Source organism: Pholcus phalangioides, unplaced genomic scaffold, assembly GCF_987345545.1.
Source record: "Pholcus phalangioides strain wild (caught in Gottingen) unplaced genomic scaffold, Ppha-v1.0 ptg000022l_1, whole genome shotgun sequence".
Lineage (NCBI taxonomy): Eukaryota > Metazoa > Arthropoda > Arachnida > Araneae > Pholcidae > Pholcus > Pholcus phalangioides.
The window spans coordinates 5491279-6067994 of NW_028301615.1; the positions used below are offsets into that span (position 1 = coordinate 5491279).

The 576716-nt window shown below is 37.0% G+C and overlaps 5 protein-coding genes across 7 annotated transcripts; 3 read left to right on the forward strand and 2 right to left on the reverse strand.

Moving 5' to 3' along the window:
- Positions 1-4763: 4763 nt before the first annotated feature.
- On the reverse strand, positions 4764-85951 carry Sec61beta (Sec61 translocon subunit beta). Of its 2 annotated transcripts, none has more exons than XM_089249216.1 (4): positions 85731-85951; positions 52617-52711; positions 32668-32769; positions 4764-5078 (listed from the first exon to the last, which is right to left on the reverse strand). In XM_089249216.1, exons 1-4 carry the CDS (start codon positions 85731-85733, stop codon positions 4988-4990), a joined length of 291 nt encoding a protein of 96 aa, XP_089105342.1. In that variant the 5' UTR covers positions 85734-85951; the 3' UTR covers positions 4764-4987. The 2 variants fall into 2 exon arrangements, with proteins under 2 accessions (XP_089105342.1, XP_089105343.1); XM_089249217.1 differs by lacking the exon at positions 4764-5078 and adding an exon at positions 18758-18956 and having other exon boundaries at positions 85731-85889.
- A 35677-nt stretch (positions 85952-121628) lies between these two features.
- Positions 121629-401719, forward strand: Spt-I (serine palmitoyltransferase subunit I). 2 transcript variants are annotated; one of them, XM_089249944.1, is made up of 14 exons: positions 121629-121818; positions 129793-129897; positions 130009-130103; positions 135868-135961; positions 182429-182501; positions 208881-209013; positions 237145-237274; positions 264116-264205; positions 290603-290710; positions 309247-309342; positions 363290-363386; positions 398543-398597; positions 398688-398805; positions 401518-401719. In XM_089249944.1, exons 1-14 carry the CDS (start codon positions 121771-121773, stop codon positions 401680-401682), a joined length of 1407 nt encoding a protein of 468 aa, XP_089106070.1. In that variant the 5' UTR covers positions 121629-121770; the 3' UTR covers positions 401683-401719. The 2 variants fall into 2 exon arrangements, with proteins under 2 accessions (XP_089106070.1, XP_089106071.1); XM_089249945.1 differs by lacking the exon at positions 290603-290710 and having other exon boundaries at positions 121655-121818.
- LOC149069400 (uncharacterized) lies at positions 187194-192634 on the reverse strand. The gene is made up of 3 exons (XM_089250013.1): positions 192431-192634; positions 188082-190464; positions 187194-187253 (listed from the first exon to the last, which is right to left on the reverse strand). The coding sequence occupies exons 1-3, from the start codon at positions 192526-192528 to the stop codon at positions 187194-187196; spliced, it is 2541 nt and encodes an 846-aa protein (XP_089106139.1). The 5' UTR covers positions 192529-192634.
- A 40682-nt stretch (positions 401720-442401) lies between the features above and the next one.
- Positions 442402-442977, forward strand: LOC149069401 (uncharacterized). The gene has a single exon (XM_089250031.1). It carries the CDS (start codon positions 442402-442404, stop codon positions 442975-442977), a length of 576 nt encoding a protein of 191 aa, XP_089106157.1.
- An 11359-nt stretch (positions 442978-454336) lies between these two features.
- Positions 454337-573322, forward strand: Non3 (Ribosome production factor 2-like protein Non3). Its single transcript, XM_089250162.1, has 9 exons — positions 454337-454629; positions 473209-473341; positions 476694-476731; positions 495090-495129; positions 505713-505871; positions 522337-522436; positions 541137-541239; positions 565851-565989; positions 573057-573322. Exons 1-9 carry the CDS (start codon positions 454607-454609, stop codon positions 573261-573263), a joined length of 942 nt encoding a protein of 313 aa, XP_089106288.1. The 5' UTR covers positions 454337-454606; the 3' UTR covers positions 573264-573322.
- Positions 573323-576716: the final 3394 nt, after the last annotated feature.

Below are 576716 nucleotides of genomic sequence, written 5' to 3' on the forward strand. Positions count from 1 at the left end.
ACAAATAGAGATATGAATTATTAGTACAGTAGACTCTCGCTAATCTGGCACATATCACACCAGGGTGTACTGGGTTAACGAAATCGCCGAATTACTGCCGATTGATTGAAAAAAGTCCATTTAAATAACAAACTTCTGCTCATAAACATGTGCGCACTATGTTTTCCTCTTCTATGCTCGGAGAAAACCGGCCTAAAAACACCGGATTACTGGAGGGACTATTGAAAGTCTGACTCTATACGTAGTAGGATGGGAAACTTTATTTGAAGACAAAAATGGGTATCAGACGCAAAATATTTTCATAAATCGGGTATACAAAGCTGGAAATTTGTAATTTTTTAAATTTTATCGTCTCGTTTGAAAATTATAAGTGATAAATGAGGAAGTTAAAGGTATTATTTGTAAATACAGACATGTCCAGGGGCGTCGGAAGTGTTTCGAACCTGTGGATGCCCGTCTTGAGATTCATGCAGGAAATTTCGATTTTCGAATCAATTCTGTGGGTGCTCGGACCCTTTCTACAAACTTCCGTGGGTGCTCGAGCACCCACAGCACCCCCGGCTCCGACGCCACTGGACATGTCATAAATGGGTGTTTTATTGTGTGTAGTACTTATTTTCATTTTAAGAAATGATACAAGTTTGGTGTGCTATAAAATTGTTCACAGAAAGAAAAATTAACTGTCTAGAACGTGAGTAACTGAAAGAAGACTGCTTAATGTTCTCTACACCAATCGCCAAGTCCTCGAAGCGTATACGTGAACACGAAAAGTTGCTGGAGTGAGTGTAGCTCGGCTTTGGATGGTTGAGTTTCCAGCAGCGGTTCCGAACCTTTTCACTGCATACGCCAAGCAGATCATGAGTAAATACTAAACAAGGTATTGAGCGAAACAAGAGGGACCACCTTAGGGACCCCATGGATGGAAACAAAGTCCCTTTGGTCGGGTCCAGTGCCGAGTGGGGAGTACTGAGCTGATATGAATTAGTACGAGACAAGCAGAGCCAGTTGAGGGCCCCACATGGATCTGCCGGCAAATAGATAGAATTCTCTATCGAACGAGACAGACCACAGAGGGCTCACCTGGAATCACTGATGTAAACAAAGCTCATTTGGCCGATCCCATCACCGGCATTCAAAATCTGAACAGGGAAAACATCTACCCTGTGCTGTACTGAAACCGAAACTGCCTTATCACGGTTCCTACATATGAGAGGACAAAAGCTGCGCCGCATAGGTTCAGCTTTTTATCTGAAGCCATGAAGTCATTTAAAGTTTGAGCGGTCACAAGAATTTTTCGCAAGCTCAGTGCGACTCGTTACGGGTAAGGGTGCTGTCGGTGTGCGCGTAATAGCCTACCTATTTATTTGATAACTACTTTGTTGTTGTGCGTAAAGTTCATGCTCCCAAGGGTGGAGCTGACAGGGCCGGGGACGATTCTCATCATTTTTTTTGTTTTTTTAAGCTATAAATTAACTATAAAAGGGCCCGTGAAAAGTCTGGTCTGGGGGCCCACTAGAGGCTTTAGCCTAGGGGCCCGCTCTAGGATGTGGAGGCCATGGTCAGGACTTTAGATAATTTTTTTTTCCTTCAAATGTTCAAGGATCGTCTCTCTTAAACGAGGTTTCTTGTATCCGAGTTAGCTTAGAATTCATTTCCTCTGGTTGACCGAGATCCTTATTTTATTCATATTAATTTGCCTAATTGTTATCATAACGTCACAAAGAGAAACGTTTAATACTTTCACAGTGATCAAAAAAATTAAATTTAAACGGAAAGTATCTCTCTACTTTGACTTGAAAAGCTGGAAAAAAGCATTTATCGAATACATTCGGATGAATTTTTATTTGTGCGCATTGTTTTGTCCGGTTAACTGTGAGCCTTAATTTTTATCAAGCGAAGGAGGAAGAAATAGTATTCTAGGAACATTTTAAAATACCAATTCTTCATACGCTTTTGATATTCTGCTCTCTTTTCATCTGCAAAGTTTTTATTTATTTGTACAATTGCTCATGATACTGTTAATAAAACATTTTTAGCTGGTAATGTGCATCAGAATTCCTTACAATGTTTATAAATACAACACACATTATTCAGTCTGCACCTCAAACTTTTTCTTCGTACGGTATTTTTTGCGAGGGTAGCCGGCACAAACATTCAAATTTATTATCAAAAACAGCTTATTCATTTATTGTAACACCAGTTGCTGCAAGCAAGTTTTTAAATAAGTATGCTGCATATTGAAAAAAATTTAATTTTTATAAATATAAATTTTAATTTAGATTTAATTTTTAACTGCCTTCAATTTTTAATTTCAATTAAAATGTAATCGTAATTATATTTAATGTTCAATTAATTTTTTAAATGAAAATTAATTGAAAGTTTTAAATAATTTTAATTCTTAATTTTTTATTAGTTTTTTTATTTTAAGTACGTGTGGCACCTGCGGACACTAGGTTGGGTCTCACCGATCGACATCTTCATTGTAAAAAATCGCCCCCCCCAACACATCACCCTGGATCCGCTTCTCCCAGCTTTGAATGTGCCAACGAGCTATAACGGTCATATGGTGAATCTTTTCCAATTTTTTTTTGTTTTTTCGGATAGCTCAAAACTGTCTTGCCTTTTCTCGAAACGTTCACACGAGTGTTGTACTTTTTCTGCCCTACATCTTTTGAAGAACGTTTCGGGAGTTTCTAATACCTCGTTGTTGCAAAATAAATCTAACATTCCAGGATTTCATATACTACATCAGTTGGAACTGTTGTCACTAGATACTTACTTATATACTTATAGATCATTTTCAACAATAACATCTTCATCCGTGATGTTCCCATTTTCATTAGCAAATAACTGGCATATATCTGCGAGTTATAAATATCCTATATACTATGTAGTTATACATATATATTTATATGTATATATTTTATAAATTTTCAAAATATCCTGCAGCTTCTTTTAATGAGATATATCTTTTGGGCATGGTTACATACAGCTGAGCATAACAAGACTATCTACGATTGCCGATCTCGGTTTGATTAGTCTGCGGTTCACAAAAACATTTATTTTTAAGAATGCAAGAATAAAAAGTACTCGCCCAATATAAATATGAACAATTCACCCCAGAAAGCACATTCCTCTGTGCCATATTACCCAGAATTCACCCCTATACAAATGTCGAATGATAACACCCTGGGGCTCCAACGGGAAAATCGAAGCAGCACACTGCATATTAGATATCTCTAGAATCCCGCTCTCTTGAAAGGCCAATGTTCTATAAATGGAACATGCATATTTGAACGTCCATAGCTTGTTCACGTATAACAGTAGAAACAAAATAATTGATTTAGTTCAATATATCAAGTGGTAGAAACGTACAAAATAATTTTCAATTTACTTCAAAATTTGAATTTTGGCAAATTTTAATCAAAATGGGGAAAAATGCCCAAAGGATGTCGAATTTCAAAATTCTGTCAAAAAAATGTTTATATCAACCTGAAGTTTCAAAATTTATTTCAAAAAATACTTTGAACTCTTCTCTATACCATAAACAACCGGAAATGTTTGAAAATCGTTTTCATTTGATATTTTTGTAAATAAAAACTATGTTACATTTATGGAACATTGGCCTTTAAACAGTTAATGCTGAATTAAATTTTAGAGATTAAGTGAAAAAAAAATAGGCGATATGAAAATATGTATTCTTAATGATTAAAAAGATTTGCTTTAATAAGCAGTCAGTTGATTTTAATAAAAAAAATTGATTTTTTTAAAATAATCTGCTGGAAACATTTCTTCTAAGCAAGCAATTCGTATGGGCAATACATTCAAACTTTGTTAACACAGAACTGAATAAATTATTTCTTTGATGTACCACTTCTCTCTTTCGGCTATACTTTTTGGATCAATACGGTTGGAGAGTTTGCAAAGATATCTTCATGTGTGATGATACTTGACCATAAGCAACACCACACTAGAAATGTCTGATACTAATATTAATATAGTATTGCTATAAGTCACTGGATATCACGAACAAGACAACCGCAGACGTGCCAACTTTTGGAATCCAGAAATACAGAGATTCTCCAGAGGGTGGTAAATCCCCCCCCCCCGACACTCAAACTCAATCGAGAAAAAAAATTCACTAAAATTTTTTTTTAAAATCAATTAAGAAAAAGTTCCATCCCCCCCCCCCCCCAAGCAGAATATAATCCCATGTCAGTCTTTCTATGCAGAATAGAGAAATCACATCCACACTGTTCACAAAACATGCTTCCTTTCGTGAATGCTATCCGTAATTGATAATCTTGGGTACATAAACTCTTAAAAGCTTTATATAGCTTAAAGTTTTATATTTTCTTTCCGAAACGACACATTTAATCGGAGGAAACAATTTAAAAACTTCAAAATACAAAGCTGCAGACAAAACGTGTTTACCACACGGCTGTTAATGGAATACAATAACGATTATACAGGAATTTCGGCAATCAAGGTCATGCCCCTGATAAATGATTGCCAATAAACGCTACGCGAACAAAGTCACCTCTTTTTTTAGTTGCCTAAATGCGGTCACAAAGACTTTTTTTACGGCTGCTCTATGGAAATGATCACGGGTGTTTTCCCTAATGACGGCGGCAGTCATTGACGTCACGACAACGTAAAAGCTCGCGTAGTCTAATTTTCTCTTAAAATCCGAAGAGTTGGCAGGTCTACAACAGCCTTTGATAACGGATTTCAAAAATTTGATATGCACTAACGAAAATGAATTCAATTAGAAAAACCTATTTCTTTATTGCAAAATAAAGAAAAAATATATAACTTTAAACAAAAGGCCCATGATACTGCAGAAAAAATCTGTAAATATAAATTTGAGTCAAAAATAATAAAAAAAAAAAAAATGTAAGGAAAGATAAACAAATTCAAGATTTTTTTTTTATGGTCCCCAGATGAAAATGAGGGGGAAAGACATTCAATTTCTTCACACAATATATTATTGTGACCTTGTATATTTTCCCCATATATGTAGCATAAACACAGAAGCGATGAAAAGAAGGCTCATCACCAATACAGGCACTGGACCCCTAAGAAGAGTGAAAAAAACACATTAGTTCATATTTGAATTTTTCGAGAATTTTTTATCTTAGATTTCAAATGATAAATATGGTCAAACCAGGGTTGGGTTTTTGACTTCAAAAACCAAACCTAAATGAATGCTTTTGAATAACGTTTTGAACACAATAGGTATATAACATGATACAAAACTTGCTTTTCTGCATATTACGATGTTTTATTTTTAAACAATTCAACTGGGGCTCCTTTTGCACTTTCCAGGGACTCTGAGCCACTCGAGGCAAACAAAAAAAACCAATAAAATTTGAAAAAAATGATTTTAAATATTTAAAATAGTAAAAATAAATCAGTAACTTTGATGAATAATTAAAAAATAGGCCTACGGGGCTCCTCCAGTCAAAAAAGGTCGAGAACCACTGGTGTAGAACATATAATTTTATGATTTATTTTATTTTATCTAAATTTTTTTTTCTTTCAAGCCGAGCACAACTCAGGCCTATCGCCATGGGCAATTTATCTAAGCTACTGATAACCTGTGTTCAATTTGGTAAGCAAAATAGAGCTGTTTATTCAAAATATGTGTGATAAAGGACATCAGTGTTAGGTTTTTGGCCTCAAACTATCTCTGTATTAAAAGTTTAAACTTATTGCGAAATACTTTTTTAACCAGATAGATAAGTTAAATAACAAAACGCTTACTTTTAAGTAGATTAAAGTGCTTTATGTTTTGAATTATAATTACTGAGTATCAGGGTTTAAGCTAGTGTCACATTTTTTGCAAAATGCGAACAAAAATCTTAGAATGTGAAAGACGTAGTAGCCACTTTTGCAAAAAAGCATACAGGAGGTACGAAACAAGTAGACATCCAACCATCAATCATTAGCATTGCAGCATTTTGCTAAGGCTTTCCTCCTCATTTTCACTAAAGGAATTTATCTAGCTTAAACCCTGCCGAGTATAGAATATCTATTTAAATATAAATTTTGTGATCTGCCCCAAATTTTATTTCAAATAAAAATTCTGGCGTGCGCACGCACGCACACACACACGTCTGTTAATACAGATATTAAACTCATTTATTCTCACCTAAAAATAGCTTAGGTTGGTTGTTTAAAATTCAGAGTTTTAAAGAGTATTTTCAATCAAAGCAGAGCAGACAGGACTTTATACCTAAAGCATTCTTTTGCACATTCATATATAGCTTCAATTGGAAAACCAACCATTGCATTATATAAATGCTAATAAATATACCATATCATAGACAAACGTGGTTATTCTTGTACTAAGAATAAGCTACAGGAGTTTCTCAAGCATAATATACAATCAAAACATTGACAAACTAAAAGGACATTTCAGCCCTACAACTTAGTATTTTGATTACTAGATATATATTCTAATGTTATGCACAATAACGGCATTGTTTTAAACAAGGTTTAAGCTACGGTCACATTTTTTGCAAAATGCGAAAGAAAATCGTAGAATGAGAAAGAAGTAGTAGCCACTTTCACAAAAATTCATACAGGAGGTACGAAACAAGTAGACATCCAACCATCAATCATTACATTAGCATTGTAGTATTTTGCTAAAGCTTTTCCTCTCATTTTCACTTTTTTGCGAAAGGAATTTTTTATCCAGCTTAAACCCTGGTTTAACCGTTTAAAGGCCGAACTATGAACAAAGTCACTTTTTGTTTTGAAATTTGTAATGTGGGATCTTTTTGCATGAATATACATAGATCAACTTTGAAATTTGAAGAAAATTTTTTTTTTTATTTGTTTTTCACGATGTTCTATAAATGGAACATAGGCACTTGGGGAGAGGTGAAAGGGGAAAGTGGTATCGCCTATATTCTCATGATTATTTATTTCTGGAGTACAGTTATCATACAAATTTTTTTATTTTCTACTATAAATTCAAATTCGTAACACATACTGGCTTTTGTAACATAAAAATGTGAGTGCAGAAAATTCAAATTTTTTTCTAATGTCAGTGATGAAAGAAAGAAAACATATTTGATAGACCCATTTGTCATATTGGTAGCATTTGTACACATTTTTGGCAAACCGCATACCGTCTTCGCATCACAGACACAATATAATGGCCATCAAATGACCCGACATTTTTTTTCACTTGACAACATGGACCTGGATAAATAATTAACCCCTCCTTCGTTCGTACAATGTTCATTATCATTTCTCTTCGGAATTTCAATGCGAAACACGATCCCCTTCTCGCAACTCTGAATGAACTATCCAATGTGCTATAATGGTCATATGGCAAATCTTTTCCAATCGAATCCAGAGCCGAGATTTCGATCAGATTCTAAAAAGAACTTTTTTTTTATCCCATGCAATAATTTTTTTCAGATTGCTCAAAACTGTTTTGCCTTTTCTTGAAACTTGAGTGTTACACTTATGTTTTGGTCCTTTTTTTCTGCCCTACATCTTTTGAATAACACGTTTTAGGAGTTTTCTAACACCCCATCCTCGTTGTTGAAAAATTACCTATCATTTCACATACATCAGTTGCAACTGTTGATGCTAGATCATTTTCAACAATATCATCTTCATTCATGATGTTCATTTTCATTAGCACGTAATTGGCATATATCTACATCCTCTAATTTGGAATCTGAAAGAGTTTCTAAATATCCTACAGCTTCTTCTAATGAGAGATTTCTTTTTGATATGGTTACACTCAGCTGAACACAACAAGGCTATCTAGGATTGTTGAAATTTTTGGTTTGATTAATCTGCAGTTTGCAAAAACATACATTTCTAAGAATGCTAGAATAAAAAAAGTACTCATCCCAATATAAACAATCTACCCCAGAGAGCACATTCCTCTGCGTCATATTACCCAGAATTAGCCCCTATAACCATGTCAAATGATGACAACACCCTGAGGTTCGAACGGGAAAATTGAAGCAGCGCATTATACATTTGATATCCCTAGAATCCCGCTCTCTTGAAAGGCCAATGATCCATAAATGGAACACGAATTTTTGAATGCGCGTAGCTCTTTAACATTTAACAGTACAAAGAAACTAATTGATTTACTTTGATTGATATATTAAGTGGTAGAAACACACAAAATAATTTTCAATTTACTTCAAAATTGAAATTTTGGCAAATTTTAATCGAAATAGGGAAAAAAATGCCCAGAAAATGTCAAATTTCAAAATACTGTCAAAAATGTTTATATCAACCTAAAGTTTCTGAATTTATTTCAAAAAATACTTTGAACTCTCCTCGATATACGATAAAAAATCGGAAATGTTTGAATCAATTTTTATTGGACATTTTTGTAAATAAAAACTATGTTCCATTTATGGAACATTGGCCTTTAAATGGTTAAGTATCAGTGATTACCTAGGTAATTTTTTTTAATAACTAAAATTAGCTTTAGTGTAAGAGTTTTCTAAACACTGATCTGTCATAAAAAGAGCACAGCAGATGTTTATACATATATAGAAGCAGTTGGAAGGTCAAGAATCATCTTGAATTGAGAATAATATCAAATAGTTCCATAGTTTTTCCTTCAGCTTTTATGCTATGCTTTATTCAAATTGTATATTTTACCAGAAAAAAAAATTATATATATATTGTCCAAAATAATTCTGTAGAGAGTTGAAAAATATTTTACAATCATATCAAGTATGTATTCTTTGTATAACATATCCACTTAGAACATTACAAGCAATTAACATGCATATTTCCAATGGGAATTTTAAAAATGGAAAATCAATATTTGAGGTTTTTGACGTGAGTTTGAACCATAGTTTCCCAGCCTTTTTTGTCTCATCGCTCTCTTCTTCACAAATTTTTTTCTCCCATCGCCCCCCAATGCAATCTAACCCATAGGATCCTATGCTAAACCCGTAGCCTCTACCACCCCCTTTGAACATTTCCTCGCCCTCCCCAGGGGGCATTAACGCCCACGTTGGGAATCACTGGTTTAAACTATCAAAAACTGCCAACTCTGGGTCAAACCATGGCTCAACAATTTGGAGAGAGAGAGAGATGAATTCAAAAGTTAATTCAAGGAAAGCATAAAATTGGAGGCCAAGCTGATCTGTTGTACACATGTATGTGAGAAGTCAATAAAATTTAATATGATTTTAAGCTTAAGAATTTACCTTATTTATTGGGATACGAGTTGCATGGGTATATTTGAACATAGTTTGGGAAATTTATGAGAAGAGTAACCGATTTCATAATAGTAAGTGGTACAAATACATCAATTCCCCTAAACCTGACACGCACAGTAAATCAAACTATTTTACAAGATCCATAAAACAGGAAATATCACAACTTCTTTATTCACTTACACTAAAACATAACATTACTGGGCAGTGTCACAACAGGTCACCAACGGTTAGTATTATGTCTATTAGATGATATACGTGATTAATCCTTTTAGTGGTTTTTCAACATTTCCCTTATCTGTCTTATAGCTGCCATAGAATAAACCTGCCAAATCATTAAACCTTCTAGAAATTGCCACCTGTTTCCAAAAAGAGTATTTTTCCCCTGATCTCGTGTAGTAGCATAGGATCATGTTTAAAGTTCCTGCTGAAAGTTTTTTATACACCAAGGGTATAATGTTACATTAAGGTATAGGGAACATGTTTAAGGTATATGGGGAAAAATAATTGGTGTAAATTTTTAGTTTCACCATGACCCAAGGTAAAATTTTTACTGTTTAAGATGTTTATTGTTGTTGTGGCAAATAAATAGAACATTACAAATATTTTGTACAAAACATTTTCCACACTAGTGATCAGAAATTTACACAAATTTAATCTACATTTATTGTATATAATGTAGCATGGTGAAAAATTTATATTTCGTTTCAGTTAGTGATCATGGTCTAAAGAATCACCATCAGATACATCTACAGTACGTATTTATGTATTTTTCTTCATCCTCTTTACATTTCTATACATGAGTTGTAAGTCAGTAATAACTGGAAGAAAACAGTTTTCTTTTTTCCACAACCATACAATTCTGGTGGAGGCAGAGCTAGCATCAATTCGATATCATTGGCCCAAACTAAAGCTTGATTATGAGCTCTAAGTGTGTGCTGTTTAAGAGCAGCTTGAATTGGAAGTAGACTTTCTGATTCAGCTTGCAGTCTTGTAAATATATGTCAACAAAGATTTTTAACGTTATTTGTTTAGGTGATTTGTGTAACTAGCACAGAAATTCTTCTAGAGCTCTGAAATGTGTGTCCAATAAATGTTTTCACTTTTCTAGTGCCACAAATGCTTTAATGTAATTACCACAAATTACACATGGTTCAACCTTTAGGTAAGGTTGATAGCTTTTCCATTAAACTTGCCTGCTAAGTCACAGATAGTGAAACTGAAAACCAGGAAGTGCACCAACCAATTCTGCTCCAAGACGATCATATATTGGCTTGAGAGCAACAATTTGTTTTATAGTTCCAATCCCAGTTATTACATGAGATTTCGTTCCCACAAAAGTGGATAGTCTTAATGCTATTATGTGTGCGTAAAGACAACATATACACCATATATCCCAATGGCATCAATGTGTGAGATTAGATTAAACTGTTGTTTCCAAATATATATATATATACACACACACACACACACACACACAAATCATCTTTTCTACTCCTTTATAATAATTTAGTACTTCCATTCAGAGGTCTTGCATTAGGCTCACTTTTGTTTTAGTGTTAAAAAGAAAATCAGAGAGTTCTGTTCGAATTAGTGTTGAATCTGTGCAAATGAATGCCGTTATCTGTTCTCTTTCCTCAGTGTTGATTGCAAGTAACCGTTTCCAATTAGATATCCATTGTGTAATGATCAAAAACTACATGAACGGCATCATACTTTTCAGCTACACTTAAAATTTAGCAAGTATTTTTGTGCAAGATCTTTACATGTCTGATCGTTGCCACTTATTTGCTGAACCAAAATCATGGCATCTATAAAATTATAGCTTTTCAGTATTATGATCATGCAACTACAATTTGTTTGTCGTATATCAGTAATTAATGGCTGATACTTGAATTCTCATTTTTGCCACTACCTGCATATGTACAGGCAGAGGCCACAACTTTAGCCTTTGATCCAGGGCAGATCAACAATGTTCAAAGAAATAAATGCATAGTGAGAGGAAGTTTTCTTCATTCTTCTTACCTATCTGTATTCTGCTTGGCTGATGTTGAACTTTCATTAAATACTTTAAGATCAAAATTTTTCTACTTGCTATGGACACATCAAAATTCTAAAGCATAAATGGCATGTTAGCAGTTTGTTTTATGGTTGCATGAATACATCAAACAGTGAAGGGTTGCCACTACTACTTCACCAAACACCAACTCTGGCCATATCGCTATATTGCAATTTACTGCCATTAGTGAGATGGGCTGGAAGCAAAGGCACTGTCTATCGGTGATCACCTCGAGTTCATTAGGGAAAATATCTTATCGATATCCTCCCTTGGGTTCGAACTCGGGACCCTGACAACAACCTTCACGATGGTAGATGAGCATCTTGCCACTCAGGCACGAAGGGTTACCACTGACACAATGGTAACAAATTTTTAAGATGAATTTTACCATAATTCATTTCCACAGATATTAAATTAAATTTTAAATATAGACTAGCAACAGTTAAATAAGTGTTCTTATCTTTCTAAAATCCTGTCACTTGTTGGACTAGCCAGGTGTTGGGCTGATGAAAGAGTTAGCTGCACATACCCCGGGGGTCATGAATTGTAACAAATGAAAAAGAAGTAGGAGAGCTTCTCAATTAATCCCACTGTCTATCCATACTTAGATAAGACAACCATAATCTTTTTTTACGGGCAGTGGATTACGTTGTTTTTGGTGATATATGGTTTTATATTGTGTTACTGACTTTTGGTTATATTTGACATCCGTATTCTTTCTGGGCATAATTCTTTCAACCACCTTGTTGGGCAAATTTGCCTATTGTGGTATTTGTACAGTATTGGATGAGCATGTACTTCTGAGTAACCTTAAAGCAAATTCCAGATTTTTGCTCCGAGTTAAAACTTAGTAATTCTTTATCTGCATTACAATTGCCTTTTGGATTATTTTGTTCTGATATTTATGAACATTCCAATTGTGAAAATTGATTTTTGGCTAAAAGCAATGGCTTCTCTAAAACTTTTTGCACTGTGTTTCATATTCTTTAGGACAATTTGACCAACTTACCAAACAATTAAAATTCTCAATTTGCTCAATTCCACGACTCATTACACTGATCTTTTTGCTGATTGCAAGGTTTATTCAACAATATGTCCAGACATTAAGAAGCGATGCAAATTTCTATCAAATAAACAGCCATAAGCAGGAGTGCAAGCGCCTCTCATCCATTTTGGAGCAGCGAAATTCATTTTTGAAACAGAAATTTTGAAAATGGAATAGAACTAAAAACTATATCTGCAATATAAGATGTAATTTTTCTGTGAAATGCCAAAAGTTTTGCCAAAAATGGTTGGAACAAATAATTCTAAATAAATTTCCTTCACACATCAAAGTCCATTTAAATTTTTCCTGAAGTATTTTATCTGTCACTACTAAAACGTGCATTACTGAAATGACGAAAAAAAATTATTAGACTTTTCAAATTAAGCGCCATGAATGCTGAAAATCTAGGCTGCAAGAATTTCTGCTGCTTGAACATCAAAATCTTATTCATCCTGATATAGCAAAAAAATGTGTGCAGAATATAATAATGATTTCCATGAAAAAAAGTTAGCTTCTCATAGAATTTAAAGAAATGATTAAATTTAAAAGCAAAATGCAAAAAAGAGAAAAATATAAATACCTTATTTTCTTAAACAATTTCCAAACATAATAGCATGTTAATAGATTAAAAATGTTTTTTTTCCCTGTTGTTTTCTTTCAATATTGTTACAATACAATGTCTCAATACAATTTCTTACAATATTGTACAATACCTGTTACAATATTTTCTATATGAATCACGAGTCGCTTTCAGAAGTTCAGCATCTTAACCAGTCGACTGTCCAATTAATTTCTCCAAGCGTTACCCGCAGTGCCCACTTTTATTTGAAGATACACATGCTTTTTCCCTTTTTTCTTGGAAGTTTGAAATATTAAAATATTTTTATAGCATGTTTTTTACAGCTCGAATGTGTCGAGACGTAATATGACACCTCAAAAGTGTGTGTGTGTGTGTGTGGGGGGGGGGGGGGTCATAGTGTCCTGTGACTAAAAGAAATGCTGTTGATGGATTTATGTGGAACCATAGTAGTTGAACCTTTGCTAAAAGATATATGAATAATAAAACAGATGCATCTACGCAAGGGAATCGGAAATCAAAAAAAAAAAGCGATAGGGATGCAGCTTTGGAAAACATGACAAAGATAATAGTAATAATAATTTCAGACCTTGAAATATAATTGTTCAACTCCATCTAGTGATGAGGTAATAAAGTAGAAGGATGGCTGTACAGATGGCAGCACATGTATGCCAAATTATTTTCTCATATCTATGTGAAAAAGACCGAAAAGTCAACGTGTCTGCAAATGCCGTCGTAGGCACCAACATTACGTATAGCAGCGATGCCAAATGCCATCGTACCCACTTGACTGGTTAATGAAATTTTTTTTTTTGAATTTTTCATGCCCTTGAACATAAGAGATTTTGTGTCTTATTCCATTAAAGTATTGGGTGGACAGATTTTTCACTCTTCTAACAGACTTTTGTTAACAGTGAACTCTTTCACTGTCTAAGTTACTATGTGCTAAAAATAAAAAAGCCTTCACCAAAACTGGAAAGATTTTGAATTTTGGGCTGCTGCTTTCAAAGTTACAAAGTTTGAATGTCTGCCAAATATCAAACTACCTATTCTCTGAACTGATTTCACTTGTAACTCTTTGCATTACAGTGCAACCCATTCATCACACATAATTGATAGTTCTGTTGGTGATGCAATGTTAAACAACATCCCAGCAATACGTGAGGGAGTAATGTACCATCCCAGCAATGCACGAGAGGGAGCACAAAAAACAAGAGAAGGTGTGAACATTTCATTCTCTCTAACATGTTTTGAAAAAATATGACATTTATATATAATAGGTATCTCACAGAAGCTATGTAAAATGAGCATACTCCTAGTACAAACTTCTTCCTTTGACTATTGTTAAAACATGCCCCTCCCTCCCCCACCAACGCAGGGACGGACCATGCAGCCATATTGGGCGCCACTCTAGGAGGGGTGCCAAATGGAGTTGAAAGGGTGAAAAAAGCTTTGTCGATCAAAAACAAACGTGGTCAGTAGCGCCAAAAATAGGTTATGCATGGGTAGAGATTTTTTTCCTCGAGCTGGCTCTGTTCGCCAAATCCGGAACTTCGCGATGTGAAATTGTCACAATCGGCAACCGCAGACGATAACCACACGACCGCATAGTAGCTAGATGACAAAACTACGGATATTTTAGCTGGAATTTTTACAGATCCCGTTTTATCCCAACGGTCTTCAAAAAATTTCGTTAAACAAGTTAACCAATCCCCCTTTTCAATTCTTCGCAAAGGCGCGTGTGCATCTTGTGAAAAATAAAGTGAATTTACGCCGTAGATATGCTGTCTTTGAACGCAGGTTGGTAGCCGCAGAATTTACGTTTATTTTCAGTATATAACCCAACCCGCCGGAGAAAAAATCGGAACCGCTCTCTGAAATCGGAAAATTCGGTATATTCATTCAGGGGACTTTGCCCCCGGGTTATACCAATAACAGTACAGGATTTTGCACTTCAAAGTAGGAGAACTACTTTCCAAGGTCACGAGATAACGCGATTGTGGTAGATAGTGGAAAGTGAAAAAAAATTGAAGTTCCCCCCCCCCCATCTTTTTTACTTGTCTCGGAATGAATGCGTCCTGTGAACAAAATTTTCACAAGCTTCTTTTTCCTAAATTCCGGGTATTTGACGCACTACAGTGCATTAGCGGTACCTCCGCAAACAACGAACAAGAATTGGCGCAAATGCGCAGGGATTCCGCACCATGTAGCCAGAGAACCGTTTTGGTGCAGCTCTTGCACCCCTGCATAATAAAAGGTAAAAAAATTTAATTTTTCTGTGTTCATCCTTTGTTAAAAGTACTTCAGAATAATGCTCACATGGAGCATGTGCAAGGATAAGTGATCCATTCTTGGTCTAATTCTAAAGAGACAGAAAAGAAACTGCTGTTCTTGAGAATTTTTTTTGCCGTTATAATAAAAACTTGATTTGTAACTTGATGGAAACAAATCTCTTTTGTATCTTCAACATAAGCAACAGACAATCACTTGTATAGCAAGGATTCTCATAATGGACTTTATAAATGTATATAGGTCTCCAAAAGTTCTAGAAATGAGTATACGCAAAAATATAAAATACAGGATGTCATTGATTTATTTACAGAACAAAAATGTACAATAATCCAAGCAGCAATTCAGATACAGCAATATGATACACTAATATAAAGAAAGCTTGCCTGAAGTTTGCTTCTTTCTCCCACACTTTGTTTGGTAAGCGCCCCTTATATTCAGAGAAACATCTCGAACCATGCAGAATCCTGTTTCTCTTCAGCAACCTTCAGCTCATAAGCAACCTTCCTCATGTTATCAAATTTGCCAAGTTTGTCGTCAACTTGGCACAATTTATAGGAAAATATGTATTTTGGCCCTAATTATCAGTCTCAGGTTATACAAACACAATTTACAGAAATTTCTATAAGCATATTAAACTTGGCATGCATATCAACATTTTAGTGAAAATTGAGAAAAAAAAATTAAGTGCGTTAAATTTAATGAGTCCGACATCTAATATCAATTATTGCTACAGTTTTTGTCACTATTATAAAATTAAAGGTCAACTGTAAACCAACTTCTAATCTCTGAACATTTTGCAAGAGAACATGATGTCGCATTCACCACTCAGCACGCTGAAATGCGGATCAGTTTAAATGTGTTTCAGTTTCAACATGGAAATCTGTATACTCGAAACAGTACCAAGTGAAACTTGGTTCAGTTGTCGAGTATTTCATATTAGCTTGGCGGGAGTAGACGATGCTGATAGGATGAAAGATGAATATGGTTTTTGTCTTCTAATAAAATAGAAAACTCGACTGCAGGATTCTTTTTTATGTTTCAGCAATTTTAGTTTTCTAGAAGTAAATTAATAATATATAGTTCCCTTTACCCCCTTTTTTTAAATGGAAATTCCACTTCTCTCTCATTCAGGTTCCTTTTTCTCCCACCCTGATATATTGATAATGATGGCTTTTCATTTGGCTACACAATTGCTAATTCAGATTAGATTGCAATAATTTATACTGCACGTGTTGTATTTTCCTGCATTTAATCCACAAATGTGAATTTCACTAGTTTGAAAAAAAAAAATGTATCCACATATACAAATTTCTTTAATCATAAATGAAATCAAAGAAAAAAAAAAGGTCATTTGTCATGTTTTCGTAAAAAAAATTTCAAATTTTCTTCCATTTATACACTATCTACCAATAAGTATTTGGACACCTATGCAAATGACGATATCTGCGGTCCTGAGATACGTCACATCCTCCGCCGGTATATATCGTGTAGGAAACAACATCGGCATTAGTCGCATGCAAGATGCCGCGCAGTTCGGAGCTCTCTGATTTCGAGAAAGGTATAATTATTGGGTATCACAAAAATGACCGATTCTTAAGGGACATATCTAGCTAGTTGAAGTACCCAAAATCGACAGTGGCCTATGTGATTAAGACGTGGAAGGTGAGCTGTGATTGTCAGAATTTGCCCCGAGTCGGCAGACCAACGAAACTGGGAGATAGAGACCGACGGGTGCTGTCCAGAGAAATTCGGAAGAACCGCACCCAACCGATAGCCCTCATCCGGGAGTATTGTTTCAATGAATACCATCCGTAAGGAAGCACATCTGATTGGTTTTCATGGTCGTGCTGCTGCCCATAAGCCTTTGATCACAAAGTCCAACCGCATTGCTCGGCTAATGTGGTGCAAAGCACATCGAAATTGGACCGCAGATCAGTGGAAACGGGTTCTTTGGAGCGACGAATCAAGGTTCACCCTCTACCGTTCGGATGGCAGGGTCTGGGTCTGGCGTCTGCCAGGAGAACGTCTCCTGCCAGAATGCATTGTGCCAACAGTCAAGTTTGGCCCAGGTGAAATTATGGTCTGGGGGTGTTTCTCCTGGTATGGACTGGGACCCTTGGTCCCTATTCATGGTAAGCTCAACGCCGATGCCTACTGCACTATTTTGGATGACAATGTGCTTCCTACGTTGTGGCAGTTTTACGGGTTGGACCCCTGTTACTTCCAGGACGACAATGCCAGCTGTCATACTGCGAGGTTAACCAAGGCTTGGTATGGTGCCAATGGGGTTCATCGAATGGACTGGCCTGCCCAGAGCCCAGACCTGAACCCTATCGAGAACCTCTGAGAAGAGTTGGATCGCCGAATTAAGGGGTGCCCTACCCATCCAAAATCGGTGAAGGAACTGACATGTCTTCTCCAAGCCGAGTGGATATACCACTAGCTGTCACACAAGGACGGACTTACGGAAAGTATGCCCCGGAGGGTTCATGCTGTAATTGCCTCTCGTGGAGGCTCTACCAACTATTGATTTTGAATAAAGTTAGTTTTTCTTTTCTATCACAGGTGTCCAAATACTTATTGATAGATAGTGTATATACGAAATTTATATTTTCAAAACTATTTATCAATAAAAATTGTTATTTGAATATTTCCCAAATTTATCTGAATTTTTTTTTCTAATTATGATTGTTTTGTACCTGAAATCACAATATTGTAAATATTAATAAGGTAAAAACAATATAATTAAAAGTTATATTAAAGTAATTACTAAACATTGATAGTTATATTTGCTATTAGTATCCAATTAAGTTAATATCTGAGACACTTACTTTTTGTTTACAACTGATCTTTTGTGTTGAAACGAATTTGCATGCAACACACAAACACAGTAAACATTACATCATTTAAGATACTATTGTTCTTATGCAATCCTACACACAAGATGCTCCCCCCCCCCCATATGTGTAAAATACTACACCCAAAGGTTTTCTTTTTGAGTACAAAAACTTATCAAGAAAAGTATGAAAGTACAAAAACTGTTTCATTATATGTGCGCTAGTTTTTTTTTGAAAAAACTTACATGAGAAGTTAAATTCAGTTGAAAAAAGTTAAAATTACAAGCACATTGAAGCAGTGAGAGAAATTTAAAAAAAAAATTGTAAACAGTTTCAAATCTATAACAGTCAGCATTAGTATATGGAAAAAAATTAATTTTGGATTATGCATAACTTTTGGCTGTATTGCATTTGAATCATTTCCATGGATTTCTCATAGGGATACTAATAGCCTTTAATTAACTAATAAAAAAACTGACACATATTGATATAGATTCAACGACATCATTATTCATCAACAAATTCATTCCGCTATCTTGTTTCTACTAGCAGGCTTAATAATTGAATTTGAAATAGTTTTTTAAAATATGTTCACATGATAATCAAAATAATAGAGAATTTTTTGCTTTCGAAATTTACACTGTAATTTGAATATAAGCAATAACCACGACACAAACTTAAAATTCAAAATAAAAAGGCCAAAATTTTCCTCTTAAGAAATAACGACAAATCAATTATAAAAATTAATTTATTCATATTTACATGTATTTCAGATTGTGTTATACATACCATTAATTTTTTTAGCAAACACAGTGAATAAATATTTAGATGTTCTTTCATGATCGAGTCAGCTCATTTCTATCTTCAATGGCCACATTCCATTATGGACATCTGCTTTCGCCCTTCTTTTGCTTCCAAATATTTATTTCATCTGAAAAATTAAACATGAGGGAAAATATTTTTTTTCTAAAAGAATTAATCAAATTTCACTCATAAGAGTTATGCAGATTCCACTTTGCTTGAATTCACAACATGAATAAAGCACATGTAATCAGCAATACATGGTATGAGTTAAGTAATGATATTTATTACTCAAATATAGTTGATTCCCCTTGTAATGAACTCTAGGGATTGAAGAGATCACTTCATTATAAAAGAATTTCCAAGTTTACGCATTTCAACATTCGTTAAAAAAAATTTCATTGCAGTGGAATTTTATACTAAAGAAAAAAAAACTTATTTATGCTCTAGATCAGTGGTTCTCAACCTTTTTTTGTCCATGGCCCCCTTTCACCCATTTCTCATTCCTGTGGGCCCCCTTGCGAACATGAATAATTTTCTACTTCCCCTTCCTTCTCCTCTCCCCCCCATTAGAAGATAGTTATTCAAAAATTGTCTGAATTGTCTGAAGTATAAACATGTTTGAATTGAATTTAATTAATTTTTAATTTATGAAAATAATGAAAAGGCAAAACAAACATAATAGAATACAGTAAAAATAGAATAAATCCCTTGGGGTCACAAAGGGTCTGTATCATCGTAATGTTACTTTTTGTGAAGTTTATTGTTTTGTGTTTTTCTCAGTTTGATTTGTATGTTTTATGTGTTGTGTCACACAGTCCAATTAAAAAAAAAAATTTAATCAATGTAAACTCTGCGCTTGAAGACGGCACAATGTCATCAAGTTACTGTACTGGACGAAATTTGTATTATTTCCCAATTAGTTTTTTTGTATGTAAATGGTTATGGTTTCATTGAAAAATGTCAGTTGTAGCTTCCAAAATACGCATTCCTATAATGACAAAAATCGCAAAAAGTGGTAGCAAGCAGTTTTATTAATTTTATTCTTTTCATGCGAATAAAAGTAGTGATGAGGGAGTAGCCACACAAATGAATCACAATTGAAAAGTTCAACCTTTCACATCGTTTTCAACAATAATACATGTATCAAGGATATATAGGTTCATGTTGTAGCCCTACTATGAATTTAAAAAAATGAACTAAAATACGTGTGAAATTTTGTGAAATATTTGTTTGAACCATTCATTCCAGAGAAATCATGTAAGCAGTGACAAAACTGTTCGTGTGAACATAATAATGGTTCATTAACAGGATTTCAAGCCCATCAGAAAATATAAATAATCAGATTTTCAAATAAGAAAATTATCAGTTTGTTGACTTCAATTTCGATACGGTGAAAATCTGATATTTCGTTGGATGTGTGTGACAAGCTACCTTCAAGTAGCTTTTTGGTTCATAATATGGCAGCTCTCTCGCAGGCGGATGAAGCAACGTGCGAGCTGGCTTAAACACAGGGCAATATTTCACATAACAGTCCGTATTATATTTAATATACAGGGCGCATAGGTAACGGGGCATATGACATTTTACTGGCGAACCATTGGTCCTAGAAGTATACTTCCAGTTGGAAAAAGTACCCAAATAATGTTTAGTATTCAGATATTTGATTCATGTTGCCAGGGGTTACATAGTTATTGAAATAAAAATGTTAACTCTTTATGCGGACACCCTGTGCCCCAAAACCCAATGTGAAAGTTGTTTCCCGGTCTCCAACAAAAAAATTCAACATTTGTAACTGCAATATTCTCTGGGATATTCGAAGAAAGGTGGAAAAAAAAAACCAGCATTAAATACGGGGAAATCATTTTATCCGTTGCTGTTTTTCCCCAAATTTCCTCAATTTTTCGAATTCGCATATCTCGGTGAATATTGCACTTAGAAACGTGAAACTAATTTAGTTGGCATCGGGAGAGACAGAGCAACAACATTTTAATTGGGTTCTTTGGCACACGGGGACGGTATAAAAAGTTTTTTTTACTTTATAACTATACAGCCCCTTACAACATGAATGACATATCTAAGTTAGACACGTGATTTGGATACTTTTTCTAGTTGGGTATGTCTCTAAGACTAACGGCCCCACCAGTAAAGTGCGGCCCTGTTACTCATGAGCCTGCATATACACGTAAAAAAATAGTTTGGGGCGAAATAAAGTCGACTCTCGTTTTAACGAATACTGTTATAACGGGAAAAATATCATTTTAACGAAAACTTTTCTAATCCCCGGGTAAGTTTACATAGGAACGATATAAAAATCTGGAATTCCTTTGCAACGAAATTTCGTTATTACGAACTGATTTCTCCGGTATCTTGGAGTTCATTATAATGGGGTTTGACTGTATTCCCCCCCCCCAAAAAAAACTGACATTTTTACACTAAAGTAATTGAACTTCGGCAATTTGATCTGAAAACAGTCCTTTTTATAATGATTATGTCCTTTTTACTTTTATAAATTTAGGAAGGAAACAAAAGGAAGCAAAGGTGGAGAGAAAAAAAGAAAAATGACCAAGAGGGGCTCGGTTGTGCGTAAATGCCTCAAAATTCCACTTGTGCGCAAGGGGATTCGCGCCTCACTCTCAGTTTTATGACAAAATTTGACATTTATGAGACGTTTGACTACGGTCATGATTAATCTCTATATATAGCTTTCAATATTAAAATATTTCATTTATACGAAGAACAATTTCAATTATTTGACATTTTCATTCGAACTCCAAATCTTTGGCATTTAGACATCATTTCCAACTATCAAATCCGAGCAGTTTTTGCAGATTGTGAAAACGTGTTGCTGAATTGGTTTTTCATGCATATTATCAACACTAAAAACCATAAATTTTAGGTTGACATCTACAAAGAGACGCATTGAGCGGGTTATGGACATTTCAAAGGGAAGACTTAAGTGAGAATTTATTGCACTTTTTTCTGAAATCAGCAGATGCAGTGAGTCTCTAATAAACAGATTTAAATTGCTCTAAATGTAGTGATACACCTTTTTAGAATTTTTTTTCTATTGTCCACAACATTGTCCTTGCAGGATAGGAAAATTGCATTGAAATTATTTGGGATGTTGCAGGCCAGTAGTAGGCGCCTATCGACATTTCGTACTGATGAATGTCTGATCAACTTGTAAAAATTGAGATTATATATATTATATCTCAACAAGGCTATATGACCACAGTGTCAAGGGACGCTGTTTAGAGCGCACGGACGCTAGTTCATCTTCGGATGGAATCAAGAACTTTCGGAAGATTATGATGTAGATTTTACAGTTGATTTTTTTTCCTCCGTATATTATGATCCGTCCATTGATGAACATTGATTATGTGTGAATTTATATGTGCAATCTATATGTAATATTTTTATTTATTATCCTGAAGATATCTAATAAATTTCCAGACATACCCATCCTCCGGGAACGCTTCTATATCTCAATGAGATGGGAAACGGGGTGTGTTTGGTCTTCAAAGGTCAAAGGCCAGTAGTAGGCCAGCAGCAGGCTTAAGTAGTAGGTCAGTTAATTAATAGGAAGCATTGCAGTATCGATTTAAAAAATTTAAAGGTGTAGTGTCAATCTTAGAGGAAGTCTCAATACATTATCTTCTTGGATTGCATATAGACACCAAAAAGCAAACCAAATGACGTTAAGACCGTCTTAAATATGTTTAAAATTACGTTTTTCCTGTTAAATTGAAAGGAATGGCATATGAACACTTGCGATTGAAACAACAGTAATTTTATGCAATTGCAGTTTCTTGAGTTATACAGCAATGTAGTTTTAAAAAATTAAATTTCGCCGGTATTTTCCTCATGTATGATTTGGTCTCTTAGAGTTCGTTATAACTGAATTTGACTTTATTTGTTTTCAGCAGAGGCAACGAATTGGCATCCCCTCAAAATTCATAAAAAAATACCCCAGAGCAATCATTCTTTATAAATATATTCCCATTAGACCACTGTTGAAGATAGCTTTGTGCTAAACTAAATGGCTATCCGTCTGTAATTGCATGAAAACGATGGGTTTTTTATAAGCTTTCATTTTTCACTCATCGACTTCTTGGATTGCATTTACTACCAGCACTCGAAAGAATGTCAATAAATGGTCAACAAATCTTTGTCTGCTTTCTTTATGGCAGCCCTCTTTGAATGAAGAGTCTTCGAACACACAATTTTCTGTCTTTACAGTTACTCCATTTTGCTTAAACCTCTTCTATAGTTTGTGTCAGGGCCTACTGTCACCCCCAAGTCGTAAAACCACCGAGATTACATGAACTTATTTTATTTTCTTCCTCATGTTAATGTTACTTGAATAGGGGAAAATTTGCGAAAGATATGTTATATATATGCTATTCTATGCATTTTGTTTGCAATTAAATTTTTTTAGTCAGAGTGACTAAAAAAGTTTAATTTCATAAAATTCTTCATGGCCCCCGTATCAGTAGCCGTGGCTCCCCTTTTGCGAGATTTTCATCCGTGGCCCCCCTGGAATAGCCTGGGGCCATATGGCCCCCGGTTGAGAACCACTGCTCTAGATCAATGGTTCTCAACCTTTTTTAGCTTATGGCCCACTTTGAACCACATTTTCTTCTCGTGGCCCCCCTCGTCTTACTTAGGGCCCCCCCCCCCCATGAAGGAACGAAACACTTTATACTTACTGAATTTAGTTTAGTCCAAACTAAATCTATAATGAACAAAAATTTTATAGATAAGATCAATTTAAGTGAGGGGAAGGAGAGATTGCCACCTTTCTTAAGGGACAAATTATATGGGAATAATAGGTATGTGCAAAATGCTGGACGATCCAACGAACCTACACTATAAATCACCTCTACCGACACATCAGTATGGGTCTGCACCTTACCGTAGGCTGAAGTTCAGTGAACTTCCTTCTTTTTAGGGTTACATGCATGGCTGTCTCACTATAATGATTCCCCGGACAAAATTATATTCTGGGGCACCCCTTTACGTAATCGAAACAGCTTACATATTTACACTAAAAAATTATTGTACCATATGTGACTATGAAGGGCCTCCACATGAGCATCCCAAGCCATGCCCACATAGGTTTAGATGGCTCCTGCTTCATGGACAGCTTTGCTGGATTCTGAAAGTTTAGTCACACTTCCCCCCCCCCCAACATATTTCACTTGAAAATTTGCATATAATTTATAATTGTGTTATAATTTCTTCATATCTCTCTGCGGGCCCCTTTCATCACTTGTCATGACTCCAACTTTCATCTGATTTTCACTCGTGGCCATCTTAGAATATCCCAGGACCGCAAGGGGGCCCCAGGTTGAGAAACACTGCTCTAGATCATAGTTTCCCCACCTTTTTTGTCCCATTGCCTCCTTCAGAAATTTTTTTCTCCCAAAGCAATCTAACCCACAGAATCCTATGCTATACGTGAAGCTTTTACTGCTCCCCTGGAACATTCCATCGCCCCCGTTGGGAATCACTGCTCTAGGTAATAAAAGGAGTGAAGTTAAATTTCAAAAATAACTCAAAGCAATTAGACATTAAATTATTTTTTTGGACGAGTTCTACCTACTTGATATATTTGAGTGCAAATAAACCATAATTTCTTTCCCCCATACATGTTGTGGAAGCGCAGGAAACAACAAATTTCTCTTAAGTATACACATGCGAATGCTTGAAGAATTTCTAAAAGCCCATGCAAATTAGTCTTTTCTTATATGAGTGGTTTACTACTTTATCGCATACCAATTCTGGTCATATATCGTCACACAGCAATTTCCAACAAGTGGAGTTGGGTGGGAAATGAAGGCGGCATCTACCTGTGGTCGCCCTCAGGCTCGGTAGGTAAAGTACTTGTTTCTGACGTCCTATGTCCGGATTCGAACCAGTGGACCTTGACTTGACAGCAACCTTCATAGTGGAAAACAAGCATCTAACAACTGCGCCACTTGGGCGCAATATATGAGTGGGCTGGTAATTGGCACATTTCGAAAATGAATGTCCTGAAACCATGTACGTTTATGGAAAACGTCCTGCAAAGATAGCTACATCCACATCTTGAAAATTTAAGTATTTTTTTTCTATGGGATCCTATAACTGTTATTTGAATTCGAAATTGGTCCAATTTTACAAAAACACTGAAAGAGTAGATAAAAATGGGCCATATTTGTGGGCCTTAATTTTTTCTTCACCGAAAAAAACACACAGCCTCCATTTCCGAAACATTTATTACGCGCACAAAACATACAAGACGATCACATACAGATATAACAAAAAACGCTGCCTTTCCTGCCGACTTCTCCTGGCAAACTCACTGTTGCCAAAACTAATCTTAACAATACTACTTATTCACTTGCATGTTGCAGTGCCATCTACCTAGCTTTTTTTGATCAATTAAGAAAAAGTTCCATTCCTCTCTCTCCCAAGGCAGGTTCTGCATTGGAACCAAGGTCATGCCCCCGATAAATGCTACGTAAACAAAGTCACGTCTTTGCAAGTTGTTTAAATGCGGTCACCAAGACGTTTTTTATGGCTGCTCGATGGAAATGATCACGGCTCCCCTCCCTAACGACGGCAGCAGTCATTGACGTCACGACAACGTGAAAGCTTGCATAAAACCTAATTTTCTGCCAAAATCCGGAGAAATTTCAACAAATTTGGAGAGCAGGAAGAAGGATGAAAAGTCCGGAGAGTTGGTAGGTCTGGTAATTCCATAAATTTTTGAATTAGTGTTTTGTGTGCACAAAAGGTAGTCATGCACTGAAATCTTGATAAAACAACACTCTGCAGACCAAGAAAAATAATATTGTAGAGCAGGCTCCTTAAAAACCATATGCTCCCTAAAGCACCCAGAGTGCTCAATGCACATGTCCGATTTCGTGCTCGCAAACACTTGATCTATGTCCCAAGTAAACACCTTGCACAAATGGCATTGAGGGATTGAACTTATCTTGATTCCATGCATTTGTATGTCAAACTCACCATAAGGATGCTCTTCTTTTGATGATGGGTACAGGCAGTGCTCGTGACTAAAAAAAAAGATTGTTGTATTGAGAGGTAGAAGTTAAAAATTAGACTATAGACATTTCCAAACAAGACTTGGAAGAGTGTTGTTGCAGAGGGATTCATCGTTGTAGTGATGTTTCACTGTAGTTATTAAATTATCCATGTAATTTCTTTCTAGCTAGATAGGACAAGGAATCATGAGGAATAATTCGAATTTTTGGAAAAATCAGTCTGTAGAAATTACATAATAACAAATGGGATCAATAAATTGTCATTGATTCAGATATGTAAAAGTGAAAAAATAATAGATTTTATAAATAAAAAATAAAATGTTTGTTTTTATATCGAGAATTTATCATATTCAAAGGTGATTATGTATAATCCCAAGGTCTTATTGGTAAATATGGTAATCTGTAAATTATTAATCACTTGAATAACTGAACATAACTATTGTCCAGAATGCTGATTCCGAATGATAAGTGGTTTTGTTTACACTTGTTGATACAAGTGAAGAAAGCCAACATTACAGATAATGTTGTTTTCAACGTTTTTTTCTTCTCTTCACACTTATTTTTATTGCAAAATATACGTAGTGCAAGTTTGTACTGGTAAAATTAATTAACTGATTTAATGAAGAGAAGAAAAGTTAAATTTTTCTATATTTATCAGAGTTTCCAACTTTATTTGAGAATTATGCATAATCACTGGTAAAAGTGATAAATGAAGCGAAATTTAATCAAAATTTCTTTATCAATACGGCTGATGATTATGCAAATGGAAATTCCAACAGAAAACGTGAAAAGCGGCTTATAGGGTGAAATTAAAATTTGAAAATTTATTTCCTAGCAATTTATTATTTTTATCGGCGCCCCAATGCCTTCTGTCGCGAGAAATGGAAATTCCTGACAGAAAGTATGATGTGCGGCTTTTACGGCAAAATTAAATTTTTCAATTAGACCATGTCAGGATTTTGAATTGTCGAGATTTCTACTTGTCAGGATCTTGACCTGTGGAAATTTCGAACCTGTCTGAATTATGAACAGAACCGAAATAAGTCAAGGTGAACCAGATAGTTTAACTGCGTTGCCACCCCTTTTTTAAAGGGATTTGTTTACATTTTACTTACCAATGTAATCGTTTTTGACAAATAAAACACTTTCATTTCTAGTTCTTTGCTCAACATTGTTTACACATAAAAATACAGAAGACAACTGAATGCTGTTGGGTAGCATCAGAATCACAAAACATAGAATAGACCTATTTATCCAACTGCTTTGTAATGCAAATTGTTGTTTCACCTATACACAAAATGTGGACTATAATTTTTAATGATGAATGTGTGTGTGTTACTGTCAAGACCATGAAGTAGTAAATACAAAATTATTTTTTCCATCCAGACTGAAGTTTTTATCACTATTTTACTTGTTGAACTAAGCAAACAAACTAAACAAAAGAGAAATTAATAAGCCAAATGGTCCACCTACACCCCCAAATAATCTTAAAAACGATACAATTTCTGCTTTGACAGGATCATTAATTGCAATCTACATTTGCAGACGTGCCAACTTTTGGAATCCGGAGATTCTCACAAAGGGGGGTAACCCCTACCGGCACTTAGACTCGATTGAAAAAAAAAATTCATAAAAAGTCTTTCAAAACATTTTTTTAACCAATTAAGAAAAAGTACCATTCCTCACTTCCCCCAAGGCAGGTTCTGCATTGTCCCCCCCCCCCCAGCAGAATATAATTCCATATCAGTCTTTCCATGCAGAATAGAGAAATCAAAATCTATATACTGTTCATAAAGCATAAGTTTCCTTTCGTGGATGCTATCAGTGATTGATAATCCTGGGGTATAATGAAACTCTTCAAAGCTTTATATTTAGCTTTACATAGCTTAAAGTTTTATGTTTTCTTTTTGAAGACATATTTAATCAGAGGAAATAATTAAAAAAATTGCAAGATACAAAGGCCCCTGACGAAAAAACTTGTGTTTACCACATCGCTATTAATGGAATACAATAACAATTATACAGGAATTTCGGCAACCAAGGTCATGCCTCTGATAAATGATTGCCAATAAACGCTACGTAAACAAAGTCACGTCTTTGCCAGTTGCTTAAATGCGGTCACCAAGACTTTTTTACGGCCGCTCGATGAAAATGACCACGGCTGTCCTCTATGGGTGTTTCCCCTAACAATGACGTGGGAGCTCGCATAAAATCTAATTTTCTGTCAAAATCCGGAGAGCGGGAGGAAGGATGAAAAATCCAGAGTTTCTCCCTCCTAAATCCGGAGAGTTGGCAGGTCTGCATTTGTAATGTTTGGCAATATATCGATGATTCCCTGCTCAATTAAAATGAATTATACTAATTTTATTGATAGGATTTGGTAGGAAATGTAGGACAAAAACTAGAAAGAACAAAACCAAGAAAGTAGGACAAAAGTAGGATAATTTACCAAAAAGTATGAAAAGTAGGATGAGAGGGAACCTTGAGACAACTTTTGTCCTGTGCACTGCGTAGAGATGTAAAATTTGAGAATAATCTTTAGAATATTCTCTGGAAGGACTTATAAATAACTTTAGAATATTCTTATTCTTGAGTACAATATTCTCCTGTTATTTATAATAGAGAAATATATATCATATCCTTGAAAATATTCTCTGGAAGGAGTACTTTTACAAATTACTGGGGAATATATTCTTATAGAAAATTCTCAAGTTATTAATAATAGCCCCCCCCCCCCCAGAGAATATTCTCAAATATTCTCCTTGATGAGAATATTCTTCAATAATTTATAATAATGTAGTCCTTCCAGCGATTATTCTCAAGAATTTTTGTAATAACATGCATTATAATAATCTCTATAAAAAACTTAAGAATTATTCTTATTATTTTACGATAAGAATATTCCCTGGTAAAATTTATAATAGCAGTCCTTTGAAAGAGTATTCTTGTCTCCAAAAAAATCTCTTCCCGTGAAGAAGACAGTGAATATTGAAGTTTGTAGCCCACAATATTAAAGTTTAAAAGCAAGAAAAGAAAACCAACATGGGGCTGATTTGCATAACTTACAAAGAAATGCGAGTGATACAGAATTTAAGTGTATGTACATTGAAGAAAACAACAGTTCTTTATCTTCTTAGAACGAAGGTGATTGTATAACATAGCTGCCAACTTTTGAAAATGAAAATTCGAGAGATTTTCGCGCAATCCTGTATTCTATGTTTAAACCACTCCCTAATAAATACAATAGGGATTTTTCCAAATAAAATAGGGATTTTCCAAACATAAAAGTTAAAGCCTAGGGAATAAAATCCCTACTCAAAAACTGAAGTCAAATTAAAATAGGGATTTTACACACATGGAAGTTAAACCCTTGGGAATAAAATTCCTACGTGAAAAACAAGTGAAACTGGAGGCCAAAACTTCAATGATGTAAAAACAAATGTGTTCAATCAGAAACGCTGTGAACAAACATTCTGCATGAATGACCCCAAAATCATCGGAAGATGAAGGAAAAAAGCGTCAATTTTTGAAGAACACTGACTATTTGTGACACTTGCTTGATGGTTTTTTTTTTTCATTTCACGAGTGATGATGGCAGTCTTTCCATGACTGATGTTTATGTCCGTAACACAACTTGTATAATGAAGAAAAGTCGGCCCTCTTCTGGAACATTTGATGAAAGGAAATTCATTGGAATAAGTATCTTTAAAATTGATTAAATATGTTTTTGCTTATCAGTATTCATGTTTTGTTATATCGCACGTACGTAACTTCAAGAGAGAAATTTTGACCATATGCTATCACTATGCACTATAATCTTCAATTATTATCCAGGACTATTGGCTTCTAAGCTATTTCCCTGCACGATAAGACAAACAACTTTCTTGTTACCATCAGGGGGTTTGTAAAACTTCCTTAAAAAGAGAATTTCCCCATTTACGACGTGTGACGTCATTTCAAAAGGGAAAAAAAAAGAGGCTTCATGCCCCACAAGAAATTCCTTATAGATTTTTTTCATAAGCAGGGATTTTTGTAATGAAGTAGGGAATTTTCAGGGACAATTAGGTATTTTTTGTGATTTTCGTAAAAATTCGGGAGATTTAAGAAATTCTCGGGAGGTCGAGTAATGAAGCTAAAATTCGGGAAACTTGACAGCTATGGTATAAGAATAGCTTCCTTTATCACAATCAACCTTGACCTTTAACTTTGCTTTAAACTTATTTTTGAAAATTTATTTAATTTTAAATAATTTAAGATTTTAATCTAAAGGTTTCTAAAATCTTCATAACCAAACTTTTAAAACCTCTCATCATGACCAAGAGAATATTCTTGAACTAAAAGTTGTTACTAGGGGACGATTATACCAAAAATTGTTTTGTTGTAAATGTTTCAGGCAATGAAAACTGATTTATATTTCGTAATATAAACAAAATTAGTAAAAAAAATTAAATTATTCAAAAGAAAAATGAATATTCTCGATTATTCTATAATTTTTACATCCAGGAGAATATTCTCCGAATAGTCTTATTCTCTCCGGAGAATATTCTCACCTCACATCTCTAAGTTAGAGATGCAAGGATGCAGCCAAGAACGGAGACGCAGCCTCTGTTAAGGCTGCATGTCTGCAGCGCTGTGGAGTAGCAGCCGTAACAAAGATTTTTCAAAGAGGTTCTTTGTTAAACTGCTTTGGAGAGCTGTGTGAAAAAGTTTGACAACCACTTGTTTTTTTTTTCTGAAGGCCCCTTTCACACGCAACGATTTTGGTCGTTTGAGAGAAAAGTGCCAGCAGCCATTTTGTTGTGGGAGGGGATCAGTCAAGTGAAGAAACAATAGAGTCCTTTCCAGGGTTTAAGCTGGATAAAAAATTCCTTTCGCAAAAAAGCGAAAATGAGGGGAAAAGCTTTAGCAAAATGCTACAATGCTAAGGGGCCATTCAAGTATTACGTCAGCAAGATTTTTAGCCATTTTTGACCCCTCCACCCCTTGTCAGCAAAATTTCGTCAGCAGCTTAGAATATTCCATACCTTCAAAAAGGGTGGTTGATAATGGCAGCAACCTTCAAGCCCCTCCCCCATTGTCATCAAAAGTCAGCAAATCCGAACCCCCCCCCCCCCCCACCGATGCTGACGTTATACTTGAATGACCCCTAATGTAATGATTGATGGTTGGATGTCTACTCGTTGTGCACCTCATGCACGCATTTTTGCGAAAGTGGCTACTACTTTTTTTGCATTCTGCGATTTTCTTTTGCATTTTGCAAAAAATGCGACCGTAGCTTAAACCCTGGTCCTTTCACAAAGCACGAGGGAAGACTTATTGTCATCCCAACGACTGACAATGGACGAAGTCATGTCGTCGCCATCTTGATGGTCGGGTACATGACCCAGTATATGCATTCACACGCACGACTTGTTACAGTCTATCATCCATAGTACTCTATTTTTTTTAGATAAAATTGCAGGTGAAAAGATGAATGAACATATCAATATGGAATTCATTATTTCTCTGTCAGTAGTTAGACCAGTGGTATGGGAAATGCCACAAGAAGGCATGGAAAGAGGTTTGTGCGAACTGAAAGAGGATTTTAATACCATAGGACAGAAGTCTTCAATGCATGGCCCTCCGAACATGTTCTGATTATCATTTACATGTTAAATTCTCAGTGTTGATGGGCTTCTTTGCTTTTTCTACTAGTAGACAATGAAAGTAAATGAACCTTTGAATGGAACATGTTTTTATAAATGAATTATTTGATTCACAGAGATACCTCCTTCTCGTACCCAGAATGTGGTCTGCAGCTCTGTATCAAGGAAGAGATATAAGCAGGTGATGAAAGACCTGGGACATGCCAGAAAAATTCATAGAAATACCAGTGAATTATGGGAGAGGGGCATACGTTTTTTCAAGATAATTTTTTTTCGAAAAGGGACCCACTTTCACTCAAAAGGGCCAAATTTTTTGAAGACACAGGTAAATTGGAATACAGCAGCATCTGTACCCCCCCTCCATATTTTAACCTTTAGGTCAGTCCCACAACTAGGCTGGGGCAACTGGAGCACTACCCAAGGGACTGAGCCACATGAATGAGACCCCACAAAAATGTAAACTTTATTTTGCATAATAAGTGGGGGGAACGGTCCCAAGAGGGTATACCATGGCCCTGTTTTAGGTACCTCATTAACATGAACTTATATCATTAACATCAATAAACAAGTATATTACACATACAATTCTATCATTATTTAATAGTAATGAACATTTTTTAGCTGATAAAGGTCAAATTCGAAGGAAATCGTAAAAAAATCATCACTCACCTTCTTTTGCAACTTGTTGATGGCTTCAAATGGCAGTTGATGACTTTTCATTAATCCAAGATAAATGTTTATCCCATAATTAATGCCTGAACGCGGTCATTTATCGCAATATAATTGATAAAATATTCTTTCATGTGGACTCGTCTCGAAAACAATCCAGCAGGATGGCCATTACTACATCAATGTTGATGTTTGTAGCGCGAGATAATAGCCTAATGTTCACTGCGTATGTGATAAAACTCTATTCCCTTGTGGTTCATGGAAATCGGAGGTTGAATTTCAATCTCAAGAAACTGGTCCCTGGATCGTGCTTCAGGTGCGGTGAAACACGATTTGGTATCTGGATCAAATTATGAAATGTGACAATGACTACAGCTGTTAACTAATTTTATATAAAAGCTTGGGGGGAGGGGGGGGGGGGAAGATTTTGTTGACACTTTGGCACTTTATAAGATAATCAAAACTTTGAAATTACACTTTTATTCCTGGGGAATCATCTGTGTAAAATCTCCACATTCCTCCACTACTAGCACCTGTTGCTCTTGCTCTGCTGCTCCCACTAGCACCTCCAGTTTTCCTGTAAAAAAATAAGAAATTCAATACCTCAATAAGAAATTCAATTTGAAGTAAAGATAATAAGTATAAATATAAAATCAATTTTCTGTGTCTCTATGTTCTCTATACCTGTGTTTCTCAACCACCGGGCCGCAATCAATCGTATCGGGCCGTGAGAATATATTCATTACCCTTTCATTTTTCAAAGCATTTCCATGAATAACTAATTGGTATATTTCACTCTATTATGGTACATATTATTTTAATTTTGCAGTCTAAAAATCATACAAGGGGAAAGATAAAAACCCTCCTCTAGAGTTGCAGAACAAAGGCTTCCAGCCGCAATTATAGGATCCCTCTTCCCCTTATCGCACTGAAAATCCTTCGTTTTGTTGCTAGACCCAAAGAAAGGGAAACATGTCACTGGTCCTCTCTCCCCTCGAAACTAGTATTTTTTTTCTTTTCGTATTTTTGAGTATCTGTCTTCACAAGACCCAAACAATACAGCAGGGGTTGGGAGCGTTTTTCCATATTCTCTGTGCTTTTCTCTCAAAATATACTGCTGCTTCGGGGCTCTCTGTTGACAACCAGATGACCCTGTTGTTTGCGCGTTCACGGTTTGCCATTATCGGCACCACAGAAAATGTTCTGAAGGCAATAATGTAATCCACTCGGTATCCCACGTTCCTTGGAGACATCTGTGCCACTCGCCATTGACCAAGCCACATAACTTCAAAAAGGAATAATTGTGAGTGATTAGGAATTTCCGGGCAATAATATAAAAAACCACCTTAGACCATTGGACCCGTTATTTATGGCCAGTGGTAAAAACCTCTAGCATCTAGCAGTCATTGTAATGATTTAGTATGTGTTCTCAGAAACGAACGAAGTATTTTACATATGCGTGGCAAATGTCAGCGACTAATCAGTGAAACACCTGCTGCACACAGAAAATAGTATATTTTGAATTGGTCATCAAGGTGCACATAACTACTGGTGATAACTCAAATACTGTTTTCTTTCAAAAACGCAGTGAATTATGTTGCAAGGGTTTTTGTTTTGATTTCTTTTCCAGTGTGGATAGGTTCACAAATCTAAATTTTTCTTAAAAAATAGAGAAAAGTTTTAGAGTAGAAAAATCGTGATCAAAGTTTTGTAATTTATCAAGTTACGCAATTTAACATAAGCATCTATCGTGAATATACCAAAAAGAGTGTCTCGCACAAAACTGAACAATTTTCTGCTCTTCAGTGGACTTTTTTTTATGGTGAGTATATATACATTTTTATTTTATATCATTACCTTCTTTATAGCTGAGATTAAATACAAAGTTCGATCGTAAAATATACTTTACACTAATTAAGTTATTAAAATAGTGCTAATAAATAAGTGCTGCGTCAATGTCAGCACAAAAAATTCCATTGCCACACTATGAATGAAAACTTCATATTTTTACACACTATGCGAAATTATTCTATAAAATTGAATATTAAGATTTTTTTAGATTGATTTATGTATGACCAATTGAATCTTTTAATGAGGTAGAGGCACCGAAATGAAGAAAACATTGAGGGGGGGGGGGCTGAAAGTTGCCATTTGTCCCGTATATACGGTTTCAAGCCCTTATGCAGGAGAGGGGGGTGGATCGTTGCATTGTATATAGATTATTGGTGGCTCAGCCAAGTCGTAAAATATATTGGGGGGCTCAAACAGCCTCAGTACCCAGGGCCTAAACAATGAGGATATTAACTGCAGTTGCTGATAAAACGTTTCGTTTATGTTTGTCTGCACGTTATTAATACTTTACCGAAAAAAAAAAGTTGCATCACCCCATAAGATAATAATGGATTCAATTCATTAAACGTGTTTTAATTAATTAATCAACTGATTAAAAGGGTTTAAATTAATTAATCAACTAATTAAAATGGTTTAAATTTATTATTCAATTAAAGAGGGGTTTAATTAACTGATTAAATGAGTTTTTAATTAATTAAATAATTAGCTCCCAATCAAAAGGTAATTGATTGTTTATTAATTATTAACTTATGAAAGAGTAAGCTATTCCAGACCGGGCTGTAGACTCATAGAAATTTGATTCACCGGGCCGCGGTTCCCAAAAGGTTGAGAACCACTGCTCTATACAAATCTACAATTTTAGACGATCATAGACAAATTTAACAAATACACCAATCAGAACCACACTCGAATGAAAGGCTACTTTGAACATTTATCTGAGAAGCCAAGCTGGATCCTGACAAGAGAAGTGTTCAGTTGACAATCAAAAAACTATGAGATGTTTTCTCCACTTCATCAGCTGATGTTGGCCAAGCCAGCTTGACACAACATCACATTGCCACTGGGGGCATTCCCCAATTAAATAACATCCTAGAAGACTTCAAATTTCAAATTTATTGCTCTGGTCTTAAAGCCAATTGCACAGGTGACAACAACATGAAAGGTACAATTAACAATAATACTATTAAATATAAAGTGAAAATACACTTGAAGGCCCGGGCGACGAACGGTAAGACCATTATAAGCATGCTATACAACAAAATGTACACGTCTATTCGCAATACTACATAGAATAAGCAAACCACTGAATTCTACAGGTGCTCAACACTGTACAAAAGTAAATATAATAATAGACCCTTATAAAAAGCTACAATGCAAATGAGTTCCGAAACATTGAGATGTTGGAAAGAAACCAGAATATTTTGTATACAAGTCTATCGGCATTTTTTATAAAGTATGTGAAGGATTGGTTTATTGTAGAAGCTCCCAAGTATTTTATTCTGTAATAACTATAAACCTTGCATCTCAGAATCACATGCTGCCAAGTTTCTGATACCCTTTCATTACAGAAAGAGCAGGTATCTTCCTGATTTATCACCAATACTCTACCATTCACGAAGATCAAGTCTACTAAGAATCCAAGTTGTGCGAAAACCCGTTTCTCACGAATTTCCCAGTTTACATTGAGATACTTTTCTTGACCGAAGTTTGTTTTTAAAAATTTGTATTGGGGAAAATACGACGAGTTTTGAATACGTGGCATGTCATTTCATATACTTTGATCTCTGTGATTGAATGATAAGGGGAAGTATGGATGATGCTCGGGTCCCTCACTTGCCTTAGAAAACAAAAACCGCCTTCGTTTAAAATTTGCCATACGAAGCCCAGCCAGTTCGAAGGAAAGGAGGTGGTTGAGTTTTCTGCATTTTCAATCAAATGGAGATAACATTGTTTAGGATATCTATGGTCTGGCATTTTCAATAATCGGATCCAAAGGCCCCAAATCATTTTTTTCAGGTCCACTGCAACCGGGAATTGTCCAAATTCTGCTCTTATCATATGGCCTGGGATTTTTTGCGGCAAAACAAAAATCTTCCTGACAAATTTGTACAAAATAGTCTCCAGGTCAGTTAGGTACATGGGGGACCAAACTGCGGCACCATACATATAGCAGAGGTTAATACCAGACTAGAATAAAGACTAGAAGCAGCTGAGATGGAACATTGTTTAGACTTCGATAGAATTGACCAAACAGAAGCCGAAGTCGATTTGGCTTTTGCAATCGATCTTAGTTTTGTCAAATGAAAATTTCCAGATGAAGAGAAAGGTATTTCTAGGTACACGTATGACAGGGTTACTTCTAGTAGTCTGCCTCCAAGAAACCATCTCTCATTGCTTCTAATTTTACCACCTCTCCTACATATCACTTTTGTTTTATCCACATTTACATTGAGGCCATAATATCTACAGAAGTTTTCCAGAATATTTATTTTTTTTCTGTAATCCTATTTGGCTAGCCCTCATTATTACCGTATCATCCGTGTATAATAAACAGTGTGTTGCTGAGTGGTTATTAATAGATTGGGGCTGTTTCTGAGGCATTCAGTCTGTCCACTAATTCAATAAGATACATTGAAATAAAAAGTGGGGATAAAATTTAACCCTGGAGAGTCCCTCGCCTTATCTGCACTGCCTCCGAGAGGCCCTCATTGGTTTTCACTCTCAGAGAGGCTCCTGCATACATTTCTCTGATCAAAGCAATAAATCGTGGGCTCAGGCCAACTCGCTCTAGTGTGAGACATAACATTTGGTAAGACACTGAATCATATGAAGACTTCCATTTGCTAAGCAAGAGGCAGGTAAACTGATAGAGGAAATACAAGTCAACATTATCGAGCCGGTAACGAGTCTATGGGCATTGCCTATCATGCTGGCGAAAAAGGATGGTTCCACCCTATTCCGTGTCAACTACAGAAAATTGAACGACGTCACTAAGAGAGAGAACGAGCGAGAAAGATAGTTATCCGCTGCCAAGAATCAACGATACTCTTCACACACTTTCCGGACTAGAGATGTAAAATTCTTGAGAATAATCTTTCGAAGAATATTCTTCAGTTACCGAAATCTTTCCAGAGAGTATTATCAAGAATATATGTAATAGCATGTATTATAATAAATAATCTTGATAAATAACTTGAGAATAATTGTTATTTTTGATAAGAATATTCTCTAGTAGTAGTCCTAATAGTAGTCCTTTGAGAGAATATTCTCAAGAATATTCTTCAAGATATATACTCTTGAATATAATATTCTTTTACATAATATTCTTCAATATTCTCAAGAATATTCTCTGCCCCCGTCTCTCTTCCCATCAAGAAGATGGGCATTTGAAGTTTGTAGACCACAACATTAAAGTTTGAAAGCAAGAGATTAAAACCAACAGGGCTGAATCTCACAACTTTTAAAGAAATGTGAGTGATACAGAATTTAAGTATATGTGCATTGAAGAAAACAACAGTTCTGTATCTTCTTAGAATGAAGGTGATTATATAAGAATAGCTTCCTTTATCAATCAACTTTGATCATTTCTTTTGTGAACTTATTTCTGAAAATTTATCTAATTTTAAATAACTTTTTAAGGTTTTAATCTAAAGGTTTCTAAAATCTTTATAACCAAACTTTTAAAACACCTCATCATGACCTGAGAATATTCTCAAACTAAAAGTTGTCATTGGGGGTGATTACACCAAAAATTGTTTTGTTGTAAATGTTTCAGGCAATGAAAACTGATTTATATTTCACAATATAAACAAAATTGGTAAAAAAAATTTAAATTATTTAAAAGAAAAATGAATATTCTCGATTATTCTCCAATTTTTACATCCAGGAGACTGGATAATATTCTCACCTCACATCTCTATTCCGGACATCAGTGGTTTTCTACCCTGGACCTGAAGAATAGACATTGGCAAGTGGAAATACACCTGGACGATCAAGAAAAGACAGCCTTAACCACCAGACAAGGACTGTAGCAGTTCAAAGTCATGCCATTTGGCTTGTGCAACACTCCAGCTACCTTTGAACGGCTAATGGAGACCATTTTACATAGACTATCTTACAAATCATGTCTTGTGTACTTGGAGGACATAATAGTTGGAAGAACGTTCTCAGAACATCTAGAGAATTTGAACAAAGTCCTTCAGAAGCTCAGAGATGCCAATTTGAAATTGAGCTCCACAAACTGCTCAGACACGAAGTCACCTACTTAAGGCACATTACCTCCAAAGAGAGAATGAGGACTGATCCTGAGAAGACCAAAGCAATGGAAGACTGGAAATGACCTGAGAACGTGCGTTAGTTTTAGAGATTTCCGGGATTTTGCCCATATTACCGGAAATTTGTTCAAGGCTTTTCCAAGATAGCGAGACCCCTCCACCGATCCACTGAAGCCCAACAAAAATTTTCATCACTAAAACAAGTCCTAACATCAGCTCCAATATAGGTGTTTCCACGAGCAGAGAAGGAATTCATCCTCAACACGGATGCAAGTAACAACGGGATCGGAGCTGTTCTATCATAAGAAGTGGACGGCAAAGAAAATGTCATTGCCTATTTCAGAAAAAGCTTGTCCAAGCCCGAGAGAAACTATTGCGTCACTAGGAAAGAGATACTCACAATCGTCAAAGCAGTAGAACATTTCCATCACCGCCTCTATGGTCGGAAATTACTCCTTCGCAGGACCAAGCTTCATTGAGCTGGCTGCTAAACTTCAAGAATCCCGAGGGTCAAGTGGCTCAATGGCTGCAGGAGTACAACAGAGATCCAGCATAGTAAGGGAGCATCGCATGGAAATGCAGACGTTCTATCGAGAAGACCGTGTTCACAAAACTGTTGATACTGCATCAAGGCTGAAGAAAAGTATGGACTAGTGACCCATACAGTAAAACAGATAACATCACAAGTCTCTAGTGACGATCCTTGCAGTGATAAGAACACCTAGAAAGCCCAACTACAAGATCCTGACATACGCCCAAATAAACCAACGTGGCAAGATGTCCCCTCTAGCACTCTGACGCCCAAAACATACTGGGCGCTATAGGACTCCTTGGAAATAAGAAATGGCATGCTGTCCTGCAAATGGGAGTCGGAGAACAGAAAGACGTTCAGTTGGCAATTCATCCTACCCAGAGGCAGTGTGAAAGAGGTCTTGAAGGAGTTGCACAGGAGCCTGAACGGTGAACATTTCGGCATAAGTAAAACTCTCCAGGAGGTCCGTGAATAATTATACTTAGACAAGTTCAGGACCAATGCAGAAAAATGGTGTAAGAAATGCATAGCTGCCAACTTTTAAAAATTAAAATTAGGGAGATTTTTGCGCGGACCCGTATATTTTACACTCATGTCCATAAATTGAGGATAATGCCAGCTCCGGCAAATAAAGGTTCAGAAACTAAACAAACGTTACTTATTCATAAAGCCCATTTATTAAAAAAAGGATAAAGAACAAAAACGATGGTGTATGTATGATACCATTCATAGAAACTACGATTTTTGCTCCCTGGAGCAATTGTAAAAAATATCTCCTTTACAAAAACCAAAAACTTACTATTACATGGTTGTTGGTATGATGGTTAATACATTGTATGTCTCCCATGCAATGAAATACAGTCCATACAACGCCTAGGCATGCTGAGAATCAAATTATCGATCTGATCTTGGGGAAGATCACTCCACTCAGCAAGCAATGCTCTCAGAAGTTCCGGTACACATGTAGGAGGTGGTTGACGGGCTGCAACTCGTCTGCCAAGCATGTCCCACACATGCTCTATCAGATTCGAATCAGGTGAGAATGCTGGCCATTCCATACGGGCAGGGTTGTTTTGTTTAAACCACGTTGGTTTAAACCTTGGTTTTAACCAACTGTTTTTTTTAAAATAACCACTTTGGTTTTTCTCAAAAAATCTGATAAAAGTTGCCTAAATATCATTTTTTTCCCTTGAAAAATATCATATTTGTTCATTATTAGCCAAAATGTTTCATTTTTACCACATTTTATATCCTTGGGGTACATTCTGATGGTATATCTTTAAATGGCATAAGATTTTATAAGTGGTTTTTTTCAAAAAGTGGCCAGAATATATATATATATATTTCATATGAAGTATCTTAGTCATTTAAAGTTATATATAAAAGCCAAAATTTCTCATTCTTACATTTTCTAACCTTTGGCTACATTCTGATGCTCTCTCTATCTTAAGCAAATTCATCTAAATGTAGTGGTGTATTTTATCTCACAGGGTTTCTTTTTCCCTTCACAAAGAAGCAGCTACAGAAGTGACACCATCATGCTAGGGGCAGGTGGTCCAATAATCCAATAAAGACACCTGCTGTCCTTAAAGGACAAAGACCAGTGTACTAGTAGTTACATTACCTCACATACATTTTCATTTTCTTTCCCATAAGAAGTACCACCTCTCCTACTGTATATCTCCCAGTCTTAATATTCAATAGTTGTTTTTTTTATACTTTAAAAAGACACACTGTTAAGCCCAGTTAATCAAGGTTCTACTGTATAGTAGTAACAGATTTATGAAAAATAATCAGCTATATACAGGGTGATTATAATTTAAGTTTTGATTCCAAAACTATACAATAAGTACTGATCGGAATGACTTGAAAATTTGCATGGATAGTCCTGAAGCAATGGATGTTTCTTTCGCAAAAGAAAAAAGTGCAAAATGTGCAAGTAGACGATGCTGTACTTGGCCAGCAGTATAATTTATTTTTCGCAACCACGTTATTTCGGCACTTCCACAGCATCAGTGTGTGGATAGAACTTCTATCAAGATGCACATTGCAATACCAGCAAAGCAGCTGCTGAAGACCCATTTTGACAGGATGCACCTTAACCCTTGCAACTTCTGGCTGTGGGGGTACCTCAAAATGTTATAAACAGTGTTCAGATTGCAAACTTTGGTGAATTGCAATCTCCAGCACATTCCCTATATGTTAGAAGTTCCTCATTCCTCAGCAATATGAACGGGGGAAAGGAGGGCACATTTGGTTTAATAAAGCTGAATTACAAGCACATCCACATTATGACCATGGCATACTCCGATTCTGTTGTTGAACAACAATTTTTGTGCTTTCAACCTCATAGCCAGAACACGCGGTGGACAACATATTTAACATTTTTTGAGTAAGTTGTAGTTATTTGTTCAATTACTTCATTTTTTTTTGTGATGTTTCCATGAATTATGGAGTCGTGCAATGCTATAATTAAGTTATAATTTTGCCATGACTGGCTATTGTTTCCATTCTGCGAGCAAATTTCCCACATGTTGGATGATGTCATTAATTTTACATTTTTAAGTATTTTTTCCCCTTTATCAAATAAAATTGAATTTTTCCAGGAATATTCATGACAATTTTCAAGTCATTCTGACAATCGCTCTTTTTTTTGGTGTTTTGAAATCAGAACCTTAGTTATAATCACCATGTATATCGTAAATCATTGCTAATTAATCTGCATTATTTATGCTAAATGCATTATATTAACCTAATTTTTATTACTTTTTGCAAAATAGCTTCGTAATTAAGTATACTGAAAGTAACTGGAGAAAAACCTTTATATATTATATGGTTAATAATAACATTAAAAGAATTTTCAAACACACAGTAATCCATTGAGTTAAGCAAAAAATAATTAAATGGCAAAAGTTGGTTTTTGTTAAAATGTAATAAATATTTATTGATTAATTAGCATGGGAATAGTGTTAATTACATTAATAAACATTTTATTTTTGTTAATTATTAGAAGTTTGAATGATTTTTAGAAATTTCATTGTTTTTAATGTTAATACTATTCGTTAATACTATTTAAAACAAAAAAAACCGGTTTAAACCAAAAAAACCCAGTTTTTTGGTTTAAAAAAAAAAAATGTTTTTTTACCAACCCTGCATACGGGTTATATCCTCAGATTCAAGGCATTCGTTTACTATGTTTGCTCGGTGAGGACGGGCGTTGTCATCCATAAACACAAATTCTGTGCCCATGGCACCCCTAAACAAACGTACATGTTGTTCAAGAATGATGTCCCGATAAATTTGGGCTTTCATGGTTCCGGTTTGAACATGCAGATCTGTTCTGAAACCCAGTATAATTCCACCCCAAACGAGCAATGCTGCACCACCGTAACAGTGTCGTTCAATGATATTGTCTTGGTGGTAACGGGTACCTGGTGTTCTCCATATGAAAGTCTGACGTGAATCAGACTGCAAGCTAAACCTGGACTCGTCGGAAAACATCACACAAGCCCACTGTGACGATGTCCACATTGCATGTTCTCTACTCCAGGCTAATCGCTGCCGACAGTGAGTTGCCGTGGGCGGAACACATCTGACAGGCCTGCGAGCATATAGACCAATATCTCCCAAACGTCTGTACATGGTTTGCCTTGAAACTGTGGTACCCATGGCTGCAGATAGCTGACGAGACAGGTCGGATGCTGTGCTCCATCTGCTTCTTTTGGCCGTTACTGCCAAATACCGGTCTTCATTCGGCGGTGTAACTCTGGGGCGACCTGTACTGTAACGTCTACTGACATTTCCGTTATCTTGGAATCGTTGCCAAAGTCTAGAGATGACACTTTGGACAATTCCAAGTTCCTCGGATACTTCCATCCGAGTACGGCCACATTCCAGGCGGCCGATAATTCTACCACGTAAAAAATCATCCACATGCGTCCTCTGTGTCATAACTATTCGCTTATGGCACTGAGCGCCTTACAGAACTCTTGCGAACAATTTTACTTCTTTGCCACCATTCCTTATATACCCCCTCTTATACTCTCGTCATTGTGACATACTATCGGCATCATCTGGTGGCTTCCTGAAATTTGCATATCAGTCTTGCAGATGTGTGTGATGATTCTACCCCCACCCCTTGTCATCAAAAGTCAGCAAATATAAAACCCCCTCCCCCCATCGATGCTGACGTAATACTTGAATGGCCCTAACTAGATATTTTGTCACCTGGGGCAAGCCGGCATTTTGTGTGTGATGTGTGAGATAATTTTTACTTTAGATTTCGATTTCCGTGTGATTCTGAATTATCCTTAATTTATGGACATGAGTGTATACTAAAACCACTCCCTAATAAATACAAAAGGGATTTTCCCAAATAAAATAGGGATTTCCCACACAAAAAGTTGAAATGTAGGGAAGAAAATCCCTACTCAAAAATTAAAGTCAAATAAAATAGAGATTTTACACACATGGAAGTTAAACCCTAGGGAATAAAATCCCTACGCCCTTTGAAGAACACGTGACTTTTTGTGACACTTGCTTGAGGTTTTTGATTTCACATGGGGGACCATCCGATGTTTATGTCCTTAACACAATTTGTACAAAAAGGGAAAGTCTGCCCCTTTCAGGAACGTTTGATGAAAGGAAATTTATCAGGAAATAAGTATCTTTAAGATTGATTAAATTAGAGATGTAAAATTCTCTAGAGAAATCTTTCAGGGAATATTCTTGAGAATATTCATGGAGAATATTCAGAGAATATTGAGTCCTTCAGAGAATATTCTCTGGTAAGACCACTATTATAAATAACTTGAGAATATTCTTATAAGTTCTTGATGAGAATATTCTCCTGTTATTTATAATATAGTTACATATGAATATTCTGAGAATATTCTCTGGAAGGACTACTTTCATAAATTACTGGGGAATATTCTTATAGAAAATAAGAATTATTCTGAAGTTATTAATAATAGTCCTTGATGAGAACATTCTTCAGTTACTGAAATCTTTCCATAGAGAAAGATATATATCAAGAATATATGTAATAACATGCATTATGATAAATAACTTGATAATAATTATTATTTTTGATAAAAATATTCTCTAGTAATTTATAATAGTAGTCCTTTCAGAGAATATTCTCTGTCCCTGTCTCTCTTCCCGTCAAGAAGATGGGTATATTGAAGTTTGTAGACCACAACATTAAAGTTTGAAAGCACGAAAATTAAACCAACCGGGCTGAATTGCACAAATTTTAAAGAAATGTGAGTGATACAGAATTTAAGTGCACACTCAAACCTGTTTTTGTGCAGTCTTTTTTTGTGCGATTTTTTTGTGTGTGCGATTTTATTTGTGCGGTATATGAAAATTTCAATCAAATTAGAACATAATTGACAAAGTTATCAATAAAAAAAATTAGTAGGTTTGATCGGCCATTTAGTTTTTTCAATTTTTTGTATTTCATCACATTACATAAGTATTGCGTCAGCCAATTACATTACATATGTACTGAAGTATATAATTCAAAGTGCTTTTATATTCCTGGACTATTCAGATAAGATTCATTTCAAAGCGTAAATTGAAGGTAAATTTATCATTTTTTCTATTTAGATATAAATTTTTAGGATTTTTATTTTATTTTTCGACATAATCCCTGAAAATGAATAAGGGCAAAAACAAATCGAAGAGAAAGGTAATTTCCTTAGAAACTAAGACTACGATTTTAAAACAAATAGCAGAAGGTGAAGGATCCGCAGCTCTTGGTAAAGAATTTGGATTAGGTGAATCCACTATAAGAGGCATACAAAAACGTGCAGGTGAAATAAATAAATCTAGTAATTGTGCCACAAATGAAGAGCTAAACGAGCATCATATTCAAAAAAAAATTTTAATAGAGAAAACGGAAAAAGCGCTCATATTGTGGATTCAAGAATTAACTCAAAAAACGAATCCCCATTGATGGAGAATTAATTAAACAGAAAGCTATACGGTTTTATAATCAGTTGAAGGATTTAGAGTGCAATAACCTTGACAAATTTCGAAGAAGTTTTCGATATTGGACTGCATAAATCACGCTGCTACAGCAATTACTGAAATAAAACAACACACATTAAATGCATGCTGGAAAGCAGCCTGGCCAGAATGTGTCATTAATAGAAGTGCAACCGAAAACACATCAATGTTAACAACAGAAATCGTTACGCTAGCACATGGCATCGGCGGAGGTGGTTTTAATACTTTCAGTGAAAATGATCTTGTCGAAATGATTCAGGATGAAACCGTAAGGGATGATGACATTATAAATTACGTAACATGTTACTGATGGGCAAGAAGAACCCGATTATATGACAGCAGATAAAATCTATGCAGGACTCCAACTTTGCAGTAAATTAGGTCATTTTTTTGCAATCGATGCCAATTCTGAAAGAACTTCAAAATTCTAAAAAGAGCTTCAATCTTGTATATCTATCTGGCTACCAAGACATATACAAGCGTCTAGTGAAACAACAGTCATCCCAAAAAAATGATCATGGACTACATGGTAACTGAAAAAAAGTCAACTCTAAAAAAGTGCATATCTTCAAGTGCTTCAAGTGACGAAAGTGATTTTTAACCAGTTTACCACAAGAAAATTCTCGTATTGCATAGGCGGAGATAGACTCGGTAGTCGGGGGGGGGGGGGGCAAGGTCATTATTGCTGGGGGTGGCATGATGATGTCAATTCCTACATAACATATAAACTGCATAAGTATGCAAAGTATGCAAATAAAGAGATATGGAACCAATCAGAGTATGGCGCTGCGGTCGGCAACGCCTATATAACACAACAAGTGTCTGGCATAGTTGTTAGATCGGTTACTGCTGCTACAATGGCAGGTTATCGAGATTTAAGTGAGTTTGAACGTGGTGTTATAGTCTGCGCACGAGAGATGGGACATAGCATCTCCGAGGTGAGATGAAATTTGGATTTTCACGTACGATCATTTCACGAGTGTACTGCGAATATCGGGAATCCGGTAAAAAATTAAATCTACGACATTGCTGCGGTCGGAATAAAATCATGCAAGAACGGGACCAACGACGACTGACGAGAATCATTAAACGTGACAGACATGCAACCCTTCTGCAAATTGCTGCAGATTTCAATGCTGGGCCATCAACAAGTGTCAGCGTGCGAACCATTCAACAAAACATCATCGATATGGGCTTTCGGAGCCGAAGGCCCACTCGTGTACCCTTGATGACTGCACGACACAAAGCTTTACGCCTCGCCTGGGCCCGACAACACCGACATTGGACTGTTGAGGACTGGAAACACGTTGCCTGGTCTGACGAGTCTCGGTTCCAATTGCTTTGAGCTGATGGACGTGTACGTGTATGGAGACAACCTCATGAATCCATGGACCCTACATGTCAACAGGGGACTGTTCAAGCTGGTGGAGGCTCTGTGATGGTATGGGGCGTGTGCAGTTGGCGTGATATGGGACCCCTGATAAGTCTAGATACGACTCTGACAGGTGACAGGTACGTAAGCATCCTGTCTGACAGGGTTGTTTGGTTTAAACCTTGGTTTTAACCAACTGGTTTTTTTCAAAAAATCAGATAAAAGTGGCCTAAATATCATTTTTTTTTTCCCTGAAAAATATCATATTTGTTCATTATTAGCCAAAATGTTTCATTTTTACCTCATTTTATATCCTTGGGGTACATTCTGATGGTATATCTTTAAATGACATAAGATTTTATAAGTGGTTTTTTCAAAAAGTCTCATAAAAGTGGCCAGAATGTATATATATTTTTCATATGAATTATCTTAGTCATTTAAAGTTATATATAAAAGCCAAAACTTCTCATTCTTACAACATTTTCTAACCTTTGGCTACATTCTGATGCTCTAACTTCATGAATAGCAAATTCATGAATAAGGATTGCATCACACATCTAAATGTAGTGGTGTATTACATATCTCACAGGGTTTCTTTTTCCCTTCACAAAGAAGCAGCTACAGTAGTGACACCATCATGCTAGGGGCAGGTGGTCCTATAATCCAATAAAGACACCAGCTGTCCTTAAAGGACAAAGACTAGTGTACTAGTAGTTACATTACCTCACATACATTTTCATTTTTTTTCCCATAAGAAGTAGCATGTCTCCTACTGTATATCTCCCAGTCTTAATATTCAATAGTAGGTTTTTTTTTATACTTTCACACCGTTAAGCCCAGTTAATCAGGGTTCTACTGAATAAAAATAACAGATTTATGAAAAATAATCAGCTATATACAGGGAGATTATAATTTTGATTCTCCAAAACTATACAATAAGTACTGATCGGAATGACTTAAAAATTTGCATGGATACTCCTGAAGCAATGGAAGTTTCTTTCGCAAAAGAAAAAAGTGCAAAATGTGCAAGTAGATGATGCTGTACTTGGCCAGCAGTATAATCTATTTTGTGCAACCACATCATTTTGGCACTTCCACAGCATCAGTGTGTGGATAGAACTTCTATCAAGATGCACATTGCAATACCAGCAAAGCAGCTGTTGAAGACCCATTTTACAGGATGCACCTTAACCCTTGCAACTTCTGGCTGTGGGTGTAATAAACAGTGGTCAGATTGCAAACTTTGAATTGCAATCTCCAGCACATTCCCTATATGTTAGAAGTTCCTCAGGAATATTAGAGGGGGAGGGGCATTTGGTTTAATGAAGCTGAATTGCAAGCACATCCACATTTTGACCATGGCATACTCCGATTCTGTTGTTGAACAACAATTTTTGTGCTTTCAACCTCAGGTTGGACAACATATTTAACATTTCTTAAGTAAGTTGTAGTTTGTTCAATTACTTCGTTTTTTGTGATGCTTCCATGAATTATGAAATCATGCAATGCTATAATTAAGGTATCATTTTGCCATGACTGGCTATCGTTTCCATTCTGCGAGCAAATTTCCCACATGTTGGATGATGTCATTAATTTTACATTTTTAAGTATTTTTTTCCCCCTTATCAAATAAAATTGAATTTTTACAGGAATATTCATGTCAATTTTCAAGTCATTCTGACAATCGTTCTTTTTTTACAGTGTTTTGAAATCAGAACCTTAGTTATAATCACCCTGTATATCGTAAATCATTGCTAATTAATCTGCATTATTTATGCTTTATTAAATACATTATATTCACCTAATTTTTATTACTTTTTGCAAAATAGCTTCCTAATTAAGTATACTGAAAGTAACTGGAGAAAAACCTTTATATATTATATGATTAATAATAACATTAAAAGAATTTTCAAACACAGTAATCCATTGAGTTGAGCAAAAAATAATTAAATTGCAAAAGTTGGTTTTTGTTAAAACGTAAGAAATATTTATTGATTAATTATTAGTATGGGAATAGTGTTAATTACATTAATAACCATTTCATTTTAGTTAATTATTAGAAGTTTGAATGATTTTTCAGAAATTTCATTGTTTTTAATGTTAATACTATTTAAAACAAAAAAACGGTTTAAACCAAAAAAACCCGGTTTTTTGGTTTTTTTTCAAAAAAACAGTTTTTTTTACCAACCCTGCTGTCTGATCACCTGCACCCATTCATGTCCATTGTGCATTCCGCCGGACTTGGACAATTTCAGCAGGACAATGCGACACCCCACACATCCAGAATTGCTACAAAGTGGCTCCGGGAACACTCTTCTGACTTTAGACACTTCCAATGGCCACCTAAATCCCCAGACATGAATGTTATTGAACATATCTGGGATGCCTTGCAACGTGCTGTTCAGAAGAGATAGATCTCCACCCCCTCTTACTCCTACAGATTTATGGACAGACCTGCAGGATTCATGGTGTCAATTACCTCCAGCACTACTTCACACATTAGCCGAGTCCATGCTACGGCGTGTTGCGGGCTCGTGGGGGCCCTACACGATATAAGGCAGGTGTACCAGTTTTTTTTGGCTTTTCAGTGTACATTAGATCTGCCCATTCCCTTTTGACGTGGGGGGGGGGGGCCCGTATCTCCGCCCATGGTGCATTGTCGGACTATGAAGGATAATGGTTATACATTTTGAAAAGTTTTGTATGTGTAAAATAAGTACATATGTAAATAAAACATTTAAATATGTTCGCATGTGTATTTTCTAAATTAGATTCCAAAAGGTTTGGTGAGATTCCAAGTAGCTGCCAAGCCTTGTGTCTTGATTTTGTTTAAAAAAGCAATTTCTAGTTATTTCGTAAGGTTTTGAGTAATTTTCTTTGTGAGACTTTTTTTATGCGGTCCCTATCCACCGCATAAAAAAAAAATACTTTTTAAATGTGTTGCGAAAAATATTTTTTATAGCTACTTGTGAAGTTTTGTACGATATTTTTATGCTGTCCTTATCCACCGCACAAAAACAGGTTTGAGTGTATGTGCATTGAAGAAAACAACAGTTCTGTATCTTCTTAGAATGAAGGTGATTATATAAGAATAACTTCCTTTATCAATCAACTTTGATAATTTCTTTTGTTATGAACTAATTTCTGAAAATTTATCTAATTTTAAAATAATTTTTTAAGGTTTTAATCCAAAGGTTTCTAAAATCTTTATAACCAAACTTTTTAAAAACCCTCTCATCATGACCTGTCTCAAACTAAAAGTTGTCATTGGGGTGATTATACCAAAAATTTCTGTGTTGTTAATGTTTCAGGAAATAAACTGATTTATATTTCATAACATACACAAAATTAGTAAAAAAAATTTAAATTATTTAAAATAAAAATGAATATTCTCGATTATTCTCAAATTTTTACATCCACGAGAATATTCTCACCTCACATCTCTAATTATTTGGAAATATATCTATGATTCCCTCAATAAAAATCAATTACAAGAAATTTTGTTGATAGGATTTTTGAAAAAAAAGTAGGACATTTTTAAAATGGGGTGTGTCTACCACATACCAAAAGCAAAATTTAGTGACTTTTTGGTGACTGTTTCTCGTTTGACAATGAACCATGATGGATGTTTTTTTCACATAAGTTGGTTCCCAAAGTGCAAGTTGCGACCCCCTAGACAAGTTTGTGATACTAAAATTGGGGAGGTGGTCTTATGAAATGGGGGGGGGGGACGAGGAAGTGAATTTATATTATAGAAACATAAGCAATCAATTATCTTTTGCAACTTTTCATGGGGCATGATGGTGTCAATACATATATACACAATGTATTTTGATCTACCATACAAATCTTTGATGCAAGGGGGGGGGGGCTGCTACCCCCTTCATGTTCCCATGTATCCACCCACATAGTAAGCACTGTCTTACAATACAAACATAAATCAAATTTCTCTATCAGTCTTACTACTGAGAAAATTTTCAATTTTTTCATTTTTGCAAAACCACTGTGATTTTGTGTCCACAATGGTTTATTCAAATGAAACCTAGTAAAGCCAATTACAACTGAGAATTAGAACAGTGCTCAGTGGTGTTGAAACTATGGGTGCTGTGGGTGCTCGAGCACTCGTGGTAATAGGTGACATAGGTCTCAGTATCCCAGAATTTATACAGAAATTGAAATTTCTTACATATAAAGCTAGAAGCGAGTGAGCACTCACTGATTCGAAACACCTCCAATGCCTCTGCCAGTCCTTTTAAACTGAACATTTTTGTATATATATTAGGCACCTCAGCTGTTAGATGGTCATTCATACACAGCACATGTGAATCAATAAAATTTAATGCTTTCGAACAGTTTTAAAATCTTTTTCAGATCTGCATCCATTTTTCAGGGCTCCCACTCAAAAAATTATAAAAAGTAGGAAAAAGCAGGACTAAAAAGTAGGATGAGTGAGGGTATCCCCCTTAGACAATATAGGCTAATCGTAGCAAATTTTCCATAGCACTATTAGGTACCCTGTAAGACTGACTCAAGCCAAAGCAAAATGACAATTTGGTTACAAAAAGAATTTTTAGCCAAAACAGTGCACTAGCAACCACAGATAATTCTTTTCTGTTCAATATAAATTAAATTTTTTTTGTTTCGAGCCTTCTACAGTCCAATATGTCAACTCTCTTCGGCACACAGCAAATTATGAAGCAGGGCTTACACTCAAAAAATGAATAAAAGTAGGAAAATGCAGGACTAAAAAGTAAGACGGGGGAGGGTAACCCCCTTAGACAACATAATCATAGCATAATGGGGGAAAAAAATCCCTAAACAAATTTTTTTTTTAATTTTGAACTAATTTTTTTTTCAATAGCACTATTTCAGTATCCTATAAGATTGACTCAAGTCAAAGCAAAAGGATAAATGACTTGGTTACAAAACCAATTTTTGGCCAAAACAGTGTACTAGCAACCACAGATAATTCTTTGCTGTCTCTCCTCATATATATTACATTCTTTTTTTGGAGTCTTCCAAAGTGCAGAGTCTGTCAACTCCTTTGACAATGCACAGCAAATTTTGAAGACGTACGTTTTTTAAGAATGATGCTCTTTCGAGACCACTTTCAAAAGCGCAGTGCAAAATGTGTAAATTACAAGATCCGATATAAATAAGGCAAGGTGAATCAGATAGTTTTACTGCGTTCTCCATCCTTTTTTAAAGGGATTGGTTCACATTTTACTATTCAATGCCAGTGTAATCATTTTTGAAAAATGAAGCACTTTTATTTCTAGCTCTTTGCTGAGTATTATTTATGCCTCTGCATGCCTTAAAAATCCAGAAGACAATGGAATGCTATTGGGTAGCATCAGAATCACAAACCTAGAATAAGCCTGTGTATCCAACTGCTTTGTACTGCAAACTGTTGTTTTACCTATGCACAAAATGTGCGTCAATGTCTTTCTTTTTTTTTGTTTACCCTTCCCAATCTAGAAAAAAAGAAAGAGAAAAGAAACGAAGAATAAAAAAATACTGAATGCCCCAGAAAAATAGTGAGATTCAGAAAAAAAACATAAACGTAAAAAGTCTGACCTTCGCCCAAATTTTATGACTTTTCAGTGATGGTAGACACCATGTTTTACTAAAAAGTAAAACAAGTGAGAGCTCTGAATATTCAATCATAGTATAATTCATAATTCAAAAACAGACATCAGCCTATAAACAGCATTACACAGAAACAAGCTTTAAGTTAGGTTCACAACACAAGAGGTTCTACAGAAGAATATGGACAAGGTACATGTGTTTAGTAGTAGTCCTTGAAATGCTAGTTACTACCCAAAGCTAATTTTTTTAGCTATTTCAATCATAATTGGTTATTTTTTAAAGATTTGTAAGTTGTTTTATAAGAATCAACAGTTACATTTTCTAATATTTAGGATATCTATTCTCCATGTTTTTTTACCCAATAAGGTCACAATGAAAAATGAAAGAATGAAGAAACCGCACATTTTCCTTCCTCACTTGGCAACTAAAAGAATAGCTAGTTATTAAGTGTCAATAGAAATATAAATACAATAAATTATGATCAGATTTTGATGCAACTTCATTGCCTCATTATTTCAACAATATATCAGTGGAAGAATTTGTATTGCTTTACTTCATTAGTCTTGAAACGAATTACTGACGTAAGTTTGAGTGTGACTTCACTTAATCGGAACTCAGACAAAAAAAAAAATCAACAAATTCTTTTCTCAATTTGTCTGTTCAGCAATTTTGAAATCAAGATCTTTTTACATGCTGAAAAATTTATTAAATATATCATTATTCTTGTACTTTCCCTACCAAAAGTTATATAATAATTAACACACAAAAATAGATAATTAAGAAAGACTTTGTACCTCTGCTTCACACCAGCACTGCCACCAGCTCTAGGAGCCATTGATTTCGGAGATCTGCTTCCAGCTCCTACACTGGTAGAACTTGCAGGGGCAGGCTAGTAGAATGAAGACAATTTCATTAGTCGACAGGAAAAAGTGAAAAAATACATAATGACTGAAATCAGTCATTTTCTTTATTCAACTCTTGCACACACACAAAAGTATATAAAGAATATCACACACACATTCAGGCATAAAGAATGTCATTCAGGCTGAAAGAATATCATTCATATATACCATTATATGTGTGAAGTTATACAAAATATTTTGAAGCGACAGGTAGAAATGCTACAGGGGTTAATTTTTGTCATGGTTTAAGGTTATGACCATAACATAGTGCACATGATAGCACAGTGTCATTGATATAAATTTGTTTCTTTTTATTATTACAGTTGAATCCTGTTTTAATGAACTCCAAAAGACCGGAGAAATCACTTTGTTCTATCGAAATTTCATTAAAAAGGAATTCCAGGTTTGAATTCATTCCTGTGTAAACTTATCTGGGGGGAGTAGAAAAGCAGGGTATGAAAAAGTCATGATTATTTAAAAAAAATTTTTAAAAATCAATTTTTTTAAATTAACTGAACTGACTGGTTAATTAAAACAAATCTTGTTAATGATTAAGAATGCATATTTTCATATGACCTGTTTATTTCTCCTAATTGCTCAAATTTAATTGAGCATTAATGAATAAACAACAAACTATAAGCAAAAAATATGAACACCACAGATTTGTGTTTATCTAACATGAAAGATCATTGAGCCCAAATTAACTTTATAGATTGAAACTTTCAGAAAAAAATGCTTTTATTAATGAGCACCCCCCCCCCAAATTAAAGTGAATGAATGGTGGCAACTCAGTATCACACATCTGGTACAGACATCTCAATTCACTTGATGTACAACCAAGGGCCATTCAGCATCAATTGAATAAAATAAATTCTATTGTCTAAAGACTGTTTGTTGCACAATTCGAACAAACACAAAATTTTAATACAAAAAGTAAAGTCAAAAGCCCAATGATATGTTGGTACAGTCGGATCCCATTTTAACGAATACCGTTACAGCAAAAATCTCGTTCTAACGAATACTTTTCTAATCATTCAGATAATTTTACATAGGAACAATGCAAAAACCTGGAATTCCTTCATAACGAAATTTTGTTATAACGAAGTGATTTCTCCGGTCTCTTGGAGCTCGTTACTCATTGGATTGTACAACATCTATTACTTGAATGAGCAATTACAGCAAGGAATTATACAAAAAATTAATCCTCTGTGGACACGGTTGGCAAAAAACCCAACCCACTGGGCTTTTTCGGGATTTTCATGGTTTTTGATATTGGAGCATAAGGAAAGAAAGTTATATATGCTGTAAATGAATATAATAGACTGGGTAATTTATGACAATTATTATGTATATTAATAATAATTAGCACAGAACATTAAATCAATATTGATAAAAATTTTAGCTGGTTTCACGTGTGCTTAAAGTGCAACCAGAGTTCAAACACCTCTAGTGGAGAAACACTGTTCCTAAATGATAAAAAGTATAGTTTATTAAAACTGTGATTAAAAAAACAAAAACCCTAACAAATTATTTGTAAGAAACTAAATTCTGAAACAGATCAATTCGACTGGACTGAATGCTATGCTTGATACACCATTTCTTTCTGCTGCTTAGCTAGACAAGTTATGTGTATAAACTGTCCAAATTCTAAAATTTTACTTTGAGAGAAGTGTAAATTTTGTAATAAAATTTAGTCAGCGATGCCAAGTGCTGAACGTTCTGGAAGAAAACAGTCCATTCAATGGACTACGGTGAATGAAACTGATAACAAATGGCAAGTGACTAATGCAAGTTTTGCAATACCATAGTTAGTGGAAAGAATCCATGCGCATGTGAATAAATGCAAGAAATCGGAAGTTCATACCTTGTTTACGTGTTCATCAAACACTGATGATAATGAACTGTAGGTGTCGCTGTGTGAATGTTTTATGTTACGTTTTATGTTGTAACGTCATCGCATCTTGTGTTATGTCGATGTGACGTCACCGCTAGTGTTGTATAAAATACGGTTGACGACTCACTCTTCATCTCTTTTTCAGTATTTAACTTTTGGCGTTATGTATCCCCGTTATCCGTTTTAAGTTATATAAGTTTTTAACATGTTAACAAATTCTGAAGTTATGTTTTTAATAAATTAATTATTTGATTATCAAGATCTTGAGTAGTGACAATTCATGGAGTCAGATGAGTAAATTAAATAATTGTTATCACCATGCGGTTCTAAATAAGTTTCTTGAGACCACATTCATGGTGGTACAGAACCTTCATGCATTGAAGAGACACCTACTGCATTGAAAAGAAAGCAACCTCTTGAAGATGTTTCTACATGTGGAAGTTCAAATATTATTGTGGATGCTGGCACATCAAAACCCAAAAAGGACAATTTATTTTTAAAATAAGTGACGGCCAGAGATTAGTTCTTGATCGAAAAGTATCCAATTTTTTTTATGCCTATAATATACTTTTAACATAACCAATAGTGAAGCATTTAGAGAAATGATTAATGCTTTGCATCCGGGTTATATCCCTCCTAATAGGAAGAAATTAGCTGGATCATTATTAGATGAGGCAGATAAAACAGTTGATATGCTAATGGCAGAGAAATTGAAAAATTCCTCAACTATCACTCTTGCTGTGATCTATTTCGTTAATATAGATGGCAGCATCTAATAGACCTTATTTTGTGCTTTGTTTATAATGCTTAAGTGATTCAAGATTGCTGTCTATTCTGTGTCTCTAGCTGAGACCCAATCATGTAGCCAATGTATTAACATCATGCTCCTTCCTTTATAATGTGTGTATGTGTATTAAATGTAATAATTGTTCCTGGAGTGTATGAAACTGGCAAGAACTATGGGATGTTTACTAAACTGATGCCTGATAAAAGCTGGTTTATTTCGACATTGCTTTTCCTTATCACACTCCAGTTTCTTGGCACTGGTATCTATTTATATTAATGTTTATAAAATTCTAACATGGCAACAATTGGGTCAATGCCTGAATTCCATCCTCAAATTCAGGGTCCTGGGATTTATATATACAACAGCTGACTTTCTTCTTGGAGGAAAATGTGATAAAATGCTTTCTGAAAAGAAAAGGGCTGTTCTTTTGGCTGTGTGCAGAATAAAAACCACTAGGGATTTTGCAATCCCTTTTGTTGCCTCAGCAGATTTCTGATGGAGTTTTGATAATATACTCAAACTACTGAAGAATCATTTCTGCCCAAAACCCACCGAAATAAATTTCACAGGGTTTTGGACTCTCAATTTGTGCTCAATTTTAGAGACTCAATTTGTGCTTTGCTTAAAGCTGGTGTTGGTTGTGTTACATGATGGAAAATAAAAAAAAATCTGTATCTCTCATCTTCCTGTATATACAAAAATTTAACATTTTACATCAATTCTGCATTGATTTCGATCTTCAATTAAACTTGGAAAAAACTAGAATTATGGTCTGCAGAAGAGGTGGACGCCTGAAAAAATGTGAACATTGGCATTTTGCTGATAGAGAAATTTCAACAGTGTCACAGTACACTTATTTAGGCCTACCCTTCCAATATACAGGCATTTTTATTCCGCAAAGCTCCACTTTGTTGCAAAAGCAACATCCGCCAGTAAAGCTGTATGGCCAATCTGACTAGCTGTCAAACTTCCTCTTTGAAAGCAGCTATAACACTATTTCAATCATTAAGTTCAACAGCATTGTTGAAGCGCTGAAATTTGGGCTGTGAAATTTTGGCCACAGTGACATTGACACTTTTAGTTCTTTTGTCCGTAGATTCTTCACTCTCTCAAAACTGATACAACCTTACATGATTCACACTGAACTAGGTCAATCGAGCCTGAGCATCATTATTAAAAGCGTATTTTAAATTTTTGGCTTCCCATTTTGAAAATGAATGAGAAGAGACTCCCAAAGATAAGTTTTCTCAGCCTTTGCGAGAGGGCCAAGCACAACTCATATTCTAAGTATAATTGGGTTTGCTCTCTCTGGGATATCCTTAATAATGCTGGTTTCCCCTTCCTCAAACTTGAAACTAACTATCTAATTGACAAATCCTACCTACCATTTGTAATATTAAATCTGAAGGATCAAGATGCTCAACATGTTTTATCTCAAATCACTAATTCCGTTCATTTCCCTCTCTATAAAAATCTAAAAACAAATATAGCTTTGGAGGAATATTTAAATTTTAACCTTGATCTATGCATAAAAAAGTTCTTATTCAGTTGAGATTCCAGAGCGATGTGCTATTTTTGGAGGGAGTGAGGCACCATATTTCACCCGAGCAAACTTGCATACATTGCACTTCTGGAGAGTATAAATCCTGGAGACACATTATAACCTGTGATAAATATAGCCTACTGCAATGCGAAGTACTACTATTCTCAACCTTGAAAATATTTTGCTTTTCAACGACTACACTACGTGCTTTAATATATACAAATTTATTATATCTGCAATGAAATTAAGAACTTTGTGAATAACACCTAACTGTAATAGATTTCTCATATGTTTTGTTTATATTTTCATCTCCATGTCATGTTTAAACTATTTTTTTTAGTTCTTTTGCCTCTTTTTTCCCCTTAGTTATTTTTTTGTTTCATATATAATTTTGTGTTATGTAATATCCTTTTTTTGCCACCAATTGCTAAAGGCCAACAGCCAAAACAATAAACTTGATTGATTGTATATATAAAAAAAGTACATTCCACATTTTTTAAATGAAAAATTCAAAATTGAATTTTCAGAATAAAATTGATCTCAAATTATATCCAATGACTTTGAGATTTCATAAATATTTTTCACTTTCATTTTGTAATATTTCATTTTTTGGGTTTTATGACTGTAAATCATGGATTTTGTCCACTCTGTTACGAAAACAACGTTGTGCACTTTAAAAAAATATTTCTGCTGGTGTTATCGCTTAAAATAATGAAATCAGCTTATATCTTACACATATATACGTAGGATTTTTAGTTATAGTTCTTTGTTATCGGTAGATGGCACTGCGGCACACAGGGGAATAATCAGTATTGTAAAGATTAGTTTTGGCAACAGTGAGTTTGCCAGGAGAAGTCAGCGTGAAATGCCGCGTTTTTGTTATGTCTGTGTATGATCGTCCAGTATGGTTTGTGCGCGTGATAAATGTTTCAAAAATGGAGGTGTGTGTTTTTCTCTGTGAAGAGCCCACATATATATGCTAAAAAAATGTTAAAATTTTTTTACTTTTTTTTTCTGTCATTTTCATGGTTTTTCATGATTTCTTTGAATCAGCATATGGAAAAAGTCAATTTTTTGAAATATATTTAGCTACTTCAAAATCAAAACTTTTTTTTTAAACAGTCAATGGGTAGGTAATTTATAATTTAACATCTTAGTTTGAAGTGTTCCATTTTTCTGCCTGTGAACTGCTTCCCGTAACAGCGTGGATACCAATGTAACAGAGTGGACAGAAATGTTTAATTAAGAGAAAGATATCTCAAATATTCAAATAGGACATGCAAATACACTTTTATTTTCCCAAAAAATATACATAAAATATGATAGGTGATCCAGAAACTCTTCTTGACCTCTGAAAAACGTCCAACCCCATCCCTTGTAGTTTGAATTTTGGTCTGGTATAATTATTAAAATCTGGGTCAAAGTGGACACTGGACTTGCTCAGCTGTATATTATATCAGGATGATTTTTTTCTTTCACTTCAGAATTTTTTATTGAAACTGAATAGTAATTTCATGGGTTGGTTTAAATTTCACGTTTATGCCTCTCACATTAGTGATCCAGAGTGGGCTTGGGGAAGGGGGGAATAGAGCCTGGAAACAAAAATGGTGAAAAAGCAGTATAAGCACCCTTCTTGGCGCCAATAATGCCAAGAAGTGCTGAGTCTACTGTAACCCTGCGAAGGAGAAAAGGAAATAAGTTTTTTTCATCGCTAACCTGGATTTTTCTTTCCCATCTTCCTTTCCCTACCGCACAGCAATAAGCCACGTTGAAAATCGAAATAATCCTTAGGGCACATACCCATGAAATAATCTAAAATGCACGTTATAAATTCAAATAATCCACACAGAATTGAATGAACGGTAAACTCATACTACCAAATTAAAAAAAAATTACGAAAATATGAAATGAAAATCACCAGAAAAATAAATTCCACAGGGTTTCAAGTTAGGCACTATTTACACAGAGGGGATGTGGACGCGGATCTGGAAGAAGTTTTAACAATTGGTATACAATACAGAGCCTTTCAGACGAGGTGCAAATTCGCCCGCAACTTCGAAGTGTTCATGCAGGTCCGGAAGTCGTCCGCATGTGTTAAAACCTAAGTGCAGGCTTCACATCTGCACATACGAGTATTGTACATTAGGTTATTCGGAGCTATTCACACAACGCGGATGTGTGTTTCGAATTTGTCCACATCTTCGGCTGCTTTTCAAAGATGATTTTGCATGGAATTTTTTAAATTATTTGCCATAAATACCTTTAAAACACCATATGAAGGTCCCTGTTCTTCAATAGGATGTACCCACATACATCTATCCCTCCATTTCCTTCTGCGATGGAGATATAGCAACTTCAACTGCCTTTTGTCCATACTTTACAATTTTATACAATAAAACCTGTCAACAACGGCCACTGACGAGACCAAAATTATAAGCCATTCTGTAATTCATTATGAATATAATTGACTACATAGTTTAATAACTTTTAAATTTAATTAAAAATTCTAATTTTTCTTTTAAATTTTTGAAATTATTTAAAAAATATAAATATTTAAAAATTAAAAATATATATATTTAAAATAATTTAAATCTTTTAATTTTTTTAAACAAAAAAAATATGTTTATTAAATGTTATTCACGTACAGCGTTCACTCAGGGCCGGATTAAAATATTTAATGCCCTAAGCACTTGAATAGTTTTGGTGCCCCTCCCCAATACCTACAAGTATAATTTACTCAATATTGAGTCTATAAACTAAAAAAAGTGAAATTTTATACTGAGAAATTGAATTTTCTGGATGTTAATGTCGAAACTGATATTTGGAAAGAAAATGATTTGCCTCCTCCGGGAATCGAACCCTTGCATACCAGGCCTGACATTAACATCCAGAAAGTTCAATTTCTCAGTATATTTCAGGCCGAAAAAATACCATCTCTTCATAAAATTTTATATTTCAGAAGTGACTAATCTAAGGATGGGATTTCACTCTAAAAGGTTTATGAAAGTCATTTCATAAAACTTGCATTTGTTCGAATGCAACCGATCAGCTTATTGGTTGCATTTGTAAAAGAATTATAAAATTTTTAGTGTAATCCGGGTTTAAAACAGAATTGTGATATGAATATTTCTAAGCACAGGCATTTTGAAAGTCTCTACCCCTCCCCCACTTTTTCTACTTGCAAATTCTTTGATATCTCCTGAATTTTTTTTTTTTTTTTTTTTTGGAACATCGAATGTTTTGAATGATTTTGGATTTGATTTTTCGAACATTGGATGTTTTTGGAATTTTTCTTCCATATTTTTCGGAAAAGACAGATTTTTTTTTTCAAAATCTTTTGAAAATATTTGAAGACATTTTCTCCCATCGACTATTTGTGAGGATCGAACTGAAGGCATCTTTATACCCATATTCTATGGGGCTCTAAATTAAACTACCAAAGAATGGCTCTAGGCTGTACATGGGCACTGAATCAGGGGTGAAGGAAAATAATTACAAAAAAATTGTGAAAAAAATAGTTTTTATGCACAAATTTCAAACTCCATCCACTATTCATCCCATCCCTAGCCTTGAGATGAAAATCACAGATCATGAATAATCACAGTGTAGCATTTGAATTAACTAGAGCTTTTTTTTCTGTTTCATTTTCTCCATTTGTTGCCAGTCCGGCAGGAATTTTCATTACCAAAATTTCACATTACCTTGATGGTTTTTTAAAGAATACTTTCTTCTCAGGCTTTACCTGCCACTTTATTATTTTTTTGTCGGACTGGACCCTTGTATTAACTAAAAGCGAGTCCTGGCTTTTATTTGGGGTGGGGGTGAGAAGGAATCGTGTTTTGGCCCCAGGGGAGCCACGGATGAAAATCTTGCAAAAGGGTAGCCACGGCTACTGATACGGGGGCCATGAAGAAATTTGTGGAATTAAATGTTTTTAGTCGCTCTGAATAAAAAAATTTAATTTCAAACAAATGAATAGAATATCTTTTTCACAATTTTTCCTTATTCAAGTAACATTAACATGAGGAAGGAAATTAAAAAAGTGGTTATGTAATCTCTGTGGTTTTACGACTTGGAGGTGACAGTAGGCCCTGACACAAACTATAGAAGAGGTTTAAGCAAAATGGAGTAACTGTAAAGACAGAAAAGAGAAAGAGACCAAATAATATATGAGGAAAAATAACCGCGAAATTTAATTTTTTAAAACTACATTGCTGTCATAATATATTGGGACAGAGGCGTCTTAAGCGAGGGTGTAAGGGGCAGCAGCATAGACTTTACTTAAGACCCCAAAATTTAACAGGAAAAATTCAGATGACATCACGCTTTTGAGTCATACTATACCTCGACAACGGAAACGTTGAGAAAATAGACAAGGTCTCTGACCGTAATACCAGAAACAAGAATGTAAGATATCTGGGCGGCTCGAGACAAAATCTGTACTCGTGGGGGGACTTATTTTTTGCGCCTCCTACCTATTGCTCCCTCCATAGCTCCTACCTCCTCCGTCAGGGCCCCTAAGATGGAATCTTTTGCGGGGGCCCATGCCAGATTTTAAATGGGGCCCCTTCTACAGTTAATTTATAGAGTGAAAAAGAAAAGTTATAAGGATTTAGTCCCGGGCCTCAAGCTGGAGCCCTGTCAGCCCTACCCTTGGAAGGTAATGCCCCTCCCTCACAATTTATCCGAACAATTCCTAACAAAAAATTTTTTTCGGCCTTTCATTTCAGAATTTGCGCCCCTCCAGAGCCGAGTTTGGTTTCTTTCGCCCAATGAAATTTTTTTTACTCATTCACCCGGGATTTAGTATCCTCTTGAGCGGTACCCCATGCGTCCGCAATGGGTCGCATGGCCAAGCGCCGCTCCTGTAATCTATTACAAGGGGCATGTGTGCATTTTCTTTCCCTCACCCATGGCTCCCACAAGAGTCCGGGCCAATTCTATAATTTTTTAGCTTCTCCGGGCTATAAATTAACTATAGAAGAGGTGTGAGAAATCTGACTGGGAGGGGCCTGCAAAAGATCCCAACCTAGGGGCCCATACCCTCACTCAGAATTTGTTCCACAATAGTCAAATGAAGGCAAAGGAAAAATTTGGTTTTCACTTGTCTGGCCCCTGGAATACCACAGAAACAACTTTGAAAAATTTTTCTTAATAAAAATTACCCCATTAGATATCATTTTTACAGGATAAGTGATGGCTCACAAAAATAAGTGCTCTTTCAAGGATTAAGTTATCTGGTATTATTAAGAATGATAAAATAATTCTAGAAAAAAAAGAAATTCTACTTCAAAAGCGGGACGTATGGTCACGCACATTTTGCACGGTAAACAATGATGTGCGGCTTTCTTCTGAAAAAAAAAAATCAGGTTTATCTCCACACACAGGTGCCCTTCATCAAAACCCTATCAGCCTCCTGGCAGAGTCGGCATTAAGGGTAGCACATGAGGCTTTGCACCCGGGCGGCAGATAAGCTTGAGCCACCCCTGTATTGGGACTTCAACACATCTTCAAGGTTTTTTTAATCGATACTGTAATGCTCTTTCAATAATTTTGAAATTATCTTTTTCAGTTCCTTTAACTGCCCTACTACTTAAGCCTGCTGCTGGCCTACTACTGGCCTGCAACATCCCAAATAATCTCAATGCAATGCAATTTTCCTATCCTGCAAGAAAAATGTTGTGGACATTAGAAAAAAAATTGTAAAAGGGTGTATGGCAACACTACATTTAAATCCGTTTATTACAGACTCACTGCATCTGCTGATTTCTAAGAAAAGTGCAATAAATTATCACGTAAGTCTTCACTTTGAAGTTCAAGTCGAAATGAAAATGTCAAATAATTGAAATTGTGCTTCGTATAAATGAAATATTTTAATATTGAAAGCTATATATTGTTATGTATCTGGCAACACCAGAAAATACAGTATTATGTTTTACGAAGGTGGCAACACTTGAAGGGAATGACAACATGGCGGGAACGAGATGTAAATATTGTTCCGTAATAAATTAGTTAAGAATTATCGTTCATCTCATGATTCACTACCAAAACGGCTCATAAAGTACAATAAAGTTGGCGACGAGTGAAAAAAAAAAAAGAATCGGAAATGGCAGACATCGACGATCTAGTAACCGTTTTAAGTAATTTCGTCTCGAAACTAAACGAAACTCATCCAGCATCTTCAACCAGCGTCAATGTGAAAACGCTTCTCCAGTCACAATCGATCTCGTTTGAATGCTACGACGAAGCTAACGAAAGTTTCGGTGAATATGTACAAAGACTCGAAAACTACTTCCAGCTCAAAGGACTCACGGATTCAACAGCCGACGTCGCCTAAGCCAAGAAAATGGTGCTAATCAACTGTCTCGGATCCAAGTACTATCACCTGCTTTCCAGTCTAACTTCACCGGATCTCCCTTCATCGAAGACGTACGACGACCTGCTGAAAATCTTGAAAGATCATCTCTGCAAAAGGGTAAACATCCTGACGGAACAACACAAGTTTCTTTGCCGCACACAACACCCAGGTGAGCCGATTTCGAATTATATCGCTACATTAAAAGAACTTTCGAAAACCGCCGAATTCAAATCTAGTTGTGAAAATGCTGAATGCTCAAAATCTGTCATCAACCTCATGCTACGTGCTCAATTTATACGAGGATTACAGGATGCCGAAATCCGCGAAAGAATTCTACAACAAGCTGAACTGACATTCGACGAAACACTCGAAGTCGCATTAGCGATTGAAGCTTCGAAAATCGAAAATAAAGAACTCTACAAGAGTAATTACGGTTCCAGCGTGAATAAAATTGCGCAATGTAATAACAGCGGGAGTTCGCGACGGAAATCGACTCCGCATCGACGCGACAGATCGGCAAGTCGGAAGCGAAACCTCAATTTGAGAGACATCGGGTTAGAAAACGTGTGTCTCCATTGCGGAAAAAACAACCACCAGACTCAAAACTGTCGAGTGAAACACAAGCTCTCATGCCAGATTTGCTTCAAAAAAGGTCATATCAGTAGAGTATGTATTACAGAGCTTCTGAAACGGAAAAATAAAAGCGGATCTGAAGGAAATACTGTTCAATATGTCGAAAATCCAGATCACTTTCAAGTGAGCCAAATTGTTGATATATGCACTAACACTGCTGAAAAAGACGATAGAATATTTGCAGTCATTCAATTAAATGGGAAAAATTGTCGTTTCGAATGTGACTCTGGTAGTCGTGTGAGCATCATGAACATAAGTGACTACAGGCGCTTAAACCTAAATCTTCCGATCCTGAAAACAAATATATTTTTCCGAAGTTATACAGGTGAAATTTTCAAACCTATCGGATACGTCAAAGTGACTGTATGCTACAATGCTAAATCCAGTGAAGAAGAATTATACCTTGTCAATTTGAAGAGAGAACCTATCCTTGGTCGAAATTGGATGCGTAAATTGGATATCAACATAAATGACATTCATGATTCCTCAAGTGTCAAGCATATACCTGCGTGTGCCGTAAAAAGATCTGTTCCTAGTATTGTCAATGAATACTCTGATGCTTTTGAACAAACAGTGGGCAAGATTCCTGATTATACATGCTCCCTGAAATTGCGGAAAGATGCCAAACCAGTGTTTGTTAAACCTCGTCCAGTACCATATGCTTTGCGTGAAAAAGTTGAAAAAGAACTGGATAACTTGTGTGATCAAGGGATCATAGAAAAAGTGGATCATTCAGAATGGGGAACCCCACTTGTCATCGTGCCAAAATCTGATGGTTCTGTAAGACTTTGTGCTGATTACAAGGTGACTGTAAACAATCAACTTCATGATGCCAGACACCCAATACCCAAGATTGAAGATATATTCAACAAGCTACGAGGTGGATCATATTTCTGCACCTTGGACATCCATAAAGCATATTTGCATTTAGCAGTCGATGAAGACAGTGCAAAAGTTCAAACGATCTCTACACATCGAGGTACCTATTTGGCAAAAAGATTGTTTTTTGGTATTAAAACTGCACCGAACGAATTTCATTCTTTCATGGATCAGTTTGTTCAAGATTTAGATGGAGTAACTGCATATTTTGATGATTTAATTATACGAGGCAAAACTTATGAGGAATGCACAACACACTTGCTGAATGTTCTAAATAAATTACGAAAATATCATTTGCATGTAAATATCAACAAATATAAATTTTTTGAAAAAAGTGTAGAATACCTTGGACATGTTATAACTTCCAAAGGACTGAACAAATCTCCAGCTAAGATTCAAGCTATTCAAGAAGCACCCAGACCAAAAAATGTTGACGAATTGAGACAATTTTTGGGCTTAGTTATGTATTACTCGAAATTCATCAAGAGTGCATCAAGGTTACTTCACCCACTAAATAATCTTCTCAAGAAAAGTATTCCGTTCAACTGGACAGCTGATTGTGAAGCAGCATGGATAAAAATCAAGTCTGAAATTGCTAGTGACCAAGTCCTCATACCATTTACTCCAGAACTTCCAGTGACTTTGGCTACTGATGCTACTCCACATGGTCTATCCGGAATATTATAGCATATTATGCCTGATGGAAGTGAACGTCCTATTGCATTTGCTTCAAGATCACTAACAGCTGCTGAGAAAAATTACAGCCAGCTCGATCGAGAAGCTACAGCTGTATATTGGGCATGCAGAAAGTTCTATGATTACATCTTTGGTCGAAAATTCACATTGGTAGTGGACAATAAACCAATGATGACTCTCTTGCATCCAGAGAAAAAACTTCCAGCATTGTCAGCTACAAGAATGTTGCAGTATGCACATTTCCTTTCCAACTTCGACTATGACATCAAACATCGAAAATCATCCGAACATGCAAATGTAGACTATTTGTCGAGAAGTCCCTTACCACTGACAGATGTAGAAGTCAATACTGTTGATGATGAGTATATCCTGCAAGCATCAGTGATTAGACACATATCCACAGACACAATTACTTCTGAAGAAATCTGAAAAGAAACAGAATTGGATGATGATCTTCGTGAACTAAAGAAAAATGTGATGGAAGGAACTTTATATGACCCAGAAATAACATTACAAGAAGGAATTCTACTTCGTGGACAGCGTGTAATAATACCTAAGACACTTCAACCAACCATCCTTCAAGAACTACACTCAACTCATTGTGGAATAGTGAAGATGAAAGCACTTGCTCGAAATTACTGCTATTGGAAGAATATTGACTCTGACATAGAAAGTCTAGTGAAAAGTTGCAAGAACTGTTGTGACGTCAAGAAAAACCCCCAGAAAGCTCCAGTGCACAATTGGGAAAGTCCAACAAGAAATTGGCAACGTGTTCACATGGACTATGCGGGACCCTTCATGGGACATTTTTTCTTACTTGTCATCGATGCAAAGTCTAAATGGCCAGAAATCTACTACATGAAGAAAGCTCCAGATTCTGCTATTACAATTCATTTCCTGCGAGAAATATTCAGTCGACATGGACTGCCAGAAATTCTCGTTAGTGATAATGCTTCAATTTTCAAATCACAAGAATTCATGGACTTCTGCAAACGAAATGGTATTCGACAACGAATGATAGCTCCTGGTCATCCCTCAACAAATGGACAAGCAGAACGTTATTGCCAAACCCTGAAGACAAAACTGAAATGCATGGAATTCGAACGAGGAACACTTCACGAAAAATTATGTAAACTATTGTTTCGGTACAGAGCTACACCTCTTTCATGTGGAAAGACACCAGCAGAATTATTGTTGGGAGAGAATCTCAGAACAAAGCTAGATCTCCTCAAACCTACAACTCCTGAGTCATACAAGAACAATGCAACACAGCCAGTCTTTGACAAATTTTTCAAGGAAGGAGATAGAGTACAGTCAAGAAATTACACTCATTCAAGCCTATGGAAGTATGGAACTGTTGTTCAACGATTGGGTCATGTTCATTACCTAGTTGAACTAGATGATGGATACATTATCAAGAGACATTTTGAACAGCTTCGACGGTGTGAAGTCAATCGACCGTCTTCTCCAACTCCTATTCGACTATCAGTTCCTATGAGACACTTCCCTCAAAAGAAATCTGTCACTTTTAGTGATCATGTAAGTCAACGAGAAATTCCTGCAGTTTGCCAACACAAGACTTCATCTATGGTAGATGCTTCTACTGAAACAGAGCAAACTTCAAATGCAACTCCTCGATCAACAAGAACTATTTTTCCTCCAGCTCAGACTACTCAACTGAGACGCTCAACTCGTTCCAGAAAACCAGTTCAAAGATTGAACTTGTGACTGTTCAAGTGTTGATTCTTGTGTATAACTTTTGATTCTATCATTAATCATCTCTTAATTTAGTGTGGGAGAATTGTTATGTATCTGGCAACACCAGAAAATACAGTATTATGTTTTACGAAGGTGGCAACACTTGAAGGGAATGACAACATGGCGGGAACAAGATGTAAATATTGTTCCGTAATAAATTAGTTAAGAATTATCGTTCATCTCATGATTCACTACCGAAACGGCTCATAAAGTACAATAAATATATATAGAGATTAATCGTGACCGTAGTCAAACGTCTCATAAATGTGAAATTTTGTCATAAAACTGAGAGTGATGCACGAATCCCCTTGCTCACAAGTGGAATTTCAAGGCATTTACTCACAACCGAGCCCCTTTTGGCCATTTTCCTTTTTTTTCTCCCCACCCTTTCTTCCTTTCGTTTCCTTCCTAAATTTATAAAAGTAAAAAAGACAATCATTATTAAAAAAAAAGGACTTTTCAGATCGAATTGCTGAAGTTCAATTACTTTACTGCAAAAATTTCAGATTTTTTTGGGGGAAATACAGTCAAACCACACTAGACCGGAACTCCAAGAGACCAGAAAAATCACTTCGTGATAACGAAATTTCGTTACAAAGGAATTTTTATATTGTTCCTATATAAACTTATCCGGAGGATTAGAAAAGTTTTCGTTAAAGTGATATTTTTATGGTATTCGTTAAAATGAGAGTTGACTGTATTTCGTCTCAAACTATTTTTGTACATGTATATGGAGGCTGAATGGGTAACAGGTCGTATGTCACTTTACTGGTGAGCCGTTAGTCTTAGAGACATACCCAACTAGAAAAAGTATCCAAATCACGTGTCCAACTCATATGTCATTCATGTTGTAAGGGGTTGTATAGTTATAAAATTAAAAAAAAACCTTTTTATACCGTCCCCGTGTGCCAAAGAACAAAATTAAGTTGTTGCTCTGTCTTTCCCAATGACAACTAAAATAATTTCTTGTTTCTAAGTCTATTCACCGAGATATGCGAACGCGAAAAATTGAGGAAATTTGGGAAAAAACAGCATTAAATGCGGATAAAATGGTTTCCCCGCATTTAATCCTGGTTTTTTTTCCCAACTTTATTCGAATATCTCAGTGAAAATTTGAACTTAGTTGAATGAAAAAGTTGAATTTTTTTTGTTGGAGACGGGGGGTATCAACTTATATCGTTGATACATGTATTATTGTTGAAAACGATGTGGAAGGTTGAGCTTTTCAATTGTGATTCATTTGTGTGGCTACTCCCTCATTACTACTTTTATCCGCATGAAGAGAATAAAATTAATAAAACTGCTTTCTACCACTTTTTGAGATTTTTATCATTATAAGAATGCGTATTTTGGAAGATACAACTGACATTTCTCAATGAAATCAATCATTTATGCAAAAAAACTTACTTGGAAATACAAATTTCATTCATCACATTAGGATGGGTCACCTTTCTATGTAATTTTTTTTTTTTAATTTCTATCCGGCACAGCACGAAAAGGGTGCCAAATGGTGTCTTTAGCTCACATACAAATTTTTTTAAGAATGGATTATCATCTTTTGCCTCCAGATTGACTTTCAAGAATACATATTTTGATTTGTTACAGTAAGGTTTTAAAAAAAAATTTGAATGTGTGTCTATAAAACAAATGCAAATCGCATGAGTAACATTTATTTATTACAAGAAAAAGTTTACAAAAGTGGCATTTATATTATTACCATCATATTTCAAATAGCACAAAAATCCTTCTTACTATTGAATTCCGGCACAGCATTTTGAGACTTACTAACCGAAACGGCGACCAAGTCCATATTCCGAAGAATTTCTAACCAATAGGTCACCACTGGGGTAAAACAGTACAACAGTGGATGAGATATATTCTACTTCTGCCAGTCAATGAGATCGATGTAAGATATATCAAATTTTACAATAGAAAGGTGAAACAGTCGGAGTCTTGTTTTCTGAATGTGGTGGGCTGCTAGTTCACGGATGTGCGATTCAGAGTCGGTCAGCATTGCGATCAATGAATTTTCAGGGTGTGCGAAGTATTTCCTTGAGAATTATAGGATATATTTTGCCTTTCAGGTGCTGTGTTTATCTTTACAGGAAGGGAGAGTTTTCATAGCAAAACTAAGTTGAAGCATAAAACTTGACGACGTACGTTGCTAAAATTATTAAATTTTCAGAAGGAAATTCCATTGAAATGTTACAAACGTAGAATTCTATTAGCACGAGTTAGCCATTGGGCACGAGACATTTTGCCTGGCGATTTGTTGATCATTTTTGTCTCATCATGGTCATTTTTCTGCACATGAGGGCTAACTAGACTGGGACATACAATTTATTGCCGATTCCAAATGACAGGCTTGTTGTTTTATACTCATCAAGAGGTTAGTACCCTAACCCCTTGATGGAGGACTCCCGGCAGTAGCAATCTTTTTCTGCAGTCATGTCACCATTTTTGGTGTACCCTGTATCAGTAAAGTGTTCTGACAAGGACGAACCAGGTATCAAACTCGCGACACCTCTAAACATTCTTTGGTTTTTTAGATGAGTATCTTATCAACCTGGGCTACTGCGCCCCTTGGTAATTTGTTTGCTGAATCCTTAAGCCTTTTGAAACTGCTGAGACTATTCTGTACAAATATGTTTGGTCTATACTAATACCATGAATAGAAAACTTGGGTAACTCTGCTGAAAGAACTTGAAACGAAACACCAGGTTTTTTTTCACATATTTCTATATCTTTACAGATTCTAGCTGAAAAGGTTTTGGGTCCAAATGTACTGCTGTCAATATGTAGAAACAAGTGTCGGAAAGATAATTCGTTCATATGCAGTATAAAGATAATCCACCGCAACACAGCTTATCTAACCCTTTTTTCAAGCAGACGTATGACACCTCCATATTTACCAACGTTCACATTAGTTCCACGTCACACCCAACTGCCACTAAAGACTCCATAGAAAGAAGACAACTACAAGAAATCGAAGATTGCTTGTTCTATGCATTCAGATGTGCCAGAAGCTGGTTGCTTCGACGATGCTCCCATTATCAATGGAATATGCTCTTCAAGAATGCTATGTCTATACATTTTTTCATCATTTTCTGATACAATTAAAGTTTTATCCTTTTATCCGTCCGTCGAAGTATAAAGCGGTTATTTGTAGGACTTTGGTCACTTGTTGGTCCATTAGGAAGCTTTTCTCTCCAACAGGTATTTTTTTTGTATTTGGGACAAATGCTCGCTTCGATGTTCTTACACTTGTAGGATGAAATAAATATCAAACAATAATTTACGGTGAAACTCTAATTGATTCTTCGGTATTTTAGGGTGTGATTTTAAACATTTCTGTATTTCATACATGATACGGCTTTCACTCGCTTATGTTGGACAGAATGAATGGAAGCACTTGACCATATTTCCTCAATTTTTGCCCCAACAATGTCCTCTAGTTCTTTATACACGGGCTCTTTATTAGTTTCATTATCCTGTTTTATCTTATGAAGTTCTATGAGTGGAACGTCATAACATCTTGGTAGGTTGGAAATACATTGCATTTAACGTCACTTGAATCACGAAATAACAGCCATTTGAACGGGTACGATCCGTGATGAAAATTACACAAATGAGCGCAACACAACCTCGCCGTATTTCAGCCGGAGTTATACTGGCAAACATGGGCGTCCCATGTGCACGCGTAGGGTCTTTCTTGACTCTCCCCCACTCTACCCACCCATCCATCCCTCACAACTATATCGTGATGAATTGTCTATGTTTGTAGGAAGTAATGCAATTGGTTGAAACCATAACTGAAACCTACCTTGAAAAAAAAATATCAAAAAATATCGAAAAAAGAAAAAAAAAAAAATTGATATCAATCCAGAGGCAGTTACACTAATCAGAATGTAAAAAAAATCACAAGTGTTATTTTGAGACCTTTTTATCGCTGTGCCCCTTAAAAAATGTGAATTTTATTTTTTTGGACCACCCTACTGTACATGCTGTCGTAGACATATAATAATAGCAGAGGCTGATATAGCTGGATAAAATTCTCCACTATGCCAGATGAAATACTAGAGGCAAAGGAATTTTATGGCCAAGAAAATATCGCTTTTCAACAGCTATTTGTGATATGTGCCCATGTAGGGACACTGAAACTGAAAATCCGACGATGAGTACATAAACCGTAAAGGGAAACTAACTCTAAATATACCAGCAATTTGTGATAGCAGAGAAATTTTCATGAATGTTGATGTTAATTGACCTGAATCTGTTCACAACTCTTGAATCTGGAGAAATTCTGAGGTCAGAAATGCCATGCATAAAACACAGTCCGGCCTCATGGCTGATGATGATTATGGACTAGAACCTTGCCTGATGACTCCGTTTCTCAAATGCAACCGAGAGTGCAGAAAAGAAATTCAATGCCCTTCTATAAGAAATAATGAAATAAGAAATATAGTTACCATAGAAAGGTGTTTCGGACAGCTGAAGTGGAATTTCCTATCCTGTAATATGTTTGTCGTGTAAAACTGGAAAATATCTTAAAAATTGTGATTGCATGTGTTGTTCTGCACAATATAGCCAAATCTTTGGGAGACTGACTTTGAACCATACATAGCTGCCAACTTTTAAAAATGAAAATTAAAGAGATTTTCACGCGGACCTGTATTTTATGCTAAAATCACTCCCTAATAAATACAAAAGGTATTTTTCCAAATAAAATAAGGATTTTCCACACGTAAAAGTCAAAGCATAGGGACTAAAACCCTTACTCAAAAATTGAAGTCAAATAAAATAGGGATTTTACACACTAAGAAGTTAAACCCTTGGGAATAAAATCCCTATGCAAAAAGCAAGTGAAATTGGAGGTCAAAACTTTAAAATGTGATATAAAAAAAATATTGTGTTCAATCAGAAACGATGTGAACATTCTGTGGGAATGACCTCAAAATCATTGGAAAATGAAGGGAAAAAAGAACGTCCATTTTTGAAGAATACTGACTTTATGACACTTGCTTGATGTTTTTTTTTCATTTCACATGAGTGATGTCAGTCTTTCCACCATGACCAATGTTTATGTCCATAACACAACTTGTATAAAAAGGGAAATTCTGCCCTTTTCAGGAACGTTTGATGAAAGGAAATTCATCTGGGAATAAGTATCTTTCAAAAAATAGATTAAATATATTTTTTTGCATATTAGTATTCATGTTTTGTTATCGCACGTACATAACTTCAACAAAAGAGGAAGTTTTGACCACATGTGCCTCACTATAATCTTTAATTATCTAGGACAATTGGCTGCTAAGCCATTTCCCTGCATAATAAGACAAACAACTTTTCTTGTTACCATCAGAGGGTTTGTAAAACTTCCTTAAAAAAAGAATTTCATCATTTACGACATGTGACGTCATTTCGAAAGGGGAAAAAACAGAGGCAAAAGACTATGTCCCACATAAAATTCCTTAGGGATTGTTTTCAGAAGTGGGGATTTTTTAAATGAAATAGGGAATGTTTAGGGAAAATTAGGGATTTTTGATTTTCGTAAAAATTTGGGAGATTTAAGAGCTTTTCGGGAGGTCGAGGGATGAAGCTAAAACTCGGGAGATTCCCAGAAAATTCAGCAGACTGGCAGCTATGAACATATGAAGCGGCCCCTCAAGAAAATTAAGGTATCGGAGGTGTGGATTATGATGGGAATAGAAATTGCTTTCAGCGTCAAGGAAAAGTGAAGAGAAAAAAAATTAAGATAATACACAATTATCCTAAATAAAAAAAAATGTTTCAACTCAAATTCATAAAAAATTTGTGAGCTTGCAATCACTTTGAGATTCAGATTAAAGAGCCCCTTGCAGAGAAGGGAGTTAAGAACAAAACAGCTGATTTCCAGAGGACGCGATTGGCTCCTGTTGACCTTTTACTAATAGATGAAGATTTACTTGCAAGTAAAAAGTAATCATTATTAATACAGATTGCAGGATTTGCTTTTAATATATTTCCTTTCACTTCAATGCTCATGCTTCTACTTTGACTCTATTGCTCGCGAGAGAGCATTTCCTTCTTTTCATTAATTCAGCCTATTACCCGTTTTTTCATTTCATTATGTGTTGATTTTTCTTTGGCAAAAAAAAAAAAAGTGTCCAGAACCACGACTTTGTTTCACTATGAGACTTTTCATCATGCTTTTGGACATTTTTCTTGCCAAAGAAAAGAATCACTAAGACATCACCATATGTGTTTCTATATTTTTACTAATAAACACCAACACTTAAAAAGGGAACCTGGAACTTCACCTAAAATTGTAAGAATCCCTTTAAAAAAACTTACCACGGCTGAGAAAGCACCAAGTCAAACAACAACTAAATAGCGCCTAAAAAATTTTTTCTTCGTATAGTTATTAAATTACAGGCTGAGAGCAGCACAAAATGTTTGGAATTTACGAACAGCATCAGTATAATCTATAGATTCCCTTGGCAATTTTTTTTCTGATGGCACGGCGATCACCAAGCACGACATAATAGCAATGTGTGTGGGTCGTAGTAAATCTCTCATTCTTTCTATGCAGATCGCACTAGTTCCGCTGGGTTTTCAAATGGGTTCCTGATTTCTCTTTTAAAATTGAAAACAGCCGTTGATATTTGTTGTTCTTTTTCCAGTTCAAATAACCTTGGATTCTTCTTCTCCTGTGGTTAGGTCAGGTTGTATCGTTACAGTATATTTTATAATTATTTTGCATTTCATTACTGCTTTTTTTGTCTGTAGCATCAGTAGATGGTCTTGGTTACTTTTCACCAGGCCATCAGATGTGTTTAGCACCAACAAAAGTTGCTAAAAACCTCTGGATTATACTAAAGCTGCTCCGTGATTTGTTCAGCCATGATTTGTCCTCTATACTACCTTGGATAAAACAGAGCAAGGTTAACTTTGAGATTCTGTTCAGCTGGGCTCTTTGCTACTAACCTTACCCTCAAGGCTCTCCAATTAACTAAATAAAACTCAGTCAAGGTGCCTTCAATTGTAGTTTGAAATTACAAGTAAAATTGTATGAAAGTATGTATAGGGTAATTCTACAGTGGCTGATGTTACATTTTGAACTTTTTAGAAGTTGATAATTGCAATAATGCAAAAATAAATTTCTTGATTTATTTGAAATTTATGATACAATATCTTCAAGGTTAAAAAATATTAGGAACATAAAATTTAAAAGATCAGGAAAAAAGATTACTTTAAGCCCATTCAAAATAGTGTGGCTGACGTTACGCAAAAAAAGACAAGTCAAAATACCTTCAAAACATTTAGACATTCTCCTTCACGTGTATTTAAATATTACATTTTTAATTTTTTTTAGTATGTAATAGATTTCAAATAAAAGGCGCACAATCAATAAATCACGAACAATAGTGAAATTATTTAATTAAAAAATAAATAAATGGTGTGACTGATGTTACATATGAAAAATGTTTTTTGTATGCAAAACTTAAGTATCTAAAAGTCCTTCAAAATACACTTTTAACATATTAATAAAATCTAAAAAAAAATCTTGAAATTTAAAATGTCCTCGGGCATTTACAACTTCTGGTGGGTTTAATTTTTTTTATCAATCACTCTTGAGGATAGAAAACTTCATCCACATGCTGAGGACATTTTCAGTGTATTCCCAGCTCATATCATTGCATTCACTAAATATTCATTATTTTCAATCGATTTTCCCCGGGAAATGTTCATTATCATATTCAACTTCATACCTATCTCCAATAGATGCTATGGGACTGACTATACTGCAACTTTGATTGGCTATTTGGGAAAGTTCTGTGAATCTGTTTCTAATACTTTTACCATTCACCACTTCAAGAAAATGATAACTTTCCAGTCCTTCAATGCAATCTGTATTTTCAAAAATTTCCTTAAGCTTTAGTTCTTCCATCCTCTTTTAAATTTTTTAGGGTCATTTCAAAGACATTAACATTTAATGTTGAAATAGCAGCTTTCACAAAATCTCCTGCACATTTGAACATTCCAGAATGATACAATGCGGCTGTGAACAGACTTGAGATTGTACTCAGTGTGCACTCTGAATTTCATCTTGTGAAGCACATTTGTAATTTTCAGCTAAGTCAACTTGAAGTAAAGGCCTGTTTACACGAGGCAAGTGCTTTAGTTAGTAACTTAATTTTTAGTTGCCAAGTACGATACAATGTATACAGACGATAAGGGCTGTTTACACGGCTGTAATTGGCAAGTGCGCAAGTGATTTTATTGGTAAGTGAGATAAGAACGGTTCTATTTTTTCCAGTTAAGTAGACCTATGAGCATGCGCCAGTGGGCGTGACCTGCCGCTCTGGAAGGGGTCTTTTTGCTCTCTCACGGAGGGGTTTATTTTGATCTCAAGCGTAAACCTGTTCATACTCCGTCGTCTCCTGAAGTTTCGCTATAATTCCGCCGAAATATTGGATGGTGAGGTGGCCAGAGGATACAATCTTCAAGTTTATTGAAAAATATATTCGCCATGAATGTTTGTTGAACTATAGAAATGGAAATTACCTTAACAAACAAGCTAAAAATTATTCGATGTTGGAAAAAGCTATGGAATATTCTGTCGACGTGATGTCAGGAGTTAAAAAAAATTGAAGATGCAAAAATATATATCAGGTGGGGAGGATTTATATATTAAAAACTGGAGGGGGGTTTCGAATATTTCTCTCGTCCAGAATGAATTTGCTGCCATCTGTTGTAAAAATACATGATCAAATATTTAACATAAAGATATCTCTATAGATTAAATAAAAATAATAATGATTTCGAAAATTTGGAAATAATTTTTGTTTAATGAATTTTGATTATTTAATTTTTAACCCTTAGAATTTCCTACGAATACCAAGAATCTTCTCCCGTATTTTTGGCTTACATTATTCATAATTTATCTCCTCTTTAACATCGATTAAAATATCATATAATCGGTATTTACAACTTAAAGGAGAAATAGAGAAATCTTATATTTCTTCTCGATGACTTTCTGTCAATTTTATAATAGTGTTGTGTGTTCTTTTTTCCCCTGTGGCGTCATCTCTCGCCCCCTTGCGTGGGTGGCAGAGGCAAAAAAAGGGGACAAGCGAACTGTTTCCCTTGCGTGACCTACTTCTTAATCAGTGTGTTGCTCTCGCGCAAGTGATATAGTTTCTCCTTTTTATTATGTGGAATTCATATTGTTTACCTATGTAAATAGTTTTTTAAAATTAAATGAACTTGAATATTATCAACCGTTTCTTCAATTGGAGTCAGAATATACATCGTCCTCAATGTGTACCACATAACTATACCCCCCTTGAGTAAGTGAAAGTGAATAAATTTATATTCTTCTTTAAAATAATATCATATAATGTGGCTCTGATCACAGTATTCTCAAGTTCTACCTGCTCATCTTCATCCATCGTTACGAAAGCTATGAGCTTTAAAAAAAAGCACCTCTCTGAATGCCACAGGGTTGGTAAAAAAACCGGTTTTTTTGAAAAAAACAAAAAACCGGGTTTTTTTTGGTTTAAACCAGGTTTTTTTGTTTTAAACAGTATTAACATTAAAAACAATGAAATTTCTGAAAAATCATTCAAACTTCTAATAATTAACTGAAATAAAATGGTTATTAATGTAATTAACACTATTCCCATACTAATTAATCAAAAAATATTTCTTACATTTTAACAAAAACCAACTTTTGCAATTTAATTATTTTTTGCTTAACTCAATGGATTACTGTGTGTTTGAAAATTCTTTTAATATTATTAATCATATAATATATAAAGGTTTTTCTCCAGTTACTTTCAGTATACTTAATTAGGAAGCTATTTTGCAAAAAGTAATAAAAATTAGGTGAATATAATGTCTTTAATGAAGCATAAATAATTCAGATTAATTAGCAATGATTTACAATATACAAGGTGATTATAACTAAGGTTCTGATTTCAAAACACTGTAAAAAAAGAATGATTGTCAGGATGACTTGAAAATTGACATGAATATTCCTGAAAAAATTCAACTTTATTTGATAAAGGGGAAAAAATACTTAAAAATGTAAAATTAATGACATCATCCAACATGTGGGAAATTTGCACGCAGAATGGAAACAATAGCCAGTCATGGCAGAATGATAGCTTAATTATAGCATTTCACGATTTCATAATTCACGGAAACATCACAAAAAACGAAGTAATTGAACAAATAACTACAACTTACTAAAGTAATGTTAAATATGTTGTCCACCACGTGTTCTGGCTATGAGGTTGAAAGCACAAAAATTCTTGTTCAACAGCAGAATCGGAGTATGCCATGGTCATAATGTGGATGTGCTTGCAATTCAGCTTTATTAAACCAAACGCATCCCCGAATCGGAGTATGCCATGGTCATAATGTGGATGTGCTTGCAATTCAGCTTTATTAAACCAAACGTGTCCCCCCCCCCCCCACCGTTAATATTCCTGAGGAACTTATAACATATAGGGAATGTACTGGACCCCAAACCAGAATATGCCGAAATGTGCGACGTATGTCGCAGAACAACCAGTGCTGTTGCAGAACAATCTGGAAGAATTTTAAGAAAAGTGTAGAAAAGTGCTATTATGTATATGTGAATTTTTACCGCAGAACATTTTCAGTCAGCTGAGGGCTCGTTGCAGAACATCGCAAAACATTCTGCTTTGGGGGTGCTGGAGATAGCAATTCACCAAAGTTTGCAATCTGACCACTGTTCATAACATTTTGAGGTGCCCCCACAGCCAGAAGTTGCAAGGGTTAAGGTGCATCCTGTCAAAATGGGTCTTCAGCAGCTGCTTTGCTGGTATTGCAATGTGCATCTTGATAGAAGTTCTATCCACACACTGATGCTGTGGAAGTGCCGAAATGATATGGTTGCACAAAATAGATCATACTGCTGGCCAAGTACAGCATCATCTACTTGCACATTTTGCACGTTTTTCTTTTGCGAAAGAAACGTCCATTGCTTCAGGAGTATCCATGCAAATTTTCAAGTCATTCCGATCAGTACTTATTGTATAGTTTTGGAATCAAAACTTAAATTATAATCACCCTGTATATAGCTGATTATTTTTCATAAATATGTTACTACTATACAGTAGAACCTTGATTAACTGGGCTTAATAGTGTGTGTGTGTGTGTGTGTGAAAGTATAAAAAAAAACAACTATTGAATATTAAGACTGGGAGATATACAGTAGGAGATGTGCTACTTCTTATGGGAATGAAAATGTATGTGAAGTAATGTAACAACTAGTACACTAGTCTTTGTCCTTTAAGGACAGCTGATGTCTTTATTGGATTATAGGACCACCTGCCCCTAGCATGATGGTGTCACTACTGTAGCTGCTTCTTTGTGAAGAGAAAAAGAAACCCTGTGAGATAAAATACACCACTACATTTAGATTTGTGATGCACTCCTTATTCATGAATTTGCTTAAGATAGAGCATCAGAATGTAGCCAAAGGTTAAAAAATGTTGTAAGAATGAGAAATTTTGGCTTTTATATATAACTTTAAATGACTAAGATACTTCATATGAAAAATCTATATATATTCTGGCCACTTTTATGAGACTTTTTGAAAAAAACCACTTATAAAATCTTATGTCATTTAAAGATATACCATCAGAATGTACCCCAAGGATGTAAAATGTGGTAAAAATGAAACATTTTGGCTAATAATGAACCAAAATGTATTTTTCAAGGAAAAAAATGATATTTAGGCAACTTTTATTTGATTTTTTAAAAAAATTTTTACTTATTTTTTACTTCTGGCTGTGGGGACACCTGAAAATGTTATGAACAGTGGTCAGATTGCAAACTTTGGTGAATTGCAATCACCAGCACCCCCAAAGCAGAATGTTTTGTGATGTTCTGCAACGAGCCCTCAGCTGACTGAAAATGTTCTGCGGTAAAAATTCACATATACATAATAGCGCTTTTCTACACTTTTCTTAAAATTCTTCCAGTTTTTTTAAAAAAACACTTGGTTTAAACCAACGTGGTTTAAACCAAACAACCCTGGAATGCCAGATAAAGAATTACTATTATTCTCCCGTGCGTTGCGTCTGTCTCTCTCCATGGATTTGAGTAGACTGAAGCGCGCATGCGCTAACTGCGCTCACCTCCGTAAAAATTATCCAATGAGCATCTACTTACCACTTATTGTGTGGACACTTTCAAGAAGAATCGGTAAGTTAGAATTAAGTTACCAACTAAAGCACTTGCCTCATGTAAACGGGCCTTTATACTGTATTTTGGAAAGGGGAGACACTTATTACTAGACAATGTTGCCTATAAATTTTTGGTTGGTCTTTTTTAAAACAATGTCCAAGAAATTTTGGGATGAGTGCCGCTGTGGTGGTCGAGTGGTTATAGTGACGGACTCGCGATGCGAGGATCCGGGTTCGAACCCCACAGTGGTGGTCGGCTGAAGTTGGTTTTCTGTGGTTCCCAACTTCAAGGCGCAAATGCGAGCCGATCTCCCCGTTAAAAAGTCTCGCCCCAGAGAGCAACAGTCCTACAACGATAAATCATTCAATCATAACACTTCACTCATAGTTAGAAAAACTTGTGGCAGATGGCAGCACTACACATAACAAGCATTACAGAGAAACAACAAAAACTTCACGTCAGGTTTCACTACACGTACACGCACATTCCCGCATGTACCGATTCGTTGGGGGGGTTCCGGGGGGGGGGGGGGGGTGCGGGCGGGGTGCATGAGCGGTGTAATAGTAGTACGTAGGGCCTCCAAAAAAAAAAAAATGGCTCGGGGATCCATGATGTTCTTAAGTCAGCCACCTCGTTGGGCAATTTGCCTGTTGTGGCGTTGTATTTGTATGTTTGTATGTATGAAGTTTATGAATGTACTGTATTAAATCACTCGAAGCCCCATCCTCTAGTCTTACTTAGACGGTCACTTTGACCGTTCTTCTATACATGCCAGGTAATTTCCGTTGAATCAAAAGTTTTCATGCGATCTTAAACTAACTCCATGAATAACTTGCCATCTTTGCAATTTGCACATTCATTTAGCCAACAATCTGCTGATTTTTTTTTCTTTGCACAGAATAAAGTAGAAATCAGTTATTACTCAGGAACCTGTGGAAGATATCTATGTAAATAGATTACAGCAGCAATGTAAATATTACAGCAGCAATGAAATTTTCATGATATTTACATAAACAAACATTGTGTGGAAGCTTGTAACTAAGCAATACATGCTTTGGGCGTAAAACAGCAAATTTACTTTTTCCAATCTTTAAGTGTGGATATTCTTTTTTAAATATAACAAATGCTTTTTTTTATAAAAAACTGCCGATAACTAATCTATATCTTCCTTTTCATTCCATTACCTTCATGAACAGTTACTATGTCTTTACAACCTGGAGCCTGTCTGCTTATTTCATCTTGTTCATAAAACTATTTGACCATTTCTCTTGCTTCTGAAGTTAGTGAAATTAGTTGATTACGAATTGCAGAGGTATCAACTGTAGTTTCTAATCCTGTTTCTGTCTGGAACAATCGTCTCATTCCTGCTTTCTTTCCCTTAGGACAGGATGATAAAAATCGTTTAGCGCGAGGTGTGGCCTTTCCCAACGCACTGGAGTTGATTTAGGGTAAATTAAGGTTTACAGATTTATCTGATTTTTGTTTTAATGCTCTGCATTTTGCCACTCTTTTTTTAATGTTTTATTTTTGCTTGTACTGATTTTGGTAATTTTGATAAATTTTCATTCTTTTTCTTAGGACTTTCAGCTGCTTCTTTGTTTTTTCTTTATATTCTTCATACTTTCCTTCCTCCTTTAATTTCTCTCTCTTTTTTTCTGTCTTCCTGCTGAAGGCATAGCGACTTTAATATTCTTCCTTAAATAAAACCTTGAAAAAAATAAAGTGTGACTGATGTTATGCATTTCAAATGAAATTTGGGTAAATGGTAATGTATATTTTCAAAAAATTAGACAGTAATATTAAAACTATTCACATAAATAAGGAGAATATGACTTGTCAACTTTTTTTGCTGCTTTGTTAAGAAATGTAAAATTTTTGAGAATAATCTTTCGGAGACTTATCTGGTAGGACTACCATTATAAATAACTTCAGAATATTCTTATAAGTTCTTATTGTTGTTAATTGTTTTGTTGTAAATGTTTCAGGCAATGAAAACTGATTTATATTTCACAATAGAAACAAAATTAGTAAAAAAATTAAATTATTTACAAGAAAATGAATATCCTAAATTATTCTCCAATTTTTACATCCAGGAGAATATTCTTGTTCCCCAAGAATATTCTCCACACACATCTCTAGCTCTGTTTAAGAATAGAAACAATTGGAATATTTTGTGACTGATGTTACACAACAGTGAAGCCTAGTTTAAAGCTCTTGATTTTCAAAACTTTTTATTGGAAAGGTTTGTTTGGTTTGATATAGTTATATATCAAATTTATTAACAAAAACTAATAACAATTACATACCTGATTTGCTTCTTTTAAAAAAAGTGGTAACAATGTGAGCTTTCAAAAAATGCTTCAATCACTAATAGGGAATGATGCTGAAAGTGTTGTCAAAAACAGAAACAAAACTTTTACGAAAAACATTTTAATTGATTAACTTTGAAAGTAAGTTTCACCCTTCCTAGAAATATAAAAATATTGAAATAAAGAAGGCATTTTTTTTCACACATGATATCCAGTTTCACACACACATGGAATTACCCTACAAAAGTTTTATCATAAATTAGAGATGACACAAAAAGTTTAAAATGATCAATGAGCAAAAGTAGTTATTTCAATGAGCAAAAGTAGTTATTTCAATGAGCAAAAGTAGTTATTTCAATGTCAAAATTTAACACAGAAAAAACAATTCATAGAGTAACCATATTATTCATGCATAGTATTACTAATTTGTTTAGAAAGAAAAAAAATCCAGTTCACAGGCTATAAAGTTAGACATGTATTTTTCTTGGACTTACCCCCTATATTTTGATATTTAAGGCGCTACCGCATCAAATACCAGGAATTTTGGAAAAGGACCCATGAAATTTTCATTCCAATAGAAGGCAATAAAATTAAAAGAACCTAGATATAAGCTCGTAAATTAATCGTTTTTTCAATTAACCTTTGGATTGAACATGCTTTTAGAAATGAATTAAAGTAAAACCTTGTTAAGTCATCACCCCAATAAGCCGTCACTCCGCTCAAGTTGTCGTTTTTCTATAGGCCCTTCCAGCTTTCATAGACAACGTTATTAAACCCTTGTTTACTCGTTGATAATTTCGGTTAACTCGTCACTATGGAAAAGTTTCAGAGAGAGAGGAACAGATTATTTTTATGGCTTCCTTTTAAAAAAAAGAGCTTGTCAACAGCATTGCCATATGCTTAAGAGTCACCATAAAAGCCTATGTACCAAAACGGAACAGTTTAAGTAACGAAAGTTACGTTGGGAAGTTCATTCGCACATCAAGGTTTTTGAAACGTAAGGGACTGTTCAAGTTAGACCTCATTTCTACATGGGCCCTCACTAATTTAAAGCTTCAAATTTGGAACAGATGCAGTATGGTCCGCCACGACTTTGCTGACTTTTTCCTCCCGATAAGTCGCCAGGACAGTCATAATTCTTCTCTGGGTTGCCTTATTTTTTAACATTTTTCCGGTTTTGTTGGGTGATACGAGATGGTGTTGGCTTTGCCAAACAGGATTTTTATTTTGTTCACAGCGTTTTTTCAAAAATTCAAACCAGCCGTTGTTCTATTTCCAGCGCGTCTCTCTTTCTTTGATTATTATTCCTCCCTGCTGTAGCTCTCGTCATTTGGATTATCTACTGCTCAGGTTGTATCATACTGTTTTATTATTTCGTTGTATTTATTAGTTATTCATCCATTGCCATACCTTCTGTTTTATCGGTTTATTATTTAAAATGAACCTACAGAATTTTTCATGCCCGGATCCGTTATTAAAAAAAGGGTCCGGGTTTTAGTTTTAATACATAGAATATTTATTCACAAGATATACAGAAGACTGGATGTTGTGAAGATATTTATTATTTGAGATGTTAATTTTTTTTTTTTCCTTCCTTAAAAAATTAACATCTCAAATAATAAATATCTTCACAACATCCAGTCTTCTGTATATCTTGTATTAACAAGTGGAGAGCGACATTCATGTCATAGGGTCAAGTGGGGGTAAAGTGGTCAGGTGGGGTAAAATGGTCATACTGAACATAAAATGGCATAACTTAAGAATTTCAATTGATACTACTACCAAATTTGTTTTAACTTTCACTTGCTAGTAGCAAAGTTTTTCACCTAAAATATAATGCCAAGCAACATTTTAGTGGAAATGAACATTTTTTTTGTTGTTGAAGCTCTGGTTCCATTTTTTGAGTGCCTGAATAACTTCTCTCTACCATTTTAGTTGCTAAAACTTTTTATAGATTGGCTGTACAGGGCACTCCAGAAGTATCTCAAGAACACTATTCCATGCACTGGTAAGTTGTAATCATTATATTTTATATTTTATAGCAATTTAAACAATGTGGGGTAAAGTGGTCATAGCATTAGGCTTAACTAACACTTAGTTGCTAGGAGCTATTTTGCCTAACATATAATTGAACTTTAAGAATTTTTTTACTTAATTTACTTTTTCCTTAATGTAGTTCAATTTTTTTTCTTTTCTAGAGCAAACATGTACTTGGAAAGTAGGTGTTTGAACCTATATGTGAAAAGAATATACAACAGTACTCTGACATTCTTCCATTAGTATTATTAGCTGTTGGAAAGAGCATTAGAGTATCATGTGAGCTGCAAGAACATGAGTTAAAGATTCCATATGACTTAAGGGAGATGGATCATTAACAAGTCAAGACAAAAGGATTCTAGAAGAAAATCACGGTTACCATGCAAAGGAGACCAGTATTGAAGGCTTGAAATCTCTTGCTCAATGTGAACAAACCCCCCCCCCCCTTTTGTAGATGAACTTTCACAATTCACAACCAAAGGAAGTAAAGATACAGAATCAACTTCATGAATGGCTGACTTGAACTTAGAAAGTGTCAAAATTAGCTAATATCAGTGTTGTGTCTGATGAGAGACTTGAAAAAAGCCATATACTGACTACCTTGCCCTCGTTAATCTCAGCTGTAAACGAAAGACTAATACAGAATTCAAGGGCAAAATGAAAACATGTTCAGGATAGGATAGGAGAAACCTTAATTAAGGAAATAGTTGAACTTTAACTGCCACAAAATAAATATGCGAAAATTACATTTAACTCCCATAGCCAAAGACAAATTTTCTTGAAGATCTGAGGCAAATCTATAGGCCTATGAATATTTATTTATTCAACATGCCCGGATCCATTTATTAAAAAAAGGGGTCTGGGTTTTAGTTTTAATACATAGAATATTTATGCCCGGAATTTCTTATGCCCCGATCTTTTTATTATTAAAAAAATTGGCCAGGTGTAATTTTTTTTAACTGATATTTTTTTTATATTTTTATGCTTGGTGGTTTCTATTATGTTTTGCAGGCTGATGTTTTTTTTTTCAGCGTCCATAGTGTCTGACGGCCTTAGCGACTCTTCGTCTGCCATCAGACGTGTGGCACCACAAAATCGCCAAGTGGCGGACCATATGACAGCTGTTCCTCAAATTTAAACAAAGTATCTTTGTTTAAAAATAGACATTCTTTCTCCAAAGTTGAGGTCTTCTAATGTTTATTTTTCTGCAAAGGTCCCCCCTCCCCAGAAAAAATGAATCCTGTGTTCGAGATTACCTTGTATTTGTATCATGAACTACTGATGAAGAATTAAAACACTAAAATTAAATTTCATGTACCTATTTGTAAAATTAATATGCAATAATTCTGTTGCGAAAAGCTAATTATCCTAACAGTTGCTCTGATAAGTCCAAATTAAAAATTACTAATATAAATCGAAGTATATTTTACCATAAGAGCTCAAAAAAAGTAAAATTTCTATTATATTTTTCTTTTGCAATCTTTAAATTTTATTAATATTGCAAATTTGGTTCATATTTTAATAAATGGTATTTTAAATTTATATGATTTTCTCAATACTGCACATTGCAACTAATGACACTTCGCTCTAGTCGTCATAGGTTTTCGATAACAGGAGGTGACGACTTATCGAGGTTTTACTGTATTTAATTCACAGGAATACCAGTGAATTATGGGGAGAAGGACCCATACTTTGATTTTTTTTTTTTCGAGCGAGACCCACTTTCACTAGAAAAGAACCCAGATTTCGCCAATAACCACGGTCCCGGGACCCAGGTAAATCAGAGTGCAGTGGCATTTCTGAGGACTACTATGACCAATACTCATTTTCTGCAATGCTTATTCTCGAAACACATACAAGCCCACAAAAAAACCTCTCAAATTTTAAAAAAATCCAATGCATTTTTACCATTTTCAATTCCGGGTTTTCAAAGTCTGGAAAGCTACTAGGCAATTTTCTTTGGTGGTTGAGATGTTGGCAAATCCACGTTTACAGTAGAGATGTGAGATCCGCTCATGAACCGTCTCGAAGAGCGGCTCTTTTCATAGAGTGAGTGATCCACGGTTCTTGAAAAAACCAGACCAGAATTGAATTTAGAGCCGATTCCCATCCGTTTTGGGGACGACTGTCGGCATACGAACTGACCAAGAAGGTCTATGAAGAGGGAGAAGGAAAAGAGTTAGAAGAAAAAGTGAAAAGATATAGTATTATGAGTCAGACTATACGAAATTAAGTCATGAAAAAATGCCACCACAACCATATTCATATTCATCAGCAGGCCACATTTTTACATCAACTGTCAATCCAAAAGTTCAGAGTGGAAAAGAGGACAGATAAAAAACACTGCATGGGTATCGCAGCGCAAAAACCTCATTCAATTTTAAGAATCAATATAACGTATAAACGTTTGGTATAACAGTATACAAGAGAATGAAATATGACACTTTACACAGTTCTGCTCAGTAAGTGCTCATCAAAAATAAGGAAAAACATGAATATGTACAATAAGACAATTGCAGGAATTTACCTTCAAAAGACAAGAATTTTAAAATATTACACAGATATTTCAGGAGTATGTACTACAGACGATTCCAATCCAGATGTAAAATTTGTTGTGGTCTTCTATATTTTCCCAACAAATGAGCATCATAATCCACAACGTCTCTCAAATGCTGATGCTCCGACTCTCTCATCCTATCATATTGTTCTCCATTTATTTTCTTTATGTAGTCAAAAATGTGAGGAATTTTTAAGTCATTCCTGATGTTGATACCTCTAATGTACCATGGTGCTCTGGTGTATCTCCTGAGGAATTTGTTCTGCACCGTCTGTAAATTTTTTATGTTCATTTTACATGCATGTGACCATGCAGGTGAAGCATAAAGCATTGTAGGTCTGATAATAGTTTTAAAAAGAATTATTTTATTTTTCAGTGTAAGTTTTGCCTGTGGGAATGTAATTTTATTTAGCATCCGGGATGCTAAATAAAATAGAGTATCAGGGATGCTGCATCCCTGATACTCTATTTGTTTTATTTTTAACATATTCTATGTGAGGTGTGAAGGAAAGATTTTTATTTAGTAGGCCACATTACACTATATAAAAGATTAATATGAAATTGTTTTTGCAAAAGTTTTCGTCCATTTGTCAGTCTTCGTTAGTCTTGTGCTGTTGCTGGTAGTAGTTATGGATGAAGAAATTTTTTTACCATTTGCTATAGGAAATTTATCATTTGCAACCTCTGTAATGGCTTCGGTTTTAAAAAACATGAAACTTATGTGGATGTGGACGATTGTATTGGATGGAGTAATTTGCGGAAGAAGCTAATTATTTTGATGCATTACATCTTTAGCTAGGAACGCAACTTAATGAATAATGAATATGTCAGTTTATGAAGAAGTTGAGGAATACAACGCTCAGAGTAAAAGTTTAGCGACTAAATTGCCCGTGTTTCATCATATTAATATTACGTCTTATATGTAACGGTAAAATCCCAAAGACTGGTTTTACCAAAGCTAGTTGGTGCAAGTCCAAAAAACGCTTGTAAACGTTTTCATTTCGGATTTTTACCAAGTCAAAGTCCATTTTAAATGAATCAGTTAATCATCACGAACTTATTAGTTCCTAATGCTGATTATAGTTTATGAATAATAAATTAATAATTATAAACAAATACTGAATTAACAAACGAAATAACCACCATGATGAGTTTTGGACGCTATTCAAGTAATTGATGCTCGTAATTAATTTACTCCTACTAGTTAAAGCCCGTTTTAATTAATTTAACATTAACTCAATCGTTCCCCAACCATCTTGATTAATTAATAATTGTTTAATAATTATAATTACTAGTGTGAATGACACTTATTGATGAATTAACAGTAATAAGTATTTAAGTAAAACTTATTTCGTCATGAGATGGCGCGAGGAGGTGCCGAGCATGGGCGGAGATACGGGGGGGGGCATGGGGGGCATTGCCCTTCAGCATCAAAGATGAAGTCGACAAATCTAATCCATATATGTATAGATGAATTGACACATCATCATCATCGTGCCCCCCAGACTTCCAAGTCTATGTCCGCCTATGATGCCGAGTGCGCTTTGCCCACTGATCCGCCTCTCCACGCATTGAGCGCATGATGACCCCGCACCCCTCTGGAAATGTCTTGACCCTAACTAATGACCTTGAATACAAGTGAACCTAAACCTGGATGAAATGAGTAATTTTGTGGGAAGCGAAATAATCTAGTTGATCTATAGCAAAAGAAATGAAATTTCAAATTTATGGATTCATTATTTTTTATTTCGTGAAGGGTTCGTTTTTCGGATACGGAATTTTGTGAAGGGTCCGGAAAGCGGACCCAAATTTTGGATGAACAGACCCCTAGTAAGCGTAAATTTTTGTGCGCCACATTCGGCTCGGAGCCCTGGGACAGTACCCCGATTGCCTCAGCCTAGTTATAGGTTCTTGCGGGGTTTTTTTTTCAACAACAAATATGATAGAAAATCAAGTTTTTTTTTTAAATCCAAGAAATACACACGGAAAAGAATATTTTTTTCTCCCCAGAGAAGGGAGTGGCAAGTAAGAGGAGAAGGTAACGTAGCAACAGGGCCGCAAATAGGGGGGGGGCAGGCGGGTCTGGTGCCCCGGGTGCTGAACCAGAAGGGGGTGCCGAATTCACCCTTTAATTGCTTCTACATTACAAGGGGCGCCGAAATGCCGACTTGCCCCGGGTGACAAAATATCTAGTTGCGGCCCTGCATAGAAATAACAGGTTTTTGAAGAGTTAATACGTCACAGTGCAGGATAGGAAGTGCATCAGCATAACTCTTTTATCAAACATTGATGAGGAGACAATATTTGATAAAAGATTTCCCACCTGATATTGGTTTACTGTCAACTGTCTCAGATGATAATGTATGTCTATATGAACCAACTATATGATAAAATGTATCATCTATATGAACCAACTATATGATAAAATGTATCATCTATATGAACCAACAAATCCAGTGATGTGTCAGTCGAGCCCGGATATAGCGAAGTGGCACGTGAAAAAAATTCGACAGATCCTATATTCGTGAAAACCGATACAACGTAAATATTCGAGTTTAATGAAGAAAACGGACTCCTCAACCTATTCGCGATGATGGAAGAGGTGGTCCTCGAACAGACTTAAATTAAAATTATTTACGTATGTATCACAAACATTAAAGATGTTAACGTAGCTTTTGAATAAAATATTAATACCCGTGTACTGCAAGTCAGTTGTTCTCAAAGTGTGAGTCGCAGCTTCTATGGGTGAGTCACCAGCCTTTATCAGAGCCAAGCTATCTATATTGATGTGTAACTGTTCAGTGATTTGAAGTAGTACTTCAAGTATTAAGGGAGCCGTGGGTAAACCGTTGACTGAGACAAGGGAGCCGTGGGTAAACCGTTGACTGAGACAAGGGAGCCATGGAATCATGGCTGTAAGGGGTCCATTGAATTGTTATCAATATTTCAATGGTTCTAACGTTTACAAAGACTGTCTTTCAAACCGAGTGAAACTCCGGTCTATCGTCATGGGCAAGTTACTACCGAATGAGTTGTGCCAGAAATGTGGGGGTGTATCTAACAGTCTGAGTGCCTATCTAGTGTTGTCTGATTTTCCAGTGCTGCCATCGATATTTTAAATTGTGAGTGAAGCGTAATGATCGAATATTTGTACTGTTGTAGGATTGTTGCTCTCAGTGGCGCGACTTTTTAACGTGAGATCGACAAGCCTTCAGGGCTCAAAGTTGAAAATCAACCAACGCTGTGGCGCATTGGCTTACGAAGAGTGAGGAACTCTGACACAAATCTGTAGTTACGTCGATCCTTCTTTGAGTGGTTATAGGGGAATGAACAGAATCAGAGCGTTATCTAAAGCTAGAGATCGCCATCTAGCTATCGCGTTGACAAAACACACCCGAAGTCGATTCTCGCAATAGTACGGTAGTGCTTCAGAGAGATATTCGGGCTTTTTTCTTGAAATACAACTTTCGATTTTATGGAACTTAGTCCATTGAAAAAAAAAATCGATCCTCCAGTGTGGCTCCCCAAACAAAAACTTGGAAACAACCCCGCCCCCTACAATTTGCGGACTCGTAGATTGTCACTCACGATATGTAACCTTCATTGACCCATCCAACCCTAATCTTGCTATAACCCATGTCTGTAAAACTTAAGAGCATCATAAGGCCCCGGGCATGGCCCTCACATCCTGAAGCAGGGCCCCTAGGCTGGGATCTTTCACGGGCCCCTTTATGATGAATTTATAGTTGAAAAAACAAAGTACCAGAAGTTTAGGGCCTAATTTACATAAATACTTTACTTTCGGAAATAATATACCATTTCATATATACTGTGGTGAGATTCGATTTGTATTTTATCTCACAGATGGCGGCACTTGTAAAGCCGACGCTATTGGATTGTCACGCGGGAGAAGCGATCAAACCATCAAGAGCTTAACATGTCGCTCCGTAGATTTTTTATTTCGTCTTATGTTTCGTGTTGTAAATAAATAATTATTTTAAGAAATTAATCAATTATCCTGAATCCATCATTTTATCCAAATCACGCAACCTCATAACCCAAAGTATGGTGACCGCGGACTTCAAACAAGTTACAGTTTCTTCACTGCAGCACGAGGCAATCTACTGGCGTTTCCCGTGAGTGAACTTTCGCTTTCCGAAACTTGACATCACTTTTCCTGGATTTTCAGCATGGAAGTAAGTGCCGTTCAGGTACCACTTTTTAACCACCATGATCCAGCGCTGTGGTTTATCATGTGTGAAAGCACTTTCGCTCTCGCTGTTCCGAAACCGATAACCGAATCTGTCACAAAGTACAACTATGTTGTCGCGAATCTGCCTCCGGAAAGTGCGGCTCTTGTCAGAGACATTCTCGTTAATCCGCCGGCCACGGATCCGTATGAAAGGCTGAAATCGGAACTGATTAAACGGTCGAGCGAGTCGTCGTCCACTCAACTTCGAAAGCTCTTAACATGCGGGTCATTGGGAGATCGGAAACCATCCGACATTCTCCGCGAATTGCGACGACGAGCGGAATCGCATTCTGTCTCCGACGAATTGCTGATGGAACTTTTTCTCCAACACCTACCGGCATCAACTCAGTCCATTCTCGCTGCTGTCACTCCACTCGTTCTCGAGAAAGCTGCTCAACTCGCCGACAAAATTCATGAAGTGAACCCTCAGCATGTTGACGCAGTTGAGAAACCGCAACAGCCGGATTCCGTCGCGCAACTTCGGGACGAAGTGGCTCAGTTACGCCGCGAGTTGAAAAACGTCCTGCGTTCGCGTAGCAACTCTCGCCAACGTACCTCACGTGCGCGCAGTCCGCATCCACGATCGGAAAACTGCTGGTATCACAACAAATTCGGCAACAACGCCAAAAAGTGCGAGTCGCCGTGCAAGTTTCAAAAAAACGGGGCGGGCGAGGAGTAATCGCGACATGCTCCTTGCCACAGGCATCTCGTCGCCTTTTTGCCATGGACAGAAATTCCAAAATTCGATTCCTGATTGACACTGGATCCGATGTTTCCATCCTTCCAGCATCACCATCACAACGACGCCGTGACGCCACTATGAAGCTCTCTGCTGCTAATGCTTCATCCATTAGTGTTTATGGTCAAAAGAGGGTGACATTAGATTTCAATCTCCGTCGTAATTTCACTTGGACTTTCCTACTGGCTAATGTTTCTACACCCATCATTGGGGCAGACTTTCTGTTCAACTTTGATCTTGTTCCGGATCTCCGACGACGATGTTTGCTGGATAGGACAACAAAACTCAATACTGACTGTGATCTTCACATTGCAGAAGTTCACTCAATCAAACTCATCGAAGGTGACACCATCTACCACAGCCTTCTCAGCAAGTTTCCCGGCATCATCAAACCACCACAACCAGGACAACCTGTGAAACACTCTGTCGTGCATCATATTGAGACTGTTGGTCCACCTGTGCATGCCAAACCAAGACGTCTAGCTCCTGATCGATTGAAAATCGTGAAGCAAGAATTTCAGCAGATGCTTGACCTCGGCCATTTACGACCATCTAACAGCTGCTATGCATCACCTCTGCACTTGGTCCCGAAAAAGGACAGTGATGAATGGCGTCCAGTTGGTGATTACCGAGCTTTAAATGCACAGACTGTGAAAGACCGGTACAGTGTTCCAAATGTTCTGGACTTTACATCTGAATTGCATGGTAGTAAAATCTTTTCCCATATAGATCTCATTAGGGCCTATCATCAGATTCCTATACTTCCTGAAGATGTCCATAAAAGTGCTATTATCACACCATTTGGGTTGTTCGAGAGCACTCGAATGCAATTTGGCCTTTGCAACGCTGCAGCCACATTCCAAAGGTTTATTGACGAGGTCACTCGTGGACTTCCATTTGTATATGCCTTTGTTGATGACATACTGGTAGCCTCGAAATCACCAGAAGAGCACATCGAACATCTAAGGTTGTTATTCGAACGTCTGCAAATATATGGCCTCAGCATCAAGCCCTCTAAATGTGTATTTGGTGTTTCATCAATTGAATTTTTGGGTTACCAAGTTTCTGGATCTGGCATCGAGCCTTTAACAGATCGTGTTGATTGCATCCTGAACTTTCCTAAGCCAAACACCATCACTCAATTACGACGTTTTCTTGGTCTCTTCAACTTTTATCGTCGTTTTGTGCCCAGAGCTGCACACATCTTAACACCTCTACACAAGTTTTTGGAGGGAATAAAAAACAAAAAGAAATCCAAAAGAGCTACTCAAACCAAGCCAGCTGATATCCTTCAGTGGACTGATCCAGCCGAGCAAGCATTCATTGATGCGAAGCAAGCTTTAGCGGGTGCAACATTACTTCACCATCCAATTCCTGGTGCCAAGCTAAGTCTATGGGTTGACGCCAGTGATTTAGCAGTCGGTGGTTCGCTAATGCAATCAAATGGAAAAGGATGGGAACCCATTGCATTCCTGTCCATGAAACTGACAAAGAGTCAACAGAAGTTCTCCACTTACGACCGAGAACTGTTAGCAATGTACACTGCTGTCAAAAGATTCCGGCACATGCTAGACGGCCGTGAGTTCATAATTTTCACAGATCAGAAACCTCTTGTCTTCGCCTTCAAGCAAAATCCTGATAAATGCAGCCCACGTCAATGGCGACACCTTGACTTCATCTCGCAATTCAGCACTGATGTTCGTCATACTAAAGGTGCAGATAATGTGGTAGCTGACGCTCTTTCAAGAATAGAAATCAACTCGATTTCCAAATCACCATTCCTGGATTTTGACCTTTTTGCAACTGCTCAACGAGAGGATCCAGAATTAAAACAGTTACAGCAAGACAACTCTAGTTCACTGACTTTCAAGTCAATGCCAAGTCCATTTACCGCAACAGAACTCGTGTGTGATGTGTCTACAGGCTCACCAAGACCATTTGTTCCAGCGAGCTTCCGCAAGACTATTTTTCATCATTTCCACAATCTTGCTCATGCAGGTGTAACATCATCTACTCAGCTAATATCTGCAAGATACGTTTGGCCTAACATGAGAAGGAACATCAAAGATTGGGTAAAGTGTTGCAATGAGTGCCAACGCTCAAAGGTTCATAAACATACCAAAACACCTTTAGGCACCTTTGCAACACCCGATGCAAGATTTTCTCATATTCATATCGATCTGGTTGGACCTCTGCCTCCTTCAGAAGGAAAGACATACTGCTTAACAGTAATTGATCGCTACACCAGATGGCCGGAAGTCATACCTGTAGCAGACATCACAGCAGACACAGTTTGTCGTGCCTTGTTCGATGGTTGGATTTGCCGTTATGGGTGTCCATCAACCATAACAACCGATCAAGGACGGCAGTTCGAATCATCGCTCTTCAGAGAACTGATCAACCTGCTTGGCACTAGCAGGATTCGTACCACTGCTTACCATCCACAGGCCAATGGCATGGTCGAACGGTTCCACCGTGTCTTAAAAAGCTCATTGAAGGCACATGAGAATCCAAAGTGGACCGTCACATTGCCAGCCATCTTACTTGGTCTCAGGGCAGCCGTCAAGCCGGATATCAAAGCCTCTAGTGCAGAGTTAGTTTTTGGTACATCTTTGAGATTACCTGCAGATCTCTGCACGGATACACCCGGTCAGCTCTCATCAACATACACATACGTACAACAGCTCAGAGAACGTATGAATAGCATCAAACCATGCAAAACATCACCTCATGGTCAATCCAAAATTTATGTGCATCCTCAACTGCAAACTTGCTCACATGTGTTTCTTCGAATTGACAAGATCACACCACCTTTGACACAACCATATACTGGACCCCATGAAGTGATTTCTCGTAATGAAAAAAATATCACTTTAAATGTAAATGGGAGAAAGACCTGTGTTTCACTTGACAGAGTGAAACCCGCATTTATCTTTAACGATGTCTGTGTGGAACTTGACAAAAACAAGCTCGAAGAAAAGAAAAATGACACTGTGCCAGTACAACCATATGTCACTAGGTCTGGCAGAAAAGTCAAATTCAGCCCTAGGCTGATAACCGAAATTAATTTTGTTTCGAATTGTGCATCATAATATTTTTTTGCTTCATATAATTCTACATTTCATTGATTTTTTTTTGCATCTTGTATTTCATGCATCTCATTTATATTATGCATCCGATATATATTTTGTACAGCTTATTGAATTTTCTGCATTTAATTGTACATTTTGCATCATATTTTTTTTTTTTAAGTGTATACTTATTGCACATGATTTCCTGCATCATTGTATTATGTCTTGCACATCTATTATTCTGCATCTTATGATTAATTTTTTGTATCACATTTTCATTTTGTATCTCATTTATCGTTCTCTCACCATGTTCTTTCACTGGGGGGAAACTCATGTGGTGAGATTCGATTTGTATTTTATCTCACAGATGGCGGCACTTGTAAAGCCGACGCTATTGGATTGTCACGCGGGAGAAGCGATCAAACCATCAAGAGCTTAACATGTCGCTCCGTAGATTTTTTATTTCGTCTTATGTTTCGTGTTGTAAATAAATAATTATTTTAAGAAATTAATCAATTATCCTGAATCCATCATTTTATCCAAATCACGCAACCTCATAACCCAAAATACCAACCAAATACCATAACCCAATTTCATATTTTCGTACCCCCTCTATTTCTCAAACAATCATCACTCGAACTCCTTACCCCCCCCCCCCCCACCTTGTCATTAAAGTCAGCAAACGTGAACCCCCCCCCCCCCCACCACCACCGCGAGTGGTGACGTATTACTTGAAAATATGAGACCCCTTGTATCCCATATATATAAATATGACCATTCGTTATAACGATATATTCAACATTATTTTAGTATTGCATTGCAGGTTCACTAGGACGGAATTGAATTCGTTATAACCGATAAGCATCCAACTGTTTGTTTCTGTTTTTGTAGGCTGATGTTCACGTATACGGCATTAAGATATTTGTAGCTCCCACTGACTACCTTACAACTCATTTTCTAATTTCTTTATGAAATCATAAAGTATAGCCTATACGTAGGCTGACCATATTTCCTCGAGAGAAATACGGGACATTGAGATTATAAATACGGGGCATCGCCAATTATCGCCAAAAATGACGCCAAAACAGAGCAAAGTTGCCAAATATTGTTAAAATTACGGTAAAATCACAATGGCGGGAATTGAAACGTTACTGCAAATTGCAGTAGATTAAAATGAATTTCACGAAAAAAACGTTCACCAAGACAAATGTGGGAGATAAATATTATTTATAGTTGTAATTATCATAATATAGTTTATTAGTAGAAAAATAATTTCAATCTTTGACTTCAATAAAGAATAAAAATTCAAGTAAGCGTCGTGTAAAATACGGGAAAAACCGGGACACTTTTGCGAAAAAGTCGGGACGACCAAAAATACAGAAAATACCAGGACTGCCCCTGGAAATACGGGACGTATGTTCACCCTACCTATACGTAAACTTCAGCAATTGAAACTGCAGTATAGAAAGCATCAGCATTAATCTTTTTTCAAATATAGGTAAGAGGAGGCTAACTTTGATAAAATAAAACTTGATAAAGATCGACTTTTATCGAAGTTGCCCATTACACTATGAAATTTTTTGTCAGACGTATTTTATAAATGATCTTTGACAAAGAACTTTCATAGTGTAATACCGGCCTAAGACACGCATTGCGAAGGTTGTGGATTCGAATCCCACTAACTCGACTGAGGCTTTTTTGTTTTTCTCATTACTATCTTCGTTTTTTTGATGTATGATTAAATGTGATTCATTCATATCACCAGTATCCAATCAAAATAAGCATGCTTTTATAAATAAATGTTCTATTTATATTATGTCTGACATGATAGAATCAAAACAGGATGAATCTTGTTTTTTTTAAATCATATTAAGTTATTGTCAATAGTACACAGCCCAAGAAATTTTAAGGATCAAACCCCTGTTAAAGCAGAAAAAATACAAATAGAAAAAACATAAAACTTCATTGTTTCAATATTTAAATTGCAAAGGTGATTAATAAACTAAAAAAGTAAGGGTTTTAACGCAGATTTCGCATGAATAGCGAGTATGAAATGACTTATAAAATTTATTTTTTTTTGTTTCATAGATTTTTTTTTAATTATAAAAAAATCCACGTTTATAATTTTTTTGAAGGAAAACTCATTTGTTCTTGATGTATTATATCCTCGTAACAGAAATTTTATGTCAAGTTTACGTAACAGAATGCACTTCTTTCAAATGTTCTCTGTAATCACAAAATGTTCTAAACTTTGCAGAACAGTTCTCTTCAAAGCAAGAAATGGAACCTTCACATAAAATTTTGTGGACATTTCTCACGTGTTTCCTTAATAAGGGGTGGGGGGGGGGATTTACTTTTGAAATCCTTTTTTACAGACGCCACAAATTTCTCTCGCCAACATGACATTCAAGTCCTTTATATATTCTAGAAACCTTGATACAAGTCGCCAAGCAGGACAAGCCACCGCTAAGCGAGGAAGGGAGGGGAATCTCCCTTTTTGGTGACGTCAAAATGATGCTTTTTGATTGGTTGCTGGTTTTGGGTCTACCGCAGGCTACCAAAGCCGCTTGTACTCTTAATGCAGCTTTGCAGGCTACAGACGCCAGGTCAGACGCACGTTCCGAACAGACGACCATTTGAAAAGCTGAGGAGCAGTCTCACTATTTGGAGCTCTTCGACGACGTCAGTATCATAACGTTCTATCGAGGATCTGCGGAGAAGCCACGAATCCCCAGCGTTTGTCATCCCGGGTGAGTCAATTGGGATTATGCGCTATTTTTCATAATGGTCAGATTTTGTCCGGCAATCCGTCCCGTTGATGGCGGCAATATAGATGATAAGTTTTGTTATATTAGAGATAATTTTGCTCGGTTGTTTAATGAAAATCTAGAGGAATTGATTAGTATTATAGAACCCTGGTTGGGATTTTTTCATGATGCTCAACTTAATCTATATCCAATTGAGGATGCTGATTGTGAAACAGCCGAGAAGTTTGATAACATCCTGTCTCTGTTCTTTGATCACCTAAACAGTGACGAAAGTTTTCAGCAGGACCCCTCTGCGGCTCTAGTGACAGGCCTATGCGAGTTCTTTGAATTTATTGCCCTCAAACCATGTTGTCATATTCTTGCTCTTGAATTTCGCAAGAGACCCAAAATAGACAAGTCCCCAGAAAGCATTGCTCAAAAATTGGATACCTCTCGTAAGAGGAAAAGGCTGCATGTAATCAGCCCTTCCCCAGAAAAGAAGACTTTAGCTTTTGCTATAGATTCTGACGATACGCAAGATTCCATTATATGCTACGAAGGAGATATTCCTGCTAGCCCTAATTCTAGCGTGGGGACCGCTAATATGGGTGGTGAAAAAGGTTCGCAGGAGGATAATCACATAATATTGCAGGAGGATAACCCTCCCATAATTCCTAGAGTGGGTACTTCTCCAATTATCCCGTCCCCTGGACGAAATACCCTGATGTCTAGTGAGGTGCTGATATCTGAAATTAACAATCCCAGGAGACTTGGTGAAGAGATCAATGAAGAGGCACCAACTCCTCCCATAATCCCCAGAGGCATAAGTAGTGTTGATCAATCACAGCGAAGGAGTTGCTCCCAGACTCTCCCGGAAGAGAATGTAAACATAAACAGTGTAGACATGCCCTCAGAGGTACTTGACACAGATGATAATGATGGTTTCACCCAAGTTAGTTATAAGAAGAGAAAAAGCAATATCCCACCAATAGTTCTTTCTGAAGGGGGCCCCAAATGGTTAAAAAATTATGCGGAGATTAGGAGAATGTGTGATTTCCCGCCGGAGTCGAAGTCAACTCCGACAACGGTGTCCATCAAAGTATTCTGTGAAAATGACTATAGGAAAGTTACTAGATACTGTAATGAGAAAAATTTCAAATTTCATACTTTCCAAATGGAAAGTGAGAGAAACCTCAAATAGTGATTAGAGGACTCCCTGTGAATGTGCCCCCTGATGATATAGCGGAGGATATCATGTCACAAGGGCATGAGGTTATTAAAGTAGCAAAAATGAAAAACTACAGGACGGGTTATGACTACCCACTATACCTTGTTGAATTCTCAATCAAGGATAAAGAGATATTTAATATTACAGAGATTGCTGGGATACCTGTACAAATTGAAAGGTATAAAGGAAACAGGAATACCCTGCAATGTAGAAATTGTCTTATTCTGGGGCACACATCGGTGTCTTGCAAAGAAAGATCACGTTGCGCCTTTTGTGCGCAACTGCATAGTGGGCGGGACTGCCCCAATAAAGGCAACATCAATTTAAAGAAGTGTTTCTTGTGCAATGGTAAGCATTGTTCTACTTATGGGGGATGCCCTGTGAAACTGCAAAGACAGCAGCAGGGATCAGGTAGGCTAGTTATTCCCTCCCTCCCAGCAATTATTAGAGATGACCCACTTATAAATCGGAGTAATAAAACCCGCTCGTTTGCCGAAGTGATCAGGGGAACGCCCATTGGGGACTGCGTACAAGCAGAAGAAGAAGAGGGAAAAGCTCCCATGGAGATATCATCACACGTTCCACTTGTAAGACGAAATTCGTTTACGCCTCTCACTGAGAAACCCAATTCCCTGGCTTTCACTAAAATTTCCCACTACTATAACAAAAAGGGGGCACACCCTCTCTACAAGGGCTTCTCCTTGAAGCAACATGATTATGCCATTGAACTTGAGAAGGCGTTGGATAGAAAGATGGCTAGCGACGTGCAAGAAATTGTGTCAGAAATGGTCAAGGAGGTAGTGGAGAGACCCGCTGTAGTGGTAAACACATTGGATCTAAACAAACAAGACACGCCCACTTCATCAGAAAGGGGAGAGGAGAAACCTATCAATTCTATGGAATTCTCTCCCTCAGAGACTAATGTTAATTATGAAATTAAATCTATTATGTTATCCATGCAGAAAATAACAAATTGTTGTAAACCGCCCAAAGAGGTCGAAAGGACTCTCTCTGAAATCCTTCGTAGTCTCACTGAAGTTCTTAACTTTCTATCAAAAGGCACCAAAAATTAGTACAACAACCACAACGCCTACCTGTGGCCCTCCGAGGCCACTTTTTTCGATTTCACCACGATTAATATTCACCACGATTTTCTCGTGGAATGCCACGAGTCTCAAGCCCAGCATTAAAGAATTAACAGAGGCACTCGTAGAATATAACGTGGATGTTTTTCTCTGTCAGGAGACATATCTCATACCAAGTGTCACTGTTAAAATTCCTAGATACCAGTGCGTCAGACGCGATCGACTTCATAATAGGGGGGGGGGGAGGAGTCGCTGCTTACATTCGTAACAACATTCCCTATGATGTACTTGAATTACCGAACTCTAATACTACTGAGGCGGTGGGCGTAACTATTTGTGTTAACAACACCAACATTAATATTGTTTCCCTGTATAAACCCCCCAACAATAACCTGGACTATAACTTGCTTACACATTTGTTTAACAAAGACACCCCCACTATTATTGCAGGAGACTGGAATCTACATCATACGGCCTGGAACTGTGACTACGACCAAAGGACAGGCACTAAACTATTTCATTATTGTCAAAACAATGTTATTGATATTATTGCGACCAAGGACCCCACACACTTCCCATCATGCTCTCTGCAACGTGCTTCGGTCATTGATTTTGCGCTAGCGAAGAACATTGAATCGGCAATATCGATCACATCCCCAGAGCTTGTTGATTCAAATCACAATCCGATTGTACTGCAACTTGATTTTCTAATCTCAAGGAAGATTCCCTACATACTTAAGACTGACTGAGAAAAATTCACTAATGAACTTCTGGATGTCCCAGTAATTAGTCTTCAAAATCCCACGGAGCAAGCAATAGATGACAGTATTGCTTCCCTTACTGACAAGATTAATGGCGCCATCTGTCGTTGTACTATCAAAGTAAAAACTAGTGAGCATCAGTTTGGGCTCTCAAGGGAGCTATTGAACAAAATCAGGGCTAAGAACAAAGTTCGGAAGAGGTGGCAAAGGTTTACAATCAGAAGTGACAAATTGCTTCTCAATAGCATGGAGAGGGAAATTAGGACTGAAATCAGAGCATACACACATGAGAGATTTAACTTTTTTATGCAGGAAGTCAACATTGCTGACGGCTCTCTCTGGAGGGCCCTTAAGATTTGCAAGCCGAAAGCCACAATTATTAGCAGAATTCACGGGCAAAGGGGTGGCGTTGTTTTTAACCCCCCTGATATTGCGGAAGCATTTGCTGACACATTTGAAGAGCAATTTGCGCCGAATAACTTGCAACCCTCAACGACGAGGGAACAGATACAAGAATGTATCAGAGAATACACTGAGTCACACCCACCCCCGGTTTTGGAATCGGCAGAAGCACCGCCTACTAACATGGAGGAAGTCAGTGAGCTTATTAGAAAGCTCAAGAATAGAAAGGCTCCAGGGCGTGATAAGATCTCAAACCTTGCCCTTAAGGCCCTGCCCTCGAACATCAAGAGGTCTCTGGTCAATCTTTTTAACAACATGTTGCAGATCAATCATTTTCCTGAGATTTGGAAGATGGCCGTTATTAACCGACTGACGGTTTGAGGGTGTTGAGAAAATCTACTTGAAAAAGGTTCAGGTAATTGTCACAAAACCTCTTCGAAAAAAATCCAACAATTTTTCCTTCCCCCCGTACAAACAGCGGGATATCGGATTTAGTGTTGTGTGGTTTAAAATATTTGTTCCGCCCACTGTTGAATGCTTCTTTGTAGGAGAGGAAAAGAAAAGGTGTGTTCTCTCGTAAAAGGATTCAAACTAAGTACAATACTTGGCTTTTTGTGGGCTCGTCTTTTTTCCCATTCCTCTGCGAACGTATTTTTTACTTTTCAAGTAAAGATCTTGGCAAAATGGAAGTGATTACACGAGCGCTGATTTGAACAACTACCAAATTATTTTACTCAAAAATTTCAACAAACTTACCGTATTCCCACGCATTGGCCGGCATACCGTAAAACACGAGGGGCTCCAGCTTTTTGTATGTTGTGGTCTTGGCCAGTTTTGGCATGCCAGAAAAAGTGAGGTTATAATAGGATCACAGCATGCATTCAGCTGAATCAGTGGATTTTCCGAATAAAGTTGATATATATATGTGTATATTTTTCTAAATCACACTTCCTCATTTTCAAAAAAATAAGTTTTCTTTAAATATTAATTTGTCTCGTTCTTCCTCAGGAATAAATTGAATCTATGCATTATCTTGTGTTCATAAAACTTTGAAAAGAAAGTATTTTATTTACATAGTTCCTGAATTTTATAACTCTATGCCATTTGATATGAATTCAACTGTCAGCCTTCATTCACACACAGGGCCGCAACTAAGGGGAGCAAACGGGTCTCGTACCCCGGGCGCTGAACCCGAGGGGGTGCAAATTTCATTCTGAAACCTCTCCTTTACCATTACAAGGGGGCGTAAAGATGCTTGCCCCGGGTGACCAAGCATCTAGTTGCGGCCCTGTTCATACGCATGTATAGAAGACTAATCAAATTTTACCTTCTTTCAATTACAGTACCGACATTGAACAATATTTCTGATTCTCTCTGAAATGTTTCATTTCCTTCTTCCTCCCATTCAGTTATTCATTCTAATATTAAATATTCAACTGTTTCTTTTCACTAACATCCAGTAAGAGCCATCATGGTTGGCTCCGTGGATATGTATAATCTATTTTCCTGATAAGAAATTAATAAAAAATAAAGATATTCAAGAATTTTCCAGAATCCGTGAATCGAATTTATCGGCATTCCGGAAAATATGGATATTTTCAGCATGCTGGTCTGCCTCACTGTTTCCCGGCATGCCAGCTAATGTGGGGGAATACGGTAATTATTTTACTAAGAAATTAGTTTCTCTCACTAATTGAATTCAATTGCTGTGGCCCGTTTTACATCCAGGAGCTGAACTGTTTTTGATCGTTAAATTTCTTCCTAAAAACATTATTGTGCAAATAAATGTTATGTTAGGTTGTTTGGCCTCAAGACCTGTAAGACCTTTCTATTATGTGGGCAATGGTGCTATTGGAAGAGCCGTAGCCAGAAATTTCTTGTGGGTTGGGGGAAGGGAACTGACAGTGCAGTACTTAGACAAGATTCCACAATATATAAGTAAAATTCTGGCATTTAGGGGGATGACTGGCAGTGGGGGTGGAGCCAGAGGGTGCAGTGAGTGCTCGAGTACCTACAGTATTTTGTACCACTGATCTGAGCACCCCCAAAATTCATTTTGCATCCACGGTTTCGTAACTCTTCCGACGTATCTAATGGCTGGGCCACCAGATCACTATCTTAGATGGAAAAAAAAGAAGTCAGTCAACCATTTTGATGTTTCGTTTGTACACTGAGCACACATTTTATAAGAAGTGCGATAAATGACCAAAAGGTACAATAAAAAAATATTATATTTTATTTTTAAATTTAAATGTACTTTTTTTTTCGTTCAATGTTGAGGCATTGTGCTTGATGAACACGTACAAACTTATTCATGTCCTGTCACATAAGTGTGAGGAATTGATAGATGAGCTGCACATTTTTTTTTTGTACGGAATGCTTAATCATAAGCCGTGGCTCAGCTTTTACAGCACAATACTTTTTTACTGGATTTTCACCCGTGGCCACTTAGTATATTCTAGAGCTACTGCATCGTCGCGTGGTCATCATTCTGGGATCTCATCATGAACATCCAAGTTTGTACCTCACTGGCGGCAGAGTGGTGGTCTACCGAAGCTCGTTTTCTGTGGTTTTTCCACTTAATGAACGGTTACAGCAGCGGTTCTCATCCTTTTTGGGCGGAGCCCTTTTCAGTATATAAATTCTATGGCGGAGCCCTGTTTCACTCGAGGAGCACTTTTTGCATATAATTTTTATGGTAGAACCTTGTAGGCCTCTTATTTTTTATTTATCTATCAAAGTTACTGATTTGTTTTATTTTCCTCGAGTCACCGCGGTGCCCCTGGGAAGTGTACACGGAGCCCCAAAGGCTCCGCGGAGCACCGGTTGAGAATCGCTGGGTTACAGGTTTATCCTGCTTGAAAGTTCGAATTTACTCATGACCGGTCAACAATGTGTGTGATAACATGCTTATATTTATTTCCACTTCCAACTGTTTTTTTAAAAAATTCTTACTATAACCGATAAAATTAAAAAAAAAACGAGTGCCACACAAGTGCCCTTGCCTTATTTATTTTTTAGAGCATTGCTCAGCGAAGCGATGAACAATGATATAAAAATGTATATATTTGTATAAGTACTGGTGCTAACTGAAAATGATCAACTAAGCAATGAAATGTTGCAGAGATTGAATGCGTGGATTTAGGTATTGCAAATGAGCCGCATTCTTGATTTCACTGAACATTAGCATGGCATAGTTTGCGCAAAGCTAATAGAATTTCATACATGTTATGTTCGCCTTACCACAAATGTGATGCGTATACGTTCCCATATGCTTTCTCTGTGTACGTTCGCCCAACTCTGGTTCACAAGTATGGGCTGATCCAGGCATAGTCTGGGTATAGTATTAGCAGGAGTATAATGTCTTCATGGGGCCTACATGATAAAATTCTGGCATACAATAATTTTCGAAAGTATGTAAATATGTAAGCTGTTACTTCCATCGAAATACTGAACCCCCCCCCCCCTTCCCGAATATCACTTTGCACGCGGGAGGGGGGTCACAGTGTTTCGCAGTCAATGAGTTTTAATACAATGTGATATATATTTTTTTTTCATGCCAAAATAAAAGTGAATGCCAGTACATATCCAACAATCAAGCGATAAGAATTTATATAATAAGATAAAGACGTGTCTTTTAGGTGGGGCATTTCTTGCTGAAGAGCAGCCTTCTTTATACTTTCTAAAAATTCCTCTTCGTTTACAAAAGGATTAAGGCTTCTTTGAACTGACTATTCAAGAGCTCCCTGTCAAACGTCTGTATCTGCTAAGTTAATTGAAAACTGTCCCCTCCCGCCGAAGAGGCAGAAGCCATTTTATCGTTTTCAACGCCCAGCGCCGTTGCGAGTACAATGGTCATTTTGTGGAGAAAGGAGAGGGGTGTATGCTAAGCCAGCTTAGTGATTCTTTATGGGGGGAAAGCAAGGCAGTATATTTACGGCCAGGACCATTTGGAAGTCAAAATGTTCACACGTAAAAATACGGCCTGGACCGTTTGGAAGGCATCAACTTCACACGTACATATACGTGCAGGACCGTCAGTCGGTTAAGGCTATCCACAAACCGGGCACTGATCCGCTCTTCCCGCAAAATTATCGCCCCATCAGTTTATTGTCTAATGTAGGGAAATTGTTTGAAAGGATTTACATCAAGAGGTTTAATAATTTCTGTAGTAACAATGCAATAATTCGACCGGAACAACATGGATTCAGGGGGGCGCACTCGTGTGTCACGCAGCTTCTTAGAACCACTGAGTTTATAATGGATGCTGTGAATCACAAAGAGTATGTGTGCTCTTTGGCTCTGGACTTTGCAAAGGCGTTTGACAGAACAAACAATGACACGCTTATCTATAAACTGATAAGGATGAATTTTCCTGAACTGAACTGAATAAAAACTGGATTTGGTGGTTCCTAAGAATTCTTAACTGCCACCTTAGAAAGTGCCATGAAACGGCTGTGAAGGAGAGATTTGTTGTGTTTAGAGAGTGTGTGTAAATTGTGTGTGTAGAAGAAGAAAGGATAGAGGGGAAAATTTTAAAGTCAAAATCGGGAAAAAATTTGTCCAATAGCAAGAGAGTTTTCCAATGTCACAATAAAACCTTCTTCGCACGAAGCACACCACAGTCCATACGGAGACAAGTTCCTCTTTAGCAACAAGCAAGTTCTTATACAATCTCTTTATGACAAGCCAAAGTCCATTTACAGATCACCACCTACAGCAGATCAAATTTCTTGTGGAACTATATGGGATAAAAAATTTATCTTCCGATATTAAACAAGATAACAAAAAACCCATTTTTTCTAAGATAGTAGGTAAGAAAAACCACTCATCTCTTAGAGCGCAAAAAGACCTTTATACTTCAATAATTAAGAGTCATTTATGTATCAATAAGAATTCAGGAATAAACCTGAAAAACAAGCACTATGACCATTATCATCATGGCATAATTAAATATTTACAGGGGTATTATTAACAAGAAGGTCCTATTTAATATTTCAATAATTTTATAACAATAATACTCACTAAATTAGCAAAAAAATATATAAATGCTCAAGCCATACCATTTACAATCCAGTATTTACATGGGATTTTCCTCAAAATATTTACAAGAGATCTATCCCGATCCAGTATTTACAAGGGATTAAAATCTCAACATCACTATATACATGGAATTATCCCAAAACCAGTATTTACACGGGATATAAACCCAAAATCCACTATTTACAAGGGGTCTTTATCCCAAAAAACAATCCAATTATGTGACCGAAGTCAACAATTTTTCAATAATATATCTTTCATTTTAACTTTTTTCAATTTAGTATAAGACAACACTCTTCCAACTATATCAGTTGCAAATAGCACCTTAGAATTTATAACACACTTCTGCCCAATCCAAAAAATCCAAAATTTACTCAAAGCAATTTTACCAACTGACCAAAATAAAGTCCCAAATAAACCCAGCATATGATTTATAGTAAGGTGAGAAAATTTTTTACTAGCGTATAACAGCACACACATTTCAGTAATGATACTCACAAAAATTCTAGCTTCCATAATATCAGAAAAATAATTTACTATATTAGAAAAGTCACTAGTTTCCAAATCATCCCAATTACTCACAATAGTGCCCACAAAGTAGACCGGAGGGATACTATATGCCTTACCAATACCTATTCCAGAGTCAGCCTCACCCTGAGTAAAGTATGTGCAGGAGCAACAAGAAAATAGCTCAACCATATATATCATCTTTTGCAAGATTAACTCAAGAAGTTTTTCAGAACCAATTGCTAAGTATTTCACATGAATCTCCAAGAGTTCATTTAAGCATCTGGCTACTTTACAATTTTCCACTAAGTTCAGGGGATTTTTAGGGGCTTCGAGCCAGATTTTTCCAAGAAAATCCAAAATTCTGGAAAAAACACCTTGTTTTGTCCAAGAGTACTTTTGAGCCAAAGGAACACATAATGCTAACTCATAAAGGTCCCTATCAAATACATGATTCCTGAAGGGGCAACTAAAAGCCATGATAATAATAATCACAGTACTTACCCAAAACAAGCCAGGAACCACCAAGAAAGAACCTATACACTATACGACGACCGCTAGAAAATTCAGTAGAACACTATACGGCGACCGAAAGATGTTCGTAGTACTGCAGTTCTTTATACGACGAAAACGCAAGAAGCTACGCAATTTACAACCTATTTGAACACGACCGTTACACATCCAGAAGATTGTAGCATATCTCGTAGACATACGGCCACAATAACATAACAGGAACTTAGAGAAGCAGTTACGATATCAAAAACTAATTAATTATGCTAATCACTTAATTAATTACGCAAAAACAGATCTTTTGACGAACGTAGTGACAACGCATACAAAAAGCGCCGAAGCCCATGTTGTTTACTTTATATGAAACTACCTGAGTGGGAGGCAGTTCCAAGTACGAATAGGGGACGCACACTCGACCATTAGACCAATCAGGGCTTCCGTCCCCCAAGGAAGTGTCCTAGGCCCTCAACTGTTTTCACTATATGTGAATGATTTTCCTGGTCCTCAAAGAGGTTTGCTAAGCCAATATGCTGATGATGTTTTAATCAGTACGAACTGCAGAGATGCACGGAAAGCATTTGATAACTTACAAGAAACTGTGGACGAAATGGACGATTACTGCAGAGACTCGGATATAGCGTTGAATCACTCGAAATGTAGCTTTATCTGGTTTCATAAAAGACACAATTCCCCTATGGGTCCTAATTACCATATAGAGCTAGGAAATGTCCCACTTGCTCCGAAGCGACTGGGAAAAATTCACTAATGAACTTTTGGCTGTTCCAGGTAATTAGTCTTCAAAATCCCACGGAGCAAGCAATAGATGACAGTGTTGCTTCCCTTACTGACGAGATTAATGGCGCCATCTGTCGTTGTACTATCAAAGTTAAAACTAGTGAGCATCAGTTTGGGCTCTCAAGGGAGCTATTGAACAAAATCAGGGCAAAGAACAAAGTTCGGAAGAGGTGGCAAAGGTTTAGAATCAGAAGTGACAAATTGCTTCTCAATAGCATGGAGAGGGAAATTAGGGCTGAGATCAGAGCATACACTCATGAGAGATTTAACTTTTTTATGCAGGAAGTCAACATTGCTGACGGCTCTCTCTGGAGGGCCCTTAAGATTTGCAAGCCGAAAGCCACAATTATTAGCAGAATTCACGGGCAAAGGGGTGGCGTTGTTTTTAACCCCCATGATATTTCGGAAGCTTTTGCTGACACATTTGAAGAGCAATTTGCGCCGAATAACTTGCAACCCTCAACGACGAGGGAACAGATACAAGAATGTATCAGAGAATACACTGAGTCACACACACCCCCGGTTTTGGAATCGGCAGAAGTACCGCTTACTAACATGGAGGAAGTCAATGAGCTTATCAGAAAGCTCAAGAATAGAAAGGCTCCAGGGCGTGATAAGATCTCGAACCTTGCCCTTAAGGCCTTGCCCACGAACATCATAAGGTCTCTGGTCAATCTTTTTAACAACATGTTGCAGATTAATCATTTTCCTGAGATTTGGAAGATGGCCGTTATTAAGGCTATTCACAAACCGGGCACTGATCCGCTCTTCCCACAAAATTATCGCCCCATCAGTTTATTGTCTAATGTAGGGAAATTGTTTGAAAGAATTTACATCAAGAGGTTTAATAATTTCTGTAGTAACAATGCAATAATTCGACCGGAACAACATGGATTCAGGGGGGCGCACTCGTGTGTCACACAACTCCTTAGAACCACTGAGTTTATAATGGATGCTGTGAATCACAAAGAGTATGTGTGTTCTTTGGCTCTGGACTTTGCAAAGGCTTTTGACAGAACAAACCATGATACGCTTATCTATAAACTGATAAGGATGAATTTTCCTACGAAGTTTGTTTACTTTATACGAAACTACTTGAGTGGGAGGCAGTTCCAAGTACGAATAGGGGACGCACACTCGACCATTAGACCAGTCAGGGCTTCCGTCCCCCAAGGAAGTGTCCTAGGCCCTCAACTGTTTTCACTATATGTGAATGATTTTCCTGGTCCTCAAAGAGGTTTGCTAAGCCAATATGCTGATGATGTTTTAATCAGTACGAACTGCAGAGATGCACGGAAAGCATTTGATAACTTACAAGAAACTGTGGACGAAATGGACGATTACTGCAGAGACTCGGATATAGCGTTGAATCACTCGAAATGTAGCTTTATCTGGTTTCATAAAAGACACAATCCTCCTATGGGCCCTAATTACCATATAGAGCTAGGAAATGTCACACTTGCCCCGAAGCCACATATCAAATATCTAGGAGTGGTAATGGACAGAAAAATTAACTTCAAAGCTCACACTGAGCAAGTGAGAATGAAAGCTACAAAGAACCTAGGGATGCTAAACAAAATATTTTTCCCAAAGAGTGGTCTTTCTCTTAGAAATAAGCTACATCTATATAGAACAGTTATTCGTCCTATTATTTCTTATGCGTCGCCTGTATGGGCTTTTGCTACAAAGAAAAATATTCAGACACTTCAGATTTTTGAAAATAAAAATTTCAGAAAATTTACGGGTGCCAGTTGGTACATGAGGAACATAGACATACGGAGAGACATTCATATGGATTCATTTTTTGAGTATATAAAGAGACTTGCGGAGACCCAGTATGAAACTCTGAGAAACTCAGAGAATGCTCAGCTTGCTGAGCTGGTTGACTATGATCCAGCGCTAATTTTCAGGTATGGAAGGCAGCAGAATCTTCTATATAGAACTTGGCAAGTGTAAATTTGTATATAGGAAATTTGTAAATACACTGTAGATATTTTTTCTCCTTAATTTTTCATTAATTGTATTTTACCTAATTGTATTTTATAAATTTGAAACATGTGTATAAGCCTTGTAGAGGATTTGCTCCCCCATATCAGAAATAGTCACTTTAAATGTTGATAATAGATGGCGCCCTAACATTCATGGACATTGATACTTGTGAGAAGGCAAAACAGCTAAAATTAGAGTTCACCTCCATGATGTCACTTCAAATCGGCATGGTCGATTTTATTATTATTATTTATTGTTATCTTATCTTTAATCTATTTTTAACGGCCCTCAAAAGAAGTCTTGAGGTTTTTTCATGCTCAAAAAGATCGAGTATTGTTTTTCCTCGAAATAACATCTAAGCTTCAGAAGGAACTAACCGGAACTGACCATTGTCATAGCGTATTAATCTCATGACTTACTCTTTCTTGTTTTCAGAAGGCGGCGGCGTTTTGCCTGCGAAAATTGTGTTGTTATGAGCTTTGAATCCCGATTTTGTCCAACTTTTACACAACAAAACACACATTATACACCTCATGCACGTACACGATACATGATAGGTCACTTCCATAGTGACCCCCTAATAAGACCGGTAGAACGGCCATAGAATTTGTGCTGCGGAACCGGCAAAATAGGCTTTATTCAGCTCAGCTCAGCAGGCCCTCTCTGCTGATCCGGTGCGGCCGACGATGACGTACGGTGGCGAAAAAAATTAAGAATGCGTGCAACGCCGCGTGTGAAGTGAAATTCTCGCGTGGTGATTACAAAATCATATTTTCGGACGTCAATGATCGCGACAAAATTATCGCCAATCCTCAGGCAGTCTGCACAAGACGCGGACATTTTCAGCGTAATCATACGCGGACTCGATTCAGCAATACCTGCTGAAGATATATTTCAGGAACTTACTGACGAGGGCTATAATCCGATCAGAGTGACCCCGAAGACGGCGGATTCAGTCCAAAGTTCTCCCGCTATGGAAAGTCGACCTGCCCAGCAGCGACAAATCCAAAGAAATATTTGGACTCAAGTATCTACTCTTAGTTGCTATAACGGTCGAGAAGCACCGACGTAACCCGAACCGCAAGTCCCTAACCATTTGCTTCCGCTGCTTAAACTGGGGTCATTGCGGCGGCACGTGTGAACTCCCCCAAAGTTGTATGTTCTGTCCCGGATTCCATGACCGCAAGCAGTGCCCCAAAAAGCGAGGGATAGACCCCCCAGTGTGCTGTAATTGTGGCGAGAGGCACCTCCCAAGCGTGCAAAGTTTTCAAAAGCTGAAGGGTAACAGAAGCAGAGACCATACATCCCGCAATATTTAGAAGATCAGGGAAAAATTTCAAGAATCCCAAGTACATCCCAAAAAACGTCTGGGAAACTTTCCTGGACTATAAGAACCAAAATTCCCAAAAAAAAGCTGACCAAGGCAATTCGAACGGCCACGCAGAAATCGGTGATGCCATGCCAACTATATCTACGGACTTGGTGGGGAAATCCAATGGAGCTAAAAAACGTCCCAGTCTACGGACTTTAGCCAACAAACCGAGATGGAAGCCAACTCGAGACCCCAAGGCGAGAAGAAGAAGACTCCGCTCCGACCCAGTACCGAAGGCACTAGGCATGAATGCTCCCCGGGACCATCCGGAAGAGGTGACGGCATCGCAAGTGCCACCCACGTCGAACGTGAGGAAGCTGACAAAATTCGCGAGCCCGACTCCCCGGCCTCTGATTACACGTCTTCGGACTCTGAATCTTCAGCCAGCCTCAATTCGGCGCGTGACTTGTTCGAATTTGCCAAGGCATGTATGCAAGACATTGTCCAGCAAAGCTCGAAGAAAGACAAACGAGCAACTCTACAAAAATTTCTAAAAGAGGCTGGACACATTCTCGGAAATTAACCGACGAGAACGAAGGAGCCGAGAGCAGCTCCCTTAACTAGCAACATTAGCGTTGCAAAATCTATCTTTTCCTTCGTTTCCCTTACCCTCCTTTCTCAAAAATATTTTCAAAAAAATCCCATAAAAATCAAAAAACTGTGATTTCTGATAGCAATATCGGAAATAACTTAAAAAAATTCTTGCAAAAATATATTCTTCATCTATCCGCTACGACCCTTTGTAAAAAGACTAACTCTATTCTCTTTTTCTACCAGACCAGCATCAAATTATTTCCCCCATACCCAGCGCAAAAAGGCTGATAGTGGGACTAAAAACGGGCCCAAGACGAGCCTATGAAGAAGGGAAAAATATGGAAGTCAGTAAATGTGTGCATGTAAGTGGGAAGGAAAGAAAGGAAAAATTTTGACCAGACCAGCAATCACACTGCTTGAGATGTGACGTCATGGCAAAGTTAACCTCATTGGTCCAAAACTGCTTACTGATTCCCCATTGGCTGAGGCAAGATTTCGCTTGAGGACATAATTCAAGCTGGATTTTTCTCGTTCAGGGTGGAAAATAGGGGAAAAACACCAGCCCTTGCGGGCTGTAACGCAAAAACCCCTTTACTTGACTTGATTTTTTAGTCTTTTTCGATGACAGGAACCGATCTTTTGACCATGGCGGCCGTTCTTTTTACGCTTATTTGTAGACGTCGAATAACATCCGCTAAGCCTAAGTCACCGTTGCTTGCGATGAATTTCATGATCAGCGGCTCGCTTTCCACTGCAAACGCATCAATTGGGTCGGCATTGCTGTCAACGCTTGTCTCTGGTGAATAGTCCGGAGATGCGAATTCTTGTGGGCAGTTACGCTCCGTCCTAATCATGTTTCCCACATGAGATGGGGATTGTGGTGGTTTGTCCATGATACACACCTTACGCCTGGTAGACAGTTCTTTCGCAGATTCCATCTTTTTTGCATTCTTGAAATCTTTGCTGTAAGGTGAATAGCGGCATTTCCTGTAACTTGCCGTGTGAAACAGCTTGCAGTTGACGCACTGAGGTCTGTCCACCCCTCTAACGTTTGGACATAGGCGGGACGGGTGAGGGAGTATGCACCTGACGCATCTCTCCTCTTCCCTGCATCCATAGCTATGATGGCCCCAACGCTGACAGTGGTAACAGATGATGTTTTTCTGTGCGCCTAATTTCATGAATTTATCAACCTTTACCTTTAGGTGATCGATCGATTTAAGGTCTAGGATCTTTGGACTCCGGCACTTGATGGAGGGCCACCTTCCATATGGGCAGTTTTCTTCCATCTCGGAGTCTTCTTAGTTGCTGTACCTTGATAACCTGAAAATTCAAATCCTGTAAAGACAACAAAACATCATCATTTGAAGAGTCTATTTCTAGACCCTTGACGACATAGGAGTCCGGTTTGTCACACTCAAGGAGATAAGTATGAAATTCGATGTTATTCGTCTCGCAATACTTGGTGATGAGACGATGATCGTTTGCGCTCGCTGGATTTACTGTCACTCTGTTATTGACAGTCTTTGCCTGAAAACCAGTAGGGCAGATCATGTCCAAGTCCTTGGATATTTTTCTCCAGTTCCCCATACTAGAGATATGGACTGGAGGAATTTTTCTAAGTTGACCTCTATCGACGATGATGGGAGGTATTTCATTTGCAGAGATTTCCTCACGCTCTTCCTCAGCCTGATTTGAAGTTGCCGAAGGCATCTCCAAGGGCTTGGGTGGGATGGTGAGATCTCCTTCACTGACTTCAATATTCCCCGGCGGGGAGAAAGGAACTGGAGAGAACATGAGTTTCTGTGGCGAATTTGTGGGTTGAACCGTCTTCTTCGGATGTTTCTTCCTCAAGATGTTGCACGTCGATGACAGGCTGATGGTCGACAGGATTTGGAAGCTCTCAAAAACCTGATCTGAAAGCTTTTTCCTCGCCTCTGAAGACTTCATCTTCCTCATGCGCTCAACAACCTCAAAGGACCGTCTGAAGAGTTGATCATCCCTGCAGATCCGTCTAGTTTGCGGGAAGTCCATGATGAAAGTAGCGTCGGCCGACAACTTGCTGGCAAGACGCGTCACTTGAGCCAATATTTCGGCTTTTTCATCACCAGCTTCCTTAGAATCAGAATCTTGATCAGAGTAAATCTCGTATCTCCGAGATAGTACAAGCCAGTCTCTCTGATGGCTCGGAATTAGCGAAGTATGCAGATAACAACATTTCAAAATGTTGCCCGCCATATTTCACATCAAAATATTTCAGGAGGTTACCTTCCTATCTTCTTTTTCTTCACCTTCTAATTAATATTTATAATAAATTGTATTTTTGTGTATTTTTCTTCCCTTTCAGCCAATCCCTGACAAGCTACTCATCCGACCAATGAGGATGAGGCACGGCGTAACTAAGATGGCGTCGCAGAAGCAGTTCACTTTTCCTGCCGAAAATATTAATAAGTAATATGACTAACAAGTTCAGAAGGATTTTTCCTGGTTAATTAATCCAAATTAATTAACGTAGACAAGCTCCCGAATTCTGACCTACCACACACACTTCACAAATCACATACAATTGCAACCTTGCCTTTCTCTTCGCAATGGCCCCCCGCGGGCCGGTTTAGAGGGCAGCAAATACTCGCAAACGAGTAGGTACTGCCAGAAATTGGGAAACATGCTTCATGTTCCCTATTTATTTCCGTATTTCCGATGCTTGTAGTTTCTTGTATGCGATGGAAATGTAAGAACCGCGGTTCAAGATTAAGCGTGCCCACTTAATGTTAAATTTTGATGCAAAGTTGGCCACCTGGCGGAAAGCGTACGAAACTGGGGAGAGGCTTGACCTATTTTGATTGACAGTTCACCACCCTTTCCTCCTCGCTTTCTCCACCCCTCCCTTTTCCCCACCAGTTTGATATTGTGTATTATTTAACACTCAACATGTTCGAAGAGAAATTACATTATTACTTGTTTTCCGGATGAAGAAATAATTTATTTGTAATCCACCCCAGATGGCTCTTTAAATGTTAATCTCTGAAGATGTTTGAAGAATGATTAGAAGAAAAACAATCTCACAACATGTAGATTATTATTATACAGGAAGAATTATCTGGGAGGAAATGTGTAAAATTTTAAAAGAATATTTGAGGTGTGCAGTAAATTAAAATTGATGGTTGCGAGATTTACTAAATTATTTCGTACCCCAGAAATATATCTACATAATACTGATGGAAAAAATTTAGAAACTAATCTCTAGAAACTCTATCCCTACTGGATCCGGCCCGTCATGCAGACTACCAGATCCGGCTGAGCCGGCCGAGGTAGGGGGGATAGGCATTTCACACTCTTTTATTCCGTGGGCGGGACACAGTGACGGATTGTTGACGGCTGCTGCGCGGGGTTCTTGTCGGAGAAAGAGGATTATTTTACAACTACAGTTACTTATGAAAGAATGACTGTTGACGATGACAATACCTCAGGTGAACTTTGAGAAAGACGTGTGGTTACTATTTTTTGAAATTTCGCCAACATTCTAATTTTCATTAAAAGTTTATTTCGTTTTGTTTGAAACTAGTAAAAGATCTGTTATCTAGCTATAGGTTTTAATCGAAGAATTTCTTTCGTGGTACAATAGAAAAAGAACATTAATTATAATACACCAGAAAATCTTAATTTTTTTGGAATTAAAACATTACAAAAATTTTATTTTCGGACATTTTATCATGAAACACTCAATGAATGTCTAAATTCAGATGTACTGTATATCGGACCCATTAGATTTTGAAGGAATCAATGTTGAAACAGACAACTCACTGTGGTTATTGCTAATTAACTTACGTACAATTTCAAATGATTTCTAGAACTAGAATTACCGAAGTTCGATCTTTTCATATTTTTTCTAGCTGTTTGTGTTTTTCTAGCAAAACATGCGCACACCGAGAAAATAAGAAGTTTCCGTCGAAAAAGTAATTAAAAATATCGGTAAAACTGAAAGAAATTTTAATTTTTGTGGATTTAGTTCGAATTCTATATTCCACACCCAACTGCAGTGGTTCATAAACTTTTGTCACTCGTGGCCATGGCCCCCCTCATCCTGGAGCAGGATAGCTAGGAACTCTTGCAGGCCCGCAGCACAGACGGGCTTTCTTATGGTGAATTTATGCGTGAAAAAAAAAATTAAGAATCACCCCAGACGCCAGGGCTCGTGCCCTGTAAGCTCTACCCTTGTGGGAGTCAAAGCCTCCTAGATACTAGGTACTTCTAGGAGGCTTTGGTCACGCTCGTGCCTCCCTTGCCCTGTTCATAGTTGATCTGTGTCTCTCAAAATAGTTTAGTATAGATTTGTACATCCATAAAAGAACCACTTCAAAGCATAAATAGGCACACACATACACATCAGTATTTCCAGCTCGTCGTGACGCCCCCCACAAAAGGCACAAAAGGTTGGCAACACCCCTAGGAGCAACAACGCACACTTTGAGAAACACTGTCCTGGCGGCTTAAAATAATTGATAAGAAAACTAGAATAGCTTTTGATAAACACCACTCCTTGTCTCCAACATTTTCAGCCTCTGATCCACTTGACAAAGAGGTTGAGATGTTTGAAGAATTCACTATCACAAAGTGGACGATAGATGTATGAGAAGATAAGTAAGAGCTTTTATACAGGCGAGTTCCAAGAAAAATTGGCCTGGTCTATACTATCTCAATACATACATGCTTATAACAATAGCAGAAATTGGGTTGTGGCTCTCACATAGGTTTGTTGTGCTGTTTGTTATCCTGTTGCTTTTTCGCGTGTTTGGACATCTCTTTTCATTTTGAGCTCTCATTCTGTTTGTATCAAAACAAGAAAGGCTGGATTAAGGAAAATATTCGCCCCTGGGCAGGACTCTGTAAAAGAAAGACTTCTTGGAAATAGAAGGACTTATGGTGAAAAGATTCGGCTTCAACGTGATTTGAATGATTTCCTACTGCGATTAGATGTTGGGAGGTCCTTACTTATCTGAAAAAAGGGCATTTAAAATTCTTTTCAAAAAAAGATTATTTTTTTTATCGATTAAAAGATTGGGGATGGAAACCCACGGCTCTGTGGGTACGTACACGTGGCTCTTTACTAATACTAAGAAAAGAATAATACAGTGTAGTTTACTTGCAAAAAAAAGAAAAAAAAACTTTTTGTTCGTGAATAAGTTTTGAGTTCATTGTGAAGGATAGAGGTTTGGGGCTCCTCACACTGAAAAATTAGCCGACCCCAAGTGGCGTGTAATTTAAAGATATTTATAAGTACTTTGTTGGGAAATGCAATGGCGTTGAATTAGAGAAAATCTCCCTTTATTCTCAGGTATTTCCCAGGGCACCTTTTTTTTACCACCAATGCGTCTGGTATTGAGTTCCATTGTGCGATAAATAAGGATAAAATATTTGTGGGATGTTTTTTATAGTCTAAACTCTGTCTTCTACTAACAGACATGCCACTAGTTATCTGCAATCTTCTTGAATAGATAATGTCCACACAATTCTGTAATGTGATTAGTTTAGGGATTATTTTGAAGCTTTACATTCCTCTGGTTTTCGTCATCTTCTCTTGATACATATTCTGTTTAAAACAGGAGTAGGTCGTAGAATATTTTGTCACTCAGATTCGTAAAATTTTATCGATTAATAAGTTTAATCCGATTTTTGCTGCCACAAAATGCCGTTGGTGAGGACATTTGGCGAAGTTGGTAATGGCAAATAGCATAAGTAGCCAAAACTTTGCATCACAGGAAGTTTACTGTGTGAAGACAGACGAATCTTCTTTCCATACCCGGTCGCTTTGTTTGGTCAGAGAAGAGGGCGTTGAAATACTTTGCTTTCTACCAGTTATCCGGTCATTGTCGAGAAAGGTTCTACAATGTGCAGTAGAAGAATAGGAGAAATAAATACGGGGGGTAAGAAATTTGTCTCGAAGAAGCTCTCCGAAATCATAGGGTCCATAGATTTTCACCCCTCTGGTAGGTAAAGAGTTAAGGTATAATTACTCCTTACAATTTCAACTGGATGCCTACTAAATAGTAAAATTGATAAAATAAAAATTTTAAAAAGAAAAACCAAGTTGTGAAATAAAAAAAATTCATTTATTTCATCAGCTAGAAACTTATGTATAACAAAAATGAGTTACAAATGTGACTTCTAATATAAAACAACCACAAGTAACATGCCAATGACAACACTTGTGCTTCAAACTGATAAAAATCTCTCAATGACATAAATAAATAGTTCTAAACTGGAGGTATAATAAATTATTTTTGGAGTGCAAAATGAAATAAAAAAACAAACAAAAGTTGACTGATTACTCAGGAAAATCAAAATGAGAAAAATTGAATTTTTTCATTCTCAAAAAATTATGAATCATACTGTCAATTAGACATCTCATATTTTAGCTGTTACTTGCAAAAATGTTGAATGTGAAATTCATGTTGCAAACATTGCTTTTATGGTTGGTTTCACGTTTCGATGCAGGAAAAAATGTCATTAATACCCAAAATATTAAATGGTTTGTTTACATGCACATCAAATGTCCAAAACTTGAAAGTGCCAAACAAACAGTTTCAACGGTTTGCTGTTGCGTCTCAAATTAATAAAATGAAAAATTTATGTAAAATAAACCAGTAATTAAAAGAAAAAAAGCATAACATACATCTTACCATACATTCTCTTACAGGGAAAAAAAATTTACGGAATGTTGTCACTGTCAGCACTTATTGTGGGCCAAGTATGGTTTTAATGGCACTTCCTCACACACACAAAAACCAGGGCAAACAATCGTTCTTGCTTGCCTTTCCCGGGAAATATAATTTCAATGCAGGGTACACATACATATGTCCTGCTTGACGTTGCAATGATGCTTGGGAATTTGGAATAGCGTTATGAACCAAACGATCTTCCTGGCTGATGTTTATAAAACACCATTCCTGGAAATAGTGGTTTCAAACATTGGCAATCATAGTCAACTTTGCCGCAAGAACCCCAACTAATACTGGATTTTTAGACACATCTTCCCGTGCTTGACGTCTGGAAAAAAAATGAAAGAAAATATTAAATGCAAGGGAAAATGTTACTTATTTAAATTGATAACAAAATTACGAGAAACAATATGTGCAACAATGAATGTTTTTTGCTATACATAAAGCTGGGCACGACAAATCCATGAAAAATTGAGGTGGCGGGAAAACTTTTAGGGGCCAAACATTTTTTGAGAAAAACAGGTTCAAAAATATTCCTTTCAACTTTTCCAGGACATAGCAAATGCCAAAATGAACTTGATTCTGCAGCCAAATATTATTATTATTCATTATTTAAAAGAATATTCTCAATTATTCTTTGAATTCACATTCATGAGAATATTCTACCCTCACGACTCTTTGCATAGTACCCACAAAGGGTGGGGTTGACAGAGCTCCAGCCCTGGGCCCCCAGGAGTGGACAATTCTTTTTTTTTTTCAGGCTATAAATAAACTACAAAAGGGACCATGAAAACCCTCTGCTAGGGGTTGTGGGGAGTAGCATGCAATAATTTCTGTCATAGGCAGTGAACAATTTCGGATAATTGACGCTCTTTTGAAATGAACTGCGAGGTGTAAGCACGATCGAACTTCGGGAGAGGGGGGGGCGCACAAGGAAAATCTTCCAGCGAGAAATTTTAAGTTAATAAATCATCACACATTCATTTTGAATTTACAAAAATTCAGTTAGCCTACAATGTGATTTACATAATTTTTGATTTCTTTGCACTATATGTAATCTTTGACGTATCAATAAATTTTGGTTTTACCGGAGATGCCCTGTTTCCCCCCCCCCCCTCTGGGGAGGGGGGCGAAGTGCTTACGTTGCTTCTTGCGACAGAGCCTGGGTGTCTCGCGGTTTCTCCAGCCTACAATGTGAAATATTTTTCGATATTGTAATTTTTTTTACAATAACATTAGCTGAACTATAAAATACATATTTTACTAACCTGCTGCCATTTTTCGAAAATCTACATAGATGAGTTTCTTCCGACTTGGAATTTCTCTCGCCATCCTAGGAAGCCGCAATAATTCAACATTTACTATCATGATGAAATAGAGAAGAATGAAGTCGAAGGAAATGGTGTAGAGACACAAAAACAAATTAATTTAACCCAGATAATTTAACCTTTTGATAAATTAATTAAGAATTATTGATTAAGAATACCGATTTTAAAATGAAATGAGACGGGAAAAAAGAGCTACGTGACTGGGGATAGCCATGGAGGAAAGAATAACAGGAGGTGACATCAGGAACGAAAATTGAAGCCGTTGTGGCAACCCTATGGGCTGACGAGTAAGCCCAAACAAACCGCTCTTTTCCCTATACTTAACATGTGTTTTGCCGGATCGAATTCTTTTAAAATATTAATAACTAAATAAATTTAAGCACCATGGCCATTTAATGCGTCTTCAGGTAATCTACATGATCTAATAAAGGGGGGAAATAAAATCTTATCCTTATATAAGGGGTTTTTATATTTTTAATTTATTTTTGAAAGGGGAAGATCATTTTTCACTCTCAACTCGTCATAAGTTTTTAGTTCAGTGCCTTCAATTCATTTTAAAAATTTGATGCATCACATTAATGTCTATGGGAATATGATTAATTAAAATAATATGAAGCTGCAATAAAATGCAATTTCATAATTTTTTTCTTTTAACTGTTTATTTTGCCTTTTTGTTTCGTTCATCATTATCATAGATCCGGGACATTTCGAAAGTGTTTGAGGCCCGTGGGCGCTCGTCTTAAGCTTTACATGAGAAATTTTTATTTCTGAATCAATCCTGAGGTGCTCGAGCACCTTCTGACAGGACCGTAGCTAGGATTTTTGGCACCCGGGGCAAACAGCATTTTGCCGCCCCCGTGCCTCAAACATGGGCGGAGATCCGGGGGGGGGGCAAAGGTGGGGTCGACTGATCTAATGTATATATGAGCTGACATCATCATCATCGCGCCCCTCCCCAACAATAATGACCTTGCCCCCCCCCCCAGACTTCCAAGTCAATCGCCGCACTGGAAGTGCTCGAGCGTCGTCCGCCAATGTGTATTTATGGTTTTGCTGCCTGTAGGCTGTACAAATTTCGCCACCCTTCTTCCGTTCCACTCTCATATTCTTGAATACGTATTACTGGAAATATATGCCGCCCATCCGAACTTTCCGCTATGTAGATGTATTGAGAAAAAAATATTAAAAAATAAAAAACTTTTTTTTTACGAGCCGCGATAAGTCATCTCTGGCCTATAGTATTTATAAAAATAATCTGGGCTGTTTTTTTTCCTCTTCATTTTGTACCAATTATTTTGCTTTTAAAGTGGTACGTGTACGAAAATTTGACAAAAAAGTTTCGAATTGAAAAGTTCTAAATTGAAATCTAAAATTGTGTCTGTGTTCGTCGAGTTTTTGCCTGGAATAGAGAAATATTTCTACAATATTTTAATATAAACAGCTGAAAAGCGTTATATATGCTAATGTTTTGCATATATAATATGCTTTTCGCAAAAAAAGGCAGATTTTTTTTCAAACACCGCTTGTTCAAGTGTCTTTAAACATTGTATTTCTCTCAGCACTGAGGTATTACATGTTTTGGCATAATATTTTTAAAATTAAAATGCCAAGAAGAAATTTTGTGGCACAAGATATGGGTAAATTTTGGTTATTTTTGCAAAAGGTTCCATGTTGTAGAAGTTGATATTCGAAAACAAATAACAACTAAAATTGTAAAAGCTCTCGTTCAATTGTATAAATATATCCAAAGAATTTGAGAAAAAAAAATCGAGTTCCTAAAGTGAATAGTAAATATTTAAATGATTTTTAAAAACGGGGATGTTTCTCATAGGAAAGCATGGGAAGCCACGGTTTGTTTGGGCTTACTTGGTCCCTTTTTAATAGAGCGATCACTGGCTTCATCTGGCAACCCAGATTCCCCATGGTTGCGCTGGTGGCGTCACCTCCTGTTATTCTTTCCTCCATGGGGGAGAGCAATAAAAAAAAAATGGCGGCTGCCCCGCTGAAAAATTTGTTTACAACTGTAGTTCGTACGCTTACCGCTTCGATTTGTGGCGCGCAAGTTTGCATCAGGCCTCTCCATTGAAGTGACAACGCTTATCTTTAATACAGCTTTGCGCGGCCCACTCACTCTTTGAAAAGAGCCGCTCTTCAAGACGAGTCATGAGCGGATCGCCCATATCTAAAGAATACAGATCTCACGTGGTTTTCAGTTCACAATATTGCACAGGTGCGTTAAGAGCGGCTTTAACTTTCAAGCGGTTTAGCTATACTGCGGAGGGCAAGTATCGGATCCATCGATCGATCAAAAAATGGAAGCAAGTCGGGAATTTTATGACCTGTGTAGAGCTGTGCTGCAGGTGAAATATATTTTTTGTTCCCTCTAATCCGTTTGCTTGCCATTGCCGTAGCTGAATGAGAAATAGGACAAGAGGGAGTGTCACTCCATACAACTGCAGCCCCTTCTGAGGCGCTGTACTGAGAAGTTTTCGGGAAAACTTTCAAGCTATTGTGAAGTCATAATGTGCATTTTGTAGAGAATTTCATTTCGAATAAGCAGAACCAAATCATATTTTTGTTATTGGTTTGTTTGAGAGGAAAAGGAATTACATATGTATAAAATAACGATGGGATGAATATTCGGCTGAATATTTGTGTAAGAAAACCTATGGGGAATCGCGTTTCGGCTAACAAACGCGATTCTGGAACAAATCACCTACCTTAGTAGACATATTACTGTAATATTGAAACACAATATATTGTCGATACTGACAATCAATCATTAAATTTGATTATCAGCCCCAAAGCAGAATGCCAAAATCTGTGGCGGGATGTCACAGAACAATTAGCACTACTGCAAAACAGTATTGAAGTATTTTAAGAAAAAGTGCAAGAAAACACTATTATGGGGATTTTTACCGCAGAACATTTCCAGTCAGCCAAGGGTTCGTTTCAGAATAATGCAAAACATTCTGCTATTGGGATTGTCAGTATCGTGTCAATAATTTTTCAGTTGCTAAGTTTTTTAATATTTATTTTAATAAATTTCATAATTTAAATTCAATATCAATCATTTAAAATTCAATATCAATCATTTAAAATTCAATATCAATCATTTAAAATTCAATATCAATCATTTAAAATTCAATATCAATCATTTAAAATTCAATATCAATCATTTAAAATTCAATATCAATCATTTAAAATTCAATAATTTTCAAATAAAAATGACAATTTTACTTACAATTATGATGAATTTTAAGAAAATTGATATTTGGCCATAACATTAGCTGAATATGTGGCTATTTGCTCAAATCGCCATTCCCTTTGTCGCTATTATAAAAGATTACTTTCTGTCAAAATATGCAGTAATTTTTGACTCTCCCTCCCATTTTTTTGCCATTACATGATGTCATTCACTTTTTTTAAGTAGCCAAATTAATCCGCTAAATGCTCAATTCTGTTGTTAAATGTTGAATTCTGCAGCTGAAAGCTAAATTCTATCCCCAAATGCTGAATTCTATTGCTAAATGATAAATTTTATTGCTAACCACGTAATTCTATTTTGCTTAAATACTTAATTTAACTTTATTCTATCCCTAAATGCTGAATTATGTCTCTAAATGTGGAATTCTATTGTTAAATGCTTAATTTTATTACTAAACTCTATTGTTAAGTGCTTAATTTTATTGCTACATGCTAAATTTTATTTCTAAATGCTAAGTTTTACTACTTATTTCTTTTTCTAAATGTTAAATTCTATCTGTAAATGCTGAAGTGATGCTATTGATTGATTTGTATCGATTCCATTTAATTAATAAATTTTATTGCTAAATGCTTAATTTTATTGTTACATTCTAAATTTTATTTCTAAACCCTAAGTTTTACTACTTAATTCTTTTTCTAAATGTTAAATTCTATCTGTAAATGCTGAAGTGATGCTATTGATTGATTTGTATCGATTCCATTTAATTAATAAATTTTATTGCTAAATGCTTAATTTTATTGTTACATTCTAAATTTTATTTCTAAACCCTAAGTTTTACTACTTAATTCGATTGTTAAATTTTATTTCCAAATTCTATTACTAAATGCTAAATTTTATTGCCAAATTCTATTGCTAAGTGCTTAATTTTATTTCTAAATGGTAAGTTTTACTGCTAAATTCTATCTGTAAATACTGAATTCTATTGCTAAATGCTAAATTTTATTTAATTAAATTCTATTGCTACCCCAGTAGCACATCGATATAGAACGACGTAGAGATTTCAATACCGTTCGACGTCATTTACCAATGTTGTTCTACGTAAAAAATGGCATATCTTTGTCTGTATAGTTCAATGTAGCGAATCTGACATTGAACTATATCTGACCCGACACCGTTCGACATAAAAAGGGCATATATTTATCAAAGCAGTTTGACGTAACGAAATCCGACGTCGAACTATATCTGACCCGACACCGAAATTCACTGGATGATTCTTAGCAGAACGAATTCAGTTTTATAGAATGAAAATAAGACAAAATGTAGTAAAAAAATTACAAACTATGTGTGTGCATATATAAGAATATACTCAGATCTTGGTTTAAATCTTGATCTCGTGTAGAGCTCAAGTCTTCACGCTCCCCCCCTCCCCCTAAATGACGGGCCTGGGTCTCCATGTTGACTCTGCTGTGTGTGAGCAAACAATGAGTTCCTAAGCCTACAAGTGAAATTCCTAAGGATGGAAGCTGGCAAAATTCAAGTCAAGCCATTGAGTGGCAAAGGTGACTGGGCACTATGGAAATATAGGATAAAATTTGCGTTAAGTTTCTATGGTGAGGCCTTAGATATAGTGAATGGGAAAATGCAACTGCCAGAGAAGCCATTGGATGGATCATCAGAAACTATTGTAAGTCAATACAAGATTAACTTGAAGGAGTATAATAAAGCAAATAACTGTGCTATGTTGGTTCTAACTAATTCAATGACAGAGGACACATTACGGAAAGTAATGAGCTAGGGATGTATGACTAGAGTTACACAAGCTATTTGAAGTCGCATCTGAAAATCAGCTGTACAACATTTGTTTAGAGTTCTTCCAGTTTAAGTGGTCATCAACTGAGGATATGGCAGCAAACTTATCCAAATTGAAGAATCTGTGGAATGAGCTTAACAAAGATTTAGAAAGTAAACAAGAAACCAAACTTCCACATATGCTGCTGATATGCAAGATACTCTATACTCTTCCTCAAAGCTATCGTGCCTTCAAATCAAGTTAGTTGCTACTAAGTGAAGAAAAAAAAAAACTGTTGAAGATTTAATGACACAGCTATGTTCTCATGAGCGGGAATTAAGGACAGACATCAATGAAAGTGAATCAGGTCACGAAGCACTAGTTGCAAGTTTCAAACAGAATACCCAGATCATCAGAAAAGAGAAGAAAGCACATCTTCAAGTAAGAAATATAGTACTGTCATCTGAAAGGACATTGGGTCAAGAACTGCTGTAAATGGATTGATGATGGTAAACCACCGAAACCCAGTTCAAGTCATTCCACAAGTATCAGAGTAAGGGTGGTGGTACTACTGTTGCTGTCAGTACGACTCTCTTTGCTGTAGATGAAGATGTTTTTGCTGCAGAAGTGAATTGTGATGATTGGTATATAGAAAATGGTGCATCTAAAAATGTTACCAAGAGTAGTAATTTCTTTGTATACTTTGAAAATTTGAATATCTGCATGGTATAACTGTGGCAAATGGAAAAGTACTACCTGCCGTAGGGAAAGGTACAATAAAAATAATGGCCATAGTAAATGGTAAAAAACAATTTAAAAATTTACAAGATGTCTGGTACGTTCCTGATATTAGCAAGAATCTGTTTTCAGTATTAGCAACACAAGACAGATACCAGAACAGTGTATTTGAATCAACATCTAGAAAATGTTATCTGAAAATTAATGGTGAAGCAGTCCTTAGTGGATCAGGAGATATCAGTGGTGGTTTTTTTCAGAGCTGAAATTTAAGTGTTGCTACCAGAAACCCCAGTTAAAGTAAATATGGCAAGCAAGTATGATTCTGTTCTTCAGCTTTACCATGAAAGATGAGGACATAAAGATAAACAGCATGTGAAGTCATTAATAGAAAAAGAACTCAATATCAAGGTCAACATTGATAAACACAGTTTTGTGAAGCCTGTATCTATGGCAAGGCTCATCGTTTGAAGTTCGGCACTAGAGAGAAAGCCACAAAACCAGGAGAACTTTACAGATATATGTGGACCATTTGATGTATCGTGTAGAAAGTATCAATACTTTGCTGTTTTCAAGGACCAGTATACCAAGTTCTGCTATGTTTCCTTCTTAAAGCATAAATCAGAGGCTGCAAGTGCATTAGAAGACTTTTTAGCTCATGTTAAAAACTTGGGGCATAAAGTTGAACAAATATTAAATGACAATGGTGGAGAGTTCGACAACCAAGTAGTCCAAAGAATTCTCAAGAAGAATGGAATTATTCACAGATTGACTGCACCGTATACTCCTGAACAAAGTGGAAGTTGCGAACGAGAGAACAGAACTCTTGTTGAGATGGCAAGAACTCTCAAGTACTCCAACAAAGCTTCCCGGCTTTCCTATGGGCCGAGTTAATCAATAATTCATCTTATGTTTTGAACAGGACTAGAAAATCTTCAGTTCACAATGTAAGTCCGTTTGAGCTATGGGTGAAAAAATAGCCTCGAATAAGGCATATGCGCATCATTGGGTCAGTCTGTTATGCTCATATCCCAACTCAAAGAAGAAAGAAGATGGATAAGAAAGCAACAAAGGGTTATCTTATCGGATATGATGCAGATGAGAGAGAAAAGTATCGTATCTATATCAAAGAAAGACAGTAATTTGCTGTCATGATGTGGTATTTCAAGAGAAGCCCTTACAGATTGAAAATACAGTGACATTTCCAATTGAAAGAAATGATCAAAATGAAGAACTTTCAAATGAGGGAAAGTATACCCATGATGAAGAATCAGAAAAGATAGCTGTAGCTTAGATGAAAATGAAAAGACTGAAACAAACTAGAAAGCTCAGGAACAGAAATGAGTTGGAAAAGCCTGAAACGTTTGAAGACTACATTATGTTAGCAGATGTCTTCATGGCTGATGCAAATGAACCAGAAACTTATCAAGATGCAGTCAATTGTAAAGACAGTACATTTTGGAAGAAAGCCATGGACTCTGAAATGAATTCCTTAAGAGAAAATTGTACATGGATTCTACAGCCATTACCTAAAGGATCGAAAGCTATATCTTGTAAGTGGGTGTATCGTATCAAGAAGAATCCAGATGGTAGTATTGACAAGTATAAAGCAAGACTTTGATTATAAGGATTCAGTCAACGTCATGGTATTTATTACAATCAAACCTTCAGTCCAGTTACCAAGTTAGGAACAATACGCTCGATAATCAGTATTACAGCAAGTGAGAAATTTCATTTGATTCAATTTGATGTGTCTACAGCATTTTTATATGGTCATCTAGAAGAAACCATCTATATGCAACAACCTGAAGGTTATAATGATGGGACAAATAATGTGTGTAGACTCAAGCGCAGTCTTTATGGTCTTAAGCAAGCTCCTTGCTGCTGGAACAAGTGTTTTGGAGATTTTTTGTTGAAACTAGGATTCAAAGCAAGTGAAGCTGATCCTTGTTTGTACATCAGAGATCATAACAGAAAATTACTTGTAGCTTTATATGTTGATGATGGCCTAGTCGCAGCAACTGATCATCAAGAAGCTGAAGATTTCATTAAACAGTTGAAAATGAAATTTAAAGTTGCCAGTAAACCAGCAACATACTTCTTAGGATTGGAAATTGAAAAGTTTACCAATGGAAACATCAAAATTAGCCAACAAGCATATGCAAAGAAAGTGTTGAAGAAATTTGGTATGGAAAATTGTAGACCAGAGTTCATACACCTATTTTGAAAGTGCCGTCAGAGAAAAATGGTCTTGAATCAGAAGCAGATGAATAATTTCCTTACAGAGAAGTAGTCAGAGCTATCATGTATGTTATGGTAGGCACCAGACCTGACCTAGCATACAGTCCCCAAAGCAGAATGTTTATCACTATTCTGCGACGAACCCTCAGCTGACTGGAAATGTTCTGCTTTAAAAATCCATATACATGTAATAGTGTTTTTTTGCACACTTAAAATTCTCCCAAATTGTTCTTCAGTAGTACTAATTGTTCTGCGATGTACGTCACAGATTTTGGCACATTCTGCTTTAGGGCATACAGTGTAGGAGTTTTATCACGCAAGCTATAGAATGCTTCAAAAAAAGATTTGGTGAAAGCCAAATGTGTTCTCAGATAAATTGCTAGTTCCACAAGTAAAGGCATTATCTACAGATATAACTGCAACCCCAGAGTGTTATAGTGATACAGACTTTTGAGGATGTGAAAAGACTGGTCGCTCAACTACAGGAATTGTGATCTTGTATGCTGGTGGAGCTATCTCATGGCTCAGTCAACGACAATCTATGGTAGCAACATCGACCACTGAAGCAGAAATTGTTGCAGCAAATGAATGCTGTAAAGAAGCAATGTGATTGCAAAGGATGTACAAAGCAGTTGTACAACTTAAAGAAGTTCCAGTGATCCAAATTGATAATAGCGCAGCAAGTGAGTAAAAAGGTGTATAATCGGGCCTGTAAATAGGCTGGTTCATCGAGACAAATGGGGCCTCATGAAAAATATGTATACTAATTTCGCAACCCTTTAACGGGGGCGTTAAGAAGGCACGCTATGACATTGCCCATGATCATTTAGTTTATAGACTAATAAATATTTTTTCACCATCATCAAGTAGGCATATCCCCCCACCCACCACATCCTGAAGCTGGGTCTCTCAGCCGAAATTTTTGGGCAGCTGAAACTGGGTAGCAGAGGTACCAACATGAAATGAAAAAAACATTGAGGGAGGGGACTGAAAATCCCTCTTCATCCCGTACACAGGAGGAATGTGTGGTATTGTGTATATTCGTGAATAATATGGGTTGGGGGGCTCAGCATAAAATTTATAGGGAGAGCTCAACATGGCTCACCGCAAGGGTGGGGCTGACAGAGCCTGGGGCAAATACCATTTTTTGATTTTTCCATGCTATGAATTCACTATACAAGTGCCCGAGAAGATGTTAGTCTAAGGGCGCTATGCCAGGATGTGGGCCATAAGAGCTCAAATAGCCCCATGTTCCGGCACGTATGGCTCAAGTGCCGCGACAACCCTTATTTACCTTTTTTATGACACTGTAAATTCACTACAGAGGGGGGGGGGCCCATTTTAACCTGACTTAAGGGCCTGTCAAAGATCACAGCCCAGCAGGTGGGAACGGAATTATGAATTTAAATAATAAAAACTATGGTAAAAAAAAACTATATTGACAATATCTTGCAAAATTTAACCTCTAGTTCAATAGTAATAGTAAAATAATGCTTACCTTTTCTCTAAACGCTGTTTTCGGCGTGAACTGTTTCGTTAATAAACAATAAAATCGCCGGCGTTTGCAGCTTGTAACTAACGCTGTGCCCTTTCATAATGGCTGTCCTCTTTGTTGACGCTCACTGACAGGGAAGACAGGAGGGAGGGAAAACGCGTAGTGTCTTATACTGTTCTTGGTCGTTGTCCATTGTTATAAATGGCAAGTACGATATTATGATAGGCAAAAAATTTGGATTATTTCAAAAGAAACTAATTATTGTATAAGATATTGTCCTTCGAAACGAAATGCTGTTAAAATGAGAGTAAAATTATTTTTCAGAAAAAATGAAGATATTTTGGCATTTACTGAGTGAATAAATTTTTAACTATACCATTCGGTATCGGACACATAGAAATTTCCGACACTCGGTATTCATTCGCCGTCGATCCGACACCCTGACAAAACCGTTGTGCTACTGGGGTAAGTGCTTAAGTTTTTGTTAAATTCTGTTACTACATTCTAAATTCTATTTCGAAACGCCAAGTTTTACTACTTAATTCTATTTCTAAATGGTAAGTTTTACTGCTTAATTCTCTTTCTAAATGCTAAATTCTATCTGTAAATACTGAATTCTATTGCTAAATTTTATTAAATTCTATAAATTTCTCTCATTCCCCAAAAGCTTCAACATAAAGGAAGAAAATTTTGAGTTATAAGGGAAAGTTTTAATATAGAAAAGTTCTTGGACTGAGTGAGAACTTCGAATAACAGATATTCGAGTTTTCAGAGTTCAACTTATAGCGAATCGACTGTATATGTACTTCCATGGATTTTATTCCAGAAATTGTGATACTATTCTTTCTTTCTTTCAATGCTTTTAGGCACCCACCTACCATTTAGGTTTCGAAGCATTTCTTCTTTTGGTGGTCTTCTGGTTTCTCTTCCATAAAAGTTACAAGCTAAAACGCACAGAACTTACAGAAGAGGTAACAAAACATGGGCATCTTTCTTGAATTCGAACATACTGTTCATTTATCTTCAGTTTTCTGGTGTATGTGTTATATGTAATGTATAAGTTATTATGATATTCAAATTAGGAGAAAGAGCTTCTAATAACCGAGTGGATGCCAGAATCATTAGTTTCAGAAGTAATCGATAAGCACTACTCATTGCAACCTAGAACAGTCACTGGGTATGTACATTTCACTGATCCATTTGATAATTTACAAATGTTTGATAAAGTCTTGGCATTTTGCCCTTTTTTCCAATGCTACAGTTTCTAACAAAGGTTGGATTAACCTTTGAGGTGTCCGACTACGTTTAAAATGTCATTAATGATTAAAAAAAAAAATTGCAAATTTTTTTTGATTGAGTCTGTGTGGTGCCGGGGGGTGGCAGACCTAGATTGGCAAAATCTAGGTCTTCTTTTGAGTGAAAGTGGGTTCCCATCGAAAAAAAATAAAATTGGTCTTCCCCTCTCCCATCATTTACAGGCACCCCTGTGAATCAAACAAATAACTGATTTCTAAAAATAAGTTCAATCCAAAGATTTAGGGGAAAGTGCCCGAAATCTGTCCCTCCCCCCTCTAATTTGCATCTAATTCATCAGTTTAGTCAGGAACAGTCACAATTTTTGCTGTAGCTGAATTCCTAAATTTGTCCCCTCAGTATCAGACTCTTTTTTTTTCTTTTTCTTTTTTTCTGACTACTTAGATTCATTTTGATTGATATATGATCACTTGTCAACATTTTTAAACTGTGATTAATACTTCTATGTCTTATTCATGAAGAAAAGCTAATTATATAAATGTAATAAAGAAAGAAATATAAGCAATATAAATATAACTATTATATATACATGCAGCATATATTAACTAATTATTATATGTAATATAACTAATAAATATGAGCAACTAAAATGAATGTGTACATAACTGGAGTGGGGGGGGGGAAGGAATTAGAGGATACCTTTGATAATTACAACAAATTTTGGATTTTAAATTTTTTTGGTTAGGAAAAATTTATTCCGTACAATCACACTTGCAGCACGTGTGGAGTTGAGTTTACTTGAATCAGTTTTCAAATTTTATTTTTAAATCTAAATAAATTTTTAGAATTAACAATTTTGCTTGGGGGAGGGGCGGTATTTGGGCACTTTCCCTCACTAACAGAAAAAGTAATTTAGTAGTATAACTAGGTTTAGTTTTTTTTTTTTACATTCATTGCTAAGTATTCTATTGGTACAGAAAAGAGCTATAAAGAAACCCATCGACACTGAGGAATGTGTAACATATTTATAACAAATATAAGTTGAGCATATTATATATGGTATTTACTAATAAACTAGTCTATAATTTCTCTGATTTTTTCATTTCAGAAAACCTCAGCTTCAATAATAAATTTAAAGCAAGTGATTCTGATGATCATCTGATTCATATGAATCCTTTTTGAGCAATTCCCAGTTCCCAGCTGGAATGATTTCCCCCCCCCCCCATGATCCACAAATGTGGTCTACCACCATTTAACTTCCACATATTTCACACCTGAATATGGGAGCTATGTTAGATTTGTATTGGCCCTGCAATTCCTAAAAAATAATATTCTTCTGCTCACTTTCATCTCGGATTTTGCCACCCTCCAGATTGGACAAACGTTGCCCCCTTTTTTCAATAAAATTTTTTTTTTTCGCTCTTTCATCTTTGATTTGGCGCCCCTCCTGAAGCGGCACCCGTGTGAATCACGTATTCCAAGAGCCGCTTCTGTGTCGTGGCAACAGAATTTTTTTTTCAAAGAGATAGTCAACTGGAAGGTGGAAAACTTCAGAAAATCATATTTAGTCTGCGCATTAGCGGCCTAGCGGGTCCGATACCCAGATTTTCGTGACGTGAAACTCACGACTGCATAGCTGCTTGATGACTGAATGTTTATGATAGAGAGATATAGATGGCTTTTTTTCTCAGCCAGAGATATCAAGTAAACAGTTATTTTCCGGATATTATGCTGAGGTGAGCTCGGAAAGAAAAGTCATCACGTCTCCGCCGGGACGTGATGACTTTTCTTTCCGAGCTCACCTCAGCATAATATCCGGAAAATAACTGTTTCCTTGTTTATGATAGAGTTTTTAGATTTTGTTTTTTTTTCTCCAACGATCTCGGAAAATTGTATTACGATTCGCACGGGCGATTCTTTAAAAAAAATCACATTTGCAATCTCGTGAAAATGCAGCGAATTTACGGGATAAATACTCTGTCTCTGGCGTGGGTGGGTAGCCGTGAACGTACCGTAATTTCCGATATATAACCCGCAGGAGGAAAACTCTCAGAAATTGTAAATTCTGTATAATAGCCGCTCTTATATATATTCGGGGACGCAACTTGATATTTCATCAGCTTCATTCGTTTTTAAGGTCACGACCATCGAGCTTATATTACTGGAGGGAGAGCATCTAGCCGCCGTGACGGCTTAGACATCAAATGCAAGGAAACCATGTGACTCGGTGAAAACAAAGTTCGTTTGCTAGTAGAAATTAGCAAACTTTCTTTCATTAATTCTGGAATTTCCCTTCATTAATTCTGGAATTTCCCTTCATTAATTCTGGAATTTCCCTTCATTAATTCTGAAATTTTCCTCCATTAATTCTGGAACAATTGCTTTCATCAATTCTAGATTTCTTTCATTGATTCTGAAATTATTTCTTTTATTAATGCTGGAGTTATTTCTTTCATCAATTTTGGAATTATTTCTTTCAACAATTTTGGAATTATCTCTTTCATCAATTTTGGAATTCTCTTTCATCAATTTTGGAATTCTCTTTCATTAATTCTGGAATTATCTTTAATTACTCATGAAAAAGGAATGCCACGTGTGATTCATGAAAGGAACAAATCTAAATTACACAGAAATGAATCTTTTTTTTTTTCTTTTTTATGGGAGAGGGCCTACACATAATTAATTTCAACACAGCCTAAACTATATGGGGATTGATGCTGTTGGATAATATAAGACAATAGAGACATTAATTCTCATTTTTGTACTTAAGATATAAATAAAAAGCTGAAATTAATGTTATTGCATGGATATCTACCTCAAAAGCACATTATTTTATATTTAATTTTCTGGGCTTCGTATTTCTAATCGAACTCAATATTTCGAAAATCAAAAATTCAGTTCAATTTTCAAAATTATTGATGTGGCGGAAAACCCCATTAAATTTCCGCATTTCTGTGCAAAAATCGGCAATTTCAACATTGATCTCTATGGGGGATTGTGTTTGTTTTCACCGAGTCACGTGATCTTCTGACGGAGATGTTGGCGACACTGTTCTCCGCATTGCCAAGGCGGAGACCGCTGATGTCATATTCCTTTCAGTAATATAAGCTCGATGGGATTTGTTTTCTTAAAACTCGGAATGTACGTGTCCCCACAGGAAGTGGGAACAAAATTTTTATGCATCCTTTCCCGAAATTCCGGGTATTTGACGCGCAATAGTGCATCGCCGGCATCTCTACTGAGAGGGAAGGATTATCATCGAGTAAAGGATTCAAACAATAGGTTGACTCTTGGGGGTGCACTCAACTAGAAGCGCTTCTAGATGAGGTTGATCGTTCCTGTCAACCCCCACCCTCCTCTGGAATCATACCGAAAGTAGCTGACATTGATCGGGATTGGTCAACAAAAATTTTACTTCAGAATTTTTGTACATGCGTCAAATGGTCCATTGGGCAATCAAGAGGCAGAATGGACACTCACGATTTGGCGAACTCAATCGTTTATTTATTCCCGAAATGAAATATTTTGTCGCCATTTAGCGCAATGGCTTTTCGGCAACATGAACTTTGGAGAGAACCTTCCAGAGGGTTACGTCCCTCCAGACAGTAGCGCCAGAAACCTGCTACTAGGAAATAGAAACTTGTGGAATATTATTTTTCTTGAAGTTTCGACCAGAGCTATAAATAGTGAGGCCATGGTCCCCACGCCAGGATTTTTCACAGGCCCCCTCAACCCCTGAAAAATTTTACACCCCCCAAGCTGAGATTATGGTTTAATTTTTGCAGAAAAAAAACAATCTCTTTCAGGAAGGGAAAAAAATCCTGAGTGAGAATGCCCTCCCCCCGATGAGAAAATCCTACGTACGCAACAGAGTTTGTATATATACAGTAAAATCTCTCTGCAACGACACTCGATGATAAATGCCTCTACAATGATATTTTTAAAATCTTGTTTGGAATTGCCTAGTGCAGCGGTTCCCAACCGAAAATCTTTTTATTTGTCACCCATTGAATGGGTCGTACGACTGTTAGACTTATTTGAAGCAATTAATCATTATTTCGTTGAAAAAAGAATTCAATGGTCCAAAATGCATTGGACTCACAACAGATGGAGAAAAATTCACAGAAGGTTGCTACTCAGGCCGTCGTGCGCGCGTGGCAGAAGTTGCTCCCAAAATGAAATGAATCACTGCTATATTCGCAGACAGATCCCTGCATCGAAACTGTTGCCTCCAAATTTGCGAAACATTCTTGATGAAGTGGTCAATTTTGTCAAGGTGAATCCTTCCAACTAAAAATTGCTATGGATTCACTATTCTGCAATATTGTTGGAAATAATGTAATTTTATATAAAAAAAATATTTAGAAAAATTTACTTAACTACAGAAAAATAGATGTTTTCCATTCGGAGTAATTTCAATATTTATAGAACAATCCTTCAAACAATTTGAGCTAGGTACAGTGATCTCTGACTTACACGATTTTAAAAGGATTTTCTGTACTCCCGGTCAAAGATATGCTATTCCATTATACGCTTCTCTCACTTATGCATCTTTTTTTCTTGTTCCCTTTCGCAGATGTTTAAGTGAGAGATCACTGCGCATTTTATGTTTCAAAATTTAAAAAAAAAAAGATTTAGTTTCGAAACCAAGATTTGCCATTACAAAAAGGTTTCATGTCCTGAACTTATGGTGACCCACTAGTTAATGTATGAATTCAAATGAATGAAAAATAAAGACCTAATTCAAGTTATTTATTCATTCTATATTCTTACTGTCCGTCAAATTAATGGAAATTTTTTTAACATTTCAAAATGTCTGGACTTGTCAATGCTAAAATAAGGGAAGAGATTCACTAGAAATCTCGTCAATACCGCAAAAAGGGTTAAATACACTGTGTGCTGGTATGCAAGAGGGCCTTGGTTCGAGTCCCGGTGGAGACAAGATGACTTTTCTTTTTGAGTTCACCTCAGCATAATATCCAAAAAATATGTTTTCTTGATATCTTGGGCTGAGAAAACCTTTCTACCGTCCCACCTGAGGAGTATTTTCAACAGGAATTTTTATATTGAGAAGGAATATTTGAGGTTGTTGACATGACAGCTTAAACCATGGTTTAAATCTTTGTTAGCCAAAAATTCATAAAAAGCCAAGGTGTTCTAGTATATATTGTCACCTCAATACTACAACTTGATAAGTTGAAATTTTTTTTTCAGGTAAGTATAAAAAAAATTAAATGTCTTAGCATGCACTTCAATATGCTACAACTACGAAATCTGTAATACAAGTCTAAGCAAACTTGATTGTTTTTATGTAATATAATGTTGAATATATACTTCATTCAGTGTTTTTCTCAAAACATCTAAAATTGAGATATCTAGTTGCAGTATTGGTACAACGATATGCTTATAGATAGTTTTACTGAGATAAGTAAATTTGTTCATATCAACAAATCAGTTTTCAGAAATCTTCACCAATATGAATTGAAAACTAAATTACTTAGAAACCTGCAAAAAACAGAACATTGAGGGGACTAAAATTATTTTGTATTTTAGATAACTTTGTTTTTGAAGGTGCGCATTGAGCACTATTCATTGTTGGGACTATCTTTTGATTCTGTTCAAGATAGGTTTCAGTCTCAGTGTGTCCATCTTAAACGGGTTTAACTGTATTTTTATTTATGATTTAGTAAAGCAGGGAGAGTTATCATAGTTGATGGAATATCCTGTCTCAATGCTGTAACACACAATTATCTAGGCCTCGGAGACCATCCAGAATTAGAGGTAAGCTACTAGAGTTCCATTTAAAATAAGTTGAACCCCTATAACTTGAATTTTTTTCTATCTTGAAGTCATTTCAATTTCCTATGTGATATATTTTCTATCAATTGAAGTTCTATTACTCTAGCTTTTGGTGACTCATAGTAATATCAATTGCTGGCATCGCTTTGATCTATCCACGTTTGAATGTTCGTTGGCAGATTTTTTTGCCTCCTGAAGCAGGATTAAGATTAAAAAAAGTAGTAAAAACATTAAGATTGAGGATGAAAAGATTTAATTCAAAACTTGACTGAAGTAAAGCTACTTTTTATATTTTTACAAGAATTTTGTTGCTCAAGGCCCAGATTGTTGCAACCCCCAACTTTATGAATCAATGGCGAGTCAAGTAATAGCTTGTATCCGGATGCTGCTGAGCAGTTGTGTGGGTATTGTAATAGCTTTTCATCACACAAGCCTGGCTATGATCCCCTTGCAGACTGCACAGTATTAATTGCTTACAGGTTTTCTTGGAAGTGCAAGGTTTCCCCTATCGGGAAGAAGTATGATGGGATAAGAAAGCGTGGGTGGCAGTGTGCCGTCTTAACTCACGGGCCCACCTGAGCATGGCCCAGGGCCTCAAGAGAAGAGGGGCCTCACAAAAATAAGATCTGGTTGAAATTTTCTAGAATGTACCTGGTAGGGCCTCAGAAAAACCACTTGGCCTGGGGGCCCATGATGCTCTTAAGACGGCCCTGATGGGGGGGGGGGGGAGAAAGGATCTTCACAGAAAAGAGGAAAGAAGCCCGGTGTTTTCTTGTTTTTAAAGAGTGGCTCCTGTGAACTCAGGAGTCAACTTGAAAGGCTCGCTGTAAGTAAGGAGGATATGTTAATATTTTAATGTTTATTGTTGAAAGTTAATTAAATCAATCTTCAAAAATGAACATAGTGATGTCAGCAGAACTATACTGGATGCAAGGAAATTGAACTATTTTGTGTGAAAGTGATTTCTGGAATAAATGAAGCAATTGACAACAGAGAAGGATCAGGATCATTTGGCATAGCTGATCACCAGTCGTCTTAGAACAGTTATGCGAAAACTCTGCCATCAGCAGAAATTGATGAACATCAGGACTTTTGCCTATACTGAGGAGGTGAGTGATCACATTTTTTTGTTGGTTAGGCAAAACCAAACAATTTTCACACTGATTTCATTGTATTCAGTACTGATTTAAAAAAGAAAAGTGTTACAAATGATGTCTTTGCCAAGAAATGGAAGAAGGACCTGCTGATTTTAGCAGATGAGTTATGGGTGAAAGTCCCCAAAGACAGAAGGGTTGTAAATTTGAAAGAACTAATCATGAAAAGTCCTTATTATGAACCAAAATTTGTAAAAGAATTACTAAATAGTGTCATTAGTGAAAGAACAGAGCAAGAAGCTATAAACCATGAATTATAGGTAGAAATCGTAAGACAATGAAAGATGTGAAACACACAGCAATAATGATTTCATCTGGTATTTGAATTTAATGAAAGGTGTAATGCTGGAGGCGACGGCAAGATAGTGAATTCACATTTTTTCTTTCATCAAGCATAAACTATGTTCAAGTTGTATGAAGTCCCAGAGAAATATCATGGGAAAATTATTCTTTATTCTTTGAAGGAGAAGTACAGATGCATAAAACTGGCAGGACCAGTTAGATTATTATGACATGCTTGAAGAGATGATTTTGAAGAAAAATTTCAAATCACTCATGAATTGAACATGAAAAGAATCTAGATAAGATGAAAAAAAAAAGCAGGATATATATAAACATGTAGTCAATATGCTGTCAGGGTGGAAACAGCTGCTATAGATTAACACCTCAAGTCAAGGGAAGTTAGCATGCTTAAGGATTTGAAACAGTTAGGCTTTCTTTCATTTTGTCAATGCTTTCTGTAAACCATCAGAACTCGTATACTGTTGAACTGGTTAGATGCAGTGAAACTTCCAAGAGAAGTAGATAATTACATCAGTGCGATGAATTGGCAAGGGATTTTGTGATACCACTGCTAAACACTGATTTTGTTCTCAAAGATGTTTCAGTTATTTAAAAATGATTTTGGGGTGCTGATTTCGAATTGCATTGGTTTTTCAGACTGGTTCTGAAAAACCAATAAAACCCTCTCATGAAGAATTGTTTTGAGATAAAACAAGAATTGTTTTTGAGATAAAGTGAAAATTAAACTTCAATAGTGATACCAAGAGCAACGTACAAATCACATTGAACCTGTGTATTATAAATAAATACAGAAAATCATTGGCTAAGATATTTCAATGATTTTTACCTTTTGAAGGGCGGTAGGAACCCCTTTATCCTACCTTTTTCAAAAATTCATAACTCCACAAAAAATAGGAATTTTTTGCTGCAAATCGAATTAAAATGTAGTTTATACTTCCAAAAGTTATCAGAAGATGGCTCAAGTTGTCCACACTTTTTTTTTTCATATCACTAATGGTAGTTTTTTTCGTCAAATATTTTTGCTGACACAAAAAAAAAAGTGATTGCTGATTTTTACCAAATTTTGCATCACCAACTGGGTGAAATGATACAAATTCAATGTATAGTATTATGAATTTTGTCTTGCAAGTAATTTTTGAATCCACAAGGTTTTTTTCAGAACTTATTTGCTGAAGAAAAAGGGTGGGATACATGTAGTCCCACCGCGCGTCTGCAACATCCCCCTTACAGAGGGCAGCACCAATTTCCTGACCCTTGGAAAATCTCTTTGGAATGCGTGTTTTGTAACATGATACTGTTGCGTCTGGCATTTTTTTTTCATTTGTGTCTTCTTCAGTACAGAGAATGGTCCCTCTATAAAAGTAGAAGAAAATTAAAAATTCCTTGAAAAGGACTAACAGCTGCTAAAGCTCTTGCTTTGATTGAAGAAATACCATCGGATCCAGAATCCTCAATTGAACTTGATGATGAAGTGCAAGAACGGGAAGAATTTCTCGAATCGGGGATGAAGAATTGACTATCGTAGAAGAATCTATTGTTGATGAAACATAGACTCCAGGACCATCAACAATAGATATAATAACTTAGAGTGAAACCACATGACAACACTGTTCCAATTCGGAGAAAGGACTGGGCCAAGTGATGAGATTTTGGACCTGGAAGAACAATTTCCTATTGCAATTTTTTTGTTTGTTTTCATCAGCCCTGATTGAACATATCGTTTTTCAAACAAATCTTTATGCAGCACAGGAAGGAAAGAGGTTTGATTCAATTTCTAAAAAAGCGTTTCTATGCTTTTTAGCCATAAATTTAGCTATGGGCATAAAAAAATTCCTTCTCTACAGAGACGGTCAACAAATCCAATTCTGGCCGATAGTTTCATAAGCAAACTAATGCCAGTGAGAAGATTCACCTGGATGTTGGCCCACCTGGTTCAGTTAAAGAAAGGTGACTGCAACTTTGACAAACTATAAAGTGCGACCCTTATTGAATAATTTGTCAGAGAGATTGCTATAGAATATTTTCACATAATTTTTTTTCAATTTTGCACTTAACTCTTGTCATTATTTGAGACTTTGTCTTCCATCAATATTTAAAATACAATTTAGAAGTATTTCTCCATAATATGACATCCTTTAACTATTCTAATCTTTTCCTGGCTAATAAAATGAAATAAGCACTATTGTAAATGTGCCTTAGTAATGCTTTCCCGGCCAAGCATTTTCAACCGCGCTGATAAGCGCTAAGTGCGCGGTGGGACAAACGGTATCCCACCTCATATATAAATAAAAATGTGAATTTTTTTTTTCAATTTTTTGAAAAACGTAATATGCACACCCATATGCATCAGTACATCAAGTTATTTTTTTATATTTTTCATATTTTGATGTCGCTCCCTTCAAAGGGTTAAGGTGATGACTCTGAATTTGGCATCATTGATTTTGCCAAATTGTTTATGGGCATTGTACAGTTGGATCCTGTTATAACGAATACCGTTATAGCGAAAATCTCGATGTAACGAAATCTTTTCCAATTTTTCAAATCAATTTACATAGTAACAATGTATTGCGTAATTCCGGTATAATCTTTACCTAAAATAAGTGTCCGAAAAACAACCGAGTCAATCTCCATCTACTCTTTCAACGTTTTTGAAAAAATCGGACGAAGTTGAAATTGTAAATTCAAACAGTAGTTGTAGGATGTCCTAGGATCCAGGGAGATCTTACAAAAAGAACAAAAAAATCTTACTTTCGAATTTACAAGATGTGGATGCAGCTGTCTTTACCTGGTTTCAGGACATTTTTTCTGGAAAATGAGCCAGATACCAGTCCACTCATAGGAGAAAAGGTTTTGGAATTTGCACGTGCACACATTTGGATGCGAAAACTTTCAAGCAAGTGTTGGCTGGCTGAATCGTTTCAAAGAACGAACACGCGCGGTATGGTGTGGTAGCAAAACAGATTTGCGGGAAAGCAAATTCAGTTGATATGAAAAATGTGAATGAATAGAAAGCTGGTGAAATAGCAAAAGGAATAATTAAAAAATAGGCCTACAGGGCTCCACCATAGAAATTATGTACCAGAAAGAGCTCTGCGAGTCAAAAAAAAAAAAGGTTCAGAACTGCTACACTAGAGAATGCTTTGCTACTTACAGCATCTGAAGCCTTAGCTAGTTTGGAACTCTAAAACAATATTTATCAGATCAAGAGAACCTTCCAGACCATTTGTTTGAGCCTGCACGTATTTTAGAGCAGCGGTTCTCAACCAGTGCTCCACAGAGCCCTTTGGGCACCTTGTGCACTGTCCAGGGGCTCCGCGGCTGCTCAGGGAGAATAAAATAAAAAAAAACAATAAAATTTAAAAAAATAATTATAAATATTTTTAAATAGTAAAAATAAATCAGTAACTTTGATTAATAATTAAAAAATGTGCCTACGGGACTCCGCCATAGATCTTTTTTCTTAAAGGGGCTTTGTGAGTCAAAAAAGGTTGAGAACCACTGCTTTAGAGGAATTTATTGTTTCCTTGGCTTCCATAACACTTGTGCAAAATAATAATAATAATAATAATTCAGGGTTCGCACATCCTTACAAACTCCTTAAAAACTCCTTACTTTTCATTTCCCTCTGGAAGGGCCCTTATAACTCCTTACTTTTTGCAGCTACGCCTGAAAAAGTCTTTTTTTTTTTTCTCTGAAGGGATGATCTTTTTTAGAATAGGCGTTCCCCACGGTGATGAATAGCATTGCCTAAAAAAATAAGAGGAAGCTTCCCCCCAATATAAAGAGGAAGAAAAGATTTTTTAAAAAAAACGCGCTCTTCCTCTGTAATAGGAAATGTGAAAGCAGGGGATGGGATTGGAACATCCAATGGTTGTGCATACCTGCCAACCGTTACGATTTTGTCGTATTTAGTAAATTAATACGATTATACGCTTTTGCTTCTAAAAATGCGATTTTTTACCGAATCGCTAGTTTTGACGTGTTTTCCTGCCTATGTCACAAACTGATCAGCGTTGGAAATCGATGGTCCGTAGAACGACATCACTCCGCTGAACCAGTAGCCGAAAATTCCCCCATGCCCAGTGGTGAGAACGTTTTTACTTATGTGGCGAAACGATGTCTCGAACCTCCTATATTACGCAGTATACTGAGTGCAGACCTCGCAGCTTTCCTATTTATCCTACTATTTTCCTACTTTCGCCGCAATCGTCTTCTTTTTTACCACAATTCTCTCCTACTGTTCCTATTTTATCCCTCCTTCCTATTTGCTTACAGCCAATATCTCACTACGAAAATTCCGAGAAACCGCAAAATGTCACTGCTTTCCGCAGTTTTTTTGACGTGTTTTATTCACATTACAACTCGCTACTGAAAAAGAAAGGAAAAAAAATTTCGAGTAAGGGACGACGACAAGCGTATCTTTTCGCCACCGCGCCTTAAAATGCTAAAAACTGAAGTCCAGTGGGGAAAGCGAATCTGTTTCGCAGATTGGTTGCCGTAAATAAAAAGGCAAAAAAAAAAAAGAAGAGGTACAGGCTCTATCCACACACAAGATTCCATGAGAGAGAATGGGTTTATCTCTCCTGGGATCTCGTAACGAGCGTTCATCCCTGAAGCCAGGTTTTCCTAGGAGTAGGCTTTTTGCGCCGCGTGAACCTAACTGGATCATTTCGTGTCGGCAGAAATGAGTTACATAATGGCGTTACGCATTTGCGTTTTCCAAGCGTGGCGCATCGTCTCAGGATGGCTATATAGTATATGACCCTGGCGTCATCTACTCTATCGGCTGCATGCTCCGGTTTAAAGGGAAGAGACACAACACGAAAATGAAGGGAAGGTCGCTGAAACTCGCGGCACACGACGCTTAACTCACTAGAAGCAGTCTGCCAATCACGCCCGATGTAAAGCGCTGTCGTGAGCCGTATTGCGCTCTATAGGAAAACAGTCGTACTGCTTTTCATATTGATGAATAGACGGCGTGTAGCGCTGGGTGATTCACGTTGCGCGTGGCATAGAAAACCTGCTAGTAAAACCCGGCTTTTAAAAGTGACAGCCCGAGCCACGTCAGGTTTTACAGGAGGGGAGGGGGGAGGACGAGCCTATCAGCCGCTATAGCTGAACCCACTTTTTTTAACCTTAACCTTCTGAAAATAACTTCCGGGTATCTTTATGTTAGGGGTCATTCAAGTATTACGTCAGCATGGATGGGGGATTTTCGATTTGCTGACTTGATGACGTGGAGGGGGGGGGGTTGGATGATTCTTACTTCATCAACCACCCTTTATAAAAAATATGAAATATTCTTAATGGCGCTTTACTCGGTGCGCGAAAAACGAGTAAAACTTTTCACTAGTTTGTGGGCACCTGAACTAACATTCTCCCTATTGAGTCCCCTACAGAGCCACTCTAGTGATCTTCAAATACTTAGCGGATCCAAATGCTCTGGAGCTGTGCCGCGCGTCATATAAGTGATCCGTGATTATGCCGCAGATCATTGCATTTTTAATTGGGTTGCTGTATTTTTGAAATATGACATCCATATTTTTATGGGCATCTTTTTCTTAGCCACCTCGTTGGACATTTTGCCTGTTGTGGCGTTGTATTTGTATCTCTCTCTGGCAGAAGTGGCCACAGCTCAAGCAAGATAAAAACAAAATTTATTGCAAACTCAATACATCACTTCCGATTTCTTTAAATCATTTTAATACTATATACTACCGCAACTCTCTCTCTTCTTTCTTACTACACTTCTCAATACCTAATCTTGATCATCATGCTCTGTTACTGTTCAAATTTGTGTTCTCTTGTCGCTTCTTACTCGTGCGTACAGTCACGGCATCTCTTTCTTTTCAGCTGAAATTGCTACCCATCATACCCTTTATTCTGAAAGTTGAAGTCTTGGAAACATTGAAAAAGAAATTAAATGAAAATCAATTCACATGTGGGCTTCTTTTGTTTTTCTGTGGGCTTCTTTTATTGTCTAGTGGTGTAATTTTTTTTTCGGAGAGGGCGTGGCCCCATGACACCTTAAAAACTCCTTACTTTTCATTTTGAAAATTTTATATGAGCCCTGAAGAGTTGCTGCAAATATAAATAATTTTGTAAGAAAAATCCTTGTTGGCTGTGGTTTTTATTTTGAATAATTGGAGGGGGAATGAATATCACTTTTAGAATTTTTATAATTTATGTGATGCTATTATGAGTTATATTTTTGACTAACACTTGAAGATTTTAGAACACTTTGGTGATGACAGAAAGCATGTACGTGGATTGATTATTTTATGAATTCTTATGATGTCGGGTAACAAATCAAAACTTGTAATTTTTGAACCACTTCTACATCTATATTTTTGAGAAGAGGGAAAGTTTGTTTGCAAATTCAAAATAAATTTGCATATGTGCCCCGCCCCTTTTTTTTGCTGTAAAACTTGTAAGTTATGAAGTTTGCCATGACTCCTTAAAAACTGCTTGAAACTCCTTAAAAAGTCCTTAAAACCTCCTTACTTTTCATTTTGAAAATTTTGTATGAACCCTGTAATTACGGATTATTTGCCTCTAAAATGCTAATCAAGTAAAACTTATGCAAAAAACTCCAATGCTAAATTGATTTGAGTTGCTTTGTGTTATTTTTAAAATTCAACTTCATTCTATTTTTTTATTATCTAGAACGTAAATAACTATTTTTTCCCCTTAGAATCAAATTCTGCTGCGATTGTTTTGTTTTTTTGCGCATGTTAAAAATTGGAAATTCCTTTATAACAAAATTTCGTTATAGTGATTTCTTCGGTCTCTTGGAGTTCATTATAACGGGATTCGACTGTATCATGTGTATATATTGGTTATAATTTTTTTGATTGTGTTTTTAATTGGGTTGCTGTATTTTTGAAATATAACATCCATATTTGTTATGGGCATCAGCCACCTCGGTGAGCATTTTGCCTGCTGTGTCATTGTATTTGTATCTGTATTTGTATAATTGACTCTAGTCTTTTAGATAATGCATACTCTCAACAATGTGATTTATATGCTGCTTAGGTATTACTATTGAAATTTAATTTTCACTTTATCTCAAATGAGCCAATCCGACGAAACCTATGCTAGATTCAGAATCAGCGGACCCAATATACCCTATAACCATTAAAATTTCCTTAACGCCCTTCAAATTGCCGTATCTTTTTTTAATGAAGTAGGCTGGCTTTCGATTTTCAGCAGGTGCAAACTAAAGGGTACAGGGAAAAGTTTTCCATTTAAAAATCACGGGTGCAAGAGCTGCGCCAATTGCGCCAAAACGGTTCTCTTGCTACATGGTGCGCCAAGGCGCCGAATCCCTGAGCATTTGCGCCAATTCTTATTTGTGGTCCGCGGAGGTACCACTAATGCACGTAGTGCGTTAAATACCCGGAATTTAGGGAAAAAAGCATGAAAATTTTGTTCACGGGACGCGTTCTTACCTACACAAGGAAAATATATGGAAGGGGAAACTTCAGTTTTTTTCACTTCCCACCATCTACCACAATCACGTCATCTCGTGACCTTGGAAAGTAGTTGTACTACTTTGAAGTATTCCAATAACTGTCCTGTACCGTTATTGGTATAACCCGCGGGCTATCAAAGTCCCTGAATGAATATGCCGAATTTTCCTATTTCTGAGAGCGTATTTTCTCCTGCAGGTTATATACTGAAAATAACGGTAATTTCTCCGCTACCAACCTGCATTCAACGACAGCTTACCTACGGCTTAAATTCGCTTTATTTCTTGCAAGATTGTACACGCGCCTTTGCGAAGAATCGAAAATGGGGGGATTGGTTTACTCATTTAAATTACTGAACTTTTTCGGAGATCGTTGGGAAAAAACACCAGCTAAAATATCCGTAGTTTTGTCATCTAGCCACTATGCAGTCATGTGGTTATCGTCTGCGGTTGCCGATCGTGACGATTTCACATTGCGAAAATTCAGATTTGGCGAACAGGGCTCGCTCAAGGAAAAAAATCTCTACCTATGCAGAAACTATTTTTGGTGCTACTGACCACGTTTTTTTTGGTCGACAAAGCTTTTTTCACCCTTTCAACTTCATTTGGTATCCCTCCTAAAGCGGCGCCCAATATGGCCGCACGGTTCGCCCCTGCGTTGGTGAGGGAGGGGCATGCTCTTAACAATAGTCAAAGGAAGGAGTTTGTACTAGGAGTATGCTCATTTTATGTATACATAACTTCTGTGAGATACCAATTATATATAAATGTCCTGCCTTTCCAAAACATGTTGGAGAGAATGAAATGTGTGCACCCTCTTGTTAAGACCACCAAGCTGCGCTATGCGCCAAACCCCTCCCACTGCGTAGGAGTAGAGGAGAGTTGCTGCCTTAGCACGAGAGAAGGAACATTATGTTTAAGCAGCATGAGAATAAAGTTGTTTAAGTTTTCAAAGCCTTATTCAGATACAGTCCATTTGCTGGAGCAGAGTAAAAACATTTTGGTCAACATCTTCGCTGGAGAAATTAAAATTAAGATGGACCAGACAACACTCAACAATGACAGACTCATGTGCTGCATTTTCCTCCTCTGTTGGCAATTGCTTACATTCGAGCAAGAAAAGGAGATGCTTTCTGTTGTCAACAGCAATAGTTTGCATTCAGAGGCCAGCTGGTGGGATGTTTCCGATATGGGCTTTACTTGACGCTGGCTTTCAAGTCAGTTTTGTCAGCAATGAGGTGGCAGACTCTTTATGACTTCTGAGAGACACTGTAAACGTTCCTATTGCAGGACTGAATGACTCTATTCTGAAGATAAAGGAAAAAAGTAACAGCACTAATCGCTAACCGTGAAGGGGACTATAGTAAAAAACTGGATCTTTTAGTTATTCCAAAGAAAACAGATTTAACGCCGTCAAAGCGTTTGGATTTGACCTGCATTGAACTTCCTAGAAACTTGAGTTTCGTGGATCCCAACTTCAATATTCCGCAAAAAATAGACACATTGCTGGATGCAGAAATATTTTACGAGTTATTGGAGAACAACAAAATAAAATTGAAGAATGAGCCTATCATACTTCAAGCATCTGTGTTTGGTTGGATAGTAACAGGGACATTCCAGAATGTGGTAACCTATAACAATCTCTATTGCCATTTAACGAGTTATCGAGATGAGGTTGAAAAGGGTTTGGCTAAGTTCTGGGAACTGGAGTCAATCAGGATAATGGAGGATCCTAAATTCAAGGAAACAGACAAGGATAAACAGTTGTTTGACAAAAGTCTGTTTCAAAGACGGATGCTATGAAGTTAGCCTACCATGGAAGAGAGATTGGATAGAGCTAAATGATAACTTTAGTGTCGCAGAGAAGCGATTACAGAGCCTTCTCAAGAGAATGCAGTACCTTCTCAAGAGAATGCATCCGACTTTGTTTGCTCAGTGTTGTGAAGTACTAGACAATTATTTGGATCAAGGGATTATAGAGAAAGTACCGGACGCAGAGAACACTGATGGTAAACCAGTATACTACTTGCCACATCAAGCAGTATTTCGATCAGAAAGCGTCACGACAAAAATGAGAATTGTATTCGATGCAAGCTCTCACAAACCAGGTGAACTGTCCTTAAATGACTGCCTTTGGACAGAGGTCAACTTAAACCCAAACATTTTTCATTTGTTGACGTACTTTTGTCTCAACAAAATTGTGTTTCTTGCAGATGTCGAGAAAGCATTTCTACAGATTTCTCTTGCAGAAAAAGAAAGAGATGCAGTGAGGTTTCTATTCACCAATGCAAGGTGCATCAGCGATCATGCCAACGTGCAAGAGTTTCGATTCAAAAGAGTATTATTTGGCGCCAATGCCAGCCCATTCTTACTTGCTGCTACCATCAAAACACACACAGAAAAACAACGCAACAACTATCCAGCTGCAACTGAAGTGCTCGACACCTGTGTTTATGTTGATGATCTAGTGGCTGGAGAAGATTGCGTGGCAGAAGCATTGCGAGTCTCTCGTAAAACCAGAGAGATCACGAGAGGTGCCAACACGAATCTTTGTAAATGGATATCTAACGATCCTAGGCTGATTTGTCTATGGAAGAAAGTGGGATTTGACGTCTTTCCTCAGCATACGGATGGCATCAACATGCACAAAGTTTTGGAAATGTCATGAGATGCTTCTCATGATTATCTAGCCATGGATATCATGGACCTTGTGGAATTCCTGAAACAAAACAAAAATACGAAATGCTTCTTATTGCAAACAGCAGGTAGAAGCTTTGACCCCATTGGACTTCTTAGCCCCTACACGATTAGGCTGAAGTGTCTATTCCAAGAACTGTGGCTTCAAAAATTGCTATGGGACGATGAGCTTCCAGGAGATGTTAAGGAGAAATGGATTCAATGGTGTTCGGAACTTCCCAGCTTCTCCGAACTACAAGTGCTGAGGGTCATTCTCGATCTTTCTGAAGATGACTCGAATGAAATAGAGATTCATCGTTTTTCAGATGCCAGTCAAAGAGCCTATGGAGCAGCAGCGTACCTCAGAGTCCGGTTCAGGGACCATATTTCCGTGAATCTGATTGCTTCCAAAAGCAGAGTTGCACCACTGAAGAACCTTTCTCTACCCAGGTTGGAGTTACTCCGAGCACTGCTCACTGCAAGATTGACCTGCGAGATTGAAAAAGTCGTGAGAAGGAAAAGACCATGTAAGACCTACTTCTATTCCGATTCACAGATCGTATTGCTGTGGATAAAGGGTTCCGTAAAAAGATGGAAACCATTCGTCGCAAACCGTGTGAATGAAATCTAAACTTTGACAGAAAAAGGCTGTTGGTTCTGCTGCCCTGGGAAGGACAACCCAGCCGATTTGGTTACCAGAGGCATCAGTGCTGACACTCTTTTGCACAATGACAGATTGTGGGCCATCCGAGATTCTTGATGGGAGAAGAGTTTGCTTATGAGGACTCGCCACCTGTGGTTACCGAATTGTTTGAAAGTGAGTATACTCCAAAGAACTCAAAAAAAGATTCAAACAGTAATTTTGAGGACACTAACTTGTCTTTGACTCTAACTACCAAGAGTTCTCTCATTGAATATATCTTAAAAATTAACAGTAGCTACTTCACAATATTATGTATATTGAGTTTTGTATTAAGATTTGCCTATAATTTGAGATCTTGTGAAAAACGAGCAGGTAACTTAATGAGACAGGAAATAGAATATTCTGAAAATCGCCTGATAAAAACTATTCAAGGGTGCGAATTTCAGGAAGAAATTTAAAGGCTTAAGAGGGGCGAGGCTCTAAAGGGTAACTACAGGTTAGATTCCTTGAACTGTTTCTTGGATGGTGATGGTATTTTGAGAGTTGGTGGAAGATTTCAGAATTCCGATCTAAATACCAACAGTAAATTTCCCATATTACTGCCATCTAACCATCCTCTCACCATGATCATATTGAGATACTACCATTAAAAGTATTTGCATGGTGCACAGTCGTTATTATATCATGCGAGACAAAACTTTGGTGAAGGCTTTTTATTTTTAGCACATGGTAATGCAGACAGTGAAAGAGTTCAGTGTTAACAAAAGTCTGTTTGAACAGTGAAAAATCTGTCCATCCAATGCTTCAAAAGAATAAGACACAAAAAATCTTATGTTCAAGGGCATGAAAAATTCGAAAAAAATTGTCATTAAGATACTGAACTTCTGAAAGCGACTCATTCTTTGTATAGAAGATATTATAACAGGCTTCAGGCTCAGAAAACAGCAGAATTTTTTTTTTTTTTAACTTATTAACATGCTATTATGTTGAGAAATTGTTAAAATAAATAAGGTATTTATATTTTTCTCGTTTTTTGCATTTCGCTTTTAAATTTAATCATTTCTTTAAATTCTGTGAGAAGCTAACTTTTTTTTCACGGAAACCCTTATTATATTCTGCACACACTTTTTTTTGCTATATCAGGATTTCGGTGTTCAAGCAACAGAAATTCTTGTTGCCTAGGTTTTCAGTATGCATGGTGCTTAATTTGAAAAGAGCCTAATAATTTTTATTCGTCATTTCAGTAATTCATGTTTTTGTAGTGACAGATAAGATACTTCAGGAAAAATTTAAATGAACTTTAATTTTGTGAAAAAAATGTATTTAGAATTATTTGTTTCAACCATTTTTGGCAAAACTTTTGGCATTTCACAGAAAAATTACTCCTTATATTGCAGATACAGTTAATTTTTAGTTCTGCTCCATTTTCAAAATTTCTGCTCCAAAAATGAAAGTTTCTGCTCCAAAATGGATGAGGGGCGCTTGTACCCCTGAACTTTACCCTGAAACTTTACAAATTATCTGGGCTTGTTAATGCCCGGAATAGAGGCTTTTATCAAGGCAAAATATCTTGTCATTGCCGCTTGAAGGGTTAAGAACATTATTATTACCTGCATTCGGGGAGTTCATTTTGACAAAGTTGATTTGGCTATTCCTATAGCAGGCAAAACAAGTGTAGTCCACTACAGAACTGTCTTGTGTGCTATTACACTCCATATAAGTGAAGAAGCTTATTGTATCCACAAATTATCAGCTTACTTTAAGGGGAAGTAGAGGCGTTAAGGTTTGAAGCCGTCAATGAGAAAGACATAGTAAACAAAAAGGTGGCCCAGCAGGGGGAGAGAAATGAACTCCATGGGGGAAAGAAACAAAGAGTGTAATACTCTTACCATTACTCCACAAGAAGAATTTCGAAGGACTCCAAACATTAGCGGCTCACTGGTTATAGAATGAGAACTAATACCGGAAGCAACGATGTAAGCTATCGTGGCGGCTCGAGACAAAATCTGTAACTGTGCGGGACTTATTATGTGTCCCTCCTGCCTATTCCCAGTAGTGCCAAATCTGCTACAATTGTTACAAACTGCTACAATTTCCAAAGTCTGCTACATTCTGTTACAATTTTCCCCTCATTTGCTACATTCTGCTACAAACAGGCTGAAGTTGGCTTCATAGTATGGTGACATAATGGTCGGCTGAAGTTGGTTTTCTGTGGTTCCCAACTTCAAGGCGCAAATGCGAGCCGAACTCCCCGTTAAAAAGTCTCGTCACAGAGAGCAACAGTCCTACAACGATAAATCATTCAATCATAACACTTCACTGATAGTTAGAAAAACTGGTGGCAGATGGCAGCACTACACATAAGCATTACAGAGAAACAAAAACTTCACGTCAGGTTTCACTACACATACACACACATTCCCGCATGTACCGATTCGTTGGGGGTTCCGGGGGGGGGGGTGTGGGCGGGGTGCATGTGTGGTTTAGCAGTAGTAGGTAGGGCCTCCAAAAAATGGATCAGGGATCCATGATGTTCTTAAGTCAGTCACCTCGTTGGTCAATTTGCCTGTTGTGGCGTTGTATTTGTATAATTTGTTTGTGTAAAAATGCAGAAATTCTCCAATTCTGCACCATCTTGCACCACAAAAAAAAAATTCCCTTAGGAAACATTGAAGTTGCGTCACAATAGAAGCATACTTTTTGATGACGCCATTTGTCCTCACAATTTTATTTCTTGGTACCGTAAATGGAATTAGCTTGAGGTCCCCTTTCCCAGGATTTGGCACCTAAGCTTCCGACAACGTATAAAATAGGGGGTCAAAACTAAGCGAATTACTGCTCAATCCACAGAACAACAAAAACCCTTCAATCGCTGTTTCCAGCTATTTTTTCAAAAAAAAAAAGTTGACTGACTCCTTTATTTATTTTCACAAAAAATTCAATTCGAGTACATCTGTTTTCATTCCCTATTTTTAAGTAATTTGTGATTTCTCCATGTATTTTATTTTCCTGCATTTTTAACAGATTTTCAGTCTCTTGTTTTACTTTTAAGTTTTCTATTATTCATTTTCTATTTTTCTATTATTTCTCTTGATATGTCATTTCTTTTACACTATTCACCAGCATGTCTGGTGTTCAATGAGAAATGGTTTCCAGCTGTGCAACCATCCAGAATGGCTTTTTGGCCTGTTGTGGTGTTGTATTTGTATTAATTAAAATTACTTTGTCTAGACCAGTAAAACCAACGGGACAAAAAAGGTTGGGAAACTATGGTCTAGACCAGTGGTTTTCAACCGGGGGCCACGGATGAAAATCTTGCAAAAGAGGAGCCACGGCTACTGATACAAGGGCCACGAAGAAATTTGTGACATTAAATTTTTTTAGTCAGAGTGACTAAAAAAATTTTATTTCAAACAAAATACATAAAATATCTTTTTCATAATTTTTCCCCATTCAAGTAATATTAACACGAGGAAGAAGGAAATAAAGAAAAGTGGTTCATGTAATCCCGGTGGTTTTACGACTTGGGGGTGATAGTAGGCCCTGACACAAACTAATAGAAGAGGTTTAAGCAAAATGGAATAACTGTAAAGACAGAAAATTGTGTGTTCGAAGACTTTTCATTCAAAGAAGGCTGCCATAAAGAAAACAAAGATTTTTTGACCATTCATTGACATTCTTTTGAGAGTGCTGGTAGTAAATGTAATCCAAGAAGTAGATACGTGAAAAATGAAAGCTTGTAAAAAACCCATATTTTCATGCAATTACAGACGGATAGTCATCTAGTTTAGTACAAACCTATCTTCAGCCAGCACTGAGTGGTCTGATGGGGAATATATTTATAAACATCAAATAGGGAATGATTGATCTGGGATATTTTTTTATGAATTTTGAAAGGAGGTGCCAATCCATTGCCTCTGCTGAAAAGAAATAGTCAAATTCAGTTATAACGAACTCCACGAGATCAAATCATACATGGGGAAAAATACCCGCGTAATTTAAAATTTTTTAAAACTACATTGCTGTGATAATGTATTGGGACAGGGGTGGCTTAAGCGAGGTTGCAAGGGGTGCGGTGCACCCGGGCGGCAGCATAGACAACAAAATTTAACGCAGTAAAAATTCACGACATCACACTTTTGAGTCCTACTATACCTCGACAACGGAGACGTTGAGAAAATAGACAAGACCTCTGATCGTAACATCAGAAACAAGAATGGAAGCTATCTGGGCAGCTTGAGACAAAATCTGTACCCGTGTGGGACTTATTTTTTGCCCCCCCTGTACCTATTGTTCCCTCCATAGCCCCTACCTCCTGCATCATGGAATCTTTCGTAGGGCCCATGCCCGATTTTCCACGGGGCCCTTCTACAGTTAATTTATAGAGTGAAAAAAGAAAAGTAATAAGGATTTAGTCCCGGAGCTGGAGCCCTGTCAGCCCTACCCTAAGAAGGTCATGCCCCTCCCTCACAATTTATCGAAACAATTCCTAACAAAACATTTTTTCGGCCCTTCATTTCCGATTTTGCGCTCCTCCAGAGCCGACAATTTGCTTTTTTTTTGGCAAATTGAATTTTTTTTTACCCATTCACCCCAGATTTAGCGAGGGGTGCCGCGTGTAGTCGCAATGGATCGCATGGCCAAGCGCCACCCCTGTACTGTATTACAAGGGCCATTTTGGTTCCCTCACCCATGGCCCCCACAAGAGCCCGGGATAATTCTCATAATTTTTGGCTTTTTCAGGCTATAAATTAACTATAGAAAAGGCAGTGAGAAATCTGACTGGGAGGGGGCCTGCGAAAGATCCCAGCCTAGGGACCCGTACCCTCACTCAGAATTTGATCCACAATAGTCAAATGAAGGCAAAGGAAAATTTAGGTTTTTCACTTGTCCGACCCCTGGAATACCAGAAACACCTTTGAAAAAATTTTTCTTAATAATAATTTCCCCGTTAGATATCATCTTCACAGGATAAGTGATGATGGCTCACAAAAATAAGTGCTCTTTCAAGGATTAAGTTATCTGGCATTTATTAAGAATGGTAAAATAATTCTAGAACAAAAATTTTCTACTTCAAAAGCCGGACGTATGGTCACGTACATTTTGCACAGTAAACAATTATGTGCGGCTTTCTTCTGAAAAAAAGTCAGGTTTATCTCCAGGTGCCTTTCATTGAATCCCTATCAGCCTCCTGGCAGGGTTGCCAGTAGGGGTGGCACATGAGGCTTCGCACCCGGGCGGTAAGCTCGAGCCGCCCCTGTACTAGGACTTCCTCCAAGATTGACACCACATCTTTAAAGTTTTTTTAATCGATACCGTAATGCTTCCTTTTAACTGCCCTACTACTGGCCTGCAGCATCCTAAATAATTTCAATGCAATTTTCCTATCGTGCAAGAACAATGTTTTGGACATTAGAAAGAAAATTCTAAAAAGGCGCATGACTACATGTAAAACAATTTAAATCAGTGTATTAGAGATTAGAGATATTAGAGTTTATCAGCAGATACAGATTCACTGTATCTGCTGATTTCTAAAAAAAGTGCAATAAATTCTCACGTAAGTCTTCACTTTGAAATGTCCATAACCCGCTCAATGCGTCTCTTTGTATCTGTCAATCTAAAATTTATGGTTTTTAGTGTTGATAATACGCATGCAAAACCAATTCAGCGACGCGTTTTCACAATCTGCAAAAACTGCTTGGATTTGATAGTTAGAAATGTCAAAATGCCGAAGATTTGGAGTTCAAATCAAAATGAAAATGTCAAATATTTGAAATTGTGCTTCGTATAAATGAAATATTTTAATATTGTAAGAGCTATATATATAGAGATTAATCTCGTGCCCGTAATCATACGTCTCATAAATATGAAATTTTGTCATAAAACTGAGAGTGAGGCACGAATCCCCTTGCGCACAAGTGGAATTTCGAGGCATTTATGCACAACCCAGCCCGTCTTGGCCATTTTTCTTTTTCTTCCTTTTGTTTCCTTCCTAAATTTATAAAAGTAAAAAGGACATAATCATTATAAAAAGGACTGTTTTCAGATCAAATTGCCAAAGTTCAGTTACTTTACTGCAAAGATTTTTACTGTCAGATTTTTTTGGGGGGAAATACAGTCAAACCCAAAGCATATTAAAGACCATTTATTAATACGCTTTGGTCAAACCCATTAGACCGGAACTCCAAGAGACCAGAGAAATCACTTCGTACTAACGAAATTTCGTTACAAAGGAATTCCAGATTTTTATATTGTTCCTATGTAAACCTATGCGAGGGATTAGAAAAGTTTTCGTTAAAACAATATTTTTCCTGTTGTAATGGTATTTGTTACAATGAGAGTAGACTGTATTTCGTCTCAAGCTATTTTTTTACGTGTATTTGGAGGCTGCATGGGTAACAGGGAGTATGGCACTTTACTGGTGAGCCATTAATCTTAGAGACATACCCAACTAGAAAAAGTATCCAAATCACGTGTCCAACTCATATGTCAGTCATGTTGTAAGGGGTTGTATAGTTATAAAATTAAAAAAAAAACTTTTTATACCGTCCCCGTGTGCCAAAGAACAAAATTAAGTTGTTGCTCTGTCTTTCCCGATGCCAACTAAAATTATTTCACGTTTCTAAGTGCAATATTCACCGAGATATGCGAATTTAAAAACTGAGAGAAATTTGGGAAAAAAACAGCATTCAATGCAGGTAAAATGAATTCCCCTCATTTAATGCTGTTTTTTTCCAACTTTCTTGGAATATCTCAGTGAAAATTTGAACTTAGACACGTTGAATTTTTTTGTCGGACACCAGGAAACAACTTTCCAATTGGGTTTTGGGGCACAGGGTGTCCGCATAAAACGTTAACATTTTTATTTAAATGACTCTGTAACCCCTGGCAACATGAATCAAATATCTGAGTGCACATTATTCGGGTACTTTTTCCAACTGAAAGTATGCCTCTAGGACCAATGGTTCGCCAGTAAAATGACATATGCCCCATTACCTATGCGCCCTGTATATGAAATATAGTACGGACGGTTATGTGAAATATTGTGTTGTGTTTAAGCCAACACGCACGTTGTTTCGTTCGCCTGCGAGAGAGAGGTCACATTATGAACCAAAAAGCCACTTGAAGGTAGCTTGTCATCCAATGAAATATCAGATTTTCACTGTATCGAAATTGAAGTCAATTGAAAATCTGATTATTTATATTTTCCAATGGGCTTGAAATCCTGATAATGAATCATTATTATGTTCACACGAACAGTTTTGTCACTTAGTATATGATTTCTCTGGAATGAATGGTTCAAACAATTATTTAAAAAAATTTTCACACGCATTTGTTTTTTTTTTAAATTCATAGTAGGGCTACAACATGAACCTATATCCTTGTATTATTGTTGAAAACGATGTGGAAGGTTGAACTTTTCAATTGTGATTCATTTGTGTGGCTACTCCCTCATTACTACATTTATCCGCATGAAGAGAATAAAATTAACAAAACTGCTTGCTACCACTTTTTGAGATTTTTATCATTATATGAATGCGTATTTTGGAAGCTACAACTGACATTTCTCAATGAAACCATAATCTTTTACACAAAAAAAAAAACCTAATTTGGAAATAATAAAAATTTCATCCAGTACAGTAACTTGATGACATTGTGCCGTCTTCAAGCGCAGAGTTTACATTGATTAAAAATATCTTTTTTTAATTGGACTGACACAACACATAAAACATGCAAATCAAACTGAGAAAAACACAAAACAATAAACTTCACAAAAAAGTAACATTACGATGATACAGACACCCCATTGTGACACCCATTTGTGACCCCAAGGGATTTTTTCTATTTTTACTGTATTCTATTATGTTTATTTTGCTTTTTCGTTATTTTCATAAATTAAAAATTAATCAAATTAAATTCAAAAATATTTATACATCAATTTTTGAATAGCTATCTTCTAATGGGAAAACGGGGGGAGGGGGAGAAAGGAAGGGGGAGTAGAAAATTATTCATGTTCGCAAGGGGGCCACAGGAATGAGAAATGGTTGAAAGGGGGCCATGGACAAAAAAAGGTTGAGAACCACTGGTCTAGACCAGAGGTTGGCAAACCACGGCTTGCAAGCCACATGCGGCTCTTTGGCCCCTTGAATGTGGCTCTTCCACAAAATACCACGTGCGGGAGCTCAAAAATTCCAGATTTTTGCAAAATCATGTTTAGAAATGCATTTTGGCCATTTTGTTCTCCCTCCCTCCCCTCCCATCTTTTTCACGTTTTTTTGCAGAAAAGCAGAGTTGAACCCTGACGCTAATGTTACTTCCACGACAAATCAAAACTGGATAGTTTGGGAAATAGTTGTTGAAAATGAGGCTTTTTTACTACTGTACTCGGGGTAGATAGATTCAAAATACGAGTCTCCTCTCAGAACATGAAGGGGGGGGGGGCATGCAATGTTTTTCATACTAAGGAACGTCAACCTCTACCCTGCCAGATCGTAGAAGTCGACGCTCCTGGGCCATCACCTCTCATGACGATTCTCCTGTGGCCACCTCTTTCCATCCAACATCGGTCAACACTGCTAGGAGCCATCCATCAAGGGCCACACCTCTGAAGATGACGTTCCTGGGCCACCACCTCTCAGGACGACTCTCCCGTGGCCACCTCTCTCCATCTGCATCCAACATTGGTCATCGCTGCTGATGCAATCCACCAGGGGCGACCATTCGAAGGCGATGCTCCTGGAGCCTCTGCCCCACAAGACAGCCCTTGGGCTCAGGGCCGGTCTTAGACCTACTGGCGCCCGGTGCAAAAACAGTAGTCAGCCCCCCCCCCCAGAGGCGCGAATCCAGGGTGATGTGTCAGAGCAGGCAATTTTTGCTAGTCATTACTGTCCCATATTTTACGGGACAGATTCATTCTACCATATTATCAGACTCTAGGTGTGATGATCGCCCCCCCCCCCCAACAGCTCTTGGTTGAATATTAAGGGACAAAGAATTCGGAAAAGCTTCTTCTAGAATGAGATTAATGCTATTTAACTAGTAAACAAGCATAAAACCCCAACTTGTTTGATTTAATTATGAGATTTAAAAACATTAAAAAAGCAAAACGCCACACATTTATGCAATATACTCATCACGAAGGAAATCTATCTTCATACTTATTTTAATTGAATTTTATGGTAAAATTCATGTAGCGCACGCATCACGTATGGGCGAAGCTGATAATAAAAAAAAAATTTTTAAAGTGGTTAAATTAAAGTGATATTTTCATGATTTCTTTCATATTTATCACTCATGAACTGCATTTGAAATTATCCCTTTCAGACTAAGGAACAGAAGGGGCAGGCAAACACCAGCTAAAGCACTGAGTCCTGCAACTTTGGCAGGCCCGTAACTATTCTGAGGCAACTTGGGCGGTGCCCCGAGCCGAATAGGGGGGGGGGGCACTTGTAAATCCTCCTTTTTTCTGAGCATAACTATTTCAAGGAGACTCCAAGAAAAGACTGCTCCCGAGAAAGCAGGCTACGGCCCTGGAGAAGGGGCAGAGCTGTCTCAAGAGCATCATGGGCCCCCGGGCAAAGTGGTTTTTCTGAGGCCCTACCTAGTAAATTCTAGGAAATTTTAACTAGATCTCATTTTTGTGAGGCCCCTCTACTCTTGAGGCTTCCAGGCCGTGCCCGGGTGGGCTCATGCGTCAAGACGGCACTGGGAAGGGGTTGTTTTTTCTCTCTGTATATATATTTTTTTTAACCTCAGTTAGTTCGGCTTTAATTTCAACGATAACGCACAATTCTTGAAATTTGGGCTGAACATCCCTGAGGTTAAAAAAATATCTCAAGCGAAAAGAAGCAACCACACATTTGTGCATACGGGTGCTATAAAAGGATTATGCATAATCGGCGGTAAAAGGGATAAATGTTGCGAAATTTATCGAACTTACCAAGACGATTGGTGATAATGCATTACCGATATGCTTCACAGATTCAACGCATTTACCCTAACTTACATTTAATTCTATATTTCATCAGCTTCAAAAAAACTCATTTCAAGTGTTTCAAACTCATTTCATTGATACATATCCGAAATTTCTCTTATTCGAAATGGATTTGCCGCTTCCCCTCTCTTTGTTTTGGATATAGAAGTCCCAATTAACCTACCCTATTCTGCTGTTTATATTCCGTGGGATAAGGCCCTGCAACTTAGGCGGGATCGTAACTATTCTGAGGCAACTAGGGCGGTGCCCTGAGCTGAATGGGGGGAGGGGGCGCTTGTAACTCCTCTTTTTTCTGAGCATAACCATTTTAAGGAGATTCTAAGAAAAGACTGCCCCGAAAAAGCATGCTACGGCCCTGGGGAAGGGGCAGGGCCGTCTTAAGAGCATCATGGGCATCCAGGGAGGGGTGGGAACTCTGCTCCAAAATTAACATTTTGCGCCATCCTGCGCCAATAGTGTATTTTCGTATTTTTCTGCGCCAAATAACGAATTTTGTTTCAGTATGCCCTCAATTTCGGAAAGGACTCCAAAAAACTTTTGTTCCTGCTTGCCGCGAAACGATTCTTTCTAAGAGCGTGATTTATTCCATTGCATGCCTTATTTAAATTATCGGCCTTTCCATCGCGAAACCCCGATAATATCCGTGATCGTGCAGCTGAAGATGGTTTGCAATGGCTTTTCAGCAAATTTCCTTTATTTGAGATTTTTAAACAGTTACAAAACATTTAGGGGCTAAGCAAGCTTGTGAGCCCACAAAACAATATCTGATACATATCTGTCGGCATAAATAATAACGAGAGAGAAAAAGAAAGAAAAAAAAAACATATATATATACAGGGCTCGGCACGGGTCACTTTTTTCCCTAAAAGTCACTTTTTTAGAAGCTGGTCACTTTTATTACCTATTTTCGGGCCCAGGTCACTTTTTCCACTTTTTTTAGCAAGAAAACCTGTCTCGCGCTCTTTTCCGCTGTCAGTGTTTTTCTTTTCTTCAAGGAGGAACTTTACCGGTTCAAGGTCGCTAATTTTCTCCCTCCCTTCATTGAACTACGATCGTACAAGGAACCCCTATATATATATATGAAGGCGTCTTTATCTTCCCGGGAGCATACCGTGTGACGTCAGCATAACTTGATTTCAAGGCGCTTGGAAAGAAAGCTCCTTATACTTGTAGTTAAAGAGTCGTCATTTTATGGAAAAGCCGGTCGGAAAAAAATAGCGTAAAAGGCTTATTTACAACAAAGAATTTTTTCCCCTCCTCTACTACCATTCTTTCTTATTTCCCCACTCATTCTTTCATTTTCATCTTATTTTAAAATTGATCCTTTATTTTATTTGTTTTAAAAAAAAGTTTTAGTCCTAAGGGCAGAATTCCTTTCTTGGAGCATCGAGCAAGTTACATTTGTCGTTTGTTCTATCGTTACTTTTATTAATTTTTTTTAATATTTGAAATGACGATTTAAAGGCTCATTTACATTGAGCGAGTTTATAAAGAGAGCCCGTGCAGAAACTAACTTACGCGCAGCGGGAGAATACCAAAGCGCGCCTATTAAAGATGCGTACTATTAATACGTATTAAGCGTATTATTAGTACGCTTTGGAGAATTGAATTTCACTTGTAGCTGGCCAACGTTAAAGAAGCTCGCAAGTATTTTGAATTTACTTACAATAAAAAAAAAATCATCCGACTGAAAAACGCGATCTATCTAGAAATAAAATTCGTACTATTTTTCTAACTGGATTTAAATCTCAGCAAGAAACTGTAGCCCCAGATATGATCGAAAGGAGAAGTATTTATGAAAAGATCACAGAATCCTGCAATTCAACGTTTATGGAAGGATGACGTCACTCTCCGCTACCATACGAAGGTTTTTAACAACTGGCTGTTGCGAAGATATATTTTGGAAAGAGAAAATTCAACTGCCCCTGCTGGGAATCGAACCCACTTCCTTTCACTTTCCGGTCGAATTTTCTCTTTCCAAAATATATCTTCGCAACAGCCAGTTGTTAAAAACCTTCGTGTGGTAGCGGAAAGTGACGTCATCCTTCCATAAGTCGCCATCTGGTGGCAGCGTCAGCAGTTGTGAGCTTGGCCTGAGTCTGGTCTGGCCGTCCATGTACGGTCCTTTTCAGTGTACACGAGCTCCAAGGAAAGATTGAGAGATTCGTTGCCTCTGTAGTCTAGTGGGTTCGATTCCCCGCAGGGGCAGTTGAATTTTCTCTTTCCAAAATATATCTTCGCAACAGCCAGTTGTTAAAACCTTCGGATTCAACGTTTAGTTTAACCAAATAAGATGAAAATTGGTCATCAGGCTGATGAAAACTCAGTTAATGTGCATGCGAGCCGTACATAGAGGTGGATTTAACGGTGGGCACAGCGACCGCGCCTTTGGCCCCTACTTTATACTTTTTTCCTAATTTAAGGGGCGTAATATTAATTTTTTTTTATGCCCGGGGCCGTCAACAACTGACCTTTATCCGCCTCTGGTCGTAACTTAATTTAGAGCATCTTCACGATGCTGATTGTTGACTTAATATCGACATATTGCGCTCCATTCTCGGTGTTGTGTAAAAAAAGCCTTTTTAGACCTCGGAAGTTATTACAACGTTTTTGTCTCGAGTCGCTGTTATGACCGCAATAGGAGAGGGCGGGGTCTGGTTCCACGGGTGTTGAACGAGGAAGGGTGCCGAGTTTACTCTTTTTCCGTTAAAAAAATGGATACCGGCCCCGGGCGATAGTAAATTTTCGTTCGTACTTGCGGTGCGGGTTGCTACATACCGTGATCAAATCCAAAACACGGGGGGGGGGGGGGGCAATGCCTCGAATGGAATTTTTGATGGAATGGTATATTTAAGAAAAGGAAATAAATTCCTTTGCAAAATTATCGAATTTCACAGTCAAGGGGCAGTAAAATTACGTTTCCCCTCCAGAAAAAATATCGTATTACGGCCATGGTAAATCGGGTGCCCCGGGTGGGGGTGAATTCACTGTTTTTGTTCGTTGAAAATTACGGGAGGAGTCAGAGCTAACGTGGCGACTTTTTTTCGCATTAAAATAGGTAGCCCTGACAGCGGCATCCATAAACTGTATCAACCGCATTTATAAACCCCGTATGTCGTTGATTCGAATTTTGTGTTCATTTTATCCTAATTTTCCGTATTTCCCGATATATTTCTATCGATTTTCGCATATTTGGTTGATTCATGTTATAAATTATATATTTTTTTGTAATTTTATGTGGCCTTTGTCAGCCATCTTGAATTGACCGCCGCAAAACGGCGATTGGTTGGCGCGGAAAAAAGTCGCCACGTTGGTGCTTACAAGGTTCATGGGAAATTTACCGGGGAAGACCGCGGAGTCTTTTTCTGTTAAAAATTACGGGGGGGGGGGCAAAATTATATTGTTTCTGGGTAAAGTAGTAAATGTTTTTTTTTTGCTAGGGGTGTATGTTGTGTGTAAAAAAAAAGAAAAATATGTATTTACAAATTTTTCTCTCAAAAACCAATTTCAAAACTGATTTATTTTCTCCCTCGCCCAAGGGAGGGTATTATTTTGGAGCCCCCTCCGCCTGTAAAAGAGTAGACCCACCCACCCTTCCCAGTCCAGCCATAGGTGCAGATAGACTTGAAGGTCTTAGAGGTGCGGCAGATGACAATTGATATACATCATGTATACATCAGTAGGCTCTGCCATTGACGTTGGGGGGGGGGAGGATGGATTGCCCTCCCTCAACGTATAAGGGGCCGTTCAAGTATTACGTAAGCAAATTTTTAGCCATTTTTGACCCCCCCCCCCCCCACTTGGCAGCAAAATTTCTTCATCAGCTCTGCCCCTCTGAATCCTAACTCATATTTTCATAAAGGGTGGTTGATGACGTAAGCATTATCGAAACCAACCCCCCCCCCCCATCGATGATGAGGTAATACTTGAACGGCCCCTAACAATTAAAATAATTTAGTTAATTTAATAATTTAAATAATTTATTTAATTCAGTAGTTTAAGTAATATTTTAATTTAATAATTTAAAATATTGTTTAAAATGTAATTTTAGTTTTTTTTTAAATCAATCATTATAGTAAATTTCTTAAAATTTGTTGGAAGATATTATACAAACCTAATTATGTAAATCAATTTGTACTAGTTAAAAAAAGTACATTTTGTATACTGTCATTCATAGCATAACATGAATGAAAAATCCACTAGAATGTAGATGGGACAAATTCTCTCATCAAATTTTGTGTTATTTCATTTTTTTTTCCTTCTTTGAATGTGAAAATGTTTTCTCGTTTTGAAGTTTTTCCGGCTTAAATTGATTTTAAGATGGGTTGTGGATAGCAATATGGGGGCCATTCAAGTATTACATAAGCAAATTTTTAGCCATTTTTGACCCCCCCCCCTCCCGTCAGCAAAACGCTGACCCCTCTCCCCCCCCCTGTCAGCAAAATTTCGTCATCAGCTCTGCCCCCCCCTGAATCCTAACTCATATTTTCATAAAGGGTGGTTGATGACGTAAGCGTTATTCAACCTCCCCCCTTGTCATCAAAAGTCAGCAAATCGGAAACCCCCTCCCCCCCATCTATGATGACGTAATACTTTAACGGCCCCTATGGGGAGGGGAAAGGCATTGCTACTGTTACTTAGAAAGGATGTAATGTTACTCTCTCACACATAGTTGTTGATAAATTTGATAAGTTATTCAAAACTTTTCTGGTTAGCAGAATGCATTCGAGTTTGATTTATTTCACACTATTATGTAAAAAAAGCAATTTCGATGAGCTCCATTGAAATACAAAGTTTAGTGAAAACTAAATTCAATTTCAATTCATTCAATTTGGTAATAATCAAAATTCATTGTCCATTTGGTCTCTTTCTAAAATTATTTTGGTCACTATTGGGTCACTTTTTAAACATTTTGGTCACTATTTGCTCACTTTTTTAAACAATTTGGTCACTATTTTCACTATTTTTGAGGCCATGATCCGTGCTGACCCCTGTATATATATATAACACCAAGAAATAAGTGGCAACAGGAATGGAATTGATAAGCAAAAAAATTTGGCATTTAGCAGCGTATGCAAGATAAAAAAAGGTTACATTACAATATCAAACAGATAATTTAAATCTTCTTGAGTTAACAACCAAGATTTTAAATTGATAAAAAAAGATGTACATGAAGATTGTTCTTTTATTAACTGAGGAAGTAAATTAAATATTTTGGGAGCTAAATAAAGGAAAAATTTTTGGAAATGAGTTTTATTTGGCCTTGGTACCTGTATAGTGTGACGTCTAAATTGCATTCCAGATTTATGTAATTTCAGATTGAGATGGCCACTTCTTTTATAAAACATTTTTAAACTTTTATAAACGTACAGATGTTGCAGAGGGAGTAGCTTTAATTGATTAAAAAGTGGAAATGTATGTGTGAGTCTATTTTTACTCAGAATGATACGGATGAAGGACTTCTGTGTGACAAAAAGTGAAGAAAGATTGCTGAAGTATGTCCCACCCCAACATGTAATGCCGTAACTCAATCTAGATTCTACTAACGCAAAATAAATAAGTTTTAAAATGGATTGGGAACATTTATTCCTGATAAAATAAAATTTCCTAATGTTCCGATTTAATTCTACACTCAAATAATTAATATGTGTTTTCCAGGATAGTTTTGAATCTAAAAAAATCCCTAAATACTTAAATGTGTCTACTCTATTTACAACTGTGCACATACAATCCGAGATACAGCCATCTGTCACACTATGATATTTTAGGACACCAAAATCATCGAAAGTACCAGAACCAAATAACATATATTTAATTTTATCTGTAATTAATTTTAAATTATTTCTAAACCAGATATTTATTGAGTTAAGATCATTTTGCATGTTATTCCTCAAGTTGATTGAAGAGCTTTCAGAGTAACAAAGAGCTAAATCATCAGCAAAAGCAGTAAAGCGCAAATGCGAGTCAGTTGCCGTTTAAAAAACGTCGTCACTGGAAGCAGCTGAAATTACTGTAGTCGATCGTTATTGCGTCAAATCCGATGTTTCGTGAAAAAAATTTCCATTGCGGGAGTAAAAAGTGCATTTCCGCCGAATTACGAATACTAATTTAAAAACTTTGCCGAATAACGAGCGTTAAATCGCCAAATAAGGAGTGTCGGATCGCCAATATCGCCAAATAATGAGGGCTTAATCACCAAACGTCGTGTTGATTCTTCCTAAATTCTCTCCCATTTTGCAACAATTTCTGTTTGAATATGAAAAAATTGAAAACTTATAGAAAATTTTTAGCCCATTTGAGGTGCTGTGGTTCCAGACAGCCAATAGTGTCCTCAGTAAGCAAAAATCATCTTAAATAGATTGGTGTGAAAAATTTTATGGCAGCCTCTCTTTCAAACAAGGTGTCAAAAGCCTGAAATACCAAAAACAAAAAACAAGCTGATGAAAAGATGTTTGATAACAAAAGACAGTGCAGTTGTTTTATTTTGAAAAGGGGTGAGGGTTAACGAAAATATTCTTGTTAATTTTCCTGCTCCAATTTATTAATATCTACTCCTAATCCTGTATTTTGCTGCTCCAAAATTGCTCAGAATCCTATATTTTGCTTCTCCAAAACTGCTCCGAATCCTGAATTTTGCTGCTCCGAAATGGACTTTGTCACTTCCCACCCCTGCCCAGGCAAAGTGGTTTTTCTGAGGCCCAACCTAGTAAATTCTAGAAAATTTTAACTAGATCTCATTTTCGTGAAGCCCTTCTAGTCTTGAGGCTCCCTGGCCTCGCCCGGGTGGGCCCATGCATTAAGACAGCACTGGGAAGGGGGTTATTTTTTTCTCTGTAGTTTTTTTTTTTTAAACCTCAGGGACCATCTTTAATCTCAACGATAACGCACAATTCTTGAAGTTTGAGCTGAACATCTCTGAGGTTAAAAAAATATCTAAAGTGAAAAGAAGCAACCCGCATGTTTGTGCATACAGGGTCTAAAAGGACAAAATGCATAATCACCGGTAAAAGTGATAAAATGTTGCGAAATTTATCAAACTTACTGAGACGATTGATGTTTGTGAGACTTGTACAGAGCGAACTGTTCTGAAAAAGCAGTTAGATCTATGGTTCTATTATTTCGAATTTGCTCAGCTAACCATAACTTCCAACATTTCTTCCTACATCTTTTAATGGCAACAAAAGACCACCCACAATCTGCTCCGGGAAAATCTTGCATTTCTCTCTTTTAGATGTTATCTTTCCATTTCATAAGAACTTATTTTTTTATTGTTTCGCGGCGCCAATCCAAATGTTTTCCAATATGTTTTGTATGCAATACGTTTCCCAAATGTTTTGCACTGTGCCTCAAATCGTAATTAATATATAAGCTTACCTTACAGTTACAGGCAGCTAGATTAAGTTCTCACTATGATTTGTATTCCCAAATAATGTGTATAACCTAGTGGAAAAATTGCATGTTTTAATAAACTGGCACACTATTTAATTAGTAAGTCTATTTGGTGAGACATATCGCTCTTACACATAGTACGTTACCAAGGTGCAAAACAATGCTGTGAAGCATATGTTAGGGACAACAATACCAATGGAATAAAGCAATACATATAAGCTTGTATTTTGCACCGCAAAACTTTTTCTTCCTTTCAAAAACAGAATTGGGGGGTGGGGATATGATTTTGGAATATGGTTTGCAAAGCTGTTTAAAAAAAAAAACAAATTGAATTTCCAACATACATTCCTCATTAGTTTCTTGAAAGGGAAAATATGCCTTTTTTAGAGTTCTGTTGTGGCAACACCTTACCAAGGGCTCCAGGAGCCTAGCCTCCATCCTCATAGGAGGCTTTACCGTTACTCACCGGGTATCTGGAACAAAATCCATGAAACTCCGAAAAGATGTTCAGTTGTGTATGTATGGTTTGTTACAATTTTTTTTTTTTTTTTTTTTTTTGCGTTTCCACTTTGGGTATGACGCCCCTCCTAAAGCAAGCAGAAATCATTTTCTGTACTTTCTTTTACTCTTTTACGCCGGATTAGTTGGTGCTATTAGAGGGGGCAGAAATCATTTCCCCTAACTTTTTTTTGCCCTGTCTACCTCAGACTTGGCGCCCCTCTGATAGCAGGCACAAATAATTTTTCCTAATTTTTTTTTTTTTTTTTGCCCTTTCACTTCAGATTAAACGCCCTTCTAGAGCACACCCAGTCCACTGAGCTGCCCCTGGTTGAACTAATAGGAAAGTCTGGCGAGTTGGGAGACTGGCCAATGATCGGGGGCGCCGAAGTGCATGGGTTTTCTCGCGTGGGCATATTTTTCTTTCTCCTTGTGTCAGGGTTGTTTGGTTTAAACGTGGTTTAAACCAAGCCCCCGATCATTGGCCAGTCTCCCAACTCGCCAGACTTTCCTATTAGTTCAACCAGGGGCAGCTCAGTGGACTGGGAGTTTAAAAAAACCACTTTGGTTTTTTTCAAAAAATCAAATAAAAGTTGCCTAAATATCATTTTTTTTCCTTGAAAAATACATTTTGGTTCATTATTAGCCAAAATGTTTCATTTTTACCACATTTTACATCCTTGGGGTACATTCTGATGGTATATCTTTAAATGACATAAGATTTTATAAGTGGTTTTTTTCAAAAAGTCTCATAAAAGTGGCCAGAATATATATAGATTTTTCATATGAAGTATCTTAGTCATTTAAAGTTATATATAAAAGCCAAAATTTCTCATTCTTACAACATTTTTTAACCTTTGGCTACATTCTGATGCTCTATCTTAAGCAAATTCATGAATAAGGAGTGCATCACAAATCTAAATGTAGTGGTGTATTTTATCTCACAGGGTTTCTTTTTCTCTTCACAAAGAAGCAGCTACAGTAGTGACACCATCATGCTAGGGGCAGGTGGTCCTATAATCCAATAAAGACATCAGCTGTCCTTAAAGGACAAAGACTAGTGTACTAGTTGTTACATTACTTCACATACATTTTCATTCCCATAAGAAGTAGCACATCTCCTACTGTATATCTCCCAGTCTTAATATTCAATAGTTGTTTTTTTTTATACTTTCACACACACACACACTATTAAGCCCAGTTAATTAAGGTTCTACTGTATAGTAGTAACATATTTATGAAAAATAATCAGCTATATACAGGGTGATTATAATTTAAGTTTTGATTCCAAAACTATACAATAAGTACTGATCGGAATGACTTGAAAATTTGCATGGATACTCCTGAAGCAATGGACGTTTCTTTCGCAAAAGAAAAACGTGCAAAATGTGCAAGTAGATGATGCTGTACTTGGCCAGCAGTATGATCTATTTTGTGCAACCATATCATTTCGGCACTTCCACAGCATCAGTGTGTGGATAGAACTTCTATCAAGATGCACATTGCAATACCAGCAAAGCAGCTGCTGAAGACCCATTTTGACTGGATGCACCTTAACCCTTGCAACTTCTGGCTGTGGGGGCACCTCAAAATGTTATGAACAGTGGTCAGATTGCAAACTTTGGTGAATTGCTATCTCCAGCACCCCCAAAGCAGAATGTTTTGCGATGTTCTGCAACGAGCCCTCAGCTGACTGAAAATGTTCTGCGGTAAAAATTCACATATACATAATAGCGCTTTTCTACACTTTTCTTAAAATTCTTCCAGATTGTTCTGCAACAGCACTGGTTGTTCTGCGACATACGTCGCACATTTCGGCATATTCTGCTTTGGGGTCCAGTACATTCCCTATATGTTATAAGTTCCTCAGGAATATTAACGGGGGGGGGGGACACGTTTGGTTTAATAAAGCTGAATTGCAAGCACATCCACATTATGACCATGGCATACTCCGATTCTGCTGTTGAACAAGAATTTTTGTGCTTTCAACCTCATAGCCAGAACACGTGGTGGACAACATATTTAACATTACTTTAGTAAGTTGTAGTTATTTGTTCAATTACTTCGTTTTTTGTGATGTTTCCGTGAATTATGAAATCGTGAAATGCTGTAATTAAGCTATCATTCTGCCATGACTGGCTATCATTTCCATTCTGCGTGCAAATTTCCCACATGTTGGATGATGTCATTAATTTTACATTTTTAAGTATTTTTTCCCCTTTATCAAATAAAGTTGAATTTTTTCAGGAATATTCATGTCAATTTTCAAGTCATCCTGACAATCATTCTTTTTTTACAGTGTTTTGAAATCAGAACCTTAGTTATAATCACCTTGTATATTGTAAATCATTGCTAATTAATCTGAATTATTTATGCTTCATTAAAGACATTATATTCACCTAATTTTTATTACTTTTTGCAAAATAGCTTCCTAATTAAGTATACTGAAAGTAACTGGAGAAAAACCTTTATATATTATATGATTAATAATAACATTAAAAGAATTTTCAAACACACAGTAATCCATTGAGTTAAGCAAAAAATAATTAAATTGCAAAAGTTGGTTTTTGTTAAAATGTAAGAAATATTTTTTGATTAATTAGTATGGGAATAGTGTTAATTACATTAATAACCATTTTATTTCAGTTAATTATTAGAAGTTTGAATGATTTTTCAGAAATTTCATTGTTTTTAATGTTAATACTGTTTAAAACAAAAAAACCGGTTTAAACCAAAAAAACCGGTTTAAACCAAAAAAACCGGTTTAAACCAAAAAAACCGGTTTAAACCAAAAAACCTGGTTTAAACCAAAAAAACCCGGTTTTTTGGTTTTTTTCAAAAAAACCAGTTTTGTTACCAACCCTGCCTTGTGTGACAGGTAGGAACGAGGCCCAAGTGCAGGATCCCTATTTAAAACGATAGCAAATCACAGGTTTTAATTCATTCATTGCTTTTTTTAAAAATATTTATTCAATATTTTTTTCGAAATACTGTAATGTATTGGCGATTTGATTCTGCGTTTTCAATTCAATTACTACAAGTCAGGAAGAAAGAGGCATGAAAGGCCTCTGGCTCAAACTATTTCCCACATCAGAAGACATCTTCCAATTCTTGTAATTCTCCTCACAACACAGGAAAACACTTTGGTTCTCGTTAGTAGAAAAATTGGCTGACCACAAGGGTGATTCCTCCATTATTTTTATTTTTTACAGCATAACAAAAAAGAAAGAAATTTCGTCTTCTCCCCAAAATCTCCTGCAGGGGTGAATGGAAAGAGCTCAAGAGAGAGTGTGTATTTTTATTTGACCAAAATCGCTATTTACTGTACGTATATAGGTGCACTGCCCATCGATTCTTTTCGTTTTGAAAAATAACCGTAATATTATATTTATATACACACAAACTTATAATTTTTTTCTCATCTCGATCATTTTTCATGTATATTTTATAGTTATTTTTTTAAATAAGTATCTTAAAGATATTTTTCTAGTAATGTTTATTTACCGTGTTTCGGCGCTCCTTCTCATTTCGCGCCTGGTGCAACTGCCCTAAGACTGCTCCTGCTTGGGCTTTCATCGACAACGTCCTCCGGCTAACATCTCGTCAGATGAGCTTACAGTGAACCCGTCTTCCGCACATTTCCCAATGAAGGGAGCCAAATATCCGTAAAACAACAAGTAAAATAATAACTTAATAAAATTTATGTAAAGTTTATTAAGTTAATTTTAGGGAGCATTATGGAGTGAAAGAAAATGTAGTCTCGAGGATTGAAAAAGGTATGTGGAGATGGTTTGGATATGTATATAGAGAGAGGATGGATGAAAGGAGATAGACGAAACAAGTATACAAGATGAGTCTGGATGGGAGAGTTCGAAAGGGTTGACCTCAGAGAATGTACCTCAATCAGATTGAGGACATTTTTAGCAAAGGCCAGCAAAGGAGTTCCTTAATCAAGTTAATAACAATGTACCTACCTATATAGTTTAAGTTTGAAAAATTTGGCTCTCAAAAGAAATTTCAGTCGTTGTACTGTTGATATTTGGCTCTGTTGACTGAGTTTGCCAACCACTGGTCTAGACCATAGTTACCCAACAATCTTTGTCCCGTCGCCCCTTCTTCAGAAATTATTTTCTCCCATTGCCCCCAACGCAATCTAACTCATAAGATCCTATGTTATAATCGTAGCTTCGACTGCCCCCCTGGAACATTCCTTCGCCCCCCAGGGGGTGTTAACCCCCATGTTGGGAATCACTGGTCTAGACTAGTGTTTCTTAAACTTTTTTTGCCTGTGGCCCCTTGGAACTATTTTTTTTTCTCATGCCCCCCCCCCTGTCTTACCCAGAGTTTTCGACTCTCATCTAGAAGCAAGATCCTTTATATGTTTTGAATTGATTTTTTCAGTGAATTTATACTGAATGAAAATTTTGCAAATAAGATTGGCCTCCAGACCACTGGCCTAGAATTTATTGAGCTCCCTGCTAATGCGCGTCCTATTCAGGGCCGTCTCAACATCATGGGCGCCTTAAGCAAAGTGATGCTATGGTAGTCCTATACTTAGCTGGAAATAAACAGCCTACATATTTCCTACTTATTTTCAAAATTTATTGTATCATATAAAATATAAGGTGGGGTTATTTATGGACATGAAACCCCGGGCATGACCCCTCACAAGAGTGGGACTCAGAGCTGCAGCCCGAGGCCTAATATGGTTTTCATTATTTTTTTGTTTTTCACACTATAAATTTAATATAGAGGAGGAGGTCTGTGAAAAATGTTGCCGGGGGGGGGGGCCCTGCGAAAAACCTCATCCTAGGGAACCTGCTGCAAAATGTAGGCAGTGAGACCTATATGGGTTTTCCAGGTGGGTCCATGCCCTAAGACAGCCCTGGTTTTATGGGTGGTTTTGTTGGATTCTGCAAGTGTATATGCCTAGTCACTAATATAAAAGCTTTATTTCTTCGCACCTTAATTTTTTTTTCGGCTCTCAGCAACCCTCCAAACCACCTGTCATGGCCCCTTTCTACATTTTCTTCCGTGGCCCCCTTGAAGTATCCCGGTACCACTAGGGGGCCATATGGCCTCCGGTTGAGAACCACTGGTCTAGACCATGGTCATGGTTGGTTTGAAAGGTATTTGATGTAAGATTCAAGCAAAGCTTTTTACGCAGACAAGCAGAGGGCAACAAAAATTCACAAAACCTTTCTTTGAGTATGTGGTGGACACTCTGATAATGAAAATGATACGGTAACAAGCTGGCATCCCTCGCAGCCACAGTGACCATTTTTGTTTCATTATTATCATATTCTGCATACCTTGGTATACCATATAGGTTTCTACCATATAATTTTCTGAATTGTATTAGTATTTACAGTTTATAGCCAAATCCAAAACAGATGCAGTTCCAGAGAATGGGGATAGTCCTTTCCAAGATCTGAAACTTATGAAATAAATTGCCCTGGACCTATCCTTTTTTTAACAGTCGTCCTACGCATGCTACAGTGCTTTTAGACAACAGCTATATCGACAGCTAGGGACTTCCACATCTGGGAATGTGGTTTGCCTAGGTTGTTATTTTCTATGGACACCCGCGTTACAATTTTTCACGAAACCCTTTATTAAAAATATATATAATAGCCCCTGTACAATATATACAGGGTGATTATAAAAAAAACTATCCCGACATATGGGCCTTTAACTATCATACCATTCACAGAAATTGAATGAAATTTTGGCATAAGGTATTTTGATGTATGCGCTCAAGAATGATATGGAAAACAACAGTGTCACTCTAACAGTTACGGTTACAGTGAGAAAATTTCGAAAATATCAAATGGCAACACCAAGTTTTTTGTATTGGAATGCGGTATCCATACTGAAAAACACTAAATGGCGTTGGAATGGCACCTGTAGCACGAAAATCACCGGAAGTAGATAGGCTAAAAGTGAGGACAACCAATAAGGACAGAGAAGCAGCATAAAATAAAGCATTTTATTGTGTTTCACAAATTTTCCACATGACCTTGTGGAGGATTAATCAGGCTGGGATCTCAGCCGAAGAAACAGTGTGACGAATGAAACGAACATTAATGCTCTGGTGCACGGCAAAGTCCTTTTTACTTTTTCCTTGCCTAGCTCTGGGGATTTTCGTGCTACAGGTGCCATTCCAACGCCATTTAGTGTTTTTCAGTATGGATATCGCATTCCAATACAAAAAACTTGATGTTGCCATTTGATATTTTCGAAATTTTCTCACTGTAACCGTAACTGTTAGAGTGACACTGTTGTTTTCCATATCATTCTTGAGCTCATACCTCAAAATAACTTATGCCAAAATTTCATTGTTTCTGTGAATGGTATGATAGTTAGGGGCCCATATGTCGGGATAGTTTTTTTTATAATCACCCCGTATATAATGTGAAGGAGCAGAGAAGGCTTGAGACAAAATTCTCACCTGTGCAAGACATCATTTTGGTGTCTCTGGCTGGCATGAGTAAAATAATCTGGGGGAAACTCGCAGATTTCTATATGCCATGAGTAATATGGTGAGAGATCAGGGGTGGATCTAGAGCTGTTGGGAGGGTTGTTTCCCCCTTACATTGTTGTGGATGTGGGTGCCCATACATCCTGCATTATCAGGGCAATCATGATTTTCTTTCTCTCCTGACTTTTTTTGGGGAAAATGTTCCGGTTTTTTTCCATTCCAAGTTTTCTTGAATTTGTTATTTAATCAAAAATATTGATACGAGTAATTTTCAACGGATTTATTGAATACAATATTATCATATTCACATTTCGCTTGAGGGGTGATCAGGGTGACCAGCCCTTCACTCCATTGGTCTGCACCTGGGATAGATAACATAGACAGTTTGGTCATTAAAGCTCTCATCCTGGGCTTTATATTCTCTTACTTCATAAACTTACACATATTTATTGTATACTATCTGAGTGTTGTTCCAGCTAGATGAAATAAATCAGAAATTACAATGGTTTCTGCAAATTATTCCATCCAAAACATTTATAAGCATTAATTTATAAACATTATTATATATTTATCTCCTTTAGTGATTTTTTTTTTTAAATTGATGATAACCAAGTCTACACGCTAAATCTTTAGTTGTGAGGTTGCATGATTTGTATAAAATGAAGGATTCAGTATAATTAATTAATTTCTTAAAATAATAATTTATTTACAACACGAAACATAAGACAAAACAAAAATCTACGGGAGCGACACGTTGCTCGCTTAATGGTTCGATCGCTTCCTCCCGATTTTCCCGCTTGACAATAAGATGGCATCGGCTTTACAAGTGCGCCATCTGTGAGATAAAATACAAATCTAATCTCACCACATGAGTTTCCCCCCAGTGAAGGAACATGGTGAGAGAATGATGAATGAGATACAAAATGAAAATGTGATACTAAAAATTAACCATAAAATGTAGAATAAAAGGTGTATAAAATGCAAAATAAAATGATGCAGGAAATCATGTGCAATAAGTATACACTTAAAAATATACGATGCAAAATGTACAATTAAATGCAGAAAATTCAATAAGGCGTAAAAAATATATATCGGATGCACAATGTAAATGAGATGCATGAAATACAAGATGCAAAAAAATCAGACATGTAGAATTATATGATGCAAAAAAAATAATTATGATGCACAATTTGAAATTAAATGAATTTCGGTTATCAGCCTAGGACTGAATTTGACTTTTCTGCCAGACCTAGTGACATATGGTTGTACTGGCACAGTGCCATTTTTCTTTTCTTCGAGCTTGTTTTTGTGAAGTTCCACACAGACATCGTTAAAGGTAAATGCGTGTTTCACTCTGTCAACTGAAACACAGGTCTTTCTCCCATTTACATTTGAAGTGATTTTTTTTTCATTACGAGAAATCACTTCATGGGGTCCAGTATATGGTTGTGTCAAAGGTGGTGTGATCTTGTCAATTCAAAGAAACACATGTGAGCATGTTTGCTGTTGAGGATGCACATAAATTTTGGATTGCTCACACGTGAGATTATGTTTTGCATGGTTTGATGCTATTCATACGCTCTCTGAGCTGTTGTACATATGTGTATGTTGATGAAAGCTGATCGGGTGTATCCGTGCAGAGATCTGCAGGTAATCTCAAAGATGTACCAAAAACTAATTCGGCACTAGAGGCTTTGATATCTGGCTTGACAGCTGCCCTGAGACCAAGTAAGATGGCTGGCAATGCGACGGTCCACTTTGGATTCTCATGTGCCTTCAATGAGCTTTTTAAGTCACTGTGGAACCGTTCGACCATTCCATTGGCCTGTGGATGGTAAGCAGTGGTACGAATCCTGCTAGTGCCAAGCAGGTTGATCAGTTCTCTGAAGAGTGATGATTCAAACTGCCGTCCTTGATCGGTTGTTATGGTTTTTGGACATCCATAACGGCAAATCCAACCATCGAACAAGGCACGACAAACTGTGTCTGCTGTGATGTCTGTTACAGGTATGACTTCCGGCCATCTGGTGTAGCGATCAATTACTGTTAAGCAGTATGTCTTTCCTTCTGAAGAAGGCAGAGGTCCAACCAGATCGATATGAATATGAGAAAATCTTGCATCGGGTGTTGCAAAGGTGCCTAAAGATGTTTTGGTATGCTTATGAACGTTTGAGTGTTGGCACTCATTGCAACACTTTACCCAATCTTTGATGTTCCTTCTCATGTTAGGCCAAACATGTCATGCAGATATTAGCTTAGTAGATGTTACACCTGCATGAGCAAGATTGCGGAAATGATGAAAAATAGTCTTGCGGAAGCTCGCTGGAACAAATGGTCTTGGTGAGCCTGTAGACACATCACATACCAGTTCTATTGCGGTAAATGGACTTATAAATGGATATTGACTTGAAAGTCAGTTAACTAGAGTTGTCTTGCTGTAACTGCTTTAATTCAGGATCCTCTCGTTGAGCAGTTGCAAAAAGGTCAAAATCCAGGAATGGTGATTTGGAAATCGAGTTGATTTCTATTCTTGAAAGAGCGTCATCTACCACATTATCTGCACCTTTAGTATGACGAACATCAGTGCTGAATTGCGAGATGAAATCAAGGTGTCGCCATTGACGTGGGCTGTATTTATCAGGATTTTGCTTGAAGGTGAAGACGAGAGGTTTCTGATCCGTGAAAATTGTGAATTCACGGCCGTCTAGCATGTGTCGGAATCTTTTGACAGCAGTGTACATGGCTAACAGTTCTCGGTCGTAAGTGGAGAACTTCTGTTGACTCTTTGTCAGTTTCATGGACAGGAATGCAATGGATTCCCATTCTTTTCCATTTGATTGCATTAGCAAACCACCGACTGCTAAATCACTGGCGTCGACCCAAAGACTTAGCTTGGCACCAGGAATTGGATGGTGAAGTAATGTTGCACCAGCTAAAGCTTGCTTCGCATCGATGAATGCTTGCTCGGCTTGATCAGTCCATTGAAGGATATCAGCTGGAGTGGTTGGAGTAGCTCTTTTGGATTTCTTCTTTTTTATTCCCTCCAAAAACTTATGTAGAGGTGTTAAGATGTATGCAGCTCTGGGCACAAAACGACGATAAAAGTTGAAGAGACCCAGAAAACGTCGTAGGTGAGTGATGGTGTTTGGCTTAGGAAAGTTCGGGATGCATTCAACACGATCTGTCAAAGGCTCGATGCCGGATCCAGAAACTTTGTAACCCAAAAATTCAATTGATGATACACCAAATACACATTTAGAGGGCTCGATGCTGAGGCCATATATTTGCAGACATTCGAATAACAACCTGAGATGTTTGATGTGTTCTTCTGGCGATTTCGAGGCTACCAGTATGTCATCAACAAAGGCGTATACAAATGGAAGTCCATGAATGACCTCGTCAATAAACCTTTGGAATGTGGCTGCAGCATGGCCAAATTGCATTCGAGTGCTCTCGAATTACCCAAATGGTGTGATGATAATAACACTTGTATGGACATCTTCCGGGTGTATAGGAATATGATGAGAGGCCCTGATGAGATCTATGTGAGAAAAGATTTTACTACCATGCAATTCAGATGTAAAGTCCAGAACATTTGGAACACTGTACCGGTCTTTCACAGTCTGTGCATTTAAAACGCAGTAATCACCAACTGGACGCCATTCATCACTGTCCTTTTTTGGGACCAAGTGCAGAGGTGATGCATAGCAGCTGTTAGATGGTCATAAATGGCCGAGGTCAAGCATCTGCTGAAATTCTTGCTTCACGATTTTCAATCGATCAGGAGCTAGATGTCTTGGTTTGGCATGCACAGGTGGACCAACAGTCTCGATATGATGCAGGACAGTGTGTTTCCCAGGTTGTCCTGGTTTGATGATGTCGGGAAACTTGCTGAGAAGGCTGTGGTAGATGGTGTCACCTTTGATGAGTTTGATTGAGTGAACTTCAGTAATGTGAAGATCACAGTCAGCATTGAGTTTTGTTGTCCTATCCAGTAAACATCGTCGTCGGAGATCCGGAAAAAGATCAAAGTTGAATAGAAAGTCTGCCCCAATGATGGGTGTGGAAACATTTGCCAGTAGGAAAGTCCAAGTGAAATTACGATGGCGATTGAAATCTAATGTCACCCTCTTTTGACCATAAACACCAATGGAAGCATTAGCAGCAGAGAGCTTCGTAGTGGCGTCGCAGCGTCGTTGTGATGGTGATGCTGGAAGGATAGAAACATCAGATCCAGTGTCAATCAGGAATCGAATTTTGGAATTTCTGTCCACGGTAAAAAGGCGACGAGATGCCTGTGGCAAGGAGCATGTCGCGATTACTCCTTGCCCGCCTCGTTTTTTTTAAACTTGCACGGCGACACACACTTCTTGGCGTTGTTGCCGAATTTGTTGTGATACCAGCAGTTTTCCGATCGTGGATGCGGATTGCATGCACGTGAAGTACGTTGACGAGAGTTGCTATGCGAATGCAGGACGTTTTTCAACTCGTGGCGTAACCGAGACACTTCGTCCCGAAGTTGCGCTACAGAATCCGGCTTTTGCGGTTTCTCAACTGCGTCCACATGCTGAGAGTTCACTTCGTGAATTTTGTTGGCAAGTTGAGCAGCTTTGAGATAATCAATCCGCCATCTGTGAGATAAAATACAAATTGAATCTTGCCACAAATCTAAAACACTCATTTTGAAATTAACTTTGAAATCTGAAACACAGCATGTGTTAAAATGTCTATGTTAAAAGCCTCTCATTTGTTGATATTGTAGAGAATGTAAAAATATAAATATCAAGAAGTCTCTCAAAATTTTTTTGATTTTAAAAAAATATAATTATTTATTCTAGAGTAAGTGTCTATATTTTGTACCTTATGGGGGAGGGAAACACTCCTTTCTTCTGAGCTGAAATAACAATGTTTCTTGAAGTAAAATGTAATCCTGTGTATGTGCTACTGCATATATGTATATACAAGGGGTGATCAAATGAAAAGGTACGAAACGACGTAAAAACGTAACAGTTAAATATTGCATATTCCGCCATGGGAGAACGTAGCGAGACATCTCGGGATGCGATTGGAGTCTCTGACTGGGATCGGAGCATGCAGGAGAGAGCAGAGGCTCTTATCAAAAGCGGCGTCCAAATGATGCGGCAGTCCGTATGAGGACAAGATGGCGTTCGTGTTGCAAAATTCGACGATTGAGGAGCAGCGAGGTGTTATCCGATTTCTGACAGCGGAAGGTGAGAAACCGGCAGCTATTCATCGCCGGATGGTGACAGTTTACGGGGAGAAATGTGTCTCTGACAAGTCTGTCAGAAAATGGAGTGCCCGTTTTCGTGCAGGCCGTGATAGTGTGGGTGATGACCCGAGACCAGGCCAGGCAAACACTGTCATCACGAGCGATCTCATCGACAAGGTGGACGACCTAGTGAGAAGTGATCGGCGTGTCACATTGCGAATGTTGGCGGTGAAGGTGGATGTCAGCTATGGAACCGTGTGGACAATTGTTCACGACAGGTTGCGATATCGGAAGGTGTGTGCCGCTTGGGTTCCGAAGCAGCACACCGACCAGCAAAAGGAACTGTGTATGGGGCTAGCACTGCAACATCTGTTTCGGTATCAGGAAGACCCCGCTTTCATGGAGCGGATCGTCACAGGTGATGAGACCTGGTGCCATCACTACGAGCCAGAGACAAAGCGGGACAGCATGCAGTGGAAGCATGCGTCGTCACCTCCCCCTAAAAAGTTCAAAGCCGTGCCGTCAGCAGGCAAGGTGTTGCTCACCGTCTTTTTCGACGTTCAAGGTCCGCTACTTGTGGAATTCCTCAAGCACAGAAAAACCATTAACTCCGATGTGTACTGTGAGACACTCCGACGCCTACGCAGGTCCATCAAGAACAAAAGACCGGGGCTGCTCATGAAGGGTGTGGTTCTGCTCCATGATAATGCGCGTCCACACGTCTCCAAAGTCACACACATGGAAGTGGCCAAGTTCAAGTGGGAGCCGTTGGACCATCCGCCCTACAGTCCGGACATGTCGCCCTGCGATTTCCATGTGTTTGGTCCACTGAAGAAACACCTGAAAGGGAAGCGCTTCAACTCGGACGACGTACTCAAGGACGCTGTGAAGGACTGGGTCTTGTCACGGCCACAGGAATTCTGGGAACAAGGAATCCTGCGGCTTGTTCATCAGTGGGATCGTTGTGCTCAGGCTTATGGTGTATATTTTGAATAAAGTCTACATTTGTACCCACCGTGTCGTTTCGTACCTTTTCATTTGATCACCCCTTATAAAACTGTGTATTTTATTTACTGCCAAAATTTTAAAGTGTACAAAACTGATAAATGTTGCTACAAAAACAATTTTTCCTGCTACACAAATCAAATTTTCATTTTCCACTTCTGTGTATTCCCTCCCCCAGGGCCTCTAGGCTGGAATCTTTTGCGGAACCCAAACCAGATTTTCCATGGGGTGCCCTTTCTGCAAAAAAAAAAAGAAGAAATTATAAGGATTTAGTCCCGGGACACCAAGCTGGAGTCCTGTCAGCTCTCCCCTTGTGGAACATTCATCTCCGTCATGACTTATCCAAACAATTCCTGACAAATTTTTTTTTGCTCTTTCATTTTGGATGTTGTGCTCCTTCAGAGCAAAAAACATTGTTTAATTTTTTTGGCCAAACTTTTTTTATCTATTAACCTCAGATTTAGCACTCCTCTTGAGCGTTGCCCCGTGCGGCCACAATGGGTTGCATAGCCAAGTGACATCCCTGTACTTTGAAATGGGTCGCATGGCCAAGCGATATGCCTGTACTTTGAAATGATTCATTTTTAGACTGTTCTGGGGGAGCCACAGATAAACTATGACAAGGTGAAAGGAGTAGTGGGTGGTAAGTTTCTGAATCACTGGTCTAAAAAGATTTTCAATCAAAAACTATTGTGGTCAACTATATTTCTTATACAAGATATCTTGTATAAGATATATCTTGTATTAACAAGTGGAGAGCGACATTCATGTCATATATATTTCTTATATTTGTGTTGAAGTGGATACACTCTTCCTTCCTTGGACTGTTACTACTAAACAGAACATACACCTCGTATACATTCCTTTGCAGAATTTCTAAGAAATCGGTACATGTCGGAACATGTTGTGTGAGTGTATGTATATGCATGGCCCTAATATATTTGTTTTCCAACTTCTTTTGTTTTTTTTGTGTCATTGCTAGTGCTTCCATCTGTATTGTATATTTCGAAGTATAGTTAGCCCCCGTATTCGCATATTCCGTATTCAAGTTTTTCCCTTTTATTAGAACCGATCAGGAAGCAGCTAGAAAATTTCCAAAGACTGCAGAAAATTATTGAAGAGAAGGATTATGCACCTCAGCAGGTGTTTACCACTGATGAAACGACACTATTTTGAAAGAAAATGCCACAAAGAACATTTACTATCACCCACGACAAAAGATGAACCCCTGGTTTTCAGACAAGTGAAGATTAACTTACTATGTCGTTTTGTACAAATGCGTATAGCCCACTGTCATTTTCATATCTGAGAATCCACAAACATTAAAGGGAAGGGATAAGTTAAAGCTCCCAGTATTTTGGATGAACAATAAAACGGCTTGGACTACGAAAACACTTTTCCTGGATTGGTTTTTAAACTGTGTTTCGTTCCAAAAGTCAGGAGGTACCTTGAGAGTAAAGACATGCCATTAAAAGTTCTTTTGATATTGGATAATGCTCTTGGACAACCAAATGTTAAGGATTTCAAAGCTGATGGTATGGATGTCCTTTATATGCCTCCAAATACAACATCATTCATCTCCTTGATCGGGGGTAATGCGAGTATTCAAGGCTCACTATATATGCCACTCAATGAAGATGATTATGCATGTAATAGAAGATGCCTCCTAATACAATATCATTCAGCCCCTTGATTGGGGGACACAACCATTTCTGCAGAGCCGAGTGAAGAGATAATAAAAGACATTATCACATTAGCGAAACAGGTGGGTGGAAAAGGGTTCAATGATATGGATGTAGAGGAAGTGGAACAGCTAATTAATAGCAATTGAGAGGCATTGACCGAGGAGGAATTAATATTGACTGCTCATGAAATAAGCGTTAGCAGATGAAGGTCAAGTTAAAGAAGTGGAAGACAAGTTCACCATGAGTAGCATAGCGGAAGGGCTTTACAAGTTCAAATCATCAATGGAATATGTTCATGACAGATCCCTCTATGGTACGTTCTTCGCATTTAGAAAAATTGGTAGAGGAAGTCTAATCAACATACGCCAATATATTTGATATGAAGAGGAAACATCAAACAGAAATCTCAATATTCTTTCAGAAAACATCTCCCAACAATCACTGCACCCTCTTTTACATTCTATACCCCCCATGAGTGCTGGGAATTTCATCTGATGGGGTTAGTGTAATTGTGATGAGAAAACGGTGATGGGGATAAGAAGTTGCAACCAATAACAGGTGTGAGACAAGTGAAAGGTGATACATTTTTGTTTTTGGACTGCATGTTGAGTTCTCTTACTTTAGCTTTGCTACATTTCAGAATATAGAAATGAAAGTATGATCATAACTCGAACTACCATAACTACAAAATATTGCAAAGGAAATGCACAATGACAATGATGAAGAGATTGATATGGAAGATAATTTTAAAATTCCTGCTGCAATTGCAAAAGCTGTAGATGTGCTATCAAATCTTCATGATTACATACAACTTCAGAAACTGATGAAATTTTTTTTCCAATTACACAAACTTGAAAAAGGGGTTTTCCGATACATAAGGCAACAAAAGCCGTTTTCAAATTCAAGTTACTTTAAAAAATTAAAATGTGGGAAGGTAATATTAATATGATATTATAAATGATACTAGTCACAGGACATATAGATTTTGTTAAGGAAATGCTATTTTCTCACATTTTCAGAATAAAGTTAATGCCTATACTTAGATACTTGCAAAAATCAATTTTCATGTAATATATTTAATTTTAATGAATTTTTTCTAGTTTTCACTTTTATATCTATCTCACTTATGTATTTTTTTTTTTTACTTGTTCCCATGCACTGATGTTAAAGTAAGAGATCATTGTTTTTTTGGTTTTTTTAGAATTTTAATATGACTTTGAGTGATAGAAATGAAAAGATAAAGGGAGTGAAAGAGCAAAGTTTATATAGTCAATGTACTGGTAATGATTCTATCCAGATTCTATAAAATGCAATAAAGACCTCTGCCATTTGGAATGAGATCCGATTCCATGGATTTATTGCGGTTAGCCTGAAGTGGATCGCAGGATAGATGTGTGAATTTAAAAAAAAAGTCTTAAAATATATATAGTACTTCGGCTGTACTAATAATAAATATATAACAAAGTTAATTTGTAAAAAATAAGGTTTTTTTTAAGTTATACTCTCTCAATATCGATAGCATATTGAACCAGTACAGAAATGGGTACTTTTTCTACAAAAATTAGACTGACAACTTTTTTTTCCTTAGGATTTTATTATTATTGGCGAATCATGTTTGCATATCAGGCTTATAAGATGACATTTCCCCTTAAAGCAGTTACACTTCCTTTGCATTATATGTTGCCATGAAGTATATACAGGAAATTATAGTAATTCTGTGAGACATATCAAAATGAAATAGAAGAATTGCTGGCTAACTTTTTTTTGTTACCTGGGCAAATTATAATTTGATTTTCATGAAATATTTTGGCGGGCACTTTAGTTTTCATTGGTCAACTGTACATTAAGTTATTATTTTATTTGATGTTTATTCTTTGAAAAACTCTACGTTTACTTAAATTTGTTTTCACTCCTTAAAAGGAAGTAGCCTTGAATTGCTTGCAAAAATACGGAGTTGGTTCATGTGGACCAAGAGGATTTTATGGGACCGTTGGTATGTATATTGAATTTAATTAGTATCTTTCATATGAACATTTAATTAACCCCTTCACTCAGGGTTTGTAAATATCATGATATTTTCAAAAATATCAGATATTTTGACATATATCTGATATTTTTCATGAAATGGTCAACTGACTGTTTATTATAAATATTTTAAGCATGATATACAGTGAAACCTGTCTAAGACGGGCTCGGTATGAGATGGAAACCTGTCTTAAACGGGAAAAAGTAATAGTCCAATGGATAATGAATGCTTTTTTCCATTATGGGAAACCTCTTTAAGATGGGAACTGCCTAACGTGGAAACGGAAGGCATATTTAAGTCTTATTAAGATAGAAAACCTGCTGAAACAAAGAATTTTTGGCCAAGTGCAAGTTTTTTCCTTTGAAATACGAAAAAATTGTCATACCGATTTCCCTTTTGTTATTGAACTCTTTTACTTCTCGGAAAAATGACGAACGTTTGCTATTTTTTTTTGCAGCAGATATATTGAAAACCTGTTTAGAGAATTTTGTTCATGGTGATGATTTTTGTTGAAAGGTACTCCTGTTTCTTAGAAAAAAGTTGATAATTTCCATTTTAAACTAGTTCGGGTGTGAAATAAAGGAAATGGGGACTGAATTATTATTAACAATTTTAGGGATACCTTGTTTTTTGATGATTCATTCAGATGATTCATACAGATAGCCGTCAGCTGCACAAGCAATACGTCTTGCATTTGAACACAAAACTGCAGGTGATAAGGGACTAAAGAAAATTAAAATTTAAGTGTTGAAGACATGTGGGTCTTTCTTTCACAAACGATATTGCTTGTTGATTTCATTGTGAATATTTTAAAAAAGGTATGCAATTTCATAATTTTTTATTTCAAATATTAAAAATTTTTCACTTATGACAAGTTCATTCTGTTGGTATTCAGGACAACATTTTATATTGAATTTTAACAATTAGCAAATTAAGTATGCATAATTAATTTGCTATTTAATTTGAAACAACAAAGATAAAAATAATTAAAAATAATATGCCTGTCTGTTTAATACTCATTCGTGTATAGTATTTAGGCCAGGTTACACTATAAAAGTTTGACAAAAGCTATTTTACAAAACTTGAAAAGAAAACCAATGAGCCTATTGATTCCATTCACTCGGATGTAACCGATACCTAATTGGTTGCATTTTTCAAGTTTTGGAAAAGATATTCTGTCAAACATTTATAGTGTAATAACGGCTTTAGGATGACATTATCAGAATTTAAGTTTTGCAAAGTGATAGAAACAAGTCGCTGCATACAGGGCAATTCAGAAAAGGTGGGAAAAACTTTAAGAGGTGATAGTACACACCAATACAAACAATTGTCATCAAAGAATGCATGGTCCAACATGAAAACGCTAGCTGGTTTCGAAACATCCGCTCCACTATCTTTAAAACGGCATTACTGTTGAAATTTATCGGGAAAAAAATAACACCATTCAAGTAATGTAACCTGGGGAAGAAGAAGAAACCGAATGCGAATCTGCATCACAGTGAATAAAAGGGACTTTTGTAATACTGAAAAAGCAGACAGTCACTGTGATGCAGATTTGCATTTGGTTTCTTCCCCAGGTTACATTTGCATGTTCTTTTTCTCCTGATAAATTTGAACTGGAATGCTATTTTAATATTTGTGGAGCGGCTGCTTCAAAATGCGCTAGTGTGTTTGCATTTCATGTTAGACCATGCATTCTTTAATTGCAATTGTTTGTATTAACTTCTTAAAATTTTTCCCATCTTTTCTGAATCACCCTGTATACATATTTTTAGGTGCACCTTTATAAAATGGAAACCTTTATAAAGACGTTCCGTCTTATACAGCTGTTGTAGAAGGAATGTGGCGGCTGAAGACAAATACTTCCTCCACAATTCATAGATAATTAACATTTGTTATACACTCATGTCCATAAATTAAGGATAATTCAGAATCACACAGAAATCGAAATCTAAAGTAAAAATTTCACCTGGAGAATTATCACACACATCTGCAAGAATGATATGCAAATTTCAGGAAACCACCAGACGATACCGATAGTACGTCACAATGACGAGAGTGTACGAGGGGGGTATATAAGGAATGGTGGCAAAGAAGTGAAATTGTTCACAAGAGTTCTGTAAGGCGCTCAGTGCCATAAGCGAATAGTTATGACACAGAGGACGCATGTGGATGATTTTTTACGTGGTAGAATTATCGGCCGCCTGGAATGTGGGCTTACTCAGATGGAAGTATCTAAGGAACTTGGAATTGCCCAAAGTATCATCTCTAGGCTTTGGCAACAATTCCAAGATAACGGAAATGTCAGTAGATGTTACAGTACAGGTCGCCCCCGAGTTACAACGCCGAATGAAGACTGGTATTTGGCAGTAACTGCCAAAAGAAGCAGACGGAGCACAGCATCCGACTTGTCGGATGATTTAGGGGTGCCATGGGCGCAGAATTTGTGTTTATGGATGACAACGCCCGTCCTCACCGAGCAAACATCGTAAACGAATGCCTTGAATCTGAGGATATAACCCGTATGGAATGGCCAGCATTCTCACCTGACTTGAATCCGATAGAGCATGTGTGGGACATGCTTGGCCGACGAGTTGCAGCCCGTCAACCACCTCCTACATGTGTACCGGAACTTCGGAGAGCATTGCTTGCTGAGTGGAGTGATCTTCCCCAAGATCAGATCAATAATTTGATACTCAGCATGCCTAGGCGTTGTACGGACACTGTATTTCATCGCATGGGAGACATACGATGTATTAACCATCATACCAACCATGTAATAGTAAGTTTTTGTAAAGGAGATATTTTTTACAATTGCTCCAGGGAGCAAAAATTGTAGTTTTTACGAATGGTATCATACATACACATCGTTTTTGTTCTTTATCTTTTTTATAATAAATGGGCTTTATGAATAAGTAACGTTTGTTTTGTTTCTGAACCTTTATTTGCCAGAGCTGGCATTAACCTTAATTTATGGACATGAGTGTACAATTAAATTTACAGAACCTACAAGAACGAGTGGACTGCGTGACTGTCTCATTTCAGCGGCAAAACACAAGTCCAGCCTCACCATCGCACAAGCGCGCTTTTTTTCCCTATTACGCGGACAGTGCCCTCCAGTGGTGGACGCTGTCACCACAGTATTTCTCCCCTAAGTGACGGAGTCACATCATTGACTTATTCAGTCTATCCCAAAGCTGCTTGAAAGATAAGCTTATCCACTCAATGTTAAAGAATGGCCGTGGAATTGATAGCAGTGCCATCTGAACTGCGGAAGGAGAAACTTTCAGACTGATGGGCATGGCACCCACGCCCCCTTGCTTTCGCTATCTGATTTCATCCTTGACATTTTATTATTGAAGTCTACTGCTACGAAATCGAGAAATTTCTCAGAGCAGCAGCTAATTTTTTCTTAGGAGACTATGTTAAAAAATACAGATCAGTCAATTTGCAATCGATACTCTATTATCTTCCCACCCCGATCAACTCTAATATTTCGCTATTGTGTAGTAATGAGCTAATTTTTTTAAAGTAGCGAAAAAATTGACGTTTTTAATGCATGTAAATTGTAATACTCCAAATTCATTCACACAAAATGCTTCAAGTACAAAAACAATATTCAAACAAAACTTTTATTTTTGCAGCATTTAGAAAGTAACACAAATGTGTAATTGTTCAAAATCAGATAAATCGCTTGGCAAATACATACAATATAGGTGGTTATCAAACATTTCAGTGTAAAACCTGATAAAAGTCAGACACATGACTGCAAGTTTAGTATGTTTTCGCATATCTACCAACTTCTTTACTAATGCATAAAAGTATACAATTACATAAAGATGATAAAAGCTTCAATATAAGTTGAAAATTATGCTAACGGAAATACAATAATTCTTTTAGATCATATTTCGTGATTCTCTCTAGGGAAATGTTTAGTTTTATTCATTTTCAGATAAAGACAAAAATTATCTGCCCTTTTTACAAGAACAGTATATCAAACCATTCTGTACTAAAAATATCAGGCCATTCTATGGTAATTACAGCCCACTATTGACTGATAAATATCAGTCTATTCTCCAATGAAAATATCAAGCCATGCTCTGATTAAAGCCAATGCTCGACTGAAAAATATCAGTCCATTCTGTGCTGACAAACATCAGCCCTCTTTACCACAAAAGTATATCAGGCCATTCTATAGTAATTACAGCCCACTATTGACTGATAAATATCAGTCCATTCTGTGCTGACAAACATCAGCCCTCTTTACCAGAAAAGTATATCAGGCCATTCTATAGTAATTACAGCCCACTATTGACTGATAAATATCAGTCCATTCTGTGCTGACAAACATCAGCCCTCTTTACCAGAAAAGTATACCAAACCATTCTGTATTGAAAATATGAGGCCATTCTATGGTAATTAAAGCCAACTATTGACTGATAAATATCAGTCCATTCTCCAATGAAAATATCAAGCCATGCTCCGATTAAAGCCAATGATAGACTGAAAAATATCAGTTTATTTTGTACTGACAAACATCAGCCCTCTTCACCAGAAAAGTATACCAAACCATTCTGTACTAAAAATATCAGGCCATTCTATGGTAATTACAGCCCACTATTGACTGATAAATATCAGTCCATTCTGTGCTGACAAACATCAGCCCTCTTTACCAGAAAAGTATACCAAACCATTCTGTACTAAAAATATCAGGCCATTCTATGGTAATTACAGCCCACTATTTACTGACAAATATCAGTCTATTCTGTGCTGACAAACATCAGCCCTCTTTACCAGAAAAGTATATCAGGCTCTATAGTAATTACAGCCCACTATTGACTGATAAATATCAGTCCATTCTTCAATGAAAATATCAAGCCATGCTCTGATTAAAGCCAATGCTTGACTGAAAAATATCAGTCCATTCTGTGCTGACAAACATCAGCCCTCTTTACCAGAAAAGTATATCAGGCCATTCTATAGTAATTACAGCCCACTATTGACTGATAAATATCAGTCCATTCTGTGCTGACAAACATCAGCCCTCTTTACCAGAAAAGTATACCAAACCATTCTGTATTGAAAATATGAGGCCATTCTATGGTAATTACAGCCAACTATTGACTGATAAATATCAGTCCATTCTGTGCTGACAAACATCAGCCCTCTTTACCAGAAAAGTATATCAAACCATTCTGTACTGAAAATATCAGGCCATTCTATGGTAATTACAGAAAGAGAATGATACGATTGCTTTCCGTGAAGTAACATTACTGCACAAGTGTTTAGTTATAGGAAGTACGATAAGAATTCATAAAAAAGAATGATATATTAAGCTTGCTTTCCTTTTTTTGTTCGTAATGTCTTAAGGTCTAAGGTTGCCATCCTTTTATTAAGCTCCCTGATATGCATTTTTACTAGCAACTTTGCTGCATGGATACTAATTCTTTTTTTAATAATAGAGGCATGATCATTGCAGTCTATGAAATTCAAAAGTGGGGTTTCAGTCAGCCTATCAGTTAAATTTTTTTGAATGGAGTCATTTACCAAAGATGATGCTAGGGCTTTTTCAGCAGTGGCCATGCACGTGGCAATATATTTCACAGTATTTTCTGCAGGATATTTCAACCCATTCTGGGTGCCACTTTCGTATTCCTTGAAATGTGTGTACATTGTATGGTTAGTAAGTTGTTTTGACACATCTATTAACTGGTTTTCACACGTGGTGCATGCAACTCCAGCAAGAGCTCTGCGTGCAAGATACCCCGAAATGTATGCACAAGTGTTCAACTCTAAAAGATTCATCAGATTCATGTCATCCATGGATGAATTTTGGCTAGCATGATGGTCTCTAGCCGTCGAAACTGCACTGACTGTTTCATCATCAGAATCTAAAGAATTTTGTTGGGGTTTTTCTGCCTCTGTTTCAACTGATTGTGTACCAGATGAGAGTATATAAAACATAAACTTATCATCTGGTTTACAATTCCCGAATTTGCTGGAGCTGCACGTGTTAACAGAAGCCAGTTTATAAGCTGACCGAAATTCATGTGCAGTAGGGTTCACACGGTTTCCCCCACTACCTCTTACACGGCTGAAAAAGTTTTTGATACAATCTTGGTTGCACCTGCCCTGCATGAAATACGACAACTTCTGAAGCAACTCTTGCGACAACATTATCAAAGATTTCAGGGTTAATGACCAGCCTGCCTTGCATTGGGGTGATTGCTGTTTACTGGTAGACAAAGCATTAACGAATTTCCAGGACTTGATGAACTCATGATTCTCCTCCCAGAACTGCAAATGACCCGATTGAGGAGAGACTGCGCAATGCTTGGGCTTGCCCCTAAAAGGTTTACGCGTTGTGCCATTCATAGAATCGAACAAATCATCCACAAGTTTAACGAACTCGACTGTTGGTGTAGCAATGGCTGGAATCAAATTGCCAAGAAGACGTAAACTCATTCCTGCAGAAACTGAATTGCTAAACACTTGTGCAGCAAGACTGACCTTCATGGAATTAAGACCGGAAAGAGAAATATGTTTGTCATTTAACTTTGGGGCAGTTCTCGCAATCATTTTTTTATCCAATTCGTAAAATTCTTTGATGTATTTGAAGGAAACTGTTCCTTTACTCGTTTGCAGATCGTACTTCATCAAATTACGGTGCAAGCTTTTCAATAAATGAGGTGGGTCATAAATGCCGTAGATCTGTTGCCCGTGAAATTGGAAATATGGCTGGTCGGGGCGTATGTTTAGCATGCCAAAGAGACTCGAATTATTAGTGCCTTGATCGCAAATTAAGGCCTTCACAATCACACCTATGTGTGTTAATGCCTGCAGTGCACCCAGAATGATATGTTTCATCCTCTCTGCAGGCATGGCGTGATTCGAGAAAAAAAAACCAAGTGGTAACTTTTTTCTGGTTGTTAGGCTCCGTAGCATCAGAACAAATGCTTGGTTGGCTATTTGTGGAGACCTAACACCATTACCGAAGTCCTCAAAACCATCAATTTTATCATCTGCCTTATCATATACCATCAAAGGTTTTATGGCCATCTCATCGAAAATGAGAGCGAACAATCTTTCCTGTTCACCCTTCCCATCAAGAATGTTTTTCAAAGCTGCAATTACTTTTGAATTAAGGCCTGGTTTTGAAAGGTGGGAAGAAATGAACCGCTGGAGTGTTTGCGGAGATGGTAATTGCAAAAATTGTTGCAGCAAAGAATAGGCAGAACGACTTTTACAAAATATTTTGTAAGCATGCACTTTGTCGAACTGAGTGTATCTCTTCCCATTGGCTTTTTGCATACTCAGTTCAACTTGACGAGAAATAAATGAAGAAAAGTTTTCGTCTACGCCCTGTGCCGCAAGAGTTTGCTTGAGTGACTGTTTAGTGTTAAATTGTTTTCTGTAGGCACCAAATCGAGCTTTTAACTTTCGGGAATTATTTCTCTGCTGTTTTAGTTTCTGGGCCAACTTCACTTTGCGTGGAGTGTATTTCTTCCTTGAAACAGGAGTGCAAAATGTTTTATGGCGAGGTGAACTTTGGGGAAAAGAACGGGAAGTTGAAGGTTTGGGAGTGGATGCATCCACTGGCACAGATACACAAAAAGATTCATTTTCAACAACCGTGGTATTAACAATTGCAGGGCTTGGACAGTGTGGTGCATTTGGGAGCTTAGGAACAATAGTACTCAATGAAGTGGCAAAACTATCAAAGGGTGCATGGCCTTTACTGCTCCCACAAGATTCTTCACAGGGCTTTGGAGCATTGGGTATAGCATTTTTAACTAAGCTATTTTTTAATTTGTTCATGAAACACCAATCCTGGAAATGTCTCTCACAAACACGACCATTGGCATGTAGTTTTTCAGCAGAAACTCCTATGAGTTTCGGGTTGTTACAGGCAGCTACCCATTTTTGACACCTGCAAAGAAAAAAAAATTGTACATGAGAAATCTATTTTTCATTAAGGAAAGTAAAAATAAATAAATCAACGAAACTGAAAACTTTTGATTACAACAGTAGGTATGAAAAAAATCATGATTTTTTTTTTCAAACTATTATTTTGATTTGAATTAATTATTTTGTGAACTAAAAATCAACTGATTGTTTACCAAGATGATCTTGATATTTATTGAGAACTTTTATTTCCTCATCTCATTTTTCAAATTTAACTAATTAGATTTTCTTATATTATTCTCTATATATATTTAACATATCTTCTATATTTCTTTCAATTGAGAAGTTTCTGACTATCACATTCCCATATCTCCTGAAGCCAGAATCACGAATGTCCAAAATTCACCCTCTTTTTGTTATCAGAAAGATAAGTTATTTTGCTTCCTAATCACATTCATATTTCAGGCAAAACAGAAATGCAAATGTGTATACTATCGAAACACTCCACAAAAAGCATTTTAGGAAAATAAATTCTGTGGAGTAACACGAGCAGAGTGAACATTCAAATGTCATTTACCTTTTTTTTTCCATGCTTTGACGACAAAATTTTGCATACCACTAGGTCATTTTTACTTAAACTATTCAACACTAAATTCAGTCTACTCTGCAGAACAGTACAAGACTAATGTGTCATTCCTTGATAGTATTTTTATGTAAGCAAGAATTTTTTTTTGAAATTTTTTTTCAGAGAAATGTAGCTTGGGTGACTAAGTATTATTGCCATAGCAATTTATAGTTAACATATTTCATTAAAAAAGTTTTAGAGTTTCATAAAAATAAATGTTAATTTTAAACAATTCCAGAGAATAACTCACTTCACAAATGTGAACAATTTTTTTATAATCTGAATCGGTTATTTTCCTCTTTGATCAGACAAAAGAATTAGGAGTTAGGACACCACAGAATTTATATCAATACATCTATCAACATGAAATAGGGTCGACATGTCCTGTAAAAGTGAAAGAAACATTGTTATTGGACCTGGTTTTCCAGATACAGAAATAGCTTCTAAAAAATTTGTGGTCTACATATCTTTGTGATTCAGGGGCTTGACTGACAAAATATAACTATACCTATATACTCACATGAATGAAATTACCATTTTTTGAAATTAAAAAATTTCAATAAGTACCATAGTATTTTTTTAAATTTGTGTAGAAAAGAATTTCAATTTTTTATGCCTTTCCAAGCAAAACTTTTGGAAAATTTATCTTTTCTTTAGAAAAATTATCCTGTTCCAGATGGAACATTTTTTTCTCTGTAACATTATATATATATATATATATATATATATATATACATACATATACACATGAGCTTTCCCAGTATCATTATCACCAATTATTTTATTTAAATTAACATTAACTAGAGATATCAAGGAAACAGTTATTTTCCGGATATTATGCTGAGGTGAGCTCGGAAAGAAAAGTCATCACGTCTCCGCCGGGACTCGAACCCAGGCCTCTTGCATACCGTTGGTAGCATGCTTGCCCGGTATGCAAGAGGCCTGGGTTCGAGTCCCGGCGGAGACGTGATGACTTTTCTTTCCGAGCTCACCTCAGCATAATATCCGGAAAATAACTGTTTCCTTGATATCTCTGGCTGAGAAAGAAGCCATCTATATCTCTATTAACTAGAGAGTTTATTAATTGCAAATTAATTGTGAATTTACATTAATTACAAGTAAAAATGTGCTGCTCTGACATGTCTACCCCCTCAACGTCCGTGAAAATGAATTGAAATATTACAATCGTATATATGTCTGTCTATATCTTCAAAGCACATTATTATTACCCCTACGCCCTACCAATGTCAGGCTCTTTCCCCTTCAGTGAAATTTCGCGCAATTTTGACTGACAATAGCCCTGATAAATCAATTCTTTTATCATGTCGTAGAAAATAATATAAAATGAATGAAATTTTTCACTTACCTGTTGCTGTCTTTCGGAAATTTATACATGTGAACACCAGTCCTCGAGTTCATTTTGCAACCATCAAATCTGCAATAAAACTTCGGATACGCGGACATATTCAATAAATATAGCTACAAGGTGTGTAGAGAATTTTAGTTGGCCCTTAGAAGGACCTTTTTTTTAATTTTAAAGATTAAAATTCGCCGAAAAAAATCAAGAGCAATAGCTAACCAACCTAACCAAGGGTCTTCACGTGAGTAAAGTAAACAAAATGGCGTGGAGTGGAAAAAAGACGATTCCTTCCCGACGCAAGCAGCCAATCACAGGCCAGCAGCAGGAGTTTGTCCTTCCTGAACATAGTGGGCGCTGATGTCATGTTTGGATTCCGGTTTTTCCGTAGGACTGTTCACGCTTACTCTTAATGCAGCTTTGGTCTATCCGGAGCTTGGGCTATTCTGCCGGAACAGGTATATTGAGTCATAGTAGTAGTCAGTGCAAATGTCACGTGTGAGGTGGCTGGAATAATCGTCATCTGCTGCTCTGGTGTTGATGGAACTTCTCTATGTCTGGCCCGTCCAGGTACTGGTGGTTGAGGAGATATACTGGTTTGATTCGATCGATCTGTAACAGTAGTCGGGAACCTTTGGGGAATTTGCCAAACCTGCCTCTAACTCTTATTTTTGAAACATGTTTATATAGTTGTAATTGTATAATTTTTAATAGAATTTATGTTTTCTTACCTTTTAAAACCGTGCATGGTTGATTAAATTAGTCTGTGATATTTTCATTGCTCATAGTCCGGAAATATGTGTGATCCTGATCACATCGCCATTTCTATTCTGTGAAAGTTCCTATAAAAAATCTATTGTCATTTCTTTATGCAAATTGTATGTTGTATTTTCCTATTGGTCATGCTCTGATGTGTATTTTTTTGAGATGGTAGGTCCCAGGAGTTGGATCGTTCCGCACTTCCTTTTTAGGTATAAATACCCGGAGTCACTTCGCATTCTCTTGCATTACACTCAGTATACAGTCAGTCACAAAAGTCTACATACACCTTTGGAAATGGTACTTGTGAAGGAATCGCACATTTTAGGGTTAACCTATTATTTTCAGAACTTTGTGTATCAAAAGTGTAACAAAATTTTATTACTGTAAATGACAAATATGAAATAAATTCGCAAGAGTATGCAAATTTCATAGAAGACCATGTCACAAAAATCTACATACAGCAAGCACATTTTAGTTGTGTCACGTGAAATTGTTGTAGTATTTGAGAGGGAAGAAAAAAATACTGCTTCAAACACGGAAAAGCAACTCCGTACTTGTACTAGGCTCATATTGCCTTTGTTCTGATGTTGAAATGGCTACGCAGAGAGAGATTCCTGTTGACATAAGAAACATGGTGATTAAGTTGCGAACAGAAGGAAAATCTTATGGTAAGATTTAAAAAATTATTGGAAAAAGCCATTCCAGTGTCCAAACCCTTGTCAGAAATTACGAATCAGCCGGAAATGTGTTTAATAAACCTCACTGTGGTCGTCTGAGGGTTTTGAGTAATTGGGATGTACTATCAATTGTTAATAAAGTCAAGTCGAATCCGAAATTATCCGCTCCCAAATTGACGCAGCATATTGCATCAACGACCAACAACACTGCATCCTGAAACTGTCAGACGAATTCTCCGATCGAAAGGATTTCATGGACGAGTTCCGAGACAAAAACCTCTGATCTTCACCGTAAATCAAAACAAGAGGCTCGATTTTGCTAAACAGTATCATCAAAAGGATTTCGTTTTCGGAAAACTTATCTGTCTTATTCACAGATGAAAGCAAATATAATATTTTCGGTAGCGACGGTCACGGAAAAATTTGGAGAAGGAGAAATGTGTGAGGAAATGAAACCTGAAACTCTGACTCCAACAGTCCAGCATGGTGGAGGCAGTGTGATGGTTTGGAGATGCATGTCAGCGTCTGGGGGGGGGGAGAGTAGGGAAATTAGTTTTCATTGAAGGTGACTGCAAGATAATTTGCAAGCATCTGTCGACAAATTAGGTCTCTGAAGCCAATGAATCTCCCAACAGGATCATGATCCAAAGCATACTGCAAAGATTGTGAAGGAATGGCTTCTTTACAAGGTACCTAGACAGCTTCATTCACCTCCTCAGTCACCTGACTTGAATCCTATTGAACACTTATGGGATGAACTCGAGAGAAGAGTTCGCAAGTGTAGTATTGCCAACAAAGCATTTTTGAGACAGACATTGTTGAAAGAGTTGTCAAAAATTACAGATATAACAGAAAACCGAAAACCTAGTTCAGTCCATGCGCAGGAGGTTGGATGCCATTATTGAATTGAATGGAGGATTCTATGAAAAGAAATCTATTTTCGGTAAGTGAAAAATTTAAAGGTTTAATATTGTTGGATGAGGAAATCAATTTCTGTATGTTTTAAATCACATCAGGGTTTTCCCAGGCAACGAAGCCACATTCCCTTGTGGATTCACTGATAATTGTATTGATATGGCCTCCCACAAGGCTGAAGATGATTTTGACCACTTTTTATTTTTTCGCTCCAATTCCCCAGAGTAGGGTGCGTGAAAAATCTTTCCAAGGATCAACAAAAAATTGTGATTTAGATGTTCTACTGCAGGAGGCGGGAATTGAACATGGACCTTTAGGGGCCATTCAAGTATTACGTAAGCAGATTTTCAGCCATTTTTGACCCCTTCCCCCCTTGTTAGCAAAACACTGACCCCCCCTCCCCCCTATCAGCAAAATTTCGTCAGAAGCTTAGAATATTTCATATCTTCAAAATGGGGTGGTTGAGGATGTAAGCAACCTTCAAACCCCCCTCCCCTTGTCATCAAAAGTCAGCAAATCCGAAACACTTTCCCTCGATGCTGGCGTAATACTTGAATGACCCCTTATCTATCAGAACATAGGGCCCCATCATGCTCTGCGGGAATTAATTTTAATGATGAAGAATCTTTTCAAATAAAAAATCTCAAAGGTAATATTGAAAGCACTTGATATAATCATAATGAATTATATTTAAAAATACAAATAATTTAATTTGGAATGAAAGTAATGCTCCTTCTTATTTAACATGTCTGTTGGCAGAAAAAAAAATATATTTGAGCAATTTTCTGACGACCCTTGTAAGTACGAATTTGAAAGAAAAATTTATCATTTTAAATCCTAGAAGTAGATTTACATTATGATATTTATGTCTTCTTAAATTTTGCTGAATTTTGCACACACACCAACTATTTTTTAAAATATGCGATAATTATTTCTTGTTATCGAGAACAGCCTATATTTGTTTCTCACTAACTTTTTTAACTTAGTGAATACAGTAAACCAACCAGGGCTGGACGAATCCCAGGTGCCAGTTTGCCATCGTGACTAAAAAATTGGTAATGGCGCCTAAAATTTTGATTGAAAAGTGTGATTACTAAATTGCAGGCTGAGAGCAGCCCAAAATGTTTGGAATTTATAGCAGCATACCTGTCAACACGAAAGAGGGTCATTATGCCCTGAAAAATGAAAAGAAGCATTAGTTTGGACTTTTTTTTCGGATAAAACTCATTTTGGTGCCTATAAAATTGTTCTGCAGCCTAGATTTTTTTTCGATTTGTCCAGTTCTTTAGTAAAAACCATTTCATTAATTTCATATTTTTTTATTCTGTCATGACTTCCCACTTGCATATGCCCGATTTACCATTTGGTGCTTTAAGCATGTCTAAGATTTTATATTTCTAGATTAGTATTTCCGAAACTCGTGACAAGGTGTTTCTAAAGAAAAGTTTTCATCCTTTAGGAGAAATTGCTCATTTCAAAATTTACGTTTCAAGATCAAGTAATTCTGGTATGGTTTTTAGTGGTGGGGCCTTTGGGTTGAAAATCTGTGTTGTAGAAAAAAAAATTGAAGAAAAAACTGAAAAAATAGCAGAAAAAACATAGATGGAGTTGATTACTCTCACAATATTTAATGGCTATAATATATATTGCTATGGCTAAAACTGGCGAATTTTGCTGGTAGAGTCAAGATCATGTACGGTATAAAATAAAAAGGCTGGAGACTGTCCACCTCCAAGTTACAATATATCTACATTTAAAAAGTATAACTTTTCAAATATATTTACTAATTATTTGTTATATATGTGCTGTGTGTGTGTGTGTGTGTGTGTATATATATATATATATATATATATATATATATATATATATATATATAGTATGGATTATTAGGAATATTATTTACAGGGGAATGATGGAGAAACGAAAAAATTTGAAAAGAAAATTAAAACAATCGACAGTTTTTTCATCCCGAAGTCTAAAGGCTCGTCGACTTGCCCCATTTCTGTTATACCACCACCAGGACATGCAAATACTACTAAAGAAGTCAATAGCAATGTTGACTACCCTAGTATTTCATCTATTATCTTCGGTACCTGTGCAATATGATATTGGTTACTACGTTAGTTCCAAAATTGATGACTTTACCAAAAAGCTACTTTTAGTCAATCACTGGAGACCACCCGCAAATTGCGTTTTCCCTTTCTCAGAACATAATAAAAAGAGTAAAGTGGAGAAAAGGTATGCATCTCATAAACATCTCGACAACAACAATTGGCTTGTGTTTTCGGATGTTCAGAAAGGCTACTTTTGTAAGTACTGCCCTTTGTTTACAGCGGGAAACATAGGTGGGTATAGCAAAACTGTTCCATTAAATACCTTGGTGGTCAAGCCTCTGCAGAACTTTGCTAAAATTCTAGACAAGGATGGAGTTCTGGAATCGCACAAAAAAAATGAATATCATTTATTTGCTGTTGAGGCTGGAAAGCAATTTCTAAAAAGTTTGGAAAATCCAGCAAGTGATGTAGTTAATCAAATTTACAGTCAGCGACACAAACAGGTAGAAGAAAATCGCAGCAGATTAATACCAATTGCAAAAACTATTCTGTTTCTCGGAAGACAAAACATCGCTTTCCGAGGACATAGAGACGATGGGCAACTGTTACAGGCAGATAAAAGACCAGATAATGAAGGCAATTTTCATGCCCCCCTTCGCTATAGAGTTGAATGTGGTGATACAGTTCTTCAAGAACATATCGAACGAGCTTCCTCAAGGGCAACGTTTATGAGCAAAACCACTCAAAACGAATTGATAACATGTTGCGGAGAGGAAATTTTAGAAAAAATAGTGGCACAGGTAAAGGATACAAAATTTTACAGTATCTTATTTGACGAAACAACAGTTGCGGCCCATGAATCTCAATTAACCATTGTTGTAAGGTACATTTTCAAAGGGCAAATACGAGAAGATTTTGTAAAATTTTTAAATCCTCGAGATTATAAAAATGGAAGATTTGATGATGGGCACGAAGGTGAAGAGAAGAAAGTAAGGAAGACGATGGAAGAAAAAATGGTGAAGAAAGCTATGAAGAACCAACCAAGAAGGTGAAGAGAAGAAAGAATGTGAAGAAAGTAAGGCAGACGATGGAAGAAAAAATGGTGAAGAAAGCTATGAAGAACCAACTGTCAGTGGCAAAGACATTGGGAAAATCGTAATTTCTACGTTTACACAACTTGGTTTGGATCCTACCCATTGTGTTGGTATATCTACAGATGGATGCACCATAATGATGTCTGTTGCGCGGCGTGCTGTAGCTGAAATAAAAAGGAAGGCAAAAAATGTTGTTCATTGTCCATGCCATAATCATGCTCTAAATTTAGCTATATCAAAAGCATCTAAAGTGCAATCAGTGAGAAATGCTGTCAAGGAAAAGAATAATTTCTTTTTTTCACAGCATCTTCAAAGCGTTCATTTATTCTGCAACAAGTTTTGGGTCATAAACTTACAGGTCTTTGCGAAACTCGGTGGATCAAAAGACATGACAGTATTATGCAGTTCCGAACTTCATATCGCGAAATTGTGCGAGCCTTGGAATGCGTTGCATCATGGAAGGAAGCCGAAAGTGCTTTGGGGGCCAAATGCCTCTTATCGGCAGTTTGCTAAAGCGAATTCATCATCACTGTCATCTGTTTGTCTGACGTCATGGAAGATACCGTACCTTCAAGTAGATTTTTCCAAAAATCAAATATAGACCTCAAACAAGCAGAAGATATTCTATGTGACACTTTCTGTACTTCACACCAAACGAAGGGATTGCGAAAATGTATTTTCTCGCCTCTTCAGTGAAGCTGATGGTGTAGCCAAAGCACTTGGGATCGAGCTGAAGGTCCCTCACATAGCAAAAAGGCAAATGTGAAGAGACAACAACCCATCAACAGATCCTGAAGAATATTATTGACGAACTATTTTCATTCTTGTGTTGGAAAATATAGTTGAAGATCTTAATGTTTCCCCAAAGAAGTGAATGAAATATACATGTGATGAAGTTGTCGTAGAAACGATTGCATCAAAATACTGCTCGTTACTCGGAACTCGTAATGCAGCGCAAGCCGCAAAGAGAAAATGACCGAAAAAAGGAAAAAAGATGGCCAATTGTTCTGTCACTTTGGTCCCCCCCCACCCCGAATGAAATTTCTGGCTATGCCCCTGCACTGATTCGTATCCTTGCCACCTTGCCAATAAGCGTCGCTGCTGCTGAAAGGACATTCTCAACACTAAGGAGGCTAAAAACTTGGTTGCGATCCACGTTGAGTGAAGAACGATTAGTGGGTCTCGCACTGATGAATGTGCACTACAATTTATACGTAGATGAAAATCAGGTCATTGATCGATTCGCTAACAAGAAAACTCAAAGATTGGAGTTTATTTTATGAATCATTTGCATCTATGTGTTTTTGTTTTGTTTATGGACATTTTGTTTATTTCATGACGTGTCTTTCAGACGGAGCGGATGGGACCCGCACCCGCGTGGATTAATCACTGATTTAACGGTTTTTGTTACACTTGGAATTGGGCAATGCATTGCTCAATTTTTATATACTGTATTTGAATACTGATATAACAATAATGCCCAATTTTGAAATTTTCCAACCAATTTTTAAAAATTGCTGTGAAAAAAATGGGTATCACTTTGTTGTTTTTAACTAGTATAACTTAATTAATCCGCTCTGAGTGACAAGACGTTAAGACATGCATAGAAACCAATGGCCGATCAATACCACCGTGAGGACGCCCGCGAGTGGATGATACCCCCCTTCCGCCGCGTCTAAAATTATTCAAATCTAACAGCAGTTCTCCAGTTAAAGCAGGCGTATGAGCACGACCTCCTATATAACCTAGATAACCAGGTTATCTAGGTGGTCGTGATATGGGAGGGGGCATAGCTATGCGCGGATGCATCCATTCCATGTGAAAGGGCTGTGCATGATTTGTATCATATTGATATTTATTTTATGAATAATAATTTGTATATCTAAACTTTTGTTTATTTTATGAAAAATCTGCATCTATGAGATATGAATGTGATCAAGACGTATTCCCAAGAGATCGTTACGATCTGTCCAGGGAATTTGTTAGTGTTAGTATACATCCATGCCCGACCCAGGATATTTTTCCTTATTTTACAAATTATCTGCATCTGTGATATATTTTCGTTTATTTTCGAATTATCTGCATCTATGAGATATTTTTGCTTATTTTACGAATAATATGTATCTGCATTTTAATATTCGGGATTTGAGAAGTTTACGGAAGTTTTACAAAGTTTATAAAAGCTAGTTTAACAGAGGCATGTATTCATTTCAAGTTTGAGCTGTCACACATATATTTTTCGCTGGCGCAGTGTGACCTGTTACTGGTAAGAGACTGTCATTGTATGCACATTACATACTGGTTGATCGCTGCTGCATTTTTATAGGGTTTTGGTTTTCATTTTTTTCTTCTTCAAATATTCCAGGATCGTCTCTATTAAGGCCTGTGATACACATACCACTAAGTAGCACGAAAACCTGTTACTTACTAGCATGTGTGTCATGGACCTAAACGAGATGTCTGGGATCCAAGGTAACTTAGAATTAATTTCCTATGGTTCACAGATGTGCTCTCTTTATTTGTATTATTTCACCTAACTGGTATTAAACGTCACAAAAATTGAAAAATTTAATACTTTCAAAGGTATCAAAAACAAAAAAGAAGTATCAGCCTACTGTGGCATAAAAACCTGGAAAAAAAATATCGAATACATATGTACGTATTTGTATTTGTGTATATTTGTTTTGTTAGGTTAATTATGGACCATAATTTTTATCAAGCAATAGAGAAGGATTCTATAGGAAAACTTAATAATAATTATTATTCATATCCAGGGTGATTCAGAAAAGATATGAAAAACTTTAAGGGGTGATAATACACACCAGTACAAACAATTGTCATCAAAGAATACCTGGTCTAACATGAAACGCAAACGTGCTTGAGCGTTTTGAAACGGCCGCTCCGCAAACGTTAAAATGCATTCCTGTTGAAATTTATCAGAAGAAAAATAACACCATGCATGCAAATGTAACCTTGAGAAGAAGAAGCCATATGAAAATCTGCGTCACAGTGAATAAAAGGCGCTGACTCGGTATTGCCAAAGTGTTCCAAAATCCTGTATTCACGGAGGGACTGTTAAACGGCCGGTCGAATAACATGCGGATGAATGCTATTGCGCATGTTAGAAAAAATCGGTATACTCGTCTAACCAGTGAGCAGTTGTGACAAGACCACAGCGTTTAACAAGTGATGATGATGATCTTGATGCTGATTCGTCAATAAAGATCACTTGTTTATTCTTTTTTCCTCTGCTGCTGCGAGTGTTTTTGAAAACAAGATGGAGGACGATCGCGATGGCTATCGCCGCAAGATGTCATTTATTTTTGTTATTGGTAGTTTTATTTTGTTGAATAAAGTAACGAATTAGAGAAATTTCAAGAAACAGATGTTTGTAACGTTGGTACAGCTCTTCATCCGTTTCGACCTTGTCACAAGAAACATGCTTGATCACATTTCTGTAAGATATGGAGGAATCTGATTATGATTCTCAAGCAGCTGATGAGGTATGTAAAGCTTTATTTAACAGTTATTTATTTCCTTTTTATAAAATTATTATATAAACAAATTTAAGTATTCACAAGTGTGATACATAATGATCCGGAGTGGCCCCTGATTATCCCTCAACCAAGGTCCCCACATCCTGTAGCCGGGCCCCCATGCCAGGACTTTTTGCGGGCCATTTGAGGTAAATTTAGAATGTAAAACAAAAAATTACGATCAACCCATCCCAGGGCTGAAGCTCTGTCAACATCCCCACCTCATTTTCCCATGTGATGACTAGTGTTTTTTTAATATTATTACAAATGCTGAAAAAATATTATTGTCTGATGATTTCACGAAAAAAAGTGTATTTTTTCCATATAAAAATACAAATACTTTTACATTCAAAAGCAAAGGTTTATGTGTGTGTATTCGATTGAGCCATCAAAGAAATGCCAGTTTGTAAACAATACTCTGCATTCAAGGAAACAGTTATTTTCCGGATATTATGCTGAGGTGAGCTCGGAAAGAAAAGTCATCACGTCTCCGCCGGGACTCGAACCCAGGCCCTCTTGCATACCGGGCAAGCATGCTACCATCTACACCACTGGAGACACATGAATCTGCCTTCCTAATTTCACGCACTGTGTCGTGAGGCGCTGAAGTAGAGGCATTAGTAGCCTCTCTTAACTTCAGGAAATGGCCCCCGGGTGGGACGGTTTAGAGAGATATAGATGGCTTTTTTAGAATTGAATGCAGAGACTATGAAATAGAATTCAAGTTTTTAAGTATATACATACGAAAATAGATTCAAAGTCCAGAAAATGAAATTTGAATGTCTTCATTATTATTAATATTACACATACAGCCGATGCGCTCATAACGTCCCCACAACGTTTTCTCGATTAATAATTATTTTCATGTCCCCCACATCCTGGAGCAGGGTCCCTTAGGCTGGGATCTTTGGCTTCTATAGTGCATTTATAGCATGAAAAAAAAGTTATGGTAATTGTCCCGGGAATGGAGCCTTGTTAGCCCCGCCCTTGTGGGGGCATGGGCGGAGAAGGTGGAGTCGACTGATATAATGTATATATGAATTGACATCATCGCGCTCCCTTCCTCCCAGACTTCCAAGTCTATCTCCGCCTATGTGTGGGAGCCATGGTCCCAATCATTCTCAATAAGATTTTCGTTTAAAGCGTTTTCCCATGATAGTTTAGGAAAAATGTTATAGGTGGGACGGATCCACTGTTTATATATATTTTTGGTAATTCAACGTCTGCGAAATTAACGTTGAATTGCCCAAAAACTTTATGCATTTCAGGTTCATGAAACTATGAAGTACCCAAGAAAGAAACCAAAAAAAAAGAATTCAAATTCCGTTAAAATTACCAAACACAAAATTCCAAGTCTAAAATTGTATAGTCGAATCCCGTTATAACGAATTCCGAGATACCGGAGAAATCACAGAAATTTCGTCATGAGGTAATTTGAGGTTTTTGCATTGCTCCTATGTAAACTTAGCTTGGGGATGAGAAAAGTGTTCATTAAAAGGAGATTTTCGCTATAACGGTATTCGTTAAAACGGGATTCGACGGCATTAGGATTGTCAAAAATATTGAAAATTTTTTTTTTTTCAGTCCGCAAAATGGACTTTGAATTACCAATGGGAAAAAAGGAAAAAAAACGAAATAAATTCAGAGTTTGCTAATAAAATTGGAATTTTCAAAAAATACCGCAAAAAAATGGAAACCATGAAATAAACATTAAAGAAAAGTGGAAAAAAGAAGTCCGAAAATACACTAAACGCACATGCGTTAACATGCCCGTCAACAGCCCAAATAGCAGTGGCTACATTATCACGAAAAAACTGGCTGCTAACTGGTCTGTGAAGCGCGGAGAATACCGTTTTCCAAATAACCATCGTTTTAGCAGGCGCTTGCATGTTAACAGCCGTCGGTGAATACGGCCATTAGAAAAGTTGCACGCTGCAATAACTTCACAGGGCTGGCGTCCGCACCTTCTATTTACTGTGACGCAGATTTGCGTATGGTTTTTTATTCTTCCCCAGGTTGCATTTGCATGCATGTTGTTCTTTTTCTCCCGGTAAATTTCAACAGGAATGCCGTTTTAACGTTTGCAGAGCGGCCATTTCGAAACGCTCTAGCACGTTTCCGTTTCATGCTAGACCATGCATTCTTCGATGCCAATCGTTTGTATTGGTGTGTACTCTCACCTCTTAAAGTTTTCCCATCTTTTCTGAATCGCCCTGCATATGCTTTCGATATTCTGCTTTCAAAAGCTTGCAGTTACTTGTACGGTTGCGCATGATACTGTAAATAAAAAAAATTGGTTTGCAATGTGTATCAAAATGGCTTACGTTTCTTAATATAACACATATTATTTAGTGGCCCCCAAAATTTTTTTGGGAACGGTTTTGGTTCTTTTTGCGAGGTTGGCAGACATAAATAACCACACACAAATTTTTTAACAGCTACTTCATCAATTGTAATGTACAGTAGTTGTTGTATACAATTTGTTAAACCAGGATGTTACTTATAAAAAACGTTATTAAGAATTAATTAAATTTAAATTACTTTTAATTTTTTAGAAACATCAAATTTTCAAATTTAAAGTATTTTTAGAGTCTGCTGACACTGGGTTGTGGATCAGTGATCAACTCCTTCACTCCGCAAATTCGCCCCCCCCCCCAACACATCACCCTGGATCCGCGCCTGCTTGTACTTACCTTTTTTTGACAGTCATGTCGTCGAGTCGACCAGTTGATTGTTGCCGATATCCACCGTCAGCTTGTAGTGGTTCAGGAAATCAGCACGATAATGGCTTGCAATGTTTTGGTGAAGAGCAAAACTCCAGCTGAAGTCTCTACGAAGACCGAGATTCAGCAAAATGACTCACGTACCACAGTTTGGTATTATCTCACCATTGGCGGCATATAGCCTGATCAACTTGTTCCATCTTGTTGAGCCTGTTACTACCCATAGAAAAATAATACTGTTCCGATAATTACAAGCCATGTCTCAATATGCAAATCCATTGAGTGACATCATAGATTTCTCTGTACGCCGAAGATCAACAGTATGCCGATTGGTCCTATGAAAAACTTGTTCACTGCTATGTATACTCCTGGCTGATGCTTCAGAAGTGCATTCATTCTTCAATTCATCTTGCTTTTTCAACGAAGCAGTTCTGAGTGTAGAGAGGAAGCTCTCACACTAACCAGTTACCATCATATGAGCCTTCTCTAACCATGTTCAACTAATTTCTTAGAGTGTTAGGTTTTGTGCAGGCCCGTCATTTAGGGGGGGGGGCAGGGGGGTCCCCCTGGCTTTTGAAAATACAATAGAAATGATATATATACATACATTGAGTACATGTGCTTTGTCCCCCCCCGGAAAAGTTGAAATGACGACCCTGGTTTTGTGCTACACCAGCTGGTCTGGGTAGTTGGTGATGAATTCTCACGTGTAGGTAATAGATATCTACATTAAGTTGTTGATAAGGTGGTTGATGATATCGTGATACGTCCAGCAGTGATGCGATTACGGCTTCTTGCAATAAATAGCGATGGTCAACCTCTATACGTGATGAGATCTAACAAGTGTCTCTGGTGTGTCGTCTTCCTGTCAACTAACACCTAATATTGTGTGCCATGTCATCGATGTGCCGAATGGTGAATCGCTATCTTGCTGACATTATCATCTGATTCCTCAGAGAGGTCGTCAGGATTATCTTAGCCTGAGGGATAGTTGCTGACATAATTGGGTGAGGTCTTCCATGTTTTATATCGAGAGTTTAGCAATTGTGTTCAACTCTGTTCAATTGATTCCTATTTAACAAAATTAACATAATATGTCAAGATGTGAAATAATAAACGAGTTAATTTGGAAATTGCCTATATTTTTGAGTTTGCCAATGAATTAATGGACATTATGGATGTACAAATCACGTGACATAGCCTATAGGAGATGCTACACAAGGATCTGGTCGGCTTGTGTCGCTAAGGGGCGTCAAGAGACACTTCCGAAATGCTCAGGATGCTCTGCACCTGCGGTGGAAATAGGTGAGTGAATTTTCAGAAAGTTCTCGCATACTTCGTAGAAGGGCTGTAGGACGTTGACTTCCGAGAGAGAGCTGTAGCAAGAGCCTGGTTTTGGCTTACTTCGATTGGGCATATTTGGAAAGTAAAGTGTCCTTGGTTCTTTTAGGTGTGTTAGATTGTGTCCGTGTATTGAAGTAGCGGTTTCGAAAGCTTTAGTAAGCGCACTGATGATGAGTTCACAGTTCGTGAGATCATCTTCGATCTTATGAATGAAGAACAATGACTCTATGCTGCTGAAAAAGAGTTCAGGTTCACAGCTCCAGAAAGGTGGCAGTTTTGCATTCGTTGCCATGACAGTAGGTAACGACAGAGGCGGAATGGAAATTCAGGTGGAAGAGTGTTCGGGATCGGCCAGGTCACCAATTGTTGTAGAAGGAATGTGGCAGTTGAAGACAAACACTTCCTTCACGCAATTCATAGATAATTAACATTTATTATACAATTAAATTTGCAGAACCTACAAGAATGAGCTGCCCACGTGACTGTCTGTTTCGAGCCGCAAAACGCAAGTCCATTTCCTCCATTGCACAGGCGTGTCTTTTCCCTAAGACGCGGACAGTGCCATCCAGTGGTGGTCACTGTCGCCACACAGGTTTCACTGTAAATTAAAAATGAGAACATTTCACTTAACATGAACACTTCCTTTTGCTGTTTATTGATTAATGAAATTAATAAATGGAATTTTGTATTTTAAATCTCATCTTACTTTTTCATTTCACATCCGATATTTTATATATACATATGACATATATTATGAGAATAGTTTGATGTCTTCATTTGAGAAGGGTTTGATATTTACCAGGGTTGTTATAAAAAACATTTTTTTTAAAAGCCAAAAACCTGGTTTTTTGGTTTCAACCTTTTTTTTCCAATAACATTTACATTAAAAACAATAAAATTTGTAAAAAATCATTCAAACTTCTAATAATTAATTAATTAAAAGTAAAATGTTTATTAATGTAATTAACACTATTCCCATATTAATTAATCTGTAAATATTTCTTACATTTTAATAAAAGCCAACTTTTGCAATTTAGTTACTTTATAGCTTAACTCGGGAAATATTTAGTTTGAGAATTCTTAATGTTATATTATTAACCATATAATAAAGATGTTTTCTCCAGTTACTTTCAATGCGCTTAATTATGACTTAATTTTGCAAAAACTTTGATTAAAAACTAGGCAAATACAATGTGCTTAAGGGAGAATAATTAATGCAGATTAATTATCAATGATTTACAATATAAAGGGTGATTATAACTAAATTTCTGATTTCAAAACACTGTAAAATAAAAACCACTGGTCAGAATAATTTGACAATTTGCATGAATGTTCCTGAGGCAATGGAATTTTGTATAGTGAAGAGAAAAAAATAAGATGGATGACACTACTAATCCATCAGATGGGAAATTTGCTCGTAGAATGGATGTGACAGCCAGTCAAGGCAGAATGATAATGCAATTAGTGTAGCACGATTCCGTAATTCCTGGAAACATGACTGCACATAACATTTTGTGGTATTCCCAAAGCCTAAAGTTGCAAGTGTGTTCCCCTGTTAGATGAACATAATGACCAGTTGTCGTATGATCTTGTTATTATCAAAATTGTTCTTCTGCAGTTGCAATGTGCATCTTGATAAAAGTTTTGTTACCAACCAGGGCTGGACAAATGAAAAATAAATTTAGGTGCCAGCCAAATTTGGGCCTGTTTTTCTTTTGGGAGGGGAAAGAGCAAAGCATGTTTTTCCCACCAAGAAAAACAGGCCAGAGTAACTATTATAATTATTAATTTTTTTTTTTACGGTTTTACAGGCCTTTATGACCCATCCTTATGTTGGAAAATACATTATTACAAAATCAAAAAAAATTTGTCTTGTCCTTACACTTCATTTTAACAATGATGCATATAAAATTTTGGGTGCCAAAACTGATTTTCTAGTCATCCCAGCATCTGGGATTTGTCCAGCCTTGCTTTTCACACATTGATGCTGTTGAAGTGCTGAAATGATGTGGTTGTGCAAAATATACTGCTGGCCAAGTACAGCATCATCTAGTTGTACATTTTAAAGTTTCTTTCTTTCGCCAAAGAAAATTCCATTGCTTTATGCAATGAACCCATGCAAATTTTCAAGCCATTCTGACCAGCAGTTCTTATAAGTGTTTTGGAATCGGAACTTTAATTATAATAACCTTGTATATAGCTGATTATTTTTCATAAATTGATTATTCATTTCATAAAAACATCCTAACAAAACGGTGACCCAGTCCATATTCTAAGGAATTTCTAACGGTAAATTATTTAGACAGCAATCACCGGCTACTTCATGAAATTGCCAATTTTGGGCTTATACTGTGTTATACCATTGTACCGTAGAACCTTGATTAACTGGGGGTAATGTAAAAATAATTTGATATTAAGCCAGGTGGCGATATACAGTATGAGATGTGTTGCTTCCTATGAGAGAAAAAACTAAAATATCTGAGGTAATGTAATTACTAGTGTACACTGGTCTTTGTCCTTAAGGAACAGCTGGTCTCCTTTTGGATTACAAGACCACCTGCCTTTAGCATGCCAGTGATGTCACTACTGTTGTTGCTTCTTTGCAAAGGAAAAAAAGCCTGTGAGATAATACACAACCACCACATATGTGTGATACAATCCTCATTCATGAATTTGCTTAAGATACAGAGCATCAGAATGTAGCGAAAAGTTAGAAAATGCAGTAAGAATGAGAAATTTTGATACTGTATATAATTTTCAGTGACTAAGGTACTTAATATGAAAGAAAATTTATATTCAGGCCACTTTTATTAGATTTTTTTTTTTGAAAAGAAACACTTATATCATCTCGCACCATTTAAAGATATACCATCAGAATGGATCCCAAGAATAGAAAATGTAAGAATAAAACATATTGGCTAATAATGAACCAATGTGATATTTTTAAGGGGGAAAATTTTATTTATAGGCCACTTTTAATGTGATTTTTTGAAAAAAACCAGACTGGTTTTTTTCAAAAAATTACTTGGTTTAAACCATGGTTCAAAACAAACAACCTTGATATTTACTTCACTTATAAATTTTTGTTATAAATTTGGACAATTTATACTTTAAAAAGAGCTTCAATGCATTTCTCATCTCATTTCTCTCTCTCTCTCTCATTTCTAAATGATTTCTTAAGCTCTAGGTTTTGAGTTATTAGCCTTGTAAGTGAAATTGTTAAGTTCAAAATTTTAATTGGCATACAAACAAGTTTCTTTCTTGCACATTGCTGTGATTGTGTTTCTCGCCTGTTGTATGTGAATCATTTTAATTTAATTTAATGGATTTATGCGTTAATAACTCATGTTTCAGATATACATACAGAGCTTGAAACGAGGTTAGCAAAGTTCATGGAAGTTGAGGAAGCAGTTTTGTATTCTTATGGATTTTGTACCATATCCAGTGCGATACCTGCATATGCAAAACACGGTGACATAATATTCTGGTAAGAACTTAATTTTTGGATGTCTGCCATGTTTAGATACGCAGTAGACTGCTTACTGGAATCACAGATAATACTGTCATTTGGGTATTGTTATCACTAGAGCCCGGATTATATGCACTAAAAAAGTGGCAAAATATGCACTAAAAAGTGGCAAAATATGCACTTAAAAATGTGAAAATATGCACTTAAAAATGCAAAAATATGCACTTAAAAATGCAAAAATATGCACTTAAAAATGCAAAAATATGCACTTAAAAATGCAAAAATATGCTCTTTAAGTGCAAAATGTGCACTTAAAATGCAAAATGTACATTAAATACTCCAGAATATGCACTAGAAATCTAAGTATGTACAAAAAATGAGAAAATATGCATTAAAAAAATTACCATGTGAAAAAAAGCAGATGTGTTTTTAAAATGCATCTTTTCTATTTCGTAGTGCATATGTATTCATTTATAAAAAATATTTCCTCACACACACATATATATATATAATACCCGCATATGCAAATAACTTCTACATATTTTTCATTCAGGCATTTTTTAATTTTTAGTTTGTTGTAGTTGCTCAATAATGAAAATACCAGTAAAATTATTAACACTAAAAAAAATTAACACTTTAACATATCTCTAGAAATAGCCTTACAATAAAACGGCTAATATTCGTAAAATACTCTATAAATATGACTAAATTTCACCTGCGGGAAAAAAATCGATGTTATGAAAATATTTATTTGAACAATATTTATTTGAAAAATTATAAAAAAAATTGAGTGAGCTTTTAAAAAACCTTCACTTTCGCAAAATACTAACCAGACACATAACATTGAAAATAACTTCATTTATAATTATCAAGTTTTTGGTTTGTTATAAAATTACTATTTTTTTTTTGTCCCTTTTGCAAGCTCAAGTTGCACTAGATCTTTTCTTAAAGTTATCAGTCAGCAGACAGTGCAGGAGGTCACATTAGAGGTATTCCACCACTCTCCTTAGTTTTCGTACTCATTTCCCTATTCTGTCCATGCTTTCCTCATCGACCTATTATAGCCAGTGTGATCCAAGTGTTTGTTGATGCTACATTTTCAATAAATTTCTCAAAGTGGGAACAATAGAACCTTTAGTTTTTGGTCAGTTTTTTTTTTTTTTTTCAATCAACTAGATTCATAGTTCATTGGATAAATGACTTTCCCAAAGGATCTCTTGCATGCACTTATATTTAAGAAAGAAAATCTGTAGACATTTTGCTATCATTGTGTAAGCAGCACAGGTTGTAGATATGAAAGTTTTATTAAAATTTACTTTGTGAACACAACAGACAATTAAAGCTGAACACGTTTTCTAATTGATATTTCTTCATGAATGCATGTGCTTGTAGAATACATACTCTAATTTTTTAACTTAGTTTGAAGAACATTATGAGATATTTAAAAATTGAATGTGTATTTTAAATTAAATATTATGAATGCTTGTTGCAAAAATTTGCCATTTTTCTCTTATTTTTTTCATTCTTCAGTTTTCAGTTTAATAATTGAAGATACCCTTTAAAACATCACTGGGAGTTAACATATGGTGGCCAATTTACTTCAAACTGATGTAATAGAAATTCCCAAAAAGTTTGCTCATGGATAGACACTAATTGTCTACAGTAAGGATATTAATACCAGGGTTGGTAAAAAAAAGCAAAAACCGTTTTTTTTTGGTTTAAACTGATGTTTTGGTTATGCATTAAGAGCAATCATTTCTGAAAAATCATTCAAACTTCTAATAATTAAAATAAAATGTTTATTAATGTAATTAACACAGTTTCCCATATTAATCAATCTAAGTATTTCTTACATTTTAATAAAAGCTAACTTTTGCAATTTAGTTATTTTATAGCTTAACTCAAGGAAATATGTTGTGTTTGTGAGAATTCTTAATATATATTAATCCTGTAATAAAGATGTTTTCTCCAGTTACTTTCAATACATTTAGTTAGGATGTTATTTTGCAAAAACTGGTAAAAGCTACACAAATACAATGTGTTTAATGAAGCATAATTAATGTAAATTAATTACTAGTGATTTTTGATTACAGGGTAATTATATAACTAAAGTTCTGATTTCAAAACACTAAAATAAAAACCACTGGTTGGAATGACTTGAAAATTTGTATTACCATTCATGAATGTTCTTGAGGCAATGGAATTTAGTATGGTGAAATGGAGAAAAATACTTAAAAATTTAAGATAGATGACACTACTCATCAATCACATGGGAAATTTGCTCGTAGGATAGATATGACAGCCAGTCAAGACAAAATGATAATGCAATTAGCATGGCATGATTTCGTAATTCCTGGAAACATCACAAAAATCAAAGTCATTTGAACAAACAACTTACACAAGAAATGTTAAATATGTTGCCCTCTGTGTTCTGGCTGTGAGGTGAAAGAACAAAAGTGCTTGTTCAACAACAGATCAGAGTAAGCCTATGCCATGGTAATGATGTGGATGTGCTTTCAATTCGCTTCAAATCACTGCACATAACATTTTGGGGTATCCCCAAAGCCAAAAGTTGCAAGGGTTATGGCAGTGTTTACCTGTCAGGTGAACATGATGGCCAGGTGTTGTGTCATCTTGTTATTGTCAAAATGGTCCTTCTGCAGCTGCTTCACTGGTGTTGCAATGTGCATCTTGATAAAAGTTGTGTTACTAACCAAGGCTGGACAAATAAAAAAAAAAATTTAGGCGGCAGCCAAATTCATTAAGAGCGAACCATGTTTTTCCTCAAGAAAAATAGTCCCAGAGTAATGTATTTTTTTTTTACTTTTCCGGAACTCTATGATCTATTCTCATGTTGGAAGACTTATTACGAAATCAGAAAAAAAAAATTTGTCTCATACTTTCATTTTATTTTAGCAATGATGCATATAAAATTTTAGGTGCCAAAACCAATTTTCTAGTCACCCCGACATCTTTTTTTTTTTTTCATACCGAGCACAACTCAGGTCTATTGCCATAGGCAATTTACTACCTAGTGAGTTGTGCTGGAAGTGTAAGTGCGTGTACCTAACAGTCTGAGTGTGTATCTGGTGTTGTGTATGATTTTTCAGTGCTGCCATCTATATCTCAGAAGTGAAGTGAGTGATGTGTAGTGACTGAATATTTGTACTGTTTGTAGGACTGTTACTCTCTGTGGCGAGACTTTTTAACGGGGAGATCGCTCGCATTTGCGCCTCGAAGTTGGGAACCACAGAAAACCAACTTCAGCCGACCACCACTGTGGTGACGGTGGGGCTCGAATCCGGGTCCCCGCAATGCGAGTCCGTCACTATGACCACTCGACCACCCCGACATCTGGGATTTGTCCAACCCTGCTATTCACACACTGATGCTGTTGAACTGCCGAAATGATGTGGTTGCACAAAATAGATTACACCACTGGCTAAGTACAGCATCATCTACTTGTACATTTTAAAGTTTTTTTCTTTCCCCAAATAAAATTCCATTGCTTCATGCAATGAATCTGTGGCGTCGCCACTGATACTCGTGGGAAGTAAAAGAAAGCCATTTCTCCAGAGCAGTGATTGATGTACGCGCTCGAAGCACCATCGTGTGATTATTCAAGTTATCATTCGTTGTCAGTTCGCTTCTCGTCCTGTATATAATATGTTGTGTAAATAAAGTGCGTCCTTTCATGTGAGTTAAAATCCATTCATGTCTTGAATTGAAACTACACGCAACCGTCCCAACATACTCCCTATAGATCCATGCAAATTTTCAAGCCATTTTGACCAGCAGTTCTTATTTATGTTTTGGAATCAGAACTTTAATTATAATCACCTTGTATATAGCTGATTATTTTTCATAAATCACTTACTACTGTACATCCTAACCAAACGGTGACCCAGTCCATATTCCAGGGGTGGGAACACTGCGCCAAAATTAACATGTTGTGCCATTTGGTTCCAATAGTGTATTTGTCAGCGCAATGTGCAGTGTCGCTCAATAAGAACTCAATTTGATTGGAAAGTTCATTTTATTTCATTTCAAGTTCGAAAGTTTATTTTATTCCATTTCAAGTTCGAAAGTTCATTTTATTTTTCAGGCTTAGCATGGAAAATAACAGTGACGAGACATAACGAACATATATTGAACTATACTGCATATCAATTATAACCAAAAAATGAACACTGATCAAGAACAGACATCTTTTATTGACGGAAATCCTTCATGGAATTCGATCAGTTGCCGACAAGCGTAATTCGAAATTTACATAAGGCATGAAAATTTTTTTCCCCAACAATCAGCCCCCTCATGCCGTATGCTTTCATACAAAAGTTCATATAATAATTTCATATTATTTAGAGCGATAAGTTTTGTAGAATAATCTGCAAGATTACATTTGCTATTGATATATTTCAATTTAAAAAGTTCCTTTTCCACAAGGTTTCTTAGAAAATGACACTTTACATCGATATGTTTCGAGCTGTTCTCAACGGGTTATAATGAAAAATCAATGGCAGCCTGGTTGTCACAAAATATACAATAAAATTATCAAAATCAATTTCTAATTGTTTGCATTTAAATAAAATATTTTGCATCCAAATAAGTTCTTTAACAGATTCAGTTAATGATACATATTCGTCCTCCGTAGTTGATAAACTAACACATTTATATGATTAAATAATCGACTTTGGGGTTACCCAAAATTCCAAAACTAACATGGCTATACACGTTTCAGAACTATATGAAGTTCCTTCATTAGTAGCAGAAACAAAGAAGAAAGAAAATATTGAAAGAACTGCTTATAGCGGGAGTTACTCGCTGTTGTAGACAAGAGTCAAATTCAAAATGAACCGGCAACAAAAGAGCAAGAGGATGGAAAAAAGAAAAATGGCAGAGCCAATCACAACCAAGAACGTGATAGTGATGCTGATGGAGAAGAATAATTATTATAGAAACTGTTGCCAGATTTTTTGAGAAGGGTGGTGTGCTGGATAGGTCGTTGACCAGCTGGTCATATTTTCTTTCCTCTTTGTTTCTGCTACTGATGAAGGAACTTCATATAGTTCTGAAACACGTATAGCCGTGTTAGTTTTGGAATTTTGGGTAAACTCAAACGTCGATTACTTAATCGTATTATTATCAAACCCAAAAGGTAATCCATTTGTAACACATTTATGTTTAAATGTTCGCCATGATATGGGAGCATTATCCAATAACATGATCATTCCTCCCATAGAAATCTTATCATCCCTATTACAGGCAAAATCAGAATAACAGTGTAATTTCAAATTATTATCGACATAAAATAATAATACACTTCTACCAAATATATACACACAATTACACCATTTCAATTTCTTAAATTGTAAAGACTTAAGAACAGAATGAAATTCTAAGAACCATTCACGTTTTCTCTGACGTAGACCATAAATTGCTTTGTTTAATCGACAGGCATAATTATGTTTGTTAGAGTCAATGAAACCAAATGGTTGTTTCATGTACACCTCATGATTCAATTTCGCATAAAGATATGCACATTTGATATCTAATTGACAATGAAGCCATCCTTTCTAACAAACTGAAAAATAATCTCATAAGTGTAAAGTTGACCACGGGGCTAAATACTTCTTCATAAGAGTCACCTTTGATTTGATTGCAGCCTTTAGCTACAAGTATAGCTTTATAGCGTTCAATGTTCCCTTTTTCATTTCTTTTCACTGTGTAAACCAGGGGTGGGTTTTTGACATGACAAGCGTCAAAACCAGGTTTAAACTGTCGAGAACCATCAAAAACCTAAATGAATGCTCTTTGATATTGTTTTGAACACAATAGGAATATAACATGATGAAAAACTTACTTTTTGTATATTACAATGTTTTATTTTCAAACATTAATTTATTACAATAATTAAAACAAAATATTAATGATAATTTGCAATTTTGAATTTTTCAACAAAAAGTCTAGAAAATATGAAATATAGTTTTGTTGTTCATTTTAACTAAGCTACTGATTACCTGTGTTCAATTTGCTAAGTGGAATAGAGCTGCTTATTCAAAATATGTGTGTAAATATGTGCGTGTCACAGAATTAGGTTTTGGACTTCAGAACATAGGTGGAGATAGACTTCGAAGTCTGGGGGGGGGGGGGCACGATGTTGATGATGTCAGTTCTTATATACATATATGCATTAGAACAGTCGACTCCACACCTTTGATGCTGGGGGCAATGCCCCCTCATGCCCCCCCCCCCCCGTATCTCCGCCCATGCTTCAGAAACTATAAATCAGTGTTAAAACAGTAAAAAAGTTATTGTCAATGTTGTCAAATAGTTTTTTAACCTGATAGATATGCTAAATAAAAAACACTTACTTTTATGTAGGTTAAAGGGTTTTATATTCGGAATTATAATTACTGAGAATCTATTTTGATACTTCAAATTTTCTGATCTGCCCAAAATTTTATTCCATGTAAAAATGCTCTCACAGAATGTGTAGAAGTAAGAATAACTAGGTTTGACTAAGGATAAGTTACAGGAGTTTCTTAAGCTTCATGTACAAGCTAGCATTACCAAATTAAATGACATTTTAGTTGTACAATTTAGTATTTTGATCGCTAGATATATTTCAATGTTATGCACAACAAAAGTATCTCAGTGATTATCTAGATAATTTATTAACAGAAATCATCATTACACATATGATGTAATAAACTTTTTTAAGCACTTATCTGTTGTAAAAAGAGTACAGCAGATGGTTTATATCAATGCACATATATAAGCAGTAGAAGAAATTTTGGAATGTCAAATCATTCTATAGTTTTTCCTTCAGTGTTTATGCTATGCTTTATTCAAATTGTATATTTTATAAGAAAAAAACATATATTTTTTGTTAAAAATAATTCTGTAGAGAGTATAAAATTATTTTAGAATTATATTAAATATTTATTCTTTGTATAACATAGTCACTTCAAACCTTGCATGCAATTAACGTGTGCATTTCCAATGGAAATTTTTATATTGAAAAGCAGTATTTAAGGTTTTTGAAAAAGGTTTTATGATGTGACAGTTTAAACCGTCAAAAACTTCCATGTGTCAAAAACCTGCCAACCCTGGTGTAAACCCATCTATTTTCCAAAATTTTCGTATTCCGGGGTTAAGGAACCAAAGTCCACACTTTAAGTTCATTCATAACGTCCATTTCCTCATCTATAGCCTTCTGCCATTCAGATGAATGAGGAGATTTCATAGCTCTGTTGAAGTTTCACGGAATTTTTGCATCAACATGATCAACTTCGAGTTTAGTGAATTTCACTTTTCCTGAAAATTTGTTTTTACCACTGAAATCAAAAACATTCTTATTATATCTAATCTTATTTTTTTCACAATATTTTTCGATATCATGATGTGTACGTAATCTTATATTCATTCTGGATATTCCGTAATAAATATCAACACGTGATCCGTCTGGTCGAGGGACAGCGCTTTACGTATCCAATTAATATCACTACAAGGGATAATGTCAGATGCAGCTTAAATTTGCGATCTGCCCGCCAGTTTTGAAATTCAAATTTGCGATTCGTCATCCGATCTTGAAATTTGAGTTTGCGGTTCATCAGTCGATTTTGAACTTTCGGATCTCTCTTCAGTTGATGATTGAACTTCGGAATTTTCGCCCGCGGAACTAGAACATTGATCGCCAAAAGTATTGATTTTGAAGTGATAATAACTTTCTCTTTTACGATCGGGATGCAGTGTCACTTCCACATCAGTAATATTTTCATCAAAACGAACATTTAATGTTTCAACTAATTGATTGGATTTAGGAATCCAAATCCTATATCCTTGAGTTAGCTGGGCTCATCCAATCATAATATCAATTTTTGCTTTTGGATCAAATTTCTTATGTTCTTGTTTTGGGATACCTACAAAGGCTTTACATCAGAATACTTTGAAATGTTTGACAGAAGGTTTATTTCCGCAGTCCAGTTCAAATGCCGTTTTATTTTTACCTTTCAGACAAACTCTGTTTCGTACGTAGTTGAAATAAAATGAAGCTTCTGTGCTCAAATTTTTTTTGCTCTCTCATTTTTCAATTCACTTTGTTTTAATAGAGAATTGCATCAATGGCAGTTTGATTATACCGTTCAGCAACCCTGTTTTGTTGAGGCGTATAGTCACTTGTACGTTCAGCTCTAATATCTTGATTCTCAGGAAATTTGTTAAATTCTTTCTTGTGAAATTCCATTCCATTGTCGGTTCTCTTATGTTTTGTATTTTTAAGTTTAGAAATTTTTCCACTCTTTTCTGGAAACGACGGAAACATTCAAATACGTCCAACTTTTTCTTGATAGGAAAAACTGTAACCTTTCTTAAATAATCGTCGATTATTTAAAAAAAATATCTGCAACCGGGAATTGATTGCTCGGGAACTGGACCACAAACGTCCATGTGTAAAAGTTCTAAGGGCTTCTCAGATCGAATTTTTCTGAGATATCTATGAGAAATTCTCTTGGATTTACATAACTTGCAAATGTCACAGGATTGCATGGAATTGTTCAATTCAGGCAAACCCCTCACACCAGAACACTTGGCTGTGTGCATGGCCCCCACATGCTAGTGCCGGGCCCCCAGGTCAGGATTTTTCACGCTCCCCCCCCCCTCTAAAAATTTTGTGCACCTCCCTTGAGAAAAGATTATGGTGTATTTTCTCAGTAAAAAAAAAGTAACACTTTTCGGGAAGAAAAAAATGTTGAATGCCCCCCCTATGAGAAAATACTGCATACGATATGGCATTTGTATATGCAGCAAAACACATCGCTACAACAATAATCAATAATAAATGCATCTACAATGACATTTTTTTCAAATCTTGTTTGGAATTGCCTTTCTTAATGTTAAACTCTTGGTACAAAGCATCGGGGCTTAGCCAGAAATTTCTTTCGGGGGGGGGGCAAAGTGACAAAATAGTGGATTTGGCCATCTTTTTCCGTTTTTTCGGTCATTTTCTCACATTTCGAGGGGCGGGGGAACCAGACCCCCCCAGCCCCCCCCCCCCCTGCTACGCCCTTGGTACAATGACATCATCTATTATGATAAAGCCCTCTAACACGATATTTTTAGGAGATTTTTGAAATCGCTACAACAATATTTTTTATATTTTGTTCAAAATTGTTTTGAATTTAATTTTAACTTCGCTACTTGTTCTCGTTCTTCCAAAGGTTTCTGATAACATCATCAATATTTTACACTAAATGATCACCGAAAGCTAAAGTTATTTGTATTGCTGCACTCTGTGTACGACACAAAAGTGCTTTGCGGTAAGCTTCTTTACAGGTTCAATACACATCTAAGTGAATTTTATAAATAAACTAATAAATTAAAATTTTTTGTAATGAATAAATACATAAAAGCGCATTTTTCAACGATATTAACAATGGCGATATAAAAAAAATTACAACAATAGCGTAAATTTGATCACACGTGAGGATAATGTTACCTCTTTAATCCCTTTACCACAATATTTTATTTTGATCCGTAGAATATTGTTATATCGAGGTTTCACTGTATATTTAAACTAAATAATAAAATATATTTGTGCGTGTAATAAATATTATTACATTTCGAGATATGATTATGTGATTTGTATATAATTTTACGCAATGCAATAGAGCTCCCCTATGGGCCAGTTAAGAGAAGAAATTGGTTAAGGCAATATGGTTTTCCCATAGAAACTTGTGATTGCCATAGGCGTACACAGAATTTTCACGAGGGTGAGGGGTTACGTTCTTTCCTGCAAAATAACCCTATAATCTCGGCTCTGGGGGTTAGAACCCTAAACCCCCTTTGCATACGCCAATGGTGATCGTGATCCATGGTCGGCCGGGCCGCAACTGGGAGGGGGGGGGCAAGCAGGTATCTTGCCCAGGACCAGAAGGTTTTCTAGCCTCTTCTTAAAATTTACGGGGGGGGGGGATGTCAAAATATGTGCTTACCTCAGCTGATGAAGCATTTAGTTGCAGCCCTGATGGCTAGTGTTCAATGTCAAAGTCTCTCGATTAACGATAATACCTCTATTATGGTATTTTTCTTCGTCTGCAGAATATCGTTACATCGAGATTTCACTGCAGTTTTATCATGCATAGTATTAGCTATAATATCCGGCACTGCCCATATTTTCTTCATTTATTGGGAGGATTGGAAAAGGGAAAAACCATTACAAAGGAATAAATATATAATACTGGTAGGATTAAAGAAGTGACAAACCATTGTAAAGGCATATGCACGTGTAAAACACATTACTAGAGAACCACGGTAACCAAAGTGAACATTCCGAAAGTGATTGTTGAGGCCCAGAAACCATTGTTGCTCGACGGTTTTTCACCCATTTCAGGCATCTGCCCTTCTCTGATGAACTTTTAAAGTAGTCTATCGTTCAATCCGGGCCCAGTTTGGTATATATCCAAACTTTGGCGACGATCGATCTAAAATTGTGGATTTGTATAGAGAATCAATCATATATATCAATATAATCAATAATCAATTATATATATACTAGCTATAATACCCGGCGCTGCCTGGGTTTACTTCAATCAGGCTTTACGGATCATGTGATATCTCCCCTTTTCGTTGAGGGACATACAAACCGTGTCTAAGTTAACCAATATGACGACTTCCTGCGCGAATTATGAAATAAAGAAATCTAGATTCAAAGACGTAGAAATGAATATTTTTCCTTATTTAAAGGGTCGCTAGGTATTTCGATCCCCCTCGCCCCGAACTTCAAGTTATCCATCTGCCTATTTCTACTTCAAAAAATGCGTAATTAAAGCTGTGGAATTTCTTCGATGTAAACTGAAGAGCCAAAAAAACTAGTACAGACATGCGTATGGAACCAATCAGAGTACAGCGCTGCGGTCGGCAACGCCTATATAACACAACAAGTGTCTGGCATAGTTGTTAGATTGGTTACTGCGGGCTACAATGGCAGGTTATCGAGATTTAAGTGAGTTTGAACGTGGTGTTATAGTTGGCGCACGAGAGATGGGACATAGCATCTCCGAGGTAGCGATGAAATTTGGATTTTCACATACGTCTATTTCACGGGTGTACCGTGAATATTGGGAATCCGGTAAAAAATTGAATCTATGACATCGCTGCGGCCAGAAAAAGATCATGCAAGAACGGGACCAACGACTACTGACGCGAATCATTAAACGTGACAGACGTGCAACCCTTCCGCAAATTGTTAGTTTGATTTGAGATAGTTAGCTAATTCTAATAAGTAAAAATTTTACATTGTAGCTTTATACTTTTTTTAGAGTGTTCTATTCTTTATATACATATTTATTTTATTCGTGATTTAGTGTTGAGCATTCTATTTTACGTAATTTTTTCGTACATTCTATTTTACTTAATTTTTTCGTATAATCTCTTACATATATTTTGCATAGTAATGTATTTTGCATTATTTTAATTTCCAGTTAACGTTTCTCATTTTCCTATTTTTAAGTATTATTATTATTATTATCATCTAGCTTTAGCAATAGTGTTAGTATGCCTCGACCTCGACTAGTGTTGTGTAGAGCTTGCGACGGGAGGTTTCCATGGTCTAGGGGTATAGTAGCTGATAGTTTCAATTGTAAAGGATGCTTGGTTAGGAAAAGGCTGGAACTCGAGGTCGAAGCTTTACGGGAAAAAGTTAGGGTGCTAGAGGGCCCGGTTATAATGGAGCCTCTGGTCGTCGAGCCACCTGTTGATGAAGAAGCAATCTCCACGAACAACGACATTTTAGAGGGCGAATGGGTGGTCGTGGATGAGGTAGAGGGGGATAGTGATAGGGGTTTAATCACTTCTTCCTGGGGGGAAGATTGGCAACGTTCGAGACGTTTTTCATCGCCGAAAGTTGCCCTTGCGGGTGATTCTGTGGGTGGGAACAAATCAGGTTGGAGCAAATATTAGTGAGTCTCTGTCAGAGTACCAGGATTTACTGTTATCCGCTAGGGAGGGGGTTCAGATGTGGCAGTGATTCCAGTGCTGCCAAGGGGTAGTAAGGGGTATATGAATAGCATCCATCAATTCACTATAGGCCTGAAGGACATTTGCTCCTCACTTAGGGTCACGTTCTTGGAGCTTCCCTCATTTACCGATAGGTGGCTTCGTTCGGATAGGATCCATCTAATTAAAAGGGGGGTCTGGGAGATTTACGATAGTCTTAGGTCAGGTTTTTTACTCCCAGACCACGTAGTCAGAATGCGGGTTAGTAAATGATAATCACAACAGTACTGACGGGGGAATTACCCACTTCTGACTTGGATGGCTTCTCGATTGACACTAAATCACCGGGCAAATTAATTAAAATGTGTGTTAATAAATGGCAGGAGCTTGGGTAATAAGAAAGATTTTTTAGAAACTATGATAGTTGTGGAGGGCTTGGATCTTATAGCCATTACAGAATCTTGGGCAAACGATGGGGATGAATCTTTCTTACACATCTCAGGATACGATACTTTTTTGAGAAATAGATCTGATAGGAAAGGGGGTGGAGTGTTGATATACGTGAAATCCTGTTTGAAGGCTAGAGAGTTTAATGTGCAGAGAAGTGATATTGAAACCATATGGGTTGAACTTGAGAACAAAAGACGTCATAAACTTATTGTTGGGGTTTGTTACAATCCACAGAATAGGGATCAAAACTACATCGCCAAATTGCATGATGAAATTTCCTGCATGTGTAAGCGTGAGAGGGTTCTCATACTAAGGGATTTCAATTACCCAGGTATTGATTGGGAGAACTTTTCATCTGGAAATCAGTATGAAGGAGACTTTCTTAAGTTGGTACTCGAAAATTTTTTGTATCAGCATGTATCAGAAGCCACTAAGGGTACTGCTATTTTGGATTTAGTTCTTACTAGTTCTGAGGATCTAGTTGAACATATTTTGGTGGGGGAAGAGTTTTCTTCCAGTGATCATCGTATCGTCAGATTTCACTAACTTTTCCTCGGGTAAGGTTGATAACAAAAGACTGGTTCCTTGTTTTCGGAGAACTAACTTTGATGTTTTGAGAGGAAGGTTAGCAGAAGTTTTCAAAGACCGGTTGGAATCAGTAGGGGTGGTAAGTCAATGGGAAGATTTTAGTACGAAGCTGTCCTGTTTTGCACGACGTCATACCCTTTGTTCGAAAAAAGTGTGTTTGTACATTGCACCCTCTATGGTTCACGGATAGTGTGCGGAACCTTTATCTTGAAAAGAAAAGAGCATTCAGAGAGTATAAAAGTGGACGAGGTGACCTATCATTGTTTACTGATAAAAGAAGACTGTTGAAGAAACGAATAAGGGATAGTAAAAAGGAAGTTAAATGTAGGTTGGCAGATAACATTGGCTCTGACCCATAATCATTTTTTCGATACGTCAATAATGGATGTAAGGGGACAGTTGACCCCCTCTCGATAGGAGGCTCTAGGATAGAGAGCAATGTAGGCATGTGTAGTGCTTTCAATGACTTTTTCGCGTTGGTTTTTAATGGAGATAATGATATTCGATATACGGGTGTTGCATGGGGTGATAAAATCTTCAACGATATTCAAGTAGAAGACGTGGAGGTCCTAAATCTTCTAAGAAATGTATGTGCAAGCAAAGCACCAGGACCAGATATCTATCCCAGGGTCCTCAGGGAATGTGCTAATGAATTGTTGGGGCCAGTCACACAGATATACAGGAGTAGTGTTGCTGAGGATATTGTCCCAAGAGATTGGAAACTTGCTAACGTTGTTCCGATATTTAAGAAGGGTAGTAGGGAAGCTGTGTCAAATTATTGTCCAGTGAGTTTGACGAGCTCCCTCTCGAAAATTTTGGAAATTATCATCAAAAGGCAGTTTGTGAAGTGGATAGACGAGAATAATGTATTGTCAGATAATCAGCATGGGTTCAGGAAGGGGAAGTCATGTGTAACTAACCTCCTTTGCTTCTATGATCACGTGACTAAGGCTTTGGGTAAGATCAAAAATGTAGACGTTGCTTACCTTGATTTCCAGAAGGCATTCGATCGGGTCCAACATGGTAAACTCTTGAAGCGTTTACACGAGATTGGAATTGGGGGCAACTTTCTGAATTGGATAGAAGGGCTTAAGTTATGAAGAGAGACTTCATTTTTTGAATATGTTTACATTGGATGAACGCAGATGTCGAGGAGATATGATCGAAGTGTTCAAAATTTTCAATGGGATGGATAGAATGGACCATGAACTTTTAGTACACCGCCAATCTACTGCTTTTACAAGGGGACACCAGTATTGATTGGTAAGAAACAATGCGGCGCGGTAGCCCGGTCGATAAGATACTCGCCTAAAGTACCAAAGGATGTTTAGAGGTGTCGTGAGTTCGATACCCGGTTCGTCCTTGTCAGAAAACTTTCCTGACACAGGGGTACAACAAAAATACGGCGACTTGACTGCAGCAAAAAATTGCTACCGCAGGGAGTCCCCCATCGAGGGGTTAGCGCACCAACCTCTCGACGAGTATACAAAACAAGCCTGCCGTTCGGAATCGGCAATAAATTGTAGATCCCGGTCTAATTATCCCTCGTGTGCAGAAAATGACCGTGGTGCGACAAAAATGATCAAAAAAAAAAAAAAAATGATCAAGGGACAATGCAAGATTATGGTGTCGAGGGAATTTTTCCCTATTAGGGTTGTCAATAAATGGAATAGCTTACCCCCGGAGCTAGTAAATTGTAACACAATTGACACGTTTAAAAATAAATACGATAAACATGTTGGGGTAAATCGAGAAGCTATCCATTCTTAGAATAAGACAACCATAAGTATTCTTTATGGGCATTGTATAATATTTTATTATGTGTATATATTGTTTATAATTTGTATTAATTGCATTTTTAATTGGGTTGCTGTATTTTTGAAATATATGACATCCATGTTTTTATGGGCATCTTTTTATCAGCCACCTTGTTGGGCATTTTGCCTGTTGTAGTGTTGTATTCATAGGCGTAAACTTGTATCCGGCCCATGGGCCCGAGCCCCCCCCCCCAATATTTTTGAAGAGCCGGCTCACCCCCCCCCCCCCCAAAAAATTTGTGTAAATGGTTTCCTTATTATGCTATGACCAAAAAAAAAATTTTTGTTAAAAATTATTAATTTTATTAATCAATTACCAAAAATTGTCCTAATTATGAATTAGATAATGGAAACAATCTGCTCAAAATTTTATTTCTTTTAAATACTCCCGATGGTTTTTGGCTTTCTTGTTCATGCCAAAATAATTCTCTCTCATTTCTTTCTTGCTGCTCAGTTCCCCAAGTTTCACTCCCCTTTTTACCATAGCCCACTAAACAATGAATGTCTAGTCGGCCGTGCTTTTACTGCCAAAGTCACGACTGACTCAAAGAACTTTCTTTGAGTGAGGAGGGGTTTTTTCTTGTTTGCCTGGAAAAACTCAAAAGTGTCTCTTCTTTTGTTCACTGTGACCAGGGGGGGGGGGGGGCGCATGATGCCAACATGAAAGAAAGCCCAAAGATGTGTGGTGGAAAAGTCACCGACACAAAGAACATTGGGGGCTGAAAGATGCTGGTGGTCCCGTATATACAGGACTTGGCGAGGATGCAGGAGAGAGAAGGCACATTGCATTGTTTTTAATTATTGGGGGGGGGGGCTCAGCCCCCTTACAAAATTTATTGTGGGGGGAGGGCTCAAATGTCCTCATCCCATAGGTTCCAGCGCCTGTGTGTGATGGTGGTGAGAATCGGAAGGTAAATAATATTGAAACTAGATAAGAAAAAATTACACTCTGTACAGGATAGGCTCCGGGGCTGACCCCATTTAACCCTCCGCAAGAAATTTTGTAAGGGGACTGAGTGCGCCAAACAATAATTTCTGAAAAAGCAATGCACCTTCCTTCTCCTTCGTACGCGCTTGATTCCCGTATATGTACGGGACAACCAACAACTTTCAGCCCCCTCCCCCCATCCTCCCAATGTTTCCTTGAAAAATATTGGGGGAAAAACAGCACATTCTAAATGTCCATTCACAACAGAGAACCGAACGGCCGATACTAAAACTTTTTCTAGCCTCGTTGCAACAAAATTTGACTTGGGGGGGGGGGGGATAAAATAAAAACGAGTTAATTATAATATTGATTTACAAAACATGTGTGAAATAAAAAATAAATAAACAATTTTCAAAGGTTCAAGAGCCCCTCGGGCAGGACCTTTAATGTTTGCCCCAGGCTGCAAAGATCATAGTTACGTCCCCCCCCCCTCAAGATTTCTTCCTGTCTGGTTGGGTGTTTCGAAGATGAGAAACGAAACTAAAATTTAATAAAAAGCTGGTGCGGGTGGGGGGGGTTTATAAGTTGGTTACAAGACTCATTAGAAAAATATAGCTCACAAATTAAAAATAATTTCTTCAACTGAAATTACCTAACACAATTACTTAAGGACCTTCAATTACTTAAGGAAGCAGGTTGGCCACCCCTTCATAAACAGTGAAATGCATGCACAATATGGGTATACATAAGTGACGCAAAACGTATCTGTCTATTTAGAATTCAACAAATCATAAATAGTAAGTTCTCTGTATAACGTCACTAGGGGACCACATAAAAATGACCATAAGGGGTGATAACTTGATAATGAGTAATCCCGATTCACTTATTATGCTGGCAGGCACTAAAAAAAGGCACGATAATAGGCACCCCAATACTGCAGCAGTCTTAAGCTGGGTTCTTTGGTGGGCCATAGCTCACGGGCCACTCTATAGTGAATCTTGTGTGAAAAAAATAATAGAGAGGAATCGTCCCGGTCCCCCGAGTGGTGAGGGGGCATGTTTATAGTGTAATGCAGCAGTTCTCAACCTTTTTTGACTCGCGGAGCCCTATCCAGCATATAATTTTTATGGCGGAGCCCTGTTTGACTTGAGGAGCCCTTTTTTGTATATAATTTTTATGGCAGAGAGAGCCTGTGGGCCTCTTTTATATTTATTTATCTATCAAATTTACTGATTTATATTATTTCCCTCGAGTCAACGTGTTTTGAGTAATTTTTTGTAATAAAATTTTTCTTGATTTTAATTTTATGAAGTATGATTTTAAATTACAAGTTTTATATAGTTTTACATAGTTTTTAATTTTTAATTTCGAGATTTCTGTAGGGATATTTTTACGGAAGGGGAGGGGTTTCATTTTCAATAAGGTTTCAGTTATACGATTTTTGCATTTATACGACGCTTTGACCCGCTGTTTCGGCGGCATGATTGAAACCTCGTTTATACGCGCGTCATATAAATGAGGTTTTGTTGTATAGGACCTGAGCCCCCCCTAACATTTTCAATAACTTTACGCCTATGGTTGTATTTGTATTATGGCAGGCGTGTCGTAGAAATAACACAGCGCTTCCACATGTTTACGAAAGGTAAATTTTTTTTTCTCCCGTTTCTACACTCCAAAATTTGCTGCCCTGGGCCCACTTAGCCCCCCTGTAAATACGCTACTGAACATGAATCAAACACAGCTGTAATGACATAAATACGTAATCAGCCACATACACATTCTGCCATGTACCCATTTGTTGAAAATTTCACAGAAGAATGTGTATGATGTGTATGTATGGTTAAGTAGTAATAGAGTAAAATTGAAATGGTAAAAAAAAAAAAGCTTCTATCCAAACTTTGCAAGGGCAACTATTCAAAGCCTTTGGGGTCTCATTTATAGTGTGGATATTGATAGATATTTTAGTACACTAGAATCTTGACTATCCAGCTCACAACTATCCGACCTATTCTCTTGGTGCCACAATGTCGCGAATCATTGGAACTGTTGCCAAACCAAGCCAAGTTTGTTGCCAGTTTGGGATATTTACACACACACAAAGGTATGCATTTATTTTTATTTTTACATAATATAATGACTATTTACAGGCGAAAAATAGCATAATAAATGATAAGAACTATTTACATACTTTTTATAATGTTTATGTTCTTGGACTTCCTTTTTATATAATAAATATTTTTAAAATGCACAGTACAACAGTGAATAACAAACATTTAAATTATGTATATGTTACTGCCGAATCCCAAAGTTGGCCTCTTTAGGAACTGTCCAGCCTAGTTAATCCGGCCAATGTCCGAATTTTGTGCTTTTGCTGGCCCTTATATGTCAATCCCTATATATGTATCACTGAGATATCAATATCCATGTTCCTTTGATCATCAGGGTTGTCATAGCTAACCATAATAGGGATATATAACGATTGATGTATAAGGGGCCAGTTAGTTCGTGAAGTGGCTAACTTCAGGCTTTGGCAGTTACATATATATTTATGTACAACTGATTTATCGGATAACCAATCATGCACGGAAAAAAAATCATTGCTGCAATTTAAACAAAGAAACCATAATATTAAACACAAAACTGTATATATTTTGTATCTTATATATAAATGTGAAAGTATGTCTGTATGTATACCTGTTCTTTATACATGTCTACAATTTTAGGCCTATCATCGCCAGATTTTGCATATATGCCAAACAGGACCGGGATTGAACCGTAGGCTACTTTAAAAGTACGTCAGAGATGGGCGAAAAACTGTCGGGCAACAATGTGGTTTTGGGGCCTCAACAATTACTTCCTGAACGTTTGCTTTGGTTACCGTGGTTTCTAACAATGCGTTTCAGATATGTATATATATGCCTTTACAATGGTTTGTCACACCTTTAATTCTGTTATTATAACAGTTTATTCCTTTATAATGGTTTGTCACTTTTCCAATCCTCCCAGTATTGAAGAAAACCCGGGAAGCTCCGGGTATTTCTGCTAACCGATATACAGGGTGTCCTGCAAGTGCTAATGCGGCCTGCATCTCATCACCGCCCATCTTTTGGGCGAGTTCAAGTGCAAAATGATTCAGCACTGCTATCATTTTCACATCAGGTGATCAAACTTGGCAATGGAAGAATTCCTGTAGACCCAAACACTGGACTGATCACGTTCCCAAATGGATTTCGCCAGCTGCTAAACTCAGTTCAAGAACTTAGAATGCAGACAAAGCATTCAACAAAATCAGCTATTGAAAAAGAAACTTCTTTATTCTTTCAAAAGAAACTATGAGTGGTTTTGTGAGAGAGCGATTCTGACACCGAAAAATGACAGTGTGAACAAGATCAACAAAAAAATCCTAAAAATTATTCCGGGAGACTCCACATCTTACAAATCGGTTGACACTGTCACAGACACAGCGCAGACAGTTCTGTATCCTGCAGAATTTCTGAACACTTTGGATATTCCAAGTGTGCCACCACACAACTTGACCCTCAAAGTCGGAGCACCTATAATTCTTTTAAGAAATTTGGAGACAAATACTTAAAACTTAACGATGCTTAAACGATACTCTGCAATAGCAACAGACTCTGCCTGAAGAAATTGCGCAATTACATCATTGAAGCAATGATTCTAACTGGATGTGCCGGAGGAGAAGACGTCTTCACATTCCACATATCCCAATTGTCACTGAAGAAATGCCATTCACTTTCAAGCGATTGCGGTTTCTGATTCGTTTAGCTTTTGCCATGACAATCAACAAAGTGCAAGGCCAGTCGTTAGCAGTGGCAGGTATCAACCTACTTGAGCCCTGTATTTCTCACGGACAGCTTTTCGTCACCTGATGGTAATCCCAAAAATTTGTACATCTACACACCAGATGTACAAACAAAAATATTGTTCATCCACAATCAATTGCCTGAAGTTTTAATTAAAATATTTAAAAATAAAAGTATTTTTTTCTTGATGCAGAAATTTTTTTGATCAAGAAATATTTAATAAGCTATATGTATGTAAATTTTTTACAGGTCGAGCAACGTCGCCGGGTATCAGCTAGTTACAAATAACAGTGAATTGACTATCCTAGTTTGACAAGTTCAAAATGGCCATTAAAGTAGGCCTACAGTTTAGGAAAAGAAATCCACAAAATTTTCTTTTACTTTAGAGCCGAGACCTTTTTTTACTAAATCTCAAACATTTAAAGCACAGCAATTGGACAGCATCACATTCTTGTTTTTATAACCTCTTCGTAGCTGTCTCAAGGTAGTGAATTTGCAGACACTAACACTTTCGGTTAACCAATGTTTTGGTTGATCGGTATTCAGATAATCAATGCTCTACTGTACTAAAATTTTAGCTTGTAACTAATTAATGTAATACCTAGTGCTGTAATTATATTTAAAAAAAACTGTCATGTTAGTTTCATTCGTTTCTTTCAAATAAATACAAAATTTTTGATTTGAAATATTTTTAAAAATTTGAATATTTTTATTTGCAAAATTTACATATTCTCTAGCCATAGTAATAATTAGACTTCTACATATTAAAATGCTCATCTCTGTGATCTCTGCGTGTCCGGAAAATTCACAGACAACAATTCACCGCCATGCAATTCACCACCGGAAAATGCATCAGCGGAAAATTCACAGCTAGGAAAATTCACAGACTAACAATTCACCGACAACATTTCGATGCGAGTCAGAAATCGGGGGAGTGAGCGAGTGACCTACTGAGTATGTGAGTGAGTGACCTAGTAATTGAATGAGTGAGTGACCTAGTGAGTATGTGAGTGAGTGAGGGAGTGAGTGAATTAGTTAGTTTTAACCTAGTAGTGTCACAAATGATTAAAAAATCTGATTGTTATATGTTATATTATATATATATTACAATATCGACCTAATGGCATATTTATAGCTTCAGTGGTTTCTGATTGGCGTGATTCCAATGTATGACCCCCCTCCATTATTGGACCCCCCCCCCCCTTAGGAGTCGAATATGGAAAAACCTTTCTTAGTCAGTCTTCACGTCGTGAAACAAAACTATTCACAAAATTTGATATTTATAGCTTCAGAGCGGTTTTGGCTCGGCGATAACGAATCAGTCAGGACATGTTATTTTATATATGCAGTATATTTAATTCATCGCGTATCCACTTACTTTATTATATTTTTTAATTCTTTGTTATTATTCCTTTTAACGTTCCATTAGAAGATTTTGAGTAAAACAGAGTTAATGGAATTATTGAATATATTCTCTTGTGCAACAGTAATTTGTAATTTCTTCCGTATTATCTCAATTTCTTCTAATAAAGTCATTATTAAAACTTTCCACCATGTCTTTAGGATCACTGACAAGGTCACTCCCTCACTTTCTCACTTGGTCATTCATCCACTCAGTAGCTCACTCACTCGTCACTCACTCACTAGATACTCATACACTCAGTAGCTCACTCACTAGATACTCATACACTCAGTAGCTCACTCACTAGATACTCATACACTCAGTAGCTCACTCACTAGATACTCATACACTCAGTAGCTTACTCACTAGATCACTCATCCACTCAGTAGCTCACTTACTCATTAGATACTCATACACTCAGTAGCTCGCTCACTCACTAGATCACTCATCCACTCAGTAGCTCACTAACAGATTCAGTAGCTCGGTCATTCACCCAGTAGCGCACTCACTCATGGACTCGGTAGCTCACTCATGGACTCAGCAGCTCGCTCACTCACTGATTCGGTAATGCAATTGCTCACTCCCTCGCTCACTGACTCAGAAACTCAATCGCTTTTTCCCTCGATTTCTGACTCACATTGAACTGTTGTCTGTGAATTTTTTGTAAACCTGATCTCTGTAGGAATCTGTAGAAATCTAATAGTATGCATTCATTGGGATACCCTGTAAGTTAAAATATGAATCTTTTAAATGCTAATTTGTTTAAGTTGACTTACTGTGCGAAAGTTTGTACGTGATGATACATTTTAAAATACAATAAAACGTGCTCAAAATACTGTCATGAATTCAGACCTGCCAATTTTCCAGATTTAGTCCGGCAATGCCAGATTTTGTAGCATTTACAGGGCTTCTTGGTTATGAATTCATATAACCAGGTTTCAAATTCATATAACTGAGTTTCAGTTGTTGCCATCAACATGAAAACAATAAAAACTTTAAAAACATGAAGCAAACAGGGCTCGGCATGGGTCGCTTTTATTATGTATTCTTAGGCCCAGGTCACTTTTATCACTTTTTTTATCAAAAACTTCATCTTTTGCGCTCTTCCTCTATTGACATTTCTTTTTTGTTCAAGGAAGAACTTTATGGGTTCAAGGTCCGTTATTTTCTTTCTCTCTTCACTTAGGAAGCATACCCCGGACCAACAAAAAAAAAAAAAGAACTTTCTCGTTAGTCTCCCCCCCCCCCCCAGAGCATATTGTGTGATGGGTCATTCCATGTCAAATCACCCAGCCATGCCACCCATAGTCTCAAATTTCAATGTTTTTTTTTTATTTGTTGCATTTACCATCCTTATTAACCGTGTGAAATATTATTTGCATATCTCTAAAACTTTTTGAGAAAAAAACTGTTGAAATTTATCAAAAACTGATGCAGATGACTTTTCCGAGGCTAAATTTTTAAGCGGCATTGTTTGAGAAAATAAATCATAACTTCTTCAATTTTCAATATATTCAAGTGAAATTTTCACTAAAGTGTTCACAAAAACATACAGAATATGAATAAAAATAATTCATACAATTACATTTGAAATTTACATGCAAAAACATTATGTGAACTTTTTTTTTTGTGGAATTTTTCGTTAGAAAAAATACAATTTTTCAAACGTATTTTTAGACCAGAGGAACAGCAGTTACCAAAACAACTTTTATTTTAAATTTCTCCTAAATATATGAAGTAAAATACTGGAGAAAAAAATAATGGTTTTTTGACCGTTAATATGTTTATTCTGGCTCGCAACACAAAATTCATCAAAATAAGACTGGATCGTTCCGATTTCAAATCATTCAACTAGATACTGAAATGCAACCCATCATCCCGGATTCCAATTATTATTTTTTATTTATTGCTTCTACTATGCTTGTTGGCCATGCAAAGTTTCATGTACGTATCTCAAAAACTTTTTGAGAAAAAAAATGTTTTCTAACCTCACGAATGAGACGTCTCTTAGGCTAACCCCATTCAAGCAATATTATTTGTGAAAATATATCATAACCTTGCAGATTTTCAATACATTAAAAAAAAATTTTCACTAAAATGCTCACAAAAAATGCAGATTATGAATAGAAAAAATGTAAACCTTAGAGAAAAAAAGTCATTTAAATTTGATTTTTTTTATTAATTATTAATTTTTTTATTTTTAACACAATTTTTTAAACACTTTTTTAAATACATTGAGTAACAAAACACAATTGTACTACATTAATTACATTTGTACATTTTGACTTAATATAATGATTCATGCTTAGTAAAAAGAAATTTATATTTTATTTTTCATGTATGCTTATATATTTATTACAGTATTCACTAAATTAAGTTTCATGAGTAGTTAATGCCCAATAATTCAAAACAATTAATAAATTTCAAAATTCTAGGATTAAATGAAATAATTAGAAATGTTAATGTAATGTGTCAAATGGGAGTTCACTTTTAATTTATCTATAAATATTTCTTATGATGCAACAAAGACAAACTTTTGCAATCTGATATATTTTTGCATAAAGAATTATTTTGTATTTGATAAATACAGATAATATTAATCATATATATAGATGTATTTTTGAAGTTTTTTGCATGCTTGATTATAAAGTTATTTTACCACAACAGTGTTAAATTTTTTTTTTAATTACTTTGATTTTTACAGCATATATTTTAATAAACATATATTTAATGTATATGATAAATATGAAATGGTTATACTCGTCTGAAAAAAAATCTACATTATAATATTTAACACAGGCCTCTATATACACTGCTGGCCACCGTAAATGCAACACCCTGAAGGAAGCATGCAAATAATATGAAATTTACAACATGCATTAGCGGAGGTGAGATATGCAAATGATTAGAATTTCAGCACAGACGCACATCACGCACGCCTGTGGCGCCACTTCAAAGCGCTATTTAAGGCTTGGAGATTTCGACGATTTGAAGTACGGCAATTGTGTTTTTCTTGTGGTTTTTTCAAAAAAACGATCAATTATGCCTCGTAGAAAACAGCGATCATCTTTTGATCAAGTATCCAAGTTCGACAGAGGAAGCATAGTGGCCTACCGAGATTGAGGATTATCTTTCAGGGAAATCGGTAGTTGTGTTGGACGAAACCAAACAACTGTAATGCGGATATGTGATCGTTGGATGCAGGAGGGTACGACGGACCGACGTGTTCGATCGCATCCACCTCAGTGCACCACTTCACGTGATGACAGGCGTATTGTGCGTATGGTAGTGACGGATCGCTCAGCCACATCACGAACCATAGCACAGCACATTCAGTCTTTACCGCATCATCCAGTGTCTGCGCGTACCATTCGACGCCGTTTACAGCAGAGTGGTCTGTCCGCAAGACGTCCATTGCTTCGTCTACCCTTGACGCAGAACCACAGACGTCTCCGCCACCAATGGTGCCATGAAAGAAGGATGTGGACGGCACAATGGAATGAAATTGTCTTTACTGACGAGTCACGCTTCTGTCTGCAACACCACGATGGTCGGATTCGAGTCTGGAGACACCGTGGAGAGAGGATGCTGAACAGCTGCGTTATGCACCGCCACACTGGTCCTGCACCGGGTATTATGGTATGGGGCGGTATTGGATATCACTCTCGCACTCCTCTAGTACGCATTGCCGGTACTTTAAAAAGCCAGCGCTACATCTCCAAGGTGTTGGAGCCAGTTGTCCTTCCTTACCTTCAGGGCTTGCCCACAGCCATATTTCAACAGGATAATGCGCGACCACACGTGGCACGCATTGTCCAAAGGTTCTTCGTCAATCGCCAGATTGAATTGCTTCCCTGGCCAGCTTGCTCTCCGGATCTTTCACCGATAGAAAACATGTGGTCCATGGTTGCTCAACGATTGACCCAGATTACATCCCCAGCTGCCACACCAGATCAACTTTGGCAACGCGTGGAAGCTGCTTGGTCTGCTGTATCCCAAGAACACATCCAAAGTCTCTTTGAATCAATGCCGAGGCGTGTGGCAGCGGTGATCTCCAACAATGGCGACTACTGATTTTGGCAGGAACCACACTTCACAGAAGTCTATAAATTTAATCATTTGATGCTTGGTCAACATGTTATCTACAAAATAAATATTGTTGCGATATCTCGTCTTTCTTGGTGTTGCAATTTGGGTGGCCAGCAGTGTGTTTTTCCCAAGAAATAATTTAAAATTGCTGATAAAAAGGCAGAATATGAAGTATTAAATCACAAAGAATGAAATAATTATCAGCTACAACCTAATTGTTGTAGCTGAGGCAGATGGAAGAGAGTAAAATTAAAAACCTAATGTATATAACGTGGTGGTGATATATAAGATGTGATGTTTCTTGTTGTGATGATGATTGTAAAAAATAATAATAGCTTCTTTGAAGATATAACCTATGACACACTGGTCTTTGTCCTTCAGAGGGCAGCTGGTGTCTTATTTAATTATAAGACTTTATCATCCCAGCAGGTGATGATAAAGTCACTGCTGCTGCTTCATTGTGAAAACTAAAACAAAAGTGTTAGAACTAAACTGCCCCCCTCCCCAATCAAATGATGCAAGTCTCAATTATGATCTTGCTGAAGACAGAGAATGTGCTCCATAAAATAGCCTACTCCAGGGTTAGAAAATTTTTCTTATGATAACACAATCTCCATTTGAGCTAAATATTTTATATCATAACTTTGGAATTCAAAGTGAAATGTCAGAAAAGACACTGAAATTTATACTGTTGGGAAAAAAAACTGGATCTGACTGTCATAAAAAGTGTTATGCAAAAGTGTAAAATCTGTTACCCATTACATCATTGGACCCATCGGACATCAATATTGAGGAGTGGAGCAAGTTCTGAACATTTATCTACTGTGTGTTTAAGCATCATAGAGCTTTTTTCTCAAAGTATGAAATACATATGAAAGCATGCTTTAATCCTTTTAAATGTCATAAAAAAAATAACAAAAGGTTTGAAGATAGTAAACTTATATTTTTCATGTATAAATAAAATAAATGGTTGTGCAAAATTAATTCCAGGGCAAAAAATATGTCATGCCTGTAAGGACAAGGAATATAAACATCAATAAATTAGGTGAAGAAAATGAATACTGTGAAGAGATGAACAGTGATAGTAATGTAGAGAAGTAACTTGGAAAAATGTCAATTACTAAACAAGAAGCACTTGAAGAAATAAATTCATCTCTACAGAACATGGAAGAGTCACCAATTAAACATCATAGGGTAGCTTCACAGTGCAAGTCGAACAATGCCAAAAGAAAAGTTGAATCTGCTTGTAACACTTTAAAATCAAAGGTTTGCAAAGTTTTTGAAGAATTACTAGAAAATGAATCTCAAAGCACACTTAATGAAGATATTAAAAGAAGCAAATGATATGATTATTTTGATAAAGTTAATTAGAAATAATACTGAATTTAACCATCACAAGGGGAAAACTGCAAATTTTGACTCTGGCCCCTGCTTTAGGAAAGGGGAACAAGGAAAAAAATCTGAAGAGTTTAATGTCACTGAATATGCTGTATGAAAAGCAGGAGAGCTTTTGTAAATGAAAAAGCAAAGGTGAGAAAAGTGAAATTTTAATGATATTGAATGAATGAATGATAATGAAATAATGAATATATTGAAAATCTGCAAAGTTATGATATATTTTCACAAATAATATTGCTTGAATGGGGTTAGCCTAAGAGACGTCATTCGTGAGGTTAGAAAACTTTTTTTTTCTCAAAAAGTTTTTGAGATACGTACATGAAACTTTGCATGGCCAACAAGCATAGTAGAAGCAATAAATAAAAAATAATAATTGGAATCCGGGATGATGGGTTGCATTTCAGTATCTAGTTGAATGATTTGAAATCGGAACGATCCAGTCTTATTTTGATGAATTTTGTGTTGCGAGCCAGAATAAACATATTAACGGTCAAAAAACCATTATTTTTTTCTCCAGTATTTTACTTCATATATTTAGGAGAAATTTAAAATAAAAGTTGTTTTGGTAACTGCTGTTCCTCTGGTCTAAAAATACGTTTGAAAAATTGTATTTTTTCTAACGAAAAATTCCACAAAAAAAAGTTCACATAATGTTTTTGCATGTAAATTTCAAATGTAATTGTATGAATTATTTTTATTCATATTCTGTATGTTTTTGTGAACACTTCAGTGAAAATTTCACTTGAATATATTGAAAATTGAAAAAATTATGATTTATTTTCTCAAACAATGCTGCTTAAAAATTGAGCCTCGGAAAAGTCATCTGCATCAGTTTTTGATAAATTTCAACAGTTTTTTTCTCAAAAAGTTTTAGAGATATGCAAATAATATTTCACACGGTTAATAAGGATGGTAAATGCAACAAATAAAAAAATCATTGAAATCTGAGACTATGGGTGTGATTTTGGCATTTTGCCGGGTGATTTGAAATGGAATGACCCTGACGTCAGCATAATTTGATTTCAAGGTGCTTCGAATGAAAGCTCGTTTGTTATAGAGTTGTCATTGTATGAAAAAGCCAGCCGCGAACAATATAGCAAGAAAGGTGAACTACAACAAAGAATTTTTACCCCTCCTTCTTTCCATTTTTTCTTATTTCCCCCACCTACTCCATACTTTACGTTACTTTAATGCAGGAATGCAAAAGCTGCGCGAAACAGTTTTCATGCTACAAGGTGCACTGAATCCCTGCATATTTGTGCCAATTCTGGTTTTTGGTGAGAGTAGAGAATATTTTTGTCACTATCTGGTCTTTTTTTTTTTTCAATATTTTGGTCACTAGTTTCGAGCCAACCCACCAAAGAAACACACCAAACATTGAGTTTGCTGTCTTCACACTGCTACTGTTTATTTCTTTAGGATCCCCCACATTCACATAAAAAAGCTCTTACGGTATCGCATCACCTGAACTCTAAGCACAGTACCCTGTATTGGCAAAAATTTAGCATGCGAAAATGAGTTTGCAGGATTTTCCTAAGGATATTACAGGATTTTTATCTTCTGAAGGTTGGCAGGCCTGTGAATTATAATTTTTGATATTGCACTTTAGATTTGGCTAAATGGGAACAAATAATATTGTATTCTTAATGTTCGCAGTGATGAAGGTGTGAATTTTGCTATCCAAAAAGGCCTTGTTGGTTCACGGAGCCAGATTTTGTTTTTTAAACATAATGACATGAAAGATTTGGAGCGTTTGCTTTCGGAACAAAGTGATCAGGATTTAGCAGTGAGTTTTTTATTCAATGTTGTTTACACACAAGTAATCATTTAACTGATTTTTTTTTAATGTTCATTCTTACACTAGCATGAAAATTCAATGCAGTTAAAATTCTTATGATCTTCCAATGTATTCTTGTGTCTTTAGCATTTATGGAAAAGCATTAATCAAACAGGAAATTCGGAGAACCAATATCATCTTTGTGTGCTTTTTGGAAAGAAAGAAATTCCTTAAAGAAGAAAAATAAAGAAATAAATTCTTTATAACATTAAGTTTTTTCAACAAAACTTCATCATTGAGCTGTTGCTCTGTAATTTAGATAATATTAGCTCTTTTGTTTTCTACAAGAAGAAATGGGGAAATAAGTTATTGAACTTGGTAATTCATGCTCACTTCCACATTCGTAGAATTTTATTCCACACAGTAGGATTTTATTCCATACCGTAGGATTCTATTTTCAGTTTCATGTTTTACTCATCCTAGAAATTCACCCTGGCATGACCTGTTGCACAGAAAGGGATAGGTATGCACCACACAATAATATATAATCAGTAAATTTTTAATTTATGGGAAAAATTCCAATTAATATAATTTATGAGGCCCAAGAGTTGGGGCCAATTGTTGCCCTACAGTTTTTCACCCATTTTGGGCATTTGCACAGCTCTGACGAACTTTTAATGTGGCCTATCGTTCAAGTCGGGTCCCATTTGGGATATATGCAAAATTTGGTGATCATAGATCTAAAATTGTAGATTTGTATAAAGAACATACATACACAGAAAATCAATTTTATATGCAGTTGACCCCCAATATTCTCTGGGGTTACTACACCATGAAGAAAGGGTATTTCATAGTGACAACAGGAATTTTTTTATGATTCCTGGGTTTTTCGCTACATTCATTCAATGTTGTTTAGTTGTGTATTCATAACGGGAAACAATATTTGTTTATGAATATAAAATGGGCTTCAAAATTAGATTAAAAATTATGTAATTCATATTGAAAGTAAAATTTAGTATTCATTATTTACACTTTTCCTTACAAGAACTTTTTCAGTAATCCCACGATATGAGAAAGATGTAAAATAAGCACGTGAAATTAAGTATGAGAAAGTCTAACATGATACTGTGAAATAATTATTGATTTCTTACTGATAAGTGGAATTTATGATAAGCAGTTTGGAGTATTTTTTTTCATTATTCGTACACATTCACAATATGTTGAATTTGCGCAGACCCATGCAAAAATTAAGTTTTGTTTCCACATTTTGATGCTACCTGACTGTCAGACCCGTTTACTTATTTACTTTTTTTGATGGCTCACGAACAATTACATGTTCAAGAGACCACGAACGTTTCCTCTTGCACAAGGGCAACATGTATGATGAACGTAGCTCTTCGATAAGATTTAAGAGAAACTGCGTTCGAAAAATAGTTCTATCCTCCTGTACTGCTCTATACAAAATACAGAAATTGTTTTATAGTGTGATCTAGGATGATGTAGAAAATTTGGACAGGCCACCCCATTTTGCAACCTTCACAGAATATTTTTCTGGCCATTTGATCGGCTACAACTATGGCAAATTGTGTTGAATGGTAGTGTGAAATAGTTTCTGGAATCTTTTTGGGGCTTTCATTGCCGATGTCGACTTTCAGATGAAGTGTGCTGAGTAATAAAACATTTTTATCTTTTTGACAAATTTTCTTTTGATAAGTTTTGATAAGTATCTTCCTTGATAAATTCTAATCATGAAATCATTGCATTCCAATAGTGATGTTTCATGCAACTGTAGTTTCGCTATGTTCATTGCATTATATAACATTGCGCTTTTTTGGTTTTGTCTCATCCTCCCTACTAAGCTCGTATTTTTGGATTTTAGCATTTGAGCTAGCTTCAGTGTAGTGAAAGGTGTCGGTTGAGGCATTTCTGCAATTTTCCTCAAATTTCTTGATTAGTTGCATCACTATGTGCTCTGAAAGAGAGCAATTTGTTGTACGCTGATCCTTTCCAAGGTTTGTAAATTTGTTCGAAATGTATTTGGTGCAAGCCTGATTTTTTTCTTTTATGACATCGTTTGCCTACAGAAATTTCTGCTGCATGTCTTTTCTAGAGTTGAGCTTTTACTTTCCCAAAACCTCAGTCACAGTTCCGTCAGAATACCAGGTATTCAAATTTACAAAGGAAACAAGATTTAGCTCTACTTGACGTTCCTTTATTGAAAAAAATATATCTCCTCGGACAATAAATTGGCCTTGACCTTGAAAGACCTTTATTCTTCACTGTCTTCATTTAGAAATACGTTTTAGAAAGGGTAACCACTTCCAAGAAAAGTATACACCCTCTTTTTCCCATAGAATAGTATATTGGGTCAAAATGATCCAAGCTGCGGTTCTAAGTATAAGTGCTTATAGCTCTGAAACACGAAATGTGAAGAGAATAAAATTTTTGTGAATTAATATTCACATGATATCATGAAAAGTCACGAAATTTCTTTATCATACAAATACAAATACGACGCCACAACAGGCAAATTGCCCAACGAGGTGGCTGACTTAAGAACATCATGGATCCCCGAGCCAGTTTTTGGAGGCCCTACTTACTACTGCTACACCACACATGCACCCCCCCCCCCCCCGCGGAACCCCCAACGAACCGGTACATGCGGGAATGTGCGTGTACGTGTACTGCAACCTGACGTAAAGTTTGTTTCTGTGTAATGCTTGTTATGTGTAGTGCTGCCATCTGCCCCCAGTTTTTTTAACTATGAGTGAAGTGTTATGGTTGAATGATTTACCGTTGTAGAACTGTTGCTCTCTGTGGCGAGACTTTTTAATGGGGAGATCGGCTTGCATTTGCGCCTTGAAGTTGGGAACCACAGAAAACCATCTGAGCTTACGTTTTTGAGATAAATGAAAATGGAGTTTGATTTGGGTTAAATTGACCCACTCCGCTGTTCTAGTTTTAAGGAAGTTTTACAAACCCTCTGATGGTAACAAGAAAAGTTGTTTGCCTTTTCGTGCAGGGAACTTAGCAGCCAATAATCCTGGATAATAATTAAAGATTATAGTGACACGCATGTGATTTTAATTCCTCTTTTGTTGAAGTTATGTACATGCGATAACAAAACATGAATATTGATGAGCAAAAAAATATTTAATCAATTTTAAAGGTACTTATTCTGATGAATTTCCTTTCATCAAACGTTCCATAAAAAGGCTGACTTTTTATTTTTGTACAAGTTTTGTTACACACATCGAACATCGTCATAGTGGAGAGACTGACATCATCACCCATGTGAAATCAAAAAACATCAAGCAAGTGTCACAAAAAGTCAGTGTTCTTCAAAAATTGACACTTTTTCCCCTTTATCTTATGATTTTGACATTCACACAGATTATTTGTTCACATCGTTTCTGATTGAACGCATATTTTTTTTCAGATCATTAAAGTTTTGGCCTCTAATTTCACTTGTTTTTTGCATAGAGATTTTATTTTTTATGCTTCAATTTTTATGTGTGGAAAATCCCTATTTTATTTGGAAAAATCCCTTTTGTATTTATTAGGGAATGGTTTTACTATAAAATCTTCTTAATTTTTATTTTCAAAAGTTGGCAGCTATGCTTCACATGATTGCACAAGGGCTATTATATATTTTTTTAATAAAGGGACCCATGTAAAATTTGTGACCCGGGTGTCCATAGAAAATATTGACCTAGGCAAACCACATTCCCAGATGTGGAAGCCCTTAGCTGTCGGTCTATCTCAAAAGCAATGTAGCCTGCGTGGGATGACCGTTAAAAAAAAGGACAGGTCCAGGATTATTTATTTCACAGGTTTGTTAGATCATCTTGTATTTTATGATACAGACCAATGTTTCTCATAGTAATCAGATCTTGGAAGGGACTATCACTCTCCTCTAGAACTGTTTTGGAATCAGCTATATAAACTGTACATCCCAATACAATTAGCCTTGGCATGCAGAATATGATGACCTGACAGAAATGGTCACTGTAGATGTGAGGGAAGCTAGCTTTTGCCAAATTATTTTCATTATCAGAGTGTGTACAATACCTAAAGAAACGTTTTGTGAATTTCGATTGATTTCTGCCTGTCTAAATAAGCTTTGCTAGAATCTTACATCAAATACCTTTCAAACCAACCACGACCATGGTCTATAGACGAAGTAATTTTAATTAATGTGCAGCTGGAAACCATTTTCTATTGAACACTAAACATGCTGGTGACTGGTGTAAAAGAAAATGGCATATCAAGAGAAAGAATAGTAGAAAACGAATAATAGAAACCTTTGAAGGAAAACGAGAGACTGAAAACCTGTTAAAGATGCTGGAAAATAAAATACATGAAGCAATCACAAAAATAGGGAGAATTAGAAATAGGGAGTGAAAACAGATGTACTCGGATTGAATTTTTTGTGAAAATAAATCAAAGGATATGCAGAAGACTGGATGTTGTGAAGATATTTATTATTTGAGATGTTAATTTTTTTAAGGAAGGAAAAAACTCATCTCTGCCTCTACCGGGAGTCGAACCCGGGTCCCTCGATTGCCGGACGAGTGCTCTGACCACTAAGCTACAGAGGAGATAGAGATTTTCCTTCACTAGAGCGTATATATGCCGAACGGAACCGTGCAATGGACGGTGAAACCGATCAGCTAATAGCTCATGGACGACGAGCCACCAGAGGGCTATATATATGACATGAATGTCGCTCTCCACTTGTTAATACAAGATATGCAGAAGACTGGATGTTGTGAAGATATTTATTATTTGAGATGTTAATTTTTTTAAGGAAGGAAAAAACTCATCTCTGCCTCTACCGGGAGTCGAACCCGGGTCCCTCGATTGCCGGACGAGTGCTCTGACCACTAAGCTACAGAGGAGATAGAGATTTTCCTTCACTAGAGCGTATATATGCCATATATAGCGTCGTAAATATCTTCACAACATCCAGTCTTCTGCATATCTTGTATTAACAAGTGGAGAGCGACATTCATGTCACATGTCATAAATCAAAGGAGTTGACTTCTTTTTTTTTTGGAAATAAATAGCTGGAAATAGCGAATGAAGGGTTTTTGTTTTCTTGTTATTGTTCTATGGATGAGCAGCAATTCATATAGTTAGACTCCATTTCATACATTGTCGGAAGTCTAAGCACAGAATCCTGGGGAGGGGACCTCAAGCTAATTACATTTGTAGCCCCAAGAAATAAAATTGCGGGGGGGACAAATGAGGTCATCGAAAAGTCAGCTACTATTGTGACACAACTTCAAAGTTTCTTGAAGGAAAATTTTGTTTTTGGCACAAGATGTCACAGAATTGAAGAATTTCAGTGTTTTTGTATCGGAATGTAGCAAACGAGAGCGAAATTGTCAAAACTGTAGCAGACGTCGAAAATTGTAGCAGTTTGTAGCAATTGTAGCAGATTTTCCACTTGTGTCACAGCTTCTTTTCTCATATCATTGGTGAATGAAACAAACTCCCAAGCTCTATTGTCGAATCCCCCACTATCACTAGTTTTTTGTTCGATATCAAACAATATCTTTGTCATTTTCAGTTGCATCCTCTTGTTCAGGTCTTAGGGCCAACAATATTGTATAAATAAATTATTTAAAATTATAAATTTTTCTGCATGAATGAATGAATAATTTTTATTCATAACTTCAATCAAATTGGATGGCAAAATGAAAATTGGCGTATGCACGATCAAACATTGGGGGGGGGGGGAAGTTAGCATACAATGTGAAATTTTTTTCGATATTGTAATTTTTTTACAATATTTGAAAATATTTCTAAGCTAAACTGTAAAATACATATTTTACTAACCTGCTGTCATTTTTCAGAAATCTATTGAGATGAACTTCTTCCGACTCAAAACAGTTTTCTAATATCGTTGTTGTTCCATTCGATTCTTCACGTTTCATGATCTCTTCTATATTCAAGAAATTTGACTTCCATACAATATTCCAGCCAACAAATATACTCACCTTTTCCCATCTGAAAGATCCTATCTCACCCTCCAAAGAATCTGGTATCTACTTCATCCCATGCAAGAATTGCGAAAATGGATATATTGGCCAAACTAGAAGAAATCTAAATATTCGAGTTCTCGAACACCGAAAGCATGTTGAGAAGGGATGGACGGATAATTCGGCTATTGCCCAACACTGTTGGCAATATTCACATTATTTTGATTTTGATAAAGCGTTTGTTTTTAAAAAAGCAACACACAATTCTGAATTGAATTTTCTCGAGGGATACTTCATCAGAACATGCCAGAATTTCCTCGTTAATGATGGAAGAAACATGCCACCCATTTCATCAGCTTGGAAAGGCTTTATTAACCTCAGTCGTGACAAAACTTTCAACACTTTGCAACAGATGGCTCCCCAGTTCGCATCGAAAGACCACTCGGACGCAGCAAATACAAAGGCGAACTCTTCGGACAACCAGACGTAAACATCACCCCTCCACGACTCATTCGTGTGAATTCTGACCACGAGGTCCTGATGACGGCTCTCCATTGAAGAGCCGAAACGCGTCGACCAATTGAATTTATTTGTCTTGAAAACGTGGCAATTTTTGTATACATTAAAATCAGGCAAAGGTTCTCATTTTTGTGATAACTTAAAATATTAGTTAATTCTCGATGGAAAATGCCAGTTGATTCTAAAATAAAAATAGAAAACCATTCTTGACTGAAAATATCAAGCCTACCCTGATTGAAAATAGCAGCCGGAAAATATCAAACTATTCTTGGTAAAACTATCAACTCATTCGTGACCTGAAAATATCAGTCCATTTCATCATCCCACATCAGAATGAAAATATCAAACCATCCTCAACTGAAAATACAAAGGGCACAACAGGCAAATTGCCCAATGAGGTGGCTAAAAAAAGAAGTTCATAAAAAAATATTTACTCATATACAACCGAAAATATCAAACCATTCTTGATTGAAAATATCTGAAATCTGTTTATTTACAGATGAACTAATTATGATTGATAACACTCATTTACTGATGAACGTACCAAATCGTTTTTGATTAAAAAATCATATGTCTCATGATATTTTTAAAATAAATATCTAATATATATCAACATACTCTGTACAGAGATCAAGGAATTTCTGCTCTCTTACTTCAAGTCTGCTGTGAGCATACACCTGGAGCGAACAAAGTTCATGCAGCAATATCACCACAGTGGAGAAACAGTTAAGGAGTACATATCAGCTCTGTGAACGTTAGCGTTGAACTGGAAGTTCAAAATTAATCTGGGTGACCATTCATGGGATCAACTCATTCTGGGAGTCAACGATTCATGAATCCAAGAATTGTTATTCTGCGAATACTCTGGCGATGCTGCAGCACTCAATGAAGTCAAGTGCCAAGTATACGCTCTATTAAGCATAGGAAAAAACAAATCCGCAATTAAGCCAGAACATGTGCTCACTACTATACAACTGTCTGCAATAACATAGCAAAATCAGAAGGTAAACAAGCCAAAGGAAATCGCTATGATGTTCGATCATGAGGGAAAGAAAACTAAGTTTCTCGTATCGACAACCAAAAATGATGCATCCATTTTGAAAGTGCAAAGCATGAAAAAGGGGAGAAATGTAAAGCCAAAAATACTCAGTCCAAAGCATGTTATGTAAAAGACCATTTCTAGAAAGTAAAATTTGGAAACGTTGAGTTCATGCATAACATTCTTTACAAGATATACGGAAGATTGGATGTTGTGAAAATATTTATTATTTGAGATGTTAATTTTTTTTTTTTTTTTTTTTTTTTATGGAAGGAAAAACTCATCTCTGCCTCTGTCGGGAGTCGAACCCGGGTCCCCCGATTGCCGGACGAGTGCTCTGACCACTAAGCTACAGAGGAGATAGAGATTTTCCCTTCGCTAGAGCGTATATATGAGCTGAACGGAACCGTGCAATGGACGGTGAACCGACCAGCCAATAGCTCATGAACGACGAGCCACCAGATGGCTATATATATGATATGAATGTCGCTCTTCACTTGTTAATACAAGATATACGGAAGACTGGATGTTGTGAAGATATTTATTATTTGAGATGTTAATTTTTCTTTTTTTTTATGGATATCTTCACAACATCCAGTCTTCCGTATATCTTGTATTAACAAGTGAAGAGCGACATTCATGTCATATAACATTCTTTGTGTCAGCCAAGAGGATAAAAGATATGAAATTCATGCCTTGGTGAACAAATGTCATGTCAAATTTCAGTATGACTCTGGGTCAGGCAAATCACTCATCCCGGAAGTTTTTTATAACAAAATCTGGAAACCAAAATTGTTTAAACCATAGTTTCCTAACCTTTTTTGTCCCATCACCACCACCTTCAGAATTTTTTTTCTCCTATTGCCCCCAACGCAATCTAACTCATAGGATCCTATGTTATACCCGTAGCTTCTACTGCCCCTGGAACATTCCAACACCCCCATTGGGAATCACTGGTCTAAACCAAAACAACTATTGGCATATCCTGACCACGCTGTTGCTACACTTGATGAAGCAATAGTGATCATTACAATTGGTACAACAACCAAAACATGTTACGTCACAGTGGTACCTGAAAAGAGTGTTCCTATACTGGGAAAAGATATCGTGCAGGTATTCAACATTGAACCAATGTATTCTGTAAACGCTGCAGTTTCAGATCCGACAGAAACTGTGTCACTAATCCTCAAGGGATATCCTGACATTTCTGATCAGTCACACATGGGGACAGTCAATAACTTTGTTGACTGTAACAAGGTTAGTGAGAATGCAGTGCCAAAATTTGTGAAAGCACGACCAGTTCGTGCTTTCACTTATGCCTTGCGTGTTGCTGTAGGCAAAGAAATTGATAGACTGGTGCAACACTAGAACAGGATGTAAACAATGAAATTGTTGAATGGGCTTCTCCTGTAGTTCATGTCACAAAGAGAAATTGACAAATTCATCTATGAAATAGATTTCAAATCTACAATAAATCCTTACAAGATAACCAAGTCATATCCAACATTTGAGGATGTTGCAGAGTTGAATGGCTGTGTAAAGTTTAGTGTCATCGATCATCGGACATATTCCTTCAAGCCAGAGTCAACAAATGTTCTTGAAGGATCTGGTAATTTCTACACATAGGGGTTATCACATTACGCCAGCATGCTATTGGGAATATCATGTGCTCCAATTATTTTCCAGAAACTGGTGGATGAGTTCCTTGTTAGAATGGAGGGAACCATGCGCCTGACATTTTTTGAAAAATTTCTCCAAAGCCCTGTGATGTGACTCGTCATTTGTTCCGGTCACTCTGGCATCATAAATACTTTTACATTATTTATTCCTTGGAATAACCCATCAATTTACCGCTACAATATAGCTGGAGCTACATTTAGGCTGCACATCAATCTTTTACAGCCATATAACCCTTTATGAGTTTGTGTGTGGTAAAAGAAGATGTGATAGAATCGATTTAATTTGTTTAATTAACAAGATAAGATACAGTAAAACTGTAGACACATGATTACAGATACAAATACAGCTAGCAACAAATATAGCTACATGTGACAAACAACAAGGAATGTCATGTTCCAGACGGCTTTGACTTCTCAAAATGTTTTCTCTTAATCTTTTATATACTGACCATATTCTCTGCATTTTTACATAACAGTCCCTATAGTAGCCACCATTCAGCGCAGCGAGTTGATTGCTACACAAATTGCATAAATTTTGATATTTCAATTTCAATTTCACTTCACAACCAGATCTGGTCACTTTCGAGGCTTCACATTGGTAAGTCCTTGGCAGGAGGACTGTCAGCTGCTCAAGATGAGGTAACTGTGGTTGGCAGATCAGTGTTTCATGATATATGCAGGCTTGACACAATCAATAATACTCACTGTCACCATACGACCTTAAAAAAAAATCTTAATATAACCTTCCAAATTTTTCTCGAGTTACGTTTGTTCCCTTCATAAGAATTTTTTTTTTCCTGACCTTGTACAATAATCTTGAAAACTTTATCACCATGAGAGACAACCTGATGTGGACCAGAGTGTATGGAGGCTGAAGTCTTTGACAGAAAGCATCAGTCCACAAGAAGACGTGAGCATGCCCTCAGGTCTTTGCTGATGGAGAATGTTGTTGTTCCATATGTGCACCTGATTTGAAGTAGGACACTAGTTCTGCACAGCTTGTTGCGACCTACCGATGAAAGTTGCTGCATCTGGAATGTCACTCAGAGGCATCATGAATTTTCTTGGCAGACGAATTGGAATCCCATTTAGCATTTCTGCTGCTATAGCCTGGATATCTTCCTTCCAAGTAGAACGGCAGCCTAGTATAATAGAAGAAGTAATTTTACTCCAGCTTGCTGTAGCATGAGCCATGATTGCAGATTTTAATTTCCTGCGAAATATTTCCACCTGCCGATTATAGCAGCTGGATGAGATGTGCGATGATGGATAGTACCAAGCCAGGGGGCCAGAGCAGAGAAGAGCAATGATTTGAACTGGACACCCTGGTCTGATATTAACTGATGAGGAGAGCAAAAACGAGCAACCCAGTTGGCTTAAAAACTTCTGCCACTGTGTGCCAAAAATGTCCATCAGAGGTTATTATAAATAACCTCTGTAATAATTATACCAAATTATAAATTTTATAATTAATTTTTTGTAAATTTTTATTAATTTATATCAATTTTTTGATTTAAAAAAACCTGGAATTTTTTGAAAAATTGACTGGAAAACCTGGAAAAGTCAGGGAAATGTTTTTAGGAGAATGAGTATGAACCCTGGGATGGTCTTTGACTGAGATGACTTGAAATTTCATAGAGGAGATGATGGCAGATATCAACTGTTGGAGTTTCTCATCTTCTGCTTGTTGTTGTGCCGTTTCCCTGAAGTTGAACATTGATGGTGCATTAATCGATGATATGTGCATTCTTGATCGTGCATCAGCCACTACATTGTCTGCCTCTTTGAGATGCCTGATGCCAATAGTAAACTGACTAATGTAGTCCAAGTGCCTCAGTTGGCATTAAGAGCACTTGTCTTCTTTTTGTGAAAGTGTATAGGAAAGAGAAATGGTGATCAGTGAAAAGCACAAAGAAGCAGCCTTCCACCATATGGCGGAAATATTTGATTGCCATGTACGCTGCCAATAGCTCTCTATCACATGCACTGTACTTTTGCTGGGATGGAGATAACATCTTGGAGTAAAATGCCAATGGTTGATTATCTTTTTCTACCTGTTGAAACCTCTGGAAAATTCGTTTCAGATGGTCAACATGTTGACTTTCACTCTCTGAGGCCACTAAGACATCAAAATATTGTATACAAAAATCCAATCCTCTGATAACATAATGTATAAACCATTGAAAGGTGGCAGCTGCATTTGATAGGCTGAAAGGCATGGAGAGGAACAAATGGTGTTTGTCCACGTTTGAGTGGCATAGTGGTAAGATACTCGTCTACCACCGTGAAGGGTGCTGTCACGGTCCCAGGTTCAAACCCGGGGAGGATATAGATATTTTCCTATTGAGCTTGAGGCAACCACCGATAGATGGTATCTTCATTCCCAACCCAGCTCATTAATGGCAGTAAATCTACTCTATAATATAAAATCACAAACTTGAAAAGGGTCTGTTTCTAAGCAACCAAAATTAGTGAAGATTTTATGTTACGGAAATAGCTGACGTTTTTGAGTGATGGAAATCTGTTACGCTTTTGTGTTATGGAAGTCGGTTACGATTTTGGGTCAAGTTTTCATTTAACTCCTGAGGACATCGGGAACCGCTTGACCTGTAGGGATCAAGTTTTTTGCATATACCCAGAGGTATGTATACATCACCAGTGCTCCCAACACACAGGGTCTGGGTACCCAGGGTGAGGCATTGGACAGATCTCTTTATGAGGAAATTGACAGGTTTCATTTTGAGTCGAGGATGAATATTTGCTTCTCATTGCGCATTGTGCTGCATTGCTTATTGTGGCACTGCAAAAATAATGGTCCATAACTGATAGCAGTGCATTGCATATTGTAGTGCATCACGTGCTGTATTGTGTAACAATAGTTGGGAACCTTTGGGGAATTGGCCAAACCTACCTCTATCTCTTAAATTTGAAACATGTTTATATAGTTGTAATTGTATAATTTTTAATAGAATTTGTTGTGTTTTCTTACCTTTTATAACCGTGCACGGTTGATTTAATTAGTCTGTGATATTTTCATTACTCATAGTCCGGAAAAATGTGCGATCCTGATCGCATCACCATTTTAAATTGTTGTTGCCATTTTTATTTTGTGAAAGTTCCTATAAAAAAATCTATTGTCATTTCTTTATGTAAATTAGATGTATTTTCCTATTGGTTGTGCTCTGATGTGTATTTTTCTGAGATGGTCTGTCCCAGGAGTTCGATCGTTCCGCACTTCCTTTATAGGTATAAATACCCGGAGTCACTTCACATTAGTTGGCATTCATCCTCGCTTTCAACTCAGTATACATCAATTAAGGTGAAGGTGTTCGCCTTTGGATGAGTCATCCAAAGTATGAAATAATTCGTCTCACTGGTGCTTACACATCGCCGGCTGGTTTTGGATCCATCATGCCTTCTCTCTAGTCAATCGTTGTCGTCCCGGTTCCTGTCATCGTTCATCCGTATGGTTCCGCATCGATCATTGCTTCCGATCGTCACCTCGGCCATTGTGTTTGCAGCTCTTGCCGCTACGTGAGTCTTTGTCTCAGATCGTGACCTTCTGTCAAGGTCAATGGCTCATGTGACTCGAGAAAGATCGTCAAACTAGTCGGACTAGATTGATGAGACAACAGACTGGTATGAATTTAAGAAATAATTTTGTGATAATTCTGTTAGTTGTTAACCTACTTAATTGTTGAAAGTATTAAAAAATTTACTTCAGTTAAAATCTAGAAATTCTTTTGAAATCATTTGTCTCTTATTGTGTATCGATTGCACCGATTTCGCCAGATCAGAATCCTGGGTAGTTATGCTGGGTTGTTGCAATTGCTCATTGCAATTGCTGCGTTTAATCCATATTGTGGTGCATTGCGTACTATAGTGCTTTTTATAGTGCTTTGCCTATTGCGATACATCGCATTCTATGCTGCATTGCTTATTTGTGGTGTACAATATTACTGATTACACACATTACTACATTACTGATTGTGATGCTTTACATGTTGTAGTGCACTGAGTGCTGTATTGCTTATTGTAATGCAGTGCTTATGAACTATTGTGGCTCATTGCATATTATGGTGTTTTGTTTAGTGCGATGCATCGCTTATTATGCGGTATTGCGGTGCATGAGGTATTGTGCTGCATAGCTTATTGTGTTGCACTGTAAGAATCACGTGCCATATTACTTATTCTAATGCAGTGCTTATGGTGTAATGTTGTTCATTGCGTATTGTGGTGCATTGCTTATTGTGCTGTATTGCTGATGGGGGTTAAATTATGCATTGTGTTGTTTTGCTTATTATGGTGTATTGCGTATTGTGCTTAATGGGGTGCACTGAATATAGTGGCACATTGCTTATTGCTGTGCTTTGAATATGGTGGTGCACTAATTATTGTGCTGTATTGCCTTTGGTGACACATTGCTTATTGTGCTGTATTGCCTGTGGTGACACATTGCTTATTGTGCTGTATTGCCTGTGGTGACACATTGCTTATTGTGCTGTATTGCCTGTGGTGACACATTGCTTATTGTGCTGTACTGCCGATGGTGGTGCAATAAGCACTGTCCTGTATTGCCAATGGAGGTGCATTAAGTATTGTGCTGTATTGCTTAATGTGGTGCCCTGATATAGTGGTGCATTGTTTTTTGTGGTGCCCTGATATAGTGGTGCATTGTTTTTTGTGGTGCCCTGATATAGTGGTGCATTGTTTTTTGTGGTGCCCTGATATAGTGGTGCATTGTTTTTTGTGGTTCCCTTAATATAAGGCTGCACTATTTATTGTGCTGCATTGCCTAAAATGGTGCATTGCTTATTGCACCGAATCGCCGATGGTGTAGCATTGCGTATTATGCTGTATTTGCAACGTCCCTTATGGGAGTTGCTTGCCCGGTTCGAAATATCCAGTAATTGTAGTGGCAAACGACAAGTGGAAAATTATTACAAATAAACTTTCGCATGAAAATATTATTTATTAGGTTGGAATGTATAAGTTGGACAATTTTAACAGAAGATTAATTCAACATAGAACCCTCTATTCGACATTGACAGGAAGATACTGTCGCACCGGTTCATGGTCATCAATAGTCAATCTTCTATGCCGATCGGACATCCGACATTGATAGTCACTGATACGTAGCGTATCCCCGTAAGTATCAGTGGAGGCCTCTCGGTTGAGAGTCGGATCTATTCCAGCAGTGGCCTCTCGGTTGAGGGGCGGGCCACTTTGATCAGCTCCAGGGGGGGCCTCTCGGTTGAGTGCCGGGCCACTTTGATCAGCTCCAGCGGGGCCTCTTGGTTGAGAGCCGGATCTCCAAGATGTTACTTACTACACGTAGCCTTGACAAGGCAGCTGCTACATTACTTTCCATCTATCATCAGCCATGAAGTATTTTGACTACGGATTCGAAAGCATTAATTTCTCTTCAGACCTGCCAGATAACATTCAGATACTATAAACTATTTCATTTTAAATAACTATTAGCTTATTTTCCCAGCCTAAAGCCTAATGATACAGTAGCAAGACGGAGAACCGTCCAACTAGAGGGCTTCAGTGGAATGAACAAAACAAAGGATGAGCGCTCTGTGAGAGACAGAGGGAGGAATTTATACTCCCATTTCATAAATATTTTAGGACTACGTGTCCTCGCAAAGGCCTTTTCGCCTCAACAAAAATATCTGATTTACATACTTATGCGTCAATAAATAATAAACATTGCAAATAAAATATTGCATCGGAATTCTGGCAACATGACACAATCCAGAGAGCTGATCAGACTCTCCCGACTATGTAAACAATAACCAAACAAGACAAAAGGAAATGAAATGTTCTGACGGAGGTCTGCAGCCCCCCGCCGAAAACAAGTGAGTACTACTCTATGTTTTCCATACAACAAGACTTGTAATAACTCCCCCGGGAGGTTCTTTAATAAAAATAAAAATATTTTACCGGACAAACCGTTAAGCCTCGCCCAAACTATACAGAATTTGAACCAGACCCCTCCACGAAAATAGCGACATCGTCGTCATGAGGGAAATTAATTTATATGGGACATCAGTAGCCCGACCTCTGGCCCATTCTCGTTCGACAGCCGAAAGACCCCACCCGCCAACTGCGAAACTAAGCAAACATTCTGGTTTTTACCGGTTTGCCAGCAGGTCCTCTGGTGATTTCCGGTAACTGAGAGGTCCCTGGGGTCTAAAATAAGAAGGAATTTCCCATATAACGACAAGATCACCATTAACGTAGAGGGATCGGATCCCGATACGTTACATATTGCTTATTGTGGTGCATTGCAGCGCATCCAATTATTGTGCGCATTATTGCGATACATCGCGTATTGTGGTGCATTATGTTTTATGCTGTATTGCGGGGCACTGTAAACAGTGGTACATTGCTATTTTTGGTGCATTGCGTATTGTAATGCATCGCGTGCTGTATTGCTTAGTCTAATGCATTGCTTATTATGGTGCTTTGCTTATGGGATGCATCGCGTATTGTACATAGTTATATGTATTGTGGTGCATTGCTGATTGTGTTGCATTACTGATTGTTATGCATTGTAGTATATCGCATACTGTATTTCTCATTGCAATGCAGTGCTTATTGCGTATTGTGGTGCAATGGGTATTGGGCTGTATTGCTCATTGTGGTGTACTGCAAATAGTCGCGTATCGCTGATTATAGTGTATCGCTTGCTTATTGTGTTTCAGTGGTTATGGCGTATTGTGGTGCTTATTACGATGTATAGTGCTTTATTGCGTATTGAGCTGTATTGCTTATTATGGTGTGTATTGCATATTGTTATGCATTACGTGTTATAGTGCATTGCGTACTGTATCGCTTATTATAATGCAATACGTATTGTGGTGTATTGCATTTTGTGCTACATTGCGTGTTGTACATACATCGTGTGCTATATTGCTTATTATAATGCAGTCTCTACTGCTTATTGTGCTGTAGGCATTATTGTAGTGCACTGCAATATGGTACATTGCTGATTGTGGTGCATTGCGTATTGTTATGCACCACGTATTGTAGTGCATTGCATGCTGTATTGCTTATTATAATGCAGTGCTTATTCCGTATTGTGGCTGTATTGCTATTGTGCTGTATTACTTATTTTGGTGCACTGCAAATACAATGCTGATTTTAGTGCATCACATGCTGTATTGCTTATTATAATGCAGTCCGATGCAGTCTGTATTGCGTATTGTGGTAAATTGCTTATTGCAATGTTTCGCTGATTGCAGTACATTGCTGATTTTGCTGATTGTTGATTTGTACTGTTATGCATTGCGTACTGTAGTGCATAACATGCTGTATTGCTTATTGTAATGCAGTTCTTATTGCGTATTGAGGTGCATTGCGTATTATTCTGCTTTGCTTGATGCGATACATTGTGTTTGCGTATTGTGATGGATCGCATATTTTACTGCATTGCTTATTGTGGTGCACTGCAAATGGTGGTGCATTACTGATTGTTATGCATTGTGTATTGTAGTGCATTGCGTGCTGTGGTGTTTATTTTAATGAGTGCTTATTGCATATTGGGGTGCATTGCTTATTGTGGCATACTGCAAATAGTGGTGCATTCCATATTGTAGTGCATCGTGTGCTGTATTGCTTATTGTGGTGCATTACATATTATTGTGTTTTGTTCAATGCGATACATTGCGTACTGTGATGCATATTGTAATACAGTGCTTACGGTGTATTGTGTTACATATTATGGGACTTCGCCTATTGCGATGCATTGTGTATTGTGGTGCATTCCTTATCATGGTACACTACTTATTTTGCAGTATTGCTGATGTTGGTGCATTGCTTATTGCTGCATTGCCGATGGTGGTACATTGCATTTTGTACTGTATTGTGGTGCACTGCATATAGTAGTGGATTGAATATTGTGCTATATTGCCGATAGTGGTGCTTTGTGTGTTGTGATACACCGTATATAGTGAATCACTATTTAATTTGCTGTATTGCTGATGGTGGTGCATTACTTATAGTGCTGTATTGCCTATCGTGGTGTATCACGTATGTATTGCGCTGCATCGAGTATTCTGTTGTATTTATCATGGCAGCGCATTGCTTATCAAAATCAGGATGTGAAACTGGCAATGAATAACTATTTCGCAGGCATTTGCAATGCCTGAGGAATATTTTGCTTTATAATTTTAAAAAAAATGTGACGAATAGTTAGCTCCATTGGAGGAGTTGGAGGGGGGGGGGGTTGGAAGCCATAGCCGTCAGGGGCTTTGCCCCCCTAGTTGTAATATAATGATATGATCAGAGTTGATGCTTGGTGAAGTAGTAAATTACTTAGAAAAAGACAACCATAAATACATTATGGGCATTGTATAGTATTTTATCACAGGGGCGTCAGAAGTATTTCCAACCTGTGGGTGCTCACACCAGTGTACGGTGTGAGGGGGGTCCCCCCCCCCTTCTCTGAAGGATATAAAAAATTGAGAATGTATTTGGAAAAAAAAAATTTTTTTTACTGTTTATATTTCTGTAGAAACACTGTATAACAGCGGTTTTCAACCAGTGCTCCGCGGAGCCCTTATGGTTCCATGTGCACTTTTCGGGAGCTCGCGGTTGCTCCAGGGTTATAAAATAAATCAGAATCTGATAAATAGAAAGAGGGGCTTGTGTGCGATGCTCTGTCATGGAAATAATGTACTAAAAAGAGCTCGCGTCACAAAAAAAGTTGAGAGCCGCTGCTGTATATTTTGGGCAGAGTCGGCCAAAAGAAAATTATCATCCATGCGAAATATTGATTCAGCGTCCCTTTGGCGCATCAATAAAGAGACTCCGAAAATTCGCAAATGTTTTCTCAGCTAGATAAAAATGTATAGTGTTATCGTATATTTATATTTCGTGTATTTGTCGCGCCACTGTCATTTTCTGCACACAAGGGCTAATTAGATCGGGACCTACAATTTATTGCCGATTCCGAATGGCAGCCTTTTTTATACTCACCGAGAGGCTGGTGCACTAACCTCTCGGTGTGGGACTTCCCCAGTGGAAATCTTTTTCTGTGGTCATGTGGTCATTTCTGTTGTTTCCCCCTGTGTCAGGAATGTTTCTGACAAGGACGAATTGGGTATCGAACTCGTGACACCTCTAACGATCCTTATATGGTAATTTAGGGAAGTTACCGCACCCAATAAAACAGAAATTAGTTTTCTCCGAGAATCATCAGTCCAATATAGTTTTAAAGATAGAGTTTCAGTCAAAACATTTTTTTCTCTAAAAATATGAAAGATCTGGGAGATTAGCCTAGTTAAGTTTTCTTTCTTTCTCTTTTTGGTTTTTTGTTTAGTCATAACGAGCACATTGACATTTGTCTGTCAGTGACATTTTCGAGTGGGGTGGTTCAAATGGTGATTGTTATGCCTGGAAGGCAACAGCAGGTTTTGTTTGGTATGCTGGCAAGTTCCGCCAAATAAAAGGCAACATGCACAGATGATAGTGGGGTGGGAAGAAGCACTGAGAAAATAGCTAACCATATGTTTGACCATGAAAGAACATGACAAAACATTTCCCATTGGGATTACAAATTTTGTCTGTCTTTTTTTTCACAAACATCAGAATGGAAAGTCAACGTGAATGGAAGAACGACGAGATTTCTATTGGTTTGAGGAAGGGGTACTTCTGTATTCCACGGACCCTTTGTGGTGGTCGTAGATACCTATATATATATATATATATATATATATATATATATATATAAAGGATAATATCCAGTATAGGATAGTATAGGATAATATTCAGTATATAATAAAAGAAAAGAGTAAATTGCTTCCTCATCCAAACTCACTGACACCCCCTCCCTGAAATCCTTCCAAAGAACCAAAATGCTAACCCAAAAGAATATTCAAGCTCATGCACAATGCTACTTTTAGAGCAAGCATTTTTTACCCGTTACTCACAAGCACCGCTGTGCTCTTTGAAGCATCCAGAGTGCTCGATGCTCATGTCCGATTTTCATTCGATCACTTGATCAACGGCCCAAACCCTCTTTGTACAAATCGCGTTGAAGGACTGAAATCATCCCGATTTAAAGCATGGGAACGTCAAACTTGCCGTAAGGGTGTTTTTTTTTTTTTTTTTTAATGATGGGTACAGGCAGTTCTCGCGACTAGAAAAGGGTTGAACACTTCTGTTTTAGAGTGAGTATCTAAAAATTGTAGCCTCTCCATGAGAAGAAGAGGGGGCTAACAGGGCTCCAGCTGTGAGAGTTCTTATTTTTGCATTTTTTTATACTAAAAATTTGTTTTAGAGCTTCTCGTGTAAAAACTTGGGCTTGGGCCGTCATTTCAACTTTTTTTTCCGGGGGGTGCGGGGGAGGAGAGCAAAGCACATGTACTCAATGTAGGTATATATATATATATGCCATTTTTAGTATATTTTCAAAAGCGGGGGTGGTTCCCCCCCCCCCCCTCAAATGACGGCCCTGGCTTGGGCTCTTTGAAAAATCTCAGCCTGGGGACCCGGCTTCAGGATATGGGATGCTGAAAGTGCATCCTCTTTTCAAGTAATTGCTGTTCATGTACCCCCAAGTGGGTTTTTAGGCCAGAATTTTTAAGGACATCTTTCAAATACATTTATTGTATGGGAAAAAAATTAGAGCTGCCACTGAATTCTACCTTGGAAATACTGTATAGAGGCACCCTGCTCTGACCTATTTCACGGCACACCTCTTCAGGAATCACTGCTCTACTCGGCACTGTTTAATTTCGAAAGTAAAAAATATCGCTTCAAATGAAACCATGGCTCCAGAAGCGCATGCAGAGAAGGGACAAAGACTGCCCTTGCTCTTCCTCGGGTGGTCAGAAATAGATGATTTAAAAAATTCGAAGAAAAATATCTATAATATTTTAATTAAATTCCTTCATCTTGAAATGCTAATTTTTGTAATGTTAGTAGCGCAAGATTTTCCGTAAGATATTCCCTGTATCCCCCCCCCCCCCGCCATGGCCTCCCACATGCTACATGCTGCAGCAAGACTCCCTGACCAGACTTTTCATTAGCTCCTGCAAAGGGAATTTGTTGTAAGGTGAAAAACTGGGCTCCTGGGCTGATGCAAAGCCTCCTAGTTACTACTCTCTAGGAGGCTTTGGCTGCAGCCCTGTCAGCCCCAAATTCGGGGGAGCCATGATTCTCTTCACTCCCCAAGTAAATTCAAGTAATCAACTAAATAGCATGCTATTACGATTCAGTTCTGAGCATCTGTCAGACCAGACATGTCCCGGGCTCTGTCTCTTCACGGATATAAGCCCTTTGACTGTGTGGGCCATGCTGGGAAGTTCTGAGCATCTAGTAAGGACGTTTTAACAAATATTTTTCTTGCTTAATGTAAGCGAAAAGACTAACTACTATACTGACGCAGTGCTTGTTCCACAAAATAGGAAGTTTAGTTTCTATTTTGCACTAAACACAGTATTTACATGGGGGGGGGGGATAGGCACGAAAAGTCTGGGTCTGGGATTCAGTGAAAGAAGCAAACCTGGAGCGGCTTGATACCAAGGTGTGGGGTCCCAGTATCAAGGACGGCTCCTGACTAAACTGTCAAAAGTGTGAGACGTAGTTTTGGCTCTTATCTGCCGTATAAGTTGTAAAATGACCCTGAGAACCAGCCGCTGTATTTTTGAGCTAGATAAAATGCTTACAAAAATTATTTCTCTCTTACGAATCATTTACAGTTTGAATTTTATTGATACATAGGTGCTGGAACCTAGTGGCTGAGACCATTTCAGCTCCTTCCCCCAAATAAATTTTGTGAGGGGGGGGGGGCTGACAATAATTAATGAATATAACATGCAATGCAACGTTTGCCACTTCCCCAGTGTATGGGCTCGGGACCGGGCGATTGGCAACTTCCACTCCCCTTAATGTTTTCTTCATGTTGGTGTCTCTGACTGACAAAATATTTTTTCCGAGTTTTTCTGCTAGAATTCTTCTCTTCTTTTTTTATTTATCACCAAAGCCGCCCCTGCCCAGCATGAAACCTTTTGCTATCTATCAATATAGTTTTTTTACATAAAGAATTTTAAATAGCAGTGGTTTTCAAAGTGTGCCTCAAGGTTCCTAGGGGTGTCACTGCAAGTTTGCAACATTGATGCGTGTCAGTTCCATGCTATAATTTTTTATTTTCTTTCTCTGAACTGTTCTAGCGCAGAGAAACAATGGCTAGGAAGAAGAGGGTTGACAAACCTTCGAGAACCACTTGATACTGTATAAATGGAATTATTGCTTACCTAGTTGCTTCAAAAAGATGGTCCAAACAGGAAGTCTTATCTTTAAATGTTTAAAGTAAATGAACGGCACAAATGGCCAAGCCACTCTGTCAAGATCACATAAGCGAATTACCCCATATATCCGCCGGTATCAGTCACAAACAAGGAGACAAATTTTTCTAAACAAAACAGCATTCTCTTCGGGCATTCATTTGGTTCACATGTGTCTGGATCTACCCGCCAATGGAGAATTTCATTTATTGTAATGAAACACGCTTTTACCCTTGAGGCAAAGGAGGGACACCTGCTGAGATACAATCTAGAAAAAAAAAAGGATGTGTGCTCTTTTTTTCTCTATGAAAATACCCTTCGTAGGTGCTTGACCATGAAATTAACTACTGGATACGTGTATAGATAAAACAAACCAACAGAATAAGATTAGTATAGGGTTAAAAAAAATTTTTTTTTTGTTAGTTTTTTTACGAAAGAAATCAGTAAAAATGGTTTTCGTTCTAAACTGTGGGTGCTTAAGCAGCCATAGCACCCCTGAGTTCCGATACCACTGCTAAAACATATGGTGTCTGGATACCCTCCATTCCTTAGGCAAAAACCGGAAATCTTTGACACAAGCAAAAATTGTGAGAAAGAAGGGTGGGCCCTCTTTATCTTCCTTTATCAGTGTTAAGGTTATATCAGTTGTTTTGAAACCACAGGCTCCAGCAAAATTGAAGACGCATTATGAGGGAAAAATAATAGGCAATTCTTTTTCCTTTTCAATTTTTTTCCACATTCGGTATTGGCGAAAAAAATGAAAAATCTATGTATGAGATTTTTATTTCTGAATCAATTCTGTGGGTGCTCTGCCCTATTCTACACGAGATTGTCTGTGCTCGAGCAACCACAGCACCCCAGGCTCTGACGCCACTGTTTTATCATGTGTATATATTGTTCATAATTTTAGTTTTTAATTGGGTTGCTGTATTTTTGAAATATATGACATCCATATTTGCTATGGGCATCTTTTGCTCAGCCACCTTGTTGGGCATTTTGCTTGTTGTGGCGTTTGATGTGACAACACCATTTATATACAAATACATCTTTGGGATATCTTGCTCGTACCTTTTGCAGTCTTTGAGTAAATACTCTATTTAACTTTTAAGATGGGCCCCATGGTCACTTGTGTTTCTTTTACACTTTGGTGTGCCTAGTGGATGTATTGGTATTTTTTGGAATAGCAATTATTATTACATAAGACTTTAGACTGATTATATACACATATAGATTGGTCAAGAATTTATATGGAAGCAGACGATGGAGACATTATCATCTTAATGTCTGGGGTGAAACTTCCATTAGTTCCCCTTGCATAACACTAGGTGGTGGTGTTTATATCATGCCATTTGGCATGAAATTATTTTTCAATTTTTGCTCATCCCCCTTCAAAGTGAGATCAAACTTTACACATTCGCTAGGATCAACCGATATATCTTTTCCCAAGTGTTTGTGGTGGTTTTGCCAACAAAGACCTGAGCTAATGAAGAATAGGAACCACAGATGTAGCAGCGGTGCCTGTCAACCAGCCAACAGCAGGCGAAAAACTGGAGCCAGACTGCACCACAAATGATTGTGGGAACTGGTGCAAACTAAATAAGACTGACCTTGTGCGTAGCTTAGCGAGAGAACCCTGTTTAAAATCTGAGGTATGAAGCGTTGCCCTTGGCTTGGCATCTAGATAAAATACTTTGTTATGCGAGCTCATCGAAGAGAGGTTCTCACTCTTGGGGGACCTCTGTGTGTGAGCCATATGTTTTTATATACTAGTTGCTAGTAATTTAAAAAATACAGAAAATCAGCAATCAGGGTTCGTACGGGTTAGGGAAAACCTGGAAAAGTCAGGGAAATCAGGGAAAATGGTCCATTTTTGTTTTAAAACCTGGAAATTTCAGACAACAACCTGGAAAATTGCCACAATTGTCGTCTGACCAGAAAAAAAAAGATAGATCGAAAAATAATAATGTAGAGAAAAAAAATTTACGTTGGGATAAAAAAACATGGAATTCCGATAACATCGTAAATATTGATAATCTGTAAAATATTGCAAAAAAACTATAGATACTGCCGAGGAGGAACGAGGATTTCATAAGTCTGCTTGGAAAAGCATATTGCTACAACGTTATTATACCGTATTTAGTGTTTCCAGAAACATCATAACTGCCCATTGTAGAAAGCCATGGGTACAAAGCTCAGTTGCGATTATTTTGTAAGTTGACTTCAGTTAGGAACGGCGGATGACGCACTTGTATATTTTGATTTCCATGTGGGTATTTTTATTCGAAAACAATGAGTTCTAAGAAAACTTGTGTAGGCGGATAAAAACCTGAATCATCAGTAGGCTGATTGGATCAAAGGAGTCAAAAATGACCCGTATAAATTGTGGTGTCAGCTTTGCGGCAAAACTCTCTATGTAGGCAGATAAGTTATCCATAACCATGCCAAGCATGTGAAATCAGAGGAGTTCAGTGAACGATCCCCGATTGCTAAACTTCTCGGTTCTAGCACTTACGCGAGGGCAAGCCAACTGTAAAGAATTTTGATGCACTGAAACCAACTACATCTTTCACTAATTATGTCACAAAGGAAACAACTGTAAAGGCTTAAATCTTGTGGGCATTAAAATTGCAGAAAAGGGAAATCTTTCATTTCTTAATTGTGTTCCATTTTTCTTCTCTATCCGGCGTATTTCAAAAGCATAAATACGTGTAAAAAAAATCTATGATTATGATATCATTACGATATTGTAATTGAAATTATTAATTTTATAATTAATATAAATAATTTTTTGTACATTTTCATTAATTTATACCAATTTTTTAATTTGAAAATTTGACTGGAAAACCTGGAAAAGTTAGGGGAATTTTTTTATGAAAATGAGTATGAACCCTGGCAATTCATTAAGTTACCAATTACAAGATCAGCAAAAGACAACAGACTGAACAAGTGTGTATTCTCCAAGACAATTAGACTGTGTAGACGATATCCCCATGCAAGTGGCCACACGATAATGAACAATGAGACATGCCCCCCTTCGTATATGCATGCTCCAGGACAATAGTGGATCAAACTACGTCATCAATGAACTTACTGCAATGGATAATGAGACAAAACCCCAAATTTTGGGTCTTGCAAGATACCTTATTTAATACATTTTGAAGTACTTTGAAAAAAAACATTTTATCACTTCGTGCACATTTTTTTTTTTTTTTTTTTTGGCATATTAACAAAATCAGCAGAGCATATATCTAGCTTATTTTTTTATGTTCATACACGCTTTTTAATTCTCATCATTTAGTATGGAAATTAATTTTGAAGTATGAAGATTAAAAAATGTTATATTTGTGAGCATATGTTTCAATATACATATTATATGTTCTATTTCTTTAAGTTTCTATTGAATTAATTTTTTAAATAAACATTTCGTTTTTAATGTGCTACCCTATTGAGATCTGGCCAAATTCATTTAGCATTGTCACGTCATTCATAATTTTTCCTCTTCCCCAGTTTCAGAATCATCACCACCAAATTTTTAACTAATTTTAATAACACCAAATTTTTGTTCAACAAAAATAAAAATTTAAAACTTCAACAATATATTTTACTCTTCCTTCACAACTGTTAACGGGCTCATGTTTATATTGTAACGGGTGTGACCCTACTGCAACATTGATTCTAATCATCCCACTAATGTAAACATCCCAAAATGCCGTGATCGAATTTTATTCATAATCTTACGAATTTTGTGCTCCATAGATATTCATTGCGCTGTGAATCTAAGTCAATAACCACAGGCCCGTGTAAATGACAAGTCCAAGGAAACAAAGATAAAACAGTTAATTAATCTTTAATTATTAGGCTACTATAAATAAGGGCATTAAATATCGATTTACAAATAGAAGCTAGGATAGTGCATTACATAATTTCAATTTACATGGAGAGCGATAAATGGTTCGTAAAGTCGGAAGTGTGACTTACCCCAAATCCGGTGAAGATCAACTTCACTTTTTCGGTGGTGCCCATCTCACGCTTATCTTGTGGACTTCCACAACCTCTCTCTATCTCACTCACTCAGTCTCTGTATATCTCCCTTTTCTGACTCTCTCAAACTTCATATATATATTTTTCTTTGGCTATCCGCCTACTCCTACCTATAATCCATAAACTTCATCTCATTCGCTAATTCCGATCTTCTTTACCGAATTTCTCTTCACTTTACATTATTGGATAACATTTTCCTATGGACATGCGTTTCATTGGCTACTGCTATCCCTTTGGTTCGGTTGACGTTCCTGTGGGAACTATTCCCGGAATCCGCAAATCTCCTTTCACCTAATACCATCTGCTCTAACCCTGGACTTTCTCACGCTTTTACATGTATACAAAATTCTGACCAGCTGCAAATATCATTGAAATATGAGCGCGGCCGCTGAATTTTATTACCATATTCTTCTTATACAACTTATACCGATTTCTTTCATAGTGTCCTGCACCCTTTATACGATTCATTTCAGTCCCCATATTTATAGATCTGTTTATCGCTACTTTTTATACTACTTCTTCGATTCTGTATTCCTTACGTGCTACGCGCCAAATTTATAGGTTTCTTTCATGATCCATATTCTTTGGGACTCTAACTTCTAACACCTGGATACACCTGGCTGGTATGGCTTTGAAATACATAATTTCAAAGTCCATCCTTTCATACCATTATTCCTCGAACGATACTATTATTTAACTTTGCTAATTCCTTTACAGTGTAACACAACGTTCTACATGGTAGTCCTTATCAGTTTAGTTCTTTTTTATACATAGATACCACTTGATGAGAGAAACTTCTCGAAGAAAAACTATGAAAATAGTAATATAGACATGTTTTTCTGGTAAATTTTGAGAAAAAAAATTACTGCATCACATGACTGGGTTTTGGTGGGTTGCCATAGCTAACATAGACATAATTTTCATGAGAAAAAAAAAAGTAAACTTGGTGATAGTCCCAAATCATGTCTTCAGTTATCAGATTTTGGCCAGGGATCTTCAGTCACTTCGCATACTGGCTGGCCAATTTCAGGCTTTGGCAGTAACATCTATATACATGATCAATATGATGCTTGCGAATGACAAGATCTTTACATGAATACTCCTTAAAAACTTTTCCTAACTTTTTTAAAAAATTTGAAAACTTTGATGTTATTTGGCTTTTGCACCAGTCTTCATATACAGTTGCCACTTATTGTTCTTGTCATTTACAGGATTTATCACTTAATGCTTTCAGGGGTTTTTCTTTTTTTTTTTGTAAACTTGATTGTTCTTTTTTTTTTTTCCAGAATCCAAAAAAAGCAAGTGTTACTAGAAGATTTCTCATAGTTGAAGGTGTATATATGAATTATGGAGATTTGTGTCCTCTTCCTGAATTGGTAAATTTGTTTTTCTTTTGTATTGTGTTTTCTGGGGTTTTTTTTTTTTTTTTTTAGGTTTTGTTTCACTTTCCATTTATTTCTATCTTCTTATTACACCAGTCATTCTACGTATAAATGGGTTGATTAGACCAAAAACTCAGTTTAGGACTGATAACAAATTTTTCTTTCATGTCTTTTACTGAAAGATTGGTGCTCCAGCTATTTGGTGTAGCGATTTTTCAGGGTAGTCATGCTTGTACAGTTTATAAGTATCATTTTGATCAAGAAATATACCAAAAAATACTGAACTGGTTTTGAACATGCAAAACATTAGAATTATGTTTGGTACAGGAGGCTGAGGTTTGGTATAGGTTAAGAATTCTTAGCCTGTGCTCCAGAACCATAAAATGAATCAGTAAATTTGATAAATAAAAATACCTACGAGGCGCTGCTATAGAAAAAGAAGCTAAAAATGTGCTGCAGTTCAAAAAAGGCTGACAATCTCTGATTTACGTTAATGTTGCATTGATAGAGCATCGTAGGCGTAAACTTGTATCCCGCCCATGGGCCTGAGCTCTCCAATATTTTTGAAGAGCCGTCTTGGCCCCCATCCCAAAAATTTGGGTGGATTTGTTTCTCACACTTGGCTCAGAAAAAAAACTTTGACAAAAAATTTCTCTAAATAGTAGAAATCATCTGCTCAAAATTTTCTTTTTTTACAATCTCAATCTACTTCTTCTTTGACAATCTTGTTCTGTGACAATAGTAGTCTTATCTCGCAATCACCCTGGCATCCAACCAAAATTGCATCCTTCCAGAGTGCTGCCCATTGTTGCTGCCTGAAGCATTACTCCTAGAGCATAATTTCCCAAACTTTTTGTTCCATTGCCCCCTCCAGAAATTTTTTTCTCTCATTGCCCCAGACTCAAGTGAAACTATAGGATTCTGTGTTATGCTCATACTTTCCATTGCCCCCCCTAGACCATTCCATCGTCCACCAGAAACGATATTGCCCACTTTGGGAAACTGTCCTAGAGATACAAGGCCAGTCAACGTATATCTGTGATGTCTCTATATTAGGTGGTTCGTCAGTAGGGGCCCCTGTAAGTTTTTTCCCCTTTTTTCTTCATTCAGGTGTTTAGGGAACATAGCTTCCTTTTCTTGTCAATTCGGATTCGTATTTGATATATTTGTGAGCAGATTATCACAACTGATTAGAATTGTTTTATTAATGTAATTTTCAAAATAAAAACAAATTTGTTTCATTATGAAATTTGGTCCAATTTTTTTTTGTCCTTTGTTAGCACTTCTATTTATGCGAGTGCTGCTTTCAATTTTACTAGCAACTTCTCCAACTGTTCTTGTTTTAATTTTTTCAGTCTTTATTTTGATACCCTACCCTTATTTTTTTTATCATACGTGAATGATTCATCTTCAAATTCCTCAAAAATTAAAAAAAGATCTGAAACAAAAAAAAAAGTTAGAGCTGATGCTTTTTTACATATATGTTTTGATTCCAACTTTTGTTTCTCTTTTCATATTAATGGTACACAATATTTAAGCAAATGACTGATTTCAAATCGAAGTTTTTAAATTTCACTGAAAATTTTTTTTTTGAATAAAATTTTTTTCTGTAATTAAATATTCAATAAATGCCTGGAAAACTATTGTTAATTTTTCTTCAGCCATCCGTAAAAAAAAACATTGAGCATCTGCAATTCTTGTCAAAAACAATGATTTGGACACTAACATTGATCTCGTGGTTCAAGATAAGCAGTTCTTTTTCTTAACATGAAGTAAAATAACAAATGACACATAATGAAAACTAAATTTTCTTTTATTTAACAAAAGATAAAACCTTGATCTAATTTAAGTAATGATATAAAATGATGAAAAAATTTAGAAATCAATGCTAACACATATAATATCTCCTATACAACATATATACTCATCAATTAAAAAAACAGTTTTAATTACTTCATCAAATTTCCTTTCGTTAGCTTTCGTATGAGTTAAATGCAGACCTCGCAGCGCTCCTATTTTTCCTACTTTTCCTATTTTTTAGAAATGTCCTCCTATTTTCCTACTTTCGTCGCAGTTTCCCTATTTTATTCCAATTCTCTCCTACTTTTCCTATTTTATCCGTTCCTTCCTTTTATTTACGGCCGTTATCTCACTACGAAAATTCCGAGAAACCGCAAAATGTCACTGCTTTCCGTCCCTTTTTGACATGCTTTATTCACAACTTGCTACTGAAAAAGAGAGGGAAAAAAGAACATTTTTTTCAGTTCCACTAGAGCAGGGGATGACGACAACTGTATCTTTTCGCCCCTGCGTGGTATAGTCAAAGTGCTAACAGTTGAAGTCCAGTAGGGAAAGCGAATCTGTTTTTGGGACATCGGTTGCCTTAAATAAGGCAAAAAAAGGGGGAGGGGTAGGGACAGGCTCTGTCCACACACAATAGATTCCATTAGAGACTATAGGTTTCTGTACCGGTATCTCGTATGATCGTTTAAAGCCGGGTTTTCCTAGTAAGCGTTTCGCGCCACGTGAACTGAACTGGATCATATCACTTCAGCAGAAATGTGTTGCATAATTACGTTACGCATTTGGGTTTTCCAAGCGTGGCGCAACATATCAGGGCTGCTATATTGAGTATATGACCCTGGGGTCAGCTACTCTATCGGCTGCATGCTCCGGTTTGAAGGGAAGGGAAAGAGAACACAAAAAAAAAAATGAAGAGAAGGTCGGTGAAATGCGCAGCACACGATGCATTCAACTCCTCCAGAAGCAATCCGCCAATCACGCCCGACGTAAAGCGTTGTCGTGAGCATGGCCCCCACATCCTGGAGCAGGGTCCCTAGGATGTGACTTTTGGCGGGCCCCTTCATAGGGAATTTATGGCATGAAAAAACAAAAAAAATGATGAAAATCGTCTCGGCCCCCAGGGCTGGAGCCCTGTCTGCCTCCCCTTGTGGGGGCCATGGTCGTGAGCCGTATTGCGCTCTGTAGGAAACAGTGTTTTGGACGGCATGTTGCGCTTGGTGATTCATGTTGCGCGTGGCATAGAAAACCTGCTCCTAAGAAAACCCGGCTTTACGGGACAGAGCCCGAGCCCCATCTGGTTTTACGGGGGGGGGAGGGGGGAAGAATCAATTAGCCACACGCAAAACAGTTTTTTTTAGCCTTCAGAAATAACTTTCAGGTTTCTTTATCTTCAGAGTAAGTATTACGTCAGCATCGATGGTGGGGGAGGGGGGAGGTGTTCCGATTTGCTGACTTTGATGACGGAGAGGGGTGTTAGGATGATGTTTACTTCAGCACCCACCCTTTATACAAATATAATGTATTATTAATGGCATCTTACTCTGTGCGCCAAAAACGAATAAAACCTTTTGCTAGTTTGTGGGTACCTGAACTAACATTCTCCCTATTGAGTCTTCTACAGAGCCACTTTAGTGATCTCTAACTACTTAGCGGATCCAAGTGCTCTGGTCCTGTGCCACGCGTCATACAAGTGATTCGTGATTGTGCCGCAGATCACTTAAGTAATTTGGGAATGGGCCGTGGATAACTTGAGTGTTATAGAACAGCACTTGTGACCGCGCAAGTGCTCTAAAACTAGGCCACATGTCACTCAAGGGATCTATAAATGTGCCACGGATCGCTTAAATGGTCTGGAGTTATGTCACGGCTCACTTAAGCAATCTGTGAATGTGCCGCTTGGTTCATTTTTACAAAATTAGGTTTGAAAGGGACAGGCCACATTTGGGCCGTACAGGCCAGTGTTTACCGTGGGTCAAGGGTTACCTATGGGCTTATAGGTAGGGTCGCCATGAATTTCTAAAAAAATTTGAGTTTTTGGCCTTCAAATGACATTGAAATTAACTGAAATTCATTGTAATAAGATATTTTCTTTTGAAATTTTAATTATTAAAAAAAAATTTTTTTATTTAAAAATATTTTTTTGATCGTCTGGGGGGGGGGGGAAAGACCACGAGCCCCACGTACATCTCTGATCCACCCACTACGCGTTAGGAGGTGGGGGCAGAGCGCTGACGAAATTTTGCTAAAAGGGGGAAGGATCAGAGTTTTGCTGACTTTTTCTAACAAGGGGAGAAAGGGTCAAAAATCGCTAAAAATTTGCTGACGTAATGCTTGATCGGCGCTTTTTTTTAAGCATGTGCTCAACCCTAAATATGGCGTGGCCTCGGTACACTTGCTGATAAATTAAGTGGTTTGCGGCACATTCCTACCTCATTTAAATGACCCCCGGCATATCTCCAGATCACTTAAGTGGCTTGTGGCACATTTCCAGATTACATGAGTGACCCGCGGCACATTTACAGATCGCAAATAATCTGCGGTGTTGTTCTAGATCACTTAATTAAGTGGCCCGCGACACGTTTTCAAATCAATGAAGTGGCCCCACACTGTTCACAAAAGGTTGAGTTAAGTTGTAATGTGCCGTGAGTCATTCAGGTGGTCTGAAAGTGTGCCACTTGAGTCATCTGGAAATGTGCCACAAGTCACTTGGATGATCTGAAAGTGTGCAGCAAGCCACTTGAGGGGTCTAAAAATGTGTCAAGAGTGCCACTAAAATAATCTATAAAAAATGCATCAAGCCACTTAAAGTGTTAATGTATTGCGGACCATTAGGTGATATGTGTGCTGCGAGCCACTCAAATGATATGTAAATGTGCCTTCAGGCACTTACAGTGATCTGCAACTGAACTACGAGCCACTAAGTGAACTGGGGCCTAAGTGAACTGGGGGGTTGCCGCGGGTCGCTCAAGTGATTTGGAAATGTGTTTGGTGTCACTTAGGTGATCGGTATATATGCCGTTGGCAGCGTAAATGATAGGGAAATGTGCCCTGGCCACTGAAGTAATCTGGAAATGAGTCCTAATTAAATGATTTGTGGTCGTTCGTGAGCCACTTGTGTGGTTTTGTTATTTGTCCTGGGCCACATAAGATAACTCCGAGGTGCCATTGGTTAGCATGTCTTTTTTAAGGCAAAATTAGGTTCGTGTGTATGCTATTGACGACTGCCGTTGTCTATGAAAAAAAAAATTCATGAACATAATATGCAGGCCATTCTAATCGTTGTATCCTTCGGGTGTAATGTAACTCCAGGAGGTGTTACATCAGCGGTGTTCAACATTCAGTAGAGTGTTGGCCATTTCATTGATTTCGAAATGTGTCTCGGGTCACTTAAGCTGACCTGTAAATATGTCTGGGTCAATTGAGTACTCTGGAACTGTGCCGCGGTGATCGGTAAATTTTCCGTGGGTCACTTAAATGATCTGGGAATGTGCCACAGTTAAAGAAGAGCTGGTGGCAGATGGCAGCACTACACATATAACAAGCATTACACAGAAACGAAACTTCACGCCAGGTTTCACTACACGTACACTCCAACATGTACCAATTCGTTAGAGGTTCCGCAGAGGAATATGGACGATTTACATGTCTGGTTTAGTAATAGTAGTATACTTAGAGGATGTGAAACCGTGATGCAGGTTACTTGAGTGTTCTTTTACAAGTTCCATGGGTCAATTGAGTGCTCTGGAACTGTGCCGCGACGATCTGTAAATATTCCGTGACATATTTACTGATCAAGGAATGTGCCTCGGGTCACTTGAATGACGTGTAAACGTGCCGCGGGTACTTGAGTGGTCTGGAACTCTGCGGTGAGTCACTTAAGTGATCTAGGAATGTGCCACAGGTCATTTAAGTGAAGTGGAACAGCAGCTGGGGTAACATTGGGTAATCTGGAACTGTGCTGTGGTGATCTGCGAATGTGATGTGAGCCACTAGAATGACATGAATCTGTGCCGCAGGGTCTCTTGAACGATATGGAAGTGTCGCATGGTTCATTTTTACAAAATAAGATTTGACGTTGTAAGCCACAACAGATGACTCTGGGGCACATTCGGCCCGTGGACAATGGGTTAAGCATGCATGGGTTACATTTTTATGGCACCTAGACAGGTTTTTTTTTCTTTCTTCGAAAAGAACGGTGGGGGGGGGGGGATGGATCACGATCAATAGTTGGACTTTTCAAGTAACAGTAGCAATTTAATTTATTTTTAGTTTTGCTATTTAAATTGTTTTCGATACCAAATTCTGTGGAAATGAAAGATTTTTAAATTCATTAGAACTTGCGTTTCCTAAAATATCTATAGATAATACTATAATTAAAGTATATAAGGTGTGAATATTAATGACACAACATTTTTAAATGCCACAATAATTCGGGAATTCCATTTTTTCCCTCCTATTTTTTTCCTATTTTTTCTCAATGGTGTTCATATTTTTCCTACTTTTTTTTTCAAATTTTCACTTCGAGGCCTGTAAATGAGAAATTTGATTATTTCTTTTCTTATAGTAATTGTTGAGAAGAACATTAGTTATTTTTTGAACAATTAGTTTCATTACTGCTTTGGAAGAATGCTCATTTTAGCAATTTTCAAAATTAAGGTATATTTCTTCAGCTGACAATATACTAGCAATTAAATTCATTACAACAAGTCTTGAATTTGTTGATTTCATAAACAAATTTTCATAATCAGACAATAATTTTTGTATAATGACAAAACTGTACAATGTAATAGTTATAACATCTTCACAGGGATATTTTAATTCATCTCTATCCTGGTGGCGTATCAAAATGTTGTTTGGATGATGATATATTTATCTACTTTGAGAAAGTGTTTACAGAATGTATAATCATTAGAGCCCGGATTATATGCAAATGCATATTTTATTCTTTTTTTAGCATTAATGCATATATGTAAATGCATAAAATCAAAGAATTTTCAGTATAAGTGCATATTTTCAAAGGTTTATTTAAGCTCACTCAATTTTTTTTATAATTTTTCAAATAAATATTGTTCACAATATTTTCATAACACTGGGTTTTTTCCCGCAGGTGAAATTTTGTGAATTAATACATGTTTATGAAGTATTTTACGAATACTAACTGTTTTATTGTTAGGCATTTCTAGGTATTTCTAGAGATATGCCAAAGTGTTACATTTTTTTTAGAAATAATGTTGAAATTCTTTTCTTACTGGTATTTTCGTTATTGAGCAACTACAACAAACTGTAAATTAAAAAATGCCAGAATAAAAAATATGCAGAACTTATTTGCATATGCGGGGTATATGTATGAGGAGATATTTTTTGTAAATGAAAAAAATACATATGCACTAAGAAATAGAAAAGATGCCTTTTAAAAAATGTGTGCTTTTTTTTTTGCATGTTGATTTATTTCAATGCATATTTTCTCATTTTTTTGTACATATTTTGGAATTTTTGACTTTTTTAAAATTTCTAGTGCATATTTCTGGGATGTTTAGTGCATATTTCTGGGATGTTTAATGCATATTTTGGCATTTTCAGTGCATATTTTGGCATTTTCAGTGCATATTTTGGCATTTTCAGTGCATATTTTGGCTTTTTAAATGCACATTTTGTATTTTAAGTGCTTTTTGAATTTTTAAGTGCATATTTTTTCATTTTAAAGTGCATATTTTTAACAGCATATTTTGCCACTTTTTTAGTACATATAATCCGGGCTCTAATAATCATCAGATATTTTAAAAACTGAATGCACACAATAACCGGCAATATACATAAGTGCAGGCAGAACATTATCTACCTGTTCCAAATCATGTAACTTTAATGCTGAAAATTTCTACACTATTGTGACTGTCACCACCAAAATCAACATCATCATCATTGGAATTCATTTCTATATTGCGAAACGATTTTGACTTCAAAATCAAAGGAAGGGTCAATTGAAGCCTCAGTTTTGCCTCTGTCTCTGTTTCATATAATTGTGCAACTGAAATATCGTACTGGCCTCCAACAAGTTGCCTATATTTTCCAAAGCGATTTTCCGAACTATCGGTTTGGAACTTACTCATTAGAATATACTGAATGAACGCCAGAACTTTGCCACTGGACTTATCCCGTTGCGGAGATCTCTTCCAGCCCAGCGTCGTGGCAGAGTCTGGAACACTTTATTTTGTGTCCAAAAAAAAAAAAAACATACAAAATGTTTACAACATATTTTCCCCGGACAATTGAGTACTGTTGTGATTAACAAATTTTGTGGTGATTACAGACGAGATGGGATTGGGAGTTGTAGAAAAGTTTCTGGGTTTAGTTAAGACGGATGAATGTACACATATTATTCAATTCAATTTCAATTTTTCAATTCAAATTTATTTTAAAATTTGTGTGAATACTTGTTATATGATATTATTGGCAACCAAGGAGACAGATGTCCGATACTGGTTGTTACAATGAATAGGTTTAAAAAATATAGTACAGTGATATTATTAAAAAAGATAGTAGTTACAGATAAAAATAGTATAATTAACAAAAAATGAATGTTAAAAATTCCAATATAAACAATAAAGAATATTCTCATGCGACGGCGGAGGTGCTATAAAAATTACATATGAATAATATCAACATGAGTTCTTAATATAGACTTAATATTTACCCAAAATACACAAAAGAAAAAAAAATGAATATCATGTTGACGATATACATAATAAATATGGAGCCAACACATGAATTTGTACAGGATTATGGGAGGTGATTTAAAGATATGATTTAATTAAGCATAATGTTATACAGGGCTCGGCACGGGTCACTTTTTTCACTAAAAGTCACTTTTTTAGAAACTGGTCACTTTTATTACGTATTTTCAGGCCCAGGTCACTTTTTCCACTTTTTTAGCAAAAAAACCTCGGTCTCGTGCGCTTTACTGCTGTCAGTGTTTTTCTTTTCTTCAAGGAGGAACTTTACCTGTTCAATATCGCTAATTTTCTCCCTCCCTTCATTGAACTACGATCGAAGGCATCTTATCTTCCCGGGAGCATACCGTGTTACGTCAGCATAACTTGATTTCAAGGCGCTTGGAAAAAGTAAGCTCCTTGGTTAAAGAATCGTCATTTTATGGAAAAGCCGGTCGGAAAAAAAACTAGCATAAAAGGCGTACTTACAACAAAGAAGTTTTTTCCCCCCTATACTACCATTCTTTCTTATTTCCCCACGTGCTCACTCGTTCTTTCATTTTCATCTTATTTTAAAATTGATCCTTTATTTTATTTGTTTTAAAAAGTTTTAGTCCTAAGGGCCAAATTCCTTTCTTGGAGCATCGAGAAAGTTACATTTGTTGTTTGTTCTATCGTTACTTTTGTTAATTTTTTTAAATGTTATTTGAAATGACGATTTAAGAGAGCCTGTGCAGAAGCTAACTTACGCGCAGCGGGAGAATACCAAAGCGCGTATTAAAGACGTGCATTATTAATACGTATTAAGCGTATTAATACGCTTTGGAGAATACTCTTGTAGCTGGCCAAGGTTAAAGAAGCTCGCATGTATTTTGAATTTACTTACAATAAAAAAAAAATCATCCGATTGAAAATCGCGATCTATCGACAAATAAAATTCGTACTATTTTTCTAACTGGATTTAAATCTCAGCACGAAACCGTACCCCCAAATTTGATCGAAAGGAGAACTATTTATGAAAAGATCACAGAATCCTGCAATTCAACATTTAGTTTAACACAAGGGTTTCCAAATCAGATGAAAATTTGTCATCAGGCTGATAAAAACTCAGTTAACGTGCATGCGAGCCGTAACTGAAGGCGGATTTAACGATGGGCACACCGAGCGCGCCTTTGGCCCCTACTTCACATTTTTTTCCTAATTTAAAGGGCCTAATATTAATTTTTTTTATGCCCGGGCCGTAACTTAATTTAGAGCATCTTCACGATACTGATTGTTGACTTAATATTGTTGGATTGTTTTCCTTTTTTTTTCTCTCCATGCACGTGCGGGAACCGGTTGTTCCGACGATGTATGCAAATCGGCGGCGGCGTACCCTCACGGGAGCACGGATATATAGACTGGTTTTTTCTCTATAGGTGAGATATCGGTTTTTTCCGCATGGATGTATGTCGGGATTCGATTTGTTTCTCTCTTTTGATTGCCGGCCGTATTTTTGATGAACGAAAATGATCTTGTTTTTTGTTTTTGCAACTTTTATGGAAAAAGAGTTCAAAATGAACTTCTGATCATTGTTTTTCTTCAGCTCAGTCGGTACGCTCTGCCCCCCAAGAAATATCGACATCTTGCGCGCCATTCTTGATGTGTAAAAAAATATTATTTTTAGACCTCGGAAGTTATTAAAACTTTTGTCTCGAGTCTGTTATGACCGCAATAGGAGAGGGCGGGGGTCTGGTTCCACGGGTGTTGAACGAGGAAAGGTGCCGAGTTTACTCATTTTCTGTTAAAAAAGAGTGGATACCGGCCCCAAGCGATAGTAAATTTTCGTTCGTACTTGCGACCCGGATTGCTACATACCGTGATCAGATCCAAAAGCGGGGGGGGGGCAATACCTTGGACGGCGTTTTTGATGGAATGGTATATTTAAGAAAAGGCAATAAAAATTCCTTTGCAAAATTATCGAATTTCACAGTCAAGGGGCAGTAAAATTACGTTTCTCCTCCAGAAAAAACAATTGTATTACGGCCATGGTAAATCGGGTGTCCCGGATGGGGACGAATTCACTATTTTTGTTCGTTGAAAGTTACGGGAGGAGTCAGCGCTAACGTGGCGACTTGTTTTCGCGCTAAAATAGGTAGCCCTGACAGCATCATCCATAAACCCCGTATGTTGTTGATTCGATTTTTCTGTTCATTTCATCCTAATTTTCCGTATTTCCCGATATATTACTATCGATTTTCGCATATTGCCGCATATTAGGTTAATTCATATTATAAATTATATATTTTTTTGTAATTTTTTATGTGCCCTTTGTCAGCCATCTTGAATTGACTACCGCAAAACGGCGATTCCTTGGCGCGAAAAAAAGTCGCCACGTTGGTGCTTACAAGGTTCATGGGAAATTTACCGGGGAAGGCCGCTGAGTCTCTTTTTCTGTTAAAAATTACGGAGGGAGGCCAAAATTATACTGTTTCCAGGGGTAGGAACACTGCGCCAAAATTAACATCTTGCGCCATCCTGCTCCAATAGTGTTTTCGTATTTTTCTGCGCCAAATAGCTAATTTTGCTTCGTATGTCCAGAATTTCTTAAAAGACGCCAAAAATTTTTTGCTCCTGCTTACCGTGAAACGATTCTTTCTAAGAGCGTGTTTTATATATATATTCCACTGTACGCCTTATTTAAACTGTCGGCCTTTCCATCGTGAAACCCTGATTGTGCAACTGAAGATAGTTTGCAATGGTCTTTCAGCTTTAAAGTGCAAATGCGAGTCAGTTGCCGTTTAAAAAAAGTCGCCATTGGAAGCAGCAGAAATTACTGTAGTCGATCGTCATTGCGTCAAATCCAGATGTTTCGTGAAAAAAATTTCCATTCCGGAAGTAAAAAATGTGTTTTCGCCGAATTACGAATGTTAATTTAGAAACTTTGCCGAATAACGAGTGTCAGATCGCTAATCTCTCCAAATAATGCGTACTTAATCGCCAAACGTCGTGTTGATTCTTCCGAAATTCTCCCCCATTTTGCAACAATTTCTTTCCGAGTATAAAAAACTTATAGAAAATTTTTTGCTCATTTGAAGTGCTGCTGTTCAAGACAGCAAATAGTGCCCTCAGTAAGCAAAAATTATCTTAAATAGACTGGTGTGAAAAATTTTATGACAGCCTCTCTTTCAAACAAGGTGTCAAAAGCCTGAAACACCAAAAACAAAAAACAAGCTGATGAAAAGATTTTTGATAACAAAAGACAGTGCAGTTTTATTTTGAAAAGGGATGAGGGTTAACGAAAATATTCTCGTTAATTTCCCTGCTCCAATAAATATCTGCTCCAAATCCTATATTTTGCTGCTCCAAAACTGATCCGAATCCTATATTTTGCTGCTCCGAATCCTGAATTTTGCTGCTTCAAAGCTGCTCCGAAATGGACTTTGTCACTTTCCACCCCTGTGTTTCTGGGTAAAGGAGTAAATGTGGTTTTTTTTTGCACGGGTGTATGTTGTGTGTAAAAAAAGGGAAAATATATATTTTTACAAATTTTTCTCTCGAAAAGCAAACAATTTCAAAACTGGTTTATTTTCTCCCTCACCCAAGGACAGTATTATTTTGGTGCCCCGCCTGTAAAATAGTACTCGCCCACTTTTCTCAGTCCAGCCATAGGTGAAGATACTTTAAGGTCTTAGGGGTGTGGCACGATGACAATTGATATACATCATATATATCTGACGTATCAATAAATATTGGTTTTGCCGGAGATGCCCTGGACCTCCCCCTTTCAGGGGAGGGGACCCAAAGATCTTACGTTGCGTCTATGTATACATCAGTAGGCTCTGCCATTGACGCTGGGGGGAGGGTGGATTGCCCCTCCCTCAACATATAATAATTAAAATAATTTAGTTAATTTAATAATTTGAATACTTTATTCAATTTAATTTAAATATTTTATTCAATTTAATAATTTAAATATTTTATTCAATTTAATAATTTAAATAATTTATAAAATCAGTAATTTAAGTAATTTTTTAATTTAATAATTTAAAATGTTAAAAATTTAATTTTATGGTTTTTAATCATTAAGTAAATTTCTTAAAATTTGTTGGAACATATTATACAAACCTAGGTATGTAAATAAAATTTGTACTAGTTAAAAAACGTTTGAGTACATTTTGTATACTGTCATTCATAGCATAATATGAATGAAAAATCCACTGGAATGTAGATGAGACAAATTCTCTCATCAAATTTTGTGTTATTTCATTTTTTTCCCTTCTTTGAAAGGGAAAAATTTTTCCCGCTTTGAAGTTATTCTCTCACACATAGTTGTTGATAAATTTGATAAGTTATTCAAAACTTTTCTGGTTAGCAGAATGCGTTTGAGTTTGATTTAATTATTTCACGCTATTATGTAAAAAAAGCAATTTCAATGAGTTCTATTGAAATGCAAAGTTAAAACTAAATTCAATTTCAATTCATTTAATTTGGTAATAAAAATTCATTGTCCATTTGGTCTCTCTCTCTAAAAATATTTTGGTCACTATTTGGTCACTTTTAAACATTTCGGTCACTATTTGGTCACTATTTCAAACATTTTGGTCACTATTTCAAACATTTTGGTCACTATTTCAAACATTTTGGTCACTATTTTCACTATTTTTGAGGCCATGATCCGTGCTGACCCCTGTGTTATAGGATGTAATCAGAAATGTGACTCAATGTTAATGAGTTCGAGTAGGTAAAGTTTGAGGTGTTTTTAAAGGAAGTAAATGCAGTAGTGTCAGTGATTTCTCTGGGTAGATTATTATAGAATTTTGGAATCAGAAAGCAAAAGTGTTTTTTAAGAATATTTTTATGAACTAATGGCAGTGAGTAGATGGCATTTAGACGAGCGTAAGTACGGGATATGTTAAGAGGTAAGGAGTATTGGTGTTTTTTTATTATTAATAAGGATTTATAAAAGTAGAGGTAACACACTGGGAGAATTCTTAATCGATGAAATTGATCAATTAGAGGGGTAACATAATCATTAGTGATGCATCTGATAGCTTTATTTTGGAGAGAAATAATAGGCTTAATATTAGTTAGATAATCTCCTCCCCAAACTGAGAGACCATACATTAAATATGAATGAAACATTGAATAATAGAATGTTATAAGGAAATGGTTATTAATGTACGGTTTCAGATAATAGAGCTTATATAAAATGAAACGGAGCCGAGTTTGAAGGTATTTAATATGCGATTTCCATTTCAAATTTTGGTCAATATGAAAGCCAAGGTATTTAATGGATGTTACTTGTTCAAGACATTGGCACGTGCACGAGGTGAAGTGTGAACATACATGGAAAGTTATATTATGGTTGATTTGAGGAATGGATTGAAGAGAAAAATTTATAAATTTACTTTTTGTTACATTTATTTGTAAATCATTGCATTGAAACCAATTTCTAATTTTGATGAGGTCGTTGTTAATAATGTTAGTGAGTGCCAAATATTCCGTGCCTGAATAAAGTATGACTGTGTCATCAGCAAAGGTTATAATTTTACCTACTATGTCGAGGTTACAAAGATCGTTAATAAAGATTATGAATAGCAGCGGGCCCATAACCGATCTTTGAGGGACTCCCTTTTTTATTTGCATGACATTACTCAGAAAGCTATTGCATTTTACCATCTGGGTTCTATTGTCAAGATAAGATTTGATGATACTAAATGCATTTCCTCTAATTCCGTAAGCATATAATTTCGTGAGTAGTATACTATGATTAACACTGTCAAATGCTTTCTTGATATCTAGAAATACTCCTATTATTTTTTTAGAACGATCTATATTCTTATAAACAAATTCAGTGAATGTCAATAGAGCAGTTTCTGTATTACTGACAGGTAAAAAACCATGTTGATTTTTCGAAAAAAAATTAATAGTAGATAAAAAACAGTAAATTCTGGATTTAATAACTGTTTCAAAAATTTTAGAGGTTTGAGATAAGATAGAAATAGGTCTATAGTTATGCAAACAATTTGAATCACCATTTTTGTAAATAGGGAGCAATTGAGAAGCCCCCCCCCCCCCCCCAATGCCATCTCATGTGTTACCATTAGGATATACTGCATTTTCAGTTTCTCTGTGCAATAACAGCAAGTTTCTCTAATGGCATGGGTAGTCAATTTTAAGCAAGATGTGTTTCAGATGTTAAATGTCCATTTTCAGAGGGAAAGTCTTTCCAATTATCCAGCCAATTGATTAACACTATTGAAATACATTGAGAGCCAGTTTCACATTTTGTCTTAATAGATTTGGTTGTCAGTGTCGGCGCATATTTAACCATACTAGTATGTTTGATTTCATACAATTTCTGTAATGCTCCAAAAGAAGCGTTTCTCAGTTTACCAGAATTTGTTCCTGTCCCAGATGGAAACTCCGGATAAAACATACATAAATCACACTTTTTCTGGTTAAGCCAATTGTTGCATACACATTTCAAAATATTTACAGTATCAATAACAAAGAAAAAAGTTTACCATTCCCACACGGATGAAGATATACGATTAAAACTTTTGGTGGGTTGACAAATTTGGAAATCGCCTTTCTATTTAATGAATTGTTATCAATAACAACACAAAATACATGGAAAGCCTATTTCTTCAAGCACGATAAAAAACTTTTCAACAAATGAATGGAGCATATCAGCATTTACGGTCTTAACTGGCAAAATTCCAATAACGTCTTTATAATTTGATTGCACACTTTGAACCATTAAAAACATACGCTGAGTTTGCAGCTTCTGTGCTATTATAAGAAACACCTAAAATATTTCCTCCTTTAAAATCCAAGAAAGATTTCAAATGGATTTCATCCATCATCAGTTAGTTTTATCTTTATCATGTAAATACTGGAAATTTTTTTTTCATAACTTAGAAAACTATAATCTTTTTCATTTTTCGGATTCAAATTATATTATGCATGCATGCATTTTCAGTGTTGATGGGTGTGGCAAAACAATGAGTTCACTATTTCTGAGAAACTTATAAGCATGAGGAGAGATAGATAACATGAGAGAAGAAAGAATTACGAGATCAGAACTGTATGTGTTTTGATTTTTTTTCCCGAATAAAAATGATACAAGATTTCTCATTGTATAAGGAAATACTTTCCAACTTTCCAGTAGTTTGACGATGTTACCCAATAGATTTAGTTTTTTATCTGAAGGGCATTCACAATATTTTTTAACTGTGCTTGCAATGTGAAAAATTTCATTTACATTTTTAATATGTACAGGAAAATTAATTTCATGAATTTTGCTCAATATAATATGGTCATTCAACTTAGGATTGTGATCGATAATTCCTTTCACATAAACTGAAGAGCCAAAAAAACTGGTACAGGCATGCTTATGCAAATAAAGAGAGATGGAACCAATCAGAGTACGCGCTGCGGTCAGCAACGTCTATATAACACAACAAGTGTCTGGCATAGTTGTTACATCGGTTACTGCTGCTACAATGGCAGGTTATCGAGATTTAAGTGAGTTTGAACGTGGTGTTATAGGCGGCGCACGAGAGATGGGACATAGCATCTCCGAGGTGGCGATGAAATTTGGATTTTCACGTATGACCATTTCATGAGTGTACCGTGAATATAGGGAATGCAGTAAAAAATTAAATCTGCGACATCGCTGCTGCCGGTAAAAGATCATGAGAGAATGGGACCAATGACGACTGACGAGAATCATTAAACGTGACAGACATGCAACCCTTCTGCAAATTGCTGCAGATTTCAATGCTGGGCCATCAACAAGTGTCAGCGTGCGAACCATTCAATGAAACATCATCGATATTGGCTTTCAGAGCCGAAGGCCCACTCGTGTACCCTTGATGACTATACGACACAAAGCTTTACACCTCGCGTGAGACAGACAACACCGGCATTGGACTGTTGAGGACTGGAAACACGTTGCCTGGTCTGACGAGTCTCGGTTCCAATTGCTTCAAGCTGATGGACGTGTACGAGTATGGAGACAACCTCATGAATCCATGGACCCTACATGTCAACAGGGGACTGTTCAAGCTGGTGGAGGCTCTGTGATGGTATTGGGCGTGTGCAGTTGGCGTGATATGGGACCCCTGATACGTCTGGATACGACTCTGACAGGTACGTAAGCATCCTGTCTGATCACCTGCACCCATTCATGTCCATTGTGCATTCGGACGGACTTGGACAATTTCAGCAGGACAATGCGACACCCCATTCGTCCAGAATTGCTACAAAGTGGCTCCAGAAACACTCTTCTGACTTTAGACACTTCCGCTGGCCACCTAAATCCCCAGACATGAACATTATTGAACATATCTGGGATGTCTTGCAACGTGCTGTTCAGAAGAGATCTCCACCCCCTCTTACTCCTATGGATTTATGGACAGCCCTGCAGGATTCATGGTGTCAATTACCTCCAGCACTACTTCAGACATTAGTCGAGTCCATGCCACGTCGTGTTGCGGCACATCTGCGGGCTCGCGAGGGCCCTACACGATATTAGGCAGGTGTAACAGTTTTTTTGGCTCTTCAGTGTATAAAGGGACGTTATTTACAAAATTTACGCATACAAATAAATAATTATCATGACAAATTACTGATGCAAATCCTTCAGGTAGATTTATCAAATGTAGTTTTTGAAGAAGCTCGTCAAAAGCTTCAATTTTATACTTTTTCAAGTGGTTGTCATGCATAAGGCTTTCTTTAATGTAGGCTTCCAGTTGCAAACACTCTAGCCTCTTTTTTTTTTTTTCAAATCTGGTTCTTCTTGTGAAAAGTTATTTCTGGTCAGATATGTAGGGCATCCCTGGAAAGTAAGATGGCACAGCTCCATCCTTCAATCTAGGCTTTTCCAACAGAACCACTGTCTTTTTGCCTGTCTTCTCACTAAAAAACTCCACTGATTTCCTTGCATCAGTGTTTGTGGAACATTTAGCTCACATACCTAAAAATGGAATCATAGTATACATCAGTGATTCCCATCATGAGCATTAATGCCCCCTTGGAGGCGATGGAAAGTTCCAGGGGGCAGTAGAAGCTACGGGTATAACAGGATCCTACGGGTTAGATTGCATTGGGAAAAGGATGGGAGAAAAATATTTCTGAAGAAGGGCGCGATGGGACAAAAAACGTTGGGGAATTCTGGTATATGTTAATAAATTGATTTGACTGTCTTGGTTGTATGAAATCATTTATAAGGTGTAACCTCTCAGAGAAAAATTTTTATGGAAAGAGAAACATAACTTAATTTTTACGGGATCAAGATAACATCAAAAAGTCATTAAAGTGGTCTGAAAAATATTTCAATTTCATAAGTGATTATGAAATTCTATTTAAAACTGATTAGCAACATATTGAAACACTAAAGTAAGTAGTAAGTAGTAGCAAGCCAAGATTTGAAAAGAACGTGGTCCTCATTAATTCATCGTTTCAGAGCGGTATGTATATGAATGTGTGTGTGTGTGGACATGCTAAAGTAGCCTTACTGTATTGTTATATTTCATTTCACATATCACAGAATTTTATACGAGCCCATTAAAAACATGTATAATCATATAATTGATGATAGGAATGCAATGAAATTTATTTGAACTTACTCTAAAATTTTTTGTGACTTCGAAATCTCGGGGTATCGCTGAAATCCACTTTTACGAAGTTCCTTGTTTCTTGGGAAGCCGAAAGTTGAGACTTTTAGGCCTTCTGGATAATTTCCTCTGCATCGTGGTACCATGCATGAATACACCATAGTTGATTTATGTTAACTCATTTGATGAGATTGCAACTGTGAAATATGCTCACACTTAAAATCAAATAAAATAATCAGTCCATATAAAATCTTTCCAACTTATGCAATTTAAAACAAAAATAATTATATTTAACTAATAAATGACTATAATACTTACATTGATTTGTTTTTCCAACAGTGAATTCCAGTAACACTTGCCGATATTCTTTCTGAAGTCCCGATATTTTTACATGAGAAACTAACGTCAAATTCTGCTGAGGATTGTTTACTTGAAAAGACTCAAATGCATACACAGGAAACAGAGAATGTATGGCATTATTTTTCCAAAAATTATCGGGGAAGGCTCAGCTCCCTTACAAAATTTATTGGGGGGGGGGGGGCCTTAAATATTTTCTACTCTAGGTTCTGGTGCCTATGATAAGGAATCAAATAAAATTAACATTAAAAAAAAGAAAATAAGAAATAAATGGAAAATTTCAAATCTGGGTACCATTACATTCTAGTACTAGGAAATAATAACTTCTAATACTTCTACATTGAATCTACATTCTAATACTTCTACATTGAATCTACATTCTAATACTTCTACATTGAATCTACATTCTAATACTTCTACATTGAATCTACATTCTAATACTTCTACATTGAATCTACATTCTAATACTTCTACATTGAATCTACATTCTAATACTTCTACATTGAATCTACATTCTAATACTTCTACATTGAATCTACATTCTAATACTTCTACATTGAATCTACATTCTAATACTTCTACATTGAATCTACATTCTAATACTTCTACATTGAATCTACATTCTAATACTTCTACATTGAATCTACATTCTAATACTTCTACATTGAATCTACATTCTAATACTTCTACATTGAATCTACATTCTAATACTTCTACATTGAATCTACATTCTAATACTTCTACATTGAATCTACATTCTAATACTTCTACATTGAATCTACATTCTAATACTTCTACATTGAATCTACATTCTAATACTTCTACATTGAATCTACATTCTAATACTTCTACATTGAATCTACATTCTAATACTTCTACATTGAATCTACATTCTAATACTTCTACATTGAATCTACATTCTAATACTGCAGCCCTGTTTCCAGCACTTAGGTAGCCAAGGCCGGAACTAGGGAAAAAGGCCGCTTTCACAGGCGGGTATCTTGCGGGTGGGCTGTTAATTCTGGGGGGGGGGGGAGGAACGAAAAATACAGTTTCAATCGATTTCTTCAGTGGAAAGATGGTGAAAAAATTACATATTATTCCCTCCACAACTAAAATGATCCTGTTTCGGAGTTACACATTGCTGGACAGTGCATTTGGACTGAGATCTTTTGCGAGATTTTTCCAGATTTTTCCAGAGGGACGTGCTTGGAACCTGTCATAGGTGTAAACTTGTATTGGGCCAATGGGATTAAGTCCCCCCCCCCCCAATAATTTTGGAGAGCCGGCTCAACCCCCTCCCCCAAAAAAAATTACATATATACATTTCTCGCACCTAGACTCAGAATAATCACGTCACGTCAGTACAGTGTGTTTCAGCCTTTATATGAAGCTGTGACGTGTAAAAAGTGGTGATTTTTCCACAAAAACTTTTTTCCGGCCATTTTTCAGGATGTGACTTAATTATCGGAAATTACTGTAATTTTTTTATGTTCCATTGTAAATTAAATTGGGAATTTCTAAAGAATATGTAGTATTTCTTACTTATGATATTCAAAATAGTGTTTATTTCAGAATGAAAGAATTGTGAATTCTTCCTTTCACGGTCACTTCTTTTTTACAGACGAATTTCTTTTTATCCCACCGGTGACTGCTAAGAGGGAGGGTGTTTTACATACCCCATTTACATTTGCAGCTCTCTAAGAAATTTTAAATATCTTGCGGCATCTCAGTCAATCTCAAGGAGGCATTTCGATGCTCCCCCTGCGAGAAAAAAATGATCTTCACGCCTAGTTACAGCCAGTCCGTGGCATCTAGTGGCATGTTTACCGGAGGGAGAGGGCGCTCAGTGGACTATAAGCAGGGCCATGGCCCCCCCCCCCACATACTGGGGAAGTGCTTCTAGCCTGGGATCTTTAGCAGGCCTCCGAAGCCAGACTTCACGGGTCCTTTTATAATGGATTCATAGCATGAAATACTAAAAATGATTGTAATTGTCCTAGGCTGTGGCAACCTGGGACAGTGCTCCAGGAACCTGAGCTAAATGGGTGGCCCCAACAAAAAAAAATTTACACTTATTTTTCACATTTCTTAAAATCTTAGTCAGTTTCTTATTCAGCAAAATTGAAAGAGAAGGGAAGAATTACTCCTTTTCTGAGCATAACCCTATGAAGGGAGTTCCCGCCCCCATGAAAAAGTATGCACCTGGGCCCTGAGAAAGCTTGCTACAGCCGTGGCCTAGGGCTGGAGCCCTGTCAATTCCACCTTGGGGGGACGTACCGAGGGCAGAAAGTTTTGTGAGAAAGAAGGCAGGAAGGGAAAAGGAAAAAAAATCAGTTTCCAAAATTCTTCGAAACGTTTAAAAAAAATTTATTTCATTTATTTGAGTCTTTTTTTTTTTTTTCTTTTTGCGATAAAGGCGGCCGCACCCTCTGCAGCTGACAAAGAGCATTTCAATAGGGTTCAGTTTTGGCTGCTGCAATGCAGCTTTTCTGAATACAAGCACCATTTCCTAATTAGAAAGATGGGGAGTGTATAGCATGTCGTGTATGTGGGGAATATGTCGCCTGGAGGCATCTGTCCATATATTGAGATCCCTGCTTTCTCCTGAAAATAATAAATTCAATTGCTGAAGTTTACGTATAGGCTATATTTTATGATTTCATAAAGAAATTAGAAAATGAGTTGTAAGGTTGGTAAGTCAGTGGGAGCTACAAATATCTTAATGCCGTATACGTGAACATCAGCCTACAAAAACAGAAACAAACAGTTGGATGCTTATCGGTTATAACGAATTCAATTCCGTCCTAGTGAACCTGCAATGCAATACTAAAATAATGATCAATCAATGATAAATCATATTTATATATATGGGATACAAGGGGTCTCATATTCTCAAGTAATACATCACCACTCGCGGTGGTGGTGGGGGGGGGGCGGGGTAAGGAGTTCGAGTGATGATTGTTTGAGAAATAGAGGGGTACGAAAATATGAAATTGGGTTATGGTATTTGGTTGGTATATATGAAATGGTATATTATTTCCGAAAGTGAAGTATTTATGTAAATTAGGCCCTAAACTTCTGGTACTTGCAATCAGGTAGTGGGAGTCCTATAACATCACTCGGTCTGAGGGGCCGTGGCCCCCACAAGGGGTGGGCTGACAAGGCTCCAGCCCTGGGGTCCGGGATGATTTTCATCGTTTTGTTTTTTCAACTATAAATTCATCATAAAGGGGCCCGTGAAAGATCCCAGCCTAGGGGCCCTGCTTCAGGATGTGAGGGCCATGCCCGGGGCCTTATGATGCTCTTAAGTTTTACAGACATGGGTTATAGCAAGATTAGGGTTGGATGGGTCAATGAAGGTTACATGTCGTGAGTGACAATCTACGAGTCCGCAAATTGTAGGGGGCGGGGTTGTTTCCAAGTTTTTGTTTGGGGAGCCACACTGGAGGATCGATTTTTTTTTTTTTTCAATGGACTAAGTTCCATAAAATCGAAAGTTGTATTTCAAGAAAAAAGCCCGAATATCTCTCTGAAGCACTACCGTACTATTGCGAGAATCGACTTCGGGTGTGTTTTGTCAACGCGATAGCTAGATGGCGATCTCTAGCTTTAGATAACGCTCTGATTCTGTTCATTCCCCTATAACCACTCAAAGAAGGATCGACGTAACTACAGATTTGTGTCAGAGTTCCTCACTCTTCGTAAGCCAATGCGCCACAGCGTTGGTTGATTTTCAACTTTGAGCCCTGAAGGCTTGTCGATCTCACGTTAAAAAGTCGCGCCACTGAGAGCAACAATCCTACAACAGTACAAATATTCGATCATTACGCTTCACTCACAATTTAAAATATCGATGGCAGCACTGGAAAATCAGACAACACTAGATAGGCACTCAGACTGTTAGGTACACTCCCACATTTGCGGCACAACTCATTCTGTAGTAACTTGCCCATGACGATAGACCGGAGTTTTGCTAGGTTTGAAAGGAAGTCTTTGTAAGCATTAAAACCATTGAAATGTCGATAACAATTCAATGGACCACTTACAGCCATGATTCCACGGCTCCCTTGTCTCAGTCAACGGTTTACCCACGGCTCCCTTAATACTTAAAGTAGTACACATCTTGCACATTAATATAGACAGCTTGCCTCTGATAAAGGCTGGTGACACACCCATAGAAGCTGCGACTTACACTTTGAGAACAACTGACTTGCAGAACATGAGTATTAATATTTTATTCAAAAGTGAACATCTTTAATGTTTGTGACGTACGTAAATAATTTGCATTTTAATTTTCTTAAATTTCTAAGTCTGTTCTAGGACCACTTCTTCCATCATCGCGAATAGGTTGAGGAGTGAGTTTTCCTCATTAATCTCGAATATTTACGTTGTATCGGTTTTCACGAATATCGGATCTGCTGATTTTTTTTCACGTGTCACTTCGCTATATCCGGGCTCGACTGACACATCACTGGATTTGATGGTTTATATTGATACATTTATTTCATTATCATCTGAGATAGTTGAAAGTAAACCAATATCAAGTCGGAAATCTTCTATCAAATATTGCCCCCTCATCAATGTTTGATAAAAGAGTTATGCTGATGCACTTCCTATCCTGCACTGCGACGTATTAACTCTTCAAAAACCTGTTCTTTTGACGCAGGGCCACAATGTCAGTGAGCAAGGAATGAATAGAATAACCCAGAGAGTATGCAAGCATGCGAATAATGAAAAGGTGACATCTATAGAGAAGGGATCAGGTTTGTTAGTGTGTATAAGCATGGGATTGGCTTAAAGAGGAATGAACTAGGCTGTGAGGCAAAAAAAAGAGCAACATAGAGAGTGTGCAAGCATGAGAGTGACCTAGAGAGTAAGGAATGTGGCCAGAGACAAAAGGAGTTACATTGTTATTGATAATATATTTTAACACTCTATAGAATAGTGTGCCAGGACCGAAGAGCAATATTTTTATATAGCCAATTATCATTGTGTTGAAGTTTCAGTAAGTTTAATTCATAGCATGTAAAATTTCAAATAGGTATATAGTATACAGATTTCAAATAAATTTCCATGTTCATATTTGATCTATTACGGGGGGGGGGGGCACAATAATTAAATTCCCTGCCATGACAAAATTCAATAATTGTTCAATTTTTACATAAAAATATAGTTCATATAATATAAAATATACATAATCTTATACAAAAATTTACTTCAGAGAACAACATAAAAACTCCTGCCCTGATAGCCCATGGGTGAAGCTTAGGATGTAAAAAGGTGCATTATCAGGCCTGTAAATAGGCTGGGGCATCAAGCCAAATGGAGCTTCACGAAATATATATATACTTATTTTGCAACTTTTTAATGGGAGCCCCAAGAAGGCATGCTACTACCTTGCCCATGATCATTTAGTTTATAATATGGCTATTAAATATTTTTTCACCATCACCAAATAGTCATGTCCCCCCCCCCTCCCACATCCTGAAGCTGAGTCCCTCGGCCGGAATTTTTGGTAGGGACCCAGCAGAGGTACCGACATGACATGAAAAAAATATTGAGGGGCTGAAAATCCCTAGTCGTTCTGTACGCAGAAGGAATGGTGTGTGTAGTTTCCATGCTATGAATTCACTGTAGAAGGGCCCGAGAAGATCTTAATCTAAGGGCTCTATTCCAGGATGTGGGCCATAGGAGCTCAAATAGCCTCAACTCCAAGGTTCTGGCACGTACGGCTCAAGCACTGTGGCAACCCTTATTTACCTTTTTTTTCACACTGTAAATTCACTACAGAGGGGCCCCATTTTAACCCGTCAAAGATCACAGCCCCGCAGGAGGGAAGGGATTTATGAATTTAAATAACGAGAGAAAAAAATAATGGTTAAAAAAAGTAACAAACATTGACAATATCTTGGAAAATTTATCCTTAAGTTCGATAGCAATAGTAAAATAATGCTTACCTTTCCTCTAAACACTGTCTTTGGCGTCAACTGTTTTGTTAATAAGCAATTAAATCGCCGGCCTTCGTAGCTTGTAACTAAATGCTGTGCTTTCCTTCCAAAATGGCCGTCTTTGTTGACGCTCACTGACAGGGAAGACGGGGGGGGGGGGAGGAAATGCATCCCGAGGGCCTGTACCATTCTTGGTCGTTGTCGGTCATTATAAATTGCAAGTGCACCGTTATGATATGCGGAAAATTTTGATTATTTCAAAAGAAACTAATTATCGTAAAAGATATTCTCCTTCGAAGCGAAATGCTGTAAAAATGAGAGTGAAACTGTTTTAGAGAAAAATGAAGATATTTTGGCATTTACATGAATGCATTTTATGAATACATTTTTACTATACCGTTCAGTATCGGACACTAAAAATTTTCTACCTCTTTCTGATGCTTGGTATTCATTCAACGAACTGCCGTTGCATTGACGTCAATCCGATATCATTGTGCTACTGGGGTAATGTACAAATCCAACTGGACACGACAGATATTGACATTCTAATTGAACATTTTTGAAGAAGTTAAAAGAACGTAAATGTTGTTATTTTAGAAGAAAAGCAGTAGGTCGGAATTTTATACAGATGCTGTCAAAACGTAAATATATAATTATAGGCTAATTATTTATTTTATCTATATTTAAATTATTTACTTTATCTTCAATTATTTTTTTTTATTTAAATCACACATGAGATCGTTAGATAACTTTACACATATCAATTGAACCTTTATTAAGAGTATACACAGAAACCTGTGTATAATTGAAAAAATATTTGCCTCTTGCAATTCTGTTGAAGACAGGTTATACTGTATTACCACCAGCATAGCTCAGTAGATCACTAACACACACTAGGTCGCACACCACAACAAGGTGACAACACCTGCGATACAGGATTTTAAACTTAAAACACAAGCTAAACTATAGTGTGTTCACTCTATAATCATGTGAAAGGTAATCCCAATTCATACATAGCCAAGTTCACTATGGCAGTGTCAGACAGTGATGGTCTGACGGCTTATGTGTATTCTTAAAGGGAAATCCAATCAGAGGCATATGCAGGATCAACCTTTGGAGGGGGCACAAAAGGATTAGGGGGTAGGTTACAACAAATTTCTTGAAGAGAAATTTCGAGTTCTTAGCCTTCAAATAGCATTGAAATTAACAGAAATTGATTATAAGAACATACAAAGGTATTTTCTTCTGATATTTTTAATTTAAAAAAAATTATTTTTTTTGAGCTAAAAGTGAATTTTTGATCATCTGAAAGTGGGGAGGGGACATAGAGGGCTTGTGCCCCCTTCTCTGTACTTTTCTCTGATCTCAATATGCGTGAGGAGGTGGGAGGGCAGAGCTGAAGAAATTTTGCTGATGAGGATGGTCAGAGTTTTGCGGACGGGGGAGGGGTTTAAAATGACTTTAAATCTGCTGATGTGTAATACTTGAATGGCCCCTAATAAATTAGAGTTTAAAAATAAAACATTGTAATATGTAAGAAGTAAGTTTTAATTATGTTATTGTGTTCAAAACATTATCCAAAAGTATTCATTTACATTTTTGACATTTTAAACCAGTTTTTGATGTTTGTCATGTCAAAAACCCAACCCTGATTTGAAGTATATCTGTCAGTCTCTGGAGTCAAAAAGTCAAAAATTTATGACAAAGACGGTAAAATGGCAAAGTTCTTATAGTCAAACACTGTATCAAAATTGATACAAACTGGTTGAAAGAAGAATAAAGACAAAGGAATGTTGAGAGACATTACTGAATGCAGAACACACCAATCATACACGTGCGCTGGGTAAAATGAAAGGGATAAAAATGAACCTGTTCTCTGATGCATGCTGGGTGTTGATGGGTTAATGGTGGGTAATTATTGTACACATTATTTATGTATTTCTTACAAGGTGCATATTTCTGATACAGGTAAAACTAAAAAGAAAATACAAAGTGCGACTTTTTATTGATGAATCATGCTCCTTTGGTGTACTTGGTACAGCAGGAAAGGGTATCTCAGAACACTTTGGTATCAGTGTAAGTTACTTGATTATTTTAATTTATCTTTGATTTTAACAAATTATTTCATGTTGAGAATGAAGAATATGTGGACAGTAAAACACTTATTATCTGACCCACATTTATGAGTAAATTAACAAAATGTCTCTGAAATTCTCTTACTCATGAAATGATAGATGGTAATGAAGGCAGAGTTTAGTTGCACACAAGTACAAATGCAAAATGAAAATATTTTTCAGAAATCATTCAGCAAGAAAATTGTGATTCATCAGGAAATATTATAATACTAGCTATAATACCCGGCGTTGCCCAGGTTTTCTTCAACGAGACTTTTTTGGATCACGTGACATCTCCCTCTTTCTTTGAGGGACATACAAACCGTGTCTAAAGGCCGAAACACACTACGCTGACGTGACACGATTATCACGTCTTTTCAGAGACGTTGTGAATTCTGATTCGCGGAAATTCTGTGACGTTGAAATTATATGACGTGAAATTCCCACGTCACAGAATCTCCACGAATCAGAATTTACAAAGTCCCTGACATGACGAGAAAACACATCACGTCAGTGTAGTGTGTTTCAGCCTTTAGTTCACCAATATGGCGACTTCCTGCGCAAGTCATGAAAGAAACAAATCTAGATTTAAAGAAACGTAAAAAAAAATGAATATATATATTTTTTTCTTTTTTTTAAAGGGTGCTAGGTATTTCGATTTCCCCCACCCCCCTTTGAACTTCAAGTGATCTATCTCTGCCTGTTTATGCTTCAAAATATGCTTAATTAAAGCTGTGGAATTTTTTCGATGTACTTTTTACGGGCCCATAATTCATTTTAAAACAACCAAAACTATATGAATTTATGCAGTTGAATATTAAAAGACAATACGGAGATATTAATTTTCATGCTTGAGAAGATATAAATATAAAGTTGAAATCAATGTTATTGCATGGAAATCCAACTCGAAAGTATAGGTCTGGCTAATTAGTTAATATTTAATCTCCTGGGCTTCGTATATGTCTAAGCGAACTCAATATTTTAAAAATCGAGTATTTAATACAATTTTTAAAATTATTGGTGTGACAGAAAACCCCACCAAATTTCCACATTTCTACATTAAAATCGGCAGTTTTAACACTGATTTCTATGAGGATCACCCTTTTCCTGACCATCAAAGCGATGCTGATGATGATTACGACGTCATTCAAAAAACATCATTACTGGGAGTATTGAAAATGTGGCAAACCATTCTAAAGGCATAAATATTATACATACATTGGCAGCGTTGAAGAAATGACAAACCGTTGTAAAGGCATATACACGTCTTAAACGCTTTGCTAGGGAACCAACCCTGCTCTTACAAAATTTTAAAGTAGTCTATCATTCAAGTCTGGTCCCATTTGGTATATATGCAAAATTTGGCGACGGATGGTCTGAAATTTTAGATTTGTATAGAGAACATACACACAGACAGACAGACAGAAAATCAATTTTATATATATAGATAGCTGTGCTATAAAAGACTGATCTATGTCTACATTTCTACAAAATGTATATTCTATTATAATTAATATACATGTGTTACTGTTTCTTTAAATTAATGCATATTCTATTTAGAAATTTACTAACGCAGATGGTTCTTTCCAATTATGTCAGATAATCAAGGTTTTTAGTGTACTTCAACAATGTTTCAGTAAATAGAAATGCTTTTCTGGTTTTTGAATTGAAAATATAAATACCTCGGGCTTTAAATGCCAAAATTAAGTTTCAATTAATACCATTGAGAATTGTAAACACATAAATTGTGATATTTATTAAAATTTATGAATGTTTACAATTACTTCCCAGGCCGACATTACACTATAAAAGTCATTTTATAAAACTTGACAAATGCAACCAATAAACGTATCAGCAGGGCTGGTCTTAGACCTAGTCGCGCCCGGTGCAAAAACAGTAGTCAGCCCCCCCCCAGCCGTGGATCCAGGGTGATGTGTCAGAGGGGGCAATTTTTGCTAGTCAATACTGTCCCTTAATGGGATAGATTCATTCTACCATATTATCAGACTCTTGGTGTGGTGATCGTCCCCATCCCAACCCCCTGGTTGGATATTAAGGCACGAACAAGTCGAAAAAGCTTTCTTCCTAGAATGGGATTACTGCTATTTATCTTGTAAACAAGTATAAAAAATAAAAACCCAACTTGTTTGATTTAATTAAGAGATTTAAAAACATTAAAAAAGCAAAATGTCACACATTTATGCAGGAAACTTATCACAAAAGGATCTATCTTCTTCATACTTATTTTAATTGAACTTTATGGTAAAATACGTGTAGTGCACGAATCCCATACGGGCTAAACTGATAGTAAAAGTGGTTAAAATAAAGTGATATTTCCGTGTGAGGCCCTACCTAGTATTCTAGAAAATTTTAACTAGATCTCATTTTTGTGAGGCCTGCGGGCCATGCCCGGATGGGCCCATGCGTTAAGACGACACTGGGAAGGGGTTGTTTTTCTCTCCGTAGATACTTTTTAGTTTTCCGACAGCGGGAACAAGAAAGGACCAAAGCACCTCCTCGTCTCCATATGCCATCCAGAGATGCATGCCTTCGGGCAGCTACGATTGGCACTGAGGGAGAATGGTAATTGGAGATCGAGTGTTGTCGTTGACCGTGAGAAAAATACTAGAAATTGTTACAAAAAAAGAAAGCAAGGACAAGTTGATTGCGATTTAAAAAAAAAATATTAAAATGAAATTTAGAGCAGATTTTCTTTAATAAACATTTTTTGGGACAATTGTTTTTAATCATAAAAATTGTTTTTCCGAGCCAAATATGGCAAACGTATCCTCACGAATTTTTTTTTTTGGGGGGGGGGTTGAACCGGTCCTTCAAAATTATTGGAGGGGCTTGGGCATGTGGGCCGGATACAAATTTACGCCTATGAGAGGGTGGATGGTGGCTTTTACTGTTGGCAGTGCAGAAAGTAATGAAAAACACGCAAGTTAAAATAAATATAGTGATTTGAAATGCTTTTTTTAAATTACTTAAAAAAATTACTTACTTTTCCATTGTACAACATGATGTATAATTTGTGTATGCGGAGAAAAGAGATGCACAAGATATTTTTGTCTCAATTTTCATGGTGCAACCAATCAGTGTTTGATCTCATTTATCGAATCATCTTTTCTTTCATGCACAACAATCATCGTTGAGATTTGTCTTCTGTAAATATAGAGTGCTGAAACAATTATTCACATGTATTCTGGAAGTATTAGTGGAGAGGTTTCCTGGTGTTTTAGCCGATAACTTCATGGTGATAATTAAAATGTTGTGTATCTTTTCTTTTTATATTTGAAGTCATTTATGAATTTTTTTTTCACATATTCTCCCTCACACTGCCAGAAGTTGAGAAAAATTTAAAAAACAAACATTGAACCATTTTTCCTTCATCTTAGAATCTCAATATACGGCATATCATTTTACTAGGATGTTTTTTTAATACATGTTTCTGTGTCTTGTGTGTTTGTTTATATATATTTATGTTGAGCTTTGAATTTTAATTTTTTTAATAGCGCTGGAATAAACGATTCTGTAGTCTGATTTTTTTTTTTGCAGTATAAACTTTAAGTAACAAAGCTATACCATTATTGCATTTTTTATTCTATTATAACACCGCGAGATGCAGACAGTGTTACAGTTTCTGGCTCCTTGATGGTCTTTTAAAATAATAGAACCGCCAACATGAAGGGAACTGGCTCCGTCTTTCAAAATAATAGAGCCGTCGACATGAAGGGAACCAGCGAGTTCCGAGAAGCAATTCTTCTGAGGAACCGCTGGTACCATCGGGCCTATATAAGGTGAGACGCTGTAAAAAACGGAGGTTTTTTCCCCGAAGTTGAATGTAAGAAGGTGAGAGGTCGAGGTAGAGAGAGAATCTGGCGATGAATATATAAGAACGATCAGGACTGAGATGGGTCCGAAAGATTTGGTGGTGCGTGCCGTATCAATATAGTCGGAATTATCTCTGTCAGTTAATAATTTAATGTTTATTTTATCGAAATACTTAACCATTTTGTTGGTGTTTTTTCGTCGATTCATGCAAATTGAGTTTTACGTCACAAGGGTGGCGTTATTTTCTTCCCACAAGCCTTGTGTATATATACCTGTTTTTAGACTGAATAAATATACATTGCTCCCATTCGGTTTTTGACTCTGGATCGGTTTTTGTAGTTGTTTTCACTGATAGTTACGAACCATGAAAGTGGTCGATCCTCGACAAATTAGTAGCAGAGCATGGTTTTCGTGGTTAGGAAGTACTAAAGTAATCCGTACTTAAATTGTAAATGTGAAAACTCTGTTTTATCGAAAATCGTTTACTTCTCGGAAGCAAAGCTGACCTTGGAAAGTGAATGGCGTCGGCGGAAGAAACGAGTGTGTTCAAATTTCGAAAATTAAATCGTGATAATTTCAAGGAATGGAAATTCAACATGAAGATGCTTCTCATGAACTATGACGTGTTTACCCTTGTGGATGGGTCCGAGCTCAAGCCTCAAGAAAATGAAAAAGAACTCAGATTATGGAGAAAACGGGACTCGAAAGCATTGTCAACGATATGTCTCCTCATTGACGATGATTTAAAGAACTTGGTGAGTGAAGCCACAACAGCTAAAGATGCCTGGGACATTTTGTGTGGTGCTTTTGCTCTAACGACCCGTGCTAGAATTGCCACTCTACGAACTGGATTCATGAACTGTCGACTGAAATCTGACGAAAGCATGTCTGTTTTCTTGGGTCGCCTTTTGAGAGCTGCTAAAGAATTGGAATCGGCGGGCAAGATTGTAGCAGATGACGAAATTGCGTATCAAATGTTATCCAACTTGCCAGAAAAATACGACAACGTCGTAATACAAGTGTATCAACTATCGGATAAGGACTTTACATCCGAAAGCGTACGCAAAGCATTGATATCGGAGTACGACCGTCTTCAACATCGTGGAAATCAAGATATTCCAAGTGACTCTTCGCAGACAGCATTCCCGATGGAAAATCGGAAATTCAGATTAACCTGTTTTGGATGTGGTAAACCAGGACATTTTATAAGACATTGTCAACAGTCAGGAAAACGGCGGAAAGCGTCAAGACGAGGGAGTGAATTCAAGATGAGACCTCGGCAAGCCGGTGAACCTCAAGAATCGAATCGTACTACTGGTCCAAGTGCAACTTCATTTCTAGCTAGTGCATTATCGATCGACTCAAACACTGTAGAATTTGCAGTTGATACAGCAGCGACTGATCATTTCTGCAATAACAAGACAATGTTCCGAAATTTTATGGATCTCAAAAATTCAAAGGCTACAATTGCAGAGGGAACAACAGAGATATGTGGGCAAGGTGATATCAAGCTGGAGGTTCATCAACGTAAAGAAATTTTACTGCTCAAAAATGTTTTGTATGCCCCAAATATGACTAGGAACTTGATTTCTGGTAGATTAATTGACAAAGCTGGTTATTCGCTTTTTATAAGGAATGGTAAAGCAGTGATCAGAAAGCCAAATGGCAGATTTTTTCTAGAAATACCTTTAAAAGATAATTTATATATTTTGACTGCGGGAAATGCAGACTCGACATCAGAAAGCTATCCAGCTAAAAGAAATGATTTAATGTTATGGCACTGTAAATATGGCCATCAAAACTCTAGGGCTTTGAAACAATTTTCGAAAGAAAATTTTAGCTATGGTATCAAAAATCTGAGTGGCGAGTTTGATTTTTGTGAAGCTTGTAACTTAGCAAAATCGACGAGAGAAAGCTTTAAAAGCATAAACAGGATTGTAGCAAATGATGTGCTCTAACTTTTGTATTTAGATGTGTGGGGACCAGCCCCAGTGCAGTCGTTAGGTGGTTCCAGATATTTTCTTAGTATAATTGATGATTATTCTAGATACGGAACAGTGTATTTTATGAAACACAAAAATGAAGCTTCTGAGTGTTTTAAAGATTTTCAAGCTGAAGCTGAAAGACTGCATGGAAAGAAAATAAAATCTATTCGTAGTGATAACGGTTTAGAATTTACCGCCGATTATTTTGAAAAGCACTTGAAAGAGCAAGGTATCAGGATTGAGCGAACGAACATTTACTCTCCGGAAATGAACTGAGTTGCAGAAAGATTTAATAGAACAATCATGGAAGGTGTTCAGACTTTTCTGTACGAAACAGAGTTGCCAAAATTTTTGTGGGCTGAATTTGTGCATACACAAAATTATCTGAAGAATCGTTTTCCTCACAGTAGTCTAGACGGAAAAGCCCCCGTGAATGTCTGGTTGAATAGAAGTTTTTCTGTCAAACATTTCAAGAGAATCAGGTGCATAGCGTATATGCATGTCCCAAAACAAAGAAGGGGAAAATTAGACCCAACAGCGAAAATAGGATATCTGGTTGGTTATGCCCGGAGAACGAAGGGATACAGAATTTGGGAATCTAGCGCACGCAGAGTGATAGAAACCAAACATGTAAGATTTGATGAAAATAAATTCGAATACAAGACTGGAAACTCGACAAACAAAGTACACATTAAAAATGTAAATGAAACATGTGATGATGAAAACTCGAACATGGACTTGTTTGATCTTCATCCAGTAAAAATTAAATGGGTGCGAAAAATAATGACCCGAAAAACTAGAAAATCTGCAGGGAGAAAGGACGTTTACTATTACCCTGAGCCAAATGTTAGACTAAGAAGCTTAAATGAAATTAAGCAATATTGTGAAAGTAATTCTCTAAATTTTGAACCTGAACATTTTGATTTTTCAGGAAAAACTGACGATCGTAGTGAAAATGTGGTTAGCGATCTAGAATCTGAAACCGAAATAGTAAATGGGGACGAAACTGAAGCTCATTGCGCAAATGTGAAAATTCCACTATCATTTGACGAAGCGAAAAATGGACCCGATAATGTGAAATGGTTTGAAGCAATGAGTGAAGAACTAGAAACCCTTAAATCCCGTGATGTGTATGATCTAATTCCTAGAGATCAAGCAAAGAAAATCTTAGACAGTAAATGGGTTTATAGCGTAAAAACTGACTGTCAAGGGAAAATAAAAAGATACAAAGCACGACTTGTCGCCAAACGTTTCAACCAGATTGAAGGTATAGACTATTCTGACACATTTTCGCCAGTTGTGTGTTTTACTTTAGTGAGATTATTTTACATCATTTTGGTGATATTGAAAAATTGGAGACATGTGCATGCCGATATTAGATGTGCTTATCTTTATGGAAACCTATCGGAAAACATTTACCTAGAACAACCACAAGGTGTTGTGGAACAGGGTAAAGAACATTTTGTAATGAAATTGAAAAAAGCTTTATACGGGCTGCATCAAGCAGGTCGTGAATGGTTTCATAGGCTACACAGTTCTTTTAGAACTCAAATTTGAAGAACTGTCAAGCTGCAATTGCGTGTACCATTTAAACTGGAATGTAATTGTATTGGTATATGTAGATGATCTTGCGATTTTTGCGCCTGATCGTGATTTAATAAATTTAGCGATCGGAAAAATAAGATCCAAGTTTGATATTAAAGTTTTGGGCCCGATCGAAAAATTTTCTAGGCGTTGAGCTTGAAACGAGAAATAATGAAGTATTAATGCATCAAAAAGGTTATATAGAGAAATTGTGTGAGGTGTTTAATGGTATTCCAGTTAATACCAAAATTATGACCCCGATAAAAATTGGTATTGTTGTTGAAAAATGTGATAAAAATGAAATTATTGATAATGCATTATATAGATCACTAATCGGAAGTCTTTTATTTTTGGCAACAAGGACTAGGCCCGATATAATGTTTGCAGTATCACTTTTATCTAAGTATTGTAATTCTCCATCTGAAAAACATTTAAAATTGTTATATGAAGTTTTTCAATATGTTGTTAATACAAAAGACTAATGCTATAAATTCGTCTCTTGATAAAAATTCTAATATTACATCTTATGTAGATGCTAGCTGGTCATCTGACCGTGATGACAGAAAATCTGTCAGTGGATTCGTGGTTTTGATTGGTGGTATTCCTTTTTTTTGGTTATCATCAAAACAAAATGCTGTAGTGCTTTCGAGCATGGAAGCTGAATTTATAGCTCTTTCCGAGGTTGTTGAGGAGCTTATCTGGTTGTCACGAATACTGTGTGAATGTGTAAACCTAAAAATTTACTTTGAAAAACATGTCGTATATTGTAACAGAGTGCTATTTATTTTGCAAAAAAATGTTATTGAAAATAGACGAACAAAACATGTGAATACTAGATATTTTTTTGTCAAAGACGAATTGAATCGATGTGAATTCAATTTAATACACATCGCCGGTAAGCAAAACTTAGCCGATGTACTTACTAAATGTGTTTCTATTGAAAAAATTAAGGACTTTTGTCGCAATATTTTTATCTTATTGGAAAGAATAGACGAAAAACGGAGGGCAGATGTTGGTGTTTTTTCGTCGATTCATGCAAATTGAGTTTTACGTCACAAGTGTGGCGTTATTTTCTTCCCACAAGCCTTGTGTATATATACCTGTTTTTAGACTGAATAAATATACATTGCTCCCATTCGGTTTTTGACTCTGGATCGGTTTTTGTAGTTATTTTCACTGATAGTTACGAACCATGAAAGTGGTCGATCCTCGACACATTGACATTCGGCATGTCAAGTTCATATATTTGTAATGATATTATAACATGTTGGATGTGGATCTCTTCTTTGAATTACCCTTATTTTATTTGATAATTTATTAAATTAATTTGTTATTATTAACCCCTCTACGTGTATTATGGTAATTTTTAATGATCATTTTCTTTGTTGACGGACGTTAAAACACAATGCAAAAGATTCCTTAATAGTAAATTTAATTGTTTTCCTTTTTTATGCCACTTCCTCAGTCGACTCCGTCGCACTATTTTACAAGTTTTATTTTCTCAGCAACTTTTTTTTGTACTTTTTAACTACATAGATGAAACTATTAATTGATGTTTTTAACCCTTTACACGGCATAATAGCAATAAGCTTCCTTATGATTTTCAGCAGTAAATGAGTATAAAGCAATGAATATAGAGCAGCTTTTTCAAAGTGTGCGTCGCTGTTTCTAGAAGCATTGCCAACCTTTATGTAGGGTGTAGCTGCGAGCTTGAGATATTGATTTGTGCACCTATTTATGCTTTGAAGAAGTTATTTTATATACGGGAAAATAGCTATTAATCTCTATCCTGAAAAGCCGCTGACGAATCATGAATTAGGCAAGGGAGCCGTGTGGTTGACAAAAGTTTGTGAACCATTGGTATAGGGAAAAGTGTTCCACTGAGAGAGGGATTAACTTGACAAAATATTTGGGCTTGCCAATGCTAAAATAAGGAGGAGTGCCAATGCCACTGAAAGGGTTGAGATTCGTCTGAAATCAGCGATGAAACGTACTGTCTCAAGTCTATTGCTGTGATTACCATTGTGATATTCAGATTCTATGATGCTCATTTTATTCTCATGCTTAATGAATATACAGGGTGTATGGGGAAAGTCCCTTGGACCTGAAATGACTTGCAAACAAAAAGAGCTACAGCAATGCAACTCCTCACACGGAAAGGGTCCCAAGGATATGTCTTCAAAAATTTTAATTTAAAAAAAAGCGCTTTCAGTGCAATATTTGAGCTATGTTCAAATGGTGATTGGTATTGCTTTAGCAACACGAGCAGATATGTTCCGGCATCCCTGCAACATGGGGAAACTAATAATATGAAACATTGATAACACCATGTATATACAGTTTATATTATAATATACAGTATTATACAGTAATATACAGTAATTACATTATAGTAATACAGTAGGACACCTCTCAAAGCCTGACGCCTCGTTACCCAGGTAATTCCATATTATAGAATCTTCTGGATTTTGGTTCCACTTTTCTTCATTTTTTAAGTCTTCATATTTAAAGCACTAATATGCCTCTTTGAGCACTTTTTCATATTTCATTCATATTTTTCTTTGAAAAAAATTAATAAATGTGTATAGTAACAGTTATTTAAATTTTAAACCATAATTTTTCTAATTTACATATCCTTACTAGGTATTCACCAGAAAAAAAGCAAACATTCTTTAAACATTTGTTTTAGTTATTACTCAAATCCAGGAGAAACAAAAAAAACTGAAATATTTATATATATATATATATATATATATATAATTTTTTTTTTTTTTGCTTCTGGAGATCGTATGGGGTGAATTTTCTGATTACCCATTTTTAACACAATATTCGCACTAGTGTTCTGCGTTCTAGCTTTTTGAATAAAGTTACTCTCATGTACACTAACGCATCATGTTTTCATTTGCAACTTGTACCTGCTGCATAACTTAGCATTAACTAAACATTAATGTTTTTCGCATGTGAAGCAACTTCGATGAACTTAAACTTGAAGTTTCTTCATAGAAGAAAAATAGAGCGCAGAGAGACAGATGACAAAAGCTGACTTTCTGACTAACATTGAGACCCACAGTTGCCTTCATTGTTTTTCATAAGCCCGAAAATCCAGTGGACACCAATAATAAGTGATACCAAAAAGAAATAAATTGACGATGCATAAGAAAAGGCAGAAATATAGAATTTGTTAAAAGAACCAGCAGTTCTCTGTTAGGCCGGTATTACACTCTAAAAGTTTGATAAAATTTCTTTTATAAAATTTGATAAAAATCTTTTATAAATTTTATATTCAAATTTTTTTTTATAAAATTTATTTTATTAAGGAAATGGACCACATTACACTATAAAAGATTCGTATAAAATTGTTTTTGCAAAAGTTTTCGGCATCTTCGTTAGTGTTGTGCTGTTGCTGGTAGTAGTTATGGATGAAGATTTTTTTTTTTTTAATATTTGCTATAGGAAATTTATCATTTGCAACCTCTGTAATGGCGTCGGTTTTAAAAACAATAAGCTTATGTGGATGCAGGGGAGTCGGAAGTGTTTCTAAACTGTGGGTGCTCGTCTTCAGTTTTATATCGGAAATTTTAATTTCTGGATCAATTATGGGAGTGCTCGGATCCATGCCACAAATTACTGTGGATTCTTGAGCACTCCCGGCTCTGACGCCACTGTGTGGATGATTGTATCGGATGAAATAATTTGCGGAAGAAGCTAATTATTTTGATGCATTACATCTAGCTGGGAATGCAACTTAAGAATATCAGTTTATAAAGAAGTTGAATACAACGCCCAGAGTGAAAGTTTAGTAACTAAATTGTCCATGTTTCATCATATTACTTATTGCGGTTCATATGTCACGGTAAAATCCCAGAGACTCGGATTTTGTCAAGGTGAGTTGGTGAAAATCCAAAAAATGATTGTAAACGTTTTCATTTCGGATTTTTACAACATCAAAGTCCATTTTAAATGAATCAATTAATCACCATGAACTTATTAGTTTCTGATGCTTATTAGTTTATGAATAATAATTTAGTAATTATAAACAAATAATTAATTGAACGAAATAACCATCATGATGAGGTTTTGATGCTATTTAAGTAATTGATGCTCATAATTAATTTACTCCTACCAGTTAAAGCCTGTTTTAAATGTATTAATTTAGCATCATTAACTTAATAGTGATTGACCCATCTGTCTTGTTTAATTAATAATTGTTCAATAGTTATAATTACTAGTGGGAATAACACTTATTAATTGAATTAATAGTGATAAGTATTTAAATAAAACTTATTTCATTATGATGGCTTGCGTCTCGCGCTGACGCACAGGGGTGCTGAGTGTGCTTCGCCCACTCATCTGCCTCTCCACGCATTGCATCATGACCCCACAACCCTCTGGAGATGTTGGGACACCAACTAATTAGTACAAGTGAACCTAAACCTGGACAACTGGCAGCATTTAGGAAAATTAATAAGTTCATTATAGTTTTTTTATTCTTCTAAACAGTTTTTTTACTGTTGAGAATAAATAAAATAAAATAAATTAATATAAAAATTCCTAATTTAATTTTAAACTGTTCAATTACGATATTTATTGAGTAATTAATAAACGTCAAGAACTAATAAGTTAATGATGGTTTATTGACTGAATAAAAACGGGCTTTGACTTGGTAATGAGTTCCAAATAAAAACTTTCGCATCATTTTTCGGAATTTTAGCATCTCACCTCGTCTCCAAGCTTTTACCATGAATCGTGGCATATACATCGGAGTGGATGTAGCAACTGAACATTATATTGGCCCTCGAATAGAAAGAAGTTGGCCACCCATGATATAATAGATTGATTTAATCTCCACCATGTCAGATGATAATTAAATAAATGTATCATTAATTTGAACCATCAAATCCAGTGATGTGGTATGATAGGGTTTTTCAAAGTGTGCGCCGTGGCTTGTTGGGGTGTCCCGGCGTGATGAAGATATTCATTTTTACGTCTTTTTTTTTTCTTTGAATTGGTACTTTTATAATTGAAAACACCACTTAACTACAGGGCTGTCTTAAGAGCATCATGGGCCCCAGGCCAAATGATTTTTCTGAGGCCCTACTAGGCAAATTTTCGAAAATCTCAACCAGATCCCATTTGTGAGGCCCCTTTTCTGTTGACGTCTCCGGGCTGTGCCCAGGTGGGCCCATGTCTTAAGATGGCAGTGCTTAACTATTCTGAGGAGCAGCCGTAAAACCATGAACGACGCAAGTGAGCTGCGGGTGACATAAAACTCATTTTCCTATAAGGCCTTATTGTGCCTTTACGGGGCCGGCTTGTATTTGGGGTAAGCAGGAGTCTGCTCAGACTTTTTTGCAGGATCCTGTTTGTGAAAATTTTCTTTGTTTTTGTGAAATGTGTCATTAATTTTGTGAGAAATGAGTAATTTTGTAGGAAACTAAATAATCTAGTTGATTTATCGCAAAAGAAATGAAATTTCAAATTTATAAATTCATTATTTATTTCGTGAGGGGTTAGTTTTTCTGATCCAGAATTTTCTGAAGGATCCAGAAAACTGGCCCAAATTTTGGATGAACAGACCCCTGGTTAGTGTAAATATTTGTGGGCTGTATTTAGCTCAGAGCCCTGGGACAGTGCCGCAGCCTAGTTACATTCCCGATTTGCTATCACATTTATTATTGAAAACACAAGTTTTTAAAAAAAAAAACCTTTTTTTAATCCAAGATATACACACCGGAAGAGAATCTTTTTTCTCCCCAAAGAGAAGGGAGTGGCAAGTGAGAGGAGGAGAAAGAACAGGTTTTTGAAGAGTTAATACGTCACAGTGCAGGATGGAAGTGCATCAGCGTAACTCTTTTATCAAACATTGGTGATGAAGCAATGTTAGATAAAAGATTTTACACCTCACGTAATATATTGGCTCGCTTTGATAATCTCAGATAATAATGAAATGAATGTATGATCAATATTGAATAACAAATCCAGTGATGTCATGCATAAACAGTCGAGCCCGGATATAACCAAATCGCACGGGAACGTGAAAACATTAGACATTTCCGATATTCGTGAAATCCAATACACCATAAATATTCGAGTTTAATGAGAAAAACTACTCGACCTATTCGCGATGGGTCTGTACGAGGAACAAGTGGTCCTCGTACAAACTTGAAAATTTAAGAAAATTAAAATTATTTATGTATGTCACAAACCTTACAGATTTCCACGTAGGGGGTTTGAATTAATATCCGTTTACTGCAAATCAGTGTTTCTCAAAATGTGAGTCACAGCTTCTAGGGTAGTCACAAACCTTTACCAGAGGCGAGCTGTCTATATTGATTTGTTCAGTGCTTTGAAGTGCTACTTGAAGTATTCTGCGGTGAAATGGAAGGCAAAATTTTAAAAATCACTGATGTAAGTGGTCCGTCGAATTGTTACCGATATTTCAATAGTTCTGACGTTTACAAAGACTTTCCTTCAAACAAAGAACAACTCTGGTCTATCGCCATTGGGAATTTGTTACCGAATGAGTAGTGCCGGGAATGTGAGTGTGTGCCTTACAGTCTCTGTGCGTATAAGGTGTCATGCCTGATATTGCCTGACATCAATATTTTAAATTGGGAATGAAGTGTAATGAGACTGAATATTTGAACCATTGTAGGCCTGTTGCTCCCAGTGGCGAGACTTTTAATGTGAGCTCGACTCACATTCACGGCTCGAAGTTGAAAACCAACTTCAGCCGATGACCACTGTGGTGCATGGTTTACAAAGACTGACTAGGGTGGAACGAAAAAAAAAAAAAATTTTTAATTGGCTGTGTAATAGAATTTAAAATATGCCTTTATGTGAAGAAATGCCATTCCTAATTTTTTTCCTCAAAATTCAACCCAATGATTTAGGACAACAATTTGGTTACATGTAAACGATAAAAAAAAGTACTGTTTAGACATGATGCATGAGTTTTAATAGGGCGTGTGGTCTCCTCGAACAGCCAAGACTGCTGCACACCTGTTTGCCATGGATGCGATGAGGTTATCGATCAGACTTTGGGGAATACTGTTCCACTCCTCAAGAAGTGCAATCTGCAAGTCTCGGACAGTAACAGTCAGCCTTGGTCGAGCAGCAATGCATCGTCCGAGCATGTCCCAAACTTGCTCGGATTGGATTCAGGACAGGAGAGCACGCTGGCCATTCCATACGCTGTATTGTTTCAGCTTCAAGCATGTTCTCCACCAGACGAGCTCTATGCGTTCGGGCATTATCATCCTGGAAAACAAAGGAATCTCCAATGGCTCCAGCGTAAGGGATGACACGAGGTCGCAGTATCTCGTCTGCATACCTTCGGGCCGTCAAAGTGCCATTCCGAATGATATGCAGGTCCGTACGTCCGCCTATGCTGATTCCACCCCATACCATCCAACCAGCTCGTCTGTATTGTGACCTTTCACGAACGAATGCAAGGTTATTTCGAGTGCCCCTGTCCCTCCATACCAGAACACGTCAGGTGTCACACTCCAGACTGAATCGGGACTCGTCTGTAAACAGCACTTGGCTCCAATCATGTTGCTCCCAATCTCGATGTTCAGCAGCCCATCTTCTTCGGGCCGCACGGTGGCGTGGGGTCAACGGAATGCAGACCATTGGCCTACGTGCATAGAGCCCTCCGTCATGAAGCCGATTACGTACTGTTTGGCTAGACACCCTTCGTCCTGTTGCCAAGAGCAACCGTCTTTGCAGCTGCGTAGCATTCTCTGTTCTGTTTCGACAGGCTGTTAACCATCCATACCGGTCATCAGTTGTTGTAGTGGCGCGTGGCCGACCTTGCCCTGGTCGACGTCTAACATTTCCTGTTTCTTGGAATCGATTCCACAGCCTTGCAACAACACTTCTGGCGACTCCAACAGCGTCCGCGACACTACGTTGTGTTTGCCCGGATTCCAGTCTGCCTATAACACGCCATGCCATGGATTCCGGTAAATCACGTTGTTGAGACATCAAGTTACGTTGCCTCAAAAAAAAAAAAATTACTGCGCAATCAAATTTCACAGTTACGGCAGTAAAACAGACGTTTCTGCAACATCCCGATTTCTGCCCTTATCTCCTTTTTCTGGTTTTTGACGTCATGAACTTTGATTTGCATATGAAGTTTTCTTCTTCCGTTTCCTGCTAGGCTTTAAATTATGGATGATTCATTTTATGTTACTTATCGGTATACATCTTTGCGTAATTTTGTTAAAACCATGTGCTCCCCTAATTGTTTTGAGCAGTGTATATATAATGTTTAAAAAAAATTTTATAATGTGCACTTAGAAGTCTTTTTGCTTGACCTTTAGGGTCCGTGAGGAACCTCAAGATATTAAAATATTTTCCTAGATTTTAGTATAATGTCTTAAAACCTTGAAAGGCATCTTTTGGATACTAAGGCAACATCGATTTTTAAAAAATGTGAAAAAACACCCTTTTTCTTTCCATCCTACTGAGGACTACTGACACAAACCTGTAGTTATGTCGATCCTTCTTTGAGTGGTTCTGGAAATGAACAGAACCAGCATTATATCTATACTTAGAGATAGCCATCTAGCTATAACGTTGACAGAACACACCTGAAGCTGATTTTTGCAGTAGTACGGTAGTACTTCAGATTCCGGCTTTTTTCTTGAAATACAATTTTTGATTTTATGGAACTTAATCCATTGAAACAAAAAGCGATCCACCAGTGTGTGGCTCTCCAAAGGAAACCTTGGAAACAACCTTGCCCCCCTAAAATTTGTGGACTCCATGACCCTGCCCCGTCCTAGCTATAACCCATGTCTTTAAAACTTAAGAGCATCATGAGGCAGGCCCTCAGGCTGAGTGACGTTCTGGGGCTCCACTACCTGATTGCAAAAGTACCAGAAGTATAAGCAGGGCCGTCTTAAGAGCATCGTAGGCCACCGGGCCAAACGATCTTTCTGAGGCCCTACACGTGGTCAATTCTCGGAAATTCAACCACATTCCATTTTTGTGAGGCCCCTTTTCTCTTGTGTCCGGGTGGGCCCATGTGGTAAGACGGCACTGAGTAAAAAGCCTTCCAATTTACATATATCATTTCCGAAAGTACAGTATTTATCACTTCATATCTACAAACCAAATATATATACCAACATTTCATACATACCATCCCAACATATAACCCAATTTCATATTTTTCTACCTCTATTGATCACACAATCATCATTTGAACACCCCCTCCACCTTGTTATTAAAAGTCAGCAAATGGGAACCCCCCTCACGATTGGTGACGTATTACTTGAAGATGACCCCTTATATCCCATAGATACAAATATGCCAATTCGTTATAATGATATTGTCAACATTATTTTATTCTTGTATTGCAGGTTCACTAGGATGGAATTGAATTCGTTTTTCGAAAAAATGAAATATTCACATAGGCAATTAAAATCTTTGTAGCTCCCACTAACTTCAGTTGTATGTGATGGAAGTAAAAAAAATATTTTTTTCTTTAGTTTATTTAAAATCATTTTTTTATTTTTTTATACCATTCAAATCGTTTGAACTAATTCAGTTCATCGAGATGAAAACTTGGATATCCAATCAAAGCCCCTTGAAAGGTAAGCGTATTCACTCAATGTTAAAGAATGGCAGCGGAATTGATAGCAGCGCCATCTGAGAAGCAGAAGGGAAATCATTCAGATTGATGGACTTGGCTTCTCCTCTACTGCTCATTACGTCACTTTTCCGCGGATTTTCGCTGCTAAATCAGCCGTCAATGATATGATATTTAACTCATCACCAAAGAAAGCTTTTCAAGCGGCATTACTATCGAAATACAAAGGAAACCGATTCATCATTCAAGCATTGTGATTTAAAAATTAATTAGACATTATTATTTAATATAGCTGAATTGCATTTCATGACCTCTATCTTGGATTACAAATGGTGAAATCACAATAAAAAAATAAAAAAACGCAGATATACTATTTATGCCTGAACTTTCCATCCATAACCTTAGAATTATACATCTAGTTTTTTGTGAAAATATAAAATATAGGAAAATAAGGGCAGTTTTCAACATACCTGTTAACTTTTGGAAAACTAAGCATATAGATTCCCGTTTTAGTGTTAATTTTGAAAACATACCTGCAATAAAATTTTGGTTATTGAGACATGTCTAACATAACACCAGCTGTGCAGAGAATTTTATTTGGTCCTAAAAAGGCCCTTTTCGATAATTTGAGATAAACAATTAGCCTAAAAACAAACCACGAGCAGCCAACCTAATCTAGCGTTTCCACGTGAGTAAACAAAATGGCGCTGGGATGGAGGGAAAAAAGACACTTCCTACCATGTGCAGAGATACGGGGAGGCATTCCTTCCCCCCCCCCCAGCATCAAAGGTGAAGTCGGCTGATCTAATGTATATATGAAGTAACATCATCTTGCCCCCCCCCCAGACTTCCAAAAAAGTCTATCTCCGCCTATGCTTCCTACCCGATGCTAGTAGCCAATGACAGGCCAGCGGTAGTAGTACTTCCTCCCAGAACACAGAGGGCGCTGATGTCATGTTTAGATTCCGGTTCATCCACATAGGAGTGTTCACGCTTACTCTTAATGCAGCTTTGTATCCACTTGATGCCTACCACTCATTTTTTAATTACTTTATCAACTCGCAAAGTACATAGTATATAAACTTCAGCAATTGAAACTGCAGCATAGAAAGCATCAACATCAATCTTTTGATGATGCTCTTTGATAAAGAGCATTTTTTATCAAAGTTGCCCATTACACTGTCAAATTTTTTTGTCAGATTTATTTTATAAATTATCTTTGACAAAGCACTTTTATAGTGTAATATCGGCCTTAAAAAAATTGGTTGAAGTGTTCCGGATTTGGAAGGTTATACTGTATAATAGTAATAAATAGAAAAAGTACAGTTGAAGTAGGTCACAAGGCTGAAAAACTGTGAAAAAAAATCTATAAGCTGAAGCTTTATAAGCTGAATATTAGCACTTTATTATTATTGTTTGCCATAATTTTTAGCCTGGTTTATATTATCCTTCTTTTTTTGTAGAGTTATAACATTTCTTGCCTTTATATTCCAGATTGATGAGATTGACTTAATTTCAGCCAATTTGGAAAGTGCAATTCCTGGTTATGGAGGATTCTGTTGTGGTACATCATTTGTTCTGGATCACCAGGTTCATATGTGTCTTTTCTTATATAAAGTTGAACCTAATATTTGGCTAATGTTTTGGCAGAATATGCATTTTCCAAAAATTCATCGTAATTATAAATAAAATTGGTCTTAATTAAAAATGAAATTATTGGTAATTTCAAATGATTGATATTGAATTTTAATTGTGCAGTTTATTTAAATAAATATTAAAAAATTGGTAATTGAAATATTTTCATTGCTATGATACTGACAATCAAATTTAATGATGATAGTATTTTAATGATGATGGTATTTTAATATTACTTAGGGAATCAGTTTTTTGTAACACTTGTTACAGGTTTTATATCTAATTGTGTCAACTATTATTTACTCTCAACTAGCATAAAAATTGACTTATTTTCTTATTTTTCTTCTCTAAATGTTCTTTGCCCCTTATACCTCTTCCAGTAGCTCAATGGTACATCCTTCAGTTAATGAAGTTGTGTGATTTTATTACTGTATTTTTTTTTATGTGCGTGTATTGTATATGTTTAAAAAATTTCAGTTCGTTTGAAAAATATTTGCACACAAGAATGCTATTCTTGTACCTGCCATCTACTCATTAATTGATAGACACGATTATGTAAACCTATGAAAATTCAATTTCTGATCCTGGGTAATTATCGGGTGTAATATACTTGTTAAAACATAGTCCAGTTCACTGATAACTGAACACCATGATTAAACTGAAAAAAAAGAAAAAGCAATAAAATAGCCTGTTAAAATATATATTTATGCATAATTGTGTGTTTTAAAACCAGGTTTTTCTAGTAGTAGTTTTTTTGGGGCATGTGAACCAAATGGGACTATTTTGCTTTGGCAGAAGTGTGTTACGTAATCACGCTACGCGTTTGTGTTTTCCTAGCATGGCGCAGCAGCTATTCTATCATCTGCATGCTCCAGTTTGAAGGGAAGGGAAAGAAAACAACAAAAATGAAAAAAATTAATGGCAAAATTTGCGTCGTATGACGCATTTGACTCCTCCACTGCTCTCTCTTGAAAATTTTGGAAATTATTATCAAAAGGCAATCAGTGAAGTGGATAAACAACAGTAACACATTGTCGGAAAACCAGATTGGGTTCAAGAAGGGGAAGCCATGTGTAACTAACTTCATTTGTTTCTCTGATCATGTGACTAAGGCTCTAGGAAATGGCAAAAATTTAAACATAGTTTATCTTGATTTGCAGATAGCATTTGATCGAGTCTAACATGGTAAACTCTTGAAATGTTTACATGAAATTAAGAGCAACTTCCTGAAATGGATAGCCATGATTAAGAGATATGTCGCAATGGGTTATGGTGAACAGGGGATTTTCTGATAGATGTGAAGAGTGGAGTCCCTCTAGAAAGTGTCCTTGGGCCCATACTTTCCTCAGTTTCTATCGATAAACTTAATCAGGGTATTGGATGGGATTGTTAGCAGATTTTCATGTGACATGTAATAGTAGTAGTCAAAAATCAGTCATAGAAAGTTGCTTCAGACCAACTTAAACAGGATTACAGCATGGGGAAATGAACGGTGCATGACGTTTAGCATTGACAAGTGCATGGTCGCTCATTTTAGTTTGAACAACCCACTTTACTCCTACAAGTTGAATGGTGCCACTATCCCTGATGCAACTAGAGTCACTGATTTGGGAATTGTTATTGATGAGGTTTTCTCCCAAAGTGGTTCTTGGGTGGGTGGTCGAAAAGCAAATACTATGCTCAGTTTCATTTTCAAAAAGGTCTCTCCATGTTTTTCCAAAAGCATTCTACCTTTCTTCGGAGGCTTAGTTCATCCTGGACTGGAGTATGCTGTAAGGTTTTGAACATCATTCAGTCGCTGCGTAGACATTGTGCTGGTCTCTTGTCCCAAGGATCATGGTTTGAATTCTGTTGGCAGCACAGTGGTGGTCAGCTGAAGTTAGTTTACTGAGGTTTTTCCAGCTTCGAGGCACGAATGTGAGCTGGTTTCCATTTTTAAAAGTCTCTATGCAGAAAGCAGGCAGGCCTACAACACGATACTGACAAAACATGAAAATTCCATCTTTTCCATCTTTATTTCAGAAAATGCAAGCCAGATGGCAGCACAAACACGAAACAAGCCAACTCGACAACATAAATATGTTAGGGCCAAGCATATACACTCAGAACACAATTGATACGTTTAATATGAAGTATGGTGAAAATAGTGGGATAAATCAAGATGCTATCCATACTTATATGTATATATAATAGAATTTTTTTTGGTGATATATGCTTTTATATTGCCTATTTTGGTTATATTTGACATCCATATTTTTTATGGGCAAATTTTTCTAGCCACCTCATTGGGAACTTTGCCTGTTGTGGCCATAGAATTTGTATTTTTGAATATGTTCACATAAGAATAATGCAGGCGTTGGAGGGGATGCGATTGAAGTTTTCAAAATTTTCAACAGAATGGATAGGATGAACTATGAATTATTAATACACTGTCAATCGACTTCTTCGACAAGGGGACACCAGTATCGATTAGTAAGGGACGATGCAAGGTTATGGTGTCACAGGGAATTTTTCTCTAATAGGGTTGTTAATAAATGTAATACCTTATCCCCGGAGGTAGTAAATTCTAACACAATTGACACGTTTAAAAAGAAATATGATAAATATATTGGGGTAAATTGAGAAGCTAGCCATACTTAGATGGGACAACCATAAATATTTTTTAATGGGCATTGTAAAATATTTTATCATGTGCATATTAGTCTTTATAATTGCATTTTTAATTGGTTTTTTCTTTCAAACCAAGCACAACTGAGGTCTATCACCATCTGTGGGCGATTTACTACCTATTGAGTTGTGCCGGAAGTGTAACCGTGTGTACCTAACAGTCTGAGTGCGTATGTAGTGTTGTATTTGATTTTTCAGTGCTGCCATCTATATTTCAGAAGTGAAGTGAGTGATGTGTTATGATTGAATAACATTCGTACTGTTTGTAAGTCTGTTGCTCTCTGTGGCGAGACTTTTTAAAGGGGAGATCAGCTCGCATTCGCACCTTGAAGTTGGGAAGCACAGAAAACCAACTTCCGCCGATTACCACTGTGACGACTGTGGGGTTTGAACCCGGGACTTCACGATATGAGTCCATCACTATGACCACTCGACCACCACAGCAGCATATTTTTTTTAAATTGGTTGCTGTATATTAGAAATATATGACATCCATATTTGTTATGGGCATCTTTTTCTCAGCCACCTCGTTGGGCATTTTGTCTGTTGTGGCCTTTCATTTGTAATTATTTGATGAACCAAACATCCTTGATAATATTCATGGTGATATTAAATCCTGGCTTTTCCAGGGTCAGAATACAAGTAAAACAAAAATTTTTTTAAATCATATTTAGATAGATATTTTCCTTTTATTTAAAATTTTTAAACACAGTTACAAAACATTTAGTGGCTAAGCAAGCTTGTAAGCCCAGAAAACAATAACCAATACATATCTGTTGGCATAAATGATGAAAAAAGGAAGAAAGAAAAACTACATATATACATATATAACACCAAGAGATAAGTGGCAACAGGAATGGAGTTGATAGACAAAAAAAAATTGGCATTTAGCAGCGTATGCAAGATAATAGAAGATTACATTACAATATCAAATAGATAATTTATATCTTGAGTTAACAGCCAAGATTTTAAATTGAAAAAAAAGACGTACATGAGGGTCGTTCACTTATTAACTGAGGAAGTAAATTAAATATTTCGGGAGCTAAATAAAAAAAGGAAAACTTTTAGAAGCGAGTTTTATTTGGCCTTGGTACTTGTATAGTATAACGTCTAAATTCAAATCATATCAATTTATTCATTTACAACATACAGAGATTTAGATTAGTTTAAACAAAACAAACCATATTTATCATCCAGAGGCTGTGATGCCTGTACGGATGATTGAAAATTTACATGATAATTAATTAATAAAATATATAAAACATACGACATGAACAGAAACATAAAACAAAAAAAAGAGACAGATATACAACATAAAAGAGACAAAATTATCAGTCAAATAAAAAAATACATAAAGATAAAAAAAATCAAGAACAAAAAAACATACACAACACAAAAAAGACAAAGTTCTTAATGCATGGCGAGAAATGTAAAATAAAACAAAACATTATAGATAAAAATTATATGAGGAAAAAAAATGAAACTCGCACATACATAGAGAAACACAGACGAACATTTTTTTTTTTAATTGAAAAAATACACATAATTAAAGTGGCAAAGCTAAATTGAATAAATTTTATTGCTCCTCCTAAAGGTCAAAATAAGAGTCTACATCGTCTATTGAAATTAATAATTTGAATAATGATTTTTTAAATGCCGCGTGTGTGGGTATATTTTGTATTTCTAGTGGTAGTGAATTATATAATTTCGGAGCTAAGTAATAAAAATGTTTACGAAAAATTTCTTTCCTGAAAGTAGGAATACGGTAAATCATATGAGGTCTTTGCCTGGAAACATTATCTTTTAAAGTGCATAAGCCTTTATTACGGTTTAAGAACAGAATAATACGAAAAAGAGCGTTATGGCATAAAGGAAGTAGATTAAGATTTCAAAAATTGTAGAAAAATGAGGCTGACCCCGATTTAAAAATTTTGAAAACTCTTTTTTTGTATTGAAAATAAAGGCAATAAATTAGTTTTATAATCACCACCCCATATAATTGCACCATAATTTATAAGTGAATAAAACCAAGCATAGTAAAGGTCTTTTAAGAAATTAGCGGAAACTTTCTTACTTATATAATAAAAATTATATAAAACAAAACGAAGTTTTTTAAGTAGTTCATGAACATGAAATTTTCATTTTAAATTGCTGTCTACATTTAAACCCAAGTATTTAATACTATTTCCTTCTTGAATTGCAGTGCAATGACAATGAGGTTGAAAATCACAAACAAGGGTGTGGAATTTAAGATTAAGATGTAAACCAGATTGCACAAGATTGAAATTAACATATTTTTTTTTCTGTAAATTTAATTTTAAACCATTAGCATAAAACCATTTTTGAATTAATATTAAATCATGGTTAATATGATTCTTAAGGCTGTCAAGATCATCACATGAATACATTAAAACAGAATCATCGGCATAAGTGATCATGGAACCGTCAAATTCTAAAATGAAAAGATCATTAATGAAAATCAGAAAAAGTAAAGGACCCAATATAGATCCTTGTGGGACTCCTCTATTTATATGGACATAATTACTGAAATTATCCTGTATTTTGACTCTTTGTTCTCTATTATATAAATATGAAGTGAACCAGTTTAAAATATGGCCCCGAATACCAGCTGAATTAAGTTTTTGAATGAGACTATAATGGTTCACATTGTCAAAAGCCTTTGAAATATCTAAAAATATTGCAACAATAAATTTGTTCTTGTCAATGCCATTATAAATAAATTTCGAAAAGGCCTAAAGGGCATTTTCAGCACCTTGTCCTTTTAGAAAACCAAATTGGTTTTTAGAAAAAAAATTCACAGAATACAAAAAATTATATATTCTAATTGAAAGATTTTTTTCAATAAGTTTAGAAAAAATCGGTACAATTGAGATAGGCCTATAATTCAGCAGGGAATTTTTATCGCCAGCTTTAAAAACAGGAGTAATCGTGACTCGTTTCAGTGACTCAGGAAATACAGCAAATTGAAATGAGGTATTTATGAACTTTGTGATAAATGCGACATTATTTGCAGAGAACTCTTTAATCAAGTATATATTAATTCCATCGTAATCATACGAATTAGTTTTAGAAAAAGAATTTAAAGTACTATGTACCTCAAGATCGACTACATCAAAAAAAGCAAAGGAATTTATGGTAGGCGCAAGGTATTTTTTAAAATCATCATTGTTACCAAATAAAGACGCATTGTGGCTTATATGATCAAAGTGGGTGTTGAATTGATTTGCAAGTTCTAGAGTATCAGTAGAATCTGGCAACACAATAGCTTTATTTTGTTTTTCCACAATACTGTTAATAAATTCCCATTTCTTTTTATTTGTATCGCATTTCATAAACTGTTGCTTGTAATATTCATTTTTAATAAATTTAATATGCATTTTAAGCTCATTGGCTGTGCATTGATACGCTGTTCTGTAGATTCTGTCAAATGGGTATTTCCGCATTTTTTTATACAGTTTTTCTTTTCTACGAATCATACGTAACAATTCGTTTGTCATCCAGTTATTATTAAATTTATGCGTTCTCCTAGTGGGATATTTGAAATTATTTTTAATAGAATTCAATGCAAATGCAAAAGCTTTATATTGCGTATCGATATCAACATTATCCCTCCAATTGTATTTATAACTATTTAGAAAATTAGAAAGCATATTTTTGTCGATTACTGTAAAATACCTACAATCAGAAATTTTTGAGCTTGGATTGTGTCATGGCTCAATTTCATAACTATGGGAAAATGATCAGTTAGATTATTAATAATTATTCCAGAAGAAATAGTGGATGGGTTATTTTGTGATTTAAAAAAAATATGATCGATACAAGTGGATGTATCTCTCACTCTAGTAGGCTTATTTATCAGACACTTAAAACCATATTGGCTTAGACAGTTCAGGTAATCAAGGACGTCAATACTGTTTGTGAAAATGTCTATATTTAAATCCCCAATAATTATAATATTATCGAAATTAAGGTTGGATAAAACAGATTGGACCTCATTATTAAATTCAGCTATTGTGAATTGGTGAGAACGATAGATAGATAAGAGTGCAATATTAAATTCCCTGCTGAATAATAGGATACATTCAGCCGTAGTGAAATGAATATCAATCTGATTAAAAATCAGATTTTTCCATACAAAGACTGCGATTCCCCCGACCTGCTATTTTCTCTGCAACAGAAAAACGAGTTGAAATTATCCAACTTATTATACAAGTTCACTTCATTACTATAAATCCAAATTTCAGAAAAAATTAATAAAGTATTTTGTTCAAACAACCTGAAAATTCTGCTAAAAAATTATCATAGTTAGCTCGCAAACTCTGAATATTTGTATGAAATATATTTAAACTATACTTGGTTACTTGGTGGGTAAAGACGTAAAAAATGCACTTATATCATCCAGACCTGTAATAGTTTTACAATCATAATCAGGTTCAGTTATTATATCAGTTAAGAAATCGAAGGTAAATCCTTTTCAGAGTTTATTCGTATGACTCTGGATGATTCATTCTTTCGCAAAAAAAAATTTCCGTCACGTACCCAACCAAACTTATAGTCATGCTCAACTTTAAATTTTCGTACAAGGATAAACAACTTCTTCAGCTCAGGAGTTAAATGTTCATTGAAATATACCGGGGTAGTAGAGAATCGTGAATTGATTTGTGATGCACTTACTTTTTTATCTTTCAGTTTCTTCAACACCGGATCACGCACCAGCTTGGACGAGAATTGAACGATAATCGGTTTAGGTTTGTCTTTATTCATACTAGGCACACGGTGAGCGACCATTATGCTGTTGATCATTTCACATTCAGCAAAATCTTCGATCTTAGATAAGATCTGGGACAGATTCTCATTTTCTGATTCTGGGACATTAGTAATCTCCATGTTAGTACGCCTTGAATATTGCTTCAACTCAGTGATGTCATATTGCAGTTTCCTCATTTCGGATTTGAACTCCATATTTTCAGTTGCAAGAGTCTCATTCCTTGTTTGCAATTCCTCATTTTTGTTCCTTAGCTGAATTATAGAGTCCTTCAAGTCTTTTATGACAGCATTATTGAAATCGATCACTTGCTTGAATTCTTCCAACTTGTTGGTTACGAAGTCCTTGAGATAGGTGTTTTGTTGCATAATCCTCTCCAAGAAATCGAAAATATTCGGGCAATCACTACCGCCAGCAAAAGTATCCTTGGGGGAGGACGTACACGCTACACAAGTCCATTTCCTCTGTTTATCCCGCGACAGTTTACAAATAGCCTTACCACTGGAACCGCCACACTTGAAATGGAAACTTCGTTGGCACCCGCTACATTTGAGTGAATCGGAAATCTCAACTGAATCAGAGCACATGTCACACTTCGGCATGATTAAGCGATGTACTTAGATGACAGGAGCTTAAACACTTAAAAAATTAATTCATCAACAATTACTTGAACCTATTAATAACAAATTAGCCACAAAACTTCGGGAAAATTACTAAAAATTAAGAAAAATTACGGAGCAACTAGTAAACACAACCTATGGCGTTCGCTGTTGCCACTCAACTCCAGATTTATGTAATTTCAGATTGAGGTGGCCACTTCTTTTATAAAACATTTTTAAACTTTTATAAATGTACAAATGCTGTAGAGGGAATGGCTTTAATTGATTGAAAAGTGGAAATGTATGCATGAGTGTATTTTTACTCAATAATACAGATGAAGGACTTCTGTGTGACGAAAAGTGTAGAAATATTGCTGAAGTATGTTCCCCAACATGTAATGCCATAAGTCAATCTAGATTCTACTAACGCAAAATAAAGCAGTTTTAAAATGGATTGGGAACATTTATTCCTGATAAAATAAAATTTCCTAATGTTGCAATTTAATTCTACATTCAAATAATTAATATGTGTTTTCCAGGATAGTTTTGAATCTTAAAAATCCCTAAATACTTAAATGTGTCTACTCTATTTACAACTGTGCACATACAATCTGAGTTACAACCATCTGTCACACTATGATATTATAGGATACCAAAATCATTGCATGTACCAGAACCAAATAACACATATTTAGTTTTATATATATTTAATTTCAAATTATTATTTCTAAGCCAGATATTTATTGAGTGAAGATCATTTTGCATGTAATTTCTCAAGTTAACTAATGAACTTTCTGAGTGACAGAGCTAAATCATCTGCAAAAGCAGTGATTTTTCTTTTCAAATTAAAGTTACACAGGTCATTTATGTACATTAGGTACTAAAATAAGTAGTAAAATAGGAAGTACTGATCCTTGAGGTACACCAGATGTAATTTGTCTTTTAGAACTCAAAACAGAATTTACTTTCACACTTAAATTAAAAATAAACGATATAACATCACTTACATATGGTGCAATGCATTTCAATGTTATGGAATTAATTTTGTCAAATCCTGATGATTTTTTGGAATTCAAAGAATTTATTATACTCAATAGTTCATGACTGTCCGTAGGGTATATAAAAAAGATTTCTCAGAAAAATTTAAATTTGAACAATTTCATTAATAGAAAAAATTCACAAAAATTAGAAAAAAAGTCATTAAAACATTCAGCAATATCAATTGAATTCGTTATTTCACCAGTTGTTTCAGTAAAAACCATGTCAATGCTGCTACATTTATCCTCCCCCAATTAATTGGTTTAAATTCCATTGAGATTTTGATTCATTGTTACATTGAGAATAAGTGCTGCAGTATAATAATCATTCTTATTTTGTTTTATTTCATTGTTTAACATATTTCTAAAAATCTTAAAATTATTTTGTAGCTCAATATCAAATGGTTTCTTTTTAATTTCTTTCAATAATCTATGCTTAATTTTAGTTTTTCATACATTTTTTTCGTAATCCAGGGTTTTCTTATTCTTTTATTATACGTTAATCTAGTAGAAGCATCAACACAATGCTTAATTAAATCCAAGGAAGTATTAATTCCAGAGTTTGCAAATTCACAACTGTAAACATTATCCCATGTAACCATTTTTACAAGATCAATCAATTTATTTTTATCAAGATAGGTAGAGCACCTTGTTTCACAATTTGAGTCATTGCTTCATGATCTGTTTCTAAATAAAATAAAGCCATTTTATGATCAGTTATGCACAAATTGAGAAGTACAGCTTTTTTTAAATTTAAATTTCTGGATCTACAAAAAATATGATTTATGCAAGTTCATGTTTCATCGGTTTCTCTAGTTGGAGAATTAATTAACGATTGAAATCCAGATCTTGATCAAATTCACATAAGAAAAAATATTTAAGTCTTCGCATCTCAAAATATCAATGTTTAAGTCATCAATCAAATACATATCTTTATCTCGTTTATATTCCAGCAAATAATAGATTTTGTTTATGAATGTATCAATAGAATACATGTGGTACCTATAAATACTTAATAAAATGAATTTATATTTCCTGTTAGTGCAATCAACCAACAACGAATCAACACGTGTCATCTCATTTAAATGCAACTTATTAAAAATTATACTTTCAGAAAAAATAGTGCTATACCACCAGAGCAATTTATATTTACACATTTTTTTAAATAAACTTCTGTACCCATGTATCTTGTCAAACGAAGTTTCGCATTCAGAAATCCAGATTTCACTGAGTATTATTACTGAGGGTTATACATCAAGCTGATCTAAATATGCTAAAAAGATGTCAAAAATTTGCACGTTAACTATGTATATTCAAGTGGGCTATGGTAAGATTCTTTATATTGTAACAAAATATGTTGAAATCATTAATTGTAGAAAATGTCAAATTCTGATCCATTTAAAAAAGAAAAAACCAAAAACAATCGCATACCTGAGTTACAAATAAGACATACATCATTTAATACATGATTTTAATACATCTGAATTCACTACGTGAAATGATCAATCACCTGATTGCTTTCTCATCAGAATTTTACCATCTTTGACCCGCACAAAAGTATAACCCTTCTGTTTCTAACTTCCTTGGTCTCCTTGAGAAGTATTTTATTCTGCTGCATGTGTGAGGTGCTCATTGATGAACACTCACTGTTTTTCCGAGAAGGAGCTATGGATGTCTTTCGCTGTCAAACACATTTTTCGTGATGTGGTAATGTAGGCATCTCGAATATCCAATGAATGGAATTGTGCAACAATTTTATCAGGTTGTTGGTCACCGTAGTTTCCGATCTGATGCGGGACATCAATGTCCATCTTCATTACCTGAATTCCAGCTTTCTGTCCAATCGTGCATACAATAGTCTGTACATTTTCATCTTTCGCGCATGAAAATTCCAGAAATCTCTACATTCCGATTCTGGCAATACTGTGCCATGCCTGATTCACATCATCTCATTAAAACAAGAAAGGGATTCTTGTTTTGAATGGTTTTTTTTTTAATAAACAAATCACAAAAACACAGACATATATACAAATATAAACATACACATAGGTACAAACATATATACAAATATAAACATACACATAGGTACAAACATATATACAAATATAAACATACACATAGGTACAAACATATATACAAATATAAACATACACATAGGTACAAACATATATACAAATATAAACATACACATAGGTACAAACATATATACAAATATAAACATACACATAGGTACAAACATATATACAAATATAAACATACACATAGGTACAAACATATATACAAATATAAACATACACATAGGTACAAACATATATACAAATATAAACATACACATAGGTACAAACATATATACAAATATAAACATACACATAGGTACAAATATAAACATACACATAGGTACAAACATATATACAAATATAAACATACACATAGGTACAAACATATATACAAATATAAACATACACATAGGTACAAACATATATACAAATATAAACATACACATAGGTACAAATATAAACATACACATAGGTACAAACATATATACAAATATAAACATACACATAGGTACAAACATAAAAACACATAAATACAAACACTTTGTGACCCCAGGGGACTTGAGGCGAGACCAGCACAGGAATGAATATTATTATTTATTTAAACATATTTATGAAGAACGGGAAATGAGATGTCTGTTGATGGCACATGGCTAACTCAACAAAGTCAAATGCTCTTTTTAAATCTAGGAACACAGTTATGGAATAGATATTATTATTAAAGTCATTGTTTAGATAGTTACTTAGATCTAATATTGCCATTTTTTATTTTTTATTTTATTTTTTATTTTTTATTTTAGTTTTTTATTTTTTTGGAATCCATATTGATTAGAAGAGAAGAAATTTTGTCTAATTAGGAAATTTAGAAGTCGTTTTTTAACACATTTTTCAATTGTTTTTGAAAAAACAAAGTATACTTATCGGTCTGTAATTTATCAGATCATTTCTATCTCCTTCTTTGTATATGGGATAGACGTGAGAGTATTTTAATTCATGATAAAAGATACCATTTAAAATAGAATGATCAATGAATTTTTTTAATGTATTTAGGTGGTATTTTGAAATTATTTTTATCATTTTAGGGGTTAGTCCGTCATAGCCACTTGCTTTATTTTTCTTTAGGTCTCTTATTACTTGTTTCAGTTCTTCTTGATCTATCTCAGTACATTACATAGGGTTGGTCGAACTGGTTGATATATTATTTTGTTCCATACAGTACATGCAAAAACTATTTTGTTCATTGGTGTCTAAACTCCTAGTAACGAAGTAATAATTGAAGTTGTTGGTCAAGTCCATAGGGTCCTGACATTCTGGCAGTGTCTTTTGTCCAATGTTTTTGTTTAATATATTTTCATTAATGTATTTCCATTGTAGTCCTTTGTTTTTCCTAGTTTTTTTAAAGTTATCTTTAATACTCCTGCTTAATTTTTTTAATGTATTTTTTAAATTTGTTTCATATTCTTTGTACTCAAATTCGTATTTCATTGGTTGACACTTCAATTCGTAAATTTGACCTGTGTAGATCTCAATTGACTCGTTCATTTTTTCCAGCTTTTGTGAGTTGTCTTTGATCTCCTTCATAATCTCCATCTTGAAAGATGCAAACATTGATTCCAATCTCCCAAATATCATAGTTTCAAAAGATCGGCAGAAATCACACATCCATGTATTTTTCCGCTAAGCCGCTTGCTTTGGAGTACCGGTAATGCCAGTGCATACGAAATGGAAACTTCTGCCAGTTTCCAGCGTATTTTACAAAATCCTCCATATTTGCAATGTTAGACTTGCACATGCTACAGTGTTCCATTCCTTACAGTTAATTCGTTAAATTACAAAATAAAATAGCCCAAATTTAATAAATCAATTTAAGTCAATAAAATAGGAAGAAAACAACAGACGTGACAAAAAAAAACGTGGTCCTACTTCCTGAACTACCTAGCGGCTTTCTAGTTTGATTCATTGATATTTGTTATTGTACAAAACATTATTTTCTGTTGTTTTTTTTTTTTCATTCTTTTTCCATTATTAGAAACTGCTGTTTTGCGAAAACATGTTTGAATATATAAAATAACCATAATTTTTTTTCTCAATTTCAATTTATTTCCATACATGAAAATATTACAGTGCATTACAAAGCTGATATGATTATTAATACAAATGAGAGCATTAAACATTATAATAAAAAATTGTACATTTACAGCCCTGGGGACCCCAATTTCACAACACATTAAGGGTGAATTAATGTTATTTATTTGTGCATATTGTTTTCAGCCTTCATGATAACATTACATTAAGTTAATCTTAAAATAGTTTTAATTGTACAGAAAAGAAAAGATTATTATATTGAATGCATTGTCTTTATAGAATGTTGGATTTTTATTTATACAGAGGAATCTTGCTGTTGTGTTTTCTTTAACACTTTGTTAGCCGAGTGGATAACACATGGGTATTTATTTTGATGAGTATTTATTATTACGTTAGACTTAGATAGATTACATACATATAGATAGGAAGAATTTATAAAGCGGAAAGAGCAGAACATTTAGACATCTTGTCAACTTGATGTCCGAGGTGGAACTCACTAGTTCCCCTTACACAACACTAGGTGGCGTTGTATGTTCTTATCAGTTTAGTTCTTTTAGTCATTTCTTATAAGGACACCACATTCCTCCCCGCTAATTTAAAGATCCAACCGGACAGGAGCTTTCCTGGTTCGTTGGGAACGTCGCAAAGGAACGGGAGTACTGGACATCGCTGGTGGCTTGCTGGACGTCGCTGGTGCCTTAGCTGGTGTTGGTAGATCGCTACTGATCTCTGCCGGAGTTGTCTGTTCTTCTGGAGCAATCTGTACTTCGGAGTCAGCAGCGACAGGAGTTGATGAAAGTATGCCTGGAACTCTGGATATCCCCAAGGTTGGCTGAACTTGATTGCCAGCTGCTCTCATCTGGTCGATGTGACGTCGGAAGAGAGTTCCATTTACATCTACAGTGTAGTGTAGAACTCCGTCTTTGTTGAGAACAGTTCCGAACTTCCACTTGTTATTGGCGGATCTGTAATCTCGCACAGCCACACGATCTCCTGGCTCGAAAGTTCGATCATAGAAGTCTGTGACCCCATTTCTGATTCTTTCTTGAACCCTGTTCTTGATATTTGGCAAGACTAGGTCTATCCTAGTTCGGATTTCTCCTTTTAGGAATAACATTCCTGGGCTTTGCTTGGTAGTCGCATTTGGCACTTTTCTGTAATTCAAGAGAAACGTGCTCACTTTTTGGTAGATGTTTCCGGGAAATCTTTGCATCGCCCGAAGGGATTGTTTTAAGGTGTGAACGTATCGATCTGCCTGCCCGTTGCTTGATGGTTTGAAGGGAGCACACGTTTTGTGCTTTATTTAGTTATTCCTCATGAATATTTCAAATTCATGCGATGTGAACTGAGGACCATTGTCACTCACTAACACTAAAGGCAGTCCAAATTGAGAGAAACAGTCCCGTAGGCATTCAACTGTCTTGAACGTGTTTGTTGATTTCATCGGGTATACTTCCATCCATTTAGAATGAGCATCGACTACGATCAAAAACATATGCTCGAATATGGGACCTGCGAAATCTACATGAATTCTCTCCCATGGAGCACTCGGGTATTCCCAATGGTGTACCCTTGCTTTCACTGGATCGGACTTGAATCTGGAGCAATCTGGACAGTTTTTAGCAGCTTTTTCTATGTCGCTATCAATGTCCCTCCAGTAGACGTAGGATCGAGCAATTGCTTTCATTTTAACAATGCCCAGATGGTCTTGATGGAGTTCATCAAGAATTTGATTTCTAAATTTCTTCGGAATAAAAACTCTTTGGCCATGCATTATACATCCGTCCTGCAAGGTGTACTCGGTTTCCTTCCCTCCTAAAGGTTCACAGAATTTCAATTTCCTCAGCAATGGACCCAACTCTTCATCATTTTGTGTCTCTTTTGCTAAATGTTGAGCTTTCACTGATAGTGTTTCGATTTGATTCAACTGGAAGAGTTCTATGTCATCCTTGACAACTAAGTCTTCCGACCTTAAAGGTAATCGGGAAAGACAATCTACATTACCAGGGTTCTGTGTGTTACGATAGATGATATCGAACTGATATGCTTGTAATATCAAGGCATAATGCAGAAGTCGAGTAGCCGTCAACACTGGTAGATTTTTCTTCGAGTTGAATATCGCTACCAAAGGATTATGATCTGTTATGAGAGTAAATCTTCGGCCTTTCAAGTAAAGCATAAATTTCTTTACTGCCCAGATAATTGCCAAAGCTTCTTTGTCAATCTGGGAGTATCTCTGTTCCATTTTCGTCAGCGTACGAGAAGCGAAGGCAATTGGTCTTTCTGTTCCATCTGGTAAGACATGTGATAGAACTGTTCCTATTCCCACTGGAGAAGCATCCGAAGCAAGAGTAAGAGGTAGTGTAGGATCATAGTGCATCAAGATTCGCTTTGAGCAAATTTCCTTTTTGATCTTCTTGAATGCAGTCTCACACTTTTTAGACCAACGCCATGGAACGTCCTTTTTTGTCAGCTCATTGAGAGGATAGGCAATGGTTGCCAGATTAGGACAAAATTTCCCGTAGAAATTTACCATGCCCAGAAAACTTTTTATTTCCTGAACGTTTTTCGGTGCGGGAACTTTCAAAATTGCTTCAGTTTTCTCCTTCGTTTCACTTAGGTCATTTTCATCAATTTTGTGACCTAAGAAATTTATTTCTTTTTGAAAAAATGTGCTCTTTTTCAAATTTAACTTCAGCCCATGCTCCTGACATTTTTTGAAAAAATTTTCCAAAGCCCTGAGATGTGACTCGTCATTTGTTCCGGTCACTTTGGCGTCATCCATAAAAACTTTTACACCATCTATTCCTTGGAATAGCCCATCAATGTACCTCTGCCATATTGCTGGAGCTGCATTTAGGCCGTACATCAATCTTTTACAGGCGTATAACCCCTTATGAGTGTTTATGGTTAGGAGTCGTTGACTGTCAGGGTGCACTTTCATTTGCAAATATGCATGACTGAAATCCAATTTTGAAAATCGTTTACCCCCATTTAAACATGAGAATATTTCTTCAAACGTTGGTAAGGGATGCTGAGGCACCTCTAGCTTAGAATTTAATGTGACGGAATAATCTGCACATAACCTTATGGATCCGTCTGGTTTCACCACGGGAACAACTGGTGTAGCCCAATCTGAAGTTTCAACTCGCTCGATAATGCCTTCTCTTTCAAGCCGGTCTATTTCTTTTTCAACCCGGTCTTTTAATGCGAAGGGCACAGTTCTCGCTCTACGAAACTCTGGGGTAACATTTGGTTTTAGCTTTAGTTCCACTTCATGGTTATTTATCTCACCCAATTTGTTGTCGAAAATTTCTTTATAATCATCCAACAATTTTTTGAGATCCATGTCATTAGCGGTCCTCACAGCCTTAAGAGAGTTCCAGTCTAGATTGATTTTGTATAGCCATTCACGGCCAAAAATCGTGTCTAAATTTTCCCTCACTAAATATAAGTTCAAGTGCAACTTTTGTTTTCCGTACTTCACTTTCACAGTGACATATCCCGCTAGGACAATTTTTTCTCCATTGTATGTCCGGAATACTAAATTCGTAGGTTGAACTTTTTTCTTCAAGATTTTTCTGAATCTCTGTAAGCTCATTACTGATACTGTTCCACCCGTATCAACTTCCATACTCACTGGTTTATTGTCTATGTTGACAGTAACCATCATCGGAGGCTTTTTCGGCTCTTCACTCAATACCCTCTCTAACCCAAACATTGAAACGTCATTTTCGTTTTCCTCAACTGAAATCTGTTTCTGTTTGTTCGGTGTCGATCATGGAGGAAAGAAAAACAGGAGGTGACGCGACCAGCGCCTCCGTTGAGAAAGCATGGGGGAATCTGGGTTGCCAGATGAAGCCAGTGATCGCTATATTAAGGGGACCAAGTAAGCCCAAACAAACCGTGGCTTCCCATGCTTTCCTATGAGAAACATCCCCGTTTTTAAAAATCATTTAAATATTTACTATTCACTTTAGGAACTCGATTTTTTTTCTCAAATTCTTTGGATATATTTATACAATTGAACGAGAGCTTTTACAATTTTAGTTGTTATTTGTTTTCGAATATCAACTTCTACAACATGGAACCTTTTGCAAAAATAACCAAAATTTACCCATATCTTGTGCCACAAAATTTCTTCTTGGCATTTTAATTTTAAAAATATTATGCCAAAACATGTAATACCTCAGTGCTGAGAGAAATACAATGTTTAAAGACACTTGAACAAGCGGTGTTTGAAAAAAAATCTGCCTTTTTTTGCGAAAAGCATATTATATATGCAAAACATTAGCATATATAACGCTTTTCAGCTGTTTATATTAAAATATTGTAGAAATATTTCTCTATTCCAGGCAAAAACTCGACGAACACAGACACAATTTTAGATTTCAATTTAGAACTTTTCAATTCGAAACTTTTTTGTCAAATTTTCGTACACGTACCACTTTAAAAGCAAAGTAATTGGTACAAAATGAAGAGGAAAAAAAACAGCCCAGATTATTTTTATAAATACTATAGGCCAGAGATGACTTATCGCGGCTCGTAAAAAAAAAGTTTTTTATTTTTAATATTTTTTTCTCAATACATCTACATAGCGGAAAGTTCGGATGGGTGGCATATATTTCCAGTAATACGTATTCAAAAATATGAGAGTGGAACAGAAGAAGCATAGCTGCCAAGTCTCCCGAATTTTATCTTCATCGCTCGATCTCCCGAAAAGTTCTTAAATCTCCCGAATTTTTACAAAAATCACAAAAATCCCTAATTGTCCCTAAAAATTCCCTACTTCATTAAAAAAATCCCCACTTATGAAAACAATCCCTAAGGAATTTCTTGTGGGGCATGAAGCCTCTTTTTTTTCCCTTTCGAAATGACGTCACACGTCGTAAATGGGGAAATTCCCTTTTTAAGGAAGTTTTACAAACCCTCTGATGGTAACAAGAAAGTTGTTTGTCTTATCGTGCAGGGAAATGGCTTAGCAGCCAATAGTCCTGGATAATAATTGAAGATTATGGTGATGCACATGCGGTCAAAATTTCTTTTGTTGAAGTTACGTACGTGCGATATAACAAAGCATGAATAATGATAAGCAAAAACATATTTAATCAATTTTAAAGATACTTATTCCGATGAATTTCCTTTCATCAAACGTTCCAGAAGAGGGCCGACTTTTCCTTTTTGTACAAGTTGTGTTACGGACATAAACATCGGTCATGGAAAGACTGCCATCATCACTCGTGAAATGAAAAAAAAAAACATCAAGCAAATGTCACAAAAAGTCAGTGTTCTTCAAAAATTGATGGTGTTTTCCTTCATCTTCCGATGATTTTGGGGTCATTCGCGCAGAATGTTTGTTCACAGCGTTTCTGATTGAACACAATATTTATTTTTACATCATTGAAGTTTTGGCCTCCAATTTCACTTGTTTTTTGCGTAGGAATTTTATTCCCAAGGGTTTAACTTCCATGTGTGTAAAATCCCTATTTTAATTTGACTTCAGTTTTTGAGTAGGGATTTTATTCCCTACGCTTTAACTTTTATGTTTGAAAAATCCCTATTTTATTTGGAAAAATCCCTATTGTATTTATTAGGGAGTGGTTTTAGCATAAAATATGGGTGTGTGCGAAAATCTCCAGAATTTTCATTTTCAAAAGTTGGCAGCTATGGAAGAAGGGTGGCGAAATTCGTACAGCCTACAGGCAGCAAAACCATAAATACACAGTGGTGGAGGACGCTCGAGCACTTCCAGTACTTTGAGGCCATAGGCGGAGATTGACTTGGAAGTCTGGGGGGGGGCAAGGTCATTATTGCTGGGCGGGGGGCACGATGATGATGATGTCAGCTCATATATACATTAGATCAGTCGACTCCACCTTTGCCCCCCCCCCCCGTATATCCGCCCATGTTTGAGGCACGGGGGCGGCAAAATGCTGTTTGCCCCGGGTGCCAAAAATCCTAGCTACGGCCCTGTCAGAAGGTGCTCGAGCACCTCAGGATTGATTCAGAAATCAAAATTCTTCATGTAAAGCTTAAGACGAGCGCCCACAGGCCTCAAACACTTTCGAAATGTCCCGGATCTATCATAATGATGAACGAAACAAAAAGGCAAGATAAACAGTTAAAAGAAAAAAATTATGAAATTACATTTTATTGCAGCTTCATATTATTTTAATTAATCATATTCCCATAGACATTAATGTCATACATCGAATTTTTAAAATAAATTGAAGCACTGAACTAAAAACTTATGACGAGTTGAGAGTGAAAAATGATCTTCCCCTTTCAAAAATAAATGAAAAATATAAATACCCCTTATACAAGGATAAAGTTTTATCTTTCCCCATTATTGGATCATGTAGATTACCTGAAGACTCATTAAATGGTCATGGTGCTTAAATTTATTTAGTTATTAATATTTTAAGAGAATTCGATCCGGCAAAACACATGTTAAGTATAGGGAAAAGAGCGGTTTGTTTGGGCTTACTTGTCAGCCCATAGGGTTGCCACAATGGCTTCAGTTTTCGTTCCTGGTGTCACCTCCTGTTATTCTTTCCTCCATGGGTGTCGATTGAGTCTTTTGCCGCGTAGCAGTCTTTTTCTATATGCCCGATTTTTTTACAGAAGCGACATTTGCTAGCAATAAATCTGCAGGAGTCTTTATCGTGATTTGTCCCTGTGCATCGTATACACGGTGGATATTTGACAGCGGCGGCGGAGTAGTTTCTGTTTTGCGTGGGCAGTTTCGTTTTCCTCTTCCCCGCTTTCACTACCTTCAGTTCTGCGGGCTTCCCAATAATCTCATTCGCCCCCTGAACAGCTTTCTCCATCGCCAGCGCGATCTTTATTGTTTTGTCTAGCTCGATGTCGTCTTCCTCAAATAAATGATCGAGGATCGCTCTATCTTGGAGCCCACTAACAAAAACATCCCGAAGCATGGTGTTCAACATCTCTTGTTTATAATCGCATGCGATTGCTAGATGTTGCAATTCGGCTATATACGAACTGATGCTTTCGCCTTCCTTCTGCTTTCTGTTTATAAACATGTGCCTACTCTGTATAATCAATGCTTTAGGATTCAAATGGTTCTTCAAAACATTCTTTAAAATCGCGAATTCTTTCTCTGATGGATTGTCCGGAGACAATAAATTTTTTAACAAGTTGTAGAGCTTTGCAGAAATGCTCGAAATTAAGACTTTAGCACGTTTTTCTTCTGGGACATTTTGAATGTCTAAAAACGCCTTGAAACGTTCTATAAACGAATGGAAAGTCTCTGAAGCTTCATCGTATTTATCAAACGAAACCGTCACTTTTTGGTTTGTTGACGTTGAGCCTCATTGCTCTTTGAGAGCTTCCATTAGAGCTTGATTCTGTCTTATTAACTCTTCAACTAAATTTTCCATCGTCAGAGATGTATGAAAAACTTTTTCTCCTACCTTTTGCAGTCTTCGAGTAAATACTCTATCCAACTTTTAAGATGGGCCTCGTCGCCACTTGTTGTGTTTTCTTTAACACTTTGTTAGCGGAGTGGATAACACATGGGTATTTATTTTGATGAGTATTTATTATTACGTTAGACTTAGATAGGTTACATACATATAGATAGGAAGAATTTATAAAGTGGAAAGAGCAGAACATTTAGACATCTTGTCTACTTGATGTCCGAGGTGGAACTCACTAGTTCCCCTTACACAACACTAGGTGGCGTTGTATGTTCTTATCAGTTTAGTTCTTTTAGTCATTTCTTATAAGAACACCACACTTGCATAATTAATCATATGATTATACCTATATTTAATTGTATATTTTATGGTATCATATAATGATATAGTTGGAAAGCAAAATTTATTCTATAGAACGTTTAGGTGTTAAGATACAGTTGTGCACGGTACTGCTGCCTTGAGGCCCCAGATGAGAAACACGGATCAAATTACAAAGGGTTGTAAGAGAGTGGAGGAGATAGTCATCGAGCCATATAAGGTAATGTTTGTTTTTCAGGAGGTGTGATTAGGGGTCCTTGGCAAGAAGAAATTCTCCGAAGGTCTGGGCGGTCTCCTTAAGATTTCCCCATTTTCTGTTGTACCTCAATCTCCCCTCTCTCTCTCGCTTCTCCGTCAACTCTAAATTAAAACGCTTAATAATTCCCTTCAGGACCTGTACCCAGTACATTTTCATATAGTTCTGTATCGCCAAGGGGCCTTTTTAACATACTCTCTAGAAAAATTCTCTGGGAGTTTTTTCTCTCATAATTTGAATGCGAGTCAACGATGTAGGCGCTTGATACTTTTTATACGATGGGTGAGTTGTGTGTTTCGCTCGCTGGTAATTGGAATTTATAAAATGTGCTAGTTTGATTATTTTTACGCTGCCGGAAATGTAGGTTGTTCTCGCTTTCGCTCTCTGGTGTCGCAGAAGCAAATAGTATAATGGGAAATATTACACTAATTCTAAGAATAACGATAACAAGTAAACAGTGTGGAGTGATGTTAGCGTACACATGGTAAACCGGCGACCACATAACAGCTGACAGCTTTCTGATGGTTCGTCCACTGGGAATCTTGTTTGATGGCACGGGCCATCTTCATGCAACTATTCATGTAGATTCTGGTCTGATTTTCACCTATCTGCAAAGATACGTCGACAGTTCTTGTCTATTTCCACACTGGCTCCTAATGGAGATGCTACCACAAGTTCACTGTCAACAACTACCAGTGTAAAGACACGGCTTCTTCAAAATGTGGACGAACTTGTGATTCCGGAGTGCTTTTCCGTTCAGCTGGTCTCCGTCCTCAGACATTAAAACCACCATGTCAACCACATGTAGGCATAGGCGGAGATAGACTTGGAAGTCTGGGGGGGGGGGAACGGTCGTTATTGCTGGGGGGGCAAGATAATGATGATGTTGATACATATATACATTAGATCAGTCGAATTCACCCCTTTGATGGTGATGTCTTCCCCCCCCCCCGTATCTCCGCTCATGCATGTAAGTCAACTCTTGTAATGAAGTTCGTAATCTATACATAACCATCCAGTAGCTGCCTACACCTTGGTCTTCATTATTTTAATTATTAAAGTGTTGTGTTGTTCTCTCTCGTCTTATGGAATGGTTAACCTTGTCTTGGTCCTATAATATTTATTCGAACCTGGGAGAAGGAATTTCAATTTAGAATCAAAGGTAAAATAAACTAAGAAAGGAAAGGATCAAGACAGAATCCTTATATTGCTCGATGACCATCTCCTTCACTCTCTTACAACCCTTTGTAATTTGATCCGTGTTTCTCATATGGGGCCCCAAGGCAGCAGTACAGTGTACAACTGTATCTTAAGGCCTAAACTTTCTATAGAATAGATTTTGCTTTCCAACTATATTATTACACGATACCATAAAATATACAATTAAATATAGTTATAATCGTACGATTAATTATGCAAGATTCCTCTGTACAAATAAAAATCCAACATCCTATAAAGCCAATCTATTCAATGTAATAATCTTTTCTTTTTTCTATAATTAAAACTATTTTAAGATTAGGTTAATGTAATGTTATCATGAAGTTTGACAATTCAACATAACAATGTTGTAATTGTCGCTAGGGACAAGTGCATTGATACTGTATCTAGTATTATGTCTGATGCCCTTAGGAAGGTTGAAAAGTAGGGCGAGACAGTGAAGGACTTTCTGTTAACCCACAAAATACTACTATAGTTGCTTTTACCAGAAAAAAGACCTTTTTTGAAGAACATCAAGTTCTTTGGTCATACTCTTGAATATGCCAGTGAGATTAAATTTCTAGATGCATACCTAGATCAGAAACTGACCTGAAAAAAGCACCTAGAGTTTTGTCTGAAAGCTAAGAGAGCTTTTTGGGCCTGCAGAAATGCTATTGGAAGGACATTGGGATTAAATCCTAGAGTCATTCACTGGATCTACTCAATGATAATATCTCCTATTACTTATGGTTCTGTTGTCTGGTGGTCCAGACAACATTCATCATCCAACATTGGTCCATCCAATTTGCATTTAATAAGCCTTATATGGTTCAATTCTCTTTTAGGGAAGACTGGGGCATTGCTCTGTGGCGATGCTGTCGGCAAGAGTGTGTAGGTGTTGGTTTCGAATAGCATAAATCTGCCAACACCTCGTTATGTGCGCGCGCCTTTTCTTAGCCTCTCTTCCGCTTTTTGGCAGAGAAGGCTTTGGTTTCTTGCAGAGTAGAGATGTCTTTTGACTGTGTGTCCGTGTATTATTATTTCGTATATATGTGTTAACGTGCCGTGTGTTTCTTCTAATTAATAAACCGTATATTTAACCGTATCTAGAATTGAACAGTCTTAGTGGAGTCAAATAAAATTTAACTATGGATAAATAGCTACTTCAATTTAAATGTCATTATCACCTCCGGCAACTACATATGGTGTCCACAAACTGGTGACCCGGACGTGATCGGATTCGTTACAACGAATCATGAATGCCTCTCTGCAATGTGGATTTTAATTTCAGTTTCGTGGTGAGTGAATATTTCTCTCTTTCGTAGGACTATTGCCGTCTTCATTCTTTCGCTATGGCAAATCCGCAAGCAACTGCTAGTCAGACTGAACTTTCCCTTTCGGGAACCGAAGTCTCACGTGTTTCATTCCGTGCGCCTCCATTTTGGGAAGCCGACGTTGATTTATGGTTCCTTCAAGTGGAATCCCAGTTTATCACGGCAGGCATTACCGCGGATAAGACGAAGTTTCATTCGGTGATTTCCGTTCTCGACACAAAAATCTTGTCTTACGTGAGTGATTTAGTACGTAATCCTCCCTCACACGATTTATATGAGACTCTAAAGAAACGTATTCTTTCCCGATTTGCTCAATCTGAAACTGCTCGCTTGAAATCTCTTTTTCATGAGTGCGAGCTAGGCGACAAAAAACCGTCCCAGCTACTTTGTGAGATGCGAAACTTGTCGAATAACACAATCAGTGATGATGTTTTGAGCACATTATGGCAGCAAAGATTACCCGTCAGTGTTCAACAAATTTTGTCGATTTGTCGGGATCCTCTTGACTCTTTAGCTCAAATAGCTGATCGCATATTAGAAGCTTCGAGTTTCAACGCTGTCGTTTCTCAGGTGTCTCAACCTCCTCTGCCTTCTTCAGAGTTGCATGAGCTTAAAAAAGCGGAAGAGAGGCTAAGAAAAGGCGCGCGCACATAACGAGGTGTTGGCAGATTTATGCTATTCGAAACCAACACCTACACACTCTTGCCGACAGCATCGCCACAGTAAAATGTTTAATTCTCTCGAATGCAAAGAATCTAATGTTCGCAAATCATCTATATGTAATGCCCCAGCCTCGCCACAGGGCTTCGTCACGAGGTCCGGACGGAAAGTCCGTTTTGTAACACCTTATCAAGCTTAACGTCCTTCGGACTCGTGGGGGAGTACTGTGGCGATGCTGTCGGCAAGAGTGTGTAGGTGTTGGTTTCGAATAGCATAAATCTGCCAACACCTCGTTATGTGCGCGCGCCTTTTCTTAGCCTCTCTTCCGCTTTTTGGCAGAGAAGGCTTTGGTTTCTTGCAGAGTAGAGATGTCTTTTGACTGTGTGTCCGTGTATTATTATTTCGTATATATGTGTTAACGTGCCGTGTGTTTCTTCTAATTAATAAACCGTATATTTAACCGTATCTAGAATTGAACAGTCTTAGTGGAGTCAAATAAAATTTAACTATGGATAAATAGCTACTTCAATTTAAATGTCATTATCACCTCCGGCAACTACATATGGTGTCCACAGCTCCTACTCACAATGATAGGAATCTTATTTGGTATACTGACCGCTCTAAGCGTGGAAACAGAGCTGGAGTATGCTGTCCTGGAGATGGTACACAATTATCATATCCTTTAGATGGGTGGCTAAACCACTGTTTTTCAGGTTGAAATCTTTGCAATTCTCATCTGTTGTAAAATTTGCATAGATAAAAGTTTTAGTAGAAGATGCATTTTTATATGTTCTGATAGTCAGGCTGCGCTGATGGCTCTTCAGAAGTCTGAAATCACTTCTCAAGTGGTCTGGGAGTGTTACACTGCACTCTGTAATTTATCCAACAACAACAGAGTCAAGCTTTGCTGTGTACCGGGTCATTCAGGTATCTCAGGTAATGAATTGGCTGACAAGCTGGCTAGAAGGGGTTCTGGGACTCCAGTCATTAGTCCTGAGCCAGCTTTGGCATTTCACGGGGTTGATCAGAAATACTGTTTTCAACTCAATCAGGAGAAAACAGTATCAAGATTGGCTGAACACTAATGGTCAGTGACAGACAAAAGAGAGAAATTGTGACTGCCCTAGTTTTAGGCAGGAGGAGCTGATGAAGCTTAGCGAAAATGGTATTCGTAGAGCTGTTGGCCTGCTTACTGGCCACTGTACTTTTAAAAGGCATCTTAATGTCATAGGAGTTTAGACCCATTTACACGCTGTAAGTGATCAAGTTGGTAACTACATTTTAAGTTGCCAAGTACGTTATAATGTATGCAGACGATAAGGGACATTTACATGGCATTATTTGGTAAGTGGCAAATGCACAAGTGATTTAGTGGTTAAGTGAAATAAAAATGGTTCTATTTTTTCCGGTTAAGTAGACCTATGTGCATGTGCCAGTGGGTGTGACCTGTTGCTCTAGAGGGGTCTTTTTGCTCTCTCAAGGAGGGGTTTATTTTGATCTCAAGCGTGAACCTGTGTTTATGCTCCATCGTCTCCTACCGTTTCGCTAGAATAGAATTCCGCGGAAATAATTGGATGGTGAAGTGGCCAGAGGACACAGCCTTCAAGTTTGTTGAAGAATATCTTTGCCATGAATATTTATTGAACTATAGAAATGAAAATTACTTTAACAAACAAGCTAAAAAATTATTTGATGTTAGAAAAAGCTATGGAATAATCTGTCGACGTGATGTCAAGAGTTGACATGATGTCAAAAATTGAAAATTCAAAAATATATCGGGTGCTGGTGTGAAATATTTATTATTTATTAAAAACTAAACGGGAGGGGGGGTTTAAAATATTTCTCTCATCCAGAACGAATTTGCTGCCATCTGTTGTAAAAATACATAATCAAATATTTAACAAAAAGATAGCATCTAGATTCAATTTTAAAAAAATAATTTCCAAAAATTTGGAAATAATTTTTATGTTTAATGAATTTTTGTTATTTAATTTTTAACCTGGTGGAAACACACACAATCCCCTGTTATTTTCTCATGGCATCACAGGAATTTAAACCAATAAATGAAAGAAATAATTTTTAACCCTTAGAATTTCCTACGAATGCCAAGAATCTTCTATCATATTTTCGGCGTACATAATTCATAACTTATCTCCTCTTTAACTTCGATTAAAATATCATATAATCAATATTTACATCTTAGAGGAGAAATATAGAAATCTTATATTACTTCTCGATGATTTACATAAGTTTATAATATGACGTATATTCTTTTTCCCCCTCTTGTGTAAATGAGTGAATAAATTTATATTCTTCAAAAAAATATTGCATAATGTGGCTCTGATCACAGTATTCGTAAGTTCTACCGAATCATCTTCATCCATTGTTACCAAAGCTATGAGCTTTAAAAAAAAACCTCTCTGAATGCCAGATAAATAAAAAATTATTACTATTATTCTCCCATGCGTTGCATCTCTCTCCCTCCGTAGATTTGAGTAGACTGAAGCGCACATGCGCTAGTTGCTCTTGGCCTCCATAAAAATTATCCAATGAGTCTACTTGATGACTTACATGTGGACACTTTCAAGAGCAATCAGTAACTTTAAATTTAGTTACCAACTTAATCACTTACTGTGTGTAAATGGGCCTTTAGTAATGACTCAACTTGTAGAGGTTGTTTTTATAAGGAAGAAACAGCTACTCAATTGGTGAATGTGAAATGTACTCTGCACATAGGTTTGAGCACTAGGGTCGTCATTTGATTGAACCATGGGAACTTCAAGACATTCCTATTAGATCTTTGCAGAACTTCGCTTCAGCTACAAGTCTCTATTAAACACTTCTTTTTTTCTTTTGGGGATAGTACAATAGACCTCTGGTCGCAGTGCTAGGTTCTATGAAACCACCCACCCATAAGTCTAAGTCTAGTTTTGCAGCAACCAAACAAAGTTTCAAAAGTTTCTTCAGAAATTATAGAATAATAAGATCCAGAATCAACCTCCATTTTTAATGCATGGTTGTTCAATAAAACCTCGATACCTTGTTTGAAACCAGAAAAGTTAACTACATAATTCAAATATTTATTTTCGATTTTAATTTCATGTGTATTATGTGTGTATGCTTTATTTTTCTGAATACCCTTGGCCCGGCATACAGTTTGTATATGCCCTTTCTTGCCACAGTTCCTGCAAGTCGCTGATTTGAAACTACAATTAGAACAGTCATTTGTCTCCACCACAACCAAAACATAAGTAGCTTTTATTAGAAAAGTCATCCTTTAAAGCATTTTTTTTGTTTCAAATTAAATTTCTTTTTACTCTTCACTTGATCAACGAAATCAGAAGTTCCTGAATTAGAAACTTGAGAATTTTGAGAATGAATTTGTTTTGATTGTAAAAATGCCATTTCAGCTGCAAGGAACTTGGCAACAGCATCATCAAAATTCAATTTTGGCTCTGCCAGTAACTTTTGTTGACTTTCTTCATCTCGTAATCCACATACCAACTGATCACATAATCGTTCAGCAAGAGTAATACTAAAATTACAATTTTCAGCTAATTTTCTTAATTGGATGAGGTACGAATTTACGGACTCATTGTTTAACTGTACTCTCTTATGAAATTAAAATCTGCAATAAATTTCAGAGGGTTTTGGGCAGAAATTATTTTTTGGTAGTTAGAGTATATTATCCAATTTCACATCAGAAACTCACATCAAACTCATCATCTGCTGAGGCCACACAAAGGAACACAAAATCCCTAGCATTTTTATTCCACACACAGCCAAAAGAACTGCCCTTTTCTTTTCTTCAGGGAAGTGTTATTGCATTTGCTTCCAAGAAAAAAAGTCAGCTGCTGTATATATAAACCTCAGGACCCCCAATTTGAGGCATCCAACTCATGTATAGACCCAATTGTTGCCATGTTAGAATTTTATAAACATCAATATATAAATAGATACCAGTGCCAAGGAACTTAAGCTTGATAAGGAAAAGAGTAATGTTGAAATAAACATACTAGCTCTCATCAGGCATCAGTATGATAAACATCCCATCCTTGTTGCCATAACTAATTGGCTACATGATTGGGAATGTTCAAAAGAGCAAGAAACACAGAAGCAGAACAGACAGCAATCTTAAATCACTTGAACATTATAAACAAAGCACAGAATAAGGTGTCTTAGATGCTGCTGTCTATATTAAGGAAATAGATCACAGCACACACTGAATTATTTTATTTTTTGGCAAGAGTGCACTGTTAGAGATAAGTCAATTTTTCCTGCTCTTGATCCTTCAGTATTTTTATGTTAATAAAATATTATTTATTGAGTCTGTTTGTGTTGATCAATATTTTTTCTGCCCCTGATCATTCTATCTATTTAAAGTGCATTTCAATATATTGTGTGCATCAATCAAAATTTTTTTTTTCTGCTTGTGATCATTTAATATTTTTCAAACACTGTTTTTTATTTTATTTTTTTTTAAATAAATGATCAGCCTTGTTTAATCTGTCCCCATAATGCCAAATCTGCTAAGGTCAAATGTGCTATGGTCAAATTCTGCCTGTAGCAAACACTTTCATTCAAAATGCTTTGATAGTTCTAATCATCTAACTGCATTGAAGGGTGCTTAGTGGATGTGTTGCGAGTGCTCTAAAAAACATTCGGAAATGTCTATCCTTCCAGTCACTCAGAGTGGTCACCCATTTGCATCAGTCGGTTCTAATATTGAACGTGGCAATCGGGACATCTCAAGCAATTTATTTTCTGAGTCTCAATCAAATGTCCTTTGGGTTATCTTGATTTGTGCCGCAAACATTCCGCAACAATCATATTCGGTTTTCGAGGGAGGTCTGCATGATGTAATTCATCAGATAAATAGAAAATTGGATGTTATTGCCATTTTGAAGACTGACATTGATCATCTGAAATCAACTATTGCATCTATAGATTAAAAATATTATTTATTAATTGAAAAACTCAGTTCTCTTGAATGTGAAAACAGCCAGCTGATAGAGTTTAATATGAGTTATGGCTATCATGATTATCTTCTTGCTATAAGAAATGAACAAGCGTGTGTCATCGCCAACCTGCAGCGATACTGTAGATGTAATAACATCGAGATAGTGAATGTCCCCATCACTGATAATGAAAATTACTCTGAGATCGTGAGTCGTCTCGCCCAGTGTGTGTGTGTCTCGATATTACTGAGAATGATATTGAGGCTGCGCATCTTGTTCCAACATATCGTCGTGATGTTTATCCTCCCGTCATAGTCAAGTTTTTTCAGTGATCACTAATGGACAATTTTCTTGCTCAAGTTAGATCTTTGCGGCTAACATCGGCAATGATTGACTTCCCGGGTGAACCCATGAAGATTTTCATCAATGATCTTCATTGTCCTGAATGAAAGAAACTTCTCGCTGCTGCCGTAGAAAGAAGAAGCTGCTGCTGCAGAAAGTTAAAACATGATCACTCCTGGAATTACCTGTGGACTACAAACGGCATAATTAAGCTACGAAAAGATGATTCATCTCAAATTATAATTGTGGATGATCTTGAGATGTTGAAGAACATTTAGTGTTAGTGGCGTGGTGATTCCGAGAATTCTTCTGTCACAAACTGTGAGTACTATACTTTTCCTGAACTGCTTTCTTTACGGGAGTACATTGCATCTAATAATTTATCCAGAAATGCATTTTTAACTCTTAATTTCCAATAAGATAGATATAATTAATAATATCATTGCTGATTTTGTCATACTTCCCGATATAAATTTTCTGAGACTTGACTTAAGCCTGGAAATAGGGTTATGTCTTGATCCTTTCTTAATTTATTTGACCTTTGATTCTAAATTGAAATTCCTTCACCAAGGTTTGAATAAATATTATAGGACCAAGACAAGGTTAACCATTCCATAAGACGAGAGAGAACACAACACTTCCGTGAACAAATAAATCAGAGTCAAATTTTAAGGTGAAAAATATTTAATTTTAACAATTAAAATAATTGAGACCAAGGTGTAGGCAGCTACCGGATGGTTATGAACTTCTCATAGATTACGAACTTCCTTACAAGAGTTGACTTACATGTGGTCGACATGGTGGTTTTAATGTCCGGAGACGAGCCGATTGACGAATTCAGAGTTAATAGAGGGTGATGGCAGCAGAGCGAGAAAGCACGCCTTCTGTCTTTACACTGGTAGTCGTTGACAGTGAACTTTTGGTAGCATCTCTATTACTGTGGGTGCTCGAGCACCCACAGTACTTCATAGCACGGGGCTCAGCACCCACAGAATTGATTTGAAAAATGAAAATCATACATAGATTTATCTTTTTTTTCGCAAATATCAAGCATAAAAAAAAAATTGAAAAGAAAAACTGCTTGTTTCCCTCCTAAGCATCTTGAATCTTGCTGGAGCCTCTGGTTTCAAAACACATTGATATATCCTTTAGGTGTCAATGAAGAAGGGCCCACCTTTAGGTGCCAATAAAGGAGGGCCCACCCTTCTTTCTCACAAGACTCTCTCTCACTTGTGTCAAAGATTCCAGGTTTTTGCTCAAGGGATGGAGAGGGTATCCAGACACCATATGTTTTAGCGGGGGCATTCGAACCTGTGGCTGCTTGAGTACCCACACGGAAACCTTTTACGATTGCTTTCTTAAAAAAAACTAACGAAAAAATTTTTTTCACCGTGTACGTCTTGTTCTGTCGGCTTGTTTTATCTATACACGTGTCCAGTAGTTATTTGCACTGTCAAGCACCTAGGAAATTTGTAGAGAAAGAAAGAGCACACATCCTCTTCTATTTTCTCGTTTGTGTCTGGGCAAGTGTCCTTCCTTTGCCTCAGGGTAAATGGAATTTACATACATGCAGTTTTGCAATAAATGAACCTCTGCATTGATGGGGCAATCCAGACACATGTTTAAGTGAACCATTTGAATCCCCAAGATAATGCAGGATTTTTTTTAGAAAAATTTGTCTCCTTGTTTGTGACTGATACCGACAAATATATGGGGTAATTTGCTTATATGATCTTGACAGAGCAGCTTGGCCATTATGCTGTTCATTTTCTTTAAACTGTTCATCAAGATAAGACTTCTTCTGCGTGCTTGGACCTTCTTTTTGAAGCAACTAGGTAAGCAATAATTCCATTTATACAGTATCAAGTGGTTCTCGAAGATTTGTCAATCCACTTTGTTCTAGTCATTGTTTCTTCACTGCCTTCTAGAACAAAAAGCCTTCCGAAAAAGAAAAATTTAGAGCACGGAACTGATACAGATTAATGTTGCAAACTCACAGCGACAGCCCTAGGAGCTACGATGCACACTTTGAGAACCACTAGTATCTAAAATTCTTTATGTAAAAAACGTCATTATATTAATAGATAGCGAAAGTTTCTATGCTGGGCAGGGGATTGAAAGTAGCCAATCGTCCTGTATATATGAAACTCGAGCCTGTACTCTGTGGGTGGGGCAGGCGAACGTTGCGATGCATTTTATGTTCATTAATTATCGGGGGTGTCCCCATAGGGGGATGGGGCTGAATAGTCTCAGCTACATTATTTTGCCGCCGCCACAACTTTGAAATTTGATAATTTTGTAATAGTGTTCTTTGTCCACACAGAAAACTGCCGCCCCTTAAATTTTTCTGCCCGGGGCAGTTGTTCCCCATGCCTCCCTATAGTTCCATAGTTCAATCTCATACATAGGCGGGGCCTATCAGTAAAATTCAAACTGTAAATGATTCGCAGGAAAAATTTTTCTTTTTGTGTGTGTTTTGTCTAGCTGAGAAATAATTCAGAGGCAGGTTCTCAGGGTCATTTTACAGCTTATAAGCTAGAGGAGGGGCCGAAACTATGTGACATACTGTTGACAATTTTGTCAAGGAGTCATCCTTGATGCTGGGACCCCACATCTTGGTCTACCCCGCTCCAGGCTAGCTTCTTTCACTGAATCTCAGGCCTGAATTTTTCGCACCTCCTACCTCCTTTATAAAATAAATTTTCTCCTAATGTGTAAGGTGCGGTAGAGAGAGTTATGCGTTAGAGTTTATGACGTGGCGCTTGTTCCAAGGAATAGAAAATTTAGTTTTTAATTTTGCACTAAACATAGTATTTACATCTTTAAATTGTATCATGCAAAAAAATATGTGTTGGAAAGTGCTTGCTAGATGCTCAGAATTGATTCATAATAACATGCAATTCACTTGATTAGAAGGGGGGGGGGGCGAAATGTGAGAAAATGACGGAAAAAAGGGAAAAGGATGCAAAATCTATTCCTTTGTGCCTTTATGATGAGCTGCCCTAATAGAAGTACAGTAGATTCTCTGTAACTCGACACGTGGATAACTCGACATCTATTATTCTTTGGTTGGCACAATACTAATTTTAATGTAGGGAAACCTCTCTAACTTGACACATGTTTGGCTTAACTCCGCTTAAGTCGACTTTTTGTGCCTTCTCACCACGACTGGTTTTTACAATTGGCCTTCTGTTATCAGTTATAAGAATTTTTTGACATTGTTCATGGGTACTTTGACAATCCTTTGTTTCTTTGTTCTCTATGATGGGTCCTTTTCTGCATTGGGAGCGGAGGGGGGGGGCGTGTATGTGAAGAATAAATGTTTGAAACCTGTTGGCTGGCTTATCATTTTAATGGAGTTTCCAAAAAAGGTCTTTCATTCTTTTCATGGTCAAAAAAGTGGATATTGTCAACATCCAATAGGGATGAAAATCTTATCTATTGGGAGTTTTGATACCGTCTGTTGTAAAGAATGTTTTCGGTGGAACTCAGTTTTACAATTTCTTGGAAAAGGAGTAAAAGGAAAAGAGCTAAAGCCTAGTTAGACGCTGAATATGTCATTTGGTTTTCATCTTGAGTATCGACGGCCGTGAATAAAATGGCTCCACGCAAACTTCACACTTTAAGTTTAAAATCAAAAGTTGAAATTTTGAAAATACTAGAATCAGGTAAAACTCAGAGTGAACTTGCCAAAGCATATGGAGTTGCACGGAACACTATTTCAACATTTGTCAAAAATAAGGAAAAAATTTTGTCAGCATTTGAATCTTCTTATGAACCAAGCAGAAAATGCATAAGAAAATAAATCAGACTTCAGTGACGTAGAAGAAGCAACACTTTTGTGGTTCAAATCCGCTCGATCCCACTCATTCCCATTATCAGGACCAATAATTCAAGAGGAAAGCAAAGGATTTCGCAAAAAGTCTCAAGGTGATTTTACTGTGAGCAGTGGATAGTTGACCAGATTCAAAGAGCGCCATGGCATTGTTTTTAGGAAAGTTTGTGGAGAGAGCATATCTGCATCTGAAGAAACAATTGAAAATTTGAAGAATGATATTCTGAAACCAATGATAGAAGAGTATAAAGATGCTTGCCTTCAAAAGCGAAAAATGTGAAGGAGGTAAAAAACACAAAGATCGTTTGATAGTTCTTTTGGCTGCAAACTCAGACGGTTCTGAAAAATTGAAACCGTTAGTTATCGGAAAATCAAAAACCCTGCAGTGCTTCAAAAATGTTAAAACTCTTCCTGTGGTCTATGATGGCAACAAAAAGGCATGGATGACATCAGAGATTTTCGAACAATGGTTGAGGAAGTTAGATAGAAAATTTTCAAGTGAGAAAAGAAAAGCTTTATTTATTTTGGAGAATTGCACCGCTCATCCAAAATAAATAAAACTTTCTGCAATAAAACTATGGTTTTTACCACTTAATTCAACAGCAATTTCACAACCACTGGATCAAGGAAGTATCCTAAGTATGAAAACTTTTTACAAAAAATTACAGACCAAAAAAATTGTGAATTTGTGGATGTTGGAATGGATGCAAAAATTTGTTTTAGATGCTATTGAAATGATTGATTCTGCGTGGAAGTCAGTCACGAGTGCCACGATTCGAAACTGCTTTCGTCATGTTGGTTTTTGTTCAGAGTCTTTGGAAAACAATAATTTATCCGAAGATTCCTCTCAAATTGCGTGTGGAGAAAACGTAAATAATACTACAGGTGATTTTATACATGATGAATTTGTGAACGTTGACTTTGATCTTGCAACTTCAGGACTTTTAGAAGACGACGATATTCTAGAATCAATCAAAGAGGAAGTGCTTCTTGTTCCGAAGAAATAGAACCACACACACAGAAAGTTCAGATGAAGTATCTGCACCATCTCGCCATGATGCATTAAAATCTGTAGATGTGATACGTCGATTCCTACGCACTCAGGAAAAAGCCGAACAATCGCAGGATAAACAACAGTGTAGAAGAGTTTTTTCTCTGCGGAAAGAAAAACTAATATACTTGATTATTTTTCATTAGTTAATTTTTTTATATGTTTTGATTCTATTATGAAACAACCCCGAATTAAAATTAATGATAGAATTAGCATTTTATTTAATCGAATTGTGTGAATGCATATAATTATGTACACAAAAACGATCGGACAAAAATTTAGAGCGAAACCCCGCTAACTCGACATCCCCTTAAGTCGACATGTTTGTCGTTACATTTAGGGTGTCGAGTTACAGAGAGTCTACTGTATATTCAATTCGCTAAAGTACTGTAATTATCAATTCACATATCACAGAATTTTAGGAATATCGCTGGTGTGCATAGGGGATATTTGTCGTTCCTAAAATTCATGAAAAAAGATCAAGCCAGGAAGCAATGCGTTAACAAAAGGATAAGTGATAAAATTTTGACGTAAGTGAAAATCTATGATAACGAGATGTAGCCTATGCACAGAGCAGTTTTCTTAACAGTACCGACTCCTAAGATTTTTCTTCTAGTAAAATTGAAGAGGAGATATATACATTCCAATCAAGGGAAGTTTCCTGAAGGTTTCAAATGTTAAAATTTCTTCCCGTTGGGGGCTGAAAGGTCAGACCAAGGTCTAATTATTTTTCCCGATTTTTCATGCGATAAATATACCGTATATGCTCGTGTATGAGCCGACACCCCCATCCCCCCACTTCAGGACCACTAAAACCGCAATAAATTGAAAACCCGTGTATAAGCCGACCCCAAAAAATCCGTGCATTTCAGAGAAAAAAAATTCTTATATTTTAATGCAAAATGAATACTTACGGAAATTTACAATAGAAAAGATTCAAACTTTTTAATCCGTTTCTTCTAAGTCTCTAAGCTTATGGTAATCCATCAGATCATCATAGGGGGTGCAGGTGGCATCTTCGTTTCTATCTTTATCTGTACTGTCATCGCCATTGTCACTTTCAAATAGGATATCTTCAGTTCCGTCCATTGCATTGCAGATGCAACACTTTTTGAACGATCGGATGATAATTTCGGCGGAAACTGAATTCTACGCCTCATGTACCTATTGCAGGGGTGGGAACTCTGCGCCAATAGTGTATTTTCGTATTTTTTTGTGCCAAATAGCGAATTTTGCTTCAGTATGCCCGGAATTTCGGAAAGGACGCTAAAAATTTTTTGTTCCTGCTTGCCGCGAAACGATTCTGTCTAAGAGGGTGTTTTATATTCCGCTGTACGCCTTATTTATACTATATTGGCCTTTCCATCGCGAAACCCGATAATATCCGTGATCGTACAACTGAAGATGGTTTGCAATGGTCTTTCAGCTTTAAAGCGCAAATGCGAGTCAGTTGCCGTTTAAAAAACAGTCGCCACTGGAAGCAGCAGAAGTTGCTGTAGTCGATCGTCATTGCGTCAAACCCCGATGTTTCTTGAAAAAAATTTTCATTGCTGGAGTAAAAAGTGCATTTCCGCCGAATTACGAATGCTAATTTAGAAACTTTGCCGAATAACGAGCGTTAAATCGCCAAATAACGATTGCCAGATCGCCAATCTCGCCAAACATTGAGTGCTTAATCGCCAAACGTCGCGTTTATTCTTCCTTAGTTCTCTCCCATTTTGCAACAATTTCTTTCCGAGTATGAAAAAATTGAAAACTTGTATCAAATTTTTAGCCCATTTGAAGTGCTGCGGTTCCAGACAGCCAATAGTGCCCTCAGTAAGCAAAAATCATCTTATACTGGTGTGAAAAATTTTATGACAGCCGCTCTTTCAAACAAGGTGTCAAAAACCTGAAACACCAAAAACAAAACACAAGCAGATGAAAAGATGTTTGATAACAATAGACAGTGCAGTTGTTTTATTTAGAAAAGGGGTGAGGGTTAACGAAAATATTCTTGTTAATTTCCCTGTTCCAATTTATAAATATCTGCTTCGAATCCTATATTTTGCTGCTCCAAAACTGCTCCGGATCCTGAATTTGCTGCTCCAAAACTGCTCCGGATCCTGAATTTGCTGTTCCAAAGCTGCTCCGAAATGGACTTTGTCACTTCCCACCCCTGCTATTGGCACACTAGATCAATGTAAGGTTTCTTCAAGGCACCACTTTTTGTAGTTACTTTATCATCGGAACTCATCCATTTGATCCACAAATTTCTCAGTCTGTGAGAGGCTTGTTGATGCTCACATCTAAAGGCTGTACAATTCACGTTAGACACCACCAGCCAATGATGTTTTCGATTTCTTTGCCTCGCTTTGACATTATCAGTTCTGTGGGGTTTGAACATATCCTATACCAAAAATGTCAGTTTCTTGAACACTGCTGCAAAGATAACTACTGATGACGGGGGTCGATAATTTCTTTTCAAAAACTGACCCGAGTATAAGCTGACCCGACCCGCCCCCACTTTGGGAACTAACTTTTCCACAAAAAAACTCTGTTTATACACGAGTATATACAGTATTTGAAAGATGCCCTTAAAAATTCTAGCCCGAATTTTGAAGCCCAGCCCCCAGGCTGAGATTTTTGATTAGTCCACGGGTTTTTACACGAGTAGCTCTAAAACAAATTTACAGTGTGAAAAAGACAGAAATACATAGGAGCTCTCCGAGGGCTGGAGCCCGGTTAGCCCCATCCCCTTCCCATGGTAAGGCGACGATTTTTAGATACTCACTCTAAAAGTAGCCTAGCACATGACCACATGAGTTTGTGAACGTTCTTTGCAGGGGCATAGCCAGATATTGGGGGGGGGGGGTGAGACAACCCGATTCATTCTTGTCAAACTTTCCTGATACTGGGGAACAACAGAAATGACGACATGACCACAAAAAACGTTTGCTACCGCAGGGAACCCCACACACCGAGGGGCTAGTGCACCAGCCTCTCTGTGAGTATAAAAAAAATCTGCCATCCGGAATCGGCAATGAATTGTAGGTCCTGCGGTCTAATTATCCCTCATGTGCAGAAAATGAACGTGGTGCAACAAAAATGATCAATTGTACATTTCATCTAGCTGGAAACACATTTGCAGATTTTTGGACGCTGAACGAATGTTTCTCATAGATGAAAAGCTTGTTTCTTGGCTCATCCCACCCTGCCCGTAATATACAGCAGTGCATAGGCGTATGCAGAATTTTCTCGAGGGAGGGGTTTTCAATTTTTTTTCTACTCGGGAGGGTTTAAATTTTTTCCTGCAAAATGAAACTATAATATCGGCTTGGGAGGTCCCCCTTTGCGTATGCTAATCCAGCTGTGGTTCTCAACCTTTTGTCTCAGAGCTCTTTTTAGTACATTATTTCCATTGTTAGCCTCGCACACAACCTTTTTTTTATTTTTTTATTTATCAGATTCACAGATTTATTGTATTGCCCTGGAGGTACCGCGGAGCACTGGTTGAGAACCACTTTTATACAGTATTTCTGTAGAAATATAACAAATAAAAAAAATGCTATATATATTTTTTTTTTTAAATATAGGGACACCCCCCCCCCCCCCGCATACACCTATATGAGCAACCACGGGTTGGAAATACTTCAGACGCCCCTGATTAGGAGCCAGTGTGCAAAGAGACAAGAACTGTTGATGTATCTTTGTGGATAGGTGAAAATCAGACCAGCGCTATTCTACATGAATAGTTACATGACGATGGCCCGTGCCATCAAACAAGATGCCCAGTGGACTGCCTCAGGAAGCTGTCAGCTGTCATGTGGTCGCTGGTTTACCATGTGTACGCTAACATTACTCCGCACCGTTTACTTGTTATCGTTATTCCTAGAATTAGTGTAATATTTCACATTTTTGCTTCCGCGACACCGGAGAGCGAAAACGAGAACAACCAACATTTCCGTCAGCGTAAAAATAATCAAACTTGCACATTTTATAAATTGCAATTACCAGCGAGCGAAACACACAATTCGCCCATCATATAAAAAAATATCAAACGCTTACATCATTGACTCGCATTCAAATTATGAGAGAAAAAACTCTATTTTTCTAACTAGAAATTATATCAAGACTAACAGAGAATTTTTCTAGAGAGTATGTTAAAAAGGCCCCTTGGCGATACAAAACTATATGAAAATGTACTGGTTACAGGTCCTGAAGGGAATTATTCAGCGTTTTAATTTAGAGTTGGTGGAGAAGGGAGAATTGAGGTACAACAGAAAAAGGGGAAATCTTAAGGGGACCGTCCAGACCTTCGGAGAATTTCTAGAAGAGAGTACACCTCCCTGTGGGCATCCAGCTTGTGCATGAATTGTCATGTTATCTCCACATAGAGATGTATTTATGCACCTGAAGGATAACAAATTATTGATCGAATTAATAATTGTCTTATTGACGCTTCTTCTCTCAAAAGCTCAAAGAATTGTCAATAGGAACCTTATCAAAGGCTCCCTCAGTATCAAGAAATACAGCCAATGCTATTTCTTTAACATTCATGTTTCTTTCTAATATATGAGACACATGATATAAAGCAGTATCAGTGGATTTGCCTGGTTGATAGGCATATTGAAAAGCAGACAGCGGCACCGTCATTAAAACAACCTCTTTAATATATCTATCAAAGAGTTTCTCCATCGTCTTCAGTAAGAAAGACATGAGACTGATTGGTCTCGTAGTAATTATCTTGACCAATTTTTGGTATAAAAATTTCCTTAGTGTGCGTCCAGGCGCGTGCCAAAAACAATAGATGCTCTGTAGATTCTGCAGAGAATTGGAGTAAGAATTTGTTTACCCTCCTTAAGGAGAGCTGGAACAATTTTATCCATACCAGGAGTTTTATATGGTTTGAAGGAGTTTATAACGCACAATAATTTTGTCATACATGACCACCTTTCTGGCTAGATCTCATTTACTCTTACTACAAGTAGTTGTGGAAAGAGCATGATGACTAGCACTATTATCAGTCAGAATAGATCTCGGAAAATGTACTCTAAGCATTTCAACTAGAGTTTCTTTCCCAGATTCTGTAAATTTACCATTAGATAGCTTGATGGTATTCAAACCACAGTTTCTGTCTTTGGACATCATTTTGACCAACCTTGCCGTAGCAGGGATATCATTAATATACAAATACAAATACAACGCCACAACAGGCAAAATGCCCAACGAGGTGGCTGATAAAAAGATGCCCATAAAATATGGATGTCATATGTTTCAAAAATACAGCAACCCAATTAAAAATGAAATTAACAAATTACAAACAATATATACACATGATAAAATATTATACAATGCCCATAAAGAATACTTATGGTTGTCTTATTCTAAGAATGGATAGCTTCTCGATTTACCCCAACATGTTTATCGTATTTCTTTTTAAACGTGTCAATTGTGTTACAATTTACTACCTCCGGGGGTAAGCTATTCCATTTATTAACAACCCTATTGGAGAAAAATTCCCTGCGACACCATAACCTTGCATTGTCCCTCACCAATCGATACTGGTGTCCCCTTGTAAAAGCAGTCGATTGGCGGTGTACTAAAAGTTCATGGTCCATCCTATCCATCCCATTGAAAATTTTGAACACTTCGATCATATCTCCTCGACACCTGCGTTCATCCAATGTAAACATATTCAAAAAATGAAGTCTTTCTTCATAACTCAAGCCCTGTGTGCCAATAAGGACACGCGTAGCTCTTCTCTGCACCCCTTCAATCAAGTCTATGTCCCTCTGTAGGTATGGTCTCCAAAACCTTACAGCATACTCCAGTCCAGGACGAACTAAGCCTCGAAAAAGCGGAAGAATGACTTTAGGAGAACGCGAAGAGACCTTTTTGAAAATGAGACCAAGCATTCTATATGCTTTTTTGACAACCGCTGAACAATGTTCAGAAAACTTAAGTCGCTCGTCAATGAGAATTCCCAAATCGGTGACTCTAGTTGCATCCGGGATCACAATACTTTCTCCAATAGGCTCTCTTAGAATCTCTGATGGCTTTATTATATGCAGTGAGTGCAGTTTTATATTCCTGCCACTTACCACTTTTTTAGCTCTTTTAAAAAGCCTTCTACAGCTTTTTCTCATTTTACTCAGCTCTTTTGACCATCAAGGTGCTAATTTCTGTGATTCTGCATGGGTAGTCTTACAATTTTGGTGAAAAGATTGCAGAATGACATGTTGCAGCTGGTCAACAGACAGCTCTAAATCGAGTACGGAGGAAAACTTTCCAAATTGACCAGATGTCAAGGCTTGAAGATCCTCTCTGTAAGCGACCCAATTAGTTAACCTTTTGGATTTCTACTTACTGTTACTGTCCTAATTAGTCCTGCTGCAGTAAACATGATCAGACGGTGGTCTGACTGCATGATTTCATCCGAAACCTTCCAGTCTTCAATTTGATCATAGCATGAGCTATTACATAATGTAATGTCAATAACCTCACTTATATTAACAGTAACAAAAGTAGGTTCAGTACCTTTGTTAAGAATGTACAGATTGTAATGTAATATATATTCTAAAACATCCTCACACACACACCTCGTTTATTGCAGTCGCTGCTCTCCCATAAAACATGGTGAGCATTGGCATCACAACCAGGATTAGTTTATTTTTACCCACACTGCAATACTGGAAAAATTCTTTAGCAACATTTGAAAGTGGGTCTTTTTCTTCAAATGGAAGATATGCTGACATGAAGATGATTTCTTCTGTATGTCCCTGCGTTTCATAAACTATCTTGATAGCAAAAGTGTCAATACTCAGATATTTTACAAGATTTATCACAGTGAGCTTACCACTGGCAATAATGCAAGCCCTAGGTCTGTCACTGAGAACATCATAAAATATATTATATCCCTTGACCTTCAGACCTAAAATTTTACCATTTACAGTCCAAGGTTGCTGTATCAAGGCAATGTCAATCTCGCCTCTAGTCATCTTCATACCTAGTATGGCAGAAGCAGAGCGACTATGAAACTATATGAAGGTACAAATTGCCCCCACTAGTATCATCAGAAGAGGGTAGGTCAGGGACACCTTCACTCAAGTCCTGCCAATCCTTATTAATTTCACCTTCAGACATAGGTGAGTTAGGCTACACTGTACTTTCCGAGCCAGGTGTAATCTCTAGCTCATGAAAATTTTAGGTAATTTATTTACTTGTGGAGTAGTAGAATTACTTGCTTGAGAGAAGGTTGCAGATTGCTCTAACATGCCCTCCTTTGCTTTAGCTCCCTCATCTCATTGGAAGTGCTCAAATTATTTGCTTGTGAGGAGATCACAGATGCACTTTGTGTACCCTCCTTCACTTTGGGATCATTGAGAATCTTGAAGATCCCCCGATCTATACCAGTATACGCACCAAAGTTGGCCTGTTTGATTGCTTCTGCAGCCTCCTGTCCGACCTCAAAGATCCATCTTATGGAGTGTGACTCCACAGATTTCTCTAGCACCCTCCACTCCTCAGATATCAACTCTGGGCTGTAACGGTTGATCTGCCTCCGCAAAGTCACAGGCTCTGTGGTGTACGTATCCTTTTTGAAATCGACCTTGACAGGCATCGGCAACTCCTTGTCACTCAAGACCTGCCTATTACCATGGAAGGTGGTTTTCACCCATTCCACTGTTTCAGCATCATCGCAGTAGATCATCAGTGTTCCACCAGTTAAGGTTGAACCCTGAATCTTCGGTAGATGACCTCCCGTAGGGATCAGATCAATCCTCCCAAGGATCTCTTGCTGAATGAGATCTACATTCTCTTTATTTAGCTTTTGTGTTTTGTGAGGGAAATGCTTCCCTCACAATTGCCATTTTGGGGCTTTTCACCACTTAAGCAAATATCCTAGGACGAGATTCCGTCTTTGGCTTCTTTGCAGTGGCCACTGCTTTTGCAGTAGGTGAGGCATCTGTTCTAGGTCGTTTTGCTCCACCACCAGTCTTCACAGATTCATCAGCAGTTGACAGCTGCCTCTCAGCTTTCTTTTTCAGAAGACACCTGCGAGACGGGTCCTGCAAACCTAAGATTAGAAACACTTTTGTGAAGTTGCAAGATGTTGAAGGAAATTTCACTTCTCGGTTCATGCATAGTAGAAGTACAATTTGGGAACAAGAAAGTCAGATTACAACTTCTAATTTCAAAATGCAAATGCACAAATATTTTGGGTTTCTCATGGTTTGAGCCTTTGGGTATTTCTGAATGGAGTTTAAAAGATTGAATCTAATCCTGTGGTATTTGTAATTCAGGAGTGGAAAATCTGCTACAATTATGAAATGGGGTCAAACTATGTGAATTGCCACTCATCCATAGAACAATAACAAGAAAACAAAAACCCTTCATTCGCTATTTCCAGCTATTTTTTGCCAAAAAATAAAGTCAACTCCTTTGATTTATTTTCACAAAAAAAAATCCTTGTACATCTGTTTTCACTCCCTTTTTTAACTGATTTGTGATTGCTCCATGTATTTTATTTTCCAGCATCTTTAACAGGTTTTCAGTCTCTCGTTTTGCTTCCAAGTTTCTTATTATTCATTTTCTACTATTCTTTTTCTTGATATGTCATTTTCTTTTACACCATTCATCCATGGCCCCCCCCCAAATGGGGGCTGACAGGGCCCGTGGAAAGGTATTTTTGATTTTATTTCTTTCAGATATGTCCATAGGAAAATAGACAGGACTCTTTAATATCAGTCATATCAATTTTTACTCTCGTATGGACGGATATCTTGAACTACGTACCTTCTATTCTCATTGAAATTTTTTTAACTATACACATGTACAAGTAAATGAGAACAACAAAACAAAAAAAATGGAAACGAAGAAAAGAACATTGTACTAGGGTTCCCCCCGCCCCACTCTCTGGTGGCAGTCGTTCTCTTAGGAAGGAAGACAAGACATTGTGATGGTCATGGCGGGGCTACGAGAAAGAGAGATGGAGCATTTTGTGTGTGTCCTCAGGGCTACAGCGATCGCTGCTGTTTCAGTTCATAGAAGTCCATAATGTCTGGATAGAATGAAAATTGGAGTAAACAGACGTCGTATTGCACAATGAAATTGCCTTTGAGTGCCGATAAAGCACATGAACCCCCCCCCCCCAACATCCTGCAACAGGGGGCCCGTAGGCTGCGCTCTTCAGCGTACCCCCCCTCTATAAAGTGAACTAACAGTGGGAAAAAAAAACAAAAAATGACAAGAATGGTCCAGGCCCCAGGCCTGAAGCTCCGCCAGCCCCTCTTTAGTGGGCGGGTTATGATACCGAGATAGTTTTGCCACAAGCTTTTGCAACCAAAATACAGTGGATCCTGCATATAACGTTTTCCTCCTTAGTGCGACTTATTTTGCGACTCTGGTTCCAACTCTTATTACTGATACTCATCGAGATCTCTCATTTAAAGTTTTTTCCCACAAAAAGTATTGTACGGAATGGCTGTAATGACGTGTGTACTGAATCACGTGATTTCGCTCACGTCCCCTCTAATAATCCCCTTCCTCTCCGAACAAATCAAGGGGTTTTTCCCTTGCTTCTTAAAAAGAAAAAAAGGGCGACATTCCGCATCAGCCTTTTTTATTCGCTGTACTGTCTTGAGGACACATATCCCCTGAAAACTTCTATTCACAGAATTTTTATTTTGAGCATTGAGAGTTAAATATAATAAATCTATGTCCGAGAGTTTGGCCCAGCCTCGAGGCCAGTTGCGATGTTTGTTGAATTGTGTTTCATAAAGCACTTGGTAAAAATACATTTTAAACAATAATACAACAAATACATTTTAATGTTTAAATATTTCATTCATTCAATTTAACGTAAAACCTCAATTATTCGACGTTTTTACTTCGACTCAAACTTGGAAACTTTCGGAAAAAGAAAAACGTAATTTATATCCACATCAAATGCGCACAAATGTTTTGTATGCAGTGAAAAAGCGTTGCTGCAACAGTTATTGCACATTGTCACCGTAAAAGACATAAATTTTAGGGTGATTGCTGACATATACGAAAATTGTCAGTGAGATAGTTGATGACCATTTAGAGTGGCCACTTAGGTGATTTGTTTATTGCCTCTTTGTGAGAATATGCAGATGTGCAGAGTCCCGAAGAAATTGGTTTCAATTGTTTTTACGGCCATATGACCTTTCAGAATTTTTTCTCTCCCTATGTTTTCAATGTTATCCCAAGAGGGTGAGAAAGTCTACTGTAAGCATTTGGGGGATACAGGTCTGCCGAAAAGAGACAGGTACGGTACACATGCACAGTAAGTTCTTTCAATCATTTCCTGTAGAACTTTTTTTCGATGTGTTGCTTTGCTTGCTGACAGGGCCGTCTTAAGAGTATCATGGGCCCCCGGCCAATTGATTTTTCTGAGGCCCAACCTGGAGAATTCTCGAAAATTTCAATTAGTTCAATTTTTTGTGAGGCCCGCGGGCTGTTCTCGGGTGGGGCCATGCGTTCGGGCGGCACTGCTTGCTGACTGTTCCGCCGTTCGTAATGTAGGAAAAACAAAAAACACTCTCTCTAAAAAAACAGGAAATTTTGGAAGAATTCAAGAAGAATTTTAAATTGATAACGAAAGTGTTCATCTTGCAAACCAGTTGAATATCTTAGTTTCAACTTTTTGAAACGATTATAAAGCAGAGAAACAAAACCAAAGAGCAATCTCCTAATTGAAAATCATCTACTGCCAAAAAAAAGTCCAAGATGGGGAAATTTTCTCAAGTCGAGAAGATTTTGTTGCAATTTTGACCCAATGTCGTGCCCCAAAGGTAATGTTGTGCCAAATTTTATTTCTTTAAATGATTTGAAATGTGATTTAATTTCCTCTCAAGTATGAAATGATATTTTTTAGAACAGAATTGGAATGCAATTAAACACATAAAATTTTATAACATTTTATATGTAGGGGGGGGGGGATAATTTTTTAAAAAGGCTCAGTTATTCACTTCGACTTACACATAAAACGTTTTGACTCTGCCTCTTGAACATCGTATAAACGACTGTAACCGAATTGTCAAGTTGCTCAGTTGAATAGATGAAGTGAACATAAATATTTGAATTATTTCAGTTCAATTTTTCAGGCCGGTGCTTCAACCAAGGCAAATGAAAATAGTTTTCAGCATTATTACTTTTATTAACTCTTTAATTCACTAAATTCATTTATTCTTTTTGGACGCCTGTAGTGAATCGCCTGACATAACGGAATTGCTTCATTTCATCAGAAAAACCATTGCATGGAATAACTTCACGATAGAGCAGGGCGTCTCAAATTTTTCCCACCTGAGGCTCCCTTTTGATCCCATTCAATGCTTACCCGCAAGCTCCACCGGCTCTCCAGAGCTGTTTAACAAAGAATATTTTCGAAAACCTCACACCCTGACAAAGGTTGGAGGTGCACAGTTTGAGAACCCGTGCGTTATAGGAACAATCTTTGATGTTCTAAATTAAAGTTAAACGTTTGAATCCACAATTTTAGATCAATCGCCGCCAATGTTTGGATACATACCAAACAGGCAGGGCCAGACTTAGGCAGGAGCGAAGGGTGCTATTGCACCTGGCCGCTAAATTTTTGGGGCCGCAAAAGGGGATAAAAATGTTTTGTTTACATTTTGACTTCAACTTCTTAGCAAAGCAATAGCTTAAAATTCAGTCCAAGATAGAGAACCTCTAAGGTTTTAGGAGACAATCGGTTTTCTAGCCCTGAGAGCCCCAAATCTTTGAGTGCCTGGGGAAGCACTGGGAAGCGTACACTTTTGTCCATATTTTATAGGAATTTTTTATATGACTACGAAGGAGTTTTACAGTCGTTCTCGGGCACCAGAGTACCCATGGACACCCTGGGGTATTGAAAAACCTCTGTTCAGAGGGGCCACAATTTTTTTTCGCACCGGGCCGCAAAATACTTAAGCCCGTCCCTGCAAACAGGGCCCAGATTGAACGGTAGGCTACTTTAAAAGTTCATCAGAGAAGGGCAGATGCCCGAACTGGACGAAAAACCGTCGGGCAACAATGGTTTCTGGGCCTGAACAATCACTTTCAGAATGTTTACTTTGGTTACCATGGTTCCCTAGTAATGCGTTTTACACGTGCATATGCCTTTACAATGGTTTGTCACTTCTTTAATCCTGCCAGTATTATATATTTATTCCTTTGTAATCGTTTGTTCCTTTTCCAATCCTCCCAATAAATGAAGAAAATACGGGCAACGCCAGGCATTATAGCTAATATTATGCATGATAAAACTGCAGTGAAATCTTGATATCACGATATTCTGCAGACGAAGAAAAATACCTTAATAGAGGTATTATCGTTAATCGAGAGACTTTGACATTGAACACTAGCCATCACTGCCGCAACTAAATGCTTCATCAGCTGAGGTAAGCACATATTTTGACACCCCCCCCCCCCTGTAATTTTGAAGAAGAGGCTATAAAAGGTGAATTTTGCACACCCTTCTGGTCCTGGGCAAGATACTTCCTTGCCCCCCCCCCCCAGTTGCAGCCCTATCGACCATGGATCACGATCACCATTGGCGTATGCAAAGGGAGTTTAGGGTTCTAACCCCCCAGAGCCGAGATTATAGGGTTATTTTACAGGAAAGAACGTAACCCCCACCCTCGTGAAAATTCTGTGTATGCCTATGGCAATCACAAGTTTCTATGGGGAAAACCATATCGCCTCAGCAATTTCTTCTCCTAACTGGCCCATAGGGGAGCTCTATTGTATTGCATAAAATCATATACAAATCACATAATCATATCTCGAAATATAATAATATTTGTTACACACACAATTATATTTTATTATTTAGTTTTAATACAGTGAACCTCGATATAACAATATTCTACGGGACCAAAATAAAATATTGTGGTAGATGGATTAAGGAGGTAACATTATCCTCACGTGTGATCAAATTTATTCTATTGTTGTCATTTTTTCTATATCGGCATTGTTAATATCATCGGAAAATGCGCTTTTATGTATTTATTTGTTACAAAAAATTGTAATTGATTAGTTAATTTATAACATTTACTTAAAGAAGCCTGTAAAGAAGCTTACCGCATAGCGCTTTTGTGTCGTACACAGAGTAGCAGCAATACAAATAACTTAAGCTTTCGGTAATCATTTAGTGTAAAATATTGATGATGTTATCAGACACCTTTGGAAGAACGAGAACAAGTGGCGAAGTTAAAATTAAATTCAAAACAATTTTGAACAAAATATAAAAAATATTGTTGTAGCGATTTCAAAAATCTCCAAAAAATATTGTGTTATAGAGGGGTGTATCATAGTAGATGATGTCGTTGTACCGAGAGTTTAACATTAAGCCAGGTAATTCCAAACAAGATTTGAAAAAAAATATCATTGTAGATGTATTTATTATTGATTATCGTTGTAGCGATGTTTTGCTGCATATACAAATGCCGTATCGTATGCAGGATTTTCTCATGGGGGGGGGGGGCATTCAACATTTTTTTTCTTCCCGAAAGGGGTTTCTTTTTTTTTTTTTTTATTGAAAAAATGCACCATAATCTTTTCTCAAGGAAGGTGCACAAAACTTTTCGGGGGTGGGGGGAGTCCCGCGAAAAATCCGGGCCCGGCACTAGTATGGGGGGGGGGGCATGCATTCACCAGCAAGTTTAGTGTTGAATGGAAAATGGTTTCCAGCTGCGCATTAATTAAAATTACTTTGTCTAGACCATGGTCATGGATTGTTTGATGTAAGATTCCAGCAAAGCTTATTTAGGCAGACAAGCATAGGTCAACACAAATTCATTAAACTTTTCTGTGGGTATGTGGTAAACACTCTGATAATGATACGGTAACAATCTAGCATCCCTCACAGCTACAGTGATCATTTTTGTCTCATCATTATATTCTGCATACCAAGGCTGATTGTATTGGGATCTACAGTTTATATCTGATTCCAAAACAGATACAGTTTCAGAGGACGATGATAGCCCCTTCCAAGATCTGAGTACTATGAGAAAAATTGGTCTGTATCATAAAGTACGAGATGATTTAACAAACCTATGAAATAAATTGCCCAGGACCAATCCTTTTTTTAACGATCATCCCACGCAGGCTACAGTGCTTTTAGATAGAGCAGTTATACCATACCAACAGCCGGGGGGGAGGGGGTGGTATGTGGTATCCTTCCACATCTGGGAATGGAGTTTGCCTAGGTTGTTATTTTCTATGGACACCCGGGTCACAATTTTTCACAGGTCCCTTTACAAAGTAATTTTAATTAACGCTTATCTGGAAACCATTTTTTATTTAACACTAAACATGAAGGTGAATAACATAAAAAAGAAATGGCAAAGCAAGAGAATGAATAGTAGAAAACTTGAAAGTAAAACGAGAAACTGAAAATCTGTTGAAGATGCTGGAAAATAACATACATGGAGCAATCACAAATCAGTTAAAAATAGTGAGTGAAAACAGATGTACTTGGATTGAACTTTTTGTGAAAATTGAATCATTTTCTTGAATTTCTAATAGTTTAATCATTATTCTATAGTTTAAATCAAAAATAATCTAATTCTGCAGTTTAAGTTAGAAATAATTCAAGTCTATAGTTTTTAATCACTGTATTATATAAATTTCTGATAATTTTAAATAAATATTCTAAGAATAACCCAGGAAAAGAGGTCATCTCAAAGTATGTTGAAGCAAACTGAGATAATGATCAAGAGAACTCAAAAAGCAGCACTTATCGCTTTAAATAGGAAATGGGTAAATTCTGGTAAAAGAAGCAAGATCAAACATTCAAAAATGCTTGAAACTGAAGAGAACAAAAGCACAACTTATACTTGCATCAGTGGCAAAAACAAGAAAAATAATTACTTGTCTAATGAGTGTTTCAAGTCTCTCCTGTAGTGATTTTTTTTAAAATTAGTGATTACCAAGTTTTACAAGCTAAATCTAAAAACACTCATTGTCAAATTATTTTTGAAATCTGAAACACCATATATTGTGTATTTTTTAAATTTTTAATCATAAAAAAATCTTGAGAGACTTCTTGATATTTATATATATACCATCTCTACAACATCAACAAATGAGATTAAAAATTTAAAAAATACACAAAAATATTTCTTCTAGAGGAAATCTATGTATTTTGTGCCTTGGGGGATGGGGGATGTGGGATGGGACATTCCCTTCTTCTGAGCTAAGATAACATTCTTTTTTTTAAGTAAAAAGTAATCCTGTGTATGATATTGTATATCTATATATATAAAATTGATTTTATATCTGTATGTATGTATGTTCTCTATACAAATCTAAAATTTTAGATCGATCGTCGCCAAATTTTGCATATATACAAAATGGGGCCAGACTTAAACGATAGGCTACTTTAAAAGTTTGTCAGACCAGGGCAAGTGCCCAAAATGGGCAAAAAACTGTCTGGCAACTATGGTTTCTGTGCCTCAACAATCGCTTTCAGAACTTTTACTTTGGTTATAGTGGTTCCCTAGCAATGCGCTTCAGACGTGCATATGCCTTTACAATGGTTTGTCACTTCAATGCTGCCAGTATATTTACAACAGTTTATGCCTTTATAACGGTTTTCCACTTTTTCAATAGTCGTCAGAATCAGCATCACATTGAAAAGTGTGTCTCTGGTGTATTGGTTAGCGCACTTGCCCAGTATGCAAGGGGATCCTGGTTCAATTCCCGGAGGAGGCAAATCACTTTTCTTTCCAAATATCAGTTTCGGCATAACATCCAGAAAATTCAATTTCTCAGTATATTTCAGGCCAAAAAAATACCATCTCTTCTTGCAAAATTGTTCGTATGGTAGTCAGGCATGGATGCTGATATTGAGAACTATGTAAGAAGATGTACAAACTGTCAATAGACAAGGCATGGCCCTTTCAGAGTTCTAATCCATCCATGTTAAATAACAACCAAGCCTTGGTCCCGAGTTCACATAGATTTTACTGGACCATTTCAAGGACAAAACTTCCTGATTCTGATTGACTCTTAGTCCAAGTGGACTGAAGTAAGACGAATTGTAACATTACCATTTAGGCCCCCCACGGAAATGATCCTTATTTCTAGTCATTTTTATAGACATCAACTACTGACACCGAAATAATCGATGTTCTGCACGAGATTTTCGCTGTTTTCTAGAAAGCAATGATATTTGTCAAGCACTGATTGCTCCTTACAGACTATCTTCAAATGGTCAAGCAGAGAGAAATGTCCAGTTGATGAAGGATAAAACACATTGTTTCAGGTTCCTGGAGAAAGCATCTTTCCAGTTTCCTACTTCATCAACACATCACACTATCTTCAGTAACAGGGACCAGTCCAGCTGATCTGTTGATGGGAAGGAGGCTGACTACCATCTTCATCCAGACTTGGTGGATGATAAAAGGTGGAAACAGGAGCAAGATGGAGCTACAGAGCAAAAACAACAAAAAGTGAGACGATTTGATGCAGAAGATGCTGTCTACATCAGAAATTATAGCCAGGGTGCATCCTCGATTCCGGCTACTGTTGTGAAACCAACCAGACCAGTGTCATACATAGCCATCACCAATAACGGAGATGTCCAACGTCATGCTGACCAAATGATGAACCCTTATCTTACAGATCCTACAAGTTCAGAGATTTCCGGATCAAGTCCAATTCCTGAAGATATGTGAACATAGACTAGTGCGGAACCTTCAAGTTAAATGAGTGCAAATGAGCAGATACCAAATGATAACTGAACAGTGGTAACAAAGGTGCCAAGACCGAAACAAACAATCATTCACCCAAAACGTCTGGAAATCGATGACTTTCTTAAGTAAGAAGGGAAGGGTGCTGTGATCTATTTCATTAATATAGATGGCAGCATCTAAGAGATTATTCTGTCCTTTGTTTATAATGTTCAAGTGATTTAAGATTACTGCCTTTTCTGCTGCTGTGTCTCTCGCTCTCTCAATCATGTAGCCAATGCGTTAACATCTATTTCTTTTGTGCTTCTTTCTTAATCGCGTGTATATGTATTAAATGTAATAATTCAAAGAGTTCACTTCATCTTTTATCGTTTCCGCTTGGACAAACGTTTCAGCGAGTATGAAACATGAAAGTGTGGTAGTACTTTCTTATCACCAAAGAAGTCCCAGCTATCCATCTCCTGTCAAATTTTGAAATTTTTGGTACTCTGATTAATTTGCCCTGGATAGTAAAGATTCTACTGTGTCTGTTTAAAATTACTATACCAGGAAAATTTTTTGTTTCAAAATGATTTTCTTAGAGTATTTTATTTTTATGCATTGAAATTTCGAATGTGCACTCAAGAGCTGGAAAAATTGGAGTCTGAACAGGAAATATTGTTTCAACAAAAATTTGCTTTTGCAGCCTCTATTATATATATAATTTTTTTTTTTTTTTGCATAGTGAGACCGTACCTTTCATGCCCATTAAAGTCTTGCACCTAATCATAGTGGAAAGTACACTCAACTCTATTGAGCACTTTTGAGATGACATGCAATTAAACAAAGAATCATAATGTGTTGACCTACATGAGCAATATAACAAAAATAAAAGCTGCTCTTCATAGCATAGTGTTTTGCATAGTGCAAAACTACAGAATGCTTCAAGAAATTTATGAAAACCTATATTTCCTCATATTTCTGTATGCTCTTTAGGGAAACCATCAAGCATTACACTGATGTATCAGTTTTTCTATCACTGCTGCATTATACATTGTACTTGTATTTACCCGGACTGGAAAAATCATCGAAAATATGACATGCTCAGTCTGGCATGTAACTTATAGTATATGTGCCTGAATCAATATTTTACATGCCTGTAAAATATTACTAAAGATTATCGCTAGATGTAATTTAAAAATAAAATAAAAAAATGAAAACATTTATTTTCATTAAAAAATTGGAAGCGATAAAAACTGATATAAAGTGTGAAAAAAATATTATGCTAAAGATAGTAGCGCATAATTATTTCAATAAATTGACTCTACACATGACATCTAACTCAACGTAGGAAGCCTACCATCATATAGATATTTTGGCAATCTGAAGCTGCATTATCTTTGTACCCTAATTTATTACTGGAAGCCTTTTCCAAAAAATATTTTTTTAAAGACGTGACACGGGATGGGGAGAAACAATCGTGTTAACAGACAGGTATTTATAGTGGTCAACCAACAGACATTTGGTTATGTCATGCAGACTTTAAATGTCACCAATATAACCTCCTCTGCACCAGAACATGGCCCACCGCTCTGTCTCAATGAAGAGATATAAGCAAGTGGTCAAAGACCTGTGCCATGCTGGAAAAAGACGCCCCCCAGTATAACCCGAAACATGCATAACTTCGGCAACATAAATATGTTAGGGCCACATATATTCACACACCATTCTCTTACATGTACCAATTTTTTAGAAATTTCCCTGAGGAATGCTCACGAGTTGCATGTACAGTTAAGTAGTAGTAGACTTCAAATGTAAAAAAATGTTGGTACTTCTCAACGGCTGTAATTGTATTTTTAAAAAATTGTGTTGTTTTTAGCAAACAAATGCAAAATTTTATTTTCAATTGGAAGTGTTTTTGTTAAAAATATGAAATTTTTGATTTCAAAACTTTTTATTTGCAAAATTTTGATTTTTTTATTTGTGAAATTTACATGTCCCTAGTCATTTCATACTGTTGGTACCTTAAGAGAATCCACTCTTAGAAACAAGGCTGATTTATGGTGCAAGACAGGACTTTGTCAGAAGCGAAGGGTACAATTGCACCTATGGCTTTTACGTAAGAGGACTTACAGTGTTATAGCCCTGATGTATGGGTATAATATTTTTTCATCTATATATTTACTATAGAGAAATGCCCTTGAAAATCTTGACCTACAGGGGCCCAGTTCCAGGAGGTGAGAGCCGTGGTTGCACCGGTCTCCAAACTGCTAGGGGCTGCAAAAATAGATCAAAATATGTTGATTACACATTGCCTCATGACTGCTTAACAAAGCATTTCTGTGCAAAGCATGCATGTGTTCCTGAACACTAGTAAAATTTTCAATGATGAAAAACGGAAAAAAGTATTTATATTATGTTTATTACATTTTTGGTTTTCTTATATGCCTGTGTCCGACACGTGGTAACAAAAACACGTGACTGCTGAAAGTAATTGCATGCGCTGGGTAAGTGGAGCAATGGATTTATCCAGCCCTCATGTTTACTTTGAGTGAAATTGTAAAACCAACTATATTTCTAGTTTGTTGTTTATTTCTAGCGACTGTCTGGTCTTGGATACTGTTTTTCTGCTTCATTGCCCCCATTACAGGCTGGTGTAGCTATTGCTTCATTGGACATGCTGCAATGTCATCCAGGTGAAACAAACATTATCTAAAATTTTCATTTTCAGATTTGCGGGATTGAGTAATATTGCCAAATATGATTCAACAATCCCACCTACATATATACAGGGTGGTAATTATTGACCGCCTAATAATTACACGCGTGATTCCTTGTGGAAAACTAATATAGAAAAGTGTTTTTCATTTTTGGATCGTATGCATATTAAGTGATAGTTATAAGGCTTTGAAATATTGTGACGTGTCATTTTTCTAACGGTCAGTTATGTGCCAAACTCCAAACGAAAGTACATTTCTCTGCCAGTAGCGGGTTGTCACTTCCTGAAAATTAACTGAAATATTCAATCTCATTAGAAACCAAGTTTGGTCGCCTTCCTCCACTTTTTCTCACCATTTAGTGTGATATTATAACCTTGTTATTAGGCTTATGTGTTAGCTTCAGCCTTTATGTTAGCCTTTATAACCAAATTTGTAGTGTTAACCAAATGAGATCTGGTTGTAATTTTTTTAGCCAAATCAAAACTTTTTGCCAAAATGTGGTAATTTCTTTACTTTCACTATCAAGTCAAATTTTTTGAGGGAAAGTGCACATGTGTTTACACACAATCGTTATTTTACATTGCCGTTTTAATCAGATTACATGTTGGTCAATAGAACATTTTTTTTTTCAGTTTTTTTTAACTTTCATTGAAACTGTTACACGTAGAAAGCTTCAATGAAGGATGTATGTAAAAATAGTAGCTTGACGAATGGTGGAAACAGTAAGGGGTCATTCAAGTATTACGTCAGCATCAATGGGGGGGAGGGTTTCAGATTTGCTTGAGCTTGAACTACCAGACAAATACCCACGTTAATATTCCTTACAGACCCTTTAACGTAAAGGGTATCTGTTGGAAAAGTAGCAACACCCCTCCCCAGCCCATGAAATCCATCCACCCCAACCTGATCAAACATGAGAACACTTTTTTTGAGTATGTTAATTAAAAAAAATTTATATATAGTAACCACAAAATAATGTAAAAATTAAACATTTGTGGAAGCATATTGCACGTCACAGTCCAAGAAAGAAAAAAAAAAAGAAAATTGGGGGTGACAACAGAGAAATGCAAATATGGTAAACGCACAAGAAATGCAAAGATTAAGCATCTATGGTAAGTACAATGCACATCACAGTCCAGGTACATATGTATGAAAAGGGTGGGGGGGGGAGGGGGGAAACATCAGTTATATATGTTATATATCACTGGAAAACACAGAACGATGAAAAATAAACATTGTGGTAAGCACAATGCAGGTCACAGTCTGAGAAAAAAAAATAAGAATAACAGAAATGCAAGTATGGAAAACACAAAAATGCTAATATGGTGAACACAAAAAATATTCAAAAGTTAAACATCTGTCGTAAGCACAATGCACGTCACAGTCCAAGTGCATATGTATGAAGAATAATAAATAAACATCAGTTAAATCACTATAGGAAATACAAAACAATGCAAAAATTAAACATCTGTGGTAAGCACAATACACGTCACAGTCCGAGAGAGAGAAAAAAAAAATGTAAACACATTTTTACAATTTCAGCATAGTCATTAGATTTGGGGTGTCGATGCTGATCTGGTCATCGATCTAGTTACCATGCTGAAGACAGGAAGGTCTTCACTACTCTCATCAGATTCAAAGAGATTATCTTCACTTTTGCTGTGCAGTAATGACAGATTTTCCTCTAGAAAGTTGATAAGTTTAATGATGTCAGCCCAATTTTTAGTTTTTATTACTTGACATTTCCAGACGTGGAAATTTTTTAGATTAATTGGGGGCTGATGGTAGGATGCAGTGCTAGGGCAAGACCAAATATATGGAAATGTACTGATTTCCCCACAAGCACATAATTTATTTTTAGATATTTTAAATCTCCTTAGGTAATACGGACCAGGGCCATGCTCACTATATAGGATTGTCCTTTCTCTAATCCATGGTTGGTTGAACATTTTGGTCTTATTTGTGATTTGGAAGACCTTTCTGTCCCGTTGATCATCATCAATCCATCTAGACTGCCAAGTTTCTTTTGCTACACAAAGTATCTTGTGTTTGGCATGAGACCAGGCAGAAGAAACATCAGAGTTTATATTTTCTAATGAAGTAGCTGTTTTAACAAGTGTGTCTGCTAATTTGTTCCCTTGATTACCCACATGGGCCCTGGTTCATGAGATGAAAATGTTTGGCTTGTCAATTAGATTTGCTCTGATTTGTCGTACAAGTTGGGTGGGAGAAAAATTATTTCTAAGCACGAGAATACTAGAAAGACTGTTGGATGTAATCTGAATAGGTTCATTCTCATGCAGTATATGAAGAATAGCATACAATTCTGCCTGGAAAACAGAGTTGAGGTCTTGGAGCCTTTGTGACCATTCGTGTATGATCACTTTGTTGCGAAAGATGACAAAAGCCGAAGCAGCTCCATTAGAGGTTTTCGAGCCATCCGTATATATTTTGATGGCAATTGGAATGTCTTTTTCTTCAGTGATAAGCGAATTATCTTTAACATCTATGGCTGGATGATGAGGCCATGAAGTTATTTTTTCTTCGTATGCAGATGCTAGTATACTGAAATTGTTATATATGATATTGTGTCTTAATAGGAGGAGTCGCCTTTTTTTCGATATAACTTCTATTTGAAGGTCTGAAGGTAAATTTTTTTCCAGTGGAAAGTTGTATCACATTAGTTGGCGTAATATTATATGCACCTGTTACAAAAAGTAATTATTGCCTTTGAGCGGTCAGCATCTTGCATGTCATTCTGCAGGTGGGGTTTGCGAACCAAATACTCGATCAATAGGATAATTGGGGGGGGGGAGGATGATGATGGTTCGATAATAGATATTTCTGAACAGCCTGTTAATACCCCACTTGCTGCCCCCAATCCTATAGAAAGACTGGAGTGTTTTATGAACTTTAAGTACTTGTTGGTCAATGTGGTAAATCCAGTTAAATTTTTCGTCAAAATTGATTCCCAGATATTTAAAGTTCTGTGTTCTTTTGATGTGTTGGTTATTATGTTGAATTTTCAGGCGTCCTTTCTTTCTATAAGGCCAGAAATATGCAATCTTGTTGGTCTGAAGTTGCAGGTGATTAATTTCAAACCATTCTTCTCTTTCTTTTAGACATCGGTTTTTATTTTTATTTTAAAACCGAGCACAACTCAGGTCTATCACCATTTATGGGTGATTTACTACCTAGTGAGTTGTGCCGGAGGTGTAACTGTGTGTGTACCTAACAGTCTGAGTGCACATGCAGTGCTGTGTGTGATTTTTCAGTGCTGCCATCTATATTTCAGGAGTGAAGTGAGTGATGTGTTGTGATTGAATTTGTGCTGTTTGTAAGTCTGTTGCTCTCTGTGGCGAGACTTTTTAATGGGGAGATCGGCTCGAATTTGCGCCTTGAAGTTGGGAACCACATTGAACATTGAAGGAACGGACACACCCCGCTTCCCATCTCAGAGAGATATTGAAGCTTTCCCGGGGGATGGGTGTATCCGGAAATTTATTAATTTATGTGAAAATAACAATGATATACATATATACAATAAATAATCTTGAATAAATAATTGTACAAATTGTGATCATATAGCATCATCCACAGATAATCAGTCCGTAATCGTAACAGTCCTTATATAAATAATCAAAGAATAATTTTTTTTTCTTGTATGTGATAGAATCTGAAAGTGAGTTTATCCAATATAGAATATACCAATCTCATCAATCAAGCTGTAATAAGATATAAATTGACGTCTATATGTCCGGCATCTCCATTTTATTCACACCCGCCGGAAAAGGATGAAACAGTTGACACTTGTCTTCTTGGACATAAATTGTATCGAATATTAGGTGTCGGTGAAACAATAGATGCTTTTCTTCTTGGCTGTAAATTATACTTTTTAATAGGTAACCGTGCCACTTCTCTTGTTGGCTCGTAAGACGGGTCCTCTGAGCGCGAAAGTTGGGAACCACAGAAAACCCAACTTCAGCCGACCACCACTATGGCGACGGTGGGATTTGAACCCGGTCCTCGCGATGCGAGTCCGTCACTATGACCACTCGACCACCATAGCGGCTAGACATCGGGTTGCAGTTTCATTGATGGATTTTGATGTGTTGCTTGATACTGTAAGAATGATATCATTAGCATATGCTTGCAGGAATACATCGTCTGGCCAATGATGTTTGAGAAGGTTGTTAATAATAACATTCCAAAACAAGGGACCACTACAGGAGCCCTGAGGGCATCCCTGTTTGTGTCTTTGTTGCAGGCCCTCTATTTGTCATGATATTTTCGAATTTGCTGACTTTTGATGACAAGGAGGGGGGGAGGGGTGTTTGTATGCTGCTTACGTCATCAACCACCCTTTATGAAGATATGAAATATTCTTAATGGCATCTTATTCGGCGCACCAAAAACGGAAAAAACCTTTCAATAGTTATTGGGCACCTGAATTAGCATTCTCCCTATTGATAAGTCCCCTACAGAGCCACTTTAGTGATCTTTAAAGGTTTCACAGATCCTTCAAGTGCTCTGGAAATGTGTCTGGGCCGTTTAAGTGCTCTGGAACTGTGCCACGTATTACTCAAGTGATCCGTAATTATGCCACGGATGCCTTAAGCAATCCGGGAATGTTCCGCCTATAACTTGAGTGATGTAGAACCGCACTGGGAGCTGCTTAAGTGTTCCAAAACTGTGCCACATATCACTCAAGGGATCTCTAAATGTGCCACGGATCGTTTAAGTGTTCTGGAACTGTGTCGCAGGTTACTTAAGTGATCTTTGAATGTGAAAGTGATCTTTGAGGCCTACTTGAGTGATTTGAAAATGTGCCACGGGCCACTTAAATGTTCTGGAATTGTGCCATGTGTCATTTAAGCGATCTGTAAATGTTCCGCTTAGTTCATTTTTAAAAAACTAGGTTTGAGGGGGCAAGCCACATCAGATAACCTTCAGGGCCACATTTGATCCGTGGGTCAAGATTTTACCATATATGGCTTAAAGGGTGGGTCGCAATGAATTTCTTAAAGAGAAATTTTGAGTTATTACCCTTCAAATAACATTGACAATAACAGAAATTGATTATAATAACTTATAAAGGTATTTTCTTTCGAAATTTTAATTATTGTTTTCATTTTTGCATTAAATTTTTTTTTTTTTCGTTTGGGATGGAGGAGCACGAGCCCCCTATGCCCCCTCCCTCTCCCGCCTACGTTTCTGATCACACCAATATGTGTTAGGAGGTAGGGGCAGTGCTGACAAAATTTTGCTGACATGGGGAGGGAGGGGGTCAGAGTTTTGCTGACAACTGGGGGAGGGGGTCAAAAATGGCTAAAAATTCACTTACGTAATACTTGGACGGCCCCTAAAATAATTATTCAATCGGAAACTTTTAATCAAACTTGTCGTGTTATGAATTGACACATTTAAAACAGTTTCTGGTTTCAGATATTTTCTGACTACACTACTTGATTGCTTCTATTACACTACTCAACACTGATTTTGTGCTCAAAAATATTTCAGTGATTTTAGGGTGGTTTTGGACACTGATTCTGAATCTGACATTGATTTTATCAGATTTGCTCTAGTTTTTGGGATGAAGTGAAAGTCGAATTTCAATGGTAATACCATAAGCCAGGTGCGGATCTATGGGTTGATTGGTGTGATCCCTCCCCTCTAACTGAATGCGATAATTCATGAATTTTTTGGAACTTTTATACAATAATATTGTATTCAATCAATCCATTGAAAATTACCTGTATTAATGTTTTTGATTGAACACATTCAAGAAAACTGTGACCAAAAAATAGGAAAAACCAGTATATTTTTTCAAAAAATTCGGGGAGGAGAAAAAACAGAAAAATCTTCACTATTTCCGAAAATACGAGACAAAACGAAGGAAATATGGTCACCCTATTCACTGTATATGTCATTTTTAATTATCATTATTATTCTTTTGTAAAATCACCTCTCCCAACAACGAGCTCCAGATCCGCTCATTCCTTAAGCAGCATACAAATCACATTGAAACTGTGCATAATGTAAATCATTAATAAACTTGATATACATAAAGATCACTGATGTCTGGTAATGATGTGTTGAATAAAATAAAGTAAATAAAAAGGTGAAAGAAAAATTTCCACATACAAATTTGGCTGCAGACTATATTGAAATTTTTATATTATGCATTTTATCTGAAAAACTGGAACTAATTTGGCGAAACCAACACCAGTTTTGAAATCAGCAGCTCCAATATACCCTAAAACCATAAAAATTTCCTTTGGGAATATGAAAATTTATTTTTTTCCGGCATAAAATTTAGCTATTTTAATCTACTTACAAACTTGTAATTTTATGGTAGTCATTATTTAGCTATTTTAATCTACTTACAAACTTGTAATTTTATGGTGGTCATTAGCGCCAGTGGGAAAAATAATTTTGAAGAATAACTTCATCCTTCTCAAAAAATTTTAATGTTAGTAATGCTGCTCCGTATCAAATTAGAATTATAACCAAAAAAAAAATAGACGTAGTATTTTCTGGACAATAAAACAAAATGACTAACGCTTATCTGTAATCTCTGTAAAGCTGGCGTAAGATGCAAAGAACATATTAAAAAAATGTTTTTTCTCTTTTCTGAAAAGTGTGAGGGAAAAAACTTATTTTTATATCTTTAGTTTTCTGGATTTCTGTGTGGGGGTTAATATATTTTTGCATTTCTAAAAATGCCAAGTTATATACGTTTGGTGTACGATTGGTGAATTTGGCAGGACTTTGAAGTGATGTCATCAATTTTTAAAGTGTTGTAACTCATTAATTATGGGTTGAATCAAAAACTGAAAACACTTTTCCATATTAGTTCTTCAGAAAGAATCATGGGTGTAATTATTGGGTTGTCAATAGCTACCTCCCTGTATAAATATTCACCATGTTTGAAATCTTACTTGTAATATCACTTAAGTTATTTAAAACAAATTTAGAGATACAAGAAAAATGTTGAAAGCTGAACAGAATTATTAAATTAACAGAATGGCCAGCTGGTGCTCTTGGATATCTAATAATAATGAAAAAACTACTATAGAACCTTTAATCACAGAGCATACAGAAAACCTACTTACACCGTTAAGTATTTGAATAAGAATTCTAACTACCATCTGTTCCAAAGGCGTGGTGTGATGGGTATAAACAAGCTACATAAACTGCCTCAAATTTGCCTTACAAGCATACTATATATTGACTGATGCTAATTTTTACACCTGTATGAATATTGAAGCCATGGAAATACATGAACATAAGCATAATTTTATCAGGAAAGACCTTCGTGCCCCATAAGCCTTGCTTTTAGCTCTACTGAAAACCGTGACCCAAGTCTGTCATTCGGTCACATCTCCACAAATGCTTAACAATATCTAAACCAGTGCTAGTAAAAATACTAGCTCAACTCTGTTTTTGTCCCTAACAACCAAAGAGGTCATGCTATCGCTGCCAAAGATTATTGTTGTAGGTGTGAACCCACATTTGATTTAATTATGTCTCATTAGCCTTTAAACTATAAGTATTACGACACAAATAGTGAAAGCTTGCTTCATTAAACATTCTTGAACAAACAAGGAACAACACAGATAGGCAAGTATTCAAAGATGAAACAAGTGTTTATTTGTTTAATCAAAAATGTGAAGAAATTTCCCTATGCAGAAAAGAAATCTCACAATATGCAAAAAGCTAGAGATTTCACAAAAATCATGGAATATATGCTTAGGATATAGGATAGATATTCCTAGCATGCTTCAAATAAATGACTGTCAGGGTAGAAAAAGGGGGAAAAATCAATTTTTCTCCCATTTGTTCATGTGAGGCGTTATTTTTCATTTGATTTTTTTTCGAAATGCAGATAAGATAGCTTTAAACACTAACTGTAATGTAAGAATTAATAAATTTTTCAGTAGGTGAGTTTTTGCAATTGCTGGGAAAAACTGCAGTAAAAAATGTCCTGGCAATAATAGGTTTTTGCCAAGAATCATAAATAAATGTGGGAAGTATAAATTTTTATCTAGTATCATTTCAGAAAAAAATTTATTCAAAAAAAAATTGTGTGTGTGTGTGTGAAAGATACAAACTCTGGTTTAAGAATTATAATAGCATGATATATACATATATATAGACTGGCGGGGGCTAAGCCCCCCTCAAACTCCTCCAATGGAGCTAACTACTCGTCACATCTTCTGTAGTTATAAAGCAAAATATTCCTCAGGCACTGCCAGTGCCTGCGAAATAGTTCAATACTCGATGCATCGCAATAGGCAAAGTACCATAATATGTACCACAAAACACCATAAGCACTGCATTACAATAAGCAATACAGCACAATATGCAATGCACCACAGTACGCAATGTATTGAACAAAACACAATAATACGCAATACACCCTAATATGCAATAAGCAATACAGCATGTGATGCACTACAATACCCAATGCATTACAATCAGTAATGCACCACCATTTGCAGTGCACCACAATAAGCAATGCAGTATAATATGCAATCCACCACAAAACGCAAACGCGATATATGGCATCAAGCAAAGCAGAATAATACGCAATAAGAACTGCATTACAATAAGCAATGCAGCACGTTATGCACTACAGTACATAATGCATAACAGTACAAATCAACAACCAGCAAAATCAGCAATGCACTGCAATCAGCGAAACATCGCAATAAGCAATTTGCCACAATACGCAATGCAGACTGCGTTGGACTGCATTATAATAAGCAATACAGCATGTGATGCACTAAAATCAGCATTGCATTGGTAGTGCACCACAATAAGCAATACAGCATAATATGCAATACGGTGCACCACAATAAGCAATACAGCATAATACGCAATACAGTGCACCACAATAAATGTAGACTGCATCGGACTGCATTATAATAAGCAATATAGCATGCGATGCACTAAAATCAGCATTGTATTGGCAGTGCACCACAATAAGCAATACAGCACAATACGCAATACAGTGCACCACAATAAGCAATACAGCACACATAACCATACGTAACCACTGCATTAGATTAAGCTATACACTACAATACGCAATGCATTACAATAAGCAATACAGCACAATACATAATTTACCACAATACGGAATAAGCACTGCATTATAATAAGCAATACAGAATGCAATGCACTACAATATGTGATGCATAACAATATGCAATGCACCATATCGCAGTGCACTACAATAAGACCTACAGCACAATAAGCAGTAGACGTGGCATTATAATAAGCAATACAGAACGCTGTGTACTACGTAATGCATACATTATGCAATGCACCACAATAGGCAATGCACCACAATAGGCAATGCAACACAATCAGCGGTGCACCACAATACGTAATGTACGTATATGCACAATGTGCATACGGCATTGATGCATAACAATACGCAATGCACCACAATAAGCAGTAGGCATGACATTATAATAAGCAATATGGTACACGATGTACGTACAACACGCAATGTAGCACAAAACGCATTACACCACAATATGCAATACGTACTGCATTATAATAAGCAATACAGTACGCGATGCACTACAACACGTAATGCATAATAATATGCAATACACACAATAATAAGCAATACGTGCAATAAAGCACTATACATCGTAATAAGCAGCAAGACAGCACAGTGCTTATTGCACCACCATTGGCAATACAGCACAATAAGCAATGCACCATCACAGGCAATACAGCACAATAATTAGTGCACCAACATATTCAAAGTACCGCAATAAGCAATGCACCACTATATTCAGTGCACCACATTAAGCACAATACGCAGTACACCACAATAAGCAAAACAACACAATGCGTAATTTACCCACATCGGCAATACAGCACAATAACAAATACACCACCACCGTAGGCAATGCATTACAATATGCAGTGCACCACAATACGCATTGAACCACGATACACCATAAGCACTGCATTAGAATAAGCAATATGGCACGTGATTCACTAAAATACGTAATGCATAACAATGTGCGCAATCGGCCAATATTTACAGTGCACCACAATAAGCAATGCAGCACAATATCTCATGCACCGCAATACCGCATAGTATGTGCTGCATCGCACTAAACAAAGCACCATAATACACAATAATCAATCCATAAGCACTGCATTACAATGCAGCACTCAGTGCACTACAGCACGTAAAGCATCACAATCAGTAATGTAGTAATGTGTGTAATCAGTAGTATTGTACACCACAAATAAGCAATGCAGCACAGTATGCGATGCATCGCAATAAGCAAAGCACTATAAAAAGCACTAAAGTGTGCAATGCACCACAATACACATTAAACGCTGCATTATAATAAGCAATACAGCACGCGATGCACTACAATATATAATGAACCAAAAATTTCAACGCACCACTATTTACAGTGCCCCACAATACAGCTTAAAACGTAATGCACCACAATATGTGAAGTATCACAATAAGTGAAGCACCATAATATACGCAAAAAGTACTGTATTACAGTAAGCAATATATCACGCGATGCGCTGCAATGCTCCACAATAAGCAATACAGCATAATGCGCAATGCACCACAATAAGCAATACAGCATAATGCGCAATGCACCACAATAAGCAATACAGCATAATGCGCAATGCACCACAATAAGCAATACAGCATAATGCGCAATGCACCACAATAAGCAATACAGCATAATGCGCAATGCACCACAATAAGCAATACAGCATAATGCGCAATGCTACACCATCAGCAATTCGGTGCAATAAGCAATGCAACACAATAAGGAGTGCAGCCTTATATTAAGGGCACCACAAAAAACAATGCACCACTATATCAGGGCACCACATTAAGCAATATAGCACAATACTTACTGCACCTCCATCGGCAATGCTGCACAATACTTAATGCACCTCCATCGGCAATACAGGACAGTGCTTATTGCACCACTATCGGCAATACAGCACAGTGCTTATTGCACCATCATCGGCAATACAGCACAATAAGCAATGCGCCATCACAGGCAGAACCAGATAAGCTCCTCAACAACCTCGGAAAGAGCTATAAATTCAGCTCCATGCTCGAAAGCACTACAGCATTTTGTTTTGATGATAACCAAAAAAAAGGAATACCACCAATCAAAACCACGAATCCACTGACAGATTTTCTGTCATCACGGTCAGATGACCAGCTAGCATCTACATAAGATGTAATATTAGAATTTTTATCAAGAGACGAATTTATAGCATTAGTCTTTTGTATTAACAACATATTGAAAAACTTCATATAACAATTTTAAATGTTTTTCAGATGGAGAATTACAATACTTAGATAAAAGTGATACTGCAAACATTATATCGGGCCTAGTCCTTGTTGCCAAAAATAAAAGACTTCCGATTAGTGATCTATATAATGCATTATCAATAATTTCATTTTTATCACATTTTTCAACAACAATACCAATTTTTATCGGGGTCATAATTTTGGTATTAACTGGAATACCATTAAACACCTCACACAATTTCTCTATATAACCTTTTTGATGCATTAATACTTCATTATTTCTCGTTTCAAGCTCAACGCCTAGAAAATTTTTCGATCGGGCCCAAAACTTTAATATCAAACTTGGATCTTATTTTTCCGATCGCTAAATTTATTAAATCACGATCAGGCGCAAAAATCGCAAGATCATCTACATATACCAATACAATTACATTCCAGTTTAAATGGTACACGCAATTGCAGCTTGACAGTTCTTCAAATTTGAGTTCTAAAAGAACTGTGTAGCCTATGAAACCATTCACGACCTGCTTGATGCAGCCCGTATAAAGCTTTTTTCAATTTCATTACAAAATGTTCTTTACCCTGTTCCACAACACCTTGTGGTTGTTCTAGGTAAATGTTTTCCGATAGGTTTCCATAAAGATAAGCACATCTAATATCGGCATGCACATGTCTCCAATTTTTCAATATCACCAAAATGATGTAAAATAATCTCACTAAAGTAAAACACACAACTGGCGAAAATGTGTCAGAATAGTCTATACCTTCAATCTGGTTGAAACGTTTGGCGACAAGTCGTGCTTTGTATCTTTTTATTTTCCCTTGACAGTCAGTTTTTACGCTATAAACCCATTTACTGTCTAAGATTTTCTTTGCTTGATCTCTAGGAATTAGATCATACACATCACGGGATTTAAGGGTTTCTAGTTCTTCACTCATTGCTTCAAACCATTTCACATTATCGGGTCCATTTTTCGCTTCGTCAAATGATAGTGGAATTTTCACATTTGCGCAATGAGCTTCAGTTTCGTCCCCATTTACTATTTCGGTTTCAGATTCTAGATCGCTAACCACATTTTCACTACGTCAGTTTTTCCTGAAAAATCAAAATGTTCAGGTTCAAAATTTAGAGAATTACTTTCACAATATTGCTTAATTTCATTTAAGCTTCTTAGTCTAACATTTGGCTCAGGGTAATAGTAAACGTCCTTTCTCCCTGCAGATTTTCTAGTTTTTCGGGTCATTATTTTTCGCACCCATTTAATTTTTACTGGATGAAGATCAAACAAGTCCATGTTCGAGTTTTCATCATCACATGTTTCATTTACATTTTTAATGTGTACTTTGTTTGTCGAGTTTCCAGTCTTGTATTCGAATTTATTTTCATCAAATCTTACATGTTTGGTTTCTATCACTCTGCGTGCGCTAGATTCCCAAATTCTGTATCCCTTCGTTCTCCGGGCATAACCAACCAGATATCCTATTTTCGCTGTTGGGTCTAATTTTCCCCTTCTTTGTTTTGGGACATGCATATACGCTATGCACCTGATTCTCTTGAAATGTTTGACAGAAAAACTTCTATTCAACCAGACATTCACGGGGGCTTTTCCGTCTAGACTACTGTGAGGAAAACGATTCTTCAGATAATTTTGTGTATGCACAAATTCAGCCCACAAAAATTTCGGCAACTCTGTTTCGTACAGAAAAGTCTGAACACCTTCCATGATTGTTCTATTAAATCTTTCTGCAACTCAGTTCATTTCCGGAGAGTAAATGTTCGTTCGCTCAATCCTGATACCTTGCTCTTTCAAGTGCTTTTCAAAATAATCGGCGGTAAATTCTAAACCGTTATCACTACGAATAGATTTTATTTTCTTTCCATGCAGTCTTTCAGCTTCAGCTTGAAAATCTTTAAAACACTCAGAAGCTTCATTTTTGTGTTTCATAAAATACACTGTTCCGTATCTAGAATAATCATCAATTATACTAAGAAAATATCTGGAACCACCTAACGACTGCACTGGGGCTGGTCCCCACACATCTAAATACAAAAGTTAGAGCACATCATTTGCTACAATCCTGTTTATGCTTTTAAAGCTTTCTCTCGTCGATTTTGCTAAGTTACAAGCTTCACAAAAATCAAACTCGCCACTCAGATTTTTGATACCATAGCTAAAATTTTCTTTCGAAAATTGTTTCAAAGCCCTAGAGTTTTGATGGCCATATTTACAGTGCCATAACATTAAATCATTTCTTTTAGCTGGATAGCTTTCTGATGTCGAGTCTGCATTTCCCGCAGTCAAAATATATAAATTATCTTTTAAAGGTATTTCTAGAAAAAATCTGCCATTTGGCTTTCTGATCACTGCTTTACCATTCCTTATAAAAAGCGAATAACCAGCTTTGTCAATTAATCTACCAGAAATCAAGTTCCTAGTCATATTTGGGGCATACAAAACATTTTTGAGCAGTAAAATTTCTTTACGTTGATGAACCTCCAGCTTGATATCACCTTGCCCACATATCTCTGTTGTTCCCTCTGCAATTGTAGCCTTTGAATTTTTGAGATCCATAAAATTTCGGAACATTGTCTTGTTATTGCAGAAATGATCAGTCGCTGCTGTATCAACTGCAAATTCTACAGTGTTTGAGTCGATCGATAATGCACTAGCTAGAAATGAAGTTGCACTTGGACCAGTAGTACGATTCGATTCTTGAGGTTCACCGGCTTGCCGAGGTCTCATCTTGAATTCACTCCCTCGTCTTGACGCTTTCCGCCGTTTTCCTGACTGTTGACAATGTCTTATAAAATGTCCTGGTTTACCACATCCAAAACAGGTTAATCTGAATTTCCGATTTTCCATCGGGAATGCTGTCTGCGAAGAGTCACTTGGAATATCTTGATTTCCACGATGTTGAAGACGGTCGTACTCCGATATCAATGCTTTGCGTACGCTTTCGGATGTAAAGTCCTTATCCGATAGTTGATACACTTGTATTACGACGTTGTCGTATTTTTCTGGCAAGTTGGATAACATTTGATACGCAATTTCGTCATCTGCTACAATCTTGCCCGCCGATTCCAATTCTTTAGCAGCTCTCAAAAGGCGACCCAAGAAAACAGACATGCTTTCGTCAGATTTCAGTCGACAGTTCATGAATCCAGTTCGTAGAGTGGCAATTCTAGCACGGGTCGTTGGAGCAAAAGCACCACACAAAATGTCCCAGGCATCTTTAGCTGTTGTGGCTTCACTCACCAAGTTCTTTAAATCATCGTCAATGAGGAGACATATCGTTGACAATGCTTTCGAGTCCCGTTTTCTCCATAATCTGAGTTCTTTTTCATTTTCTTGAGGCTTGAGCTCGGATCCATCCACAAGGGTAAACACGTCATAGTTCATGAGAAGCATCTTCATGTTGAATTTCCATTCCTTGAAATTATCACGATTTAATTTTCGAAATTTGAACACACTCGTTTCTTCCGCCGACGCCATTCACTTTCCAAGGTCAGCTTTGCTTCCGAGAAGTAAACGATTTTCGATAAAACAGAGTTTTCACATTTACAATTTAAGTACGGATTACTTTAGTACTTCCTAACCACGAAAACCATGCTCTGCTACTAATTTGAAGCTACTATTTGAAGAATAGTCTATACCTTCAATCTGGTTGAAACGTTTGGCGACAAGTCGTGCTTTGTATCTTTTTATTTTCCCTTGACAGTCAGTTTTTACGCTATAAACCCATTTACTGTCTAAGATTTTCTTTGCTTGATCTCTAGGAATTAGATCATACACATCACGGGATTTAAGGGTTTCTAGTTCTTCACTCATTGCTTCAAACCATTTCACATTATCGGGTCCATTTTTCGCTTCGTCAAATGATAGTGGAATTTTCACATTTGCGCAATGAGCTTCAGTTTCGTCCCCATTTACTATTTCGGTTTCAGATTCTAGATCGCTAACCACATTTTCACTACGTCAGTTTTTCCTGAAAAATCAAAATGTTCAGGTTCAAAATTTAGAGAATTACTTTCACAATATTGCTTAATTTCATTTAAGCTTCTTAGTCTAACATTTGGCTCAGGGTAATAGTAAACGTCCTTTCTCCCTGCAGATTTTCTAGTTTTTCGGGTCATTATTTTTCGCACCCATTTAATTTTTACTGGATGAAGATCAAACAAGTCCATGTTCGAGTTTTCATCATCACATGTTTCATTTACATTTTTAATGTGTACTTTGTTTGTCGAGTTTCCAGTCTTGTATTCGAATTTATTTTCATCAAATCTTACATGTTTGGTTTCTATCACTCTGCGTGCGCTAGATTCCCAAATTCTGTATCCCTTCGTTCTCCGGGCATAACCAACCAGATATCCTATTTTCGCTGTTGGGTCTAATTTTCCCCTTCTTTGTTTTGGGACATGCATATACGCTATGCACCTGATTCTCTTGAAATGTTTGACAGAAAAACTTCTATTCAACCAGACATTCACGGGGGCTTTTCCGTCTAGACTACTGTGAGGAAAACGATTCTTCAGATAATTTTGTGTATGCACAAATTCAGCCCACAAAAATTTCGGCAACTCTGTTTCGTACAGAAAAGTCTGAACACCTTCCATGATTGTTCTATTAAATCTTTCTGCAACTCAGTTCATTTCCGGAGAGTAAATGTTCGTTCGCTCAATCCTGATACCTTGCTCTTTCAAGTGCTTTTCAAAATAATCGGCGGTAAATTCTAAACCGTTATCACTACGAATAGATTTTATTTTCTTTCCATGCAGTCTTTCAGCTTCAGCTTGAAAATCTTTAAAACACTCAGAAGCTTCATTTTTGTGTTTCATAAAATACACTGTTCCGTATCTAGAATAATCATCAATTATACTAAGAAAATATCTGGAACCACCTAACGACTGCACTGGGGCTGGTCCCCACACATCTAAATACAAAAGTTAGAGCACATCATTTGCTACAATCCTGTTTATGCTTTTAAAGCTTTCTCTCGTCGATTTTGCTAAGTTACAAGCTTCACAAAAATCAAACTCGCCACTCAGATTTTTGATACCATAGCTAAAATTTTCTTTCGAAAATTGTTTCAAAGCCCTAGAGTTTTGATGGCCATATTTACAGTGCCATAACATTAAATCATTTCTTTTAGCTGGATAGCTTTCTGATGTCGAGTCTGCATTTCCCGCAGTCAAAATATATAAATTATCTTTTAAAGGTATTTCTAGAAAAAATCTGCCATTTGGCTTTCTGATCACTGCTTTACCATTCCTTATAAAAAGCGAATAACCAGCTTTGTCAATTAATCTACCAGAAATCAAGTTCCTAGTCATATTTGGGGCATACAAAACATTTTTGAGCAGTAAAATTTCTTTACGTTGATGAACCTCCAGCTTGATATCACCTTGCCCACATATCTCTGTTGTTCCCTCTGCAATTGTAGCCTTTGAATTTTTGAGATCCATAAAATTTCGGAACATTGTCTTGTTATTGCAGAAATGATCAGTCGCTGCTGTATCAACTGCAAATTCTACAGTGTTTGAGTCGATCGATAATGCACTAGCTAGAAATGAAGTTGCACTTGGACCAGTAGTACGATTCGATTCTTGAGGTTCACCGGCTTGCCGAGGTCTCATCTTGAATTCACTCCCTCGTCTTGACGCTTTCCGCCGTTTTCCTGACTGTTGACAATGTCTTATAAAATGTCCTGGTTTACCACATCCAAAACAGGTTAATCTGAATTTCCGATTTTCCATCGGGAATGCTGTCTGCGAAGAGTCACTTGGAATATCTTGATTTCCACGATGTTGAAGACGGTCGTACTCCGATATCAATGCTTTGCGTACGCTTTCGGATGTAAAGTCCTTATCCGATAGTTGATACACTTGTATTACGACGTTGTCGTATTTTTCTGGCAAGTTGGATAACATTTGATACGCAATTTCGTCATCTGCTACAATCTTGCCCGCCGATTCCAATTCTTTAGCAGCTCTCAAAAGGCGACCCAAGAAAACAGACATGCTTTCGTCAGATTTCAGTCGACAGTTCATGAATCCAGTTCGTAGAGTGGCAATTCTAGCACGGGTCGTTGGAGCAAAAGCACCACACAAAATGTCCCAGGCATCTTTAGCTGTTGTGGCTTCACTCACCAAGTTCTTTAAATCATCGTCAATGAGGAGACATATCGTTGACAATGCTTTCGAGTCCCGTTTTCTCCATAATCTGAGTTCTTTTTCATTTTCTTGAGGCTTGAGCTCGGATCCATCCACAAGGGTAAACACGTCATAGTTCATGAGAAGCATCTTCATGTTGAATTTCCATTCCTTGAAATTATCACGATTTAATTTTCGAAATTTGAACACACTCGTTTCTTCCGCCGACGCCATTCACTTTCCAAGGTCAGCTTTGCTTCCGAGAAGTAAACGATTTTCGATAAAACAGAGTTTTCACATTTACAATTTAAGTACGGATTACTTTAGTACTTCCTAACCACGAAAACCATGCTCTGCTACTAATTTGTCGAGGATCGACCACTTTCATGGTTCGTAACTATCAGTGAAAACAACTACAAAAACCGATCCAGAGTCAAAAACCGAATGGGAGCAATGTATATTTATTCAGTCTAAAAACAGGTATATATACACAAGGCTTGTGGGAAGAAAATAACGCCACTCTTGTGACGTAAAACTCAATTTGCATGAATCGACGAAAAAACACCAACAAATACAGCATAATGCGCAATGCACCACAATAAGCAATACAGCATAATGCGCAATGCACCACAATAAGCAATACAGCATAATGCGCAATGCTACACCATCGACAATTCGGTGCAATAAGCAATGCAACACAATAAGGAGTGCCGTCTTATATTAAGGGCACCACAAAAAACAATGCACCACTATATCAGGGCACCACATTAAGCAATACAGCACAATACTTAATGCACCTCCATTGGCAATACAGGACAGTGCTTATTGCACCACCATCGGCAATGCGCCATCACAGGCAATACAGCACAACAATTAGTGCACCAACATATTCAAAGTACCGGAAAAAGCAATGCACCACTATATTCAGTGCACCACATTAAGCACAATACGCAATACATCACAATAAGCAAAACAACACAATGCGTAATTTACCCACATCGGCAATACAGCTCAATAACAAATACACCACCATCATAGGCAATACAACACAATAAGCAATGCATCACAATACGCAATGAACCACGATACACCATAAGCACTGCATTAGAATAAGCAATATGGCACGTGATTCCCTAAAATACGTAATGCATAACAATGTGCGTAATTGGCCAATATTTACAGTGCACCACAATAAGCAATGCAGCACAATACCTCATGCACCGCAATAAGCAATGCAGCACAATACTGTAACGTTACCAATTGGGCCCCCGTGGAAATCGTCTTTATTCTAGTCATTGTTTTACCTTTGTCTCCGGGATCGACCCCAATTTGTTATGTTTGGTTGCCAGATTCAATATTATAATGTTGAATCTCGCAACCAAACATAACGAATTGGCCGCCGATCGGCGGACACACGATCCTACCGGTCGATCCCGGAGACAAAGGTAAAACAATTACTAGAATAAAGACGATTTCCACGGGGGCCCAATTGGTAACGCTACAATACCTCATGCATCGCACTAAACGAAGCACCATAATAAGCAATGAGCCACAATAATCATCGATCCATAAGCACTGCATTACAATGCAGCACTCAGTGCACTACAACATGTAAAGCATCACAATCAGTAATGTAGTAATGTGTGTAATCAGTAATATTGTACACCACAAATAAGCAATGCAGCACAGTATGCAATGCATCGCAATAAGCAAAGCACTATAAAAAGCACTATAGTACGCAATGCAGCACAATACGCATTAAACGCTGCATTATAATGATCAATATAGCACGCGATGCACTACAATATGCAATGAACCGTAATCAGTAATGCACCATTATTTTTGCCACAATAAGCAATGCAGCACAATGCGCAATGAAAAGCAAGTATTCATCCTCGACTCAAAATGAAACCTGTCAATTTCCCCATAAAGAGATCTGTCCAATGCCCCGCCCTGGGTACCCAGACCCTGTGTGTTGGGAGCACTGGTGATACATACCTCTGGGTACATGCACAAAACTTGATCCCTACAGGTCAAGCGGTTCCCAATGTCCTCAGGAGTTAAATGAAAACTTGACCCAAAATCGTAACCGACTTCCGTAACACAAATACGTAACAGATTTCCGTCATTCATTTACGTAACATAAAATCGTCACTAATTTCAGTTGCTTAGAAACAGGCCCTTTTCGAGTTTGTGATTTTATATTATAGAATAGATGGGTATTGATTTTATCAATCAAAAGAATGAGCATAAACTATGTTTTACAAAAACGTTTAAAACATATACTACCCAGATTCACATTTATAATGAAAGTATCAAATTTTGCTGCAAAGTAAACCAATTCTTTTTTAAAATAGACAAAACACAGTAATACCCAGAAATAGTACTGGGGTCATTCCATGTCAAATCACCCAGCCATGACACCCATAGTCTCAGATTTCAATGATTTTTTTTTTATTTGTTGCATTCACCATCCTTATTAACCGTGTGAAATATTATTTGCATATCTCTAAAACCTTTTGAGAAAAAAAATGTTGAAATTTATCAAAAACTGATGCAGGTGACTTTTCCGAGGCTCAATTTTTAAGCGACATTGTTTGAGAAAATAAATCGTAACTTTTCCAATTTTCAATATATTCAAGTGAAATTTTCACTAAAGTGTTCACAAAAACATACAGAATATGAATAAAAATAATTCATACACTTACATTTGAAATTTACATGCAAAAAAATTATGTAAACTTTGTTTTTGTGGAATTTTTCGTTAGAAAAAATACAATTTTTCAAACATATTTTTAGATCAGAGGCACAGCAGTTACCAAAGCAACTTTTATTTTAAATTTCTCCTAAATATATGAAGTAAAATACTGGAGAAAAAAAATAATGGTTTTTTGACCGTTAATATGTTTATTCTGGCTCGCAACACAAAATTCATCGAAATAAGACTGGATCGTTCCGATTTCAAATCATTTAACTAGATACTGAAATGCAACCCATCATCCCGGATTCCAATCATTATTTTTTGTTTATTGCTTCTACCATGCTTGTTGACCATGCAAAACTTCATGTACATATCTCAAAAACTTTTTGAGAAAAAAAAAAATTTCTAACCTCACGAATGAAGTCTCTTAGGCTAACCCATTCAAGCAATATTATTTGTGAAAATATATCATAACTTCGCAGATTTTCAATATATTCAAATGAAATTTCCACTAAAATGCTCACAAAAAAATGTAGATTATGAATAGAAAAAATTTAAACCTTAGAGGAAAAAAGTCATTTAAATTTAATTTTTTTATTATTTTTTTTTATTTTTAACACAATTTTTTAAACCTTTTTTTTGGATGCACAGCATGAATTTTCAACTTTTTTTAAATTTAATCCTATTAATATATTAAGAAGACTGTAGAAAAGTAAACATTATTTTGACAGTTAATGCATTTGAGTAACAAAACACAATTGTACTTATATGACTACATTAATTATATTTGTACATTTTGACTTAATATAATGATTCATTCTTAGTAAAAAGAAATGTATATTTTATTTTTCATGTACGCTTATACATTTATTACAGTATTCACTAAATTAAGTTTCATGAGTAGTTAATGCCCAATAATTCAAAACAATTAATAAATTTCTAACCTCACGAATGAAGTCTCTTAGGCTAACCCATTCAAGCAATATTATTTGTGAAAATATATCATAACTTCGCAGATTTTCAATATATTCAAATGAAATTTCCACTAAAATGCTCACAAAAAAATGTAGATTATGAATAGAAAAAATTTAAACCTTAGAGGAAAAAAGTCATTTAAATTTAATTTTTTTATTATTTTTTTTTATTTTTAACACAATTTTTTAAACCTTTTTTTTGGATGCACAGCATGAATTTTCAACTTTTTTAAATTTAATCCTATTAATATATTAAGAAGACTGTAGAAAAGTAAACATTATTTTGACAGTTAATGCATTTGAGTAACAAAACACAATTGTACTTATATGACTACATTAATTATATTTGTACATTTTGACTTAATATAATGATTCATTCTTAGTAAAAAGAAATGTATATTTTATTTTTCATGTACGCTTATACATTTATTACAGTATTCACTAAATTAAGTTTCATGAGTAGTTAATGCCCAATAATTCAAAACAATTAATAAATTTTAAAATTCTAGGATTAAATGAATTCATGAAATAATTAGAAATGTTAATGTAATGTGTCAAATGGGAGTTGGTGAAAAAAAAAGGTTTTGGGTGAATAAAATAATTTTTCAAATTAAACCTTCATGTTCAGATTCTTAGAAGTGTTCAAATTCCAAATAATTAATTTCACTTTTAATTGATCTATAAATATTTCTTATGATGCAACAAAGATGAACTTTTGCAATCTGATATAATTTTGCATAAAGAATTATTTTGTATTTGATAAATCCAGATAATATTAATCATATATATAGATTAATTTTTGAAGTTTTTTAACATGCTTAATTATAAAGTTATTTTACCACAACAGTATTAAATTTTTTTTTAATTACTTTGATTTTTACAGCATATATTTTAATAAACATATATTTAATGTATATGATAAATATGAAATTGTTATACTTGTGTGAAAAAAAATCTACATTATAATATTTAACACAAGCCTCTATATATTTTTCCCAAGAAATAATTTAAAATTGCTGATAAAAAGCCAGAATATGAGGCATTAAATCACAAAGAATGAAATAATTATCAGCTACAACCTAATTGTATTTTTCATGTATAAATGAAATAAATGGTTGTACAAAAATGGTTTGTACATTCTAGGGAAAAAAATATGCCATACCTGTAGGGACAGTGAATATAAACAACAATAAATTAGGTGAAGAAACTGAATACTGTGAAGAGTTGAACAGTGATAGTAATGTAGAGAAGTAACTTGGAAAAATGTCAATTATTAAACAAGAAGCACTTGAAGAAATAAATTCATCTCTACAGAACATAGAAGAGTCACCAATTAAACTTCATAGGGCAGCTTCACAGTGCAAGTCAAACAATGCCAAAAGAAAAGTTGAATCTGCTTGCAACACTTTAAAATCAAAGGTTTGTAAAGTTTTTGAAGAATTACCAGAAAATGAATCTCAAAGCACACTTAATGAAGATATTAAACAGAAAGCAAATATGATTATTTTGATAAAGTTAATTAGAAATAAGACTCAATTTAACCATCACAACAAGGGGAAAACTGCAAATTTTAACTCTGTCCCCTGCTTTAAGAAAGGGAAACAAGGAAAAATATCTGAAGAGTTCAATGTCACTGAATATGCTGTGCGAAAAGCAGGAGAGCTTGCGAAAAGCAAAGGTGAGCCATCGTGTTTTTATTATAAAAAGAATCAAAAATTAAATTTCAACGATTTTTTTGCAATCTAATTTTTTAATGCAAAGGTTTACATTTTCTTTAATAGTCATAATCTACATTTTTTTGTGAGCATTTTAGTGTAAATTTCATTTGAATATATTGAAAATCTGCGAAGTTATGATATATTTTCACAAATAATATTGCTTGAATGGGGTTAGCCTAAGAGACGTCATTCGTGAGGTTAGAAAACTTTTTTTTTCTCAAAAAGTTTTTGAGATATGTACATGAAGTTTTGCATGGTCAACAAGCATAGTAGAAGCAATAAACAAAAAATAATAATTGGAATCCGGGATGATGGGTTGCATTTCAGTATCTAGTTGAATGATTTGAAATCGGAACGATCCAGTCTTATTTCGATGAATTTTGTGTTGCGAGCCAGAATAAACATATTAACGGTCAAAAAAAACATTATTTTTTTTCTCCAGTATTTTACTTCATATATTTAGGAGAAATTTAAAATAAAAGTTGCTTTGGTAACTGCTGTGCCTCTGGTCTAAAAATATGTTTGAAAAATTGTATTTTTTCTAACGTAAAATTCCACAAAAACAAAGTTTACATAATTTTTTTGCATGCAAATTTCAAATGTAAGTGTATGAATTATTTTTATTCATATTCTGTTTGTTTTTGTGAACACTTTAGTGAAAATTTCATTTGAATATATTGAAAATTGGAAAAGTTACGATTTATTTTCTCAAACAATGTCGCTTAAAAATTGAGCCTCGGAAAAGTCACCTGCATCAGTTTTTTATAAATTTCAACATTTTTTTTCTCAAAAAGTTTTAGAGATATGCAAATAATATTTCACACGGTTAATAAGGATGGTGAATGCAACAAATAAAAAAAAAATCATTGAAATCTGAGACTATGGGTGTCATTTTGGCATTTTGCCGGGTGATTTGAAATGGAATGACCCACTGATGACATCCACGTGAGTCAGGGTTTAGTTTTCCATAGAGATAAATACACATAGATATTGGGGATATTGTATATATAGTTAATCGGGACCAAATTATAAAAATAACACCTGTCTTTGTCGTTCTTGCTATGACTATAATGTTATGTTGCTATGGGCTTATGCAGTATTGCATTGTGACTGCAATCTGGTCCGGTGTTTAAAAAGACTTAAAATCTGGATTTTCACTCTGAAATCTGCTCAAATGAAAGTTGCGTGTTGTGTGCTTTGTATGTTTTGATAACACCTTGACCATTCAAAAAAAAAAATGAGCTGCTCATGTTTGGAGACAAAGAAACAAATTTCCGCTATGCGAGTTGAAGTTAATTGTAAGTTGTAGAGCAAGTGCATTGTTATCGAAAGAGCAATACATTAAACAAACTATTTTTTTTAACTTGACATTGGACTTCAGGTATAAAATTGTGACCTACATGAAAATAGCAGGTATCAAACAAGCCTTGGGATTTCATTCTAAAATTTTGAAGCTTTCATCGTTACATACTGTAAGACTTATCTATTTTAGTTTCAAGGGAGGAATTCCTGTAAGCTTTGGGCTGCTCTATTATTACATACTGTCACCTCTAAAAAATTGGTGCATATAATTTCATTAAATATAATTTTCTGGTTGAATAAAACAATTTTTTACTTCATCATCACTTAATGATCTCCACTATTTCAACAATAAACCAGTGATTATTATTCTTGAATTTCAGAAATACGCATTTTTCATAGAAAATCGGATGACTTTGAAATTGTGCAACTCAGAGTAGTGTAAGTTGAGGTATTATTATACAGTAAAACCTCACTACAAAGATGCTTGATATAACAAAAAATCACTCTACAACAATTTTTTTTCGTGATCCACAGAGCATCATTATATCAAGATTTTGCTACAGGTGGGAAAAACCAAGGCAAAAGTTGTCCTGACAAAAATATTCTTTTTATATCTATGCATGTGAGGCATTTTTATGCATTTATTTTTCCAATTTATTATGCAAGTGAGACAGTTTTGAACTCAAATTTTGGTTTAATAATCAATAATTTTTAGAGTTTAGTTTTTGCCATAGCTGGAGAAAACTAGTGTGAGAGAATCTCCTGTGAAAAGTAGGTTTTTGAAAAGCAAATCAAAACAAATCGATACTTTCCACATTTATTTATGCCTAGTTCAGGCTGTCATTTTAGGTGTGTGTCCCCCCCCCCCCCCGGGCTTAAAAAATACACTATAAATGGTGTGTGTGTGTGTGTATATATATATCACCAATACAATTGGTGACAGAAGCGCAACTGACTCCGTATTAATGAGACCTAGTTTTAGATACGTTATCTTTAATTATGATGCTATACGTATATTAAGAGAGAGAAAGACGACGTGGATGCATCGAGTGTGAGAGTTGGTGCTGAACTGACTTCTCACACACATAACTCTTCGGACCCTCTGAAAGGGCATCCGGTCACATGATCATCTCGTGTTTCAGTTAATTTCTTTAAATTTCAAATAAATTTATTTCCAAAGCCGTTATTGTCGTCAATACTCCTGAGACCGGGAAATTCCAGTCTCTTTCGGACCGACTGATACAGGAATTTGCCGAAACTGGTTCGGCCAAAATCAAGAAATCTCGGATTAGTATTGGTGACCGTAGCGCAACTGATTCCGTATGAATGAGACATAGTTTTAGATACGTTATCTTTAATTATGATGCTATACATATATTAAGAGAGAGAAAGATGACGTTTAAACGCAAATAATGATGCCTTCTGAATATTCTTCAAAAGACGCCATTATGGTGAGAGCAGCAGCAGATAATTTTTCTCCCAGCAACAGTGGACCACGGAGCATCCTCCCTCGTAAGGTCACTTCCGCTTGACCTCTTGGCTCTCTTCTCTCTCAAGCAACAGGATGATGGCAGCAGAAGGGGACAATACTGTTCCCCTAGTTTCCAGTGTCGCTTTCCGCGTTCCCCTCCCCCCATTTTGGAAGACAAACGTTTCTCTCTGGGTGAGGCAATGTGAGCAAGCTTTCCTCCTCAGCCGCATTACAAGTGATGATACCAAATTCGCCGCTCTCGTTGCTAATATCGACTCAAACACTACATGCGGTTGCCGATATTGTCATCAATCCTCCTGAGACCGGGAAATTCCAGTCTCTTTCGGACCGGCTGATACAGGAATTTGCCGAAACTGAATCGGCCAAAATCAAGAAGTTGCTCACAGAAATTCAACTCGGAGATGATAAACCATCACAGCTGCTACAAAAAATGCGGCAGCTCTTGGGATCTCGACTAACCGATGATTTCTTAAAGACATTGTGGCTGCAATGTCTTCCCGCTCAAATCAAAACTGTCCTCTAAATATCGAGTGATGGACTGGGTAAACTCTCGGAACTGGCTGACAAAATCGCGGAAATAAGCCAAAATGCATCCGTTTGTGCTGTTTCTCCACCGCCGGATCAAGATGACTTGTGTGCACAAATCGCAATGCTCACCAAAAAACTGGATGAACTTTTCTCTCAAAAACGTGGACGTTCACCACATCGCGAGTGAAACAACTTCTTCAAAAGGCATTTCAGTTCCAGAAACAGGAAAAATTCCTCTGGAAAGTGGTACTACCATCATCGTTTCTGTAAAAATGCTCGGCGCTTCACTACACCGTGCAACTTCAGCGCACCAAAAAACAAAGGAGCTCCGTCGTAGCTGGCATGGCGAACATGAGCTCAGAGACCAGCAGGTTGTTCATGCATGATTGTAAAACAGAATAAAATATCTCTGACATGGGCAGTGAAATTAGTGTCATTCCACCGTCAGTGATTGCTTCCACCACTCCCTGCTCCACATTTCATCTCTACGCAGCAAACCATACGTCAATACCGGCCTACGGTACCAAAAATATTGTTCTAGATCTGGGTTTGCGACAAAATTTTCCATGGACATTCGTCGTCGCCAAGGTTTCGTGCCCTATCATTGGAGCAGATTTTCTGCGCAATTTTAATCTCATGGTAGATTTGAAAAAGCGACGTCTCATTAGCTCTAGCACATCACTTCATTCACTGGGATCAGTGCATCAAACGGCTCATCTCTCAATTTCCACAGTGGGCCCATCTCAGTACGAAAAAATTATTTCTGAATTCCCAGACATCACAAATCCGTGCTTAATAGGCGAACCTGCACCGCACGACACAGTTCACCACATAGTGACTAAAGGTCCTCCAATATGTTCTCGAACGAGAGGGCTTCACCCTCAACACTTTTAGAAGGTGAAGACGGAATTCGATTTTTTGTTACAACAAGGAATAATTCGTCCTTCAAAAAGTTCATAGTCTTCACTACTGCATATTGTTCCGAAGTCAGAAACATCTATACGACCAGTGGGAGATTATCGAAAAGTAAATTCTGTCACAGAATTTGATTCCTATCCTATCCCATCCCATACCTAAGTGATTTCAGCAATTCACTTCAAGGTAAGTTAATTTTTTTTTAAATTAGATATTTTCTCAAAGCGTACCATCAGATCCCTATTTTTGAACCTGATATTCTTAAAACAGCGGTGACAACACCATGGGGGTCTGTTCGAATATACAAGGCTTTGTTTTGGCTCAGTAAATGCACCTCAAACATTTATGCTTTTCATGCACGAGGTGTTAAGAGGTTTATCTTTCTGTTATGCATATTTAGATGATATCCTCGTATATTCATCATCTGTTGAAGTGCACGAAAATCATTAAGGCAAATATTTGATCGTTTACACAAGTATGGCTTGAAACTTAATATTTCTAAATGTGTATTAGGTGTAGATAATTTGGAATTTTTAGGTCATTTAATCACTCCTCTTGGCATTAAACCATTACCTAGCAAGGTGCAAGTAATATTAGATTTCAAGAGACCTGACACAATTTCTGAGTTAAGAAAATTTCTTGGTCCATAAATTTCTATAGAAGGTTCATAAAACATGCTGAGTCTCAAATACTCTTACATGATTTTCTAAAGGGCTGTCGCCGTAAAAAAGATAATCGTAAAATTGAATGAACAGATTCTGCACTCACAGCATTCTATCAATGCAAAGAGCAACTAACTAATGTCACTATTAGTTCATCCTTCCACATCTGCAAAGCTTGCACTTCATGTTGATGCATCTGATTTTTCTATTGGTGGTGCATTACACCAGGTAGCGGACAATTCTTCGCAACCGCTAGGATTTTTTTTCCGCAGACTCACTCCAGCGGAAAGGAAAGTGCGCATGAAAGTGCGCGTCTTTACATTCCTGTGCAGTAAAGGAAAATGGTGTTTGATCACGTTCATAACTTATCACACCCAGGCATCAGAAGAACGATCCACAAAATCTGTTCTCGCTTTGTTTGGCCTGGTATCAATAAGGAAATAACAAAATGGGCAAAAGCTTGCATGGCTTGTCAAAAAAAGTAAAATTCACAGGCATGTCAAATCTCCTTTGAAAGAATTTCCTATGCCATCTGCAAGATTTGACCACATTCATCTGGACATAGTGGGTCCATTAACACCATCCAATGGTTATTCTTACTGTTTGACCATGATTGATCGTTTTTCTCGCTGGCCAGAAGCACAACCAATAAAAGACATCACAGCTCAAACTGTAGCGGAAGCCTTTTATAACTGTTGGGTATCCCGTTATGGTGCTCCATCAGTTATAACAACTGATCAAGGCAGACAATTTGAGTCCCACCTTCTAGGCCAACTTCTAGGCACAGAACGAGCTAGAACTACCGCTTTCCATCCTCAAGCAAATGGTTTGATTGAGGAATTTCATCGACCACTAAAAACGGCCATTAAATGTCATAACACCGAACATTGGACCGAAGTATTACCAACTATACTTCTGGACTACCGAGCCGCTCTAAAAGCCGGCCTGCAGTGTATGCCAGCCAAACTCGTGTTTGGTGCACCCTTGCGTCTTCCCGGCCAATTTTTCGACTCAACGAATGTCAACATTGACCCTTGTGACTACGTAAATAAGTTACGGTGCCACATGCAGTAGCTCCGCCCAACGCCAACAAAACATCATGGAAAATGTGCTACATTTGTGTATTCAGAACTGATGTATTGTATTAGAACTGTGTATCCTAACTCGCGTATTACTATGTTGTGATAGTGTCCGTCGACCCCTCCAGAGACCATATGATGGTCCCTTTCTTGTCATTGACAAAAATGAAAAGTGTTCAAACTTGACATCAATGGCAAAACAGTTTCAGATTCCATCCACCGCTTAAAACCATCATTCTCCCTCTCGGAAGATACAACGCCACTGGTGGCAAAAACGCAAACTAACGACTCTACATCAGAGAACTCGACCACAAAATCAAAACCACCAGTGACCACACGATCTGGATGTTCAGTCCGGTTCACGGATTTTTATCGTGTCCAACATTGACACTGTGGAGGGGGTACTGTAGAGCCTCAATATTCTTATATGTATTATTATTATTATTACTTTACTTTGCATATTGGCTCTCTCTTAACAAGCAAGTTCTGGTCACGTGAAAGAATCTCAGTACATTCTGTACCGAAACACAAGATGATCACGTGACCGGATGCCCTTTCGGAGAGTCCGAAGGGCCATGTGTGTGAGAAGTCAGTTCAGCTCCTGCTCTCACACGCGATGCATCCACGTCATCTTTCTCTCTCTTAATATATGTACCATGTAAATAATATCTTCTGTATAGCATCATAATTAAAGATAATGTATCTAAAACTACGTCTCATTCATATGGAGTCAGTTGTGCTGCTGTCACCAATTAGCATTGGTGACCGCAGACGTTTAAATGCAAATAATGATGCATTCTGAATATTCTTGCTACCGTCACCACTTAGCATTAGCAAATACTAAAAACAATAGTAAATTCATATAAAATGAATATAAATGATTCATTTATAGAGACTCATTAATTTATTCTGTAAATGAAAATAAAATTTCGTAAATTTATCGTGGAATTTACATTTTTATACTTTTCTGAAGACAACTCTAGATTTATGGAAGATGGCAAGAAGAAGGGGAGAGAGGTGTAGATATTATTGTTTGGAAGGGGGAATCCCCTCCATAAGAACCTTAGGTATCAATGCATTATCCAGGGTCACTTTCTGGGCACAATCCAAGTTTACTTGAATGCGGACACAAATTTTTCTGTCCCAGACTTGTCCGAATTGGCACCTGCACCGTGCCTAGTAAACTGTGTATGACAGAGCGCCTCGTGAATTTCTCAAACCAGTCTCTGTTGGCCTTAAAATCGGTATGTACACTAGCACTTGTCTTAGGCATTTTCTTAATGAGATCAGCATACAACAGTCTGGCCTTTTCACATAAATATGATAGTCTCTGAAACAGAATCACCATCTAACTTTTTGATTGATCCAAATTTATAATAACTGTTCGACATATTCAATTGCTTGCAATCTCTGTTTCATTAGCCCATTCACACTTTTCACTACATTAGCCTCCTTTATTGCTTCCTTTTTGCTTCAATGGAACTTATCGGGGATGGCAACATCCCATACATACAACCTATTACAGCAATCTCAGTGCCACTCTCGTATTTTTCAATGATTTCCTTCTTCAACTCTATCATGTTCTTGGCCTTCTTCGAAGGGCTCTGGAAACTTTCTTTGGTCCCAAGGGATTGTTTGGCTAGACACGCAAAGTGATGCTCACACAATGAGAAACAATGCCACACAGTAGGAGAATGAAAATTAGAAGCGTGGCCGAGTGGGTAGACACATAGATGAAATCAGAGGCAACTGATGAAAACAGACAAATTTTCCACAAAAAAATTGGTGAAAACCAAAACCAACGATAACCGAGGTATTACTGTGATTATTTATTTCTCACATTTACACAAGAACGAGAAAAGCATCTGCATTGATGGCGCATGTGAAACTATTTCTGATCGAAGAAGGTTGTGTCGACAAAGAGAGAGAAACTTTTTCTTTTCCCTTGTTCTTATCGGTTCGCATCTGTGATGCCATCTAGCAGGTTTTCTTTTCATTGTGGACTCCACAGTACTCCCCCACCAGTGACAATTAATAACGATCAGAGAATCAAACTTTCTTCCCACTATGAGTTGCAGTTTTGGTGGTCGTCATCACTGGCTGAGGATTTTCTGATATCAGCACATCTTATTGCAGCAAAAATACTGGCTTCAGTCGGACTATGTACAGTTTCTCATGTTTGCCATTTATCAGGAATACAAAGGGTGTTCGCTGCATTACTTGAAACAGACCAGCATAGGTGCACTGGAGCAGAGGCTTCACGGCATCTCTGCATATAAACAAGTGGATTTATGTCTGTAGTCCTGGGTGAATGAAGCCCTTCAGTTTATTGTGGCTAGCAGTAGGAATGGGTGCAATATTATGCATGGTGTTAGTTGTGCTGCAAATGTTAGTGGATCTGCTGGTGACTCGGTACCCAGGACCAATAATTCAGCGGGCAACCACAGTGTGGTACCATAGAGCAGTTCTGAGCATGTGGCCTTAAGTTCGGGTCAATAGGCCAAGGAAAAAAATCTGTAAGACATTTTTACCTATTGGTTGGTGAAGTGGCACTTCAGAGCTGCTTTTAGCAGATGATAGGATTTTTTACTAGGCCATTTCCTTGAGGATGAAATGATATTGTTCAAAGTTTTTGTATCCCTAGCAGCTATTCTAGTTCTTGGAATAACTGTCTTGAATTGTCGACCTCTGTAAGTAGTGATTCTGCTAGGTACTGCAAAACAGTTTCCACCAAGATATCTGCTACAGGCACCACTTCTTGCCAGCATATGAATCTGTCAATCATTGTGATTGCATGTCAGTTGCTCTGGCTTGGTGGAAGTGGTCCAGTGATATTGATATGAACGTAGTCGAACCTTGCGTTCGGCAGCAAGAATGTTCCAGAGCCACTGACTGTGTGATGCTGCACTTTCGTCCGTTGACATGGTATGCATGATGTCACCCACATCTCTCGACTGACAGGACAGTGGGAGGAAGCATTCGGTGATGAGTCGTTGTGTCGCTTTCTTTTATTCCCGGATGTGAGAGTCTGTGAGTTAGCTTGAAGACTTGTAGTCGAAAGTCCTTTGGTATATACGGTCTGACTAGTGTCAGACCGTAAAACGAAAGTAAGAAGTGTCGCATAAAACTTTTGCTGAAGCTCCAAGTAGGAGAAGCTTCTGAAGTTACAATGAAGTGTTTGTCGGCAACTGTGGATTGGTCGTCTGTGCTTCAACAATTGCTTCATAATCGATTTGGCTAGAAAGTTTGATAGAATTTATTCGGGAGAGAGCATCAGCAACTTGATTGTCAGAACCGTTTACGTAATGAATGTCAATCATAAATTGTGGAATGAATGAAGTTGTCATGTCTGTCGAGTAGAAGTTTTTCTGGTTTTTTGATTGAGAACAAACAATGACCTATGGTCAGTGAGTATGTAAAATTTCCTTCCTTGAAGCATGAAATTGAAATGCTTTATAACAGCAAACGCAGAGAGTAATAATAAAATCTCATAGGTACTGTACTCTACCTCACTCAGTTTTCCCAAGAAAAACCAAGTGGCTCGGGTTCAATTTGGTGACGTGTGCCCCCAATAGTGTAATCTGATGTATCGACACACAAGGCTATCTATCTGAGTGTCTGGATGAGGGTGCATGAGTCGTGTTGCCTGAGCTAACTGCTGCTGAGTTTCTGTGAATGCCTGTCGATCATCTGTCCAAGGTATGTCCTTCTTCCCGTTTTTTTTAAAGCCTTTGAGAAAAGTAGTTAATCAATCTAGCGTGTTTATGGGCAGTGTGCAGAAAGAACCTTCTATAAAAAGTTAAAAGTCCTAGAAATTGTCTCAGATTTTTGATGGTCTTCGGCAAAGGGTAGTCTAAGATAACTTGTACTTTTTCGGGTAGAGGTCCAATGCAGACTGCTGAAACCTTATGGCCAAGGAACGAGAGTTCAGACACTCTGAACTGGCACTTTAATACACTGGTGAAATAAATTAAGAGAATTTGCATATTTTATCGAATTTCATGAAAAGAACTGAACTGAATGTAAAACCACTGCTTCTAGACAAAAATGCAAATCTTGTACGTCAAATACGTAAGCGTACACGTGTGTGTAGGCGGAGCCAGTAGAGAAACAGGCTTTATAAGCGCGTGTAAGTTAAGACTCATTTCGTTCGCTAGCACACCTCTGCGAATTTCTTGGTGTTATTTTGCTGCAGTCGGTTAATTTCAAATTTTAACAGTGAAAATGAGTAACCACCAACGTTTAGATGATGGAATGAAGTGGCGAATTATGGGGAGGCTAGAAGCAGGCCAAATCTCAAGTCCAGATTTGTAGAGAGTTCAATTTAATGCCCAGTGTCGTGTGTAACTTATGGAAACAGTTCCAGGATACCGGATCCATCGAGAGAAAGCCTGGGCAAGGTCGTCCAAGAGCCACGATGGCCAGAGAAGATCGTCATTTGTCGATTATAGCGAGGCGTAACAGAAGTGACACAGCTTCTCAGCTCTCTCGTGACTTGTATGCAGCCACAGGAACCCGTGTATCAAGGGTGACTGTTTCCAAAAGACTTCATGAGAGAGGATTGTTTGCGAGAAGACCTGCTGTTTGCGTCCCCCTCACTTTTACGGACAGGAGAATCTGTTTATCATGGTGCAGAGAGCATAGAGATTGGAGTATGGATCAATGCGCGGCCGTTCTCTTCACTGATGATTCAGCCTAAGCATCGATTCTTGCCGTATGTTCATATGGAGAGAACCAGGGACCCGCTACCTACCCTTCAATGTCTGCGAAATCGACCATTATGGCAGAGGAGGTTTAATGGTCTGGGCAGGCATCATGTTGGATGGCCGCACACCTCTCCATGTCTTTGAAAGAGGCACTGTGACTGGTGTGAGGTATAGGGATGAGGTCTTGGAGCCCTATGTTCACCTTTTCAGGGGTGCAGTTCGTCGTGAGTTCATTTTAATGAACGATAATGCAAGGCCACATAGAGCTCTTCTGCTCGACGATTTTCTAGAGAGCGAGGATATTCGCCGGATGGATTGGCCAGCCAGATCTCCAGACCTTAACCCTATAGAGCATATCTGGGATGCTCTGGGGAGGGCAATTGCAACTCACAACTCCCCTCCGGGAACCATCCAGGGAATGAAAACAGCGTTGCTAAATGAGTGGGACCAATTGCCACAGGAAATGATAAACTGCCTTATTTCAAGTATGAAATCACGCTGCGAGACCTTGTATATCTGTAAGGGGGGAACCATACCCACTATTAACCATTTTTTTTGTTTATTCTGCAACCGCTGTTTCATACCTTTCGACTCCAACAAGTGTTACGCATGATCATGCGTGTGTATTACAATTATTGGATGGTTATTTGTTTTGTATTGTATCAATGTATGTACATATCAAATTTCATCAAAATCGGTGCAGTAGTTCTAGAGATAATCGACCAAGCCTGCAAATTCTCTTAATTTCTTACACCAGTGTAAGTTGGGCTTATGCCATATTGGTCTATCTGTCAAAAAAATTTTCGGAGATGGGATACATTCATCTGCTGAAAAAATGAATGTCATCTAGGTAAACGTGCACGCGCGCAACAGTTTGGAACATCACAGAGAATTTTATTAATGAAATGTTAAGAGGACTGGGCAGAGTTGCACAGACTGAAATTGAGGAATGGAAACTCAAACAGTCCAAAAAGGAGTGATGATAGCGGTTTTCGGAATGCCCGATTAGTTGACTGGAATAGTGTGGTATGGTCGTAAGATGTCCAATTTTGAAAAGATGTTCATACCGTGGGGAGCATGTGAATAGTCCTGAAGATGAATGTCGTGCCAATAGTAATATGTTGCTTGTATCATCTCTTGCATATAAATCACTGTGAATTTCATAGTTATTAGTGTCTAATTATGTTTTTATTTGGTATCAACATCTGCGCAAGTAATCTTTCAAATTACCCTGAACTCCCATGAAAGAAATCATGTCACGCAATTGTGACCACATGCATTCAACATAAGTGCACTTGGCTGTAATCTGTTTTCTAAACTGTCATTGGATGATTTTTTTTTTCTTAATTTGTAATTCAAATGTTGTAAGGTGCCTTCCACACTGTGCTAAGACTTTTTTTGGATGAAAGACTAGCTGACATTTAAACCTCAAAGCCGAAAAACAAACTTCAACTGTCATTTCATTGTCTGCTTAATGGAATATAGTACATTAAAAGAGATTCAAATGTAATTTACAACGTTTCAAAAATTTCAGGTATTTTGTGTAATATGGGAAGTTTTTTTTATCTCATTTAGAATTGTTATCAAAGCTGAAGAAGAATTGTGAAGTCATGCATGATAAAATTCTAAGGTACCGTATTCATGATCATGATCATTTATAGAATTTATTTTAACAGAAATAATGGAATATAAGGCAATAAATTATTATTTTATGTTTTAGAATTCCAAAAATCAAAACAAGTTCTGATAGGATTTCACCTGTGAAACATTTGTACTTGAATAGCAGTGTGAGTAAGGTGGCAGATGCAGAATTGATATTACAAAAGATAGTCAGTTATGTAAGTTTTTCCCTCATAAGAGTAACTTTTATTATGACCTTTTTCTCATGCATAACAGTGACAATTTTGACATTGCAATTTCAAATGGATGAATGTGATATCAGAATTGGGATATCAATTTTCATTTCTGAATAACAGAGTATATATGTATGAAGTATGAAATCCGTTATTTGATAGAATACCTAGTTATTTCATGAAATAACTGATTTAAGCCAGTTAAAGAGTGAAACTTGATCACCCTGTTAAAGTGTAACAAGAAGCAGAAGTTGCAATTTAGTTTTAATATACAATCAATGCTCATTTTTATGAACCTTTACAAACTTGATAATTAGTTGATAAAATTGAACACATATGAGAGAGAAAAAATGCAGGAAATATATATATAAAAATGAGTTGGCCACTCACGATTATTTGACTATTTCCAAAAAAATCACTTTTTTCTTAACTTTGTTGTAACAGTTTGCAGTGGTTTCAGTAATCAACGATTTCCTTCAATGTTTTCCTTCTTTTTATAAACTGGTGACATTTACTGCTTCACTTTCTTCACATAGTATTTGGAAAGTCTGACTATGTCTTTTCTTGAATTTCTGCTGCACATTCATCTGATCTTTTGAAATCCTCGAAGTTTAAAACTTCTGTAATTGTTTGTTGTTTCAAAAGGTTTCCATTGATCAAAATTCTTAAGTAACATTTTGGAGGCTGTATAATCCTGTCAAATTGCTCATTTTATTTTTTAATTGTCTATCATTCATTAATTTACTGAATAACTAGTTAAAGTGTGGAATTATTAATTTATTATATACTTTAACACGTTCACTGCTAATGATGACATGGTGGCATCATGAAGGACTTGTACTAGGGGGGCTCATGACGCCATGGTGGCTTTTAAAAAAAAAAGTAGTGCTCATGACGCCACCATGGCATCATGAGTACTACTACTTTTTTAAAACTACTTTTTTTCTTTAAAAAAATACACCCCACGGACTCGACAAGCTATTTAGGCCCCACAGTGAACGTGTTAACTGAGTTGGTCAAGTCATTTTATGAAATAACTTTAACTGTACCATATACACTAAAAGTCTGATATAATAAGTATAACTTACAGTAACAATATTGTTATAACAAGTGATTATCAAAGAGTTAATGTTAAAGGGGTACAGAAAATATTCAGTTATATAGAGTTGGAGATTAGAAAGCTTTCACTATATGGTCATGAAAATTCTCAAAAATGTTGTTTTTGCTTCAATAACTAAACTGAGAATGACATTACTCTGAGATACTTGATTATTACTAATAAACAGACCTGTCAATTCTTCAGATTTAGGCCAGACTCCGGATTTGTTGAACATTTCTCTGGATTTTAGCAGAAAATTAGATTTGGAAGAAAATTTTTTTCGGTTTTTTAGTTCAAAACTTTTTACGTTTTCCCTGTGCTTTTATGACATCAAAAATCAAGATCTGCCTGAGGGGGCACTTTTTCTCATTTGATTGAAAAGAATATATATCACAATTGTTTTGATCGAATCCACAGAGAGGAGGAGGGGGGGATGATCTCCGGATTTCTGGATTCCAAAAATTGAACATGCAAAAGTACACTAACCAAATTTTCGAGTGAATTGCCGGATTTTTATGAGAAAATTACAGGATTTTTACCTTTTGAAGGTTGGCAGGTTTGAATAAATAATGAACAAAAAAAAAAGTCAATTGTTTTTTCTCTTCCCCCTTCCTATTTTTAGGCTTTTCCACTATATGTGCAAGATAGGTAATGAATTTATTCAACTTCAGTCTTTTCCAGTGACTAAGTGACCATGGTCACTGCTAGGGCTTATTTGATCAAAACTTGCAGTTAAGTCATTTCGAATTTCTGAACAAATTGTGTTCAAAAACTTTTTGTAAGTGGAAAAATGTCCATACAGCCGTGGAAGGGAGTAGTGGGAATTTCGACCGTTTGGTTGGTCCAACATTGCTGTGTGGTAATAGAAAATTCTATGCAAAAACCTCTAAAAGAATAAATTCTTACAAGACCAAAAAATGATTTTATAACTGGGGTGTTCTGTTATTCGCTAATATTATAATCTAAAATGATGTTTTAATGCAGATATATAGCAACAACCTGACAGTGAAAAAACAGTTGAAATTCACATATAACAAGTCTGTTAGGAATTTCAACTGTTTAGTTAGTCCAACATTACTGTGGTGATAAAAAATTCTGAATGTCCTTCAGAGTGGAAGGCGAGCATCTTACCACTGCGCCATTAGGGGTAGTAATTTTTGACTGTCTTTCTCTTTTTGTCCTTCTTTCTTGAGAGTGTCATCCACTTTTTTCAAGTAAACAAATGAATCCACTGAATTCTATGTTGTGTCAAATTCTATTGCTAAATGCTGAATTCTATGTTGTGTCAAATTCTATTGCTAAATGCTGAATTCTATGTTGTGTCAAATTCTATTGCTAAATGCTGAATTCTATTACTAAATAAGAAGAAAACTTTAAGTTAAGGGAAATTTTAATATTAAAAATACCAAAAAAAAGTTCTGGGGCTGAGTGAAAAATTTGACTTAAACAGATATTTGAGCTATCCTAGTTTGACTTATACTTATCGTGAATTGATTGTATTAGTAATGTTAACCTTTTTTTGTAAGGGATTTCAACCATATATAAGCTTTTAGATATTTCATTCCAGAAAGCTTTTCATATATTTCTGCATATTTCAGGCCATGACTAAAGAAGTTGCACTATCTATTGCTAGATATTTAGATATGGAGGAGCATAAGTTACCACCTGCGAGCATACGGCTAACTGTTTCAGCTTCTTTTAGTGCAGTGGATATTGACAAAGTTGTTAATGTTCTCAATGATTCATTCCAAAAGTTTTCATAAGACTGTTCATTTGACATAAACTCACTTTCATATATTATTCTTACATTGTCCTTTTTTGCTTTTAAACATTACCAAGTTGTCAAAAAGTAATAGGGAGATAGTTAGTGTGGGTGTTCATGTGGGTGAAGAAAACAAAACCATCAGTGTTGAAGTTTTGACATGCACAGGATCTATAAAATCCCAAATGTTCATTTTAATATTATTCAAGTATGGAATATGAGTTGTTTTTCTTTTTATTCAAAAGCACTTCCTTTTAATTGATTTATAATTTACTTCATTTAAAATTTTTCTTCAAAGACTGAAATTTTAAAATAAAATGTATGCCAAGTTTCTCCGTATTTGTGGGTCATTGGAAATGACTTGATTAGGGTGACCAGACAAGGCGACTCAGCGAGGACGGAAACCTCGCGCAGAGTATAAGACAAGGTACCCATGAAACTGAGATATAACATCAAATCTGTTAATAAAATCCTGGACATTTTCAAAACCTCAATTTAGTGGGCATAACAGTATAAAATTGCCAACTTACAATGTGGTACAAAAATATTATTATGCTACTTCTACACAGCAATGCCAAATCGAGTAAAACATAAGGATTGGACTATGATTGCCAGACGTCTCATATATATACAGGATTGAAGAGCTTATGCCATGAAGAGGGATGGGTGCATTATATTCAGTGTTGTCTTAACGCATGTGCCCACCCTGGCCTCAAGAGAAGAAAGGCCTCAGAAAAACGAGAGTTAGTTGAATTTTTTGAGAATTTTCCATATAGGGTCTTAGAAAAATCACTTGGCCCGGGAGCCCATGATGCTCTTAAGACGGCCCTGGTTATATTATGTGCTCATAACTTACTAGGGAGGGGGAACTCAGGATTCAGAGTACTTATGTCCAATGTCTATGTGCTTTCATTTATTTAATTTCAGTGACACCTTACTACAACAATACTCCAGACAACAATAAATCTCACTTTTACATCATTAGTAGATATATGTAAATTTCGCAAAAAATATTTCAAAATTTTGCAAAAAAATGTTTTAAAATCAGAAATTTTGCATTTATTTGCAAAAAACATTCAGATTCATTCAGAAATTTCACATTTATTCACAGTTGTAAATTCCAAATGACAAATTTCACATTCGTTCAAAAAAAAACCTCTCGAATGCATAAAACATAGCTGAAATAAAAAAAATTCGCATTTAAAAGAAAAGCAGCTGTATTACTGGAAAGTGTTAAATTACTTAGTGGAAATCATTACTACAATGTTAAATTTCACTATCTATACTTTCTCCTAATTTAACCTTATTTTTAAAATGCTTTTTATAGCATCCTTTCCTGAAATTCCAAAAAGTTACATATACAGTCGAGTACATTTATAGCAGAACCTGGATATAACATACGGATATGAAATCCTTAAAATTTGGCCCAATCACCTCTATATACACTGCTGGCCACCGTAAATGCAACACCCTGAAGGAAGCATGCAAATAATATGAAATTTACAACATGCATTAGCGGAGGTGAGATATGCAAATGATTAGAATTTCAGCGCAGACGCACATCACGTGCGCCTGTGGCGCCACTTCAAAGCGCTATTTAAGGCTTGGAGATTTCGACGATTTGAAGTACGGCAATTGTGTTTTTTCAAAAAAACGATCAATTATGCCTCGTAGAAAACAGCGATCATCTTTTGATCAAGTATCCGAGTTCGACAGAGGAAGGATAGTGGCCTACCGAGATTGTGTATTATCTTTCAGGGAAATCGGTAGTCGTGTTGGACGAAACCAAACAACTGTAATGCGGATATGTGATCGTTGGATGCAGGAGGGTACGACGGACCGACGTGTTCGATCGCATCCACCTCAGTGCACCACTTCACATGATGACAGGCGTATTGTGCGTATGACAGTGACGGATCGCTCAGCCACATCACGAACCATAGCACAGCACATTCAGTCTGTACCGCATCATCCAGTGTCTGCGCGTACCATTCGACGCCATTTACAGCAGAGTGGTCTGTCCGCAAGACGTCCATTGCTTCGTCTACCCTTGACGCAGAACCACAGACGTCTCCGCCACCAATGGTGCGATGAAAGAAGGATGTGGACGGCACAATGGAATGAAATTGTCTTTACTGACTAGTCACACTTCTGTCTGCAACACCACGATGGTCGGATTCGAGTCTGGAGACACCATGGAGAGAGGATGCTGAACAGCTGTGTTATGCACTGCCACACTGGTCCTGCACCGGGTATTATGGTATGGGGCGGTATTGGATATCACTCTCGCACTCCTCTAGTACGCATTGCCGGTACTTTAAAAAGCCAGCGCTACATCTCCGAGGTGTTGGAGCCAGTTGTCCTTCCTTACCTTCAGGGCTTGCCTACAGCCATATTTCAACAGGATAATGCGCGATCACACGTGGCACGCATTGTCCAAAGGTTCTTCGTCAATCGCCAGATTGAATTGCTTCCCTGGCCAGCTCGCTCTCCGGATCTTTCGCCGATAGAAAACATGTGGTCCATGGTTGCTCAACAATTGACCCAGATTACATCCCCAGCTTCCACACCAGATCAAATTTGGCAACGCGTGGAAGCTGCTTGGTCTGCTGTACGCCAAGAACACATCCAAAGTCTCTTTGAATCAATGCAGAGGCGTGTGGCAGTGGTGATCTCCAACAATGGCGGCTACTTTGGCTACTGATTTTGGCAGGAACCACACTTCACAGAAGTCTATAAATTTAATCATTTGATGCTTGGTCAACATGTTATCTACAAAATAAATATCGTTGCGATATCTCTTGTCTTTCTTGGTGTTGCAATTTGGGTGGCCAGCAGTGTATTTTTACCTCTATTAACAGCTGCTTAAAGCATACACTGTGGATATAATAAACCGAAAGAATGGTCTTAACCAAGAAAATAATCCGAATATAACATACTGCAAAAAAATCCTGGAAAAATAGACAGAAACAGACTTTTTTGTGCAACATTTATTACGTGCAGGTGATATCTTGATATTTTCTCACACAAAAAGAACTAAATTTTTTTCAATAATTTTTCATTGTCAGAATAGTTATATTTCTCATCAACAGATAGCATAGAATATGGGACTTCAGCGTTACCTGTTGATCATAAGTGTAACAATTTTAGCAATAAAAGTTTTGCCATTTGATAAAATCCTGTCTTTCTGTGAAAACTGTATCGTCTATGCTTTTTGAATTATTTAAATTTTACTTGTTTTTATTACTTTGTGATCTTTTTAGTACTGGCGGTGATTAAAGAACAATTGTTGTAAAATCAATTTCGTCACTGTTGAAAAGCTCTGCTAATTCAAGTGTATTATTGGTTGGTGATATAAAATTCATAATCATCAGAGGGGTTATTTTTTCTTAATTTTTAAATTGTACAGTATTTTCAACTTCAAAGGGGAACTTTCAAATATTATTCTCAACCATTTGCATAAACTAAAAAAAATCATTAACGTTTCCAAAAATGTCTGCATGTTGTTGTATATTTTGCGTTTTCTAATAAATTTTCAAAACTTTCCAGATATCAGTCAAAAACTATATTCATGCTATATTATTTGTTATAATAGTACATATTTCAATTATGTGTCTCATAAGTGTATTTTGTCCAAGACAATCTGAAAAATGCATATATGCTATTGCTAGATAAGTTAATTTCAACGCCCCGCTTATAGCATTGATTATTGATTATTACAAACCTAGGGCCTATGTTATAACGAAACTTGACTGCATTCACATCTAACACAATGTCAGAGGAGTGAGAAGTGATGCTTGTGGTTTCCCTTTCAAGCACGCTCACAAGTACTGACCAAAATTACGTTTTTCCCACTTGAAAAAGTGTTAATTACCTAGATTTTGCTAAAAAGTAGTAAAAAAATCAAATTGTACCACTTATTCATCAAAATTGGCAAGTTTTGCATTTATCACATTTATTTTGTGAATTTTGCATTTATCACGGTTGTTTCGTAAATATGAAATTTACATATCCCTAATCATTAGTTATCATTTCATTAATTATCGTATCATCATTCACTTTTAGAATCTCATTCCAAAGCATAGGCAGAGATAGACATGAAAGTCTAGGGGGCATAATGATGATGTCAATTCATATATACACATACATTACATCAGTTGACTCCACCTTTGAAGCTGCCCCCCCCCCCCCGCCCGTATCTCCGCCCATATTCCAGAGTTCTTTTTTCATTGCTGCTACTTGCTACTTCTGTATTTCTGTATTCAAAGTTCTTCGACTTTTAAGACCTTTTTTTGACAATACAGTCGGACCCGCCCGTATTCATGGGGGTTACATTCTGGGGATGACTGCGAATACTGAAATACGCGAATAACAGAAACCGTAAGTTTTTTTTATGTATATCTTGTTCATTGAACATCATGAGAAAGAGCAGGGTGATACAGAGGTAGAAGGGAATGTGAAAGAGGGTGAGGCAATTGTTGGCAATGTTTTCTGAAAGAACATTGTGATTTCTGCTTGCCGTTTCTTCTTCATATCAAGTATCTAGACTATTCTCAAATCTCTCCCACTTCAACATGCTGACTCCTTCTTCTTACTTGTCCCACACGTCTTTTCCACAGTTCTTGTGAAATCCCAGGCTGCAGTCTCTGACCCTTATGTGCCACTGGGCTCACATGCAATTCTTCTCTCTAGTCATTGGGTTCAGCTATCCATTTTAGTCAAATGGCTTGTACCCGAGAAACACATGGATCCCGTAGGCGATGCAAAGTTATTGCTGACAAAGGTGCAGCTACAACCACGGTTGTTCAGATTTCAGATTCCTTTTTCTTTTGATATATCTTACCATAGATGATTCCGTGATTGCCACAAGCAGCAATTGACTTACTTTAAGCATAGTCAATATATCTAATTTTTCTAGTAAAGTTTAAACTTTTGTTTGCATTATCAGTAGCACTAGGAAAATGAGCCATGCTAAACACGCACAACTCAAATTTTGTAAGCAAAACACGTGAATGACGATTGCTGAGCTGAGTGTTGCCAAAAAAAAAAATTTCCCAATAAAGGAAAAACTCAAATACGGGGGGGGGGGGGGGGTGACTGTAATGAAAATCTGACTTTTCTCTGCTGCAAGATAAATTCATATCACTTGCTATGGTGTCAATAGCTATCAGATGAAGCGGGAGAGTTCCGATTTCCAGCCCAATATAATATAATAAGAGAAAAGGGGACTTAAGCCATTTAAATGTTCAAAACATGCTCTTTCGCCTCCATCAACACTCCTTAATTTTATGGCCACTTACTTAAAGGGCCCCTTCAAAGTTTGCGTAATAGCCGCTCCGTATTCTTCTTTTTTCTCTCTCTCCCCCTATATACTGAAGCCTCTTGACCATTGTAATTGCCACCTGCAGGCAATTGACTTTATTGGCTTTATTTCATCTATTGTACGCATCCCTTCTTGGGAATATGTGCCTTCTGACTTTCTTGCTTCCTCTCTTCTTTTCTTTTCCTTCTCTTTTTTTTATACAAACCCCCCACTGAAAAAAAAACATCTTCCTCCCATATGCTTCGAAAGATCGTAGGGGGTGAACCTTGACCAATGATGTCAATATTAATACTAATTTGTACCTACGTAATCCTCATCACCCAATGGAAGGATCTTTCTTTGAAGCCGGACTACCAATTAGAAATAAGGGGTTGGTACCCCTCAAAACTTTACTTTTTTGGAATCTTTGAAAAATTAAAGTAGACTGATTAGTGCAAGCTAGATATCAAGTTGAGAAAAGATGTAGTTAAATTTTTGTTTTTACACATTGCAATCGATTAGCATCAGGAGCGACGATCATCCGTGATGAAAGGGATGGAAGAAAGGTAGGAAAGAAATTCTTACCACATTTTAAGTAGATTATGGGGGGTTTAGTTAAAACCTAAATTATGAGGATTTAACAGTGGGCAGATGGCGAAATTAGGTATAGAGAGTGATTAAAAGAGGATGTTGGAATAACTAAGTTAAAATTATTATAATTGAAAATATAGTATTCTGTCTATGTATTATGCAGATTTTGGTATCGCGGAAATGGTTTTTTTTTAATTGACTTTTATTTGTGTAAATATAACTCGTTCTATCATATGATCATTTGATTAAATATTAAATGCTATTGAAATTTAACTGATTCTTTCTTTTCATGAGTCATCGTTTTATTCTAAATGTATATTGGACCACTACGAGCCTGGGTTAATCTAGATAATTACATATGTATATATATATATATATTCTTCCAGTGGTTCGATATAACAATGGTACCGTGACCATTCGCTTACAGTATTATTCCAAATTTTATTTTTGTAATACTGCTCTTAATTCATAAATTTACCCTTTTATCACCTTCAGATAAAAATGTCAAAACATGAACAAATGATGACTCTTGAGAGAATGTCCAAATTGATATGGTCATAATGATTATTTAAAAGGAAAAAAAGAAACATTAAGTTGGTGTTGAAATTTATTATTGTATGGAAACTTTTTGTGTTTTGGGTATTTCTACATTTACTTTCATTGAATTTTCAATTTTATAATTTTGTGAATTTTTTTTTTGAATATATCGCACTATGGCTGAAGATCCTAGCAATTTTAATAAGTTAGCGGGGTGCCAGGCATTAATTCCCCATTTTCACAACGTGTGTGTGTGTGTGTCCGCTGTCACTCCCCGATATTTTGTTGATACGTCAGAGGCAATCGCAAAAACCGCAAATTGTACTGAATCAGAGAAATTATTATTGCTAAAATCCAGAGTTCCGGGAGATGCTGTAACGTATTGCAATCTCGTTACCTCCCGGTTCTTTAATATTTCCCCCCCCCCCCCAGTAACCATTGAGTGGATGACAACAATGAAATAGACAAAGTTTAGATAGAACTATAACATTTATTCAATTATATTGTTAAACCATTAATCAATGTTATCACAATTAGGCTTTTTATATGTTAAACTATTAATTAACGTTTCATCACAGTTAGGCTTTTCTCTCATTGTCACAATGAAACAGTAATATGAATCGATCTCACCGCCGTGTCCAGGTTTTCACGTGTTATCACATCGTCCGGTAGATACTCCCAGGTGTCTGCCCCACAGCCAAAGACTCGTCGGCACCAGCTTCAGACGGTTTTGGTGTAAACACACACGTTGAGATGAAAGCTCAGCCACTGCACATGGAACTGGAGATGAAGGTCCACGGGTAGCCGGCCTGGCCACTAACCGATCACTGGATCACGACGACGTTGAAACCTTACGTGCGATGAGACGGGATAAGTGCCAAGGCACACTTCTACTATTGTAACTTCATTGTATTTATGAGACGATCTAGCTCACACCATAGCAGGGCGTGACACCTTACTGATTAAATCGTTGATTCGGTCGTAAGCAAGGAAGTCGTAACTACGAACAATCACAACATTGAAGGTGCGGTATTAGCTTGTATCTAATTTACATAGTTTCATAAGAAAAGGAAATATCGTAAACATTATAATATCGAATCTGGCAACCAAACATAACAAATTGGAGATCTGGCCAGGATCCACAACTTTTAGGCCTATTGCACATTGTAAAAACTCATGACATTATAAACTGTGAGATGGTCCTAGGAACCACCGACGGCGTGGAGGTAAATTATATTGCACATTTATACAACACTTTGCTGAACATTTATATTATATTGCACAATTAAAATAGAGTTTGACGATGATGACTCGACGTGGCCCTCACCGACGAACCACAGGAACCCCCCCCCCCAGAGGGAAAGAGAAGGTAACTAGACGAGCTATTGGGATCAATGACATGGATGTAAAGCGGAATTTATATGGGACGTTGGTAGCCCGACCTCTGGCACCGTTCTCGCTCGACGGCTAGGAGACCCCACCCGCCGACCGTCAGACTAAGCGAACTTACTGACCCGAACCGGAATGTCAGGGGAAGCCTCGGGTGGTTTCCGGTAACCAACGAACCCTAGGGGCCTAAACAAGATTAATTGAACAACAGGATTGTAAGAGATCCCAGGTCGTCATGTTACAATGCGTTGACACAGATCATTAACAATGTTGATTTGGAAAATGAGCAGAGTTATGAAAACTTTAAACAGAAATTTTTGGATTTTTTCTCCACCAAAACAAGTCTTGCTACACGGCAGCAACTTTTCTCGAATTGTCGCATGTCCTCTGACGAAGGAGTCAAAATCTACGCTGCTCGTGTTTCCACAAATACACAAAAAATTTTCGGCAATGCCGATATCAGTAAACCCGAAGTGAAATCACTTTACGAACAAACACGACTAGCCAAATTCGTGGAAGGCCTCCTACCAAAATACAAAAGTTCTATTTTAGTGAAAGACCCACAATCGTTTCAAGATGCTGTGAATTTCATTGAAACTTTACAAGTTAATGAATCATCAACACAACACGAGACAATTTGTAATGTAGAAAACAGCAAAGATAAAGAAATCAGGAGCTTACTAGAAACGCACACAAAATTGACCCACAACACACTTGCTGCACTACAAAAGCAGGTGGAAAATCTTCAACTGCACTCCGTGCCCAGGCACGATAACAGTGCGCAATTTCGTTTTGAAAATAACCCCTCCACAACTCAAGCATTCTCTGAACCCGAACTCTGAACTCGACGTGGGCCCCACCGACGAACCACAGGAACCCCCCCCCCCAAGAGGGAAAGAGAAGGTAACTGACGAGCTATTGGGATCTCTGACATGGATGTAAAGCGGAATTTATATGGGACTTTGGTAGCCCGACCTCTGGCCCCGTTCTCGCCCGACCATCAGTTCAAAAAATCTACGAGGATTATGAAAACTAGAACGAGTTCTAACCTTTGGCACTGTCTCGTCACTAGATGCATGTTCAATCGAAGGATTCAAATTTTGACTAAACTCACCACCAGATGCAATAGCATTTTGACTAGAATTAACATCCTCTGACAGATATGTCTGTTCCTGAATAGGGGAGGACTCTTGACCAGTAAATGATTGACTAGTTTTAGGATTAATTTCTCCACTCTCCCCAGCCACAATAAAGGCCTTAAGATCACAGGCATTATATTTACCAACGATCACAAAACTCTGATCACAAATCAAATAAACAACAGGTGATTTTTTTTTTTGAATAAAAAATGGTCCATCCCACCTATAGGTTTCAGTTTGCCCATAACATTTCCAGGGGCACTGGATCTATAATGAGTACGGGCTAACACACTATCTCCCACCTTAAACTCATGTTGAATTCTCCTTTTATCATAATAGTACTTCTGTCTCCTTTGCTGTTTTTTAACTCCCCCAGTAGCACATCAATATAGAACGACGTAGAGATTTCGATACTGTTCGACGTCGTTTACCGATGTCATTCTACATAAAAATGTCATATATTTGTCTGTATAGTTCGACCTGGCGAAATCCGACGTTGAACTATATCTGACCCAGACACCGTTCGACGTCGTTTACCGATGTCGTTCTACGTAAAAATGGCATATATTTGTCTGTATAGTTCGACGTAGCGAATCCGACGTCGTTTACCGATGTCGTTCTACGTAAAAATGGCATATATTTGTCTGTATAGTTCGACGTAGCGAATCCGACATCGAACTATATCTCTCCCGAGAACGTTCGACGTCGTTTACCGATGTCGTTCTACGTAAAAATGGCATATATTTCTCTGTATAGTTCGATGTAGGGAATCCGACGTTGAACTATATCTGACCCGACACCGATGTAAAAATGCCATACATTTGTCGACGTAGTTTGACGTTTACGATTACGTTAGCTATGATTTGTTATTACAATGTAAAACATGTCACCACATTTCTATTTCGAGAAGACGGTCCTTTCTTCATCCTGCGGCACACTTAAATTCAAATAAAATAGAAAAATAATTTTTTAAATCCAAGTTAATACAGTTTACAATGTCTGCTTTTTCTAAGTTGAATTTTGGGCAGGGATAGATTCAGGGGCGTAGCCAGAAATTTCGTTCGGGGGGGGACCACTTTCATTTCGGGGGGGGGACCAAAGTGACAGAACAATAGATTTGGCCATCTTTTTCCCTTTTTTCGGTCATTTTCTCACATTTCGGGGGGGGGGGGGACCAGACCCCCAAGTCCCCCCCCCCCCCCCCCCCGGCTACGCCCTTGGATAGATTTAAATATCTTCTTGTAAGACTTATTATTTGTAATAGATTTCTGTGTTCCATAGTATCAAATGAAATGCAAAAAAGATTGCTTTCCATAAATATGATAACGAGAACAGAAGTATTTCTATATGCTTTTTTTTGTGCAATTCTTGAAAATTCTTCCATTAAGTAATAACAGAAATGAACCATGGCTAATATTTAAAAACAAAAACTATTGAGCCAGTTCAAAATATTTAATGTTATTTTTAATATTTGAAATAATTATTTGTATAATAATTTATTATAATTCAAACTCATCTGTTATTGTTATTAGATCAAATTTTGACTGCTAAGAATTATATAAATAAAATATTTACTGTCCATATAGCAGTAAATGGCCACCCAGATATTGAATGAAAACAATGAAAAATATGTAATAGGCTTGACAAAACTGTAAAAAGAAACATCACTGAAAAATATTATAAGTGGAATAGGTCTCTGGTATAATTTAGAATGAAAATTTGACTTTCTTGTATTCTTTCACAGGTGATATTTTTTATCCACAGAATAAACAAGGTGCTGCTCTTTCGATTTCAACTGTGGGAAATAATGCAATAATATCTGGACGTATTATGTAAACACATAATTTTGTACATGAACAAAATGCCTATTATTTCCTGTCAAACTCAAAAACCTTGAGCAATATTTTTCTTTTATTTCTTGAAACAGGCATATAGTTATATGTATTTTTGAGAGAGCTTTTACATTTAAAAGTGACACAAACACATGAAATTACTTTAATTTTTATTTTGAGTTGTATTTTTTTATTTATTCTTTTCTTTTCCAATTCTTGCTTTTTCTGTTTTCTCTGAGCTTCATTTTTTTTATATTTAAGCATTCGAGAAGTTGTTTTTGCAGGAATTTAGTCTCATTCTTTTTTTTTGTCTTAATATCTGTATGTGGATAGAAAAGAATTCTCTTAAAAGATATAGTATGTTTGAAGGCAAAATGTATTTAAGATTGTTCACAGAGAAGGGTATCACTTCAGCAAGATTGGTAGTCCTGATTACAATGTCACATGTCATACAATTTGAATAATGTGAAAATGATTGACCCTAGAGTAAGCCACCCTTTCAACTTCATGTGCAATTTGTTTAACATCTTTAAAGCACTATCAATTTTGTATTTAGAATATGAAATTATTACTCTTAATGCAAAATGAAATGTCTTGCTTTGACTGATTATTGGCATCCTTTTTCCACCTAGTTTTTTTTTTCAAAACCAGCTTGGACACCGAACGGCAACTGAAAGAATATAGCTTGGTATATGGTAAAAAAAGCTAGAGTTTTCTCATAACTTTTGATATATATTTTTTAAAACTTGAAAAAGGAAGCCTATTACTGGTGTACTTACCTCACACTATATACGTACAGGATTCTAGAAATTCAGGCCATTTGAACACACCACCAATAATTTTAAATGCATTTTATATGACCTGTTCAAATAAAACTGGTTCCAGTTTTCTGGGGATTAAATGAAGAGAGCAAAGATAAAGCGAGCACAAATAGAATTATTAGACATGATTTAATATTACTCCATATACAAGTTCTTAAAGAGATATTTTCAAATATTGATAAATTTTTTTAACACAGCTACGGACTTTTTATTGCACATGGAACAGGGTGCTTCATGCCAGCAAAAAATTTCAGCAATCCTATGTTTCAGACAAAACCTATAAAACATTGAAAATACATTTCTTTTAATTTATTGAATATTGAGAATATTTTGATAGTAGCCTACATTAGAGAAATATATTTTATGAGTATGATTCGCAGGTGCAACTTTTCACTGGCTCAAGCCGCCCCCTCCCCCAACAATATTTCACGAAATCATGATAATTTTAAATAGGTATATATTGAAATGTTGAGCTGGTGTCCCACCAATATCTTTGATAACCTTATGGTGTGAAAAATTCATATTCTCTAACATCAAAATAATCTCTCAGACCAATCACACGAATACCACAAAAAATAATAGCTACTGATACATTTGCACTGGATGTTGGAAATGTTTTGCATCAGCGGGTGTTCATCTTGAGCTTCACGTTAAAAAAATCTGATTTCTGGATTGATTTGGACTTTCTAAACAGTGACTGAAATTTACTAGATGACTCTTAGCCGAACAAATTCAGTTTTATAGAAAGAAAATAAGACAAAATGTAGTAAAAAATTACAAACTATGTGTGTGTGCATATACAAGAATATACTCAGATCTTGCTTTAAATCTTGATCTTTTGTAGAGGTCAAGATTTAAAGCAATGTTTTGTTCATTTGATAAACTAATTTTCAGGTTGTATGAATTGTCTATACTAAAAATATTGATAATTAATTTTCACTCTAAATTTTTCAAAACATGGTTTTTGAAATGAAAATTAATGCAGAAGCTCCACTAATTTTTGCTCAAGTCAACACAATCACATTTTCAAAAACCTAAGCACAGTTGCAGCAGGAAAAACTGTAATTTAAAAAAAAACAACACATTTATACTGTACTTATGAATATTCTTTCAATTGTATCCTAGAATTTGATTTTACTCCTTATTTTATTGCAAGTTATATAAATGGTCTGCAATTGTACACATAAACTACAAACAAATGCACCACTTTGAAAACATTTTGTGTAGAATTCAAATTATTTTTATTTTTTTTAGTTGTGTATGGAGACCTATGCATGGACTTTTCATGTCAAGGTTTTATAAACTGTAAAAACAGATTATTTCAACGTAGCAAGGCCATATATATGATATGAGGGATATTCCAACTCAGCAATATTTCCTTCATGACAACCCTGTATAGCAATGAGCTGCACAATCACACTCAGAGAATAATCGTTCAATGCATTAACTTCATATATACTGTACATCTAAATTATATTACAAATTATACGAAATTACCATCATTATTGTAGGAATTGTCTATACTAAAAATATTTGATAATTTTCACTATAACTTTTTCAAGGTTGTATTATACAAGTTTACCATTTTAACCACATTTGCCCCCATGGCAGTTGAACATCAGTTTCCAACAGACTAGAACGCATGTTGATTAATTTTTTCTTATACAACTTTTATTTAAAATAATAAAATATCATAAAAGGTAAAATTCCAATTTAATGGTATTTAAAGAAAAAGAAAAATACTTACCGTTGCACATGATTTATTGGTGGAATAGCGCGAGACGACAGCATGGTATCATTATATAGGGAATTATCATTGTATCGCAGTTTCACTGTGTCATGTTTAACTCCTAGAAAAATTCCAAATAGGTACATGTTGTATAAAAATTTCAAAGTATACATTTGCTTATTAATATTTCACAAACATACTTTGAACAATTTTAATCATAGCCCCTTACATATAGAGTGGAAAGGGGAGCTGAAAAAGAATGTAATCACTGTTCACTTACATTAAAAATATACTACACAGAACCACGTAAAAAATCCTGCTCTGAGCGATTATGGGTCCAGATTAGTATATCAGAGGCCCCATGATCTATATATAGTTAATGGGCTAATAAATATTTTCAACATCACCAAGTAGGCATGCCCCCTCTTTACATCTTGAAGATGGCCCCCAGACAGGAATCTGGTAAGGTACCCCCCCCCCAAATGGCGTATTTACAAAGAGGCTAAGTGGGCTATTGCTCAAGGCAAAAATTTCAAAGGGGCTGCAAATTTAAGGAATGACTGGTCAAGTAGTCAACTGGTCATGTCATTCAACCTTCCCACTCTACCAAGAGATCATGGAACTAAGTCACTATGCAGCAAAAAGAATGTGCAAGTACATGAGTAACAGTGTGTGCAAGCATAGGAGTAACAAAAAGTGATTTAGAGGGTGTGAATATGGGAGTGACCTGGAGAGAGCAAGAAATCAGGTGAGTGTGTGACAAAATGATCAGGGTTGTAGTGATTTAAATCAGCAGTTTAAATCATGATTTAAATCAATTTTTTTCAGATATGAAAAATTATCTGTTGTAATTGAATAAAATTATTTATGCAGCTCTAAAGTGATTTAAATTTTTATTAAATTATTTTAAATATCAATTAATTTAAATATATTTTCAAATATTTTTATATTATAATATATATTATGTATATTATAAGTTGACTTAGAAAATCAAAAATTGCATGGCGATGAATGGATGGATAATGAATAAATTATGTGTGTTATCAAATGGTGTGGTAAAGCCATCTATGTTGATACTATTGACACATCTGGCTTATCACATGCTGGAAATTATTTAGCAAATGTGGTTTTTAGTTCAGTGAAGTCAACAGAAGAAAACTTCATATGTAACATATCAAGTTTTGTTACTGCAAATATGGTTTCATCCAGAAAGACCCTGGATGAAAAGCTTGGCTTTTCGGGACTTACATATTGGTGCAGTGGCCACATTTTAAACTTGTTAGTCGAAGATTTGGTTAAAACTGATGTAACAAAGCATGTTACAAGTATATTTAGATACTTCCACAATCATCTCTCAAAAGCATGGTATCATGTGTAAGGTGCAAGTGCATTGGTCTTCCTGCAGAGGTATGATGGAATACTTATTGTGATTCTCTTGAATCTTATGTTAAAAATTCGTCAGTTGTTACCGAAGTTTGTGAAGACCACAGATCTCAGATAGTAACATCTCTAGTGAAATCTTAAATATTTATTCAAAAAGAAATGTCAAGGACATAATTGCAATTCTGAAACCAATAGCCAATTAATTAACGATTTTGTACAAAGGAACACACACACAACTGCTCCATAGCTGAATGTGTATTGGCATGGAAAAAGCTGCAATTGAAGATAAAAGAAGCATCAACATCAAACAATACAAAGGTTTTGTCATCAGAATATAAAAATATATATGAAAAATAATTAACAGATGCACACTTTTATGCATTTATTCTAAGCTCATCAATGTTAACTTCTATCATAAAAGTAAATAGTAAATAAAAGTAAGATAGAGAATAAATTGGAAAGGTTTAAATTTAAAAAATAATATCACTGGAAATAAAGTGAACTAAAACAAGTGAAATAAATAATTTTTAAGTGGTTGAATGGAATATAAAAATAAACTAAATGAGAGAAAAAATAAGCTAACACTGAAAATAAAATGATGACACTAAGATAATAATAGTAAATTAATGTCACAAAAGAAGAGAGAAATAAGGATCTTGAATTTATCGAACAAAAATGTGGCTCTGGCTTCTTTGCAATTACATTAGTTTTTGGGAAAGTTGGAACCATTTCATGATAAAAAAAAAATTTTAACCCCAAGGTTGCTGATACAATGTCTGATTTTGAGTGATGGAATAGTTTTTATAATGTTTTGGGTAAAGATACAATTACAGAGAGCGATATGTGATTTGTAAACATGCTAACTACAGCCAAATCATTGATGCCTGCGTTGAAAGAATTTTTTCAAGGTGCAGTTCATTCCAAATAACGAAACAGATTAAGAGTAGACAAAGCATTCAAACTAGTGTTTCTAATGAAACAAATGGACAATTATATATATTTACCACAGGGTTAAATTATTTAATACTTGATGTAAGATATCTATCTATTCAAGAAGTGTTTTTTCCCCCCTTTTCTTAATAAAATGTTCCGAAATATTTCACACGTATATAATTCTCTATCTTTAATTTGCAAATATTTTTTAAATAATCATTGTTTTTTTAATTGGGCTGAACACAACACATAAAACATACAATCAAATAGAAAAACACAAAACAATAAACTCCACAAAAAGTAACATTACGATGATACAGACACTCTGTGACCCCAAGGGACAGATAGTCCTTCCAGTGGGTCAATATACGTTAAATTACAGAGTTAATTCAATATGCAACAGCCTTGTTATGGTACTAATTGGTTAATATTTTATAATGTTATATATATATATATATATATATATATTTAGATATTTTTAATCTGAACAAAGAAAAAAATATATATATATATTTAGATCCAAACATATATAAAATCAGTTAGTTGACGAACACAGAATTCACATACAGTATATATTCAGATGTATTTTTAAATTAATTACACGAATGGTGATATTATTGATGTTTTTAGAATGAATTATTTTAATTGTGTTATTTTATGATCCATTATTGTTGTAGTATGGATTCTAAACTATTGTTTATTGAGAATATAAATATATTGTGATTGGATCTTATGTTATTATTTGGGCGATTAGTTGCGTGGTATTGGTTCATTATTTTCGCGGCAGTATATCTAACTCTTTTGTGTAAGTTTAAATTTCTTTAATTCTATATTCTTTAAAGAAAGCAATAGATTAATGACTAGTGCTAGTAATATATATATTTTATATATTTTGTTTCAAAAAAATCAATAAAACCAAAAAAAAATTGTGATTTAAACAAAAAAATTGATTTTAAAAAAAATAATCAACAACCCTGAAAATGATTTATCTTTAGAGTATGCCAGCATGGGAGTGACTCCGAAAATAAGGAAAAAGTCAGTGAGCAACTAAATGAGTGAGCAAGGGATGAATAGAATAACCTAGAGAGCGTGCAAGCATGCGAATAATGAAAAGGTGACATCTATAGAGAAGGGATCAGGTTTGTTAGTGTGTATAAGCATGGGATTGGCTTAAAGAGCAATGAACTAGGCTGTGAGGCAAAAAAAAAAGAGCAACATAGAGTGTGCAAGCATGAGAGTGACCTAGAGAATAAAGAATGTGGCCAGAGACAAAAGGAGTTACATTGTTATTGATGAAATATTTTAACACTGTATATAATAGTGTGCCAAGACCAAAGAACGATATTTTTATATAGCCAATTATCACATTGTGTTGAAGTTTCAGTCAAGTTTAACTCATAGCATGTAAAATTTCAAATAAGTATATACTATAGATTTCAAATAAATTTCCATGTTCATATTTGATTTATTACATACATACTTTAAACCATTTTAAGCATGCCCCCTTGCATTCAGGGAAAAGGGGGGGGGGCATGATGATTGAATTCTGTCATGACAAAATTCAATAACTTTAATTTCTACATAAAAATGTAATTCATATAAAATATACATATTATACAAAAATGTACTTCAGAGAACATAAAAACCCCTGCCCTGATAGCCCACGGGTGAGGCTTAGGATACAAAATGGTGCATAATCGGGCCTGTAAATAGGCTGGAGCGTCGAGCCAAATGGAGCCTCACGAAAAATATGTATACTTATTTTGCAACCTTTTAACAGAGACCCCAAGACGGAATGCTACGACCTTGCCCATGATCATTCAGTTTGACATGAAAATTATTGACAAGAAAAAAATATTGAGGGGGGCTGAAAATCCCTTATCGTCCCGTAGGCAGGAGGAATGGTGTGTGGTATTGTGTATATTCGTGAATATGGGTTGGGGGCTCAGCCATACGCAGAGATAGACTTAGAAGTCTGGGGGGGGGGGGCAAGATGATGACAATTCATATATGCATATATACATTAGGTCAGTCTACTCCACCTTTGACGCTGGGGGGGGGCAATGCCTCACGCCCTCCCCCTCGTATCTCCGCCCATGGGCTCAGCACAAAATTTATAGGGAGAGCTCAACATGGCTCCTTAACCTGTCGAACCAAAACATCTGGTATATTGGCCCTTTCCCAAATTGGGGTATCCAGAGCCCAGTCAAAGGGTAAAGCAAGCTCACGACCGAGAAACAACTTCGAGGGAGAGACACCAGTGGTTTCAGAGGGAACAGACTGCAAAGTCAAACCAAAGAAGGATAAATTTTTATCCCAAGTACGGTGGTTATCTGAAATAAAACAGGCAATCATCTGCTTCAATGTTTTATTTATTCTTTCTGTCAGATTTGACTGTGGATGATATGGGGTAATAAATCGCTGTTTTATCTTAAGGACATTACAAGTTTCTTTCAACAAATTAGAAAAAAAACAGGAACCATTATCGGAAACAAGATTTTTTGGAAAATCAAATCTTGTACAATACTCAAAAACAAATTTTTTGGCGACCACAGAAGCTGTTATTCTACGAAGGGGAAAAACTTCAACCCACTTTGAATAGTAATCTACCACTACCAAAAGATGCACATTTCCCCTAGAGGAAACAGGAAAAGGACCCATGGTATGGATGGATGGATCTCTGTCCAATGAAATTTATGTCCTTTTTTTGTCAATTGATATAAAGGATATGCAATATTACTAAAGTGAGAAACAAATTGTCTATACCAGCTACAGAGTCCAAGAAATCGTTGGAGTTGTTTTACATTTAATGGTCTTTTGTATTGAGAAATAGCCTCCGTTTGTGTGGGCTTAACATGCCATCCTTCACAGGACAAATTTAGACCCAAAAATTCTAAATTATTCTTAAATAGACAACATTTTTCTGGTTTTAATGTTAACTCCGCCCTTTGAAGACAAGAAAAAACAATTCTTAAATTTTGTAAATGTTGTTCAAAAGTTGAACTATAAACAACAATATCATCTAGATAAAACTCTGTACACCTCCCCACCAAATGACCAAGTACCATAGTCATCATGCGCTGAAAGGTGGCAGGCGCATTATTAAGGCCAAACGGCATGACCTTAAAGCGGTACATGCCGGAGTCTGTGACAAAGGAAGTTTTGTCACGATCCTCAAACCTTACTGGCACCTGCCAATATCTTGACGCTAAGTCAAAAGTGGATATAAAGGCTGAACTGCCAATTCTTTGTAGTATCTGATCAATCGATGGCAAGGGATACCTATCTGGAGCGGTAATTTTATTAAGTTTTTTATAGTCAGGCGCGGATCCAGGGTGATGTGTTGGGGGGGGGCGATTTTTCACAATGAAGATGTCGATCGGTGAGACCCAACCTAGTGTCCGCAGGTGCCAAATGTACTTAAAATAAAAAAATTAATTAAGAATTAAAATTATTTAAAACTTTCAATTAATTTTCATTTAAAAAATTAATTAACATTAAAATTAATTACGATTACATTTTAATTGAAAATAAAAATTAATTAAAAATTGAAGGCAGTTAAAAATTAAATCTAAATTAAAATTTATATTTATAAAAATTATATTTTTTCAATATGCAGCATACTTATTTAAAAACTTGCTTGCAGCAACTGGTGTTACAATTAATGAATAAGATGTTTTTGATAATAAATTTGAACGTTTGTGCCGGCTACCCTCGCAAAAAATACCGTACGAAAAAAAAGGTTTGAGGTGCAGACTGAATAATGTGTGTTATATTTATAAACATTGTAAGGAATTCCAGTGAAAAATTACCAGTTAAAAATGTTTTTTTATTAACAGTATCATGAGCAATTGTACAAATAAATAAACACTTTGCAGATGAAAAGAGAGCAGAATATGAAAAGCTTATGCAGAATTGGTATTTTAAAATGTTCCTAGAATACTATTTCTTCCTCCTTCGCTTGATAAAAATTAAGGCTCACAGTTAACCGGACAAAACAATGCGCACAAATAAAAATTCATCCGAATGTATTCGATAAATGCTTTTTTCCAGCTTTTCAAGTCAAAGTAGAGAGATACTTTCCGTTTAAATTTAATTTTTTTGATCCCTGTGAAAGTATTAAACGTTTCTCTTTGTGACGTTATGATAACAATTAGGCAAATTAATATGAATAAAATAAGGATCTCGGTCAACCAGAGGAAATGAATTCTAAGCTAACTCGGATACAAGAAACCTCGTTTAAGAGAGACGATCCTTGAACATTTGAAGGAAAAAAAAATTACCTAAAGCCCTGACCATGGCCTCCACGTCCTAGAGCGGGGCCCCTAGGCTAAAGCCTCTAGTGGGCCCCTTTATAGTTAATTTATAGCTTAAAAAAACAAAAAAAATGATGAGAATCGTCCCGGCCCTGTCAGCTCTACCCTTGGGAGCATGAACTTTACGCACAACAACAAAGTAGTTATCAAATAAATAGGTAGGCTACTACGCGCACACCGACAGCCCCCTTACCCGTAACGAGTCGCACTGAGCTTGCGAGAAATTCTTGTGACCGCTCAAACTTTAAATGGCTTCAGATAAAAAGCTGAACCTATGCGGCGCAGCTTTTGTCCTCTCATATGTAGGGTCCGTGATAAGGCAGTTTCGGTTTCAGTGCAGCACAGGGTAGATGTTTTCCCTGTTCAGATTTTGAATGCCGGTGATGGGATCGGCCAAATGAGCTTTGTTTACATCAGTGATTCCAGGTGAGCCCCTCTGTGGTCTGTCTCGTTCGATAGAGAATTCTATCTATTTGTCGGCAGATCCATGTGGGGCCCTCAACTGGCTCTGCTTGTCTCGTACTAATTCATATCAGTTCAGTACTCCCCACTCGGCACTGGACCCGACCAAAGGGACTTTGTTTCCATCCATGGGGTCCCTAAGGTGGTCCCCCTTGTTTCGCTCAATACCTTGTTTAGTATTACTCATGATCTGCTTGGCGTATGCACTGAAAAGGTTCGGAACCGCTGCTGGAAACTCGAGCATCCAAAGCCGAGCTACACTCACTCCAGCAACTTTTCGTGTTCACGTATACGCTTCGAGGACTTGGCGATTGGTGTAGAGAACATTAAGCAGTCTTCTTTCAGTTACTCACGTTCTAGACAGTTAATTTTTCTTTCTGTGAACAATTTTATAGCACACCAAACTTGTATCATTTCTTAAAATGAAAATAAGTACTACACACAATAAAACACCCATTTATGACATGTCTGTATTTACAAATAATACCTTTAACTTCCTCATTTATCACTTATAATTTTCAAACGAGACGATAAAATTTAAAAAATCACAAATTTCCAGCTTTGTATACCCGATTTATGAAAATATTTTGCGTCTGAAATCCATTTTTATCTTCAAATATAGTTCCCCATCCTACTACGTATAGAGTCAGACTTTCAATAATCTCTCCAGTAATCCGGTGTTTTTAGGCCGGTTTTCTCCGAGCATAGAAGAGGAAAACAGTGCGCACATGTTTATGAGCAGAAGTTTGTTATTTAAATGGACTTTTTAATCAATCTGCAGTAATTCGGCGATTTCGTTAACCCAGTACACCCTGGGGGTCTATTACGCTCATGTCGTTATGCCCGCGTTTCAAACGTGTTTGGGGTTTGCGGTGCATTGTGGGATAGATTTACGTCACCATCGCTAAAGGTTGATTTTTTTCTCACATCGTTACTAGCAAAGCCGCTTGTAAGTTTAACTCTTAATGCAGCTTTGGTTACTAGCGATATTCGTTATCGACATCGCTACGTACAACGTTAACTAACGAGAACCGGAGACCACTCGTTATGTTCGCGTTACGGAAATAAACATGGCCGCTCGCGCGTACATTTTTCGATGAAGGTGAGAGCAACGGAGACAAATTAGTTAGAATTGGAAATTATTCATTCATTATTAATTTATCAAATTGTTCATTATAATGAATAATAATTCTCTGAATTACGTTACTTAATTTAGTAACATGATTTAGAGACAGCATTATCGTTTAAAATGTTATCTGTACACATACTGATTAGAAAAAATTATTCATAGTCGTAAATCGTTATAAATTATTATACTCGGTACAAAGATAAATCACTCTACAAAACGTTTTTTTTTTTTTAAATCTTGCATGGAAATGCCTTTATACTAATCTTAAACTCATCTCAATATAAGAATATTATTTAACTGGTAAATCTCTCTATCGCGATGTTTTCAAGACATTTTAAAATTCGCTCAATATTTTTTTTTACACCTCGTTCAAAATCGACGTCAATATATATTTAAACGTCTCCAGATTTTCCCCTTCATAATTCGTTTAATAACATTGATATTTTGTAATATCAATTAAGTATTTCTACTTTCTGTGCAGTACACAGACGTGTAATGCAGTAAACACCATTACACACACTCTATACTCTGTACACTAAAAGTACACTATAAAAAATCAAAGTAAATTTTATTAATCAACAAATAAATTTTTTCTAATCCTTGAGTGCATTTTCTGATCGGAGTATAAAAAAGATGTCAACAACATTGTAAATTTGGTGGCACTTCATTTTCATGTGTGACACAAGGAAACCAATTGTCTTAATCGATGATGTAAATAAAAGGTTACTTGTTCTTGATTTTGACTTAATATCAAGACGGTAGATTAAATGTGTTAAAAACATGGTAATATATGATGATGATGATATTTTTGATAGTCGTTTTGCAAATTCACATAGCGTCATTGAACTTCAATAGAAAATCATTTTTTAAACGTAATAATTTACAGAATTTCCCCGCGCCAATATCATGTACGTGTATAGCCTACCTTTTTCTCAAATATTTGATGAAAGTAAAAAGAATCCGGATGAATTAAAAAAAAATGTTGCTTAGAAAATTAGGGACAACCAACCGCACGAGTAAATAAAATAATAACGCACGTGCTGCAGCACTCGTTGATAGTGATGATGATTATCAGCAGCGGAAGAAATTATCCGATTGGTCCATCCCTTTCGGAGCTAACGCAACTCTCGGACCAGGGAGTTTTTCGTAAAATAGATAACGACATACCGCGGGTTGCTGAGAAAAATCAAGTTTTTGACAATGGTCGCTGAGATTTGCGTTAAGGGCGTGACGTCACTAACGACCTCGTTGTATAACGACGTGAGCGTAATAGACCCCCTGGTGTGATATGTGCCAGATTAGCGAGAGTCTACTGTACTAATAATTCATATCTCTATTAGTTCTAGAAAAATTGAATTCCATCAGCCGTTTTTTTTTTTTCTGGTAATTTTTCAGTTTATCCCCTCAATTTTTTTTTTTGCAACACTGATTTTAACCATCCTCATGCCCCGTTACTGAAGACAATGTCCTATTTACAGAACTAAATGGGCTATAGCCCAGGGCGGCAAGTTCAGAAGGTCGGCGAATTTGAGGATTGAGTGGCAAGAAAATTAGCAAAATGGGAGAAGGGCGGTGAAATTTTTATAACCGTCAAATAAACCCACCTCTTCCCAGACAGCAAGTGACCGTGTCAGTGAGTGACCTAGAGAGTTTGCAAGCACGTGAATGAGCAAAATCGTGACTTAGAGCGGGAGTAATGAATGATAAATTAATCGGGAGTGACATAAAGAGTGAGGGACCAGTTCAGTGAGTGGCCTAGAGTCAGCCGTCAGAAGCGTATACTGGGCCTTCGGAAAAAGTAATTTTTCTGAGCCCCCTACCTGGCGAGACACGTTTACTTTTAAAATTTTAAACCAGAGGTCCCTCTGCATTTGAGGCCCCCGCCCGCGGGGAATGCGTTAAGACGGTATTGTCTAGAGCGCGTGTAAGTAACGAAACAATTACCAAAACCAGCGTCAAACACGTGTGTGACCAAATAGGGTGCAAACATGTAAATGACCAAAAGGTCCGTCCCACGAGAGTTTGCTAGGGGACGCTGGGTAAGATAATTAAAGTTAATAAAAGTCTTTGTCGGACATAAACCGCAAAAATAACAGCCGGCGTGAAGTAAACCGTGCTTGTTCGGTCATTCACAAAGGAAGACGCTCGTTCCTCTGCCTTTGTATTGAAAGCCTTAACAATTATTGCTTCCCCGAGGCCCGAGACGACCGCGGATCCTGACAAAGAGATTTATTATCTTTAACTTAAATTATCTTATCCAGCGTCACCTAGCAAACTCTCGTGGGACGGACCTTTAAAAGAGTGACTTTAATGCAGGTGTACTTGCACGAGTGGGGGGAGGGCTATAACATGGGATGGAAAATTCGTGGATAGAGTAGTCGAGAAAATTAGACTAGAGTGGAAGGGCGGTGAAATTTGAATAGCCTTCAAATCGGCAAAACCGTAAATGCGCTTCTGACTGAACATCAAAATTACTCTCAATCTCCTAACCTGAATCTCTGGTTCGGTTTCAAATAAACAACTCATAAAGGAAGAAAACTTTAATTTGGAACCACCTTAGCAGGAGTTTCAGAGAATTACTAATCAGGAAATATAAAATCTTGGAAACAAATACACGAAATACTAAATGGTAAATCTTGCTTATTCGAATAGAACGTCAAGATAAAATATGAAAATGTTTTTAAATATGAAAATATAGCATTGAAAAGTTATTGAAACAAGTATAGACTGTTTTCGATAACAAGAAATAATTGACGCATATTTCAATAAAATATATGGGTACTAATTTGTCTGCATAATTAAGAAAAATTTAAGAGTAAAAAAACTTCCTAATGAAATTCTAATATTGCGCGATTTAAAATAATAAATTTCTTATTCGATTTTGTGCAGACTATATGGTTGTCAAAAACCTATTCAAAAACAGTTTTTCGCCACAGATACGTTAAATAGCAAAAGCTTACTTTCATGCAAATTGAAATGATTTTCATTATTATTTAATTATGATTATCAAGTGCATAATATTAATTTTCAGATTTTTTGTCTGAAAAGATGGTGGTTAAATTTAATTCCCGCAGAACATCCGACTCCACACAATCAATTTTATATAGCGGATTCCACTTATAATGTTCCTCAAGGCCGAAACATGGGAAGAGGAGGTAGGTTTGGTGCCCCGGGCGCTGGACCGGAGGGGGGGGGGGCGTGAATTTCAACATTTTACCTGCCCTTTAACATTACAAGGGACACCAAGATGCTGACCAAGCATCTGGTTGCGGCACTGCTCTTAGAACCTTTTCCCGCTTAGTGCGATTCATTTTCGTGGTTCCATCTTCAACTAATGCTCAGACCATAGAGACGCTTTAAACGGGAAATATTAATATTTCCCGTTTAAAGCGTTTTTCCGCTTAAAACGATTTTATGGCGGTTTTTGGAAAAGCATTATACGCGCGATCCACTTATAATGTTTAATCCAGGTACTTATTTCAAATTACAAAGGCTTTAATTATTAGATGGGGCAGAGGCCTATATTTTCATAGATATTATAGAGAAGCTATGTGTGTTCAAATGCTCACCTGCTGGCGCAGGGCTTTTGAGCTACGTTTTCGAGGAGGGGGGGGGGCGCTTTGCTGAGATTTTTCATACTTTTAGGCCCCACTATAGTGAATTTGTAGAGTGAAAATCAAAAAATGATAAGAATCGTCCTGAGCCCTGTTAGCCTCACCCTGTGGGGGAACCCCCCGTTAATGTCATTATCAGTGAATCCGTAAGCGAATGCAGCTTCATTCTCTGGGAAAAAACCAGATGTGCTACAAAAAGTAATAGAATTAATTTTCTTAATATCCATTTATTTTAAAATTTAAAAATTTTTGCTTACTGAAAACAGTTTTTTTCGAAGACATGGTGATTTTTTGATCCACGTCAAGCTTGCGGGTTTCAGGACTGAATTTAAAAAAAAAGAGATAACAAAGGCTAGAAAACGATGATTCATCTTATTAGATGGCTTGTGCTTTATTGCGCGTTACCGAGAAAACTGAAGGGTGTAAATTTTTTGCCTCTCTACACGAGCCCTTAGGCGCTAGGGGGTATGTTGCAGCGAAAAGGCAGCGTGACAGCCGAATCGCATGGAATCCCTGTAGAACCTTGGTGGGAATACAATTGACCCTCCTCCGGCTATGACTTCTTTATTTTTTCGACCTTACCAGCAGAAGAAATCTCAAGGTGAAACTTGGGGAACAAATTTTTGGGAAAGGAACTTTGAGAAAAAAAGGAAATTAATTAAAAAAATTAAGGATTAATAAAGAAAAAAAGTGAGGTAACTGGAGTTATGTTTGCTTGAAGGCTCTTGGGAGGGGCGATCGCCCCTTCACCTATTGTTTAAAGGCTCTTGGGGGGCGATCGCCCCCCCTGGATCCGCCACTGTTTATAGTCAATAACAAATCGCCAATCTCCCGTTTTCTTTTTGATAAGAAAACAAGGTGAACTCCAACTGGTGGAAGCCGGTTCTATAATGTCATCTTCCAACATCTGTTTAACCTGTTCTTCGACCAATTGTTTTTTCCACCTAGGTAAGGGAAATGGAGATCTAAAGGTAGGGCCGCCCTGTGTAACAATTTTATGTTCTATTAAATGTGTTCTACCTGGTTTAACCCGAAAAAGATTTTCAAAATCTGACAACAAATCAAACAATAATTTTTTCTGATTATCACAAAATTCTGAAGATTCAATTAAATTTGTAATTTTTTGTTTGTCAATTTTCCCCTATATTGCTGAAGCCCTCCATTCAATTCCTTGTGTTTGAAATCAATTATTAATTCTAATTTAGACAAAATATCTATTCCCAACAATACCTCAGTGGGTGCTCCAGCGAGAACTATCAAATCCGTGTCAATAGTACTATTTCGTACTTCGACCCGAGTCATTAGAACTCCAACGGGTTGACAACACTCGCCCGAGGCCAACTGAAAATTACCTCCTATGTAGGGTCTAATTTCATTTTTGTTTTTGCACACCCTCTGCGCCAATTCAAGGCTAATCACTGTTTATCAGCCCCAGTATCAATTATAGCTCTTACATAACTGTTATTAATTTTAACAATCGGAAATAAAAAATCAATTTGAGAGGAACTAGAAATCACAGGAACACCTCTCTTTATGTACCTGTAGGCTCGTTTCCCTGTCCACTGTTTTGTTGTAAAGGGCAATTTCGAACTACATGACCGGGTTGATTACAACCAAAACAAGTTAATTGAGAATATCTCGGTGCCTGGGCCCTTGGCGTAGGCGGTCTAGTAAACCCCTGTACATTACGAGACTGAAAGGGCACTCTAGGTAAATTCGACCTCTGAAAAGACACATTTCGATAATTCTGAAAACTTAAATTTTGAAAGGAGTTGTATTGATCCAACAACACAAATAATTTTTGCAACGTATCTGGTTGACGTATTTCCAAAAAGGTTCTTACCCGCGGTGGAAATTGTTTGATAATCAATTCAATTTTTTCGGATACCGGTATCGATGAATCGTAAGATTTGAATAATTCAAGTTTATGCAAGACAAAATCCAAATAAGAGCCACTCGAATAATTTTGGGAAAACAAGGCCTGAGCGAACTCAATCCGTGTATGATGCGGTGAAAATGTTTGTAGCATTAACTTCCTAAAATTTTCCCAAGGATCCCCATAATCCATTTTTTGAAGTTCATCTTTACCTATATTAGTCCACCACAATTGAGCTCTACCCTCAAAGGCACTTACTACAATTTCGATTTTATTCCGGACATTTTGTAGGGAAAAGAAAATATCACACTTGCTCAAGAATTCTCGAGCATTACTCCTTCCGGAAAATGTTAAACGACCATTACTCGGACAAGCTGGCCTAGCAAATGAATTGCCGGAATTCAATGGGATCGCGAGTGAAAACCCCGATCGAGTCTGATCGTCATTCCCGAAAATAAGATCATTGTGATCGGATTCAATTTGTATACAAAAATCATCTCTACCTGAATATCCAGGAGTACTATTCAAATAACTAGAATTCATTGTTACAATTAAACATTAATTTATCAAAAGTATTTGAAAAAAATCCCGTAAAAAAAAAAATTAGAATCAAAACACAAGTGCAATAAAACAAAAATATTAAATCGGGTTCGATCATCGATCACGACTTTTGAAAAGTTCAAATTTATCATACGATCATAATACACTGCTCAAAACAATTAGGGGAGCACATGGTTTTAACAAAATTACGCAAAGATGTATACCGATAAGTAACATAAAATGAATCATCCATAATTTAAAGCCTAGCAGGAAACGGAAGAAGAAAACTTCATATGCAAATCAAAGTTCATGACGTCAAAAACCAGAAAAAGGAGATAAGGGCAGAAATCGGGATGTTGCAGAAACGTCTGTTTTACTGCCGTAACTGTGAAATTTGATTGCGCAGTAATTTTTTTTTTTTTTGAGGCAACGTGACTTGATGTCTCAACAACGTGATTTACCGGAATCCATGGCATGGCGTGTTATAGGCAGACTGGAATCCGGGCAAACACAACGTAGTGTCGCGGACGCTGTTGGAGTCGCCAGAAGTGTTGTTGCAAGGCTGTGGAATCGATTCCAAGAAACAGGAAATGTTAGACGTCGACCAGGGCAAGGTCGGCCATGCGCCACTACAGCAACTGATGACCGGTATGTACGGTTAACAGCCCGTCGAAACAGAACAGAGAATGCTACGCAGCTGCTGACGGTTGCTCTTGTGAACAGGACGAAGGGTGTCCAGCCAAACAGTACGTAATCGGCTTCATGACGGAGGGCTCTATGCATGTAGGCCAATGGTCTGCATTCCGTTGACCCCACGCCACCGTGCGGCCCGAAGAAGATGGGCTGCTGAACATCGAGATTGGGATCAACATGATTGGAGCCAAGTGCTGTTTACAGACGAGTCCCGATTCAGTATGGAGTGTGACACCCGACGTGTTCTGGTATGGAGTGACAGGGGCACTCGAAATAACCCCGCATTCGTTCGTGAAAGGTCACAATACAGACGAGCTGGTTGGATGGTATGGGGTGGAATCAGCATAGGCGGACGTACGGACCTGCATATCATTCGGAATGGCACTTTGACGGCCCGAAGGTATGCAGACGAGATACTGCGACCTCGTGTCATCCCTTACGCTGGAGCCATTGGAGATTCCTTTGTTTTCCAGGATGATAATGCCCGACCGCATAGAGCTCGTCTGGTGGAGAACATGCTTGAAGCTGAAACAATACAGCGTATGGAATGGCCAGCGTGCTCTCCTGACCTGAATCCGGACGACGCATTGCTGCGCGACCAAGGCCGCCTGTTACTGTCCGAGACTTGCAGATTGCACTTCTTGAGGAATGGAACAGTATTCCCCAAAGTCTGATCGATAACCTCATCGCATCCATGGCAAACAGGTGTGCAGCAGTCTTAGCTGTTCGAGGAGACCACACGCCTTATTAAATCTCATGCATCATGTCTAAACAGTACTTTTTTTTATCGTTTACATGTAACCAAATTGTTGCCCTAAATCATCTTTTCATGGTTTTTCCATATTTTCGAAGAATTAAAGCTTAATTCCAAATTTTTTTACGTCTTTTTTCTGTATTGCGCATTGATACGCGTGTACTATCCATTGTATGCCAATACGTGGCTGTCTCGCACGGGTTTCTTCACTTTTTTGCTTGCTCCCCTAATTGTTTGAGCAGTGTATTTGACTAGATATAATACCCACGACTAGATCGACTAACAAAACACAAATGATGTTCGCGATCGCTCGTTGAAACACAAATTTGCAATGCGATCGCTCGTTAAAACATGAATTTGCGATGTGATCACAAAAACTCAAACCCGAGATTAAAAATACGATCTCAATATTGCGATTCCAAAATTGTCATCCAAAATCAATAAACTGGTATCGGTCGAGCCCCCAGAATTTATGTAACGTATTGTAATCTCGTTACCTCCTGGTTCTTTAATATTTCCCCCCCCCCCTCAGTAACCATTGAGAGGATGACAACAATGAAATAGACAAAGTTTAGATAGAACTATAACATTTATTCAATTATATTGTTAAACCATTAATCAACGTTATCACATTTAGGCTTTTTATATGTTAAACTATTAATTAACGTTTCATGACAGTTAGGCTTTTCTCTCATTGTCACAATGAAACAGTAATATGAATCGATCTCACCGCCGTGTCCTGGTTTTCACGTGTTATCACATCGTCCGGTAGATACTCCCAGGTGTCTGCCCCACAGCCAAAGACTCGTCGGCACCAGCTTCAGACGGTTTTGGTGTAAACACACACGTTGAGATGAAAGCTCAGCCACCGCACATGGAACTGGAGATGAAGGTCCACGGGTAGCCGGCCTGGCCACTAACCGATCACTGGATCACGACGACGTTGAAACCTTACGTGCGATGAGACGGGATAAGTGCCAAGGCACACTTCTACTATTGTAACTTCATTGTATTTATGAGACGATCTAGCTCACACCATAGCAGGGCGTGACACCTTACTGATTAAATCGTTGATTCGGTCGTAAGCAAGGAAGTCGTAACTACGAACAATCACAACATTGAAGGTGCGGTATTAGCTTGTATCTAATTTACATAGTTTCATAAGAAAAGGAAATATCGTAAACATTATAATATCGAATCTGGCAACCAAACATAACAAATTGGAGATCTGGCCAGGATCCACAACTTTTAGGCCTATTGCACATTGTAAAAACTCATGACATTATAAACTGTGAGATGGTCCTAGGAACCACCGACGGCGTGGAGGTAAATTATATTGCACATTTATACAACACTTTGCTGAACATTTATATTATATTGCACAATTAAAATAGAGTTTGACGATGATGACTCGACGTGGCCCTCACCGACGAACCACAGGAACCCCCCCCCCAGAGGGAAAGAGAAGGTAACTAGACGAGCTATTGGGATCAATGACATGGATGTAAAGCGGAATTTATATGGGACGTTGGTAGCCCGACCTCTGGCACCGTTCTCGCTCGACGGCTAGGAGACCCCACCCGCCGACCGTCAGACTAAGCGAACTTACTGACCCGAACCGGAATGTCAGGGGAAGCCTCGGGTGGTTTCCGGTAACCAACGAACCCTAGGGGCCTAAACAAGATTAATTGAACAACAGGATTGTAAGAGATCCCAGGTCGTCATGTTACAATGCGTTGACACAGATCATTAACAATGTTGATTTGGAAAATGAGCAGAGTTATGAAAACTTTAAACAGAAATTTTTGGATTTTTTCTCCACCAAAACAAGTCTTGCTACACGGCAGCAACTTTTCTCGAATTGTCGCATGTCCTCTGACGAAGGAGTCAAAATCTACGCTGCTCGTGTTTCCACAAATACACAAAAAATTTTCGGCAATGCCGATATCAGTAAACCCGAAGTGAAATCACTTTACGAACAAACACGACTAGCCAAATTCGTGGAAGGCCTCCTACCAAAATACAAAAGTTCTATTTTAGTGAAAGACCCACAATCGTTTCAAGATGCTGTGAATTTCATTGAAACTTTACAAGTTAATGAATCATCAACACAACACGAGACAATTTGTAATGTAGAAAACAGCAAAGATAAAGAAATCAGGAGCTTACTAGAAACGCACACAAAATTGACCCACAACACACTTGCTGCACTACAAAAGCAGGTGGAAAATCTTCAACTGCACTCCGTGCCCAGGCACGATAACAGTGCGCAATTTCGTTTTGAAAATAACCCCTCCAAAACTCAAGCATTCTCTGAACCCCCACAGCAACATACTCACACACAGGCGTGGACCGCAGGTTGCGGTGGAAACACTTGCTGCAACGAAACAATTTCACACAGATTTCCACTCAATGATTTTGAAGGTCATAGATACCCTCATTATGCTCAGAATTTTTGTGGAAACTGTGGTCGAAACAGTCATACAACTTCAGAATGCTATGCTTATAATCCTGAGCACCGTTTCAACCAACGTTCACACGCACCACTCACTCAAAATTTTCATCAGACATTTCATTCTAATCGAGGACGTTTTAATACACGCAATCATTCACCACATCCTCGAAGAAGCAATAGAGGCAGATCAGTAAGATTTGAGAACAACAACACATCTCATTCCGGTAATTTAAACTAATTAGGGGAACGAACGAAAGTGCTTCCACTTCCGCGGCTAGAGTCCGTTCCCCCAACATGAATACCAGTTCAACTTCTACAGAGCCGCAACAAGATACATGTATTACACAAGTTAAAACGATAAACACAGATTCTGGATTCACAAGAAAATGATTTCTACCTTCCTGTTGCTGATGTGAAATTTGCTGGTTGCAAAACAACCAGTTTGATTGATTCTGGCGCGTCAGTCTCATTACTTCAGTATTCTGTTTTTCAGAAAATCAGAAATGACGCACGGATAAAAAAAGCTAACACTGATGTCAGAGTTAAATCCATTTCAGGAGAGCCACTAGATATTTAGGGGTCATTCAAAATCCCTCTCACTTTGGGAAATAAATGCATTATTCTTCCATTTTTTATAGTCAGATATGATTTGGCTACACAATACCAAGCAATAATTGGCTATGACCTTTTAAAGGCCTACAAATTCACTCTCAACCTCGATAATGACATATTAGAAGCTGCTAATACAAAAATTAAAATACGAGATGCCAATTCTCCAACTTGTAACACATTATCCACAGAGTACGCCCGACTAGCAACGAAAATCACACTTTTGCCACACGAATCCAGGGTAGTGTATTTGAAGACTGATATTTTGGCTAGTGAAGGGGATGATACAATGTTGACACCTACACTACAGAACGATGCTATAGAAGTACATAGAGCTGTGTGCTCCATCTCTAAAGATAAAACGATTCCCATTATGCTTTCGAACTTGACCGCTCGAAAAGTGGCTCTAAACAAAAACACTCGTGTTAGTACAATCACGAATGACGTAGAAATGAGAGACGTGGAGGACATGAAACAGTTACGCAGGCAGGAATTGTCGGAAAATGATTTTGAGCTGAGCCACTTAGACCTTCCAACTCGTTCGAAGCTATTGAAATTACTTTTTGAATTTGGTAAACGCTTATACACCATAGGTTGTACAGATAAAATCACTCCTATTTTACAAGTAGATTCATCAAAACTACCATCTACTCGCCCCTACAATGTTCCCTACGCTTTGAGAGACGAATTAAAATGTCAGTTAAATGAATTAGAACAAGCAAATTTGATTGAAAAATCAGAGTCATATAAGCTTCCCTTTGATCATGATAAAGAAGAAAAATCCTTCAGGAGACCCGAAGCAACAGAAATGGCGATTGGTAGTAGACTATAGAAAATTGAACGCTCACTTAAAATATCCAAGATATCCTCTACCAATCATTCATCACTTACTGGAAATGCTACGGGGATCTAATCTTTTTTGCTCCCTTGATCTATCACCATCTTTTCCTTTGAAACCCGAGGATCGTGACATGACAACATTTAGCTCTCCATTTGGCTCGTTCCGTTACAAAACTATGCCTCAAGGCTTGAATGCTAGTCCGGAAACATTTTCCAATCTTTCAGATCAACTTTTAGCTCCTCTTTCGGATTTTAAAATTGCCAACTATATTGATGATTTTTGCTTGGGTGCCGACAATGTCTCACAAATGCTCTACAAATTGAGAAAACTATTCGAAAGTTTCCGCTATTTTGGTTTGACACTTAATCCAGCTAAATGTTCATTTCTTGTTCCTCAGATCGAATTCCTAGGTCATACTTTGAACAGTTCAGGCATTCGCCCCATTGAGACAAACATTAGAAAGATACAACACTTTCCAGTTCCCAACACCGTCCGGAAAATTCGCCTTTTTATTGGGCTGGTTGGGTATTACAGGCGTTTCATACAAAATTTTTCAGATATTACGGCACCTATTACTAACCTCACTAGAAAGAGTAGAAAATTTCATTGGACTCAAGAGGCCCAGAATGCTTTTGACATTCTAAAACAAAAACTTTCGCAACCTCCAATTTTGATTTATCCGGATTTCAACAAGGAATTTATCCTTTCTACTGACAGCAGTGACGTTGCATTAGGTGCAATGGTTGGGCAGAGAATAGACAATTCTAATGTCATACATCCAATTGCATATTTTTCCAAGAAGTTAAATCCCACACAAATTCGATACACTATTATGGAAAAAGAATTAATGGCCATTCTGGAATCTGTAAAAGCATTCAAGTACTATTTGTATGGTAGACATTTCACTATTAGGTGTGATAATGCTGCTTTGACCAAATTATCGAAATGGGATTCTCCAGGAAGCAGAGTCACTCGATGGTTTGCATTTCTCTCAGAATTTAATTATGATTTTGAATTAATCAAATCTTCGGAAAACCAAGTCGCCGATATTTTTTCACGCGACTTTCATGTGAATACAGTACAGATCACTTTATCTACCATAGAGGAGGTAAAGTTGGCTCAGCGCGAAGATCCTAAATTGTCAACCATAATCTCTACATTAGAAGACGATAACACTCAAAGCTCAGGATTAAGTATGTCCTATCGAATGGTCTTCTTATGCACAAAGGGATTATCACTCGCTCAGGGGGTCAGAAGATCATACTACAAATAGTTATACCTAACAAGTTCAAGCCACACATTCTTGCAGCCAACCACTTGACACACTTTGGACACTTAAAAACATACCACGCCATTCAAGGGCGTAGCGGGGGGGGGGACTTGGGGGTCTGCCCCCCCCCGAAATGTGAGAAAATTACCGAAAAAAGGGAAAAAGATGGCCAAATCCATTGTTCTGTCACTTTGGTCCCCCCCGAACGAAATTTCTGGCTGCGCCCCTGACGCCATTAAAGAGAAGTATTTCTGGGATAATTTATACACAGATACAAAACATTACGTAGAATCTTGCACACATTGCATATCTTTCCGATCTCCTCGTAGAGTACCACCTGTTCCATTGCAACGTCATTTTATTCCATCTCGACCAATGGAATATGTCTCTTGCGATTTTGTCGGAAGTTTGCCTAACACCTCACGTGGAAACTGCTATATACTTACGTTTATTGATCATTTCACAAAATTTGTGAAACTGTACGCAGTTCCCGACCAAACATCAAAAACAGCAGCAGAGAAATTCCTTGACTTTGGATTTTTGGATTTCCTGAGAAATTATTATCAGACAAAGGTTCAAATTTTGTGAGTGACCTTTTTAAAACACTTTGTAGTCGCCTAGGGGTAACGAAATTGCAAACAACGGCGATGTGCCCACAATCCAATGGTCAAAGTGAAAGGATAAATTCTAACTTGAAGTCCCTGTCTATATTTGCACTAGGAACAACTGATTGGGATGCATACATTAATTACTATGAACTAATTTATAATTCAACTATTCATCAAGCGACACAGGAAAAGCCAGCATATTTACATCTTTCCTACGATTCTACACTTCCAACAGATATTCTTAATCAGACAACTCCACATACACGTGTCTCATATTCTGATTTTGTCACACAAAAAACAACACAACTACAGTACACATTCAACAAAGTGCGTGAAAGTCTAATTACATCAGCAGAGAAGCAGAAAAATTACTTACGAAAATTCGCGAAAGATAGGAATTTTCATCTAGGTCAATTAGTATTTTTGCATCAACCCGACGCTGATAGACACGCTTCGCTTCCTAAGCGAAGAAATTTCGTCGGTCCCTACAGAATTTTCACAGTTCACAATCCTGTAAATTTTACAATAATTGATTCAAGAAATCCAAAAGCAAATCCTATTAAAGCACATGCAAACAGGTTGATCCCATTCAAAGAAAGATATCAAGAATTGGATTATATACACAGTACTATTAGGGAAAACGAGAATAGTAGAAATCCGGCAGACTCCATTGTACAACAAAGGCCACACGCTAGTTTCGATGAATTGTCTGACCTTCAATGGCTTCAATGTATTTCTCCTAGTGCCACACGTTCGGTGGGGAACCCACCCAGCAGTAGCCCTGGGCACTATTCCGAGGAGCCTTCTCGAAACACAGATAACCCTGCCGTTGTAAGACCACAATCTTCTATTCAAGGATGTCAAACCCAAAGGCCTTCCACAAGTACAGCAAGTGATGCTCCCCCTGCTCTGGATAATATGTCCCGTAATTTATTGCCTCAGCGTTCCGTTGGTCATCGATACAATTTGCGCTCTAACCGGCCGGCACAAATTAACACTTCCACTTTTGGAACATATTAATCAAGTGTTGTGAATGTAAATACATAAATAATATGGGACTTGAAAATGGTAATTTTTTAAAACTTCTATAACGATTATTCGAAAATTAATTCATCGAATTTTATAATTGTATTCAGTGATAAGTTTTTTTTATTGCTGAAATTCCGTCGTGGATACAAATATGCTGTTAATTGTTCAGTGAGAAGGGCCCCTCATTAGACGGTGAACGCTTATTTGCTTCCAATTTTCCTTTTTTTTTTTCCATGCAGAATTTTTCTTCAAACTCACTATCTTTCTTTCACAAATTAAATTTGAGGTAGACATTGAAGTGCACTACAAGTTTGATAAAGCCCCATCTTATTTGAAAAAAAAAACCAGTTTCACATATGTACATATCTCTATTTCTGAAGAAGCAGAAGATGAAGCATTCAACATAAATGACTGTCAAATTATGTTTATATTGAAAAGTATGTGTTTAATGGATGCATTTACATTGTTCATTTCTATGCGTAATCAATTTCGCTCTATTATATTTGAGAAAAAATTGTTAAAACCTTGAAAACAAAGTAGAATTATAATGGAATTATGAGAAAAAAATTATTATGAAAGTGTGAGAAAAAAAAGGAAATGAAAGTATACAAAAAAGAAAAACAAAATAAGGATGAAAAAAATGAAATTAAGGAAAAAAAAATTAAATTATGAAAGAAGAAAAAATGGAAGTGAAGAAAAAGAGAGAAAAAAATTTGTCAAAATGTTAAAAATGTGCATGAGGAACAAAAGTATTAATGTTGTACACTTATGCATGCAAGTACTTTCATGTTAATGTCCACATATAGCATATATGCAATTTTGTGTTAAGAATACAAGATACTGCGTATTACTGTAGTATAATTTGATCGTAGGGGGTGAACCTTGACCAATGATGTCAATATTAATACTAATTTGTACCTACGTAATCCTCATCACCCAATGGAAGGATCTTTCTTTGAAGCCGGACTACCAATTAGAAATAAGGGGTTGGTACCCCTCAAAACTTTACTTTTTTGGAATCTTTGAAAAATTAAAGTAGACTGATTAGTGCAAGCTAGATATCAAGTTGAGAAAAGATGTAGTTAAATTTTTGTTTTTACACATTGCAATCGATTAGCATCAGGAGCGACGATCATCCGTGATGAAAGGGATGGAAGAAAGGTAGGAAAGAAATTCTTACCACATTTTAAGTAGATTATGGGGGGTTTAGTTAAAACCTAAATTATGAGGATTTAACAGTGGGCAGATGGCGAAATTAGGTATGGAGAGTGATTAAAAGAGAGTTATTCCAACATCAAGTTAAAATTATTATAATTGAACATATAGTATTCTGTCTATGTATTATGCAGATTTTGGTATCGCGGAAATGGTTTTTTTTAAATTGACTTTTATTTGTGTAAATATAACTCGTTCTATCATATGATCATTGGATTAAATATTAAATGCTATTGATATTTAACTGATTCTTTCTTTTCATGAGTCATCGTTTTATTCTAAATGTATATTGGACCACTAGGAGCCTGGGTTAATCTAGATAATTGCATATATATATTCTTCCAGTGGTTCGATATAACACACTGGCAATAATACTATGATCAAGCGAAATAATATTTGAAAGTTTGAGAATAAAACAAACATAACTGGGAAATTTTAAATTCTGTTGAAAATATCTAACATTATAGTTAAAAGTTTGATTGGAAGTAGGTAATGTAAAAATATTAATTTCACACAGCTCATGTAGAATTATACAAACAGTTGTACAGTACATGTGTGGCGGAGTTTCGCCAACGCTTGGCGTTAAAAGTGACTATGCAGATTACGCGCGCCAAGCGACCGGAAGAAGAAAAATATACAGTTGTTGCGAGTCAGTGTAAATAACATGTTGATGTTTTTCGTGTGTGTGAATTTTTGTAAATAAATTAATTTGGTGATTGTTGACAAGTCGTTTTATAATCAGATCAAAGTGGAGTCAGATGTGCGTTATTATAAATTAACCCGCTCGACATCCCAAATGTGGTGACAAGGCGTGGAATGACGCAAGAACATTAATTGGCACGTGGCTGAATAAAAGTAGGCCGGATTCGTATGTTCACTTTCTCGTGTGTCCTCTAGGGTGTTGACAGTGCAATTCCGTTCGTATTGGTATTAAAGCTAACACGCTTATAATAACGGATCCGAAACCTGGAAATTCAGGAGATGAGAAAGTTGAATCACAATGTGGTCGTGTGTCTGTCAAAGTACCAAATTTTTGGCCAAACAATGTGAAACTATTTTTTGTTCAACTAGAGTCCAGTTTCAGGGTGTCTGGTATTACTGTTGAGCAGACAAAATTCGACACATTAGTTGCTTCGTTAGACCCTGAAACACTGTCACATGTTACTGACATAGTTTGCGACCCCCCCCCCCCTTCAGATCGGCTATATTCTCAGCTAAAAGCTCGTTTGCTTTCAGAATTTGAAATTTCTCACACGAAAAAAATTCAAACATTACTTGAGGATGTTGAGTTAGGGGATCGCTCACCCTCAATGTTGTTAAGGCAAATGAGAGATCTCAGCGAAGGTCACGTTGATGATAATTTTTTAAAAAATTTATGGTTGCGTAGATTGCCGATTACAGTGCAAATGGTCCTAGCCATTAGTAGAAGTAGCTGCGGCTTCTGGGAATTCGGTTTTAAGTCACAGGCTGTACGTGAAAGATCGTTTAAATAAGTCTGAATATTTGGTAGATACTGGTAGCGATGCTTCATGCTATCCCAGATCATTTGTAAGTAAAGAAACTACTGCTAGCACATTTAATCTTTATGCTGCGAATGGGACATGTATAAAAACATATGGTGTGAAATTGTTTACTTTAGATTTAGGATTACGCCGTACATTGCAGTGGCCATTTATCGTTGCCGATGTCAGCAAACCTATTATAGCGGCTGATTTTTTACAGCATTTTGGTTTGCTTGTTGACATTAAAAAACGCAACTTAATTGACCCCCAAAGCAGAATGCGCCAAAATCTGCGACGTACGTCGCAGAACAATTCGGAAGAACTTTAAGAAAAAGTGCAAAAAACACTATTACATGTATGGGGATTTTTACCGCAGAACATTTCTAGTCAGCTGAGGGATCGTCGCAGAACAGTGCTAAACATTCTGCTTTGGGGCCCTTGACAAATCATGTGTCTCATGGTCGTGCTGGTTTATGTGACATTCAGGCAGTAAAAACAGTTTCGGACAAATCTGTGTATGCCGATCTTTTGCTCAAGTATAAAGAGATCACGCAGTTAAATACTGTAAAGCATAACACGTTACATTTTATACATACCGTAGGCCCTCCTGTTTCAGCCAAAGCACGCAGATTAAATCCTGCGCAGTTGAATATAGCCAAGCGAGAATTCGATTATATGCTAGATAAGGGTATTTGCAAGGCCTTCAAAAAGTAATTGGGCCAGCCCTTTGCACATGGTTCCCAAGGGTTCGTCTTAATGGCGACCCACGGGTGACTACAGAGCTCTGAACCGCATTACTGTACCGGATAAGTACCCTGTACCACACATTCACGATTTCTCGCATATGCTCAATGGAAAGTGCATATTTCCTAAAATTGATTTGGTTCGTGAGTACCACCAAATTCCAGTTAATCTACCTGATATACCCAAGACTGCCATAATAACACCATTTGGTTATTTGAATTTCCATTTCTAAGTTTTGGCCTCTGTTCAGCAGCACAAACTTTCCAAAGATTTATCAATGAGGTTATGCGTGGTTTGGACTATGTTTTTTCATACATTGACGATATTTTGGTTGCTAGTGAGAATCCAGAGCAGCATTTGGAAGAAATTTTTAAACGTTTTTTGGAATATGGTATTGTCATTAACGAATCTAAATGTGAATTTGAAAAGAGAAAATTGAATTTTTAGGTCACACAATCAATCAAAATGGTTGTTGTCCTACTAAAGAAAAAGTTGATGCAATCTTGAATTTTCCCAAACCTAGTGATATTAGCCAACTTAGATGATTTTTGGGGATGATAAATTTCTATCACCGTTTCATTCCAGACAGTGCGGTCATTCTTGTACCCTTAAATAAGTTATTGGTTGGTTCAAAAAAGAATGACAAGCGGAAAATCGAATGGAATTCGGACTTAGACACAACTTTCGAAAAGGCAAAAAATGCCATGGCTGAGGCAACTTCTCTTCATTAGCAGACATGCAGTTATGGAGCAAAATGCAATCTGAAGATGAGGAAATGAAAAATATCCTGGATGGTAATATTGATTGTAGTGTAGAATTAACGAAACTGAGGATGCCTGCTTCCGATATTCACCTCTATTGTGATAGTTCTACTGGAGAAAATAGATTTTATGTCCCTCAAACCTTAAGAAAAAAACTTTTCGAACAGGTGCATGGCTCAACTCATGCTGGCATCAATGCCACTAAACAATTAATCAATAGCCGTTATTTTTGGCCTAATCAAAACAAAGACATAACTATTTGGTGTAGAGCATGTGTGCTATGTCAGAAAACCAAGGTGTACAAGCATACAAAGTCGCCTTTGACAAAATTTTTAGTCCCAGATGAACGTTTTTCACATGTTCATATAGACTTGATAGGACCACTTCCTTCGTGTCATGGTTTCCGTTACTGTCTAACGATGGTAGATAGATTCACGAGATGGCCTGAGGTAGTGCCACTATCCGATATGACGGCTGAAAGTGTCGCCAGAGTGTTGGTACATGGGTGGGTTGCACGATTTGGTACACCTCAGAGGTAACATGTGACAGGGGTGGATAGTTTGAATCTGGTCTTTTTCAGGCTCTTTCCTGAATGCTTGGCATCTAAATTGCAAGGACGGCTGCATATACTCCAAAGTGCAATGCAATGGTGGAAAGGTTCCATAGGCCACTCAAGCAAGCATTGATGTGTGTCATGCTAAAACAAGTCCTGGAAGGCTTCGACTCAGACTGGTATGAAGCGCTCCCATTGGTTCTTCTTGGGTTAAGGTCAGCATACAGGAGTCACCTTGATGCTTTAACAGCCCAGCTGACTTATGGCTCCTCACTTTGTCTTCCTGGTCAGCTGTATGACGAACAGCCACTGTCTAACCCTCCCGACTACATTGCCCGATTGCAGCGGATCATCAGTTCTCTGAAACCAACGAATCCTGTGCGGCATGGACTTCCAAAGATCTACGTCCCGAAAGAGCTCACCACCTGCACTCATGTCTTCATCCGCTGTGGTCCCTTCAAGAAGTCTCTCCAGTGCCCGTACGAAGGTCCATTCCGTGTTGTGCGTAGATTGACCAAGGACTTCGTGGTGGAAGTAAATGACGAAGAAAAGGTGGTCAACATCGACAGATTAAAGCCGGCATTTTTGCTGTTGGATGAAGCTGTTCAGGATGACTCATCACGTTCCAGTGACAGTTCTAGTGATAAGAACAAAACTTATATCTCCTGATACGGTTGCAAAGTTCAGTTTCGTCTCACAAATAAAATGTGAGACTGGCGGGGGAGTTGTGTGGCGGAGTTTCGCCAACGCTTGACGTTAAAAGTGACTATGCAAATTACACGCGCCAAACGACCGGAAGAAGAAAAATATACAGTTTTTGCGAGTCAGTGTAAATAACATGTTGATGTTTTTCGTGTGTGTGAATTTTTGTAAATAAATTAATTTGGTGACTGTTGACAAGTCGTCTTATAATCAGATCAGAGTGGAGTCAGATGTGCGTTATCAAATCAACACGGTCAGAATCCCAAACATGGAAACATATAACATCTAGTGTGAGCTGTACATACATTAGAAGTTGACAGAGTGCTTAAAATTTATCACTAAAACTTTTTCTTCCTTTTTTATAACCCTGCATATACCTCAATGATACTACATACACACAAGACTGTTCTCAATTAAAATAGCATGCATATAGTTTGAAATTTAAGAGTTATATAGTTCTGTGTAAAATATTGAAAATAATTACCTATTTGGTCTTTGATTGCTCAAGGAAAAACCTGGACAAACAGACCTCCCAAAAGTCTTTTTCAGGAATTTAATTGCGAAAAAAAACTGAGATGTCTGTCTCTCTGGCCACCTTAGATCTGATCATTGCCTTCAAAATTTCCTCGGTCTCAACAAATTATGATGGTTGCCAAAATGACCTTTCAAGTGTCTCATTCCATCTTCATAAAAGCTTATAACTTGTTTTTAGGCAGATTTTCAGACCTTCTCAATATCACACAAAAACAAACACAACTGTGCGTTTTTATAAATAAACTTATTTATGACCCAAATAACATTATTTTCAACAGCATTATGAAGATAACAAGCTGCTAAAGGAATGAAATTCATCTGTGTGGCTTGGGAGGGAAAAGTCAAAAGACTCCCCCTCAAAACAGAACGTTGCTTCTTGTGACAGAGCTTGGGTGTCTCGCAGTTTGTCCAGTTTCTCCAATGGAGCCCAGGCAGAAATGAGATCTAGCCTGAACAGTCCCCAACGTTCCAAAAACCTTAGTCGGCAAATGAACTTCCCCAGCGTAACTTTCGTTACTTAAACTGTTCCGTTTGGGTATATAGGATTTTATGGTGACTTTTAAGCATATGGAAATGCTGTTAACAAGCTCTTTTTTTAATGGGAGCCATAAAAATAGTCTGTTTCTTTTCTCAAACTTTTTCATAGTGACGACTTAACCAAAATTAGCGACGAGTAAACGACGGTTTAATAACATTGTGGTCCATGAGAGCTGGAAGGGTCTAAAGAAAAATGACTTAATCGGAGTGACGACTTATCAGGGTGACGACTTAACGAGGTTTTAATGTATATATACAAGTACATCTATATTAAAGATGTTTTACCAATCTATGCGTTTCATACTTAGCTTCAAACAAATAACTTTACCTGATAACTCATTTGACCATATACTTCATTTCAGTTGGTTATTGATAGAAGCATGAATATTAAACATTGATATAAAATAAACACAAATGACAGAACTAGCACACATGATTTGTCATACAAAAACATTTTATTTTAAACATATGTCCATAGAGGGATATCATAATCACAATTTATTTGTTGAATGCTTATTAGAAATCACTATTTCAAGAACAAATTCTTCAGAGATTCATTAATTTTTATCTGCATCTTCAAATGTTGATTTACCTGAAAGGGGCCATTCAAGTATTACGTAAGCAAATTTTTAGCCATTTTTGAACCCCCCCCCCCCTGTTAGCAAAATTTCATCATCAGCTCTGTCCCTCTGAATCCTAACTCATATTTTCATAAAAGGTGGTTGCTGACGTAAGCATTATCCAAACCTCCCCACTTGTCATCAATAGTCAGCAAATCGGAAACCCCCTCCCCCCCCATCGATGATGACGTAATACTTGAACGGCCCCGAATTAGAATGAGAGGAAGGAAAAAAAAACCTGTTATTATGCTTATCAATCTTAAAATATGATATACATTTTATTTTGAACTATAACACAGTCTTTAGTTGTATAAGTACACAGAAACTGTGCACAATATCACTTTGTCGACATTGACGCTACTTGACAATTTTATAACAGGAACCGAAATGCATCAACAGTGTTTTGCAAGGAAGGCCTGACATTGAACACAGATGCACTTGTTCATGTCTAGATGTATTTACCTAGGGCTTGACAAATCCCAGGAGCCAATTATAATGTTGATCAGGAAAATTTCAAAAACCATTTAAGGGTTAAATGGGGGTTTGGCTTAGATTTGCACCTTAAATTGAAAATCCAACTTGAGCTGACCATCCCAAACAGTGGGGCTAAAACAACTTTTAATAACTTACCACTAATCATGAGCTAATCCCAAAATATCGGTCTGAGGACGTGTTGTATCCATAGCACCAAGTCAAGAAAAACCTTAAGGGTTGTGGAAATGATTAGTTTTCTAAATTCAAAAGTCATAAGCTTGTCACAAAAGTTCAGTGATACAAGCAGGAATTGTAGTAAATCACTTTAAAAGTGCAAATGTTAATGAATTTAGACAGCTTTATTTTTTTGGTTCCTTCCCGCATTGAATAAATCATGGAAACGGCATGAGCGAAGAGACTTAGACATTGTAAATTCTATTTTATTTCATCCCAAAGATTTCTTTAATTCTATTGATTCATATTTAAAAGGGGTTGACAGAAATTAAACAAATAGTTAATTACAGGAAAGCATAGGCGTACGTAGAATTTTCTCGAGGAGGGGGGTTTCAGATTTTTTATCCTTTGCAGGAAAGTATACTTACTGTAGAAAATATAATTACAAGAAAATGTACTTAATATGCAGGAAAAATAAAAACAGAAAAGTACATATAATGTAGGAAAAGTAATTACAGGAAAATACACGATGTGGGAAAAATTACAGGAAAATGTTCTTAATGTAGGAAAAATAAAAACACATGTAATGTAAGAAAAATAAAAACAAAAATATACGTAATGTAGGAAAAATAATTATAATAGAAAAATCATTTAACCTCAAATACATAAACACAAACCAACAGGAAATTGAAGAAAAAAAGAGAACTATATAGAAAATATTGATGGGAAAAAAATAAAGATGAGCCAGAAAAAAATGAGAAAAGAGCGCAGAATATAACATTACGAGAACGCGCTTGCGCATTGTAAGTTCCGAACAGTTTCCGAAGTCTTCCACACGAAATAACGACCGGTTCGAGAGTAACTCACTCCCGCTCCTCTGTGATCGGTCAAGTTCACCAGGGAATGTCGGATTTTTAGCCGCTAGTGTATCAAGTGAAACTCGGTTCAGTTGGCGAGAGTAGATCCGATGCTGATTGGATGAAGGATGACGTAGCGTTTTTGATCTTCTAATGAAGTAGAAAACTCAACGGTAGGATTCTTGTGTTTACATTTTTCAACAATTTTTTTTGGATAAACAAAATATGGTTTTATCCATAGACTAAAGATATAATAGACCGCGCACGCTATTCATAAAACTTGTCGAACGTGAAGAAAAGATGAGCAGTATTGTCGGGGGAAGAACAGGTTCTGCGCTATTACATTTGGCTCGTTTTCGCAGAACATAGTGTTTTCGTGTTAATGCTAGGATGTTGTTGTAACGAAATTTGACTCGATCGAGTTGATGAAAACTTTCCTTCATTTCTTCAATGAATTTCATTCATTCTTTTGTAAAATATTTAGGGAATGTGGGATTTAAAAAAAAATCTATATAATATAAACAAATATTGAAAAACGAAATTTTTTTTATTTTCCAAAAGGGATAATTCCTAATAATTTAAGACTTTTGAGTTTTTAAATCTTATTATATAACCTACCTCTTATATGTACAGCCTATTTCATTTATATTTTTAAATATTCTCTTCTCATTCACTTTGTCACTTTTAATTTCGAAAATTTATTTTAACTAGTGGTTATTAAAACATAAAAATTATCTTCCAAGAACATTAAAATTACTTTAATCATACATTTATTTTAAGTATCTGATTATAATACATCATATTATGTTATGTAATGTAACACATTCGCACTCATACCATATTCAGTCATGAAACATGCAAGTAATAAATAAAAGTTTCATTTTCAACATTCCTGAAAAACCTTTTATAACCTTATCACACAAAAATGTAAACACTTACATAATATTTCAGGAATAAAATGAATTTTTCAAAAAAATTGCAATACCTCATCGTCAGTACTTTTCTAAATTATAAGAAATGAAATTTCGTGTAGCGTATATATGTAATAATTTAGAGTACGTAAATGTATGTTACATGTCACATATGTGTAACCTCTTCGCTCCAGAAGTATACATATGTGAATCTTAATTTTTTTTAGGCATTAAGTAGTTTTTAGAATGATTCTTTCTTCAAGTTAACATCTGAGGTACACGTAGTGACTTCAGATCTCAACTCAGACGGTCCTAATAAAGATATTGACTGAATATTAATTAATCAATTAATTAATTGATTTTTCTTGTTGAGGGCAATTTCACACATACAACGCAAACACAAATGAATCGATAAAAAAATTTCTTTTCTCTAATAGTTTTATCTCAAGCGTGAAGAGAGGTAAAATACTATTTTTAGAGGTAGTTATACATTTTTATGCAAAACTGCCATTGTCTAGAGGGTGAGTTTTCATTACATTCTATTTAAATAAAATATTTGCCATAAATTCCTCATTCTGAAAAGCATATTTTCTTCAAGTTGAGCGAAACTCGAATAAATTCACTAGCTCGCCAAATCTTGCGGAGACGTACATTTCAGTTAAAAGTTAATAAAACTCATTACTTTAATCATCTATTACCAAAAATTATATTAAAACATTTAATAATGGCTCATGACATTTGAATTTTACCAAAACTTGGAACTTTAATTGAATTAAATCCAAAATGGAATCGTTAAAAACTGAGACTACGTCAGAAATCCATTGAATCGTCAATTTAATATTCCAATTTTTAATTTATAAGAAGTGGAATAAGCAAAAAAGTATTCCCTTGTGAAAGGATACTGGTCTCCCTCTCCTAAACCGTTCAGAACATCCGAAAGCTGCGCAAGTGTTTCTAGAATGTAACCAATAACCTTATTAGGTTAATTTTTCAAGTTTTATAAAATGGATTTTATCAAACTTTTATAGTGTAATACCGGCCTAATCCCGGCCTTAGGTGGAATTTGTTCAAGGCCGGTATTACACTATAAAAGTTTTAAAAAAGGGATTTTATCAAAGTTTGTAATACCGGCCAGAGAAATGTGTTAAAATATTTTTTTAATTAGAAATTTTTCACCTCAACAAAAATCATTCACTGCCGCGTTTTGGGAAATATGGTTGCATTACATCAGTACAGATCCGTAGCGTGCCTTATCGGGGGGCCCCCTTAAAAAGAACTATTGTTATGCTAAATATGTGTACATTTTCTGAGATTTGGCTTGGGCCCTTAGGGCAGTTCCCCGGTTGCCCCAGTCTTCTTACAAGCCTAAATCAGCGCCGAACTTACAAAAGTCAGCGGTCGCACATATATTACTAGGACGCAAAATATCAGGGGTCGTAAAACGGGCGATTAAATGAAATTAAGATCTGATAAATGAAAAAAATTTGTTCCATTATGAGTTCAAATGCTTGGCAAAGATTTTTACATCATAATTTTAATCGATTTATAGAAATGCCGTATGGAAAATATGTCGTTATAACCAGAAGCGGATTAAGGTCGTTTGAGATCTCGAGCGCAGAAATGAGGGGCCGCTTTAATCATAAAAAGTGTGGGTATTTTGCAGTTCTCTCAAGTCGGGCCCCGGGCGTGCCACTGCCGTTAAATCGGCCTCTGCTCATAGCATACTCAAATACAGTAAAACCTCGATAAGTCGTCACCTCAAGTTAAAGAAAAATTATGACGGCTTAAGCGGAGTTCCGTCAGATTTAATGTGCAACGTTATGAAAATCGTATAAATTTAAAGTAATATGACATTTATTAAAGTATGAATCAAAATAACAATATTAATAAAATTTATAGATTGCGAAAGAAAAAATAATAAATTTTTTATATTTTTTATCTCTTATTACTTAAATTATTGTTTAGAAATGTAATGTACACTTTGATTTATACTAGTAATTTTTAATTTATAAACTAACAGAGCAACTGTTTGAATAAGTAACTTTTCTTCATAACAGAGCTCTCTATTGCACGTTAATTTTACATATACATCAAATTTAATTTTAGTGTTTGAATTTTTCATCAGTAGTTCATGCTGTAACTACAAAGTAATTTCGAACACTTTTTACTTGGTGGAGGGGCCCTGGGCAGGGAAAAGTGAACAGAAGACCTCAAATTGGGAAAGAATGTCTAATTTTTTTTCAACAAAGATATTTTGTCTAAATTTCAAGTCCTAAATTAGTAGAGTCCATGCTTTCTATGATTATTTATTATCAATGCCCATTGCACTTTGACTTGATTAATTTGATTCTTCGATTTACATAATTTTTGATTTTCTTGCACTATATGTAATCTTTGACATATCAATAAATTTTAGTTTTGCTGACGATGCCCTGCCCCTGGGGGGCGAAGTGCTTACGTTGCTTCTTGCGACAGAGCTTGGGTGTCTCGCGGTTTGTCCAGTTTCTGTAATGGAGCCCAGGCAGAAATGAGATCTAGCCTGAACAGTCCCCAACGTTCCAAAAACCTTATTCGGCAAATGAACTTCCCCAGCGTAACTTTTGTTACTGAAACTGTTCCGTTTGGATATATAGGATTTAAGCATATGGCAATGCTGTTAACAAGCTCTTTTTTTAATGGGAGTCATAAAAATATTCTGTTTCTCTTTCTCATAACTTTTTCATAGTGACAACTTAACCGAAATTAGCGACGAGTAAACGAGGGTTTAATAACATTGTGGTCTATGAGAGCTGGAAGGGTCTGAAAAAAAATGACGACTTATCCTGAGCGACGACTTATCAGGCGACTTATCTGACGGCTTAACAAGGTTTTATTGTATATTCGGAATATCATTGTGGAAGCTCCCATCACAACCAAGTCAACACGAATAGTATTAATTGTGGTAACTTTTCATGTAAAATGTGTATATTTTAAGCACAGTTTTTAACAAGCTCATTTCCCTTAGCAACAATAACCGAAAAATAGTATATGCTAAAAGAATTTGCTTTTTATTCTGTTGCTTTTTTAGTACAAAAACATATTCAAAGGTGGTTAACCAAGATCTTATATAATGTAGCAAATTTAAATTTATTTTAAGTTAGTTATTTTTTTTAGAACTATCCCCATGAAAGTAAAAGTAAACATTCAAATTTTGAATTTCAGTCAAATCCCATTACACTGAAAAAATCAGGACAGAGACCATTTTACTGGTAGTTGCATTATCTCACAGATATTTTCATTTTCTTTCCCATAAGAAGTAATATTATCTGGTTCTATATATCACCCACTCTTAATATTCAATAATTTTTTTTTCATACTTTCACCATTAAGTCCAGTTAATCAAGGTTCTCCTGTATAGTAGTAACAGATTTATAGATTATTATACAGGGTGATTATAATTTAAAGTTTTGATTCTAAAACTATACAATACGAACTATTGATCAGAATAAGTTGAAAATTTACATGGATACTTCTGAAGCAATGAGAATTTTTTTGGCAAAAGGGAAAAAGTGCAAAATGTGCAAGTCAAAGCCACTTGAAAGGTAAGTGTATTCATTCAATGTTAAAGAATGGCAACGGAATCGATAGCAGCGCCATCTGCGAAGCGGAAAACTTTCAGATTAATGGCCGTGGCTCCCCCTTTCCTGTACTGCTGATTACGTCACTTTTCCACGGATTTTCGCTGCTAAATCAGCCGTCAATGATGTGAGAATTAACTCATCACCAAAGAAAACTTTTCAAGCGGCGTTACTATCGAATTACAAAGGAAACGGATTCATCATTCAAGCATCGTGATTTAAAAATTAATGAGTCATTATTATTTAATATAGCTGAATTGCATTTCATGACCTCTATCTTGGATTGCAAATGGTGAAATCACCATAAAAAATAAAAAAACGCAGATAGACTATTTATACTTTAACTTTCCGTCCATAACCTTGGAATTATGTATTGTATTCATATTTGAATATTTTTTTCGTGAAATACATTTTTGTTTACTGTGATTTGCAGTAGCCCTTTATTTCCACACCATTCAGCAATTTTAGCAGCAATTAGCAAATTACACTTGAAGCAATGAATTGCGACTTTCGACTAAATGTAGTGATATCTCGTGTTCATGATTGCAATTTTGTTGCATTCCCCCTCGATGATGTGGGGAACCTCGGTACAAAGGTATAATTTTATTTGAAGCCGTATTGTAATTATTAACGTCAAAGGGTGAATAATTTTATCGAGTGTCCATGCTGACCACTTATGCCATCGTCGCGGGCCAGAGGTTGAGAAATACTGCTATATTGTATTCGTAGCTATGAACGCCCCACTAATACGTTTCATAACCCCCCCCCCCCCGTCATTTCATGGGAAGGGGATATCACCCACTCATGGAGAAACTGGTCAAAAATGCCAACAAAAATAAGAATATAAAAACATAGAATGAATCTGCGGAAAAATTCCTGAATAAAAAAATGCAGTCGATCCCGCTTATAACATTCCAACTTACAATTTTCTACCGCTTCGTACGACTTATTTTCGTGGTATCAACATTAAGTAATTCTCGTGAAGATTTTTCCTGTTTAAAGCGTTTCTTCACTTACAACGTTTTCTGATGACAATTTTTTGAAAAACGTTATAAGCGGGATCCACTGTAAAAACAAATTCTGAATGATTTGACGACTTGTAAAATGGAGTAAAATTCAAGTTATGAGGGAAATTTCAATAGAAAAAAACAAATATGTGAGATATTGTAGGGGTGAAATGGGATATTGTGTAAAACTGTAATTTTAAAAATTGTGAGTGAAATATAAGTATAATTAAGCATGAAACTTGAAGACGACAGAAATTTCAATGAAAATTATATGTGGAATTGTTACTAAAAAAATTATGAGTATGAAATTATAATACAAATTATATATATATATGCATGTGAAATTTCAATTAAAAAAAATCACGATTAAAATTTCAATTAAAAAATCACGATTAAAATTTCAATTAAAAAATCACGATTAAAATTTCAATTAAAAATTATGCAAGGGCCGCTGGGTTGCACAACCGTACGACCACAGGAGGCGCCGCTCTAAGAGGACGCCAAATCAGAGGTGAGAGAGCGAAAAAATATTTATATTGATCAAGAGAAAAATTAGGGAAAACGATTTCTGTCAGCTCTCTAAGAGGGGCAATAAATCCGAGGTGAAGAGCAGGGCCGTTTTGAGAGCATCTTGGTACTCCCACCCCAATGCAGAGCAGTAACTAGATACCTTTTGAGCCGGGACAAGCTTACATTTCTGTGCCTCCGTATAATGTGGAAGGAGCAGTTAAAAGGTGGATTCGGCTTCCCCACTAATCTAGCACCCGGGTACCACACCCGCCTACTCCCCCTCCCCTTTGTTGCGGCCCTTCTCCATCTGGCTAAAAATTTAGGCCTACCTCTTGCCTACGCCTACTATTAAAAAATGTAACATCTAATTTTCATGAGACTTCCTCTGAGGGACCTCACGAACACCCCCCCCCCCCTCGAGGACGTTCCCGGGTAGGCCCGTACGTAAGACTGCACTGGTGAATAGGCAAATAATAATAAGGAAAAAGATTTCGTGTCCCCTCCAAAAGGCGCACCATATCCAAGGTGAAAGAGGGAATATTTAAAAAAAAAACAAAAAAAGAAGAAAATGATCTCTGTCCACTCTAGGAGGGGCGCCGAAATCGTGAAGAAAGAGCGAAAAAAAGTTTATTGACTGCAAAAAAAATTAGGGAAAATTGTTTCTGTTCGCTTAGGAGGGGCACCAAATCCGAGGTGCAAGGGTGCAATTTTAAAGAACGACGCATAAAATTTGGGGAAATGATTTCTGTCCGCTGTAAGGGGGGAGACAAAACCGAGGTGGAAGAATGGAAAAAAAATTAAAGAACCACAAAAAATGAAGGAAAACGATTTCTGTCTGTTCTTAGGAAAGGCATCAAATCCGAAGTGAAAAGGTCGAAAAAAATTAGGGAAATGATTTTTTGAGGGGCGAAAAATCCGTGATGAGAGATAGAGCAAAATAAAGAAAATCTTATTATTCAAAGAAAAGTTAGGGAAAATGGATTCACTCCGCTCTAGGAGAAAGTCCACAAAATTACCAAAGAAAGAGAAATTTAAAGAAAATTATTTCTATCCTTTCGAGGAGGGGCGCCAAATCCGAGATGGAAGAGCTAAAAAAAATTAATATCGATCAAAAGGAAGAAAAATTGGGTAAAATGATTTCTATCAGCTCAAGAAGGGTAACAAATCCGAGGTGAACAGCAGGGCCGTATTGACAGCAATCCTGGGACCCCCCCCCCCCAATCCAGGGACGCAATTAGAACTTTTTGAGCCGGGTCAAGCTCGCATTTCTGCGGCCCCGTGTAATGTAGAAGGAGCAGTTAAAAGGGTGCATCCGACTCCCTCACTAGTCCAGCGCCCGGACACCAGACCCACCTACTCCCCCCCCCTCGCCTAGTTGCGGCCCGGGTCTATCGGGCTAAAAATTCCGCAAAACTTTTGCAAATTTTATTATCTCATTCTCACGAGCCCTCTACATCTGAGATCCCCGGGGATCGCCTCATAAGACTGCACTGGTTAACAATTAAAATAACAATAATAATAAGGAAAATAATTCCGTCCCCTCTCCAACAGGTGCACCCAGTCCGAGGTGAAAGAGCAAAAAAAGAGAACGTAAAAAAATAAAAGTATATGTAGCAAGCAAAAGGGGAGGGGGAGAAAGAGTGGCCAACGCGTTCTTACTTCTTAGAGGGGAAGGTGTGGGACATGGGAAGAAACCAGTTCTAACAATCACAGAAGGCCTTTTAACAAGATACAGCTCATTTGAATTTCCACGGTTCATTTGTAGCCAATAGGAGCAGGCAACACAAGTGAAAAAAGAAGCGATTCACGGCTCATTTTCGACCAATTACAGGAGGCGTTTTAACGGGCAACGGTTCACTTTCATTTCTGCGGCTCACGGCTCTTCACGGTTCATTTGTAGCCAATAGGAGCAGGCAACACAAACGAAAAAAGAAGCGATTCACGGGTCATTTCTGACCAATTACAAGAAGCGTTTCAACGGGAAACGGTTCACTTTCATTTCTGCGGCTCTCGGCTTGTCACGGTTCGTTTGTAGCCAATAGGAGTCGGCAATATGAGCCGTCTGCCGTCACGGTTCTTTTCACAACGTTTTCAAAAGCCTGCTTGTTCTTGGTAGTTTCTTGTATGCGATGGAAGTGTAAGAGCCGCGGTTCTCACTCACTCTTTGAAAAGAGCCGCTCTTCTAGACGGTTCATGAGCGGATCGCCCATCACTAATTTCGGTAACCACCACAGTGTGTTCTAGAAGTGTACTTACAGTAGCCGTTGAAATAAACTAGACTCAAGTGATTTTGTAATTTTCGTAGAAGGTAGAATACTTTTCTTTCACCGAAGAAACAAAGCAACATCCGAAGCAATGCCGAAAATTCAAAGAGTTCGGTGAGAATTTTATCAGAATTCCATCGCAGGCTACCTTGTTTGATACTTTACCGTTTTTTTTGGGAACAGCTTTGTTGTGAAAAAAGTGGCCACGTTGGCGATGACCACGCTTGTGGAAAATTAATTTACTTTTTTGTGGATATTTTGACGAGGTGAATTTCGACAGAAAAATCTACTGGTCTCTGCCAATCCAACTCTGGTGCTCTTGCATTCCGGGGAGCAAAATTGTGTCTCCCAAAGTGTATATTGAAAGCACCAGGTTGCTATAGCTACTACGAAATTGGTGTTGGAGTCTAAGGTTGATAATTTCTCGATTTCATTATGCTGCATCTTTAACAAGGGACAAATTAAAATATTCATTTAGGCCATTTTTCTTTAGCAAAATACCATGCATGGCTCCTAAGAAATTGGCTAGCGCACAAATATTTTTTCAATTTGTCATCCCCAAAAAGAAGTGAACAGTTTCTCTCTGAGAGGTAAATTCCCAGTATTCGGTATACCGTGATTTGGTGATTTTTTATTGCCAATTTTGGCGCCAGGGTTATTGGCTCCAGTACCAAAGAATGATTAAAAATGTGAAAGTAAAAAAAATTATATATAATATATATTAAAATAATTGTTATTTAATCAATAAACACCTAAAGGCCATACTTTGTACGGCACATGCCTGGGACACAAATGGCTTCGCCACACGCATTCGCGCTTGGATGTCGCTTCACTCCTCACGTCGATGCCCCCCCCAGAAAAAATCAAAACTGATGAGCAAAACAAAATTACGATAAGCTGGACAAGAAACTTTTCTTCCTTTGTGCAGTAGCGTTGTTGTCTTGGATCATTCCCGATTACCTTTCGCTAGTTGTTTTTAGCGTGACTTTTCAAACGTTTGAACAGCCATTTAGTTTTTTTCGTTCCGAGGGTTAGGATTACACGAACCGGATTACATTTTCTTCGACCAGTAAGGCTGTATCCTTTTTATTTATTTTTCTGGAACAGGTGCTGTATAATCCAGAGTTTGGCGACTTTTTTTTTCGGTGCCAAACATGTCAGACGACCCGATCAAAAGTCGCCAAGGCCGTTAGGCACTGCCGACGCCGAAAAAAAAAAATCGCCAGCATGGAAAAAAATAATAAAAATCCATTCAAATATGAAAAATATCATGAAACAAAACATAATAGTATATTTAATTAAACGACCATATTGTATAAATAAGCATATTCTAGGTATAAAAAAATTAAAACCCGGACTTTTTCCGGGTATCCAGAATCGCTCGTGCTTTAAGCGCCATCTATAATGGATGGGTAATGGAAGCATCTAGAAAGAACAACGACAACCTGGCAAAATAAGTGAGACCCGGACTTTTTCTGGATATCCAGATTCTTTTAAATAAACAATGACCGTCATGCATGTTGTATAAATAAGCATATTCTAGGTATAAAAAAATTAAAACCCGGACTTTTTTCGGGTATCCAGAATCGCCCACGCTTTAAGCGTCATCTATAATGGATGGGTAATGGAAGCTTCTAGAAAGAACGACGACAACCTGGCAAAATAAGTGAGACCCGGACTTTTTCCGGGTATCCAGATTCTTTTAAATAAACAATGACCGTCATGCATGTTGTATAAATAAGCATATTCTAGGTATAAAAAAATTAAAACCCGGACTTTTTTCGGGTATCCAGAATCGCCCACGCTTTAAGCGTCATCTATAATGGATGGGTAATGGAAGCTTCTAGAAAGAACGACAACCTGGCGAAATAAGTGAGACCCGGACTTCTTCCTGGTATCCAGATTCTTTTAAATAAACAATGACCGTCATGCATGTTGTATAAATAAGCATATTCTAGGTATAAAAAAAATTAAAACCCGGACTTTTTTCGGGTATCCAGATTCTTTTAAATAAACAATGACGGTTGACTTGGCGACTTATAGCGCCCTTGGCGGTCTGGATTATACAGCACCTGTACCCCGAAAAAAAAGTTGCCAGAAATCGCCAATCTCTGGATTATACAGCCCCTGTTCCCACTTTTTTCAAGCTGGGAAAGCCAGATTTTGAGGATTTGCTTCTATGATTAAAAAAAAATATACCATCTGAAACAAATTAAGAAATCCCATAAGACAGAGAATTAAATGAACTAGAAAATAATTGAAAATACTACCAGAGTGCTCTGAAATTTTATAAAAAAATTCTCAAAAGTCTCAGAGGTCACATCTCTGGAATTTTTTTTCAAGAAACTTGGAATCACATTTTATATATGTGCCGTAGAAGAACAAAACTGACAATAAAATTTTGAAAAAATTTTAAATTATGGGAAAAATTCTAAACTCTGTTTTAAAAAATTAAAAACAATTTTTTTGTTCTTGTCCCGAAATATTTCACATTTTAAAATGTCCCTTCTGTTAAGGTCATTTAGGAAGTACAGTAAAACCTCGATAAGTCATCACCTCAAGTTATAGAAAAAATGACGGCTTAATTAAACGGAGTGACAACTTAAGCGGAGTTCCGTTAGTTTTAATGTGCAATGTTGTGAAAATCATATAAATTTATAATAAAAATCATATAAAGTAATATGAAATTTATTAAAGTATAAATCAAAGTAACAATATTAATAAAATTAATAGATTGCAAAAGAAAAAATAATAGCAATTTTTTATCTCTTATTGCTTAAATTATTGTGGTGAAATGTACTGTACACTTTAATTTATACTAGTAATTTTTAATTTTGACTAACAGAGCAACTGTTTGAATAAGTAGCTTTTCGTCATAACATAACTCTATTGCACATTAATTTTACATATACATGAATTTTAATTTTAGTTTTTGAATTCTTCATCAGTAGTTATTGATGCAACTACAAATTATCTCGAACACTTTTGAATTGGTGGAGGGTCCCTGTGCAGGAAAAGTAAACAGAAGACCTCAACTTATGAAAGAATGTCAAATTTTTTTCAACAAAGATATTTTGTTTAAATTTCAAGCCTTAAATTAGTAGAGTCCATGCTTTCTATGATTATTTATTATCCGTGCCTGCGTTGCACTTTGACTTGATTCATTTGATTCTTCGATTTACATAATTTTTGATTTCCTTGCACTACAGTCGAATCCCGTTTTAACGAATACTGTTATAGCGAAAATCTTGTTTTAACGAACACTTTCCTAATCCCCCAAATAAGTTTAAGGAACAATGCTAGGTAACCTGGAATTCCTTTATAACGAAATTTCGTTTTAACGAAGTGATTCCACCGGTCTTTTGGCGTTCGTTATAACAGGATTCGACTGTATATGTAATCTTTGACATATCAATAAATTTAGGTTTTGCCAGAGATGCCCGGGGGCGAAGGGCTTACGTTGCTTCTTGTGACAGAGCTTGGGTGTCTCGCGGTTTGTCCAGTTTCTCCAATGGAGCCCAGGCAGAAATGAGATCTAGCTTGAAAAGTCCCCAACGTTCCAAAAACCTTAGTCAGCAAATGAACTTTCTCAGTGTAACTTTCGTTACTTAAACTGTTCTGTTTGGGTATCTAGGATTTTATGGTGACTTTTAAGCATATGGAAATGCTGTTAACAAGCTCTTTTTTTAATGGGAGCCATAAAAATAGTCTGTTCCTCTTTCTCAAATTTTTTCATAGTGACGACTTAACCGAAATTAGCGACGAGTAAACGAGGGTTTAATAACATTGTGGTCTATGAGAGCTGGAAGGATCTGAAGAAAAATGACGACTTGAAGGGTCTAAAAAAAATGAGGACTTAACCAGGGTGACGACTTAACCGGAGTGACGACTTATCAGGGTGACCACTTAAGGAGGTTTTACTGTATATTTACATACCAGATTAAATCCAATAACATTTTGAGTTCATTGAAAGATTTACTTTTATGCTTGATCAACAATTTTGTATTTGACTTTTACAAAATGACTGGCTGAACTTTTGTCTTTAGTCCACTCTGTTACATCATTATCATAAATAATTTAGATTTTTTTTTCATTTATATCAGCATCTAGTGATAGCACATGGAGATATGCTTCAAAATATAATGTAAATTTTCATCAGCCATTTAAATTTATAATGAAAAAATAATTTAGGCTAATTCATCCACTGTTACGTCTTCCAAAAACTCAAGCAATGCAGCAGAATGGAAACAATGATTTAAAGTGAAGTCTTCGTAGTTAAGAAGTTTTAGGTTAAATTTTTGTAAGTTATCTATTCATTTTGAGCCCTTTAAAACATTCTTCATTTTATTTTTCAAGTTAAATACGGAAGTAAAGTAGCACAGATCGTTAAAATCATTGCCAGGCACAGATCCAGGAGGTGTCATAAGGGACATTTTACTATTAGTAAAGGTCATTATATGACAATAAATTCTGAATTATATGGGAAAGAACCATCATCTTCCTATATTATTTTTGCAGGCTTTTCTTCCCTTCCCCCCAGTCTATCCTAGATCACTAATGTGAGAGCCATAAACACCAGCATCCAATTACTATTCAATTTCAACAAAAAATTTTGAAATAAAAGCAAAATCATCCTGATGAAAGAATATCTCCAATGTCTATATATATATATACTGTGACCAGATTTTGAACATTTTATCAGACCAAAATGCAAACTACGAAAGAGGGGGGGGGGGGAAGAGTGAATTTTTTTAAATTTCCTCCTGACGCAGGGGTGCAACAGCTGCGCCAAACTGCAGCAAAACGATTCTCTTGCTACATGGTGCGCCAAGGTGCCGAATTCCTGTACATTTGCGCAAATTCTTGTTTGTGGTTCGCGGAGGTACCGCTAATGCACTGTAGTGCGTCGAATACCTAGAATTTAGGAAAAAGAAGCATGAAAATTTTGTTCATGAGACGCGTTCTTTCTGAGAAGGAAAAGGGTACAGAGGGGGGAAACTTCAATTTCTTTTCACTTCCCACCATCTACCACAATCTTATCTCTGGACTTTGTGCTTCAAGGTAGTAGAACTACTTTCCAAAGTCCTGTATTTCAAGGTAGCAGGGTTTAAGCTATGGGCGCATTTTGCGAAAAATGCGAAAAAAGTAGTGGTCACTTTTGCAAAAATGCGTACAGGAAGTATGCAACGAGTAGACATCCAACCATCAATCATTACATTAGCATTGTAGCATTTTTCTAAAGCTTTTCCCATCATTTTTGCTTTTTTGCGAAAGGAATTTATATCCAGCTTAAACCCTGCAAGGTAGGTATAACCCGCGGGCTATCAGAGTCCCTGAATGAATATGCCAAATTTTCTGATTTCAGAGTTTTTCCAGCGGGTTATATACTGAAAATAACGGTAATTTTGTGGCTACAAACCTGCATGCATTCAAAGACAGCATATCTACAGCGTAGATTTGCGTGATGGCAGCACTGAAATATCAGGCACAACACTAGCTACACACTCAGACTGTTCGGTGCACTCACTTTGTTCCAGACTCTGCCACGAAGCTGGGCTGAATGAATGAATGCCAGAACTTTGCCACTGGACTTAGCCCGTTGCCGAGATCTCTTCCAGCCCAGCTTCGTGGCAGAGTCTGGAACACACGAAGCTGGGCTGGAAGAGATCTCGGCAACAGGATAAGTCCAGTGGCAGAGACCCTGGCGTTCATTCATTCAGCGTAAATTTGCTTTATTTCCCACGAAAATTGCGCACGTGTCTTTGCGAAGAATAAAAACTAGATTTATTTACCCATTCAAATTACCAACATTTTTCGAAAAAACGGGATCTGCAAAAACTCCAGCTAAAATATTCATAGTTTTGTCATCTAGCCATTATGCGGTCGTGTGGTTATCGTCTGTGGTTGCAGATCATGACAATTTCATATTGCAAAAATCCGGATTTGACGAATGGGCGGCTGACGGGAAAAAAATCTACCCATGCGGAACCTGTTTTTGCGCTACTGATCACGTTTTTTCTGCTCGACAAAGCTTTTTTCATCCTTTCCACTCCATTTGGCACCCCTCCTAGAGCAGTGCCCAATATGGCCATACAGTCTGCCCCTGCATTTGTGGGGGGGGGGGAAGCATGCTCTTAGTCAAAGGAAGGAGTTTGCAGGGCTCCCACTTGTTCTACTTTTCGGTAAAATGTCCTACTTTTGTCCAACTTTCTCGGTTTTGACCTACTTTCTAGTTTTTGTCTTACTTTTCCTACTTTTTACCAAATCCTATCCACAAAATTTGTGTAATTGATTTTAATTGAGCAGGAAATCATTGATATATTGCCAAATATTACAAATGTTGGAGAATGTAATTAATGATTCTGCCAAAGCAGAAATTGTATCATTTTTAAGGTTATTTGGGGGACGTATGTGGACCATTTGGCTGATTAATTTTTCATTTGCTTAGTTTGAGGGTTCAACAAGTATAGTAGTCATTAAAAACTTCTTTCTGGATGGAAAAATAATTTTGTATTTATTACTTCATGGTCGTGGACAGTAACTAACATTCATCATTCAAAACTACGGTGCAAATAGGTGAAACATTTGCATTTCAAAGCAGTTGGATACATAGGCCTATTCTAGGTTTGGTGATTATGATGCGGCTCAATAGCATTCAGTTGTCTTCTGTATTTTTAATGCATAAACAATATTTACAATGCTCAGCAAAGAGCTGGAAATAGAAGTGCTTCATTTGTGAAAAATGATTACACTGGCATTGAACAGTAAAATGTGAACAAATCCCTTTAAAAAATGATGGACAATGCAGTAAAACTATCTGGTTCACCTTGTCTTATTTACATCAGATCTTGTAATCTACACATTTTGCACTGTGCTTTTGAAAGTGGTCTCGAAGGAGCGTCATTCTTAAAAAAACGTATGTCTTCAAAATTTGCTGTGCATTGTTGAAGAGAGTTGACAAGCTCTGCACTTTAGAAGACTCCAAAAAAAGAATGTAATATAATTATATGAGGAGAGACAGCAAAGAATTATCTGTGGTTGCTAGTGCACTGTTTTGGCCAAAAATTGGTTTTGTAACCAAGTCATTTATCATTTTGCTTTGGCTTGAGTCATGCCTCATCGTTCTAGCTCAAGCATTGGGAGTAGCAGTGTCAACCGACATGACAGTCATTCAGATAAAATCTGCAATAATCAACCACGACGATTATGATGAGGACTTTATGAAAGAATTCCTGCTAACTGTCATCGATGAGAGAATTTCGGACTCTGAACGCCAAGACAAACGGGAACAAGCCAAGCTTCAAGCGGAAAAGGAAATCGAAATCCGAAAGTTGGAAATGCAATTTGAAATGCAATGCAAAATGTTTGTTTACAACCCGCTGCCAGTGTTGTAAAGGAAAGCATCATATTCTCTTGCATGAATTCAAGGTACAGCCTCCTGTCGTAACACCTAGAAGTGAAGAAGCAGCCGTGTCGAGCACTTTCAATGTTCCCAAAGCAAAATCAAGTCAAGTACTGTTATCTACAGCAGTGGTTCTCAACCTTTTTGGAACCGCGGCCCGGTGAATCAAATTGCTGTGAGTTTACGGCTGGTCTGGAATAGTTTACTCGTTCAAAAGTTAATAATTAATAAACAACCAATTACATTTTGATTGCGAGCTGATTAATTAAAAACCCATTTAATAAATTAATTAATTAAACCCTCCTTTAATTGATTAATTAATTTAATCTATTTTAATTAATTAAAATCCATTTATAATGAATTGAATTCATTATTTTCTTGCGGAGTGATGCAACATTTTTTTTCCGGTAATGTATTAATAACGTGCAGAAGTCAAAACATAAACGAAGCGTTTCATCAGCAACTGCAGTAAACATCATCATTGCTTAAGCGCCAGAACCTGGGTACTGAGGCTGTTTGAGCGCCCCCAATATATTTTACGAGATGGCTGAGCCACCAATAATCAATATACAATGCAACGCTCCACTCACTCTCCTGCATAAGGGCTTGAGCCCGTATATACGGGACAAATGGCAACCTTCAGCCCCCCTTAACGTTTTCTTCATTTCTGCGCTTCTACCTCATTAAAAAATTCAATTGATCACAAATCAATCGAGACGTCTTAATATTCAATTCTACAGACTAATTTCGCATAGTGTGTAAAAATATGAAGTTTTCATTCATAGTGGGCAATGGAATTTTTTTTGAGCTGACATCAACGCAGCACTTATTTATTAGCACTTTTTTAATAACTTAGTGTAAAATATATTTTAAAATCGAACTTTGCATTTAATCTTAGCTAGAAAGAAGGTAATGATATAAAAAAATCATCTATATTGTAACTCACCATAAAAGTCTGCTGAAGAGCAGAAAATTGTTCATTTTTGGGCGAAACACTTTTTGGTATATTCAGGATAGATGCTTATGTTAAATTGTGTAACTTGATAAATTACAAAACTTTGATCGCGATTTTTCTACTCTAAAACTTTTCTCTATTTTTTAACAAAAATTGAGATTTGTGAACCTATTCACACACTGGAAAAGAAATCAAAACGAAAACTTTCGCAACGTAATTCACTGCGTTTTTGCAAAGAAAACAGTATTCGAGTTATCACCAGTAGTTATGTGCACCTTGATGACCGATTCAAAAACACATTATTTTCTGTATACAGATGGTGCTTCACTGATTAGTCTCTGAGATTTGCCACGCATATGTGAAATACTTCGTTCTTTTCTGAGAACACATACTAAATCGTGAAGAGGTTTTTACCACTGGCCATAAATAAACGGGTCCAATGGTCGATGGTGGTTTTCTATTGCCCGGAAATTTTCCTAATCACTCGCAATTATTCCCCTTTGAAGTTATGCAGCTTGGCGAGTAGCACAGATGTTTTTCCAGTCTCCAAGGAACGTGGGATGCAGAGTTTTCTCATGGCATTATTTTTGTCTTCAGGACATTTTCTGTGGTGCCGACAATGGCAAACCGTGGACACGCAAACGACAGGGTCATCTGGTTGTCAACAGAGAGAGCCCTGAAGCAGTAGGATATTTTCGGGGAAAGGGACGGAGAGTATGGAAGAACATTCTCCACCCCTGCTGTATTGTTTGGGTCTCATGAACACGGATACTCAAAAATACGAAAAGAAAAAAAACACAATTAAAAATACTAGTTTCGAGGGGGAGGGAAGGACCAGAGACATGTTTCCTTTCCTTTGGGCCTTGCAACAAAACGAAGGATTTTCAATGCGATAAGGGGAAAGGGAATCCTCCAAATTCTTATAATTTACAATTGCAGCTGGAAGCCTTTGATCTGGAACTCTAGGAGGGTTTTTCATCTTCCTTTGTATGATTTTTAGACTGAAAAACTAAAATAATATGTACCATAATAGTGAAATAAACCAATTAGTTATTCGTGAAAATACTCTTTGAAAAATAACTTTGAAAAATGAAAGGGTAATGAATATATTCTCGCTGCCCGGTACGATTGATGTCACGGCCTGGCGGTTGAGAAACACTGGTCTACAGCACTCGTAAATGTCTGTAGGTGCCGTGGTGATTATGTAAAACGTCAAGCACTCCTGGATAGTGGCTCCCAAACATTTCTCATAACCAAGGACTGTTGTAAGAAAGTAGGACTGATATTCAACAAATCTAAGCATTCAATTCTAGGCGTCAGTGATGAAATATGTGACGTTTCGACAGCACAAGTGAATCTGAAGTTCATCGCAAGTTGCGGCAAGGGTCAAATCCATACAACAACAGCATTAGTTGTCGAAAAACTGTCTTCAAATATATAATTCTAGGTGCAGATGTTTTCTTCGATATTCTGGAGCCTGAACGACTCTCAATGCCTAGAGCTCCACTTGCAGTGAGGACAAAACTGAGATGGATACTGACTGGAAGGGCCGGCTAAGGGGACACGGCAAGGACTCGAAATTAGCTGCACTCAGACTCTGTGTTGTAGTGCCAGTGTGGACGAGATTCTCAACCGGTTCCGGCGATTTCCACCGAAAGAGAAGAATTGTCCGATGAAATCATGTGCCAGGAAATTTACTCTACAGATGTCAAGAGAAGTGATTCGGGACGGTATGTAGTGAGTCTGCCATTCAAATCTACAACTGCTGAGTTCGGAGAATCTAGATCCATAGCAGTCAAACGATTCAAGACACTGGAGAGACGTTTGTCAAGCCAACCCGAACTCAAAAAGAAATACGTGGACTTCATGAACTAGTACCAAGAACTGGGTCATATGGAGCTCATTCCAGAATCAAGCGCGAGTACTCATTGCACTGATCATTTCTATATGCCGCATCATGGTGTCCTGAGATAGCAGAGCAGCACGACTAAACTGAGGGTGGTGTTCGATGCCTCGTGCAAGATGTCATCAGGTATCTCACTAAATCAAATTCTGCATTCTGGTTCGAGACTCCAGGAAGATATCTTTGATGTTCTTATACGATTCAGATCGCATGCTGTTGCACTCACCGCCGACATAGAAAAGATGTTTCGACAGATTCTCGTTCAGAGGAATCACTCCGAGTTTCAACGCATAGTGTGGAGAAACGAGCCAAGTGAGGAGTTGAAGGACTATAGACTGACTACTTACTTATGGTACAACCTGTGCTCCGTTCTTGACCATTCGAACAATTCAGCAGCTGATTCAAGATGAAGAGCAACAATTCCCAGATGTTTCAAGGATTGTATCGAAGGATTTCTACGTCGACGATTTGCTGACCGGTGCTGCAACCATCAGTGAAGCAAGGATGTTGATGAACACAATGATAAAACTCATGCAAAGAGGAGGCTTCCAGTTGAGAAAGTGGAACTCTAACATCAAGGCGGTTATGAATGACCTTCCCCCGGAACTTCAAGGTTCTACAAATCTGGTTCAATTCGAAAATCTCCGTTCACAACAATTCTGGGAATTCTATGGAATACATGTGCAGATACCTTCAGTGTTCAAGTTGATGAAACTTCCACAGAAATCCTAACGAAAATACAGCTCCTATCCCAGATTGCTAGGGTTTATGATCCTCTGGGTTTTTTTGAGTCCGACCACCGTGATCCTGAAAATTCTGATGCAAGGTCTGTGGAAGGATCATAGGGGTTGGGATGAACCTTTTGATGACCCATGTCTTGTCGGGGATGGAGAAAAACTAGTAAGGAATTTTCTCTCCTGAAGGACATTTCCGTTCCCAGATTTCTTATGGGGTGTACAAGGACTGTCAGTAGTATGGACATTCATGGATTTCGTGATGCATCATGTAAGGCATATTGTGCAGTTTGTTACCTTCGCACTGAGTTTACAGATGATGCAGTGAATGTAGTCTTGATATGTGCAAAGACAAAGGTTGCCCCATTGAAATATACAACCATACCACGTCTGGAACTGCGTGGAGCAGTGTTGCTGGCTAAATTATCCAAACGAGTGAATGGAGCTTTGAATCTGAAAATCAGCAACACAATTCTGTGGGCTGACTCGAAGGTTGTGCTTCATTGGATAAAATCGGATCCCACTAGGTGGAGGACATTCGTCGCGAACCGAGTGAAACAGATTCACCTATCAAATGATCCAAATCAATGGCATCATGTTTCCGGCAAGGAGAACCCAGCTGATTGTGCCTCCAGGGGATTATCACCGTCACAGCTGAGAGAAAATTTCTTGTGGTGGAGAGGGCCAGATTGGTTAAGTGAGAGTGGTTTGGTGATACCATCCAATTCTGACCCTTCAGACCAGTTGATGGAGGATGAATTAGAACTAAAGAAGTCTGTGAATGCAACCCAATCTCACGAAATTGTGGAAGAATGGAGTTTGATCAGCAAGTATTCATCGTTTGTTAAACTTCAACGTGTTGCTGCTTTGAGTCTTCAATTCATCCACAACTGTAAATCCAAGAACAAAATCGTTGGTGCACTAAGTGCTTCTGAATTAAATTATGCTACTCTAGCATTAGTTCGGATCGTGCAGAACTCAGAGTTCAAGGATGAACACAGTTTTCTTGATAAGGGAAATCCCCTTCCACCCACAAACAAATTCTTGTCACTAAGTCCATTCATCGATTCAAGGGGTTTGATACTAGTGGGTGGTAGGTTGAAACATTCGGATCTTAGTACAAGTACCAAGCATCCATTGCTCCTGCCTAAAAATCATCATCTGACATCCCTGATAGTGGAACATTTCCATCTCAAATACCTTCATATTGGAGCTGAACTTGTTCTCTCAATGATTCGACAGCAATTCTGGATTACGTTTGGTAGAAGCACCATAAGAAAAATACTCAACAGGTGCGTAACCTGTTACAGATTCAAGGCACGACCTGAGACGTCAATGGTGGGTAATTTACCTGCAGACCGTTCCAAAGAACTGGTGTAAACTTTGCCGGACCGATTACAACGAAGCCGATATTGAAGAGGTCGAAGGTTCAACTCAAGTCATACTTAGCGTTGTTCGTATGCTTCACAACAAAGGCAATTCACATTGAAATCGTGTCAGAGCTAAGTACTGCAGCTTTCCTTGCAGCATTTAGAAGATTCATATCCAGAAGAGGGAATCCCACAGATATGTATTCGGACAATGCAACCAACGTCAAGGGTGCTGCCAATTATTTAAAAGCACAGTTCGAACTCTGTAAATCCCAAGATGTGCAGAAAGTTATCTCTCAAGAAAAAATCAATTGGCACTTCATTCCTCCGTTATCACCTCTTTTTGGTGGACTATAGGAATCCAACATCAAATGTTTAAAGCGTCATCTGTTGAAAATGTGCAAGGGAAGTGCTCTCACTTATGAAGAGTTCACTACTCTGACAGTCCAGATTGAAGCTTGCATGAATTCAAGACCCCTAACTCAACTCGGCCAAGATCCAAACGAGCTGCAAGCTTTGACTCCTGGACATTTTCTCATCGGTACTCCAATGGCTGCTGTACCCGAAGGTGATGGTAAAGCATCAGGAAGTCTACAAGCCAAATGGGCCAAGATACAAAAATTGCAAAAGGATTTCTGGAATCGATGGTCCAGGGAATATTTGACCAGTCTTCTAGCAAGGATGAAGTGGAAATGTGAAACGTCAAACATAGCAGTCGGCGATCTCGTTATCTTGAAGGAAGACACGCCTCCCCTCAAGTGGCACTTGGCTCGAGTGACCCAAGTCTTTCCAGGTGACGACGGAAAGGTCAGAGTTGTGGAAATCAAGACTGTGAATGGTTTATACAAACGTTCCGTGAATCATCTGTGTCGTTTGCCAGTCGATTATTGACTGTCACCTTTTTGGGGCGGGAGTATGGACGATCGGGGATCGTTTTATTTTTGTTTTCTTCCTTTTTATCGTTTATTCTCATTATTACTGTTTTGTAAGATGGCAACAGTTACGTTCAAAACATCGTAGTAACAAGTCACATATGTGACTACGAAGCAAGCCCCAAAGAAATCAGCAGGTGCATATTGTGAATCGCCAATGGCGACATGTAAAGAAATTGACTTTGAAAACCAATATGCGTGTTCAACTACAAAATGATGCATCCGCCGAACGTTTCGCAAAACAATTGCTGGTTATTGGGAATGGGAAGATGGCAATCGACAGATCTACACAATGTATCACATTGCCAACAAACTTTTGTAAGACGATATCAACCAAAGATGAATTGATTAGAAAAGTTTTCCCAGACATAGTGCGGAATTACAAAAATCATCAGTGGTTCAGTGTACGTGCTATATTAGCAGCTACAAACAACGCCATCAATGCCATCAATTTCAGCATTCAAAACGGAATACCAGGTAAAGCGACAACGTATAAGATTAGGCTAGATTTGGAGAATCCGTGCTTCTCACATGGACAACTGTATGTGGCCAGCTCACGCGTCGGAAAACCTTCCGATTTATTCGTGTACGCACCAGACCATCGTGTATCCACAAGCACTCTAATAAATAAATAGAATTGAAACAGCGCTTTTTGAAAAGTTTTCCATATGAATTTATGCATGAGTTTTTCACATTATGGCTTATGTTCAGTAACAACAATGAGAAGAAAATGATGGCTATAAATAGGGTACTAAAATGTTTCTTTCATGTGATGGTCCAAAAGCCTATATGAAGACGTTAGAAAAGTTAAAGAGAAAGAAGAAATACGTAAGAGCATATTAAAGAAACGTTCAAACATAAAACATACATCGAAAATGAAAAATTTCAAAAGGGTTATTTCATGTAATATGCTTTAAACTGGTATGTTATTTATTTTTTGTACAATTTTTTTTTGTATTATGTAATATTTTGCAATGTTTTCTTAATATTTAATAATATTTTTAATTTTTGTTAATTTTGGTTTTAATTCCTATAATTTTGAATATTTTTTATATTATGCAATGTTGTGTGTAAAATTATTTTTGTGTAATTTTGAATAGTATTACACTCATGTCCATAAATTAAGGATAATGCCAGCTCCGGCAAATAAAGGTTCAGAAACAAAACAAACGTTACTTATTCATAAACCCATTTATTAAACAAAAGATAAAGAACAAAAACGATGGTGTATGTATGATACCATTCATAAAAACTACGATTTTTGCTCCCTGGAGCAATTGTAAAAAATATCTCCTTTACAAAAACCAAAAACTTACTATTACATGGTTGTTGGTATGATGGTTAATACATTGTATGTCTCCCATGCAATGAAATACAGTCCGTACAACGCCTAGGCATGCTGAGTATCGAATTATCAATCTCATCTTGGGGTAGATCACTCCACTCAGCAAGCAATGCTCTCCGAAGTTCCGGTACACATGTAGGAGGTGGTTGACGGGCTGCAACTCATCGGCCAAGCATGTCCCACACATGCTCTATCGGGTTCAAGTCAGGTGAGAATGCTGGCCATTCCATACGGGTATATCCTCAGATTCAAGGCATTCGTTTACGATGTTTGCTCGGTGAGGACGGGCGTTGTCATCCATAAACACAAATTCTGCACCCATGCCACCCCTAAACAAACGTACATGTTGTTCCAGAATGATGTGCCGATAAATTTGGGCTTTCATGGTTCCGGTTTGAACATGCAGATCTGTTCTGGAACCCAGTATAATTCCACCCCAAACGAGCAATGCTGCACCACCGTAACGGTGTCATTCAATGATGCTGTCTTGGTGGTAACGGGTAGCTGACGTTCTCCATGTGAAAGTCCAACGTGAATCATACTGCAAGCTAAACCTGGACTCGTCGAAAAACATCACACAAGCCCACTGTGACGATGTCCAAATTGCATGTTCTCTACTCCAGGCTAATCGCTGCCGACAGTGAGTTGCCGTAAGCGGAACACATCTGACAGGCCTGCGAGCATATAGACCAATATCTCCTATACGTCTGTACACGGTTTGCCTTGAAACTGTGGTACCCGTGGCTGCAGATAGCTGACGAGACAGGTCGGATGCTGTGCTCCGTCTGCTTCTTTTGGCAGTTACTGCCAAATACCGGTCTTCATTCGGCGTTGTAACTCGGGGGCGACTTGTACTGTAACGTCTACTGACATTAGTTATCTTGGAATCGTTGCCAAAGCCTAGAGATGACACTTTGGGCAATTCCAAGTTCCTCGGATACTTCCATCTGAGTACGCCCACATTCCAGGTGGGCGATAATTCTACCACGTAAAAAATCATCCGCATGCGTCCTCTGTGTCATAACTATTCGCTTATGGCACTGAGCGTCTTACAATGTGAATAATTTTACTTCTTTGCCACCATTCCTTATATACCCCCACCCCCTTACACTCTCGTCATTGTGACATACTATCGGCATCATCTGGTGGCTTCATGAAATTTGCATATCGTTCTTGCAGGTGATAATTCTACAGGTGAAATTTTTACTTTAGATTTCGATTTCCGTGTGATTCTGAATTATCCTTAATTTATGGACATGAGTGTATTTTTGTATAATTTAGTATTGTATTATTTTTGTGCAATTTTGTATAGTATTATTATTGCGTAATTTTCTATACTCTGGATATTTTCAATTTTCCACACTTTTGCATAGTTTCAATAAAAATGACACAATGTAAATTGAATGTTATCATAACAAGTTTCCTTGAATTTCTTTCTTCTGAGATCACAGCAACGCGCGATGGGTAAGCTAGTTATATATAAATGTCCTACACCCTTTTCCAAAACAAAAACATGTCTGAGAGAATGAAGTGTTTGCACCCTCTTGTTTTTTGCACTTCCTCTCGTGCATTGCTGGGATGGTACATCACTCCCTCACGTATTGCTGGGATGTTGCTCAACATTGCATCCCGAACAGAACTGTCAATTATGTGTGTGGTGAATGGGTTGCACTACAGTGCAAAGAATTAAAAGAAGTGAAATCAGTTCAGAGAATAGATATACATATTGGGCAGACATATTCAAACTTTTTAACCTTGAAAGTAGCCCAAGGCTTTTTTATCTTTAGCACATGGTAACGCAGACAGTGGAAGAGTTCAGTGTTAACAAAAGTCTGAACAGTGAAAAATCTGTCCATCTAATGCTTTAATGGAATAAGAGACACAAAATCTTATGTTCAAGGGCCTGAAAAGTTCAGCATCAGTTCAGCATTTGAAAAAAATGACAATTTTTTTCAAATGCTAATTGATGCTGAACTTCTGAAAGTGACTCGTGATTCGTATACAAAATATTGTAACAGGCTTCAGGCTAAGAAAACAGCAGGAAAAAACATTTTTAATCTATTAACATGATATTATGGTGAGAAATTGTTTAAGTAAATAAGGAAGGTATTTACGTTTTTCTTATTTTTTGCATTTTGCTTTTTAAATTTAATAATTTTTTTAAATTCTGTGAAAAGCTAACTTTTGTCTATTTTTGTCCCTATTCACTAGGCTATTCACAAACTATTTTTGTCCTACTTTCTCGGTTTTGTCCTACTTTTCCTACCAAATCCTATCAACAAAATTTGAGTAATTGGTTTTCAATTGAGCAATAAATCATCGATATAAGCTGAAGAGCCTGGTACAGGCATGCGTATGCAAATAAAGAGATATGGAACCAATCAGAGTATGGCAATGAGGTTGGCAATGCCTATATAATACAACAAGTGTCTGGCATAGTTGTTAGATCAGTTACTGCTGCTACAATGGCAGGTTATCGAGATTTAAGTGAGTTTGAACATGGTGTTATAGTCGGCGCACGAGAGATGGGACATAGCATCTCCGAGGTAGCTATGAAATTTGGATTTTCACGTACGGCCATTTCATGAGTGTACCATGAATATCGGGAATCCGGAAAAAAATTAACGCCTCGCCTGGGCCCGACAACACCGACATTGCACTGTTGAGGACTGGAAACACGTTGCCTGGTATGACGAGTTTTGGTTCCAATTGCTTCGAGCTGATGGACGTTTACGGGTATGGAGACAACCTCATGAATCCATGGACCCTACATGTCAACAGGGGACTGTTCAAGCTGGTGGAGGCTCTGTGATGGTATGGGGCGTGTGCAGTTGGCGTGATATGGGACCCCTGATACGTCTAGATACGACTCTGACAGGTACGTAAGCATCCTGTCTGATCACCTGCACCCATTCATGTCGATTGTGCATTCCAACGGACTTAGACAATTTCAGCAGGACAATGCGACACCCCACACGTCAGAATTGCTACAAAGTGGCTCCAGGAGCACTCTTCTGACCACTTCCGCTGTCCATCAAAATCCCCAGACATGAACATTATTGAACATATCTGGGATGCCTTGCAACGTGCTGTTCAGAAGAGATCTCCACACCATCTTACTCCAATGGATTTATGGACAGTCCTGCAGGATTCATGGTGTCAATTACCTCCAGCACTACTTCAGACATAAGTTGAATCCATGCCACGTCGTGTTGCGGCACTTCTGCGTGCTCGCGGGGGCCCTACACGATATTAGGCAGGTGTACCAGTTTTTTTGGCTGTTCAGTGTGTTATGGTTAAATATTACAAATGGTGTAGTTTGCAATTAATGATTCTCCCAAAGCAGAAATTGTGTAATTTTCAGAAGTGTGAATTGCATCATTCTTAATTTGTAAACGAAATTTATTTAGAATTATTTGTTCCAACCATTTTTCCAACCCACCCCTGCTGAGGCAAACCATCACATTCTCATATTAATTTTGCACCTGTGTTTCTTAAAAAAATAAAAAAATAGATAGAGAAGTCGATAGACATAACACAAATTCGGTCAATAGAGAGTTTGTGGCTTTTATAGGCCTAAATGTTTTTGGCTCCAGATCTTTTTTATTCGTCAAGGGAAGGCTGTGTGAGTATGTATATGACTCTAGTATTTCGTATTATTCTTTTTTCTCTGTATCCTCTCTAGATGGCATCACTTACACAATTATTATCTATGTTATTTTCCCCCACCTTGTGTGGCAGTTTTTTTTTTTTTTGTATCAGCCTTCGGCTAGAGTCAGTTTTTGTTTTTGCTTTTTTGCTCATGTCTAAATTAACGTTTCATTATAATCAAAACTTTGCATTCTCCATTATATAACAGCTCGGTTCGTCATTTGTATACAAAGGCTATTATTGATAAGTTCTTAATTTTTTTTTTTTACACAGAAATTTGTTGGAACACACATTGTTTAAATAACCAGTATGCGATTTTTAATCCTCTTGGTTGTGTTTCTTTTCTTGAATCATATATTTACAATTTGAATGGTGTTTTTTTATTTGTGGCTTTTGTTCAGTAAACCAAAGACCAGTCAAGGTAAACGTTTTCTTGAAAGTCGACTGCCAAAGCTTGTAGAAGACCAAAAGAGTACAATGTGTATTCGTGGAATCAACGCAAACAACACGGTTCTACAAATTTTGAAAGATGTGGTGAGTATAATATGTTGGCTTATTTATGTTTCGATGAAAGCGGCTTTTTTAATTCATACTAAAGTAATACCTCAAATCCAGACTACTCATGACCTAGGTAATTCCAGATTGTGGAAGTAGTCCGTTGCCTAGGATCCACTTTTGTTTATTTCCCAAGTTTTCGTATTTAAGGCAGCACTTCCTTGTGAGCCTCGATTCATATTTTTCTTTGAAAAAACAAACTAAAATAAAGCTATATATGCACAATCGAATTCAGATTGGAAAAAAAATTTTATTCATTAAATCGAAGGGATTGTTAAGTCAGGGTCAAATTGATTGGGAGCATAAACACACTCAACACCATAGCTTGAAATTTTCCTCTTGAATCTGATTGGATGGTTGAGAGGTTCTTTCTTTCAATCCGAGCGCAACTCAGGTCTATCGCCATCTATGGGCTACCTACATCTATTTACTACCTAGTGAGTTGTGCTGGAAGTGTAACTGTGTGTACCTAACCAGAGATGCCACTGGACTCTAATTTACCTGGTCCTTGGGACCCAGGCTATTTGAAAAATCTGGGTCCTTTTGAGTGAAAGTGGGTCCCTCTCAAAAAAATTTATCTTGAAAAAAATTATGCCTCCCCCCCCCCCCCCCATAATTCACTGGTATCTCTATGAAATTTCTTCCAGTATGCCCCAGGTTTTTGATCACCTGCTTATATTTCTTTGTTGAGACTGAGCTGTGGGTCATGTTCCGGGTAAGAGAAGAAGGTATCTGTGAATCAAGTACATTTCTAAACACATGTTCTATCCAAAGGTTCATTTACTTTTATTGTCTACTAGTAGGAAAAACTTGCAAAAGATGCTCATTAGCACTGAGAATTTAATGTATGGAATTCCGCACATGTAATAAATCTAAAACAAATATACAGTTGATCCCGCTTATGACGTTTCTCCCATTTAGAATTGTATGAACTTATTTTGGTGGTCCTAACAATAAGTAATTCTCATTGAGATTTCCCGTTTAAAGTGTTTCCTTATTTATAAGGTTTTTATGACGGTTTTTGAGAAACTTTATAAGCAGGATCCACTTTAATTAACAGTTGAAGGCACACATTTATATTTACTATTAATCAATCTATAAATTCCCTTCTGATTGATTCTACATTTTGTTAAAAATATTTTAGCATTTCCAATATCTTCTGATCAAATTTAAAGCAAATCAGATTCTCTCTCTCCTCTCTCTCAGAGTTTTCCTATGGTAAAATTTTATTTTCCTTCCCTGTTGGTCCACCATTCTGATCTGTGGCCATTTAACTGCCACATATTTTAACATCTGAATATGGGAGCTATGTCAGATTTGTGTTGGAGAAACTTAATAGTGTGCTTATGTGTGTGTGCCCAGCATTTGGCGTGTTTTGTGTTCAGTAGGAGGTGCCATCTATCTAGCTTTGCAACTAGATACTTTCTCAAATGGGGCAAGTACACATTTTGGCACACCCATGTAATGTAGAAGAAGCAGTTATAAAGGGTGAATTTGGTGCCCCCTATAGTCCAGAGCGCAGGGCACTAGACTGCCTGCCCCTTCCAGTTGTAGCCCTGCATCTATTCTCCAAACTGGTAATGCATGCATTTGAAGTTTAATGTATGCATATTTGTATTGTAGGTCTATGTGATTGCCGTGGCAACCAGAAGTTTTTTCCAAAGGAATAGCCAACTCAAAATTTGAGATCTTTAGAAAATCATATTTTTAGCTGATTACCATTGCGCAATCGCAAGTTCGAAACACAGATTTTCACCAAAAGCAAAATTTATAAGGGGCCTCTCCCTTCCCCCCCCCCTTCTGAGATCAAAAATTAATATTTTTGTAGAGAATTAACATATTCGAATAAAATAATTTATTTTATACTATCTGAAGAATTTGATTCTGGTGCCCCTCCAAAATTTAAATTCTTTAAATTCTGTGAGAAGCTATTTTTTTTCACTGAAACCCTTATTATATTCTGCACACACTTTTTTTTGCTATATCAGGATGAATTAGATTTTGGTGTCCAAGCAGCAGAAATTCTTGCTGCCTAGATTTTCAGTATATATGGTGTGTAACCCCAAAGCAGAATATGCCGAAGTCTGCCACGTATGTCGCAGAACAATCTGGAAGAATTTTAAGAAAAATGTAGAAAACACTATTATGGGAACTGCAGAGCATTTCCAGTCAGTCGAAGGCTCATTGCAGAACAATGCAAAACATTCTGCTTTGGGGGTGTGTAATTTGAAAAGTGTCTAATAATTTTTATTCGTCATTTTAGTAATGCATATTTGAGTAGTGACATCAGATACTTCAGAAAAAATTTAAATGGACTTTGATTTGTGGAGGAAATTTATTTAGATTTATTTGTTCCAACCATTTTTGGCAAAACTTTTGGCATTTTCATAGAAAATGAATTGAATTTTTCATATTATATTTTGTAGATATAGTTAGTTTTTAGTTCTGCTCCATTTTTGAACTTTCTGCTCCAGAAATGAAAGTTTGCTGCTCCAAAATGAATGAGGGGCACTTGCACCCCTGTACTCTGGTTTAAATAGCTTTCCTGGTCTGGACACCAGGATTGCATCCCTCTTTCATAGCAAAATTGTTTTACACTTTATCTTGAAGTTCGTAACGTAAATAGATGGTATTTGTATTGTCTATTAGCTATTTCAAAGACAAATCCGATGATACCAATATCATTGTCAGCAGCGACAATGCTATGTATTGTTTATAAATTTTTTCTCTCACATGGTCCTGCCCCTTCACAGGGGCAGTGGTTAAAATTGGCTAAATCTGGATAGAGCCTGGTCCGCGTGCTCTTTTTGAAAGAAAAGTACTGACAACGAGATTCAAGGCACAAAGAAAGTGTTCATGTTGAAGTTTTCTGCCTTGTCCACGACACACAACCTACTACAATTTTCTTTTCACAGAAATAGAAACCAAAGATTTTGAATTAAAACCATTAAATTCTTTAAAAAAGGGCTATGACTGGAGAAGGAGAGGGGTCATTTTCAACAAATTTCTGTAAAACAATTTTCGTATTTATATAACGTTTTGACTTGTATGAGCATATAAACAAGTTTCCGTTGTATTGAAACTGAGCCCCCCAACATTTTGAATAACTTTACGCCCATGGCTATGAATACATATTTTTTTGTATCTTTCACAAGCACTTGCAAGTTAACTGAAATGGCAAGAGACTTATTGTATCATACTTTTTCTATGTTTACTTTTTTCAATGAGTTTATCTTGTTTTTACTACAGATAATTTTGTGTTGTTTCCTCTTTTTTTGTGATCTGACTTAATGATGTAATAAATAATCAAATTGTTTTTATTCTATTTTAGGGCACTCTTAAGAAGCCAAATGCGACATTCTATAACAAGTAATGTTCATTTGTTGTCACCTACAATTTTCATTTTATAAAAATTGCTCAATTTACCCGAGTTACCTAAAATTATATTTCACTTTAAAAATACACTTACTCCTAAATTTAATTTTTGGTGGTCTTGTTTGATGCACCCTCTATTATAAGTAGGAATGGGACGAATAGTGATTTGGCCAAATATAAATTTTCTTAAAATTCATCACGTCATCATGTCCTCTTATTTCCCTAAAAATATCCAGTTTTTCAATCTGTTGTGTTACAAACTGTTTTTATTTGCGAGTCATAAATTTGATTACCGCAATGCAGACGGTGTGTGTAAGTAGGCTAAATTGCTAGAGGTTCATTTTACCTACACCATGTTGGGCATAGACACTGGAACCTGAGGACTCTGGGTGCTTTCCCTTCCTTCAATAAACTTTGTAGTGCTTAGCCCCCTTCCCCAAACAATACATGGATATACAATGTTAATGCATATATGGCATGTCCATCAAACTATGCCCAAAGATGAAAAACCAAACAGAAACGCATTTAATAAAAAGTCACAATTTTAAATGTGCCTACCATACTTAATATGATTGGCACATCCAGGGGTTGAGAAACTGCTACAATTGTTTGCTACAATTTCCGACGTTTGTTACATTCTGCTACAAAAACGCTAAAATTTTTCGATTCTGCACGATCTTGCCCCAAAAACAAAAAATTCTCCCTTAAGAAACTTTGAAGTTTCGTCACAATAAAAGCTGACTTTTTGATGTCATTTGTCCTTTTTGCAATTTTATTTCTTGGGGATACAAATGGAATTAGCTTGAGGCTCCCTCTTCAGAATTCGGCACCTAGGCTTCCAACACCATATAAAATGGGAACAAACTATGAGAATTGCCACTCATCTGCAGAACAACAACAAAAAAAAAAAACCCCTTTAATTACTGTTTCCAGCTATTTTTTTCCAAAGAAAAAATAAGTTGACTCCTTTGATTTATGTGTTCCTTACATTAATTATTTTTTAAATTCCGTTGATTTTTTGCTGACTGGCTGTACTTAACGGAAGATTTGTGTATCGTTTTATCCTTTAACAGAACGGAAATTTGGGAAAAGAGCATACTATCGCACTGGGGAAAAACAGCACTGATGAGCCTTCACCATCAGGAGTTGCAATGCAAAAGCCGTCGGTAAAATTCAGGTTGTCTACAATCATTTAAAAGTAACAAAATAAGAAAAAGGTCAAGAAATAAGAGTTCAGATTTTTTTAAAATCAATTTTTGGATTTTCCTGGCAAATTCCTGTGCTCGATTTTATTTTAGAAAACCATGGCCACTTATCAGGCTTTTGATACCTGTGATCATGTATTGGTGGCAGCTGAAAATGAGTTTTCCAACTTTAAGTACGAACGTAGTTGCGGTTTGTTTTTGATTCTAAAAAGTCTCCACCGTTATGGAGTGGTTCAAATTTGTGTAAAAACCTCTGGTTTTGAGTAAAAAACTATTCTGCCAATTAACAATTTTTCGAATGCCACCAAGTAATGAGTGTTGAATCACTAATCCCGCAAATAATGAATGTTAAATTACCAAACATCATGGCTATTTCCCCAACTTTTTCTCCCTGAATAAAAAATTTGAATAGCCAAAGTGCTAAAGCTAACAAGATTTTGGCAGGAATCATACTCACAAAATGGGGGAAAAGTATTAATTGTAAATATTCATCCATGATCATTTTCTCACTTTTGATTTCGGACATGAGTAGCACTGCTTTGATGTACCAAAAAACATTTTACATTTCCAAAATGGCTTCTTGTGAAAGGCTTTTTTGACGATTTACTACTACTACTCCTAAAAGAAAGGTAGTGCCCTGATTGCACAAAAACGTGACTACTTCAATTGGGACCTTGCTCTTAGTTATTTGAGAACCAGCCTCTCAATTATAAAAGAAAATCACCCCTGGCATTTTGGGAATAAAATGACTGGTGCTGGATAAATTTAAAAGAAAAATTTTCTTCGTCATCTATCTATATAAAATTGATTTTCTGTGTTTATGTTCTGTATAGAAATCTACAATTTTAGATAGATCGTCGCCAAATTTTGTATATATACCAAACAGGACCTGACTTTAATGATAGGCTACTTTAAAAGTTGATCAGAGCTGTGCAAATGCCTGAAATGGGCGAAAAAATGTCTGGCAACAATGGTTGTTTAGCCTCAAAAATCACTTACGGAATGTTTACTTTGGTTATCGTGGTTCCCTAGCAATGCGTTTCAGACATGTATGTCTTTACAGTGGTTTGTCACTCCTTTAATCCTGTTAGTATAAGTATTATAGTTTATATGCCTTTATAATGGTTTGTCATTTTCTCGATCTGTCCCATAGTTTCCAATGAAAATATAATCAATATTAGGAATGTCCATCTATGTACATATTCTCTGCTCCAAAAGAAAAAAACCATTTGACATTTTTTTTACAAAGGAATGAATCACAATTCAGCATCACAACTATATGTCAACAACTTAGAAAAAAAATCAAAACCATGATAACAAAGCATCTGGCACCAAGATTCTAAACTTCCTAAAAGAAATAAGCTTCACAATATGATATCAACTCTTAGAACTACTTTTCACATGAAAAGCTAAAAAACAAAAAAAATGAGCATGTGACCCCTTCAACAAGCAGCAGTATGTGTTGAAGATGTTAGTTTTTTATTATTATTATTATTATTATTATAAAGAGTTACGGAATGGCAACAGTATGACGTTTGAATGTCGGCTCTGTTGTTATGGCAACATATGTCTCTGCTGGATGTTTATTATTAAAAAGTCAGTTATGTTCTCATTCGTAATCGATGTAGTCGTATCACTAAACATGGTGACAGCGGTGTTGTAACTCCATCTCAGAGCAGGGAAGAAGCCGAATTGCCACAGGCCGCTGCCTGTCCATGGTTTGCAGTTACCAAGTCTCAACTTCGGAGAAGAACCTGCAGCGAATTTGAAGTTAATTTGCCGAAGATGGAGCAATCGCATCACCCTCTGTCAACTGAACGACCAGTCTGAACTGAATCGAGTAGCACTTTTTCTCGTACTTAGATGACGACGCCATGCGACTCTACGATGGTTTAGATTTTGCTTCGGATGAAGATGATCGAGAGGTGTCTGATATCTTGGCGAAGTTTGAAGCTTTCGCAATCGGTCAGGCGAACAAGACTTATCAGAGGGCGCTCTTCAATAAACGAAGCCAAATCGTCCGATAACTTCTTGGCAGCTCTTAGACGCCAGATAAAGTATGCGGTTACTGCGACAAATGTATGAACTCGCTACTTAGAGATAGAATTGTTGTCGGAATCCAAGATTCGAATACGTATGCAGAGTTCGTTAAGCACAGGTCTCTATCATTTGAGAAATGCATTAATGTTTGTTGGACAGCAGACAAAGCCACACATGAGAGTACAGTCCTGCGTTCACCTGTGCTGAGGTACGTGCAGTCAAATACCCACCAAAGTTTTGCAAGATCATAAAAGCTATGAATGCAAATATTGCTGGCTTGAGTATCCGATGAGAAACTAATCTTGTCCAGCATGGAAGCACATGTGCAAAAAATGCAACAGAGCTTTTGTTATTAATTCATTATTATAACAAATCACGGAATGGCAACAGTATGGCATTCAAATGTCGGCTCCATTGTTATGGCAACATGTGTCTCTGCTGGATGTTTATTATTAAAGAGTCAGTTATGTTCTCGTTCGTAATCTATGTAGTGGCATCACTAAAGAGTATGCGCAAACATATCTTCAATGATATAACTTCAATGTGACAAAGAATGAGGATTCACTGGGAAGAAAAACTAGAAGAAAATCAATAACATGTACACACACACCAATACTTGATTATATATAAACATAGGGAAGGTGTAGTAGGTGACGAGTGAGTGAGAGTGCCAGTACCAATTACGTGATAACCATAGAAGCCTTAAGCGATACACAAAATGAAAGAAATTCAAAAAGGATCACAAAAACAATAATATATATATCACACAGTGGACTCGATGCACGGCAATACAATACCAAGAACTTGAATTAGATACAGTCACCAAACTGGGTCAGTTCTTGTTAGCGAATGTATTCAAAAAAAGAAAAGGAAAAAAATATCAATTAAGTCTAACACCTATTTGATGCAAAAATGACCTGAAATTACAATTAGTAGAGGTACAAGATACTTGAGGAGACGAAAAAGAAGAAATTGGAAATACCCGAGTCATATCAGTCCACTTATCATCATCATCTGGAAGATGGGAACCATTTGTTTGGACATGTGAGACATGGTACAGTTCTGTGGTCTGTTTTTCCAAGCAAGACACACATGAAGAAAGAAATGTTTTTGTCAGCTTTATGATGTTAGGAAACAATACTTCTGTCGAAGACGAATGAGTGTTCGTGAATGTCCAGTATGTGTAGATGATGAAACACAATGTGACAACGATTAAGCGCCAGGAACGAACGACTTGGGTAGAACAGTTTTCATTTTAGACGGTTTTGCTTTAGATGAAGCACAAGATGTCGTTGTGACGAGAGAATGTAATGTTCCTGTATCCTCTTGGCAAGTGTGTGTTTATTCATAACACAGTCCTTGAATGTGTTGACAAAACTCATCTTCACCTTGAGTTTGTTGTAGGTCTTCAAGGGAGTGATTCAGTACAAGTTGCATCCGACACAAAAAGGCCTGTATCCCGAGAGGGACAGAGCCTGGGTCTTCAAGTAGCAGGTACCATTGACGACCATAGAAGATTGAAGAGGTTCTGTCACTGAGACAGGAATGAAAAGTTCAGTGTTGCGAGGACTGACAATGTCTCTCTCGTTGCAGGCCACAGAGGTTTTGACAGATGGCACTAGATGGGGAATAGTCAACGACAGTCCATCTTTGTGAAATTTGAATGCAGCTGCTTGTGCGCTCAGGAAGTCGACATAAAGGATAGCCTCATAGTACAGACAAGCACTGTGTGGTATGGCGAAAAACGTGTGGGAGAAATGTCGATTTTTTATGTCGAAATGAAGAATTTTATGTTGAATCACAATTGATTCACCAGTGACACTAGTCATTTGCACTGCTAGAGTGACAGCTTGATATTTGCGAGTCAGTTTGGACTTTTGACATCACTCGTCTGTAATTAGAGATATAGCAGCACCTGTGTCTATGAGACATGGCAAAGTCAGTTCGTGGATTTGAACATTGACAACTGGAAGTTAAGGAGTTGAAGAAGGACTCTCAGTAGCGATTATGTTGAAACTGACACGCTTTGGACGAGTAGACTGAAAATTCGACTCCGACTTCTGGTATTTTCAGGAGAAGAAGAATAAAATGAAGAATGTCGACGCCAATTAGAATTGTTATTTCGAGAATTGAAAGAATTTTGAGGAGATGAACGTGGAAAAGTACTCTGAAAATGAAAAGAATATGAATGGTTTTTTTTCAACATACCCTGTATGAGGGACCAGGAATTCTACAATTAAAACAGACAAGGCGATGTGAGGTCTGAAGAGAACAAGTGTGCCTCGTTTGTGGTTCAGGAGATTTTTGTGTTACTTGCAGTTTTTGCAATTGTTCCTCTAGAGAAGAAATTCTGTTCAAAAGTGTGGGAACAAGTGAATTGGTAAGTGAAGATGCCTGTGATGGCATAATGTTTACCCGGAGACAAAGAAGAAACCCATGCAGGTTTGGAACTAGCTTACTCGATACGGTAGGCTATGAATTTATTGGAATATGAGAGGGAAAATGGTACATGAGCCGCGTTGTTGTCAGTTGGTCACGGAGATGAATCTGAATTGCGCGCGCAGCCATCCAAGGCAATGGCAGCTCACTAACAGTATGCTGCTGCCATCTAGGGGCGTCAACACTTTGTGAGCCATGACGTAGTGTGAAGAAAAAAAAAATTTAGACAACTGTCGATCACAACAAGTAGGGCAAATATGTGTAAAAATATTAAAGGTAAAATTGTGTAAGGTAATCTCGTCTGGAGAAGTGTACAGGCGGCAGCCTTTACTGTTTTAAGAACGATACGGGGGCAAGAGAGAGGAGAATCACAAGTCAAATATTTAATGGTTATGACCAACTACGAGAAAAAAATATAAAAGTCCTCAAATCCAAAGTGTACTGCAATGCTTGTGAATAATGCAAGTCAGTGTGAATATATCCTTATTTGTATAAAAAAATCTAATTAGGAAACTATTGGCTATAAACTGTGATCAAGAAACAACAAAACCAATGAAACACGAATGAAATTTTCTCCTGGAAACATGACATGGGGTATGAGGGAGGAGACGACAAGAAAGGGAGGCAGAGAGAGAGAGAGAAAAAACGAAATGTGTGTCCTTGAAAAGAAAGTCATCACAGGGAAAGATGAGAGGAAGAGTTTTCCTTCACAGAGACTTGTGTGGGAAAAGGGAAATGGAAATGGCGCTCTCAGGTTTCCCTCTTGACAAATCAACTCCATCACAAGAATCAAATTACAGTCATTCAACAAGGGAAACATTATAACAAATGGCAGAAATACAATCGTATTAGAATTTTTTTTTTTTTTAAATTGTCAACTATGGCAAAATATGTTAGCACAAATACGTTACAATGATTGAAAAATAATAATTCCGACAGTTCAGTATTGTTATGCCAGGTTAATCCTGACAGTATTTAAGAGTGCCACACAAACAAAATTTTACCACAGGTTCAACTGGTCGAACGGCACCACATGTCGAAAACGGGTTAATATGGTGAAAATTATGAAAAGAACATTGCGAAAAGAATACTACTTCACTCTCACTTAGAGAATTACAAGTTAATTTTATTCATTCGTGGTAATCCTTAGTCATGGTGCATTACACTAAACTCAATCTTATATATATATATCAAAAAGAATTTTTGAACTGGAAAAAAAAACTTAAATGTAAAATTGTTCTTAATGAAAAATTAAAGCTTAACCTGTTAATGTAAATTTACAAAAAAAATTTGCTTTTACAAAAATGCAGGATTGGGAAATCTGCTACAATTGCTACAAACTGTTACAATTTCATTCGTCCGTTACATTCTGCTACAATTTTGACAATTTTCCCTCATTTGTTACATTCTACTACAAAAATTCTGAAATTTTTCAATTCTGCACCATCTTTGCTCCAAAAACAATTTGTTCTCCCGGAATTGTATTTCTTAGGTCCACAAATGGAATTAGCTTGAGGGCCCCCTCCCCAGGATTCGGCGTTTAGGCTAGTGACAACGTATAAAAGGTGGTCAAACTATGAATTTCAGCTCATCCACAGAACAACAACAAAATAACAGAAACCCTTCAATTACTGTTTCCATCTATTTTTTCCAAAAAAAAGTTGACTCCTTTGATTCATTTTCACAAAAAATTTAATCCCAGTACATCAGTTTTCACTCCTTATTTTTAACTGATTTGTGATTGCTCAGTGTATTTTATTTTCCAGCATCTTTAATAGATTTTCAGTCTCTCATTTTGCTTCCAAGTTTTCTATTATTCGTTTTCTACTTATTCTTTCTCTTGATATGCCATTTCCTCTTACGCCATTCACTGGCATGTTTAGTGTTCAATGGAATATGGTTTCCAGTTGGGCATTAATTAAAATTACTTTGTCTAGACCAGTGATTCTCGACGTGGGCGTTAATGCCCCCTGGGGGGAATGTTCCAGGGGGGCAATAGAAGCTACTGGTATAACATAGGATCCTATGAATTGGATTGCGTTGGGGGCGCTGAGAGAAAACATTTCTGAAGGGGGCAATGGGATAAAAAAAAGTTGGGAAACTATGGTCTAGACCAGTGTTTCCCAAAGTGGGCAATATCACCCCCTGGTGGGCGATGGAATGGTCCAAGGGGGCAATAGAACCTACTGATTTAACATAGGATCCTATGGGTTTACTTGAGTTGGGGGGGGGGGCCGATGAGAGGAAAAAAATTTATGATGAAGGGGGCGTTGGAACAAAAAGTTTGGGAGACTATGGTCTAGACAATGGTCATGGTTGGTTTGAAAGGTTTTTTGATGTAAGATTCCAGCAAAGCTTATTTAGGCAGACAAGCAGAGGTCAACAAAAATTCACAAAACTTTTCTTTGGTTACATGGTAGATACTGATAATGAAAACAATAAGGTAACAAGCTAGCATCCCTTGCAGCTACAGTGACTAGTTTTGTCACATCATATTCTACATTCCAGGGATAATTGTATTGTGATCTACAGTTTATAGCTGATTCCAAAACAGACACAGTTTCAGAGGACGGTGATAGCCCTTTCCAAGATCTGAATACTGTGAGAAACATTGGTCTGTATCATAAAATATGAGATCTAACAAACCTATGAAATTGCCCAGGACCAATCCTTTTTTTTTAACAATCATCCCACGCAAGCTACATTGCTTTGAGATAGAGCAGTTATATCGACAGCTATAAGGGCTTGCACATCTAAGAATGTGGTTTGAATAGGTTGTTATTTTCTATGCACACCCGAGTCCCTTTATTAAAAATATAATAGCCCTTGTGCAAAATCAATGTGAATAAGCGGGGAAGGCTTGAGACAAAATTCTCACCTGTGGAAGACATCATTTTGGTGCCTCTCTGGCATATAAGCTGCATGAGTGAAATTATCTGGGGAAAACTTGCAGATTTTTATATATATATGCCATGTGACAGTAATATGGTAAGAGATAACATAGACAGTTTAATCATTAAAGCTCCTGGTCTTTATATTCACTTACTTCATCAACTTACTCACATTTATTGTATACTATCTGAGTTATGTTCCAGCTAGGTGAAATGAATCAAATTACAATGGTTTCTGAAAATTATTCCATCGAATGCAGTCATAGTTTGAGAAATGTGCAGAAAAAAACGTTCATTCTCATTTTTGATTTGGAAGATGGATGGCAATATTTGAACACATAACAAGCGCAACACTTACATGAATCATCTTTTCGTTCCTTTGAAACCAACCAGGACCATGGTGTAGACCAGCGGTTCTCAACCTTCTTTTGCCCATGATTCCCTTCCGATCATTTCCCATTCTTGTGTCCCCCCTTGCGACCATAGTTGATTTCCTACCCCCCCCCATCATTTTCCCGTTAAAAAACAATTGTTACAATATTGTTTGAAGTATAAATATAAGTTTGAATTTAATTTATTTTTAATTTATTAAAATAACGAAAAAGCAAAATAAACATAATACAACACAGTATAAAAAATATGTAATAAATTTTTTTCAATCAAATGTGAACATTGCGCTTGAAGACGACATAATGTCATCAAGTTACTGTACAGGATGAAGTTTGAATTATTTACAAATTAGTTTTTTTTGGGTAAATTTGAATTTGGGCGAATCAAAATTTCAAGCTAATCAGAAATAATATACACTGCTGGCCACCGTAAATGCAACACCCTGAAGGAAGCATGCAAATAATATGAAATTTACAACATGCATTAGCGCAGGTGAGATATGCAAATGATTAGAATTTCAGCGCAGACGCACATCACGCGTGCCTGTGGCCCCACTCCAAAGCGCTATTTAAGGCTTGGAGATTTCGACGATTTGAAGTACGGCAATTGTGTTTTTCTTGTGGTTTTTTCAAAAAAACGATCAATTATGCCTCGTAGAAAACAGCGATCATCTTTTGATCAAGTATCCGAGTTCGACAGAGGAAGGATAGTGGCCTACCGAGATTGTGTATTATCTTTCAGGGAAATCGGTAGTCGTGTTGGACGAAACCAAACAACTGTAATGCGGATATGTGATCGTTGGATGCAGGAGGGTACGACGGACCGACGTGTTCGATCGCATCCACCTCAGTGCACCACTTCACATGATGACAGGCGTATTGTGCGTATGGCAGTGACGGATCGCTCAGCCACATCACGAACCATAGCACAGCACATTCAGTCTGTACCGCATCATCCAGTGTCTGCGCGTACCATTCGACGCCGTTTACAGCAGAGTGGTCTGTCCGCAAGACGTCCATTGCTTCGTCTACCCTTGACGCAGAACCACAGAAAATAGAATAAATCCCTTGTGATCACAAAGTGTCTGTATCATCGTAATGTTAATTTTTGTGAAGTTTATTGTTTTGTGTTTCTCTCAGTTTGATTTGTATGTTTTATGTGTTGTGTCAGTCCAATTAAAAAAAATATTTTTAATCAATGTAAACTCTGCGCTTGAAGACGGCACAATGTCATCAAGTTACTGTACTAGATGATGAAATTTTTATTATTCCCAAATTAGTTTTTTTGTGTAAAAGATTATGGTTTCATGGAGAAATGTCAGTTGTAGCTTCCAAAATACACATTCTTATAATGATAAAAATCACAAGTGCTAAATTTCATCTTTCAACTACTCGGATCCTTATTTATACTCGGCATTGAAATATCCTACCAACCAATCAAATCTTTATGTTAATGTTACTTAAATAAGGGAAAAATTGCTAAAACAAATATTCTATGCATTTTGTTTGAAATTAAATTTTTTTGGTCACTCTTTTAACCCCTTGCACTCCAGAGGTGATTCTCAGTCACCACTTGCTTTGATGCGGTAACTCGAGAGGTGACTCTCGATCACCACTAGGTTTGACGCAATAATTCGAGCGGTAACAATGTTTATTTAGGTTTGGTTTGGGCAATATCGCTTATGAGTACATTCAACAATACATGCGTGTATCTTATAACAACTGCCAATCTTAACACGATTTAATCTTAAACACGATTTTTAGATTTATTGTTATATATGCGTCTTCGCGTTAGTTGGAACTCGACAGTCATGGCAATAGGAATATCATTTTCAAGGTTACGGAGCCCAATAAGCATGGAATACGATGAAGGAATCAGTGCAAGTGAAGATGAGTTCAATTTTTCGTTGATGAGTAACGAAATTACGTCTATGCATAGACTACTTGATTATAGAAAGGAGAAAAGCAGTGATGAAGTAAGAGGTGTAAGAAGGCAAAAAATCAGGGTGATAGATAGTGAATGTGAAAACGACCGTGATTGCACAGAAGAGACAGAAAATTCAGAATGGATAACGTGCACAGAATCCGAAGAAATACCGCAAAGAATACCGTTTGTATCTGGGGAAAGAGCTGCAGGACCACATGTATCTTCACACATAAAAGAACCATTAGATTTTTTTGTTATTTATTTGAAGTATAAAGATATATAACATGCTAAAATATAAAAGTTTTAAGTGTTAAATTATGTGTGAAATCATTTTAAGTTATCTGTAAGAAATTCACCAAATATGCGGAAAATCGTCTCGAGTTGCTGGTTCGGCGAGTGAAAAAGGCCTCGAATGCAAAGGGTTAATAAATTTCTTCATGGGCCCTCTTATCAGCAGCCATGGCTCCCCTTTTTGCAATATTTTCCTCCATGGCCCCGGTTGAGAACCACTGGTCTAGATCACTTTTTTGGTCACTCACTGACCTAGCCTCTGGCTATCTAGGCAGAGGTGGATTAATTGAGGGTTATACAAATTTGACTACCCTTCTCCCAATTTTCTTGGACAATCATTCTTCAAATCTCAGCCGTTCTGAACTTTCCGCCCTGGGCTATGGCCCGCTATGCCCCCCATAAATACGCCACTGCAGGGGCTCTCACAGGGTTAGGCCAACAGGTCTTCTCATAATTTTTTTATTTTTAATTCTATAAATTCACCATAGTGAGGCCTAAAAATATGAAAAATTTGAGCATAGAGCCCTCCCCCTAAAAAAAGCTCGAGCCCCCCCCCCCCTTCCTTCACAAGGTGGGCTTTGAACATAGCCCTTTCTATAATATCTAAAAATATAGGCTTCTGCCCCATACAATAATTTGAAATATTTTAGGTGAAATAAATAAGTACCTGGATTAAGCGTTACAAGTGGATCATGCTCATATAACACTTTTTTAAAAACCATCTTAAAAATCTTTCTAAGCAAAAGAGCGCATTATATGGGAAATATCAATGAATATTAATTAAAGATGGGATAACGAAAATGAATCTTATTAAGTGGGAAGAGGTTCTGTTGCTAGAGCAGTGCCGTGGATCAGATGCTTGGTCAGCATTTTGTTTCCCCGGTATTGTTGAGAGAGAGAAGGGAAGTAAAAGGGTGAAATATGCCCCCTTGTCCAGCGCTCGGGGCACCAAACCACCCTCCTCCCTACAAGTTTTGGCCCTGAGAAACATGAGTGGAATCCACTATATAAAATTGATTGTGTGATGTTTGATGTACTGTCGGTATTAAATTTAACAACGAGAGGAATCTTTTCGGACAAAAAATTTAAAATTACTATTGTGCACTTAAGTTTTCAATGTTATATTTTCATATTTTATATCGACTTCCCACTCACACAAGCCCGATTTACCATTCTGTATTTTGTGTATTTGATTTTTATAATGTTTTGTACTTCCTGATTATTAATTCCGAAACTCGAGCTAAGGTGATTCCAAATTAAAGTTTTCATCTGCCGTCAGTTTTTTATTTACACAAATGAGAAATTTGTTTGAAGATTGGTTTTTTTCTCCTTTTTTTTTTGGGACTTTATTTTTTCCCTCAAATTGACAGCTGCTGTATGATCGTATTTTCTTGCTTGTATTAAATGTTGTTTGTCTGACTAGACGTGTGTTTAGTTTTCCCTCTTGTCATCTCTTTCCCTTCCACACTTTGCCCACTCACAAGTATTATAACAAGCATTACGCAGAAACAAACTTAATGTTAGATTCACAACATGGAGACGCACATTACAACTTATATCAATTCCTTAGAAGTTCCGTCGAGGAATATGGATGAGGTACATGTGAGGTTTAGTAGCAGTAGTAGTCTATGATAAAAAATTAATGCAGCATGGTTTTCCATCATTACCTCTTTTTCTGAAGTGCCAATAGATTCGCAGAACATATCTGATGATTAGGGGCGGCTTAAGTGATGTAGGAAGGGGTGCATAGGCGTAAACTTATTAAAAATGTTGATGGGGGGGGGGGGGCTCAGGCTCAAATAATGGAACTTCGTTTATACGACACGTCGTATAAATGCGAAAACCGTAAAACTGGAACTTTTTTTGAAAATAACCGCCTCCCCCCCCCCCCCCCGTTTTGTACAGACGTTTCCCAAAAAAAAAAAATTATAAAAAATCTCTCGTTTTGATTCAAAATCTTATGCTTGAGAAGAAAGTATAACATTACTATTGCTAAAGTCTCGACCAATTTTACGGTATCCATTTCAAGATTTAACAGAAATTTTTTTTTATTTAAACCTTATGTAAAACATCCTATACTTGTTTGTTTTGCTTTTGGTTTCTATAGCTAAGCAAAAAGTAGATGATGTATTTAGTTTCGTTGTGTTGAAAGATTTTTCTCTTAAAGAACTAATAGTGTACATGTTTGCTATCAGCAGAGGGCCAGAACGTGAGGGGGGGGGGCAGCAGTTTTAAGTGTGAACAGAGAACACCGGTACAAAATGATGGAATGTAGAATCCCGAAATCTCTGGGCAGTGTTACGAAAACGAGTATATACAATGAATGCAAGAGAGAGAGAAAGAGTAAATACAAAAAATATATACAGTATATATACATCTTTATTTATTCCAGGGTTGGACAAATCCCAGGAACCAGGTCACCATGGCGACTGGAAAATCTGTATTGGTGCCTAAAATTTTGTATATGTGATTGCTAAATCAGAATCTAGGGATGGCTCAAAATTTTCCGATATCATAATTAACTGTCTTTCAATATGGAAAGGAGCAGAGCCGCAACTAGAGAGCAGGCGGGTCTGGTGCTCAAGACGCTGGACCAGAATGGTAGTCGAATTCACCCATTAACTATTTCTTCTACTAAAGGGAGCCAAAATTCCGGCTTGCCCCAGGTAACAAAGTATCTAATTGCAGCCTTGGGATTCCCAGAAAGGTTGAAAAAAGATTATTTAAGACACTTTTCTCATGGAAAAAACCATGCTTGGCTCCTACGGAATTTGGCTTGTGCTTAAATTTTTTTTCTGATTTGTTAAGCCCCGTATTTATATTTTATGATACAGTGTATATTTCCCTCAAAATCAAATTACATTTCACTTATTTAAGATTTATTTTACTCTCATATATTGAGTCATATATCAGGTTTTAAATTAGAAAAAAAAAAATTCTGTCAGGAAACTGTGCGGAATCACGAGGAACCTGAACTTTTCCGTTTTTTCTTGTAATACAACATGTTCTACTAACAGAAGTTTATATTGTACAACAGCCGAATGTGGTCCACACAAACCATAAAATACTGTGGAACTGCCTATCTTAACATTTGTGGGATTTTTTTAGGGAAAAAGAAGGCGTTTACTTCAAGGGGCTCCAAACAAAGCTATTCTTATTCTGCAGAACCACAAACCCCGTCTATAGCCGATTTTTTCATTACCGTAATTTCTTTATAATCCAATCAGGATCATCTATGGAACTGCTTCTGTCAGCATCCCTGTTTCACTGATGGCCATCCATTAAGTGCAAATAAAGAAACAGAAGAGAAAAAATAAAAAAAAAGCTTTTAGCAAAGCCCTGACCGGCGCTGGCGGCGTCAAAAAGAATGGAGGAGACATCCCATATGGACGGATGCCTCCAGGTGACATATTCCCCACATACAGGCGACACGCTATACACTCCCCGTCCTTCTAATTAGGAAATGGTGCTTGTATTCAGAAAACCTGCATTGAAGAACTGAACCCTATTGAAATGCTCTTTGTCAGCTGCAGAAGGTGCGGGCCCCTTAATCATGAAAAAAAACCAACTCAAATACCCACTTGATGTGGCCTGGGTATCTTTCGGTTTCACGGTCATCCGCGGGACAAAAAGAAATTCGTCCGTAAAAAAGAAGTGACCGTGAGAGGAGGAACCTTATTAAAACCTTGAGAATAATTCTTCATTTTGAAATAAACACAATTTTGAATAACATAAGTAAGAAATACTACATACTTTTTAGAAATTCCCCAATTTAATTTACAATGGAACATAGAAAAAAATTACAGTAACTTCCGATAAATACGTCACATCCTTAAAAATAACCGGAAAAAAGTTTTTGTGGAAAAATCACCACTTTTTTATATGTCACAGCTTCGTATAAAGGCCGAAACACACTGTATTGACGTGATTATTCCGAGTCTAGGTGCGGAAAACGTATCCATGAGATTTTTTTTGGGGGGGGGGGGAGAAATGAGCCAGCTCTTCAAAATTAATAGGGCTGGGCCCTCAATCCCATTGGCCCAATACAAATTCACGCCTATGACAGGTTCCTAGCACTTTCCTGTGAAAAATCGGGATCCTCGCGGAAGATCTCGGTCCAAAAGCCAGATTCAACGGAGACAGGATCATTTTTGTCGTGGGGGGAAGAATATGTAATTTTTTCACTGTCTCCACTGAAAAAAGCAATCGAAACTGTATTTTTCGTCCCTCCTCCCCAGAATTAGCAGCCCCCTCAAGATTTCCGCCTGTGAAAACTGCCTTCTTCCCTCGTTCCGGCCCTGGCTACCTAAGTGAATAATAATTCAACATTACTTGAAATATTTAAAATTTCTATATATATAAGAGGGATGCTGATGTAAATAGTTAGGGAATCCCTGATTTGTAAGGAGGAAATTTCATATTTCTATTATTAGAATGCAATGGTACCCGGCTCAAGGGCTTTGAAATTTTCCATTCATTTCTTATTTTCTTTGTTAATTTTACTTTACTATTATTTATTTGATTCTTCATCAAAGGCACCGGAACCTAGGAGCGGAGGATATTTGAGCCCCTCCAACCCCAATAAATTTTGTAAGGGTCAACACGTACTAGAGAATTTTCAGTGGGTGTTGGCAGAGCCTCTCCCCAATAATTTTTAGAAAAACAATGCAGAGTGTCCTCTGTTTCCTGCATATGCGCTTCAGCCCCGTATATGCGGGACGGCCAGCAACTTTCAGCGCTCTCTCCTCACCCAATGTTAATTTCTTCATGTCTGCGCCGCTGTTGTGAAGGCTCGAAAAATGTTACAGGCCTCCGATCTTGTTAATAAGCTTAATCGTTGTTCACTTTACCTCCTCCCACTTTTTTTCTCTTTTTCTGTTTTCTCATGTCCCCATCCCCCAAGGGTCACACTCAACAAAAGAAGGAAGAGATGCTCTGGAGTTTACCGACAGTGCAAGCAAGAGAAAGGATTCCTTCTCCCCCCCCTCTAAGTTATCTCCACAGGTGCCTTCAGGCACAGCACTCTGAGAGGATGCAATTTAGGATGGATGGATGCGGGGGTGATTGCGAGATAAGACTATTATATATTACTATTTAGAAAAAATTTTTGTGAAAAAGTTTTTTCTGAGCCAAGTGTGCGAAACATATCCACTCAAATTTTTTGAGGGGGGGGGGCGAGCCAGCTCTTCAAAAATGTTGGGGGGCTCAGGCACATGGGCCGGATAGAAGTTTATGCCTATGAAGGGGTGCCATGCAACAGAGTGGTATGTTGTAAGGGGCAGCAGTGCAGACTTTAGTTATATATAGACTCCAAAACTTAATTTTCATTGTGTGAATTTTTTTTTTTAACATGACATCATACTTTGGAGCCATTTGTCGACAACAGAGATCAGCTGTTGAGAAAACTTGTGAAGGGAGAAGGTGTGTGGGGGGGACCACGATACCAGAAGACAAACCTAACAAGAATGTAATCTATCAGGGTTGGCTCGAAACAATCTCTATCAGTGGGGGACAAATTTTTTGCTTTTCCTGACTATCCCCCCATGGCCCGCATATCCTTCGTTAGGGCCCCCTAGGCTAGAATATTTTCCAGATCCCCAAGCCAGATTATTCACAAGGTCCTTTTCTACTTATAATTTATAGTGTGAAAAAGGAAAAATTGTTAGGGTAGTTCCAGAACCCTGGTCTGGAGTCCTTTCTGCTTCATTTTTGGGGGGGGGGGGGTCATCATGACTCTCCCTCACAACTTATCCCAACAGTTCCTAAAAAAAAAAAAATGTTTTTTTCAATGTTTCTTTTTTGCCCTTTCATCTCAGATTCAGTGCTCTATCTGGAGCTGACAGAAATAATTTTCTTCAATGTTTTTCAAGTCATTGGAACTTTTTCATCCATTCACCCCAGATTTTGCAGCCCCCATGCGGCTGCAATTGATCACGTAGCCCGAGAGCCGCCCGTCCCTGTACTCTATCGCAAGGAGCAAGTGAGCATTTTGGTTCCCTCACCTAACATTTTTTCCAAAATGGAAAAATTCAGCTTCTCAATTGTGTGGTCCCTGGAGTACAAGAAACACCTTTTTCAGTGAATTTATAAATAAAAATCGACCTCACTATACATTATCTCTAAAGGATATATGTAAGTTATGGACATGGCTGTAGCGTGCCTTCTCAGGTGTCCAGGGTAAACGTTTGCTCTGGGGCTATGCTCGGAAAAAAAAATGGATTTGGGGTCCCCCCAATTCTCTCACTCAGGGTCCTTAGCCTGGTTATGGTAACTCACCAATAAGTGTTTTCAGGATTAAGCTGTCTGGCATTATTAATGATAATAAAATGGTAATGGCCAAAAAGCATGATGTATGGTCGCGAACATGGTTCCCACTAAACAATGGTGTGCTGATTTCTTTTGGAATTTTTTTTTTATCTTGAAGCTCCCCAGACTATTTAGAATATTTGAGATATCTCTCTCTTAGTTTCTGTGCACTCTTACAATGGTGTCCACTCTGCTACAGAAATCATTTTTGCAGTTCATAGGCAAAAAATTTAAGAACACTTCAAACAAAGTTGTTGAATTATAAATTACCAACCCATTGTCTGTCAGAAATAAAAAATTCTGATTTTAAGTAGTTAAATATATGTCAGAAAGTAACTTTTCCATGTGCAATTTTGAAAAAATCATGAAAAATTATCAAAACGACTGAACAAAAAGTAAAAATTTTTTTAAACTTTTTTTTTTAGCATATGTGTAGGAAATTAGCTGATTCCATTATTTTAAGAGATAAAAACAGCAGACATAATTATTCTTTTACAGCAATATTTGTTTTTATAACAGAGTGGACAAAGTCCACGAAGTCATTAGCTGTAATTTGATATCGGTTTTATTTTGAAAATTCAACTTTAAATTTTTCATTTCAAAAATGTGAAAGGTACAATTTTTTTTGAGAATCACCCAAATAATGATTGCTTTGTAAAGATTGTCTGAGAAATAATGTTGAAGATTAATGATATTACAGACAACTTCATGTATATGTCCCAATATAAGTTAATTTTTTTACAGCAGTTTTAATGAAAGTTGATAAAAGTTGCAAAACCTTGCTCCAAATACACATTACAATAAGGGTAAGCTATATTATAAAACTATTACGAGGTGCTAAGTTGTTGGTTTTTTTTTTTTCAGAAAGAACAATGTGAAACCATTTGAGAATTCCTCTCCGCTAGTAAGTAAAATTTATGTGAACTTGGTATTAATAGTTAATATGAGAAATTGCGCATTTTTGTTATGGCGCAAGTGGGTGATTGATAACTACAGGGCCATAAGTACCTATCGCGACTACCCAATAATTACACACATGAAAACTTGCGAAAAATTATTACTGAAAGTAAGTTATAAAATCTAATATTAAGTGAGTTATAACTTATTGGAAATTTGGGATGTGCAATTTTTTTTAACGGTCAGTTACACGCTAAATGCCAACCAAAAGTATATTTCTCCATCAGCAGCGGGTTGTCACTTCTTGAAAATTGACTGAAACATTCCATTCTGTAAGAAGTCAAGTTCTGCCGTATTTCATGATTGACACTTTTCCTCCATTTGGTGTGATATAACCTTGTTATTACTTGTTATTGTTGTAGCTTAGGGGCCGTTCAAGTATTATGTAAGCAAATTTTTAGCCATTTTTGACCCCCCCCCCCTTGTCAGCAGCATTTCGTCATCAGCTCTGCCCCTCTAAATCCTAACGCATATTGGTGGGATCAGAGATGTATACGGTGGGGGCATAGAGGGCTTGTGCCCCTCCCCCCGGATGATAAAAAATTTATTTTTTTAATGCAAAAAATATTTTTTAATTGAAATTTTGAAAGAAAATTATATTTGTATTTATATGTTATAATCAATTTCTGTTAATTTTAATGTTAATTTCAATTGAAGGCTATGAACTCAAAATTTATCTGTAATAAATTGCGACCCACCCTCTAAGCCATGTAATGATAAATCGCATAAAGGCAATTGGCCTTCGGACCAAATATGGCAGTGGGGGTTAGCTGATGCGGCCTGCCCTCCTCAAACCTAATTTTGTAAAAATCAACTAAGCGGCACATTTACAGATCACTTAAGTGTCCCATGGTACATTTCCAGAGCATTTAAGCGGCCTGTGGCATATTGTCAGATCACTTAAATGACCCAGGACATAGTTCCAGAACACTTCAGCGATCCGTGACTTTAGAGATAACTTGAGTGACATGTGCCATAGTTTTAGAGCACTTAAGTGGCCCCCAGTGCAGTTCTACATCACTCAAGTTAGCTGCGGCACATTCTCAGATTATTTACGCATGATCCATGACATATAATTACGGATCACTTGAGTGATGCGTGTCACAGTTCCAGAGCACTTAAGCAGCCCGGACACATTTCCAAATCATTTGGATCTGCGAAACATTTAGAGATCACTAAAGTGGCTCTGTAGGGCATCAATGGAGGGACGAATGTTATTCAAGTGCCCACAAACTATCGAAAGGTTTTTCTCATTTTTGTGGCACCGAGTAAGATGCCATTAAGAATATTTCATATTTTCATAAAGGATGGTTGATGACATAAGCGTTATCCAAACCCCCTTGTCATCAAAAGTCAACAAACCTGAAACCCCCTCTCTCTCCCCCCCCCCCCCCCATTGATGCTGACGTAATACTTGAATGGTCCCTTACGTGTAATTACTTGTTAGCTTCGTCCACTATATTGGCAAATTAATCACCAGATTTGTAAGTTGTTAGCCAAATGTATGAATTTTTTTTTGCTAAAATGCAGGGTTGCTCGGTTTAAACCGAGCAACCCTGCATTACTCAAAATGTCATAAACAGTGGTCAGATTGCGAACTTTGGTGAATTGCAATCTCCAGCACATTCCCTATATGTTAGAAGTTCCTCAGGAATATCAACGGGGGGGGGGGCACGTTTGGTTTAGTTTAATAAAGCTGAATTGCAAGCACATCCACATTATGACTATGGCATACTCCGATTCTGTTGTTGAACAAGAATTTTTGTGCTTTCAACCTCATAGCCAGAACACGCGGTAGACAACATATTTAACATTTCTTAAGTAAGTTGGTTATTTGTTCAATTACTTCGTTTTTTGTGATGTTTCCATGAATTATGAAATCGTGAAATGCTATAATTAAGCTATCATTCTGCCATGCCTGGCTATCGTTTCCATTCTGCGAGCAAATTTCCCACATGTTGGATGATGTCATTAATTTTACATTTTTAAGTATTTTTTTCCCCTTTACCAAATAAAATTGCATTTTTTTAGGAATATTCATGTCAATTTTCAAGTCATTTTAATAATCGTTCTTTTTTTACAGTGTTTTGAAATCAGAACCTTAGTTATAATCACCCTGTATATCGTAAATCATTGCTAATTAATCTGCATTATTTATGCTTCATTAAATACATTATATTCACCTAATTTTTATTACTTTTTGCAAAATAGCTTCCTAATTATGTCTACTGAAAGTAACTAAAGAAAAACCTTCATATGTTATATGATTAATAATAACATTGAAAGAATTTTCCAACACACAGTAATCCATTGAGTTAAGCAAAAAATAATTAAATTGCAAAAGTTGGTTTTTATTAAAATGTAAGAAATATTTATTTATTAATTAGTATGGGAATAGTGTTAATTACATTAATAACCATTTTATTTTAGTTAATTATCAGAAGTTTGAATGATTTTTCAGAAATTTCATAGTTTTTAATGTTAACCCTATCGACGGCTCAGGGTCGAACACAAAACCTCTTCAAAAAAAGCTACTTATTTTCACAAAATCTTTTCAAAATGACCACAGGGTCACGTGATTCTAGAATGCTTTCCCCCCAGTATGTGACAATGGGTAATTGGCATGTATGATAAGCCGTCGAGAGGGGGCTGAACCGAAGTGACAGGCTGGTAACGCCCGGTGATTGACCCTTTCTTCCCAGAAATGTACTTTCTCCTTTCATTCTCCAAAGTTTTTCTATTTTCCGAACTAAATAAAAAACACATAAAGGCGGGATATACTCAAAATTTTGAACGAAATTATTGTAGCGTGTTTATAGATGCTCAGCATTCTATGGTAAATAACTCTATCAATATAGATTAGCTTTAACAGGCAATAAAATTTACTTGCTTTCGCTTGTGAAATATTGATATGATTAACTTAATAACGAAATGTCAGAGCGTACTAAAAATAAATTACTAATCCATCCACTAGGTATTTAAAAATGTCCCAATATTTTCAAGTTGAACACTATAAATATTCAGAATCTCAAGAAGCATTCTATATATATACCCCTTAATATTTTAATTGTATTTTTTAAATTTGCAAGTGTTAAAGTATGTTCTCGCGGTTTTGAGGTTCACCTAAAATGTGAATTATTTTTGAAAATCGAAAAGCTTTTTCGTAAATAATGTGCGTTGATTAAATCAGTGTTGTTGGAATTACTACTATTCGAGGCAAGGCATTGTAACAACTGATATTTGTCAGTTGATACAAATCTATTCGAGCAAAACTACAGCTACTTCCCAACCTTGGAACATCATTAAATAATTAAGTAATAATTTAAGTAATTAAATAATTAATGTGTATTTATCAAAACTTTCGGGTATAAAACTGCTTCTCAATGCTTTACTCACATTCTTTTTGAATATTCATTTCTTTTTTTCATGATATCTTATGATCGTGGAGTTAATTTCAAAAATGAGCGTAGGTTTAGTGAGATTGAATACGCATATTAGATATACAGTCATTTGCATCGGAATATAATAAAAGAATTCTCTCTGAAATATATAAATTTCGTGCATTAAATCATCTTTAAAAAAACATGAAAACACACAAGTAACATACTGAGAAAAAGTTTAAATGCACAAATACTCGAAGTAAATAAAGTCTTTGGAATTTAAAACGTGAAAGAAAGGTGTAACTAGAGCCCGGATTAGACGCTAAAACATGCACTAAAAATAAAGATGAATCTGCATTTTTAAAAATGTTGAAATATACCATGAAATAAAAATACCCGATCTTTTTCAAAAAATTAGAACACCCTAGAAATTTACGAGAGCAGTTCATAAAGAGCTCAAGTTGGAAAGCTCAAATTAAGGGTATGGTTGTAATTTACATTTTCATCTTTCCACCTATGTGACTTGCTGCAGCAATTAAGTAATAGCTTAGAAAGAGTCAAAATCATGATAGAAAATTCAATTTATGTCTCCATACCATACGTCTTCAACTTCTGGAATCAAAAGGTAGAGAGCCTAACGTTCACACCTCCATCCAGAGATGCCTTCTAAATCCATTGGCCTCTATTTTTTTGTTTCCACTGAAGACTTCGTTTGAAGATGAAAAACGCAGATAGTATCAAGAATTCGCCAATGTGTAATCAAACCTCATCGATATTTCGATGGTTTCGTGATATCTGATGATTGTACCTGATACTAATCTTATCAAGAGATTGCGGACTCGAGATAAAAATAAATAAATTAATAAAAACTGATCAATTGCAAACCGCTATCGGGGAGCCGATAGCGAAGGTGGGATTTATAGCTGAGGCCCGATTCGGGTCTGTGCCGGACACTCATAAATTGAATGTCTTGATGCATAAAATCCATGGCGAAGACCAAAGATGGCCACAGTACAATGTATTCGTACGATATCAGCACGCGTTCCCCCCCCCCCCACACACACACACACCACACAGTCCTAGCAAATACATGCGTAATTCTGCATTTCTCAGAAAATTCCCCGTTTTTCTACCGTATTGCGAACATTGAATGATTGTAGGTTGCATACATAACGAGGGAAGACATGAAACACTTATTCGATCAAGTTGACGTAAATTTGCATGAAAATATTCATGTAATACAGTAATAGGTTTTAAGCCAAATGTTCTAATTTTCTCAAACAGCTTTGTGAGTGTTCCAATTTTTTGAAACAAAGAGGAAAAAATAATTTGTTATTTTACGACGCATTTAATCTACTTTATGAAAATTTTTTGCCACCGATATGCTCAAGATATGAAAGCTCATATGATATGATCATGATAGAAAAGGAAAATGCAAATTACAACTGTACTTGCGCTACAACCTTGAACTGCGCTTTCCAACTTAAATATTTCATGAACTGCTCTCGTAAAATTTCTGGGTGTTCTAATTTTTTGGAAAGGATGTATATGTGCAAAAAATTGAAACCATCGTCGAATAATCCCGAATTATGGCATCAAAAATGAAAAATGCACGCAAAATTGAAAAAAAAATTATATATGCATTTGAAAGAGATTAAAAAATGAATTGGAATGTTCCAACAAATCAAAAAAAGAAGCAAAAACAGTCATATTATAATGCGGAAATATGCATAAAATATAAAAATATGTGCCTTAAAAATGCGTTAATATGCCTGCCCTAAAGGCTCAGAATATGTAGGTGGGGGGGGGGGGGTATTGAAAAATATACGTATAATTAAAATATATATATTTATTTATTTATATATGTATTTAAAGTGCGAAAATTTCCCTAAAGAGAAAATACACCCAGGAAAAAAAAGAAAAAATCGTCCATTTCGGAATTCAGAAATAAGTCAGAAATGAAAAATATGCTAAAAAAAGAAAGCACATTTATAGTGCAAAAATATGCATTTAAAAATTTCCAGAAATATACCTTAAAATGAACAATAGTCAATGTTGAAATACTTTATTTAAAAAAAAATTATTGAGTTATCTGATTATATCGAGCGAAAAACTGAATGGGGGAAGTCATTTTACTCGAGAATCGAGTAATAGTTTGGTATTTTTTATTTTTGTGAAAAATGGCATGGAATCCAAGGAAATGACTGAATTCGAATTTAAAAAATAGCAGATCACATGGGTGGAGATACGGGGAGGTGGCATGGGGTGCACTGCGCCCCCCAACGTCAAAGGTTAAGTCGACTAGTCTAATGTATATGTGTATAGATATCATCATCACCTTGTCCCCACAGCAATACTGTGCCCCCCCCCCCCCCAGATTTCCAAGTTCATCTCCGCCTAAGGCAGATAATCTTATCACAAGAGAGATTTCTGCACATTTTCCAGGAAGTTTACATTCCTCAACTTTTTTTGGGGATCGCGAATCTTTACAAAGAAAACTATTAGTAACATCACAAAGGAGAAAAAACAGGACATTCCATCTTTGCATCAACCATTTTGACAAAAAAAAAGGGGTTTGCCAACTTGGCTCGGCATTTATTTGATACAATACAAGTTCCTTTTCTGAGAAAAAGCGTTCACTAGTTCTCTCTCTCTCTTTCATTTTGGATTTATTTTTGTTGCACCATGGTCATTTTGTGCACACGTATCTGTTGTATCTACCTATCCCCCCCTTTACCTACTGTGGGTACTAGAAGAATAGCCAGTTTTAAGAAGTCCGATAAAACAGCTGTTGTATTGGCACACAATAGACAATTGAAAGTACAACAGAGATGAGATTTTTTTAAACTCAAGCACCTGTTATTTTGCTGTATTTACGAGTCTGGATTAATACTAGGGGGGGGGGGGGCTCTGCCCCCCTGCCGCATTGGCGGCCAATCCCCCCCTTCTCTTCCCAACATATCTTGTTTATGTCGTCCCACTTCATCAGCGTGCTATGGAAAGGGACACGTGAAAGCATCAGCTTACTGAAGAAGCGAATTTTAAGATAATAAAGCAACAAAAAACAAATGTGATTCATCAAGTAACCCTGAAAAACTTCTCCACGAGGGTCCCCAGACTCCAATTCGCTGAATTTTAGTGAGGGACCCAGACTGGATTCATCTTGGGCTTCCGCTGTTGCAAAATTCCACGGAAAATAATGATATTCATCCATGGCCCTCAAAATTAATCCTGTCAATTTCCATATGGTGCCCCCGACCTGGAAGCTTGTTGGTCATCCCCCGCTGCGAGTGCTATGAAAATTTTCATTTGTATTCATTTTACCAACGAATAAAACTCATCGCTCCCAACAAAATACGTTTACAAAATACATTTATCTCGAGCTTCAGCTGTTGCAAGTTCCACAATGTTAAACAAAAGACAACAATGAGATTCATCCAGGGCCCCCAAAATGAAATCTATCAATTTCCACATCGGCCCCCGACAGGCTCGTCATTGGGGGGTTATATATATACATACATTCAGTACATGTTCTTTGCCCACTCCTAGAAAAAGTTGAAATGACGGCCTTGGTCACCGACCTCGAAGCTTTTCCGACGTCCACAGCTGCGAGTGCCACGAAAAATTTTCATTTGTTTTAGTTTTACCAACGAATAAAACCCATCGCCCCCAACAAAATACGCCGGACCCAGAAAAGAATAAGATTCATCCAGGGCCCCCAAAATGAAACGGAGTCCCCGACTCGGAAGCTTATCGGGTATACCCCTGTGAGGGCCATGGCAAATATTCATTTTACCAACGAATAAAATCCAGCGCCCCACGCAATCACTCCGGACTGGAAATATCTTCAGCTTCCGCTATCGGAAATTTTTCAGTTTTAAAGCAGCAAGAAAACAATGAGGTCCATCAAGGGCCTCTGGAAATTAAACCTTTTAACTTCCCCATGAAGGTACATGTGCAAGGTACCAAGACCCCGTATGTTGGGAACACCGGTGATTTATGTATATTATACAATGTCGGCATCACCCCCACAAGGGCAGGGCTGACAGGGGCCGGAACGATTCTTATCACTTTTTGATTTTTCACTATAAATTAAATATATCACTATAAATTAACCACAGGGGCCCGCTATCTCTCCCATCCTAGGGGTCCCTACTGTAGGAAGTGGGAGCCTCTCGGTACATACACATAAATTAGTCCCGATGGGGGATATGCAACAGTTGGTCCCGATATGCAAGAGTTAAATGAAAACTTGAACCAAAATTGTAACCGACTTCCGTAACCCAAAAACGTAACAGATTTTCGTTACATAAAATCGTCACTAATTTCTGTTGCTTAGAAACAGGCCTTTCGAGTTTGGGATTTTATATTGTAGAGTAGATAATAATAATTCAAAGCAAAAAAGATCGAAACCCCTGTAGAACGTTGTTGAACGGACGGCTTTTAAAACGACGCAACGTACCAACGAGAACGACGAGGGGCAAGGCATATGTACTCAATGTGTGTGTGCATGTATATATATATACCATTTTTAGTGTATTTTCAAAAGCCGGGAGACCCCCCAAATGACGGTCCTGCCCAAGAGGTTAACAAAGCCACGGTGGAGATTTTTTTTCCTTGAGATGCTTCAATAATTTGGTGACAATTTCAGTAGAACATTAAATTACACAAGAATCATAGTACATAAAACAAATGATATATAGAACATTCGTTAAAAAATATACACGAAGATACCCGAAGAACCCAGCGGTTCTTAAATTTTTTTTTCACTCACGGAGCCCCGTGGGCCTTTCATTTTAATTGATTTATCATATTTTGTTTATTCATGTCATTTTCCTCGACCGGTCGCAGAGCCCTGGAAAATGCATACGGAGCACCAGTTGAGAGGAGGAAGAACTAATAACTAGTTCTCTTAGCACAAGCTGTAGTTTTCTGCGTGGATGATGAATGAATTATTGGATTCGGAATAAACCTCAGAACAGTGGTTAAATTTCATAGGTTTGAATATATATTCATAGATACAAATAATAAATATTTTTGTCAAATAAATTAGCAATCTCTAATTTACTGGTAAAAACTTTCCTTTTCTTTCTTTCTTTTTTTCAACTACAACGTGGGTATTTGTGCCCTTTTCAAACCAAGTAATCCTTCTTTTCTCAATAAGCTATTCTTTTTTCCAAACATTGATGGTTTTGGGGAGGAGAGGACTGCATTGTTGCAGGAAGGGGCAGTTTGACGAGACTGTGTACCTGTCACTAACCGTACAATGAGATTGGGGGAAGGAACTGGTTCCTGGCGAACGCATTTTTGAGTTTGAGCCGAAATGACGGTAGTTGTCTTCGGACTCATATATGAGTCTTCACCGTTTAGAAGGTTAATATTATTTAAACAAAAAAACTTGTTTAAACCGAAAAAACCCTGGTTTAAACCAAAAAAACACGGTTTTTTGGTTTTTTTTTAAAAAAAAACGTTTTTTTTTACCAACCCTACTAAAATGTGGGAATTTGCTCTCCTTCACTGGTAAGTGAAATCTTTTGAGGGAAGGTGCATAGTGTTTACTTCTATAATTTTTTTTACCCTGTCTTTTGAATTGAATCACACTTGAGTCAGTAGAATAAGGTAATATGTTTTGAGCAATTTTTCTTCAACTTCCATCAAAACTAACATGAAAACATAAAAAAAACTTTTTTGAAGGATGTAAAAATGGTAGCTTCTTGACGAAGGTGTGATTGGTGGAAACAATAAAATAATAACAATTCAAACTTGATTAAATTAATTAAATGAAACTAATTATTTTATGAATTGACATATTCAATAAAATTAGTGGTTTTAGATTTTTTTTCTATTGGTTACTCATCAAGTCATATTTACGTACTGATTTATACATGTTGCATTGAAGTTTTCATTTTCCTTGTGACTGCAATTGATATTTATTGTGCTGAAATGTTAATAAATTTACTTCACTTTTTATGATAAATATTTTGACACAACTTCAAAATTTATTCCAGCGTAGATCACATTTGGTCTTTTTCTCTTCCCTCTAGGCACCACTGATTTTGTCGCCCTTTTGAGAGATGCTCTTAAATTTCATTTCTTAATCTCCTCCCTTCAAAAATCATTGCTTTACTAAATTTTTTATTAAATATCCCATTTACCAGAAGGAAGGTTTGATCGTAAAACGGGGGGGGGGGGGGGGGGGAAGAGATATTTTTTTTATCATCAAGTAAGGCATTTATTTTTGATATTTGTTTAAAACAACTTTTTTGGTTAATTACATTTTGACGTGCAATACCCATTATTTTGCATTGCAATTATTTGACAATTTTAGTGATAATTGGCAACTTACTTGCTTTTGACAAATATTTTGGCTGTAAAATTGTAATTTTCCTGTGACAATATTTTTGTGTGTAAATGGTAACTTGGATTTCATAATTTTTTTTTGTCCGCATTTTATATTTTTCATGAAAAAAATGTGGCCGGACTGATTATATCATGTTGTGTGTATTGATACTGTCCCATATAATTTCTCTCGCGAGTACTTGAAATGAGCAGAGGGTGAAACGAAATGCAGGATGTCACAGATTTATTGCGCAGAACAGCTATTTACAAGAAGTGATTTCACGAAACATGCTAATCAGAGAGTGGCCTACTAATAAGAGTTCTCGCATTGAGGACAAAGTCCAACTGACCAACTTCTCCCTTCTGGTGGCATCACATTTATAGGCATGGGAAAAGCTTCAAGAGGATTCTATTATTTTTTTGGAGCATCTTTACATTTCTCCTTTGGCATTATCACATCGCTGAATCGGAGCTGTCACCAGACATGCCAAGTTTGTCGTTAATTTAGCAAGATTTACAGAAGTATACCGCACCGATTATTTATATGTGAAAGATGACATAATAAATGATAAATAATTTCTATTTATACATCATTTTCATAACAATACTTTACGGAAATAATTCCATGGGCTGGATGGCCCCTTGGTAGGCCAGAGGTTGTGCAACTCTGTTATAGAGGGTACTGTTATACGGGATTTTCACTGTTATCGTTTTATGGTCTGAACTTCTACTTTATTTAAAACTATCCTTGTTCTGCTTAATAGTAACATATTCTTTGTGCTATTGAAACAAAATTGTTATAATTTTATAGGAATTCTTTTCATTGAAGACTGATGCACCACTTTTCTTATTTGGTTCACATAATAAAAAAAGACCTAACAATCTGGTTATTGGACGAATGCATGACAGCCATATTTTAGATATGTTTGAATTTGGGGTTGACAATTTCAAAGCACTGAGTGATTTTAAGGTATGTTGGTTTTTTCTTCCTTGACTTTTTATTATTATTAGGACTTCACAAATTATATATATATACAGTAAAAACCCCCTCTTTTACGGTGGGGGGGGGGGGTTCCTGTATCAAGTGTATTATATAGTATTAACTGTAACTGATATGCTTATTTATTTCTAAATGTATGAAATTTTGACAATATGAGATGCATTAAAAGTCCTGAAAATGCGTAATTATTGCATAGATGAGAAATTAAAATTAGGAAGGAAATATAAGTTTTCATACTGAATTAACATCTTTTGGAAAAACTTATCAGTTGCAGTGTGATGGATTTTGCTAAGTATTTCAACTCCTTCAAAATGTATTTTAAGCTAAAAGATTAAATCCAATGACTTTTAGTTATTTTGTTTACATAAAAATGTGTTTAATCAATGCATTGGGAAGCATTGATTAAATACATACATTGATTAAATACATTCTCCAATGCATTGGATAATTGCAAGAGCACAAACTCCAATATTGTATTTTTCACTCTATTTGAGACATCAATTTTTTTCTCTTGGTGATAGAGTGCGACAATCATACTGAAGCTGACCATATTAAACAGCAGAGAATGATATAAAATATAGGAGCACAATCAGCGACACATGATTTCAGATTCTAAATGGACATCAGAAGACAACAGTAACAAATTTCAAGCCAAAATTTCATTCAAAAGTAGCCAAATATAAAAAAGTTTTTCAAATATTTAAACTTTTGCTGCAATCTAGTGAGCATAATTCAAATCAAAATTTTAAATATTGGTGTCCATAGAGGTGTTTTAGTCCAATGGTATGAATGATGAAAATGGTGTCGTGATCATATCTGAGGGTGGCCGTTAAACAGGGGTTTGAAATACATTATTAATACACGCTTTTTGCTGGGATATTTTTATTTGTTAGGAAAACAGGGGTAACCGTTAAGAGGGGGTTTTACTGTTTATATACTGGGCCAGCATCAGTCCTTCCTTTTGGCATCAGAAATTGGCTAGGTGACTTGTATCGGTTTCATTTCACCATACGTTTTAAGTCTGTATGTCCTGTTTCGGCCCGATGATGTTTTATTTTCATTTTTTGGTTAGCGTGATTTGATTAGAGAGTAGTAATCACATGTAATTTAACCTAATAGTTCATGATGGTTAGCAACTTGGTGCTAATTGTGATGGCTTACACAATGTCATGTTTTTGCAAAGAACAATGTTTCCAAACATCTTTTATTTTTGTGTGAAATTTGGATCCATGAAAAAATCTCCTTAATTCCCATTCTCTAAAGTTAGCAGCTATGCAATGGGTATGAATATATCACATGCACCATGGATCCTGCTTGTAAGGTTTTTCAAAAACCATCATGAAAAAATATTGTAGGTGAGAAAATGCTTTAAAATTTTCGTTTAATGGGTATTATTGAAAGTCGGGGCCATGAAAATAAGTTGTACTAAAAGGGAAAACATTCTAGGAGGGAATGTTATGAGCAGGATAAGTATTGCCAGAGAAAAGGATATGCAGGGATACTTCAATTTACATCAGTTACTCGTTCCAAGGTTAATGATGTAGGTCAAGGTCAATTTTTCCACTGATAATGCTCCTCCCTACTGGGGAGAAGGGAGATAAGGGCAAATATGCAAATATTTTTTTATTCTAATCTATTCATCTTTTCATGTGACTGTCATAGCGAAACATACCCATTCTAAAAACATTATGTGAAATGCCAAGATGCGCTCTGAAGTGCATCTAATTGGATTTTTTTTATTTTTTGTTCGGACATAATTCTGGGGTGCAGTAATATATAACTGGGATACCACATAAATTCTAGGGGACTATATTGTGGTATTACAGTATTTTGCTTCTTTTGGCCGCCGATCATTGACTTGTCCAATTTCTATCTATATTTTGTTACCATATTTCCCTGCATTAGTCAACATGCTGGGAAATGGAGGGAGACCAACATGCTGGGAATATTTGGCTTGTATTTCTGGGTGTACCAGAAAATTCAAATCACAGATTCCGGAAAATTCTTAAATATATTATTAAAATCTATTTAATTGTCTGAATGCATACTGTGATTTTATTGAACTTCACTTTTCCCAGCATGTCGGGAATGAACCAGACCACAACATTAAAAAACTTGGTGTCCCTCGAGTTTGGCTGCGTGCTAGCAAACGCAGAGGGAATTTATTATTATTTTTATTTGTTTTTTATTTTTTTATGTTCCCCACTCTTTTTTGAATATTTTGGCTTTCAATGTAATCACCCCCCCCCCCGTAGAACTTCAGCAACAGAGTCTGGTCATGTTCTGTATTCTATTCACACACCCAATCAGGGGAAATGAGATTTCAGTCGAACTTGGTCGTCGCTGTGGTGGTCGAGTGGTCATAGTGATGGAGCCTCATCGCGTGGATCTGAATCAAACCCCACTGTCACCGCAGTGGTGGTTGGCTGAAGTTGGTATTCTGTAGTTCCCAACTTCGAGGTCAATCTCCCCGTTAAAAAGTCTGGCTGCAGAGAGCAACAGGCCTACAATATAATTATTCATTCATTACACTTCACTCACTATGAGTGAAAAAAAACTCATAATTAAAAAGAAATTGATGGCAGCACACTACACATAACACGCATTACACAGAAACAAACTTCATTGTAAGTTCACTATACACACACACATATTCCAACATGTATCTTTTCATTAGAAGTTCTGCAGAGGAATGTGGACGAGGTGCCTGTCTGGTTTAGTAGTCCAATCTTGTCAGACTGGAAAACTTATTCTTCTGCTGCAAGTTCCAAGTGGAATCCTTTGTCACATTTTGAAAACAAAGGAAAAGAAATAGTGTTGAAGTTAGCTCTTTTTCTCTCCCTCCTTTTGTCTCATTTAAGTTGTTGCAAAAATATATACGTATATGGTAAAGATAAGTAATAGATAAAGATGGAGCATTTCTCTTCTGGGTATATTGTTCCGAATAATTTTCCGCAAGATTCAAGATTGTCTGTCGAACCGCTTCTTGCTTTGCAAACACAGATTTATTTACGGAACAGCAACTTACACGTATTTTACAACCTAATCAGAGAGCTAACAACTTTCTCATAAAGTTGAATCACAACTGACTTTTCATTGAAATCTCTCTAAAATCTCCCTCTCTTGTGATTGCCTCTCTATTTATAACCCTGGTGGAAACTTCGAGAAAAAGAATGTGCTACAAAATTCTCTTTTACAGTTTTCAAGTTGGCGGGGGCCCCCCAAAGCAGAATGTTTAGCACTGTTCTGCGACGAGCCCTCAGCTGACTGGGAATGTTCTGCAGTAAAAATCCCCATACATGTAATAATGTTTTTTTGCACTTTTTTTTAAAATTCTTCCACATTGTTTTGCAGTAGCGCTAATTGTTCTGCAATGTACGTCGCAGATTTTGGCACATTCTGCTTTGGGGGCGGCGCCACCGTATGGAGGTGTGGGAACTATTGCCTGGAGGGGAGGGACTTCTGGAATGTTCTCACCAAATCGCATCTTCCTCCGATAAACCAAAACTAATAGAATGTGATAAAGAATTGTGCCATCTATCGTCTATAGTTCGTAACATTTCCCCTCTCTTAGAATTGTTCGCCCCGACAATTCAGTTCGGCGGGTTGCATTCACTGTGGTAAGAGGCTGGTCTGTTGAAGTTGACCACCTTGTACTTCGAGGATGGAGTTTTTGGATCCGAGCTACGACGTCGTTCAGTCTCTTCACGACTCTGTAGGGTCCTTCCCATGACGTCTGAAGTTTCGGGCGCAGTCTTTTTCAGCGCTTTGGGTTCCAGAGCCAAGCGAGGTCTCCTTCTGTGAAGTCATGAGACGTGGCCTTTGCATCGTAGCTGTTCATCTTTTCGGAGCCAATGTTGATTTTGTCTCTGCCGATTCGATGCATGTCCTTGAGACATTCCTGGAGTCCTGGGACGTATTCTTCCTGTGGAAGAGAAGCATCTGGGGATCGCCCAAACAGCAGTCCAGCAGGCAGCCGAAGATCTCGTCCCATCACCATCTGTGCTGGTGAAAATCCGGTGCTTTCGTGGACAGCAGTTCGATAGGTCAGTAGGAAAAGCGGTAACTTCGCATCCCAATCCTGTTGGTTCTTCGACACGAAGAGTGAGAAATGATTCAGGATGGTTCTGTTGAATCTCTTGAGCATCCCATCGGATTCCAGGTGGAGCAGAGTTGTTTGCGTTTTCTCCATTCCTAGAAGCTTGCACATGCAGGGCTCGGCACGGGTCACTTTTTTCCCTAAAAGCAAAAAAAACCTCGGTCTTGGGCGCTTTTCTATTGTCAGTGTTTTTTTTTTTTCTTCAAGGAGGAACACTTGACTGGTTCAATATCGCTAATTTCCTCCCTCCCTTCATTGAACTACGATCAAAGGCGTCTTATCTTCCCGGGAGCATACTGTGTTACGTCAGCATAACTTGATTTCAAGGCGCTTGGAAAGAAAGCTCCTTGGTTAAAGAATCGTCGTTTTATGGAAAACCTGGTCAGAAAAAAAACTAGCATAAAAGGCGTATACTTACAACAAAGAATTTCCCCCCTACTACCATTCATTCTTATTTCCAAACGTGCTCACTCGTTCTTTTATTTTCATCTTATTTTAAAATTGATCCTTTATTTTATTTGTTTTGAAAAGTTTTAGTCCTAAGGGCCGAATTCCTTTCTTGGAGCATCGAGAAAGTTACATTTGTTGTTTGTTCTATCGTTACTTTTGTTAATTTTTTTAAATGTTATTTGAAATGACGATTTAAGAGAGCCTGTGCAGAAGCTAACTTACGCGCAGCGGGAGAATACCAAAGCGCGTATTAAAGACGTGCATTATTAATACGTATTAAGCGTATTAATACGCTTTGGAGAATACTCTTGTAGCTGGCCAAGGTTAAAGAAGCTCGCATGTATTTTGAATTTACTTACAATAAAAAAAATTATCCGATTGAAAATCGCGATCTCTATCTACAAATAAAATTCGTGATCAAAAGGAGAACTATTTATGAAAAGATCACAGAATCATGCAATTCAACATTTAGTTTAACACAAGGGTTTCCAAATCAGATGAAAATTGGTCATCAATCTGATAAAAACTCAGTTAATGCATTCGAGCCGTAAATAGAGACGGATTTAACGGTGGGTGCACCGAGCGCGCCTTTGGCCCCTACTTTACATTTTTTTCTTAATTTAAAGGGCCTAATATTAATTTTTTTTTTATGCCCGGGCTGTCAACTGACCTTTATCCGCTTCTGGCCGACACTTAATTTAGAGCATCTTCACGATACTGATTGTTGACTTAATATCGACATCTTGCACTTCATTCTTGGTGTTGTGTAAAAAAATCCCATTTTTAGACCTCGGAAGTTATTAAAACGTTTTTGTCTGGAGTCGCTATTATGACAGCAATAGGAGAGGGCGGGGGTCTGGTTCCACAGGTATTGAACGAGGAAAGGTGCCGAGTTTACTCTTTTTCTGTTAAAAAAGAGTGGATACCGGCCCCGGGCGATAGTAAATTTTCGTTCGTACTTGCGACCCGGGTTGCTACATACCGTGATCAGATCTAAAACTGGGAGCGGGGGGGGGGGGCAATACCTCGGACGGCGTTTTTGATGGAATGGTATATTTCAGAAAAGGCAATAAAAATTCCTTTGCAAAATTATCGAATTTCGCAGTCAAGAAGCAGTAAAATTGCGTTTCCCCTTCAGAAAAACCAATTGTATTACGGCCATGGTAAATCGGGTGCCCCGGGTGGGGGCAAATTCTTTGTTTTTGTTCGTTGAAAATTACGGGAGGAGTCAGCGCTAACGTGGCGACTTTTTTTCGCGCTAAAATCGGTAACCCTAACAGCAGGGTATGTATATGTATAATATACATATAACAACAGTGCTCCCAACACACAGGGTCTGGGTACCCTGGGGGGATTGTACGTATACCTTCATGGGAAAGTTAAAAGTTTTCATTTCCAGGGGCCCTTGATGGATCTCATTGTTTTCTTGCTGCTTTAACGTTGAAAAATTTGCGATAGCGGAAGCACAAGAACAAGATATATCCAGTCTGGGGGCTCCAAAAAATTTGCGAATTCGGTCACAGGTAGTTGCGTGGATGGTCCTGGATTTTATTCGTCGGTAAAACGAATACAAATGAAAATTTTTCATGTCATTCGCACCGGGGGATGACCGACAAGCTTCCAAGTCGGGGCCCCATGTTTACAGGTTTCATTTTGGGGGCCCTGGATGAATCTCATTATTTCCTGTTGTAGAATTTGCAACAGCGGATGCCCGAGAGAAAGACAGTCTGGGGCCCCACTAACAGTATGCGAATTGGTGTCCCGGGTAATTGGTAGGGGACCCTGGAGTTTATTCGTTGGTAAAACGAATACAAATGAAAATCTTTCATGGCATTCTCACCGGGGGATACCCGACAAGCTTCCAAGTCGGGGCCCCATGTGTACAGGTTTCATTTTGGGGGTCCTGGATGAATCTGATTCTTTTTGTTTTTTAACATTATACAATTTGCAACAGCGGAAGACCGAGATAAATCCAGTCTGGATTCCCCACTAAAAATCTGCGTATTGTGTTCCCGTTACTGGATGTGGGGCCCAGGATTTTATTCGTTGCAAAATTGAAAAAAATTAAAAATTTTCGTGGTCCCTTACAGGGGTGTGCCCGACAAGCTTCCAGGTCAGTGCTCCATGGGAATGTTGATAGATTCTAATTCGGGGCCTCTGGACGTATCTCATTGATTTTTGTTGTTTAACATTGTAAAATTTGCAACACATCGGTAGCCTGAGATATATCCAGTGTGGGCCCCCACTAAAATTCAGTGAATTGAATCTGGGGCCCCGGTTTCTGGGGGGTGCTTGATGAATCTCATTTGTTTTTTGTTGCTTTATCATTATTTTTATTAAAATTCGCTTCTTCAGTAAGCTGGTGCTTTCACACGTCTTTCCATAGCTCGCTGATGAAGTGGGACGAAATAAACAAGATATGTTGTGAAGAGAAGTGGGGGGGGGGTTGGCCGCCAAAGGCGGCAGGGGGGCAGAGCCCCTCTAGTTATATATATTTTTGTAATTTTTTATGTGCCCTTTGTCAGCCGCTGTGGTGGTCGAGTGGTCATAGTGCCGGACTCGCATCGCGAGGATCCGGGTTCGAACCCCACCGGCGCCACAGTGGTGGTCGGCTGAAGTTGGTTTACTGTGGTTCCCAATTTCAAGGCGCGAATGCAAGCCGATCTCCCCGTTAAAAAGTCTACACACTCGGACTGTTAGGTGCATTCAATTTTTTCTTTCTAAGAGCGTGTTTTTTTAAACTGTACGCCTTATTTAAACTATCGGCCTTTCCATCGCGAAACCCTGATAATATCCGTGATCGTGCAACTGAGGATGGTTAACAATGGTCTTTCAGCTTTAAAGCCCAAATTCGAGTCAGTTGCCGTTTAAAAAAAAATCGCCTCTGGAAGCAGCAGAAATTACTGTAGTCGATCGTCATTGCGTCAAATCCCGATGTTTCGTGAAAAAAAAATTTCATTCCGGGAGTAAAAAGTGCGTTTCCGCCGAATTACGAATGCTAATTTAGAAACTTCGCCGAATAACGAGTGTCAGATCGCCAAATAATAAGTACTTAATCGCCAAACGTTGTGTTGATTCTTTGGAAATTCTCTCCTATTTTGCAACAATTTCTTTCCAAGTATGAAAAAATTGAAAACTTATAGAAAATGTTTAGCCCATTTGAAGTGCTGCAGTTCCAGACAGACAACAGTGCCCTCAGTAAGCAAAAATCATCTTAAATAGACTGGTGTGAAAAATTTTATGACAGCCTCTCTTTCAAACAAGCTATCAAAAGCCTGAAATACCAAAAACAAAAAACAAGCTGATGGAAAGATGTTTGATAGCAAAAGACAGTGTAGTTGTTTTATTTTGAAAAGGGGTGAGGGTTAACGAAAATATTCTCGTTAATTTCCCTGCTCCAATTTATAAATATCTGTTCCGAATCCTATATTTTGCTGCTCCAAAACTGCTCCGGATCCTATATTTTGCTGCTCCAAAACTGCTCCGGATCCTGAATTTGCGGCTCCAAAACTGCTCAGAATCCTGAATTTTGCTGCTTCAAAGCTGCTCCGAAATGGACTTTGTCACTTCCCACCCCTGTGTTTCTGGGTAAAGGAGTAAATGTGTGTTTTTTGCAGGGGTGTATGTTGTGTGTAAAAAAATAAAAAAATATATTTTTACAAATTTTTCTCTCAAAAACCAAACAATTTCAAAACTGTTTTATTTTCTCCCTCACCCAAGGGCAGTATTATTTTCGTGCCCCTCCCCCCTGTAAAATAGTAGACTCACCCACTTTTCCCAGTCCGGCCATAGGTGGGGATAGACTTGAAGGTCTTAGGGGTGTGGCACGATGACAATTGATATACATCATATATATGTATACATCAGTAGGCCATTGACGCTGGGGGGAGGGTGGATTGCCCCTCCCTCAACGTATAATAATTAAAACAATTTAGTTAATTTAATAATTTAAATAATTTATTTATAATTCAGTAATTTAAGTAATTTTTTAATTTAATAATTTAAAATATTGTTAAAAATTTAATCATTATAGTAAATTTCTTAAAATTTGTTGGAACGTATTATACAAACCTAGGTAAGTAAATCAAATTTATACTAGTTAAAAAAGGTTTGAGTACATTTTGTATACTGTCATTCATAGCATAATATGAATGAAAAATCCACTGGAATGTAGATGGGACAAATTCTCTCTCATCAAATTTTGTGTTATTTCATTTGTTCCCCTTCTTTGAATGTGAAAACTTTTTCCCATTTTGAAGTTATTCTCTCACACATAGTTGCTGATAAATTTGATAAGTTATTCAAAACTTTTCTGGTTAGCAGAATGCGTTTGAGTTTCATTTAATTATTTTACACTATTATGTAAAATAAAAAGACATTTCAATGAGTTCTATTGAAATGCAAAGTTAAAACTAAATTCAATTTCAATTCATTCAATTTGGTAATAATCAAAATTCATTGTCCATTTGGTCTCTTTCTAAAAATATTTTGGTCACTATTTGGTCACTTTTAAACATTTTGGTCACTATTTGGTCACTATTTCAAACAATTTGGTCACTATTTTCACTATTTTTGAGGCCATGATCCATGCTGACCCCTGCACATGCCACCGAAAACCGCTGAAGTGAAGTTCATTCCTTGGTCGGAATGAATCAGCATGGGGACTCGGAATGGAGACACCCAATTTCGCACCATAACTTCATCCAGCATCACTGCTTCTTGATCAGGAACGGGATACGCTTCCAGCCACTTGGTAAAATAGACCATGGTCACCAGTATGTACTTGTAACCATTGTGGGTTCTGGGTAATGGTCCGAGGATGTACAGGGCGATTCTCTCAAACGGCACACCCACATTATAACGTTGGAGGCAGGCTCGGGTGCACTTCGGAGGTCCTTTGCGAGCAGCGCTAGTCATTGCAGTTCTTGCACCATTTATCCATGTCAGTCCTGGTCTTGTCCCAATAGAACCGTTCACAGACCTTCTGGAGCGTCTTGGTGATGCCGAAATGTCCACTGGTCGGTTCTCCGTGCAACTCTTTCAAAACTTCTTTCACACAGGCTCTTGGTAGGATGAGTTGCCATCTGAACGTTTTCCCATTCTCCGACTCCCATTTGCAATATAGCAGGCCATCTCTCATCTCCAGAGAGTCCCATAGCACCCAGTATCTTTTGGTCGTCGGACTGGAAGAGGCGATGTTTTGCCATGTTGGTTTGTTTTCGACAGATTCCTTCAAGTCCATTATTGGGCGTATGTCGGGATCTTCTAGCTGGTCCTTCCGGGTGTTCTTGCTTGGCTTCAGTGAGATGGTGGAGGGGTTTCTATATCTTAGAGAAGCCTTGGACGAATTTCCGATAATATGTGCAGTCCCAGGAAGCTCCGAAGCTTGTGCACATTCTCTGGTCGCTTCCAGTCTTCTACGGCTTTGGTCTTCTCAGGATCTGTCCTTATTCCTTCTTGGGAGATGATGTGACCCAAGTAGGTGACTTCATGTCTAAACAGATGGCACTTTCTCGAGCTCAATTCTAAGTTGGCATCTCTCAGCTTCTGAAGGACTTTGCTCAAATTCTCTAGATGTTCCGAGAATGTCCTCCCCACAATGATTATGTCGTCCAAGTACACGAGACACGATTCGTAAGACAGTCCATGTAAAACTCTCTCCATTAGTCGTTCAAAAGTAGCTGGGGCGTTGCATAGGCCAAATGGCATCACCTTGAACTGCCACAGTCCTTGTCCAGTCGTGAAGGCCGTCTTTTCTTAATCGTTCTGGTGTATTGCCACTTGCCAATATCTACTCTTCAGGTCGAGGGTAGAGAACCACTCATGTGCAGAAAGCGTGTTGTCGATCCTTGGCAGCAGATAACTGTCTTTCTTGGTGACATTGTTCAGTCTTCTATAATCGACGCAGAATAGTGGAACCGCCCTTTTTCACCAACACGATCGGCGACACCAATGGGCTCGATGATGATGTTGACTTGCATTTCCCGTAGCAGTTTATCAACTTCTTCTTGCTCTGGGAACGGAAGTCTTCCAGGATGCTTTTTAATTGGTGAATGGTCCCCAGTGTCGATGGACTGAGCATTTCTTCTCTGGTCCGGATCCAGCTGGACATCTCCTATCAGGTTCTTGAACAAACTTCCGGAGTCCTGTAGTTGATTACCCGACAAGTCATGAACCACACATGTGACAGGGATGCACGTAGTGATCTCTTCACTGTTCTGAATCTCCTTCAGCTTGTTGCTAATATTGACTAATCTGACAGGGACGATGTACTTCGATGAATCCACCAGAGCAGTTGCATTCAACAAGTCATTCTTGTTTTCGCTAGGAAAATCCACCAGTCCAAGCTGGAAGTTCCGTCTCGTCCCAGCTGTACCATGGATGATGCTCTCCATTCTTGGCAGAATCGTGAAGTCCTGAACAGCCAATATCTTTCGGGGAAGGATTTCTTTGTTGTCACATCCGAATAGGGCAACGTTCTCTTTTGGTGTACGCAGCTGGTTATTTTTCAAACCCAGGGAGATCCTGTATTTTCTTAGAAAGTCTGATCCGATAATGTATGAGTCTTGAATGTCAGGCATGAAGACTGTGTGACGGTATGAGACAGCAGCAAATTTAACAGAAGCTTCCATCTTCCCATGCACGGTCATCTTGTCCCTGGTAATGATCTGTAACGTCAGTGAAGGTGCCACGTGTAGGAGTCATTGTCTGAATTTTTGAACCCCACCAGTTCGGACAATGCTCATATTTACTCCGGCGGCGATGACCATCGGCAGGGAAATCCGTCAATTTCACCCTCCACATACATTCCATGGTCTCCCCCGCTCAACTGCGAGATATGGTAGACACTTGATGGGGCATCTCCTCCTTGCAGCAACCCCCGCGAGATGGCCACTTTTCAGTTTAATAGCTTGGAGCTTCGGGAGGTGTCCCCTGTCTTGGGAACTCATTTGGCAGGATTTTTGTAGGTGACCTTCCTCATGGCACCTCCAGCAGACCAGGGCCTTGTCCTTAAGATTTTCTCGGTCTTTCTTTGCACTTTTCAGTTCTTTCAGCACACTGATGTCTGCCGTAGCATCTTCCACAACAGCGCCGGTGACCACTCTTTGCTCTCTTCTCAAAGCTTAATGGGCTGCTTTGAACTTCATGGTGTAGACGCGAGCACTAGGGTGGAACAAAAAAAAAAAAATTTTGAAATTGCCATTGTAATAGAATTTAAAATATGCCTTTATGTGAAGAAATGTCATTCCTAATTTTTTTCCAGAAAATTCAAACTTCTTGAGGTTCCTCATCACCCCTGAAGTTTTATGCACGTGTGGAATTCTGTAACATGACACTGCAGAGAAGGCTTTCCTATTTCGCTGAATACGTGATTCATTCAGTGACCTCTATCTTCTTCTTTTGTTTTCAGTATTCATTTGCCTTACCCCTTAACTAAGAGGGTGTATAGCAGTCAAACTGATGACCAGAAGCTTTTATCGTTGTGAAATTTTAGGAAATCCTAAAGACTGGGATTCTTGGGTCTCGCCCACCTATGGTGATGTTAAGCTTAGTTATTTGCTGGCTCAACACAATATGAAGGCACAACAATCAAGAAAAGATCCAGCTTGAAATTATCGTGCAAAGATGGAAAATATTTGGAAAACTGCTTCAATTCCTACGGTTTCTCACCAATAGATACACAAAAATTTAAAAGACTTTTACTGTAAATACAAGAATCTTCAGAAAAATATGAAAGCAAGGAAAGATTCTGAAAATTTTAAGTTGAACTTTAAATCTTTTCAGTGCGAAGCACGGAAATTGTTCGACATTGCAACATGCAAATGTGATTTTGAAGACTTTAAGTGTGACAAGTTGAGAAAGGTCCCAAATTTAGAGCGAGATTTCTTGAAAGATCAAAGTACATGCAAGATGGCCATTGGAAAGTAGATGTCCTAACAACGAATAAATTTGAAAACAATGAACAAAGGAAAATGAAAATGGTATCCCGTTTAAAATCATCTCAAGAAGAAACGGCGGAAACTAGTTCATCAACCACTGAAAACTCATCTATATCCAACAATTCTGAGGAAAGTGATCTATATGAGCTAAAACACAATTTATCGTTGAAGTTAGCATTTCCATCTACCAGTACTGAAGCTGGTCCATCAATCGGTGCCGAAGCAAGTACTTCATTTGCTTTTGAAGTTCTACCATCGTCCTCTCAGATGTGAACTAAATTACCAAATGTTCCTCTTGCTTGTGGTAGAACTGGTGTGTCTGATCGATCAGCTGCAATTATTGCGAATGCTGTGTTGGAAGATGTTGGGTTACTGACGAAAGAGAAGCCAAATATGACAATAGACCTGATGAAAATAAGGTGTGAAAGAGCATCACAGAGTTCTTTTGCAAGATAAAATTCCTAGAACAAAATGTGCGAGGAATATATTTTGATGGTTGAAAAGGCAAAACCTTAGCTAATGTCAAAGAAGGTGATTCTTTCCATAGAAGAACCATATCTGAAGAACACATAACTATATTGCAGGAACCCAAGTCAATTTATCTTGGTCACACAACTCCAAGAAGCAGTCGAGCAAGGGATATAAAGTCATCAATCCTAGATTTTTTGAAGCAAGATTTTGATACGAAGGAATTGATGGCGATCGTATGCGACGGGACTGTTACTGGTTATAAAAATGGTGTTATGAAATAAATAGAAAAAGAAACTGGCCATCCCTTGCAATGCCTTATTTTTCTTTTTCACTTTAATGAGTTACCTCTAAGGCATCTTGTGAAGCATCTAGATCAGTGATTCCCAACGTGGGCGTTAACTCCCCCGGGGGCAGTAGAAGCTACGGGTATAACATGGGATCCTATGGGCTAGATTGTGTTGGGGGAGCAGTGGGAGAAAAAACTTCTACGCCCACCCACATACAGAGAATTTATTGCTCTCACTACTCTCAGATGAGAATCTCATTTATAAAAAACTGGGAATCAAGAGAATTCTGAAAATTAGAAATGAAGGATTATCAGAAGCAGAAATCTGTACATTCCATGTTCCGAAAATAAACTTTTCTGCTAAACACTATTCGGAACTATGTGCATGGAATCAAGTGCGAGTGACTGAACCACCTATATTATAAAAAGTCAGGAAATAGACCCACAAAAATGATCTGAACCTGCTTTTCCATCTATACTGAATTTTCCGTGTCACACAGAAGCAGTTTAACAGTGCGTACGACTTGTAACTGAAGCATCTCTTGCTGTATCAGCAACCGTGACATCAGCAGTCATGAAGGCTTCATTCAAGCCAGAATAAAATCAAGGAGTACTCTTCCATCATTTGAAAAAAAAAGTGAAAAAGTGAAATGTAGTAACAGTTTGATAACAGAGAGGCACAATAGAGGCATTCTCCTGACGCTATACCGTTAAACTATGTTTTTTTTAAATTTGGAACATGGTTATTGTTTTGCCCCCCCCCCCCCACCCCCAAAAAAAAGGACTTATTTTCATCTCCCTCTATCAATCACTATATTTGGAGCACTTGAAAAATTCTCCTTTCAACTGCCATGACAGCTGCAAATATGCTTGTCAGTGAGGAACCTCAAGATATTAAAATATTTTCCTATATTTTGGTATAACATCTTAAAACCTTGAAAGGCATCTTTTGGATATTAAGGCAACATCAATTTCCAAAAAAAGTGAAAAAACACCTTTTTTCGTTCCACCCTAGCGAGCACTCTTGATGTCCTTGTATTCCCATAGGCACACAGGGCCCGTCATTTAGGGGGGGGGGGCAGGCAGAGGGGACACTGCCCCCTGGCTTTTTAAAATACACTAAAAATGGTATATATATATATATATATACACACACACACAAATATATATATACATACATTGGAACGGCTCTACACCTAGAGCTCCCGGTCTAGTTGGTATCACCAACCACCTACAATGGATGGGGTGACTATGGCTGTTCTCAACATCTGCCTTATCGCAGCCTGATTTCCAACCTCCTGCCATCTTAGGCCCTTGGCACTCTCTGGGCTGACGTCCGACGTTTGTTTCTCCTACGGACTTGCATCACCAGCCTCGCCAGGTTCTCTTAGCTCCGATGTTCTGCCAGTTCTAGATGGTGCGTCTCGAAATGTAGTGAAACGGTCCCTAGCACGCCTCGTCCACTTCAGGACCATTGTGAATCGGCCTTTGTCGGTCTACTGCTCACCGAACGTCCACCTCAGAACTGGACTTTCAAGGTCGTGTGGCATTTTCCTCTACTCGTATGCTGAAGTTCTGGACCGCATTCAGATAAGTGCAATATGTGAAAAAGTATGTGATATATTTAAATGTTCTTTATTTAACGTTATACTAAATTTTTAATGTTGTTAGCAAGTTCTTGTGTCAAGTTTGTAACAATGTTTGCTTTTCTTGTGATTGAATAAATGTCTTGATTTGAATTCTAGTATTGACTGGGAGTGCACTAAACACGTTGCATCATCAACTGCACAACAGCAGCGTTGCGACACTTAATATAGTGCACACGGCTTAATATCGATCAATAGTGTGTTCAGTAGTATTGCATTTGCAGGGCACGTTTTCAACGAGCACGGGTGCACCCACCGAGCTTGCTTTGGAAAGTTTTGTCGTAGGTGGCAAAGAAACTCTGATATGATAAAAACATTGATGAGGGTTGGGGGTCTGTCCGTATATACGACTCGCAAGGACGTATGCAGGAATGGATTGCATTGAATATTCATGATAACCTGAGGGCTTAGGTGATTTCGCAAAGTTGATTGAAGCCATGGGTGGGGATACGGGGAGAATGAAGATGATTGCCTCTCCCCCATCCTGATTTAAAAAATTATTGGCGTAGGCAGAATACCAAAAAGTGTACATTAGTCCCTTAATCAACAAACTTGATTCAACTTGGGAACAACTGATGTAAGAAAACAGTCCAGCATGGCTCATTTTGTCAAATGCAAGGGTTCCTACTTTTTCTACTTTCTTAACAAAATCCTATCAACAGAATTTGTATAATTGATTTTAATTGAAAATGGGATGATGGACATAATGCCACATGATAGAAATGTAGTAAATTGCTATTAATGATTCGGCCAAAGCAGAAATTGTACCGTTTTTTAAGTTATTTAGGGGGTGCGGGTGTATGGACCATTTGATGGTTTAGTAATTTTTCATTTGCTTAGTTTGAGGGTGGTTCTGCCTAGTTGAAAAAATGATAATTTTGTATTTACTACTTCATGGTCTTAAGCAGTAACTAAACTAACATTCATTGTTGAAAATTATGGTCCACATTTTCTGTATAGGTGAAACAACATTTCACATAACAAAGCAGTTGGATACACAGACCTATTCTAGGTTTTGTGACTTTGATGATACCTAATAGCATTCAATTTTTTTCTGTATTTTTAGGGCATGCAGAGGCACAAACAGTATTTACAATCAAGGGCGTAGCGGAGAGAGGGGTCTTGGGATGTGCCTCGTCCCCGAAATGTGAGAAAATGACCAAAAGGGGGGGGGGACGATGGCCAAATCTCTGTTGTTCTATAACTTTTGTCTCCCCCGAACGAAATTTCTGGCTACGCCCCTGTTTACAATTCTCAAGTAAAGAGCTAGAACTGAAAGTGCTTCATTTGTCAAAAACTATTACACTGGCATGGACCACTGAAATTTAAGCAAATCCTTTTTAAAAGGGATGTTTAAAAGCTTCTCAGCTAACATACGCATGTGATTTTTTGGAAAATTCCCAAATCAGGTGGTGAAACACCGCCTAAAAGTGCTAGTGTTGCTCCTAGAAGAAACAAAACAATTTTATCATTACAGGGGAAAATCACCTGCATAAGAAGTGTTAATGTTGTAAAACCCTATTTTTATGTTTTTTCATTATAGAATGCAAAGTTTGCTGTTGGCTCAAAACCATTGCTGATATTTACTGGAGATGCATTCGAAAATGATTCAGTCTACCAAAGAATGAAAAATTTATTTATTGGTTTGTATTTTTTAAAATGAATTTCTTCAGTCTTCTTAATACTGAATAGAGCCATAAGAATTTGATGTGGAATAGTTTTTCCCAAAGTGAACGACATAACCTCTTTGATGATTGAATGATCAAAGGGATACCTAAAGCAGAATACACCAAAATCTGTGACTTGTGTTCTTCTTGAAGAATTTTAAGGAGTACAAAAAGAGTTCTTCACTCATGTTTTTCTGTTTAAATAAAATAAAAATTGTAGGCACCTTGAAGAGCATATACAAACTACACGGAAAACACAATCAGTGCCGCTGCAGAACAATCTCTGAAAGAATACTTAACTTTTTTTTTGCTGTATGACATACAAAATAAGTCTGAAATGAAAAAGAGGAAATTATGGTGCTTTCTTCTTGACATCCCAGACTTACCATCTTTGAGTGAAGGGTGACATCAGTGTTATCACTACTGCCAGTAACTTTTCACCATGTTTTTAATAATGAATTGCACTTAACTTAGAGACCTATAGTAAAAAAAAGAAAGCATGTTTTGCTCAGTTTCTTTTTCTCAGCTTGTCTATATATTCTGAAATTGTACAGCATTCAAATTGAAAACTGGATTTTAATCCTGTCATGATGGAAAGAACAACTAGAATATCCTTTACCCACTATTTTTCATTTCAGTCAGTTTCTGCTGCAAGTTAATGTACCATATTTCATTGAAAAGCATTGAAGATTGTATCATGCTGCGGGGGGGGGGGGGGAAGAGATTTTAGTTTGAAAAAAAAATAACTGGATTAAAAACCGGTTTTTATGATACCAAAGCTATTGATAAGTTCAGCTGCTTTCATATGGGGAGATTTTAGCGAATGTTTGGTTTGTATTTTTAAAAAATAAATCTCTTGAGTTAAACTTAGTTTTCCTTTTTTCTTTAGTTAAGGGAAACTTAACTTGCATAGTGAGGTCATTCCACACCAAACATTATTGCTCATATTGTCACCCCTTGAGAAAGATTGAAGATATGCATCTGGTCTGCCTCTCCTGTTATAAACATTTTTCAAGCTGGTTGTTTACACATGTTGAACAAATTTGTGATATAGTTCTACTTTTCCCTCCCTTTATATTATTGATCAAATTTAGTTCTAGGAATTATATTGATATTATTCATTGTTCATGCATTCACATTAGTCACCTGTTCAGGTGACTTGTGTCAGTTATATATTTATTTTTTGCTTGCCCCAATCTCCCACCCTAATCTCCCAAATTTTCAAATTGTCAACAAAGCTTTTATCATACTGAACCTGGAAAAAATTACAGTAGATTCTTGCTAATCCGGCACATATCAGACTAGAGTGCGCTGGATTACTGGAAGTTAATTGGAAAAACCCATTTAAATCATGTAAACTGTGCACAGATATGTTTTCCTCTTCTGTGCTCGAAGAAATCGTGCCTAAAAATGTGAGAATACTGGACAGGCCAGACTGGCACACAGCTGGATTATCGAGAGTTTACTGTAATTGAAGAATTTTGTATAGCTAGCCTGTTACGTGTTGGAGGCGCAACGTCATAGGTAGGCAAGCTTACAAGTTCAATACAGAGATTTTTTAAATTTACATGTTCTATTTACAATTTATACAACCATTACAAACTCAACAGCAAGAGCTTTTGGCCGGCGTGCGGAGAAGTCAAATGTAAACGAACAATAAAGATAGTTGGCTTTGACTACATAAAAATACACATGTTGCCACATTGACATAAATAATAATAATAAAGAGAATGATAATAAACATGGTGGGAAAAGGGTCACTACATTACATCCTCCCAGTCGAGAGGATCATAAGCTCTCGGCGAATTATACGTTGAAACTCACTTTCTTTCTGGAACGCAGTTCCATTTCTTTTTGACCTGAGGATACAGTCTTCTGTGGGACCAAAATTATGTCCTTTGGCTTTAGTAAGAAGCCAGGTTTCAGTCTGTCAACACTTATAGTAGTGGCACGGTCCGGGATCTGCAATGTGAAATGTGTGTCATCTCTTTTGATGCATAGGGGCCATCATAAGGCGGCCACAAAGTAGGCTTAAATGCGTCACATCACACAAAAACGTGAGAACAGTCATCTAGAGCTGGATGCCAGAAGATTTTGTGTGAGCCATGTGTGGTTGTAGGAACTGGACGAATTTATGACATAGTGTTGTGGAGTGTTTCTACAAATTCATCGGGGGAACATCATTGGAGAACTGGAAAAAATCCTCTAGTAAGAGAAGTGGCGTCCCATAGATGAGTTCAGCTGATCAAGCTCCGATGTCTTCCTTTACACACGAGCGTATACCTAGAAGAACGCTAGGAATCATGTTAGTCCAGTGGCCAGTTTCGGGACAGCGTAATGCAGTCTTCAGGTCACGATGAAAACGTTAAATGCAACCATTTACTGCTGGATGATATGGTGTGGTACAAATTCTTTCAATACTAAGGATTGTAGCAACGGCTCGAAACAAGGAACTTTCAAACTGTTGACCGTGATCACTGGTGATGGTCTCAGGGGTACTAAAACAGCTGATCCAACCTGAAAAGAAACATCTCGCAACAGTTCTGCTGTCATGTCCTCCTTGGGGATAACTTCCTTGGGAATAACTTGCCAAACGATCCACTATTGTTAGACAGTACCAAAATCCACGGGAGGGTGGGAGTGGTCCCACAATGTCTATGTGCACATGTCCAAAATGTTTATCACACAACGGGAATTTTCCAAGTGGCGCTTTGGTATGTTTGATTTTAGATTTTTGGCATGCAAGACTTGTCTTGCACCATTCTATGCAGTCTTTTTTCATATCTTTCCAAACAAAATGACTGCAGAGCAAGTTTTCAGTAGCTCGTTTGCCAGGATGATTCAAGTTGGGCACAGTGCTGAATGCTTGAAGTCTGTATGGTTCAGGAATGTAAGGTCTAACCTTTCCAGTTGAAACGTCGCATAAAATTTCAATTTCGCTGTTGATCAGCATGGGTTTGAATTCTAAGCTAGTAGAAGTGTGAAGTTGTTTCAACTCTTGATCTTCCCTTTGAGCTTTGGCAATTTCCTTATAATCGAGAGGAGAAGGAAATTCGATCAAACTGATACGGGAAAAAGCGTCAGCAACAACATTTTCAACACCAGATATATGACGAATATCGGTGGAGTATTGCGATATAAAGTCCAGATACCTTATCTGCCTGGCTGAGTTGTTCTTGCTGATCTGATTGAAGGCATAGGACAATGGTTTATGGTCACTAAAAATTATAAAGTGCCGTCCTTCTAATAGGTATAAAAAATGCTTTATAGCAGCGTATATAGCTAATAGTTCTCTGTCGAAAGCAGTGTAGTGCTGCTCAGATTTTGACAATTTACGAGTGAAAAATGCGATGGATTGCCAGTCATTTCCAACTCGTTGTTGTAGGGCACTTCCAATCACATAGTCGGATCCATCGACCATCAGTGCCAACACAGAATTTTGCTGTGGATATGACAAAAGGGTTATATTAGCCAAATCAGACTTGTAATTTTCAAAGGCAATTTTGGATTCTTCAGTCCATTGGATGAGACGTTTATCGTGCCTTTTGCTATCTTTAAGGTACACGTTGAGAAAAAATGTGCTTTTTCGCTGCATTTGGGATAAAGCGCCTGTAAAAATTAATCATCCCGAGAAATCGGCGCAGCTCTTGAATGGTCTGTGTATATGGATAGTTCAGGATAGCTTCAACTTTCTTTTCCAATGGTTTGATACCGTGTTCACTTACAGTATGTCCTAAAAATGCTACTTCAGATTTTCCGAAAATGCATTTATCAATATTCAAGACAACTCCGAATTCGGAGAATTTCTTCAAAATGTATCTTCAGTGAACAAGATGCTTCTCTGGAGATGTCGAAGCGATAAGTACATCATCCAAGTGAGGAAAACAAAAGTCAAATTATTGAAATACAGAGTTCATGAACCTTTGCAGTGTTTGACTGCACAAACCGAAAGGCATGTAAAGAAACTCGTATAGTCCGAATGGAGTTATGACTGCCATCTTCTCAATGTGTGCTGGCTGTACTGAAATCTGGTATTATGTTTTAACCAAGTCAAGGGTACTGAATATCGTTTTTCCCGCGAGAAAATTTGCTAAGTCATGCACGTGTGGAATCAGGTAGTGGTAGGGTTTCGTTCTGGCATTTAACATGAGATAATCCCCACAACAATGCCATCCTCCATCTGCTTTCACAACCATATGCAAAGGGCTGGCCCAATCGCTTTTGGAGGGCCGACACCAACCTTGACTTTCCATGTAAGCGAATTCGCGTGTAGCGATAGTAAGCTTGTCCTGTGCCAAACGTCTGGCCTTGGCAAATACAGGTGGGCCTGGTGTCTCGATATAAAATGAGTAACGTTATGTTTAACTGACTTGGTCGAGAAATTTATCTTAGTCAGTTCAGGAAATTTGTATAACAGCTTATGATAATCAGTAGTATCATGCATAGCAAATGTGACACCAGTGGAGGGTACTTCTGCCCTGGATCCGGATATGGGCATTTTTGAATCTTGTGAAACTAATCGACATTTGTTCATGTCAACCAAAAAGCTATATCGACTAAGAAAATCGGCGCCTAGGATTGGCTTAAACAAATTTCCAAACGAAATTCTTATGCAAACCAAAGTCCAAGTTCAGTATCTTAGTACCAAATGTAGGAATCCATTGCCATTAGCAGCAGCAAACTGAAAGGAAATGGTTTTGTTCAACAATTCAGATTTTTCATCAGGTAACAGATACCAATGCTCCAGTATCAACAAGGAAGTGCAATCCGTTTTTACAATCATACACAAATAGGCAACTTGCAATATTAGAATTTTTTCTGTACTCCCCCAACGAATGCGCTACTCGTTTTTTGATTGCTTGTAAGAGCATGGCGCTGTGCACTTGTGAGCTTTTTCTCTGAATTTCCTGTGGTACCAGCATATTTGAGATGTTTGTCCCGCTGTCCGAGGGTCCGTGAGAGAGATTTGCGAGACCTAAATCATGTGTTGGAGGCACAATGTCATCGGTATTCAAGCTCACAAGTTGAATACTGTGATTTTTAATTATTTACATGTTTTATTTGCAATTATTACAAACTCAACAGCAAGAGCATGTGACCAGCGTGCGGAGAAGCCGAATGTAAACAAACAAAGATAGCTTTGCCTACATAAAAATGCACATGTTGCCACACTGACATAAATAATAATAAAGAGAATGATAATAAACATAGTGGAAAAAGGGTCGCTACCAGCCTATATTTGTAAAAAAGGTGGATTTTTTTTTTCAGAGCATACCAAAATGGTATTTTAGTATCTTGTGATCGAGCTGACAGACAGCATATGGAACAGCAGTCAGAAGTGGTTTATATCACAATCTAAAACATAATAAAAGCAGTGAAATGCCTTTTACCATCAGATGTGTTACTAATGTGGATGAATTGGTGCTATGCACCTCTTCAATAGAAGACTCATACACACTCAATTTGTGCTTTTAATGAATGAGTGTAAATGTACTTTAATTGTAATAAGGTTTGACAAATCGGAAAAATATTTAGATGCCAGACAAATTTCTTAAAAGCTAAGCATAATTTTCCTCCCAAAAAAAAAAACATTTCTAAATAATTTTTTTTTTAATTTTTGATCTGATATTATAGGTGACCCGGCACCTGAGATTTGTCAAGTCCTGGGGGGTCTATTACGCTCATGTCATTATACAACGAGGTCGTTAGTGACATCATGCCCTTAACGCAAATTCTCAACGAGCCCCATAACGCAAATCTCTACGACCATCGTTAAAAACTTGATTTTTCTCAGCAGCCGGCGGTATTTCGTTATCTATTTTACGAAAAAACTCCCTGGTCCAAGAGTTGCGTTAGCTCTGAAATGACGAATCAGATAATTTTCTCCGCTGCTGATAATCATCATCACTATCAAAGAGTGTTGAAAAACGTGTGTTATTATTGTATTTTTATTTATTTGTGCGTCTCGGTTGGCCCTAATTTTCTCGTAAGCTACTTTTTTTTTTTTAAATTCATCCGGATTCTTTCTATTTTCGTCAAATATTTGAGAAAGGGGTAGGCTATACACGCACATCAAATTGTCACGGGGAAAATTTTCTAAATTATTACGTTTAAAAAATGTTCTATTGAAGTTCAATGATGTTATGAATTTTTAAAACGACTTACAAAAATATCACCATCATATATTCCCATGTTTTTACATATTTATCTACCGTCTTGATATTAAGACAAAATCAAGAACAAGTAACCTTTTATTTACATCATTAATTAGACAATTGGTTTCCTTGTTTCACACAACATGAAAATGAAGTGCCACCAAATTGACACTGTTTTGTTGACATCTCTTTTATACTCCTATCAGAAAATGCACTCAAGGATTAGAAAAAATTAGTTGATTAATAAAATTTACTTAAATTTTTTATAGTGTACTTGGTGCGCAGAGTATAGTGTGTGTGTGTAAAAGGGTGTTTACTGCATTACATTTCTATGTACTGCACAGAAAGTAGCAATACAATTATTTTAACACTATCAGTGATATTACAAAATATCTATGTTATTAAACGAATTAAGGGAAAAAAACTGGAGGTGTTTGAAAATATATTGACGTCGATTTTGAACGAGCTGTAAAAAAATATTACGAAAACATATCGTAATAGAGAGAGATTTACCAGTTAAATAATATTCTTATATCGAGAGAGTTTAAGATTGGAATAAAGGCATTTCTATGCAAGATTTGAAAAAAAAAATGTTGTAGAGTGATTTATCTTTGTACCGAGTACAATAATTTATAACGATTTATCACTATGAATAATTTTTTCCAATCGGTATGTGTACAGATAGCATTTTAAACTATAATGCTTTATGAATCATATTACTAAATTAAGTAACGTAATTCAGAGAATTATTATTCATTATAATGAAAAACTTGATAAATTAATAATGAATGAATAATTTCCAATTTCAACTAATTTGTCTCCGTTGCTCTGACCTTCAGCGAAAAATGTACACGCTAGCAGCCATGTTTATTTCTGTAATGCGAGCTTAACGAGTGGTTTCCGGTTCTTGTTAGCTAACGTTTCACGTAGCGATGGCGATAACGTAAATCTATCCCACAATGCACCACAAACCCCAAACACATTTGAAACGCTGGCATAATGACATCAGCGTAATAGATCCCCTGATGTATAATGAATATTTATAATATGTATAACTGAACTGTGAAATATGTATATATATATATATATACACAAGGGGTGATCAAATGAAAAGGTACGAAACGACGTAAAAACGTAACAGTTAAATATTGCATATTCCGCCATGGGAGAACGTAGTGAGACATCTCGGGATGCGATTGGAGTCTCTGACTGGGATCGGAGCATGTGCAGGAGAGAGCAGAGGCTCCTATCAAAAGCGGCAGTCCGTATGAGGACAAGATGGCGTTTGTGTTGCAAAATTTGACGATTGAGGAGCAGCGAGGTGTTATCTGATTTCTGACAGCGGAAGGTGAGAAACCGGCAGCTATTCATCGCCGGATGGTGACAGTTTACGGGGAGAAATGTGTCTCTGGCAAGTCTGTCAGAAAATGGAGTGCCCGTTTTCGTGCAGGCCGTGAGAGTGTGGGTGATGACCCGAGACCAGGCCAGGCAAACACTGTCATCACGAGCGATCTCATCGACAAGGTGGACGACCTAGTGAGAAGTGATCGGCGTGTCACATTGCGAATGTTGGCGGTGAAGGTGGATGTCAGCTATGGAACCGTGTGGACAATTGTTCACGACAGGTTGCGATATCGGAAGGTGTGTGCCGCTTGGGTTACGAAGCAGCTCACCGTGTAACGTTACCAATTGAGCCCCCGTGGAAATCGTCCTTTATTCTAGTCATTGTTTATATATTTTGTCTCCGGGATCGACCGGTAGGATCATGTCCGCCGTTCGGTCTACAATTTGTTATGTTTGGTTGCCAGATTCAATATTATAATGTTTAAAATATTTCCTTTTATCATGAAATTATGTAAATCAGATATAAGCTAATACCGCACCGTCAATGTTGTGATTGGTTCTTCAGTGAGGCATTGTGGGAATGCTGCTCTATAAAAGCCAGCTAGAGATGTGCTGACTTACTTCCCTACGACCTTCTCCTCTACTTCCTTCCGATTTCCTTACCTACGACTTATGACCGACTAAACGGTTTAATCAGCAAGGCGTCACGCCCTGTCATGGTGTGAGCTAGATCGTCTCATAAATACAATGAAGTTACAGTAGTAGAAGTGTGCCTTGACACTTATCTCGTCTCATCGCCCGTAAGGTTTCAACGGCGTCGTGATCCAGTGATCGGTTAGTGGCCAGACCGGCCACCCGTGGACTTTCATCTCCAGTTCCATGTGCAGTGGCTGAGCTTTCATCTCAACGTGTGTGTTTACACCAAAATCGTCTGAAGCTGGTGGCGACGAGTCTTTGGCTGTGTGGCAGACACCTGGGAGTATCTATCGGACGATGTGATAACACGTGAAAACTTGGACAACGGCGGTGAGATCGATTCATATTTTTGTTTCATTGTGACAATAAGAGAAAAGCCTGTGATAATTGTGATAAAACGTTAATTAATAGTTTAACATATAAAGGGCCTGTGATAATTGTGATTACGCTGATTAATGGTTTAACAATATGATTGAATAAATGTTATAGTTCTATCTAAACTTTGTCTATTCCATTGTTGTCATCCACTCAATGTTTACTGGGGGAAAAAATATTAAAGAACCGGGAGGTAACGATCAAGAACGTTACAACCGACCAGCAAAAGGAACTGCGTATGGGGCTAGCACTGCAACATCTGTTTCGGTATCAGGAAGACCCCGCTTTCATGGAGCGGATCGTCATAGGTGATGAGACCTGGTGCCATCACTATGAGCCAGAGACAAAGCGGGACAGCATGCAGTGGAAGCATGCGCCGTCACCTCCCCCTAAAAAGTTCAAAGCCGTGCCGTCAGCAGGCAAGGTGTTGCTCACCGTCTTTTTCGACGTTCAAGGTCCGCTACTTGTGGAATTCCTCAAGCACAGAAAAACCATTAACTCCGATGTGTACTGTGAGACACTCCGACGCCTACGCAGGTCCATCAAGAACAAAAGACCGGGGCTGCTCACGAAGGGTGTGGTTCTGCTCCATGATAACGCGCGTCCACACGTCTCCAAAGTCACACACATGGAACTGGCCAAGTTCAAGTGGGAGCCGTTGGACCATCCGCCCTACAGTTCGGACATGTCGCCCTGCGATTTCCATGTGTTTGGTCCACTGAAGAAACACCTGAAAGGGAAGCGCTTCAACTCGGACGACGTACTCAAGGACGCTGTGAAGGACTGGGTCTCGTCACGGCCACAGGAATTCTGGGAACAAGGAATCCTGCGGCTTGTTCATCAGTGGGATCGTTGTGCTCAGGCCTATGGTGTATATTTTGAATAAAGTCTACATTTGTACCCACCGTGTCGTTTCGTACCTTTTCATTTGATCACCCCTTATATATATATCAGGGTTGGCAGGTTTTTGACGCATGTCAGTTTTTGACGGTTTTAACTGTCACGTCAAAAACCCTCTGTCATGATTTACGATATAGCCTACTGGGTGATTATAACTAAGGTTCTGATTTCAAAACACTGTAAAAAAAGAGCGATTGTCAGAATGACTTGAAAATTGTCATGAATATTCCTGAAAAAATGCAATTTTATTTGGTAAAGAGGAAAAAATACTTAAAAATGTAAAATTAATGACATCATCCAACATGTGGGAAATTTGCTCGCAGAATGGAAACGATAGCCAGTCATGGCAAAATTATAACTTAATTATAGCATTGCATGAGTCCATAATTCACGGAAACATCACAAAAAAATGAAGTAATTGAACAAATAACTACAACTTACTCAAAAAATGTTAAATACACTCATTGCCATAAAAATTTGCGCACCCAGAAGAAGTCGTCGAAATGAAACGAAATTTTACACAAGTACTACGTTGATATAAGTAAGTGATTAGCCTCACTCTCAGTTTTATGACAAAATTTCACATTTATGAGACGAATGACTACGGGCACTAGATTAATCTCTCTCTATATATATATATATATATAGATATATAGCTTTCGATATTAAAATATTTCATTTATACGAAGCACAATTTCAATTATTTGACATTTTCATTTTGATTCGAACTCCAAATCTTTGGCATTTGGACATTTCCAACTATCAAATCCAAGCAGTTTTTGCAGATTGTGAAAACGCGTCGCTGAATTGGTTTTTCATGCGTATTATCAACACACAAAACCATAAATTTTAGGTTGACAGATACAAAGAGTCGCATTAAGCGGGTTATGGACATTTCAAAGTGAAGACTTACGTGAGAATTTATTGCACTTTTTTAGAAATCAGCAGATGCAGTGAGTGTCTAATAAACGGATTTAAATTGCTTTAAATGTAGTCATACGAGTTTTTAGAATTTTTTTTCTAATGTCCACAATATTGTTCTTGCAGGATAGGAAAATTGCATTGAAATTATTTAGGATGCTGCGGGCCAGTAGTAGGGCAGTTAAAAGGAAGCATTACAGTATCGATTGTAAAAACGTTAAAGATGTGGTGTCAATCTTGGAGGAAGTCCCAATACAGGGGCGGCTCGAGCATACCTGCAACTCGGGTGCGAAGCCTCATGTGCCGCCCCTACTGGTGACCCTGCCAGGAGGCTGATAGGGATTCGGAGAAGGGCACTTGGAGATAAGCCTGATTTTTTTTCAGAAGAAAGCTGCAGATAATTGTTTACCGTGCAAAATGTGCGGGACCATACGTCCCGCTTTTGAAGTTGAAAATTTTTTGTTCTAGACTTATTTTACCATTCTTAATAAATACCAGATAACTTAACCTCCTTGAAAGAGCACTTATTTTTGTGAGCCATCATCACTTATCCTGTGAAGATGATATTTAACGGGGTAATTTTTATTAAGAAAATTTTTTCAAAGGTGTTTCTGGTATTCCAGGGGTCGGACAAGTGAAAAACCTAAATTTTCCTTTGCCTTCATTTGACTATTGTGGATCAAATTCTGAGTGAGGGTATGGGCCCCCAGGCTCGGATCTTTCGCAGGCCCCCTCCCAGTCAGATTTCTCACGGCCCGTTCTACAGTTAATTTATAGCCTGAAAAAGCCAAAAAAATTGAGAATTATCCCGGGCTCTTGTGGGGGGGAGGGGGCCATGGGTGAGGGAGCCAAAATGGCCCTTGTAATAGAGTACAGGGGTGGCGCTTAGCCACACGGGGCACCGCTTAAAAGAATGCTAAATCTGGGGTGAATGGGTAAAAAAAAATTCAATTTGCCAAAAAAAAAAACCAAACTGTCGGCTCTGGAGGGGCGCAAAATCGGAAATGAAGGGCCGAAAAAATGTTTTGTTAGGAATTGTGTGGTTAAATTGTGAGGGAGGGACATGACCTTCTAAGGGTAGGGCTGACAGGGCTCCAGCTTGAGGCCCGGAGCTAAATCCTTATAACTTTTCTTTTTTCACTCTATAAATTAACTGTAGAAGGGACCCTGTGGAAAATTGGGCATGGGCCCCACAAAAGATTCACTGACGCAGGAGGTAGAGGCTATGGAGGGAGTAATAGGTAGGAGGTGCAAAAAATAAGTCCCACGCGGGTACAGATTTTGTCTCGAGCCGCTCAGATAGCTTACATTCTTGTTTCTGGTATTACGGTCAGAGACCTTGTCTATTTTCTTAATGTTTCCGTTGTCGAGGTATAGTATGACTCAAAAGTGTGATGTCGTGAATTTTTACTGTGCTAAATTTTGTTGTCTTAAGTAAAGTCTACGCTGCCGCCCCTTACAACCTGCCGCCCGGGTGCGCCGCACCCCTTGCACCCTCGCTTAAGCAGCCCCTGTCCCAATACATTATCACAGCAATGTAGTTTTAAAAAATTTTAAATTTCGCGGGTTTTTTCCCCCATGTATGATTTGATCTCTTGGAGTTCGTTGTAACTGAATTCGACTTTTTTTTCAGCAGAGGCAATGGATTGGCACCCCCTTTCAAAATTCATAAAAAATACCCCAGAGCAATCATTCTCTATTCGATTTTTATAAATACATATTCCCCATCAGACCACTCAGTGCTAGCTGAAGATAGCTTTGTGCTAAACTAGATGGCTATCCGTCTGTAATTGCATAAAAACGATGGGTTTTTTCAAGCTTTCATTTTTCACCCATCTACTTCTTGGATTACATTTACTACCAGCACTCAAAAGAATGTCAATGAATGGTCAACAAATCTTTGTCTGCTTTCTTTATGGTAGCCCTCTTTGAATGAAAAGTCTGAACACACACAATTTTCTGTCTTTACAGTTATTCCATTTTGATTTATACAATTTTGTGATAATATTCCATTTTGCTTAAACCTCTTCTATAGTTTGTGTCAGGGCCTACTATCACCCCCCAAGTCGTAAAACCACCGAGATTATATGAACCACTTTTTTTATTTCCTCCTTCCTCATGTTAATGTTACTTGAATGGGGAAAAATTACGGAAAAGATATTCTATGCACATTTTGTTTGAAATTAAATTTTTTTAATCACTCTGACTAAAAAAATTTAATGTCACAAATTTCTTCGTGGCCCCCGTATCAGTAGCTGTGGCTCCCCTTTTGCAAGATTTTCATCCGTGGCCCCCTGGAATATCCTAGGGCCCCCCTGGGGCCATATGGCCCCCGGTTGAGAACCACTGATCTAGATTATCTGACGTGAAGTGTTCAAAATGTAACGGTATCCATCCTGTCGCAAATTGTGTTAGTTACAAAAATCTGAGTGTCGCGGCATGCAAGGATTTTGTGCGGAAGAAAAATCTTTGTTTTAATTGCTTGTCAAACAAACACTTGAGCAAGAAGTGCTGCTCTCAGTTTTCATGTGGAATATACAACGCGAGACATCATTCCAGTCTCCACGAGCAAATGCATTCAAACTATGCTACTGCTTCTGTGTCGCGTGATGAACCAGCTGTCAAGTGCACTGGAAGTTCTTCGGAAAGACCACCTCAACTATCTCTCAACGCTGCTGCACAGGGAAACATTGCCTTGTTGCCTACTGCAGTTGCATCGGTCCGTGATGCCAGGGGTCGTTGTCAAAGTGTCCAAATCCTACTTGAATCTGGTTCTCAGGCGACATTCATTTCTCAATCAACTGCCCAGAGGCTTGGCCTTCATGTATCATCTTGTGTTCGTGTCCCAGTAGCTGGATTGGCATCTTTTCAGCCGACTACTATTCAAGGAACTGTCAGTTTGTGCATAACATCAAAATACAATCAATGCGAAATGTTCAACATGGATGCTTTTGTGCTAAAGAGATTGACTGCTCCTCAACCGTCTTCGGTGATCAAGTTCAAAGATCGTGACATGCTTGATGGTCTAAAGCTGGCGGATCCAAGATTTTCCACTCCAAGTGACATTGATTTAATCATAGGGGCTGATCACTTCTTCTTGATAATTCTTCCTGGTCAGGTGATGAACGCAAACAAGGAGCCCATTTCCCAAAATTCGAGATTGGGATGGGTCGTTACTGGCAAAATGAACAATGCTCTTCATTTGTTGGACTGACAGTGACAAATCTCAGCATGAATGACGAACTGAAACGGTTTTGGGAGATTGAATCAATTCCTTGTGCAAAGGTTCCTGACCTAACTCCTGAGGAGGAATCCTGTGAAAAGCATTTCAGGTAAAATGTCTCGATCAACGAGAATGGATGTTTTGTTGTGAAACTTCCAATCTACAAACCTGATGTGAAATTGGGAAACTCTTATGACTCTGCATTCTCGCATCTGCAGTCGCTACAAAGAAAATTCAAGCACGACCCAGAATTGTCAATAGAATACAGATCGTTTATGACAGTCAAGACGATTATCTAGATGCAGCAAGAATCATTTCTAATGACTTCTACGTAGATGATTTGCTATCCGGTGCAGATATTACGGAAGATGCCAAGCTGTTGTGCTCACAAGTGTCTTCGTTACTTTGAATCGGAGGTTTTGAGCTTCGTAAGTGGAGATCGAATTTGCAATCACTTCTAAAGGAGCTGGATGCAGATTGTGATGACCACAATATTGCAATTGACAGCAATGAACAGTCCAAGGTATTGGGATTGAACTGGAATTCTGTGGATGATGCCTTTTTCTTCACATCATGTTTCAACATTGATGTTCTCTTGATGAAATGCAAATTCCCCTCTAGATCTGCTCAGATATTCGATCCAATGGGATTAATTTCCCCATGTATAGTATGGATCAAAATATTCTACCAAAAGTTGTGGGTGGTGAAATGTGATTGGGATGATCCATTACCCTATGCTCTAACAAAAGAATGGCTTGAGTTTCAAGCTCATTTTAATGCAATAAATGTGCTAAAGGTGCCTCGTTGTGTATCGGCATCAGAGGGTCCGGTATCATTACGTGGATTTTGTGATTCCTCTGCTCAAGCTTATGCTGCTGTGATTTATTACTGTCAAGAAAATTCTGGGCATACTAAGGTCACTATTTGTATCGAAGACTAAGGTAGCGCCTGTGAAACAGCTGTCAATTCCAAAGCTTGAACTCTGTGGTGCATTCCTGCTGGCTCAGCTGTTCAAATATGTGCTGAAATTTATCAAGATACCAGACATTCAAGTTTTTGCATAGTCTGATTCCAGAGTGGTCTTGTCCTGGTTGTCGTTACATCCACGAAGATGGAAAACCTTTGTCGCTAATTCTCGATACGCTACCAGTAAGTGTATGGAATCATGTCACATCAAAGGACAACCCAGCTGATCTTGCATCTCGAGGAATCAGTCCTGAGCTGCTGCAAGAATGTGAACTCTGGTGGCATGGACCACCATTTCTCCGTGATCCATCTGCATCCTGGTCTAAGACAAATGATGAATTGCTGAAATCATCACCTATACCTGAAGAAAGACTGTATCCAATATACTCATACGCAACATCGATCAACAACACTCTGAGTGATTTATTTGAAAAATATTCATCTCTGTCCAAAATCATTTGTATCGTTGCATACTGTTTCAGATTTTTGTCAAAATGCATCGGGACAAAACCCACTGACAGCAACATCGCGAAAACCACTGTGAAGCCATTGCAGTTGTCTGAGATAGAACGTGTAAAGAAAGTAATCATTTGATAGGTTCAAGACTGTTCCTTCAACGATGAGATAAATTGCATTCGTAACGGAAGACCATTGAACTGTAAAAGCATTCTTGGATCTCTGAATCCATTCATCGATAAAGATGGTGTTTTACGGGCAGGAGGCAGATCTCAACGATCAAAATTGACCTATGGAGCCAAACACCCGATCATCCTGCCGAAAGATCACCCAATTAGTCTGCTTATTATTCGTGAATCTCACATTGCGAATTTGCATGCAGGTCCGATGCTTCTATCCAACATCTTGAAGCAATCGTATTGGATTATTGGAGCTAAGAGGATAATTCATAGCGTTATTCACAAGTGCATTGTGTGTTTCCGGTTTCATTGCAAATCAACTTCTCAGCTGATGGCTGATTTGCCAGGTCCTCGAGTCACCATGAGCAGATCATTCACGAACTGTGGTGTAGATTTTGCTGGCCCTATCGAGATAAAGCTTCATAAGGGTCGTGGATCCAAATTCTCGAAGGGATACATTGCTCTTTTCATATGCTTGGCAACTAAGGCTGTACACCTCGAAATTGTGTGATCTCTCATCGGATTCTTCCATTACGGCCTTGAAGAGATTAAATGCGCAACGTGGCGCGCCATTGAATATGTACTGTGATAATGCAATGAATTTCGTTGGTGCAAGGCGTAAGCTCGACGACCTAACGTTGTTCGCGAAGGAGATAAACAACAATCCAAAAATCTCATATTTCCTCAACCAACATTCCATTCAGTGGCACATGATACCACCTTCCTCTCCTCATTTTGGAGGGCTTTGGGAGGCCGGAATTAAATCAGTCAAGTTTCATTTGAAAAGAGTTGTTAGAGATTCACGCCTGACATTTGAAGAGCTATCTACTCTAGTGTGTCAAATTGAAGAGATACTCAATTCCAGACCATTGGTGGCTCACAATGACGAAAACATAGATTCGATGCAAGTGTTGACACCCTCTCATTTTTTGACTAGCGATATTCTGTGCTCAGTTCCAGAAGAAGTGGACGATGTCAAGCATCCGTCAACGAGATGGCAACTTGTTCGGAATCTGAAGAATAGTTTCTGGAAACGATGGCACACTGAATATCTCCATTCTCTGCAACAAAGGCATAAATAGAAGAACACCTGCCCCAACCTGTCCATAGGTGATATTGTGGTACTTAAGGAGAGCAACCTTCCACCATCAAGCTGGCCGATTGCTAAAATTGTGGAAACACATCCCGGAACTGATGGACTCGTTCGTGTAGTCACGATTAAGACTAGCAAGGACCTCTACAAGCAGACTATTACCAAGGTCATCAAGCTTCCCTTGTGACTCTAATGTATTATAATTAATAGTAATTAATTAGGGCAGGAGTATGTTTACAGTTCGGTAATACGCCACCAGATGGCATTGTGTTCACATTTTTTATATATTTTTATTTAATTTTCTCATGCGGATGTTTGGTCCTAAGCGCTAAGTGTGTCTGAATAAGTGTTGTTGTTACCGCTGTTCGAGAAGCATGACTGCCAAATTTTTCATCTGATCAATTCGGAGTTAAATAAAGTTTTTTGTTTCGTTTAAACCAGAAATTCCATTCTTTCGCAGATGCGAGCAGAACATTTTTTTTTTTTTTTCAAGCAAGGTGGGATATTATACGATCTTTATTACATACTGTGAATACATACATGGATATTACCGATACATATTTCCATATATCGACTATTCAGCCACAAAATATGCAGTCCGTTGTGAAAAATTCAGTTAACTAGAATAAATGAAAGGGGTAAAGAAATAATCAAGGTCTAAATGGAATGGTCATCACCTGATCACATATGGATGTATTAAGTAACTAATAAAAATCTTTAGGCACCATCGAACACAAAACATTTGCATGATACCAAATAAATTACAAAAAAATTATATGAATAAAAAATGAAAAAAGTCGGGGTTTTGTGAGATGCTGTTGAAAATAAGCAGATAAAAATAATCATGGGTGAAAAAGCGGAGTAATTTACAGTTAAATTTTTCATCTGATCAATTCAGTTAAATAAAGTTTTTTGTTTCGTTTAAACCGTGAATTCCATTCTTTCGCAGACGCGAACAGAACAGCAAGCAAAGTGGGTAATTATTACTAAAAAGATCAGGACGAAAAAATGCGTCACGGAAAAGCAGGATTTATATATGGTCATCCGTTGCAATTTCAAAAAAAAAAGTCCCTGGTTTTTCCCCTTGTTTGACATGTTTTCTTTGATGTGGAATGTGCCATCACGTGATAAACTACAGATTTTTCAAGCGTGTGAATTTGCACCTATGTTACAATAGCTGACTCATGCCGTGTTTGGCTAAGCCTTCTCAAAGAAAGTGCTCTTTAGCCTCATATTGAAAAAATGCAAAACAGGATAGACCAGATTCTGAAACCATTTCATTATTTGGCATATACTTTGGACCCAAAATATAAAGGCGAAGAACTGACATGTGCGAAGTGATTTGGCTTGCACATGGGCAACAGAGAAAATTAACGGTTGTTTGCCATTGCTAATTTCATATGAAGCTTAAGAAATTTCTTTTCCATCTTCTTATTTCAGTGCAGCAGGAAGAATGGCAAACCCCCTGGTGATTTGGTGGAAAGGACTTTTTAAATGTAATGTTTTTTCAGCTGAGCCTGCATCTGAACTCATAAAACTAGCAATGCTTTTGCTGTCCAGTCCTGCCAGCTCAGCCTCTATTGAAAAAGTATTTTCTAACTTTGGGTTTGTCCATTCAAAACTTAAAAATAAGTTTGTAGTCATTTTGTGTAGAAAAATGTGCAAAATTAGCTACATGTTATCAGATGCTACATGGTAAAAATGAACCATACTATTCTAGATATTTTGTACCTCAAAAATTCAAAATTGCAAATTATAATTGATATTTTGTTTTAATTATTTTAATAGATTAGTGTTTGAAAATGAAACATTGTAATATCAATGTTTCTCATCAATAAGTGTTATATATCTATTCTATTCTAAAACATCTCAAAGCATTCATTTAGGTTTTTGACGGTTTAAACCAGTTTTTTATACTTGTCACATCAAAGGTTTTTGATGTCAAAAACCCAACCCTGACTGTAGGTGAAATGGATGACTTAGTGATGTCACAAGCTTTGCGTGGGGACTTTCTGTTATAGAAGACGTTGATTTAGTGCAACGACTCTTTGGTGAGATCTTCATGTCCTGTGCTAATGTTTATGGTGCTATAGGTACTGTTCCAATACTTCATACACAATGATCACTGGGCATTGTATAAAAATCAGTGTTGCAAATTGAATTTTTAAAAATTTTGTTGTGATGACCATACAAGAGCTAGGGTTTTGTTTTCCTTTTTATTCGAAAGCGCATCATATCAGACTTCTATCTTGAAGTTTATATGCATTCATTAATTTTTGGCCATACTAGGGACTTTATTTACAAAGTTATTTTCTGACCACCCTGTATATATTAGGTTCTATAAAACATTTATTTTTCTCTCTTTTAGACTTTTTTCATGGACCATTAGTGGAAAATATAAATGTGAAAGGCATAGATCATGTCATTCTGTTTTCTGAGAAATCGGGCAAGATAGCTTTTCGGAATTACAGGTATGAAATTAATTTTAAAATTTGAAAAAAACTACATGTACCCAGCAGCTATGCAGTGGTAAATAATTAATTAACCTTTGCATAGCTGCTGGGTTTCCCAAAAAGTATTTGATTTTGAGGGAAAAATTATTAATAAATAATATATATAAATAAAATTTACCTGGAAGAGATCAGGGTATTTTTGTTCCAAATCACTACAGAATGCTTCATTTTTAGCAAGAAAAAGAAAAAAATTCACCAATATTCTAGCGATGATTCTATCTCTCAGCAGTCAAATTGGCGAGATGACATCTGAATTGGATGACCATACATTGTTTTTCAACCTGTTGGCAATTTTTGTTGGTTATTTAGAGATTTAAGTATAGTTATGATTGGCTATAGGTGGACACGGGAGTGGGGGGGGGGGAGACTATTTCCCTCCTACAGTAAATCCCTTTTATATTCAAGTCTGTAGAGATTTGACACAAAGTGTTGGATGGCTGTTTGCTCTCTTCCTATTATGTTTTTATATACCACTAGCTATAATACCCTTTTCTTCAATTACTGACAGGAGTGAAAAAGTGAAAAACGCATGCTGGTTGCGTTTTTCTTCCCGGGTTTCGGCACCATAAATGTTCACAATCTTGTGGTGTGATTTTCGGGATGGGTCCAAGGTAACTAACACTATGTATTCCGCTGAACGAACTATAGATAAATAAAGGGACAATTCAAGATGCAATTAACAAACTATGAATTTATTGAAATAAGAGAGGGAAACGATACATGAGCCGCGTTGTTGTCAGTTTGGTCGCTGAGATGATACTGAGTTGCGCGCACGGTCATCCAAGGCAACAGCCGCTCGCCAATGGTATCCTGCTGCTATCTAGTGACCTCAACAGTGGCCTCTACCTGAGATGCAAGAGCCTGAGTACAAGCCAGACAGAAGTGGTCCTACATCTCCAGCAACAAGGATGAAGTATTACCCCAATGCCAGGTTCCAACACCACAGAAACAGGTAGCAGGCCCATCATCACAGACAATTCAGGATAATGGATTTTACACGGTCACAAGATCAGGTCACTTGGTAAAGCCTCCATCCAGGCTGATTTACTCTCACAAATTATAAGAAACTTATGGTTCCCCTAAAGGGAGGAAGATGTTATTAATTTATTATCATTATTATAATGAGTCGCAGAATGGCAACAGTATGGCATTCTAATGTCGGCTCGGTTATTATGGCAACATATGTCTCCGCTGGATGAGTATTGAAGTTTAGTTATGTTCTCGTTTGTAATCAATGTAGCATTGCATCACTAAATAGTCACCACTGTGCATTAGGACTGGGGAATATTGAAAATTTTACATCAAGACGCATTTTCAACCTTACATCATGATATACTAATATATCGATATACACAGGGCCCACACTCAAAAAATTAGAGAAATTAGGAGACAATGTGCTCCCCCCCCCCCAAAAACAACATAATCATAGCCTTATGCAGGGCTCCCACTTGTCCTACCGTTTGGTAAAATGTCATACTTTCTTGGTTTTGTCCTACTTTCTTGTTGTTCACCCACTTTCCTAATCAAAACCTATCAACAAAATTCATATAATTGATTTTAATTGAGGAGAGAATCATTGATATACAATCGGCCCCCCCCCCCCGTATTCGCAGTTTCTTTATTCACAGTTTTTTTTCCTTCATTGGAATTTTTTTTTCAACACAGAAATCATCATTCCTGTGGCTCGCTGAAGACATTACTGTCATCACTAGAGCCGTGGCAGCTCCCAAGAGAGAAAGTCACCTTGGGTTGGATTAGCATTTGGCCACAATGTGCGATAAAGGACACAACCATTTCTACAGAGCCAACTAAAGAGACTATAAAAGACATTGTCACATTAGCGAAAAAGGTGGGTGGAGAAGGGTTCATTGATATGGATGTAAAAGAAGTCGAACAGCTAATTAATAGCAATTCAGAGATACTGACCAAGAAGAAATTAATGCAGCCTGAAACTGAAGCGGTACCAGATGAAGAAGAAGTTCAAGATGTGAAAGATAAGTTCACTATGTGTAACATAGCAGAAGGGCTTCGCAAGTTCAAATCAGCGATAGATTGTTTTCATGACATAGATCCCTCTATGGTACGCTCTTCACATGTATAAAAATTGGTAAAGGAAGCCTTGTGAACATACTCTAACATACTTGATGATATGAAGAAGAAACGGCAGACAGAAATCGCAATGTTCTTTCAGAAAAAATAGCTAATAATCACTGCACCCGCTTTTACATTCCCTTATACCTCTGCGTTACCCTGCTTTTCTCGTGCTGCTCAATAAACGAGATATGCAAGAAAAAACTATGGTTTCGGTTATTCGCGGATTTGTTGTATTCGCAGTCCCCTCCGGAACGTAACCCCCAGATATAAGGGGGGCAGACGGTAATGCCAAATAATACGAATGTAGTAGATTGTAATTATTGATTCTGCCAAAACAGAAATTGCATTGTTTTTAAAGTTATTTGAGGGGGGTGTATGTGGACCATTTGCTGGTTTATTAATTTTTCATTTGTTTTTCATCAGTTTAAGGGTTCAACAAATAGAGTAGTGATTAAAAACTTCTACTTGATTGAAAAAATAATAATCTTGTACTTCATGCTCTTGGGCCGTAACATTTATCATTCAAAATTATGATGCATATTTTGTGTATAAGTGACACAATAGTTTGCATGATAAAGCAGTTCAGTTAGGTACATAGGCCTATTCTAGGTTTTGATGATACCAAATAACATTCAATTGTCATCTGTATTTTTAGGGCATAAACAATATTTACAATGCTCGGCAAAGAATTAGGGATGAAAGTGCTTCATTTGTCAAAAACGATGACACTGGCATTGAACAGTAGTAATCCTTTTTAAAAAAAGGGGGTGGACAATGCAGTAAAATGATCTGATTCACCTTGAATTCATTGGATCCTGTAATTTACACATTTTGCACTGTTCTTTTGAAAGTGGTCTCGAAAGAGGCATCATTCTTAGAAAACATACATGCCTTTATAATTTGCTGCTCATTGTCAAACTGAGTTGACAGACTGGACTGTGGAAAACTCCAAAAAAAGAGTATAATATATATTGAGAGACAGAAAAGAATTATCTGAGGTTGCTAGTACACTGTTTTGGCCAAAAATTGACTTTGTTACCAAGTCATTTCAGTCAGTTTATTTTGGTTGAAGTCAGTCTTATTATCCTAGTCAATACATACCAAAAAGTGGGTTCCTTTGCTAAAAGTTTGGTATCTCTAATTTTTCAATAAGTTGTAGGGCCACTAATAAAATATCAAGTTTGCAAAAACAAAAGCCTTGTGTAAGCAGATTTATATTGAAAAGATGTGAAAATTTTGATTTTTTTTCAGTTTTTGCTTTATATTTCTGTTTCTATGCATTATAGAACAAAGTGTAAATTACAGTATTGTAGAAGACAAAATTTACTACAAATTTTGTATTTATGATTTTTTTTATTTGGGCTTAGTTATCAAATTACAGAGCAGTGAAAATGTGATAATTTTTGCAAAATCCAAAAAAAGTTATAATCTCTGGTTTCACTAGAGCTTGTTTAACTAAATTAATTGCATTTATTGTACTAATGTTTTTTTAATCAGTATTCCGTACTGAAGAACGATGGTCAATTGCTGTAAGAGACAAAAAATTGTAGGTATTGTTCCGGATAATTTTTCACAAGACTTTGAGATTGCAAAACAAGAAGCGGCTCGACGGACAAACACAGATTTATTTACAGAACAGAGCAATTTACACATATTTACAACGTAATCAGAGAGCTAACAACTTTCTCACAAAGTTAAATCACAACTGACTTTTCATCCAGTTTCTCTATTGGAGCCTCTTTTCACAACTCCTCCCTACTATTTAAAGGTCTGTCGAAACTTCGAGAAAAGGAACATTCTAAAAAATTCTATTTTACAGTTTCCAAGTCGGCGGCGCCACGGTAGGGACTGTCTGGAGGGACGTGCCTTACTAGAATGTTCTTCCAGCCCTCCGCTAGTTCTTAGCCAATCGCATCTTTTTCCGCTATGAACCGAAACCGTTATCAATTCTCATTGCCAAAGCAAGATTGGGATAAAGAATTGCATCATCTATCGTCTATAGTTCGCAACAGTCGAGATGGTGGTTAATATATAGTGGGCTCATGGACCAGATAAAAGTTTATGCCTATGATTATCTGGAATTATATAGTTCGCTAGAAGTTTATTTGACATTATATATTATCTGTTCATTATAAAATACCCAATAGCTCTTTTTTGATAAGGTGCTTGAGAATTTCTAATTTTTTATTTGATATCAGAAATGATGCCCCTAGGAGCCACATTGCTCGCATTACATTCAAGCGAATGTAACCAATAGTGGATAAACCAATTGGTTACTTTTCACGATTTGTAAAAGATCTTTTATCAAAAATGTGTAGTGTAATCCCAGTCTTAGACCTGTGGATACTCATCTTTTAAAAAGTGCAAAAATTCAATTCATAAATCCCTTCCGCATATGCTCGGCATGATGCTACTTTACTGCACACCAACTCCAGTCAAATATGGTCATGTGGCAGTTTCCAAATGATGGAGTTAAGTGGGAAATGAAGGCACCATCTATCTGTAGCCAGGCTTGATAGGTAAAAAACTTTCTCTGATCTTTTGGCTGGATTCGCACCCATGGGCCTGGACTGAAACTTTCATAGTGGAAGACGAGCATCTTACCACTTTTCCTCCATCATGGAGCTCTTTCTCTCTTTAAACCAAGCACAACTCGGGTGTATCACCATCTATGGGCGATTTACTACCTAATGAGTTGTGCCAGACGTGCCACTGTGTGTGTACCTAACAGTCTGAGTGTTGTTTGATTTTACAGTCCTGCCATCAATGTTTCAGAAGTGAATTGAGTGATGCTTTACGATTGAATTACATTTGTACCATTTGTAAGTCTTGCTCTCTGTGGCGAGACGTTTTAAAGGGGAGATCGGCTTGCATTCATGCCTTGAAGTTGGGAACCACAGAAAACCAACTTTAGTTGACCACCACTGTGATGATGGTGGGGTTTGAATCCAGGACCACGCAATGCGAGTCTGTCATTATCACCACTCGACCACCACATAGGCTTAGCATGGTGCTGCAAATTAAAATATGGTTTCTCATAAATTCATAGCATCCTCGACTCTAATGCCACAGTTGTACCCAGGGTCACAATCAGGCCAGCCAGGGCAAGTATGTGTTTTGGCTCCCCCCTTGAATATGTTGAAGAGGTTAAGAGATGAAATTTGTGCCCCCTTTGGGTCCGATGCATCAGACCCACCTGATTCCCATTAGTTGCAGCTCTGGTTATAAAAATACAACACCACAACAGGCAAAATGCCCCATGAGGAGGCTGAGAAAAAAATTCCTATAACAAATATGGATGTCATATATTTCAAAAACACAGCAACCCAATTGAAAACACAATCACAAAATTATAAACAATATATACACATGATACCAATAAAGAATATTATGATGGTCTTATTCTCAGTATGGATAGCTTCTCAATTTACCCCAACATGTTTATCGTATTTCTTTTTAAATGTGTCAATTGTGTTACAATTCACTACCTCCGGGGGTAAGCTATTCCATTTATTAACTACACTGGTGCAAAACTGCTGATTTTAGTAAAGTAATTCAATAATTACACAATTTCTTTGGTTAACTTTCTTGTCTATATAGTAGAGAAAAATTCCCTGCGACACCATAACCTCACATTGTCCCTTACCAATCGATACTGGTGTCCCCTTGTAAAAGCAGTCGATTGGTGGTGTACTAAAATTTCATGCCATAACTCATTCCCCATGTTCCAATAAGGACACGTGTAGCTTTTCTCTGCACCCTTTTAACCAAGTTTATGTCCCTTTGTAGGTATGGTCTCCGAAACCTTACAGCATACTCCATTCCAGGACGAACTAAGTCTCAAAAAAGTGGAGGAGTTACTTTAGGAGAACGCGAAGAGACCTTTTTTTGAAAATGAGACCACAAGCATTCTATTCACTTTTTTGACCACCGCTGAACAATGTTCAGAAAACCTAAGCCGCTCGTAAATGAGCATTCCCAAATCGGTGACCCTAGTTGCATCAGGGATAGCGACACCATTCAACTCGTAAGAGAACTGTGGGTTGTTCGAACCAAAGTGAGTGACCATGCACTTGTCAACGCTAAACGTCATGCTCCATTCATTTGCCCATGCTGCAATCCTGTTTAAGTTGGTCTGGAGCAACTCCTTATCACTTTGATTCCCAATTACCCCCATTAGCTTCAAATCATTTGTGAATTTGCTAGTACTTCCATCGATACCCTGATCGAGTTTATCGATAAAAAGTGAAAAAAGTATGGGGCCAAGGACACTTCCTTGAGGAACTCCACTTGTGACGTCTGTCCAACCAGAGAATTTCCCGTTTACCATAACTCGTTGCGACCTATCTCGTAACCACGATTCTATCCAATGCAGCAAGTTGCCCCCTATCCCAATCTCGTGTGAATGCTTCAAGAGTTTACCATGTTGGACCTGATCAAATGCCTTCTGGAAATCAAGGTAAACAACATCTACATTTTTCCCTTACCGAAAGCCTTAGTCACGTGATCATAGAACCAAAGGAGGTTAGTTACACATGACTTCCCCTTCCTGAACCCATGCTGATTATCCACAAATATATTATTCTTATCTATCCATTTTACAAACTGCCTTTTGATGATAATCTCCAAAATTTTCGAGAGGGAGCTCGTTAAACTCACTGGACGATAATTGGACACAGCTTCTCTACTACCCTTCTTAAATATCGGAACAACATCAGCAAATTTCCAATCCCTTGGGACGATAACCTCAGCAACACTACTCCTGTATATCTGTGCGACTGGCCCCAACAATTCATTAGCACATTCCCTAAGACCCTAGATATCATCTGGTCCTAGTGCTTTGCTTGCACATAGATTTTTTAGCAGATTTGGGACCTCCACGTCTTCCACTTGAATATCGTTGAAGATTTTATCACCCCATGTAACACCCGTACATTGACTCATTATCTCCATTAAAAACTGATGCGAAAAAGTTATTGAAAGTACTACACATGCCTACATTGCTCTCTATCCTAGAGCCTCCTATCGAGAGGGGGTCAACTGTCCCCTTACATCCATTATTGACGTATCGAAAAAATGATTATGGGTCAGAGCCACTGTTATCTGCCAACCTAGATTCAACTTCCTGTTTACTATCCTGTATCGCTTTCTTTAGTGCTCTTCCTTTATCAGTAAACAATGATATGTCACCTCGTCCACTTTTATACTCTCTGAATGCTCTTTTCTTTTCAAGATAAAGGTTACGCACGCTATCTGTGAACCATAGATGGTTCGATGTACAAACACGTTTTTTTCGAACAAAGGGTATGATGTCGTGCAAAACAGAGGACAGCTTCATACTAAATTCTTCCCATTGACCTATCACCCCTACTGATTCTAACCGGTCTTTGAAAACATCCGCTAACGGATCATGCTGATCCTTTGGGATTACGTGAGGATCACATTAAAAAAAAAAAAACCCTTTCTCTCAAAACATCAAAGTTAGTTCTCCAAAAACAAGGAACCAGTCTTTTGTTATCAACCTTACTTGAGGAAAAGTTTGTGAAATCTGACGATACGATAACCACTGGAAAAAAACTCTTCCCCCCACCAAAACATGTTCACAAGATCCTCAAAACTAGTTAGAACTAAATCCAAAATAGCAGTACCTGTAGTGGCTTCTGATACATGCTGATACAAAATATTTTCGAGCACCAACTTAAGAAAGTCTCTTTCATACTGATCTCTAGATGAAAGGTTCTCCCAATCAATACCTGGGTAATTGAAATCCCCTAGTATGAGAACCCTCTTACGCTTACACATGTAGGAAATTTTATCATGAAATTTGGCGATGTAGTTTGAATCCCTATTCGGTGGATTGTAACGAACCCCAACTATAAGTTTATGATGTCTTTTGTTTTCAAGCTCAACCCATATAGTTTTGCAGTGGCCCACTGATTAGTGAATAAAGATGCGCTGGGTGCAAAATGCGTGTGGGCATGTAGGAAAACAAAGAAGAGATGTGTGTGCGTGAAAGGAGAAAACTGTTACATGGTTAGTTAGCTCAAATGGCTGACAAGATCTTGGAACTAAACCCACACTATGTAGCCGAAACAGTGTCGCTTAGGTAAATCAACTGAAAACACAGAACTAACAGACTTGTGAACTCAAATTGCGGCACTAACTGAGCAAGTACAGCATCTCTCACCTGATAGACAGAGGGCCAAGAAGCTATAGCCGTAACCATTCATACAACAGACGGCAATCACAGAGTCTGAGGCGAACGATACCAGAAGGTATATGCTGGTACCATTTCAATTTCGCTGATAAAGCCTATAAATGCCAGCAACCATGCAATTACAAGTCAGGGAAACGAAACCAGAAATCACATGTGGCAGAGTGCAATTTCAAATTCAATTCCTCTAGCTGCCTATTCATTCATAACCCAATGTAGCGACCCTTTTTCAACTGTTTATTATCATTCTTTTTATTATTATTATTATTTATGTCAGTGTGGCAACATGTGTATTTTTATGCAGTCAAAGCCTACTATCTTTATTGTTTGTTTTTGCATTCGGCTTCTCCGTACGTCTGCCACACGCTCCTGCTATTAAAGTTATAATGGTTTTATAAATTGTAAATAAAACATGTAAATAATTAACAATCGCTATATTCTACTTGTGAGCGAGCCTACCGAATGACGTCGCGCCCCCAACGCGTAACAGTGGTGACCTGTTTTTTTGAACATGTGAGATGCAAGGTGCTGTTTCCCTTTCCCGACCACGTTGTTTGTGCTACGACCGTGAACTTGCGTTTCCGGCTACCGGCGTTTTACGGTTTCCGATGAAAACAAATGATGTCATCTCACCTTCTGAAGATGTTGTCAAGCATACGGTAGGCTGTTTTTGAACTTTTCTTGATTTGTGTGTCGCAAACGCCACGATGTCAAAGACTCAACCCGAATCGATGGAAATCCACCCAGTCGCGGTAAAAATGCCTCAGTTTTGGCGAAATCGACCGGAATTGTGGTTTAAACAGATAGAATCGCAATTTTCGCTCTCGAAAATTAGCGCTGACTAAACGAAATTTAACTATGTAATTACTAGTTTAGATCAGCAGGAACTCTCTGTCATTTCGGATATCTTAATGAATCCACCGGCTCAAAATAGCTATGATGCCCTGAAAGAGCGGTTGATATCCCAGTATGCCGATTCCGAATCTTCTAGGTTAAAGGCTCTTTAGCAAGGCCTAATTTTGGGTGACAAGCGCCCGTCACGTTTGCTATTGGAGATGCGCGATTTAGCTGGCAAGCATTTTGATGATAAAATTTTGAAAACCTTGTGGTCACAACAATTGCCAGTAGCTGTTCAGCAGATATTAGCCGTAAGCACTGACAACTTGCCAAAGCTTGCGGAGATGGCAGACGGCATATTGGACGTTACCAAGCCCACAGAAGTCAGTTCAGTCGAGCCGTGTCCAATCGATACCAGATTACATGAGATCTGCACTCGCCTGTCTAGATTAGAAACTAAACCTCATGGTCAGCGTTTTCATTATCGTTCGCGATCTAGGTCTCGCCAATCTCTCCCAGCGGGACAAACATCTCAAATATGCTGGTACCACAGGAAATTCAGAGAAAAAGCGCACAAGTGCATAGCACCCTCCTCTTACAAGCACTCAAAAAACGAGTAGAGCATTCGTTGGGGGCGCACAGCGAAAATGCTAATATTGCAAGTCGCCTATTCGTGTACGATCGTAAAAACGGATTGCACTTCCTTGTTGATACTGGAGCATCAGTATCTGTGTTACCCGCTGAAAAATCTGAATTGTCAACTAAAACCAATTCCTTTCAGTTAACTGCTGCTAATGGCACTCAAATTCCTACATTTGGTACTAAGATACTGAACTTGGACTTTGGTCTGCATAAGAATTTCGTTTGGAAATTTGTTGTGGCCTCAATCAATGGGCCAATCCTAGGTGCTGATTTTCTCAGTCGATACAGCTTTTTGGTTGACATGAACAAATGTCGATTAGTTTCACAAGATTCAAAATTGTCCATATCCGGATCCAGGGCAGAAGTACCCTCCACTGGTGTGACATTTGCTATGCATGATACTACTGATTATCATAAGCTGTTATCCAAATTTCCCGAACTGACTAAGATAAATTTCTCAACCAAGTCCGTTAAACATAACGTTACTCATTTTATCGAGACGACAGGCCCACCTGTGTTTGCCAAGGCCAGACGTTTGGCGCAGGACAAGCTTACTATCGCTAAATGCGAATTCGCTTACATGGAAAGTCAAGGTTGGTGTCGGCCCTCCAAAAGCAACTGGGCCAGCCCTTTGCATATGGTTGTGAAAGCAGATGGAGGATGGCGTTATTGCGGGGATTATCGCATGTTAAATGCCAGAACAAAACCCGACCGCTACCCAATTCCACGCGTTCATGACTTTGCTAATTTTCTCACTGGCAAAACAATATTCAGTACCCTTGACTTGGTTAAAGCATACTACCAGATTCCTGTACAGCGAGCACACATTGAGAAGATGGCAGTCATAACTCCATTCGGACTATACGAGTTTCTTTACATGCCTTTCGGTTTGTGCAGTCAAACACTGCAAAGGTTCATGAACTCTGTATTTCAATAATTTGACTTTTGTTTTCCTCACTTGGATGATGTACTTATCGCTTCGACATCTCCAGAGAAGCATCTTGTTCACTGAAGATACATTTTGAAGAAATTCTCTGAATTCGGAGTTGTCTTGAATATTGATAAATGCATTTTCGGAAAATCTGAAGTAGCATTTTTAGGACATACTGTAAGTGAACACGGTATCAAACCATTGGAAAAGAAAGTTGAAGCTATCCTGAACTATCCATATACACAGACCATTCAAGAGCTGCGCCGATTTCTCGGGATGATTAATTTTTACAGGCGCTTTATCCCAAATGCAGCGAAAAAGCACATTTTTTCTCAACGTGTACCTTAAAGATAGCAAAAGGCACGATAAACGTCTCATCCAATGGACTGAAGAATCCAAAATTGCCTTTGAAAATTACAAGTCTGATTTGGCTAATATAACCCTTTTGTCATATCCACAGCAAAATTCTGTGTTGGCACTGATGGTCGATGGATCCGACTATGTGATTGGAAGTGCCCTACAACAACGAGTTGGAAATGACTGGCAATCCATCGCATTTTTCACTCGTAAATTGTCAAAATCTGAGCAGCACTACACTGCTTTCGACAGAGAACTATTAGCTATATACGCTGCTATAAAGCATTTTTTATACCTATTAGAAGGACGGCACTTTATAATTTTTAGTGACCATAAACCATTGTCCTATGCCTTCAATCAGATCAGCAAGAACAACTCAGCCAGGCAGATAAGGTATCTGGACTTTATATCGCAATACTCCACCGATATTCGTCATATATCTGGTGTTGAAAATGTTGTTGCTGACGCTTTTTCCCGTATCAGTTTGATCGAATTTCCTTCTCCTCTCGATTATAAGGAAATTGCCAAAGCTCAAAGGGAAGATCAAGAGTTGAAACAACTTCACACTTCTACTAGCTTAGAATTCAAACCCATGCTGATCAACAGCGAAATTGAAATTTTATGCGACGTTTCAACTGGAAAGGTTAGACCTTACATTCCTGAACCATACAGACTTCAAGCATTCAGCACTGTGCCCAACTTGAATCATCCTGGCAAACGAGCTACTGAAAACTTGCTCTGCAGTCATTTTGTTTGGAAAGATATGAAAAAAGACTGCATAGAATGGTGCAAGACAAGTCTTGCATGCCAAAAATCTAAAATCAAACATACCAAAGCGCCACTTGGAAAATTCCCGTTGTGTGATAAACATTTTGGACATGTGCACATAGACATTGTGGGACCACTCCCACCCTCCCGTGGATTTTGGTACTGTCTAACAATAGTGGATCGTTTGGCAAGTTATTCCCAAGGAAGTTATCCCCAAGGAGGACATGACAGCAGAACTGTTGCGAGATGTTTCTTTTCAGGTTGGATCAGCTGTTTTAGTACCCCTGAGACCATCACCAGTGATCACGGTCAACAGTTTGAAAGTTCCTTGTTTCGAGCCGTTGCTACAATCCTTAGTATTGAAAGAATTCGTACCACACCATATCATCCAGCAGTAAATGGTTGCATTTAACGTTTTCATCGTGACCTGAAGACTGCATTACGCTGTCCCGAAACTGGCCACTGGACTAACATGATTCCTAGCGTTCTTCTAGGTATACGCTCGTGTGTAAAGGAAGACATCGGAGCTTGATCAGCTGAACTCATCTATGGGACGCCACTTCTCTTACTAGAGGATTTTTTCCAGTTCTCCAATGATGTTCCCCCGATGAATTTGTAGAAACACTCCACAACACTATGTCATAAATTCGTCCAGTTCCTACAACCACACATGGCTCACACAAAATCTTCTGGCATCCAGCTCTAGATGACTGTTCTCACGTTTTTGTGTGATGTGACGCATTTAAGCCTACTTTGTGGCCGCCTTATGATGGCCCCTATGCATCAAAAGAGATGACACACATTTCACATTGCAGATCCCGGACCGTGCCACTACTATAAGTGTTGACAGACTGAAACCTGGCTTCTTACTAAAGCCAAAGGACATAATTTTGGTCCCACAGAAGACTGTATCCTCAGGTCAAAAAGAAATGGAACTGCGTTCCAGAAAGAAAGTGAGTTTCAACGTATAATTCGCCGAGAGCTTATGATCCTCTCGACTGGGAGGATGTAATGTAGTGACCCTTTTCCCACCATGTTTATTATCATTCTCTTTATTATTATTATTTATGTCAATGTGGCAACATGTGTATTTTTATGTAGTCAAAGCCAACTATCTTTATTGTTCGTTTACATTTGACTTCTCCGCACGCCGGCCAAAAGCTCTTGCTGTTGAGTTTGTAATGGTTGTATAAATTGTAAATAGAACATGTAAATTTAAAAAATCTCTGTATTGAACTTGTAAGCTTGCCTACCTATGACGTTGCGCCTCCAACACGTAACAGGCTAGCTATACAAAATTCTTCAATTACAGTAAACTCTCGATAATCCAGCTGTGTGCCAGTCTGGCCTGTCCAGTATTCTCACATTTTTAGGCACGATTTCTTCGACTGTATCCTCACGCCAAAAAGAAATGGAACTGCATTTCAACTTATAATTCGTCGAGAGCCTATGATCCTCTCGACTGGGAGGGGGTCATGTAGCGACCCTTTTTCAACTGTTTATTATCATTCTTTTTATTATTATTATTTATGTCAGTGTGGCAACATGTGTATTTTTATGCAGTCAAAGCCGACTATCTTTATTGTTTGTTTTTGCATTCGGCTTCTCCGTACGTCTGCCACACGCTCCTGCTATTAAAGTTATAATGGTTATATAAATTGTAAATAAAACATGTAAATAATTAACAATCGCTATATTCTTCTTGTGAGCGAGCCTACCGAATGACGCTGCGCCCCCAACGCGTAACACCAACTTCACATCATTATTTAATTGACAGTGGTAGTGATTTTTGCGTTATCAGAACAACTCGGGTATGTCATTTGTAGGACCATCATCCTTAACACTATATTCTGCTAACAACAGCCCCATCAAAACATTTGGCACCAAGATCATTTCAGTCAGCCTCAATTTACTTTGTGAATACCGGTGGCCATTTATCATAGCTAATGTTAGCAAACCTATCATAGGTGCTGATTTTCTGTAACATTAGGGACTGTTGATTGATTTGAAAAATTCTTGCCTCAGGGATCCTTTAACTAGATTATCTAGCAAATGCTCTACTATCAACAGTCCAGAGATGAGCGTTACTCATAGCCACTGATGAGAAGTTCAAGGACATTTTCTACAGATACAAAGAAATCCTCTGTCCATATCCATCCTCACCTAATGCGAAACACAACACAGTACTCAGAATCATTACAAAGGGACAACCTGTTTTCGCTCGCCCCCGGAGTTTAAATCCCAAGCAGCTGGAAGTCTCAAAAAGAGAATTTTGCATTATGTTTGAACAAGGAATTTGTAGACCCAGTAAATCTAATTGGTCTAATCCTCTTCATATGGTTCCAAAACCTAATGGAGATTTTCGTCCTACGGGTGACTATCGGGCTTTAAATAAACACAAAAAGACTGCTATCCACTACCTCACATACAAGATTTTTTCCAGACATTTTTTTTTTTTCAATCCTAGCACAACTCAGGTCTATCGCCATGGGCAATTTACTACCTAGTGAGTTGTGCCGGAAGTGTAAGTATGTGTACCTAACAGTCTGAGTGCGTATCTATACTCTGTTTTGCTCTAACTTGGGTCCTGAACCACTGTACCAATTTTTGATATCACTCCGCATCCTTCATCTCTATTGGTTGTAATTTTACCCGCCCCTTCATTACGTGTTCCGAACACGTGCGTTTTTTCCTCAAACGCGAGATTGTAAATTCGTTATGAAGAATTTTCCTGGGAATTTTTTTTCACCGTTCTCCAAATTTTGTTGAAATAAAAACTGTTGATAACACTAATTAAACTAGAAAGAGGTATATATCTCCCAAAAAAAAATTCGATAAGGTATTCTGTAGTTATGGCATACTCCTCAAGAGTTGGGATGACAGGGCTCCAGCCCGGACATTGCCTGCGACAATTCTTGTCATTTTTTTATGCTAAAAGTTTACTATATAGAAGTGCTGTTGAAAGGTTGGTCTGAGGGCCCGCCAAAGATCACAGCCTTGTGGGGGGGGGGGGGTCTTGCGGCAGGATGTAGGACCATGATCGTTACAAAAGTTTGTGTGAGTTGTTTATTATTTTACAGCAGATAGTGAAATAAAAAATCCTCATTTTTTTCTTCAGAATTTTACAATTTTATTTCTGAGCTAATTTACGCCGTATGATTTTCCTTGGCCGGATATGCTACCAATTATAACGTGAAACAAATTCTGAACAACTTACCGTTGTGTTGCCGCTTTTTATTTTTCTTGCGGGTCTGTATAATTGAATATTTCATAATAATCCACGGGCTGTAGAAGTTCCCATTTGATGAGAGAGTCATCCACATTATTTCATTATTTCGTTTCTTTACGTTAACCTGTTGTTGATATCCTTTTTTTTTTTTTTTTTTTTTTGTCACGACAATTTCGGTTTTTTATCCGTGCGTAGGTTGCGAGCCATGACCCCAACATTCAGCAGCAGGAGCCCCTGGACTGGGATCTTTAATGGGCCCCCAGGCCAGTCTTTCTCACCGGATCTATAATGTCTGGCATAATGAGGCTAACTGAATCAGAAATGAGCATTACTCTTTCGAACCAGATTTTCAAAATGTTACCTTCACGTCTATGTGATAATCCTCAGACTTCTTCGGCGAAACCAATATTACTTCCAACCAGCTGCTCAAGCAGAAGTGTGAATTCTTTTGAAATGTGTATATTCACCACGAACAATAAGTGACCCCCCACCCCACTTCCCGTTCAGTGTACGTCAAAGTGAGAAGAGAGAAAAATCTTGTTGACAGAAACTTTGTTTATAGGAGTCTAGAGCAGCTGCAAAAAAATGTATTTTCAAATGGCTCTGCCAAACAAGATACACGCTTATTTCACTTATGTCATCAAACGATAAAGAAGAAAACTCTTTTTCTTGCAAGACCTCTTGAAGAAGCATATACAAGTATATATCAAATCTGTTTGCAAATAGGAATAATAATAATAAAATGAAACTTCTGTTGAAAAAGGGGACCGTAATGTTTGAGTGAGAAAGGCATATCCTATCAAGTGTCAAAACCCACCCTGAAGACATAGCAGCAAAAACGCTTTGACTGATCTTAAAAAATATTTTTTCCTGTCTTCCAGATAACTTTGAAATAATATAGAATAAATATTTAAAAAAAATAAAAATTATGAGGTATTTTATGGTATGAGGGGCAAACGACAAAGGACTATATTTTTGGCGGTGTTGCGCAGTAAGAAAGGGTGAAATGTTCTTCAACCAATCATTTTGGGCATCGCACACGTGCTTTTATTTACATCAGGACCCAAGTTAGAACGAACAGAGTATAGTGTTGTGTATGATTTTTCAGTGCTGCTATCTATATCTCAGAAGTGAAGTGAGTGAAGTGTAATGACTGAATATTTGTAGTGTTTGTAGGACTGTTGCTCTCTGTGGCGAGACTTTTCAATGGGGAGATCGGCTTGCATTTGCGGCTTGAGTTGGGAATCACAGAAAACCAACTTCAGCTGACCACCACTGTGGTGACGGTGGGGCTCGAACCCGGGTCCCTGCGATGCGAGTCCGTCACTATGACCACTCGATCACCACAGCGGCAAAAAGAAACGTTCCCCAGGTGAGGCTCCCAGACATTATTTGGCTAAAACATTTTTTAAAAAATTGATTTGACCAGGGCATATCATCAAATACCTGTTCATCCAGATGACGTGCCGAAGACCGCCATTACAATACATTTGGTCTTTTTGAGTTTATATACATACCCTTTGGACTATCAAGTGCTGCTCAGACATTCCAATGTTTTATACACGAAGTTTTGTATGATTTAAATTTTGCTTTTGCTTACCTCGACGATATTCTGATCAGTAGCTGCTCAGAAGATGAGCATGTTAAACATCTTGACATGGTGTGAAAATGACTCTTTGAGTATGGTATCAGAATTAATGTAGACAAATGTATTCTGGGAGCAAAAGAACTTTCTTTCTTGGGGTATCTGGTGAGTGACAAAGGTATCAAACCTCTCCCAGACAGAGTTGAGGCCATTCTTAAATTTCATAGCTGCCAAGTCTCCCGAATTTTTCGGGAATCTCCCAAATTTTAGCTTCATCGCTCGACCTCCCGAAAAGTTCTTAAATCTCCCGAATTTTTAAGAAAATCACAAAAATCCTTAATTGTCCCTAAACATTCCCTACTTCATTTAAAAAAATCCCCACTTATGAAAACAATCCCTAAGGAATTTCTTGTGGGGCATGAAGACTCTTTTTTCCCCCTTTCGAAATGACGTCACACGTCGCAAATGGGGAAATTCCCTTTTTAAGGAAGTTTTACAAACCCTCTGATGGTAACAAGAAAGCTGTTTGTCTTATCGCGCAGGGAAATGGCTTAGCAGCCAATAGTCCTGGATAATAATTGAAGATTATAGTGACGCGCGTATGGTCAAAATTTCTTTTGTTGAAGTTACGTACGTGCGATATAACAAAGCATGAATACTGATAAGCAAAAACATATTTAATAAATTTTAAAGATACTTATTCCAATGAATTTCCTTTCATCAAACGTTCCAGAAAAGGGCAGATTTTTCCTTTTTCTACAAGTTGTGTTACGGACATAAACATCGGTCATGGAAAGACTGCCATCATCACTCATGTGAAATGAAAAAAAAAAAAAAACATCAAGCAAGTGTCACAATAAGTCAGTGATATTGGGGTCATTCGTGCAGAATGTTTGTTCGCAGCGTTTCTGATTGAACACAATATTTATTTTTACATCATTGAAGTTTTGGCCAGGAATTTTATTCCCAAGGGTTTAACTTCCATGTGTGTAAAATCCCTATTTTAATTTGTCTTCAGTTTTTGAGTACAGATTTTATTCCCTACGCTTTAACTTTTATGTTTGGAAAATCCCTATTTTATTTGGAAAAATCCCTATTGTATTTATTAGGGAGTGGTTTAAACATAGAATATGGGTTTGCCCGAAAATCTCCCGAATTTTCATTTTCAAAAGTTGGCAGCTATGAAATTTGAGTGTCCCAAAACAATTGCTGTCGTAAGACAATATTCAGGCTTATTAAATTACTAGCTATAATACCCGGCGCTGCCCGGGTTTTCTTCAATGAGGCTTTTTTGGATCACGTGATATCTCCCTCTCTTTTTCTTGAGGGACATACAAACCGTATCCAAGTTGACCAATATGGTGACCTGCGCGATTCATGAAATAAACAAATCTAGATTTACACAGAAACGTATATATATTTTTCTTTTTTTAAGGGGCGCTAGGTATTTCGATCTCTTCCCCCCCCCCCCTGAACTTCCATCCATAATAATGTGTCTGTTCTGTCTGTTCCAGCTTCCAAAAATCCTTAGTTAAAGCTGTGGAATTTTTTCGATGCACTTTTCACAGACTCATAACTAATTTTAAAATATCCTAACCCACATGAATTTATGCAAATAAATATTGAAAGAGACAATATGGAGACATTAATTTTCTTACTTGAGAAGATATAAATGAAATCAATGATATAGCTCGAATATCCAACTCAAAAGTATAGGTTTGGCTAATTACTTCATATTTAATCTCCTGGGCTTCGTATATCTCTAAGCGAACTGAATATTTCAAAAATCGAGAATTCAATACAATTTTTAAAATTATTGATGTGACAGAAAACCCCACTAATTTCCGCATTTCTACAGTAAAATCGACAATTTTAGCACTGATTTCTATGAGGATCACCCTTTTCCTGACTCTCAGAGCGATGCTGATGATGATGTCTATTCAAAAAGCCTCATTACTGAGAGTATATTGAAAATGTGGCAAACCATTATAAAGGCATAAACTATTATACATATACCAACAGCATTAAAGAAGTGACAAACCGTTGTAAAGGCATATACACGTCGGAAACGCATTGCTAGGGAACCATGGTAACCAAAGTAAACGTTCGGAAAGTGATTGTTGAGGCCCAAAAACCATTGTTGCCGGACAGTTTTTTGCCCATTTGGGGCATTTGCCCTGGTCTGACGAAATTTTAAAGTAGCCTATCGTTCAAGTCGGGTCCCATTTGGTATATATGCAAAATTTGGTGACGATCGATCTAAAATTGTAGATTTGTATAGAGAACATACACACACACAGAAAATCAATTTTATATATATAGATTACCATTGCAACATTCCACATGCAGCATTTTCTCAAGCATTATTATGTACACATTTACAAGGCACAAAAAAAGTCTGATAAAACGGAAATAATTCGGACACCTTAGTCCTCAAAGGCTTTTGAAGAATCCAAACACCAATTAGCCGAGGTGACCCTACTCCACCATCCTTCTCCAGATGCGGAGTTAGCATTGTATGTTGCTGTATCTGATTTTGCCATAGGCGCTGCCTTGCATCAAGTCACTTTGACAGGCTTAGAACCTTTAGGTTTCTTTTCCCGCAAACTCTCAGAAACAGGGAAAAAAATACTCAGCTTATAACTGAGAGTTGCTAGCTGCCTATGCGGCGATCAAATATTTTCGTTTCATTGTCGAAATGCATAATTTTGTGTTATATGCGGACCATAGGTCGCTCGTTTTTGCTTTCTTGCAGAAGAACGACAAATTTTCTTCACGCCAATTGCGTCAGCTAGACTATATAGGTCAGTTTACAACCGACATCAGACATGTCAAAGGAATAGATAATATCCCTGCCGATACTCTCTCTGGAATTGATACCATAACATGTCCAAATCCAATAGATTGCAAAGGTACGGCGGAGGCACAACTTGCTGACAAGGAACTGTTATCACTATTAGCTGTCCTGGAGATACAACATTTTCATTTCCTTGCACAATATGGCACACCCAGGTACCAAAGCTTCAATTAAACTCATCACAGACAGGTTTATTTGGCCAAAAATAAACTCTGATTGTAATAAGTGTACAGGATCATGCCTTGTCAAAGGTGAAAAATAGTCAAACATACAAAAAGCCCAGTTACAAATAACATGGTCAGCAATTCATGTTTTCATCACATTCACATTGATTTAATAGGACCTCTGTTTACTTCAACCAATAGCACGTACTGTTTGGCAATGATCGATAGATGCACTAGGTGGGTAGAGGCAGAACCTTTATCAAATATAGAGACACTTACAGTGGCCAAAGCACTATACCGCTCATGGATATCTCGTTTCGGCATCCCAGTTGACATCATCACCGATCAGGGACGACAATTTGAATCACGCCTTTTCCTATCCCTAGCCATGCTATTGGGCATTAAACATATACACAGCACTCTCCATCCTCAAGCCAATGGTGTCATAGAGAACTGGCACCGCACACTCAAGTCCTCGCTGAAAGCTTACTTTAAGGAGTGGTGGACTGAAACGCTTCCAACCGTCTTACTGGGTTTGCGATGTACTTACAAGGTAAGTACAGGCACACCGAATAAACTAGTGTATGGACAAACAATTCGTCTTCCAGGAGAATTCTTTGACGAAACACCTAGTGACATAACTACTCCAGAGTTTGTGAAGGAACTTTGACATACCATGAAAAGCTTATTGCCAACTCAAAAAGTCACGGAAAGCTGAAGGTTTTCGTTCATCAAGAACTCGTTCATGCAGTCATGTTTTCCTCCAACATGACGCAGTTCGAACCCCACTACGACCACCATACGATGGGTCGTTTCCGGTTGTGGACAGAAGTGATAAGACTTTCAAAAGCCATAAAAATGGTAACGACACTGTCCCCATCGATCGAGTCAAACCTGCTTTTCTTCTAAACAACGAATCTGCACAAGCAAGAGACAACATAACGACAGCACAACCTTCATCGGTTCCTGCTGAGCAACTACAGGAAGCTCAGGAAAAAACTACCAGGTCTGACCACCGCATTCTGTTGCCGGTTCGCTTTCAAGAACATTCTTTCTAGGGGCGGGGTACTGCAACGACCCACTGATTAATGACTAAAGAAAGACGCGCCGGGTGCAAAATGTGTGTGGCCGTGTAGGAAAAGAGAAAGTGCAGAGAAGAGATGTGTGTGTGAAAGAAGAAAATTGTTAAGTGGGTAGTCTACATGAGTATCGGAATGACATTGGTTATCTCTGTACGAACTCCATCTAAAATTTGTTAAGTGTTCATGTTTAATTTCAACAATAATCTAAAATTGTGGATAATAGTAATATTATAGTTATGTGTTAATTAATTGTTATACGTACAGAAGATTGGGATATTCTTCGACTTACGTATCCTTTAGTTTCGATATCGTTACTCTTTAGCCTTAAAACATGATTTCACGTATATCAACACTCCACCCCTTTCCTATCAGATCTATTTCTCAAAAAAAGCATCGTATCCTGAGATACAAATACAAATACAACGCCACAACAGGCAAACTGCCCAACGAGGTGGCTGACTTAAGAACATCATGGATCCCCGAGCCCTTTTTTACCCTACCTACTACTGCTACACCACACATGCACCCCGCCCACAACCCCCCGCGGAACCCCCATGCGGGAATGTGCGTGTACGTGTAGTGAAACCTGACTTGAAGTTTTTTTTGTTTCTCTGTAATGCTTGTTATGTGTAGTGCTGCCATCTGCCACCAGTTTTTCAAACTATGAGTGAAGTGTTATGATTGAATGATTTTTCGTTGTAGGACTGTTGCTCTCTGTGGCGAGACTTTTTAACGGGGAGATCGGCTCGCATTTGCGCCTTGAAGTTGGGAACCACAGAAAACCAACTTCAACCGACCACCACTGTGGGGTTCGAACCCGGATCCTCGCATCGCGAGTCCGTCGCTATAACCACTCGACCACCACAGCGGTCGAGAGATGTGTGAGAAAGATTCATAGTTTCTAAAAATCTTTCTTATTACCCAATCTTCTGGCATTAATTGGCGCACATTTGAATTGGCCCGGTGATATAGGGTCAATCGAGAAGCCATCCAAGTCAGAGGTGGGTAATGTCAGTACTGTTGTGATTATCATTAACTAACCCACATTCCCGACTACGAGATCTGGGAGTAAAAAACCTAACCTAAGACTATCGTAAACCTCCCAGACCTATTTAGATGGATCCCATCCGAACGAAGCCACCTATCAGTAAATGCGGGAAGCTCCAAGAACGTGACCCCAAGTGAGGAGCAAATGTTATTCACCAATTTATTAAATTGGTGGGTCCTACTCCTATACCCCCTACTGAAATCACTGCCACATCTGAATCCCTTCCCTAGCAGATAATAGTAAATCCCAGTACTCTGACAGACTCGTTAATATTCGCTCCTACCTGATTCGTTCCCACCCACAGAATCACCTGCAAGGGCAACTTTCGGCGATGAAAAAAGTCTCAAACGTTGCCAATCATCCCCCCAGGAAGAAAATGCTCGAAACCCCCGAAAATCCCTACACTGTTCCCAAGTTCGCTAACCATAGAATCGCTGATGATTAAACCCCTATCGCTATACCCCTTCTGCCTCATCCACAACCACCCATTCACACTGTGAACTGTTGTTGTTCGTGGAGATTGTTTCTTCATCAACAGGTGGTTCGATGAAAAGTGGCTCTGTTATAACCGGGCCCTCTAGAACCCTAACTTTTTCCCGTAATGCTTCGACCTTGACTTCCAACCTTGCAAATATCCAAGCACCCTTTTACAATTCAAACTATCAGCTACTATACCCCTAGATCAAGGAAACCTTCCGTCGCAAGCTCTACACAACAGTAGTCGAGGCATACTAACACTATTGCTAAAAGTAGATAATAATTAAAAAAGGAAAATGAGAAACGTTAACAGGAAATTAAAAAACTGAAAAATACATTACAATGAGAAATATACGTAAGAGATTGTCCGAAAAAATTAAGAAAAATAGAATGCTCAACACTAAATCACGAAGAAAATATATATAAAGAATACAACGTACTCTAAAAAAGTATTAAGCTATAAAGTACAATTTATACTTATTAGAATTATCTAGTTGTCTCTATTCATTAACACTAAAACAATAGGGCAAAAAATTATTGAAAGTACCCGGGAAAAAGTATACACTGTTTGCTAACACTAACGTCTAAAAAACCCACAAATTTATATCAAAGGAGCGGGAGAAACACAAACCTGGCGAAAATACAATGAAAATGAAATGAGAGCTAGAAAAAAAATTTAAGTTGATCGAAAATACACAACGAAAATTAAAATAACAGAGAGCAAATTAATAAAAAAAAAAAATTGTCTCGCAACTCCAATGATGTGCTAGAAAAATAAAAAAAAAAACAGCAGAATATATGACCGAAAAATGAAAAACACCCTAAGTGAAGAGATGGTATTTTTTCAGCCTGAAATATGCAGAGAAATTTAATTTTCTGGATGTTATGCCGAAACTGATATTTGAAAAGAAAAGTAAAAAGTGAAAAAATTACAGCCAGAAAAAATACCATCTCTTCATACAAAATGCCAACTGGGGCGAATATTGCTATAGTTAGGGAGGTTGCTATCACTCCACTCAGCGCTTCATGCTGCTAATGCATGTTATCGAGAATTAAAAAGTGTGTCTCTGGTGTATTGGTTAGTGCATTTGCCCGGTATGCAAGGGGATCCAGGTTCGATTCCTGGAGGAGGCAAATCACTTTTTTTTTCCCAAATATTATTTTCAGCATAACATCCAGAAAATTCAATTTCTCAGTACACTAAGTAAAACTCACGAGAACAAAGAAAGACACAAAATGGCGCACCGACGTGACAGATAATCCTTCGGTAATCCCCAGCAGCGGTTTCGGATAAAACTGCTGCTATTAGTCTGTGAGCGGAGCGCAATAAAAGCATGTCCTGTCCCCACCATGACGAAGACAAGGAATGAACCTACAAAGTTATATAAATAGTCCCTGTTATGCGTATCCGGAATCATAATGAATATTTAATTATACTAAGTTTTGGTTTTAAATTTAAAAGTGGTAAAAAAAACATGGTGCTTGTTTCAGAATCAGAAATATTCTGCCGAAATTACACTATAAATTCTTGCTACCTACTTTGTTGTAATGATGAATATCCGCTCATATAGCCCCCATCTCCATGTAGAAAATCTGTTCAGGAACCAAGAATATATTTGAAAAATAAAATCTAACTAGAATAATCTCTTACCCTCTTTCCTCAATATGATCGCAAATCTTCCACTTTTGGTGAATTTTTGCTAGGTAGAGAAAAAATGTTTCGTTGAAAGGAAGGAAGAAAGAAAATAAAGAAACATATTCCACAGGTTAATGAGCCTGGTTGAACAATTCATCTATAAATGGCACTGCTCTCGCCGAAATCAGATTTATTAAGTCAGCTCTGCATTTGTTGAATTTCTTGAAGTTAAAAATTTGTCATTTTTTCTGATACAGGGTTGATCAAAAAAAATTTTTTTTTATGTAATTTTTTGGTAGTTCCCCTAAATGCACTTGCAACTACATTTCCTTGCAATAGGGAGTACAACATAGATGATCAAAATTTCAGAACGATTCATCGAATATTTTTCTATAAATTCAAAAAAACTTTTGAACTCCAAAGCTTCTGCTGAGTAATTGGGAAAAAAGTGCATGTAATATTCCTACATTTTAAATTTGATTGAAACCCAAAATAAATATTGGATTTAAATAAAAAATTTTTTTTTTTTTTTTTTTTTTTAAAATCCTAGTAGTGTTAATACTAATGTATAGTACAGTTTGTCATGCTTTACAGTAGCGGTTGCTTGTCTTGTTTCAGTTAATTTTTTCAAACTTTGCTTCATTATAGGTTGATCTTAAACAGTTCAAAATCATCTGAATTTGATGTAGAAGAAATAGGCCCTTGCATGGATTGGGTTATTCGTAGAAATAACATGGCATCAACGGAGCATTTCAAACAAGCTTGTAAAAAACCTCAGGAACTAAAGGTATTTTTTTTTTTTTTTTTTTTTGAAATAATTAGTAGTTGGCTGATTGATCATTTAGTGAATGTATCACTTAAGCAGCCAAGGATGTTTATATAACTGTGTGAGAGTTGTAAGAGGTGAAAAAAAAGTTGACATGCATTCAACCATAGGAGATTTTGGGATAGACGGTGGTGGTGGTTTTTTTTAAGCAACGAGTAGAGGTGAGAAGTTCAGCAAAAATGTCATAAATGCCTTTTTTTTTGCCTGTTGTCAAACTTTTTTGTATGGTTTTTTCTGCATTTAATACTTATTTCGATTATAGGGATGGGACGAAGAGAAATTTGGCTGAATACCAAATATTCGGTGGCCAAATATCAGTTTTCTTAAAATTCATCACAATCAGGGTTGGTTAAAAAAAACGGGTTTTCTTTAAAACCAAGTTTTTTGGTTTAAACCGGTTTTTTCTTTTAAATAGTATTAACATTAAAAACAATAAAATTTCTGAAAAATCATTGAAACACCTAATAATTAATTAAAATAAAATGTTTATTAATGGTAATTAGCACTATTCCCATATTAATCAATAAATATTTCTTACATTTTAACAAAAACCAACTTTTGCAATTTAATTATTTTTTGCTTAACCCAATGGATTACTTGTTTGAAAATTCTTTCGTTATTAATCATATAATATAAAGATGTTTTCCCCAGTTACTTTCAGTATGCTTAATTAGGAAGCTATTTTGCAGAAACTATAATAAAAATTAGGTGAATATAATGAAGCATAAATAATGCAGATTAATTAGTGATGATTTACGATATACAGGGTGATTATAACTAAGGTTCTGATTTCAAAACACAAAAAAAGAACGATTGTCAGAATGACTTGAAAATTGACATGAATATTCGTGAAAAAATTCAATTTTATTTGGTAAAGGGGAAAAATACTTAAAAATGTAAAATTAATGGCATCCAACATGTGGGAAATTTGCTCGCAGAATGGAAACAATAGCTGAAAACACAGCAACAAAAAAGAGTTAGAATAAATTGACTACACCAGGGGTCTGTCCAGCCGGAATTTGGGTCCGGAAAACGGACCCTTCACAAAATTCCAGGGCAGAAAAACGGACCCTTCACAAAATTCCAGGGCAGAAAAACGGACCCTTCACAAAATTCCGGGGCTAAAAAATGGACCCTTCACAAAATTCCGAGGCTAAAAAATGGACCCTTCACACGAACCGCGCTGCCAAAACCTTGGAAACGGCGCGATACATCACTGATTTATCGGAGGCGCCGAAAGACATTACCGATTCGTCGAAAGTGGTGGAAGACATTGCTGATTTATCGGAAGCGCTGAAAGATGCTACGAATTCGTCGGTAGAGCCGGATTTTAAGAAAATTTAATCTACAGAAACTAGAAAAATGGGACCAAAAGTACCGAATTTGTTGAACATTGCACATTTTGAGAAGCTTCACAGTTGCATATGTTCTACATTTTTTGATAAGGGACCCTGGATTGACCAAGGGGTGCAATTTGGTGATCACCCAACACGATGTGTCAACAAGCATATATATATAGCCAGAAACACAAACAAGCTGTGAGTGCATCAGAAACTGCATCCAAAAATCCCTTGTATTTGTTTACAGAAAAAATTGAAATTGCTGTGCAGAAGACTAAGGAAAAAAATGTGAAAGTTTTAACAAAATATATAAAGATTTTGTACTTCATGATAAAAAAAAAATGGGCAGTCTCCGATAATTTTTCTTCTGTAGTTAAGTTCATTGGTGAGGATCTTGGTGACAAAGAAATAGAATGCTATCTTGCTGCATGTGGCAAGAATGCCATCTATCTATTAAATGTGTCAGTAGACAATCTTACAGAGGCAATATCTTTGTATTTAGAGAGGAAAACTTTGACGGCTTTGCAAGTAGCCACTTACTTTACATTGATAGCTGATGAGGCAACTGACGAAGCACAAAGAACACAGTTGGGTTTAATAGTGCGTTACAAGATAGCTGGAAGTCCGCTCAGAGAACAGTTCCTCAGTCTTGTGAACCTAACTGCGACAAATGCAGAATCTGTTACATCTGCTATTGAGAAGTTGTTGATAGCAAAAGCGATTCCAATCACTAGCTTGTTGTTTTTAGCTTTGGATGGAACTAATGTGATGAGTGGAGAAATATCAGGTGTACAAAGACGTATACGACACTTGGCACCTCATTCTATTTATGTCAACTGCAGAAATCATCGACTAGCTTTAGTTTTTGTACATTTGATAAAAAAATATCCCATTCTACAGGCTGTGGATGCTGTTCTCATAAGCTTATGGAAGCTTTTTCACTACAGCCCAAAGAAACAGCAAGTGTTTTTAGATATTCAGCAAAATGTGTATGGTGTATATGTTTTGAAAATGTTGAGTGTTTCGGTTACGCGGTGGTTATGGACTTGCATGCCAACGAGTGATTGATAGGTTCTAACAGTTGATTGAAACGCTCGATAATCTTTTCTCAAAGACTGAGGAGCCTGAATTGAAGGGGATTAGAGAACAACTTCTGAATACAGATGTTCTCCTATGTATTCTGTTCTTGGCTGACTTCCTCCAATCAATTATAAACAGATTTAGCTTGTGGCTTCAGGGCTCTACAATCATGTTTAGCTCTATTAATGCAAAGGTTCTACTTGTTTGTCAAGAAATTGAAGTGCTTGCAAATGATTTACATACAGGGGAACACTTCAAGCAGTGTAAAGATCTGTTGTGCTTCTCCCAACAATGCACTGAACTTAGTAGGAAAAAACGAAGAAAGAAAAAGTATGGAATGAGTGCAGACAGCATAATCCAGGAATTTAAGGAAAACTTTGTTCACAATTTTATTTGTGATTTTCAGGAAGAAATGTCTGCTGCATTTGGTGTGAAAAACAAAATATTAAATGCCTTTGATATATTTCACACAATGAATTTAGATTTAAAGACAGTGGAGACTCCTGAAGAAAGCCTGGATATATTATTGTCATTTTATGGTGGAGAGCATCGAAATGAATTTCAGGGGGGACTGTGAAAATATCGGAACCCATACTTAATGCATCTGAAGGTATGATGGAAAAGAATGGGTTCAATAAAGAGATATCTCTTGCAAAATTGTATCTTGAGACACAAAAGAATAATGAAGCAAGTGCGTTTCTCAGAGAAGACAAGAAATGTGAGGCCAAAAAAACTCTGGAGAAAAAAATTTCTCCAAATGATGTTTTGACAATTCTGGAGAATGATGCAAACATCTGGACTGCTTATCCTAATTTAATGAGGTTATTATCATTATGCACTATCATACCTTCATCAACAGCATCTGTCGAGAGACTTTTCTCAAATGAACCTTGTGTGCACCGATTTAAGATCAAAATTGTCACTAACCACTCTCGACAGACATCTTTGGATCATACTCAATGGACCCGACAAGCTTACAGCTATTGAATGCCTTTCAATCATTGATATTTTCAAATCGACTGGAAATAGACGTATAAGGATATGATTGTTGGTATGTTTTTATATTTTTCTGAAGATTTAGCAATTCTCACTTTTTAACTTGAAACTCAATTTGATTTCAAATTAACGTAAAGTAAAGTAATGCAAAAACTACGACACACAGATTTTTTTTTTTTTTGTATAAAGTAATAAATAGGAAAATGAGGTTGCTGTTTAAATAGTATTACTTTCACTGCTATTTTGAACGTTTTCACAAAAATAAGGTACGCTTTCACAAAAATAAGGTACATTTTCACAAAAACAGGACCCTGTGCAAAAAGTCTGGACAGACCCCTGTACACACATAACATCCAACCAGTGTCATCTTAATGCATGGATCCGACCGAGCACAGCCCAGAAACCTCAAGTGCAGAGGGGGCCTCCTGAAAATGAGATCTGGTTCAAATCATCGAGAGTAAGCATTTCTAGCAAGGTAGGAGGAGAGGCTTCAGAAAAATCATTTTAGCCGAGGGTCTATGATATGCTATTGTTTAAAAATATATTTTACTTTTTTTAATTTTTATTTTTTGTGAAAAAATTAGAAAATTTGTGAAATTTACATATCCCTAATGATAGGGCATCAGGGTTAGGTTTTTGACCCCAGAAACTAACTCTGTATTAAAACTATCAAAATCTTACTGTCAATGATGTCAAATAGTTTTTGTTAACTTGATTGATATGTTAAATAACAAAACACTTACTTTTATTTAGATTAAAGGGTTTTATGGAACAGCTTTGGTATAGGGGACAGGTTGGCGATTTTCTGTGACTTTTTTTTTTGGCGCCAAATATGTCCGACGACCCCATCAGAAGTCGCCAAGGCCGTTAGACACATTACAAGCGCCGAAAAAAAAAATCTCCAGCATAGAAAACAATATGAAAAATATAATGAAACACAAGAGAAATGAAAACATAAATAAGAGCTGAAATTCGAGCATAAAAATGCTAAAACCAACAAGCATAATTATAATGAAAAAATAATTATAAATGAAAACCCGGATTCTCTTTCCGGGAATCCGGGTTCTTATAAATAAACAACGGTCCTGCATGTTGTATAAATAAATATATTCTATGTATTATAAATTAAAACCGGGACTCTGTTTTCGGATAATCCGGGTTCTTATAAATAAAATAATAACGATGCAGAGACATCCTGCATGTAGAAAAGAATAAATATTGTAAAATATTAAAGGTACAACCTGAGGGAAAAGATATCCAAAATAATTCCAATTAATCCGAGACACACACACTACATCATATATACGGAAGGAAGAGAAAATATGAAGAACTATCCCAACGGTTTTTCAAAACGCCGCGACTATAAGGTGACGTCATTTGGAAGAAAAAAAGAGAGAGAATAGAATGGAAAAAGAGAAAACCAGTTTGAAAATGGCAGTAAAACCGTTTGAAAGACGGGCTAGGACGCTAGGAACAAGGAAAAAGAACAACCAGCGCCACTGCCTGGCAGAATTCTTTGAACATTCTGGAACAACGACAACCCAGCAGAACAACAACAACAAACGAGAGCCCGCTCAACAATGGCAACTTATCGCCGGAAGAAAGTCGCCAACTTGGCGTGTCCCCTTACCGAAGCTGTTCCGGTTTTATATTCAGAATGATAATTACTGAGGAAAAATATCTATTTTGATATTTTAAATTTTCTGATCCGCCCAAAATTTTATTCCATATAAAAATTCTCACACAGCATCTGTTCAAGGGCGTAGCGAGAGGGGGGGGCAGACACTCCCCCCCCCCCCTGAAATGTGAGAAAATTACCAAAAAAAGGAAAAAAGATGGCCAAATTCGTTGTTCTGTCACTTTGGTTCCCCCCCCCCCCCCGAACGAAATTTCTGGCTACGCCCCTGCATCTGTTAATGCACTAATTAAACTCATTTATTTTCACCTAAAAATTTCTTAGATCAGGGTGTATAAATTCACAGAGCTTCAAAGAGTATTTTCAACCAAAGCAGAGCTGACAAGACCCAAAGCATTTGTTTTGCACGTTTGAATACAACTTCAATTGGAAACCATTGCATTATAAATGCTAGTAAATGTACCATATCATAGTGCAAAAGTAAGAATAACTAAGTTTGACATATACAAGCTAGCATTGCCAAATTTAAATCACATTTTAGTCCTACAATTTAGTATTTTGATCGCTAGATATATTTCAATGTTATGAGCAATAAGAGTATCGTTTTAAGTATCAGTGGTTATCTAGATAATTTAATAATAACAGAAATCAACATAACGTACATGATGTAATAAACTTTTTTAAACACTTATCTGTTGTAAAAAGAGTACAGCAGACGGTTTATATCAATGCAAACATGTATAAGCAGTTGAAGAAATTTTGGAAGGTCAAGAATCATCTTGAATCAGAGAAAGTCAAATCGTTCCACAGTTTTCTCTTCAATGTTCATGTTATGCTTTATTCAAATTTTATAAGAAAAAAAATATATTGCTTAAAATAATTCTGTCTAGAGTAGAAAATTATTTTAGAATCATATTTTTTAAATATTTATTATTTGTATAACATAGTCACTTTGAACATTACATGCAATTAACATGTGCATTTGACTTTTTATATCGAAAAGCAATATTTGAGGTTTTTGACGTGGCAGTTTGAACTGCGGTTTAAACCATCAAAAACTGTCATGTGTCAAAAACCTGCCAACCCTGCTCTGTATTCATTGCATTCCTGTGTTACATTCTTTTGGTGTTCGGTTTCGTTGAGAAAAGGCATACTTTATTAATAATTTGTTTATGGGCAACCTGCTTGGCAGAATGGTTTTTATTCATATTTATGTCAAACTCTTTAGTCTCAATTAAAAGAAATCAGTTGATTCTAGATGTTTAAAAAAATATATTTTAAATGTTTCGCTTTTCTAAAGTTTAGATTCTTCAAACTCATTTGATAAAAGTTCAAGTTCTTTCAATTTTTGCCACTGGCAAAACAATTTTAGCTGGGATGGTTTTTTCCAGTACGGCAAAAAATTTGCCAACCCTTGTTTTGAAGCAAGTTTCCATATATTATCACTTGATATATCACTCGTTGATATAGATAGGGGAAAAAACTTTATTTATCATAATGCTGCAACATAGAAAGGACATTTGACAAGTTTCTCATGAGAATTTTATTATATATTTTTTTTTTGAAAATTGTATTGTCAGTTTTATTCATTTGTGGCAGTGGTGCGCAAACCATGGGTTGTGACCCCCGACAAAATTCTATATTTCTAATTGTATAATATTCACTGAGATATTCGAAAAACGGGGGAAAGTTGAGACTAAATTTGGGGAAAATTGTTTATGTACAAGTATATACAAGGTGCTCAGGTAACAAAGCGTATGGTGTTTTACTGGTGAACCAATGATCCTAGAGGCATACTGTCAATTAGAAAAAGTATACAAATAACGTGCAGTACTGAAATATGTCATTCATGCTGAAAGGGAGTTGTTATAAAAAGTTAACTTTTTTATATAGACACTCTGTGCTCAAGAACCTAATTACAAAGTTGTTACTCTTGTTATGTGTGTGTATGTGTATATATATATATTTTTTTGCAGCAAAAAGTTGTCAAGAATGTTAAGGAAGATCAATTTGGAACTATGCATGGGCGTCTTCACATGCAGCGTCAAAATTATAAGCAGTTGAAGTTAAGAAAAGTCAGAGCTCTGAAGCCTGCTGATTTGAATGGGCAAAAAAAACGGAAAGTAACAGATGTAGGACAAAAAATGGAACCCTCAAGAAAAAAGCACCACAAAGCAATTTAGTTATTATTTGTTGTTGACATGTGCTTCAGTTTCATAATAAATATTTGATGTAAAATTGACAGGAGACTGTCCTTTCTTCTTTTTCTCTCCCCCCCCCCTCCCCATTAAAGAAAAATTACTTAAAGAATCTGAACGAAACTATTTCATCAACATAGTCGACAGTCATTATAACCTCCTCCATCATTCTGTGAAAAATGGATGTGTCGGGTAATCATTATATTGAAAGGGAAAAACGTGTTTAATTGAATGTTAATATCAACTACATATGAAAATATTTTAGACTTTTCCTACTGGTTGTTTTATTAATGAGCATTAAACGATTATTACTATGTGTAAAGGACAACAATATTTCACACTGTCTGTTTAATTTTTTTATGTATGGAGCCCATACTTACTATGGATGTTATTGCCTTTCACTTCCTACATACGAGTCTCGTATATATACGCATGGTAAAACTTCGATTCACCGTCCAGACCAGGGCTGTGACTAATAACAGAAATCACTGAATGTATATGCGCAGTAATGTGATTTCACTTTGGGCGAAAATGAAAATAAAACCCTTTAAAATTGAATAATACATGTCATATTTAATTTTATACACACACAAAACAATCAACATAAGGTCAGCCCAGGTAATGGCGATATTGAAAATAGTGTTCTTTATGTTGCATCTCTTCCAAAATTTTTTTGATAGTCATGGCATCAGAGAAAAGCAAGCCTTTGATAAAAGCTTTTCTGTAATGTCGCTTCATATTTTCAATTATGCCCTGGTCCATAGGCTGGATAAATTGGATCGTATTCGCTGGGCAAAAGAGGCATGTTATTTTGCCATCACTTTTCAGTTCACAAGAGGGTTGTGTCAGGGGCATTGTCTATTAACAGCGGTGCTTCCTGCAGCAAACTGCTTTTTGGCCATATAAGCTCTAACTTGAGGCACGAAAATGCTGTAGAACCGTTCTGAAAAAATTGTTTGGTTCATCCAAGCACTTTTTTGGGCATAATAGTTCACAGGCAATGTGTTCATGTTTAAATGTTTGAAAGCACATGGTTTACCAATTACAAGCAGGGGTAATCTATGATTGCCAGTGGTAATTGTACAGACCATGGCAGTGATCTGATCTTTTTCTACCTTAAAATCTGGGGCTGTTTCTTTCCGTATTTTATTTTTCCAGACAATGATAACAGAAAATGACGGTTAAACAAGTGACAGTTAATCGAAGTTTTACTGTTTATGCAGAGACTACTACTTTACTTCTACGCATCATCATACAGCAATTTACTACCAATAAGCACCATCTATTGGTGGTCGGGTGAGGGTGGTATTCACAGTGCAGCTAATCAAACCATGGATCGTCTAAACCCTAGTTGGAGTTCAAACGAAATTTGGTATTCTCTCTCGATCACACCGTCCGTGGATAAAGTGATCTGTAGTTCAGCTGGCGATGTTTGCTTGGTGGTGGTGAGTGATAGAATTCCTTAATGCTGATACAGTGCCGTCTTAATACATGGGGGGCCCTCAAGAGAAGAAGGGCCTCACAAAAATTATAACTGGTTGAAATTCTTGAGAGTTTGCCAGGTAGGGCCTCGGAAAAATCAGTTGGCCTGTGGGCCCCCAATACTCTTAAGGCGACCCTGTGCTGATAGGATTGTTAAATGAAGTAAACGACTCAACTATGAAATTGCATTGTTTATCTTTTGGAATTTTTTTCAAATAAGCCCATTGAATACGGACGCGTATTGGGGTTATTATTTTTCAAGAAATCGGTTTTAAAGCGATCTTTGGGTATCGCAGCCAACTATTCAATCGATAAATTTCCTTATTTATTGGTAGCTGAAAAAATTAAATTGATAATGGGCTATAATTAAATCATTCATCATTGAATAATTGTTTTGAAAATATTAATCTAAGCTCTGGACGAATCCCTTCAAAAGCTGCGAATTTAAAACAATATGTTTTTGGCGATTTTTTTCTAAAAATATGAAACCAAAAATAGAATTTCATAGCATTTATAAAGAAATATGTAATTTAATATTGAAACTATTAATTTTTTTTATCATGTTTTGATCAGATATTCACAATAACATACCAAGTGCACTCAAGATTGGGAGTGGAGCTTAGAGGAGAAATAAAGTAGAGTGAGGGAAACCCTATTTTTCGGGTGCAGACTGTAAAGGTCACGTGACTTATAAACGATCTTTCCCCTCCCGCGGCCATTTTCTATGTGTTTACCATAGACTCTCGGAAGCGTCGTCTGCTCTCGCGTGTTATTTTTGTTAATAATTGTGCTAATGTGCTGTGCTTACGCTTGTGATGAGAAGAGTGTGAAGGGGGACGAATAACGTTTCACAGGTACGTAAAATCGTTCTATATTTTAATTTTTTCAAATATATATTAGTCATTAAAGTTTACTATGTAAAAGTGCATTCATTAAAACGTGCGTTTTTTCGTTAAATAAGGTGCACATTCTTGCTAATTTTTAGATAAATATTGAAATTCAGTTTAACTACTAAATGGTTATAAATATTTCTGCACAAGTATGTTGATGATGTTCTTGGCGACCAAATTTTTCGCCAACTACTGCAGCTCGGATGTGTTTTCTCAACCCATTTTTGACAGATCTTCCGATTTTTAACCCAATTTCACACAAATTTTGCATATGATTACTAGTTACTTAACATACCTGAGCAGTTTCAAAAAAAATGGAAAAAGTTATATGAATTGTGATTTTTAAAAAATCAAAGGTAATTTCTTTGTACCTTTTTTTTTTAAATAGTATGACCATTATACTTTTCTATTTCCTAAAATGATAATTTCTTGGAGAGGGCGATTTCCCCACCCCCCAGCTTTTACAAAAATTTAAAAAGTAATAGTAAGTGAAAATAAATAAATAAAAAGTTAAATAAATAAAAAAATAGATTCAGAGACCACAGTAAAGCCATTTTCAAAGTAGTAGCCGGAGGACAAAAAAATATATTTCTCATAAAACATAATTTTTTAATAACGTTATTTAACTTTAACAACGTTATTTGGATTTGTATTCCAATAGACTCATTTTTTTTGCCTTGAACTGACACAAATATTCTTTATTTTTCAGTTTTCCTAAAGATCATGGAAAAAGGCAGCTATTTTAATTTTTTCAAATATATATTAGTCATTAAAGTTTACTATGCAAAAGTGCATTCATTAAAACTTGCGTTTTTTTGTTAAATAAGGTGCACATTCTTGCTAATTTTTAGATAAGTATTGAAATTCAGTTTAACTACTAAATGGTTATAAATATTTCTCACTTTTGAATAAAAATTTAATTAAATTTTGATCTATTTGTCACTATGTTCCACAAGTATGTTGATGATGTTCTTGGCGATCCAAGATCCTTTCTCAATCCATTTTCGACAGATCTTCCGATTTTTAACCAAATTGCACACAAATTTTACATATGATTAACTTAACA

Excerpts from the sequence above, each read along its gene's own strand:
- Non3 (XM_089250162.1), top strand. The coding sequence starts at position 454,607 with ATGCCGAAAATTCAAAGAGTTCG. Across the intron at positions 505,872-522,336 it reads AAGCACTGAGTGATTTTAAG|AATGCAAAGTTTGCTGTTGG; the intron begins GTATGTTGGTTT and ends TTTTCATTATAG. Across the intron at positions 522,437-541,136 it reads AATGAAAAATTTATTTATTG|ACTTTTTTCATGGACCATTA; the intron begins GTTTGTATTTTT and ends TCTCTCTTTTAG.
- Spt-I (XM_089249944.1), top strand. The coding sequence starts at position 121,771 with ATGGAAGCAAGTCGGGAATTTTATGACCTGTGTAGAGCTGTGCTGCAG. Across the intron at positions 121,819-129,792 it reads TGTGTAGAGCTGTGCTGCAG|GCACCCACCTACCATTTAGG; the intron begins GTGAAATATATT and ends CAATGCTTTTAG. Across the intron at positions 129,898-130,008 it reads GCACAGAACTTACAGAAGAG|GAGAAAGAGCTTCTAATAAC; the intron begins GTAACAAAACAT and ends TATTCAAATTAG.
- LOC149069400 (XM_089250013.1), bottom strand. The coding sequence starts at position 192,528 with ATGTCCGCGTATCCGAAGTTTTATTGCAGATTTGATGGTTGCAAAATG. Across the intron at positions 190,465-192,430 it reads TTTCCGAAAGACAGCAACAG|GTGTCAAAAATGGGTAGCTG; the intron begins GTAAGTGAAAAA and ends TTTTCTTTGCAG. Across the intron at positions 187,254-188,081 it reads AAGCCCTAGCATCATCTTTG|AATGGCCTGATATTTTTAGT; the intron begins GTAAATGACTCC and ends TAATTACCATAG.
- Sec61beta (XM_089249216.1), bottom strand. Across the intron at positions 32,770-52,616 it reads AGTGCTGGTGTGAAGCAGAG|GAAAACTGGAGGTGCTAGTG; the intron begins GTACAAAGTCTT and ends ATTTTTTTACAG. Across the intron at positions 5,079-32,667 it reads GATTCCCCAGGAATAAAAGT|GGGTCCAGTGCCTGTATTGG; the intron begins GTAATTTCAAAG and ends CACTCTTCTTAG.
- LOC149069401 (XM_089250031.1), top strand. The coding sequence starts at position 442,402 with ATGGTGGAAAGGTTCCATAGGCCACTCAAGCAAGCATTGATGTGTGTC.